A 576,716-nucleotide genomic window follows, 5' to 3' on the forward strand; every position below is an offset into this window, starting at 1 on the left:
AAGTATGATCAGACAAAGGTGCATCCAATTTATTGTCATGCAAAGTATGCACCAACCATTTAGGCATACCTCTAGCCTACTCATTCTCATCCCTTTCCTCATCAAGTACATCATGTACATCTGCATTAGTAATAGGATGATCAGTAATATTTGTTACCATATACATGTGGTAGTGATGTGTGTGAACACACTAGGACCGCCGGGGCATTTTTTCCCTCTTTAGGAGGTTTTTTTCCCCGTGCATTGTATATACGCCCATCACTCTAGTACACTCTTTGTTGTGTGCCTTGAGCTTCCTTCGTCTTCTCCAAGGTGTGTGTTTTCCTGCAACCCTAATTCCAACAATTGGTATCAGAGTAGGTTGCTCCTCTCGAGCTTCGTCGCCAGCAGCTACACAACATGCGTGCTCATTTTCTCCAATTTTAGTGAGCTTTGGCGAGCGTTCGTAGGTCGACAAAAATTTCGGATGTGCTCGTATAGCTCAGTTTGTTTAGATTTTTGATTCGGGCTCATTTCGGCCTCCGTTTCCACTACAGAAGGTCTGCACATGCAATTTCGTCATTTTGTGCAAAATTTCTGTCAGTGCTAAATACTGCATAACAGGTCCCATACAGTCTACCGTGGGTTGTGCTATATATCACGTGTTGGTCTCACTCAGTTTCTCCTCATTTCGAGCAGTTTTCACATTAGGTGCAGGCATTTTCCATGGCTGACAACAACACAGATGTGTTCAAGATGTTTGCTGTTGCTAAGGACAGATTGGATGGGGAAAATTACCCTATGTGGGCTTACATGATGCATCATGTTCTTGTGTCAAAGGGTGTCTAAAATATTGTGCAGAGACTGATGTACGTCTTGGTTCTGAGGATGTAGGCGATGTTGAGAATGTTGTAGGTCTTGCTGCAAGGATTGCTGCTATTAGAGTTGTTTTGCCTACGGTAGAACAAGCTCGTTGGGATGTAAAGGATTCGTAGGCTCATGCATTGATTGTGTTGTCTGTGAAGTGCACCATTACATTCGTTCAACAAAATCTGCAAAATAGACTTGGAATATTTTGGCTACTCTTTATGCAAGCCGTAATGAGGCAAAAATTGCATTGCTGTGTAAAGAGCTGGAGTCGAAGATTATGCATGAGGAAGATGATATGGACACTTTCCTTGCTGGTGTCAAGGATATCAATGAGCAACTTATTTCTGTAGATGAAGTCATTTCAGATAATTCCCTTGTGCAGACTGTTCTTGATGCCTTACCAGATTCTTAGCAGACTTTTGCTAGTACTTGGAGACTTATGACCCAAGGAGATCTTGAAGTTGTCAAGTTTGATGCATTGTGCACATTGCTGTTGCAAGAGTCACTTTCCAGAAAAAATAGGACTAGACAGCGTGCAATTGAACATGCTTTTATTGCTTCTGAAAGAAAGGGTGGTAACAAAAATGCAGCCACTTCTTATGGTTCTTCTGCGAGTGGAAAATCACATGTTCCTAATGCTTTTGCTGGCAGCAATTCATCTGGAAATTCTTGTGATAAGGGCAAAAAGAAGATGCGTTGCCATTATTGTAAAGCTAATGATCACTTGATCAAGCAGTGTCCTAAGTTGAAGGCCAAAGAGGCTAAGAAGAAAGAGGGTGGTTCCACTGCAAATGCTTTTTCCACTACAAATGTAGCCATTGTTGAGTCTTCTGTGAAAGGAGATTGTGATGCTGATGTTGATGCAAAATGGGATTTTAGTGCATAGTGCACTTACAATGTTGTTGTCCATGATGCATGCATGTCAATAGCTGCAGATTCACATGTGTGGTATTTTGACAGTGGTGCTACAAAGCACATTACCTCACATAGTGAATTGTTCACCTCTCTCGAGTCTATCCATCATGGGAATTCAGTCACTTGTGCCAACAATGCCTCTTATCCAGTTCAGGGAGTTGGAAAGATTGTGCTTACTGTTGTAAATGGTAGTTCTTTCACAATTGTTGATGCCCTTTATGTACCTAGGATTAAGAAGAATCTTTTGTGTGTATCTGCACTTGCTAAACTTGGACTTGTAGTCAAATTTGTGGATGGTAGATGCACAATTCATGATCTCAGTTTTGGTGATGAAATTGTTGCATTTGGTGTTTTTTTCCGTGGACTGTATAAGCTCACTTTGTATGACAAATGTGGAAAAATTTTTGCAAATGCAGTTGCAGATTCAAGAGCTATTTCAGATGAAAAACTTTGACATGCACGTTTCGGTCATCTGAATTTTGCCAGTTTGCTGCGTTTGTAGAAATCTAATATGATTGCTTCTTTTCGGCCTCTTGAAGCACCCATCAAACATGTTTGTGAAGCCTGTATTTTGGGTAAGATGTAGCGTTTGAAGTTTCCAAAGGATAGTTCAGTTAGGGCCACATACAGGTTGCAGCTTGTGCATAGTGATGTTTGTGGGCCCATGCAAACTCCGTCCTTGGGCAATTACCTTTACTTCGTGACTTTCATTGATGATTACTCCAGGCATGCATGGGTATTTCCACTTAAAGCGAAGTCCGAAGTTTTAATGTGCTTCAATTTTTTTTTGGCTATGGTTGAAAATGTTTCGAAATTCCGATCAAGGGGAGGAGTATATGTCTCATGAATTTAATGCATCTCTGGCTAGTCGTGGGATAAAACACCAATGTGTACAATGCCTTATACACCTCAACAAAATGGTGTTGCTGAGAGGAAAAACAGGCCACTTACAAAAACGGCATGGTGTATGGTCAAACATGAAGCTTTGCCGCATTCTTTTTGGCTTGAGGCCATCATGTGTGCCACTTATGTACTTAACAAGTGTCCTACGAAATCTTTGCAATCTATTACTCCATATGAAGCATGGCATGATAGAAAGCCTTCTATTGAGCACATGCGTGTTTTTGGCTGTTTGGAATATGCTTTGGTGCCACAAACACAGCGCAAAAATTGGATGGTAAGGCTGTCAAATGTATTTTTGTTGGTTATAGTGCTGAAAGCAAAGGTTACAGGTTGTATCATCCGCAAAAAAAGCGTATTCTGGTTTCACGGGATATAGTGTTTGTGGAAGATTCTGTTCAGTCCTTGCTGTCATGTACTAGAGATAGTAATGTAAGCTCACAGGACATTTATGACACTTTGTTGCCTCTTTTCAGTGATGGAAGTTCGAATGTAAATTCCAATGAGGCAAATGTACAGCCTATGGGGGTTGAAAAAATGTTACAGATCAGCCTAGTACTGATGCAGATGTACATGATCTACTTAATGAGGAAAGGGCTGAAAATGAGCAGGCTAGAGGTATGCCAAAATGGCTGGTGCATACATTGTGTGACAGTAAATTGGATGCACCTTATGTCTAGTCGCACTCGTTCAGGCTCTCGCCATGCATGTTATGCATCAATTTGTTATGTTTTGGCTGTGTCTGGCTTACATGATGTTGAGGAACCTCTCTTTTGATGAAGCACAGAGTTCAAAAAATTGCATGGCTACCATGCAATCAGAATATGATGCACTTATAGAAAATGACACATGGAATTTATGTGATTTGCCTCCTGGCAAAAAGGCCATTGGTACAAAGTGGGTTTACAAGTTGGAACGCAAGTCGAATGGTGAGATCGATCGCCATAAGTCTCAACTTGTTGCAAAGGGTTGTGCACAACAAAAAGGCATAGATTATGAAGAGACTTTTTCTCCCACTTGTCGTATGACTACTGTGAGTTTGCTATGTGCATTGGCAACTCATTTTTGTTGGGATGTACATCAATCAGACATTGTTACTGATTTCTTGAATGATGACATATTTGAGGAAGTTTATGTAACGCAACCTCACAGTTTTATCAAGAAAGGATAAGAGGACAAAGTGTGAAAATGTAAGAAGGCTTTGTATGGGTTGAAGCAATCTCCTCGTGCTTGGTATGAGAAAGCTGACACTCATTTGGTCAAACAAGGCTTTCATAATAACAGCCCAACAGAAAGCACATTGTATGTAAAGCATGAGGGTGATGTGGTTCTTTATGTAGATGACTTGTGATTGTGTTTCTTTATGTAGATGATTTGTTGATCACTAGACCAAATGAGAGACATATTGCTGAATTTCAGGCTTATTTGAATGCTACTTTCAAGATGAAAGATTTGGGGATGTTGCATCATTACTTGGGTATACAATTTAAGCAGAGTGATGGTGGTATTGCCTTGTGTTAGAAACGTTACATAGAGACATTGCTATGTAAGTTTGGACTTGAGGATTGCAAACCTATTGCCACTCCCGTGGACACAGGTTTGAAATTGAGTCTTCATGACGCTGGTGATCCTGCAGATGTCACTCTTTACCAAACTACTGTTGGATGCCTCATTTATGTATGCAGCATGAGACCGAATATTCACTTTACAGTCTCACTAGTCAATATATTTATGCATAGCCCAGGGTCTAAGTATTAGTAGGATGTCAAGAGGATTTTCTGCTACCTTAGTGGCACTTTACATCTTGGCTTGTTTTATCCCAAGGGGAGATCATTGCCGCCAGACTTACATGCTTTTTTGGACCAAATTGGGCTCGTTGTTTTGACACGCAAGTGTGCACAAGTGGTTTTTGTTTCATGCTTGGTAGTTCATGTATATCATGGTCGACAAGCAAGAAGCAACCTACTGTGGCCACTTCTAGTTGTGAGGCTGAGTACATGGCTGTCTTCACATCTATGGTTGAGTGTGTATGGCTCAGACGCCTATGGATGATTTGGGTGTTGGACATGACATTGCCAACACTATCTACACTAACAGTCAGAGCGCATTGGCAGTTGCGAGGAACCCAGTTTTTCATGCTCGCACAAAGCACATTGAGGTGCATTACCACTATGTCAGGGAGAGGCTCTCAGGAGGAGAGATCAGCTTGGCTTATGTGCCAACACAAAACAACCTTGCATATCTTTTCACAAAGCCATTGTCTTGTGAGAAGCTCAAAGCTTTCCGCAAAGCTTTGGGCTTACTCCCCTTTGTGGACTGATCATGTCCTTAGGGCATGGCACTTCCCTTTACTTATGTACCAGCTCTTGCCAGCTCTCGTTCACCACATCACTCCAAGGGGGATTTGTTACCATATACATGTATAGTGATGTGTGTGAATACATTAGGACCGTCGGGGAATTTTTTTCCTCTTTAGGAGGTTTTTTCCCCCGTGCATTGTATATATGCCCATCACTCTAGGGCTATCTATCTTTTCATTGCACACTAAGTAATACACTCTTTGTTGTGTGCCTTGAGCTTACTTCGTCTTTTCCAAGCTGTGTGTGTTTTCCTGCAATCCTAATTCCAACAACATTTTTTGAAAACCCCATAGGCTGTACATTTGCCTCATTGGAAATTACATTTGAACTTCCACCACTGAAAAGAGGCAACAAAGTGTCATAAATTTCCTATGAGCTTACATTACTATCTCTAGTACATGATAGCAAGGGTTGAACAGAATCTTTCACAAACACAACATCCCGTGAAACCAAGATATGTTTTGTTTGCAGATGATACAATGTGTAACCTTTGCGTTCAGCACTATAACCAACAAAATAACATTTGACAGCCTTATCATCCAATTTTTTGCGCTGTGTTTGTGGCATCAAAGCATATGCCAAACAACAAAAAATATGCATGTGCTCAATAGAAGGCTTTCTGTTATGCCATGCTTCATATGGTACACATAATAGCCTCAAGCGAAAACGAATGTGGTAAAGCTTGGATTTTGACCATACATCTTGCCATTTCCATAACAAACCTTATTTCCTCTCAGCAACACCATTTTGTTGAGGTGTATACGGAATTGTACATTGGTGTTTTATCCCATGACTAGCCATAAATGCATTGAATTCATGAGACATATACTCCCCCGTTCGATCGGAACGGACGGTGCCCATAGTACATTTTGAGAAATTTTCATCCATAGCCAAAAATTGCAAAGCACAAAACACTTCGGACTTCGCCTTAAGTAGATACACCCATGCATGCTTGGAGTAACCATCAATGAAAGTCATGAAGTAAAGGTAATTGCCCAAGGACGGAGGTTGCATGGGCCCACAAAAATCACTATGCACAAGCTGCAAAACATGTATGTGGCCCTAACTGAACTATCCTTTGGAAACTTTGAATGCTACATCTTACCCAAAATACAGCCTTCACAAACATGTTTGACATGTGCTTCAAGAGGCAACAAAGAAGCAACCATATCAAATTTCTACAAACGCAACAAACTGGGAAGATTCAGAGCCCCAAAACGTGCATGCTAAAGTTTTGCATCTGAAATAGCCTTAGAATCCACAACTGCATTGCAAAATTTTGCCCACATTTGTCCTACAAAGTGAGCTTATACAACCCACATCATAAAATGCGAGATGCAACAATTTCATCACTAAACTGAGATCATGTACTGTATATCTGTCATCCACAAACTTCTTGATCCTAGGCATATAGAATGCATCAACAAGTCTCAAAGAACTACCATTTGCAGCAGTAAGCACAATATTTCCAACTCCCTAAACTGGATAAGTGGCATTGTTGGCAAAAGTGACTGAATTCCCATGAGGGACATACTCAAGAGAGGTAAACAAATCAAGATGCGAGGTAATGTTCTTTGTAGAGCCATTGTCAAAATACCACGCATGTGAATTTGTAGCAACAAACTGACATGCATGCATCATGGACAGAAGGATCATAAGTGCACTCTGCACTAAAATCCCATTCTGCATCAACATCAGCATCTCTGTCATCTTTCACAGAAGACTCAGGAACCAACATTTCTAGTGGAGCCAGCGTCTTTCTTCTTAGCCTCTTTGGCCTTCAACTTAGGACACTACTTGATCAAGTGATCATTAGCTTTACAATAATGGCAACACATCTTCTTTTTGCTCTTTTCACCAGAATTCCCAGATGATTTGTTGTCAATAAAAGAAGCATTAGGAACATGTGATTTACCACTCATAGAAGAACCATGAGAAGTGGCTACATTGTTACCAACTTTTCTTTGAGCAACAATAAAGTCCTTTTCAACTGCACGTTGTGTAGCCCTATTTTTTTGGAAAGTGACTCTTGCAACAACAATTTGCACAGTGCATCAAACTTGACAACTTCTAGATTTTCTTGGGTCATAAGTCTCCAAGTACTAGCAAAAGTATGCTAAGAATTTGGCAAAGCATCAAGAACAATATGCACAAGGGAACTGTCAGATATGATTTCGCCTACAAAAATAAGTTGCTGATTGATATCCTTGACATCAGCAAGGAAAGTGTCCATATCATCTTTCTCATGCATATCTTCGACTCCAGATCTTTACACGGCAATGCAATTTTAGCCTCATTGTGACTTGCATAAATACCAGCCAGAATATACCAAGCTTGTTTTGCAAATATTGCTGAACGAATGTGAAGAGTAATAGTGCACTTCATAGACATCCCAACGAGCTTGCTCAGTCGTAGACAAAAATAGCTTTCGCAGTAGCAATTCTGCCACCAAAACCTACAACATCCTCAACATAGCCTACATCCTCAGAACCAAGACGTACATCAATGCCTTGCACAATATTCCAGACACCCTTTGACACAAGGACATTTTGTATCATATAAACGCACATAGGGTAATTCTCCCCATCCAATCTATCCTTAGCAACAAACATCTTGAACACATCTGTGTTGTTGTCAGCCATGGCAAATGTTGCACCTTATGTGAAAACTGTCCGAAAAGAGGAGAAATGAAGCGGGAACAACACTTGCTATAGCACAAACCATAGAAGACTAAAAGGGACCTGTTATGTAGAAGACAACACTAACAAAAATTTTGCACAAAATGAAGAAATAGCATGCACTATACTTCTTGAAGTGGAAACGAAGGTCGAAATGAGCCGGATTTAGAAATTTGAACTCATCAATCTCTATGAGATTACCTGAAGTATTTGTCGACCTGCTGAAACTCGCATAAACTCACGAAAATTGGAGAAAGTGAGTAGGCGTGTTATGGAGCTACTGGCGACTAAGTCCGGGAGGATGCAACCTACTCTGTACCAATGGTTGGAATTAGGGTTGCAGGAAAACACAAAAAACTTGGAGAAGATGAAGGAAGCTCAAGGCACACAACAAAGAGTGTAGTACTTAGTGTGCAATGGAAAGATAAGATAGCCCTAGAGTGATGGGTGTATATACAATGCACATGGGAAAAAACCTCCCATTGAGGGAAAACATGCCATGTCGGTCCTAAGTGTGTTCACACACATCACTACCACATGTATATGATGGTAACAGAGGGTTGCCCATGGTGTGGCTGCTCCTCTCCCCTAGAGAACATGTATCTCCTCCTCTAATATGCCTGCAACAAGATGTAGGTGCTCTGCATCTGCAAGACCATGGTGCCTCCTCACATCCGCCCTGAGAGAAAAACTCAAGGAAGGCATCCTTGCTACCCATTAAGTGCCATGCAATGCTGCCCTACTATTGGGGATGAAAAAATCGAGGGCTGAATGGGGAAACATGTTGGGACTGATTTGTACAAAAACTCTAGGTTGATGTGCTACCGCCCAACCTCAGGCTGCCCCCAAGGGCGCCCTGCACCCCAAGGGCTTGTGCACCACACACCTCCCATGGTACCCCTGCCCACATCTATATGCCGCTTATAGTCAAGGCTGGCTAGCTGTCCACCAACTCCCACAACCTCATAAATAGGGAGAAAGGGTGACAGGTATTCGGGTGCTAGAGGCCGTGTAGGGCTCTGGAAAATACCAACAAGGCTGGGAAAAATACTCCCAGCCTTCAAGAGCCTAATGTCCATGGAATCAATCCAAAAACCCAAGGCTAAACATGGCTAAACACATCTCGACATGAGAAAACAACCTCACATTGGCCAAGCACAATCACCAAAGAACCCTCATTCCATAACACCTATCCTTGGGAGAAACTGGGACTGACTGAATAAATCCAAAGAGATGCCATAACTCTAACAAGGTGACATTCCTTCTTTGATCTTGGAGGAGCTTGGGAATAATGTGACAAGTCAATGATGTGGCACTACAAACCCATGGAATAGATCCTAGCTGAGGTGCCTAGAAGAAGAAGACACAAAAGACTTTACCAACTTATTAAGGATGGTCAAGAGGCCTGAAAGATCAAGAGGGGTTAGGATTAAAAATCCTAGCTCAAAAAACTTACACAACCTTGGCCAAGGAGCCTAAACCATAAATAAAGCAGATGCATTTAGACTTCAGTGCTTTCTGTGTACAGCTTTTGATTTTGGCCAAGGGCCTTTAAATATGTAACTAGGGGTCTCTCCCTAGATTATTGAATGATTCTACCACCTGGAGAAGGAGAGGAGAGCCCTAGAGATTGTATCTTTGTGAATCAATAAAAAAGAAATATCGAAAGGGGCACCACTGATGTCTAGGGGTGGAACTTTGCCTTTCTTCTACAATTACTCAAGTTGTTTTGAAGTACTAAAAGTGTTGCTAAGTGTGTAGATTGCAGTTATCTGTGTGTTTCTATCCGATCCGTTGCCAAAAGTGATTACAAATAACCACAAGCTGCATATTGGTACATACTAGGCAATGAGGATTAATAGTGCTAATCCTAGAATTTAGACTAAAACTTCATACTTAAGATTAAACTAAGACTCAAGAGACTAGAACACTTGTTGAATATGATGAATTTTTGATACAAGGGATCCTTATATAGGAGGCAAAAGGGTAAAAACGAGGAGACACACGTGTTGATGAAGAAACACATCTGATCACAAATAGACATGTCCTTTAACCGATAGATACATCCTTTAAGTGAAAGGTTACATCCATTTGGTGAAGGATCATGATCGATCTGTGAAGGAACATAGCCGACCGTCCAAGGGGTATGGCTATTTGATGAAGAGGTATATCCTTTGGTGAAGAGTTGCACCTAGTGGAAGACGGTGGTCATAATAACAAGGAAACTCCTTTTCAGGGCCTATCGGATCAAAAACTCTGTTTCCAAAGTCCCCCATTTCTCATTTCCTCTTTGCCATTTTTTCAAGGAGGTCCAAATGTTTTATACATAATATACATATATTAAGCTATTTCTAAACCGTTCTAGTGAAATGAGCACTTTGATAGCTTCGTTGGTCTTTTTTGGCCCGCCCAAAGGGCAAAAGCTATAGAGATGCCTTCTCTTTTTGCTGACTAAAATCGAAAAAAGCCTTGAGTTGTATTTTCAAGCATTTCTTGATAGGCTAAAAATCCTGATTGGTTGAAATAAGATAGTGGGCACTCATTTAAATGAAGAGTGTATAAATCGAATGATTGACATGTCTTGAGTTTTAAAATATGAAGTGAAAGCTCATTTACCAAGGAAAGGATTTTGGGCTTCCTTTGAAAGCATGATGAAACTTTGAAAGCCTTAGAGGTTAAATGATAAAGACTTAGCATAATGGGTGGCTCCACAAATCCCAAGAGTCACCTTTTCATTTTGACAAGTTCTTTCACACATTGAAACTTGAGGTGATAGACTAAAGTTGTCATTTATAAGATGGTTATGTTTGTGAATTCAAACTTTAAGGAAGGATCTATCTTAGAGCTTTTTATTTTGACAAGTTCTTTCACACATTGAAACTTGAGGTGATAGACTAAGCTTGTCATTTATAAGATGGTTATTTTTGTGAGTTCAAACTTTAAGGAAGATCTATCCTTAGAGCTTTTATATGTAGAGATTTTTTATTTTTATTTTTAGAGATTTTAAATTTAAGTCTAAACCTTAAAGATGTATAACTTTTGAAGTTAGGTCTCCAACGAGGACCTAGAGTTTTTTAATAAAAGAAAGTAAAAATTTGAATTAAAGAAAGTGAAAAGGTTACATGGACCCACAGGTAGGGGGAGGGGCACCCCAGGGCGCTAGAGTTTTAGGGCTTAGAACTTTAGAGCTTTTAAAGTGGGATTTATAGCTTAGGGATCTAAAGTTATAAATTTGTAAAGGGGGCCTCTAGAGCTTAAGGATGTAGAATTTTTAAAGTGGGGTTTAGAGCATAGGGATTTAAAGCTTAGGGGTGCTTTTCTAATTAAATTCTCTATGCTTACGTCTTTTTAATAAAAACGTTTAGAGATGTAGAGCTTTTAAAGTGGGATCTAAACTTAGATCAAGACCTAAAATTAATACCTTTCTTTTTGGTCGAGGGCCTATCAAAACAAGTGGTTTAAAAAAACCTCATGTCATTTGACATGCTAGAGTCTCCAAATTGGCTGTCATTTTTTGTGTTTACACCCTTGTATTAACGTTATATATGGAAAATTATATAAGTTGATCGTATTACACAAAGCATATGAAAGGGAGCTTGGAAAATTGCATGTCAAAAAGAAATTTCTACTATGCCTGATAGGCCTGGTGTTGGACGGATACGCCGCGACGGACGTCAGCATAGCGAGAACTCACCTAACATATCATGTCAGCTAAGGACAAAGCTCGACCCGCAGGCACGTGGAAGCAAGCATAAGGTGTCAACCTACACTCGACTGACTCCTAACTAATTCCTACAGAGGTCTCTACCAATTGTCTAAGTCACAACCTTCAAGAGTGCATAAGAGGAAACTTCCTACAACGCTTTCTAGAGCCGAACACCCATCAAACAATCTCGAAACACCATAGAACTTGAAGGAGACCCTACTAATACCAATAGGTCACTCTCCCTAAGGTCTATGAACCAAAATCCCAACCCAAAACACCCGGTGCAAAATCACGTAGGATGTCTGGCCGAAATCTGCAGGTCTTCGTTTCTGAAATCTAAAGTTCCTAATGTGTAGCTCTACTCAATGTAAACGCGTGGATATGCTGCAATGCAAAATCGGACAACGTATGCTCACCCAATCACCAGATGAAGCTCGTAGAAGGAGCTCGCAAAACCGGACCGTACGCGCGCAATGTAGGTATCGGCGCGTAGCTCTCGCCGGGGGCAACACGCTGCACTTCTCCGCACTCGATTCCGACCACCGGTGCACACGTAGCGTCAAGATGAAGCTCACACTCTCTCTCGTACACAGTACGCTCACTCACAGACTTCAAAACTTGTTTTAAAAATGACAAAAGGTTTTTTCATTAAGGTCAAAAAGTGGTATATATACCTTACAATTCTCAAACCTTAAAGTTCCAAAAACAACGAACTACTCTATCTATCTATCAAAACTGGGATACAATCTGGAAACTTCTGTAAGTCCCAATATTTACAAGGTGAAAAACCAGGTTTCCTCAATAAATGAATAACTACAAAAAATGATAATCCTCCGAGTAGTTAGTCTCCGTGCGGTGTGTCCAGCTTCTAACACTCCCCCCCTCCTTGCTTATGTCGTCCCCGACATGGCCGCTGATCCGCTTCTTCATCGTATAGTTTCACACATCTTGATTAGTGATTCGTATCTTGCATGCAGGTTCATCATTGTTGGGCCGAAAATGTTAGTGTTTATTGTGAAGAAGCATGTGTAGAACGCTTCTTCAAAGGCCTGGAGGTGATAGGATGGTAGAAACATTATCCTTTGATACAGCGCATGTATCACCTCCTTGGAAGGCTGACCAGACAGATCATAAGCGCATCTGTAAGTATCTTGGAAGAAGAAGATACTGTCGGTCACCTGGCCTGGCTTGAATGTCTCAAATACTGCTAAGAGGGTTTTGCAAATTTTCTTCATCATGATGCACGTAAGGTCAGGTGAGCCAGTGAACAATTTGATGGCGCCCGTTAGGGTTTTCACCATGTATTGGACACTTATTCTCTCACCTGCCTTCAAGCCCCGCAGCTTAGGGTAATTCAGCCAAGTGGGTTGGCTCCTTTGCAAGATCTCCTGGGATTTCCACGTCCTGATCCTTGGCAGAGGACAAAAGCTGAGGTTGTCTCTGATGTTTTTCGGTGCCTCTACCAAGTGGATTAGGTATTGTGGGTACTTTGTGAGCCAGACCTTCCTCCATTTAGACTGAGAGTCAACTATTAGCTTGATCCCTTCTGGTTGGGAGGTATCTGCGCTGTAGAGTGGTACAGTCGACTCTTCTCTTATCCGCTTATTGATGGTGGCTGCTTCATATTTCAACAATGGATATGGGAGAGAGGGTTGAAGCCATTCGCGCGTGAGGTTGCTGGCGTCGATCTTCTGGATGGTCATAGACTTGAAAACCCTCTGCTCCCACTCCAAGGCTTCCTTTGTTGTCTCTCTGATCTCCACCTCTATTGCTTTACGCAACTTTTCTTCCTCTTCCTATGTCAGATCCTGTGGCTCTTGAGAGGATCCTTCTAGGATTTTCTCTTGCATAGGCGTGTCCACTGGATCTGCCACATTTTCTAAATCGATGCCCTCATTGGCTGCTGGCCCTGTGCCCTCTTGCTCTCCTGCTTGCTGTCCTCTCAGCTCCTCTATCTACTTTAGGAGTTTTTGTTTTCTGATTCAGCTTCTTCTTTCACGAGGAGGTCATTTAATTCAGCGTTTATCCTCTCCGCCTCCTCGAGCTTTCTTTTTATACTTTCTACTTCCTCTTGCATGGCTTTTTGGTCTTCTTCCATTCTTGTTTGCATGACAATAGATCCTTCTGCCATCATCAATCTTTGCTTTTTCTCTAGAGTCAGCTCCTTCTGAAGTTCTTGCATCTGTTCTTCATAAAGTTGAATCTCCGTAGTGATGTGAGTCGAGCTAGTAGCTTTGACTCTGGCAGGGGATGCTCGCAGCCTCTAGATGGTCTGATCTTTCACTTTGAGCTGGTCCTTGAGCTCAAGGACCTCATCCTGGCTGGATTCTTGATCTATCTCCACCTTTTCTTTGGCGTTTCTCATGGCTTCAACTTCTTTAGATTCCTCAGCCAGCTGTAGGGTCAGGTTATCCCTTTCCCTCTCGGCATCTATCAGTGATTTGCTGAGCTGCTTACATTCCTCTTCAACTCCTTGCATTCTTTGTGCTGCTACCTGATTTTCTTTCTCCATTGCCTGGCATCTTTGCAATGCCCTTGCTAGGCTGGCTTGTAGCTCAGCTTCTCTCTCTTTCTGCCTTTGGCTTTGTCCTTTCAAAGTGTCTACTTCCATCTTAATCTTCACTTTAGTGGCTTTGAGAGCTGCCATCTCATTTTTTGAAGCCATGGACTGCGCTCTTAACCCGGTTAGCTTCGTCATCACCACATCCCAGTCGTTGGAGGGTGGGTGCAGGTCCACTGTATCTGTAGCCATTTCTTTTAGTTCTATCAACCGGATGCCTTGCATTTGTTCTTTAGGCCCTGTGCTTGCCAAGTCAAATGCGACTGTGGCAGCCTCTTCTTTTGTGTACCCTACAACTAGCAGGTCCAAAAATGTGTGATACGAATCATCCGACTCTTGTTGCTCACTTCGAGGCTTAGCCTCTTCCTTTGGCTTCGGCTCCTGGCTCTGCTCTTGCTTAGCCTCTTCCCGTTCTTCTGGTTTGTCTTCAACCTCTTTATCTTCTTGTGGAGGGCTGCTAGGGGGTGGTGAGGGTGGTGGTGAGGGTGGTAGAGATGTAGGCTTTTTCTTTAGATCTTTGTCTGCCTTTGTTTTTCTTTCTCTCTCTTGGCTCTCTTGCTCATCTAGAAGTTTTTGCCGTATTTGCTCCACTTCCTCCTCTATGAAAGGTACATGCGATATGTTCTCTGATGCGGCATCAAGAATCTCAAAATTCTTGATATAATCCTCGAATCTATCCCTTTGCACTCTTCGGGATGATCCCGACATAGCTTCTAGAGAAGGCTTCCAGAGTTCACTTAAATCACCTTTAAGGGCTCTCTCTGCTTTGAAGCTCTCCATCAACCTCTCTAATCTTGCCGCTTTTTGTGACTTTATTTCTTTCACCGGCACTTGGACAAACTCTTTCTTCCCCTTCTTCTGCTTGGGCTGCTCTTCTATGACCGGCTCTAGCCATCTTTTCAGTCTTGTGGCAACCCTTGGTGCTCTTTGTGGCTCGTCCTCTTTGTCTTCTTTTAGTCTCAGCCAATCGTTCTGAGACGGGGGGTCAGGCCATCTTCCTTTTGCGTGCAGTGCCCCATAAATCACCTTAGTGATTAGTTCTCCTGGCACAATATATGTTGGCTTCTTGTTACCCATCTTTACTAGGTTGTCATGTATATACACTGCATAATTGATTATCTTTGGGGTGCCCTTCGTCATTGCCCAAGTGAATGTCATGGCAATTGCACCTGGCGGCATTCTGTACTTTTGTGGCCTCTTCGTACACATGTGGAAGTATTGGTTGCACAACTGGCTCATGATTGCCACTCTTGGGTTGGCAATATCTTCAAAGGTGTAGTTTCCTTTCTTCTCATTGTACACCTTGACCTCATCCCTTTTTTTAGTTACACTATCCCCCTTGTTGGAGAGGTCTAGCGCATCTGCTACAACCTGCTTAGTGATGATTATTTCTGTTTTTGGCCTGCCTTGTAGATCTGTTACTTTGGCCACTCCATCTTCTTTGATGGTTGTCACAAACTCCCAGACTCTCTTTATGTCCACCCCTACCGGTACTGCTTCAAAGTAGTTGTGGAGATCAATCTTCTCCAAGTACCCGGCCATCTTGCTTCTTACGAACTCATTGAGTTCTCGCGGCAGCATTGGTTGCTCGATCACATTGCCTTCAGTGTCTTTGAATACTCCTTGGTAGATCTTTAGGTCGTTGGACTCTAACAGATCTTCTTGGATCCATGTGCTGGTGGGCTTTAGTGTTCCTTCTGGTATGACGAAGGGTTCCACTTCTTCTAGGTAATCCTTGATGGTCATTCTTTTCTTCTTTGCCGGTGACTTCGTGGCTGCCATAGGTCCTGTTGCACTCAGTAGTCCGAAGTTAGCGTTTTTTCCATATTAGCTGAGAAACCGAGTTTTAACTATCCAAATGACTTGAAAATTGAAAATAAAGCTTAAAAGGAACTTGTGAAGTTGTGCATGTTCTCACAATGCAATTCTGGCCAAAATTTTCCCTTTAGACATCCTACACGTAGGATGTCTTTTTCATCAGAATTGGTTGAAACTTGTCATGCTGGTAGTGCATGGCTCATGGAACATGGCTATATGCCTGGATATGGATTTGGATATCAAAAAGTGGATTTTTGGGCTGATTCAGGCTTTAGGTCACAAATTGGGTAGAGAGTCCATCATAGGAAGCAATTGATGTCCAAATGGGTTGAAAATTGGTATATGGGCTCATTACACCATGGTATTGGCTCCCATGATGTCACTCTTTGCACAGAAGGTCCAAATTATGCTGGAGACATCCTACGCGTAGGATGTCTTTTTCATCAAAATGACACGAGATTTGTTCTGTGGGTAGTCCTTGGCTTAAGTCCTTGGCTTATGGAACATGGCTATGCTCTTGGATTTGGATTTGGACAAGGATTGATGCTTGTAAGAGCCTGTGTGGTGTTTTTGGGCTGCAAAAGTGTATCTTGAGGGTGTTGGGGGTCAAAAATGATTAGAATGGCTTCAAAATTGATACATTAGCTCTTGATGATGAGGTGATTGGATCTGGAATGAACAACCATCCTCTGCAGGCCAAAAAAGTCAAATAGTCATCCTACGCGTAGGATGTCTACTTCACCAATTTTTGCTTCTGACCACACAGATTGGTCGGTGATGTGTTGGTGAATGTGTTGTGTAAGTTTCATGTGATTTGGACAAGATTGTTGGGGTATAAAGCCCAATGTGGTCGCCCAGGTAAGTGGGTGGGCGGCCAGGTATGTACACATATTCTTTTGTAAAAACCTAATAAGAACTCACTATGCTCTACACATTACAGTAGAGCGAGTTCACCATATCGTCGTGCTCTTCTTCTCGCACTCTCTCTCGCGTCGCACTTCCGCTCGTACTCCTTCAACTCGTAGCAGAGCTCAGATCGAGGCTCGGGGCAGCACTGCAAGAGGCTAGAGTCACCACCTCATATTGGAGTGAAATTCGACAGGCGAAGACACGGCCCCAAATCTCGTGGGCTCACCCGAAGGGCCCGGTGTTGTCAGAATTTCATTCTGAGGTCATCTCGGCCACCGTTCAGCTTCGACAAAGGTCTGCGCAGGCCATTTTCAACTACGTGGTCTCGACGGGTGCAGATCCGACTCTTCAAATTTGGGGTTTTTTGGCCTACGACTGCAGGTGCTGAGGATATCGACACTCCCAGAGTGTTGATTTGTGGCTGTCTACACATCGAAGGACGGCTCACAGTTCTTGGAGGCGTGTCACATACGGCACGCGCGCATCTACACACAGATTGTAGGCGACATCCACTAGTTCATCAGGTAGCTTGTGTTTGCCGCTTGATATTCCAGATTTCATCCTGACATTGCAGGTACTTCCACATGGGATGTATTGTCAGAGATGATGTATGTTTGTTGAGGGTTTGCTGGCTGTGAGTCACGCAGCAAACAACCGCCGCAGCGGTTACAACATATAGTGGGAAATTTGTGGATGTATGACTTTGTGGGAAGTCTATGTACTGTCAGATTTACTGCAGCCTTTGTTGAGGGTCGAGTGAGGTTTTATTGAGCTGGGGGATTCTCGAATGTTGAGATCCTTTCGGTGATACAGGTCTTGGAGCGATCCCTCAAGCACCCTTAGATAGGCAGCTAGGATGTATTGACTGTGAGTTAGACAGTTGGGATTGCATCTTTGCTTTACTGCCGTTGAGGGCAGTCTATGCTTACAGGACAGTGAGAGACAGTACAGGTGCAGGACAGGTTTACCCACAGCTTACAGTGTTAGAGAGACAGTGATTTTTGGAGCTGTTTTTTGGTCTGTTTTTAGTACACCAGAGCCATTTTACAAAGGAGACTCTGCCAAAATTTCTGCAAAATCTGAAGCTTTCTTGGTTCATTTGACAGGTTGATATTGGTTCAGAGGTCAGTTTACAGGGGAAACTCTGCCGAATTTTTCCCAGGAAAGTAAACTACTGTGAAGCGTAGCTATGGCTGGATCACAGGACACTGCTCTTTACAATATCAAGAAGCTGGATGGAACCAATTTCCCATTGTGGAAGAAGCAGATTTGGCACGTGTTGGTACAAAAGAAGCAGATAAAACCTATAAAGCTCAAGGGGATAAAACTAGAAGATATGGACGAAGATGAATGGAGCGAAATGGATGAATTGGCACTTTCTACCATTATGCTGACTTTGGCAGAAAGCGTTTACTTCAATGTAGCAGATGAGATGTCGGCTTATCAAGCATGGTTAAAGCTGAGTGATCTTTATGAGAAGCAGAGTGCAGCTTCACAGGTATACTAGCTTAAGAAGCTTGTTGACTTGAAGATGAAAGAAGGGACACCTATGTCCAATCATCTGAATGAATTCAACACAATCTATAGTCAGTTGTCAGCTCAAGGTGTCAAGTTTGATGAACCTGTTAGAGCTATGTTCCTGTTGATCACATTGCTGAAAAGTTGGGACACTTTTCGCACAACTTTGAGTAATTCTAAACCTCCAGATGGTTTGAACATAGCAGGTGTAGAAGGAAGTTTGCTTACTGAAGAAACCAATAGAAAGACAATGGACAAAGGCAAAGGAACAGCCTTAGTTGTCAGGGGAAGGACCAAAGAAAAGTACAAAGGTGGAAAGAGGAATCAGTCTCGTAGCAAGTCCCGCAGTGCTAAATGCAAGAGTGACATAGAATGCTACCATTGTGGCAAGAAGGGTCACATGAAAAGAGACTACAGAGAATGGAAAGCAGAAAAAGGCAAAGAGAAAGCTGAAGACCATGGTGAGAAGAACAAGTCCTCAGTGAAGGTTCAAGAAATAAATGTGACAAACACTGTTGCAGAGGATGACAGTCTAGTGTCAGGAGACATCTACTTCTTGAAGAATACAATGGACTCAGCTCTTCTTATAGCATCTGATGGAAATGCACTGAGTGACTGGATTATAGACTCAGGGGCATCACTTCATGTGTCTCCAAACAAGGAGTGGTTTACTTCTTATGTGACCACTAAAGATCATGTTCGGCTAGGCAATGGGCAGACATGTGAGATCTTAGGTGTTGGAGATGTTCAATTGAAGTTTCAGAATGGCTCTTCTTTCACGCTGAAGAATGTGAGACATGTTCCCGCAATTACAAAGAGCTTGATCAACACAGGTTTACTTGATGATGCTGGCTACGTCACCATTTTTGGACAGAACATGTGGAAGATATCCAAGGGTTCTATGACAGTAGCACATGGAGTAAAGTCTGGACGACTTTACATGATTTATGTATCAAATGTCTCTAAATATGTAATCAATGTAACCGAGCAGCCGAACGTTTCTTTGTGGCATAGCCAGTTAGGACATATGTCCAAGAAGGGAATGAAAATCTTGTCTCGTTCTGGTTATTTGCGTGGCTTTTCATTTAATGATTTTGAATTCTGTGAACATTGTCTGTATGGTAAGCAAACACAACAGCCACATAAGCATAGAAGCAGTAGAAGAGATACACAGTTGGCACTTGTTCATAGTGATTTGTGTGGACCTATGCCTAACCTATCTCTAGGGGGAGCTTCTTACTTTATGACATTTATAGATGATTACTCGAGGAAAGTATGGGTTTACTTACTCAAGCACAAGGATGAAGCGTTTAGTGTTTTCAAAACGTTTGTGACACTTGTGGAGAATCAGAGTGGCAAGAAGCTTAAATGCTTATGCACTGACAATGGTGGAGAGTATGTTTCAAAGGCCTTTCAGGACTTTTGTGAGTCAAAAGGTATAAAACGTGAACTTACTGCTCCTTACAATCCTCCTCAAAATGGTGTTGCTGAGAGGATGAATAGGACCATACAAGAGAAGGTCAGAAGTATGTTGTCTAATGCACAACTGCCAAATGGGTTTTGCGCTGAAGCTGTATCAACAGTTGTTCATCTTGTAAATAGATCTCCTAGCAAGGTTTTGCAGAAGGATTCAGTGCCAGAGATGGTATGGTCAGGCAAGGTGCCCTCATACAAGCATCTCAGAGTCTTTGGCTGTGAGGCATATACTCACGTTGCAAAGGAATTTAGGAACAAACTTGAGCCAAAGAGTAGAAAGTGCATCTTTCTAGGCTATGGTAATTCTGGTGAGATGGGGTACAGACTTTGGGTTCCCGAATCCAGAAAGGTTGTCCGCAGCAATGATGTTCACTTGAATGAATCCAAATATCATTCTAAACCAGAGAGGGTTGAGGAGATTAGAAGAGTTGTCTTCCAAGAAGATAGACCTGCACGTGCAAGACAAAATGTCAGGGCTCAAGAGGAGCAAGATAGAGTGGAACCACAGGTTGTGGCTGAGCTTGAGCCACCTATTGTGCGTAGATCTGGACGTGTCACGCGACCTCCTGATAGGTTTGTTCCATCTATGAACTATGTCATGTTGACTGATTGCAATGAGCCTTCATGTTACAAGGAAGCAGTGCAAATGAAGGACTCCGGGAATTGGCAATTGGCCATGCAGTCAGAGATGACAGCTCTGCATAAAAACCAGACATGGAAGCTAGTTAAATTACCATGGGGCAAAAAGGCTCTACCCTGTAAATGGGTTTACAGGTATAAGATCACCGCTCATGATAGTCAGCCAAAGCACAAAGCAAGGCGTGTTGCCAAGGGCTTTAAGCAAGAACAAGGCATTGACTTTGATGAAGTCTTCTCTCCGGTGGTCAAGATGACTACATTGAGATGCTTTCTTGCATTGGTTGCCATATTAGATTTGGTGTTGCACTAAATGGATGTCAAGACAGCGTTCTTGCATGGTGATTTAGATGTGGAAATTTACATGCAGCAGCCAGAAGGGTTTGTTGAGAAAGGAAAGGAAGATTGGGTATGCCAGTTGTTAAAGAGTCTTTATGGCTTAAAACAATCACCGAGGGCATGGTACCATAAATTCCACAAGTTTATGCTTTCTCAAGGCTACAAATGTAGTGAGTTCGATCACTGTCTATATACAAAGAAGGCTAAGGATGGCAGTTGGCTGATCCTTATTTTGTATGTGGATGACATGTTGATTGCTGGCAAGCACTTGGAAGAAATTTCAGCTTTGAAGTCAAAGATGGCAAAATCGTTTGACATGAAAGACATGGGTGAGGCAAGTCATATACTTGGTATGCGCATTGAGAGAGACAGATCAAAGAAGTTGATTTGGTTATCTCAAACAGAGTATATTGACAAGGTTTTGCAACGTTTCAATATGGAGAAGGGAAAGGCACTGAGTGTTCCATTGCCACCATATGTGAAACTTAGCAAACAAGATTGTCCTGTGTCTGAGGAAGAACAGGCTGAAATGGATAAGATTCCATATGCGTCTGCAGTGGGTAGTTTGATGTATGCAATGATTGCTACTCTCCCAGACATTGCATTTGCAGTGGGAGTAGTAAGTCGATACATGTCAAACCCAGGCAAGAAACATTGGGAGGCAGTGAAAGGAATATTGAGATACCTGAAAGCTACAAAGAGTATGCGTATATGCTATGGGAGTCAGGAGCTAAGTGTAAAGGGTTTTACAGACTCAGATTATGCAGGTGACTTAGACAACCGAAGTTCTACGTCAGGGTATGTCTTTACATTGGCTGGTGGAGCAGTATCATGGCGTTCTAGATTACAAGATTGTGTTACTCAGTCTACTACAGAGGCTGAGTATGTTGCAGCATCAGAGGCATGCAAAGAATCAATTTGGCTTAATCGACTAGTAACAGATTTGGGAATCAAAGAAGAGATGCCTGTGTTATATTGTGATAGTCAAAGTGCTATACAATTGGCTCGCAATCCAGTTTATCACTCAAAGACAAAGCATGTGGATGTGAAGTATCATTTCATCAGGGAAATGCTCGAGGATAAACAACTTCAGCTTGTCAAAGTTCACACCACAGAAAATCTTGCTGATCTACTTACAAAAGGACTTCCCTCAGAGAGCTTTGCGCATTTTCGCAAGCAGTTAGGTGTAGGGTAGTACATCACTTCTCTACATCTCTTGTATATTAGCTTGTATAGTAGCTTCTCTCACACTTAAAGTACCACATTGGACTTTAAGTGGGAGGTTGTTGGGGTATAAAGCCCAATGTGGTCGCCCAGGTATGTGGGCGGGCCGCCAGGTATGTACACATATTCTTTTGTAAAAACTTAATAAGAACTCACTATGCTCTACACATTACAATAGAGCGAGTTCACCATATTGTCGTGCTCTTCCTCTCGCACTCTCTCTCGCGTCGCACTTTTGCTCATACTCCTTCAAAGATTTGGTAGGTCTATGGCCGATTATTGCCTCTATGCCCTAACTTTGCGTTTTTTCATGGATATGAGGTCAATTTTGGTCCAATTGTGATGAGACTTGGTGGATAGCATGTAAAGGTCATTCAGAAAATGTGTATGATGAAAAATGTTGGAGTTTATGCCCAGAAATGCCCTTGAGACATCCTACGCATAGGATGTCTTCTGATCATTTTCTTATGGTTTGTGCTCCTAGTGCCTGCCCTTGGTCCCCCTCAGTCCCTTTTAAACCTAATTTCAACAAAAAAGTCAAATGGATAGAGAATAACTCCCTGTGTGGACTTCAGAGCTTCTGAGCCATTTTCTGCCTTTTGGAGTGTTTTTTGGCGATAAAATTTCTTGATGTTGGTCTCCATAGCTTCGCGATCCCCTGGGGATCCTTGCGGTATGGTTTTTGTCGACTTTGGATTCACCGGAGCTTCATTTGGCAATTTGTCGCTCTAGAAGCACCCGTGGTTGCGTTTACATACCTTCGATGATTTGTGGTGGTCTACCACCATAGGACTTGGTTGTTGATGGTCTAGGAAAGCCGTTCGTGAAGTTTGGTGGCAAACAGGCATGCGGTTTGGCCGCGAGAGCAATTTGACACTTTGTGTGTCTGATGTTGTTTCTGAAGTTTAGTGCCGCTTCGGGTCACTTTTTGGTTATGTGGGTCACATAGACTTGTCGAGCATGTCGAGATGCTCCTACCCATGGATTTTGGTAGCATTTGGTCACCTTTTCGCCGATTTCCCATTTGGTGGCCTTTTGCGGGATTCTAGGAATTAGGGTTTTTTTCGATGGTTTTCTACTGCCTTTGGACATCTAGGACTGGTCTCCTATGCTAGGGTAAGCTACCGATGAAGTCTTGTTGCTTTTGGGTTAGCCATTAAGTCGCCGTCTCTACTTGTAGGTCTCTACCGCCCGCTTTGTGTGTGATCCCTACGTTAGCTTTCGCGACAAAACGACAAACATGCGCGAAAAGCTCAAGGTGGTGAGCCTACCTCTCATGTCTGGAGCTCGTCGGGTAGTCGTGCGCGTAGTGGAAGCTGCTGGAAGGTCCGTCTGCTCAATGTGGCAGAAGCTCTCTCCACAAAGTCAATAGTGAAAATGAGCTAAAAATGAGGTGAAAATTTCTTATAATGGAGGTCCCTGAACTACTTTTCATGAAATTTGACATGTGCTCCTATCTTCTTGCGAGATGCGGTTTAGGTCAAAAATTTCTTGATTTGGACTCCATTTGCTCTGTTTACCAGAAATTTGGCATTTCGGTCAAAACACGGCCAAAACACGCTTTCCACTCCAGTCTCATAATTGCACCCCCACTGTACCGTAGGTTTTCCTATAGTCACTGATCATCGCCATATTTTTTGTTTTTCATTACGATCGTTTTTCACATGCTTTTTGTATTTTTGAAAAATTTTTGCCGAAAATTAGCAAAATTAAAAGGAAAATAGAAAATCAAACCCAGAAAATCCCCAAAAATTATAATAAATCACAAACATCACCGCAAAATATTATATACACTCACATGTAATTTTTATGGCCGGATTTCTCTGTTTTACCAATATTTTGTCCGAAAAATGGCTATTTCTACTTATATACACACACCTAGGGGCTTGATTTGGCGTTTGGCCCCATATACCTATAGATACATGCTGTATAAGGGCATACATACTTGGGTTAATCCAGGAAATTTCACAATCAAAAAACAATCCTTAAAATAGTCGAAAATCATGCCCTTTTTTGCTCTTTCTACTATTGGTTCCGCATTTGAGAATGCCTCCCCCCCCTCTTAGCTGGAGTCCTCCCGGACGACGATGTGTCACCTCAGAGTATGTGTCGTGCATAGGTTGAGAAATTTGTTCTAATGCTTGGCCGATTAATGTGGCCCTATTTTATGCATACTCGGTCAATGCATGGAAAAATTAATGTTCTGCAAGAAAAGGGAATAAGCAAGATGCTTATTGGCATTCGCCGTCGAGGTTTCCTGTTTTCTTTGCAAGTAACAGTTGTAACTCTACTGCTCTCTGTTTAATTGTCTTTTTTGCCACAGGCACTTGCTTTGCCACTACTGTTGATATAGCTGTAGTTGTTTCTATGGAGAGGATTGGCTTGGCCGGAATGGCCGTGGACTGTATTTCCTTTGCTTTCCATTGGTATTTTGTTTTTGCCGATTTTTGTAGATATTTTGCTAATTCCTTTGTTGCCACTGATTTGTTGCTGATTGGCATCCACATAAGTCGGCTGCCCTTTTTCAAATGCAGCTGTCTGCCTTTCGTTGTTGCTTGTACTGAAGGGAGTTTCTTTTGCTTTTGTTTTGGTATACAAATGCGAGTAACATTTGGGTTATTGTTGAGCATCTTCTTTGGGATCCATATTTGTTTTATGCCCTTGTTGTTTGTTTGAACTATCTGCTTCGGTTGAATTCTTTCATTGCTTTGTTGTTTGTCTGCCATGTCATTTCTATCCTTCTGCATCCATACTTGTTTCCCTTGTTTTGGAAACCTAGATCTTTGCATTGCGGCCGGTGACTTCGTATGTCTGTAATTAGCATGGTTGGCATTTACCTGTCTGTTGGTCTCGGGTATCATGTTGTTCTTTGGTGGCATTCTTGCTTTTGGTTCTTTTTCCAGTGATTGCTTGGCTTGCAGCTGATGATTCCGGTATTGCTGAGTAAAGGCTATCACCTATTGTTCATGTGCATGCTGAATTTTGACTGCATTCGCATTCCAATCTATCTGCACATTGTACTCTTTTTGCCAAGGTTGTCCCAACATCATTGGGTGTTGTGTGCTTTCATCCTCCACCACATAGAATTTGTGTGGGTAAATATATTGATGTATTTGTACATGCAATATAGTCCATCCCAATGTTTTCAACGGGTTTGATGTACTACTTTCCAGCACTTGAGGAGTAGGATTAAGTTGACCTATGGATTTGAGCTGTTGGTATAATCCGTAAGTGATCAAATTTGATTGAGCTCCAAAATCAAGCAATGCCGTCGATTCAACTTGATTGCTGCCCACTTTGACTGCAATATTGGCTCCACTGTGTCTTCATCCAAATTCGTCAGTCGAATGGCATTGATTCGCAATGGTGCTCCCCTTTGTTGTTATTGTCGCAGAAGTCTTCTTTTTGCTATGCGTTCTTGTGCTTCTGCTTGAGCTTCCTCTTGTACTCTCTGTTTTTCCTTCATTCGTTGTTTTCCTTGATGAATTTGTTGGAGCATCTCCTGTGTTAGTGGTATATGATATTTCTTCAGTCGACATCCACTAATCCAGTTCGGCATTTCTTCACCTGTTAATGTAGCAAGCTTGACAGCTCCACTTTGTGATAGATCACTAATCACAAATGGTCCCATCCCTCGCTTTTTAATTTTCTTGGCATGTTGCTTCAAAGTATAAACAAGTACATAATCACCTATTTTGAACTCTTTAGTGCGCACATGTTTGTCAAAAAATTCTTTTTGTCTTCTCTTTTTACATAGATTGAAGCTACAGCTCTCAAGCGGAGTTCATCTAGCTTTTCAAGATCATCTATTCTTGAAGAGAGCTCATGCCCTGTCCATTCTAATCGTTTTGCTACTCGTAGAGTCGGAATTAAAACTCTATGGGTAGTATAGCATTTAGGCCAAACACCATGTTGTACGGTGTTGTTCCTATTGATGTTTTGTAAGCTACCCTGTATGCCCATAGTGTTGAGTGTAGCTGCTGATCCCAATCTGTTCTTGACTCTGACACTATTTTAGTGAGAACCGTGCATAGTGTTTTATTTGTGGCCTCAGCTTGTCCATTGGCCTGTGGATGGTATGGAGCAGATTTCCTATGTATGACCATGAATTCCTCTAGCAAATATTTAATGACTTCATTAAGAAAATGTGTCCCACGATCACTGACAATTTCTATTGGTAACCCGTATCGTATAAAAACATTCTCATACAAAAATTGTGCAGTGGTGCGTGCATCTGCTTTTTGTGTTGCCTTGGCTTCGACCCATTTTGTGAGATAGTCCGTAGCCACAATGATATATTGGGTATGGGTGCGATATGCAAGGGGTGAGATATGTCCCACAAAATCAATGCCCCATCTTGCAAATGCTCTTGCTCCCGTAGTGGCATCTCATCTCTTTTTATTGGCACCTTGGTGCGCTGACACGCTTCACAACGCTTTACAAACTCTTCAACATCCATGTGCAATGTAGGCCACCATATACCTGCGGTTAAAACTATTTTTGCCGTCTTATCGCCCGAAAAATGGCCTCCACTTATTCCGCTATGTGCATGTTCTAGAATCAGCAGGTATTCGCTTTCACTTGCACAGATTCTAAGTTGATTGTCCTTTCCTCGCTTTTAGAGTTGGTTCCCAATCAAATGAAAGTCACGAGCTTCCAACTCTATAGCTTTTTTCCGTGCTCTTGTGATGTTCTCAGGGAACGTCCTGGTGATTAAGAAATCAATGATATATTGACTCCATGCAGGTGCAATGTTTACTTGAAACAATGTCGCGTGATCCACTGGTCGTTTGGCACTACATATAGTACAATTGGTAACATAAGAATGTGTGTCTGCATACATAGTTGGCCAATAAACCCCTAATTGTTTCAGTCTCTGGTATGTTTTCATTGTTGAACAATGAAATGCACAATCCTAGACATGTGTCTCTTCAAGGTAGCACTCGAATTCTTTCGGATTTATACATAATTGTAGGATTTGGTCTGAGCCTAGATGATACAGCAGTCCTGCTATTAACTGAAAGTTTTTTGTTTGTTGAATTGTTTGTTGTTTGGATCTGTATTCCGTATTACTAAACCCACTTCCAAAGGAAAGAATGCTAACAATTTCCTGAGACCATTTGGGTACCATTTCAACATTGAAAAGATAAGCATCTGGTATGTCATCATCTACTCCTTCAAGAGCTTCCCCGTTGTGTATCCTTGAAAGATGATCTGCTCGTAGATGGGTTTTAACCTTTTTGACCACCACTGTGAAGACAAACTCTAGCAATATAATAAACCAACGTAAAATTCTCCCTGTATTGCATGGTTTATTTACCATATACAAAAGAGCTTGATGATCTGTAAAGAACACAAATTTGTTTGCGAGCAAACAATGCCGAAATTTCTTTACAACATAAATCATTCCTAACCCTTCCCGTTCGGTGGTTGTGTAGTTCTTTTCCGCACTGTTTAACTGTCGGCTTGCATAACAAACTGGAAAATCCATTGTTCCGTCTCTAGGTTGAGCCAGAATACTTCCGATTGCATATGCAGAAGCATCAATGTGAACATGAAATATCTTTTCTCAATCTGGTGCCTTCAATACAGGTGCTGATATAAGGTTTTCCTTCAGCTTTTGGAATGAAGTTTCACACTCCTCGGTCCAATCGAAATTGACTAGCAAACGATACTTGTTTAGCATTAGTAGGCTTGGGTAGGTCCACTATGACTTTGACTTTGTCTAGGTCAGTGGTTATGCCATTTCTTGAGACAATGTGTCCTAAGAGGCGGCCTTGCTTAACCATGAATATACACTTTTCTGGGTTAAGACAGATTCGATATGTCCTGCATTTTTCAAAGACCTTTTACAAATGATCAATATGTTCCTCTCGTAGAAGAGAGTGTACACAAAGATCATCCATGTAAATTTCTAAGAATATTCTTAGGTATTCTTTGAACGCATGCATCATTAACCTTTGGAAGGTAGCTGGGGCATTAGTTAAGCCAAACGGCATAACTCGATACGCATAAATTTCCCATTTTGTGGCAAACGCTGTTTTGTGTTGATCCTCCCTTGCTATTGCCAGTTGGTTGTATCCTGAAAACCCATCCAGAAAGGAATAAGCCCATTTTCCGGCCACCCACTCAAGTACATGTTCTGTGATTGGCAAGGGAAAATTATCCCTTATGGTGGTTGCATTTACCTTTTTGAGGTTTACACACACTCGCAGTTTTCCATTCTTTTTGGGAACTACCACAATGGGTGACACCCAATCTGTATGTTCGATTTTATAGATGAATTCAGCTTCCATCAGTTTATCAATCTCTTCTTTTTCGTTTAGCAAATGTGTCATTATATGTATAAGGACGTTGTTTGCTAGGTTTTGCATCTGATTTCAAAGGAATTGTATGTTGCCATATCGATGGATCAACTCCTTTGAGGTCTTTATAGGACCATGCAAACACATCTTTATACTTCTTGAGAATTTGTGTTAGCCGTTCTTCTTCTTCAGGCTCTAAATCGTTTGCTATATAGACCGGCTCAGGCTTTTCACCTCGTTCTGCAAGGTCTATCCTTTTTGCATTTTGTGGCCCATCGTAAGATTCTTGGTTGGTTCTTTCTCTGACTGGTGGTGTCATGATGATTTTTCTGTCGTGGATGGTAAATTTCCGATAGTGTGATGGTACATTCATGTTTCCCTTTTCTGACTCCCCTTTACCATCACTATCTTCTTATGTAGTCCACATCTCACATAAAGATCGTTTCACTTCTTGGTATTTTTGTTTACGCTCCAATTTGGTCCATTCTTGGTCTTTTGTTGTTTCTTTTTTTGATTTTTGAGATTCTTGTGATGTTGTTTCTGTTTTAGCTTTTCGTTCTTGTTTTAATTTCTCTCGCGTTCTTTCCCTTCGATCTTTTGAGAATCTTCCTGATATTTGATCTTTTACACAATCCTCTGCTTTTACAAGCATCAAATAGTGAGCTTTACCTTTTATCCTGGTCATCAGGTTCTCTCTCACTTTATTTCCTGCTCGTTTCCTCCTATAGTGTTCCTGGCGTCTAGGGTGTTGATTAGCAAAATCATAAAACTTGATATTCTCGGTTTCCCTTTCACGCTCATTTGAGGTGTCTGAACACTCATTATCTGCATCATCATTTACTTCCAAATGTTCAGAGGAGTTATAAAACTCTTCTTGTTCTGGTGGTTCTATCGTCTCATCTTCTCCTGGTATAATGCTTACCATGTAATAGGGTAGCACATCATAGCCATCTTTATAACAAAATTTTGTTGTTGGACTATCTGTAATGGTATACACATCCAATGTTGCTAGTATGTGTTCCCATTCTAGAGGTTCCAAGGCATCTTCAGGGAAAGGTTCCGGAATATACTCCTTGTCCTCAATTGCTCTTTCTAAGACGCATTCCTCTCTTCTTAAGCTTCCACAATGTGAAGCTTCGCATAGCCATAGCTCTTTTTGTTTCCCTAACCATGCTGGGAGTTCTAATCCTACTACTGTAGCTGAATCAAACTCTTCCAGAGGTTTTTGGTTCACATCTTTGTAACTATGGTCTTTTAGGTGTATTTTAGTTGTTGTCTCGCCATGTCTGAGGTATATGTGGTCATAACCCCAATCTTGGACCATCTTCAATTGTCGCATGAATGCTCATCCCAAGATGATCTCATAATTGTTCTTTGTGTCGAAATCAACTATTGCAAATGTATGCTCATACTCGATTCTGCACAAAGTGACAATCACTTTTTCTAAGAGTCCTAGAGGCTTCTCCATGAACCCATCTGCCAATTGCAATTTCATTCTGGTAGCTCTCAAAGCTGGTTTTCTCCATTTTTTCCAGATTTCCTTGGTGGCGATAGCAACTCCTGCTCCACTGCCAAGAATAGCTTTGGAAACTACTCCTTGGAATTCTACTGGTAGCGTGGTGTTTCCATCTTCTCCCTCGCAATACTCTCCAACCTTGTTTAATGGTACTGGCCTAGTGTTTAGTTGAGGTCTGTCCAACTCTCTGATCCCTTCCTGTAGCCTCAAGGTGGGATCTTTAACTCCAAATTTTTCTAGGCATTTACCTACTGTGGTCCACATGTTTGGTCGTAACCTTAGGAGTTCTGCTAATGTGATTGTGCATGCCACCGGAGTGGACAATAACTCAATCAATCCTTGCGAATCCATTACTTTGTTAGAAGAAAGTCTTTGAGATGGGATTGCTCTCACTTCCGACTTGGCTTCATACTAGGTAAGAGGGTAAAGTTCTCAGTGAGTCTGGTTGGCTGTGCCCCGAACTAATTGATCCTTGGTTTCCCCCTCGTGAATCTATCTCAAAGTTCATATGTGACCTTGCCTCAAATTCTTCAATAGGAAAGGTTACATTCTTTTCTTTTCTCGTGCTATTCATGTGGTTACTCATACTATTAGCCTCGTTGGCCTCCCGGATTTTCTTCCACAGATCGTCTAAACCGTTACAGTCGTTACCCATTTCTGTCAATGTTTTAGGCTGGAACCCGTCACTTGCCTCATCTGTGGTATTTGGCACTATGATAGGCTCTCCTCTCGACTCATAGCCATTAGTGAGTCTTTCCTTTGTTTCTACATTTTTCTCTAAAGTTGGTTGGATAGGGGTTGGAGTTGGTGCCCCATGCCAATTTGCAGGTTTACCCAGCGGGTCTTCCATCAATGATTGAGCTGTTTCGATCATCTTTTTACACATTTCCAACCTTTGTTTTTCTATTTCCGCATATGGATAAGTTATCCACCTTTGCTCCTGGGTTTGGTTCTTTTTGAGTCTAGCTTCATAAGCCTGAAGCGCATCCAACTGCTCATTTACCTTGTTTGCCAGTACAGATCCTCCTGATCCTGCACTTTTGGGCTCTGCCATTTCCTTGGGTGCTATGGTTGCCGTGGTGTGTGAGCTTAAGCTAGCTAGATCCTCTAACTTTTCTAATCTATCCTTTGTATGTTTCAACTCCTCGGATAGAGCTATTTGCTCTCGTTCCTTCCTGGCTTTCATATGTGCTTCTCTGATCTTTCGTTTCTGAACTTTGGGCATCGGTTTTTGGCTCTTCATCTATGGGTTGGTTCGTCATTCTATGAGCTTGAGCTCGTGTTACTGCCTGAATTGGTATGATTGTTTCATTTTCCGACCCTCCACTGGAAGGTACTGTTTCTAGCATGTTCAAGGTGGTTTTTGCTCCTTTGCTCGGGTTTTTAGGGCAATCGGGAATCAAATGAGTAACTCCACACTCAGTGCAATACGCGTTGACTCTAATGATTTCATCATGAGGACAGTCTCTTAGCCAATGGTCTCCACCACACTTGTAGCAGGGTCCCTTGGGTTGTTAAGGTGCTCCTTGAGCTCCTCTTTGTTGGTATGCATGTCTCTGTCCGCCCATGCCTCCGTTGGCTATAAACAACAATGTTCGTTCATCTAAGCTATATCTCCCTTCTCCTGCTGCCTGTGCAGCTGTTGATGGTCCTGTACTTCCTATCATGCTCCATGGTTCTGGTGTCGAGGGTTCTTCCGGTGGATAATAGACAAAGTTTGCTGCATATCCATTGGGATCTTCATAATATGCATGCATAGGCACCAAAGCCTTATCCTCTGATTCAGTTACGGTTGGTGTGTATCTTATACCGACTGGTCGTAATCCTGGTAGGGGTGGTTGTTGCCCCAACACCGGTTGTGGTCTTTCTACACCTACAGGTCCTGGTAGGTTGCCTGCTTGATACCTAGGCATTGGTGGAGCTTGAGGAGAAGCTACCTGAGCTTGGGGAGCGTAAGGTCTCTCTCTCACATATCCCTTGTTATAATAACATTCCTCGGTCCCATGGTTTGTCCATTTTTGTTCAATAGCACACCACTTGGGCTGTTTAACCTAGGGTTTGGTGTACAAGTTAATATTTTTTAGCACTTCATCTACAGCTACTTCTCCTTTCGGTGCTGTCTTAGAAGACTTGCTTCCACTTTGTTATGAAGATGAATCGTCGTCAAGGTCCTTGAACTCCCCCTCTTTGTAGACCGCACAATTGTCCACAAGGTAAAGAGCCTCCTTGTTCAACTCATTCAACGTCGTGCTCCTCTTCATATGTAAGTCTTTCTGAAGATCTGCATTCCTTAGTCCTTGGATGAATATCAGCATGAGTCTAGACTGAGTTGGCAGTTCTTCCACATGACAGAACTTAACATATCTTTTTAGTCTTAGGGCTGCCTTTCGTACAGATTCCCCATCTTTCTGTTTGAATTTATGGATTTGTGAGACGGTATTATGAGCTATCCCCCTTTGTGAGAATTCCTCAATAAACTCGTCAAACACTTCCTCCATAGACTCAAAGTCTCTACGTTCTACAGAGTCAAACCAAGTGGTAGCATCATCTTCTAGGGTCAGTCCAAACCCTGCAAACTGGGTAGGAAAGTTTAACACCTCTTCAACTCTAATTACACGCACAAAGGCTGCTACATGATCTCTTGGGTCTCTGCTTCCTGTGTATTTCTTGTTTACCCATTTTTGCACTTGAGAAGGTCTTATTCTCTGATGGTCTATAAACCTCATCATTGGATCTCCACGTCCTAATCGATATACCTCCTCAGGTCTTCTGTAATAGGCTGGTTCCTCTCCCAGTGGTGCTCCTAAGCCATAATTTCTAACAGTTCTCGCCAGAAATGGTTCATCTCTTCAAACTCGTTCTATGGCCCTCCAGGCTCTGTTGACCCTTGAGTCGTTGGCTTACTCTCTCCTTGATACCTTGAATAGGGTGATGGTTCTTGCAAATCCCTTAGCCCTCGTGCGGCTTGATAACCATCTCGTCTTCGGTCTTGTTCCAATGTTGCACTCTGTCGAAGCCATGCCTATAATGATGGCTGGTTTGCTGGTTGGTTTTGGTTGTTGAATGCCTGCGGTCGGGTGGAATGTGAGGTAGCGTCATAATCTTCTGAAAAAGGATTCGTCAACTTGCTTGGGGTGTAGGTGGCTCTTGGCACTTCCTCAGGGGAATATGCTGATGCTCCTGGACCTGTTGCCCTTTCTACCTCCTCTGGGAGAATGCGTTGGTATTCTCGCCTGTATCTATCAACAAAATATACCCTTCCCCATAGCAGTTTCATAAGAAAATAAGTAAAGAACCTTGTCTTTGCTTAATTCGTTTACGTATGGTTCTTTGCTACAAAAGTAAGCGATTATACCCTCACTGTCATGTTTGTAGATTCCCACGTTCTCATTATAAGTTGGAACCTTGGTTGTTTTCTTATCATACATAAAAATAGCTCCAGGCCGATCAATGTTTGGTGGCAGTTCTTGAGCCTCTGAAACCATTTTCCCTTTTGCCACGTTATCTCCATATCTGTTGTAATCTTCAGGGTTACTAACTATCAGATAGTGGTTCCCCTTTTTGTCTCGGAATCTATCTCCATCATCATAGACTCGGATTATCTCCAATCTCTGTGCTGGCCTCTCTTCAATACAAATGCACTTGCGTCCTCGATAGTCAGAATAGACTAGGGCTCCCCTCGAGTTTGTTCCCTCTAAGAAGATCACAGTGAGCTTGGAATTGTTAAAAGGATTTTGGGAGGTGCTTCCTCCTGGCATTGGTCCGTCATAGGTGAAACCTCCTGGCTGTTGACTACCCATCAGGAAGAAAGATTTGTTTGACGAAGTGTCAGTATCACTACCTTCCTCAATAATCGGTGCTAGCGGATCTAGCCTTGCCTGAGTTACACTCTCTTCGGTGGACACTAAACTACCTTGGTCACCTGCCACCTTCTGGTCTCTAACAATGTATCTTCCTGATCTTAAATTCATCAAACTTATCAATGCAATTTATCACAATCCAACCACTCACCTGGCAAAGGATTAGCTTCCGCACAACTTCTTGCTTTGTTGTTGAATATACCTTTACACAAGCGTTTAATTTCGGCAATCAAATCAAAGCATTTATCTGCTAGAGGTTATCTTAGTAATGATTGGTATAACTGGAGAGTTAATCTCAACCACTACTGTATTTTATACAATGTTGATGTTTTGGACTAGGTCTGCTATTCTGGAACTGTGCTTCCCTCAGATGTTGGTCAATTTACACAAAAAAGTCTGAATTCAGTCTTTGCTCCGTCAATTGGACAAACATGGTCCAAATGGAATCTCACTGTTTAAGCCCAGTCAAATTTTCTCTTCAGTAGGCCCCAATAGACATCCTACGTGTAGGATGTCTCCTGCTTTGTTTTGCTTGGATTTTTGCACTATGGTTTCCCCTTGATGTGCTGAGCCCACAACTGTTTTTACTTTTTGATGTGGTCACCTACAAGATGGTCAATGGGTCAGAAATCTGTTCCGATAGCCTATTGCTGATCTTGATCAGTCTAATCAACTCCAATTTGGACCAAAATTGACATGGAGACTTACCTTAGGCTATACAACACCTTGCTATGCTCACAGTCAATATTTGGCTTCAATTTCTTGCTTTAGACATCCTACGTGTAGGATGTCTTTTTCATCATAATGGCTTCAAACTCAAAGCATAGGCTCCCCTTGAGTTGTTGATCACTTTGGTATACTCAAAATTTGGTTTGGAGTCCAAAATCACACAGAAGACATCCTACGCGTAGGATGTCTTTTTGGCCTGTTTGACCCCAAACTTGACCCACAACTTCCCCTTGATGTTAGTAACCCAGTGGTATGCTTAGATTTTGGTTTGGATTTTAAAAGCCCCCTATTTTAGGTGTTCTTGCCTTTTTCAGTCAAAAGTGCTAAAGTCCGCTTTGAACCCAATTTTCTCACCCAAATGAGGCGAAACCCCTCTCAGTCACTCAATATATCATGAAAGACATGCTCATGTAGCCATCTTATGGTTTTTGTTTCAAAATAATGTTTTGGCACAATTTGGGTAGGATGTCTAGCAATTTCAATCTATCTGGCCTTATCCCGTCAAGATATGGTCAAATTTCCACTTTCCAGTTGAAATTAGGGTAAACCCCAACTTTTGGACACACTGGTCAACTAAAAATCCCAAAATTCCCACCAGATTAGCCTATAGACATCCTACGCGTAGGATGTCTCCTGGCTTGAAATTAAATTTTTTTCCTAACAGAAATGCTCGTGATGCTCTGTAGCTCTATCAGAAACGCTCACAGTAACTTTTGGACTTCTCTTAGGCTTTCAACCACACTTTTGCGTCTTTTACAAACTTGTGATGACTTTACCAAGCAAGTATACATACATGAAATGCTCTAGATCCTGAATCATGATGTCCTACTTACTCTACCTTTACTCATCATGTGAAATGGTGATAATGGTGTTTTGGTTGCTTTCTGGCCTCTCCGGACTCTCAAGCTTTCCTCTCACCGCTTCTACCCCTCCAATTCCTACTTAAGAACTCGACTACTACCTTAACTATCTTGGTCTACCTAAATCTACCTAAATCTACCTAAGTCGAAGGATCTAGGCCAGACACACGCTTCCTAGACTCCCTCTAAGACCTAGAGAGTCCTCCACCCTCTGATCCTATCTAAATGTAAAACAAGAATTTTGGTAAGCCAAAAATTCCAATCCTCAAGGATTAGTCTCGGTCACCTACCTAAGGTTTTCGTCCCCGGCAGCGGCGCCAATGTTGGACGGATACGCCGCGATGAACGTCAGAATAGCGAGAACTCACCTAACATATAATGTCAGCTAAGGACAAAGCTCGACCCGCAAGTGCGTGGAAGCAAGCATAAGGTGTCAACCTACACTCGACCGAATCCTAACTAATTCCTACAGAGGTCTCTACCAATTGTCTAAGTCACAGCCTTCAAGAGTGCATAAGAGGAAACTTCCTACAATGCTTTCTAGAGCCAAACACCCATCAAACAATCTCGAAACACCATAGAACTTGAAGGAGACCCTACTAATACCAATAGGTCTCTCTCCCTAAGGTCTATGAACCAAAACCCCAACCCAAAACACCCGGTGCAAAATCACGTAGGATGTCTGGCCGAAATCTGCAGGTCTTCGTTTCCGAAATCTAAAGTGCCTAATGTGTAGCTCTACTCAATGTGAATGCGTGGATATGCTGCAATGCAAAATCGGACAACGTATGCTCACCCAATCACTAGATGAAGCTCGTAGAAGGAGCTCGCAAAACCGGACCGTACGCGCGCAATGTAGGTATCGGTGCGTAGCTCTAGCCAGGGGCAACACACTGCACTTTTCCGCACTCGATTCCAACCACCGGTGCACACGTAGCATCAAGATAAAGCTCATACTCTCTCTCGTACACAATACGCTCACTCACAAACTTCAAAACTTGTTTTAAAAATGACAAAAGGTTTTTTCATTAAGGTCAAAAAGTGGTATATATACCTTACAATTCTCAAACCCTAAAGTTCCAAAATCAACCAACTACTCCATCTATCTATCAAAACTGGGATACAATATGGAAACTTCTGTAAGTCCCAATATTTACAAGGTGAAAAATCAGGTTTCCTCAATAAATGAATATTTACAAAAAATGATAATCCTCCGAGTAGTTAGTCTCCGTGGGGTGTGTCCAGCTTCTAACACCTGGTGATTTTATCACTTGTTTCGTTTCCTGTTCCAAGTGACTAGACAAGAAGGCGGTTGTAGATAGAAATGCTACACTACATGATTGTCGTGTAATAACCTCTTCCTTATTGAGAAAATTGACAATTTGAGGTCGATCTTTGTGGGTGGCTAGGTTTCAGGGTTTTCTTTGCTAGTATCACAATGTTTTGTTGCCCATGATGGACATGGATTTATTTAGTCTCTGATCATGATGTATGCTACATCTCCTCAGACAGTTCCCACTCATCGCCACTAGGTTCATCACCCTTCTCACATGGGCCACTCTCTTCTCTGTTCGCTTGATTTATTCGGATACAAGAGACATGTGACATTCCTTCTCTAGCCCTAGTGGGGTATAGTATTTCAATGCCTCTCCTCTCTATACATTTATTGTTCTTTCATTAGTGTTTTTTCACTCTTCAACTTTCAGCTTTTAGTTCCATAGCACATTTCATGTTGCTCCAATTCTCGTTTTGGTTTTCACACTAGACTCACTAGGATGGTGTTTTGAGTGATCTTGTGGTAGATAACCTGTAGCACAACTACAATCCTTGAGATTCATATCAATGGTGGACGGGGCAGTGGGACTAGTCCTACTCTTGGGCTTCTCTAAATTGAGGGCTAGTGGACCACTAGACAAAGGGATTCCACTACTAAGGCGAGCACTTTGGCAAGAGTGTCACATGGTGGTGATGTGGCAGTACTCAAAGGACATAGGGGGGTTGGGGTTTTGAAACCTAATCCTAACAAATGTACACAATATGGCTGAGAGGCCGAAAACCTAAAAGTTAAAAAAACTCAACTTGCATAACATGTTGACATGGCAAGGCTTTACAAAAATCTTGTAAAACGTTCAAGGGTACCAACGCGGCAGGATTGTTTGAAACTGCCATTGAATTGCGGAGCAGCCTTCTTGGAGTGTATTTTTGGACCAAGTGCTTATAGGAGCCATAGCTTTTCATGTGAGATGCTTTTAGGCATAGGGCCTTTGAATATGTACCTGGGGGGCCACTCTTTGGCATTCTAGTGTTGAGGAACCAGAGGAGAGCCCCAGACTTGTACCTTGTTGAAGCAATATAAAGAAAATACTGAAAGAGTTCTAGGGTTTTAGAGCCAATGATCTTGGGGAGTGGAACTCCCCCACTCTCTATGTCTCTTGCTGGATTTTCTCTCTCCCTTGAGTCCTCCAGACAACTGGCGCTCAAGGGTGATACAACATGTTGGTATGGGCATATGAAATCATGGTTTCATTTACATGGGTTCAACATGGACAAATTTCCCCCGTTCCCTAGTACTCCTTGGATGCACCCTCCATATCTATCACACGACCAGAGATCACTAGACTCACACGTCAAGATCTGATTAAGCTAGAGGCTAAGAGCACATGGATACAACTACTACAAGAGTGGGCACAAAAATGGCTTTCTAAAGAGAGGATCTTCTCCAACTCACGGAGGAAGGATTTGTGACGAGGCCTGGATACATGGATATACACTTATCTCATGGGATATGGTGTGCTATTTGCGAGATATGCACATCCTCACATCAGCTTCAGATTGAGACTGGTAGATTTCGAGGAGTACCAGCAGGGGCAAGGATATGTCATTTTATGTCATATTGAGCCAGAGACAAAGCTGCACTACATGTCACTGCCTTGTGTCCTATGAGATCTGTGGCCGCTTTCATTGCTTGTTCAGAGAGGGTTTTAGACCACTTTCTAGAGTCATAAGATACCTAGACCAGAGATGCCTACGCCTATTTTTTGCTCGAGTTGCGTAGACACAGGGAGAGCTTGCTGAGGACACACCAGAGGTACGTTGATCGATCAGGCGATTGAGCTAGAGAGATCCAAATGACCATGATCATGGGGGCTTCACAATATTGAAGGAGGCTGTAGCAGATGATCGAGATCACCCTAGCTCGACATGTGAGGCACTCAGTCAGAGCACTGACTATGGAGGATATTGACGAGATTTGCCACCCACCAATGAGGGATTTCCTCTGACCCCCCCCTTGATCCACCTTCCATTTTTATATCACCCATTGTACCATTGTATTAGCTCTCACTCCCCACTCTCCCCCCCCCCCCCCCCCCCCCCCCCCCCCTTTCTCCCCCACCTTTTATAGTTGTACTCAGACATTGTACTAGATTCACCACTTGTAACTTTTTTGGTCTCATAGGTTACTTTGGCCTTTTGTAGACGTTAATATATCATTTCATCTCTCTCTCTCTCTCTCTCTCTCTCTCTCTCTCTCTCTCTCTCTCTCTCTCTCTCTCTCTCTCTCTCTCTCTCTCTCTCTCTCTCTCTCTCACAATTCAAGTTGTTTTGAAGTTCTAAAAGTCTATTCCAATCTGGTCTAGTTTGTGCTTTTTAGCTGGCACGTGGTGCCCTCCTATTAGAATGGTATCAGAGCTTTAGGTGTCTTCATTTTTGAAAGCACTTTGGTCCCTTCCAAATAGACAAGGACAAGATGGTGCTTTTAGATACTATAGAGTATCTCCAATTCCTCCTCGATGAACTCTATGACATACTTTCAAGGAAAGTCTCCTTATTTTGTAAAGCTTTCAACAATTTTTGAACTAGGGGAGAGAGAGAGAGAGAGAGAGAGAGAGAGAGAGAGAGAGAGAGAGAGAGAGAGAGAGAGAGACATGCCTTGGTGGCTTGGAGCATGGCCTACATGCATGGGGATGTGGCTACATTTGTCATTGGTGGGCGTCACCATAGTTTCTTGTTGTCGACCGCACGTGGGATGTTCGCACTTGATTGGCCACCCCTTGAGCTTGGCAAAGGGGACCATTCCCATGTACCTAGGGGTTGTTGGTCACCCAATGAGGGATGGCTTTTGAAGTAAGATGTCACATAGCCGGATACAAGCAGAACATTCCCCCTTTTTTATACACCTTATTGGAATCAATTGAATCTTGCCATATCTTGTGTCAGCTCCATCTCTTCTGCACAATTAATCATGTTTGCTATATATGTTTTCTCTTGTGATTTGCCAAGATGTGGGTGTGTGAACTATCTTGGGTTGTGTATGCAAAGAGAGAGAGAGAGAGAGAGAGAGAGAGAGAGAGAGAGAGAGAGAGAGAGAGAGAGAGAGAGAGAGAGAGAGAGAGAGAGAGAGAGAGAGAGAGAGAGAGTGAGTGAGTTTGGCATCATAGCTATGGTGGTGTAGCTCTGAAGGTGTGTATGTAGACTGGGATGTTTTGCCATGGGTGTATGCGAGTGAGATTTGTAGACCAAAGATGCAGGTCCATACCTACATTGATGGTGGGGCTTAGGTATGTGTTATAATGGAGTTTTTCATGAGAGATGCATGTATGAAGGTGGTTGCAATTGTGCACATGAGGATGGCTAATCAGGCTAAGGCTTGATTCTTGGGCATAGCTTAAGATGTGAGTGCATCATTGACTTTTTTTTAATGTAAGCAGGTTACAATGCATACCCTATCATGTTAGGGAGCCCGTGTCTACTTGCCATGGAAGAAAAACAAGATTGGAAAAGTGGCGTGCTTATATTTTTTGTTAAAGAGAATGGCCGGTTGGTAGTGTTAGATTTGAATACTAAAGAAATCCTTTTAAATCCATGGTAGCTAAAGAAAATGAGGATTCTATGACAAGCTACAAATACAAGACTAAGACTGCATATGATGAAGGCTACACATGTATAGAGGAATAAGAGAGAGATGGCATTTTTTTGAAGATTGATGTAAATTTGTTTGGGGTTTCTATAAACACATTCAACATAGGGGAAGATAGCAATCTTAAGTTAGCAATTTAGATGTTGTAGAAGTGGATGGTATGTTGGGAGAATATTTGATTGAGTATAAGGAAAGATATGTGCATTTATGTGCATCTTACCCAAAGCTATTTGCAATGGAGCACTCAGATTTGTGAAGAGCAAAGGGAGTGGAGCACAAAATTATACTCAAGGAAAAGTGCAAGATGAGGGCACAAAAGCTACGGAGGTTGGAAGAGATTCAACAAGAAGCTTTATGGCAAGGGGTAAATAAGTTAATGAAAGTAGGTTTCATTTATCCAATGCATGAATCGCAGTGGGTCTGTGTGCTCACTTCCAATAATCTATTTCCAAAAGTGGTTTTGCATGTGAAGCCAAAGAAGCATATCATGAAATGAGCATTGGAATTACAAGAGTTTGAATTTGAGTTTAAAATTGATCATACTAGTAGGTCTAGTTGGATAGTAAACAGGAGTAAAGATTTACCAATGTATCTCAGGGTAGTACAAGAGCAAGCAGGTGAAGAATCTAGGATAGAGCAAGCTTTTGTGATGTTTTCCAATAGTGCCCACAGAAGGGCAGTGTAGAAGGTTGGGGGAGGAGTTGGCATTTGGGATCCTCAGGGTAAAAAGATGTTTTCCAAGTCTTCACATCTCAAGAATGTTCATACCAATAATGAAGTAGGATCCTCGCACTTCATTTGTGGTTGAAGTAGTGCATAGAGTTTGGGATTTTCAGGCTCGTAGAGAAAGGTCATGCTCATTTGGTTATAAAGAAACTTATGGGGGGTAGTGGCACGTAAAGAGGGATTCTCTTAAGCTTTAAATTTACTCAATAAGAAGCTTTTGAAGTGTTGCAAAGCCATACAATTCAAGAATGCTAGGAGGGAGCAAAATCAAATGGCATATTAGCTTGCAAGTAACCATTTGCAAATGCATGTAGCAAGTTTAAACATGGTGCCAACCATGTATGCAGGAAGGGAGACTTTAAAGGATATTGATGATTTTTTAGTATAGGTTAGTGTTCAAAAACCATGTCAAAGCTAGAGAAGAAGAGGGTTGTTCAGAAAGCACACATGTTCACTCTTGTGGATGAGGATCTTATGGTTTATGGTCGAGATAGGGTGCTAAGAAGAGTGCTATACAAAGAGAAGATCCGTATGGTCTTGGAGCAATGTCATGGAGAAAGAGGGCATTGAGGCAAAGATCAAGTGCTTTTTTGTGTTCTTAGAGTAGGTTTTTGAGGGCCTTCTATTGTATTGATGTTCATTCTTGGTGAATAAATTTGAGTGTCAAATCATGGGAGAACAAAGGCTGGTAGCAAAATCACATGGAGCTATCATTGCTCATGATGCATTTGAGAAGTGGGGTGGGTTTGGATGCTATTGTTCCTTTTTCAAGTCATCTAACGGTAAAAAATAGGTTATTATTACCATTGATTATCTTACTGGATGGGTAGAAGCAAAGGCGGTCAAGGAAGTGAATGTTTGTAATGTAATGGAGTTTCTGTTTGATTGTATTTTCTATCATTTTGGTGTGTCATGTATTCTTATCTCTGATAGAGGTCAAGGATTCCATAGTAAACTAATGCATTCTTTGGTTGAGAAGTTGGAGATTCAACACAGTTTTTCCTCACCGTATAATCCCCAATGTAATGGTTTGGTTGAGAGTGCAAATGGAATAATCATCCATATGCTCCGCAAGTATATTTTCAAATAGATGGAAGAGTGAGAAATTAATTTTCTTAAATGTTTGTGGGCTTACAAGACTTCTTAAAAAGTGGCTAATAATTTCACCCCGTTTGTCTTGGTTTATGGTAAGAGCATATCTCTTGCCTTGAGACTTTGCAAATGAACAGGGAAGCTGCCTCAGACTTTTATATGAAGCAAAGGGAGAAAATAGTTGCCAAGTTCAACTAATGTTTACCAAAGAAAGGTATGTAGGAAGGAGATTTGGTAATGAAGTATGAGAGTTATTTAGATTTTACCTTCCAAAGGAAGTTCAAGAAGAAATGGATTGGTCCCTAAAAGGTACAAAGAGATTTTCCAAATGGTACTTATCACTTGGTGAGGATCAACAATAGGGTACTACAACAAAGGGTAAATGGAGTTTGTCTGAAGCCCTACTTTGACAGGTCATTAGTTCCTTATGTGAACTAGTTGCAAATGAAGGGGGGTGGACAACCCACCTAGAGATAGTGGGTTTTCCAACTACGTATAATACTTTGCACACATATGGTAGTATATAGGTCTTTTTCCAATAATAGAATTGCCTAGAATTATAGATTTTAGGTTCAATAAGCATGTTTTGGGTTGATTTTGACTATTCAACAAGGGGGCTGGCCAATGATGGTGCAACCAAAGACTGTCGGTACTACAACCAAAAAAAGTGCAAAAGGTGGTTAAGGTTACAACTTAGAGTATGCTATTGGGCTTGTGAAGCTTTTGTATGGCTGTGCAGGTAGGGAGATCAAGATCTATATGCAAAATGTGGTTTTTTGGCCATTCTTGGTGTTTTTTGGGCTTGCTAGTTAAAATGTTTCAAAGATGAAACTTCACACATTTATTGCTAGATTTTGAGGTCCTCTATGGGCTCTGCAAGCTCATCTTTACAGCTCATTGATCAAAGCATTTTATCGGAAGATATCGTTGATTGAAGTTGAAAGGACACATGAATGGTAGGGGAAGATATCATTGATTGAAGTTGAAAGGGCGCATTAAGATTTTGAAGGCCTAGTGTGGGTGCTTGGAGACCTTGGAAACCGGGGTGATGGCTCAAAGTTTGAGCTTGATATATGCAAGTTGTTCGCTACTTTTTACGGCTCAACCACTGGATTAGCAAAGGGGGAAAATTGCAAGTCCTAAAAGATTGAGCTTAAGGGAAAAAACTTTGTGGAGTTCAAGAGAAGTTTTGTTTTGTTGGATGAGGGAACCCTCTATGGATGACACATGGTAGCCTAAAGTCCTATGTGCATTTTTAAAGGGTGGACTCTCAAGGATTATATATTATACGTGGTTTTGTTATAAGGTATCTTGAGAGAGAGAGAGAGAGAGAGAGAGAGAGAGAGAGAGAGAGAGAGAGAGAGATTTTATTATCGTCCTCAGAGGTCAAATATGACCTATGGGACCAAAGCTACATGTGATGTAGTATGTGTGTGGTTGATGAGTGACTCTCGATGCTCCAAAATTGTGGTGATGAGAGTCACAATGGAGAGCCCACACTGTGACTGGAAGAGGAAAGTCTGCGATTTTGCGAAGGTATGGGTGTGTGAACCATGTCTGTGTGGAAATTTATGCTTTTAATTTTGTATCTTGGAATTTTTTTTCTTTGGTTTCCAATAGAGACAACATGGAGCTTGTCCAAATAGATGTTAAAATAGCATTCTTACATAGAGATCTCCTTGAGGATATTTATATGCATTAGGCAAGGAGTTTCGTTGGTAAAGGCATAGGGAACTTAGTGTGTGAAAACAAGATAATACAACAAGGGAATGCTATCATGTTTGATCATTTTTGTAAGTCCCATGGGTATAGAAGAAAAATTATTGATCATTGTCTCTATGCAAAAAAATAAATCTATTGCTGGTACTCTTTGATTTTGTTCTATCTTGTAGATGATATGTCGAGGGCCATTAAGAAAAACTTTGAGGAAAATGTATGGAATGAAAAATTGCAAAAGAACTTCAATACAATGGATTTATGAGAAGAAATGGGCATTCCAAGCATGGTCAGTATGCAAGATATGAGTAAGAAACTTATTCACTTTATGACTAGCACATAAGGAAAGTAGTTGGTCTTTGTCCCCTCACATTTATAACTGTGCTTTGATAAGAGCATAATTTTGAGCCTCCATCTCAATAGATCTTTGGAAGTATGTGTTGTTGTTTACAGAAGATGCTAATTATGCAAGGTAAATGGGCAATAGAAGGTGTCATTTGGGATATGTCTTAACATTCATTGGTGGTGTAGTTTCATGGCAATCCTACTGCAGCGTTGCACATGTCAATCTATCACAAAAATAGAGTATGTTGATATTTCAAAGGACACAAAGGAAGCTGGTTGGATTACTTGACCAGTGTGGCAGAATTGGGCATTAGTGAAGAGCTTTAGTTGTAAATTGTAATAGTCAAGTATTATCCAATTGGTTGGAATCCAATGTTTTGTGCAAAGACAACCCATTGACATGAAGTATCAGTTCATTTATGACATTCTTGAGGACAAGGGCATTAGGCTTGTCAAGATCCACACCAATGAAAACCTTGTAAAACTTCTCGTGAAAGGTCCACCGCATAAGAGGTTTTCACATTGTGAAGTAATTATAGGCATTGGTTATAGATTCAAACTCTACACATATATTTCTTAAAGACTCGGGTTCCTTTGAGTGGAAGGTTATTGGGTTAAAGGGACCATGTGTGCACTAGGATCACATGAATCACTTAATACTAATCATCATTGAACATGCTATTTTACTAGGCACTCACAAGTAGTATCAGAGTGCTTGGTCTGGTGCAAGGTGCTCAATGTAGAGAGCTATGAACATGTATATGGCAGTGATATGTGTGAACACACTTAGGACTGCCCAGTAAATTTTTTCCCTCACTTAGAGGTTTTTTCCATGTGCTTTGTATATACGTGCATCACTCTAGGGATATTTTATATTGTATGCATACAATTAGTAATACATTCGCTATTGTGTGGCTTGAGCTTCCTCCCTATCTCCAAATAGTGTGTGCATTCTTGCAACCCTAACTCCACAATTGGTACAAAGCATGTTGCATTCTCTTGGGCATAGTTACCAACATCGCTAGCACCCCTTGCTCCCTTTCTCAACTTTTGGTGATCTTTAAAGTGTATTAGCAGGTTGATAAATACTTTGGAAATGCATGTAGAGATTGGTGTGCTCAAAATTTTGATTCGAGCTCATTTTGGCCTTTATTTGCACCATTGAAAATATTGTGTAGGCAACTTCATCCTTTTGTGCAGAATTTTTTCCACTGTAAATTTTTGTATAACAAGTCTTTGATAGTCTATTGTGGTTTGTGCTATATATCATGTGCAATTTCCTTATATTTCTACTCATTTTGGGCATTTACATCAAGTTTAGTCTTTTACTATGGTTAAGAGCAATGATGTTTTCAAGATGTGGTTTACTAATGACAAACTATGGATGGAGACAAAAGTCCATCGTGGGCTTTGATGATGCAGCATGTACTTGTTTGCAAGGGTGTATGGAGCATTATGGAAGGCTTGATGCATGCCCAACTTTTGTGGAATCAGGTTCAATGAAGGATATTGCAAGTTCTAGTAGTTTTTCTCATATTTCTAGTGTCAGTTTACCTACATCTCAACAGGCTCCTTGGGATAGTAGAGATGCATATGCGGATGCATTGATTGTGTTGTCTATCAAGCATACTACTATTCATCACATTCATTCACTCAAAACAACAAAACAAATGTGGGACATTCTAGATGTATTGTATACAAATTGCAATGAGGCAATGTCGTCACCTTTTGAAACCAATTGTTCCAAGTTGTTATGGGTGAAGACTTTTACCTATAGTTTTTGACCATCCTAGGCATTTCATCTAGTTGCAAGGGTGGTAAGGTACTCTCCCATGATTTTATTTGCAATGTTGTTGTGGGTGGTGAACTTACAACGGGAGGTGCAAATTCTTTCTTGTTTGTATGGATATGTACAATGGTAGGTGGAGGTTGTGTTGAAGCTTCTAGTTCCGTATATGAACTACATGAAGAGCAAGAAGCTTCATTTGTTTTTTCTATGTTTGAGCTGAGCAAAACAAGCCTTTCTCGCTTAGGTACCCAAACTAGCTCCGGATCAAGTGTATAGTGTTCTGTAATCTTTCCCTTGCCACAATCTTCAATCGGCTTTATCGTTATAGGATTTGACTCACATAGATCAAGTGACAGGTAAGAACACAATTTACATTTTGGCACCCAGATTTCATCATTTCCTTCATAGTAGCCTTGGGCTTCCAATAGTCGTTTAGGAATCCAACACAATGTTTTCTTACATGTTTTGGAGCGAGTGGGGCGTTTCTTACAAGGCTTATGTTTTTTTCATCAGAAATGGTGGCTACAAAAGCTTTAGGGACCCATTTGTATGTTTTCTTTGTTATATCATGATGAGTCTTGTGCATCTCAAGCTTTGTTTTAGCTACAAAAGTTGAAGCTCTAGAGGGTTGGACTATAGTAACAAATGGTTCAACTTCTTGGACATGCAATGCTTTGGGTTTTATTTCCTCACGAGGTGATATCTCAGGGACTATCGCTTGAGTGGTAGGGCTAAGAGTTGGTTTTTGTGTTGTGACACTCTTAGTCCCCCAATCAATAGTGCATTTGGTCGCTATCATCCACGTGCTCCCTAGGTTTATATTACCTTCCATAGTTTCAGCAAGCATGACCAAAAAGTCTTGAGCTACAGCCCCGTTGTCATTACTGACAGAAGTGTGCCAGATTCCAAAAACCGTTTTTTTTTTTTTGACACCCTTGACTTGGATAGTACTCTCAGATAGAGACGGCTTTCCTAACTAACACCACACCCCTATGATAGCAGATTATATTTAGCACCCATGTCCAATAAGGCATTATATAGCACTTTCTCGTAGGCACTTTAACTCAATAGGGTATCATAGACGTGTGTCAGAATCCAACCAATCATCCTCTATTTCAACGTGAAATGCATGTGTAACTCCAAGGTTGACCTCTCATTGGCATCTTATACGTTGTTGTCGCTCCTTAGCCTCAACTTGGGCTTGTATCCTTTTCAACTCTCCTTGTGCCTTGGCTGCCTTTTTTTTATGGATGGCATGTAGCTCCTCTTGGCTTAAAGGATCATAATATCTTTTAAATTTGCTCCCATTGAGGAATCCAATGGTTTCAACTCCATCAAGAGTTTCCACACTAATGGTACCTTGTGGGGTGATTTCGCATACTCTATATGGTCCTTTTCCCGCATATTTCAACTTTTTCTTCTCATTTCGCACTCCATACATAAGTACTTTATCCCAACCTTGATAGTTTTGTTCTTTAGATGACAGTCAAACCATTTCTTTCTCCTATCTTTATCCACAAGTGCATTTTGCACAGCCAATTGTCTTTCTTCATCTAACCTCTCAAGGGTATATAAACTCTCAACTAAAGGGTCACCGTCCCAACCTTCTTATGAAGCTACCCGTAGACTAGGAATTACAAACTCCCATGGCATAACTTCTTTTGGCCATATACCATTTTGAATGGTGTACAATTAATAGCCACTTTGTAAGAAGTACGATAAGCCCATAGAGCTGATGTCAACTTCAAATCCCAATTTGTGCGATGAGCTTCCATTGTTTTGGTCAAGATAGAAATTAAGGTCTTGTTAGTTCTCTCAGCTTAATCATTTTCTTGTGGATAATAAGGCCTAGACTTATGGTGGACTATCATGAAGTTTGTCGTGAGTTCCTTTATCACTCCATTTATAAAATGAGTTCCATTGTCACTCACAATCTCAAAGGGACAACCAAATCGCGTAATAATGTTCTCAAAGAGAAACTTGGCAATTGACCTTGCATCAGCCTTGCGTGTCGCCCTGGCTTCTGCCCACTTTGTCACATAGTCACTGGCAACAATAATATATCGAGATTGAGTGTTACGAGCTGTCCGACTAATTGGGCCTACAAAGTGTAAGCCCCATTTTTCAAATGGTTGAGTCACTTTAATAGGATGTAAGGGCATCTTATCCTTTCGTTGTGTGATCTTGTAACATTGGCATTCATCACACCCTTTTGCAAAAAGGGATGCATCTTTGAATAAGGTAGGCCACCAATAGCCTGATTGCAAAACCTTTCTAGCAGTTAGTTCCCTAGAGCAATGTCCTTCGGCTATACCCATGTGGGCTAGGAATAGGGAAGTATCGGGAAATCCATCATCAATTCCAGTAGGGGCTTCACCATTGGGTATGCAAGACAAATGATCCACCATGACATGTATTTTATCGGGTCTCACCACAATGATAAAATCAAACTCAAGAACAATTAACAACCATTGCGTAATTCTTCTCGTGGAGCAAGGTTTATTTACTAGATACAACAATGCCATAGAAAACAAACTTGTTGGCAAGAAAATAGTAGTGAAATTTCTTTACTGCTTAAATCATAGCTAAACCTTCCCGCTCTGTAGTGGTGTAGTTCCTCCCAGCATCATTTAATTGACAACTTGCAAAGCTAATGGGCTAGTCCAAATTATGTTTTCTTGGTTGAGCCAGAATACACCTAATAGCAAAGTTATCTACCAGCTTTCCATGAGCATCACATGTCCCCATATAATTAAGCCATTCCGCGGTAGATTTCTTTTCATTTATTCTAGCACACACAGTTGCTCGATTTCATCGCCTCTTATATCTATTACTCTTCTTGTCTAATGTTTTATTACGACCTTCCTCCAATGAAGAGTTACTAGATGTCGCTACTCATGTCTTCTTCTCTCCCGGATAGATTGTCATCTCGGGTACCATTCGGTCTTGAATGGTTTGTCCCCACAATTGCACCAAGATTTAACTTAGATTCTTCGTCCTCAGAGTCAATTTCAATTGATGATTCTGACTCCAAATCATGTGGGCCATAGTCTTTTGAGATGCTACTGGTTCCAATGTAAGTCAAGCCTCCATCTTGCAGGTCATCAGAAGCTATATGCATTGCTCCTATCATATTTAAAGGTAGAAGTGGTGGCATTTCATCCCCCTCAGGTGTTACCCAGGTCGTCCCTCTATTTCCCCAAGCGTCTATGGTTGTTGCTAGGTGGACCGAATCCACATTGTCAGACTCAGTCATCCCAGGTAGAACATCCATATAAGGAGAATCTCCTCCCACATCAGTGTCCATTTTCCAAGTGTAATAATACTGCAATGGGCCCGAATGAATTGTCGTGTCAGATCTATGATCAATTATGAATTTGTTTCCTAGAGGATGTGCCCGAGTAGTGTCAAGATCAACTCAAATGACAGATTCTTGGAACTGCAAGTAGACATGGTTTTTAGACCAGTCATGCACCATTTTTGCTTCCCTCATGAAAGGACGTCCTAAGATCATCTCAGATGACATAGTGTATTTGGAAAAATCTATAACAATGAAGGTATGCCTTATTTTGTGTCCAAAGACCTTGATCTTGAGATCTTCTAGCATCCCAATAGGCTTAACAATAGTCCCATTGGCCATCTTTACCACTATGTTTGTAGTCCCAAGGTGAGGTCTTCCCATAGTTTCCCAACAACTTTTAGTCACAATGCTAACCCGAGCACCACCATCAAGGATTCCCTTAACATTTAATCCCTTGGTAGTGATTGGTATTGGTCGCATTGGATTCATCGCCTTCAAAGTATTGTCCCAACTTGCTGACACGTATTTCAACAGCATAGCTCTCATCTAGGTTGGGTTGAGGATCTAAGTGTTCCTCCTCTATTGGTACTTCCCTAGCTCTATCCATCTGTGAAAATTGTGGTAGCCCGACTTTCAGTTCTCCATTGAGGAAGGCTCAAAGAGCTAAGAATAGCTCGGGTCTCTATATAGTTTAGACATGATGGTGGCTCTAACTTCTAAAGCCATGAAATACATCAATTTGACAATATTTAACGGCACTTTTTGGGTTTTAGTCCCTTGACATGGGGAAAATGGGATCTCCATTTCTTCGATAGGGTCAGGTTATCTCTCTGTAAACATTCTTTCCAACAAGAAGGGAGTATGCCCACTTTCCCATGACTTAAAGTCACTTTCTTCTTGGATGACACTAGGTATGGCTAGTGGTTTATGGACTTTGTGAGGTTAGTGTTGCATTTGGAACATTGTGTCTAAAATCTAGATCTATCTAGGTGTTGGCTCTAGATCCCTTTGGGTGTCTTCTACGAAACTCATTAATTGCTTGACTCGCTCGATCTCCTCTGTAGGGTTTGGGTAAGTTTATATCTTCTTCTTGGGTCCTGGCCATTGTGGCTCATGAAGATCTTCCTTGTTGGTTTCTTTCCTAGTGGTTGTTTTAGTCTCCATGGTCTCATTCGAATCAGAATAATCCGCTTTAGTGTCATTCATATATACGGGGTCGTCACCAATCCTTATGTTGGTCTTTGAACAGGGGTCTGACTTTGCTGCTTTTTGTGTTCTCTTCCTTCGTGTTTTCTTTTTCTTCTGAGATTGGGCAATTGATGCTGTGTCTCTTTCTTCAACAATATAATTTTGATTTGGGAGCATCGATTGTGTGAGTACATTTACTAGTACCGGAGGCGTACTTTGTGATGGCTCCTCGATAACCTCAATTAAGTTCAATGGCGTGATCTTTGGCACATTTGGATTATTAGGACATTGTGCAATCAAATGATCTACGCCACATCAATTACACATGAGTATCGGCATTGTAGATGTGTTCGCTTGATTTGTTTGCTTTAGTGTGGCATTCTTTTGTAGTTTAATGGGACATTCGGCTACACGATGTGAACCTCCACACTCGTAGCATTGAAGAGGTGGTCTCTTGGTAGTGAAATTGATATTTTGGTCTCTTCCCACAAGAGCAGCTACTTGATAGACAGCTTTGACTTGTCTCCAATAGTCCTCCATGTAATATTGTGGACTTTCTTCAAGTGCATCAATCCCATAGGCAATATTAGGGTCTATATCTTCCTCACAGCCTTCCAAATAAGCAATAGATGACTCACAACCCACTTGATTCACAGAAGTGATTCTTTGATGTGGTGGTTGCGGTCCTAGCAATGGAGGTGGTAAGGGTGTGTTGTTTCAACAACATTTTGGGCCCTAGGGACCACGTGTTGTGACGGTTGTTCAAGAGGTGGGGCCCACATCAATGCAGACACTCGAGGTGTGTCCATCCATGCTAAGGTTGGTCTATTGGCCATCGCGCATTTAAATACTATGCAATCCTTGTCTTGATGACCATATCTTCCACATGCATTGCAGTTCCCATTAAATTTTACTCTAAATGTAGGGCATTCACTGGTACTTGCGGACCATAGCAAATTGAGCACCATTGTTGCTCCCTTCTTGGATACATATGATTGTTTTGCGGAGCATGATTGTCTCTAAGACTTTCTTGAATGGCCTTGGTGAGATCTAATAAAGTCATTGCATATATTTTTGGCCCTTTAGCAATAGGCTTTATGGTCATTGGCTCATGCCCCGATGCTTGCGAGCTAGTAGATTTAGGTTAAACGGTCACTCTTTCTCCTTGAATCATTAAATTATCCTACAATTGGATCGCATTGGTGGTGACTGCTTTCCAAGTGGTAATACTTCGAATGACTGGGCCATTGTAGATATCCTCATGTTATAGTTCCCTAATGAATCTATTGAGAAATTGGTTATTATTGAAGCACTCATTTGGATAACAACGAGAATTCAAATGCTTCAAGCGACTAATAAAGTCTCTCGCGGACTCTCCTTCCTCTTGTTGGGCTTTCTGGAGCTGAGATGTTACACCCCAAAGTACTCCTTCTCATATGTACTCTTTCAAGAATAGTCTCCTAAGAGTAGGGTAAATCATTTTCTCTTCCATTCTTAGGGTTCAATACCAGCCTTTCCACTTAAGGTCAGGCTTAAAGCATTACTCTTATGTAGGTCATTGTGTTCTCCTAGGTAATCACATATTTGTTCAAACACTTCGATATGATTTCTCACATCCCCGTCTCCGCTAAATTTTGTGTGAGCTTGGCTATTTGTATTGTCTTACTTCTAGGCTCTCTATTAGGCGTGTTACACATATTTTCAGCAATGGATCGACCATTTGCTTGAGCAAATGTTTCCAAGTTACCTAAGTGAGCAGGTAAAGTGGGGACAGGCGCTCTTGGGATTGCATGTGGAATGGGGGTTGGTATTGGGTTTGGCATATATGCAACCCTTGGGTTCCAATTTTGGTACGGTGTTGTGCCATGTAGTGTCCCAAAGTTCATATGTGTGGCCCTAGGCATAGCAAACGTCCGTTGTGACATGCTAATGCTAGCTGGTGTGGTCCCATTGAAATAAGAGCTTGGATGTTGTGGTTGTGGAGCATAAGTTCTTGAAACAATGGGAGGGGTAGGAGCTATATGAGTACGAGGACCTATAGGTGCATATGGTTGATACACACTTGTAGGCACCGTTGCAGGCATGTAGCAGTGCTTTACTAACAAATGAGGTCCATGGCGTGTTTTTGTTCATGTCTATCACTAGGGTAGGCATGGTAGTTGTGGTGTCATCAAGAGAAAGATGAGCTAAACTTGGAAAGATAAAGCTATCACTTGTGGTCTTAGATTGTACTGAGACCCGGAAAAACAACATATGGAGGATCCATCGGGCTTACCGAGGGAGTCTCCATTTGCCATAAAGTTGGTTGCCTAGCCTTCCCTGTATCCAAGAATCTCATGAAACCCGTTGAAGGCATGTGGATCCCCTTGTTCTACTGCCTCTCCATCTCAATAACCCTATGGATGACATCACAAACACTTTGTTTTTGCTCCTCTACACTAGTAGCTCCCGTTGTGGATTGCAGGATATCTAACCAACCCACGTGATAGATGTGACCTGTGTATAGGTCGGTTAAAGTCTCCATTTCTAGTTCATACGCCCAGTTTTCATTTAGAAACTCTCCATCTAGGATTGAGGTGATAGGGGTGTCCTTTGGACTAGATGCAATGTGGATCTCTATGGGTTGATCCTTAGTGGTTGCTAATTTAGGAGCACTTGATTGCTCGCCTAGCATGGATGTTGACATAGGGGCTTTTGCTTTTAACTCTCTCCTTTGCTCTGCCTGTGTAGGCTCTTGATTTTCTTTTTCCTAGCCGCAATGATATATCGCTCAACCTCTTGCACTTCGTCAAGGCTTCTCCCGTTAGGTAATAACCTCGGAGGGGAATAGCTTTCAAGAGTCAGGGAGTGCAGTGAATGGAGTATTCACGTGCACACTCTCCAAGAGCATGGGGTCTACATTGGTATGAATGGCAAATTAAACTCCCCACCCCCTTCATTCACATCGTTAGCTCCATGTTCACAGCAAGTGGCTCTACTCAAAGTCTCTTTCAAGGGGCTAAGCAGGCTCGCAACTTGGACCGTGGGCCCATGGCATCCATGCTTTGGCTTGAACTATCGGGATTAGGCAACAGGTAACCTTCCATAACGTCATAGCCAGAGGAAGAGTCACTAGACGCGATATGTGGGTCCTGCGTGGTACTACCTTGGGTTCTCGCTGCGTAAACGGAGACACTCTATGTGATCCTCCTCTAGCACACGACCAAAGCGTAGGTGCATGTGTGACCTTAACACTCTAGAAGCGTTAGTGAGTGCCCGTGAAGGTGTTCACCTAGTTTTTTAGGTGTTTACAACACAATTTTTTTGTTATTTTTGGTCCTTTTTTCTAACCAAGCCACGGAATATGGCATGTGATTGCTCAAAATGAGCGTCTTGGTTAGAGGAACATGCCGTGCTTTATAGCCCTAATTCAGTTACGTAAAACCCTGAGAATCCTAAAAAGTCAAAAAGAAGGCTAGAGTTAGTAAGTCCAAAGGGTGAGTGTTAAGGGGATGGTAGAGGACTTGAGGAACTTGTCCCATATGCCCTCCCTTCACTTGAGGTCCTAGTCTTTATATATATAGTAGTGTCTATACTATATCATAAAACTGAGGACTGAGGCCTAGGCTTGGGCTTGGGGGAATGATCTCGATCTCAATCACACATTGTCTAACACAGAAGTGCACATTGTATATACTAAGTATTGCACACTGTCTACACTTCCTAACGCAACAGAATTGCTCACACAGAGTACTCAATCTAGTCATTGTCTACTTCACATTACAAATTAACACTAATTAACAGATTTGCTAACACCTGCACATTATAGATCTAACAAAACATGTACATTGTAGCGCTTAAGAGAGCTAACAAATTCTCTTAAACCTGCACCTTACAGTAACTAATAGATCTATGCAAACTCAGACAAAACCAGAAATGACAGAAGTGAATAGCTGCAAGAGGTAGCACTGAGTGCTCCTCAAGCTTAGTGCAAGGCAATCCCCGACAGCCATACAAAAAATGTGCACTTTTTCACATGTGTCAGAGGCTGGGAACTTGCCGAAACATCGTGTGCGAGCCATGAATGGCTGCAAGAACACAACTAGAAGATCTTAGCAAGCTCAAAGGGACACGGGTGTGTCACTCCCCGCTCAATGCTTCCGTCGTGAAGGATCCTGTGCTGCGAAGATGAAGGAGCCGCCGTCGTTGCCACGCTCAACCATCTCACAACCGTCGATGCTACCGCAATGCTCTCTCTCTCTCTCTCTCTCTCTCTCTCTCTCTCTCTCTCTCTCTCTCTCTCTCTCTCTCTCTCTCTCTCTCTCTCTCTCTCTCTCTCTCTGTCTCAAGCATACATACACATACACACACGAATACACGAGGGAGAAGAAGATAGAGAAGGAGCAAGAGCACTTCTTAGCTTGCACCTCAAAGAATGAAGATTTTTAGGTCAAATGGACCTTTTATAAGACTTTGACCCATTCAAACATAGGCGCCCACAGTGGGTGGTCGGTCGTTGCAAAACTACTGTAAAAATAAGATAAGTGGTGCGCCTCTCATCGGCAATCACATACACACCTATTGGACCGGCAAGACCGGTCCATGACTCAATCAAATAGATAATAAGGCGTCCGTCGAAGGTGATAGGGTGTCCGTGAGTGTTAACAACAATGAGCTCACAATTCTGGTCTACTTCTTGCAAATTGGTGTCCTGTAGACCACTACATTTGTGTGGTTCTCATGCCATCCAACAACACCTGAAATGTCATGAACCATGGCATGATCATCAACTTGACACGCAACCACCAATACGCCTTTGTCATTGGACATTGCCTTTGCAAGCCGAGCCAGTGGTCCGAATTGGCATATGTTCCACTCAAGGACCTCAATTTGAATAGTCCATGCACAAGAGTATTGGTAGGCAAAAATAAAATCGATGCATGCACCATATAGCCAACTCACTTCTTGTCGCAAAACAGACAAAGGCCTTTCTCAGCTATATGTGGCTTGACAATGCTCAATAAGGTGTTCTATGTGTCTTCTCTATCTTATTTGGACTGAAATGTAAAATCTAAATACGATTCGGCTATATGTGGCTTGACAATGCTCAATAAGGTGTTCTACGTGTCTCCTCTATCTTATCTGGACTGAAATGTACAATCTAAATACGATCATCATTACTATCTAGAAAATCTCAACCATCACACTTTTTTTAGCCTTTTGGTACTTCACAAAAATAAAATATCAAGACCAACCGTGCATTTCAACCTCCATTTCGTCTCATTTAGACGTTTTCAACCTTTATTTAGGATAGACTTACCAGATGATGAGTACGTCACTATTGGCAAGTCTAACACATCTATTATTTTTGTTTCAAGACTTGTTGTGAAGTCAATCATGTCCTTGGTAGTCAATCCAAACTTTTTCCCTGAACTTTTTTTTTTCCCAAAAGCAATGATACATCTTGCGATCTGTTGTCTTATTTCCTACAAACATTCACAAAACAAGTTAGGCTCCATAACATACTTTTTTTCTTGGTGCGAGCATGTAACTATGAGCCTCCAGCTCCCCCAATTTTCTCTACCTGCATAGCCAGAGTTATTGAGTGGTTATTCCAGGAAAAAAAGAAATCAAGTTTTTATATGGTGGTCATCAGTCACACGCCTAAGATATGGTAGTTTTCTTCTCTCTTTGTGACACTTGCACACTGAACTTTGTAGTTGTCGGCATCATAGGGATTTGTTGAACCATAATAAACTCAGAGGTGTGCTGCTTGCCGAGCACGATATACCCTATTCTTCAACGCATCATTGTGTTTTGTTTGGAGGGAAGAACCCCTCGCTATACTCTAAGCACCACGGCATACTCATGAACATAGTGTTTTTTAAGTTATGTGTGCCAAGTGCATGGGGTGAAAATGCAATCTACGTTCTTCTCATCAAGCAACATATGTAGACCTCTAACACTTTAAATGTTGAAGCTATGCTTATCTAGCCATTTGAAATAATTACAAGTTTTCTAATTAGCCAAAAGAACTTGTTAGTACAACACCATTACATTGAATTCTCCCTACTTGCATCGAACCTTCCCTGCATGTGCCAATGCCTTGCTCACCTTGATCGATGCTCCTTTCTTCATTAATCAGAGCTAAGTAAAGGACTTTTGGAATTGGAGCTGATCTCTTCAGATAGCTGATTCCAGTGTTAAGATTTAAAGCTACTGGTAAGTCGTCAGTTCACTTAGTGAAACTGGAATAGGTAACTGAGACTAGACTAAAATAGTTATCTGAACTAAAATAGTATACTAAAATGAGAGACATACTGGACAACTGGGAAAGTGTTTGCAATTTCAAATTCATAGTTAAGGGACAACCAGTACAAGGTGTAACAGCCGTAATGATTACAAGGTGAAGTTAAAGGCGAAGAAATTGTAGCTCGGGAATACTTGGAAACTAAAGCCAAAAGATAAATGCTAAGCCAAGAGAACAAAGAAGCAAGAAGCCCGATCACAATGTAATGGGTCCTATTTATAGCCTTCCAGGAGTTACTGTAGTAACTGCCACGGTAATTACTGACGTGTGGGTGATCCACTGTTCAGCTTTCTAGGAGACAGTTCCTGCCTGCTTGGACTGTCTTCGCCTTCTACATCCTTCCCTCCTTTCTTAAATTTTGGTATAACTCTAATTTTTTTGAAAAAATCCACCGCCTGATTTTGAATTGGTGTTGAGGAACCCATCCGGGTTTTTGGTTGTGGCCCAAACCCTAAGCCCTAATTCCATCTGTCTGTTTGCTGAGTTGGCCAATGTTCCTCATGAGTTGGCCTATGTTCCTCATGATAGTACTGAAATAGCTTTCCCAACAAATAGTATCGAAATTTAGTAGCACTAAAAAACATTCCTAGGGCTTCTCTTTTAGCAGTTGATTATCCTTGTTCAACCTGACTGAATCTCCGACTGGCAAAATACACTGGATAATAAGTCCTACTTTCTGGCTGAGCTAATATTGCTCCCATCGCCAGTCCTAAAGCGTCTACATGTACATGAAAAATGACATCCCAATTCTGTTGTCAAAGTACTGGCTTATTGATAATAGCATTCTTCAAACTCTGAAAGCTCTCCTCACATTCAGCAATCCAAATGAACTTGTTGTTCCTCTTTGTGAGCTCATACAAAGGTAATGCCTGGGAAGCAAACTTGTGCACAAATCTTCTATAGAAATTGACATATCCCAAGAAAGAACTTAGCTCTGATGCATTGCGGGGCACCTTGGCCTGTTGGACACACTAAATCTTGTCATTGGCCATTTCTATACCTTCCAGACCAAAAAAATAGATTTGAATGAATTTAAACAGATCCGCTTTTCCTAACAACACTAGGAAACCATTTTCAAAAAAACCAAATGCTTATCCTTTGCTGAATATATAGTGAAGTCATCCATAAATTGGCAAGGAATCAATGGAGAAATTCACTAAATATCTCCATCATACATCGTTGGAAAGTTGCTGGAGCATTGCAAAGACCAAACCGCATAACCAGATACATAAATGCTCCCCACTCAGTAATAAAAGTAGTTTTAATATGGTCCTCAGGAGCAATCTGTAACTAGTTATAACCACTGTAACCATCCATAAAGCTATATATCTCATAACCTGCAATTTAGTCAAGTAGCATGTCCGTAAAGGGTAATGGAAAAGGATCCTTAATGGTTTGAGCATTCAGCTTCCAATAATCACACAAAATCTAAGCTTTCCATTCTTCTTTGGTATCACCACAATGGAAAATAATTAGTCACTACCGGCTATTTCAGTAATAAACCCAGCCTTCAGAAGGTTATCGATCTCTTCCTTGACCTTCTTAGCATAATTTGGATTCATTCCGTACCGTTGCAGCCGCACTGGTCTGGCATCCGATTTCAATGGTATTCGATGTTGACATACCTCTGGATCTACTCCCTTTAGATCAGTATGTTCCCATGCGAACACATCTTTGTACTGCTGGAACATGTGTCGGGCCTTCTCTTTCATTACTGGATTCAGATGCTTGTTGACTGTGATCAATCTAAGATTTTCCTCAGAACCCAAATTCCATTCCTCTATTTCTTGATCATCTAGAAGCAACCAATTAGGCCCACCACCCTTTCTTTTGGTTGACTCCTCAGCATAATCCCAAGACGGACCTCTGAGCTCTGAACTACTATTCTGATTTTCATTAACTTCTCTAGTGTGCGCTTGTTCAGAGGCCGTTGATGTACTGAAATCAACTGGTTCTTCTGGTCTTCCAGTTAGCTGAACTGGTCGTTCCTCAGAATTCAGCTCAGTGAACTGACTTGATAATTGCTTCCTTTGATTTTTCAGCATGATCTATGTCAATTAATACAGCATTTAGGTCTATTTTTGCCAATGGAAAAATATTCATTGCTGTTAGCATCCTCTCAATTTTCTTTATCCCATACTTCTGACAAAGCTCATTTGGTCGCAGTGCTTTTCTCCAGCTCCTCGTGTTGTTCGTCTGAATCTGAATTCTTCTACTGACGCCTTGTATTGTCAGAGTCTGATTGGCATAGTCGTGAATAGCCTGTGCACCTTGCACATCTAGTACTAGGAAGTTGGTCTTGAACTTTTCTTTGCCCACCCTTATCTGCATACTCTCTATCATCCCAGTTGCGATGATTCGCCATTCGAACTTTGAAGGGTGCTGGTTTCAGGTTTGTGATACCAATTCTTTGTTGAAGGTGTGCCCCCAGGATATTTACTCCTACTCCTCCATCCAGTATAACACCAGATAGTGGTTCCCACTGCTTGCTCACTTTGTAGTCTACCGGGATCACCGACACTTCATCATCTCTAACAACAGTTAATTCAACTGCTCTGGCTTCTGCTTCAGCCTTCCTTCGCTGTCTGATGAATTTCGCTGCTTCAGGCAAAGTTTTTCTAATGTCATCTAGTTCAACTGTGAGTTTCTAAATTCTGTCACAAACCTTGACATGAATTTCTTCTCTCTCTTTATCAGAGTTACTATCAAAACTTGAAGACTCGGGACTATCTGCATAGGGCCATTCCTCTGTTCTGGTACCTACGGTGCTTCTTTCAATGTTTCCTGTTGTTACAGTTGTATCTGATTCAATGTTCCCTAGTTCCTCCATCAGTACCTGAACTGCACCCAACATAGTCTCAAGAATTCTAGACCTTGACAGATCTCGTTGTGCTTTTCAAAAGACTGGGCTGGTATCTTCTGAATGACCCGGGCAACAGAACTTTCTGGCTACTCTGGTAGCTTCTTGACTAAATCTTCTATGATCTTAGCCGCCAGTTCTCTGTGCTCTTGCCATTCATCGAGTACCTTTTCTTTACCCTTTGCCTTCCACACATCTCTCTGCTGAGCCCATTTGCTACCTTCAGAACTGAATGGTTTTATCGGTTCTTCTAGGATTTCCTCAATGACCACTCCTTTGCTCCGCGTAACTGCTCGTACTGGAACTGGCTCTGGGGATTTCGCCGAAGTAGCCGCCGAAGTAGTAGGTGTTTCTGGACACTAAGCCACAAAATACCTATACTTGCCACAAGTATGACAGTTTAAGCTTCAGTTCTGGAAATTACGACGACCTCGGTCCCGGCCAGTACCCTCCCTGGAACCTGTCGCACCCAGTACCAATACCACTGGTACTTGATTTCTCCTCTTGGGGTACATTGGTTGTCTCCACTCTGGCTTGTTCAGCATTGGTAAATGCCACTACAGACAAATCTTTTCCCTTCTTGAAGTGATGAATGCGAATGCCACGATTGTTCCATAAATGACCATATGTTTTGCAATAGGTACATTGTGGACACTCATTGGAAACATGATCTTTAGATTTACACTTTGAACACCAGGTTTCCATTCTTCTAACTGGTTATCTAGTTTGGCTGATTTTAGTAATCTGTCGAGCCATCTCATCAATCTTTCTAGATCAGGACCCCTTCTTGGCCTTGTCTTTGATCTTTCCATCTGAACTGCTCTCATAGCTGCTAGAGGTCTCACTAGAATCAGAATTTCCAGTGGACGAACTGCTACTGCTCGACTTCCTCTTCTTGTGACTTCTCTCCTTCTTAGCTTGTTGTTCAAGCTTCAGGGCTCGCTCCACCAAATCATTGAATTTCTTTGTTGGTGCGGGCACCTCCTGTTTCCTAAGCTTTTTACTGTGGAACCCATTTAAAAACCATGCTCGCAACCTCTTTTCTGATGGTGGCTCCTGCAGCTGCCTGGTTAGCTCCTTGATTTTCTCAACATAACTTCTAACTGATAATTTCCCTTGCTTTATCTTATCCAATTCGCAGAGGATATCCTCATCACCTCTGTTGTCTGAATATTCCAGTCTAAAAGCCTTGAGAAATTTGTTGTATGATCTGAGTTGGCAAGCTGGGTAATGGTAGTACCATTTCCTTGTTGCATCCTTTAGTGTCTGAGGAAAGTATTCACCCCAGTCATCTTCATCAATATTCTTGAACTCTGCATATTGTTCAAAAGATTGGATATGAACACCTGGATCATCTTTCTTCCCACCTTTGAACACTGGGAAAGAAGTTTTCAATGAAGAGGTATAATCATGCCCGTCAACATCATCTCTGCCTCTTTTGACCTTAGGAACCTGACTCCGTCTTGAAGACTTATTGTAGTGGTCTGTATCATCATCCCATTCAATTTCTTCTTCAGTCTCAGTTTTTGTCTCTTCTCTGGATTTTCTACTGGAGCTATGACGACTAGCCTTGCTGCCTTTGGCCTCATCCTCCCTATGTGTGGTCCGAGAACTCCTGGCCTTACGTTCTTCCTTCTCAGCCCTTCTCCTCCTGGACTGACTGGAGTGCTGAGAGTCCTTGGCCTCATCAGCATGACTGTGGTTCTCTTGAGCCTCAGTCTAAGTCTCACCAGGTCCTTCTTAGGATCAGAATCTCTTTCTGATTCCTCAGAAACAGGGTCGACGCGGTGTGACGATTTACGACCATGACTGGTTTTGGGTGCCATCACTACAGTGAAAAATTCTAACTGGGAGATAAGAGTGTCCTGGTCAAAGAGCAAACAACTCTAACCACCGTGATCGCCAAAATGGAATTGGAGTTGATCTCTTCAGATAGCTGATTCCAGTGTTAGAATTTAAAGCTACTGGTAAGTTGTCAGTTCAGTTACTGAAACTGGAATAGATAACTGAGACTGGACTAAAATAGTTATCTGTACTGAAATAGTATACTGAAATGAGAGACATACTGACAACTGGGAAAGTGCTTGCAGTTTCAGATTCATGGTTCCAGGATAACCAATACAAGGTGTAACAACAGTAATGATTACAAGGTGAAGTTAAAGGCAAAGAGGTTGTAGCTCGGGCATACTTCGAAACTAAAGCCAAAAGATAAATGCTAAGCCAAGAGAACTAAGAATCAAGAAGCCCGATGACAATATAATGGGTCCTATTTATAGCCTTCTAGGAATCACTGTAGTAACTGCCACGGTAATTACTGACGTGTGACTGATCCACTGTTCGGCTTTTTAGGAGACAGTTGCCGCCTGTTGGGACTGTCTTCGCCTTCTACAACTTTCCCCTATGTTGCTGCTTGGCATCTTCAAAGAATGAGTCAAGGTTCACACCAGCAATCGATTTCAAATGAAAGCTCTTGATAGAGTTATAAATGTTTTCCTCGGGGGGTGCACTATTCAAAACCCCCTATATAGTGTGCATTCGAGGAATAATTATAAAACCCCTTTTTAAACATACTTGAATCAATAAAATCATCCCTTATTTTAGGAAATTTTTCCAAAATGGAATATATACACCCCCTTTTTAAATGTATCTCTAATAAATATTGTAAAATGTCTGCTTAAAAAAATTCCTTCTGTTTAACTCACATGATACATTAACATGATTACAAAGTGCACCCCCTGAGATTTTTTCTGTCTCTCTTTCAATTAATGAACATAAAACCTTGATCCGTAACCACTCTCAAAAGACACCTGATACCCCTGTTTCACAAAACATCTTAGTGTGTAGGAGTTTTTGAACTCTTATCAAATCTTTGTAGGTCACAGGAGTTAGTTGAATCACCAATTTGAGGGATGTCCAAACTCTTCACATCAGTATGATCACTTGAAGCCATATCCCAAAGAAAGTAAGTCTTCTCTGAGGGAGGTGTGCATTTGTTCTTCTTAAACCCACTTTGGTCAACTGTTCCATTCGATTCGATTGTTTGCAAAGTCCTTCAAGTCCAAAATTAAAACTAGACTCCATGATAGCATATTCATACCATAAACCTAGCAATCATAACCAACCTCCACCAATCATCTCGTAGAGCTGGTCAAAAAAGACCAAAGCATGTTTTGTCATTCTTCTAAAGGAGCCATCCATTTCAAAGTATGCTTTTTTGTACTGATCCTGGAACTCTGAGGAGACAAGAGTATACTTATCCTACAAACACACATCAATGTTTCTTTTAATCCCCACCAAATGTTTCACATGATTCTCAAGGTCATGTAGAGACAAAGAATGATATCATTTACCGGATGTAGCAATTGTGACATTAGAGCCACAAGAACATTGTACCATGCCTTTTTTCCAACTCTTTTGTCTATGTTGACTTGCATCCAGCTATAGATAATGCAGAACATCTTAGCCATGATAGCTTCTTTGGAAGCTAGTCCCATTGCGTGCACAATCCACAACATGTCAATGTAAGATGTGGCAACGAAACTTGTGTCATTCAATCTGCAAAAATATGGCAAACAACGGTAAACAATATATTACTTTCTTAACTGCAAGCAATGCCTCAACAAATGGAGGGGGACATACTTGTTTATACGCATCACTATGATTAGCATATATGCCTTGTTCGAGGAGTCCACATTCACTAGCTCGACCTGAACTCTAGGGTGTAGATTGATGTCTCTCCCTTTAGTGACACCTGAAACCAAATAAGCAGTCCAACCATTAGGGAAATGTATCCACGTCTCTTTCTAGTGTGAATATCTTACAAAATTAAAAAAATGTACTATCTTTCAAGACCCCCATCCATGTGGTCCATCCCACGTGTATAAAATTTTATCAAACAAGTTAGTCCATCAAGTATCTTTAATCTTTGCTTTAAACTCATCATTCAATTCTTGTCACAATGGATCCCATTTCTATAAGATTTTTTCATCGACGTTGATAGATAGGTGCCCATTGCATCCAATGAACAGATGAAAAAATAACCTTTGAGCAAGAATGTGTCGGCCAAGGGTTTCAATCGTTTGGGGTCCCCAAGCTCACTTGCCTCACTTGTTGGCTCGTAATAACCTTTGAGCAAGAATGTGTCGGCCAAGGGTTTCAATCGTTTGGGGTCCCCAAGCTCACTTGCCTCACTTTCTTTCCTGCCTTTGAGCAAGAATGTGTCAACCAAGGGTTTCAATCATTTGAAGTCCCATCTCACTGTCTTGCTTTCTACAGCTTTGTTAATCGACATAGAGGAATCCACAAAAATGGAGTCTCGCGCTCTATCTACATGTTTTAATTAATATCAAAAATCATAATTTTTTTAGAAATATTGCTTTGAAATTCTTTTTAATCTTACCTTGAAATTTTTTAGTTGTTTGGATAACATATCCTGGCGTAGTGTAACATCCTCATTTATTGGAAAGTCACCACAAGCATTAGCTCCAGCCAACATGTATGCTTCCATTTCTCTATCAGTGATCTCCTCTTTAAAATCTTCCACATCTATAACAACTTTAGAGGAGGTATCCTCATGCACTTTTGCCTTCCCTTTTTTGAATCCTTTTTCTGTGCAAATTTAGGTGCAATGAGAGAGAGCACACTACGGTTACACATGTTTTGGGAAACTAAAATACTAGATGTTGGACACATCTGATTGTTCTCTTCTTGACTCTTGGAAACTCACTACAAAACGTTCAATCAAATTTTCTTATTTGGAACATTTTTGTGTCAAATAAAAAAAAGTTGTAACTAAGAGAGAGATTGAAAATTCTTACCTAATCTCCTTTAGGCCATGCATGAAGCTTTTCTCCACCTTTTTCAAGGTGTTTATTTTCACGTTCATCTCCGGGACATGAAGAAGAGGAGTATCCTTGCCATCGTATACTTCAATTACAGCAAATGAATAACAAGATGGCAATCTGCTACCATGAAAATGGGCTAGTTTTTGCAGTTTCCAAAGTTTGCAGCATGTTTCACATCTTCTCTAAGAGATTAAGGCATATGTTTATGTGTGAGAAATTTTGACTCCCCAGTTCTCTTTTAAGAGCCATTTATCCGCGCAAAGATCTCACTTGAATTCAATAACTGGTTTAAATTTGCATCTCTATTAGCACTCGTTCATACATAGCTCCTTCTAGATCTACTAGTGAGCACTCTATTATATGTATGTTGAGTTGCATACACTGCCATTGTGCATTGGTTGTGGAGCCATATTGGCATTCTTCATAGTCCTAATCATTTATGACACTTTATGAGGAGATGGTCATTGACAAGCTTGACCATAGTCCTCGGTCTTTACTAAGCCTTTGGAGGATTGTTATGAGGTTTTATTGAGCTAGGGGATTCTTAATATTGAGATCCTTTTTGGTTATACATATTGTCGAAGTACCCTTTTTTTGAGGCCTCACCATAAGATATGTACAGAAATGACTAAGTGCTTTTGACACCGTGTTGCAGTCATTTGGGTCATTTATTATCAATGTTTGATGCGCTTATAGATAGTTCACACCCTTTATGCAATTTTTAATTCTTTTGCCACCATTTTTACTCATTCTAGTTTGAGATTTTGCTCACTTTACTAAGGTGACTCTGTCAAATTTTTCCAGATCCTTGCCATAAAATTTACACTTGGCAGCTATTGCTTATACTTCTAAGAAGAACACATATAACATCTAGAAGGTAGAAGGTAGAAGGCATAAACTTTAGTATCTGGAAGAAATGATTTGATCCAAAAAGTTCAATTGGGGCCATTATTTGATTGCTAAGAGGGTGATGATTACATAGAGACTTAGTGAAAACCACTTAATGCCAAAGTTAGATTCACTATTCATTTCAATAAAGTTTACTTGATGAAAAATGTGTTTGAGCTTTGTATGAAAAAAGGTAGCATCATTTTTGGACACTTAAATGAATTCAATGTTAGTTTTAGTCAAATGATGTCACCAACACTCAATTCCGATGAAGAGGTCCACTCTATCTTTTGGTTAGTCTCTCTACCTTTCTCATAGAATACTTTATGCACAATCATAAGTAGCTTTGTGCTTAAAGGCAAGTTGGTCTACAATGATGCAGTCAATACTTTGCTCATCAAAGGAATTTGTAGGAATCTCTTGAGCCTACCAAGAGTGGTGATGCTTATATTGCACAGTTTTGTAAAGAGAGTGATCATACAAAGTTTAAGAATCGCAAGAACTCTTGTAATAAGTCATGGAATTCCATGATAGATAATGTTGAGTGCTACTATTGTCATAAGAAAGAGCATGTGACAAACGATTGTCATACTAAACACAGAGGTAAGAAGTCTTAAAAGACTAACAAGATTCACAGTGTTGCAAAGAGCAAGGCTAAGCTTGAAAAATTCAACGTTGTAGGATCTCTTAAGACTCATGGTGTTTCTAAAATGACTCATCACATCCTAGTTTTCACTTCAAATTTCATTGTAGATGTCCTTGCACATATGCTAGTTATGCACAGAATTGGATGACAAATTCTAGTGTGAGTTTATATATTACGCCACATAGAGAGTGGTTTTCCCGTTCAGTAAAGGGTTCTTAGGGTGTAGTCAAATTGGGTGATTCTGATGCGCTTGAGCTTGTTGGAATTGAAAATATAAAGCTAGTACTTCCAAATGTTATCCAATTTATGGTAAATAATGTCAAATATGTTCTTGAATTAGCTAGGAGTTTAATCTATGTTAGATAGCTAGATGACTTAGGATACACAACTATGTTTGGAAACAATTCATGGATTGCCAAAAAAGAAAAATCTTGTAGTTCTCAAAAGTCAAAAAACAAAGTAATTTGTCCTCTATGCATGCACCTTTTGTAAAAGACAATTTATTTTTATAGCCGAGCTACTATCTACTAAGTTGTGGTATAACTGGCTAGGCTATCATAAGAGAATGAAAACTCTAGCACATTTTGATAATTTACTAGTATGACTTTTCTTTATGTGAATATTGTACTTATGGAAAGCAAACTAGGACTAATCATTTATCATTGAATAGAAGGTGTATTGAGGCACTAGAGCTTGTAGATAGGGATGTATGTGATTGTATGTCTATCAAGTCTCTAAATGCAGCTAATTACTTTGCAACGTTTATAGATAATTGTACTCAAAAGGTATCGGTTTACCCTTCGAAACATAGGCATGAGGTATTCTCTACATTTCAGACGTTCCTTGCACTTGTTGAGAATCTGACATGCATAAAAGCTTTAGGACTTGCGGATTGATAATGGTGGGGAATCAAGTTTGGAAGACATGATAAACTTATGTACATAGAGAGGGATTCGGTGACACATTATTGTGCCATACACACTTGTGTAAAATCAAGTAGCTGAACGTATGAATCGAATAATTTAGAAGCATGTTACAGTTGTGCTTTCCATGGAAAAACTCGACACAAGGCTTTTGAGATAAACTATCTTGACACCGGTTCACATTATAAACAAAATTCACCTATTACGTTATTAAATAACATGATTCTAAAGAAGCTATGGCCAAAAAAAAAACCACACTATGATCAATTACGTGTTTCTTATTATAAGGCATACGCTCATGTGCAAAAGGAGCTCAAAAAAAAACTAAACCCAAAGTCACACAAATGCATCTTTGTCGAAAAGTACTAGCTTTATATTTTCAATTCCAACTAGCCTATCAGGTAATGGTATCAAAAGTCTAATATATTTATGCAATCTAATAGAAACAAAGAGGATGGTTGGTTGTACATCAAGAAGCTCACATAAAGATCACTTATTCTTCTTGTATTGTGTGTTGATGACATGTTAATCATTGAAAAGAATTGCACAATTGCCATTTAAAAAAAATATTGAATCGAACTTTTTTTGAGAGAAGCTAGTCATTTCTTGCTACGAGTATCAAACGTGACAAGTCAAAAGACGCTCTATAGTTGTCTCAAGAATCATACATATATAAGGTCTTGCATATTCATTATGCAAGAAGGAAAGGCATTGAATACCCCAAAGCCGGCATATATGAAACTTAACAAGAATCATGCTCCTAAACCAAGTATTGTGAAGCCCAAAATGGCTAAACTTCCATATCCTTTAGCTGTCGTGAGCAGTCATATATGTGTTGGTAGTCACAAGGAAAGACATTACATTTATAGTGGAAGTGGTAAGTTGTTATATATCTAATCCTAGCAAGAAACACTCGGATGCAATGAAGTATATCCTCGGATACCTGAAAGGTATAGCAAGCAAGTGCTTACGCTTTGAAAACAATGAAACATCAATAGTCAAATACGAAGGTGCAAATTATGCAAGGAATGTAAACATGAGGTCTACATCTGGTTATGTTTCCATATTTGCTAGAGACTATAACTTGGAGATTGAGCCTTCAGAATTACACATCCTCTTCCACTGCATAAGCTAAGTATATTGCAACGTCAAAGACCAAGGAGGAGGCTTTATGGCTCACACATTTAGTGGGAGATGTGAATAAGGTCAACAGATTCCAATGTTGCATTGTGATAGTCAAAGTGCCATTACTTTGGGAAAGAATCGTACTCAATTTTATTGTTTGCATTCAAGACAAAGGTTATTTTTGGCCATGGTGAATATAATCACCATTGTGAGTTTGATCATAAGACCTACAAGTCTAAATAGAACCATTACATTAATTAGAACATTGGCTTGCACATAAGTAGCTTGCGTAAACATTGTATTTTTTTTAAATTAGATTGTGATGCATTTTTGCTATATTGTGTACAATATGTATGAAATAATTTTCATTTGTTCAATAAAAGTAAATATGCGTATGACATCTATTTAAAGACACATAAATATACAATAACCCATAAAAATATAAGCCATAAAACGTATACAATGGGTTTACTTTCAAACTGTTGAACACACAATGTGGTATACTCGATTACAGCAACTACTCGTGGCCCAATAGAGAAGGGGTATCGATAAGAACAAAAACGTGCTCCGCTAACCATGTGTCCTTTGTGTCTACATTGTGAATAAGATACCAAGTATCTTTCAATATATTGGTTGTCAGAGCGAATTGTGGCCATTTAATGCATGAGCAAGTTAGTGTGCATCTTGTGTGCTCATTTTTACAAAGGATGCACACCAGTAATCACATGCCCAACGACAAAATGGCACCTAAATAAAAATCTGGCATCAAAGTTTTGGGGAATGGCACAATGCATGATATCTCTATAGATATCTTATACAAAAGAAGGAAGCCCGAGTTGGGTGCCAATCACGACATAGACGATGAGCTGAGCTATTATTGCTAAAATTTGATTAGGTTTGTATGCTTGCCTCAAGTATGAAAGGAAAATACCATGTACATAAGGAGTGTCACCTAAATCTAGGAGGGAAAAGTGTTCCAACTTTATAGTTGTCATTTCATGGACAACGAGCAATGACCAAGATGTAGGAAAAGGCCACATGTAGCAATGACCTTATTAAGTACATAATTGGAAAACGATATGTATACGGTAGGCTTCACTTGGTACCTATACGATTGCTCTAGTAGAAATGCCAAAGAGAACTCATTTGACTAAACAAAACAAGTGCAATGTGGCATTAAGCCCTATGTCCCTCCAAAATTAGAGTTGCCTCCAACCAACATAATATTGAGGTCTACAAAGATGAACAAGGGCATTACCATGTTTGCCATCCATGCAAACAGGTTGATTATTGTAAGTGTAGTTACAAGAGGAACAAAGGGCCCTTTCATGCAAGCTTTAAGATGAAGCTCAAGGGAACTCAAGGAGAAATAGGGTTCTCTAGATGGCTAGTTAAAAACTTGACATAAAAATGAAAAAGTGTACTACAGCTAAAACAAAGTTCACATACAAAAAAAGCAAAATAATACAAGCTCTCAATTTTAATCAAGTTTTGAACAGCTTGCATCGAAGAATGATAGCTGTACCTCAGAGTGGCATGAACAAAAGCTGTACCTCAGTTGGGCTTGAAGCTGAGACCGCCAGATTAAGTAGGCGTTGCTTGAGAAGCATGAAGCGGTGGCACCAATAGACATCCTCTGCAGCTCGACCCGCTCAAGAATAGGTAGGGCGCACCGTGAAGCGGGGGGAGAAGCGTGGAGCAGAACGTCTGCCATTAAGCACCAAAAGCGGGAGCACAGAGCCATGCCACCTGTAGTCGTGACGCATGGAAGTACCCCAATCTAATCATGCAAGGTCCCGGCAAGTACATTGGCCTAAAAGTCTTTGTTTTAAATAATCTGAGAGAACCCTTGAAGCAAGGGAAAAACCCACTCACAAGGAACTCAACCATATAAGACAATGTGAGTGTGTGTGTGTGTGTGTGTGTGTGTGAGAGAGAGAGAAATGAAATGAAATGAAATGATATATTAACGTCTACAAAAGGCCAAAATGACCTATGAGACCAACTGATTACAATGATGAGTCTAGTACCAAGTCTGGGTACAAACAAGAAAACTACAAACAAAGAACTGATAGGAGTGCTACCGACTCCTATGGGTGGCTGGTAGGCTGAGCAATGGTATCATGCCATAAAGGTACAAAGTGGGGATAAGTGTCACCATGATACAATATAGCAGTAGCATGAAGCCTATCCTGATCGACACTCTGGGTGTCGTGCTAGAATCCTGTGGATCCTCTGCCGCAATCTCCGCCGGTGCTGCGTGGCTCCCCTCCTCAGTCGCGGTCGTCTCGATCTCCCTAACTCTATAGCTCGATAAATGAGAGTACCGCTGGTGTGTGTATGGGTGGGAACCAAGCTCTGTGGTGGTGGTGTCCCCTCTGCCTCTGTGGTACTCAGACTGAAGAAATCTGAGATGCGTCTCTAGGACTGTCTCTGTCTTTGCCCATTCAATAGAGCGTCTATGTCTCTGAATCTCAAGTAGGAATAATCCGAGACATCTTTGATCCTGATATCTCATGACTCTATCTAACGAGTCAAAACCATCTCTGAATAGAGAGAGAGAGAGAGAGAGAGAGAGAGAGAGAGAGAGAGAGAGAGATGAAATGATATATTAACGTCTTCAAAAGGCCAAAATGACCTATGAGACCATCAGATACAAAGTGATGAATCTAATACAATGTCTGAAGTACAAGTACAAAAAGTAGTACTGAATGTAAAAATGAAAACTGAAATTGAAGTGTGAAATGTGAAATGTGAAATGTGAAAATGTAGAATAGGCCCTCAATGACAATCTGGGTGTCGTGCTAGAATGCCTCTGATCCTCTGCTGAAGTCTCCGTTGATGGAGTGTGCTCCTGTGTCTCGGTCGATGGAGAGAGAGAGAGAGAGAGAGAGAGATGCCTATGACTTCTGAAAAAGAACATATGCAAGGCACTGCTGATTATGCACTCCTTTGTTGAAGATTCTCGTTTCTCAAGGCATTGAGCATTGTCAATGCTCCAAGTAAATTCACAGTTCCAACCTGAAATAGAGTAAATAAGGACTACATATCAAAGGCTTGTATTAGGTTTTATAAAGAATCATCAGGTTTGCTAATTGCCAAAAACAAAAAAGGGCGTAATCAAAACGTTGAATTGGACTACCTACCCTGATCATCATAAACGACCACCACCAACTTAGATCTGAATGAACATAACGAGCTCATTCTTTAATTTACACATGACACAACATGCATTGCTTTCTTGAGGAAAGGGGGGAAAACAAAAAATTGGATGTTAACTTGACCAGAGCAATGGTGGAGCAAAAAAGGGCGTAATCAAAACGTTGAATTGGACTACCTACCCTGATCATCATAAACGACCACCACCAACTTAGATCTGAATGAACATAACGAGCTCATTCTTCAATTTACACATGACACAACATGCATTGCTTTCTTGAGGAAAGGGGGGAAAACAAAAAATTGGATGTTAACTTGACCAGAGCAATGGTGGAGCATAAGAGACTCATACCATGATGGAGACACGCCATTTTGGAGGGGAATGCGTGCGGCACATAGGGGGGTGTGCAGCCCATGAGACGAGGATGCCACTGCCATTGCCTTCTTGAAAAAGAGCCTCTTGCTTAGATACTAGAGACATGGTAGAAGGCAAAACCTTTACTGCCTACACAAGGCCTTAGTAGAGCATGGAACTCTTGGGAGCAATTGCCAATTTAATGATGAAAAACCTTTTTCTTCTTTTACGTTGTAAGGGGGAGATTGAATTGTCACATGTGCATTGCACTTGAGCCACGTGGACAAGCTATTGCTACAGGTCAGCATCAGTCTTAGTATAGCTAGGATCTAGCCTGGCACTTTGTGAGCCTCTAGAAGGACATGCATGCCCGGACAGGTCAATAGTTGCATACCCTGACTTGCACAAAGCACTCGTAAAGTCGCGTAGCATGTGAACAGTCTCTTAGCCCATTTATTAATAAATAAACCTCATTTAAGTGAAGGCGTGGGGAGAAGCCTACTGCTCAACCTACCCATCTGACCCTTTATAAGTAGGGTTGGGACTCTCCCTTAGGAGATCAAAAGCCAGTACCCGAAGGGGCATCCAGCTCCCACAACACCTTAGCACCTAGTGTTTCATCACCAGCACCCCAACATCATCAAGTTTTTGCATCAGTTAAGCCCAGCGTTTAGCATCAGATCAGCCCAGTGTTTTTGCATCAGTTCAGCATAGCGTTTTTGCATCAGTTAAGCCCAACGTTTTGCATCACATCAGCCCTCACACTTTGCAGTGCATCTGAATGAAGCATCAGCACTCAGTTTTCAGCATTCAGCCTCGTATAGGCATTGTGCAAGTACTCTAGATCAAGTACTTGCTCTGGCAACAAAGCAAAGGGGTGGTTAGGACCCGACATGCAGTGTCGTCTCTCTTTTCAGAGCCTCTGCGGCCTTGGGAGGGTTGGAGAGGATGTGTTCACAAGTGCAGTTTCAGGAACCACGAACAAAACTTTGGCTCTTTGATATTGTGGTGGCTTCGGCTATGCTTTATGGGGTCCAGATTTGGGGACCATCTGTGGATCAGGATAATTGGAAGTCAATGGAGAGACCTTTGGTATCTATGATTTCCCGAATGATTAGAGCCAAGGCCTGCGTACCAGACGCGATTACCCGAGCGGAACTAGCTGCCCCTCCGATAGAAATTGAAGCTCTTACCAAATCAGTGTCCTTTATACATGGTTTGTGGGATACAAATAATTGCCGATATACTAGACTGGCCCTCGAATCCTCTCGACAATTAGCAATGAAAGGGGATATACATCATGCTAGTATGCACAATTGTCCTCGTGGTTTCATAGACACGGGTTCAGTATGGAAAGATTACCCCCCTTCCAATACTCTCTTGAGGCTTCATCACTGGCAATTACACGAATGGAGATTAACAAAATCATTCGTCAGGATCTTATACAATTGGATACTAAGAGGACATGGGTAGACCCTACACAAGAATTGGGCACGAAGATGGCCGACTACAAAGAAAACTTCCTACAACTATCTGAAGATGGATTTGTGATTCGCCCGAGCTACATGGATACCCACCTGTCTCATGGTTTGAGATGTGCTATTGGTAAGATTCGTACATCCTCACGCCAGTTGGAAATTGAATTTGGCAGATTTAGGGGAATCCCACCTGAGAGCAGAATTTGCAAGTTATGCGGAATGGAGCAAGAGACAGAATTACACTACATATGCCACTGCACCGTATACTATGAGATACGTGGGCGCTTCCATTTCCTATTTAAAGAAGGCTTTGGACCTCTTGATAGATTCATGCAATACCAAGATCAAAGATGCTTAGACTTGTACCTATTGGAACTACATCGGCACAGGGATAATCTAATGAGAAGACAAAGAGCACCACAACCTCAGAGGCAGATCACAGATTTCTTCGGATCGAGAGAAGCAGGAGTGGCAGGAGAAGCAAGAGGCCAGCAGCAAGCACAAAGGAGTACCCACATTCATACCAAAGGCACCCTCATTGACAGGGCGATTGAGCTTAGGAAATCGAGACGACCACGACCGAGATGCAGAAGCACACTTCACCGGAGGAGACTACAACAAAGGATTAGAAGCATTCTAGCCAGACACCCAGAATACTCCTAAGAAGTTTATTTAATACTTTGTATTTAGTTTTTCACATTTATTTTCACACTTTTCACACTTAGTACTTTAGTACTAAGGTACCCAGACATTGTAACAGATTCACCACTTTTGTATCAGTTTGGTCTCATAGGTCATTCTGGCCTTTTGAAGACGTTAATATAACATTTCATTTCTCTCTCTCTCTCTCTCTCTCTCTCTCTCTCTCTCTCTCTCTCTCTCTCTCTCTCTCTCTCTCTCTCTCTCTCTCGTCCGTACTCTATCGCTGCCCCTCCTTGCCATACCTCCTCGCGCTCCCCCGCTCGCCTAGCTACCGCGCCCACTGCTAGTGTGGATGCACACGTACGTTTAGTGACTCCTTTGCGGACAGCGATCAAGCATGAGGAAGCTGAACGATAAAGCCGACCCCCTAGAGGATGCCATTCAAAAGTGCAAAGAGGAAATGACGGAGACCATTACCAAGGCACAATAAACATGCTCGAAGGACGCGTGTTGATCCAAGAGAGCAAGATAAGTACGCTAGAAGACAAGTGACGACTCAAGATGAAGAGATTGCGTCACTCAAGAAAGATCTCGCCGAAGCACGATCAAGAAACACACTGGAAGAGGGCGAACTGCAACCCTCAGTAATCGAAGAAATCAACACGATCAAGGAGCAAGTACGGGCCATCAAAGAGGGAGAAGAGCAACACAAAGAAATGACAACTTCTTGGGTGGATGTTCTTACCAAAACTCAACAGAAGGCGGATGAAGCCGAGAAATGGATCAAGGTGGCCAAGAAAGGAAAAGGCAAGGAGATAACGCCCACGTCCACACCTACTATCATTAATCAGACACTAGAGGAGGAGCAAAGAAGACGGGTGCGCCCTTTACATGTGAGAATTTGCGGTCTTAAATACAAAGGCAATGTGGACGAAGAAGTAAAAGAACTCACAGCCTTGATGGGGGTTCATGAGCCGACGCACACAAGGGCATGGAGAGTGGGCAACATAAAGAAAAATGGAAGCAGTGGAGAAACCTCAAAAGAAAGAGCACTCATCCTCTGCTTTCCCTCCATGGAAGCGAAGAAGTCCTTATTGAAGAAAACACCAACTCTTAAAGAGACTAGCATCTTTCTCGGGGATGATCTCACCCTCTCGCAGATCGCTCATATACAAGAAGTAATGCCGGAGATTAGAGCGGCAAAGGAGAAAAGGCAAGATTGCCTTTTACCGAGATGGAAAAGTGGTAATACTAGAGCGACGCTCCACATGACGGTGCGGGACTTATGGGACCACACCCAAATAGGCTGCCTGGAACTGTAATGGATCTATGCGTCTTGATGTGGGTGCTTTTGAGGATAGCTTTACGGGAAGAGACATCATCTTTTACTCTTAGACACACCATGCCCCTGGGCAATCCATGCCTCACATCAGTGGATACAGGTAGGAGACAGCTTACAGACAAGAGACACGCTCAGAGCACAGAGGGCGAGGCTCGGGGGGAGTGGCAGTGTTATTTAGAGAGGATCTGCAGCCACTGATACATATAGCCCGCAAGGATGAGCAGGCTAGGTCATGTGGGTGAGATTGAAAGCAAAGACATGCAGATACCTCTACCTTGCTATTTGCTACTTTCCCCCGAGTACATCACTTTATGCATCACCCAGAGGACAATCCCCTTTCTCTATTTTGGATGATGACATATGGGAGTTCTCTAGAGATGGTGACATTATCATCCTATAGGACTTCAATGCTAGGACTGCCCATCACCAAGTAGTGTATTATGATACTTCAGAGGAGATGCTAAGAGATCCAGATGTTGTAGAGACGGGCCTATCCAGACTATCACACGATGTGGAATATACTGAGTATGGGCGACACCTGTTGGGTTAAAAGGCCTAAATAACCCCTTTTTGTACATTTTTATACTTTGTCCAGGTTCATATTGAACCTGGACACATTTTTTAAAGGTCACTTATAATAAAAGTGGGAAAACCCAAAACTCACTTATTGAGTTTTTTCCAAACACGTGAGCTCTCTATCTCTTCCTCTTCTTCTGCTAGCGCTTCCTCTCCTGCTGGCCATCACCTCCCCTCTCTGCACACACACTGCACTTCCTCGCGTGCTCTTTCACTTGCACACACCGCCGCGCGCTCATCAATTGGTATCAGAGCTCGATTAGGATTTGCCCCCAAACCTGCAAACGCTGAATTTCAGCCAAGAAGGTCAACTATATCGCGAGATTTTGCAATTTCGTCGCCAAAGGGCTCGTCCCCGGACACCAAAGAGCTCCCGGCAACCCAAATTGACCTAAAACAGGCTGAAATTAGGTCAAAAACAAGAAATTACAGGTTATGACAGCGAAAATACAGGTTTTGCAAATGATGTATTAAGGTGTGGGAATACTTTTGCTAAGTCCCCGCTACCTGAAAACCCTGAAATTGCCGAAAAACAAGCCCTAAAACAAGTGTTTTAAGCAAATTTCAGATTTATGCAGGTTTTTGCAAGTGTTTTTATGGTGCGATTACATTCGGGAAAGTGCAAATTGATGCAATCTACGCACATTTGACAAATTTTGTCAATGTATGACCATTTGTGGCTCAATTTTATGCAATTTTGATGCTACAAATTGGGGCTTTTGCACTTACATGCTTCTGAAGGCTGTGTATTAGCCTTATGTATGTCTTCTGAGGCTAAAAACAACTAAATTCGTTGTTTTCGAGCACAAATTCGCTCGCTGAAATTTCTTGCGCATAAATTTCAGAAATTGAATTTTGTGCCCAAATCGTCCTATTTTGCATCAAATTGCTCCTGTGACCATTTGGAGCTGTAGTGCACATCTCTGTGAGGCTATACTCCGATTTTTGCGTTTTTTGCCCAAAAATTCAGCGTATTATCCCTCTTATTTCGTGCAACTATGGCCTCATCTTCTTCGGATGTGAAGAACCTCTTCGAGATTAGGAGGTTCGATGGAACAGGTTTTGATCTTTGGAAACACAAGATTCAAGGAATCCTATTTCTTAAGGATTGCGAAGGGACACTTGAACAGGTGAAGCCACAGAATATGACAGATGAAGCATGGGTTAGCATGAAACGGAAGGCCGTTACATACATTAAAATGGCCATAACAGATGAGACCGTCATTGATGTGAAAGGTCTCACGACTGCTTTTGATATGTGGGAGAAGTTAAAGGGAATGTATGAAAATACAACGCCTGTCAACCAGGTGCACTTGATGCGAAAACTTGTTGGCATGCAACTAGATGAGACCAAGAGCGCGGCAGAGCACTTGTCATTGTTCGCGGGTACTTTGTCGCAATTACATGATTTTGGCTTGCCCCCTTTTGATAATAAGCTAAAAGCTATCTTCTTGCTTATGACCTTACCTGAGTCATGGGAAACTTTTGTGGTTTCGTTGTCCAATAACCCCAATTTGACCTTTGATGGTGTTAGGGGTTCTATCTTGAATGAAGAAATCAGGAGGAAAGCAAGTGGACAGGGAGGCAGCTCTGCCAACATGGTTAGAGGCAGGACAGAAAAGATGAATGCTTATGCACAAAGGAGTAAGAGTAAGAGTAAAGAAAGGAGAAATGCAAGCAAAGGCAAGGGTGATGTGACTTGCTATCAATGTGGCAAGAAAGGTCACAAGAAACCCGATTGTAGGTACTATAAAGCTGAGTTAGAAAGGAAAAGGAATGGCGGAGACAAAAAGAAAGAGAAGAAGGAAGTCAAGGCAGACGCACAGGATAGCTCAAAGGACAAAGAGAAGGCCAATGTGGATTCTAGTGTCGTGATTGAGGAGCTGTCAGATGTAGAGGACATCCTGTGTGCCACTTTGTCATATGATGATGCTTATGACTTTGATGCCTCTCTAAATGTTCATTCATAGGACATGCAGATCACCAAGAGTGATCTTATTGATGCTTTGTTGACTGTCAATGATGCATTGTCCCAAACTTGGATTGTTGATTCTGGTGCTTCATTTCATGAAACTCCTATCAAGGAGTGTTTCTCTACTTTTGATACGGGCAAGCGTGGCCATGTATACCTTGGAAACAATCATGCATGTTCCATTGAGGGTATTGGTATTGTGCATCTCTCTATAGATGGCACAAATGAGCTTGTCTTGCATGATGTTAGATATGTGCCAAGAATCAAGAAGAGTCTGTTTTCTGTTGGTCAGGTGGATATGCATGGTTACAGCATCTTGTTTGAGAGAGGATCATGGAAAATGACCGAAGGCTCAAGGCTGATTGTAAAGGGCATAAAGAAAGCGACACTTTACTGCATGCATGGAAAGGCCGTGTTGGGCAAGTTTATTGCATTGGCTGAAATTAACTCTCACATGGAGTTGTGGCACAAGAGGCTTGGCCATATGAGCCAAAAGGGCCTTTCTAAGCTTTGTACTTTGAACAAGCTTGATGCTAAAGGCACAAAGCTTGACTTTTGTAATGAATGTCATTATGGCAAGCAAGTAAAGCGTTCTATTACTCTGGTGTCTCTCGTAAATCTTGTGTGCTTGATCTTGTACATTCCAATGTATGTAGCATGCCTACTAAGTCTATGGGTGGTGCATGTTATTTTGTCTCCTTTGTTGATGATCATTCTAGGAAAATTTGGGTTTATATGCTTAAGTCTAAGGATGAAGCCTTTGCTGCGTTTAAGAGAATTCATGCATTTGTGACCACCCAAACAGGTAGAAAGCTAAAATGCTTACGTACAGACAATGGGGGGGAGTACACAAGTGCTGAATTTCACAAGTTTTGTGAAAATTTGGGCATTAAGAGGGAGATTACTGTACCATACACCCCCTCTTCTAATGGTGTGGCTGAAAGATTCAATAGGACACTTTGTGAGAGGGTGAGATGCATGCTGTCCACAGCTAATCTCTCTCATGGATTTTGGGGAGAAGCTTTGAAAACTGCAGTGCATATATGCAATCGATCCCCTCACATGTCTTTGAAAGGTGACATCCCTGAAGAGGCTTGGTCTGGCAAGCCTGCTTCATATGATCACTGACGCATTTTTGGTTGCGAAGCTTTTGTGCATGTTAGACATGAGTTGAGTAAACTAGCTGCGAAGTCCATTAAAGGCCTCTTCATGGGATATGGTGAAGAAGGCGAAATGGGTTACAGGATTTGGTTACCTCAGCTCAAAAGGGTTGTACGCAGCCGGGATGTTGTTTTTAATGACGCAAGGCTGCTTCAAAACAATTGTGCCTCAAAGCACGACCATAAAAGGGTGAAATTTCAGCATGACCAGCCACCTGTTAGGCCTATTTTTGACCCTCTGGATGCACCACAAATGGCTGAAAATGTAGATGATCCAGTGGTGTTTGAGCCAGATGATGTTGGACACCAAATTGAGGCTCCTGAAGGGCATTTGCAGCCAAGAAACAATGCTGAAAATGGTGCTGAAAATGATGTACAGCAGCCCATTGTTGATGATTTTGTAGTGCCACCTAATGTAAATCCATTGCCGGATAATGTGGATCATTGGGTGCTACTCGTCAAAGACGGCCTGTGAGTCGATATGACCCCTCTTTGCATTACATTATGTTGACAGATGAGGGAGAGCCTCCTACATATAAAGAGGCAAAGACATGTGAGCACAGCGACAAGTGGGAGCTTGCTATGCAGGAAGAGATTAAAGCTTTGCATGCTAATCATACTTGGGATTTGGTTGAATTGCCCAAAGGAAGGAAGGCTATTCCTAACAAATGGATGTATAAAATCAAAACTGTTGACGCAAAACCCAAGTATAAGGCAAGGCTTGTGGCAAAGGGATATGTTCAAAATAAGGGCATAGACTTTCGGGAAGTGTTCTCTCCTGTTGTGAAGATGACCACTTTGCGTGTATTGTTTGCCATTGTGGCTACTCTTGATTTGGAAATGGACCAAATGGATGTACATACCGCTTTCTTGCATGGTGATGTGGAAGAAGAGCTTTACATGAAGTAACCCGAGGGTTTTGTCATCCCTGGCAAGGAACATTTGGTATGTATGCTCAATAGAAGCTTGTATGGGCTGAAACAATCATGTAGACAGTGGTACAAGAAGTTTGATCGCTTTATGCTTAAACATGGTTACAAAAGAAGCCATGCAGACCATTGTTTGTATACCAAACGTGATGAGGATGGCAGCCCGATCATTCTTGTGCTCTATGTAGACGATATATTGATAGCTGCAAAGAAAAGAAGCACTGTAGATGCTCATAAAGGGCAACTGAAATCTGCGTTTTCAATGAAAGACCTTGGGGCAGCTGAACATATACTTGGAGTGCGTGTTACACGGCAAAGAGACAAGCGCCTATTGTATTTGTCGCAAGAAAAGTACATTGAAAAGGTGCTGGACAGATTTAACATGGCTGAAGCAAAGCCTCTTGGTGTGCCATTACAGCCATATGTTAAAATCTCCAAGGATGATTGTCCCAAGTCAAAGGAAGAAGCCAATGACATGCAAAGTGTGCCTTATGCTTCAGCTTGTGGTTCACTTATGTATGCTATGGTTGCTACTAGGCCTGACATAGCCCATGCAGTGGGAGTTGTGAGCCGGTTTATGGCTAATCCAGGTAGGTTGCAGATGCAGTGAAGTCCATTATGAGGTACTTGAAAGGGACTAAAAACAAATGCCTCTGCTATGGTAAAGGACCAATGGAGTTGAAGGGATTTTGTGACTCTGACATGGCTCGTGATGTGGATACACGGAAATCCACAAGTGGCTATGTATTTACTCTTGCGGGAGGTGTTGTTTCATGGTGTTCTAGATTGCAAAAGATTGTTGCATTGTCTACGAGAGAGGCTGAATATATTTCAGCCACTGAGGCTTCCAAAGAAGCTATTTGGTTAGTACGCCTATGCAGTGAGTTTGGCTTGCCTGCCAAGGCACCTATGCTTGGTTGTGATAGCCAGAGTGCTATATGTCTGGCAAAGAATGCCATGTTTCATGCACGGACAAAGCATATTGATGTGCGGTATCACTTCATACAAGAAGTGCTTGAGGATGGCCTTATTACATTGGTTAAGGTGCATACATCACAACATCCAGCCGATGCTCTCACTAAGTGCTTACCCAAAGCACAACATCATCTATGCATAGAGATGGTGGGAGTCACGTGGCTTAAAGGCGCTATTTATGCCTTTAAGTGGGAGGTTGTTGGGTTAAAAGCCTAAATAACCCCTTTTTGTACATTTTTATACTTTGTCCGGGTTCATATTGAACCTATGAACCTGGACACATTTTTTAAAGGTCACTTATAATAAAAGTGGAAAAACCCAAAACTCACTTATTGAGTTTTCCCCAAAAACGTGAGCTCTCTCTCTCTCTCCCTCTTCTTCCACTAGCGCTTCCTCTCCTGCTGGCCTTCGCCTCCCCTCTCTGCACACACACTGCACTTCCTCGCGTGCTCTTTCGCTTGCACACACACCGTTGCGCGCTCATCAACACCTGATAGACATGGGCACCGCACATGGATTGGCCATCTTGAACGGCCTACAGAGATTTCCTGCTGTGGGAGGTTTTACATGCTTCCCACACAAACATGGAGCCAGCACAGTGGACTATGTCATGGCACACCCGAATCTCATCTCTAGTATCCAGGATCTCACAGTTGGGCCGAGACCGGTCGGGGTGGCAGTGGATCATGCTCTGGTGTCAATGACCATCTCCTTCCAGTTCAATGTAGCACACAGGCCACGGGTAGCAACCCCTACTCGCTACACCTTCACACGGGAGATGGATTCTGTATACATGGACGGGATCTACAGACGCCTATGCACTGAGGACCCGGGGCGACCTCTAGAGGAGCTAACTACTATAATGACACGGACATTACATAATGCAACAGCAGAAGCATACCCACACACCCAGCCTGAGCAAAGCCGCCGATCAGGGAGCATGCCTCAGAACAACTGGTACGATGAGGAGTGCTGCCAGACTAGAGCCAGACTTCAGAGGGAGGTGCTTTTGGGGGACGTCACTCACAGACAGTCACAGATTGACTTCCGACGCCTGGTGCGGCGAAAGAAGAGGGCTTTTTTGGCTCGACTCGAGCAAGATCTATATCATCTATTCTTGAGTCAGGACTCGCGTGAGGCGTGGCGGCTCTTTCATGAGCAGTCCCCCCCCCCCCCCCCCCCCCCCCCCCCCCCCCCTGCTATTTCCTCCACAAAGACCTCGAGTCAGTACGCATCATCTTTGTACACAGTACCTGGACAGCCGCCCCTCCCCAACCCCCCCGATCCATGCCCACACACATGTGCTTTTTTCACCGCTGAGATGGTGAAGAAAGCTATTGACAGGATGAACACTGGGAGAGCATATGATCATGATGGCTTAGTCGCTGAGCATTTCATGCATGCCAAAGACCTACTAGCAGAGCTTCTAGCAGTTATGTTTAACCGTGCCATGTGTGAGGGCCTACCGGACACTTGGAGCCTATCTACGATCGTACCTATCTTCAAGTCAGGAGACCCCATGGAGCCTGGGAATTATCGCACCATCATGATTGGACACACACTGGCACGGTTGTATGCATCCATTCTTGAGCAACAGCTGAGTAGATGGGCAGAGAGGGAAGGAATACGTGCAACTGGGCAGGCAGGGTTCAGGAGAGGCTTCTCTACTCTTGACCATATCTTGACAATCAGGGCCATCATCGAGGAAGGCAAATCTCATGGGAGACGGATCTACTGTAGCTTTGTGGACTTCCGCAAAGCTTTTGACACAGTACCCAGAGCTAGATTGATGCGCAGATTACAGGAAATGGGAGTACCCACAGAGCTCATTTGGGGGATCATGACATTGTACAGATCAGTAGTAGGGCATGTACGCACCCCTGAGGGACTTTCTACACGGGTTCACTCCACTATTGGGGTGAAGCAGGGCTGCCCGCTCTCCCCTACTCTTTTCGGTATGTATGTGGATGAGGTTTCTGACTACATTGAGAGCGATGGGGATAGAGGTGCACAGTTGGCAGGGACATGGATTCCACTTTTGTTATATGCTGATGATATAGTGTTGATCTCTGAATCCCCAGAGGGAATGCAACGTCAATTGGAGGCTTTGCATAGGTTTGCCCACGTAAGTGGTTTGTCTGTCAACCTTGGTAAAACACAGGTTATGGTGTTTAATACCACCCCACAGTGGATCAGGAGGTCAGCACCTACATTCACATACGGCCAGGAGACTGTGGAGTACACAGATGCTTACACTTACCTTGGAGTGGTTTTTAACGGACCAGACTGACTAGAGCAGCAGAGACCAGACTGACTAGAGCCCACGCAACATTGGGTAGATTGGAGAAGATGTGTTCGCATGTTCAGTTTCAGGAGCCCCAGACGAAGCTCTGGCTCTTTGACACTTTGGTGGCTTCAGCATTGCTCTATGGAGCTGAGATACGGGGACCTTCATTAGATCACCGCGGGAGGCTTGGTCGCACAGATGGATGGGGGAACATGGAGAAACCTCTCGTCTCTATGATCTCGTGGCTCATTAGAGCCAAGGCATCAATACCACGGGCCATTATCCGAGCAGAGCTAGCGGCCCCCCCACTAGTGGTGGAGGCGCTCACCAGATCAATCTCCTTCATAAACCGCACATGGGAACTTCCTAGAGACAGATATGCCCGCATAGCACTTGAGTCCTCTCGATAGTTAGCCATACAAGGAGATACAACATGCTGGTATGGGGAGATGACATCATGGTTTCACGCGCATGGATTCAGCATAGACAGGCTGCCACCATTCCAATACTCATTGGATGCACCATCTCTCACTCTTACACAGTCAGAGATCACCAAGCTCATCCGCCAAGACCTGACCCAGCTAGACACCAGGAGGACATGGATACAACCAGCACAGGAATTGGGCTCGAAGATGGCTTTCTACAGAGACCACCTTCTCCAACTTACGGAAGATGGTTTTGTGACGAGACCCAGATATATGGATACCCACTTGTCTCATGGGATACGATGTGCTATTGGCCAGTTACGCACATCTTCTCACCAGCTGCGGATTGAGACTGGGAGATATAGCGAAGTACCAGCAGAGCCCAGGACATGCCCCTTGTGTGACATGGAGCCTGAGACAGAGCTGCATTATACATGCCACTGCCCTGTCTACTACGAGATACGAGGCCGCTTCCATTGCTTGTTCAGAGAAGGTTTTGGACCACTCTCAAGAGTCATGGGATACGAAGATCAGAGATGCCTGGGTTTGTTCTTGCTCGAGCTGCGCAAACACAGAGATAGCCTGATGAATGGCAAGGCTAGCCAGTCTCAAAGATGGATCACAGACTTCTTCAGAGCAGACACGGGACAGCCGCAAGAGCCACTCCCACAGCAGAGCTCCCCCTCGTCTCACACCAGAGGCACACTGATCAACCGAGCGATTGAACTGGGGAAATCCAGGCGCCCACGACTACGGAGGACTACACAGCATCGACAAAGGCTACGTCAGAAGATTCGGAGCACGCTGGCCAGGCATGCACGACGCCCAGTCAGACTACTAACCAACGACCGATGCTAGATCTCTTGTGATTCAGCTATCCCAGCAAGCCGCCCATTTTTGCTTAGTTCACATCGACCAATCTAGGATCCCATCGTATATATTTTTGTTTTGTACTGTTGTTATTTTGTTACTCTGACTTTGTATCAGATCCACCACCTTGTAACTTTCTGGTCTCATAGGTCACTATGACCTTTTGAAGACGTTAATATAACATTTCATTTCATTTCTCTCTCTCTCTCTCTCTCTCTCTCTCTCTCTCTCTCTCTCTCTCTCTCTCTCTCTCTCTCTCTCTCTCTCTCTCTCTCTCTCTCTCTCTCTCTCTCTCTCTCTCTCTCTCTCTCTCTCTCATATTGTGTTCAATTCTCCAAGTGAAGTAAAGTGTTTGTGAGAAGTACTAGATCCAAGTTAAAATTTAAACCCTTCCGCTACACTTGGCATGAATAGTGGGTCACACACAGACTTTCTCATCCTCTTATGTAGGCCATTGTGTCTTTTCACCTTGATTTTTAAATAATCACTCTACCAAACCCCAATGGTGGAGCAGTCCACAAGACTCACCCACCGATAGGCGAGCGAGGTAGACAAGAGGGGAAGAGATACACGGACAGAGGTAAGCCTCTGACCATTTTCTAATGAAACACATAGGAAGGTGCATCAGAAGACGAGTTGTCTTGAGTTACAAGCTCCCATGGAAGTCTGCTTTTAGTAGCTATATGACCCGGAAGGAGATTAGGTTATACGATACAATAATGAGCCGCTATGAGGTGGCTGGATTCATGTGGACCAGAGTACACAAGAGTGAGTTACTGCATATAATGCCAAATCCTTATCTTATGCTCTCGAAGTCTCATTTCAACCTTTTTCCAATTTGCCGAGGGGGCAAATTACTCTGAAAATTAAGCAGGATGAGGATGTTGCAGTTGAGGACGTAGTCACATCCTTATCTGAGGGGATAATGGAGTACATGGAGATGGTTCTGAGGGTAAGTTTGAGTGCAAGTGCTAGGGCTTCAGTCTAGAACCATTGACAAGCGGAAGCTGCTGACCTGCTAGAGTTTCAAGTTGAACAGCACCGTGGGACAAAATCTCTTTGACTACAAAGGGCCCTTGCTAGGCAAGCACAAATATCTTGGCTTTGATCATGAACTTGGCTTAGTACAAAAACACCAGAGAGCCCTGATGAAACGTCTGTTTGCAGAGGTGTCGGTCATGCCAAGCTTTCCGGTGAAGCTGCTTTTTGCAGAGCTTGAGCTGACAACACCCTGGTCACCTTCACCAGGCCTAGGCAAAAAAAAAAAAAGCAAGCACTGCAAGTCCATGGCAAATCTAACTGTGCCCACCTGTGGAGAATCAAAATCGAACTCAAAAGGAGCAATAAGAATCTTGTTTGTGCTTTTTGCTTGTCCATTTGCCCGAGGGTAGCAGGAGCACGATTTTCAATAAAACATTTGTACATAGTTAGCAGAGTAGACACATACCTTTGCATGGGCAATAGCATCTAGAAATATGTAGGGCCACCACAGACCACTCTGTAAATACTTCTAGGCAGTGATGTTGCCAGGGTAGTGACCGCCTGTAGGACAACTGTGGGCATCCTCTAGAATGCGCTCAATCTCATGGGAGGCTGAGGGATACACACCTGCATAGGACTGTGGACACCATTCGGACTGGACTTGTATAGTTGCCCGCACTCGGGTAAATGTCTTAGTCTTCAAGAGCAATCTTCTCTTTGCGAAGGAGAGGCATTGTCGGGGTACATGTCAGTAGAAAGCACGTGTAAGACGTCCCCATAACCTTCTAGGGTTATGTCAACCCTAAGAAGGAAAAATCATTTCTGCAGCAGACTCACCTGAGTCTACTCTATACAAATGATCAGCCAACACATGGTTCTTACCGGGACGTAGGATAACCTCAAAATCAAATTGCTAGAATAGAGCCAACTAGTGCAAAAGCAGATCAGCTACTTGAGGTTTGCTGAGAAGGTAGAGAAGGGCATGATGATCAGTAACTACAGTGAAGTGTGCACCCAAAAGATAATGGTGAAACTTCTGAAGTGCATAGACTATAGCTAGACCATCTCTTTTTTTGGTGCAAACAATCACTCTCAGCTGTGGTCAGGAGATGTGACTGGTGTAGTTAACCAGGCGATCCAGCTTGTACTCTGCGCTAGGATGAGTGAGGACAGCCTCCACAACAGTTAAGCTTCTGTTTGTATGAACATGGAAGGCAACCGACAAGTCTGGAGCAATGAAAATAAGAACTTCAAGGAGGCACTTCTTGAGCTAGGCGAAGGCTTGAGCTTCAGGCAGAGATCACTAGAAGGGTACACAAGCATTAGCATGCCTAGTCGAAGGCAAGGCAATATGAGCATCTATCCAAATAAAGGCCAATGATAACCTATAGAACTCTATAGTCCTTTGGAGCTGATGGGAGAAGGAAATCTCATAATAGCAATCATTTTGTCTAGATCAGGAGCATGGCCTTCAGCAAAGACAAGGTGGCAGCCCATAAGCGTACTTTGACATTATTGGGATTTACCTTGAGCCGTACTTCCCAACACCTTCCAAAAATGTAAGCTAGCTGCAAGAGATGCTTTGTAAAGCTATTTACAAGGGTACAACAAAAAACCCCTCACGATCTTCATGAAGCACAAAGCTCTAGGACGACTTGAGAGATGAAGGTTAGAGACATCATACTTCTCAATGACACACATGAGAGCCCTGAACGGGGCCTACCGAGTTTGTATGGGAATCATTACACCAAAATACGTGTTGGACACTTCCCGTGTATAGGGGAGTCCCTACAAATTACTTCCCAAGGATCAGGAAGGGTGGCTATCTTGTACAAACAAGGATACAGATCACAGTATGGGACTCAAAGGCCCGCTTTATGTGGATCAGACTAGAGCTATGTCAAGGGATCTTCTTATACGTCGATCTCTCCTACTTCGCCTCCTCAAGGTCGAAGTTTGCGCAAGTGGGAGGTGTTACAATGGAATGAGACCCAATAGAGCACGAGGGAGGGAGAGGGTGACACCCTCTCACCATATACACGTCTTGCAGAGGGGATCATGGAGTATTCTAGCTTGAAAGAAGTTTTCCTCACGGGAGACCTCGACAAGCGGACATAGAGCACGAAGTGTGAGACATACGACTTTTAGTCCGCAATGCTACACCCCCTTGATGAGACCAAAGTAGAGAGGTCTAAGAGACACGGCGACACCCACACTTTATGGATGACACCTACTCAAATTAGGATCACAACATCGTCTCTTTATAAAATAACATGATGGCTTAGTGGCCAGATTCAAGATGCCTCACATATAATCCCGCTACCAAGTCTTAGAAGAAGGTAGCACAGTGGACTACATTTTCGGACCAGGCAGGTAGCGCATTTGATCACATCACTCACTATTTTCCTCACACTTAATGGTGATGGCCATACTTAACATCTCACTCTCTCATAACACCACCCCCACACCACATGCACCATCTACATGCACCCCACACACCACCGTAAACTTCTCACACGATTGACTGAAATCTACACTCAACACGTCTATGAGAGCATTTACAAGCTAGACCCCTCAGCAGCACTTGAGACACTCCTTACCCAGTTCTCTTCCATTTTTGCACACATCAGCCCTCAATAGCTTCCCACACCATACTGACTCTGGCAGCACACTACACTCTGGGACTATGCCCAAAACCAGATGGTAAGAAGGACAAGTGCAAAGAGCCATACAAATGACTTCGTATGTAGCATGCACTAGCTGAGATCACTAATTGAGAGACTCCCAAACATACGAAGACCCTCACCCGCCATAAAACGCGGCAGTTTAAGGAGGCTCAAGGGCTAGAGTTGTACCACCTACTCATGAGCTACAATTCAGCCATGGGAGGCCGCCGACTATGGGAGCCCCGGCTACCCACCCCCGTTCAGGACTGACTATGCACAAAGACTCTAATAGGTGCCCGGAAAGCACCAATTCTAGAGCCTCCTGACCCACGCCCATTGTGACGGAGAAGAGGGCTATTCAGAGTTCGCAACAAGGCCGTTCCTCATATCACATAGGCATGCACGATATGAGCAACTCATTTTTGGGCAAGCACCCTTGCCCAATTCATTGACTTGCTCTTCAAAAAAACACTAGAAAGGTATTACCAACATAGTGGACTAGGCACATCAATGTGCCTATCCACAAGTTTGGGGAACACTCTTGACCCGAACAACTAGCGGACCATCATGATTGGCCACACATTGGCCAAACTCTATGGAACAGTGTTGGAGGCACAGTTGAGCTCATATGTAGAGAGCGAAGACATGAGAGCCACTGGACATGCTAGTTTAGAAGAGCCTTTTCTATCATCAACTACTACTTTACTTTGCGCTACCAAATTGAATCTTGATTAGGCAAAGGTGCGGAAGAGGCGACTACATTGCTCCTTTGTCAATTTTCCAAAAGCCTTCGACACAATCCCACATGACAGACTCTTCCAATGCATGCACACTTGGAGTGTCATCAGAAATAATTTGGGAGATCTACTCTCTCTAAGAGTGTCATGAAAATTAATTTCTAACCTTCTAAAAGTATTTTCCAACTTAATTTGGTCATTTAGGTCCGGGGAAATAAAAGAGAACAAGTGAAGTTGATTAAATCACTTATAGACCAGCTCGGTCAAAGGCTTGGGACCAAAGGAGAGAAGTCTACAAAAGAGAACGGATAATTGTTGTTTAGTCATCTCAGTCAAAGGTGCAGATCAAGGAAGTATGAATCTATCCCGAAAAACCTTGATCAAAGGTATAGAACAAAGGAGATTACCTAAAGCAATTATAAGAGTCTAAAAATAGAAACTAGCTATGTTAATTTCAAGTAATTAAAATCGCTCATTAGACTCCAAATATGAAGTCTGGGATGCTCTAGGGTAAATTTCTACCTTGCCACAGATAGTCTAAACTTAGCAAGTTTCGGAACTAGCTTCGTGGTGCCTCCAAAGCACTATGCTAAGGTTTTGCATAGAAGGTGAAGATCTCAAGCCAAAGGGTGAGTTTAACTTTTACCAGAGTCCATCCTAATTTAATTAGCAAGTAAGCTCTAGCCTGGGTCAGCTTTGTAAGCCTCCAAAGGATATTGCAAAGGTTTTGCATCCGAGCCGATAGAATTAAAGGTAAGTCTACAATTTTTAAAAGAGGAAAGCTAAAGTCTAAGATTAGATCAGCCCTTCCTTAATTAGAAAGTTGACTCTAGTCCTTCTCTTCTAAGTTTAGCTAAGCCACATGTCCCAAGTAGCTTACACTTGCTTTATATGAAGTTAGCAAGTGTGTGTTGAGTGTACACTTACCAAGAAAAGTCAAAAGAGAAGAGCAAGGAAGGGGGGGAGGGGGGAAGGGGAGTTGTTCAAGTATAGCAAGGGGGGACATGTGCACTTAGTTGCATTTTGAAGGTTTACTCTTCATTGGACCATGTGATAGGCGTTCCATTTGGAAAATTTAGCAAGTGTGCAAGAGGGAAAAAGCAAGAGAGGCTCGTGGGGTTTTTGCACTCCTCTCTCTCATTTTTTCTTCATTCACACTCTCAAGTGCTCCTAGTAAAAAAATCGAGTCCTCTCTCTCATTCCCTCTCCATGGGAGCTCAAGAGGAAGTTTCTATGCTGAAGAGCTTGGCTATGGATGCAAATCCAAGCAAGTGAAAGTACTCCCTCTTCTTTATTATTCATGATAAGCTTAAAGCTTGCTCATGGAGTAAGCATACTAGAAATTATTGCTTCTTTGCTTAAAAATTATTTCTCGTCACCCTCATCTACCTCTTTCCTTGCAGTTCTTTCTCCCCACTAGAGTGTTTAGGGCTTGGGAAGCACGGTTACACTATGGGATCATGAAGTTGATCATCTTCTTGGTTCGAGGAAAGCTCTGCAAGAGAACAAGCTTGTATTGTAACTAAAGCTCTCTTTGATAGAATTATAATACAAAGTTCTTTTGGAGGGGGGACCGGCTCCAAGAAAATCATGTCCTCATTTTAAGCTCTTTTGTCCTTTTTGAAAACGCAGAGGACACACACATGTACACCGTTCTGTCTCATAGACCAAGTTGGCCTCTAGAAGAGGTTAACAAAGCTTTCTTTCTTCTCTCTCTCTCTCAACGAAAAAAGAAAGAGGTTGCATTCTATTCATAGTTTTTTCGGATGCATATGGTATTTTTATGAGACGTATCTGATGTCCATCTATGGAAGAGTAAGGAATGTTTTATCATACTTTGCCCTAGGTTTGGGGCACCCAATGCACCATATGGGTTCTTCTACTTAGTAATCTCTAATGATGTTTCATCCACTTCTTTATACCAACTTCTTACTACCTAGTCAATTGCGGCGACACGTGTAGCGCACGAGAGAAAGAGAGAGAGAGAGAGAGAGAGAGAGAGAGAGAGAGAGAGAGAGAGAGAGACGCTGGCTCTGTGCCGCCGCAATTGAGAAAAAACACAGAGAAAAGAAAGCATCCGAAAAGATGCTTCAAATTTGACCTTTTTTCAAAATCGTGTGCACATACTCTAGCCTCTATCAATAATTTGTGTCTTATGTTTCATGTTTTTTATGACAAATAAGGCGTCGTATGATATGTCACAGTATGGAATAGGTGTGAACAATATTTTTTCCATATTTCCATGCCCGTTTGTGTTGCGTATGGAAAAAATATGATTCTATCACTTGAAGCCCCTCAAAATGCCTAAATGGTGCCAATCCTGAAAACAAGTACAAGGTTGGAATAAACAGCAAGCCCGTAGGTTGAAACCTGTGAGTGCTGATACAAGCTGAGCCATCAGGGCAAGACTGAAAAACTGAAAGAACTGATACCAAGCCACACGGGTGAGACAGAGAAACTGAAAGAGTGATACAGCTAAGCCACACAGGGCCAACTGAAAACCTAAGTCTGAAACCTCTCTCCTTTGTAGTAAGAAAATTTATTCAAGCTTATAGTGTAGAAGGTCAGAAAAGAGTTACTTACAGCAAAAAGTGATAAGCCACCGGCACCATTTACAACAAGCCACCCAAAGCTAAGAAAAATGAACTGTACAATTGCAGACACAAAAACCAGAGACAAGACCTTGTAAATAGTGCAAAAAGTAACAAGCTTTTGAATGTAGTATTCTACAAAGTTACAAAAACTAAAATAGGGGTATCATCTACCAATCTGCCGATAATGGTTGATACGTAAAAAGAGTTGGCGCCATTGCATCCCTTGGCATCCCCCCATGCGGTTCCAATGTAGTAAATACCAAAAACCTTGAAGTTCCAAGCAAAGATAATAATTTCAGTGATGTAGTGAATGTTAGAACACAACTTGGAAGCAATGTTGCAGCAGACTGCAATCGTAGACAAGTATCGCAAGAACATTGAAACGAGCCCTACGTTCACAGGTTCCACTGTCCAATAACATGTAGAAGATTAATTCTTTCGCTTGCGGTTAGCTATTATAACAACTTGTGCCTCACCACAGCAATCTTTTACTATGTAGACCATCTCAGTACTAGCTAGATAGTCAACAGACCGGGCAAGCCATATCATGCTTAGATATCACAGTCATCGGATGTCTACACAACCTAGGTTACAGAACTTCCATGATGTCACATCAGAGAATAAAAAATTTTATTTGACAATATTTCCGTGTGGTTAACATATAAATTTTCAACAGTAACAGAGAAAATATGCCTTATGGTCGTTTACACATCTTTCTTCCAAAGCTTCAAGTCGAATTTGAAAGTTCAAAACCTTATTCGATCAAAAAAGTTAAGGGAAAAAAAGAATCTGTTGCAAATTTCTACAGTTCGTTCTCTTTCCCAGCCCCCAAACACCGTACTGCCTCAACAACCCTTTCAACTCTTAATTCTTCAGCATAAGAGGCCAAAAATAGCACATATGCTTTGGCTCCATCGTTCCCATAAAACCTTGAGTGCTGAATAATTCAAAGATCAATGCGTCCGTAATGCTTCATACAAGGAGATTTCTCAAAACTAGGGGCTCCAAAATACTTAAAATAGGCCCCATTGTATATAGCTCAAGTGCACTCACTGTAGAGGACAGAAAATACAATCTTGCCTTGAATAACTTGAAAAGGAAACTAAAACCAAAAAATCATACCACTGCAAGAATTGCTCCAACCCTTATCCAGTCCCTTACCCTGCTCTTTACATCAAATAAAAGACCTAAGATTGACAAGCAAGAACTTGATCAAAATGTAAAGAAGCAAAAAGCCAATAATCATCGTTGCATTAGCCATGTGACTCTTACCAAATAATGACTCTGGGAATAGGAGGAGTGCTATTCCAATAACAAATATGTATGCTCCTGTAAATGCGGCTACTTTTGAAGCCTTCCTCACGGATCTTATGTCAATTGCAAACCATGACTTGAGCCCATCAATTGACGTTGTAGAAGGAAATTGATCATGGTTACTCTTCGAAGGTAAGAACCTAAAGTTCTGATTACAGGCATCAAAAGCCCTGAACAAGAAAGAAAAAGAGTTTACTAAGTAAATTAAGATTAACTGCATCACTAGTAAAAGTTTCAAACATATGTACAAGAAAGTTGATTTTATGCAATGAACAGTACTCTAATGCTAATGCGTTTTACCTGACATTATCATCTGAGAAGACAGCTACTTTACACAAATAACCACCATCAAATGATGACGGTCTAGCATCATGGTCAGCAATGCTAAGTGCTTTTGATGTCAGTTTCCATGCAAAAATTACTGCATGTATATCCCCATGCCTACCAGCATGAGCTTTTCCTTCAAGCTGTCCAAGCACAATGATGTCACCGCTTGCCTGGATCGCAGCTCCTTCATGAACATCTCCTTTAACCTTCAGAAACAATGGTACTCCTTGGTGGTGGCAAATTGGTAGGGGTTTAGTGTAATTAATCTACATTATATTAGTAGCTCGCACACTAATTACAGGGTGATTAGAAAGAAAAAGATAGAAATGCTTGAGGTGACGATTAACAAACCTTGAAAGAGTTAACAGATGACATGATTAAAGATAGAAATAGTGGACAATTAGAGGAGTAAGAAGATGATTATGACAATAGTCAAGGTGAACAATTTAATGAGCGTAAATGCAAATATGTAAGGAGTGTGGAGAATGCTAGATTTCTAGAAATGTCCCATGTCACATGCACATTGGTTCGATCTGCCACGTGACGTACTACCACAACCTAGAGCCAATCCTTAGAAAAAGCCTACAGATTTTGTAATCGTACCTCTACCTTGTGAAAATGAGTGTACGAGGTGTAGTCGAGTCCCATAACATTATTGGCAGCATCCAAACGGTTTAGAAAATCTCAATATCGTCTACAAGAACTGGCTACAGCACTCTCATCTCTAGCCCTGGGATCGAAAAGATACGAAGGGGATGTAGAGGCTCAACACTACATGGAGTGTGTTGTGGGATTGTGTGACGGACTCAAGACTCTAGACCCAGATAGACTGATAATGCCACAAGTTCAAAACTCATATCATCCTGTAAAATAACTATAGGGGATAAGATGAATAGACTGTGGTGGCAGATAAGCCAAGTATGTGATGGCCTGGCTATCACTCTTTTGTCTCTCTGTAACTGGAAGGCACCACGTGTCAACTGAAACAAACTTTTAGCACTTCAAAACAGCTTGAGCTGAAAGAGAGATGGAATCCATACGAGTGACACGGAGTGGCAGAGTTTCACTCCCAGAGAGCAGTAGCCCCAAAACCCAGGTACCCCTTTCCGTATTTCTTTATATTGCTTCAACAAGGTACTAGTCCGAGGGCTTTGCTCTGCTTCCTCAACACTGGAATGCCAGAGAGTGGCCCCCCACGTACATGTTTAAAAGCCCTAGGCCTAAAAGCATCTGACATGAAAAGCTATGGCTCCTAAAAGCACCTAGTCCAAAAACACACGCCCAGAAGGCTGCTCCGCAATTTCCGGGTATGTCCGTACAATCCTGCCACGTTAGTGCCTTTCCGTGTTTTACAAGATTTCCGTGCAACCTTGCCACATCATGTTACGCAAGAGTTTTCTTCTGCTTTTAGGTTTTAGGCCCCTGGGCCATATCCTGTAAGTTTATCAAGATAAGGTTTAGAAACCCTAACCCCCCTCTATACTTTGACTACTACGATGTCACCAACTTGTGACACGAGGGTCATCTCACCCTGCATCGGAGCTCTTGATATTCCGGTGTAGCAAAGTTAGCCATCACACCTACACAACGTTGATCTTTAAAGGGGTGTCTCGATGTACTAAGATCACATACCCAAGCAATCTCACCCACTTTGGAAGTATTTATGCACCAGATTCATGTGCTTCAAAATCACAATGCAACACGTATGATTTCAGGTGCAATCACATAACATAGACATAAAATCCCCCATGAATACTCCCCCCGAGAACCTAAGTCCGGCCCAAGAGATATTCAGAAGCCAGATATACAACCAAACGCTCCCCAAACTGCAGTCTGCATCGCTCGGAGGTTTCCACTTACAATTGAACACTCCCCAAGCTGCAACTTGCGTCATCCAAAGGTTTTCTAAATAGCATTAAAACCAGCATCAAAACCAGAATCAAGCAAACTTAATCTACGCCAAGACAAGTTCAAAACAGATTAATTCTAGGTCAAACAATTCTACAAACATTATTCTCAAACAGAATTCAAAAGTATTACAAAGCAAAGTTAGTATCATTATGGATTGGTCTCGGTCAGTCAAACTCGAAGGACGACTAGCTTTCCATTCTGCACCAAGGTGATTGTTCAATTCCAGATCTGAATGGTAGTATCATTCTTGCCATGCCAAGGCACGCCCAAAAGAGTGTCGCAATGCCCTAACTTGATGATGTGGAAGTCTACCTTGCCATGGTACCCTCGGATGGTGACCGAAAGAGGACCATAAGAGGCACAACTTTACTGGTTTGCCCTATGGCTGACTCGGCCTTCATTTTACCAGCAAACTGACCATATTCAAAGTCCATCCGCTTGAGGAACTTTGGATGGACGATATTATCGGTAGCTCCTAGGTCGAAGAAGATAGTGCCTTGAAGCCACTAATCTTTCCATATGCTCTCCACAATTCTTTGAAGTATCAAGTACAGAGACGCCGTAAATATCTCGAACAAGTCCTACTACAGTTTTGGTTTTCTTGGCAGGAGGTTACTCTGGTGTTTTATCTCCTTTATTGAGAGACATAGGAGGTGTGTCCCGTCTAAAAACATTTGAAGCATCGGTCTTTTTGTTGTCGAGTTTCTCGTTGGCGAAGTATCAAAAGAGGTCTTGCTGATTACGTCGAATTGTCACATGAATCACGAGAATTAGTACATTGTTGTCGAGGATTCTAGGTGTTTGTCGATGTTGCTAAATTGGCTTTATCTTACAGAAAAAATTTCTAAATGAATTATTGGATTTAAAGGTGAAAGGGTTTTCTCGCTTGGAACACCAAGGAAAATAATTCTAAATGAATTATTGGAATTTTAAGTGAGAGGGTTTTTCTCACTGGAGACGTCCGAGTACAGAGTATTCCTAGTGCGTCGTTCAAAGTAATGACGGGAACACTGAGAACGGGAATATTTGTAAGGCCACCAGGAACGGATACTTCTGATGCGTCACATGGGATGGGTGACAGGGAGCATCGAGAAGAAGTATCCGACCATCCGGGAACGAACACCTCTGATGCATCATAGGATGGGTGACATAGAGCATCGCGAAGGAGATTGTACCGTAAGTTCGGTAGGAAAGGACTAGGTGATGGGTATTCCTGATGCGTCACAAGGTGGGTGACGGGTGCATCGGAAAGGGAATATCCATAGTGTGCACAAGGAAAAAGCAAGCACTTGAATGAAGATGGGTTCATAGGAAACTTTGAGGAAAAACAGATGCTTTTTGAGAAAGCGGGATTGCTTTTCAGGAAAGCAGAAGCTTTCCCGCAAGGAAGTCTATGTCTGCATTGCAACTGTGCATGTGATTGCATCCAGGGACGCCTGGGAAGTGCTGTGAAAGCATTGTTTTTAACTTATAAGGTTTTATTGAGTTTTTGGGCAAGTTCACACTATTTTTAAAATACGCCGGCCGCCCACTTAATAAGTGGGCAGCCATCTGATAAATAAGGCAACAGATCAGCCAGCGTTTTCTCTCTCTCTTTTTCTGGCAGAACGGAAAAAAAAAATGAAAAAAAAAATTAAAAGATGAAAAAAAAAAAAACGGCCGCGATCTCTACGCGAGTAGCTATTCGTGCCCGTGGCTAAGAGCTATAAAAGCATCACATGCCCTCACTCAGAGAGGAGGACCAATCTTTGCAAGGAGGAGATGCTGCTGCAAATTTCTGCCGTAAAGAAGACGTTGCCGGTGATGCCCATGGCTGCCCCAAGTGTACCAGATGTCGCCAAGACCCAGTGCGCGAGTTCCCTCGCGAAGAAGTGCCTACGAAGCGTGTTTCCATCGCGACAAGTTGCTGTTTTTCTCTGTTTTCAGCCCATAAACGTCGTAGACGCGTAGACGGGACTGACTTACGAGAAGGAACCCGAGAACACACCTCTTTTGTGTGTAGGATTGGAAGAGAGGATTTTCTATGGAGAGATCTCTTCCGAAGAATTGCTTTTCGAGAATCGAGTTGCGTTTCGAGCGTCGAGACTTTGAAGGTAACGATTTTCATGTTCTGATCTTTGAGTATTTGATTGCAGGTGTACTTCCTCTTCGTGAGGGAGTAGGAGCAGAGGAAGGCATGAGCCTCTGCAGGAGAAAAGCGCTCTGAGTAACTAGAGCCAGATCAGCCCAAGGGTTTCGTACCCGAGTTTGGGAAGTAGATCCACGGATCGGAAAGAGGTAGTCTCTCAAGTTGTGATCCGGAAGTTGGGATTCCCAAGTAAGGACTTCGTGTCCGGGAAATCAGAGTTGTTCTGCGGGAAGAGGACTCTGGAAAGAGAGTTGGAAAAGAGTTGCAGGGATGCCATGCCCGGAGTCTGGAAGGTGAGATCCAGAGGCGAGAACCTTGATTCTCGAGGAATTGGAATAAGGAACGGAAGTTCCTTGGAATAGGGTTTTGCCCTAGGAATCGGAAGCTGAGGCTTCCGAGAACCATCAAGTCTTATTCTAGAACAAACGTGGTAATACGTTCGGTTCAAGTGCTTGTATAGACTTCTCCTCAGTAATAAAGATACTATTACGGGTGGGGGACCAGCCCATCTTTTGGTCCCCAGTACTGTGTCGATCTTCTCACTCTCTATCTCTCTCTCTATTTATTTCTCTCTATATCCTCTGGCTTCAGATAAATCCTATTTATCCGAATGTATTTTATATTGTTATGCGCTCCCGTTTGTGACAGTGGTATCAGAGCATGGTCTCCTCTCTTTCTCTGTAAAGGAGGACGACTCTGGGAAGATACGGGAAGAAGCCATGACAAGCCAAGAGAGAAGTAAGCAGGCGGAAACCTAAGTCCTGCAGGAAAAAGCTCGCAGAGTTGAAATTTTTATTTCTCTCTGCAAGAAGTCGACACAAGACTTGGAATTCTCTGAGAAGGCAACAAGAGCATGATGCTCAAGAACCTAGAGAATCCAAGGAGCAGAATGCTCGAGATCCTTCAGAATTCAAAAAATATCCATGAACGTCAATCCAAAACTATAGCCATGAAATCCCGTCATTCCGAGAAGGATATGAAGAAGGTCTCTAGACCTAGGAACACTTCCAATCAAGTTTGATACTTTTGACGGAAGGGAAGATGCCCCGAAAGCTACCGCTTTGATTCGACAAGTTTGAAGTTGCCTTTGCAAACGGCAATTTCTGAAAAAGCGTCGAAGATGAGGCATGTGATTAAACACCCCAAGGGGATTGCAAGTACTTGGTGGTATACCAAAGCTCTGCAAGGAACTTACAACAAGACTTGGATTCAATTCAAGGCTGAATTTTCCGACAAATTTTTTTTCCTCTACACTTTGAGGAAGGCATTCAAGAAGATTCGGATAGGTTTGCCCAATAGGAACACGAGTGAGTCAAAGCAAGAAGTGGTTCACTCTTGCCAAGGTAGCTCCACTCTCGATCCTCTTTGAGGAAGGAAAGATGAACAAATTTAACGAAGGACTTTTGCCCGAATTTTGTAAACGCATCTGCAAGATACTTTGCAGCAGATGGTGGAGTCAACAATACAAGCTGAAAGTGTACACCTCAGTGTACATAGAATCTAATCCCCACAGTGGGACGGGAACCATTGAACACAGAAACAATGAATTTTTGTTACCTCTCCTCGAAGGATACATTGCTATCTGGAGAAAGCTTGGAGTAAGGGAATTCAATCTAACTCGTGAGATTTTGAACAAAAGACCCTCGAACTTTAAGTGAGAGGGCAGGTCTTTGATCAAAGTTAAATCTTTGAGGAACTCATAAACTGCGTATTGCTTTTATGCACAAGATATGCATATGTCTAACCAAGACAATCACTCTCAAGTGTTTATGAGAGTAGAATTGAGTTGAAACATTGCTTTATGTGATGAATTGGTTTGCTCAGACATCCGGAAGGTCAACTATTGATCTCGTATCCGGTAGTTCACCAACAAATTACGTGCTATTGCGGGTAGGACGGCAGAAAGGAAGGAATCATTCCGAGATTTCAACCAAAGAGAAGCTTTCAGTAAGCCTGAGGACCTTATGAACCAACACCCCCTACCCGGTAAGGGAAGATATGGTAGTGCTTTTTGCACAAGTGAATGAACACTCTCTTTACGAGGGAAGGAACAAGCGACGACTACGGCCTGTGCTTGAGGAATCCAAGGATTAAAATCCTACATTATTTGATGAGCGGGTTTTGCTCTAAGATCGAGCCAAGTGATCGTCAAGTTGAGCGTCTTCGCTCTAAGGATCTTACGAAGGGAAGGTAATTTCCTAGGTTCACCGAAACTTTAACACAGCTTAAGAATTATGTCCACTTTTGAGTACATGGATAACACACGAAGATGCAGACCTATGCCAAGGAACTGGACAAGAGTTTGTTATACTCTCTTGAGCGTCTTTTTGCGCGCAAGAATATTCCGACACGAGAATCTCTATTTGGGATGTGTTTGGTAGAAGGAATTTGAGTTTCTCTACGGAGAAGAGGTTTTCCGATGGTCGTTGATCATTGAGTACGCTATGTGCCTTTACCATTACAATAGCAACTTTTGGTTGCGGTATATGTTTCTCCATGAGAAGGTCAAGTAGCATTTACACGTTGCTGGAATAAATTCGAACTATTATGTTCGTAAGAATATAGTTCGCCAACCGTTTCAAAATGGTAAGAATTACATATGGGAGAACATCCTTGAGATTCAAAGAGGGTTCGCTCTATTGTGAACCGGGTTTGAACGTACGTTCAGAACATGTTGTGGCTAGAATCCTATCTGCCTGAGGTTGTGCAAATCGTCATTGATGCTCGCAAGGTGAATCATTTTTTTATGATTTTGTAAGAAAGAGACGCTAATCGGCGTCGGGAAATCACTGCTGGTGGTAATAACTCGCAGGAGGAAACGATTGGAAGGAAGTGCTGTCGTGCACAAGGAATCTTCGGACTGGAACCGTTCGCCTACGTTGAGCGACAGCCCGAAACAAGAACCTTCTTTAATGTTATCGCAAACTCTGTTTGTGAAAGAAAGACATCGAGCTTAATGCTCTATGACTTGGGCATTCCCTATGTGGGAGGACACAAGAGGTTTAATACCCTCTAGGCTAACAGACGTGGTAATACGTTCGGTTCAAGTGCTTGCATAGACTTCTCCTCAGTAATAAAGATACTATTACGGGGGGGGGGGGACCAGCCCATCTTCTGGTCCCAGTACTGTGTCGATCTTCTCACTGTCTATCTCTCTCTCTATTTATTTCTCTCTATATCCTCTGGCTTCAGATAAATCCTATTTATCCGAATGTATTTTATATTGTTATGCGCTCCCGTTTGACAATCGATCACCAAAACGCTGGTTTTGGGGCTCATTTCTGCTGATCTTTGTCACTGAAAATCTGCAGGTCTTAGCGTTGAAAACTGACGTTCTTTAGGGCTGAGACTGTTGCTTCTATGGGGCTTAATGGGCTGAGGAAAAACGCTGAAATGGACCTGCTGAAATATCGCCAATGGTGAAATCTGTGGTGCTTGCTGAAATGAAAAACGCTAGGCTGAGGAATTCCTTGGCGATGAAGCCTACAAAAAACGCTATCTGACTAGTGGCGATGGTGCCTACTGAAAAACGCTAGTGTTGATGTGGAGGAAAAATGCTAGCATGGCAATCTTCTTGCTTGGAGGGGAAACCACCAAGGGGTTCTTGCTTGAGAAGTTGCCTGTTGAGCGGTGGAGCTCCTGCTGCCTCTTCTGCCAATTAGTGCTAGTCTAGGTTTGCTTATATACAAACTTACTCAATTTGCCCTACCTACTTTCCAACAAAAGTCACTGAAAAATAATAAGTGAAAAATGTCAAAAATAGGGAAAATAGGCTAAATGCACTGGAAAATTCCCCTAAAGAATTCTGATGGGAATGCTTATGATCATGCTGTGTGCAACCAGAGGATATGCATCTACACTAAGTGTCTGGGCATGCACAGTCTGCGAACAGACTCACAAAAGTGTCAGTACACTTCTAAATCTAGACTGACTTCTAAATCTAGACTGACTGGACTGACTGAACCCTTGTCATACTATAGCTTGTCCACGGACACATAGGGTTGGATGTGTCATGTGACACCTCTTTCAGGATGTGATATACTTTTAGGCATTCGACGGTTTCGTGAGCATAATCCTCTCATTGATTGGGCGGCTAATACGTTCACTTTCAATGCTATAAGGAACTCTCCCATTGTCATTCGTGGGGAGCAAGTTGTTCATTCTTCATCTCTCATTTCTAATGTGCGGGCGAAGATTGGAAGGATTCAGGAGAAGGAGACTCTTTCAATCTCCTCTTCTCCAGAGCAAGACACATATGATTTGGATGATGATGACAAGCATGATGATAAGCATGATGATGAGCATGATGATTTGCATGATCAAGATGTGTTTCTGTAGCTTGCTACAGTGTCACTTTCACAGGACACAGTTAGTACAGTTGGTCTAGGCTGGTTCACACTAGACGGACCCTCTAGACTCTCTGGCCTAGGGAGTGACACGTGGCAGGGTACCGACGGTGGTCTAGTGGACCTCGTGGCCACAGGTCACCACATGGCTGACATTTATGAGCCGTTGGTGGCTCTTCATGGTGGTACATATGGTAGTAGCGGTTGGTGATCGTTATTATCTTCTTCACCTTTGGTCCAGCATCGTCGTCGAGAGCAGTGAGTCTATACACAGAGCACGTCTTCACCATCCCTGCACATCTGAGCCTCGACACCCCCATTGTACCTGTGAGTCCTGCGCTAGAGCTGAGTGTGCTGCCACGCCAGAGTTGTATCAGTCTTTGAGATAGTCGAGTCATATATTCTGGTCTTATGTTCTGGTCTGCTGTTGTGTCTTTGTGAGCTCTGTTGATGTCTATTGTTTCCTTTCTGTTCAGTCTGTTTGAGTGAGATTGTCACGCACATTGCACTGAGGACCACCCACTGTAGAGAGCACGACACATTATCCACGCTACAGGTGCTCTAATTTTGGCGACCACGATGGGATCTCAAAGGAAGTCTCACTCTTGTGGAGATAAAATCGTGAAGCTAATCGATTGTTACCGGGCTCCGCACACTTGCTTACACTGTGTAGATAGTCTGCAAGTCTGGTCCAAGTCCTAGTCCTAATCCCTGATCCTTGGTCTTTGGTCCTTGTCTAGTCCTCGCCCTGGTCCAGCCCTCCTCGTCCTGCCAGCTAGGTGGTCTAGTCACTGGTCCTGGACTAGGTGGTCTAGTCACTATCCTCACTTGTTCTGTGTTAGACCTGTGTTGTTCACTGCATGACACATACAAGGCGGTCAGTTGAGCGTCAATGCGCACTACTGAGCCCTCTGAAGCACTATAACAGAAGACGCCCTGTGGTATCTAGTAGAAGTCCACTAACCTCATCAACCATACCTCCACATACAACATCTCCCATTCCTTCATCCCCCATTCCTTCATTCCCCATTCCTTCATCCGGTTCCACATCTTCAAGATCACCTTCTCCAGTAAAGCTCTCTCCTATTCTGCTACAGCAGGCTATTGAGCAACAGGCTCAACAAGGGTCCATGGAGGCGTTGGCTAGTGTGTTGGCTAAGGTAAACCACCTTCAAAGGACTCTCCTCGGAAGATGCGGACGACCATGCACAGAGGTTCGTATCTCTCTGTAGAGGACGTGGTCTTAACAGGGAAGATGCTTATCTGGTACTTTTTCCATCCACCTTGGACGGCTTAGCAGACAAATGGTACAGCCAATTTGCAGAGAATCATTTTGCAACTTGGACAGACTTAAGACAACAGTTCTGTGCAGCTTTTAGGTCGGGCGACTACCAAGAGAAAGTATTGGATGAGTTGGCCAACATGGTGCTCCAGCCAGAGGAGACTTTTGCAGAGCTTATGACCAAAACCAAGTCTCTGGTTGCCAAGCTTCCCCAGCAACCCGGTGAATTCATGGTTAAGAAGTGGGTGGAGAAGGCGCTTCCAAAAACCTCTCAGCAAAAACTCCGAGAGAGCCTCCGACCTAACGCCACTCTGGAGGAATTCATCGCAGCTGCTACTAGAATAGAGGGGGCTAGGAAGCTGTTCAACAACTCTCCTCACATAGATACTCCCTCTGTGTTCTCGAAAGGTAGTCCTGCTGATCCTTTGACTTCCTTGCGCAGGGAACTCGAAGCCCTCAAACTACAACGCGCCCTCCAAGAAGAGAAATCAATCTCTCTTAGACAAGAGAAACCATCGCACCTTGAGGCTTTGGATCAAATCAAAAGAGAACTAGAAGAGCTTCGGTCTCAGCAGGAGACTAAAGCTATGGTATGGTGCAGCTCTTGTCGCTCTCCTGGACATCCTCCACAGGACTGTCCCCTTCGGGCTTGTTGCCACTTCTGCGAAAAATTTGGGCACGAAGATAAGGACTGTTACTACATCAAAGGATTGCGGCAAATACAACAAAATCTAGGTCCTTCTCTCCAACAAGGGCTAGCACCTACATCCAACATGGTCTCACCCTATGGCCATCAAAACCCGTTGCCTCCTCTGCTGACAATACCCCCTATGCAGCAAGGTATGCACAACAACTTTGCACCTCACAGCTTTTATCATGCCAATACTCCCTCAGTTCCCCAAAGCTTCTACACCTCAACCTCCAGCACCATGCAGCAACAAGAGCAGCGACCACCTCGTCCCCCGTTTCGTCCGTCTAATCGGCCAATCTTATGCTACAAATGCGGTGAATATGGGCATTACCAAAGTAAGTGCCCTTTACCTGAAGGGTCTCCTCCTTGCAGACATTGTCCGAAGTCTAAGAACCACTACAGTAAAGATTGTCCCAAACAAAGGGCATCCTCATCTTCAGGCCCAAATCAAAATCAACAAGAGTTTACATTCCCGAAAATCAATCTAATCACAGTGAACACCACCCCTCAGCCAGCATCTGCTACACATACAATTCAGCCACAACAAACGGCAGAGCCTACTGGGGTGCTCACTCGAGCACAAAGAGCAACCCTGGGTTTAAGTTTCCCAACGGGACCATCCTGTCCAACCCTTCCGCAACCTGTTCAAAATGTCGCACCTGTAAGTGGTGCAAAGAATAGGCCAATCTCTATGCTTTCGGACATTGATGGAGCTTTCCTGGCAGCAGTAGCTGACTTGCAACAGGTCAAAGTTTCCGAGAAGGCCCAGGTTGTAGGAGCTAGGCCCATAGCAGAAGCAATCTTGAAGAACACCTTTCAGCAAGTGTCTCTTTATGAGATGCTCCGGCTAGATGCAACCCTTAGAAGTGACACCCTCTTAATAATTCAGTCTTTGTACCCTGGTACAAGGCCTAGTGGCGAGCACCTACCTGTGCAGCCCTTGGAGTCCTACGTGATTTCATATCCAGCTGCTCCCCTCACCGACTATAAAAGTCCACGTCTTACTGTATCTATTCTTGGGCATCAATTCTCAGGTGTCATAGTGGATGGGGAGTATGGAATCAATCTAATGCCCAAATTTACCATGTCAGCCTTAGATCTGCAGCCTACTCGCCCTCGCCCCCTCACCTACCCACTCGCCCTAGTCCCTCCCCCTCGCCCCTAGTCCCTCCACCTCACCCCCTACCCCTCGCCCTCGCCCTCGCCCGCACTACCCCTAGCCCTAGTCCTACTCCCTCGCCTCCTACCCCCTTTCCCCCTCGCCTCGCCCTAGTCCCTCCCCCTCCCCCTCCCCCCTCGCCCCTACCGGGTACCCACCCTCTCCCTTCCCCTCACCCCTACCCACCCCCTCACTCCCTCTCGCCCCTACCCTCCCCCTCCCCGCTCGCCCCTACCCACCCTCTCCCTTCCCCTCCCCCCTACCCACCCTCTCCCTTCCCCTCGCCCCTACCCTCCCCCTACTCGCCCCTACCCACCCCTCTCTGCCCTCGCCCCTATCTAGCCCCCCAACCACCCCTTTCCCCCTCGCCCCTACCTAGTCTCTCCTCCCCCTCCCTCACCCCTACCTAGCTACCTAGTGAGCATATCACTTTGCTGTGGTGGAGCCTCATCTTGTTCCAGTTGGGATTCTTGGACTATGCAATCATATTGGGTTCTTGCCTATTCAAAGGCTTAAGGCGTTGCAAGCAATACAGTGTTTTACTCCACTTTTGAGGCATGTAAGGTCATGGTTGGGCCTAGCAGCTGCTTCAAGAAATGTACGGATGCAGCACCTAGTGCTTTTCTTTCACAGTTTTTTCAGTATTCCTCTCACCGAGACGGTGAGCGGTCTTGTGGCGGGCAACCTGTAGCCTGCTACAGTGTCACTTTCACAGGACACAGTTAGTACAATTGGTCTAGGCTGGTTCACACTCGACGGACCCTCTGGACCCTTTGGCCTAGGGAGTGACACGTGGCAGGGTACCGACGGTGGTACGGTGGTCTAGTGGACCTCGTGGCCAGGTCACCACATGGCTGACATTTATGAGCCGTTGGTGGCTCTTCATGGTGGTACATATGAGTAGTAGCGGTTGGTGATCGTTATCATCTTCTTCACCTTTGGTCCAGCATCGTCGTCGAGAGCAGAATCCCTGCACATCTGAGCCTCGACACCCCTATTGTACCTGTGAGTCCTGGGCTGGAGCTGAGTGTGCTGCCACGCCAGAGTTGTATCAGTCTTTGATATAGTCGAGTCATAAGTTCTGGTCTTATGTTATGGTCTGCTGTTGTGTCTTTGTGAGCTCTGTTGATGTCTATTGTTTCCTTTCTGTTCAGTCTGTTTGAGTGAGATTGTCACGCACATTGCACTGAGGACCACCCACTGTAGAGAGCACGACACATTATCCGCGCTACAATTTCTCACAAGCATGATGATTTGCAGGAAGATGATGTGATTGTTCACCAGGATGATGGTTTAGTACATGCTTTTGCTAGCGAAGCTAACCTCGTTGCAGATTCTATCGATCATGACCAGCCGATCTTGGCTCTCGAGTCAAGGTCCATAGAACCCCCACGAGAAGTATAATGCGTTTCAGTGATTAGTCAGCACGCATTGTTCGAGTGTTTCATTCGTGATTGTTTCCTATATTTTAGTCAACGTCTTTATGTGATCCCTTTTCATAGGCATGCCATATTGTACGTTGAGCACGATTCGCTCATGAATGAGCACAGATGTATGGGGATTTCTCATGAAAAGCTGAAAAGTATACATTCAAGGAAGTCACATTCTATGTCTCTTCCTTGGTACGACACGGTCGAAGAAAGAGCACAAGAAGGATTGAGCATCAAGCATCGGTATGTCCATTGTGATTTGCCACAGTTAGATTGATTTAGATCAAAAAGTCAAGATTCGATCTCATTGTTTGCGTGTGTTTGATGAACGGTTTGGCACTCCGTCTCTATGTTCATCTACATTGCATGCACAGGCTCTACAGAAGCGTAGTATTTTTCCAGTCACTTTACATGGAATGGGTATGTTCATGTTTTTGTGTTGGAAGTGTTTCATGAATTTTCATCCTCGGAGATTCTTGAAGATGGTAGACGCACGACTCTCGACGAAGTTGAAGCATTGAAGGAGCCACAGAAGACTTTGTGCCGCTTTCGGCGCGGCCAAAAGAAGCAAGCGTTGCAGACCTTTATAAAGTTCAAGTATCGCATGACCCACGCATCATAGTGGGCCGGCAAAGAGTCTTTTCCATGATTTCGAATGCTATTGGCGATCTCCCTCGACGCCATACAGTCTAGTACCAGTACCTCACTTTGAAAAGGACGGGATGTCACGTGACACATCCAACCCTATGTGTCCGTGGACAAGCTACAGCACGACAAGGGTTCAGTTCAATCCATTCAGTCTAGCTTAGGAAGTGTTCTGACACTTTTGTGAGTCTGTTCGCAAACCGTGCATGTCTAGGCACTTAGAGTAGATGCATATCCTCAGCATTACCATCAGAATCCATCACGAGTAATTTCCAGTGCACAGAACCCATTTTCCCTATTTTAGCCATTTTTCACTTATTATTTTTAAGTGACTTTTGTTGGGAACTAAGTAGGGCAAATTAGCCAAGGAAATATAAAAGGAAACCCTAGCGCTAGTATAAAAGGAAATATAAAAGGAAACCCTAGCGCTAGTATTTCTGGCAGAAGAGGAAGGAGAGCAAGAGGCACCCAGTGCATTAGGCCCTCTCGATGTTGGGTTAAAGGCCTAAATAACCCCTTTTTGTACATTTTTATACTTTGTCCAAGTTCATATTGAACCTGGACACATTTTTAAAAGGTCACTTATAATAAAAGTGGAAAAACCCAAAACTCACTTATTGAGTTTTCCCCAAAAAAGTGAGCCCTCTGTCTTCTGCTACCGCTTCCTCTCCTGCTGGCCTTCGCCTCCCCTCTCTGCACACACACTGCACTTCCTCGCGTGCTCTTTTTCTTGCACACATCGCCGCGCGCTCATCAACTGGTATCATAGCCTCGATTAGGGTTTGCCCCAAACCTGCAAACGCTGAATTTCAGCCAAGAAGGTCAACTTTCACACGAGATTTTGCAATTTCGTCGCCAAAGGACTCGTCCCCGGACACTAGAGAGCTCCCGACAACCCAAATTGACCCAAAGCAAGCTGAAATTAGGTCAAAAACAGGAAATTACAGGTTATGACAGCGAAAATGCAGGTTTTGCAAATGATGTATTAAGGTGTGGGAATACTTTTGCTAAGTTCCCGCTACCCGAAAACCCTGAAATTGCCGAAAAACAAGCCCTAAAACAAGTGTTTTAAGCAAATTTCAGATTTGCGCAGGTTTTTGCAAGTGTTTTTATGGTGCGATTACATTCGGGAAAGTGCAAATTGATGCAATCTACGCACATTTGACAAATTTTGTCGATGTATGACTATTTGTGGCTCAATTTCATGCAATTTTGATGCTACAAATTGGGGCTTTTGCACTTACATGCTTCTAAAGGCTGTGTATTAGTCTTATGTATGTCTTCTGAGGCTAAAAACAACTAAATTTGTTGTTTTCGAGTACAAATTCTCTCGCTGAAATTTCCTACGCATAAATTTCAGAAATTGAATTTTCTGCCAAATCGACCTATTTTGCCCCAAATTGCTCCTGTGACCATTTGGAGCTGTAGTGCACATCTCTGTGAGGCTATACTCCGATTTTTGCGCATTTTGCCCAAAAATTCAACGTATTATCCCTCTTATTTTGTGCAACTACGGCCTCATCTTCTTCGGATGTGAAGAACCTCTTCGAGATTAGGAGGTTCGATGGTACAGGTTTTGATCTTTCGAAAAACGGGATTCAAGGAATCCTATTTCTTAAGGATTGCAAAGGGGCACTTGAACAGGTGAAGCCACAGAATATGACGGATGAAGCATGGGTTAGCATGAACAGGAAGGCCGTTATATATATTAAAATGGCCATGATCGATGAGACCGTCATTGATGTGAAAGGTCTCACGACTGCTTTTGATGTGTAGGAGAAGTTGAAGGGAATGTATGAAAATACGCCTGTCAACCAGGTGCACTTGATGCGAAAACTTGTTGGCATGCAACTAGATGAGTCCAAGAGCGCGGCAGAGCACTTGTCATTATTCGCAAGTACTTCGTCGCAGTCACAGGATTTTGGATTGCACACTTTCGATGATAAGCTGAAAGCTATCTTCTTGCTTACGACCTTGCCTGAGTCATGGGAAACTTTGGTGGTTTCGTTGTCCAATAACCCCAATTTGACCTTTGATGGTGTTAGGGGTTCTATCTTGAATGAAGAAATCATGAGGAAAGCAAGTGGAGAGGGAGGCAGCTCTGCCAACATGGATAGAGGCAGGACAGAAAAGAAGAATGCTTATGCACAAAGGAGTAAGAGTAAGAGTAAAGAAAGGAGAAATGCAAGCAAAGGCAAGGGTGATGTGACTTGCTATCGATCTGGCAGAAAGGTCACAAGAAACCCGATTGCAGGTACTATAAAGCTGAGTTAGAAAGGAAAAAGAATGGCGGAGACAAAAAGAGAGAGAAGAAGGAAGTCAAGGCAGATGCACAGGATGGCTCAAAGGACAAAGAGAAGGCCAATGTGGATTCTAGTGTCGTGATTGAGGAGCTGTCAGATGTAGAGGACATCTTGTGTGCCACTTTGTCGGTTGATGATGCTTATGACTTTGATGCCTCTCTAAATGCTCATTCACAGGCCATGCAGATCACCAAGAGTGATCTTATTGATGCTTTGTTGACTGTCAATGATGCATTGTCCCAGACTTAGATTGTTGATTCTGGTGCTTCATTTCATGTGACTCCTATCAAGGAGTGTTTCTCTACTTTTGATGCGGGGAAGCGTGACCATGTATACCTTGGAAACAATCATGCACGTTCCATTGAGGGTATTGGCACTGTGCATCTCTCCATAGATGACACAAATGAGCTTGCCTTGCATGATGTTCGATAAGTGCCGAGAATCAAGAAGAGTCTGCTTTCTCTTGGTCAAATGGATATGCATGGTTACAGCATCTTGTTTGAGAGAGGGTCATGGAAAATGAGTAAAGGCTCAAGGCTGATTGTAAAGGGCACAAACAAAGGGACACTTTACTGCATGCATGGAAAGGCCGTGTTGGGCAAGTTTATTGCATTGGCTGAAATTAACTCACATGGAGTTGTGGCACAGGAGGCTTGGCCATATGAGCCAAAAGGGCCTTTCTAAGCTTTGTACTTTGAACAAGCTTGATGCTAAAGGCACAAAGCTTGACTTTTGTAATGAATGTCATTATGGCAAGCAAGTAAAGCGTTCTTATTACTCTGGTGTCTCTCGTAAATCTTCTGTGCTTGACCTTGTACATTCCGATGTATATACCATGCCTACTAAATCTATGGGTGGTGGATGTTATTTTCTCTCCTTTGTTGATGATCATTCTAGGAAAATTTGGGTTTATTTTCTTAAGTCTAAGGATGAAGCCTTTGCTGCGTTTAAGAGATTTCATGCATTTGTGATCACCCAAATAGGTAGAAAGCTAAAATGCTTGCGTACAGACAATGGGGGGGAGTACACAAGTGCTGAATTTAACAAGTTTTGTGAAAATTTGGGCATTAAGAGCGAGCTTACTATCCCATACAGCCCCTCGTCTAATGGTGTGGCTGAAAGATTCAATAGGACACTTTGTGAGAGGGTGACATGCATGCTGTCTACAACTAATGTCTCTCATGGATTTTAGGGAGAAGCTTTGAAAACAGCAGTGCACATATGCAATCGATCCCCTCACATGTCTTGCAAGCTTGCTTCATATGATCACTTACGCATTTTTGGTTGCGAAGCTTTTGTGCATGTTAGACATGAGTTGAGGAGTAAACTAGATACGAAGTCCATTAAAGGCCTCTTCATGGAATATGGTGAAGAAGGCGAAATGGGATACAGCATTTGGTTACCTCAGCTCAAAAGGATTGTACGCAGCCGGGATGTTGTTTTTAATGACGCAAGGCTGCTTCAAAACAATTGTGCCTCAAAGCATGACCATAAAAGGGTGAAATTTCAGCATGACCAACCACCTGTTAGGCCTATTTTTGACCCTCAGGATGCACCACAAATGGCTGAAAATGTAGATGATCCAGTGGTGTTTGAGCCAGATGATGTTGGACAACAAATTGAGGCTCCTGAAGGGCATTTGCAGCCAAGAAACAATGCTGAAAATGGTGCTGAAAATGATGTACAGCAGCCCATTGTTGATGATTTTGTAGTACCACCTGATGTAAATCCAATGCCGGATAATGTGGATCATTGGGTGCTACTCGTCAAAGACGGCCTGTGAGTGGATATGACCCCTCTTTGCATTACATTATGTTGACAGATGAGGGAGAGCCTCCTACGTATAAAGAGGCAAAGACATGTGAGCACAGCGACAAGTGGGAGCTTGCTATGCAGGAAGAGATTAAAGCTTTGCATGCTAATCATACTTGGGATTTGGTTGAATTGCCCAAAGGAAGGAAGGCTATTCCTAACAAATGGGTGTATAAAATCAAAACTGTTGATGCAAAACCCAAGTATAAGGCAAGGCTTGTGGCAAAGGGATATGTTCAAAATAAGGGCATAGACTTTCAGGAAGTGTTCTCTCCTGTTGTGAAGATGACCACTTTGCGTGTATTGTTTGCCATTGTGGCTGCTCTTGATTTGGAAATGGACCAAATGGATGTACATACCGCTTTCTTGCATGGTGATGTGGAAGAAGAGCTTTACATGAAGTAACCCGAGGGTTTTGTCATCCCTGGCAAGGAACATTTGGTATGTATGCTCAATAGAAGCTTGTATGGGCTGAAACAATCATGTAGACAGTGGTACAAGAAGTTTGATCGCTTCATGCTTAAACATGGTTACAAAAGAAGCCATGCAGAACATTGTTTGTATACCAAACGTGATGAGGATGGCAGCCCGATCATTCTTGTGCTCTATGTAGACGATATATTGATAGCTGCAAAGAAAAGAAGCACTGTAGATGCTCTTAAAGGGCAGCTGAAATCTGCGTTTTCAATGAAAGACCTTGGGGCAGCTGAACATATACTTGGAGTGCGTGTTACACGGCAAAGAGACAAGCGCCTATTGTATTTGTCGCAAGAAAAGTACATTGAAAAGGTGCTGGACAGATTTAACATGGCTGAAGCAAAGCCTCTTGGTGTGCCATTAGAGCCATATGTTAAAATCTCCAAGGATGATTGTCGCAAGTCAAAGGAAGAAGCAATGACATGCAAAGTGTGCCTTATGCTTCAACTTGTGGTTCACTTATGTATGCTATGGTTGCTACTAGGCCTGACATAGCCCATGCAGTGGGACTTGTGAGCCGGTTATGGCTAATCCAGGCAAGTTGCATTGGGATGCAATGAAGTCCATTATGAGGTACTTGAAAAGGACTAAAAACAAATGCCTCTACTATGGTAAAGGACCAATGGAGTTGAAGGGATTTTGTGACTCTGACATGGCTCGTGATGTGGATACACGGAAATCCACAAGTGGCTATGTATTTACTCTTGCGGGAGGTGTTGTTTCATGGTGTTCTAGATTGCAAAAGATTGTTGCATTGTCTACTACAGAGCCTGAATATATTTCAGCCACTAAGGCTTCCGAAGAAGCTATTTGGTTAGCACGACTATGCAGTGAGTTTGGTTTGCCTTCCAAGGCACCTATGCTTGGTTGTGATAGCCAGAGTGCTATATGTCTGGAAAAGAATGCCATGTTTCATGCACGCACAAAGCATATTGATGTGCGATATCACTTCATACGAGAAGTGCTTGAGGATAACCTTATTACATTGGTTAAGGTCCATACATCACAAAATCCAGCCAATGCTCTCACTAAGTGCTTACCCAAAGCACAACATCATCTATACATAGAGATGGTGGGAGTCACGTAGCTTAAAGGCGCCATTTATGCCTTTAAGTGGGAGGTTGTTGGGTTAAAGGCTTAAATAACCCCTTTTTGTACATTTTTATACTTTGTCCAGGTTCAACCTGGACACATTTTTTAACGGTCACTTATAATAAAAGTGGGAAAACCCAAAACTCACTTATTGAGTTTTCCCAAAAAACGTGAGCCCTCTCTCTTTTGCTAGCGCTTCCTCTCCTGCTGGCCTTCGCCTCCCCTCTCTGCACACACACTGCACTTCCTCGCGTGCTCTTTCACTTGCACACATCGCCGCGCGCTCATCACTCGAGCAACTTCTCAAGCAAGAACCACCCCCTCAAGCCTGGCGTTTTCAGCTCTAGACCATCAGCGTTTTCAGCTTTAAGCCTCAGCACGCCAGCGTTTTTAAGGACTGCACATCAGCGTTTTAGGGACAACAATTCAGCAGTACGAGGACCAGCAAATCTGTGTTTTCAAGACCAGCAAATCTGCATTTTCCTATGCAGCAAAGCAGCATTTCCTACAACAGTAAGTCAGCGTTTTACAACCAGCCAAGAGCGTTTTTGGACAGTATTAGACTAGCGTTTTTCCAGTCAGATTTGCAGCAAATTCAGCAACCTACATCAACGATTTTCTCAGCCCTAAAGTAGCGTTTTCAGCAAGGCACTAAGCACACAGATCAGCCCCAACTTGGTGCGACAAGAACCAACTCACGGCATTCAGTTTTCAGCCTTAGCTTCGTCATTGTCGTTGGCACCGTCGACTTCGGCATAGCAGCACTTAGACTCATTGCATCAACCCCTTGTATCAGAATTGTGCAATTAATAGCATAGACCGCTCTCGCCATCGAGAGTGGGACCCTTGGAAGAGGGTTTGACAACTTTCTGGTGTCGTATTCTTCTCTCTCTATCTCTCAATCTCATGTACCTTCATTCACAGTGTTCCTCCACTCTATTTGTGTACATTGCACTCTCTCACTAAAGGAACGAAAGGCTCTCCCTTCAGTAAGTAAAAGGCACCTTGAGCACAGTTCGAAGCACTCGTCTTGAGCGAAGTTCAACATTCACTTCCGCTGCACCTTACAATCAGTCTCCTTTGTGCACAACCTATGGGATACTACTAGAGATAGATATGCCAGGTTGGCCCTAGAGTCCTCCAGACAGCTAGCTCTACAGGGGGATACATCATGCTGGTATGCACAGCTGACATCATGGTTTCAAACACATGGCTTCACCATGGACAGGCTGCCTCCTTTTCAGTACTCTCTACAAGCACCCTTGATGTCTCTGACGTGGGTGGAGATTAGTAGACTCATTCGTCAGGATCTGATCCAGCTGGACACGAGGAGGACATGGATAGAGCTGATATAGGAGTTGGGCACGAAGATGGCTTTCTATGGAGAGCATCTTCTTCACCTCACAGGGGATGGGTTTGTGATTCGACCTAGCTACATCTTTCTCATGGTTTGCGTTGTGCCATTGGCCAGATACGCACATCCTCACATCAGCTCGAGAATGAGACTAGCCATAGTTACAGGGGATGGGGGGGACGGGCCCTAGGGCCGGGGACAGAAGGGGACGCCTTGGGACGGCCGGATCTCTGGCCTGACGGGCGGGTCGCAGGGGGACGGACGGGGACAGCCGGATCGGATGGGGTCGTCCGGGAACAGTAGCAGTCAGGCAGGCTAAAAGTAGTCGTTTATGACCGTTTTAAACGGTTCTTTGCAGCCCAAATGCCACATTTTGCGGGGCCTTGGCCCTTGGGAGGCTATAAAAGGCTCCCTTGGGCCTCTTAATACTTATAGTCTCATTCCAATTGGCAATTTCCCTCAAGCTCAAGCTTTCCTCTCTACTCAATGCTCATTGCTCAAGCCTCATTGAGTCATTGCTCAAGGCTCAAGCATGACCATTGACTACTCTACACTCTAGTATCTACCCTTGAAAGTTGAGTCTCCACTCTCAAGTCTCTCCCTCTTCTACCCACTTTGAAGTTTGAAGCTCTCCTCTCCCTCTTCTACCCACTTTGAAGCTCTCCTCTACTCTCTCTCCACACAAGCTCTCCTCTAACTCCTCTAACTTCTAAGCTCTACTCTCTCGAGTCTCTCCACCATCATGTCATCTCAAGCCAACTCCGCTTCTCAAGCCGGTTCTTCTCGAAGGAGGCCCGCCGTGCAAACGTGGTCGTGGTGGGATGAAGTCGACTTTAGCACGCGTGGCAAAGGTGGCAGTGCAAGACCATGGACATGCAAGCTATGCCCATACAAGAGAACGGGTGGTTCAAACAAAGTGCGAACCCATCTTCTTCATGAACCCGGTCACGAGGTGAAGATTTGCCCTCATGTAGCTCCCGAGAAGAGGTTGGATCTTCTTGAGAAGCTCACGGTGTATGAGGTTGTGGAAGCGGCCAAGAGAGGCCGTTTTGTTGCCGTTGATCCCTCCGCCACGGCGACACCGCGAGAGCAAAGGGAAGCCAACCTTGACGACATCTCTCGAAGCTTCAAGAGCCATGCATCTACACCGTCCTCTTCCGTTCCGCATCGCCAAAGCACTCTCAACGAAAATTGGAATCCTACATTGAAGGAAGAGGTGGATAGGTCAGTTGCCCGATTCTTCTTCCACAACCACCTTGCCTTCCATGCTTCACGGTGAGTTTCCCTTGGCATATGCATATTGCAATCTTCCATTTTGTATTCATAATGGGTTATAACTTCTCTACTCTCGACTCTCCATACAAACACAACATGCTCTATTTTGTGCGGATAGGTCTCCATACTTTCGAACCATGGTTACGAAAATAGGGGAATATGGCTCCTCTTATGTGCCACCTTCATCGGAGAGGCTTCGCACCACCCTCCTTGACAAAGAGAAGCTTGCCGTGGAGCAAGCGGCCCAAGCAACAAAGGATTTGTGGGAGACCAATGGCGTCTCTCTCCTTGTAGATGGATGGAGCGACACCCGCAAGCGGTCCATCCACGGGGTGGTGGTCTACTCTAGTGGAGAGATGTACTTTGTGGAGTCACATGATGCATCCGATAGTGGCAAGGCCGCCGAGATGCTTGCTGCGGAGTGGACAAGCATCATTGAGGGCATGTATCCCAGCATCCATGTCAAATTTTGCATGGCGCATTGCCTCAATAACCTCCTCAAAGACATAGGAAACTTGTCATGGATTTCACCCACCATTGGTGACGCCTCTCGAATTGTCTCCTTTGTGCTCAACCATCAAAAAGTGCGCCATGAATTCTCAAAGAGGAGCCACTTGTCCTTGCTCAAAAATTCAGAGACAAGATTTGCATTCAATTGGCTTATGCTAGGCCGCTTGTCTACATGTGGCGGAGCCTTAAGGGGCCTCTTTCTCAGTGATGAGTTCCAGGCCATGCCGGAGTCTACATCAGCAGTAGGATTGAAATGCCAAGAATGGGCCGACGACGCCGCTTGGTGGGAGGAGGTGAAGACTCTTGACGCCATGGTCAAGCCTATTCTACACCTACTTCGAGTGGTGGATGGCTTGCAGCCATGCATTGGCAAAGTCTACGAAGCCATGGATCGGATGATAGAGGCACTTGAGAAGCTTGTGCTTGACCCTGTTCAGTATGCGGAGATTCATGGCTTGTGTGAGTCGAGGTGGAATGGATACTACTCTCCACTTCATGCGGCAGCTTATGTGCTTGACCCTGAGTTTCAGGGGAGGCGTCAAGAGACCGACAAGGAGGTGAGCAAAGGATGGCGGATTGCATTGGAGCGCCTTGAGCCTAGCAGTGACATTAGGCGCAAGATTAGAGACGAGCTACTCAACTACAAGCAATAGAAGGGCTCCTATGGATGTGTAGATGCACAGCTTTATCGCAACAAGATTGGCTCGGTTTTGTGATGGGAGGACTATGGAGGAGATGGCCCACATTTGCAGCGCTTGGCTGTTCGTGTCCTTAGCCAAGCATGTACCACTAGTTGCTTGGAGCAACTATGGAGTGTGTACAACCACATTGCCTCTAAGAAGAGGAATCGCCTTGGGGTTCAGAGGGCCAATGATTTGGTGTTTGTGAGCCCTAACTTGCGCATGCTTGCCAAGAGCGTCACACACAAGGCAGATCCTTTCACTGAGTGGGAGATGGCACAAGAGAATCCATCTATGGCCGATACTCTTTTGGAGGAGCTAGAGGAGGACTTCGAGCCTCAATGCGAGCCTCCCGAGCCCTCATACGTCGCTGACGACCTCGACTACAACGACGATATGGAGATTCAACAGGCGAGCACTTCTTGAGTTTGATGATCATTGATCACTCGACTCTCGAGTCTAGACTCTTGAGTCTACGACTCTACCTACTATATAGCCCTTTGTACTTTTTGTTATCCTTGAGGCCTCAAGCTTGTCCTAAGTCCTTTAGGCTTTTTGACTCTTGAGCCCTTGTGGCATGCACTTCTCATTTTGTATCCATCGATTATCGACGAGCGCAAGGCCGCCAAGGGGTGCGTCCGCGGAAAAGAGCAGAACTCGAGTGAAGAGAAGATCCTTCTCGAACACAGATTGCAAGCGAAAGAAGAACCTCAAGAACCTCAAGACCTCAAGAACCCAAGAACCCTAGACCCGCAAGAACCCAAGTTCCTCGTGAACTTAAGAACCCAAGACCACAAGAACCCACGACTTCAGAATGGTCATCAATCGAAGCGGAATGGATACTTCGCTTGGAGGTGATGAGCATGAGAGAGGCGAAGAAGAATTTTCCCCACCAGGAGGTTTTTCCGACCCTCCCCCTTCCCCATCTACGTCAAGGATTGCACTAACTCCTATGGAGGAGTTTGACCAGTTGTTTCTAGAAAGAAAGTTAGAACGCGAAGACAGAGAAGCAGAAAGAAAGGCCTATGAAGAAGAAATGGAAGCCATAGATCGTGACTACGAAGAAGAAATGGCAGCTATAGAGCGTTAGTACGACTTTGGAAAAAAAGAAAGTCAAGCAAGATTTGATCGCGAGAACAAAGCAAGAATGCAAGAGATGTTGCGACTCTTTTCTCAAGTGCAGGCACAGATGCAAGAGATTCGGAAAAAGGAGACTCTCAATCTCTTCTTCTCCACAGCATGATACACAATATTTGCATGATTGTGAAAAGCATGATGAATTGAATGATAATGATGAGCATGATGTTTTAAATGACAATGATTTGCATGATGATTTGAATGATAATGATGAGCATGATGATTTGGTTGACAATGACAAGCATGATGATTTGCATGATCAAGATCTGATTTCTCACAAGCATGATGAGTTGCATGACGATGATGTGATTGTTCACAAGGATAATGTGTTAGTGGATTCTTTTTTTAGTGAAGCTAACCTCGTTGTAGATTCGATCAATCACGAAGAACCGATCTTGGCTTTCGAGCCGAGGTCCAAAGAACCCCTTCAGGAAGAACCGATCTTGGCTCTCGAGCCTAGGTCCAAAGAACCCTTAGAGGAAGTATTATGTGTTCGCATGATTGATACGCACCCATTGTTCGAGTGTTTCATTCGTGATCGTTTCCTGTATTTTAGCCAGCGTCTTTATGTGATCCCTTTCCCTAGGCATGACATATTGTACGTTGAGCACGTTTCACTCATGAATGAGTACGGATGTATGCGGATTATTCATGAAAAGCTGAAAAGTATGCATTCAAGGAAGTCACATTCCATGTCTCTTCCTTGGCACGACACAGTCGTAGAAAGAGCACAAGAAGGACTGAGCATCAAGCATAGGCATTTCCATTGTGTTGGCCCACAGTTGATTGATTTAGATCAGAAAGAAAAGATTCGATCATTTTGTTTGCATGTGTTTGATGAACGGTTTGGCACTCCGTCTCTATGTTCATCTGCATTGCATGCACAGTTTTTTCAAAGGAATAGATTTTTTCCCGTCACTTTACATGGAATGGGTATGTTCATGTTTTTGTGTTGGAAGTGGTTTCAGGAATTTTCAGCCTCGGAGATTCTTGAAGGTGGACATACGTCCATAGACGAAGTTGAAGCAAGGAAGGAGACTCAGAAGACTTTGTGTCGCTTTCGGCGCGGCCCAAAGAAGCAAGCGTTGCAGACCTTTATGAAGTTCAAGTACCGCACGACCCACACATCAGAGTGGGCCGGCGAAGAGTCCCTTCCAGGATTGCGGATGCTATTGGCGATCTCCCTCGACGCCATACAGTTTGGTACCAGTACCTCACTTTGAAAAGGAGGGGATCTCACGTGACACATCCAACCCTATGTATCCGTGGACAAGCTAGAGCATAATCAGGGTTCAGTCAGTCCAGTCAGTCTAGATTTAGAAGTGATCTGGCACTTTTGTGAGTCTATTCGTAGACCGTGCATGCCCAGTCACTTAGTGTAGATGCATATCCTCTGGTTGCATACAGCATAATCATAAGCATTCCCATCAGAATCCTTCAAGGGAATTTTCCAGTGCATTTAGCCTATTTTCCCTATTTTTGACATTTTTCACTTATTATTTTTAATTGACTTTTGTTGGAAAGTAGGTAGGGAAAATTGAGTAAGTTTGTATATAAGCAAACCTATACTAGCACTAAATGGCAGAAGAGGCAACAGGAGCCAAGCTCAACAGGCAGCTTCTCAACAAGATCCCTTGGCGGTATCCCCCACCAAGCAAGAAGAATCAGCCCTAGCGTTTTCTCATCAACAGATCACCGCGACGGAAGACCCCATTGCATAGCGTTCTTGCATCAGCATCATTGCCAGTAGCACCCCCATCAGATAGCGTTTTTGCAAAACCTCAGCCTAGCGATTTTTAAGACCTCAGTCTTTGCAGATTTCAAACATCGCCATTTTCAGGAGTGAAGTACCGTCAAGATCAGCCCCTAAAGAGTAGCAGATTCAGCCCGATAAGAACCTCAGTTTTCAGCCCTTAAGAACCTCAATTTTTCAGCCCTAAACCTGCAGATTTTCAGCGTCAAAGACCCACAGAAACAGCCCCCAAAATCAGCGTTTTTGGACTAGTCGCAGATTTCAGCCCATAGCGTTTTTGGACAGCAGATACTCACTTGCAGATTTCAGCCCTTAGACTAGTGTCGTCATCGCCGACATAGTCTACACTTGCATCAGTCTTATGCATACCATTCCGTTGCACCTTACACTCTCAATGCCTTGGCACGACAAGAACAATGTGACCATCTAGATTCGGAACCGTACCATCACTTTGCAGCAAACCGACAAGCCAGTCTTCCTTAAAGTTCGACTGACAAAAACCAACCCCAAATGATTTTAAGATTGATTTGTATTCAGATACTTCTTGAACCTTGTTTGACAATACTATCTGTAAAATTGTTTGAAATAGAAACGATCTCTTTGGAGCTTGTATAAGTGCCGATTTTTGAGACTCCTTGATTCTAGTTTTGATGCTGGTTTCAATGATGTATGAATATCTTTGGTTGAAGCTTTCCTGAGAGGATTGTTCATGTTAGTTGTAGAACCTTAAGTTAGAAACCTTTGAACAACACATACCGGTGGTCTGGGAAGCGTTTATTTGTACTTGGAGCATCCAAGCAACACACGTTGCGGTCTCGGGAGCATTTGGTTGTATCAGTCCTCTATATTTGTTGGGTCCTTGACCAAGGTTCTAAAATTCCAAACCTTCTTGATCTTTTAGGCCTCTCGGCCATCTTTAATAAGTTGGTAAAGTCTTTTGTGTCTTCTTCATCTTCTAGGGTTTAGGCCCCTCGGTCAAGGTCTATTCCATTGGTCGGAACTTGATGGTGCCACGTTACTAACTTGTCACATATGACACAGTATCATCAAGTTCCAACCAATGGAATAGATCCCGGCCAAGGGGCCTAAACCCTAGAAGATAAAGAAGATTTACCAACTTATTAAAGATGGCCGAGAGGCCTAAAAGATCAAGAGGGGTTAGGATTAAAAATCCTAACCCAACTAACTTATAGAACCTTGGCCGAGGGGCCCAAACAAAACAAGAGATTCCATGCGAGACACGGAGTGGCAGAGTTCCATCCCTAGATTGCATTGGTCCCAAAGGCTGACGTCCCTTTCAATGTTTCTTTATTATTAATACACAAATGTACAATCAACGGGCTCTTCTCTAATTCTCGGCGTGGTAGAATGCCCAGAGAGAGACCCCTAGTTACATTATCAAAGGCCCTTGGCCCAAACTCAAAAGCTTTACATAAAAAGCACTCAAGTCTAAAAGAATTTTCTTTAGTTATGGTTTAGGCCCCTTGGCCAGCTCTTGTAAGTTGTTGGGAGTTAGGATTATTAATTCTAACCCATTGATAATTAGGACCACTCGACAAGACTCAATAAGTTGGGATTTCTTTTGTTCCTTCTTCTTTATTAGGCTTCAAGCTCCTTGGTTGGGATCTATTCCATTGGTCCAAAATATGTGGTGCCACGTCACTAACTTGTCACATACCCCTCTCTTTAAGAAAGTAATCGTTCTCGATTACACTTGCAAAACAACTAAAGGGCAAAAACGTTCTTCAATACACTAACTTTATGTACCATGTACTAGACTCCACAAGACGGTAGAGTCACAAAACATACAGTCCACAAATCACACACTTAGTTCACACTGACCCCTGTGTTTTGATCATTCAATCTAGCCATCTCATCCCGTCCAAAACTCTTCATGCACCTAGATCCCTCTGCAACCACCTCATCCTTCCGTAACTTTTGATGCTCACAACAATATCCAATCATCTCATCCAGATAGAAATCTTGATGCACTAGAATCTCATTCCATCATTCATCATTCATCATCATCATATATTCATTCAAGTTCAATAAAACAAAATAAAATTCATGATTCTTATCGTCAATCGAAAAATTATTCATTCATTCCTAAGCTATCGTCACTACACACAGGATCTAGACACAGCTTTTGCCAAGGTAAGGGAGGCTTTGGAGAAGCCTCGAGCACGACATAAGAAGGTAGCGGACAAGCATCGATGTGACTTGCAATTATTTTGCGACAACTAAGAAGATAGGAAATAGCAAAGTTTTGACGGCAGCCATGTATATCCGAACCAGCCAAAGATCGTGGGAGTTCCTCCAATGGCGCAAGCCACGATGCGGATTCCAACCATCCAGTCACAGAGAAGTTGACTTTCAGTAAGTATGATGGTAAGATGGATGCTACGGTTATTCATTCTTGGTTGCATCAATTTAATGCTTATTTTGTGACAACTAAGAAGACAGGAAATAGCAAAGTTTTGACGGCAGCCATGTACCTTGCCATTGATGCCATTAATTGGTACCACGCATGGCAAGAGGCACAGTTAGCCGCGCACCTAGAGGAAGCCGACGAATTCACGCTCCTTTCTTTCAATTGGGCTGATTTCCAAGACAAGCTCAAGGCGCGGTTTATGCCACCTCAGTACCTCGCACGATTGAAGGAAGATTGACGCGCTCTCAAGCAAAATGGTATGCCGGTTATGTCCTTTTCTAATCGTGTTTTGCAGCTAGGTATCCAATTACGCAAGTCGGATGATGAACACAAAGAGGCATTCCTTTATGGATTGGACGAGTATATCAAGTACGATGTCGAGGTGCTCGATCCAATCGATCTCAACAAGGCGGTAGCGATTGCTCTCGCACAAGAGATGAAGCACAACAAGGAAAGCCTAAGGAGAATAAGACTTCCACAAGTACCTCGTAGACTTCTTAGAACTCTCAGAACGGTAAGAATGGTAAGACTGGTAACTCTTCTAAACAATCTTCCAACAATCTCTCAGAAAAGAATTCTTCCAATGAATCTAAGGGTAAGGCTAACACAATTGCTAAACCTAAGCTTACTCCATATGAAAAGGTAGCACAAGGAATTTTAGGAGGATACATCACGTCGGAAGAACAAAGCACTTATTCTAAGGAAGGTCGTTGTTTTCATTGTCACATTAAGGGTGACATAAAAAGAACATGTCTTAAGCTTGAATCGAATGTATCTAAAGAATCCACAGAACCCACTTTCTTTGTCAATGCAATCAATGATAACACGAGTGTGCCCCAAGTTTCTCTTGACCCTCCCATTGATGATTCTCTCATTAAATGTTATGGTCAGGTGTCGGGGCAACGTTTTGTCATATTGTTTGACTCAGGTAGTATGCATGATGTGATCAGTCCCTGTCTTGTTGAGAGAGCCCGCCTAGAAGTTAGTCAAGATCTCCTCTCGAGGTCTCTGGCTTTGTTCTCGATATTGACGCTCTCATTACGCAGGAGTGTCTTGGTGTGTTGTTTGCAATTCAACAAGCTGCCTTCACTAGAAGATTTGTTGTCTCTCCTCTCTCAGTATGTGATATGATTTTGGGCATTCGGTGGTTTCGTGATTGTAACCCTCTCATTGATTGGGAGGCTAACACTTTCACTCTCAATGCCAAAAGTGATTCTCCCATTGTCATTCATGGAGAGGACATTGTTCAATCTCCATCTCTCATTGCTAATATGCAGGACAAGATTGAACGGATTTATGAGGACACTCTCTCAGTCTCTTCTTCTCCCACCCGTCATACTTACTGAAAGTCAACTTCTTTGTGATTGGATGGTTGGAATCCGCATCGTGGCTTGCGCCACTGGAGGAACTCCCACGATCTTTCGCTGGTTCGGATTTCGAGGCAAGTACTTGTCGAATCAACTCTTGAGTGCGTAGTTCTCTTTGAGCCTCACGCTCGATCTCCAAGGCCACTCTTTGAACTTCACGCTCGGTCTTTCTTTCTGTTTTCTTTCGTTTCGTTCATCGCGCTCGCGTTCTAAAGCAAGGTGATTTGCTTCTTGTTGTGCGGCAATTCTTTCGTTTCTTTCGTCGCGCTCGCGGTCCTTAGCTTCCTATTGTTCTGCTTCTCTTGCTAGTTGTGCCAAAGCAACTCGATTCGTTTCTTGTTGTGCCATCATGTCCAACATCGACTTGACCATCTCCTCCATAGAAGTTGGTACAACTCGTGGCGTAGATGGCGAAGGGGGAGGGTCGGAAAAATCTCTTGGTGGGGAGAACTCTTTGTCGCCTCTCTCATGCTCACCACCTGTATATAAAGTATCCATTCCACTTCAGGTGATGACCATGCACTAGGGTTTTGGGTTCTTGGGTTCTTGAGGGTCTTGAGGTTCTTGAGGTTCTTGAGGGTCTTGAGGTTCTTGAGGTTTTCTTTCGCTTGCAAACCGCGTTTGAGAAGGATCTTCTCTTCACCCGAGTTCTACTCCTTTCCGTGGGCACACCCCTTGGCGGCCTTGCGCTCACACCAAGGTTGCTTTTTCCCACATCACGTCGATTGGTCGGCCGCTAAGTGCACGGTCCACTCTCAATGAGTGAAAAGAGACAAGGGGAGGCTGGACAAGCCCTTCTTTCCTTGGATTCCTGTCACTCTTCAAAAACACAATTAGGAATCGACACGCCCCAGCGAACTTGGGTTCGTGCGATCGCAACAAGCAAAAAATTTCTTATGATTCTTGTGGCTCTTTCCTTGAGTGATATAAAACAGTGCCAAAGCTCTGATATCAATGTTAGGTGCAGCGGAATGAATGTTTGCGCTTTGCTCAAGATGAGTGCTCCGAACTGTGCTCAAGGTTCCTTTTGTTCTTATGGAAGGTAGAGCCTTCCGTTCTTAATGAGAGAATGCTATGATCACAAACAAAGTGAATGGACACTTTTCGTGCAAGTGTATGAGACTGAGAGATAGAGAGAGAAGAGAGATACAACACTAGAGACGTAAAACCCTCCTCCGAAGGCCCCACTCTCGTCGGCGAGAGTGGTCTACTTATGATTGCACAAACTGAATGCATGTGACTGATGCAAGTCTAGGCTATATCGGCGATGAAGACGGTGACGACGAGACCGACACTAGGGCTGAAATCTGCAATCTTTTATCTGTTGTCCAAAAACGCTATGGGCTGAAATCTGCTACAATCCAAAAAACGCTGATTTGGGGGGCTGTTTCTGTGGGTCTTTGTCGCTGAAAATCTGCAGGTTTAGGGCTGAAAACTGAGGTTTCTTTAGGCTGAAAACTGATGGTCTTTCCGAGCTGAATCTGCTACTTCTTTAGGGCTAAATCTGCTACCTTTCTAGGGCTGAACTTGATGGTCTTCTGATGCTGAAAATCGTTGCATTGCTGCATATGCTGGGATCCAAAAACGCTAGGGAAAGCTTGTCCAAAAACGCTAGGGCTGTTGAACTTCCAAAACGCTAGGTGTTGTGATCCGCTTGCGGGAGGATCTGATGCCAAAAACGCTAATTGAGGGAAAGTCTATGGCGATGGTTCTTGTTGGAAACGCCAGTGATGGGGGATCTTTGCTTGGAGGGAACCACCAAGGCTTGGTCTTGCTGAGAAGTTGTCTGTTGAGCTTGGCTCCTGTTGCCTCTTCTGCCAAATAGTGCTAGCTGTAGTTTGCTTATATACAAACTTAGCAAAATTGCCCTACCTACTTTCCAACGAAAGTCACTTAAAAATAATAAGTGAAAAATGTCAAAAATAGGTAAAATAGGCTAAATGCACTGGAAAATTCCCCTAATGGAATCTGATAGATTCTGATGGGAATACTGATGATCATGTTGTGTGCAACCAGAGGATATGCATCTACACTAAGTGATTGGGCATGCACGGTCTACGAATAGAATCACAACAGTGCCAGATACCTTCTAATCTAGACTGACTGGACTGATTGAACCCTGATCGATGTAGCTTGTCCACGGACACATAGGGCTGGATGTGTCAAGTGACAATATGGGCCATGAGATATTGTGACAAGTCAATAACGTGGCACCATCAAGTTCCGACCAATAAAATAGATCCCGATCGAGGGATTTTAAAGCTAGTAAAGAAGAAGGAACAGAAGAAATCGCAACTTATGATGAAGTCCTGCCGAGTGGCCCAAATTAATAATGAATCCTAATCCCCAACAACTTACAAGAGCCAGCCGAGGGGCCTGAACCATAAATAACTAGGGGTCTCTCTTTGGGCATTCTACTGCGTGGAGAAGTAAAAAAGGGCCCCTTTACTTGTACCTTTGTGAATTAATAATAAAGAAATACCGAAAGGGATACTAGTCTTTGGGGCCAATGCCATCTAGGGGTGGAACTCCGCAACTTCGTGTCTCGTGTGGATTCTCTCTTTTTGTCTTTTACAGTTGTTTTGAAGTACTTAAAGTGTTGCCAAGTGTGTAGACTGCAGTTATTTCTGTGTTTCTGTCCGGTCCGTCGCCGGAAGTGATTACAGTGGTATCAGACCACAACTTGCTTCCTTGCCCTCTACAAATCAAAGCACGATTCTAATAACATAAGACGAAGAACATAGAGATTCTTTTTTCAAGAGAGAAACCGGTACCTACAAATGGAACCTATGGAGTTGGATGAGAAAGAAACCACAAGAGAACGATTAAGAGAGGATACAGGAGTTCGTTTTTTGCTTTAAAAAGCTATGAAAACATAGTTTTTGATGTTTTTTAGTGTTGGAGAGGTGTCTAAAAATCTTTTCAATGGGTTAGAATTTGGATATGCGATAGAATTTATTGCATATCCTCTTGAGGAGCTCTACGCAAATGGATTTTGATTCTGACAACTCTGGAAAATTAGAACTTTCAGCAGCAAATTAGAGTTAGCAGCAAATTAGGGTTTTTGCATAGAATTTCAGCATGTGTAAAATTAGTATTTTTGGAAGCTCTTGTTATTTGTGTACAGAAAAAGATATTAAGAGCGAGGAGCATGTATCTGAAAGCATTTGCAAAAATCTTGTCCTTGATGCTCACAATTGATGGAACCTTTTTGACACCCTAGACAATCTCAAAAGGCGCCTTTCCTGTAGATGAATGAACCGTGTTGTTGTAAGCCAACTCTATCAGACGAACGTGGTTCTTTTACTTAGTCTTATGATTAGAGATATATGACTTCAACAAGTCCAAAACCACCGAGTTTGCTATCTCCAATTGTCCATCGGCCTGTGGATGAAACGAGGACGAAAATTTAAGCCAAGTGGCTATATTCTCCTACATTGCTCTCCAAAACAAGCTCATAAATCAAGGATTCCTATCTGACACTATAGATTTAATCGTGCCATGTAACGAAAAAATTTGTGGGAAACAAGTGATCGGCTTGCTTTGTCTTCTTTATTGAAAGGAAGTGAGCCTACTTGCTAAACATGTCGTTGACAATTGTCTAACTGCCATCATGCCCACTTTAAGTCTTAGGAAGATCGAAGACAAAATCCAATGCTATACTTTCCCAAGGTCGATGTGGAATAGGTGAAGGCTATAGTAGTCCTAGTGCTTTATGTATGTCAAACTTGACCTTTTGCCACACCAAACAAGTGCATACAAACTCATCCACATTCTTTCTAAGCTTAGGGAAGTAGAAATACTTTTCGACCCCTTTCAAGGTACTCTCAATACCTCTATGCCGAGCAAAAGGTGGATCATGGCACTTTGTCAACGCCTTGTTTCTCAATTCCTGTGTGACACAACATGGTCTTTCGCAGCAAATAACCTTCCTTTACAACATAACTTGGAATTGTCTCCCCACTCTTAACCAATTAAAGATGTCTGCAAAATTTGAATCTATAGCGTACTGATCAATCATATCTTCAAAATTTTGATGACATATCAATGAGATGGCCGATAACTGTAGCTTTCAAAACAACGCATCAGCCACCATATTTCTCTTCTGTCGCATGAACAATTTGAAAATGGTACTGCCACAAAGTGTTCACCCATTTCATTTGCTTATCCGAAAGTTGCTTCTGGGACAATACATATTTCAAACTTTGATGATCAGTAAACATTATAGAGTCTGCTCGAAGGAAAAAAGTGTCTCCATCGAGTCAAAGCATGTATCAATGCTAACAGCTCTTTCTCATAAATCTGTGCAACCCTCTCTAGTCTAGAGAACATTTGGCTCTCATACGCAATGACATGGCCCTCCTACATTAAGACTGCTACAACAAGCATCACAATAAACTTCAAAGTCATTCTGCTCTCATACACAATGACATGGTCTCCTACATTAAGACTGCTCCCAGACTGCTACTACAAGCATCACAATAAACTTCAAACTATTTCTGCAAATCTGGTAAAATAAAAAAAAGGGTTGAATGCAATTTTTCAAGGTCCCAAGCAAATAGAATCCCTTTCAGAGTCCGGTCCGGAAAAGCAATGAAGAAGCAATCTCAGCAAATTTCCTTATGAACCGCCTGCAGTAAGAGCATAGACCCAAAAAGCTGCGAACTTTGTGAACATTCTTTTGATATGGCCAGTCACGTATGGTGTCTGTCTATCCTAGCCGGGTCCATGACATATACGTACTTCATATGTAACATGTTTCAATTATTTACTGATAGCTACCGTGTTTGTAATTTAGATGAATTCAGTCACTGATACCCATCCATGTGTGGGTGTTACCAAAAAAAAGTATGTGTGTGTGTGATACCAATCTTGCTGAGGCACTTGATGAATTCAATCACCGATACCCATCCATGTGTGTGTTATACCAAAAAAAAGTGTGTGTGTGATACCAATCTTGCTGAGGCACTTGATGAATTCAATCACCGATACCCATCCATGTGTGTGTTATACCAAAAAAAAGTATGTGTGTGTGTGATACCAATCTTGCTGAGGCACTTGATGAATTCAATCACTGATACCCATCCATGTGTGTGTGTTACAAAAAAAAGGTGTGTGTGTGTGTGTGTGTGTGTGTGTGTGTGTGTGTGTGTTATACCAACCTTGCTGAGGCACCCTGGTAGGGATGAGAAAAATATATTTTTTGATTACTTTTAATGGTAACTGCGATGCAAAAATCTATCAATGTTCATCGCTGAAAACATGAGGATAGTGCTAATATTTCAAACAAAACATAAGGAGGGGTGTGCCCAGAGCATACCAGGATCGTGCCCAGAGATTCTATAACCTCTCCTGGTAAAACATCGCGATCGATGGTGAGGCAAGATGATGTCGACGATGAGGAGGAGTTGGGTGTGGATGAAGAAAGCGACGAGGACGCATGGCAATGAGGGCTTCCACCGTAAGTTTTCTGCAAGGGTCCGGGGGCTTGAGCTTGGGCACTGGCATAATGAGAAGCAACATCCCTTCTAAGGCCGTGAAATCGTGTCGCTGGTACTGAAGCTCGTCTAGTATAGATGCTAGCATGACAATGGCAGGCTGAACTCACAGTTGCAGCCTCCATCTGAGAGAGAGAGAGAGAGAGAGAGCACATGGAGAGGAAGGTCGCCTGATCGGCGAGCTGATAATCTACCTGCTGGTCGGAGGCACCATACTTGGCGGGGGAACCAGATCATGACCAGAAGAGCAATGGCCCGGCCTCGTTTATAAGTGACACGGGGTGTCACTCACGGGATCGACGGCGTAGGCGCATTTGCGGCAGGGCGGGGTGCTTTGGGCCGTAGGATCAACGCAGAGGGGGGGGGCAAGAATATTATCCGCCAGACTCGCATTGCTTGCAGCGTGTCGCGATAGGTGGATTGGTTAGGCTGCGTGAGTCCAATGGGAGAGGTGGTGGGTTCAAGGCGCGGCACGTGCAGGGGGGGGGATACCCGAGGGAAACCTTTTTGCATGGCGCAGATGGGATCAATGGTGGATCCATTCTCCGTCGTCGATCCCTTGAGTCTCACCCGTGTCACATATCGACGAGGATGGCCCGGCCAGTTTTGCGCCGGCTGGCTAGAAGAGGTAGGCTGTGAACTTTCTCTGCAAGTGACCAACCAGAAAGTGCACGCCACGTCAGCTAGTGAGCCAGCCTGTCGGAACGCACCAGAAAGTGCACGCCACGTCAGCTAGTGAGCCAGCCTGTCGGAACGCACTCCACCTTGTGCTCATTACATCATGGAACAGGAATTGTGCGAATCAAATAGGGGGTTGGATTTCCCCCGCTTCATTGCATGCAGCCCCCCCTCCCATACCGATTACGCAAGGGGGGGGGGGGGGGGGGGGGGGGGGACCTGCATAATGGGCTATTAGCACAGCAGTAGAGCGTGCCCTTGATAATTGCGTCGTTGCGTCTGGACTGTGAACTTTTTTCACACAGGAATAGTCTGATGTGATCATCGTCGCTTGACCCAAAGATTTGTATCATCCACGGAGTATTGAACGAAGTATAAGAGGTGGGATATAGCTAAGGCTAGAAAATAAGGTTAAACTTGAAATTCTCTCGGTTTCTAGGTCAAAATTTGAAGCTTGCCAGTAATGACACTAAAACTTATGTAAATTTCTCGTTTTTCTTCAAGGTGAGCTCAAAATCTAACCGAGATTTTACTATTTCAATCAGTTAAAATACACAAGACCTCGGTTTTTTTCTAACATTGGATGTAGGGCACTAAAGTGAAGCACATTTCCCGCGAAGCATGGACGCCATCCAATTTGTCTTTGTTTACTTTTTTTGTCCATGTTTATTTTTTTGGTAAGTATTTACTTTTGCCATGTCCGTGTTCACGGCTTCGCCTTGCCCACAAGCAACCCCCCGTGGGTGCGTGGTTAGGGCGTCGGCCTACCAACGAGGAGGTCTTGGGTTCGAGTCTCCGACGAGGGGGAGTCGCGGGTCAACGCACTAACTTTTTTCTCCTCCGTCCGTTCTCCTCAGGATCCTCGCAGCCCGTCCGGGATCATTGATCTCACCGCCCTGGGGTCTTAATGACCCCGTGTTAGATAGTGTTGAGGGTTGCCTCCTGCAACACCATTTTCAGAGTGGTCGGGACTCTCTCTCTCTCTCTCTCTCTCTCTCTCTCTCTCTCTCTCTCTCTCTCTCTCTCTCCCCCCCCCCCCCCCCCCCCCCCCCCCATGTGATCGTCAGGATGTCGGGCTGCAAAACACACACTCGTGAGAGGCGATCGGAAGGAGGAGCTGTTGATGTGTGTGTGTGTGTGTGTGTGTGTGTGTGTGTGTGTGTAGCTGTTTTACCATAAATAATATGACATAATTGAACTTTTAATATTCAAATGACAGCTGGCTTTACAAGAAATGAAATGAAAAGTACAAAAGTAACTCAGTCTTAGAATTAATTTTGTACAATGTTTGTAAGAATGAAGCCTCATTCCAGTATACAAAGTCACAGAAGAACTTCCCAAGTAGTAAGTGAATGTGTAATCCAGTATAGGACAGCTAACCAAAGCCAAAGAAAACCTTCCAAGACAAGATAGAGTCCTTACTTGCATCCATCCAAACAAGATAGCAGATATGCTAGCTTTGGATGTGTTTTACAGGTATCAATGGACTATACCAGTTGTTATCCATGTCGATCTTAAAAGCTTTTTTTCAACTTTGTACAAGCTTAGTCCATAGTAAATGTTTTAATTTCTTAAGAAGGAACGCAAAATTTTCCATTTACAAAAGAATTTTACATCATTTTACCCCTTCTAATCCAAGTGTCAGAATCCCCCCATATTTAGTCACAATTCATCTTTTAGTGAAAGCACTAGTTAGTGCAGTAGGTTTTAAATAAAAAATCTCCTTTAGTAGTCACAATCCAGCCATAGGCTAGTTTAATGTTTGTTTTAAGGTTGGGCAAAGTTTTTGGGCCCATCGTGTTACCAGAACTTACCATATTTTGTAAGTTAACCTACCTTAATCATCCTTTCGGCCAACCCAGGTGGTCAGGAAGCCCTTGCAGAATCCAAAAAATTCTAAATGCTACACAATATGCAATCTTATATGAGAATATACACAGAAGATCATTGTAGAAATTTCCTCGTGATGGTTTCAGCCATTTAACTAATAACCAAGAGAAGTGGTGTTACCATCAAACACCCATAAGTAGCAGGTTTAGGCCCTATTTACACCAAAATTTACAAGATCATAGTGCTTATGAGGCAGTCGAAAGGCATTGTAACAACCAAACTTTAGGGAACCATCACAGAAGTAGTCATGGTGACAACCAATACCATGGTGATGTAAATGGTAAACCATCTTTTTTTTCCAAACAATCCTTCCTAAGCATTAGTCGGCAGTTAACAGCAAATAACCAAGTAAACAGGCCAAGTAACCGCTAGTGAGCCAACAGCAGACAGAACGTAAAGTATTGCCATTAATATAAAGCCATGTTCCGAAACAGTGACAACATGCTTCCTGGTCAAAAAATATGCATTATTGGTGTGCGTAGGGTGAAGCAACACCCCACTTTTCCAATCTCTCCATCAATAAAATATCACGAGTTTTACCTCGGCATAGATTAATAGTCATGCAACAAGGCACCAGACAGCCTGCCATCCTGCAACCGAGATTAGTAGGCAAGAAGAAATATATATATATCCCTGTTTGTATCGGTTACTAGGGCAGAAAAACAACAACCCTAGCCAACCCAGTGATCAAACCACCGACCCATTAGGTGGATTTTTTAACACAAACCAGTTTTTAGCATTGACAGTAGGTTGTGAACCATCAGTAATCACGTGATGCAGAGCACCCCCATGTTTGGGATTAAAACATTGCAGGAAGAAACAACCCATAGCTTCCTACTAAATTTGTTTAAAAAATCATCCTCTGAGAGTAACAAGCCTTCGCAGCATAAACATATAGCCATACAACAGGTGAAACAAACCAAAAAAAGCAGTTGTCAACCTGTGTTACTTGAGTTGAGAGCTCCATGGTTCGATCCAGTGGAGATTCAGATACGCAGTCAACTAACTTTATGCAAACAAACATAGTACAACAAAGCTAAGTGAGGGGCAGAGATGCGCCATCACCTTTTAAATAGAGGAGGGAGGGAGGTTGCCATAACTGCATATCGTGCAGTTACCCAAGCGCTGAGAGATCTCCAGCAGAGATGATGAGGCCGCCTACAAGGTGCAATGAAGAGGCAACCAAGAGCATTCACGGTCAGGTTTCACCCGAGGTTTATTCACTCATGTACTGAGAAGGGCTACATCCCATGGTAGTGCCCATAGGTGGTGGGTTTTACTATAGTCCCAAGAGCCAAGTAAGCTCGGGAATACCCCCAAGTTAGGTGATACAGTATGAGTGTGTGTGCCCCATTTAACCAAAAAATATCACCGTCTTACCAAGCCTTTAGTAGTTATGAAGGGCCAAGTCCCATAGTGGAGACTCAAAACACTTTGAAGCTTTTTCTGAAAAAGAAAGGAAAAAAAAGTTAGGAATTTATTAAGTAATCACAGTGTGTGTGTGTGTGTGTGTGTGTGTGAGAGAGAGAGAGAGAGAGAGAGAGAGAGATTCAATCTGACATTACAAAAAAAAAGTGTGTACTGATGTACACACAAACCCACTTTGCACGTGCATCCCCCATTTGCTCATGGCCCGCGATCTTGGCCCTAGTCCTGCCCCGCCGTGCTTGTCAGGCACCTCCTTCCCTTCCCTCACCTCCCGCATGCTCATCGCAGGACTGGAAAAACTCTCCCTTGCGGGGGGAGAGAGAGAGAGAGAGAGAGAGAGAGAGAGAGAGAGAGAGAGAGAGAGAGAGAGAGAGAGAGAGAGAGAGAGAGCTTGGGCTCTCGCATAGCTATTCCATCATCGACATAGAGAGTGTTGCCTGCTCATGTGCCAGAGACAAAGAGACGGGGATCAATCTTTCGCAATAGGCAATGGCTCGACACCTCATGTGCCTACATGCCTCTTCACATGCTGCAATGTCCATGCATGAGTTCGTGTGTACCTGAGTGAGAAAACATGAGTATAGATTGTTTACGGCGGCGACCAACGAGGGGCAAAGAGAGAGAGAGAGAGAGAGAGAGAGAGAGGGAGGGAGGGTATCTTCTCACATACCACACAATTTGCCTTTTTTTCAAAATCAACCACACATACCCCCTCATATTTTGTCAAAAAAGTCCTTAATGTTTTTTTTTTTTTCAAAACTCCAAAAATACCCCTTGTTATGCTCGCAAACATGTCCAACCACTTTTCTTTTTGCAACTCTTCATGGGAAGATTAATTCTCCCTCAACCTAAGATGATATAACTACCACTTTGGATGGTATTGTGGGTTCTCAAGCTTAAATGGCTTCTTATAAGTAGACAAATGTCTCTATTTGGAAGCTCACTGTCAAACTTTATATATGTAAAACACTTAAACATAGATCTCAATTGCCAAAAAGACTAAAGTATGCAAAATTTGAAGCAATCCATCCAAAATTGATATAAGGGTATTTTGGGAATTTTTGAAGTTTGAGGAGTATATGATGCTGGAATTTTCCTGAGATGTAATTAGTTATTGGCATTTAAAAACAAGGTGAAAATTCACGGTGGCGTTCAACAGGACAAGGGAATGGGGAGTGGCAATGTTAAGGGTGGTCACAAAGTAGCATAATGTATGTTGTGGAGTGATTAGACCGATACATGAATTTGGTCCCTCATTTGTTGTTGGAGATTGTTGAGCTAGCCCAAACGTGGTCTAAAGAAGATACATGGATAGTTGCAACATTTGTTATTGCTGATGCTATATTTGTTTAGCAAAAAGGAAAGGTGGTTGTAGAAAGTATAAGGAATTTTAGTGTCAATGTCAAAGTCACCCAAGATAATGATTGAAATTTCCATAGTGTGTTGTTCAAGCAACGATGTTAATGCATCCATTAAATTTGTTAGTGGCGTTGAAGGCAAATTGTAAAGAGAGACTATTTTTATGATTTTGTTGTTTGTGAACTCGATGGTTGCATGCAATATCTCGATTCCTAGACGAGAGATATTCCTATAATCAAAGTCGATGAGTGTTTTTTTGTGGAGAAATGAGACACACATTATTTCATTAAATTGGTGTTTGAAGAACGCCTGGTATTGCATGTGGTGTTTTTGGTTAGCCTTGTCTCTTGAAAATAGAGTACATGTGATGCCTTTAGCATGGAATTTGTTGTAATCTTTCTTATATGTTTATTGAAAAACACAACGTTTAGAGATTGAATGATGATCTATGTGTTTGAGTAATCTTCTAATGGATAGATCATCATTCAATCTCTAAAAATTGTGTTTTTCATTTAGCCTCTACTTGTAGGCGATGCAAATCTTCTAATATAGTTAAGGCCATGTGTTCTTATGTGTTCAGGATTGAAGGCCAGTGTTTGCAATGTAAGACCCTGCGAGGAACGATGAATTGTTCGAGCACTAGTCGGTTGTAATGGGAACTATGATCTCGAAATGATATTTAAGTAGTTTTTCCCAACTTGGAATTCATGAACTACACGTTCTACTGGACTCCATTCTTTGTTAATGGTTGGTGAATATAGTGTTTGATTTTAATAGCTTTTGTCTTTCCAATGATAGACTTAGAGAAATGAACCCAGAGTATTGTTTTTTTCATTGTTTTTGTGAAATTTTTGTACTCCCCTTTTGTTCCATAACTAATCCATCAAGAATGTCCAAGTTTCATAAGTATAGCTCAACAACAATGCCTAATTTTAGGCTTAGTGTGGAATGCAATCCTCTAGTTAATTTGGGATCTATGGGAATGTCAATTGTTTTGCTACATGAGTCGTTTCTTTTATCAATAGCGTTGAAAGTGTGGGGTGTTCCCTCCATCTGATTGAAAGCACTAAGATTATGAGGTCCTTTTCTTTGTTAGAGTAAAATAGATGAGAAACTTGATTACTGTTTTGGAATAGGCCTATAGTAATTGTGGTTAAGGTATTCCAAATCCTCAAGCTATGTTGGGTAACTCAAAGTCTATTAAGGATGTCTATAAATATTGGATCATTTTGTCGCATTGGCAGAGTAAGTTCGTAGCATTGTGGATGAGTGTGCCAATATGAAGGAGAATCTGTTTCTAAAAGTGTATGTTTTTTTGCAAAGATCCAACTATCCTTGACGAGGCTTGACTGTCACAAATCACCACATGGAATGACACCCAATCCACCAAATGGTTTATCGTGGACGCATTTCATTGCATGAAGATGTGAATCGAGCATGGATAACACGCTTGAACCAGTCAAAGACACCTCATCAAAAACTACAATTTCTAAGTCTTTATATAGAAGACAAAGTCCATCCAACTTTTCAACACTCAAACTTGTTTGTGTAGAAGTAACTAGAGGTAAGTGAAGCGCAGAGTGGATTGTGGTGCCACCAATACTTAAAGCTACCTTTCTTGTGTATGCCACTAGCAATGCTGTTGGAGATTCTCGATTGGGTGGACTTTTATGGTTGTAGAATCTTTGCAATTCTTCTACTAACATTAGCAATGTGAATGTTTTTCTGTTCTTGCACCTCTTGTAAGGAAGAGGTGTATAGATTTGTTGGGTTGAATATGTTTTTTCAACATAATGTCATCAAATATGTTGTTGGTGGTGGTTTCATTTTTCAATGCGTGCATAGAAGTCGCCATTTTTCATAGTGAGGTTCTTAAGATGTTGCAAGTGCAAAGTGTTTTTAGAGCGCAGATTTATGTTGAAGTCATTAAGAATATCTGTGTGATGTGAGTCATATGAATCATTGTCTGTTGTACTAGTTGTGCTTGTTGGAATTAGGCTTGCAGAGAAACACACACAGCTTGAAGAAGACGAAGAAAGCTCAAGGCACACAATAGAGAGTGTATTACTTAGTGTGCAATTGAAAGATAGATAGCCCTAGAGTGATGGGCGTATATACAATGCACGGGGGAAAAAACCTCCTAAAGAGGGAACAAATGCCCCGGCGGTCCTAGTGAGTTCACACACATCACTACCACATGTATATGGTAACAAATCCCCCCTAGAGTGATGCGGTGAATGAGAGCTGGCACATGAGTAAAGGGAAGTGCCATGCCCTAAGGACATGATCAGTCCACAAAGGGGAGTAAGCCCAAAGCTTTGCAAAAAGCTTCAAGCTTCTCACGAGACAATGCCTTTGTGAAAATATCTGCAAGGTTGTCCTGTGTTGGCACATAAGCCAAGCTGATCTCTCCTGCTGAGAGCCTCTCCCTGACATAGTAGTAATGCACCTCAATGTGCTTTGTGCGAGCATGAAAAACTAGGTTCCTCGTAACTGCCAATGCGCTCTTAATGTCAGTGTAGATAGTGTTGGCAGTGTCCTGTCCAACACCCAAATAAGCCACCATAAGGCGTCTGAGCCATACACACTCAACCGTAGCTGTGAAGATTGCCCTGTACTCAGCCTCACAACTCGAAGTGGCTACAGTAGGTTGCTTCTTGCTCAACCATGATATACATGAACTGCCAAGCATGAAACAAAAACCACTTGTGGACACTCGCGTGTCAAAACAACCAACCCAATCCGAGTCCGAAAAAGCATGTAAGTCTGGCAGCAATGATCCCCCCTTGGGATAAAACAAGCCAAGATGTAAAGTGCCACTAAGGTAGCGGAAAATCCTCTTGATAGCTTGCCAATGCTTAGACCCTAGGCTATGCATAAATCTACTGACCTGTGAGACTGCAAACTAAATATCTGGCCTCGTGTTGCATACATAAATGAGGCAGCCCAACAGCAGTTTGGTAAAGAGTGACATCAGCAGGATCGCCAGCATCATGTAGATTCAACTTCAAACCTGTTTCCATGGGAATGGCAATAGGTTTGCAATCCTCAAGTCCAAACTTACATAGCAATGTCTCTATGTAACTTTTTTGGCACAAGGCAATACCACCATCACACTGCTTAAACTGTATACCCAAGTAATGATGCAATGGTCCCAAATCTTTCATCTTGAAAGTAGCATTCAAATCAGCCTTAAATTCAGCAAATGTCTCTCATTTGGTCCAGTGATCAGCAAATCATCGACATAAAGAACCATTATGAGAAATACATTAGCCTCACGCTTTACATACAATGTGCTTTCTGTTGGATTGTTACGAAAGCCTCGTTTAACCAAATGAGTGTCAGCTTTCTCATACCAAGCACGAGGAGATTGCTTCAACCCATACAAAGCCTTCTTACATCTGCACACTTTGTCCTCTTGTCCTTTTATGACAAAATCGCGAGGCTGCGTTACATAAACTTCCTCAAATATGTCACCATTCAAGAAAGCAGTAACAATGTCTGATTGATGTACATCCCAACCAAAATGAGCTGCCAATGCACATAGAAAACGCACAGTAGTCATACGACAAGTGGGAGCAAAAGTCTCTTCATAATCTATGCCTTTTTACTTGACTTTTGACCATACATCGTGCCATTTCTGTCAGTGACCTGTTTTTCCTCTCAGCAACACCATTTTGCTGAGGTGTACAAGGCACTGTACATTGGTGTTTTATCCCACGACTAGCCATAAATGCATTAAATTCATGAGACATATACTCCCCCCCTCGATCGGAACGGAGGGTGCCCATAGTACATTTCGAGACATTTTCAACCATAGCCAGAAATTGTTTGAAGCACATAAAAACTTCGGACTTCGCTTTAAGCGGAAATACCCATGCATGCGTGGAGTAATCATCAATGAAAGTCACGAAGTACAGGTAATTGCCCAAGGACGGAGTTTGCATGGGCCCACAAACATCACTATGCACAAGCTGCAACCTTCATGTGGCCTGAACTGAACCATCCTTTGGAAACTTAGAACGCTGCATCTTACCCAAAATACAGCCTTCACAAACATGTTTGACAGGTGCTTCAAGAGGTGGCAAAGAAGCAACCATATCAGATTTGTGCAAACGCAGCAAACTGGCAAAATTCAGATGACCAAAACGTGCATGCCAAAGTTTTGCATATGAAATAGCCCTTGAATCTGCAACAACATTTGCAAAAAAATTTCCACACTTGTCATACAAAGTGAGCTTATACAGCCCACGGCACAAAAGGCCTGATGCAACAATTTCATCACCAAAACTGAGATCATGAACTGTACATCTGTCATCCACAAATTTGACTACAAGTCCAAGTCTAGCAAGTGCGGATACAGACAAGAGATTCTTCTTGATCCCAGGTACATAAAGTGCATCAACGAGTGTGAAAGAACTGCCAATAGCAGCAGTAAGCACAATCTTTCCAACTCCCTGAACTGAATAAGAGGCATTGTTGGCACAAGTGACAGAATTCCCATGAGGGTTAGACTCGAGAGAGGTAAACAATTCACGATGTGAGGTAATGTGCTTTGTAGCACTAGTGTCAAAATACCACACATGTGAATCTGCAGCAACTGACAAGCATGCATCATGGAAAGCAGGATTGTAAGTGCACTTTGTGCTAAAAGCCCATTCTGCATTAACATCAGCATCACAGTCTCCTTTCACAGAAGACTCAACAATGGCTGCATTTGTAGTGGTACCAGCATTTGCAGTGGAGCCACCCTCTTTCTTCTTAGCCTCTTTGGCCTTCAACTTAGGACACGACTTGATCGAGTGATCATTAGCTTTACAATAATGACAATGCATCTTCTTTTTGCCCTTATCACCAGAATTTCCAGACGAAGTGCTGCCAGTAGAAGCATTAGGAACAGAATTTTTGCCACTCGCAGCAGAACCATAAGAAGTGGCTGCATTGCTGTTACCACCCTTTCTTTGAGAAGCAATAAAAGCCTGTTCAACTGCACGCTGCCTAGTACTGTTTTTTCTGAAAAGTGACTCTTGCAACAACAATGTGCATACTGCATCAAACTTGACAACTTCTGGATTTCCTTGGGTCATAAGTCTCCAAGTACTAGCAAAAGTCTGGTAGGAATCTGGTAAGGCATCAAGAACAGTCTGCACAAGAGAACCGTCTGAAATGACTTCACCTGCAGAAATAAGTTGCTCATTGATATCCTTGACACTAGCAAGGAAAGTGTCCATATCATCTTCCTCATGCATAATCTTCGACTCCAGCTCTTTACGCAGCAAAGCAATTTTAGCCTCATTGTGGCTTGCATAAAGACCTGCTAGAATATCCCAAGCCTGTTTTGCAAATTTTGCTGAACGGATGTGAGGAACAATGGTGCGCTTCACAGACAACACAATCAATGCATGAGCCTGGGCATCCTTTACATCCCAATGAGCTTATTCTGCCATAGGCAAAACAACTCTAACAGCAACAATCCTTGCAGCAAGACCTGCAACATCCTCAACATCGCCTACATCCTCAGAACCAGGACGTACATCAATGCCCTGCACAATGTTCCAGATGCCCTTTGACACAAGAAAATGTTGCATCATATAAGCCCACATAGGGTAATTGTCCCCATCCAACGTGTCCTCAACAACAAACATCTTGAACACATAATATGTGTTGTTGTTGTCAGCCATGGTAAATGTTGCACCTGATGTGAAAATTGCCCGAAAATAGGAGAAACGGAGCGGGAACAACACGTGCTATATAGCACAAACCGTAGAAGACTATAAGGCACGTGTTATGCAGAAAACGGCACTGACAGAAATTCTGCACAAAATGACAAAATAGCCTGTGCAGTACCGCCTGTAGTGGAAACGGAGGCCAAAATGAGCCCAAATCGAAAATCTCAGCAGACTGAGCTCTACGAGAATTCCCAAAGTATTTGTCGACCTGCGAACGCTCGCCAAAGCTCACTGAAATCGGAGAAAGTGAGCAGGCGTGTACTGGAGCAACTGGCGAATAAGCCCGGGAGGACGCAACCTGCTCTGATACCAATTGTTGGAATTAGGGTTGCAGAGAAACACACACATCTTGGAGAAGACGAAGAAAGCTCAAGGCACACAATAGAGAGTGTATTACTTAGTGTGCAATGGAAATATAGATAGCCCTAGAGTGATGGGCGTATATACAATGCACCGGGGAAAAAACCTCCTAAAGAGGGAAAAAATGCCCCGGCGGTCCTAGTGTGTTCACACACATCACTATCACATGTAGATGGTAACTGTGCTTGGGGAGGGAATGCAATGCTTTGTGAATTTTTCTATTGGGCTTGGGTTTTTGTTGAACTTGATTTCATTTTAATATATGACTTGCAGATGCTGATCATATACATCCCTCCATGTAGAGGATTCTTTCAAATACTGGTTCTCATCATTGATCCAAGGGAAATATAGTAAGTATTGTTCTCTATAGTGGTCTTCTGGATTTTTAAGAATGGCATATTTCACGAATCATACGATCTTACCTATACGCAATTTTTTTGTATGTTGTTTCCTCTTGATTAATTGTTGATGCATATTCAGCCAAACATAGATGATGGAGATTTTGTGGTCTTTCAGTATATTTATCAATAATATTTTGGAAGAATATGTTTGTGTCGGATGAGTCAAGTTTTTGCATAGATGATATTCTTTTGGGGACTAATGCACATCGATCATAAGGGTTAGTCTTTATGTATACAAAGTCAGGAGTTGCACTATGCACTATGTAAGATGCTTGTTGTGCACTAATTTGTCGTGGGTTAAGAATAATGTTGCCTACCTCGCGCAGTCGCTCAATTGTTGTTGCATTATTGGCCACACAAATATCAATTTGAGATTTTATTGTGCCAATCAGTGTGTTTTCCATTTTTTTCATGTATGATGTGCAATAACTTGCTGCACCATGTGCGTTCAAGACGAATTGAATATCAATGTTTGCATCCCATAGTGTTGTAATCATGGCATAAAAATTGTTTGTATGAATATCCTTTATATTTTGTTTCAAGAAGATTGTTACAGTGGATAGTGTGTTGCTTATTGCCAAAGCATGTTCTTTGAAAGTCAAATGCAAGTTTATACCATTCTTCAAAAGAAATGGTAGTTTCAACGCCAATGGTATCAAGGCTGTTTTTAATGTATTTAAAAGTTTTCTCTCTCTCTCTCTCTCTCTCTCTCTCTCTCTCTCTCTCTCTCTCTCTCTCTCTCCCCCCCCCCCCCCCCCCTTGTGAGAGAACCACGTATAGTATATATACATTGAGAGTCCACCCTTAAAAAATGGATATAGGACTTTACGCTGCCAATTGGCATCCACAAGGGACTCCCTTCTCCAACCGAAGAAACTTCTCTTTAAACTCCACAATTTTTCCTTAAGCTCCTCTTTGAGGACCTACAAATTTTTCCCTAGTAAAAAGTGGCCAACCACCTGTATATCAAGGTCCAAGTTCAAGCCATCACCCCTCTTTTTGAGGTCTCCAAGCACCCGTACTACCACGCGCTCAAAAAGTGAAAAAAAAAACTTTCCCTACTATTCCCATCCTTTGCCAACTTCAATGGGTGATGTCTACTTGTATATCAAGCTCCAAGTTCAAAGCCATCACCCCACTTTTTGAGGTCTCCAAGCACATGTACTACCAAGCGCTCAAAAATTGAAAAAAATCAAACTTTCCCTACTATTCCCATCCTTTGCCAACTTCAATGGGTGATATTTACCTGTATATCAAGCTCCAAGCTCAAAACATCACCCCGCTTTTTGAGGTCTCCAAGCATGCATACTACCAAGCGCTCAAAATTTGGAAAAAGTCAAACTTTCCCTACTATTCCTGTGCTTTCCCAACTTCAATGGGTGATATCTACGTGTAGAATGCTCCGACCAACAAGGTGTACAAACAAAATTGTAGCTCCCATCGAGGACTTCAAAATTTGATAATTAATCTTTAAATTTATGGCTTTCTTGTCCTTACTTGACAAAACCATGAGGCTTCATTACATGTACTTCCTCAATTACATGTACTTCCTCAAATACATCACTATTTAAGAAAGCCGTAACAATTTTTGATTGATGTAGGTTCCATCCAAAATAAGTTGCCAATCTACATAGAAAACAAATAGTAGTCATACAATAAGTGGGAGAAAAAGTATCTTCATAGTCAATGCCTTTTTGTTGTGCATAACCTTTTGCAACAAGTCTCGCCTTGTAGCGACCAATCTCACCAACTAACTTACACTTAAATTTGTAAATCTACTCTGTATTAATTGTTACCATATACATGTGGTAGTGATGTGTGTGAACACACTTAGGACTGCATGGGCATTTTTTCCTCACTAGGAGGTTTTTCCCCCCCGTGCATTGTATATACGCCCATTATTGTAGGGCTATCGATCTTTCGATTGCACACTAAGTAATACACTCTCTATTGTGTGCCTTGATCTTCCTTCATCTTCTCCAAGCTGTGAGTGTTTTCCTGCAACCCTAATTCTAACCATAGGAATTAGAGCAGGTTGCGTCCTCCCGAGCTTACTCACCAGCAACACCAGCACACGCCTGCTCACTTTCTCCAATTTTCTGTGAGCTTTGGCGGGCGTTTGCAGGTCTACAAAATTTTTGGATAAGCTCGAAGAGGTTTGTCTGCTCAAATTTGAGATTCGGGCTCCTTTTGGCCCCTTTTTCCATTACAGGCAGTACTATGCAGGCTATTTCGTCATTTTATGCAAAAATTGTGTCAGTATCGTTTTCTGCATAACAGGTCCTTACAATCTTCTACAGTTTGTGCTATAGAGCACGTGTTGTTCCCGCTTTCCTTCTCCTCTTTTCAGACAATTTTCATATTAGGTGCAACATTTACCATGGTTGACAACAACACAGATGTGTTCAAGATGTTTGCTGCTGAGGACAAATTGGACGGGGACAATTACCCTATGTGGGCTTATATGATGCAACATGTTCTTGTGTCAAAGGTAGTTTGGAACATTGTGGAGGGCATTGATGTATGTCCTAGTTCTGAGGATACAGGCGATGTTGCAGGTCTTGCTGCAAGGATTGCTGATGTTAGAGTTGTTTTGCCTACGGATAAGCAAGCTCGTTGGGATGTAAAGGATGCACATGCTCATGCATTGATTGTGTTGTTTGTGAAGTGCACCATTACTCCTCACATTCGTTCAACAAAATCTGCAAAATAGGCTTGGGATATTCAGGCCGATCTTTATGCAAGTCGCAATGAGGCTAAAACTGCATTGCTACATGAAGAGCTGGAGTCGAAGATTATGCACGAGGAAGATGACATTGAAACTTTCCTTGCTGGTGTCAAGGATATCAAAGAGCAACTTATTTTTGCAGGAGAAGTCATTTTAGACAATTTTCTTGTGCAGACTGTTCTTGATGCCTTGCCAAATTCTTACCATACTTTTGCTGGTACTTGGAGACTTATGACCCAAGGAGATCTTGAAGTTTTCAAGTTTGATGATGCATTATGCACATTGCTGTTGCAAGAGTCACTTTCCAAAAAAAACAGGACTAGACAACGTATAATTGAATAGGCCTTTATTGTTGCTCAAAGAAAAGGTGGTAACAACAATGCAGCCACTTCTTATGGTTCTTCTGCGAGTAGAAAATCACTTGCTCCTAATGCTTTTGCTGGCAGCAATTCGTCTAGAAATTCTGGTGATAAGGGCAAAAAGAAGATGCGTTGTCATTATTGTAAAGCTAATGATCACTTGATGAAGCAGTGTCCTAAGTTGAAGGCCAAAGAGGCCAAGAAGAAAGAGGGTGGTTCCACTACAAATGTTGGTTCCACTACAAATGCAGCTATTGTTGAGTCTTGTGTGAAAGGAGACTGTGATATTGATGTTGATGCAGAATGGGCTTTTGGTGCAGAGTGTATCTATAATCCTGCTTTTCACGATGCATGCATGTTAGTTGCTTCAGATTCATATGTGTGGTATTTTGACAGTGGTGCTACAAAGCACATTACCTCACAACGTGATTTGTTCACCTCTCTTGAGTTTGTCCCTCATGGGAATTCAGTCACTTGTGCCAACAATGCCTCTTATCCGGTTCAGGGAGTTGAAAATATTGTGCTTACTGTTGCAAATGACAGTTCTTTCACACTTGTTGATGCACTTTATGTACCTTGGATCAAGAAGAATCCTTTGTCTATATATCTGCACTTGCTAGACTTGGACTTGTAGTCAAGTTTGTGGATGAGACATGTACAATACATGATCTTAGTTTTGGTGATGAAATTGTTGCATTTGGCATTTTATGTTGTGGGCTGTATAAGCTCACTTTGTATGACAAGTGTGGGCAGAATTTTGCAAATGCAATTCTGGATTCTAAGGCTATTTCAGATGCAAAACTTTGGCATGCACGTTTTGGACATATGAATTTTGGTAGTTTGTTGTGTTTGCAAAAATTTGATATGGTTGCTTCTTTGCCGTCTCTTGAAGCACCTGCCAACCATGTTTGTGAAGACTGTATTTTGGGTAAGATGCAGTGTTCAAAGTTTCCAAAGGATGGTTCAGTTAGGGCCACATGCAGGTTGCAGCTTGTGCATAGTGATGTTTGTGGGCCCATGCAAACTCCGTCCTTGGGGAATTACCTTTACTTTGTGATTTTCATTGATGATTACTCCAGTTATGCATGGATATTTCCGCTTAAAAGCGAAGTTCGAAGTATTTATTGCTTCAAACAATTTTTGGCTATGGCTGAAAATGTCTCGAAATGTACTATGGGCACCCTCCGTTCCGATCGAGGGGGGGGGGGTAAATCTCTCATGAATTTAATGCATTTATGGCTAGTTGTGGAATAAAACACGAATGTACAACTTCTTATATGCCTCATCAAAATGATGCTGCTGAGAAGAAAAACAGGTCACTTACAGAAATGGCACGATGTACGGTCAAAAGTCAAGCTTTGCTGCGTTAGTTTTGGCTTGAGGCCATCATGTATGCCACTTATGTACTTAACATGTGTCCTACAAAAGCTTTGCAGTCTATTACTCCATATGAAGCATGGCATGATAGGATGCCTTCTATTGAGCACATGCATGTTTTTGGTTGTTTGGGATATGCTTTGGTGCCACAAACACAACGCAAAAAATTGGATTGATAAGGCTGTCAAATGTATTTTTGTAGGTTATAGTGGTGAAAGCAAAGGTTACAGGTTGTATCATCCACAAAAAAAGTGTATCTTGGTCTCATGAGATGTTCTGTTTGTGGAAGACTCTGTTCAGCCCTTGCTGTCACGTAGTAGAGACAATAATGTCAGCTCATAGGAAATTTCTGACACTTTGTTGCCTCTTTTTGGTGGTGGAAGTTCAAATGTAAATTCCAATGAGGCAAATGTACAGCCTATGGGGTGTTTCTAAATATGTTACAGATCAGCCTATTACTGATGCAGAAGTACATGATGTACTTGATGAGGAAAGGGCTAAGAATGAGCAAGCTAGAGGTATGCCTAAATGACTGGTGCATACTTTGCGTGACAGTAAATTGGATGCTCCTTTGTCTAGTCGTACTCTTTGAGGTTCTCACCATATATCTTATGCATCAGATTGTTATGCTTTGGCTCTATCTTTTGAGGAACCTCTATCTTTTGATGAAGCACCAAATTCAGAAAATCTGATGGCTGCCATGCAATCTGAATATGATGCACAAATAGAAAATGACACATGGACTTTATGTGATTTGCCTCCTGGCAAAAGGCCATTGGTACAAAGTGGGTTTACAATTTGAAACGCAAGCCGCTGGGTGGTGAGATTGATCGCTATAAGGCTTGACTTGTTGCAAAGGGTTATGAATAGCAAAAAGGCAAAGATTATGAAGAGACTTTTACTCCCACTTATCATATGACTACTTACGCTTTCTATGTGCATTGGCAACTCATTTTGTTTTGTATGTATAGCAATTTGACATTGTTACTGCTTTTTTGAATGGTGACATATTTGAGGAAGTTTATGTAACGTAGCCTCGCGGTTTTGTCAAGAAAGGACAAGAGGATAAAATGTGCAAATGTAAGAAAGCTTTGTATGGGTTGAAGCAATCTCCTCATGCTTGGTATGAAAAGGCTGACACTCATTTCTGTTGGATTGTTACGAGGCTTTCGTAACAATCCAACAGAAAGCACATTGTATGTAAAGCATGAGGGTGATGTACTTCTCATTGTGGTTCTTTATGTGGATGATTTGCTCATCATTTAAGCCTCGTAACAATCCAACAGAAAGCACATTGTATGTAAAGCATGAGGGTGATGTACTTCTCATTGTGGTTCTTTATGTGGATGATTTGTTCATCATTTGACCAAATGAGAGACATATTGCTGAATTTAAGGGTGATTTGAATGCTACTTTCTAGATGAAAGATTTGGGGTTGTTGTATCATTACTTGGGATACAATTTAAGTAGTGTGATGGTGGTATTGCCTTGTGTTAGAAAAGCTACATAGAGACATTGCTATGTAAGTTTGGACTTGAGGATTGCAAACCCATTGCAACTCCCATGGAAATAGGTTTGAATATGCAACACGAGGCCGGATATTCAGTTTGCAGTCTCACAGGTCAGAAGATTTATGCATAGCCGAGGGTCTATTCATTGGCAGACTGTCAAAAGGATTTTTTGCTACTTGAGTGTCACTTTACATCTTGGCTTGTTTTATCCCAGGAGGGGATCATTGCCGCCAAACTTACATGCTTTTTTGGAGTTAGATTGGGATGGTTGTTTTGACATGCGAGTGTCCACAAGTGGTTTTTGTTTCATGCTTGGCAGTTTTTGTATATCATGTTTAAGCAACCTACTATGGCCACTTCTAGTTGTGAGGTTGAGTATAGGGCAGTCTTCATAGCTACGGTTGAGTGTGTATGGCTCAGACGCCTTATGGGCTGATTTGGGTGTTGGATAGGACACTACCAACACTATCTACATTGACGTTCAAAGCGCATTGGCAGTTGCACAAGGAACCCAGTTTTTCATGCTCGTACAAAGCATGTTGAGGTGCATTACCACTATGTCAAAGAGACACTCTCAGCAGGAGAGATTAGCTTGGCTTATGTGCCAACACAGGACAACCTTGCAGATATTTTCACAAAGGCATTGTCTTGTGAGAAGTTTGAAGCTTTCCACAAAGCTTTGGGCTTTCTCTCCTTTGTGGACTGATCATGTCCTCAGGGCATGGCACTTCCCTTTACTCTATGTGCCAACTTGTGCTAGCGCTCACCACACTTGGTGAGCTCAAGGGAGGTAGAGGGGATGTGAGAGAGAGGGAGAGTGGAAGTTAGACATCATGATAAAAGATAGAGGGCAGGATAGGGAATAATAGATGACTATAAATAAGGGTGACTCATTGATGATTGAGAGTAGATTGAAAGCGGTTACATCTGACCAAATAGGTGTAAGGGAACCTTCTCCTTGAAACCTAGAGAGAAAGATGAAAGCGGTTACATCCGAGCAGATAGGTGTAACATAAACTACTCCTTGAAACGAAGAGAGAAAGAGAGATGAAAGGTATAGAAATATTGGCTCTCAAACCAAATGGTTTATAATTTGTAGACACAAGTGACACATATTTGTCAGTTTATTCCGTAAAAATGTTTGTCTAGGATACTTAAAGATAGATCTACAACATAAAAATTGGATAAAGCATGTGAAAACTGGATTTTAGGATTTTTGTAGATAGGAGGATGAAAGAGTGTGGGAGGGTTAGGGAATTACAGATGCACAAAGGGATTTTAACCTGATTGTCTTTACCACCGGTGCTTCCCTCTCTTTCTTCCTCTCACTTAATTTCTATCTCCCTCTAGGTCAATAAGAGAGAAATCTAGAAACTAATATATACATAACAAGATAGAGATTGAGATAGAAAGGGGAAGTGCCTTAAAATTGGTTCATCGATGTATTGGAGCATCTAATGGGGCATTAAGAGCAGGTGTATTTATACATAGACAATAGATGAGAGGCATAGTTAGATCTTGTCATCCATGCATGTATTGATCGGTTGTGGATAAGGTAGCAAGACATGTATATAGTGTTGTATTGTTTATAAGTAGAATGATGGTAGTTTGGTTTTGGTCTATTTTGCCGAGTTCACTATCTTTGCATTAACGTATGAAGAAAGGGGAAGTGCCTAAAAATACAGCATTTTATAGATATGTTGGAGCAGCTTATGGGGCATTAAGAGTAGGTGTATTTATACATAGACAATAGACGAGAGGCATAGTTAATTCTTGTCATCCATGCAGGTATTAAGGGAATGTGAATACGGTAGCAAGACATGTATACAAAGTTGTAATGTTTATAAGTAGAATGATGGTATTTTGGTTTTGATTTGTTCTCCAGAGTTCACTTTCTTTGCATTAACGTCTGAAGCTTCTAGAAGATGGCTAAGAAAACTGATGCTGGTGCATACTTTGAATTTATTTATAATGGAGAAGCTGTTCGCATTGGGGAAAATAGACAAGACTTCAAATTTGGCCAAGCTTCATGGAAGCAGATTGCCGGTTGGATGCTTCTCTGTTGCTGTGGTCGAAATATATGAAGGGAAGGATGCTCCACCTGCGTCATGTTCCTTTTGGAAATGAGGAGATGACTATTTTGAATAAGGCGGAGAACAATTTTGCTGCACGGCCTAGAACTGATTTGGTAATTTGTGGTTTCATTTTACAAATGTCTAGACAGTGATTTCCTCTGAGTGAATAGTGTATTGTGTACATCTGCAATGGGTTAACTAGTTGAATGATTTTTTCTCTGCTTTTTGTTACATAGCGGGTCACCAAGATTGCAAGGACTAAACCAACCCAAATGTCACCAACCACTACTGTTGGACACTACACTAGTAGCAAAGTAGTTAGTGATGTCCCATCTCCACTAGTTTCGTCCGTGGAAAAATGTAAAAAGTCTGCTAAGGACAAGACAAAAGTGCAGGAAGGGACATCTTTTGGGTTTGTGCAAGATGCTATCAGCTTGGATGAGGATATCAATGACCAAGAGATGGAGGCTTACATGATAGCAGTGGCGATGTCGGGGGGGGGGGGGGGGGGGGGGGGGGGGGGGGGGGGGGAGATTCCCATTAATGAGGATATCACTGTTTGACAGGAAATGTTGTCAAAACATCTTAAAAATTTAAAGGTAATTGTAGTTCTTTGTATTGAACTTGAGCGGTGACTTATGCTAAATGAGTTTTTGGACATAAATTGGTTATTGCAGATAGAGCATGAGACTTTGTTGCCATGGGTTTCTCTATGCCATTTGCTTAAACTAGAAAAAGTAAGACAAGTAAGTTGGGATTCCAAGCGTCTCCAGCCACTAGCAAATACTTTTTTGTTGAAGGGTTATTATGAGCTCAAGGGATGCTTCATATGCTCTATCGATGCACCTCGCTATCCTAGCATTGAAGTTGATGATGCTATCATGCAAACATGGGATCTTTTGTGGCGAATGATGAATGAAGAGTTTGAAGACGAAATCAAAGATACATGTTGGGGTGACCTTTGTGGAAAAATGTTATATATGTGGGATGGGAACCATAGATTGGCCACTTGGATGGAAGTTCTTATAAAAAGTGAGTTTTGTTATCGACGCTCCTAGTTTGAATGCACATTTTGGGGTGAATTGCTACATGATATTTCCAGTGATTGCAAGTGTGGCCTACGAGGAAGATATCGATCTGCATCCAAGGGTTTGTGTCAAACTTGTGGTGGTAGACGCTTCAAATGAGGCTGACATGCTTAGCACAGTGATGCGTATAAACAAGTAAGAACCTTTAAGAAATTTTGATTCATGTCATGTCTTCAGAAACAATTATTGTTATCAATCTATCATTCTCAATTCAATGTAGATTGAATGAGACGGGATATGTTGCAACATCCTACACTGATATGTTATGGATGGTGCAAGCAATGGGGCTTGCTTCAAAGGAGGCAATCATGGAGTTGCCATGCGTGGTCTATAGCTGGATGCAAGCAGACATTAACAAGAGGGTAGGGAGAAAAGCATGGTATAATGTGCATGTTGCTCTAATGTCTTAACTATTGCATCCTATGAGTATCACTGTGCTCTTTTGTAGTAGATTTCATCAGATGTATTGCATCTCCCAATAAGTGATTAATTAGAATGCAATACATGCAGGAAAAGTACACTCTTGCATTGAAAAAGATCATCGCCGAGAAAGATAGAATGCTTCCTTTGGAGTTTCAAATCAATTATAAAAAATCTTTCTTTGAAAAAGATGCACCTCTAAAAAAAATAACAAAACATGTCTTGTTAATCCAACTTTAGGAGATGATTGGTGGAGGTATATTGTTTTGCCTTTTCATGTGCTGAAAAATATGCAATTGATAATTGTTGGCTTCAATGCAGGACATTGTGTACAATTGAGTGGACCAACCGACCAAAGTGGCTAACGGAGGAAAGACTGTACGGGTTGGCATGTACGGATCTTCTACCTGTGAAGAAAACATTCATTTTTCGTGCAATGGCTTCTAATGACCAGACAGACATTAAGAGTTTGGACATACCACATACAACTGAGCACTTTTGGCAATTCCCTTACCAATCAACCTCTCTAGCTTGGCATGGAATCCAGATGTCATGACATATGTTTTCACAAACCAGGAGAGTCAGCTATATTTAGAGAGTGGTTGTGGGTTGAGGCTTTGTGGGCATCAATTGCAAGAGAAGCAGGGAACGTGTACTGTAGCATCCCTAGTATACATTTAACATCCATGCCTGGTTTGGACCTTGATTCGTTCATCGATGATGCCAAGCTTGCTCATAGAGGAAAGATATTCGCTTATGAGCTGGCTATAATGAAAAAGGGGACTCAATGAGAGGTGGAAAAAGCATTGGCGGACTCAGGAAAAAGATGCCTTTGCAGGTTAGATTGCTACATATTACTGTTTGTGATAAAAATAAAACATATTTTTGAGAGCCTTGATTTTGTAACTGTATTATTAGATGGTTGCGAAAGCGTAAGTTCAACATAAGAGGTGTTGCAAGCTTGCAAAAAATGCTTGAGATCAGTAAACCAGAGCAAGTGTTCAACTCGTTGCAACTGGTTCGCAATAGGTGTGCAAGACAAAGAGGAGAACCATGCGCACGCTGTTGGTGTCAGCTATGAGAAAAGAGCAGTCTTGGCCTTCAGAGGCCATTGAAATTCCATCAGATGATGCTTGGTACGATTTGCTGCAAGAGGATGATTGGACACAAGATGAGGATGGGACACCAATGCGAGGTATGGTCCTTCTCTCGTTGGCTCCAAGTATAGTTTTCTTCTGTCATGTAAGTAAATCCTTTGACATAAATTTGTGGTATAGGGGGCATGGAGCGTGGGCATTGGTTCCTTTGGCAATTGCTTGCACAATACACTAATGAGAACGATGTTGTTGTTCAATACGGGGGTGATTGCGATGCATTGACATTAATGGGTAGCCAGATGGGATGTATGATGACAGTATTTGAGAGCAATGAGGATGTCTCCAGCAGACTGAACAATGTTTTAAAGATGCAAGCCCATCGACTACGAGAGATTCAGGAGCGAGACAAGAGACTAGCAGATGAGGTCAAGCATGGATGTTTTTTAATGGCGGTAGCACCCAAAGTTGGGCTACAAGGTTGGAGCCCATTCTGAGCTATACCATGTAATGACAAGGTTAACAAAGCTTCAAGATCTTTCTTCTCACCAGTTGGTAATTCATCCATTTGTAGTAAGGCAAGTCATGCAAGGCATGTGACTTGTAAGGCTAAGGTGCTCGGCTTGAAGATGCATGCAAGGCCTGTGGGGCTGGTAAGGCAATGGGCATGGCTCCTAGGCAAGCTTTTTTGAGCTAGATGCAAAAATGGCCGTGATCAATACCCATCATGAGGAGGGTTTTGATCTTATTAGGTCAATCAAATACGTGGTGAAGTAAGGCTTCTATAGACACACGACATCTTGCATAAGCAAACCACACCAAGGGGTGTGATACAAATTTTGGTGCCAAGGGTAGTGATTGAGGCAAGTCAGTAAGCAACTTACATTTACAATTTACAATTTTGCACTTATTAAATCTTGTAGAATTTTCTCCAAATCCAGCTTGGCAAGCAAAAGTTGCTTTGTTCAAGAAGAGTTTTGCAGTCAGAGGAGATGAACGATTCAACATGGTAAATTCTCTATGAAAGTTTGACAAGGTTGATTTTCTTTTCCCTTGACATCTATTTGTCAACAGGAGCATTCGTTAGCTATGAGCGCACGCTCCATCCTATCTTTTTATTTATTTATTTATGTGAAATAAGGCTTCCATTTAAACCATATTGCATAGAAGTTTCCAAAGTTTGGAATATGCTATTAGCACACAAAATTGGGGAAACTTTGCAACATGTCTAAATGCTTTTTCACTAAGGTTGGTATGAACCAAGTCAAGAGGGCATGGTTCAAATCTCAGCTCTCTATTTCTCAATATACATGGCTATGAGCTAGATTCAAGTCCATACGAAAAATTAGATTGCACTTCATTCTGAAAGTGAGAAATTACTTTTGAATTTTGTGAGAGCTGTCTAGGGGGCGACAAGTTAGACAATTTCAAGTTCTTCTTGCTTTCCTGTGTTTTAGCCTTTCATGTGGAAAATATTTCCCTATTGTGCAAAGCAAAGTGCTTTGACAGGATTAACAAGAAGCAAGGCTTCTACTCAGTGCTAAAGTACTACCCATTGAATTAGGAGATCAAGGGTAATGTCACACATTTTTGGTGAATTGGCAATATACAGATATGAGCCCACCTTTTACATTTGGCAATGTGAAATTGTGATGTATCCATGCCAGTACAAATTATGCAAGGCATGTATGACATTGGCTCACACTGTTGAGGCCATTATTGAAGCAACAGGCTTATCACTCTATCTTTTTGATATGCATGTATGGCGTGCCAGTACAATAGGATTAATTCCACTAAATAACTTTTATGCTTCCATTATAACATCAGCTACTCTACTTAGGAAGAGTTGAGGCTGGTATATTTGCTTGTGTTTGTTGCATATTACTGCAGCATTGAGCAATGTACTACAAATGAGATTTTCCATTTGTAACAGGTAGGCATGATCTGACTTTCAAGTAACTAATTAATGGGATGATGTGAATATGCCAAGGGAGCCTCATGGTAGGTAATATCTTGTTTGAAATAAATAAATAGAAAAAACCAGAGAAAACCTAGTACGACTAACTTCTTTGTGTGTTGGGAATCTTTCTCCTCTTTTCATGGGAGATACGATTGTTTTAATATCTTGATTGAATACAATTCCACCTTGAGAGGATTTGCAGCTTCGATTGATCCAGTTGTGAATAAGATTCCAATTTGAGAGGATCTCATGTTTAGTCTATAACATTGATTGCGGCTATAGGAGTGGTATTTCCAGGGGTATGAACCAACTCATGCAAAATCACTCCATGAGTGTTGCTAGTCATTGATTGACCTCTTCACACTTGTACTTTAACATAAATTAGCTTTCACCTTGCCAAGGGGTAGTAGACAAGTTGAACCTACCAAGTTGCTTACACTCACTATTGGTGGTAAAAATCTTACCAAGGGGTTTGAATTTACAGTATCTATCCTGTTGGGGTAAAGGCGTTGCGGGCCGGATGTCCATTGTCCGGCCACCCACTGTGTATACACACTTCCTTATTCTTTCTATACATAAGAATAAGGAGCACCTCACTCATACAGTGAGTTACTTCCAGAGGCTGCTCCACCCACACCGTCTCTTGCTTCTCCCCTTCCCCACACGCATCGCATCGTGCACGTACACATGCATCCGCACACACGTGCACTCACAAGTGGTGTCAGAGCTTTGGTTCGCTGGTGGCGACGGTCTCTCCGTGGCAATGAAGCTCGGTCGGGGCTCGGTGCTTCACGACACTGGATCGGGTTGATTTGGCAGTGGATCCGGCATGGATCGGAGGAGATCGAGCGAGGTCGGTTAGATCCCGGCTTCTCAGCACGCGCAACCCCTCTCGGGCATGTGGGGGATCTTGAAGATTCTCAAGGAATCAAGCAAGGAGCAAGAAACTGTGGATTTGCAGACATTCGGACAGAGGTCGAAGCAAGGAAAGCTTGGTTTAGGTAGAGCTTGGAGCTCTGCAAGGTTCGAGTAGGAGAGCATAAGAAGCAAGCCATTCAAAGGCTTGTAAGCTTGGAAAATTATGAGAAAAAGGCATGCTTGGAAGAAAGACAGAGCTTGAGAGAATTGAAGCCATCAAAGCCTTGAAGCATTAGGGGGAGCAACCATATGTGTCAAGCAAAGAAAAGCCAGTGAGGATCGAGCAAGGCAGACATAACCGAACCCAAATCGAGGTCTTGAGTTTTTTGGTGGTGTGTGATTACACACACACATGCTGGAAAATTGGGTAGTTGACTTGAGCCAGATCGAGCCTGCAGATCCGAGCAGAGGAGCTTCTTTGGTTACACACACAAACAAAGCTCAATTGCAGAGCCTTGAAGGCTTGAGCCAAGTATAGGCTGGGAATTTCTGGCAGCGTTGCAGTCAATTGAGCTCATATTCGAAGGCAAGCAAGCAGTGGGCAGATATTGAGCAGCAATGGGAGAAGGGCAGTTGACAGTGAGCTGCACCAAGCAGGGGAGTCACACACACACACACACACACATACACACACACACACACTTGCCATTTGCATTCGACAGCTTTGGAAGGGCTTTGATAGAGGCAGGTGCAGTCGACAATCTGACAGTCAATGATAGGATTTGAAGGGCTACCCCGAATGTCTAATGACAGGCATGTGCAGCTTATGCCCTTCTACATTGAAGGGCAAATTTTACAATTGTCCTTCTAATGAACAAAAGGAAAATTTTGCACCCTTCTTCATCAAAATTCCAAGAAAACCAATATTTCACTTATCGTATACTCTCATACATTAATATTTCACTTATGTCACACTCTTCCATGCAATTTAACCATCCTTTTAGTATAACTTTGACAAAATTCAATATTTAAATAATGTATTCTCAAACTACGATCCACGGACCACAACTTGGTAAATTTTTAAAGATTGCATAGAAATAGAGCAAATGAAACCAATCACATAATGAATATGAATTCATTTTCATCATTAAAGTACAAAATTGGAGAATAAAAACTGCCTTGAAATAAGATTAAAAGTCCTTCAATACCAATACAATGCAAAAGAGCCCTCGATACAAAATCATATCACTTGGCTTGAATAATTAAGCAAATAAAACTTCTAGTAACAATCAATTTGTTTCCAAGCTTGCTATCCTTCGCTTCCTCATAGATTTCCACATATCAAAGCATTCTTCCCACAATACATCTTGAGGACATGAAGCCTTTGGAGTATTGAATCCAACAAACATTGCTAAGCCCAATGATGCAAGAGACAATTTGTTACGAGACTTGTTTTTTTATCTTATTCATTTTTTAGAAGCCTCTTTCATAGGCAACTGATGAAAGTGGAAGTAAAAGCATAGCTCTCCATAATTTCACTGTCCATGGGAAAGAAACCTCCCATTCTTCATGGTTGCAACAATCTTGCCAAGCTGAATGCATACTCTTACCTTTGCAGCAGTCACGAATTCACGTGATAAAACATTTGCGTTCTCCTTTGCATTCTTCTTCATTAATGAAAGAGTTGACTCCTTTTCCAAAATGTTTGCACAATACATCTAGCCACCTTATCATAAAGAATTCTAGTTTCTGCAAGTTTTGATCATAGTCCTTCGGGCTAAAGTACTTTGCCGCTTCAAAGAGATCAAAATCAACCTTAAAACGATTTGACAATGAATCCACTAGGCTTTTGATGTACATAATTGACATGTAAGCCAGATTATTCACCACCCCGTGCAAAGTTTCATGTGGATCAAGAACATCCTCGTCACACATAGGGCCAAGATGTAGTTGATGAGAATTTGAATTTCCTGAGGAATCAATGTAATCAATGATGCCATGTTGATTTATCGCCTTTGTCAAAAAAGTTGAGTATACATGGCCTCACACCCAAATACATTCCCTAGAAAAGCCATTTGAAAAGACTCTATAGAAGCCTTCAAATGGTTACCGATAACAGAAATATCAATGTGCTCCTCTTGAAGTTTACAACTCAAGACAATGAGCTCTCCAAGGACATCTACAAAGAAGTGTAAAAGGAACTGTATTTTGTAGTTTGTGAGGTATGCATACAAGTCCGCTTCTTCTGCCTTCAAGACAGTCAATAAAGCTGGCATTAAGCGCACTACCCTTATCATAACTTGCCCTTTTGAGAGCCATCGAACATCGTGCATTTTTAACAACTTCAGTTTTCCATTGCGACCAAGATGAAGTCCTTTACAACTTCTGCCAATGATAGATGTCGCTTTGCGGATCTGGAAGCCCATTCATACAACTTTCTGGCCACTTTGTCCACAAATTTGAATTCCTTACATATAGTTTGAATGCATCACCTGTAGCTAAAGACTCCCTATGTGCAACACAATGAAAACTCAAAAGATGCAGCACAACCTTCTTCAATCTCGAAACCACCCCATTATAGCACCTATCATAACACTGGCACCATCAGTTGCAATGCCTATCATTTTATGCAATGGCAGCTTCATTTTGACCAGAAATGCTACCAAGGTAAAATACAAGCTTTTAGCTTCATCATTTTTGACATGTAACAAATCCACAAAATGACGTGCATATAGACCCATTGCCATTCTCCCGCATGTAAGTAACATAAAGAATCATGTATTGTTGAGTGCTTACATCTGTACTCTCATCAATCTGCAAAGAATAAAAGGGAATAGCAATAATTTCCTCTTTTTGTCTCTCCCAATAGACCTGTCTGATGGCATTTGCAAACTCCTTACCTTTACTTGTGCTCGTATAAGTTGAATATTCAATTGCAATTGACATATTTGGTGTCCGCATGAAATGCTGGAAATTGCAAAGCTTTGAAAACTCATCAAAAGGCAAGTTTCTACGAACCACAAACCACAATGTTTGCATGACTGAGATGATTCTTTCTCTCTCCTCATCTGTTAGCACTTCAATGTGTTTCTCTATGGGAATTGTGGTTTTTTTTAGTGTGAGCATTCCATATTGCCTTGGCATCTGAATGCGGACCTGACGTCGCATGCTCATTTAATGCAGACCTTTGCAAGGTTGAAGATTATTCTCCAATAAATTGAGTCTTTTTATGTGCAAAGATGCACCACCTACATTTGAATCTCTCTTTTCCATCATTATCAATTGTTGGAAAAGCCCAAGGATGAGGTATCCTCTAGCTTTCTATCCATCATCGAGCATACTTCTTTTTGCTTGATCTACCTTCAGTCTCAGTGTTACCTAAAGCTGTAGTAGCCACCTCACCAACCTCTTTGTCAAGAGAAAGTTGAGGATCATGCAAGCCAAGGACTTCTTGAATGGTCCTCTACTTTTTATTTTTCTTAGGTCCTCCAAGAGGAGCCATCTACCAATAAATTCCAAAAACATAGCATAAACTATCTTTGTGACTATAGCAGATATATTTAAAATATACAAAATAAAAACACTTGAGATACATTGATTGAAAACAAAAGGAATACAACTTTGATGGCTGGCATGTAGTCCAAGAGAAAGTTACATCTTCGACAACCAATATCCTATTACAAGGAAATTTCACTTTAACTCAATAAAAGGCTGGCATCATTTCTACCAATGGCCGCAGACATTTGGTCCCATCCAATTGCATGTGGCTTAAGTCTACATACAATCCTTCAAATGACTTTCTACTCTTGTCCTGTAGAAGATACCCAACTTTTATAATCTCCTGAATATGGTATGCTTCACTTGCTGAACGAGATGCTAGCCAGTCAGTTCTGTATTCCATAGAAAACTCCCTACAGAAGTTGACCATTTGATCAATAAGCCAGACTAATGCATATACATCAACCTCTCTGGTATACACATAGTCATTATGTGTGTCCTTCAATAGCTCTGGAGCAATCTAAGGTTTAGGCTTATGGGCTTTGCTTTGACAGCAATTGAGTGACTGACGTCTCTCTGATTTAGGCCTCATGGCTAATCCCGAATCAATCATGCCAACTCGAGGATCTGAATCCTTTGTAAAATCGAGCATAACATTGAAAGGATGCAGATCACAATGAACAACACCTACTTGATGGGTATAGGTCATTGTGTGTATTAAAGCAGCTATAATATTTGGAAGACTGTTCGCAAAAGCCACGACTCGAGTTAGTTCTCCTTGATTCAGCTTAGCTGCCTTACCTTTACTTGAATCTGCACCGTCTTTCTCTTCTTTTTTCACAATTTTGCTGAAGGTACCTTTCTCAAAAGATAGACCGTGCATCATTTTTCCAATGCTTCCTCCATTGAAGTATGGAAAAATGGCTATCAAAGGCTCATAGCACATATGTGCAATGCTACGCACAATCCCCCTGTGTCGAAGATCAAAGCTGACCTTGTCCTTGAAGGACTTCAATTCCTATCCTGGCATTCCTCGATATTGCTTTGCCGCATAAGTATTTTCACTTGGAAGATATGAAATACCATTAATTCTTACTTGGAAGCATGTACCAAAGGAGCCGACACCCAAGTTCTGTAAATAGTTGATGGCATCATGTGGTATTCCAAGAGTCATAGTACACTCTGAGTTCCTCACAGATCTCTGCAGAGGGTTCCCATTCGGATGCCCATGGCAATATATCTTTGACTCCATCTCTTGGGCATGATTGACTTGCTCCCTTCGTAGCTTTTTAGATAGCACATATTGTGTATCTATATCTTTGGCACGCTTACTCTTCTCTCTTTTAGTACGCCAAGCCAAATCCCAAGCCTTGAGCTTTATCAACTGAACGCCTTCGGGAAGAGCTTCATATAAATCACAAGCGCACTTTTCCATATTACCAATGATGCTATAAGCAAACTAGTGAGCTTTGTGTTTACTTATAACAAAGGTTTCCTTGGAGACCGTGCTTACAATTGCTTTTTCAAGCATTTTTGCTATGAGCGTCTCGTTCTGCACAATACTCTGCACTTGCTTCTCTGATAAGTCACTTATTGTCTTGCAGAGAGTTGACCTTAGAGATTGACGAAATGCCTTCTTCTTACCTTCTGCCATAGTGACTATATAGATGTCCTATAAAGAAAGAGAGAAGAGAAGTCAACCTACATATGTGTAGATGTTTTCGAGTGTACCTTAAAAATCACATTAATGCTTCTACTTTGATCTAATGTGACACAATGGTATACCATAAATCACTTTGAATGGTAGAAGAACTAAAGGCTAAATTCGATAGCTTAAGATTGCACACCCGATCAAGCCATATGACCATGTGACAAATTGAGACTATATTTGTAATTATATGCGAAATAAAGACCTTATGAATGTGTAACACACATTCCCAAGGTGTTTGCTACCCTTGTTATTGTAAAAGGAGACATAATCTATGTTTCCATAAGAAACTAAAGCTCTAGATAACACACCCGGTGAAGCCATATGACCATGTGAAAAATTGAGACTATAGAATTTGTAAATGCATAGAAGAGAAATTAACAATAGAAAAAAGAACTAAAAGCTAAATTCGATAGCTCAAGATGGCACACCCGATCAAGCCATATGACCATGTGACAAATTGAGACTATATTTGTAATTATATGCGAAATAAAGACCTTATGAATGTGTAACACACATTCCCAAGGTGTTTGCTACCATTGTTATTGTAAGAAGAGACATAACCTATGTTTTCATAAGAAACTAAAGCTCAAGATAACACACCCGGTCAAGCCATATGACCATGTGAAAAATTGAGACTATAGAATCTGTAAATGCATAGAAAAGAAATTAACAATAGTAAAAAGAGGCACAAATTACCATTTGGTGAGAATGGATAGCTCAAGATAACACACCTGGTCAAACCATATGACCATGTGGCAAATTGAGACTATTCTAATTGTTTCTACATAAATCTATTTCAGTTTTGTATTGTCCCAATACCTACATATACGTTTACGATTGATAATTGTTTCTAAAAGCTTAAGCAAACCTTTACAAGAAGAAACTCTTTAGACTCTAGAGTATCTTTTGTTTCGGTCTGCACACAGAATAACCACTTCTGCTACTTCAAAAAAACTTGAAAAGAAAGAAATATTTAAGTCTTTGAAAGAAACCTACGACGTCACACACCCGACTTGAGACTTGATGTACATTTCTATATTGAGTTAATACCACACTATTACTGAATATTGTGAGTATGAACAAAAAAATTGAAGCTTACAAAACAGTTTAAAACTAACGCATAAAAAATACTTTAAGCAAGGGAAACACATTTTAATTTTTGAGTCAAAACTTGCCTTGAAAAAGACGTCAAAATATAACTCTTAACAAGAAAGATTTAGAGTAATCGCCAACAAATTATGATCTAAAAAGCCAAATAGTTTCAAGTTTATAGTTTGCTCCTATTTTCTTCGGTTAGGAATTAAAAATGATTTTGCCAATCCCTGAAGGCTGTAGCAATGTGCACCTCTCCTCAAGCTAACTATAGTCTAGTGTCTAGTAGTCCTTTCCTCGGTTCTGCCCTTGTGAAAATTGTGGAAAAATAGGTTTATTTTTAGGTTTAGGAAACATTCATAGTTCCTTTCCTTGCCAAGAGGAAATTTGGAAAATTAGAAATATTTTTCGGGTTTTTACACTATTTTCCTCTATTGTGGAGCGGAATTTCTCCCTTTCCCCTTGTCCTCAATCTGAATTTTTGAAATTGAAATCGACACGATGCTAAGTGTCTACCCCAATTTCCAAGTTCTAACTTTCAAGACAAGTCGAAAAAATAATGCTTAAGCCTCACGAGGCAAATTATCTTAGAAGTAGGCTCTCTGTAAGCACTGCGCAGGTCGAGACTAGCGAAGCATGGTCTGTGGAGATATACACTCGCAAGTCGCAAGGCAGTTGGGGGTGCTAGGAGTGTGAGCTCACGCACGTCGAAAACTGCCCCCGCAGGTGTGGAGGGCTCACGAGTCGCAGGCTGCATCTCTCAGGAAGGTCAGAGATGCAGGCGACAATAGGTTGACGGCCTACAGGGAGTATGGGATAGAAGCGACTGGCTACAGCAGCTCGGGTACTTGAGCTGCGAGCCTCAGATGATGGCAGGGTGCTTCACAATTCACGAAGCGTGAGCATTGTGTAATTGGGAGTCATCAGATACCAAAAGGCCGACTTTACCTTTTAGGGATTTGTGTATTGTACACCCGTTCACACGTTCGTCGTTCACCTGGCCAAACTTCAAACTAAATTCACAATATCATCAAACTGCAAAGTTCAAACCATGGTCCATCACTAAACTTAGTCTAAAAAACTTGTAAAATTTGAAATCGGTTTTTGAAGGGCAATCTGATGACCGGCCCTTCTAATGACGGATCAAAGCAATTTTTTTCCTTCCCAATTGAAGGGCAATTTCAATTTGATCCCTTCAAATGCAGGGTTCTTCACGAGTCAACCCTTCTAATGACGGATCACAGCCATTTGAAGGGCAAAAGGGCGTTAAAAACTACGCTGCCGACAATGTGCTGGGAATCAATTTTTTTTAAATTTTGTACACACACCCTTTGTGTGTGCAATCCTCGTTCCCGCCAAAGCCCCTCAACCCCCCCTACCTCGACACCTCGCCCTTGAGCTCTCACACAAGCCCAGGAAAGAGCGAGAGAGGGAGAACTCCTCTCAACCCGGAAATGAGAGAGCACGAGTGAAAGAGACCAAGCGTGTGAGTTGAGAGAGAGAGAGAGAGAGAGAGAGAGAGAGAGAGAGAGAGAGAGAGAGCTCTGAGAGCAGACATAGTGTGTTTGACCACAAGCGGAAACAAGCGGGCCCGAACATCACCTGACATCGGCCCATTTCATCAACGTTCTCCTCGGCATCAAATACTCCCAACCGGTGGCGGGAGGCGACCTCAACATTGGTTTCGACTCCGATTTTGATGATGGTCTCGGCATTCCTCCTCTACGGCTTCGAGCACTGCCTATTGGCATCTGTTAACGAGATTGATTTAGCGGCTCGGATTTATCGTTCTTCCTGGCGTTTTGCATTGCCTCAACATCGGCCTTGAGCATCGACGATTACCCATTCCAACATCGGTTTCGACACCGACCAGGCGGCTATTCGACTAGTGTACTTTCAGTTGGTGGTGAAAGACGACATCAATGACTTTCGACTTCGATACAACAGACGACCATAAAGCGATAGTGGCATCGGCTCTCCTCTATTGCCCATTCCGGAGCGGATTTGGCTCTGATGTAGTCTCCATGGCATCAATCTCGACATTCTTGGCTTCGACGACATACCGACATTTTTGACGCTCATGGCCCATTTTGGAGATGGTTTTTTCTTGACGCACACAACTCTTGGCATGTTTTTCTGATCGACGTGTGGCTTGTGTGGAGCATTAGAGAGCAGTTTTTGCACAATTTGATGCAATTTCATGCTATGTATGCATTATGCAGATACAATTTGAGCTAGCTATAGCTCGCAAGTAGCAGGTTTACAAGTTTGCAACATCTTTAGATAGGTACACGTCCATAGAGCTACTTCGTCAAGAGTGAGCCAATTTGCCTTGCTTTTGGCATTGCATGTAGACCATTTGGGGATCTGTTTACTGAGACACTGTGTGTTAGTTTTTTATGCAATTTGGTGAGCTTTTTTTGAGTTTTTTGCTCAGTTTTCAAGGGAAACTCTGTCGGATTTTTCCTAGGATTTCTCGCCATGATTTATGCGTATTTGTAGTTTGCTCTTTGATGGTTTAATGGACGAGCTAGACTCCCACTTTGACAGTGATCGGATGTTTACTCTTTCTTTGATAGGTTTTATCAGCTTGGACACAACTTGGTGTTCTTGTACCCACTCTCGCAAGAGTGAGGTTAGCGTATGCTTGTGTGGCTACAGATAGACAATCACATGTTTCACAGGTTTTTGCAGACTTTTGCAGGCAGTTTCTCTTGTGGGATGCATTTTGAGCTAGTTTGCTCTCTACTTGCATATATGGTTATGCGCTTTACGCTTGGTTAAGAAGTTTGTCCCTGATTATATGCTTGCAATTTGAAAATTGTGGAGTTCTTTTATGCATATGTGAGCATTGCTTTTGATGCGTTCAATCATGTTTTCTATGATTGTGTAGTGGTCGAGTTACCTCTCACTTTTGTTACAATTTTGGCATTCACTTCTGGGAGCAGACGTGTGTGACAATGAGAGACGACGGTCTCACAGTTGCCGATACTTGCGTTCGTTGTTTCAAGCGTATGAGACATCAACAGAGATCTATGCCTAGTGCAGATGAGGTTTTGACACATGCTAGAGTGGCGGCTTCACATGCCAGTGATGGTGATGTCACGTTTCCCTCTAGTGTTCCTCTTGACTACATGTCTTTGATTGGTGACACTTCACCACATTGGTTGCTAGATGAGGATGTAGTTTTCCACATCACACCACATCGTGACTGGTATAGCACCTTCTCTAGTGGGACTTTTAGTTGTGTGCACTTGGTCGATGGTTCCACGTTTGACATAGAGGGTGCATGAGATGTTTGTTTGTCATTGCCTAGTGGTGCATCATACATGCTACAGCATGTGCGCTATGTTCCTCAGTTGTGACCGAGCTTGATCTTAGTGAGACTGTTAGCAGATTTTGGTTGTCAGATACTGCTTAGAGAGCAGTTTTTTCAAATGTATTGCGGTTCACTAGTGATTTTGCCATAGGAGCCCGTAGTGGCATGGTATATCCTATGCATGTGTTTGAGGTTTGAGACAAGGTAGTCTTGATTTTGTTACTAGCATGCTTTGAGCAAGACATGAGATGTGTCTCTTTGCAAGTGAGCTCCATCATGATCACAAGATAGAGTATTTAGTTGTGTAGGACGTGCCAATAGACTTTGTAGAGACAGAGGTAGAGCAGTAGTGCTCTAGTGAGACACATCAGGTGTTGTCAGACTTTGTGCAGACAGAGGTAGAGCAGGTGTGCTCCCTAGAGACACAATTAGAGCTGACAAATATGGAGTTCTTTGCTATGTTCATGTTAGAGGCTGATGAGGTGGAACCAGGGCACACCGTTTTGCCTATGGGTAACAAGGACGTAGGTTTCCCAGTTTCAACGCTGACACATCCATATGCGATGGGTAGTCCTTATGATGCAGTAATTGCAGCTAGCGCAAGGGAGGTGAGTACAGCCAGGTTTGCACAAATTTCATCAGCATTCGGGTGTCTTATGTTTGACTTGTTAGTGTCAAGGCCCAATCTAGCAGATGCAGTGGGAGAATTTGCAACAGGGGTTGTCAGTCGTGTGATGGCTGACACTAGCATGATGCATAGTGGAGTTTTGCAGCCCATACTGAGTATCTGCGAGATTTACATGCAGGTTCTAGCATGGGTACGCACACTTGCCTACCACTAGAGCGAACGACTATGTGTAGACCGACAGAGTGAGCCAGTGGGCATAGGTTGAGAGAGTCTCTCACCTAGTTTCTTGTACATACTAGTAGTTTAGCTAGTAGATCTCACTTATCGATGCAACACCTTTAAGTGGGAGTTTGTTGGGGTAACTTAGGTGCTGCGTCTTTTTCCGGGCCCACGTCCAGTGTCCGGCCACCCAGTGTGTATACACACTTTCTTATTCTTTCTATACATAAGAATAAGGAGCACCTCACTCATACACTGAATCACTTCCAAAGGCTGCTCCATCCACACGGTCTCTTGCTTCTCCCCTTCCCTGCACGCACCACGCATGCATGCATTCGAGCACACGTGCACTCACACATCCTAGGGGCTTGGATTGCCAAGGCCACACCCAAGGTTACCAATTTGATATTGCTTGACCTTCCTTAATCTTTCATTTAACGTTTAGCAGATTAAAGACAAACTGGGCCCTTTGAGGTTGGATTTTTGGTGATGTACCTTTCAAGTTTGGAAAGTGCACTTGACTCCGAGTAAGTGTAAGCTATTTTCCACCTCCAGGTAAGCATATGATTTGGTTTTCATTTTTGAATATAATTTGGTTGAGTTTTCCAAGTTGGATGCATATGCTCAAATGCTTTCATCCATTTTCCTCTTCAGCCTTGTCATGTACGAGCAAAGAATTTTGGGACATTGGTGTACCATATACATTTATGCACCTTGCAGTTATAGACCTACATGGTAGGGTTTCATTTGGCATATGTTGTTAGTCACAAGGGTGTGACATGGTCAAGGAACTCATGGAGTTCGGTTTAGCTAGTGTAGAGCAAGGTTCATGAGGTTCCCTCTCACTCATGTTGCTGAGTGTTTACAATAACCTCCACACACAAGTACATCTTAGGCTTGATGAATGTCGTACTTCTTGATATCATTATAAATATGTGGAGAATATGAGTCCCTTGGATTGGCACAGGTGCCTATTTACTTAATTATGTGTCACAACAAAGTCCCTAAGTAATAATTAAATTCGTTTCACAGACCATTTTGAGCACGTAGTATCATGAACAATTTCAGTAGCCAAAATTTTTGAAGTACTTAGAAAGACTTGTTAAGGTTACAAGTACTATTGAACAACGATAACGGATGGTTGTTTACGCATTTAGAAAATCTATGTATTGTTAATGAAAATGTTTCGTTGTTTGCACCTAGATGTGATTAATTTCACATTCTTTTTTGATTCAAACATTTTAGCAAGGCTTTTAAGAGATTGCAGTGGGATATATATAGTTTCTTTCATAGATCTATTTACTCTTGTGTTCCATGTGTTCTATAAGCGTAACGTCTGCCATAAACATTGGAATTATAGTCATGACAATGCAAATTTGAATATATTTTTGCTAAATGCATTCACACTAGGTGTTATGGGCCCTAGTGTTTAGCAAAGTTAGATTTAGGGTGGCATGTAAATTCTTTCAATTGATAGCTTATGAAGTATTTCACACTATATGTGCAGTATCTATAGGAGATTAATTGTGGGTCTACCTATCACCATCAGAGGTCATGGCTCGATTTGGGTGCTTTTAGATAAGTTGACTAAACTCTGTAAAGTTTGTCTAGTTCACTATTCAAACTCTAAAGTTAAGCAAGTTAGCTATTTATATCTATATGAATTATATGGATTACTCTGCCATATTGGGAGTACTTGTCACCCACGCTTACCAGTCATTTTTGTTTTTTTTTTTTTTTTGGGGGGGAGGGGGGGGGGTAAATGGTTGGGGATAAACATCTCAATATTAGTACTACCTTGATCATTGAGAGACGGATGTGAAATTTACAACTTTTTCTTGTTCTAGAGGATATGCTAAGAACACACGTTAACAAGAAGCGGTCCAATTGAACATGTTATCTCTCTAGTTTGAAGTTGCTTACTAGGATGCAAAGCATGTTGCGACTAGGTTTAGTCTCTTCATGTTTAGCTAAGGTTGTCAACCTCGATCATCACTGGACAAGAACAAATAGAGTTAATCTTTGTTGATGAGTTATGTCTGCATGTTCCTTTCATGGAAAGTTGAGAATAGGTATTATTGCATGTTCCAATGTCTCCACAAAGCCTAAAACTTAGACACCTCTAGTTGTGGTTACTCATTTAAAATACTCAAGTGAGTTATAATTAGAGTCCACACACTTTTTGGAATATAGGCCAGTTACATAAAAAATTTGCGAAGGGACAACAATGTGGAAAATCTCATTGAACCTCCTACTAAATCATGTATTGGTCAAATTGACAGCTGGGATGCCACTATGGAAAAATTAATGTTCTTACAAAGATATCACCACTTTTGTTTTTGAGGACATTTAATGAAAATTAAGTGGTATTTATTACTAAAGTGGCACTATACATCTTGACTTGTGTCATGTCAAAGGGGGTCCAAACTCGGATTTAATTGTTGCTATAACACATAAATGCCCATGAATTTTTTTGTTTCATGATCAAAAGATAATGCATATCTTTTTTGAGAAAGAAGCATCGTATAGTGTACGGTAGCCACTTCTAGTTGTGAGATTGAGTACATGATGATAGCTTTCACAACTATATTGTGTTTGACTCAGATGCCTTTTGATTGACTTGGGTATTAGACAACAATGTGTCGCCACAATCTTCATTGACACTTAAGTGTTCTTTGGTAGCTACTAAAAGAAACCCAGCGTTCCATGCTCGCACAAAGCACATTGTGTCATAAAAACTAATATCTAATACTCCCAAATGATTTTCTCATGTTAAACTAATCATTTAATATGGGGAAGTACCAGGGGAGTAAAAGCTAGAATATTGGTAAGGCTATCAGACCGGTCTGTCAGGGATCCAAAGGAGGGAAAATAGGGATCCAAAGGGGGACAGTCTCCAAAAGAGAAATGTACTTCAATGGGGCCTAAAAGACCTAAGGTTAAACCCCATTAAGACTTCCATAGGCTAAAGTTCCTAATAAATTATTGTATTGTCCGCAGGCCAATATAGGGGAAAATTGGATGGTCATGGAAAGACTAAAAAGTCTTCCCACATCCCTATCAAGGAGGGGGCGAGCCATGAGAGTAGAAGATGAGAGAGAATCACACACACACACACACTCTCCAAGGATTCCCCTTTACACAAAGGGAATATTCGACACATTTCAAGCTTCTAGGCCAGCTGCCCCCAACCTCACCTCAAATCCTATTAGATGGCCATAGAGGTAGACCAATGAAAATTAGGCTAGAGTAGATTTAGTCTAATCAATTTAAAAATGCTTGATAAAAGAACCAATAGAAATTAAGCTCCCTAGAAAACTATTGGACAGTCTACCAAGGGGTCCAATGAGCATCCAACAGCCCAATGGCTTGCCTGATTCCTAATGGCCAGAAGACAAAAAGGTCCAATGAGAGATTTAGATGAATTATTTAAATACCTAAAGCTCTCACAAAAGGGGAAAGGGGGACACTTGTCAAAAGGCTATCAACTATGCTTCTAATTTGTGATTGGCTAAGCTTTACAAGAGCCAATGGGAGGCCAACATGAGCATTTAGCAAGAGGGGTCGACCAAGATGAGAGAAGGGGATGCATTTCACTCTAACACAATGCTACACACACACACACACACACACACACACACACAAAACTCATGTGTGCAAGAAGAACTCCATCTCCTTCTCCAAGCATTGAGAAGTAGAGGCCTACACCAACAACTCTTGGCTATGGAATGCAAATCCAGCCAAGAGCCAAGCTTCAATGGCATGCTCATCTCCTCTACCATGCTAATTACAAAGCTAAGCTATGCTATTAGAGTGATTACGTGAGGAGAATACTTATTTTTGGTAAGATACATCTTCTTCCTCTCAATCTATCCTCATTCCGTGCTAGCTCTCACCATTTTTGAAGGTGTGTGAGGTCTTGGGAGTGAGGCTAGGGACAATAGGTGTGTTTTTCAAGCATCAATTGGTGCACGAAGCTACCATCTTCATTGCACCATCAAGGAACAAAAGAATTGTATTGTACAAAAGTCTCCTTTGATGGGAGAAGCTATAATACAAAGCCTTTATGGAAGGGGGACCGGCTCCATGTAAATCCGGTCCTCAAATGTAGTCAATTGTTCTATTTCTCTCTCTTTTCAAGTATTGTCAATGCCAAATTAGCTAGGTGTAAATGGTATTGTTGCTTTCTGACATTAAGTACTCTCTCTATGCTCATAAGGAACTTGTTCTTAATGAAATGCTCACTATGTTATCAATTTTCGCTACACACAAGTTACTAGTGCATTAAATGCTGTTGGGGTATAGGCGCCTGTGCCTTGCCCGGCCGCCCAGAGTCTGGGCGCCCACTGACTTGTATACCTTATACATAGCATAAGTGTATAGGGGGCTGCTCACTCTTTAGAGTCTCCCCACCCACATCACGTGTGTCTCTCCTTCTCTCTCTCTCACTCTCTGTCTGTGGTGCTCCCCGATCCCCTTCAATTGGTATCAGAGCTATGGTAACCGCGGAGAGCACGACGGCTTTGAGAGCTTCGAGGCGATAGCTCGCTCGCTCTCGACGATAGAGAGATTAAGAAAGCTTGGAAGCTTTGTGAGAATGCAATGGGAGCTTGTGAGCTCAGTTGAGAGTGATGTATGCTCTTGTGGAAGCTCAGAAAGAAGTGTGGAAGATTGTGTGTAAGTGAAGGTGCTGCCCTAAAACTGTGTGCGCAGCAGCACAATTTTCAGATTCGTTTTTCTCCTTGTAGAATGCAGATCTAAGAATTCTGTCCGCCAAGCCCATATGTTTGGACGTGGTCTACAACTTTGCAGAAGAATCTTTTTGCAAATTCCTCACCGTTTTTCTGATATTCAGCTTAGACTGACTGTATACAGAAATTCCAGATTTTCTGTTGTCGCATTGTGTGCGAGTTTGATGCACTTTTGGAAGCACGGGAGATGCTTGAAGTTGAGTGCATAAATTCTGAGCTGAAGATGCAATTGCAGCTTGTGTTAAGCTTGTGGTTTGAGGGTTTTTTGGTAGACTTGGGCAACGAAGTACGGAGGCGTTTACACACCACCGAAGTGGTCTCTTGAGAGACGCAGGTTTTTGGAGCACACAGGTGGAGCTTCTTTCACTGGTTTTCACAGGATACTTTGGCAGTGATTTTGTGCTTGGATTCATGCTCTTTGCGGATGGTTTGCATATGGTTATGGCACATGGTTGATGCCCATTATATATGCATTTTGGTGAGCACTTTCAAGTGCCGATAAGCTCTCTTGAGAGCATTGTTTTCGCATTGATCGAGTTTCCGGATTGCAAATCTTTTGGCGTTTGCTTATGCGCAGTCACTCCGTTGATGTACGTTGAGTGCGGATTGCGATTGTATGTGAAAATGTGGAGCCATTTTGGCATTTCTACTCATTGGCATTGAGTAGTGTTATGGTTTATGGTAGAGATTGTACTTGAGTTTTTTGCTCAGTTTTCAGGGGAAATTCTGTTGGATTTTTCCCAGATTCTCACCATAGTTTGTGATCGAGTGTTTACTCTCACTTTGACATGTTTTGTCAGTTTGGACACAGTTTTGTGTTTTTGTATCCACTCTCGCAAGAGTGAGGAGTTGTGTATCTTTCTTTGCTTGAGACAGTGGTTTGCTCTCAGGTGGGAGAGTCTTGTGATCTCGAGCATTGTTTGCCATAGTTTTGCAGAGCTTATGCATGTATGTTGAGTGTAGTTTGATGCGCATTGATTGCTCATTGTATTGAGCTTGCAGGACAATGGTTATTTTGTGTTGATAGCCATTGTACGTTGAAACTCGGGCGAAATTTTCCCAGGAGTTTTAGGCGTATCATTTATGCGATCTAGGTAGAGATTGCGGGTTGCACTCAGCATTTGCGTGCGGTGTTCTTTGCAGGTGGGAGATTTGTGCGTGTGTATGCATCGATACCGCACAGTGTGGGCTTGGTGATTAGCTCACAGGTTGCAGTGTGATACTACAGCATGTGAGGCTTGTATTGACATCGCGGGAGCTCTATTTTCGAGTGTGTCTCACAGGTTTTACATTGTGTTTCTAGCCATATTTATAGAAAGTTTCCAGGTGTTGTTGGTGAGGTGGTTTTGCTATCTAGCTTGCTACTTGTGCTCATGGCAGAGACATGTGATCAATCAGATTGTGACCTCTCACAGATGCGCGTGTTTGATGGGTCAAACTTTGCGGCATGGAGAGATTGTATGCTTGATGCACAGACACAGCGAGGGTTGCATCGACCATTGAGTGGTGATGCAGGTAGACCTTCAAACATGTCTGACGATCAGTGGCAGGAGCTAGAGTAGATGGCACTATCTACGCTCTCTTTGCACCTTCTGGAATCTGTATATGCCCTTGTTATACATGAAACTACTTCGAGAGCACTTTGGCGCAGATTACATGATATGTATGATAGATCTGAGTCATCACGGACTCGTGTGAGACATGTACATTCACGAGCACGCCGACAGGTGACATGTTGGTATTGTGGTCATTCTGGACACGTTAGATGGCGCTGTTTTCGTCGTATGCGACATCGTAGGAGACATGGCAGTCTCAGAGATGTATGTAGTGTTGCCATGGACTCAGTTGCTTTGACAGTTGATGCAGATGTAGTGTCGGAGTATACTAGTGACGGGGATGTCACTTTTACCTCGAGCTATGCACGAGATGCTATACATGTGGATAGTGCACTCCCTTCGCATGTGGTTTCTAGACGCAGATGCTATGTTTCATGTCACGCCGCATCGTGAATTGTTTTGTAGCTATTCTAGCGGGATGCTTGGCAGTGTACGTTTGACCGATGGATCGGTGCATGCGATAGCAGGTGCAGGAGATGTGAGAAGACTGTCATTACCGAGTGGTGCATCTTACTTGTTACGACATGTGCGCTATGTACCAGATTTGACAGTGAGTATGATCTCGATTGGTCAGCTTAGAGATTGTGGATGTCAGATTTCGCTATGAGAGCAAGATTTTGTGATGCATTTGGGTTCGCTAGTGATTCCGAGAGGTGCTAGGAGTGGTACAGGTTACCCATTGCATGTGGATCACGGGAGAGACGGTGTTGTCTCTGTGATCACGCAACCAGGTAGAGAGCGAGAGAGCAGGCGAGTCTCTTTTGCTTGTGGGTTGCAGGATGCTTTGCATGGAGTGCAGAGTAGTGAGCTCGTTGTGCACACGGTTGGGGCACGACTTGAGCAGTCACACAGAGAGGTGACAGAGTCAAACATGCATGCTTTGCTAGTGACTGAGCAAAGCAGAGAGTCAGTTGTGCGAGATACTTCTATACAGGATAGACAAGTAGAGCGGTCTTGCTCTAGTGAGTCACGACAGGAGGATGTTGTGCAAGAGTCTATGCATACGGAGTTAGAGCATGAGAGCTCTAGCGAGTCACAACAGATTGAGTGGTCATGTTTGCAGTGGATGATTGCAGAGGAGGCTGAGACGTCAGCGATTATGCAATCATTCCTTTCTATGCTCGACAGTGAGCATGGGGATATAGTTGTGCAGGATATGTCTTCCAGCAGACACTTAGAGCAGCTGGTTTGCTCTGAGGTTGCTTGACAGGTTGATGCGTCTTTTGCGGACAGTCAAGAGATGCATGTGGTTGACACGCCTTGTCAGTCAGAGATGCCTATTGCCAGGGATATATATGTTGATGCATGCTCCGTAGAGCTAGCAGGGCCCGCTAGCATTGCATCGGCATTCGGTGGTCTCATGTATGAGATGTTGATCTTGAGACCGGATATCGCAGCTGCAGTGGGAGCATTTGCAGTTGGGGTTGTCAGTTGTTTGTTGATTGATGATGGCATAGTGCACGAGGGAGATAATGCAGGTATTGCGTACATACTTGCAGTACGTGTGCGGTACGTCTGGTGGTGTATGGACTTACACGGGAGCAGGACAGTCGGATGCACACGATCACAGCCAGCCAGTGGGCAACGGTTGAAAGCGGTTTTCTCTCGCCTTTTGTAGTCTTTAGACTAGGTTCTCTTGCTTAAAGGCACAGTCGCCTTTAAGTGGGAGGTTGTTGGGGTATAGGCGCCTGTGCCTTGCCCGGTCGCCCAGAGTCTGGGCGCCCACTGACTTGTATACCTTATACATAGCATAAGTGTATAGGGGGCTGCTCACTCTTTAGAGTCTCCCCACCCACATCACGTGTTTCTCTCCTTCTCTCGCTCTCACTCTCCGTCTGTGGTGCTCCCCGATCCCCTTCAAATGCTACATTGGTATCAGAGCTATTGGTTTCTTGCTCAAGAAGAGAGGTCCTACAAATAGTTGGTGTTATGAATTGCAAAAAGAGTAAGTAGAATAGGGATTTTTATCCTTGAAGCACACCTGCTTTATGCAGTTAACGGGGATACCGTCGAGAGCTATTGTCATATTAATGGAGTCCTACGGAGCTTGCCTATGGCTTAACTATTATTGAGCTATTAGAAGCTTGAGAGGAACCTGTGATCTCTTGGCTCTATTCAACCCTCTCTTCTATTCCTTGCAATTAATAGTATTCGAGCCGCGGGTATAGATGCTTGAGTGCTTATCTTTGAAGGTAAAGAGGAGTAGCAACTAGGGCTTGAAGTGCCAGAGTACAAGTAAAATTTACACCTAAAATTTGCTAGTATGGCTGACAAGGGGAAAAAGATTGAAATGAATGTTGATAGCTTCGATTTTGCTAATGAAAGAGCAACTAATGATGCCCCTATGCTTGTAAATTATCTTGTTTCTAGGCTTCAACAAGCCCTGGGAAATCCATCCCTCCAAGGTGAAGTGCTACATCAATTGCGAACCCATGGTATTCTCCAAACTCTCCACCAAGAAGAGAGAGTACCTAGGAGGCCTCCTAGCGAGACTTTCAAAAGAGGACTCTCTCCGATAAGGGAAGAAGAGATGGATTCGTACGAAGGGCAAAATTTACTACTCGATGACACATCTCCCTCTCAAAGGAGAACTCAAGTTTCAATGGTAGAGCCCCCACCGAAAAAATGAGAAAGAAGTGAGTCTCCTGCCAACTTGGCAGAGATGGCTCCACGAAGACGATGGGATAAACGCTCTCCAACACCCCCTAAACGGAGAAGACCATCGCATACTTCTCTACACCATAATTAAAGGAGAGAAGAGAGAAAAGAAGAGAAGAAAAAGGCGAGAAAGAGGTCACCCTCTTCTCCATCTTCTTCATCCTCTTCCTCTTCTGAAGAAAGTGATGGTGCGGACAAGGAGGAACAAGGGAAGAAAAAGGCGAGAAAGAGGCCACCCTCTTCTGCATCCTCCTCATACTCTTCCTCTTCTGAAGAAGGTGATGCTACAGCTCTTGAACCACCTAAAAGAAGAGGTCATAGGAAATCCTATGCCGCCTGGACGAGGTCGTACAAGCTCAAAAAGTTCAAAGAGGGAGGAAAGAACATCTCTTTCCTTACCTATGATGGCACTATTGGTGCTACGAAGAAAGTCTTGGCTTTTATCCAACAATTTGATGCGGCCTTTGGAGATGAGGGCTTCATGGAGTTTAAGGTCATTTTCAAAAGTCCCCCAGGCAATGGTGGTCTAGCCTACGAGCAAACAATGAAGCTCCACGAACACGTAAAGCTTTAAGAGCTTCCATCATGAAGCAATTTTTGGCTACCGATGCCAAAGACAAAGTACTCACCGAATGGCGAAGCTTGAAGCTCTCTCCCTACGAATCTATCCACAAGTATGTAGACCTTTGGGATTTACACCTCAAAGACACTGTCTTCAAAAAGATAGACTTTGGAGAGCAAAAACAACAATTTTGTGCTGGTTTAACTGAGGATATGACGGAGTATGTTAACTCCCAAAGGCCACGCACCATATCTGCGGCCATACACCATACCATGGTGGCTTCATGAATCAATTTCCAACAAGGGGCTAAGAGAAATCTTAAGCCCACGAAAAACAAGGACCGTAACGAGCCTAAGGGGAAGGACGATGTCCAAAAGTCTCCCAAAGGCAACGCCAACAACAATAAAGCTTAGGAGAAGGGAGTTTATAAAGGCAAAAATAATCTCTCTCCTGAAGAGCTAGAGTGTTATCAAAAAGATAACCGTTGTTTCAAGTGCGGGGAGCAAGGGCATGCCTATTGTGCTTGCCCCCACAAGAATACACGAAATGAGCCTCCTAGAGCTACCTTGGTCAAAATCCAAGAAGAGGATGCTCATTACAAAGGATCTCCTCTATGCCATGCTTGGGAAAAGGGTAAGAGAACATGATGCTTTCATTCTCTTTGACCCTGGTTCTACTCACAATTTATAATCTACAGAGTTGGCCACCAAGCTAGGCATCCAAGCTAGGCATCCAAGCCAATGGTGCTTTCAAGGGGCAAGAAGCTTCAGTCACTCCCTTAATTGGGAAATTGAGGCTCCATGCCCAAAGCTATGTGGACAAGGAGGATTTCTTTATCTCTCCTCTCAAGCACGAGGATATAATCCTAGGGGCACCATGGGTTGATCGCATGACTGCAAATGTTAAATTCCCTAAGAGGTAAATCTACTTTAGGTCCAGGGAAAAAGATATGTACATAGATGCTAAGAAGTTGGGTAGTACCATACCTCTTGTACATAAGCAAGATTTCAATAAGTCAATAAAGAGCTCGATTTCTGTGTACATGATTTTTGTTAAAGATTATCAGAATGAATCTAATGCTTTAGCAAAAGAAAATATACATAATTAAAAGGAATTAGAGCTATCCACTTTCTTCAAGGGGTTCCAAGATGTTTTTATTGAAGATATCCCTTGTGAACTACCTCCCAAACGAAGCAATGACGACCATGCAATTGAACTTCTTCCAGGAAGTTCACCGCCTAATAAACCTCCTTATAGAGTTTCCCAAGCTCAACAAGAGGAGATTATGCGGCAAGTGCATGAGTTAGTTGATAAAGGCATGGTTAGGCCTAGATCATCTCCGTTTTGTTCACCAGTGTTATTAGTGCAAAAGAAAGATGGCACATATCGTACGTGTGTTGACTATAGAGCATTAAGTAGGATCACTATCAAGAATACGTTTCCCATTCCAGGGTAGAAGACCTATTTGATAAGCTATAGGGGTCGACCTACTTCAGTAGAATTGACCTAAAAAGTGGCTACCATCAAATAAGGATAGTTGATCAAGACATTGTAAAGATCGCATTTTGCACCATGTTTGGTCTTTATGAGTACATTATCATGCCTTTTGGCTTGACCAATGCACCAAGCACATTTAACCGTCTGATGGAGAAGCTATTCAGGCCTCACCGAACCTTTACTGGATTGTTCTTTGATGATATAATCATCTACTCTCATTCATTAGACGAACACAAGCAACAGCTCCAGGTAATATTTCAAGTTTTACGAGAGAATTAATAAACTTTATATTAATCGAAAGAAAAGTGATTTTTTCTTACAAGACATTCAATATTTAGGTCCCATTATCTCTCAAGATGGCATTCAAATGGATCCATCAAAGCTAGAGGTAATAAAAGAATGGCCTAAACCAAGGAATCTACATGAACTAAGAAGCTTTATAGGTATGTGTGCATACTATAGATGCTTCATAGAAAAGTTCTCACAAATCGCGCGACCATTACATGACCTAACAAAGAAAAATGTTACGTATACATGGTCCACCAAGGAGAACAATGCTTTCAAAAAGCTTAAAGAGAAGCTTATCTCTCAACCTGTGCTTACACTGCCAGATCTCTCAAAGCCATTTGAGGTGCAATTCGACGCTTGTGGTGATTAACCTGGAGCTGTTTTGCTCCAAGAAGGGTGCGCCATAGCCTATGAAAGTCAAAGGCTCGACCTTGTTGAGCAAGCTCTAGGCATATATGAGAAGGAACTCTTAGCAGTTCTACATGCTCTAGACTCATGGAAGCACTATTTATTGGGGACTCCTTTCATTCTACGGACAGACCACCAAAGCCTTAAGTAATTCATGACGCAGACCAAGCTCTCCAACAAACAAATGAGGTGGGAAAATTTCCTTTTGCAATTTCATTTTCATATCGCTCACATTGCTGGCAAGCATAATCAAGTAGCCGATGCACTCTCTCTCAAGACGACTGAGAGTGAATGCGATTTCCATAGGAACTCACAATGATCTATCTTCTATGATAGATGAGTACGCTATTGATCCCGATTTTAGAGATGTGATTTCAGCCCTTGCACTAGGGAAGAAAGAAGAACCATTTACCCTACAAGATGGTTATCTTCTCTATGGCAATAGACTATGCGTTACCAACTCACTACGTGTAGAAAGTAATGTATGAATCTCATGCTCTTCCTTATGCGGGCCATAGAGGGATTCAGTCTACCCTAAAAGGGATAGAAACATATTTCTATTGGCCTGCCATGAAAGCAAACATACAAGAGTATGTTTCAAAATGTGTGGTATGCCAAAAGACGAAGTTTGATAGAGGGAAGCAACTTGGATTGCTTCAACCCTTGCCAATCCCTAATTCACCATGGGAGAGCATATCCATGGATTTTATCTTTGGATCGCCCAAGTCTATCCACGGGAATACATGAATATGGAGGATAGTAGACAGGTTTAGCAAACAAGCACATTTCATACCTTTCAAAAAGACTATAAAAGCCCATCAAATGGCAACCCTCTTTATATCACAAATCTTCAAGTACCACGCCTTGCCAATGTCCATACTGTGGGATAGAGATCCTAGAATGACCAGTAATTTTTGGAAGGGTCTCTTTGAGAATTTAGGTACTAGGCTAAACTTCTCTTTGGCCTATGATCCCCAAATGGATGGCCAAAGTGAAATAGCTAACCTAACCATTCTTGATCTACTAAAAGCTTATGTCACAGAAGTAGATCAAAAGTCCCAATGGGAGAAGTACTTAACCTTAGTGGAGTATGCTTACAATAACACCATACATACTTCCATGGGAAAAGCACCTTTTGAGGTGATAGAGGGAAGATCAAAAAGTCCCTTGCTACTCAAGTTACATGGGAAGATCTTCACTGTAGATGAATATAGTCAAGACCTACAAGAATCTTTCCAAAAGATTAAGGATGCTATATCCATCTCTCAGCAAAGGCAAAAAGCTGCTGCTGATAAGCACAAAAGATCCCTAGCTTTTAAACAAAATGATTGGGTCTTGCTTAAGTTTCCCAAGGCTCAATTAAGGCACACAATGGGCAAGAATCCTACAGGACATCAAAAGTACTATGCTAAGTTATCAAAAAGGTACTATGGTCCCTTTCAGATTCTTAGACCAATCAATGAGATGGCCTATCAACTCAAGTTGCCCAACCATTGGCTCATACACAATGCTTTCCACGTGAGCCTACTAAAGCCGTACAAAGGAGAGCCACCTCAAGAAGCAATTATTGAAGACCCACCAGAGATCAAGGACCAAGGTGCTGCAGCCCGAGTCCATTCTCCAGCATGAAGACAAGGTATTACAAGGTGGTAAGACTATTCGACGATATCTTATCAAGTTTAAAAATTATCCTTTTGAAGATGCTAGATGGATGCAAGGCATAAAATTAAAGGATAACCTAAACCTTGTCAATGCTTACAATGATTCCCTAGAGTAGGCAAATGTAAATATATTTTAATGAACAAATCTTTTGTCTTATAAGACTCTCTTTTTCTTTATTGTGCGCACATGTTAATGAGTATGCATGCTTAGGATCATGTGTGTGGAGACGACGTCTCCCGAACACCAAGTAGAGCTTGTCACTCTACTATGGAAGATTGACATGGACTAATGTGTAGACATGCTTGTGGCAGCTAACGCTCTCAAGCACCAAATGGACTAGTCATACATTCTAGAATGGTCGTGTAGGGTAAAATAGGGATCCTCTACCCGCTACCAAATAGACTAATGACTAAGCTTTATCTTCTCTACCTCATAGTCGAGGACGATATGATTTCAAGAGAGAGGTAATGTCGTAAAAATTAATATCTAATACTCCCAAATGGTTTTCTCGTGTTAAACTGATCATTTAATATAGGGAAGTACCAGAGAGTAAAATCTAGAATATTGGTAAGCCTACCATACTGGTCTCTGTCAGGGATCCAAAGGAGGAAAATAGGGATCCAAAGGGGGACAGTCTGCAAAAGAGCAATGTACTTTAATGGGGCCTAAAAGACCTAAGGTTCAACCTCATTAAAACTTCCATAGGCTAAAGTTCCGAATAAATTATTGTATTGTCCAAAGGCCAATATAGGGGAAAATTGGATGGTCATGGGAAGACTAAAAAGTCTTCCCACATCCCTATTAAGGAGGGGGCAAGCCATGAGAGTAGGGGATGAGAGAGAATCACACACACACACACACACACAAACACACACACACACACACACACACACACACACACACACACACACACACACACACACACACACACACACACACACTCCAAGGCTTCCCCTTTACACAAAGGGAATACTGCACACATGTCAAGCTCCTAGGCCAGTTGCCCCCAACCTCCCCTCAAATCCTATTGGATGGCCATAGAGGTGGACCAATGAAAATTAGGCTAGAGTAAATTTAGTCTAATCAATTTAAAATTGCTTGATAAACGAACCAATAGAAATTAAGCTCCCTAGAAGACTATTGGACAGTCTACCAAGGGGTCCAATGAGCATCCAACAGCCCAATGGCTTGCCTGATTCCTAATGGCCAGAAGACAAAAAGGTCCAATGAGAGTTTAGATGAATTATTTAAATACCTAAAGCTCTCACAAAAGGGGAAAGGGGGACACTTGTCAAAAGGCTATCAACTATGCTTCTAATTTGTGATTGGCTAAGCTTTACAGGAGCCAACGAGAGGCCAACATGAGCATTTAGCAAGAGGGGTCAACCAAGATGAGAGAAGGGGCTGCATTTTACTCTAACACAATGCTACACACACACACGCGCGCGCGCGCGCGCACACACACACACACACACACACACACACACACACACACACACAGAACTCATGTGTGCAAGAAGAAATCCATCTCCTTCTCCAAGCATTGAGAAGTAGAGGCCTACACCAACAACTCTTGGCTATGGAATGCAAATCCAACAAAGAGCCAAGCTTCAACGGCACGCTCATCTCCTCTACCATGCTTATTACTAAGCTAAGCTATGCTATTAGAGTGATTATGTGAAGAGAATACTTATTTCTCGTAAGATACATCTTCGTCCTCTCAATCTATCCTCATTCGCTGCTAGCTCTCACCATTTTTGAAGGCGTGTGAGGTCTTGGGATTGAGGCTAGGGACACTAGGTGTGTTTTTCAAGCATCAATTGGTGCATGAAGCTTCCATCTTCATCGCACCATCAAGTTTTATAAGGGAGCACAAGAATTGTATTGTACAAAAGTCTTCTTTGATGGGAGAAGCTATAATACAAAGCCTTTATGGAGGGGGACCGGCTCCATGTAAATCCGGTCCTCAAATGTTGTCAATTGTTCTATTTCTCTTTCTTTTCAAGTATTGTCAATGCCAAATTAGCTAGGTTGTAAATGGTTATGTTGCTTTCTGAAATTAAGTACTCTCTCTATGCTCATAAGGAACTTGTTCTTTATAAAATGCTCACTATCTTATCAATTTTTGCTACACACAAGTTACTAGTGCATTATATGTTACACATTGAGATAGATTATCATTATGTAAAGGAAAGAGTCTTTGCAAAATAGGTTAGCTTGGCTTATGTGCATACACGAAACAACCTTGCTGATCTTTTCACAAAGGCTTTATCTCATGGGAAGTTCAAAGCTTTTGGGCTTACTCCCCTTGGGTGGAATGATATGGCACTTCCATATACATGAGTGTTAGCTCATGTTCAATGCATCACTCTTGGGGGTGGGGATCTGCTACCAAGTGATGTGTGTGAATAAGATTAGGACCACTAGGAATTTTTTTTTCCTTGTTAGGGGTTTCCGCCCCTCGGCTTGTATAGACACCATCACTCTTGGACAAGCATTCTCTTTGTATTAGCACACTTAGTAATACTATTGCTTTCGATTTATGCTCTTGAGTTTATCCTTCACTTTCTCTAGCTTTGTGTACATTTTTGTAGTTGTATTTCCAACACATGCCATGTCATAATAATCTATATCTAATTCTCCTAAATGATTTTCTCATATTAAATTGATCATTTAATGTGGGGAAGTGCCAGGGGAGAAAAAGCTAGAATATTGGTTAAGCTAGCAGACCGGCCACAGTAGGGATCCAAAGGAGGGAAAATAGGGATCTAAAGGGGGGGGCCATCTGCAAAAGAGCCATGTGCAACAATGGGCTAAAAAGACCCTAAGGTTCAGCCCATTAAGACTTCCAAAATGCTAAGGTTCCAAAATTCAAAGGTTGTGCCCAAAGGGTTAAAGCTTAGGGGGAAGTGGATGCTTTGTGTGCTCTCTAAAGTCAATGCACATCCCTACATGGGAGGGCACTACAAGAGGCTATTCATATTAGCGACGCTCACACAGCGACGCTCAATTTTTTTTTCCCGGCGTCGCTATGAGCGTCGCTATGAACGTCGCAAATTTACTTGTAAATTTGCGACGCTCATAGCGACGCTTATAGCGACGCTGAGTGGGCTAAAAAAATAACAAAGAGCGCCCAAAAACTCAGATCTCAGATCTGAGTTTTTCGGCGCCCTCAAGCAAGGAGCAGGTAACACTCTCCCTCTCTCTCTCTCTCTCTCTCTCTCTCTTTCTTCTCCACACACACACACACACACACACACACACACACACACACACACACACGAGGAGAGGAAGGAGTGCATGGTATGCTCCTTCCCTCTCCTCACTCTCATGTTCCCTTCCCCTCTTTCTCTCTCCCTCTCTCTCTCTCTCTCTCACACACACACACACACATAGTGTTTTTGAGAGAGAGAGAGAGAGAGAGAGAGAGAGAGAGAGAGAGAGAGAGTACAAACATAAACAAAAACGCACACACACATACATAAACAAAGAATGCACACACACATTGAGAGAGGAAGAGAGAGAGAGAGCATGCATAAACAAAAAACGCACACATTGAGAGAGGAAGAGAGAGAGAGAGAACATGCATAAACAAAAAACGCACACATTGAGAGAGGAAAAGAGAGAGAAAACATGCATAAACAAAAAAACGCACACACATTGAGAGAGAAAGAGAGAGAAATTAATTTAACGTTGTAGGAAACTAATTAAAATTAAAAGACCTAAAGATCTAGGCGACGAGGAGTTGAACTCAAGACCTATTATTCAAGAGGGAAATGGCATAACCAATCTATCATACTTGGCATGGGTGATAGAAAGGTTATACCATTTATCTCTTTTTATTGGCACACACGTCCACACACGCGCACACACACAAGAAGAAGAGAGTTATAACGTCGTAGGAAACTATCCTAAAAGACGTTAAAGATTAGGTTAGATGTAGACTTATGTTAAATTAGATTTAGGTTTATTTAAGTTAAATTAGATTAGATTTAGGTTTATTTTTAATTAGATTTACGTTTATTTATGCTAGATTTAGATTTACGTTATATTAGATTAGATTTAGATCTCGATCCATAGACTGCGATGCCTGCATGAAGCGGGTGAAGAAAGCCCTCAATGGAATATAGGGTATTGCTGCCTTCACTCATGGTGGGCTCCGTCGATCCAAAAGTACTGGTGAAATGTCTTCACAAGATAGGGAAGAAGGTGGATCTTCAGGGCGGCAAGAGTCACTACATCCCTGACACAATGACCATCTAGACAACCTCTAGTCATTCAATAGCAACTTCAAAGTTAGTAATAAGAGCAAGAACGGTCTAAAGGGCCAATTGCTGTCGTCAGATGTGGATGGAGATGAGGCAGCGTCACCGCCGGAAGTTAACTCTCACATCTTTAGTGATGAGAATGCCAACTCTTGCGGAGTTATGTGAAAAATTATGTGTTAAATCAGTTTTAAGGTTCTTATAATCCCTGTTAGTTTAGTTCTTTGTTTTTAATATAACATAATTTACGTTAGATTTAGATTTATGTTATATTAGATTAGACTTAGGTTTACCCACACACCCACACACACACACACACACACACACACACACAAGAAGAAGAGAGTTTTAACGTCGTAGGAAACTATCCCAAAAGACGTTAAAGATTAGGTTAGACGTAGACTTACGTTAAATTAGATTTAGGTTTATTTTTAGTTAGATTTACGTTTATTTAGATTTATGCTTATTTACGTTAGATCGAGTCCACGCAAGAATTACTTACGGTTTAGGGTTTAGAGTTAGACGAACAGTGAAAAGATCTACTGTGAAAAGATGTTAAGATGCTGTGAAGTGCTACAGCTAGAGAAGAGGCAAAGGGGTTTTGTCCACTACGTACATGCAGTATCATGTAGACGTGGGTCTGTAGATTTCTTGTACCCACAAATATAGGTATTGACCAATAAAGACGAGATTATAACCCGGTGGTTCTGATCTCCGTGCACCTCTAGACCGAGGTGTGCGGGGATTGGACATGACTAGAGAATGTGAGGTAAAGAGAGAGAGAGAGAGAGAGAGAGAGAGAGAGAGAGAGAGAGAGAGAGAGAGAGAGAGAGAGAGAGATAAGACGAAGAATGCCAATAGAATATTAAATTTGTTGTCCAGGTTATAAGATTTTTATCCTCATTATGAGTAGTGACGAGGATGTGGGACCGTCCAACCAAAACACCTATCTCTCAACGAGGGTCTTATGTCCTTGTAATCAATGCAAGCATGTTGTGCGACAGACAAGACGTGTTTCTTTGCAGCACGTTCGCGAATTTGGCGAGTTCGATCCATCTATTATAGATCGACTTGTTGCCAATTATAACTCGTCGGACTCTGACGCTGGCCAACAAGCAGCAATCTTGCAACCCAATAGACGTGTTCGCAGGCGCTTTGGTCAAGCATCATATGTGAGGCCACAAGATGTAGCCTCTGACAGCTCGGGGGATGATCATGCAGAGCACATTTCCAACGAGGCAATGTTTGAGCCCGAGATTGATGAAATGATCGAGACGATCATGAATTCAGAAAGGCTTATCTATGATGATATGAAAAGTGAAGCCGATACGCCATTGTATAATGGAGCACGTATGTCTAGATTGAAAGCACTCCTGGTTCTTCTCAACATGCAGGCAAAGTTTGGATGGAGTGACACTAGCGTCACAGTGCTTTTCAGGTGATCTATTCCAATTAGTTTACTTTAATAAAACTCTAAATGTATAATGATCTGATAGATTTTTACACGACTGTATCGTATTTTTATGTTGTGTAGATTGCTTAAAGAGCACATACTACCAGCTGACAATGTGATGCCAGATTCCCGAGATGAAGCAAGAAAGATTTTGCGAAACTTGGGGATGGATTACAATTCTATCCACGCTTGTCCTAATGACTGCATTCTTTTCAGAGGGGAATACATAGACATGGAGAAGTGTCCGAAATGTGATTCCGAAAGATATCGAGTAGATCTCCACGGGACAAAAATTCCACAAAAGGTTTTGCGACATTTTCCTCTGCTTCCTCGCATCAAGCATTTCTTCGAATGTAAGTCCATGGCCGCCCTAGCATCAAGGCATGAGGAGAATAAATCTTCGGATGGTGTGCTACGAATTCCTGCAGATTGCGCAGCCTGGAAACATGAGGAGAAGGTGATCTCGCGCATGCGTGGTCTTTGCTCTCAGCTGTTTAGACACTACATACTAAACAAATAGAGTGAAGTACCAAGTGATTTAAAAAACAGAGTCATCAGCATACTTCATGATGAGTTTCCCGTTCCAACACGGGATCAGCGCTTCAATGAAGACCTGATGAAGATTCGAATGCGCGAATACTGCAAACACAAGCGTTCCGAAGTGCAAAAAGCAATCAAGCATGGGTGGAACAGGCCAGATTGGCTGGCCAAAGAAGATTGGAAGAATGCGAAGAAAGCAGCGCGCGAGAATCCTGACAAGTGGAAGCAACAAAAGGATGCAACCAGAGCGCGAGTAGAGGCAGGGAGCTCGCACCACTTGGAGAGCGGCGGATGGGCATCATTTGAGGCCGATTTTGTAAGTGTTTTTGCATTGCTCTTTATGTTCGATAGTTTAGGGTTTATGAGTTTTTTAATTCTAACATAATGAATTCTTTGTATGTTTTGACAGTGGTCGATGACAGGACGTGATCCCACACCGTACGAGCGCGAGTACGCAGGCAGGAAGGGCTTAAACGCCCTGATGGACATTCTCAGTTCTTGCGGCGGCATGGTTAGTATTAGGGTTTACTCTTTTCTATTTTTTGTATTGTTTTATAAATGTCGTTATATGTTTATACTTACTGAAAGCTGTCTTATTGTCTTTTTTTGCAGAATCCGACAGATACGCAGCTTGGACGCGATGAGACGTCTGACTAGACGACGTCAGTTTAGCCGTAGCTAGATAGCATTAGTTTAGGGTTTCTCATAGCTTATGTATCATGAGATGGATTTTATACGTCTTTTTGAACCATGTATATTATTACATTTGTCACCGCAGTTCATTTTGCCAATCAATTCTTTATGCCTATGATGTTGTACAATTGTCAATATTACATTTGCCAATCAATTCATTTTGCCTATGATGTGTACAATTGTCAATTTTACACTTGTCAATTTTGCAAACAATGCGTCTTGTGAGTGACTATTTTGGGTCTATTATCTACCCTTGCACTTTTTTTAAAAAGTGAATCAAGTACAATATGGTTGATGGATGCCCTGCCACCAAAAAATTTTCTCTCGAACGTCGCTATAACCGTCGCTATTTATGGCTCTGGAGCGTCGCTATGAGCATCGCTATAGACTTCTGTGTAAACGTCGCTATAACCGTCGCTATGAGCGTCGCTTATAGCGACGCATATAGCGACGCTCTCGTAGCGACGCTATTAGCGACGGTTTTAGCGACGCCGGGGGTTATAAAAACCCAATGTATTTCCGTCGCTAACAGCATCACAAGAGCACACAACCTCTTGTAGTGGGGGGTGAGCCCTTCTTCTAGGGGATGAGAGAGAAAGCCACACACACACACACACAAGCCCCTTTACACAAAGGGAATTAGGGACACATGTCAACTCCCTAGCCCAGATGCCCACAAGGTGTGCCCAATTCCTATTGGATGACCCTTGAAGTGGACCAATGAGAATTAAGCTAGAGTAAATCTAGTTTAATTAATTTAAAAACATTTAATAAAAGAAACCAATAAGAATTAAGTCTCCTAGAAGACTATTGGGCAGTCTCCCAAAGGGTCCAATGAGCATTTAGGAGCCCCATGGCTTGCCTGATTCCTATTGGCCAGGAGGCAAAGGGGTCCAATGAGAGTTTAGTTTAATTATTTAATTACCTAAAGCTCTCACAAAAGGGGAAAGGGGGACACATGTCAAAAGGCTATCACTTATGCTGCTTAATTGTGATTGGCTTGACTTGGGGAGGGCCAATGAGGCTGCTGGAAGAGCAAATAGCAAGGGGGCTCACCCAAGAGAGAGAGGGGGCTGATTTTTGCAAGGCATTTAACACACACACACACTCACACAATCTCAGGTGTGAAGAAAAGAAGACTATCTCTTCCCAAGCTTTAATGGAGAGCTCATCACCTACTCCAAGCTTGTGAGATAGAAGCATACATCAACACTCTCTTGGCATGTGGATGCAAATCCAACCAAGAGCCAAGCTTCAATGCATGCTCATCTCCTCTACCAAGCTAATTACTAAGCTAAACTATGCTAATATGAGTGATTATGTGAAGAGATGTACATCTTTCTCGTAAGATACTCCTTCTTCCTCTCAATCTACTCTCATACCCTGCTAGCTCTCACCATCTTCGAAGGTGTGTGAGGTCTTGGGTTTGAGAACGGGGATAATTCAAGTTGTGTTTGCTGAGTGTTTTGCTTAGTGCATGAAGCTTTCATCTTCATTGCACTAGTTAGTCTCGAAGGAACACAAAGAATTGTATTGTACAATGTCTCTCTTGATGGGAGAAACCATAATACAAAGCCTTTTGGAGGGGGGACCGGCTCCATGCAAATCCGGTCCTCAACTGTTGTCATTAGCTTAATTTCTCTCTCTTTTGAAAGTATTGTTGATGCTATCTAACTAGGTGTTATGCTTTTTGTTGCTCTCTCCACCCAAGCACTCTTGTAATTCTCATTAGGAATCTATTCTAACAAAATGCCCACTATGTTCATGCTCATTTCCGCTACACGCAAGTTATTAGGCCATTAAATGTTACATGCCATATACACCAATTTGAGGATTTTTCATTTGTATTTGTTGCCCTTCTTGCCCAAATTTTGGTACATGCAATGCTTTATTATGCATACTCCCATCTTCTTGGATCACCACTCTACATATCTCAATATTAGACACATGATTCTTTTGCATATTACCTTTATCAAAGTAAGCAGTACTATTTTGGAGAATGTATTTGAATTCTGGATCCCATAGACAATATTGTATCCCGTTGGACTTGCCATAACCAAGAAAAATTCACATCCATGACCTAGGGCTAAGCTTAGTTTGCATTCTTTTAAAAACATGGAAAAGGATTCCAAAATAAGACTTTAAGATGTGCACAAGAAGGCAGCTTTCTAGGCTTCTCTGCTTAAATTGTCTAATCTATATTCCTTACAACATACTTGCTTGTTTATTAACTCAATTATCCTCCATCATTTCGTGATGGATTATATGGAGTAATCAATGCTCTTTCAATAATTTTCATATATGTAGCAAAAATGTTAAATAAAGTTAGAGACATCTTCTTAAGTGTGAAAAATAAACCATTGGTAAACTTTAATTGCACACCAACGAAAAATAGATTCCAATTAGATAAAGAAAGTTCAATAATGGACTTGGAAAACCCATCTCCTCATACCAATCATCTTGAGACATGGCTTTTGGCTTTACACTTTGTAGTTATGTTGTCTAAATATGCCTCTTTTGCATTGGAGAATCCAAGATTTGTTTCTTTTGGTAACAAAAGATTTTGTTATGTAACTATCCCATAAACTTTTGTATCTTAGTAGATTATTCTCAAAAAACTAACAATAGTTTATGGGCTGCACTTAAGAGAATTATCTCAAATTAAGTGCAAAACCATCAATGCTATCAAACCTTATGAGTGAATGCCTACTCAACATAGTACTTACACGTCCCAACTATACATATCCTTTGGTGAGTAAGCAAAAGGAGGATTTGTTGCGAGCTAATCCACCACATGTTCCCCACACTCAACTTCATTAAACCTCACCACAATGTTGACAAAAAGGTTAATAATAGATCCAAGATTATTGCACCACATGAGCAGGGGCAAATAAGAGGGACTCTAAGCCGACATAACTTGCCATAGACAACTCAACTCACCCAAATAATTATAGAGAAATATTAGAATAACTATGTCAAGATGTCTCTCCAAATCTGACATAACCATAACCTAATGCGCAAAATTGCATAAATGGCATGTTACCATCTCATGGTAGTGATGTCTGTGAACACACTTACGGTTACCGGGGTACTTTATTCCCTCATTAGGAGCCCCCCCGCCCCGCCCCACAACCCCCACTAAAAAAAAAAGCTTGTATATACATCCATCACTTTAAGGCAAGCTTTATCTTTGTATTAGCACACTCAATAATATTACTTTTTGAGTTGTGTACTCTGGAGCTTCTCCTTCATCCTCTCAATCTTTGCATGCATTCTTTAGTCATGTTTCCAACAATGAGTATTAGAGCATGCTTTGGCATCCAAGGTAGTGTTGCTAACATTGTCATGGCGCACTTTCTTAGATTTGAGGTGATTTTCGATCAGCGTTTGTAGGGCAACATAACCTTTGGGGAAGCTCATAGAGCTTGCTATCATAATAATTTTGATTTTACCTCATTTTGGCCTCAATTTTGTTGATATTATTGTGCCATTCGAACTACCACCCTTCCTATCACATCGACTAAAACAACAGAGGCGTCAAATGACGCTTCTAGATAATCATCAACCATAAAATTTTTGTGGGTGCGTGCGTGCGTCTGTGTGTGCGTGTGTATGGCCTTCCCTTGGTTGGCAACTGCACACTCCCAGACATGCATGCATGAGAGAGAGAGAGAGAGAGAGAGAGAGAGAGAGAGAGAGGAAGAAGAAGAAGAATTACGATCACAGATTCTCCTTTTTGTTCAAAATCTACTAGGTACAAGATTCAATGGAAATTTGAATGACGTTGGTATCCAACACACACCACACTTTAGTAGTTTTTCTCATGGAAATTATGTGGGACAACTGCATGTATTTGAATGACGTTGCAAGTATCGAACACGCACCAACCTTTAGTAGTTTTTCTCATGGAAATTATATGGCACAACTGCATGCACGTGATGACGGGCCCGAGCGCCGTCGAGCTTTGTTGCCTGTACTGAAGCTAGTCCTCTCTCTCTCTCTCTCTCTCTCTCTCTCTCTGTGTGTTTGTGGGACAACTGCATGTATTTGAATGACGTTGCAAGTATCGAACACGCACCAACCTTTAGTAGTTTTTCTCATGGAAATTATATGGCACAACTGCATGCACGTGATGACGGGCCCGAGCGCCGTCGAGCTTTGTTGCCTGTACTGAAGCTAGTCCTCTCTCTCTCTCTCTCTCTCTCTCTCTCTCTCTCTCTCTCTCTCTCTCTGTGTTTGTGTGTGTGTGTGTGTGTGCGCCCCCTTCAGCCATGACGAGGCAAGGAAAACACCCGTGTCAACCATGCCAACGTCCCTCAGCATGAAGGACTGATCAAGGCAATGTCTCCCTTAAACTTACAGGTCTCTCTCTCTCTCTCTCTCTCTCTCTCTCTGTGTGTGTGTGTGTGTGTGTGTGTGTGTGTGTGGAGAGCGCGTTTGTGCATGCACATACTGTTGTCTTACATCTTTGATTCTTCATAGAAGCATCATGAGAGAGAGAGAGACAGGCGTGCGAAAATCCTCTTATGACTGAAAGCATGGTAATCTAGAAGAGCACCCATTTACTCTTGAAGGAAGCGCTACACATGGTTATCATATTTTGCCTTCTTTAGTGTCATTCCTAGCTCATTGAAGTGGAGGTGGTTTCCGATATTCATCATTGTTTTGCCTCTTCCTTCATGGCCAAGCTCTTTATCATTTGGGAGCATTCCTTGATTCCAGTATATCCATTGAGATTGATCTTGGCGGTGAAAGGAATGGTGCCCCTTCTCAACATCTTCACTTCATTCTCCTAAGACTATACAGGTGCATGCTAGTGTGAGCAAACAGGTGAGCTTAATGATCAATGCTTTAAGAATTTGCAAACAATTCTCAAACGGATTGTCAAACAAAGTTCAAAAAATGTCTAAATCAAACTTAAATTCATTCTCGGTGTCTTGGTTAGTCGAGCTCAAAAAGACGACCAGCTTTCCATCCTAAGATCTGCACCAAATTTAGGGCTAGGTTCCTTCCATAAGGTTGTAGCCGGCTGCAGTAAGGTCCATAAGCTCTTGAATGGTCGAAACTGGATTGGATAGATAAGAATGGATGCGTATAATCATACACATCCAAGTCTTAGGCAGGTCCTCACACATAGCACGATTGAACTTCATAGCTAGAAGCTCTAGAAGTGTATCTTTGTCATGAATAAAATGCTCAGCCACTAATCCCTCATGATCCTAAGCTCTCCCATGCTTCATCCTGTCAATTGCCTCCCTTACCATCTCCGCTGTAAAGAAGAAATATGCATGTGGGCATGGCTTTGGTGGATCCTGTAGAGGTAGCTGCCCTGACACTGTATATAGGGATGGTGCATATCGGCCCCACCCCTCTGGAGAAGTAATAGCTAGAGCGGGGAGGATTCATGAAAAATCCACCAAGCCTCAGCCGAATCTTGACTCAAAAATAGCTGGTATAACTCCTGCTCAAGGCTAGCCAGAAAGGCCCTCTTCTTCTGATGTACTAAACGCAGGAAGGAAATGTGTGACTGTCTATGAGTGATGACTCTTAGAGAAACCTCTCTTTGTAGTCGAGCTCTCAAATCTCTGCACTCCTCATCATACCAATTGTTGTGGGGCATAGTCCCAGAATGGCATCTATGCTCGGGCTGTGTATGTGGATAAGCCTCCCTAGCCGCATGCCTCCCTAGCCGCATCTTGTAGAGTCTCTGTCAGAATATGGGTGAGCTCGCCCTGGATCCTCTGTGCATAGGCGTCTATAAGGTTTGGACATTGAAGTCCCCCAGGAGAATGATGTCCCATCCCTAGAGAACTCCTGTATGTCATCGTCAAGCATAGAGAAAGGAGACTCTCCTCTAGGTGATGCATAGATTATTAGGTTGATGTACTTGGAGCAAAGTAGTATATGGCAATATAGAGAAATCTGCTTGCGTTAGCCTTCAATCTCACCCACATGCACTTGGCACGATCATCTCTCCGAACAATATGTACAAGCGACTACAAATCTTCCTTGAAAAGAATTGCTACTCCCCCTAATTCTCTACTCCCATGCTCAGATCTCGCATCTACTCGATGATCTATGTCTCCCATGTGTATCTAGTCACATGTGGCGTTGTCTGACCCGGGGCCTGGTGAGTCTCTGAATAGAACACAATATCTCTAGGACCAAACTTAAATTGGAAGTGTGGAACTGCAATGGGTATCTCAAGCTTGATGTGAGTGCCTTTGAGGACATAGATCTCCAACCGTCATGTGGAGCGTCGCTCCATAATGACTACCTTCCCTTTTCTACAGAAGGCTATCTTTCCTTTTTCCCTTGCCGCCCTAATCTCTGGCATAACTTCTTGCATGTGGACAAGCTGTGATAGAGTGAGGTCGTCGCCAAGGAATATGCCGATCTTCTTTAAGGTGGGCCTTTTCTTCAAAAACTCTTTCTTCACCTCAATAGTGGGAAAGCCCAAAATGAAAGCTCCAACACCTCCACTTCTTTTACCAACTCTCCATGGCTTTGTGTGCGTTGGTTTATCTATTCCCATCAACTCCATGAGCTCCCTTACTTCTTCCTCGACTTATCTCGATCTTTTAGACCAGTAACTCTCATATGTACAATAACTCTCATATGTACAACATGCGAGCGTCTCCGTTGCTCCTCCTCTAGTGTCATGTTGATGATGGTTGGTGTGGGGGTTGATGCCTCCTTCCCTTTTCCTTTCTTTGGTTACCTTTATCTACTTCTTTGCTTCATCCATCTTCTTCTGTGTCTTGGTGATCACCTCCACCCATGTAGACGTCTTTTCTTCATGTTGCTTCTCATCCTCTTTGATCGCATGCACTTACTCGTGATGACTTTGGCCTCTTTGATCACTCAGGGCCGAAATTCTCCTTCTTCAAGTTCTCCTCGTCTTAAATTCAGCCAGCTGTTTTTTAAGGGCCGATACCTCCCCTTTGAGTGTGTTGATTTTAGCCCGCATGTCATCCTTCTCGGCTTTCCATTGTTCCTCTTTGCTAGTTTTCTTCTGGAGGAAATGTGCCTTTTCCTCCCTCCAACCTTCCATCTCCGCTTTCCACTCCATCTCTTTATCCATCTCTGTCAGCAGAGAGAGAGAGAGAGAGAGAGAGAGAGAGAGAGAGAGAGAGAGAGAGAGAGAGAGAGAGAGAGAGAGAGAGAGAGAGAGAGAGAAATGAAATGATATATTAACGTCTACAAGAGGCCAAAATGACCTATGAGACCAACTGATTACAATGATGAGTCTAGTACCAAGTCTGGGTACAAACAAGAAAACTACAAACAAAGAACTGATAGGAGTGCTACCGACTCCTATGGGTGGCTGGTAGGCTGAGCAATGGTATCACCATAAAGGTACAAAGTGGGGATAAGTGTCACCATGATACAATATAACAGTAGCATGAAGCCTATCCCGATCGACATTCTGGGTGTCGTGCTAGAATCCTGTGGATCCTCTGCCGCAATCTCCGCCGGTGCTGCGTGGCTCCCCTCCTCAGTCGCGGTCGTCTCGATCTCCCTAACTCTGTAGCTCGATCAATGAGAGTACCGCTGATGTGTGTATGGGTGGGAACCGAGCTCTCTGGTGGTGGTGTCCCCTCTGACTCTGTGGTACTCAGACTGAAGAAATCTGAGATGCGTCTCTGGGACTGTCTCTGTCTTTGCCCATTCAGTAGAGCGTCTCTATGTCTCTGAATCTCAAGTAGGAATAATCCGAGACATCTTTGATCCTGATATCTCATGACTCTGTCTAACGAGTCAAAACCATCTCTGAATAGACAATGAAAGCGTCCCCGTATCTCATAGTAGATTGTGCAGCGACATATGTAGTGAAACTCTGTCTCTGGCTTTGCATGGCATAACTGACATATCCTACTGTCTGCTGGTATGCCTCTGAATCTACCTGTCTCAATCCCAAGCTGGTGTGAAGATGTGCGAATCTGGCCAATAGCACATCGTAACCTATGAGATAGATGTGTGTCCATGTAACTGGGCCGTGTGACAAATCCGTCTGTCGTGAGTTGAAGAAGATGTTCTCTATAGAAAACCCTCTTCGTACCCAACTCCCGTGATGGTTCTATCCATGTCCTCTTGCTATCAAGCTGGATAAGATCCTGCCGAATGAGTCTAGTAGTCTCCATCCGTGTAAGAGCCAAGGATGGTGCATCAAGAGAATACTGGAAAGGGGGCAGCCTGTCCATGCTGAAACCATGCCTCTGAAACCATGAGCTCATCTGTGCATACCAACATGATGTATCTCCCTGTAATGCCAGCTGTCTGGATGACTCGAGAGCAAGCCTGGCATACCTGTCCCTGGTGGTGTCCCATAAGCTGTGTACAAATGATACTGATCTGGTGAGTGCCTCAACCTCCATAGGTGGGGCAGCCAGCTCCGCTCGTATGATGTCATGTGGGACTGAGGCCTTGGCTCTAATTAGCCTAGAAATCATAGATATCAGGGGTCTCTCCATATTAGTCCATCCAGCACTGTCAATAGACGGTCCCCAAACCTGAACCGCGTAGTGCATAACTGAAGCGACCAAAGTATCGAAAAGCCAGAGCTTTGTTCGAGGTTCTTGGAACTGAACTTGCGAACAAATCCTCTCTAAACCACCTAGGGCTGCATAGGCACGAGTCAATCTAGTGTCTGCTGCCATTTTCAGTGTGAACCTCGGTCCACTAAAGACCACCCCAAGATATGTGTATGCATCAGTGTACTCCATACTGTCCTGACCATATGTGAAAGTAGGTGCTGATCTCCTAACCCACTGTGGCGTGGTATTAAATACCATGACCTTGGTCTTACCAAGGTTGACAGACAATCCACTATCCTCTGCAAAACTATGCAATGCGTCCAAATGTCTCTGCATACCCTCTGGCGATTCTGATATCAACACGATATCGTCAGCATACAATAAAAGAGGGATCCATGTCCCTGCAAGCTGAGCACCTCTATCTCCTCCTCTGTCAATATAATCAGAGAGAGAGAGAGAGAGAGAGAGAGAGAGAGAGAGAGAGAGAGAGAGAGAGAGAATCTATGTAAGAGACACGGAGTGGCGGAGTTCCACTCCCAGACAATAATGGCCCCAAACTGTGGAGCCCCTTTTGGTATTTCTTATATTTCTTCCACAAGGTACAACTCTGGGCCTCTACTCTGCTTCTCCACGCAATAGAATCCAGAGAGAGAGCCCACACCCTTTTGAATCACCCAAAAGTAGTTACATGAAAATCACAACTTCTAAAAGCTGGAGATCCAAAAGCATGCACCCAACTGGGTTCTCCGTACACGTTGCCTTGTCATCAACTGCCTCCACAATTGGCTGGTCCGTACAACATGCCACGTCATCATCTTTACTCAATTGAGTGCTTGTGTTGATTTATTTTAGGGTTTAGGTCCCTCGGCCAATGTCCTTTGAGTTGGTCGGATTAGGATTTTTAATCGCCGTAATCCACTTTGTTTTTTAGGCCCCTCGGTTTGTTCTTCTTTTGTTAGGTTTTAGGCCCCTCGGCCGGAATCTGCAAAGTTAGTTCAAAAACTCAAGGGTCATTCCAAGAGTCACCCAATGTTTCTGATGCAACACAGCTGATTACAGATGCAAGTACAAGACATAAAGGAGAGGAGGAAATCTGGGCGCGGCATAGAGGATTGTGGCTCAGACAAAGAGATTGGCATGGACCACCTTTCTAGGGAGAGAGAGTCAGTGACTGGCCAAATAAACGCAGTGATCAAATGTGTCTATGACCTCGACGTAGAAACCCTAACCCTAAAACCCGTCACATTGCCCATGAAGACAAAATCAAAGTTGGCTGCATAAAAGCAAAAATTGTACTCGCAAGAAGAGTTTGACGAAGCTCTTGAGTAGAAGATAAATCAATTGATGAAAAGCAAAAATCTCTCTTGGAAGAAAAGCAAATCAGAGATTATCTGGGCTGGAAATCAACTTTCGAGGGGGCTAGTGAATCTAAAAAGCATGTTCGCTTCGAGGATTATCCTAGTTTCTCTTCGTCCTCAAAGAGTTTCGACAATTCCTCTTCTTGTAGCTCGACAATTCCTCTTCATGTAGTTCCACTGAGGACAAGAAAAGGCGGAAGAAGTGGAGAAAGACCAAGAAAAGCAAGAAAAGTAGATCGAAGAAAAAGTCTAGAAAGCATAGAAAGCGATTTGACAGTTGAGAGGAGGAGACCTGGTTCTCTCCCGATAGTTTAGACAGTGACACCCACCTGTTTGAGCTTTGGTACCATTTATAGTAAGAAGTAGAATCACGTGTTGAGAGCCACTTAGTGCGACAACTTTGAGAAGAAGGAGTAGAAGACTAAAGAGTTCAAGGAGGGGGGTCAAACATTAAAGTTTGACACTCTTTCGGGCTTTAGTGATTCCCATCGAGCTCTTGCTTACATACAACAGTTTGACGTGGATTTCTCTGGGGGTAACTTTTTTGAAGCCTCCAAAGTACAATCGGCAATATCTTTTTTGAAGGGCAATGCTCAAACATGGTGGTCGACCTCGTTTTCGAACAATAAAGCTCCAAAAACATGGGTAAAGTTCAAGAAATTGTTCACTTCGGCATGGTTGATCGAGGAGTACGAACAGGATGTCATTACGGCTTGGAACCATTTAAGGATGACAAAAGATGATACTTGGCAATGTATTGTTGACGATTTTGGAGAATCTTTTTGCCAGTTGCTTCTTTTCGGAAGATTCCTTTGGTGGAGCAGATGAAATGGTTTTGTTGCAGTTAACCAAAGGATATCCGGTAGTATTGTTTGAAGCAAAAGTCCAAGAGCATTTAGAAGCTCATGGAACACGCAAAGGACCGATTTTCCATGCATTTAGGCTCCTTGACTTACCCGATGGACTAGCTAGTGTCCAAGTCAAGGGGGAAAGAGGCATTCAAGGAGAAGAAGAAAGGCTAGATGCAAAAGAAGATATCCACAGGACACAAATTGATAGAAGAGCTGCGTATTGAGTACTTCGAAGAAGGCAAGGGTTATGGCTGCGGTGAACAAGGACACGTCTTTGCGAAGTGTCCAAAGAAAAACCAAAAGAAACAGCTCATGGTTCATGAGAGAGTTTCGAAGATTCAAAATGATGTACTGGTGGATAGGGAGCTAGGATTAGCAACCATCAGCTCCCCGGGCACAAGAATAAGAACAAAAGGGTAAGCTAGGTCTACCGATAATTTGGTCTAGGGAAGGAACTTTCCGGCTCTTGATGCAAAGTGGATGGAGAAGGAGTTCGTAGATTCTCCTCAATTTTAGAGCTGTATTCTAAGGATTTTGGATTTTAGCAGTGTCTATTCCTTAAGTGCATGTCGAATTGGCAGGTTGAATTTGGTGCGGTGGGTGCTGCACAAGAGGGGAGCCACTTCACTCTATGTCACAGATTGTCTAGATTGAATAAAATCACTAACTTCTCCATGAGATTTTAGGGGTATTGATAGGTTGACAGTACTCTGGAATGAATTTATATGAAAGGATGAACATTGAACATTGAAGGATTGACCTTGTTAACACGTGCTCTTTCATGTGTGTTTTGTTACAGTATGTGTTGCAAAGATGAAATGTTTGCAGCATTTTCTCTGATGATTGATTTGATGAATTTAGTGCATCTAGACATCTGCTAGAGTTCCGTATGTGATGGCCAAATGAGGCAAGAATGTGAATCTAGTACATGAAGACTTCTATCTTGATGAGATGATTGGATACTTATCTTAGTGCATCAAGGATGAGATGGCTAGACACTTATCTAGGTGCATCAAGAGTTGTAGATTAGATGAGATGACTAGATTGACTATTTACACGTGAGTGTTCAATGTGAACTACGTGATTTGTGGAATGCATGTTGTGTGTGGTACTTACTGTCTTGTGGGCACCAATAAGTGGTACAACTTTATTGGCATATGCTATATCCTCTAGCTAGTTCGGCGTCAATGGCTCAAGCAAACTAATCAAACTCAAAGTCCAGTTGTTTGAGGAACTTAGGGTGGTTGAAATTCTCGGTGGCATTTTGATCGAAGAAGATAAGTGCTTTATGATCACGAATCTTTCTATACGCCGTCATAGACTTGGACAATCCAAGTGAGAAATCAATAGCAACACACAAATAGAAAGTGCAAACAACTGAATTGTATATATATATAACTGAGTTGTTTGCAGTTTCTATTCGTGCGTTGCTATTGATTCCTCACTTGGAGTGTCCAACTGTGTGTGTAGCTTCTGGGCAAAGGGGTGCTCGATGGCGAGATATCTCTTCTTATCCATGGACATCCAGTGCACTCCTTTGTGGTGATTTTAACAACACTCTTGACGTGTATGATAGCAACACAGGTAATTCGCATATGTTGCTTGTGGAAAGACAAGCATGGGATCATCTCCTTGCTTCTGCGCAGATGATTGATTTATGGCGTTCCCTCCATGTGGATCTCCCGGGTTTTACTTTTCAGCATACTACTAATCACTCATATCGTGCACGTCTGGATAGATGGTATATTCTCCATAGACAACAATATGATGATTTTGTGTGTGATGTAAAGATGGATTGCACTTTGCAGTTGTCGGATCATCACCCTGTGCTGTTGAATTTGTTCTTTGGGCAATCACTTTGTGATAGGCCTCTCTATCGGAAGCATCTGCTACATATTAATAATGAGTATCTTAAGAATGACGCTTTTCGAGATTTAAGCTTGTTCCTCCCTTGATTGCGCACATGCATCTTGATCTCGATGTCGTGTGGTTTTGTTTTGTGATGCGAGTGCAATCCGCTATTGAGGATTATAGCAAACAATACCTACATTGGATTCGCGGCAATGTTAAGGATGCCAAGCAGGTTTGTCAACATTTGCAAGTATTGGTTGACTCCAGACCTTTAACTGAATATGAATTATCGGAGTTGTGTGAAGCTCGAGTATGCATACAGCTTGATGATAAATGAAAGCTTGAAAAATGGCAGACCGCGCTCGCCAACGGGCTTTTGTTGATAAAGGATGTTCTTCGAAGCAATTTTTCAAGCATTTGCATCTCACGAGGGTTTCTCAGGATATTCGGCGTGTAAAGCTTTCTTCGGGTGCTTGGACATCCTCTAAACATGAACTTGCTGATGCCACGGTCTCGCATTATAGACAGTTTTTTGCTGCTGCTCCTCGAGAATTGCCAGTGGCATGTCAAGCAAGACACTTGTTGCTATCTCATGTACGACCAATCATCTCTTCCCATGATGCATTATCTCTTGAGGAACCTTTCATTGATTCAGAATTGCATAATGCATTGCTTTCATTGGGGCACTTGCGATCCCCTGGCTGGGATGAGCTTACTGTGGAGTTCTTTCTCTCTTTTTGGGAGTCTCTAAAAGAGCTATTACTTTTCATGATGAATGCTGCATGGGAGAAACAAGATTTGCTAGTTCTTGGAGAGAAGGCTTGCTTAAATTGTTGCCCAAGCAGGCACTTTGTGAGCGTTTTGCGCACTGGAGACCGATTACGTTGATGCCTGTAGTGTATAAGATATTGGCTAAGTTGCTCATTAGTCAGATTAAGGATCATCTTTTTGAAGGAATACATCAAGCCCAATATGGTTACATACCACGTCGTCAAATCAATGACAACTTGGCTAGTGTTCTGATTGTCATGGAATATGCAAAGTATACGCAGCAGGATGTACTTGTAACGCAAGTTGATACAGAAAAGGCTTTCGTCACTGTGCAATGGGACTACATTGCAGCCACGATGCGCTGTCTTGGGTTTCATCCTAAATTAGCCAATATTGTTTATTTCTTGTATGCTCGCAGTTCATCCTTGGGGCTTCTTAACGGTGAGTTGATAGATTCCTGGCCTCTTGGTTGCTCGGTTAGACAGGGTTGTCCCCTTAGAGCATTGTTTTATGCCATTGCCACATACCCTTTGTTGATGTATCTAGATCACTTGACTTCTGCTGATTGTCTTCATGGCCTGCAGTTACCGTCGGGGCGCAATTTTGTTGGGCATGCTTATGTTGACGACTCGTTGTTTACGCCCTGTAACTGCCACGCTGATGCTAGGATGATTATGGAAGCTTTGGACCTGTATGGGCTTGCGGCTGATTGGCCAGGAGAGATTGTTCCTCCAAATATGATTGTGAGGCATTTGGGGTATCCAATCAGCTAGAATGTCACTCATGCTCAAAAAGTGGATTGGGTTAAGCAATGTTTGAATGCCAAATTGCATTATTGGAAGCTGTCTACATGGCCATTGCATGTTCGTTTGAGTATTATCCAAAGTATCATGATGGCATATGTACAGTTCTATTTACTATTGTTGTATTGGCCTCGACATTCTTTCGCTTCACTCATGTCATTGATTTTGTCTCATTTGTGGCGTACGCATGCTCACAAAAAAGGCCTGCATTTAATGTCCATGGAGAAACTTTGCACTCCCAAGTGCTATGGTGGACTCAATATTTTGGAGTTGCGCCGGCATGTTCTTGCCCGGAAGGCTATGTTGTTACTGACTCTCGTGCAACAAACTCAGCCGTGGGCTCTTATGTTTGCCTCCTTGTGTCGGCATGTTGTTACTTCCTCCTTTGGCAATTGGCAGCCAGCCTTTTGGGAGGTTGTGTTTGGCAAGGTGGAAGGGCGTATTCTCGGGTTCCCTATCACCTCCAGCCTCATTGCTGATTGGAAGGAAGTTACAGTGTGGCAAGGTCAACTACAACAAGACTGGAATTTGATTCGATTAGAGATTCTTCATTGAAGTCGGATGTTCTCTCTTACTTTGGTCGAGTGCTCCCCTCACCAGGCCTACTTTCTCTCATGTGGTGGCCTTTGAGTGGTTGATGACGCGGGGTACACTTTCCAATTTCCCTTTGCTGCTCGTCGGTTTGGATTGAATATGCATTACCGTTAGTTTTGGAAAGAGCTTCAGCACATGCTGGCTGACTTTTTGCCTATTCCACTTCTGCTGGTTGGGGATCGCATGTCCGATTGGTGTTTGCGGGACAAGCCCTTTGACTCTATGTCGGCCAGTAAGATTTATGCTCTTCTTTTGCCTCAACCCTAGATTGCTGATCATTGTAATGCCTTGTGGTCAATGCACAAGCATGGCATTTGGTGGAAGAAAGCGCTTTCTGCCCTTTGGAAGAGTCATTTGCCTTTGAAGGAGCGATTGTTTCTTTGGCGATGCTTGTTTGGAGTTCTTCCAGTGGGTTCTTTTCTTAGTGCGCATCATATCTGCTCCTCTCGTTGTGTTCGTTGCTCGGCTCCAGAGGAGACTGTTAGTCACCTCCTTTGGGATTGCTGCATTACTAGAAAATTTCTTCGTGGTATAGCAGCTGGCATGCGGCTCCGATTCCCCTTGATGGTTTTCCATAAATGGTTTTGGGCTTTCGGCATTCTCCCGCCATCCGCTCAACCGTTTGTAGTTTTCTTTGTGGGTCAGATTTTTGGCCTATTGGACCCTCTGGTGTCAAGCAACAGCTGCATGTTCTCTCGTGCTGATGCAAACCCGCTTCAATTTTCCAAGCTTTCCCTTAGGCAATCCTTACATTTTGCCTGGGAAGTGGGTGATATCACTTCAGACATGCATCAACTTGCCTATGAATGCTTTTAGCCCTTTTTTGCGGATGAACACCTAATTGTTCGCGCCTTTGTATTAGCTCTTTTCTGTGGGTTTACCTCACCTTGAGGTTTCCCACTTGTAAATTAATCCCAAAGATTTATCAAAAAGTGTGTGTGTGTGTGTATAATGTGCGTCTCAGGATTGTCCAGTGCATCCTTGTGGCTTATGTGCAGTTTTACTTACCTTTGCTATCCTGGTCTCGGTTGCGCTTGCAATCCCTCATGTCTAGTATTTTAGAGCATTTTTGGCGGACCCCATCTAGCACGAAGGGCCTTCACTTTTTATCTACGGACAAGCTGTGTTCTCCCAAGCGGCTTGGAGGATTAAATATTTTGGATTTGCGATGTCATGTTTGGCTCGGAAAGCTATGCTGTTGCCAGTTCTGGTGGAGCAGCAGCAACCCTGGGCTCTCATGGTCTCACATTTGTGTATGCACATTGTCACACCATCTTTTGGTCATTGGAAACCGACTTATTGGGATGTTGTTTTTGGGAAGCTTGATGGACATATTCTTGGTTGTCCCTTTACTTCTTCCCTCATTGTTGATTGGAAGGTTGTCACTTCGCAGTTGGCATGGCATGGTGGACAATCTTCTGGGGGTAACTCCCTTCATCTGGAGAGTCTACATTGGAGCAGGGCCTTCGCTTTGACTTTGGTTCAATGCTCTCCTCGCCAAGCGTACCTTCTTTCCCAAAAGGGAATCTGTCAGGTTCATCAGGTGGTTGATGACTCGGGTTCTGTTCTCTCGTTCGCTGATGTGGTGTCCTGCTTTCAGTTGGGTCCTCACTATTCTCCTCTCTGGCGGGAAATTCAAAGGATGCTTGCTGATCACTCACCCATTCCTCCTTTGGATGTGGACTCCCACTTCTCTGATTGGAATCTAGCTACTACCCGATTGGACTGCATTTCAGCTGGTAGTGTCTATGCCATCCTGCAATCAGATGTATGGATTGTGCATCATGGTAATCAGTTGTGGTCACTTTCCGAGTCATCCTTGTGGTGGAAACCACATTGTCTCGCATTTGGCAGAGTCATTTACCTTTGAAGGAACATGTTTTCTTGTGGCGCTGCTTGGTGGAAGCTCTACCTGTTGGCAGTGTATTACATGCACTGCATATTGCGCCTTCCCGCTGCTGATGCCTTGAAGCTGAGGAGACCGTGCCACACTTACAGTGGGGTTGTCGCCACTCCAGGGCCTTCATTTGGCAAGTGTCAGCTTCTCTTCGGCTGCGTCTTCCTTCCGGTGCTTTTCACAGACGCTTTTGGCTTTTTGGGGTGCTCCAGTCACCGCAATCTCAGTTTGCTGTGTTCTTTATCTGGGTCAGATTTTGGATTCTTTGGGCCGTCTGACACCATAGGAACTCCTTGATGTTCCAAGGCACTTACCCCCTTTTTCTATTTCAAATTATCTCTTGGTCAAGCGCTGCATTTCGCCCATGATGCTGGAGACATCACCCTTGATGCCTACAGGATTTATTTTGACTGTTTCTAGCCTTCGGAGCCTTATAGTGCTCCGCTTTTTGTATCCCTTTCTTTCTGTGGGTTTTTCTGGCTTTGAGATTTCCCACCTGTAAATTCTATCAATCAAGATTTACAAAAAAGAAAGTGTGTGTGTTTGTGTGTGTGTGAAGATTCAAAGTTTGTGTTTGTGTGTGTGTGTGTGTGTGTGTTTGAAGATTCAAAGTTTTTTTGGTCATGACAGAAGAGGCTGTATATAAACGTAGGAAACAGGTTGACCTTTCCTCCATGGATGCTGCAAATATCATTAAAGAGTGTTTGTCGGAGGATTTTGCGGATGCTCGGGATGCGTGGGAGGCCAACAACCCACTACTGAAGTGATTAATCCGGTTCAGCAGTTGATGGATCCGGTTGCACAGTATGCATTGAATTTGTTTTTCCCTGGCAAAATGCCATCGGCACAAGATGTAGGTCAATGGGTTGACTTTCTGTTGAAAAGACAAGCAGTCCAAGGGGTGTATTTTGGTGCTCGCGGGTTTTATGAGGTGCTGTTGGAAGACATGGATGCTCGTTTGCGCTTGTTGGAAATATCGCCTTTGTTTTTCAACATGCAAATGACACATGTTTTGCCATGGGCGCTTACTAAAGATTATCAAAGCTTGATATGACACAGGTGCCTGGTCTGGGTGGAAATAGTCTGATTTCCGAGGACTTGGAAACATTTCTTGCCTATTTTGGCTGTGCAATTAGGAAAAGTGATTTGCCCCCCAAACTTGGATACTAATTCCAATAGATTTTGCGTACTATGGGATACAGATGTGCCTAATTACGATCGACTTTGGTGATCCAATGGTAGGCAAAAGGCCATTTAAACTTAAATGGGGGAAGTTTGCAGGTGCTTGTTTTGGTTGTGGAAAATTTAGCCATATGCAGTTTGAATGCCAGGAATCTTTGTTTAAACTGCCACCATCTACTGTTCCTATGATTCGAACTCGTGTTGTTCCTCTGTCTGCTTCGTCTGTGAAGCCGAAGACGGGGGAGTCTAATGGCAACATGCAGGCCAAGCAAGGCAAAGACTTTATTAAGAATCTGGCTAATACAGAGACTGTTGGGAAGACTGATAATAAAGGTAAAGCTAAGCTGGTAGAGTCTAATGATGGTTTGTAAATTCCCAAGAAGCCGGCAAAACCTCGTGTTTCGCCTATTTCAAGGAATTATGTACTTGCTATGGATGGAAGAGGTGGTGGAACCTCTGCATCTACATCCCATGATCATAAGTCGCTGGTTGAAGCGTGGGATAAAGTGGTTCATTCATATAAAGACGCTTTGCTTGGGTCGACATCTGCGTCGTTGTCGATGTATCAAAATCCCCAGCAAGGGATGCATCTGGATTCTGCTGTATTGAATGGTAGTATGGAGGCGGATGTGCCTATGGGCAACACTACTTGATGATTGTGCCTCGTGGATTGTTTGTAAATATTGTACAGATGCATTCTCCTATTAGATGTTTGACGTATAATGTGCGCGGATTGTGCAACCATGACAAGTGGAAGCTGATCTGGCATTATGTACATACAAATAAAGCAGATATAGTGGTATTGCAGGAGCATAATCAACATGATTTTGTTGGTCAATCATTGTATTATGCAGGATTCTGGATTTCTTATGTTGGTACTGGTTCTTTTTCGGGAGTTTTAATGATGGTGCGTCATGAATTGTAGCCGGTTTTGGCTCATAATGATCCGGCGGGACGCTGGATGGTTGTTCAATGTCGTGTGCAAGGCAATATTTTGGAATTTGCTGGTATTTATGCTTATACTGCTTTGGCACATAGATCTCGTCTTTGGCAAGATTTGGTCAAATATCCCTGGCGTTCACATGCTTTTTGGTATGGGGATTTTAATAATGCGCCGGCAAACACGGATAATACAACTGGCCATTCGCATATGTTAAACTTGGAACGTTCTTTGTGGGATGCTTTGATTAGTGGCACAGGAGTGTTGGATTTGTGGGCTAGCTCTCATTATTTGGAGCGAGGCTACACTTTTGCTCATAATGCTCGTTCGGAATATAGAGCTAGATTGGATCGGTGGTATGTACTTGGCTCTCAGCAATATGTTATGTTTGCATGTGATATGAGGCTTGATCGCTCCTTTACTCTATCGGATCATTTTCCTCTTTGGCTCTTGAGCAATATGATATGTTTGCATGTGATATGAGGCTTGATCGCTCCTTTACTCTATCTGATCATTTTCCTCTTTGGCTCTTGATCCATACTGAGACATTGGATACAAATTTCTCGCTTCCTACTAAGCGATTGCTGCATATTAATAATGCTTATCTCTCGTACGAGGCATTTCAAACCTTGATTGAAGCAGTGATTCCGCCGCTTGTCTCTCATATGTTTATAGATGTGGATATGGCATGGTACCGCCTTGTCATGCGGATTCAAGCAGTCATAAAGGATTATGGTTCATGGTACATGCACCGGATGAGAGATAAAGTGCAGGAAGATAAGATGACTACTCAAACTTTGGAAAGTATTGCAGATATGAGACTGCTTACTCGGTCAGAACAAGATGAATTATGTGCAGCTAAAGCCTCTTTAATGCACAATAATAGAAGGAAACTTGAAAATGGAAAGTAAGATCAAGGCAATATGCTTTTATGGATAAAGGTTGTTCATCGAAGCAGTTCTTTAAGCATTTGCATCATTCGAGGTTATCTGTGTCTATTAAAAGGGTTAAGATTGATACTGAGTAATGGACGGCCAATAAAGGTCAATTGGCGGATTGCATGGTTGATCATTTTCAACAGGTTTTTGCTGGGACTGGGGTTCCTTCAAGTGAAGTTTTGCAAGCCAGACAGCTACTGTTGTCGTATGTACATCCTATATTGAAGAGGAATGATGCAACTATCCTTGAGGATAGTTTTACTGAGGCTGAGCTGCATGACAGCTTGTTGCATCTTGGGCATTGGAAATCCCCTGGATGGGACGGTCTTACAGTTGAATTTTTCCTTCGCTTTTGGGAGTTCCTTAAGCAGCCTCTACTCTTTATGATTAATCAGGCATGGGCTAAACAGTCATTGCCGCAATCGTGGAAAGAAGGATTGGTGAAACTGCTACCTAAGCAGACATTATGTGAATACTTCTCGCACTGGCGTCCAATCACGTTTATGCCGGTCGTTTATAAATTGTTGTCGAAAATGATAGCTTCTCGTATTAAAGATCGTTTGTTCTCAGGCATACATCCTGCTCAATATGGATTCATTCCTCGCAGGCAAATTATGGATAATATTGCTAATGCTTTTGTTGGGATTGAGTATGCAAAATATACTGGACAGGATGTACTTATCATGCAGGTTGATATAGAGAAAGCATTTGACACGATTCAATGGGATTTCATTGCTCAGACTATGACGGCTTTGGGCTTTGGTTCCAAGATGTGTCGAGTGGTCTATTTCCTATGTGAGAATAGTCAATCTGCTGGAATCATTGATGGTGAGTTGACTCGATTATGGGATCTTGGTAGATCGGTTAGGTAAGGTTGCCCTTTGAGTGCTATGTTGTATGCTATTGTTACGCACCCTCTTTTGTTGTACTTGGACTCCTTGACCGTGTCTGGGCGTTTACATGGGTTGGAATTGCTATCTAGCGATCATTTTGTGGTTCAAGCATATGCGGATGACTCCATGTTTGGCCTAGAAATACACCGGAGGATGTTCAATGTATAATGAAAGCATTGCATCTTTATGGATAGGCTGCAGGATTGCAAGTAAACTTTTGAAAATCGAAGTTGTTACCGTTGCATCAAATGGATTGGCACTTAGTATTATGGCCATGGGAGATAGTAAAGCCTGACCAAATTGTGAGATATCTTGGATACCCGCTGGCTTGGTCGGTTAATAATGCAAAATTATTGGATTGGGTTGAGAACAAATTGAGGTCTAAATTACACTATTGGAAATTATCCACTTGGTCGCTACATGTAAGACTCAGAATAGTACAGTCCATATTGGTGGCATATGTGCAATTTTTCTTGCCTATGTTGCATTGGCCACCTCGTTGTATTCGAGCTTTGATGTCTCGGATACTGGAGCACTTTTGGTCTACTTCTTCTCAGAAAAAGGGTCTGCGTTTGCTTGCGATGGATAAATTATGTACTCTGAAACGTTGTGGTGGTTTGAATATTCTGCATCTGGGTTCTCATGTTATAGCAAGAAAGGCCACATTGTTGTTGGTGTTGGTTGAGCAAAAGCAGCCTTGGACGCAAATGTTTGCGTTTTTGTGCTCTCATGCGGTTTCTACACCGGCTTTTGGCCATTGGCAGCCATCGTATTGGGATGTGGTTTTTGGTAAGTTTCAGGCGACGATACTTGGATGTCCTTTTGCTTCCAGTCTTGTAGCGGATTGGAAAGTAGTCACACAGGACTTGTTGTGGCATGGTAGAGATGATGTATGTGGCAACTCGCTTCGGTTAGAAAGTTTACATTGGAGTCAGGTTTTAAAATCTTGTTCAATGCTCTCCAAGACAAGCTTATTTTCTCTCGCAAAAAGGTATTTGCAGCATAATTGATGTGATGGATGCTGATGGACGGATGCTTTCGTTCAGACAGGCTGCTCATATCTTTGGGCTTGGGATGCATCATAGGCGCATGTGGGACAACATAAAAAATCTGGTTGATTCCATATCTCCTGTTCCACCGCTGGTTGTAGAAAACCAAATTTGTGATTGGCACTATGATGGTTCTTCGGCCTCTTTGATTTCTGCAAAGAAAGTGTATGGTCATTTGCAATCGTTTTCTTGGATGTACGAACACTGTAATAAGGTATGGAATATGAACAAGAGTGATATTTGGTGGTGGAGTAAGGTCATGAAAGTGTGGCATGCGAAATTGCCTCTGAAGGAGAGACTGTTTATGTGGAGATGCATACTTGGGATTCTCCCGATTGGCAAATTTCTATGTTCTAGGAGATTGGCCTCTTCACGATGTGTTAGATGTGGTGCAACAGTTGAGACCATTCCGCATTTATTGTGGTCTTGTTCTCATACACTGCAGTTTGTGGATTGCATCTCTACTGCTCATCACACGCGGGGGTGTCAACATCAGAAGAATTGTCAATTCTATTGCACTGATAGACATGGTGGAATGCTGCTTATGAATGTGCAAGTACAGTTGTTTACTCCATATTCTTCCCCACTCATTCTTTGGTATGAAATACAGAAACCAGGTGGCGATGTGAAAGAAATGATAACTCGACCACATTTACACATAGATGGACAGAATCAGTCCAGATCCTGCATCATTGAGCAACACAACTTAACAGATCAAGCTTACCAGGTCAGATAAAATTTAGCAAATTTTGAACCAGCCAGACTTTAATTTTGGAAATTAAGCTTCATGCCTGTGTTTCAGCTCGTCTCTTCTGTGCCAGAAGAAGAACCTTTGTTTCAACCCTTTCCTCAAGAAGTTATCTTTTCTGGTTATGACCCTTTCAGAAAGTACACTGCAGTGCTTCAGCTTCGAAATAATGATAAGGTATCTTCATTTTGCTTCAACTGCCTCCTTTTAGAGTTTAGTTCTCTCTATCTTTTGTCCCTGTTTATTGAGTACATGGTAACCATTGCAAGAGTACACACCCCCCCCCTCTCCCTTTCCCTAGTTTCTTCCCAACTATGCCCAACTATGTCAATTACTGTTGGCATGACTCGCAGGCAATGCGAAGAGTGCAAGTTCTCACTGTGGATCCTGAGACAATCACAGTACACCAGCCTTATGATCAAGGGAATGAGATGTTTGTTGGCATGGGCACCAATAAAGTGGCCTGTGGCATGAAGGTAGGAAATTTTATCAGATGGTCAGCTATGAAAGTTGTTTCTTCATGCAACGGGAGTAAAAAATGCTTATTACCAATTTTACCTTGCATAGGTTACCTACATTGTAACATTCTGTCCAGAGTCAGATGAAGATTACCAGTCTGAGCTTGTTGTGGTGACAGATCGTGAAAAGTTCATTGTGCCAGTCAAGTGCTTTGGGAGAAAACGTAACTGACCGCCTTTTCATTCATGGAATGTTTACTTGTGCAATGTCCTCATCTATGCTCATCTTGTTTCTTGAGAGCCTACATACTTACATCCAATTAGGGCCTTCCATTTTCTGTGTCAATATAAAGGATCACACTGATAGCCAAGATAGGACTTCTATAGATTATTTCTATTTCAGGTTTGGGTTCATTTTGTTTTGACATGCATTAGCCTTTCCTTCTTCATAATGACTTTTTACAAGGGTGTGTAACAAGAAGAAGAAACATGGCCCATGAGGAAAATATAAACAGAACAGCCCATGGCTTCACAAGCCACGAGGAACACACAGAAACAGAAACATTAAGGGAAACTTGTACGAAAAAGCGGGCTGTGCGGACAATGATGCATAAGGCTGTGCTTGCGCCATGATGTATAGACCGGTGCAAAAAACCTGCTGAAGTTTCAATCGATGTGGACAACACATATAGCATTTAATGCTTGCCTACTGTGATGTTTCATTGCTGCAATAGAATTAGGCACACCGCACACAAATCTTCTGAAAATAGGAGAAGAGGCATTTTGCTGAAATGATTGTAGTAGCCATCTTGGGATTAGTGTGTGGTCAACAATTGCATGGAAGGTCTTGACATGATCTCTTTCAGGGTTGCGCTGTACCACCTGTATGAACTAGGGACCATTGTACTTGTAACCTATAAGATGAATTTTAAAATGTCAAAAATACCCAAGAAGTTTTCTTTCATCTGGCCTTTTAATGTCTTCATATTTGTCATTGTTTTACACATTGCAGTATTTTTAGTTATTTATGTATTCATATACTTAAAATTTTGATGAAATACTATCATAATTTTTCATGGTTTCTTCCTCCCTCCGAAACAGATCCTTCCATTAGTCTAAGAATACTGCCCAAAGGGCTACATCAAAATGTGGGGAGACTCTCCCAATGAAAAGACAAGATATGTACATTGAAGGTTAAATCACGAGATGGGAGGAGGGAACAACCATACTGGTGGCCAGTAATGCCATCTAGGCACGCCATGGACCATGGTGAAGAAGGGCCTTGGGTGCCAAAGTTGTAGGAAGGCCTTGCGGCGCTCCCGCATGTGGTCAGAGCTGCCATAAAGTCTCTCAAACTGACCTCCGAGTGTATGGATTAGCTCCAACTAGATATCACGAATAGTCTCTGCCGAACGGACAGGTCAAGCCTCGAAAATGCAAAAGCAGCGGGCCTGCCAGATGAACCAAGTGTCAGGCAGCAGATGAGCTCCCAACACCACTCTCTATCATAGAAACACTCCTGGGGGATGAGCTCTGTGGCAGGCTGGAATGTAGGCCAGCCCTCCTGAATCATTATCATCTTGCTGATGGAAGCCATCTCAAAACGAAGCGCTGGACCCGTGAATGTAGACCAAGCTGCAGCACCCCAAGTGTACTGGCTGGCTGTAGAAAGTGCTGGCATCAACCCAAAGCCAAACGTGCTGTGCCATGGGGCAGTCCCATAGACAATGACGCTGAGACTCCACTAGGTGGTCATAGGCTGCACATGCTGTCGAGAAACCGGTCTGTACCAACCAATTCCCACTTGCAGTAGCTCTATGCGCAACTAGCCACTGAAACACGGTGACTATTCTTGGCTGTTTTCTGTCCCACAAGCGCTCCCAAAACCCTGACAAGAACTCTGCTGTGAGAACCTCCTCTTGTCAGTGAAGTGCTGCAACAGGGCGAGCCTCTCTCCGTGCTGCAAGTATGTGAGGCCCCAAACGATTTGTGTACTGGAAGAAAGGGGTCCCTGGGGATCCCACCAAAAAAACTCTCTTGGGTCCCACTGCACTCGTACCAAAGGACGGAGCTCCCAAGCCCAAAGCCACCAGTTGACTTAAGATTTGCCGGGTTAGGATCTATAGAAACTTTCTTCAGTAGACATTGGCTCTATGTACTTATGCACTAGACTCAACCATTCTAGCACTCCTACAAGGACATTAGCCACTGATCAATCATATTTCTGTCAAGGGTCTCAGATACAAATCGTGATCATTGTAACCATTTAACAATCACATCCAAACCACACTGATCTTTTTATGGATGTCCTTGATTTACTAAATCGGGTTACTATCAGATTCATATCTTTTCATTTCACATTTCAATCAAGCAAACCATGCCCATGACCATCCCCTCTCAAGACAATACATCCACATAGCATGCAATTCATAAATGACACACCGAGTTCACATTGGACATCGAGGAATATCACAAGATTCTCTCCTCAGAGACGTGCGAGGGCAGACGCCTTCCAAAAGGTAAAAATGTGGTCGAGGATGTTGCGCTCCTTGACAAAACCTGCCTGAGTCTCTTGTACAATGCTCTCGAGTAGTGGTTGGATTCTCAAACTCAGAGCCTTTGCTAAGATTTTGTAGGCTGAGTTGAAAATAGTGATGGGACTCCACTGCCGAATCTTGTCCAAGGAGCTCTGTATCTTGTCCAAAGATACAGAGCCCTCACTCATGTTGTCAAGAATCTCTCCAGTGTACAGAATGTGCTGGTAAGCGCTACAAAGATCACAACCAAGCAACTCCCAGTACTCCAGGAAGAAGCTGGGATTCAAATCATCCTCCCTTGGGCAGCTTCCCCGGGGAAGTGCCCTAAGAGCCCCATGAAGCTCCTCCAACTGGACAGGCATCTCTAGCCTTTGACGCGTCTCCTCAATGACTAGGCAAGACATTTGTGCCCAAACCTTCTCTCTGCATGCATCTCGACGCTTTGATTGTGGCTCAACTGGAAGCAACTCACGGTAAAAGTCATTATTAATTGCATGCATATCCTTGGGCTCTATAGCAATTGACCCATCGGGCGTCCTCAACTAACAAACACTAGTGTGCGCATGGCTAGGACCCACAATCTCAAAGAACTCACTAGTGACTCCGTCTCCTACATGGGTCCACTGAGATGCTTGACGATGAAAGGCAAACTCATGGCGCCACTGCTCAATGGTGATCAGCTCCTGCCGAGCCTGCTGCATCTACTCCTCCAATCAGGGATTACTAGGGTGGCACTCTTGCATCTGCTACAGGGAAGCAATGCCTTGTCGGAGGCGCTTCTCCTCCTCCTTGGTTGCAGCCAAGCAAGGTACAGACTCCTGGCGGAAGAAACGACTAAGATCCGCAAGATGAGTGGCCACTCTAATAGCAGGGGTACCCTGCATGCCCAAACCCTCTGTCCAAAGCGCCGCCACCTCCTCTCTGAGCTCTGTATCTAGTAGAATCCTCTCTGAGATGCGCATCATGGCACTCCCGCTCCGTTGTCTATCTGCTAGAGTAAGAATCACTGCGCATGATCGGAAAAAGTAGTCCTTGCCAAAATGTATACACAGATGTGGTCATTGGCGTAGAAGCGATCTATCTGAGATAGATTCACACACCCTACTCTGCGGTCAGATTGGGAGAAAGAGAGGCTATCTGAGGGCCGTACAAAGCCTGCATGCTGCTAAACATAGACACTCCCAAGCTGCCAGCTCAGTCCCGTGCACAATAGCATGACTGCCTCCAATCCTATCCCAGGGGTCCTCCAACATGTTGAAGTCCCCCCAACACACCACTACTCTGCATGAGGAAAGGACTCCACAATGTGTGACCAAAACTCAGCCCGTGCACTCGTATGGTTGGGCGCATAAATGTTTACAAAGCCCATGAGGTTATGATGAACCTGCATAGTAACCCATTGGGCCCTACCTGGCACAATGATACCTCCGCCTACAATGGCCTGCTGCCATGAGTTCGCAATAGTCATAGATACACCTCCTTGGATGCCTACAGGCACAAAAGAAGTTGACCAAAAGGTCTCATAGCAGCCACGCAGAATTTGACCACAACGCCGAATACGGCTCTCACAAAGATGATGCTCTTGAAGCATAAGTATATCTATCATACTACCCATAAGGCATCGCTAAAGCTCCTGACACAAGCGACCCCTCTGGCGTTGAAACTAGGGTCCACCTAAACCCTGTACATTCCACGAGACAATCGTCATTGGATTAGTGAGAAAAGACCGATGCTGTTGCAGTAGCCATCCTTGCAATCTTTGAGGCCAGCTTGAATGGGGAGTAATCCGCATCCGAGCGACCCCAAGATAGGCGTGTCTGAAGTGCCTATACAACCAAGGCCCAAGAAGAGTGTGCAGTCCTTAGAGCTACATCCTCTGTCCAGGAATCCTCATGTACAAATACATAGCAAGGAGCACTGTGAGTGTTTGCAAAGGAGTATACCGCAGTGTGTCTACATCTATCTGAATCGGGTGGTGTCACACTGAGCTTGGCTAGTGGCCAAAGTGTTTGAAAATCAAGTCTGTCACTTCGAGGTCCCCTATGTGGTGCGAAACTCTAGAGCCTGGACTTGGAGCCAATCTAGGACAGTATGCAGAGTCCACTCTGTGTGATCTTTGCCACACAGCGGGAAGGAGAAGCCAACTGCTTTGTCTAAAGCCTAGGTCCTCTTGCACTCAAAAAGATAACGTGTACTCTAAAACAGGCTGCCTCTAGATTGGGAGATGGATTGGTGAGGAATTGGGTAAACCAATAGTCGAAGAAGTCACACTGTTGATGAATGTCAAAACTAGTCAGCCCGCCAGGGATCGACGCAAAAGGAGAGGCGTGCACCAAGAGTAGTGTCCTCAGGCAGGGTGTCCCTCCTGAGTCAAGAGAATGCCGAGCTACGGAAGAGAGTCTAGTCCCCTGTGCTCGAGGGGGAGTGCGAGAAGGGTCAGGAGAAGAAGCTGAGGCCTCAGTGGGGGGAGTGGGGAGGGGGCAAAGGAGGTGGGGGCGGAGCAGAGGAGTTGATAGGCGGGGGGGGGGGGGGGGGGGGGGGAGGCGGAGGGTGAGAGACAGGCAACGGCGAGGTTGAGGCAGATTGGGTCTTCTGGGGGTTATCCTACTATAAAGGGTCAAAGCGGTTCCTAGTAGGAACCCATTGCTGCTGGACTACCGTAAGTCGGCCACCAAGCTCTGAAGAGATACCCGCCTGTGTGCCTTGGGTTCTTGTCTGCTGTGATTGATCAGCCTTGGGAGGCTGAGTGTGCGGTGCGGATCGAGATCTCCTGCGGGGATAGACCTTTGCTAGATGGCCCATCTGTCTGCAAATGAAGCACGGGTTTGGGTGTCCCAAATACTCCACATTTTGGTGGAGCCAACGGCCACTCAACGCAGGTAGAACAACTATTTTTGGGAGAATATTGGTGTCTCGAACCAAGACGTGTATTGTAGGTATACCTGCAGCCTTGGCAGTGACTGAAGCTGCAGTGTGCGGAGTCTCCAAGACTCCCCCAATGTCAAAATGAATCCTGGGAAGAAGCGGGAGGTACTCTCCTTAGGCCAGGAAAGCACACCGAAATGGGAAGGTCTGCTTCCTCGGTAAGAACATCTGAAGCTGGGTCCAATCCATGGCGCCACTATGGAAAGTGAGCCCTGACTGCTTGGAATGGCCAGCGAGCTCATTGGGCCTGAAGGCGCTCCACCTCTGCTGCCAGGCTCGCTTGCTTCAATGGCGACAGAGAGAGTCGGATGGTGGGCTAACTGGGTCGGGCAAGGGTACTTCATATGAGTCCCTTTGTGGCGAAGCACTAGCCTCTATTTGTGGCCGCTACTGTGAAGGGGGGCGAACTACTGCTGAAGCACTGGGCGAGAAGCGAGCCCGAGAAGGGCCCAGTGAGGGGAGGAGAAATGAGGCCAAGCGAGGGATGGGAGAAAAAAAGGGGGGGGAGGGGGGGAGGTTGTTGGAATTAGGGTTGTAGGAAAACACGCACAGCTTGGAGAAGACGAAGGAAGCTCAAGGCACACAAGAGAGAGTGTGTTACTTAGTGTGCGATGGAAAGATAGATAGCCCTAGAATGATGGGCATTTATACAATGCACGGGGGAAAAAACCTCCTATTGAGGGAAGAAAAAGCCCCGGCGGTCCTAAGTGCACACATCACTACCACATGTATATGGCAACAAATCCCCTCTAGAGTGATGCGGTGAACGAGAGTTGGTACATGAGTAAAGGGAAGTGCCATGCCCTGAGAACATGATCAGTCCACAAAGGGGAGTAAGCCCAAAGCTTTGCGGAAAGCTTCGAACTTCTCAGGACACAATGCCTTTGTGGAAAGATCTGCAAGGTTGTCTTGTGTTGGCACATAAGCCAAGCCGATCTCATCTGCTGAGAGCCTCTCCCTGGCATAGTGGTAATGCACCTCAATGTGCTTTGTGCGAGCATGAAAAATTGGGTTTCTTGCAATTGCCAATTTGCTCTGACTGTTAGTGTAGATAGTGTTGGCAGTGTCGTGTCCAACACCCAAATCAGCTATAAGGCGTCTGAGCCATACACACTCAACCATAGCTATGAAGACTGCCATGCTTCATATGGAGTAATAGACTGCAAAGCTTTCGTAGGACACCTGTTTAGTACATAAGTGGCACACATGATGGCCTCAAGCCAAAACGAATGCGTCAAAGCTTTACTTTTGACCATACATCGTGCCATTTCCGTAAGTGACCCGTTTTTCCTCTAACACCATTTTGCTGAGGCATATAAGGCAATGTACATTGGTGTTTTATCCCACAACTAGCTAGAAATGCATTAAATTCATGAGACATATACTCTCCCCCTTGATCGGAACGGAGGGTGTCCATAGTACATTTCGAGACATTTTCAGCCATAGCCAGAAATTGTTTGAAGCACATAAAAACTTTGGACTTCGCTTTAAGCAGATACACCCATGCATGCTTGGAGTAATCATCTATGAAAGTCACGAAGTAAAGGTAATTGCCCAAGGACTCAGTTTGCATGGGCCCACAAACATCACTATGCTGCAACCTGCATGTGGCCCTAACCGAACCATCCTTTGGAAACTTAGAACGAAATACAGCCTTCACAAACATGTTAGACAGGTGCTTCAAGAGGCGGCAAAGAAGCAACCATATTAGATTTTTGCAAACGCAGCAAACTAGCAAAATTCAGATAACCAAAACATGCATGCCAAAGTTTGGCATCTGAAATAGCCTTTGAATCCACAACTGCATTTCCAAAATTCTGCCCACTTGTTATACAAAGTGAGCTTATACAGCCCAAGGCATAAAATGCCAGACGCAACAATTTCATCACCAAAACTAAGATCATGTACTATATATCTGTCATCCACAAATTTGACTACAAGACCAAGTCTAGCAAGTGCAGATACAGACAAAAGATTCTTCTTGATCCCAGCTATATAAAGTGCATCAACAAGTGTGAAAGAACTGCCATTTGCAGCAGTAAGCACAATCTTTCCAACTCCCTGAACTGGATAAGAGGCATTGTTGGCAGGCAGAAATGAGCTCGAATTAGAAATCTGAGCAGAGTGAGCTCTTTGAGCACACCCGAAATTTTTGTCGACCTGCGAACGCTCGCCAAAGCTCACTGAAATCGGAGAAAGTGAGCAAGCGTGTGCTGGAGTTGCTGGCAACTAAGCCCGGGAGGACGCAACCTGGTCTGATACCAATTGTTGGAATTAGGGTTTCAGAAAAACACACAGAGCTTGGAGAATACGAAGGAAGCTCAAGGCACACAACAGAGAGTGTTTTACTTAGTGTGCAATGGAAAGATAGATAGCCCTAGAATGATGGGCGTATATACAATGCACGGGGGAAAAAACCTCCTGGTGAGGGAAAAAATGCCCCGGGGGTCCTAAGTGTGTTCACACACATCACTACCGCATGTATATGGTAACAGAGGTGGGGGAAGGTTAGCGATGGCGAGGGAGGGAGGATGCAGCAGCAGCGAGCGAGCTCTCCTCCCTTTTTGATTAATTGAACACCCTTTTTCATGGTTTCTTGTAACAGAACTGAATACGAACTGTAACAGATTTGAATAAGAATTGACCCTTGGCATTTGAAACCAACACTGAAGAGGAATGGGAACCTTTCATAAGAGCGTTTACAATTGTTCTATGCGACCAGGTACTCTATCTGTTTGGTAGCTGGCATTGAGGCCTCAAAATTTTGTGGCACTTTGGCCCCCAAAAGCAACTTAAAAGCTTGTCATTGTCATTAAAAAGTATGCTATTTGACTCTCAGCCCCAGAGGATTCTTAGTGTAAAAATTCAGCCACCCAATTTTCGTACCATGTCATCAGTATCCTTACACTGCCCGTGTTTTGCGGTGCAAATTCTGGTACAATCTGCATTGACTTGGGGGTCAGATGTGGGTTTGTTGCTCTGGCTCTACATTTGCTGCTACCGTGTCAGCAGCAAGTTGTTACGGAAAGAAATTAGTAGGGAAGAGATTACACTTACCAATGAGCATGACAAAGGCCTCACTAAAGCTTGTTGCAATGTGCTATTACAGCCACCAAATAATGACCACCTGAAACTCTTTTTTGGTGTTTCACCCATACGTTCTGGCTGTTCCTTGCAACTCTGGATGATGGTGGAGATGCCATAGGTGTGGTCATTGCTGTGGGCGTTCTACTTTGCATGGCAATGGCTTCTATCTAGTGTGACTGCTATAGGGTTTGGTTTGCAACTGCATGGATGGCATTTGGTCACACAACAAGGAACTTTTTAGACTAGAGTTGCATTACACCCCTTTAGACTTCTTTCACCACAGTGAGAACAGGGCTCTAGAACATTTATGAACGTGATTGGTAATTAGAGTGCAGAGCTTCTTTGCTATTTTTGCCATGGACAAAATCGACCTTGGCCTACCAAATGGGACAAAAAATAAGCTGAATTCAAGAAATTAACACATTCATACTACTATATAATATGCTCTTTGACACTAGTAATTTCTTGTGTGTCTGTTGTAGCTGTCCTAAGCGTACCAGATGAAGTAGTGTTTCCACCAACACCTGTGAAATGCCTCAGTAAAAAGGTATTAATCCTTATCTAATTATTACTTTTCTTTTCAGATGGCGCCTTTAGGTTCTGTCAAACATATGCCATCACATGTTACTATCATTTTCAATACCTGATCATAGTAGAGAATCATGAAAAAGAAAGCTTTTACAGACAATGGTCATATGTATTCTAGAGCTCTTCATTGCGCATGAAAAGGTTGCCATCGATTACTTTGCCTCATCAGGGTCAAAGTTCGCGACAGTAGGAGACATACACTCCCCATACAGATGCCTAGCTGAGTGGACTACATACTGGGATCCAAAGAACTGACCATAGTTTGGTTCCTTGGAGAATACATCTATGCTTCATAACCTTTGTCTTATCTTTGTAATTCTCACACCATTAAACAGAAAGCCTGTTGCATTTATCTTTCATGCTAAAAAGAAAAAAAAGCATGTTGCATGATCTTACTCCCTGCTAGCTGATGCTTTTGGGCTGCTTGGCACTTTGTATCTTAAGGGCTTATAAATAGTTGTGATCCTTAGAGGAAAAAGAACAGAATGGATGATACCTACGTATTCTTATGTTGTAAAAATCGCTTGCATTGATTTTGGCAGAATTTCATTATACAAAATGTGGGAACCAAGAATTGTACTTTCAACATAACAGCTTCAGGAGCATTCTCAGTCAGGCCAACGGATGGGTATATAGATAAGGGATGCTTTACTGTGTGTGAATTAACTTTTGAACCAGTTGAAGCAAGAAGCCATGAAGAAGACCTCAAGATCTTTTACACACAATGCAACCAGTGCATTATCTCAAAAGTCCTTGGTGCAGGTTGTGAGGTAGGAGATTTTTATCTGCTGTATCCATGCTTTTTGAGAGCGGACAATTTAATTGCACCTGATGTAAAGCTGCGAGGTAAGAGAGCATGCATCTTGCTCTTTTTATGCCAAAAGAAGCAAATAAAATGGTCTTCACTGTACTGTTTTCATGGCAGCTCAATATAGGATTATCAATGGGCCTGGCATCAATGCCAGTAACCTTTATTGGCAAAAGTATCTCGGCGAATGTTCAACTAATAAATGAATCATCATCTGTTGTGCAATTTGTGTGGCCAGAGTAAGCTTCTTGTAGACAGTTACAGCCCACTTCTTTAGCAATCTTTCTTGAGCCATTGCATTGATGTGGTTATGTTCTTTGCACGGGAGTACTGTAACTTTTATAAAAAATTTTCCCTGCACAAAAGGTGCATTTACAATTAAACAAAAGGATACTTTTCTTGCTTATACTCGTAGTTATCTGTGTAATCTGATATGTCTATTTCATTTTGAAATCATGAAGAGTCTTAATCTATACTTGGTACAGGTTTCATGACAAGTGCAAGAAGAAGGAAATAAAAGACGCAACTTTCAATTTTGTTGCCTCAAAAGATTACTACCAGAGGGAATTGCAGATTGCAGGCGGAGACAGTTTTGAAGAAGCCTCCTCAAAAGTTATGCTTGAGGTGGTGGTTTTGATAGCTCTATTCATTTATCTTCTTATCCCTCTCTTTCTTGTATAATTCAGCATGATGTAAATCAGTTTAGATTATGCTTGTTGATGTATGATTATGTAATCTTCAAACTTAAAACTTGATAGCTCTATCACGCAGCTCAATGTAGGTCATAGGCTGTCTGTTGCCTTATGAGAAAGGCTGCAATTTGTGAAGTTGTGGACATTGCCTTGATGTGCAAGGTTAACTTGTTTTGAGTACAATTCTTGTTTGTTCAGGCATTCTCACTCACACCATCAAAAGGAGAACTATGGCCAGGAACAATACTAGATATAACAGTTACGTTTTCTCCACCAAAAGCCTTAAGGTAATTCAGCTCTGGAACTATATTATTTTCAATAGACACCAACTTTTAGGAAGTATGCATTAGGTGTCATTTTTGGATGCTTTTCTGTTCACGAAACATTGTGTTTAAGAGCACAAAACACCCCTTGACAGATTTTATGATGTACTATATTAGTACAAACATATCTAACTTGCTTCTTCCAGCAAAGAAATTGCTAGATTTTAGGTTATGTCAGGAGAATTTTTTTCCAGAAATAACCTAAGAGTTGATTGGTCGAAGTATCAACTAGGAAACTCGGTTTTCCTTGTTTACTGATGGAGCTTCACCAAGCTGAGGGGGAGTTTGTAGCAGGCTACAAGTATCCTCGAGTGTTTTATCCATTGGGTCTCTGCTTTCAGTCTTTCAGAGTCCGTTTTGATTGGTACATTCAAATGAGAGTAGACCTAGTGGACACCGATCGCTGATTACCGCTCATTGGAGTCATGATCAGGGGAGGATCATCACGTGATATATCTACTCAGTTCTTTTGACTTGAGGAGTAATCTCATGTGCTCATGTCAGTCTAGTCTGGTCATAATCCAGAGCATATGCACTGCATGATTGCAAAGTGCCCTTGAGCCTCGACACCGCATCATATTTATGTGGTTAGCCTTTGGTCTGGAGCTGGGTAGTGTGCTGCCAGTCCGCTGTTGTAGAGTAAAGAAGCTCCACTCTTTCTTGAAACCTCTGCAATATGGTGCCACATGCAAACTTCAAAGTGATCTCTGAGCCTTGACACCCCATTGTATTTATGTCATTCCGACTCATTAGCCCTTGGTCTGGAGCTGAGTAGTGTGCTGCCAGTCCAGTTAGCTCTTGTATCTGATACACAGTGATACACTCTCATCTTAGATTATATGGTACTGTGCCATGTTTTTTTAATTTGTTGTCATTGTAGTCTATTGTATTTTAATTCCCCAACATGGGCTTGCTACTTGTTTCCATCCCACATAAAACTCCCTTTGTCCTCTTGGATGTATGGCTTCTTGCTAATTGTGATGCATACCTGGACAGTTGGCTGCCGTTGACAGAGGAACACACATTGCAAGAATGTGCAAGGCCTAGCCACCCAAAATGGGTGCAGCAATGTAAGAAGGCTATAAATAATCATAGAAATCCTCAAGGTGCTGAAAGTGAAATGTCTCCCAAATGGACAATCACAAATAGACTGAAGGATCGGAGTATGAAAGTATTAGGTCAAAATGGAAAGACTCGACGTAAAAGCTGTTAAAGATTCAAGATAGTTGCGAGTACAAATCGCCCAAACTGCCAAGAACCACACCCAAGCCAGAATATTGTCATACTTTGCTACTGCTGGGCTCAATGTGCAAAAATTGAGAAAACTTGGCCAAAGTGGTGGCGAGGGGAATGATAGTGGCCTTGTAAGATCACGAAGAAGCCTTCGAGCATGAGAGAAACACCATAGCATGTGAGGAATGGTCTCAATGTGTTGGCAGACCTGAAATTCTTAAGTTACAGGGTTGATCATTTCCAAAACTTGAAAATGCCCATAGTAATACATATATCACACACTTAAGCGTTAGAAAGATGCATTCCCTTCCCTTTACCAAACAAACTATTCTTGGATGGGCTCACACATTCAAATCGATTTTTAAACCAGCCCTTCAGGCCATCTTTCTGCTGTAGCTCACTCATTTGCATCAACAAAGGCATTTATTGTTGTACACACTTCCTTTCAAAAAGGTGGTAACCTTACGCACTTTTGATGGCTCAATGACATTTCTACTTACATAGTCTGTATTAAACTGTTGTATGAAAGTCAAAGCCTTCAACCTATCTTGCATTCTATTGACAATCTCAAATTTCGCTCGATTATTGCATTCTCATAATCCTTAGGCTTCGGTAAAGGTGTTAAATTTGGTCGCGCGAACTTCAGCCCCTGCATGTGCTGCCTCTGCGCTCTCTCAGCCCTGTACGAATTCCAGCACCTGAGCGCCCTAAAACCTGCATGACCTGCCCGTACAGCGAGTTCTGAGCACGCTTTGTGCAGCAGTTAGCACTCAGCTCGGAAGCCTCCTCCTGCGCAGGCTAACCTCTGTCAACTCGCGTACTGTTCTAGGGTGTGTACGTGTGGGTGTGTGAAGCTCTGTAATCTTGAAGAGTTTGTAGGTGTGGATGAGTGTGTGTGCGTGCGTGTGGGTGTGGGTGTCTATGTGTGCATAATGGCTATATGTTCCATCGCATTCATACAGATCCACTACCTTTCTTCAAGATTTCCCTTCGGCAGTCTTTGTGGTTTGCCTTGGAAGTTGGTGATATCACGTCAGAGATGCATCAGCTTTCTTATGAATGCTTTTAGATATTTTACACAGCCGAACACTCCTGTGTTCCTTTCCTTGTACATCTTTTTGGTGGGTTTTCCTCTCTTTGAGGTTTCCCACAGTTAGTTAAATCAAATTGATTTACAAAAAAGTCTATGTGTGCGAGCGTGGGGGATTTGGGCATGTGGTAAATCCTTTGGCCACTCGTTTGTCGCTCAACTATGTTCTGCACAACATCTACCCTGTGCAGGCCCTTCACAGCGCGCGGGTGGTTGAAGTTTGATTTGGCATGCATGCAGTCCTCCTATTGTTTTGTGTGAGAGAGAGAGGTGTGAGTGTTTCTGTACAGCTAGTCTCATGTGTGTCTGTCTGTGTCAAGAGAAGTCAACTATAAAAAACCCCAAAAAAAAGTGTGTGTGTGTGTGTGTGACCTTCACATGGATTCGACTGATCAATGTATATACAAGCGTCGGATAGCCATGGAATCTTCGAATACGGATGCTTTAAGCCTTATCAAAGAATGTTCGCATGAGAACTTTGAGGATGCACGTTGGTGCAGCCAAAGTTGGTCTAAGCTAGGAAATGGTCTGTGCCAGGCAGAGGCGGCAGGCAAGTGCAGTGCAGAAGGTTAGGGCAAGTGCCAAGGACCTGGGTAGCCGAAGGGTACCAGAAGAGTATGTCTAAAGCGGCTTTTTAGGCCAAAAGCGCCACGAGATGGTCCAGATAAGATGGCAGATGAAGGTGTCCGAAGTGCTCTATAAGTGTCCTGAAATGTAGTGTTCAGTGTGCTCTAGAAGCCGGTCCAGACAGCTCGTCAAACAGGGTCCCGATGTGCAAGATACTCAAGTTTAAAGGTAGAGTGTGTAGTAGATTTCCGATGGGCAGGGCAGTTGGGGACAGGTGGCCCGGGCTGATGTCAGTATATACATGTGTAGTGCGCGAGTTGCGGAGCATGCATGTCTTCTCGGATTGCGAATCGGAGCTCTGGTTAGCAAGTATGGTCAGTAGAAATTTTCTCAGGGGCCGGGTCTGAGCCCATTTGACCGCATTGGGAAATGCGCCATCTTGTGTTTTCATGAGCTCGCCAAGTGTTTGGTGCGTAATATGCAGTGTATGATGCTAGCAGGAAGTGACGGCACGTGTATCAGAGTCCGGAGCGGTGAGATACTGAAGTCGGAAGATGAGGTGCCCTTACCCGGATTGGGTTGCAGGTAATTTGGTCAATTTTTATGACCTCGGTTCGAGGTCTTCCTAGCCTAGGGGTGAGATGAGAACTATGCGGCTTGGAGCTGGAGATTTGAGGTCTCAATGGTCCTTGACTGCTTGGGAGTCAGATCACCAGGTGATGTTTGGTAGGCACTGCAAGTTGGGGGAAACGAGTTTCTGTTTAAAGGAATTTTTTACTTTTTCAAAGGCCTTAAAAGGCTGGAGCTTTAAGCTGCTACCACGTGGCAGAAGGAAAAATCCCACATGGGGAGCCACATGTTGCGGTCGAGGGGTATTTGATCCAAGGCATGCCTACCCATTGGGCATATGAGGCGTGGGCGGAAGCTCCCTTGAGCTTGGCGATGGTTGCCGCCCAGTGGGCGCTGTGGGAAGCGTCACGCGGCGCCGCAAGTTGGAGACGGCGCGGGTTTGGGGTGGCGCGGTGGCGCGCGTCCGCTTGAGAAAGGAGGCCGGTGGCCAATGATGATAACATGGTTGACCCGGTTAAGGGTGGCATCCTGCGGCCCTTGGGCCCCCTCTTTTGAAAGAAGACCCCCCCCCCCCCATTAGCGATGTTGCTAATGGTAGGGTAAGGGGCACTTCCTGCAGAAGTGAAGAGAGGCTCGAAGGCAACTGAGAAATTTGGTGGCAAGGGGATGTCCTGCAGACAAGGAGCATAGAGGAAAGAAGAAAGAGGTGGCGAGGAGCCCATTTCAAGGGCCGTCCGGGCAAAGCAAAGGCCAAGCCAAAGCAAGGGCAAATGGGCAGGTAAGAGCCGGGGCCAAAAGGGAGCAAAGGAGGAGAGAGAAAAGAAGAGAGAGGTGACAGAGGAGTCGAATAGAGAGAGGGAAAGAGTCAAAGTTAAGCCAATAGAGCAGTACAAGGCTGAGCCCACAAAGGGGTAAAAAATGAAAGATAAAAAGAAAAAATGAGAAAAAGCCAAGGCGCAATAGCGACATCGCTAATGCCCCCCCCCCCCCCCCCCCCCCCCCCTCCCAAAGAGCAAAAGAGAGAAGAAGAGAGCAGATAGAAGAAGGCAGTGCCCCCTTCCAAAAAATACCAAATTAGGGTACCAGATGGACCAATGAGAAGGTAATTTCCCAAATTAAAGACCCCCCCCCTATAAAAGTCAAAATTGGATCAAATTAGGGGTTTTTTTCTAGCTTTTTGGGTGCCGTTCGAAGCCTGCAAAGAGGAGCTCTGTGACAGAGGAGTGTGCCTGTCAAAGCCCTTTGTATTTTCTTGTAAAAATGGCCATGGTGATGACAGTGTGAGCCTATGTACATGCTTTTTGAAATGCAATCAAGCCACTGTTGCCCCTTCTTGTTGTAGTTTCCCCTTCCCCCCTTGTCTTTCTCCTGCTCTGGTGTTTCCCCTCGTTGCTGGCTGTGTGGAAGTGTGTTCCCCCTGGACCGACGGTGTCTTATGTGAGAGTGAGATTGGGCGGCTGTGAGCGTGTGTAAGGGTGGAGACAGGCTGTGGCAGTAGGTGTGCGTCGTGTGGTGGATTTGTGGAGTGTGTGAGCAGTGGAAATTGGGCAGGCGGTGGTCTGCTAGTGTGAAGTGTGTTTTTGAAGGTGTTTTCCGAGAGGATAGGGGTGCTGTGGATACTCTGAGCTATAGAGAGGTCCTTGTGTTTGTGCCGGGCGTGTTTCCCCATTCTCCCTCTCCATCTTCTAGTGCCCCTACTGAGGAGTGTGCTGATGCTCCTAGTTGAAGTCGAAGCAGTGATTTTTGTGATGCCAAAGGTGCGTCCTTTGAAGAGCAGGTGCTGCTAGTGATGGCTTGGGTAGGATTTTCCGTTCTCACTGGGGTTGAAGATGCGGAAACCTGGCTTCAAGACTACGGGTTGTTCGTGTTGGAAAGCGGTTTATCGAGAGAAGATGGTGCGGTACAAGTGTTCCCGCTCCTGGTTCGTGGTAAAGCGAGGGTATGGTTCAATAGCCTTGGTGAAGAAGAAAAAGCAGACTGCGAAGCCTTGGAGGCGGCTTTTCGAAGCAGATTTGTTGCGGATGCGCAGCTAGATGGGGTAAAGCGGAAGCTAGACAGTTTGAAGCAAAGGTTGGAGGGTGATTTTCAAGGGTTCGAGTGGGAATTCGAAGCCCTATGGGTAAAGTTAATCAAGGTAACTGCTGTAGAAAATGCCAGTGTTTTGAAATTGTGTAAATTCGTGGATTGCCTGTATGAAGAAGTGCGAGACAAAGTGGAGGTAGATCACCCGATGTCATATGAGGAGGCGGTAGCTCTAGCGAGAGGGAGAACCAAAAAGATTTTGAAGAAGCGCAAGGCTAGGAGTTTGCCAAATGCAGTGATGCCAAAGCAGTGTAATGCGGTGGTAGTGGAGCTGCAGGTGGTGCAAAGAGAAGTGCAAGTGCGAGAAGAACCAAGAGTTCTTTGGCTACAAAGAGATAGGGTGGTTCCTATGCCGAAGGTGCCGGCGGCTAGAGCAGTTCCAATTGTAGAGGAAGTCCAAATGATTCCAGAGTTGGCAAAGTATTGGTGCCAAGTTCGAGTGTAGCTGCTGAAGCTTCATTGAAGTGCGGTAAAGAGCAAGGAGTGCGGTTTGCAGACGAGGTTGAAGCGGTGAAGCTAGAGGAGGTTCCCGAGCTTGAAACCGAAGAGGAGGTTGAATCGAGTGATAGTAGTTCTATGGATACAGACACGAGTTGGGAGACTGAGTCGTCCCAATCCAGGTATGATGAGTTTGACCTCTTACATGTGAGTAGAGAGGCAGTAAATGTGTGCGAGGAACAGCAGGGAGTGCAAGCCGAAATGCTTAATGAAGACCAAGTGGAGCGATCTAGCCTTACATGTGGAGAAGAGCAGGTAAAGCTGGTGTGGAGTGCCATGCTAATGGCCATGTTGATGAAGGTAGATATGGAATATGCCATGGTGGTGCAACAGGTGCAAAATTTTGCCAAAAAGGTTAGAGCAATTGTGCCTATGGAAGAGGACGAGGAGGATGCGATGGAGAACGAGTTTCTCTCTTCCTTGGCAGAGATTGAGGATACAGTAGTAGAAAAACAGGTAATTATAGCGGACAAGCAGGTAGTGCTTATCGACCTTGAAGGGCCAATTGACGAGGAGGAGCTCAACGATGCTGGAATTGAGTTCATGGCAGTTGAGAAGGGCAGAGCGGAGTCAAAGTTAGAGGTACTTCCTATGCAATCAGTGCCCTCTATGGTAGGTGGTGCGGACTCCAAGGCAGTGTCTAAGCTTTCTAAGGAGGTCTGTGAGTGGTGGTTGAAAGGAATGTTGATAAAAGCAGCTGTACAGTGTGCTGTTGAGCAAGGTACAGGATCTACTAGACGAGGATCTAGCCTTACATGGTTGGGAGATTGAGTTAGGTATGTTAGGTCTATTTGGTACGAGTGATGGTACAAGCAGGTCTTTGGATGGTGAGCACGAGGGTGCTCTATTCGGTGTTCTCGAAGATGTTTGGTTGCGAGTGGGCAGTTTGCCAATAAGTGCTTGGAGTGGTAGAAGCATGATGATGGCAGTTTGGCTGTGCAGTTGGATATGTGCCTTGATGTTGCACTATGCAAGGTTGTTGCACGTGGATGAAAGGGACCAATGCAAGGTGTTCGACCCAGGCGGTTGATGACAGGTAAAGCAGGGGGTTGAGCAACCCGTATAAACAAAGACGGCGGGTAGCAGATGATAGTTTTGTACATGTGCTAGGGGTTTTATGGTGTACAGACAGTTTGTTTTTGGTGTGCAGTGTTTTAGTGCAGTAAGCCTATGTGTGGTTAAACATAAATGTTCAACGAGAGGGTGGACAATGATGGTGCAGCCAAAGTTGGTTTAAGCTAGGCAATGGTCTGTGCCAAGTAGAGGCGGCAGGCAAGTGCAATGCAGAAGGCTAGGGCAAGCGCCACGGACCTCGGCAGACGAAGGGTAACGGAAGAGTATGTCTAAAGCGGCTTTTTAGGCCAAAAGCGCCACGAGACGGTCCAGATAAGATGGCAGATGAAGGTGTCCGAAGTGCTCTATCAGTGTTCTGAAATGTAGTGTTCAGTGTGCTCTAGAAGCCGATCCAGACGGCTCATCAAACGGGGCCCCGATGTGCAAGATACTGAAGTTTAAAGGTAGAGTGTGTAGTAGATTTCCGATGGGCAGGGCAGTTGGGGACAGGTGGCCCGGGCTGATGTCAGTATATACATGTGTAGTGCGGGAGTTGCGGAGCATGCATGTCTTCTCGGATTGCGAATCTGAGCTCTGGTTAGCAAGATATGGTCAATAGAAATTTTCTCAGGGGCCGGGTCTGAGCCCATTTGACCGCATTGGGAAATGCGCCATCTGGTGTTTTCATGAGCTCGCCAAGTGTTTGGTGCGTAATATGCAGTGTATGATGCTAGCAGGAAGTGACGGCACGTGTATCAGAGTCGGGAGCGGTGAGATACTGAAGTCGGAAGATGAGGTGCCCTTACCCAGATTGGGTTGCAGGTAATTTGGTCAATTTTTATGACCTCGGTTCGAGGTCTTCCTAGCCTAGGGGTGAGATGAGAACTATGCGGCTTGGAGCTGGAGATCTAAGGTCTCAATTGGCCTTGACTGCTTGGGAGTCAGATCACCAGGTGATGTTTGGCAGGCACTGCAATTTGGGGGAAACCACTTTTTGTTGAAAGGAATTTTTAACTTTTTCAAAGGCCTTAAAAGGCTGGAGCTTTACGCTGCTGCCACGTGGCAGAAGGAAAAATCCCACATGGGGAGCCACATGTCGCAGTCGAGGGGTATTTGACCCAAGGCATGCCTACCCATTAGGCATATGAGGCATGGGGGGAAGCTCCCTTGAGCTTGGCGATGGTTGCCGCCTAGTGGGCGTTGTGGGAAGCGTTGCGCGGCGTTGCAAGGCGGAGACAGCGCGGGTTTTGGCCGGTTGGGGTGGCGTGGTGACGCGCGCCCTCTTGAGAAAGGAGGCCGGTGGCCAGTGATGATAACGTGGCAGACCCGGGTAAGGGTGGCATCCGGCGGCCCTTGGGACCTCTCTTTTGAAAGAAGAACCCCCCCCCCATTAGCGATGTTGCTAATGGTAGGGTAAGGGGCGCTTCCCGCAGAAGTGAAGAGAGGCTCGAAGGCAAGTGAGAAATTTGGTGGCAAGGGGAATGTCCTGCGGACAAGGAGCATAGAGGAAAGAAGAAAGAGTTGGCGAGGAGCCCATTTCAAGGGCCGTCTGGGCAGAGCAAAGGCCAAGCCAAAGCAAGGGCAAATGGGCAGGTAAGAGCCGGGGCCAAAAGGGAGCAAAGGAGGAGAGAGAAAAAAAAAGAGAGGTGACAGAGGAGTCGGATAAAGAGAGGGAAAGAGTCAAAGTCAAGCCAATAGAGCAGTACAAGGCTGAGCCCACAAAGGGGTAAAAAATGAAAGATAAAAAGAAAAAATGAGAAAAAGCTAAGGGGCAATAGCGACATCGCTAATGCCCTCCCCCCCCCAAGAGCAAAAGAGAGAAGAAGAGAGCAGATAGAACAAGGCGGTGCCCGCTTCCAAAAAATACCAAATTAGGGTATCAGATGGTCCAATGAGAGGGTAATTTCCCAAATTGAAGACCCCCCCCTATAAAAGTCAAAATTGGATCAAATTAGGGGGTTTTTTCTGGCTTTTTGGGTGCCGTTTGAAGCCTGCAAAGAGGAGCTCTCTAACAAAGGAGTGTGCCTGTCAAAGCCCTTTGTATTTTCTTGTAAAAATGGCCATGGTGATGGCAGTGTGAGCCTATGTACATGCTTTTTGAAATGCAATCAAGCCACTGTTGCCCCTTATTGCTGTAGTTTCCCCTTCCCCCCTTGTCTTTCTCCTGCTTTGGTGTTTCCCCTCGGTGCCGGCTATGTGGAAGTGTGTCCCCCCCGGACCGACGGTGTCTTATGTGAGAGTGAGATTGAGCGGCTGTGAGCGTGTGTAAGGGTGGAGACAGGCTGTGGTGGCAGTAGATGTGCATCGTGTGGTGGATTTGTGGAGTGTGTGAGCAGTGGAAATTGGGATGCGGTGGTCTGCTAGTGTGAAGTGTGTTTTTGAAGGTGTTTTCCGAGAGGATAGGGGTGCTGTGGAGCCGGGCATGTTCCCCCATTCCCCCTCTCCAACGTCAATCCTGGGAAGGATCCGCTTCGGTCATGGAAGTGCGCATCCCTATACTGGAGCTTATGGATCCTGTTGCTCAATATGCTCTTAACGCAGTGATTCTTTTTTTCCCGGGTAGAATGCCTGTGGCTCAGGATGTAGGGAAATGGGTTGATTTCCTACTCAAACGGCAAGCAGTCCGAGGGTTTTACTTTGGTACGCGAGGGTTCTATGAAGTCTTGCTGGCCGACATGGATGCTCGGGATGCTCTGCTTGAAATGTCTCCTCTTTTTTTCAATACCCAGATGACTCATGTATTGCCTTGGGCTCTCACCAAGGACTATCAGAGTCTCATTCGTCACAAGTGTCTCGTCTGGGTTGAGGTGGTCGACTTTCCTCGCACTTGGCGTCACTTTCTTCCTTTGTTGGCTGCTCAACTGGGCAAAGTCATTTGCCCTCCTAAACTGGACGCAAACACTAAACCGTTTTTGTATTTTGTGGGACAGAGATATCCCCACACCAGCAGGTATTTGGATTGATTCTGGGGATGCAGTGATTGAAAAGCGTCCGTTTAAGCTTAAATGGGGAAAGTTTGCAAATTCTTACTTCCACTGTGGCAAATTTGGTCATATACAGTTCGAATGTTCGGAACCAAATCCGCAACCACCTCCTTCGGTTGTCCCTATTACTCAACCTCGCTCACCTCTGAAATCTTCTAAGGTTCAAACCAAAGGTGCTTCAACCTCCTCCCCGACAACTAGGGCGAATAAAGGCAAAGGGAAACAATTACAATTGTCTGCACTTTCTGCTTCTCCAAATATTAAAGACAAGCGAAAAGAACAGGTTTCGATCTCTCAAACTTGGTTGGTGCCCAAGAAACCCGCTAAAGCTGCTATAGCCCGTATTCCGGCCTCTTCTTGTAATTATGTGCCCCCTTTGAAGAATGTTGTTCAGAAAAAATTCCCTTGTAATGACAACACTTCTTTGGATGAAGCTTGGGACAAGGTGGTTCATTTTTACAAGGAAGTTGTTATAGGAGAAGCCTCTTCATCGCAAGGTGCCTTTATTTTTAATCATTTGGATCAGGGTCTTGACCCACCTCCTCAGGTACCTATAGCTGGGGAGGATGTGTCGATGGGCATTGGTACTTGAGTTTTCTCCCCTTTTTCCTGTTTCCTGGCCCACTGTATATACCATATAGAATGCATAGTTCTTTGAATTGCATCTCCTATAATGTGCGTGGGTTATGCAATCACGACAAGTGGCGGCTTACCTGACACTATGTATATACATGTAAAGGGGACATTGTGGTTCTTCAAGAGCATAACCAACATCAATTTGCAGGACAAATTTCTTACTTTGTGGGCTACTGGATAGCTTATGCAAGATGAACTGGCTATTCTGGAGTGCTTATACTTGCCAGACATGAACTCTTCCTGACCTTGGTTTTCAATGACCCGACTGGGAGATGGATGGTCATCCAATGTATTGTTAATGGGGAAGTTTTCGAATTTGGAGGATTATATGCATACACAGCTTCTGCAGATAGGGCACGGTTGTGGAGTGCTATCTCCTCTTACTGTTGGCGTTCCAATGCCTTTCTCTGCATGGATTTAAATAATGCACCAAACCTTGCGGATAATACTACAGGCCATTCTCACATGCTTCATATGGAACGGCAATCATGGGACCAATTTATGTCGACTTGTAATGGGCTTGATTTGTGGTCCTTTTTGCATGCGACTTATCTAGGATTCACTTTTCAGCATAATGCTCAATCTATGTATCGCGCTTGACTGGATCGCTTGTATCTTTTTCACATGCAACAGTATGATGACTTTGTATGTGAGATGAGGATTGATTATGCTATGTGTCTCTCGGATCATTTTCCCGTATGCTTGAAACTTAGTTTTGGCTCTTTTGATGTCAATGACCGCCTACCCAAGAAGAGTCTTTTGCATATCAATAATGCTCATCTCGAGCATGAACCTTTGCGCTATGATTGTGGATGTTATTCAGCCTTTGATCTCCCAAATGTATGTTGATATGGACATAGCTTGGTTCCGCTTTGTTATGAGTGTTCAATGTGTTATCTAGGATTATGGAAGGGAATATTTTTCATGATTAAGGGAACAAGTTAATCATGCAAAGGATGCTTGTAGCAGATTAATGCACTTGGCTAATCATTCTTCTCTTACTACCACTCAAATGACTGAGTTGCTTTCTGCTGGCATTATGTTACGGCACAATGATGAGAGAAAATTGGCCAAATGGCAGACTCGAGCTCGTCAAGAGGCTTTTGCAGATAAAGAATGTGCTTCTAAACAATTCTTCCAACATTTGCATCACTCTAGGTAGTCTCAAGCTATATGGAGGGTTAAATTACCATTAGGGGAGTGGACCTCCACTTCCGAGAGCTGGCACTAGCCCTACACTCTCATTATGGCAAGATTTTTGAGGCCCCCTTCTTCTCCGACAAGAGAAGCTCGCCAAGCGCATCACATGTTTCTATCGCATGTTGCTCCCATTCTTTCGATGCGGCAGGCTCAAGACTTGGAAGCTGTTTTCATTGAGTCAGAATTATATGCCATCTTGCTTGATTTGGGTCGATAGAGAGCTCCTAGTTGGGATGGTCTCGGTGTGGATTTTTTCTTGTCTTTCTGGGACTATTTTAAGCTGCCTCTGTTGTTCATGATACCAAGAATTTCCCTCCTCTTGGAAAGAAGGGTTGCTCAAGCTGATACCTAAGCATGCATTGTGTGAAGAATTCTCTCATTGGCGACCTATTACACTCATGCGTGTGGTATATAAATTAATGGCAAAAATGCTTGTTAACCGACTCAAGTGTTTTTTGCATGAAGGCTTGCATCAATCTCAATACGGCTTCATTCCATGACGTCAAATTACTGATAACCTCGCAAATGTCATCATTGGAATGGAATATGCAAAATATAATCGACAGGATGTTTCGGTCATGTAGGTTGACATTGAAAAGGCATTTGAGACTGTTCTTTGGGATTATATTGCGGATACGATGTAACACTTGGGCTTTGGGCCTAGGCTATCCCGTGTCGTGCTTTTCTTGTATGCACACAACACTTCTGCAGGCTTGCTGGATGGATCTCTCACAGAATCTTGGCCTTTGGGAAGGTCGGTAAGGCAGGGCTGCCCTCTGAGTGCTTTGCTTTATGCGATTGCTACTCATCCCTTGTTTATGTATTTGGATTCCTTGACTTCCATTGGTAGGCTACATGGCCTGACTTTACCTTCTGGACGACAGTTTGCTGGTCAGGCTTATGCGGATGACTCTTTGTTCATGCCTCGCAATAACTATGACAATGTACAACAAATTATGCATGCTTTTCACTTGTTTGGATTGGCAGGAGGTCTCAAAGTTAACTTTTGCAAATGCAAGCTACTGCCTCTGAAAGAGTGTGACTGGCATAAGATATTGTGGCCTAGGGAGATTGTTCCTCCACATGTTCTGGCTCACCATTTGGGTTATCCGTTGGGTTGGAATGTATCGGCTATGCAGAAACTAGATTGGGTGCTCCAACGTCTGCATTCCAAGTTGAATTATTGGAAACTGTCCACATGGCCATTCATGTGCGTCTCAGGATTGTCCAATGCATCCTTGCGGCTTATGTGCAGTTTTACTTGCCTTTGTTATCCTGGCCTCGGTTGCGTTTGCAGTCCCTCATGTCCAATATTTCAGAGCATTTTTGGCAGACCTCCTCTAGCAAGAAGGGTCTTCGGCTTCTATCTATGGTTAAGCTGTGTTCTCCCAAGCGGCTTGGAGGGTTAAGTATTTTGGACTTGCGACGTCATCTTCTGCCTCATAAAGCTATGCTGTTGCCAGTTTTGGTGGAGCAGCAGCAACCCTGGGCTCTCATGGTCACACATTTGTGTACGCACATTGTCACCCCATCTTTTGGTCATTGGAAACCGACTTATTGGGATGTTGTTTTTGGGAAGCTTGAAGAACACATTCCTGGATGTCCCTTTACTTCTTCTCTAATTGTTGATTGGAAGGTTGTCACTTCGCATTTCGCTTGGAATGGTCAACAATCCTCTGTGGGTAACCTTCTTCGCTTAGAGAGTCTGCATTGGAGCAGGGCTTTCGCTTCGACTTTGGTTCAACAGTCTCCTTGCCAAGCGTATTTTATTTCCCAAAAAGGAATCTATCGGGTGCATTAGGTGGCTGATGACTTGGGTTATGTTCTTTCGTTCACTGATGCAGTGTCCTGCTTTCGGTTGAGTCTTCACTATTCTCCTATCTGGAGGGAGATTCAAAGGATGCTTGCTGCTCATTCACCCATTCCTCCTTTGGTTGTGGACTCTTGCTTCTCTGACTGGAATCTGGCTACTACTAGATTGGACTGCATCTCAGCTAGTAGTGTCTATGCCATCCTTCAGTCTGATGTATGGATTGTGCATAAGGGTAATCAGCTGTGGTCGCTTTCCGAGTAATCCTTGTGGTGGCAACACACATTGTCTCTCATTTGGCAGAGTCTCTTTGAAGGTGTCACAAACTGGTGACGTGGCTGCTAGTACACACCCACCCTACTGCTGAAAACAGGTTGCTGAAAATGCAGACGTGGTAGGCAGCGTACGAACTGGCCCGCGAATTCTGGCTGATTGATGACGTGGCACGCATGTACGGACTGACCCGAAAAATCCGGCACAAAACGCAGGGCTGCACAGAAGGCAAGCTTTTTGCGTGGGCTGCTTTTCTATGCAAGGGGCTGGATTCTACGCAAGTTCTTGCTTTATTTTACGCGCGAGAGAGAGAGAGAGAGAGAGAGAGAGAGAGAGAGAGAGAGAGAGAGAGAGAGAGAGAGAGAGAGAGAGAGAGAGAGAGAGAGAGAGCCTTGATGCTTTATTTTTACAAGGCTTTTGAGTTTCCAGCTTTTGGGGCTCTGCTTTTGGGCATCCCTAGAGAGAGAGAGAGAGAGAGAGAGAGAGAGAGAGAGAGAGAGAGAGAGAGAGAGAGAGAGCCTTGATGCTTTATTTTTACAAGGCTTTTGAGTTTCCAGCTTTTGGGGCTCTGCTTTTGGGCATCCCTTGTAATCTCTTTATAAGTGTGGGCATGCCTCCCACTTCTTAGAGCATCTGGACGTAGAGTCTGAGAGTGAGAGCCTCCCACTCCCTTGTACTTTGAGTTGCAGATTAATACAAAAAGAAATACCGAAAGGGGCGCCAGTCTTTGGGGCCAACATCTCTAGGCACGGGACTCCACCGGGCTAGTGTCAAATCAATTGTGAAATGTGAACTGTTTTGAAGGGAATTCTTGTGATGTCGCGGTAGAATCTCGACTTGGAGTTTCCAAGTCTGTTAGAGTGGTATCAGAGCGCAAAAAGATTCTTCTTCTATGGAGGATCCGATCCTTTTTACAGCGCACACAGCTTTTTGGGAAAGAATCTTCGTGTCTCAACCCTGGACTTATTAGCCACTCCCACCCTTAATACATCGGGCATCGGGCGCGCTCCCGTCTTCATCGCTCTGTCTTACAGGGCGTAATGCCTTTAAAAATCCCAGATTACACTTGGGTTTTGGTGAAGAATCTGACAGAGATGACACCTCTTAGTGGGAAGGCAAACAAAAGTTGAAGATCCAGCGCGGGAACTGAAGAAAAGAATGAAGATTTGGCCAATTTTTTTTCGGACAAGTTTGCCAGAAAAGGAGTACAAACGTCAACTGCAGATTGTCATATGTGTGAACAGATTGATTAAGTACTCCAGGAACCCGAGATTGGTAATACACTTGAAGAATTACCCGAATGATACGATTTACTCGAGATGGCGTGTGGCCATTGCTTCTTCTCTCAGGTAGGGAGTAAAACCAAAAAGACAGACGAGTGCAGAAAAGCAGAACCTGTACTCGCAGAAAGACATGGACAAGCAAAGATTCAGAAAGGGCAAGAAAAAGGCAAAGAAGCCTAGATTTCATCCAGTTTTTGACAGTTCTACCGAGGACTCATCCTCAGATACTTCGGACTCTGACGATCACATGTTTTATGCAACGAAGAAACATTTTTTTTTCAAGCCAACCAATATGACTTCCTCAAAGATAAAAGCAAAAAGGTCAAAGAATTTAAAGAAGGTGGACAATCGATTTGAATCCTTTTCTAGGTTCCGTGATGCTCGAACATGGTGGTTCACTCTTCTACTGAGAAAGGAAGCTCCGGTTAAATGGTTGAAAGGCTTTTTATTTCTTCTTGGCTGACTCGGGGAGACGAACGAGATATACAAACTGCTTGGAATCATCTTTGGATGACCAAGGGAGATTCTTTGGACGCTTATTGCGAGAGGTTTTCGGGGTCATGGGAGCATCGGAAAGGGAAAATTCCACAGTCAGAGTTATTCTGAATGGAGTTAGAATTGTGCACAAGAAATGAGCAAGCACTTGAATGAGGATGGGTTGAGAGGAAACTTTGAGGAAATATGGTTGCTTTCTGAGAAAGCGAGTTGCAAAGAGGTCTATGCCAGCATTGCATCTGTGCATGAGGCTGCATCCAAGAACACATGGGTTGTAAGTGTGCAAGCATGGTTTTCAGCTTTTAAGTTTTTACTGAGTTTTCAGTAGCTGCTGCTCTTCTCAAAGAAAATCTCAGCCTAGTAAAGACTACCCTCAGGTAAGTGTATGCATCTGTATACTCCACAATCTCCTGACCATATGTAAAAGTAGGTGCTGACCTCCTGATCCACTTTGGTGTGGTTTTAAACACCATAACCAAGCCAAGGTTTAAACTTTACACAAAATCCACTATCCTCTGCAAAACTGTGTAGCGCATCCAAATGTTGCTGCATACCCTCTGGTGAGTTAGGTATCAACACAGTATATAACAACAATCGGATCCACATCCCTGCCAGCTGGGCACCTCTGTCACCCTCAGTGTCAATGTAATCAGACACCTCATCAACATACATACCAAATAGAGTAGGAAACAATGGGCAGCCTTGTTTCACCCCAATAGTAGAGTGAACTAAATCAAATTCCCTTTCCGGACTGCTTACATGTCCCATCACTGATCTGTACAAAGCCATAATCCCCCAAATCAACTCTGTTCAAGAGGAGTAGCAGTGCTATGTAGAGAGGAGCTACAGCCACTACTACATATTGTACGGAGAGATGAGCATGCTAGATACATGTGGGTGAGACTTAAAGCTGACACAGGTCGATTTCTATACATTGCCATATGTTACTTTCCTCCCAGTACGTATGTATATGCTGCATTGAGAGGGTAGTCGCCTTTCTCTATACTAGACGATGACATATGGGAGTTTTCTAGGGATGGTGATATCATTCTCCTAGGGGACTTCAATGCCCGACCAAGCAACTCTCAGACAGTCTTCTACGACACTTCAGATGAGATGCTTAGAGAGCTGGATGTGGATGAGTTGGGGCTTGACAAACGCTCACATGATAGAGAGCAGACGGAGTATGGGAGATACCTCATGGAGATGATGACTACACATAGGTTAGCCATACTTAATGGCTTATAGCGATTTCCCGGAGCACCCGGTTTCACATGCTTTCCACACAGACATGGGGCGAGTATAGTGGACTATGCTAGGACACAACCAAGCTTTGTCCCTTGCATTCAGGATTTCATAGTGGGAGCCAGGCCAGTGGGTGTAGCAGTGGATCATGCTCTCTTGACATTGTCCGTTTCATTTCAGTATAGTAGAGCCCAAACATCGGGAGGCACGTCACACACCCGTTATACATTTATACCAGAGACTGATTCCATTTATACAGAGATCTGGGACCGTCTATGGGAAGGCACAACTGGCATAGTTGGTACAGGTCTCTCAATAGAGGAGTGCACCACTCTACTGACTGAGACACTCCATGGTGCTGCATCAGTGGCATACCCACACACTCAGCTAGGCAAGAGACGACATTTTGGGAGCATGCCCCATAATAGTTGGTATGATAGGAGTGTAGAGAGATGAAAGCCCAACTTCCGAGGATCTTCTTTTAGGAGTCATCACTTACAGAGAGTCTTGGATTGCTTCTCGACGCCTTATGTGACGGAAGAAGCGAACTTACCTGGCTCAGATGCAGCGAGACTTATATCAGATGTTCTTGAGTAGTGACTTAGGAGAGGCATGGTGACTCTTTCATGACCACTCCCCTCCCCCAGTGATTACTTCACTTGATGTGTGGGGCCAATATGTGACATCGTTATATACGGTTCCTCGACAAGAACGCCTTCCAGACCCTACAGAACCATGCCCAACTACGAGCACCTTCTTTAACACTCAGATGGTACAGAGGGCCATTGAAAGGATGAGGACCGGGACGGCATATGATCATGGCCGTCTAGTAGCGGAGCACTTTATACATGCTAGGGATATGTTGATGGAGGTTCTTGCAGTGTTGTTCAGTTGTGCCATGTGTGAGGGGTTACTTGAGACTTGGAGGTTGTCTACTATTGTGCCTATCTTCAAGGCAGGTGATCCTACAGAGCCTGGGAACTACAACACTATTATGGTTGGACACACACTGGCACGGTTGTATGCATACATTCTTGAACAACATTTGAGTAATTGGGCACAGGGTGAGGGTGTATGAGCAAAGGGTCACGCCTGTTTTAGGAGGGGTTTCTCCACTCTTGATCATATTCTGACACTCCGAGCCATCATTGAGGAGGGCAGGTCACGTGGGAGACGGATTTATTGTAGCTTTTTGGATTTCCGCAAAGCATTTGACATGGTACCGAGAGCTTGATCGAGAGAGAAATGAAATGAAATGTTATATTAACGTCTTCAAAAGGCCGAAGTGACCTATGAGACTAGGAAGTTACAATGCGGTATATCTGATATCAAGTCAGATTAACAAAATAAATTAAACTAGGGATAACAAGATATAAATACTGTGGAATCCTAAACTAAGCGGATAGGTGTGAAAGGCGAAAGGCGTGAATCGTGTGAACTGAGCTATACAATGTGTAGACAATTTGGGAGGGAAGTAGAAATCTATCTGCATAGAGATCCATCTTCATATCACTCTGGACGACGAAAAAGTATGGCTCGAATCCTTTGCTATAGCCTCCTTCGAAACTGTGTAGCTCCTCTTCTCCATCGGGGTCGTCTAGATCTCCCTAGCTCCAATGCACGGTCTATTAGAATGCCAGTAGTGCGGGTAGACCTCTCTACTGTTGGTTGCTCCTCTGTCTGTTCTTCTGGGTGTACAGTATCTAGTGTAAAGAAATCTGTGATCTGTCTCTGGGGTTGTCTCTCTTCAGCTCTCCTCAGTAAAGTTTCTCTATGCTTGTGTAGCTCAAGTAGATATAGCCCAAGACATCTCTGATCCTCATAACTCATGACCCTAGATAGTGGCCCGAAACCTTCTCTGAATAGACAATGAAAACGGCCTCGTATCTCATAGTACACTGTGCAATGACATATGTAGTGTACCTCTGTCTCTGGCTCTAGATGGCATAAGCGGCATATCCTGCTATCTGCTGGTGTCCCTCTGAATGTGCCAGTCTCAATTTCGAGCTGATGTGAGGATGTGCGTATCTGGCCAATGGCACATCGGACACCATGAGAAAGATGCCTATCCATATAGCTAGGTCGAATCACAAACCCATCCTCCGTGAGGTGGAAAAAATGCTCTCTATAGAAAGCCGTCTTTGTGCCCAACTCCTGTATCGGCTCTATCCATGTCCTCCTCGTGTCCAGCTGAATCAGATCCTGACGAATGAGTCTATTAATCTCTACCCGCGTCAAAGACCTCAAGGGTGCCTGTAGAGAGTATTGAAAAGGAGGAAACTTGTCCATGGTGAAACCATGTGTCTGAAACCATGATGCCATCTGTGCATACCAACATGATGTATCCCCCTTAAGAGCTAATTGTCTGGAGGACTCTAGAGCCACCCTGGCATATCTGTCTCTGGTAGTATCCCACAGACTGTGAACAAAGGAGACTGATCTAGTAAGTGCCTCAATCACCATAGGGGGAGCAGCTAATTCCGCTCGAATGATATCATGCGGTACGGAAGCCTCGGCTCTAATCAGCCGAGAGATCATAGATACCAGGGGCTTCTCCATACTCCTCCCAACCCTCCTGGCCTACAGAAGGTCCCCAAACCTGCACCCCATATAACATAGTAGAGGCAACCAGAGTATCAAAGAGCCATAACTTTGTCCTGGGTTCCTGGAACTGAACTTGTGAACACATCCTCTCCATTCCTCCCAGAGCTGCACCAGCTCTGGTTAGTCTAGTCTCTGCCGCTGTTTTCAAGGAAAATCTCGGCCCAGTAAAGACTTACCCCAGGTAAGTGTATGCATCTGTATACTCCACAGTCTCTTGACCATACTTGAAAGTAGGTACTGATCTCCTGACCCATTGCGGTGTGGTGTTAAACACCATAACCTTGGTTTTACCTAGGTTTACACACAATCCACTATCCTCTGCAAAACTGCGTAGTGCATCCAACTGTCGTTGCATACCTTCTGGTGAATCAGATATCAGCACAATATCATCAGCATAAAGCAACAATGGGATCCACGTCCCTGCCAGCTGTGCACCTTTGTCACCCTCTCTGTCGATGTAATCAGACACCTCATCAACATACATACCAAATAGCGTAGGAGACAATGGGCAGCCCCGTTTCACTCCAATAGTAGAGTGAATTAAATCAGATACCCCTTCCGGAGTGTGTACATGTCCCATCACTGATCTGTACAAAGCCATTATCCCCCAAATCACCTCTATGGGCACCCCCATCTCTTGTAATGTGCGCATCAATCGAGCTCTTGGTACCATGTCAAATGCTTTACGAAAATCCACAAAGCTACAATAGATCCGTCTCCCATGTGCTCTGCCCTCCTCAATGATGGCCCTGAGTGTCAGAATATGATCAAGAGTGGAGAAACCCCTCCTGAAGCCAGCTTGACCCTTCGCTCGTACACCCTCGCCCTCTGCCCAATTACTCAAGTGTTGCTCCAGGATAGATGCATACAACTATGCCAATGTGTGTCCAACCATAATAGTGCGGTAGTTCCCAGGCTCTGTAGGGTCACCAGCCTTGAAGATAGGCACAATATTAGACAGCCTCCAAGTCTCAGGTAGTCCCTCACACATGGCACGATTGAACAACACTGCGAGAACCTCCATCAGCATATCCCTGGCATGTATAAAGTGCTCCGCTACTAGACCGTCATGATCATATGCCTTCCCGGTCTTCATCTTGTCGATGGCCCTTTGTACCATCTCAGGTGTAAAGAAAGTGCTTGTAGCTGGGCAGGGCTTGGTAGGGTCTGGAAGGGGTTCCTGTCCAGGAACTGTATATAATGATGTCGCATATTGGCCCCACACCTCAGGTGAAGTAATCACTGGGGGAGGGGAGTGTTCATGGAAGAGTCGCCATGCCTCTCTTGAGTCCCTACTCAAGAACATCTGCTACAAGTCTCGCTCCATCTGAGCTAGGTAAGCTCGCTTCTTCCGTCGCATAAGGCGTCGGAAAGCAATCTGAGACTGTCTGTAAGTGATGACTCCTAAAAGAAGATCCTTCTGAAGCTGGGCTCTCATCTCTCTGCACTCCTCATCATACCAACTATTCTGGGGCATGCTCCTAGAATGTCGTCTCTTGCCCGGCTGAGTGTGTGGGTACGCCACTGATGCAGCCCCATGCAGTGTCTCAGTCAATAGAGTGGTGCACTCCTCCACTGAGAGGCATGTACCATTTGTGCCAGCTGTGCCTTCCAATAGAAGGTCCCAGATCTCCTCTGAATAAACGAAATCAGTCTTTGGTGTGAATGTATAGCGGGTGTGTGACCTGCCTCCTGATGTCTGGGTTGTACTATAGTGAAATTTAATGGATAGTGTCAAGAGAGCATGATCTACTGCTATGCCCATTGGCCTGGCTCCCACTGTGAAATCCTGAATGCAGGGGACAAAGCTCGGTTGTGTCATAACATAATCCACTGTACTGGCCCCATGTCTATGTGGAAAGCATGTGAAACTGGCTGCTCCAGGAAATCGCTGTAAGCCATTAAGTATGGCTAATCCATGTGTAGTCGTCATTTCTATGAGGTATCTCCCATACTCCGTTTGCTCTCTGTCATCTGAGCATCTGTCAAGTCCCAACTCACCCACATCCAGCTCTCTAAGCATCTCATCTGAAGTGTCGTAGAAGATTGTCTGCGAGTTGCCCGTTCGGGCATTGAAGTCCCCTAGGAGAATGATATCACCCTCCCTAGAGAACTCCCAAATGTCATCATCTAGGATAGAGAAAGGCGACTTCCCTCTGGATGCGGCATACATTGATGTACTGGGAGGAAAGTAACATATGGCAATATATAGGAACCGGCCTGTGTCAGCTCTCAGTCTCACCCACATATATCTAGCATGATCATCTCTTCGTACAATATGCAGTAATGGTTGTAGTTCCTCTCTGAATAGCACTGCTACTCCTCCTGAGCCTCTACTCCCATGCTCAGATCTCGCATTTGTCCTGTGAGCTATTTCCCATCTGTATCCCACCACATGTGGCATTACCTGTCCAGGGGCCTGATGAGTCTCTGAGAAGAACACAATATCCTTGTCTTTGAAACTCTCCTCAAATGCACCCACGTCCAATCTCATAGACCCATTACAATTCCAGGTAGCCATCTTCAGTGTGGTCCCATATGTCTCGCACCGTCATGCAGTACGCCGCTCTAAAATCACCACCCTTCCATCTCTGTAGAAGGCTATCTTTCCCTTCTCCCTTGCCGCTGTAATCTCTGGCATTACCTCTCTCATATCTGCGAGCTGTGAGAGAGTCAGATCATCACCGAGGAAAATACCTGTCTTTTTGAGAGTAGGCCTCTTCCTCAAGAATTCCTTCTTCTCTTCTAACGAGGGGAAGCGTAGTATGAGAGCTCTCCCCTTTGAAGACTCTCCCGTGCCATCACTTTTCTTACCTACCCTCCATGCCTTTGTGTGCAAAGGCTTCTCCATCCCCATCATGGATGTAAGGCTTGTGACCTCTTTCTCTACATTGTTTATGTCCTTGAGACCGGTCACTCTCACATGCAATGTTCGCATCCGCCTTCTTTGTTCCTCTTCGAGAGTCATGTTGATAAGCGTCGGTGTACAAGGAGTTTCTTGACCTTTCCCTTTCTTGGCGACCTCAATCCATTTTTCAGCCTCGCCTGCCTTTTTCTGTGTCCTTGTTATCATCTCCGCCCATGAAGATGTCTTTGCCACACTCAGTTTCTCTTCCTCGGTGATCATCCTTACCTGTTCCTTAATTTCCTTGATTTCATCTATTACCGAGGGTTGAAATTAGCCTTCCTCTAGTCCATTGCTTACTCTATCAGCAAGCTCCTGTTTAAGGGTTGAGACATCTTTTTTGAGTGCCTGTATCTCGGCGTTTGGGTTCTCCTGTTTGAGGGCTGAGACTTCTTCTTTGAGTGTCTTTATTTCTGTGTTAAGGCTCTCTTTCTCCTTCTTCCACTGTGCGCCTTCATTGAAGACCATCTGAAGGAGGTTGGCCTTCTCCTTCCACCATCCTTCCATCTCTGTTTTCCACTCCTTCATTTCCCTGTCCATCTGCGCCATCCGCTTTTTCGTGAGCATGAAGGTTGCCTTCGCTCTTGGCTTGCAAACAGGTGAGACATTGGCGGCTTCCGTGTCGTGTGTAGGGTCTTCTTCAAGTGTGACAGTTTGTGCAACATCCATCAAACATTCATGGCCTTGACGTTGATCCATTACGGTGTGGCTCAAAGAATCATTTTCCATTATAAAATTCAAGCTGGACGTGCAGGGCTGATCTGCTGGGGCTGCGCGCTCTATACGTCGTCAGTCATTGCAATCCGCCATGTGTTCAAAGATGGGCGCGCTGAGAGAGATTAAAGTCCTGTCGATGCTCCTGCTGTGGTGCCGTGCGAACAGAGGGAGGCTGGGCTGCTGCTACAGTCCCGCGAGAGAGAGAGAGAGAGAGAGAGAGAGAGAGAGAGAGAGAGAGAGAGAGAGAGAGAGGGGGGGGGGGGGGGGGGGTGATAGAGTTAGCGACTTAAAAGGCCAGGATGACCTATGAGACCAAACTTTGGCATGGCAACACACTCAAAAGGCCACAGCTAAATATCCCCAACACACTCGCGATACAGACTTTGGCATGGCAACAAGTCTGTATCGTGATAGGTTGGGGATAACTCTTGCGTCTGGCCGAGGTGGTCCACCATGAGGTTGAGGTATGGTTATATTATTTTGTTGTGTGTTTAGATTAGGTTTTACGGTTAGTGTGTTTGGTTGTGACTTATGGTTGTGAGGAACTTGAAAGAGAAAAAAACGCAAAAGGTAAGCAAGAGACTGTTTACTTGCCAGAAAGCAAAAACAACCATTCAACCATCCAAAGTAGGACTTTAGGTAATGTAGGACATGTGATGTTGATCTAGAGCAATTTTGACATGAAAATGTGCGTGAAAACACAAAAGGCGGAATTGTGCTGATTATAGTAAAAGTGCTCTAAAATGGTCGTTTGAAAGCCGATTTGAGTGCTTATTTTTGCATTGGAGACCTTAAGGTAGGGGGAAAACACAGATTTGCTCCAATCTAAAAAATAATAAAAAAAAAAACTCTAAAAAAAATAAAATAATTCTGAAACCAAATCTGCAATTTTTTTTTATAAAAAAAAGGAGGGTTTGACCTCAAGACCTTGTTTTGCATATGCTCTAGAGCTTGTATGTGAAATTTCAAAGCATTTGCATCAGTGCTTGTGCATCTAAGTGGGAACTTGCTTTTTCTGAGTGTAAGGAGTATTTGGGTGAAATGCTTGAATCCAAAGGAAAAGAAGTCCAAATTGAATGAAACTTTGGGGATAAGCTTCTAAGGACATTGGGAACCAAACTGTCCAAAAACAGAGAAAAAAATACTTTCCAGTGGATCTCTGCCTAGTCTATCGCGATAGACTGATGAATTGGAGATAGACTCACAAACAGGCAAAACCCCTCACACCACAGGTAAAACACATCAAGACAAGGCTGCTCCCAAAAGTTGAGTGTACTTGGACACCTGCTTGACCACCAAACCTCAAGTCTGGTGTTTAGAGTCTAAGTTTAGAGACACAGTGGTAAAAAGACCTTGACCAATAGTCCAAACATTGCACAACTTTGTGTATTCACTATACAGAGGATAAGGAAACTAGTTGTGAAGAGAACTTTGTAAAAAGACCAAAACTGGGAAACTTTATGAGCCTATCGCGATAGGTTGGGGATATTTAGCTGTGGACCTTATTTTGCAAATCCTTCCTAGGGATACCTTAAGCAGAGCCTACATAGCATACACACCAAATTTCAAGGTGTTTGGATCACTAGAAGTGAATCTAAAGCCCAGATAGAGATTCATGTTCTGACAAAAACACTAAAAATGGCCCAAAACACAAACCAAGTGTCCAAATTGCATGAAATTTGAAGCCTGGAACTCTCCCCCTCCGATTGGTTGTTGTATCTTGAATTGAATGAGGTTGTATCGACTTGTTGGTGCAGAAGGTCGTTGTCATTGTAGCTCGAGTTTGCTTTTCCTATGGTTGTTATCTGGAAGTCGTACCTGTAAGTTGACTTGAAGCTTTGTCAAGATGTTTTTTGGCCTCTCCCTTTTGACTTGTCAGTAGATTTGCAATTAGTAGTGTGGGGATATCGTGGTTCTTCTTGTTTTTGTTGTTATACAAAATAAAAGAGTAAAAGTAAAATGTAGCGTATATACAAAATGAAGGTTTTGGATACCTGGATAAGACTAAAGGGAAAAACCGAGTGGAAAAAAATGCCTTTAGTCATAATTAAATGCGAGGCTATATGTACTTAGGTTATGATGTTATAGAGTTATGCTGAGTTAAAGTACATATGGCCATATGGCTACTAGTATGGGCTTGATATACATGGATAAGTGTTAGTAGCTTGAAGTCAGAGTCATTGTTGTTGAGCAAAGGCTCATAAAACCTGTTTCCGCCTGGTCATCGTCATTTGTTTGTGTAAGTGCATGGGTGGAATAAAAAAGAGTGCCTAATGCATATGTCCAATGATGGGACATCTATATGCGCGCACAGAGTTATGCATGTTAAACAAGATGCAGTGCGAGAGAAGAGTATTGATGGGTTCTTCATGGAGTTAGTGTAGTAAGCAAAACATATAGCATGAGTGCTTCAAAAGCTTTCACTACTCACAAGAAGGGTTTTTGCTGTCGAGGTTTCTTCACTCTTCCTCACTGTGTCAATTAAGTACGTGAGTGTTTTTTTTTTTTTGGACTACTCCGCCTTCTCCACCTTATATATTATATGGACTTTGACTCTTATGCTCACCTCTTCCAGCATGAGCGACATGACTTTATGTATGCTCAACTCTCCAGCTTGAGCTTATACCTGTTAGCTAGACTCATAGACCACAGAAAAATATTAACTTGAAGCTTGGGTCTGACACTTCGCTCATTTAGTGGCTTAGCTGCCCGACTCTAGACTCTTATGCCATGTAAGTTTAATGGCGACTTGAACTTACTTGATCGCGGCCTGAAATCCAATTCCATATGCTTTTGATGTTTAGGCCTTTCTCGTTAGTTTCTGTTTGACATGCCATGTTGTCCAATACATTGGCATATATCTGCTCTTCATTCCTTGGTAGCAAATTGTGGATGCTTGATGAGACAGGTATTGATGTTGAAGCAATGGTTGATGAAGTCTTCTTCTTCCAGATAGTGTTCTTCAAAACTGTGACCTCCGCATTTACCGTTGCTTTCTTTTTGTTATTAAGAGGCTGTAAAGGAGTTGTGTATCTTTCTTGTTGTTGAGCCTCACTCGCGGATTTTGGAACCCACATTGTTCTTGGGCCTGGTGTGATCTCCTTTGCCACTTGCCTTGTTTCTTCTTTGACTTGATGGTACCTTGTCTTTAATTTCCAAATATGGCTGTTACTTTTGTAAAAGCCGTGCTCTTGTAGTAATTGACGAGGGATCCATCTATAGGTTGTAGTACTCTTGGGTGTAGCGGGTGGCTGCTCTTGATTTCTTGATGTTTCTTGCTTTTCCTGGGTGATTCCTTGATAAGCTACTACCTTAGGTAACCAGATTTGAAAGTTACCCTCATAGAATCCTTGTGCTTCGAGTAACTCGACTGGAATGAATCTTTGGACTTGCTTGGAGGTGATCTTCACTTGACTTTGTTGGGTAGTCTGGTAGAATTTTGATTTCATTACCCAGACTTGTCGTATGGTTTGTCCAGTGGAAGACCTTCTCTTTTGCTTTTTGTACCTGTCCTTTCTCTTGGTTGAGTTATGTGATTGACGTTGACGGCTTTGTTGATTCCTGACTGAGTGGTTGTCATGGGATGGATATCGCCAGGCTGTTATCTTGGGCTTGTTGACCCAAACATCTGAATTTCCTTTCTTGTAGCCTTGTGCAATAATTGACTCGCTTGATGTGATCCATCCTGTTACCTTTGCTTGTTGAGGTTTTTCCTGTGATTATATCTAAATTGGATCATTAACTTTAATATGTGCCTTGGATACTAGCACTTGGTTGACCTGTTTTGACTTCCTTTGGAGACTTTCGGGCGATGGAAACTTCGGTTGATAGACTTTTTGCTTGGGTTTCCATTGTTTTGTTGATGGTTTGGCTTTTGATGTAGAGGCTTTGTCTTGCACTTGCATTGGCTGGGCTAGAGACTGTGGGCTTACTTTAGCTTTGCCTTTTTTAATAGCCAAGAATCTTTGAACTGTTGTAGGCTTAACCTTTGTTGCCACTTGATAGCTTGTCGTGATGACCATTGTTGAAGATTCAGGCTCGTCTTCACAGACTTGTGCCCATGGCTTGGACAAAATCAAGTGTGTTCCCATTTGTCGAGAATCTACCACCAAGAATTTTGCTTTGACATTCTGTGAGTGTAGTTGGAGAGTAGATTCTGCAATCCCCATACTTATAACATCTACTTCAGGTGAGAGATTTACCTTTATCTGAATATCATAAAGCTGTGGCTTACCTAGAAGTAGCCACATGCCATATGACATAACATTAGTCGTGGAATTTGTATCAATTTCTGCCATAAAATTCATCTTGACTCCGTCTTGTGCACTTAGCAAAAAGTTGATCTTCTTTGGTACTAGATTGCTTGTGTTCTCTTGAGTGACTTGAGCAATCTTTAGCCTGGACTCCTTGTCGTCTTCTTCTTCATTGTTCATACTTCTGAGTTTATCTGTGTGTTCTAGCTCTTGCTTGACCACCATTTCCTCTGATATGTCTTTTGGAGAGACAAAATCAGCATTTGGTTTCTGTAGAGTCATAGGCTCTTCTTCCTCGACTTCAGCTGTTGAAATGTCACCAATAGTGTCTGAACTTCCTGTCACTTGTTGCACCTCTTCTTTGATTGATTCCAAGTCTTCATATTGCTCGTTTATAGGCGCTGGACCTGAAGCATCTTCTTTGGATCTTAGCCCTTCTTCCTGTAACTTTTCTTTGTTGACTTGCAGCTCCTCCTTTGTACTATGCATTCGAGTTGGACAGTTTGTAATCAAGTGTGTTATCGCACACTGATCACAAAGAGCACGTATTTCTATATGACCAGTTTGTAATCAAGTGTGTTATCGCACACTGATCACAAAGAGCACGTATTTCTATATGACCAGTATTTGGGCTAGGTATCTGGTTTTGTGCTATCCCCATAGCTGATAACCCTGTTTCGAACTCATACTCAGATTCGTCATCTGTCTCACCCATAACCCTTAGCATGTAGTAGGGGACTATGTCATTCCCATTCTCATCGCAAAATTTTGTTGGCGTGGTCTCATTAACACAGACATCCAAAGTAGCCAATATCTGAGTCCACTCTAGCGGTTCTAATGCCTCTTCCGGAAAAGGTTCTCTTATGTAAGCATCATCTTCTAAGACCCTCTCTAAGGAATTCTCATTTCTACCAAAGTCACTACACTCCGATGCTCCGCACATCCAGATTTATTTCTTTTTGCCCATCCACGGATGGTCTGTTGATCCACTTTGTGTTGTAGAATCAAAATCTTCCACGGGCGTTCTAGTTACATCTTGGTAACTATGATTTCTCATATTTACACGTGTTGTGGTTTCAACATGTCTCAAGTATAGATAATCATAACTCCAATCTTGTACCATCTTGAGTTGTCTCATGAATGGTCTTCCAAGGATGATTTCATAGTTATTTTTCTTGCCGAAGTCAACTATGGCAAAAGTATGCGCATACTCTATACCACAAGAAGACACCACTATCGCTTCTAGCAATCCCATGGGTCTTTCCACATGCCCATCCGCTAACTTTAATTTTATTCTAGTTGTTCTAAAGGCGGACCTACCCCATTTCTCCCATATTCGTTTTGTTGCTATGGCAATTCCCGCTCCGTTGTCAAGTATAGCTTTTGTTTCAATCCCATTGTACTCGACAGGCAAAGTGGCATTACCATCTTCTCCTTCACAGTACTCTCCTACTTTGTTCAGAGGTACCGGTCTTACATTTGATCTAGGCTTTTCGATCTCATCTAGCTCTTTTTCTAGGAACCTTAACGGGCTTTTGATCCCAATTTTTTCCAAGCATTTTCCTATATCCGTCCACATACTTGGCCTGATTCTCAAAAGTTCTGCCAGCGTAATTGTGCACTTCACTGGCGTGAATAGCAAGTCAGTCAAAATTTTTGTGTCCAATTCTTTTGTCTCCCCTAGTCTCTGTGATGGAACTCTCACAATCTCAGACTTTGCCTCAAAATCTCCCATGTACTGTGGCAAAGTTCTTAACGATGCAGGTCTACTGTCTTCGGAGGCTACCGATCCTACATCACTATAATATTACCTCGCATCAACACTCATTTGTGGTCTATCTAATGTGATTTCAGGAAATGGTGCTGGTCCAGCATCCTCTTCTCTTTTTTGGGCATCTCGGACAACCTTCCATAACTCCGCTAGCCACTGCTCCTCAACTATAGGAACATAGGGTGGGAAATCCCTCATTGATTCATCTCTTGTATTTTGGATTACCCTCGAGTCTTGCAACCTTGGCAGTGGTTCTTCTCTATGATCCACCTCTTCTCTAGGCAATTCGTCTACTTTAATGCTCTCGTCTTTGTACACTTGGGTGACTATCCTATCCTTCACTTCCGGTGGAGGTGGTTCTAGCAATGCTTGAGCAGTTTTAATGAGCTGCTTACACATTTCTAGCCTCTGTTTCTCTAGTTCGGGATAAGGATGGGTCATTCATCTTTGTTCTAAGGTTTGTCTATTTGCCAATCTAGCCTCATAAGCCTGTAAAATCGCGTCTAAAGGCTCATTCACTTTGTCCACTAGGACAAATCCTCCTGAACTAGCACTCTTGGGTGCTTCAGCTTCCCTTTGCTGTGTCTGTTGCTCTTGAGTTGTTTCCAACTCAGCTGTAACAACCTTTTCTTCTCCTTTCTCCCTTTCTAGTCTCGCTTTCATTCTAGTCTTTCTTGCTCGTCTAGAGTTTCTACGGCTTTTGGAACTCTTACTAGTCTCTCCATCTGTAGGCTTCTGCTCTTGCACTTTTGCTTGTGCTCTTGTGACAACGTTTACTGGAGCAACTTGCTTGCTTTCATCTTCTTGTTGTTTAAGCACCTATTCTTTTGCAATTGTTTCTTGCTCTGTTGTTGTTGTCGTCTCTCCTTTTGTTGCGGCTCGTTCTTTCTCTGATTTGCTGGTAGAAGGAAAGGTAGCTGGTAGAAGGAAAGGTAACATGTGGTTACATTTTACCTTTCTTTCTTGGATTCTTAGGACAATCCAAAATCATATGTGTTACTGCACACTCATTACAATATACATTTATCATGATATCATGGTGTGGACAATCCTTAATCAAGTGATCACTACTACCACATCTGTCACATGGACGTATTGGTTGTTGTGGCAATACTTGATATTAACCTTGAAGTGGCCTCTGATCTACCACATTTCTTTCTATTTGAAGCTCATGACTCACATATGCATTTCTAGCAGCTATGGGTCTTTCACTTAAGAACACTTGTTCCACTATAGGATGATATCTAGGCGGTTGAGACATAACATGCTCAAACCTTGGTGGAGTCTTAGGTCTATAGTCAGGACAATGTTGCGTCTGATGGTCCCCTCCACATGTCAGGCACCTTCGTTGCTGAGGAATTCTATAGGCTGGTACTCTGTTAGAGTGGTTGATGCGTTGCATCACATTCTCTATGATTTGCTCCTCAACATTTACTTGTTTTTGTCCTAGATTCCCTCTTTGATCCTCAAGATCAACGGTTTTCTTATTCTCACTCGCATCATTCATCTTCTTCTGACCATCTTCATAGAATTTGCAATTGTCAACTAGGTCAACTGCCGCTTTGGTCACCTCTTCCAAGGTTTGGTATCTTTTCACGTATAGGTCCTTTTGGAGATTCTCATTCCTAAGCCCTCTGATGAAGCATAGGATCTGACGTTTTGGCGTGGGTAACTCTTGGATAGGACATCTAGCAACATATTGCTTGAAACGCAGTATTGCATGTCGCAATGTTTCTGTTTCGCCTTGTTTAAATTCCTGAATCTTAGGAAGGGTGTTATGTTTTATGCCCCTCTTGGTGAATTCTTGAACAAATTCATCCAACATTTTCTCAATGGTTGTGAACTCTCTCCGATTCAATAGTTCAAACCATGCTTGTGCATTGTCCTCCAATGTAAGTCCAAAACCCTCATACTGCGTGTGGAAGTCCTCTACTCGTTCTGGTCGTAGGACTTGCTTGAAAGCCGAGACATGGGCGTATGGGTCTCCTATGCCATTGTACTTTCTATTTATCCATTTTCTTAGCTGAGATGGTCTTATACTTTGGGGTGCAAAGTATGGAACCATACTCCTCTCTTGTATTGTTTCATCTCTCGTTATCGCTCTAGGAGAAAATCCAGGTGGTGGTCCCCTCTTTGGAATTCTCTTAGAGGTTCCTGTGTTTGGTGGATGTATCTGAGGTCCTTCATTGAACAAATATCCACTCATCTCTAATTTGGTTCGCGGATTTGTGCTTTCTATAGCTCTATATTCTCGTCCATACTTGTCAAAAAATAAAGATATCCATTGTCGGTCGACCTCGTATGTATAGACATATAAGAGCTTGTACTCTGTCAGCTCATCTGGGTAAGGCTCTAAGCAACTGTAAAGGTTGAATTGATTTCCATTAATATACCTATATAGTCCTTCACTTTCATGGTTATACGTCTAAACTCTCTCCACGAAACTGGTCTTTATGTATTGTAAAAAGATCTATTCTGGGCGGGTGCTCATCTATCCCTACAATCCATGTGCTTGTATAAGTTGAGTCTGAGTCTGATGTAGACATGACTTCTAGGCTTAACAGCTCTAGCTTGCTGTAGTAATACCTCTCTCAGTGTGTTCAAGTGTTTTGGTCAGGGAAAATCCAAAACTATGTCCAAAACCGTGAGCGTTTTCTCACAATTCTCTCAAATTGTCGGTTTTAGACACCCCTGACTTCCGGATGCATTTTGAGGCCTTAAACAACGTTTTTTTCAAAACTGACCAAAATGCATGCCGTTGGCAACCATTTTGGTCACTTTACTCTAAGATCTGTAGTGCTGCTCTCAAGCTACGTTTTGATAAAAAAAGTTTTGGAATCGGAGTCCGTATGTGAAAGTTATGACCAAAACAGTGAGATGTAATTTGGAAAGTTGCTCTATCTGATGTTTTTCCAAGTGGTCAGTTTGAGCCCAAAATTGGTGTGTGCACTCCTTAGGCAATGGTAAACCCAGTGGTATACTTGGTTTCAAAAAATTTTCTCAAAATTTTTTCCTCAGTTGTCTATCGCGATAGACTCACCAAGTACCCCTTGCAGATGTCCAAATGCACTCAAACTTTGTGTACAGGGTATAATGGGCCTTCTGAACCCAAATATGAAGTCAGATTTGAATTTTGATTTTTCTACAGTGAATTTCTGAGTCTATCACGATAGAATCACCAGAGTGTTACTGGGATATAGTTTTTCAACTGTTTTCATAGATTTGAGTTCCCCCTTCTCTTGAGATACTACTCACCAAGTTTCAACCAATTTGGAATACTTTTCCTTTGTAACTTGCATCAAACAACAGTCTCTTTTCTGATCTTATGAAGTAATCCTCTTAGATGTACTTACAATACTCCAAATTTACTCAAAATTTAACCATAGGCTCACAACATGTAGAACAAGGCCCTAAGGTCAGTTTTCAAAATTTTCAATTTTTGTGAAAAAACCGTTGTCTATCGCGATAGACTCAACAGATTCTTCAGTTTTGAAAATTTTCCAGATTTCTCTTCACCACTGTGTTCCCTATGCTCTGTACACCTTGCTCACCAATTTCCACTTGTTTTGGACTTTTTCTTAGGTCTCTAACTCCAACTCTAGAATTCTGAGTCTATCTGATCACTAGAAAATAGACTTAGGATGACATCCCAATGTCCAAAATGCACCAAATTTTGTGTGTAACCTCCTGAGAGGCTAAACAAGCTATGCTCCAGAGGGTTTTGAAATTTTCAATTTCTTTGGCCCTACTTTGAGTCTATCGCGATAGACTCAGCAAGTACCCCTTTTATAGGTCAAACTTGAACTTTGACTATACCACTATGTTCCAACACCTCTCCTTAGTCCTCCTGCCAATTTTCAAGTGGTTTGGACTTTTACTTTGTCAGTTAGACCAGATCTGGTGTTTTCTACAAGCTGAATCCTCTCAAATGGTCTTAGACCACTTTTTGATGTTCAAATGACTTCAAAATTTTTATGTGTCCTTGATAGCACCTTTCCAAGCTATGCCACACAGGTTTTTACAATCACTGGTTTCTTAGTCTATTGCGATAGACTCACCAAGTATGCTAAAATGACATTTTTTTCAAATTTTCTCTTCACAGATGTGTTCCCTACCCTCTGTAGATCATGTATACCAAGTTTCACAAGGTTTGGAAATTTGGTCAAGTCCCTTTACCCAATTTGTCTCTGAAGTCCGACTCTAAACACTAGACTTGAGGTTTAGTGGTCTTCTTGATGTCCAATTTCAAATTTGAAATGATGGTTAAGGTCTAGGTGAGGAGTGGATTCAAGCTATCTAGTCACAATTTCCAAAAACTGTCCCACTCAAAATGTCATGAGTCTATCGCGATAGACACAGCAGATTGTGCAAGAAAAGTCAACTCAAAATTGTGACTTCACTTTTAGATTCCCCTTACTCTCTTGTGTCTATTCCTCAAATTTCATGCAATTTGGACACTTGGTTTGTGTTTTGGGCCATTTTTAGTGTTTTTGTCAGAACCTGAATCTCTATCTGGGCTTTAGATTCACTTCTAGTGATCCAAACACCTTGAAATTTGGTGTGTATGCTATGTAGGCTCTGCTTAAGCTATCCCTAGGAGGGATTTGCAAAATAAGGTCCACAGCTAAATATCCCCAACCTATTGCGATAGGCTCATAAAGTTTCCCAGTTTTGGTCTTTTTACAAAGTTCTCTTCACAACTAGTTTCCTTATCCTCTGTATAGTGAATACACAAAGTTGTGCAATGTTTGGACTATTGGTCAAGGTCTTTTTACCACTGTGTCTCTGAACTTAGACTCTAAACACCAGACTTGAGGTTTGGTGGTCAAGCAGGTGTCCAAGTACACTCAACTTTTGGGAGCAGCCTTGTATTGATGTGTTTTACCTGTGGTATGAGGGGTTTTGCCTGATTGTGAGTCTATCTCCAATTCATCAGTCTATCGCGATAGACTGAGCAGAGAGCCACTGGGAAGTGATTTTTTTCTCTGTTTTTGGACAGTTTGGTTCCCAATGCCCTTAGAAGCCTATCGCGATAGGTTGGGGATATTTAGCTGTGGACTTTGGCATGGCAACACACTCAGCTCCACCCCAGATCTCATACGCACAGTGGGGGTGTCGAGGCTAAATTGTGCAGGGATGGTGCAGACGTGCTATGTACAACTCTGATGATAGACTCTAGATGACTGACCACACAAAAGTAGATAATGCATAAAACCCAACAACTACGGATATATACAATCATAAAGAGCCACCAACGGCTCACCAATATTTAATCCAGCTAAGCATATTTCTGAACTGTGGTGGTGGTGCGCTGGCCATGGTGTCGAGACTGGACCACCACTCGTATCCCTGCCACGTGTCACCGACCCGGCAAGAGAGTCCGTCTAGTGGCTAACTGTGACTAACTGCCCGTCCGTGCCAGTGACACTGTAGCCCTGCTCTACAGGTTACCCGCCACAAAACCACTCACCGTCCCGGTGAGAGAAACAACTGAAACTGCGTAGACAACCATACTCCTGCAAGAGTCTATACGGCGACAGTACAACCATACTGCTGATGTATGAGATAGTGAAAAATTTGCGATGTATGTTGTTGTGGGAAAATGCTGACGGAAGTGCAGTGTTGTGATGTGATGTATCAAAGACAGACATGTTTATGTATGCTTATGTAAGAATTCATCTCACTGGAGAGTACGCTTGTGATCATCAGGCTTGTGCTCATCGGTAGACACCACACCAAATATTTGAGAATATAGAGACTTTTTATGGCTTGCAGGTGCGTAAAGGGAACTTGGGCCAGAGATCTTTGTCTGATAAATCTGAAACTTCGATTGAGGAAGCTGCAGAACACTCCAGCCATGGCCTCACCAATATATCTTCAAGCGATCCCAGTGATGACAGTTACAAAGCATCTACAGAGTCCTCAGAGTCGGAGCCAGATTCTGAACCTTCTAGTGATTAGAATGTACGTCCTAAAGATAAAAAGAAGACTAACACTCAAGTGCTCAGCCATCAGATTAGTAGGCATGAGACATCCAAAAGTCACACCAAATTCACCTTGAATTTTCATATACAGCCGCCTCATCCATCACTTGGAGAAGTTCTATCCAGAGTTCAACTGCACACGCTAGGTCTTACAGTGTTGGCAGATGCAGATCTACCGGATAATTTGCATGTGGATATGGTCCATAAAGCTCTCAAGCTTTTCCCTAAGGTACGCGGTCAGACACTCACACCTATACACATTAGTCATGCCTTGGGGATGACAAGCTTTCCCTCCGTAAAACCAACCACTAGGACTTACTCCCATCTTTCCAAAGATGCAACCATCTAGGCTTGTCAGGATCTACTGAGTACTGATCACCCACATTATGCAAGGAATGAATGTCTTTTGGCTATATTCAAGTATTACTTCCTGCTCAGAGATACCAAAGTAAGTAAGGAAAGATGCGATGTACCTACATTGTTCTCTAACTGCGACGGCCTTTATTGTCTCATCCACACTATTCCGTGTGGTTTCCATCAAAATCTTTACACATCTTTACAGTCCTAGGCAAAGAGGTTTCGAGCACAGGTGCAGTCGGTACAGTCTAGCTTTCAGTGCTTTGCAGCTCCTATGTTGGCTTGGGTCATTAACATACATGTAAGCCCTGTGGATGTGGATGCCGAGATGTAGAGTAGGCACTCCAAAGCAAAAGGAAAATCTATTGCCCATACATCAAGTTTACTTGAGAAGAAGAAGAAGAAGAAGAAGAGGGCTCGCGTGGTGAAGGATACAATAGAATCTCTAACATCGCTACCAGTATCTGAAAGCCACCAGTTTGGGTGAAACATCCCGTACGGCGTCTCTCGTATACTCCCGCTACTTGTTCTGGGGTATGCTCGGGTGTTTCAGATCACACTATGCAGGTTTCAGCTGTGGGTTCTACAGTGCGTGTCCCTCTCCCTACTTCTATCATTTTCACTCCTACCACAGTGACTAGCTCCAACATCTTGCTTGCAGATGCTTCTTCTCCTATAACTATTTGTGTTCCAGAATCTCCACCACTAGTATTTGCTCCACCAGAGAGGCATGCTGCCAGTCCACCACCCGCATTGCCTCTTGCAAGCCCTCTCCCACCTGACAATGTTGCGTGATCTTTCACAGTTTCGGACTCTACATCACTTTTTTGCCTATCTGAGGATATATTACAGGAGTCCATATAGTTCATTGCTACCATTGAGGTTGGGGCAGAGCGGTTGGCAGGTACACTCCAGTATCACTCAGCTACATACGCAGCTATGGAGGGATCTCTGCGAGTCGCTGAGAGCGCCATCGCCGATCGGGATGCTACTATTTGCGCATACAGCAAGCCTTGAAGTTAAAGTCCCAAATGATTGATGACCTTCAAGCTCAAGTACAAGGATTTAGAGAAATTCTTCTACATGAAAATAGGGCTACCCATCCTGCGATGATGGGTGTGGGGTATGGATGGACTCGATCAGGTACACCAATGAAGAATGCAACAATTTATGGGACTCTACACACAGCCTCCAGTTCAGTACTACAATCAACAGTATCCTCAGAGGTTTTAGTCGTCGCCATTGCCTCAGATGCAGAACGTTTCTTGCTGCGTCGTGTTCCAGCTAATTGTCGTAGCTAGGAACGTTCTGCATCTGAGGCAATGGCGACGACTGCAACCCCTAAGGATACTGTTGATTGTAGTATTGAACTGGAGGCTGTTGTAGAGTCCCATAAATTGCTGAGAAGGACCTGGTGCTGCATTCTTCATTGGTGTACCTGATCCAGTCGATCCATACTTTACACCAATCATCGTAGGCTGGGTAGCCCTATTTTCGTGTAGAAGCATTTCTCTAAATCCTTGTACTTGAGCTTGAAGGTCATTAATCATTCGGGACTTTAACTTCAAGGCTTGCTGTAGTGCGAAAATAGTAGCATCCCGATCGGCGATGGCGCTCTCAGCGACTTGCAGAGATCCCTCCGTAGCTGCGTAAGTAGCTGAGTGACGCTGGTGTGTAGCTGCCATCCGCTCGGCCCCAAGCTCAATGATAGCAGTGGCCTGCCTGGACTTGTGCAATATATCCTTAGATAGGCAAAAAAGTGATGTAGAGTCCGAAACTGTGGAAGATCCCGCAACATTACAAGGTGGGAGAGGGTAGGCAAGTGGCATTGCTGGTGGTGGATTGGGAGCATGCCTCTCTGGTGGAGCAAATACTGGTGGTGGAGTTTCTGCAACACGAATAGGTATAGGAGAAGAAGCATCTGCAAGCGGGATGGTGGAGCTAGTCACTGTGGTAGGAGTGAAAATGACAGAAGTAGGGAGAGGGACACACACTGTAGAACCCACAGCTGACACCTTCATTGTGTGATCCGAAACACCCGAGCATACCCTAGAACAAGTAGCAGGAGTATAGGAGGGACGCCGTACGGGATGTTTCACCTGAAGCTGGCGGCTTTCAGATACTGGTAGCGATGTTAGAGATTCTATTGTGTCCTTTACCACTCGAGCCCTCTTCTTCTTCTTCTTCTCAGGTAAACTTGATGTATAAACAATAGATTTCCCTTTTGCTTTGGAGTGCGTACACTGTATCTCGGCATCCACATCGACAGGGCTTACATGTATGTAAATGACCCTAGCCAACATAGGAGCTGCAAAGCGCTGAAAGCTAGACTGTACTGACTACACCTATGCTCGAAAACTCTTCGCTCGGGACTGTAAAGATGTATAAAGAATCTAATGGAAACCACACAGAATAGTGTGGATAAGAGAATAGAGGCCGTCATAGTGAGAGAATAGTGTAGGTACATCGTATCTTTCCTTACTTACTTTGGCATCTTTGGGTAGGAAGTAATACTTGAATATAGCCAAAAGATTTTTATTCCTTGCATAATCTGGGTGATCAGTACTTAGTAGATCCTGACAGGCCTAGATGGTCGCATCTTTGGAAAGTTGGGAGTAAGTCCTAGTGGCTGGTTTTACGGAAGGAAAGCTTGTCATCCCCTAGGCACGACCAATGCGTGTAGCTGTGAGTGTGTGACCACGTACCTTAGGGAAAAGCTTGAGAACTTCATGGACCATATCCACAGGGACATTATCCGGTAGATCTGCATCTGCCAACGCTGTAAGACCTAGTGTGTGCAGTTGATCTCTAGATAGAACTTCTCCAAGTGATGGATGAGGTGTTGTATGTGAAAATTCAAGGTGAATTTGGCGTGACTTTTTGATGTCTCAAGCCTTCTGATCTGATGGTTGAGCTCTTGAGTGTTAGTCTTCTTTTTATCTTTAGGACGTACATTCTAATCACTAGAAGGATCTGAATCTGGCTTCGGCTCTGAGGACTTTGTAGATGCTTTGTAACTGTCATCATTGGGATCGCTTGAAGATATATCGGTGAGGCCGTAGCTGGAGTGTTCTGCATCTTCCTCAATCGAAGTTTCAGATTTATCAGACAAAGATCTCTGGCCCAAGTTCCTTTTACTCACCTATTTGCTTTTTCCAGCCATAGAGAGTCTCTGTATTCTCAAATATTTGGTGTGGTGTTTACCGATGAGCACAAGCGTGATGATCACAAGTGTACTCTCCAATGAGATGAATTCTTACAAAGGCATACAAGAAGCATACATCAACATGTCTGTCTCTGATACATCACATCACAGCACTGCACTTCCGTAAGCATTTTCCCATAACAGCATACGTCTCAAATTTCCCACAATCTTATACATCAGCGATATGGCTGTACTGTCGCCGTATAGACTCTTGTAGGAGTATGGCTGTCTACTGTCGTTGTATAGACTCTTGCAAGAGTATGGCTTACAGAGGTTAATGGGTACGTACGGCCAAAAAGGTAGAAAGGGGCAAGGGTTGGGGGCTGGGTCGAAAAGGAAGAGGGTGAGAGAAGGGTAGGTAGGTCGAGGATGGTCAGTTAGGGGCGATGCCAATTGTCACGTGCACATCTAACCCTATGTGTACGTGGAGAAGCTATTTCATGATATGGGTTCAGTTGAGTTAGATTAGGAAGTGACCTGGCACTTTTGTGAGTCTGTTCGCAGACCGTGCGTGTCCAGACACTTAGATTTAGATGCATATTTTTAGGTTGCACACAACATGATCATTAGATTTTCTTCAGAACCCATCAGGAGCATTTTTACAGTGCATAGACCTATTTTTCCTATTTCTGACATTTTTCACTTATTATTTTCAAGTGACTTTTATTGGGAACTAGGTAGGGTAATTTTAGCAAGCAAGTATATAAGTAAAACTAGCGCTAGCACTTTCTGGCAGAAGAGGCAGCAGGAACTGCGTGTTCAATAGGCACCTTCTCAGCAGGACCCCCACAAGACACCTAGCGTTTTTGGAGCAGATACCTATCGTTTTCTTCTGCAGCAACCTAGAGTTTTCAGCATTGCAGATCAGCCAACTTTTTGCATTTGCAGATCCTCTGGCGACAACAGATAATAAATCAGCCCTATTGTTAGCAGTTTGCATCAGCAGATCCATTGTGTTTTTGCATTAGAACAAAAATCAGCCGTAGCGCTTTTCCATCAGCAAGCAAACTCAATGTTTTGCAGATTCATTGCGACAGAACCTCAGTTAGCACTAGCGTTTTTAGTTTTCAACAGTCAGATTCCACAGAACAAGTCCCGAACCTCGCAGATCTCACCTTCCCCAGTAGATCCTCAACCCACGGTGAGATCCAGCGCAGTTTGCAGATTCAGCCCGGAAAATGCAGATTTCAGCATCTGCGTTTTCAGTGCATCGTCGTTGCATCGACGTCATCGACATAGAGTCAAAATTCAACAGATAAAGATTTGTAGATTTTAGCCATTAGCAATTTCAGATTTCAGCCGTCCTCATCGTCGTCGACATCATCGGCCAGTCCAAGCATTGTAGAGATTTTTGCAATCAATAGTAGACCACTCTTGCCATAGAGAGTGGGGCCCTCGGAGGAGGGTTTGACAACATTCTGGTGTCTATACTTCTCTCTCTATCTCTCAGTCTCAACACCTTCATTCGCAGTGTTTATCCACTTTGTTTGTGATCACTTGCACTCTCTCACTAAAGGAACGGAAGGCTCTCCCTTCTGTAAGTAAAAGGAACCTTGAGCACAGTTCGGAGCACTCATCTTGAGCAAAGTTCAACATTCACTTCCGCTGCACCTTACATTGGTATCAGAGCTTTGGCAGTGTTTAGTATCACTCAAGGAAAAAACCACAAGATTTTTTTTTTGCTTGTTGCGGTTTCACGTAACCCAGGTCCTCTTGGGCGTGTCGATTCCTGATCGTGTTTTTGAAGAGTGACAGGAAACCCAAGAAAGAAGGGCTTTTCCAGCCTCCCCTTGTGCCTCTTTTCACTCATTGAGAGCGGACCGTGCACTAAGCGGCCGGCTAATCGACGTGAGGTGGGAAAAATCAATCTTGGTGTGAGTGCAAGGTTGCCAAGGGGTGCGTCCGCGGGAAAGAGAAGAGCTTGGGTAAGAGAAGATCCTTCTCTAACACAGATTGCAAGCTAAAGAAGAACCTCAAGAACCCCAAGAACCTCAAGAACCCAAGAACCCAAGACCCACAAGAACCCAAGTTCCTCGTGAACTTAAGAACCCAAGACTTCAGTGGATGGTAATCACCCGAAGTGGAATGGATACTTCGTAGGGAGGTGGTGAGCATGGGAGTGGCGAAGAAGAGTTTTCCTCACAAGGAGGTTTTTCGACCCTCCCCCTTCCCCATCTACGCCAAGGATTGCACTAACTCCTACGGAGGCTTTTGACAAGATGATGATGGACCGGAAGTTAGAACGCGAAGAAAGAATAGCAGAAAGAAAGGTAGCAATTGATTGTAAGTACTAAAAAGAATGGCAGCCATAGATCATGAATACGAAGAAAGAATGGCAGCCAGAGTGCGTCAGCATGAGCAAGCGCGCTTGGCAGCCGAACAAAGAAACCGACACATGCAAGAGTTGTTGCGACTCTTTTCTAATGTGCAGGCACAGATTGAACAGAATCTGGAGAAGGAGACTCTCTCAGTCTTGTCTTCTCTACAGCACGACACACAGGAATTACATGATTTGCATGATGATGATAAGCATGATGATTTGCAGGATCAAGATGTGATTATTCACGAGCATGATGATTTGCAGGATAAAGATGTGATTGTTCACAAGGATGATGGTTTAGTTGATGCTTTTTCTACCGATGATCGATCACAAAGAACCGATCTTGGATCTTGAGTCGAGGTCCAAAGAACTCCCCCAGGAAGTATTATGTGTACGAATGATTAGTCAGCACGCATTGTTCGAGTGTGATGCTTTCCTTTATTTTAGTCACCGTCCTGTTGTGATCCCTTTTCATAGCCATGCCATATTGTACGATGAACACAATTCACTGATGGATGAGCACGAATGTATGCGGATTACTCATGAAAATATGAAATGTTTGCATTCAAGGAATTCACATTCCATCTCTTCCTTGGCATGACACAGTATCCAAAAGAGCACAATGAGCATCAAGCATCAGCATTTCCATTGTGATTTGCCACAATTGATTGATTTAGATCAAAAAGTCAAGATTCAACCCCATTGTTTGCGTGTGTTTGATGAACAGTTTGACACTCCGTCACTTGATGAACAGTTCCATCTCCATTGCATGCACAGTTTTTTCGAAGGAATAGTATTTTTCCAGTCACTTTACATGGAATGGGTATGTTCATGTTTTTGTGTTGGAAGTTGTTCAGGAATTTTCAACCTCAAAGATTCTTGAAGAAGGTAGACGCATGACTCTAGACGAAGTTGAAGCATGGAAGGAGCCACATAAGACTTTGTGTCGCTTTCGGTGCGGCCCAAAAAAGCTTGCGTTGCAGACTTTTATGAAGTTCAAGTATCGCACAACCCACGCATCAGAGTGGGCCTGCGAAGAGTCCTTCATAGGATTCCAGACGTTGTTGGCGATCTCCCTCGACGCCATACAGTTCGGTACCAGTACCACACTTTGAAAAGGAGGGGATGTCACGTGCACATCTAACCCTATGTGTACGTGGACAAGCTACTTCATGACATGGGTTCAGTTCAGCTAGATTAGGAAGTGATCTTGCATTTTGTGAGTCTGTTCGTAGACCGTGCATGTCCAGACACTTAGATTAGATGCATATCCTCTGGTTGCACACAGCATGATCATCAAATTTCCATCAGAACCCATCAGGAGCATTTTTATAGTGCATAGACCTATTTTCCCTATCTTTGACATTTTCACTTAATATTTTTAAGTGACTTTTGTTGAGAACTAGGTAGGGAAATTTTAGCAAGCAAGTATATAAGTAAAGCTAGCGCTAGCACTTTCTGTCAGAAGAGGTAGCAGGAACCGCGTATTCTACAGGCACCTCGTCAACAGGACCCCCACTAGACACCTAGCGTTTTTGGAGCAGATACTTAGCATTTTTTGCTGGAGCAACCTAGCATTTTCAGCATTGCAGATCAGCCAGATTTTTGCATTTGCAGATCCTCTGGCGATAGAAAATAACAAATCAGCCCTAGTGTTAGCAGTTTGTATCAGCAGATCCATAGCGTTTTTGCATCAGAACCAAAATCAGCCCTAGCGTTTTTGCATCAGCAAGCAAACTCAGTGTTTTGTAGATTCATTGCGACAGAACCTCAATTAGCACCAGTGTTTTCAGTTTTCAGCAGTCAGATTCCGTAGAACAAGTCACGAACCTCGCAGATCTCACCTTCCTGTAGCAGATCCTCACCGCGCGGTCAGATCCAGCACAGTTTGCAGATTCAGCCTGGAAAACGCAGATTTCAGCATCTCCGTTTTCAGTGCGTCGTCGTTGCATCGTCGTCATTGTCGACGTCATCTACATAGAGTCAGAATTCAGCAGATAAAGATTTGTAGATTTTAGCCATTAGCAATTTCAGATTTTAGCCGTCCTCATCGTCGTCGACATTCGTCAGCAAGTCCAAGCATTGTATAGATTTGTGCAATCAAAAGTAGACCGCTCTCGCCATAGAGAGTGGGGCTTCGGAGGAGGGTTTGACAACATTCTGGTGTCGTATTCTTCTCTCTCTATCTCTCAGTCTCAGCACCTTCATTCGCAGTGTTTATCTACTTTGTTTGTGATCACTTGCACTCTCTCACTAAAGGAACGAAAGGTTCTCCCTTTCGTAAGTAAAAAGAACCTTGAGCACAGTTCGGAGCACTCATCTTGAGCAAAGTTCAACATTCACTTCCGCTGCACCTTACCCCAATAGGATAGGGTCGAGTGTTAGAGAGGGATGATGGAGGGGTGGTGAGGGGCGAGGGTAGGTCGAGGGGACTAGGGCTGAGGGTAGGGGTGAGAGGTGCAGGGTAGGGGCGAGGGGGGTGATGAGGGGCAAGAGCACAAGGTGGGGCGAGACTGTAAGGGACGAGGGTGGGTGGTGAGGGGCAAGGGGGACAGGGTAGGGGCGAGGGTAGGTTAGGGAGGGCGAGGGGGACAGGGGAGGGGCTAGAGATGATGGGTAGGGGCGAGGGGGATGAGGGTAGGGACGAGAGAAGGGGAGATAGGGGCGAGTGGCTTGGGTAGGGGTGAGGGGTGGGAGAGAGGGGCGAGTGGCTCTGGGTAGGGGCGAGATGGGGAGAGAGGCGAGGCCAGTAAGTTTAAACAGCAACGCACAAGGCTAGAGAGGGAAACATGTAGAAACTTTGAAATTTGAATCTGATGCTGCTGTGTGTGAGACTAATGGATTTTTGTGAGGCTAAGTGATTGCATATTCATCGGTTAGCTCCACATTGAAGAAACTGCACTCTTGGAGGTAGGAAGGGCGAGGGTTAGTGGTTAGGTCAAGGTGTAGAATAAACTGGCAAGGGTGATTTCTGAGAGAGAAAAACTCGGTTGATTATGGCTAGAGCAGAGAGAACTTTAGGAGAGAGCAATGGTAATAGAGTGACCCAAAAGCCACACTTAGAAAACATTGGAATAAGATGAAGAAGGAACTTAGTAGCACTGGAAAGAAGAATGCAAAGAGAATGATTGCGTACAAATGTTTCCTAATGACTTAACATGTGTTACATTAGAGAGGCCAATTTTGAGTGTCAAACAAGACTGACTATACAAAGCAATACAACAAGGTAGTCTGGAAAGAATGAGCTGGTTACAAGAAGTTCAAGACGAAACAAGCACCCCAGTTACAAAGCAGTAGAGAAGGTATACCGGGGTAGACCTATGGAGACACTTACAGGCATAGTAGAGACTGATAGTACAGACTGAGAGTGTGCATGGACATCGTCATAACACCGCCTCTGGTGGGAAGTTAAGTAAAAAAAGAGAGAAGGGTGGTGCAGAACCTATACTATACTATAGGCAGAACAACTATAGATATCGAAACAGTTGCAGACGGCTTACTTAGAGGGATAATAGCATTTGATTCTGGAGCCATTTACGAGCGGCAAGGGGATGCCTTCCAAAGTTACTAGCTTGATTTCTCCCTATGGCAAAAATTCCTGTACCATGAATGGGCCTTGCCAAGCTGGGACCCACTTCTTTGCTTTTTTTTGATGTCTAGCTTTATACAGTAGCACAGTAAGCCTTGCATAAATTTTGGCTTTTAGAGATGGCGATCGTGTAACAGACTTGGACACTCCATGTCAAGATTCTACCGCGACACGAGAGAGAATCACTTAAAATACTTCACAACTTTAAAATCACAGTTCAATTTGGTCGGCATGGCCCGCCGTAGTTCCGTGCCAAGAGAGATTGGCCCCAAAGACTGGCGCTCCTTTTGGTATTTCTTTTATATTAATCTTTGAGCAAAGTACAACTCCCGCATGAACCTCTGCTCTTAGACTCTGCGTCCAGATGCTCTGAAGAGTGAGGCCCTGAGGGCTCTGTTATTCTTACAAGGGATGCCAAAAGCAGAGCCCCAAAATCAAAAGCAGTTAAACTCAAAAACTTTCAAACTTTAAAAGCTTTTAAAATAAAGCAATTGTTCCAAAATCAATTGATCCCAGAAAGCTTTCAAAAGCATCAGCGTGATTTGCAAAAATTCGTACAACATGTCAGCGTGATTTCCGGCCCTATCACATCAGCACCGTATGGAGTGCCACGTCAGCATGTCAGCGTGATTTTCGGGATTTTGCAATGTCAGCAGTGTAGCGCAATTTCCAAAATTTACTGCCAGTCGGGGAGGGTGTGTGTTGCTTTGCTGCCCCACTGTGTTTGTGTCCAGGGTCATGCCGTGCCACGTCACTAGTTTGTGACATACCCCCCTCTTGAAAGCATTGTAATCGCCCTCAATTACGCTTGCAAAACAGACAGACAGGCCATAAACTGTCTTAGTAGACACCGATTGTTAGTATCGACGCACTAGAAACAACACATCTAGCACATGTACCAATCAACAGTCACATGACAGGACATCACAAGACATCACTTGACATCACAAGACATCACATTCACCGGACCTCATTGATGTCAGGTTGAGTAATCCCATATTGCGATCATGTCTATAGAGATTTTTTTTTTCTCGACTCAAGCACTGTCGTGTGCAAGTAGTCATTCATCTCAAGCATTGTCGTGTGCGAGAAATCTTTTCCCTCAAGCACTGTCGTGTGCAAGAAATCTTTTCCGGGGATCCCATCCATCACTAAGTTCATACTGAACAGAGTGGTCCAGTCTTTCATGATTCATGATTCATTATCAGGTTCTTTCAGGAGCTGTTATTGCTCAATCTCATTCTTAGTCCTGCTCTTTTTTTTTCGAGATTCTTTCAGAAAACATCAATTTTATTCAAAATTCAAAATCATCTTCCAAAACAAAAGTTTTGTTTCATAAATCCATAAAGCAAAATAATGTTAATTCAAAAAGCTGTTCTGGAACGAGTATCGCCTCATCCTACTGTTCTGTGAATGTGCCAATCATTCTGATTCTTGTGTCCTTTTGCGACACTTTGTAGCGATATGTCCTTGTTCTCCACAATTAAAACACTTCCCTGCTTTGAAATATTCATCTCTTTGGTCTCTGTCAATAAAGGTGGTCTATCTTTTCGTCGATTGTTTTTGCTATGACTTATTGAAGGTTCATCTGATGGGTAAGTCAATTTATCCGAATGTATATCAAATCCCCGCTTCGCATGTCCCATCAACTATTCTGTATACTCGGACTTCTGTTCGAGACAGTAGTCTTGAATTTCTTTGGAAAGCCCACAACTAAATCGTTCAATCTGCTCCCTGAAACAAATCTTCCTAAAGGATGAAACGGGTAGAAAAATTTCCAAGATCTTTCACAGTAAGAATCCAATGATTATGTCTTGACCATCCGAACATGGTTCCAGTCAGTAATCACGTCTCGTTCGTATTCTTGTGTGAGTTGTGAAGAAATAAAGAGTTTCTTAAATGTCAACCACTTTGTCGGCGCTTGTTTCCTTAACAACAGAGTGGACCACCATGTCCGTGCATTGCCTTTCAGAAAGGATGTCACCCGTTTGATCTTGGAGTGCTCTGTATAGCGGCCTCCAGAGAATGCTATGTCAAATTGTTGGATAAAGGCTAAAGTCTTGGGAGCATCTCGAAACCCTAACAAGTGCTCGAACTTTACTACCTGTCCTCCCTCCTTGAATTCTTTGGGCTTTTTGCCCTTGTTGTCGAGGAAATCATATTGATTGGCTCTATAGAAGTGCTTTCTTTTGGCATAAAACCTTTGATCGTTAGAGTCCGAACTTTTTCCCTTTTTTGTCTTCTTCGCTCGAATCAGAAGAGCTAGAAGAGTTGTCAGAAGAAGAAGAAGAGGAAGAACTGGATAGTCCTTCAAATTGTACACGCTTCTTCTGTTTTTTGTCGTGCTTTTTGACTTTATTGTTCGCATCCAAAAGCTGACTGATCCGTGTATCAACCACCTCTTCCAATTCTTGCTCTGTGAACATTCTCGGAGTAGGAGGTTTCTTGAGTGCTAGTTTAATGGGTGGCTCTGTGGCTTTTTGCCACTAGGTGTGCACTTCGTCAGAGGATTGCTGAGTAAAAAGTTTTGCAAATTCTGGATCCTTCGCAATGTTAACCATCATCTTTGTCGCGTCGTCAACCTATTATCGACGTTCCCTCTCTTCAATTTCTGCCTGAGTAGGTCGAGATGGGCCGTACTCTTCCTCTGATTGCTCATGAGAATCTTCTCCGCGATCTCCTTCCGCACTCCCAGATGCAGAAGAAGTTGATTGATCTCCATTAGAATCCATAAGTGTCGCGAGAAAAGGATCGGATTTCCCGGTAGAAGAGAAATCGACTGTGCTCTGATATCAGTGTAACAGACTTGGACACTCCAAGTCGAGATTCTACCGCGACACGAGAGAGAATCACTTAAAATACTTCACAACTTTAAAATCACAGTTCAATTTGGTCGACACGGCCCGGCGTAGTTCCGTGCCAAGAGAGATCGGCCCCAAAGACTTGCGCCCCTTTCGGTATTTCTTTTATATTAATCTTTGAGCAAAGTACAACTCCCGCAGGAACCTCTGCTCTCAGACTTTGCGTCCAGATGCTCTGAAGAGTGAGGCCCTGAGGGCACTTTTATTCTCACAAGGGATGCCAAAAGCAGAGCCCCAAAATCAAAAGCAACTAAACTCAAAAGCTTTCAAACTTTAAAAGCTTTTAAAATAAAGCAATTGTCCATAAGCAATTGATCCCAAAAAGCTTTCAAAAGCATTAGCGTGATTTGCGGAAATCCGTACAGCATGTCAGCGTGATTTTCGAGATTCTGCCACGTCAGGAGTGCAACGCAATTTCCGGGATTTACTGCCAGCCGGGGAGGGGGTGTGTGTTGCTCTGTTGCCCCACTGTGTTTGTGTCCAGGGTCATGCCATGCCACGTCACTAGTTTGTGACAGATCATGCCAAGCCTTGCGACAAAGCTGCTCTGCTTCAAGAGCCTGAGAATCCAAACTACGGCTTTCTTCTAATAGGGTGAGACAAGAGATAGAGGCAGACCCCACACCCCCATTGGCACGCAGAATGCCTACTCGTAGAGATCCTGATTTGAATTCGAAGGGTGCTATTGCTTCTAAACCGAAGGATAACTGAAATGGGGTGTATTTGGTCGTGGCTTTGAAAGAAGTGCAGTAAGCCCAAAGGGTGCCGTGGATAGCTTGAGCCCAAGATGCCAGATGTAGATGACATGCTTTCTGCAGAAGGGGTATTAGAACCTTATTGGTGCTCTCAGCTTGTCCATTTGCTCTAGGGTAATAGGAACAAGACTTACGATGAAAAATCCTGTAGTGGGCTAGCAAGGTTGAAATCATTTCATTAACAAAGTGACTGCCCCTATCACTGGTGATCTCCAAGGGACATCCAAATCTGCATAAAATATTTTCATACAGAAACTTGGCTACAGTATTGCCAGTGCAATTAGTTGTCGCCAGTACTTCTGCCCACTTGGTTGCATAATGTGTAGCCACCAAGAGATACTTCCGGTTGCCTGGTTGGGCCGGAGGAGAAATTGGACCCACAAAATCCATGCCCCATCGCTCAGAGGGCAGCCATGCCATTGGGACCTGCAGAGGACGGTTGGACTGCTTGCTTGGTTTAGGTCCACAGCGCTGACACACATCACATACTTTCACATAGGCAATTGCATCCCGAAAAACATAGGACCACCATAGACCACACTGTAGAATCTTCTGGGCGGTGATGTGACCAAGGTAATGGCCACGAGTGGGACCACTGTGGGCATCCTCCAGAATATTCTCAACTTCATGAGCGGAGACACACTGTCTCAGAACACCATCTGGTCCTGACTTGTAGAGCTGGCCTCCAATTAGAGTGAATGGCCTAGACTTTAAAAGCTATCTTCTCTTCTGCAGTGGAGACACATTCTCAAGGTATAGACCAGTAGATAGAAAATGCAAGACATCGCCGTACCATTCTGGAGTGGTATCCACCTTAAAGAGGTTGCTATCTGGAAAGTTATCTGCAACCCCTGTTGCTTCTTCACCTGTGTGAATGCAAGAGAGGTGGTCAACAAGGACATAATGTTTGCTAGGTCTGAGTACCACTTTGAAATCAAACTCTTGAAATAAGAGTAGCCATTACCATACTCGACCTCCAACTTGTGGCTTATTAAGCAGATAGCGCAGGGCATGGTGATCAATAATGATTGTGGTTTGGACCCCTAATACATAAAGGCGAAATTTTTGGAGAGCATATACAATAGACAAACCTTCCCTTTCTGTGGTGCTGTAGTTGCGCTCTGCTTTGGTGAGCAAGCGACTTGCATAGTGAACAGGGCGATCCAGGTTGTACTCCTTACTAGGCTGAATCAGCACATCACCCACAGCCAGTTGATTGGCATTAGTGTGCACATGAAAAGGAATAGACCAATCGGGAGCCACTAGAATAGGTGCTTCAGTGAGGAGTTTTTTGAGGGATGCAAATGCTTCAGCCTCAGGTTTTGACCATTGGAAGGGTGCTGTAGCAATAGTGAATCGGGTCAATGGTTGAGCGACTTGTGCATACATGCGTATAAACCTGCGATGATGGCCTGTATGGCCTACAAAGCTCTGAACACCTTTAGGGTTGATTGGAGGCGGTAACTTCAAGATTGCTACAATCTTCTCTGGGTCAAGCACTAAACCTTTAGCAGACACCACATGGCCTTGAAGTGTGCCCTTAGTGACCAGAAAATGACATTTGTTCGGATTGAGCTTCAGGCGTGCCTCTCTGCACCTGAGGAAGACAGTAGAGAGCTGAGCGAGGTGCTTCTCTAGATTTTCCGCTGGGGTTGAACATTGAGCACCTGAGAAGGTTGAAAAATCGTCCATGAAGATGCGAAGATGATCCGTATACAAGGGACAGAATATGAGATATACTGTGCGATTGAAGGAAGATGGAGCATTTTCAACCCAAACGACATTCTAGTGTAGATAAAAATACCCTAGGAGTCACATAAGCCGTTTTGATATGATCACTTGGATGGATGCCTAGCTGATTGTATCCACTGAACCCATCCATGAAACTGTACAATACATGCCCTGCTACATCTTCGAGCACACGCTCAGTGAAAGGTGTGGGAAAACCGTTTGGGATAGTAACCTTGTTCAGAGCGCGGTAATCTACGCACACCCAGATTTTATTGGATTGCTTCTTAGGCGCTATCACCATGGGTGATAACCACTCAGAGTGCTCCACAGGTACAATGATCCCTGCCTCTTAAGTTTTTTCTAGCTGTGACTTGATAGCTCTGCATACTTTGGGTTGAGCTCGTAAGCTTGGCCTCTGAGACAGGCTTAGCCCCTTCAACCAGAGGGATAGTATGGACACCCAATTTTGGTGGGATCCCTTTCAAATCCTTGTAGGACCAAGCAAAAACATCTCTAAAAGAGTGAATGAAAGAGACTACCTGATCGATTAGCGCGGGATGCTCCCATACCAAGCGGCTAAGAGGCTATTTCGAGGGTTGTCAGGGTCACCCAGGTTGACTTCTTTTATCGGGTCAGGAGGTGTAGCTGGAGAGGGCGCCTCAGAAGATGAAGAGTGAGATGTCTCTTGGAGCTTCGAGCCGTCGTGGGCTGGTGTTTGATCGATTGGAAACTCCGCATACTCCTCTTGTAACCATCTTGGTGGAAGCTCCTCGAAGGGGAAGTCTTCAGACACAGCAGAGTGCTTTGGAGTGGACGGGGCGTCAGGCCCAGGGGGTGTTGAGGGAAAAGGTGAAACATTAGCGAACTCATGCAGAGGAGATTTCATTCCCCTTCTATGATGTGTCATAGGTTCCCCAAGGCCGACGACTTCCATTAGGGAAACACTTGAAGCATGATCATCAGGCGGGAATGACACACTTGCATCTGGGATTGACACACTTTCTTATGGATAACTTGGGTCAACTGTTTCAGCCTGAGGTTCCGGGAAAGAGGGTGTATCCATAGGCAAGGCTTGAATAGAGACCACATAGCACGGCATCGATGTGGTAGCTTCCAACCACTGCAGTAGGTCTTCGTCAGACCCGTCAGGTGGGGTAGGTTGCTCGAGATCGGGGTTGGACTGTACTAACAAAGAGCTGTGATGAACAACTGGATCCATGCCTCCTTCGAGTCGAATTGGTTACATGGGGGAACCAGGAGTATTTATCCACATGGCATCGTTTACCCCAATCATGAAGTTTCTTAGTGTGCCTCAACCATGGTCTACCAATAAGCAAAGGAAATCCTTCCTCCACTTGCGGAAGATTGACCACCACAAAATCCAAGCTAAAGGTGAAGTCTTGTACCTTTAGAGGCACCTTGCCTACTATGCCCATTGGATAGACTGTCCTCTAGTCGGCCAATGTAATAGTGGATGGAGCAGGGCGGGTAGGCTGCAGACCTAAAGCCAACGTAGTGAACTCTGGCATCAGATTGATCCCAAATCCACCATCCACTATGACGCCTGAGAATTGATGACGAAGAATAGATACAGTGAGACGAGGACTTTTGTAATTGGTGAGGGGAGCAGCTAGATAAGAAATCATGTAAGACTCTGAGGACTGTACGGGGAGGTGCCCGCAACTAGGCCCTGTACGCGGGTATTTGACTTGTAATCAAGGGATTGTGGGTTCGGGTCTCACCGGGCGTGCCAAAAATGAGAGCACCTGTAGCGGAGATAATGTGTCGTGCCCTCTATAGTGGGTGCTCCTCAGTGCAATGTGCGTGATATCTCACTCCACAGAATGAAAACATAGAAGACAAAGAACAACAGAGTAAGAACAACAGAGCTACAACAATACGACTAGCTGAACAACACGAACATCGACAAACTCAAAGAAACCCATACAGATTCTGGCATGGTAGCACACTCAGCTCCAACCCAGATCTCATTGGTACAATGGGGGTGTCGAGGCTCAATTGTGCATGGATGGTGCAGACGTGCTATGTACAACTCTGATGATAGACTCTAGATGACTAACCATACAAAAGTAGATAATGCATAAAACCCAACAGCTACGGATATATACAATCATAAAGAGCCACCAATGGCTCACCAATATCTAATCCAGCTAAGCATATCTCTGAACTGTGCTGGTGGTGCGCTGGCCATGGTGTCGACTGGACCACCACCCATATCCTTGCCACGTGTCATTGACCCGGCAAGAGAGTCCGTCTAGTGGCCAACTGTGACTAACTGCCTGTCCGTGCCAGTGACGCTGTATCCCTGCTACAACTGGCCCCAAAGATTGGCACTCCTTTTGGTATTTCTTTATTTTTGCTTCATAAAGGTACAACTCCCCGAGAGTCTAGCTCTTTCTCAAGGCTCTATGTCTAGATGGCTCTCGGCAGAGTGGCCTTGAGGGCACCTATAAATAGTACAAAGGATACCCAAAACCAGAGCCCCAAAACACTTGCTAACTTGGCACCAAAAGCATTTGCTCCCAAAAGTTTGCACTCAAAATTGCCAAAATCAGCCACCGCAAATTGTGAAATCCGTATAGCCTGCCATGTCAGCATGTCAGCACAATTTACATAAATCTGTCCTAGCCCCTGTGCCGTGTCTTTTTAGGGTTTAGGCCACCAACCAGTGCTCCATAAGTCGATAGGGTTAGGTTTTTATTAAAAACGCTAACACGTCCTGTTTAGGTCTTTCTAGGCTCAGTTCTTCTTGTCCTCTCGGTTAATTCCTTCCAGTTGGGCAAGCCATGTCATCACCTTGTGACAAGATCAACGATGTATCCTTTAGACTAAAGTTGCCAGATACTCGGATGATTCACAATGTATTCCATATGAGTCTATTGTGACCTTTCAAAGGTGAAGTTCAAAAGGAAAGGGAGCCAAAGGTAGACTAAGGAGATTCTTATGCCTGAGCAGGTCCTAGCACACAAGGAAAGGAAAGTGAAGGGAAATCAGGTCCGGAAATACTTGGTCAAGCTCAAGAACTATCCTTCCCTTGATGCGAAGTGGATGGAGGAGGAGGAATTGGCAGGTATTCCTCAAATACTAAAGCTTCACCTTGAGGCTCTTCATCTTTGTCACAGATTGCCTCGAATGAGATCGGGTCAACAAATTTGTCTTTGACGTTTTGGGGGTACTGAGAAGCTGACAATATTCTACCAAGTGACTTCATATAATATGTGATTTCCAAGATATATAGTTGGAATCCAAAACAAATTGATTCATGTATCCTTGCAAATGTGTATTTGTTTGAGGATATGAGTAAGCTGAAATGTATGCAGCATTGTGTCTCGATTCACCAGTGAGGTAATATGAATCTTAAGTAAGAAGAACTAGTGCATCAAGAGACCTGTTAGAGATCGATGCAATTTGGATGTGATGGCTAAATAAGTCATAATGATCGCTGCTCATGTCTAAGATCTCGACGGGGATAGTGATGTGGATGTGATTTTAATTGTTTAGTGATCTCTGTTTTTTGTGCTAATGCATGGTTTCAGTGGCATGTCTGCATAGAGTGAGTGTCTACTGATTTGCTTTACTGTTTACTGTCTACTTTGTGGGCGTAATCGAGGATGAGTACTCTTCTTCTAAGCGAGAAGAGGCGGGGGGGCGGGATGTCACAAATTGATGACGTGGCAACCAATTGGTCAGACAGAAGAGAGATTTTACTGAACTGCTGACTGTATGGATGATGACATGGTAGGCTCGAAAAATCCGCCACGATTTGCACCGCAAATTGGGAGCTGCCGAGGTGACAAAAAGCAAAAGCTTTTGGGCGGCTGTTCTTGAAAGTGGTTGACTTAGCATAGCTTTTAGGTGCCATGTTTTAGGAATTTTTTGGGGGCCAGCTTTTGTATCTGTTGCTACTGAGCCTAGTGCCCATATAAGTGCCTTGGGGGTTCTCTTTGGCAGATAAGTGCATGGTTGCATAGTTTGCAGAGATCAATTTCCCAACAGTTGTACTCTGACTTATCAATACGAAAGGAGTACGAAAAGGGACAGATCCCTGGCTTAGGGATCATCACATCTGGGTAGAGAACTATGCGCTATTGTGTCGCAACTCGACTTGTTTTGAAGTTCAAGTATCAATAGTTTTCAAGTTCCGACATGTGTCTGCTCTTGATTCACAGCCTCGCTAGTGGCTTGCCGGTTACGACCCTAGTCCTTCAGCCAATTGAGCCAATTGCCCTTTCTTTGACATTATCAGGGGTACTAAATTGACAGTTCTTTGCTTTGTGACTTCTATTCTTTGCTTTGTGACTTCTATATATGTACATAGATTGATAGTTGCAACATGTACTCTTCAAATTTTGTGTTTTTTTGTATGATTTGCGTCAGTATTTTTCGATTGTAGAATCTGTGCGGCATTTTATTTTGGCTCACTAGTATGAGTGATAATGTTAAATAAAAATCTTAGGCATACATCACAAAAGAGATAAAATATAGAAACAAGAAACACCGTCTCTCTCTTATACCTTAGGAAACTGAACACCTTGTGGACCCAGTAGGCGTTTGAGAGGTGTTGTTTGTCCATGTGCCATTTCCATTTCCATTTAAACCGTATTCCGTGCGGTCTCATTCTGGTTGTCATGGGTCCATTCTGAGATTAGAAAGTGGCCAGCGTGGGTCTTTGAAGGGTTTTGTTGGTAATCTTTATGCTTGTTTTGAGGCGTCCTGTGGCAATCCTGCCCATTGAAGCCTTTGTTTTTGGAATCTTCTATCTCCCCTCCATCTCTCCTCCGCTCCCCTCCCCTTGTTTGGGGCCTCTGTTCACGATCCATACCATTGTCTGTGTTACCTTTCCTTGTTCCATGTATCTATGGAACAGAAGGATATTATAAGCAAGTGACTCTGTGAGATCCAAAAAACCAGCATGAAAAGGACAACCGTATGGAGGCTCTAAGAAAACAGAATCTGGCGTATGGCTACCCATATTTGGAGAAGTGAAAAAATGAGTGTTTACGGGAGTGGGGCATGCATGCTATGAGAGGCCTTGGTGTTCTAGTGTGCAGCTATTCTTTCAGATTCCTTAAGATCATTTCCTAGTTGTGGCTAGTGTTGAGCTTAGCCTGTAACAAAGAAAAGATTTGGCTTATCCAGCAGCTAATTTTGTGCGTTAGTTTGTTCTGTCTTTAAGATGTTTGTTCCTTGGGACAGTTTGATTGAGTTTATTCCTAACCTGCATTTGTGCTAGGTACATCCACACAGCTTACTGTGTTGTTTCTGGAAAATCAGATCCCCTGAAGCTGGAAATGCAAGGTAGTGGAATCGGACCACAAGTACAATTATATCCTGATGTGCAAGACCTTGGAAATATACATTTGTATTCTACATACCGGTTTACAGTTGAGCTGCACAATACTGGTGAATTAGAGGTACTACTTGGAGCTTTTGAAGGATGATTCAGTTGTCCAAATTGTGCATCATTAAGGATCACAATTAGAGATTTTGATGCTTCTAAGAAGAAAGAGAAAAAATCTTTGCTTGTATGTTCCAGGCAGTGTATAGATTGATGAGTCCATTGAGCTCTGAGATTATAAACTTCACTTTCAATCCAAGCTCTGGAGCACTACCTCCTATGGAGGTTGAAACCATCTTTGTTGAAGCTGTTTGCAATGCCATGGGTAAATTTGATGAGAAGTTTCTGTGGGAAGTCGATGGAGTGCTCCAGAACTTGTCATTAAAATTTCATGGTAATGTTGGACCTCCAGAGTTTCATTTGAATGCAAAAGTGGTGGATTTTGGTGATGTGTCGTATGGGGTTGGATGTGTGAAGCAGATTGAATTGCACAATGCTAGCCCTTCTCCTCTATTATTCATCTTCCAAATACACAAAGAAGAAGATGATACATCGCTCTATTCAGCAAACCCAGAGTCATGTTTAATTCAGCCAGAGGTATGCAGGTTTGTATATCTTATATTTATGACAAGCACACATTAACAGGTTTTCAACTAGCTTTTGATTATCTTTATTCTCTGAAAAAGCCCATGGGAACTTGTTCATGAATGTAATTTGATGCTTGATTGTAAGTGATCTTTCACTCATCATTTGATTGAAAAGATTAACTATATATGGGGCCTTTATTTATGGGCCATGCAATAACAATTTTCGATTTGTTTGTGGCCCTGGATGTCTATACTACTTGCGGTGGGAATCTCCAGTCACTGCAAAAGAGTGGCCCTATTTTCAATTGGAAAAAAAGGGGCTCTTGTCCTCTGCATCCAATCTGAGCAGTAAAGTGTGAAGCAATGGACCATGATGTCAACACTGTTAGCAATAAGAGCTGGGATGATTCCTTGGTTCTTGAAGTTGTGAGTGCACCAAGTTCTTCCAATTAAGCATAGCGTCCTGGGACTTTCTTCACCATGGTCCGGGGTGTGCTCAGATGGCACTACCGTCCACCTGTGTGGCTTTTCCCTCCTCCCATCTCCTGATTCAGCCCTCATTGTACATATGCTGTTTTTTCATTGGGAGAGTCTCCCCTTATGATTGTTGTAGCCCTCTCTAATAGAGGTGGTTGTAGCCCTACGGGCAGTTTCATTAACTAATAGAAGGATCTTTTTCTCGGGAAAAAAAAAGAGTTGGCTGATGAGGATACTAGATCAAAATGGTAATCGCCTACATTCACTAACTCAACTCAATGCTGACTAGTCCAAGAAGGGTAGTGACTGGAGGAGTACTCCAAGAACGTGCACAATGGTTGGTAATTAGGCAAAGACTAGTGTGTGAGGTAGTTAAAAGGGGAAGTGCTAATAGCTAGCATCAATGAGATTAGGATATGATAATCTCTTTTTGTGCTAAGGCCAATTAAAACGAGAGGTGCTCATAGTGAAAGGAGAATTTGGATTGCATTAACTTCATAAACATATGGAACCCTGAACGAGAACGGTATCAAGAACACGGAATAGAAACTGCAACGGCCAAAGTAGCAAAACGGGAATGGGGGACCTAGAGGCTACAATGGGGAAAGTAGAGGGGAGGGGAAAATATTGTAAAGGAAATTGAAAAAATGGAGCTAGCAAGGCCTAAGTTGTTAGAAATCCCCCAAGAATGCATAAAAAGGGGATATGTATTACCTACAAATTCTCAAATAAACTCTTTGTTGGCCACTTTCTATGCCAAATGAAACCCAAGCACGGCAAGGGTCCGGAACATTAACTTATAGAAATTGTGTACATGGGCTTGTTATGTACGCATAGAAAGAGGTGACATCATGGTACTGGGATTCTGATTACTGCATGACACATACAAGGCAGTCAAAAGAGCGACAAAGTCCACTACTGAGTCCTCTGAAGTACTACCATCGGAAACGCCAACCCTTTGTGCCCAGTAGAAGTCCACCAGCCCCGTTACCCCTACCTTCCTACGCAGCTACCTCCACTCCTTCAACCAGTTCTTCACCTCCTAGGCCACCTTCCCAAGTACAGTTCTCAACCATTGTGTTATAGCAACCTCTTGAGCAACAGGCTCAAGAGCATATATCCATGGAAGAGCTGACAAATGTTCTGGCTAAGGTAAACATCAAGTTCCCTACGTTCAAAGGTCTCTCCATAGAGGATGCCGACGACCATGCTTGGAGATTTGTATCCCTCTGCAGAGCCGTGGCCTCAACAGAGAAGACGCCTACCTAGTACTCTTCCCATCCACCTTGGATGGTTTAGCATATAAATGTTACAGTCAGTTTGCAGAGAACCACTTTACGACTTGGGCCACATTACGTCAACAATTTTGTGAAGCTTTTAGACCAGGGGACTTCCAAGAGAAGGTTCTGGATGGGTTGGCCAATCTGATGCTCAAGCCCAATGAGACTTTTGCAGAACTAATGACCTGAACAAAGTCTCTGGTTTCCAAGCTTCCCCAGAAACCAGGTGAATTTATGGCCAAGAAGTGGGTAGAGAAGGCTCTTCCTAAGACTTCTCAACAAAAGCTCAGAGAAAGTCTCCGACCTAAAGCCACTCTGGAGGAGTTTGTTGTTGCTACTACTAGGATAGAGGGGGCAAGGAAGCTGTTCAACGACTCTCCTCAAGTAGAGACTGCCTTTGTACTCTTGGAAAGTCAATCTAACCCCTTGACCTCTTTACGCAGGGAACTCGAAGCTCTAAAGTTACAACGAGCTCTTGAGGAGGAAATATCCTTCTCTCTTAGACAGGAGAAACCTCCACATCACGAAGCTTTGGACCAGATCAAGCACGAGCTAGAAGAGCTCAGGTCTCAGCAGGAGACTTAAGGCTATGGTCTGGTGTAGCTCATGCCGCTCTCCAGAGCACCCTCCACATGAATGCCCCCTTCAAGCTTATTGCCACTTCTGTGAAAAGTCTGGACATGAGGATAAGGATTGCTACTACCTAAGGGGATTGCGGCAAATACAACAAAGTCTCAGTCCTACTCTCCAACAGGTGTTAGTGTAACAGACTTGGACACTCCAAGTCAAGAATCAATCGACGGAATAGTCAGATTGCCTACTACAAGGCGGTTCAGATTGTGTGCAGGTTTTTTGTCAGTACCCAGCTGGTTGGTCCTTCTTGATAGAGGATAGCTCACTTTGATCATAGAGAAGACATCTATGCTAAAAGGTGAAAAAATGTTTGCATAATCTCTTGACTTTCAGCACTCCTATATTCCTTTGAAGTCGAATATGACGAGCCATATTTCCAAAATACAAAACAGTCATGTACAAAACTGGCCCTACTTTTTGTTTGGTTTTCTTTTGGTTGGGGGGGTGCGGCGGGTGGATTCAAGAGGTTTCTCTTCGGGCCACCATTGGGGAGTTCTATGGAGCTCTTTGACATCAAAGGTTTCATGGGCGCTTGTTTTTTTCCTCCATTTTTCTGATCATAAACCTGTGCCCATTCCTAAACAAAGAGATGAAAATAAATAAACCGAGAAAGAATTTAGATGGGCAAGAAACAAGTGAAAAAGGTGAAAGATGAAAAAACATAAATAACAAAGCAGCATCGCATGCAAGAGAAAACAGAAGTGTGTAAAGTAGTGTAGCCCTGAAATTATGCTTGCCTCATCAAGGCAAGTTTCTTGATTTCAGAAAATGTCTTGTTATAACCGCTGCAATATTTTTAGCACACAGTTTGATCCTATGGATGTTCAAATTCACATTAACTGTTCTGGAAATATGAGCAGGAAATAAAGGCTGTTGATCTATGCATTATTGCCATGGAAGAAAAGAAAATTTCAGCAGCATTGCTTTTGAACCTTGAGGGTGTTGGTGATGCTATAGATGTTATCCCTTTGCATGCTGAATGTTTCTCTCCTCAGGTATGGGATGTCAGATGAGTGTCTGTATCATGTAGCTCTTACTTTTAGATGTATTTTTAACACTATGTCAAACTGTGTTTTAAAGGTCTCCTTATCTTTAGAGACTTTGGATTATGGAAGTTGTCTTCTGCGGTACAGCTACACACAGGAGATTGAAATAATAAACAACTCTAATGTGCCTGCCTGGTATGAAATTGTTTCTTTGAGCAATGAAGATAAATTGTCGGCTGTTATGGAAGCCGATGCAGCTTCTGGTACAGTATCTTGTCATTGCCAAAAACCAGTGAAATTATCACTTCAGACTCAAAAGTTGGGGCAGATCTCCCTCCTAGTTACCGTCAATGTTTCTGGAAAAGAATCAAAACCACTAACATTTGCAATATCAGCCATCTCTTGTGGTCCTTCTATCCAAATTGAACAGCCTGCTTCAGACACCTCGGGAACATTGACCTGGCCTGGAGAGAATACTTCCATCCTAGACTTTGGCAAGGTGCAGGTTCTTCAATATCATGCTTGTATACTTATGCTGAAAAACCTGTCCTGCATTCCTGCCGAATTGAAAATTTCTCTTAGCAAGAAGAAAACTGTGTTCTGCATTGAAATGGACACCCTTGTATTGGAGCCTTTTGGAAGCCAAAAACTGACTGTAAGCTTTAAGTTCTCTATTAGCTGCTTCTAACAAACCTTAAGTATCTTGGCAAGGCATTTTTAATGTGGATCTTCCTCTCACATGTGCAGGTCACAGCGAACCTTGATGATTCTGTGAAATTCACAGATAGCCTTAAAATAATCACAGAAGGCAGCCAGCACTTGATTCCTTTGAAAGCAGTTGGTATTGGATCGACACTAGTTTGCACAGAGCTTGCTACTGGGGCTTTTGATTTTGGAAAACAGGTGACATTACGACCTTTTTCTTATACCCTTAATATAGAAAACCAAGGAAGGAAACAGCAGTCATTGGCTTGGGTAAGCATGAGTGCAGCTGGGGTGTTAGAAAAAGGTAAAGAGAAAGAGAAAAGAACTTCAAATGTGGTAGCAATGGAGAGGAAAAAAGTATTTTCTATTGCACCAGAAAAGGCAATCATTAAACCTCATGCAACTTGTCAGTTTACATTGACTGGTTACGCACTAGATGCTGAAAATGTTATCGAAAGATTGAGATGCAATGTGACTACTACCAAAGCTGTTTGGTCGCACGACCTCTTTCTGAAAGCTGACATCTCACCTTTAAAATTGCTGCTTTCCTCCAAAGAACTGTTTTTTGTTCAAAACAATAGCTTACCTGATGATTTGCAAGATCTGAGTCAGACCTTAACATGTAAAAATGTGTCCGAGCTACCTATTCATTTTGAGCTGAGCACAAAAGAACCTTTCTTTATGAACCATTCAGAGTGCAGGCTTCAGCCATCTGAATCAGTGGATATTATAGTGAACTTTGAAAGGCAACATTCAGAAGAAAGGCTAAGCAAATCTCTACAAGGAAATCTTGAGATTGTTTATACAGGCACTAATGAGAGAGAAGCTTTGAAGTTGCAGGCAGAAGTTTATTATCCAAACCTGCAGTTTGATGTTGCACAGCTCAATTTTGGGTAGATTCAGATCCTTAACAAGATTTTTTTAAGGCATGTTTGCTGATAGAGGTCACAGAACTGAAAAAATAACAGTTAATTAAAGAGTATCTCAAATATGTATTCACAAAAGAAAATATCAGACTACAAAGATGCAGTCTGCCTTTTCTATTACACAATAAGAGCTCGCTTCTATGAAAATGTAACTTGAGAAATTACTCATAAATTAAGGCACTAACTCGACTTTGGTTGAGTGATGGAGCTAGTAGTGAAGATGATAATAGTAAATCTGTGAACAAAAGAAAGAAAGAATTTAAGAAATATGCATATGAACCACAAACTGATTTCATGGAAGTCTGCAGGCCTTTGAATAGAGAACTACATACTCTCGTTCATGGTGCAAGTAAATGTGGTGGCTGGTAGTGCCATTGCTGTCTATCCTAGTGTCCATGCAGCCTATCCTTATATGCTATAATTTGACAAGCATGCTTTAGAGAGATCTGGTTATGTGGAATCTAATTTGTGTGCAGTAGCAAGATGGCTTTTCTCAAAGCTGGTGTCAATAAAGTGTGGCGGCCCATTACTATTTATCACCCTCACCAATAGTTCTAGCAGATTTGGTATGCCGACCTGTGTAGCACTGTGTACATTTGGGCAATAACTTTGCTTGTGATAGTGCTGGTATGGGTGACACTTACTTGAAGCTTGCTGATGTAGCGAGTGTCTCAACTGATGCTGAGGGGTCTAGTTAGTAAATACCATCATAGATGTGCTTAGTGTAGATATCAGAGAAACCGTGTGAAATATATGTGGTGGTGTATGGGGTGCATGTAGGTGTTATGTGTGGTGGAGGTGTGCTATTGCGGGAGAGTGAGATGTAAGTATGGTCAACACCAGTAAGTGTGGGTGGAATAGTCAATGACGTGATCAGCTCCCTCCATGGATCTTAGAATGCCGTCCCTTGAGATATCTCCCTCTGAGACCAATGGTGGGATACATGTGAGACCTCCCGAATCTGGCCACTGGGTATCTTGTCAATGGGCTGTGGGTGTTGCTGTGTCTGCTCTTAGGTCCTCTTGACTCCGGTCTCATCAAGGGGGTGTAGCATCGGGAACTCCTCAAAAGTCGTAAGTCTCACACTACCTACTTTGTGTCCGTCCATGAAGTCTTCCATGAGGAAGACCTCTCCGAGGCTAGAAATACTCCATGATCCCCTCTGCAAGACACGTATATGGTGACAGGGTGTCACCATATACGGGTGTCACCCTCCTCCTCCCCCTCGTGCTCCGCTCATTCTTGTTCTTCCTCCTCTCCCTCTCCCTCTGTTGCAAACTTCTACCCCGAGGGGACGAAGGAGCATAGAGCAAAGAAGATGAAGCTCCCCTCATGTAGCCCTAGTCCGATCCACATATAACGGACCTCGGGAGCGCGTGCCTTGATTTGTATCCTCCCTTGCAGCTCTTGTGGGTACAAGACTGCCACCCCTCTTGATCCCTAGGAAGTGTTATGGCGCATACACTTTCGATGTAGGGACTCCCATACAAACCTCTATACTCTTGGTAGGCCTCGTTCTGGGTTCTCATGTGTCTCAATGAGAAGTATGATTGCCTCCTCAAGTCACCTTGGGTGTGTCCATAGGGATCCTTTGTTTTTCCATACAGCCATGTGTGTCAATGATGACTCAACCATCGCAGTATATGGCTCTCTGGCCCCCCTTATGGGCTTGTAGGACTCGTGGTGTGTATGACTATGTATTCTCTATCTCCATCTGTGTTAAGGTCATCGTCAAGGAACATGGGATCGCTTGCTAAAGTGTGCAATATCACCCTGTTTCACATGAAAATGGTCCTCACTATCTCACTGTGGAATTGTAGGATGAGAACCCTCTTCTTGATTGTCTTTGCTGGCTCTCCGAGGTTTGCTCAAGGGAAGGGGCTCCTTTTCCTTATAACCAAGCTTCTCGCATAGGTACTTTCATCTACTTATGGGAGAGGACTCCGTCTTCTTGTGGATGCCAGTGATACGGATGTTGAAGCGATGGGCATACCTCTTCTTCTCTTCCTAGGTTGTCTTTGCAATTTGCAATTTCTCTTTTTGTGATTCTTCCTCTACCTCTTTGCAAAGGTTTTTGTTCACCACCTCCACCCATCCATCCTTCTTGGCTTCAATCATCTTTCTAATGCTTGTAGTGATCACTTCGGGGATTTCTCCTTCTCTTGAGGACTGTTCTTGTACAGAGGTCAATCTCCTCTCTCATCATTCCCTTCTCTCGTGTCCAATCCTCCTCATCTTTCTTCTACTCTTGTCACAAAATAACGACGTGGTTCTGCCTGGGACCATTGGACAAAAGTTTAAAAGTTATGAGTTGTTCCAACTTATAGGGTCCCGTCTGATGGGGCCCTAGGGACTGTAGAAGAAATCGAGTGGGATGTGCCGACGTGGAAGCATAAACTCACTTGGCACTTGGAGTTCTTTCATCCTTCTCCACAAATGGTTACGTGGAATCATATCAAAGGCTTTCTTAAAGTCCACGAAACAACAATACAATCGCTTGCCTTTCAACCGACTTTTTTTTTTTTCCGAGAAAAAGATCCTTCTATTAGTTACTGAAACTACCCATAGGGCTACAACCACCTCTTCAAGAGAGGGCTACAACAACCATGGTGGGAGACTCTCCCAATGAAAAAACCAGCATATGTACAATGGGGCTAAATCAAGAAATGGGGGGAGGGAAAAGCCACACAGGTGGTCGGAAGTGCCATCGGAGTACACCGTGGACCATGGTGTAGAAAGGCCCAGGATGCCAGAGTCGAAGGAAAGCCTCTCTGCGCTCCCGCATGCGGTCGGAGCTGGCCTGTAGTCCCTCGAGCTGTCCTCTGAGAGTGTGGATCAGCTCTAGCCAAAAATCACGAACAGTCTCTGCTGGTGGCACAGGGCGAGCCTCAAAGATGCGGAAGCGACGGGCCCGCCAGATGAACCAGAGTGTCAGGCCACTGATGAGCTCCCAACACTCCTCTCTCTCACTGCACCACTCCTGTGGAGTAAGCTCTTTAGCAGGCTAGAGTGTAGGTCGCCCCTCCTGCATCACTATCATCCTGTTGGTGAAAGATAGCTCAAACTGAAGTGCTGGGCCCGTGAGGGTGGACCAAGCCGCTGCTCCCCAAGTGTACTGTCGAGCCGTGGAGAGAGCAGGCATCAGCCAAAGTACTCGAAGCCACACCTGCTAGGCCGAAGGACAGTCCCAAAGACAGTGACGCTGAATCTCCACAAGATGGTCACAAGCTGCACATGCGATCGAGAGACCACTATGCACTAGCCAGCTCCCAATTGCTGTAGCTCTGTGTGCGACCAGCCACTGAAACAAGGTGACTTGCCTCGGCTGTCTGGAGTCCCACAACCTCTCCCAGAAGGCTACCAAGAACTCAGCTGTGAGACCCTCCTCTTGTTAATGAGGTGCTGCAGCGGGGCGGGTCTCTTTGTGTACTGCTAGTATATGACGTCCCAGTCGAACATTGTACTGAAAGAAAGGGACTCCTGGGTGGTCTGCAGAAGAGAAGGGGTCCCTCCAGAGCCACTCACCAGGATCCCACTGTACTCATGCCAGTGGACAACACTCCCAAACCCACAGCCTCCAGTGTCCAGTCTCAAGAGCTGCTGGGTCAGGATCTATGACACAAGTCTCCCACAGATGCCCACTACTCGAATCCTCTGAAAACAGCACTCTGCCACCTGCGCGGCCTCTACTGCAACTCGCTGTAGGCATCCCCCACCCTAAAGCTCGAAGAAAAGGGATGGAACAGTCTCTGAGTAGGCCCTAACGGAGATGAGAACCTCCAGTCGTGTGAAGGCTCCCATCCACCTGGGTGCTAATGGCTCGAGAGGTGTGAGCCACTCAGCTGGAACTGCCTCTGAGATGTCTTGGCACATGCTCTGCACCCCTCTCATGCCCTGTAGCTGGAAACCCTGTACCTCCTCTGACAAGCCTGTGAACTCTAACCAGTCACCTAAAGAGCGCGCTGGACCCGCTGCCATGGGACCCCAGGAAACATGAGGCCGACTACCAACCAAGTGGCCTCTCTGAGTGCTAACCATGGGGTTCCAGACAGGGGCTGCCGTAGGAACTTCCCGTGCAAGTAGGCTATCTCTGCTCCAGGCCTCGCCGCAAGAGCTCCCAAGATCGAAGCAGACTCACAGTGAAACGGTCCTCCAGTGTCCTGCTCAAACCAACTCTGCGCATCTTTGTGAAGATCCATCTAGTCGAAGGTTGCCAGGGGCCTCCTGCTTGAGGCACCCTAGCACGGAGCCGCTGTAGCAAGAACTCCTTCCAGGGCTCCTCACCTGGAAGAAATCCTCTGACGATGAACTTCCCAAGAAGGGCTCGGCTCTGCTGTGTTGGGTCAATGATCCCAATCCCTCCCTGTGAACAAGGAAGAGTGATGACCTGCCAAGCCACTTTGGCTCGGGCTATCTGAGTGTCACTTCCTGACCAGAGGAAGTTCCTGATCAGCCTCTCTACCTGGCAGATACAAGAACTCGAGAAGATCCAGCAAGAAGTGATGTACCACATAGTCGCCAACAACACCTGGTTGGCCACTACTACTCTGCCAGCCAAAGAAAGTCGTGCTGAGCTCCAATGTAACAACTTTCTCCTGATAGACAAGAGAAGGGGAGCAATCTGCTGCTCTGGAGACAAGTCCAAACCAACCTGACAGCCGAAGTACCGAACTGCAGTCCCTGGGGGAATCCACCTAAAACCCTCTCCTGGCATCCAATCGGGTATAGGAGCACTACCAACCGAGAAAGCCACTGTCTTTCTCCAGTTGATCAGTGCGCCCGATGCACAACAGAAGGTCTCCAGTGCCTGATCACACCTGTGAAAGTTGGCCTCCTGGCCATCTAAGTACAAGGCTGAGTCGTCGGCAAACTCAGCGTCCAGAAGCTCATCTCCCGGAATAGGGAGTGCTAAGCCCCGTAGACCAACCTGCTGCGACACCAAAAACTTGCTCATCGCCTCCGCATAGAACAGAAAGAGGAAGGGAGCAAGAGGACAGCCCTGTCTGACCGAACGTGTGAGCATGAAGCGATCATCTCTACCTCCCGCCAAAAGTACTTGACTGTGAGCCTATCTGTACAAAGCTGACACCCCTCTGATCCAAGCATCTGAGAAGCCCATCCTTTGTAGAGTGCCCTTTAGAAAGTCCCAGTCAACTCTGTCATATGCCTTCTCAAAATCGAGAAGAAGAATCACTAGGTCCGCACCACGGAGCCGTGCCAGGGCAGAAGCCTCCCAAAAAGTAAAGATGTTGTGAAGGATACTGCGTTCCTTGACAAACGCGCTGAGTCCCATGTATAAGGCTCTCTAGAAGTGGTTGAATCCTCAAACTTAGAGCCTTGGCAAGAATTTTGTAGGCTGAGTTGAGGATGGTGATGGGGCGCCACTGTCGAATCTCATCCAAGGAGCCACCCTCCTTGGGAATGAGGTAGATTAGGCCCTCACTCATGCTGTCAGGCATCACTCTTGTGTGCAAAATGTACTGAAAATCACTATAGAGATCTGGGCCAAGCAGGTCACAGTACTCCAAGAAAAAACTGGGAGTCAACCCATTGTCACCGGGACAGCTACCACGGGGGAGATCCCTAAGAGCCGTGTGCAACTCCTCGAGCTGAAGTGGTAGCTCAAGCCTCTGACGCATCTCCTCGTCACAAGACAAGGCATCTGTGCCCAAACCTGCTCCCTACATGCATCTTGGCGCTCTGACTGGGGCTCTGCAGAATGTAACTCACGGTAAAAGTTAGTAGCAATTGTACGCATATCCTCGGGCTCAGAAGCAACTGACCCGTTAGGACTCCTCAACTGAATGACCTTGACATGCGAATGCCGAGGTCCCACTGCCTCAAAAAAAGTACCCGTCACTCTATCACCCACCTGGGTCCACTGAGTTGCCTGTCGGTGAAAAGCAAACTCATGTCGCCTCTCCTCTGTGCTAACAAGCTCCTGACGAGCCTGCTGTAGTTGCTCCTCCAACCAAGGACTCTCTGGATGCTACTCCTGCATCCTCTGTAGCAAAGCAATGCCCCGAATGAGACACTGCTCCTCTCTCACTACAGCCCGGCGAGCCAGAGACTCCTCGAGAAAAAAACGGCTAATCTAAGCTAGGCCTGAGGCCACTCTGTCAGCAGGAGAATCCTGCTTGTCCAAGCTCTCTGTCCATAGAGCCTCTACCCGCTCTCTGAGTGCTGAGTCCAACAAGACCCTCTCTGGGATGCGAAGCATCATGCTCCCACTCCTCTGCCTGTCTGTGAAACCGGCCTGTTCAATCCAAAAAGGGCGGTAGACTTTACTTCAAACCTTGATTTAGCTTTCACCCATTATTAGTCGTCTATTTTACGTGTACTTTCAAGACACAACAAAGAGGAGAGGGATACAGGCTGGTAGATTGCACTTGTATGAGTAGACCGACACCAGATTGGCCCCTAACTTAGGCGCCCCTTTCGGTATTTCTTTATTGTTCAAAAGAGGGAATAAACGCTGTGGATCCCTATAAGGTGCCCCGCACAACCTTGGCTGAATTTTGACTGTTCCGGCCTGATTTCGGCAGCATAACAGTACTAGAACCCTTCACGGTCAGTATTCCCACGCATTAAATGACTTTCCCAACGCATACGGGCACTTTGCAAAACCTGGCGAGAATCTGCAGCACGCTGAATTCTCTGTTCTCAGCCCTGAAAATGCGCCAGATCACCTGTACAGCGGTCCCCTTGCGTCCCCGAACCTCTTGGGGGTATTAGGGTCCGTTTAGGGCCAAAACCCTAAACCTGCAAAATTACACAGCAGGCTGTAATTTACTGTTTTGGGCTCCGTTTCGCGTGCCGGTCGCATCCGTAGCAAGTCCTCGAGCTCCGGCACCTGTAGGGCTACTTGCCCTTTGAATTGGACGAGATTTTTGGCGTGAAACCTCTCCGAATTCACCTGTTCCTGCGGGGGGATTAGCTGCTAGCTAATCCAGTACCTGTGCAAGAGGCTCTTAATCGCGCATGAACCCACACAACTGTACATTGGTCAAATGAAGAGCCCACTAGTGGGGCATAAGATACTGCCAAAGGGGAGAGAGAGGGCAGTGCGTAGCGTGCAGGGCATCACTCCTGGCACTGCACTGTACATAGGAGGGAAAGCAAGCACTCCATAGCTCTTAACCTGTGACAGAGACTTGCAAAATGAGCCTCCCAGCTATAAATCACGTTTTTGCCTTCTCTATAAGTAGTAAACTGGCCTCAGAGTGCGAAGTGTCACTCATTTGTGCATTTTTCCGCTTTAGACCCTCGGGTCTAAAAATATCTCACCTGCAGCCTCTGTTGACTTGGCCACAGAGTAACAAAATGATCCCCATGTCAAACTACACGTAATGACGCGAAGACATTTTCAGGTCCCAAAATAGCAGTTCCCTAAATTTTAGGAGATGCTGCCATTGTATCTTTCTAGGTCATCCGACCCTCTTTGTACACTGCGGCCACATCCAGAATTGAAATGTAGCCTCTGTAGCAAAGGATTCCACTTTGGCTAGTCAATGACCCCACTTTGGCTAACCATAGTCTTTGTCCAACCTTAGTGCTCTCTTGCCCTCAGGCCTAGACTCCCTCTGGACAATTCCACACTAGCTATGCAATGCAGGGCAGTTAGATTTCCCGAGGGGTGTTTCCAAAAAGTGAAAGTAAATAGATAATAAGAAAGAAATCAACGAAAAGGATAGATAGTAGTCACACGCTGGTGACATACCCCCCTCTTGAAATCTCAAACGTCCTCGTTTGCATCTATGTCGTGCATGCTTACAGTCAACACTGATGCATTCAACACCTATCGACACATGTACGACACATACATGCTCATTGTCAACCGTGGTGTGTTCAACACCTTGTCGACTCATGTATTGCCTGCGTGTGAACCCTGTCCGAATGACATAGTGGTAGCTTCGCACTCTGCCATTGCTTTGAGTCACTAACTTTCCAATGACAAAATGGTAGTTGCACATTTTGCCACTGTGTTATAGTACACGTTGGATCCCGTAACACTTTCAAGCATACCCAAACCGACAGTTTAAGAATGCAGTTACAGATGTACTCTTTAATAGAAGCAATTACTGTATCCTTGACAAACTGACAAGAAATACTCACTTCTATAGCACTAACCAAACTTTTGGACATTCCATAAGAGCAATTGCCAAACTGACAATCTGTACATCTCTAACATTCATGTAACAGGTATTCCATTTGAGCTCACTTTAAATACCATGTACATCATTTGTTTCAAAAGCCATTGTCACACTGACAATCCATGTAGCTCTGAAACTCAAGGGGTCAAGGTAGGTTGCAAATCGAAGGCTTCAAGGTAAAGTGATAACACAGTTGGTGACTCTGCAAGTTCACCTTCTTCCATCCACTTAGCATCCATTGGTGGATAGTTTCTGAACTTTACCAAGTAACGCCTAGCAACCTTGCCTTTCACTTTCCTTTCTTTGTGTGCCAAAATCTGTTCGGGGACCAAGATCTCGTCAAGTTCCTCGACTTCCGGTTGATCTTCAGCTGGCATATCTTCTGGCACATCACCCACATAGGGTCTGAGAAGACTCACATGAAACGCATTTTGAATCTTCCAACTGTCAGGCAATTTCAGCCTATATGCAACATCGCTGATTATGTCGCATACTTGAAAAGGCCCATAGTAACGCATGCTGAGCTTTGGAAACAGTCTTTCCTTGCCCTTCATCTTCTTTAACCTTGCCTTTTCAAAGCGTAAAAGCACCCAATCACCAAGTGAATATACCACTTCACGACGGTGACGATCAGCTGCTTTCTTTTGCTTTGCCTGAGTCCTTTCTAAGGCCACTTTGACCTTCTGGTACATTTCATCCATATCCTGAACATACTTATCTGCTTCAAATATCTTGTCCTTTGTATGCAGTATGGGAGGAACTTTTTTGCTACCTTCAACTATCTCAAAGGGTGCCTTGCCAGTTGATGAATGCACTGTATTATTGTATGCATACTCCACCAATGGAAAATATTGCTCCCACTTTCCTTTATGCTCTGACACATAGCACTTCAGCAGATCTAGGACAGTAGAATTTGCCTCTTCTGACTGCCCATCTGTTTGAGGATGAAATGACGAAGAGAATTTGAGCGTGGTGCCCATATTCTCAAACAAGCCTCTCCAGAACAAACTTGTCATGCGTGGATCACGGTCGCTAACAATCGACTGTGGCATGCCATGATACTTGAAAATATTGCTCATAAACAAGCGTGCCATCTGATCTGGTTTTATCTTCTTCCTGACAGGAATAAAATGAGCCTGTTTGCTGAATCTGCAAATAATGGTCCAAATACCATCGTTTCCTGTCTGCGTTCTCGGAAGATCAAAGATAAAATCCATAGCAATACTTTCCTATGGTTTATCTGGAATAGGTAGTGGTTGCAATAACCCTGGTGCCTTTTGCCCGTCAAACTTGACCTTTTGGCATATTAGGCATTCTCGCACAAAGGCATCCACATCTCTTCTCAATGTAGGCCAATAGAAGAATGTCTCAACCGCTTTAACTGTAGCATCGATACCACGATGCCCTGCATACGGTGGGACATGACTCTCTTCCATAACTTTGCGTCGCAATGTCTTTGTGACACAATCTGCCATGCATTATCATGAACCCGTCTTTAAGAAGATAGTGTTCATGACGTTGTCCATCCATTAGTTGCTCGAAGACCCTTGCAAAATCTTCATCATTTGCATACTGTTCTCTCATATCATCAAGTTCATGATGATAAGGAATTGACACAGCTGAAATTTGTGGCTTCCTTGACAAGGCATCAGCCACAACGTTCTTCTTGCCTTCCACATGCACAATCTGAAAATGAAACATGGACAAGATATTTGCCCATCGCATATGCTTCTCAGATAACTTTGTATGTGTCAAGAAGTATCGCAAGGTCTGATGGTCCGTTTGAACAACGAAATCTGCACCCAGCAGGTAGTGTTTCCAACTTAAGAGCGCATGAATCACAGCCAGTAACTCTTTCTCATAGACCTGCATGGTCATCTCTGGCCCTTGCAAAATTCTGCTCTCATAGGCTACTACCCTGCCATCTTGCATTAGCACTGCACCAATGCTACTACCACAGGCATCACACTGGACCACAAATGACTTCCTAAGATCAGGCAACACAATGACTGGATCTGAAGTCATCTTTTCCTTTAAGAGATTAAAAGCTAAAATCTCTTTCTGTGTCCATCTAAAGGTGATTGCCTTCTTTTGAAGAGCATGTAAAGGTGAAGCAATCTCAGCGAAATAAACCTTCTGTAATAGGAGCATAGTCCCAAAAAGCTTCGGACATCATGCACCGTCTTCAAATTTGGCCATGACTTGATCGCTTCAACTTTTGCAGGATCCATTCTGACACCATCCTTTGAGACAATGTGTCCCAGAAAGTGAATCTCTTCCAGAAAAAACTCACTTTTCTTTGCATTGATGAGCAACCTATGACTGCGTAGCTCTTTGAACACAATGGCCAAGGGATGCCTATGCTCCTCTTCATTCTTTGAGTAGACTATCATATCATCAAAGAATGTACCAACAAACTGCTGGTGTGGATGGAAAATTTTGTCCATCATCCTATTGAACGTAGCAGGAGCATTTGTGAGACCAAAGGGCATCACTAAAAATTCGTAAAGGCCAAACGTTGTTCTAAAAGTAGTCTTGTGCACATCCTCTGATCTAATGCGGATCTGATGGTACCCACTCTTTAGATCTATCCTGCCAAACATAGCTGCTCCTTCTAATTTGTCCATAATATCATCAATTCTAGGTATAGGGAACCTATTCTTGATGGTATTCTTGTTCAGTGCACGGTAGTCGATGCACATACGCCATGAGCCATCCTTTTTCTGCACCAACAACACTGGAGAACAGAATGGAGATGAACTGGGCTGAATCAGCCCCTTTTCTAATAGCTCCTGTACTTGGCCCATTATCTCTTTCTGCTGAGCCGCACTAACTCTGTATGGAGGTTTATTTGGTGGGCTACTGCCTGGCACCAAATCTATCGCATGGTCCTCGGGTCTCTCTGGCGGTAATTGAGACGGTAATGAATCGGAAAAACAGTCACTATACCGTTGTAAAAACATTGACCTTTCTTTATCTAGCACATATAAATTTGATTCATCACAATCTGACACTTCACGTGCAAAAACCAAGTACGCAGAAAGATGCTTTTTCATTACAGAAGTAATAGCAGAAGCTGATACAGTGGGAATAGACTCCCCTTTAAGCTTTACATCCAGAATGTGAGTCTTTCCCCTGCTCTGTACAGTGATCTTTTTGTTGTAGGCATCCATGATTCCCTGTACACGAAACAACCAAGGAATACCTAGCAACACATCACATCCGTCCAGTGGCATGATGTAAAATTCTTCAGCATCTACATAGGACTGGATATGTAGGCGCAACTTTCCGATGATGGGTGTCACAGTCTCTGTATGGCCAGGACATGCCAAACCTGCCTCTGCTGTATACCCTATCTCTTCAGGTCGGATTCCCAACTTTGAAGCCAATTCTAGGGAAATGAAGTTGGCTTTAGCACCTGGATCAAAGAAGATAAACACTGTTTGATCCTTGACCTTTCCCCAAGCTCTGCAAAGCTCACTTGCATCTGAATTTGGCTTGTTGCCCACCATATCTGGCACTAGACCAGCCATGGGCTTCTTTCCTTTCCTGTCCTCCTTGTCATCAGAATCAGCTGGCCTTTTCTTTGTAGGACAATTGTAAGCAATGTGGCCAGGCTGCTCACAAATAAAGCATTTGTTCTCTATCCTCAGGACCTTCTTTTGCTCTTCAGACTTGCGAGGAAAACGTCTTTTCCATTTCTTCGCTGGTCCCTTTTTTGATTCAGCCGAAGCTTTGCCTTTCCCTGCGTTGGCTGGCTCCTGAGTCACTTTAGGAACGTCCTTGGAAACATACTTCTTCGCTGAATTTTTCTTGGCTGATCCTTCCTTGACGCCAGTATTGAATTCACAATCTTCTCCCTTAAGCAAACCATTGCCAGTGTTTGCTACCTCGATGAGCTGCGTCAAAGTAGTGACTTTGGTCTTCGTGCAGTACTTTCTCAATCCTTTGGGTAGGCCACAACAGTATTTTTCAATCTATTCTGTCAATGGCACAAACCTATAGGAAGTTACTGGAAGTAGAGCTTTCCAAAACTTCCGATTGTAGTCATCCAGATTCTTGCAAGTAGCAGCATTAAGCTGGTGCCATTCTGTCATGACATTTGCTTCAAAGTCATCAGATAACCATGCTGCTGTAAAAATCTGCTTGAAGTAAATCCATGTGGACGGAGCTTGTCCTTGAAGCAATAAAGTTGTTGACCATTGTCCCGCATTCCCTGTCAAGAAAGTGGCTGCCTTGCGGACCTTTGAAGCCTCTGTAAAGTTTCCCCCTGCATAGGCCTTGTCAAACTGCTGGAGGAATGAAAGAGCCTTCTTCCTGTCATCAAACCCTGTAAAGGTCGTGAATGACACACCTTTGCCACCTTCTTTGTACGGAGTTGGCCTTCCCAGCGGCGTTAAATTGTCATATGGAAGTGACTGAAACATGGGAACACTATTAGGATTCATCTGTGTTCCTTGGCCGCTATTAAGTTGACCTGGAAACGCCATATTTGGCTGCTGATTTGTAATTCCAGCCATACCAAAATTTTCCTGTGGCATCCCAAATTGGCCCTGAGTGCTCTGAAACCCTGGTAGCATGCCCGTGACACCATACATGGGGTTAGGCATCATCGTTTGAGCACCCCCAAACACTGTTTTTGGCGTGTAAAACTGATTTCCAGGTGTATGACCAGCCATGCTCTGGAATACCGATCCACCTCCAAAATAGCCAGGGTGTACTGAAGGTGGTGGGAAGACCTGTTGCATAGCCTGTAGGTTGCTTCCCTACCCATTAGAACCAGCTATAGGCTGCTGAAAGGTGGCGGGCTGAACTGGTACAGCTTGGAAGACTGGCATCTCAGCCACATATTCTTGCACCTTAGGCACAGGTTATGGAGACTGCATGTTCTCCGTCAAGTGTACAGGTGTTTCCATTGATTGTGCAGTATGAATCACCTGTGCTTGAGCCTTAACAGGCTTCTGAATACGATCCAGTGAGCCAACTTGCTGAGACGGAACAGGAGGTTGCAGAAAGGCTAAAAACCTCGGGTTCTGCATTACTTGTGTGAACATAGCCACAAGAGTAGCTAACTGGGTCCTGAATATATCATCATCCGTCTGTGGTGGTCATGAAGACTCACCCACTTCATGTGTCTGTTGACCCTGTGAAGAAGAAACCTCTTCAGTCACATCATTTGGTCTGTCAGCCATAAATGCAATTCCCTGTGTCTGGTCTATGATCCCCTGTGTCTTCAAGCCCAATCTGACCAAGGCTCACTTCTATGGGAAAAAGTGATTTAATCCCGGGGATGGAACCATGAAACCGGCCTGTTCAATCCAAAAAGGGCGGTATACTTTACTTCAAACCTTGATTTAGCTTTCACCCATTATTAGTCGTCTATTTTACCTGTACTTTCAAGACACAACAAAGGGGAGAGGGATACAGGCTGCTAGATTGCACCTGTATGAGTAGACCGACACCAGATTGGCCCCTAACTTAGGCGCCCCTTTCGGTATTTCTTTATTGTTCAAAAGAGGGAATAAACGCTGTGGATCCCTATAAGCTGCCCCGCACAACCTTGGCTGAATTTTGACTGTTCCGGCCTGATTTCGGCAGCATAACTGTACTAGAACCCTTCACGGTCAGTATTCCTACGCATTAAATGACTTTCCCGACGCATACGGACACTCTGCAAAACCTTGCGAGAATCTGCAGCACGCTGAATTCTCTGTTTTCAGCCTTGAAAATGCGCCAGATCACCTGTACAGCGGTCCCCTTGCGTCCCCGAACCTTCTGGGGGTATTAGGGTCCGTTTAGGGCCAAAACCCTAAACGTGAAAAAATACACAGCAGGCTGTAATTTACTGTTTTGGGCTCCGTTTCGCATGCCGGTCGCATCCGTAGCAAGTCCTCGAGCTCCCGCACCTGTAGGGCTACTTGCCCTTTGAATCGGACGAGATTTCTGGCATGAAACCTCTCCGAATTCACCTGTACCTGCGGGGGGATTAGCCGCTAGCTAATCCGGTACCTGTGTAAGAGGCTCTTGCCTCGGCAATTGCACATGAACCCACACAATTGTACATTGGTCAAATGAAGAGCCCACTAGGAGGGCATAACATACTGCCAAAGGGGAGAGAGAGGGCAGTGCGTAGCGTGCAGGGCATCACTCCTGGCACCGCACTGTACATAGGAGGGAAAGCAAGCACTCCATAGCTCTTAACCTGTGAGAGAGACTTGCAAAATGAGCCTCCCAGCTATAAATCACGTTTTTGCCTTCTCTATAAGTAGAGAAGTAGTAAACTGGCCTCAGAGTGCCAAGTGTCACTCATTTGTGCATTTTCCCGCTTTAGACCCTGGGGTCTAAAAATATCTCACCTGCAGCCTCTGTTGACTTGGCCACAGAGTAACAAAATGATCCCCATGTCAAACTGCACGTAATGACGCGAAGACATTTTCAGGTCCCAAAATAGCAGTTCCCTAAATTTTAGGAGATGCTGCCATTGTATCTTTCTAGGTCATCCGACCCTCTTTGTACACTGCGGCCACATCCAGAATTGAAATGTAGCCTCTGTAGCAAAGGATTCTACTTTGGCTAGTCAATGACCCCACTTTGGCTAACCATAGTCTTTGTCCAACCTTAGTGCTCTCTTGCTCTCAGGCCTGGACTCCCTCTGGACAGTTCCACACTAGCTATGCAATGCAGGGCAGTTAGATTTCCCGAGGGGTGTTTCCAAAAAGTGAAAGTAAATAGATAATAAGAAAGAAATCAACAAAAAGGATAGATAGTAGTCACACGCTGGTGACAGTCTGCCACTGTGAGGATCATTGGTGCATGGTCCGAGAAGGAAGTCCCTGCTAGAATGCCCACTATCCCTCGCAAGTCACTGAAATGGTTACTAGTGTAGAAGCGATCTATCCGCGATAGATTCACTCCTCCCACTTTGCGGTCCGAATGAGAGAAGGCAAGGCTGTCTAGGGGCCTCACAAAACCAGAGTGCTTCCAAACATCCGAGACCCTCAGAATCATACAAAACCTCTCCCAAGCTGCCAGCTCAATTCCATGCACAGTAGCGTGGCTACCACCAATCCTGTCAGAAGGGTCCTCCAACATGTTGAAGTCCCCTCCTATGCACCAGTGTTCTGCCTGCGGCAGAGACTCAACTATCTGTGACCAAAACTCTCCTCGAGCACTCGCCACATTGGGCACATAGATGTTCAGGAAGCCCACTAAGCAACCCTGAAACTGCATAGTAATCCACTGAGCCCTACCTGGCACAATAATCCCTCTGCCCACATTGGCCTGCTGCAAAGAGTCTGCAATAGTCATACATACCCCACCCTGGATGCCTCTAGGTCCAAAAGCAGCTGACCAAAAAGTGTCATATCGTCCACGCAAGAGCTGACCACAACGTCTAATGTGGCTCTCACACAAATGGTACTCTTGAAGCATAAGGAGATCAATCTCTCCTCCAACAAGGCAGCGCTGAAGCTCCTGGCGTAGTCGGCCCCGCTGACGCTGAAACTGGGGCCCATCTAGTCCTTGCACGTTCCATGAGACGATCCTCATGGGGAGTGAGAGAGAACAGATGCTGCCGCAGCAGCTAGATGGGCTATCTTCGAGACTAGCTTGGATGGGGTGTAATCCGCATCCGAACGTCCTCTAGATAGGCGTGACTGCAACGAGTGCCTGGCCCAAGCCCAAGCAGAGCGAGCCGTACGTAAAGCAACCTCCTCTGTCCAGGAGTCCTCATGAATGTATACATGAGAACAAGAAGAGTGACAAGATGATCAATGGTGTTATGGAATCGACAAAAGTCCGTTTGTCCTTTTGCACGCTTGTCATTCTCTTCAGCCCAATCACTCAATTTCATCTCCATTATGCACCCAAACAACTTTTCCATAAGAGACCCAATCATTATAGTCCGGTAGTTGTTTACATTATTTACATCACCTTCTTTATGCAAAAGCTTAACTCAATTAGTACTCCAATCATAAGAGCAGTGAACAGAAACACGGATGCTACCACGTCATCAGTCAGCAAAAATCGCTGAGCGTCCGTACAACTGCCACATCAGCGCATCCCACGCGATTTCTCTTTCTTTTTAAAATTCTAGTGTCCCAAGGGCTGTGTTGGCAGACGGGACCCTATAAGTTCCCTATAAGTTGGAACAACTTTTAAACCTTTGTCCAATGGTCTCGGCTGGACATGCCATGTCATTATTTGTGACAACTCATCTTCTGCTTGCTTCCATTCTTCCTCCCATGCTATGTTCAAAGCCTCAGATCTCTCCTTCAATTTTCTCAACTCCGCTTGAAGCGAATTACTTTTATTGACAAGCTTGTGGTTTGTTGTAATAGCTTCACGCATGAGTTCATCCTTGGTGGCGTCAATGAGCTCTTTGAATTTGGCTTTGATTTTGGCCTCAAGATGGGCAAAGTTAGTGGGAGCTATTTGGGTTGGTAGGGGAGGGCGAATTAATTGATTGACAAGCTTGTGGTTTGTTGTAATAGCTTCATGCATGAGTTCATCCTTGGTGGCGTCAATGAGCTTTTTGAATTTTGGCTTTGATTTTGGCTTTAAGATAGGTGTGTGTATATGAAAACGTGTGAAAGAGAGATTGCTTGTGGAAATTGGTATGTGTGCATGAGAGAGAGAGAGAGAGAGAGAGAGAGAGAGAGAGAGAGAGAGAGAGAGAGAGAGAGAGAGAAAATGAAATGTTATATTAACGTCTTCAAAAGGCTAGAGTGACCTATGAGAACTAAAATTTACAATGTGGTGGATCTGATACAAAGTCCGAGTAACAAAAGTAACAAAATGAAATGAAAATGACAATGACAATATGACAAAATGACTAAATGACTACTATGGAATCCTAAACTCCAAGGTGTGAACTAATCAACTAGCTGGGATAGCTAAAATCACAAGAGATCCAGCATTGGTCGCTGGCGGATCTCATCAATCTCCTCCATGGTCAGTAGTCTGACCGGGCGTCATGCATGTCGGGCCAAAGTGATCGGAATCCTCTGATGCAGCCTCCGTCGGTGCTGTGTAGTCCTCCGTAGTCGCGGGCGTCTGGATCTCCCCAGCTCGGTCGCCCGGTCGATTAGTGTGCCTCTGGCGTGAGCCGGCGAGCTCTACTGTGGTAGTAACTCCTCCGGGTGTCTAGTGTCTGCTCTAAAGAAGTCTGTGATCTGTCTCTGATGCTGGCTAGCCTCTCCTCTCATCAGGCTCTCTCTATGTCTGCGCAGCTCGAGCAAAAACAAACCCAAGCATCTCTGATCCTCGTACCGCATGACTCTGGAGAGTGGTCCAAAGCCCTCTCTGAACAAGCAGTGGAAGCGGCCTCGTATCTCGTAGTAGACGGGGCAATGGCATGTGTAGTGCAACTGTGTCTCAGGCTCTATGTCACATAGGGGGCATGTCCTGGCCTCTGCTGGCACTCCGCTATATCTCCCAGTCTCGATCTGCAGCTGGTGTGAAGATGTGCGTATCTGGCCAATAGCACATCGTACCCCATGAGACAAGTGGGTGTCCATGTACCTGGGCCTCGTGACAAAACCGTCCTTCGTAAGCTGGAGAAGATGCTCTCTGTAGAAAGCCATCTTCGTGCCCAACTCCTGTGCTGGCTGTATCCATGTCCTCCTCGTGTCTAGCTGAGTCAGGTCTTGGCGGATGAGCCCGGTGATCTCGGACTGTGTAAGAGTCAGAGAGGGTGCATCCAGTGAGTACTCGAAAGGAGGCAATCTGTCTATGCTGAACGCATGTGCCTGAAACCATGATGTCATCTCCCCATACCAGCATGTTGTATCTCCCTGCATGGCTAACTGTCGAGAGGACTCAAGTGCAAGGCGGGCATATCTGTCTCTGGGAAGTTCCCACACGCGGTGTATGAAGGAGACAGATATGGTGAGCGCCTCAACCACTAGTGGGGGGGCAGCTAGCTTTGCTCGGACAATGGCACGTGGTATTGAAGCCTTGGCTCTAATGAGCCGCGAGATCATAGACCAGAGGCTTCTCCATGTCCCCCCATCCATCAGTGCGGCCTGTCCTCTCGTGATGATCCAATGAAGGTCCTCAAATCTCAGCTTCATAAAGAAATGCAGAAGCCACCAAAGTGTCAAAGAGCCAGAGCTTCGTCCGAGGCTCCTGAAACTGAACCTGTGAACACATCCTTTCCAATCTACCCAGTGCTGCCTAGGCTCTGGTCAATCTAGTCTCTGCTGCCCTCCTTAGTGAAAATGCTGGCCCACTAAAAACCACTCCAAGGTAAGTATAAGCATCTGTATACTCCACTGTCTCCTGGCCGTATGTGAATGCGGGCATTGACCTCCTGATCCACTGTGGGGTGGTATTAAATACCATGACCTTGGTTTTACCAAGGTTGATGGACAAACCACTTTCCTGGGCAAACCTATGCAAAGCATCCAAGTGACGTTGTATCCCCTCCGGAGAGTCGGAGATCAACACAATATCATCAGCATATAACAATAGTGGAATCCATGTCCCTGCCAGTTATGCACCTCTATCACCATCTCTCTCGATGTAGTCAGAAACCTCATCCACATACATACCAAATAGAGTAGGAGAGAGCGGGCAACCTTGCTTCACCCCAATAGTGGAGTGACCCGGTGTGGATAGACCCTCTGAGGTGCGTACATGCCCCACTACTGACCTGTATAATGCCATGACCCCCCAAATGAGCTCTGTGGGTACTCCCATCTGCTGTAATCTGCGCATCAATCTAGCTTTGGGTACTGTGTCAAATGCTTTGCAGAAATCCACAAAGCTACAATAGATCCGTCTCCCATGTGATCTGCCCTCCTCAATGATGGCTCTGAGTGTCAAGATATGGTCAAGAGTAGAAAAACCCCTTTTGAACCCTGCCTGCCCGGCTGCGCGTATCCCCTCCCTCTCTGCCCATCTACTCAACTGCTGCTCAAGAATAGATGTGTACAACCGTGCCAATGTGTGTCCAATCATGATAGTGCGATAATTCCCAGGCTCCGTAGGGTCTCCCGACTTGAAGATAGGTACAATAGTAGATAGGCTCCAAGTATCAGGCAAGCCCTCACACATGGCACGGTTAAACATAACTGCTAGAAGCTGTGCTGTTTGATCTCTGGCATGCGTGAAATGCTTAGCCACTAAGCCATCATGATCATAAGCTCTCCCAGTCCTCATCGTGTCAATGGCCTTCCTCACCATCTTAGCGGCGGTGAAAAAAGCACATGTGTGTGGGCATAGATCGGGGGGGTCGGGATGGGAGGGCTGCTCAGGAACTGTGTATAGAGATGATGTGTATTGGCCTCAGGCCTCTGTGGAAGTAATGGCAGGGGGGGGGGGAGTGCTCATGAAAGAGCCGCCATGCCTCACACGAGTCCTGACTCAAGAATAGCTGGTATAGATCCTGCTCTAGGCGAGCCAAAAATTCCCTCTTCTTCCGCCGCACTAGGTGTCGGAAGTCAATATGTGCTGTCTGTGAGTGATGTTCCCCAAAAGTACCTCTCTCTGAAGTCTGGCTCTAGTGTCCCGGCATTCCTCATCATACCAGCTGTTCTAGGGCATGCTCCCCGAATGGCGTCTCTGCCTCTGCTGCTGCACCATGTAGTGTCTGTGTCAGTATAGTAGTAAGATCCTCCAGAGGTCGCCCTGGCTCCTCTGTGCACAGGCGTCTATAGATCCCATCTATGTATATAGAGTCCGTCTCCCGCGTGAAAGGTGTAGCGAGTAGGGGCTACTGCCCGTGGCCTGTGTGCTATACTAAACTGAAAAGAGATGGTAAACGACACAAGAGCATGATCTACTGCCACACCCAAAGGTCTGGGTCCAGCCGTGAGATCCTGGATATGAGAGATGAGGCTTGGTTGTGCCATGATATAATCCACTGTGCTGGCTCCATGTCTGTGTGGAAAGCATGTAAAACCCCCCGCAGCGGGAAATCTCTGTAGGCCATTCAAGATGGCCAATCCGTGTGAAGTCCCCATGTCTATCAAGTGTCGTCCATACTCAGTGTGTTCCCCATCCTGTGATAGTCTGGATAGGCCCGTCTCTGCGACATCTAGCTCTCTCAGCATCTCCTCTGAAGTATCATAAAATACTGTCTGATGATCGGCAGTCCTAGCATTGAAGTCCCCTAGAATGATGATGTCACAATCTCTAGAGAACTCCCAAATGTCATCATCCAAAATAGAGAAGGGGGACCGTCCTCTGGGTGGTGCTAAACTGACGTATTCGGGGGAAAGTAGCAAATAGCAATGTAAAGATATCTGCCTGTATCTGCTCTCAATCTCACCCACATGTACCTAGCTTGCTCATCCCTGCGAGCTATATGTATCAATGGTTGCAACTCCTCCCTGAATAACACTGCCACTCCTCCTGAGCCCTGCTCTCTATGCTCTGATCGTGTCTCTTGTCTATAGGCTCTCTCCCATCTATATCCACTAATGTGAGGCATAGACTGCCCAGGGGCCTGATGTGTCTCAGAGTAGAAGACGATGTCTCTTCCCATAAAACTATCTTCAAAAGCACCCACATCAAGGCGCATAGATCCATTACAATTCCAAGTGGCAACTTTGAGTGTGGTCCCATAGGTCTCGCATCGTCATGTGGAGCGCCGCTCTACAATCACCACCCGACCATCTCTGTAGAAGGCCGTCTTTCCCTTCTCTCTTGCCGTTTGAATCTCTGGCATTACCTCTCTCATATGTGCAAGTTGTGTGAGAGTGAGGTCATCTCCAAGGAATATACCCGTTTTCTTAAGTGTAGGACGCTTCTTCAAGAAGTCCTTCTTTGCCTCCATGGATGGGAAACGCATGATTAAAGCTCTCTCCTTGGAAGTCTCCCCATTTCATTGCATCTTCTTCCCTACCCTCCATGCCTTTGTATGAGTAGCCTCACTCCCCATCATGCGGAGAAGTTCTTTGACTTCCTTCTCTACATCATCTCGGTTAAAAGGCCAAAATGACCTATGAGGCCGTAGCTCCAGTGCTCAGTCGATGAGAGTGCCGGTAGTGGTCGAATGAGTGTGGGCCGAGCTCTACAATGATGACTGCTCCTCTAGCTGTCCCATATCTAGTGAAAAGAAATCTGTAATTTGTCTCTGGGACTCTCTCTCTCTATCTCTCTCCAATAAAGTGTCTCTATATCTGTGTAACTCAAGTAGATATAGCCCAAGACATCTTTGATCCTCATAACTGATGACCCTAGAGAAAGGACCGAAACCCTCTCTGAATAAGCGGTGGAAACGATCCCATATCGAGAGAGAGAGAGAGAGAGAGAGAGAGAGAGAGAGAGAGAGAGAGAGAGAGAGAGAGAGAGAGAGAGAGAGAGAGAGAGAGAGAGAGAGAGAGAATCTGCGATAGGTTTGTGTGTGTGTGTGTGTGTGTGTGTGTGTGTGTGAGAGGGAGAGAGAGAGGGCTCTGTATGTGAAGCCTCTGCACGAAGTTGCCCCTACGTGCCCTGTCTCTCTATGAGCTCTGCACTTGTGACCTCCAGTGCGAACTGCGTCTCTGGGTGGACTGTGCCTTGCGTGGTTGCGGGACGTGCATCAGCCAGCTCGTTGGTTTATCAGCACCTACTCTGTACGATTTCCATCTGCAGTTGCTGGTCTGCTTCAGTGTGTGTGTGTGTGACAGTGTGTGTGTGTGTTTAGGAAAGCAGTTCAGGTTTGGCGCTCATTGTGGCGCAGACAATGTCTGATTATCACTTTAGCTTAGGAGCAGTTCATTTTCAGTAAATAGACTTGCGTACAAAGGACTTTTTTGGGTGCAGGATTGTTGGCAGTGTACATATGCAGTACATAACATTAAGCTCTCAGTGTATGTCCGATTCAGCTGTGCCCTTTATCAACTTATACAAACGCAGAAAACAGATGACACCTGAGTATTCAGAAATGGGTGAAATTCGAGCTTGTTTGTCAGAAGATTTTGAAGGTGCTCAGAACTCTTGGGAGGGGCAGTAACCCGCTACTGAAGTGCTCATTCCTGTTCAAGCTTTGATGGACCCAGTGGCGCAATATGCTTTAAATGCAGTTATTCTGTTCTTCCCGGGCAAGATGCCTACTGCACAAGTTCTCAGCCTCAGCCTCACCCACATGTATCTAGCATGATCATATTTCTGTACAATATGTAGTAGTGGTTGTAACTCCTCCCTAAATAACACTGCCACTCCTCCTTAACCTCTACTCCCATGCTCAGATCTTGCGATATCTTGTGGGCTGTCTCCTATTTGTATCCCACCGCATGTGGCATAAGCTGTCCAGGGGCCTGATGAGTCTCTAAGAAGAAAACAATGTCCCTGTCTCTGAAACTGTTCTCAAAGGCACCAACGTCCAACCTCATAGATCCATCACAATTCCAAGTAGCCATCTTCAGTCATAGTCCCATAGGTCTCACATCGTCATGTAGAGCGCCGCCCTACAATCACCACCCGACCATCTCTGTAAAAGGCCATCTTTCCCTTCTCCCTTGCCACTGTAATCCCCGGCATTACCTATCTCATATGTGCAACTTGTGAGAGAGTGAGATCATGACCAAGGAAAATACCTGTCTTCTTGAGTGTAGACCTCTTTCTCAAGAATTCCTTCTTCTCTTCCAAAGAGGGGAAACGTAGTATGAGAGCTCTTCCTTTTGAAGATTCTCTCAGGCCATCACTCTTCTTGCCCACTCTCCATGCCTTTGTGTGTGAAGGCTTGTCCATCCCCATCATGGATGTGAGGCTTGTGACCTCTTTTTCCACATTGTTTATGTCCTTGAGGCCGGTTACTCTCACGTGTAGAGCCCGCATCCTCCTCCTTTGTTCCTCTTCGAGGTCATGTTGATAAGAGTGGGTGTACAAGGAGCTTCCTTACCTTTCCCTTTCTTGGCAACCTCAATCCATTTTTTGGCCTCCTCTACTTTCTTTTGTGCCGCGGAGATGACCGCGGCCCATGACCCTCTCTGAACAAGCAATGGAAGCCGCCTCGTATCTCGTAGTAGATGGGGCAGTGGCATGTGTAGTGCAACTCTGTCTCAGGCTCGATGTCACACAGGGGCCATGTCCTGGCCTCTGCTGTATCTCCCACTCTCGATCCGCAGCTGGTGTGAAGATGTGTGTATCTGGCCAATAGCACATCGTATCCCATGAGACAGGTGAGTGTCCATGTATCTGGGCCTCGTCACAAAACCATCCTCCGTGAGCTGGAGGAGATGCTCTCTGTAGAAAGCCATCTTCGTGCCTAGCTCCTGTACTGGCTGTATTCATGTCCTCTTGGTGTCTAGCTGAGTCAAGTCCTGGCGAATGAGCCTGGTGATCTCGGATTGTGTAAGAGTCAGAGAGGGCGCATCCAGTGAGTACTGGAAAGGAGGCAATCTGTCTACGCTGAACCCATGCGCCTGAAACCATGACGTTGTGAAGGATTGGGGGGCTGGCCTCTACAACACCTCAAACCAACACCAAGAAAAGAGGATGAAGAGTATAGCTCTCTCAAGATAATATGGGCTGATCTTCTCTCACAAATTTTGATAGCCTCACTCGCACTCAGCCCCGACTAGCTTGAACTAGCTTCCCTCTACACCGCTACAACTCCCACTATACTTGGATGCACCAAAGGAAGCAAAGGAACCAAGAAAACCAAAGTAAAAAAGTAAAGAAAAACAATGGAAATCTCTGCACTTTTCCTCATAAAACCAAGAGCTTCACTTCTTTTCAAACGCCCTTCCATGAGCTAGTAGAGACTCCATAGGCGCTCTTATATATACACATAGCTTTGACCAAAACCCATCCAAATCAAGCTCACTTTGAAAGCCCACAAAGTTCAGCAAAAAAAATCAGAAAAAGTGATGGAAAACTTGGGGAAAACCTTGCCCTTTTGCGTATGTACAAGCAAGGAATTGCAGCGCATAGTCTACCCTCGACTAGCTGCACCAAAGGGAGCAACAAACAACATGGCTGCCATACCTCAAACCAAGATGAAGAGAGGTCAATATGCAGAGCTAAGCACCCACTTTCATCAGCCCATTCAGGAGAGACACACTCTCAACTCACCACACCAGGCTCTCGCAAGGCAAGAGGGGCACCTCTACACCAAAACCCCCACCCTTCACCACAGGCTGCAGCAACACATAGTTTCTTCTTCACAGCTGAATATCCCTCCTCACTCACGACCCCAAGCTGATAAAAACTCGGTTTTTCTTCATATTTTAAAATCACTTACTCATACTTTGAAGTCTCGACACTTCTATGTACAAAAAAAGCAAAACTATGTACCCCGCACAACTGGCCCCCATGCGTAGAGACAGCTAGCACACACCGCCTTTGTACACTTTGTACAAGCATGATTTATTTACATATAAGGCCCCCAAAAGCATTAAAAAACATATCTCAAAGACTTTGGTGTGGTCCGTACCATTTCGCCAAAACACGTCACAACGTCATCTCCCCATACCAGCATGCTGTATCTCCCTGCACGGCTAACTGTGGAGAGGACTCAAGTGCAAGGCGTGCATATCTGTCTCTGGGAAGTTTCCACATGCGGTGTACGAAGGAGACAGATCTGGTGAGCGCCTCAACCACCAGTGGGGAGGGAGCTAGCTCTGCTCGTATAATAGCACGTGGTACTGAAGTCTTGGCCCTAATGAGCCGCGAGATCATAGAGACCGGAGGCTTCTCCGTGTCCCCCCATCCATCACTGCGGCCTGTCCTCTTGTGATGGTCCAATGAAGGTCCCCAAATCTCAGCTCCATAGAGCAATACAGAAGCCACAAAAGTGTCAAAGAGCCAGAGCTCGTCCGAAGCTCCCGAAACTAAACCTGTGAACACATCCTTTCCAATTTACCCAATGCTGCATGGGCTCTGGTCAATCTAGCTCTGCTGCCCTCCTCAATGAAAATGCTGGCCCACTAAAAACCACTCCAAGGTAAGTGTAAGCATCTGTATACTCCACCTTCTCCTGTCCGTATGTGAAGGCGGGCGCTGACCTCCTGAACCACTATGGGGTGGTATTAAATACCATGACCTTGGTTTTACCAAGGTTGACGGACAAACCACTTTCTTGGGCAAACCTATGCAAAGCATCCAAGTGACGTTGCATCCCCTTCGGAGAGTCAGAGATCAAAACAATATCATCATCATATAACAATAGTGGAATCCATGTCCCCGTGAGCTGTGCACCTTTGTCACCATCTCTCTCAATGTAGTCAGAAACCTCATCTACATACATACAAAATAGAGTAGGAGAGAGCGGGCAGCCTTGCTTCACCCCAATAGTGGAGTAAACCGGTGTGGATAGACCCTCTGGGGTGCGTACATGCCCCACTACTGACCTGTATAATGCCATGACCCCCCAAATGAGCTCTGTGGGTACTCCCATCTGCTGTAATCTGCGCATCAATCTCGCTCTGGGCACTGTCAAATGCTTTACGGAAATCAACAAAGCTGCAATAGATCCGTCTCGCACGCGATCTGCCCTCCTCAATGATGGCTCTTAGTGTCAAGATATGGTCAAGAGTAGAAAAACCCCTCCTGAAACCTACCTGCCCGACTGCGCGCATCCCCTCCCTCTCTGTCCATCTACTCAGCTGCTGCTCAAGAATAGATGCGTACAACGGTGCCAATGTGTGTCCAATCATGATAGTGCGATAGTTCTAAGGCTCCATAGGGTGTCCCGACTTGAGGATAGGTACAATAGTAGATAGGCTCCAGGTATCAGGCAAGCCCTCACACATGGCACGGTTAAACATAACTGCTAGAAGCTCTTCTAGTAAATCTCTGGCATGCATGAAATGCTCAGCCACTAAGTCATCATGATCATATGCTCTCCCAGTCTTCATCCTGTCAATGGCCTTCCTCACCATCTCAGCGGTGAAAAAAACACACGTGTGCGGGCATGGATCGGGGGGGTCGGGAAGAGGGGCTGCTCAGGAACTGTGTACAAAGATGATGCATACTGGCCCCAGGCCTCTGTGGAAGTAATGGCAGGGGGGGGGGGGGAAGTGCTCATGAAAGAGCCGCCATGCCTCACGCGAGTCCTGACTCAAGAATAGTTGGTATAGATCCTGCTCTAGGCGAGCCAAAAATGCCCTCTTCTTCCGCCGCACTAGGCGTCGGAAGTCAATATGTGCTGTCTGTGAGTGATGTCCCCCAAAAGAACCTCCCTCTGAAGTCTAGCTCTACTGTCCCGGAATTCCTCATCATACCAACTGGCATTCGTGATCATTCCTCATCATCCCCCGAGAAAAATGCCCGTCCTTTATTTTAAAAGATTTTAGGCTCCTTGGCTAGGTTCTTTAAGTTAGCAGGGTTAGGTTTTTAACCCTAACCCCCCTTTGGCTCTCTCGGCTAGAATCTGCAAGTTAGGGCCATCTATTTGTGATAGCTTTTGTGTTGTCATGCACGTGCCATACGGCAACTACCCCTTGCTAGGGTCTTCTAGTACATGCCATGATTGAACTGGCCTTTACTAGGGTTGCCTTGTACTTGCCGTGCTTGAACTACAACCTCCCATTCAAGGACTCCAATTCCTTTGCATGAATAGCCACCTGCCATGCATGGACTACTACTTGCCATGCATGGACTCGAGTTAACTTGCATGAATAGTCGACTACTTACCATGCATGAACTCCGGTTGACTTACATGGACTACCACATGCCATGCATGGACTCCAGTTAACTCGCATGTGCCATGCCTGAGCTATCGGAGTATCCACCTTCCCTACATGCTCTACCAATCGCTAGGCGCTAGTAGTCTTGCTCCTTTCTTTGCATCCTTTGTTTGGCTATGGGTTGCCTTGCTCCTAGATGCCTTCCATGGCACCAATGTGACCATCTGCTCAAGTTTCTCTCTCCTAGTCGCCCTGCACCGATCAAGCTCATGGAACTTCACAAGCAATAGAATCTCCTGCAACTTTTCGAGTGGTTCTTGGAAAATTTCAACAAGCATGTCAAATGCATTCATCAACAATTGTAAATCATCAGCGCTATCCATGGCTATAGGCCAAACTGGTGACAATTGCAGATCAGCCTTGCAATGGCCAAAATCGGTGACAAGGTAACCTATGGTGGGCCATCCCGACCGGTCCCTTTGTAAAAAGTAGTGATCTGCCTTTGTATGGATCCTCTATGTGTAGGTCCTCTACCTTGAGGGTAAACTATCTGAGTCTATGGATCTCCAACAAGAAGAGACCAAGACACCTCTCGTCGTAGTAATCCATGATCTTGTACCCTCCCTATGTGCAATTTGTCAATGGATCGCCTCACCATCTTTGCTGTGAAGAAAGTAGGATTGGGAGGAGAGGGCTTCAGCAGGTCACTACTGTGTATAGAGAGGATGCATATTGTGTCCATGTCTCTGTAGAAGCAATGACCAGAGAGGGTGAGTGTTGTCGAAAGAGTCGCCAGGCCTCCCTAGAGTTCTGGCTCAAGAGCATCTGATAAATATCTCTCTCAAGTTGAGCTAAGAAAGCTAACTTGTTTCGTCGTATAAGGTATCAGAAGATGATACATGATTGCGAATGTGTGATGTCTCCCAAAGCCACCTCTCTTTGCAGCTGGGCTCTCGTCTCTCGGCACTCATCATCATACCAACTATTATGAGGCATGCTCCCAGATGGTGGTCTCCCAGTAAGCTGAGAGTGGGGGAAACCTGTGGCTGCCGCTGTGTATCATCTTTGTCAATATCTGGGCGAGCTCTGTTAAGGGTCTATGGGTGTTCTCCCCTGCTAGAAGACTAAAAAACTCTACTACATACACTCCATCTGTCTCTCTGCAAAATCCATTAATAATGTAAGTAAACTCTACTACAAAAGATATATGAGCATGATCTACAGCCACTTTAACAAGTTTGGGTGAGACTGATAAGTCCTAAATGCATGGTAAAGTGATGTGGGAGCCAAAAATAATCCATAGTGCTAGCCACATGTCTATGAGGGAAGCAAGTGAAGCTTCCTGAAGAGGAGTACCTATCAAGGCCATACAAAACGGCCAATCCACGTGCTATGGCCATCTCGATGAGGAATCTCCATACTCTATAAACTCTTCAGCATCCTCTGAGGTCTTGGAGAACCCCATCTCTCTGGAGTTATAGTGTTCTCGAGTTGTCTATATGTTAGTGTCGAGAAATCATCCTTGTATCTTTAAAGTCTATGCTGCAACAAGTGTTGACTTTGAACCATGAAGCTCCTGCTAACCTAAAAACTACTCAATTAATCTCTGTGTTCAACTAGTAAAATTCCTTAAGCAATGCTCTAGTGTGACCATCTACAAAATTCCTTAATTGCAGGTGTGTGATTGAGAACACATTAAAGCGCCTGCACTTGAATATTCAAAACGTTAGTAGGCTTTCTGCTAACTATCACTGGTTTCTCATTGATGATTCCTATGATATTGGTAATACTACAAGCATTCCACCAATTCCTGACAGAAGAGTGTCTGCAAGTCAGCTTTTTGATATACTACCAATCCGGGGCTATCTTGAACCAGGAGAAGAAGAAAAAGTAGAGATTTCGTTCAATGCATATCCTGGCTATGAATGCCATACAAGAGCCATTTGTGAGGTATTTGATATGTTCTCATAGAAGATGCAAAGTCTGTCTGCAAAATTATCTGGGTTCAACTTAAATTTAATATTGCTACTTTGTTGCAGGTGGAGGGAGGACCTCAATACTCTATAGTTCTGGAAGCGGAAACAGGTCTTTTAAGTTATAGCCTGAGTGAAACTTCTCTAGATTTTGGTTTCCAGCAGTTTAACCAGACCGCAGAGAAGTATTTAAGTCTGCTAAATTCTGGAAAAATACCCATCAATTTTACGGTTGGCTTTCCTTGTCGTAGACAGACGCCATTCTTGAATGTATCCCCATTGCATGGCACTCTTGATCCTGGACACAACCAAAATTTCACCGTCTCTATCTGTCCTCTGCTACCAGAACGATACCAGACACTCCTAACCGTCCAGGTATGAATATCCTTTGAGAAACCTTTCTCCCTTATTTTTGTCTAGTAAAGAATGTGTTCACTAATTAGTATTTGAGGGCCTGCTGAAGGACAGCACTTCAGAACTGCAACTTGGCAAACTACAACTTACCTAGAGGAATGAAGGACGAACAAAAGAGGGAAAGGAACATTACAAAACAGTGCTAAAGAGTCAGAAAGAGAGACCTACACTTGAGGAGGTGAGGAGCGCCATGAAATTAGATAGAGTGCAGCCATACAGACCCTATCCTATGGAATCTTAAATTGAGAGAATGCACAGAACAGAGTTTATATCCATGGTGGCATACTACTGTGAAGAGCCCTCCTTTGGGTCGTGTCTCTTCTGTCTCTGCATGGTGATCAGATGTTGTTGCAGCATGTGTTCTTTATTGGTCTTCCTGACCATCCTTGCCAATGGAAAAACAGCCATGAACTGAATGTACACACGTTGGGGGGTAATGTATGAATACAGGCAGAGGGCAGAAGAGAAGAAGACTCAATCTGTAGGGGAGGCTTTTGTTTGCGATGAACCAGTCAAACAGTGTTTTGAGTCATAGAAAGATAGAAGAAGAAAGGCTAGTAAGAGATGGAAAAGGGCTCAGAGGACAGACACCTCAAAGATGTTCTTCAATCCTAATCATCTTCAAGTTTGCCTTCTTCCTTTTCAGCTCACCCATCCGTACAGACATACAGATAGGTTTGCAAGGCTGGAGTCCAGATTTAGCTGTAAGTACTAGTTGTGGGGGAATGGAGCTAGCCTATAAAAGCACTTCCTCTCCTTGCAGACACTTTGAAAAGGAAAATACTCCTTTATAGCTTAAAAGACCTCATAGCCTAAAATTAAACCCCATCTTTGTAATCAAAATGACTACTTTCTGCTACACGTCTTCCTTGTAACTCATCTCTTAGTCTGTTACCTTGGGGACTGCACTCCGGGGGGTCGTTATTTATAGAATAATTTTCTGTTCAAAAAAGGCTCTAAATGTACTACTTGCGAATTACACATGACAAATACAAATTCCCGTACAAAGTGAGTGCCATACAAGAACTAATAATGATGGATGGGAGCAATTGAGCACCATATTAGTGAATTTGAGAATCTCCCAAGTCCCATATTTGAATCTTGAAAAGATGGAACCAAATATTTCTTTTAAGTTTCTCAAAGCACTCATGTAGCCTATCTTTGAAAAGTTCTTTCAAATTACAGTTGATTGAGCCATTAAGTGCAAAATTTGGAGATGCTGTTCAAGTATAATTTATTCAGCTATTGAGTGCAAAATTTGGAGATGGTGTTCAGGTTATGACGATTCCAAAATTTGGACTAGAAGTCCCAAACCTCCCCCATTCCTGATATTGTGTTATCGCCAGATAGGGCGTTGCAATAGACAGTAACTCCTCAATTGTAAAGAGAGAGAGCATATTAATTCCCGGATTATGGAGAAATAGGGTGTAGAGGAAGGTGCAGAAGAGGATGGTACAGAGATGAATGTGAATGTGCCAATGACGGGTATTGTGGTTGTAGCAAGCTATTGTGTCACAAGACATGGACAACAGCTACATTTGGCCTTGGGTTCACACTCGGTGGACTCTGGCCTGGGTAGTGATACTAGTAGTCCAGGACACGTGGCAGACGGGGAGGGGTGGTCAAGAGGACACAGTGGCCAACTCACCGCCACCAAAGTTCGGAGATAGGCATAGCTGTGTTGTCATAGATGTTTGGGTTAGCCATTGGTTATGTTTTGTATATATGCTCAACTGGTTGGTATTGGGAGATCTATTATTCATTGGACTCGAGCGTCTTATGTCCTTAGTCTAGCACTTGCACACCTGCACCCTCCATGCACAATTGGAGCCTCAACCCCCCCATTGTAATTGTGATCCGTTGGCTTTGAGCTGAGTGTATTGCCAACCACAGTCATCAGTTCTTTGAGTATAGTGGAGCTTCCAATTGGGTTTGGAGTTTGTTGTTGTGTCAATCTGAGTAGTAGTCTTGCTATCTCTATTCATTTCATATTGCTCTATAGTGTTTGATTTGTGTGTGTAGTGAGATTTCTTGCATACTGCATTAAGGAGCACCCACAATAGAGAGCACGTCATAGATTTCTTGCTACAATGCTCTCATTTTCGGCCCGTTCGGTGGGACCTCAAGTGAAGTTTCACTCCATTGCTAAGAGAAGGTTTTAGATGCGTTGGGGAACTTGGTGCTTGAACTTAATGAGACTTTTGCAGTAAATCAATGACAAGAATGAAAGATTTGGTTGCCAAGATTCTCAGCAAACCAGAGACTTCATGGTCAAGAAGTGGGTGCAGAACGCTCTTCCCAAGGATTCTCAACAGAAGCTAAGGGAGTCTCTTTGGTCTGATTCCACACCAGATGAGTTTGTGGCTGCAAGTACCAGGATAGAAGGGGCAAGGAGGCTGTTCAAGGACCCTCCTTGAGTAGAGTCCGCTCTAGTTCTCTTGGAAAGTGCATTTCACCCTTTAATTTCTTTACGTAGGAAACTGGAAGCACTAAAATTATAGCAAGCTCTTCACGAGGAGAGGCCCTTCTCTCTTCAGCCCCTACTCCCCACATCAAGAATTTTTGGACCACATCAAGAGAGAGATAGAAGAGCTGAGGTCTCAACAAGAGCCTAAGTCCGTGGTGTGGTGTAGCTTATGCCGCTCACTAGGGAATCCTCCACAAGAATGCCCACTTAGGGCTTATTGCCACTTCTGTGAGAAATACACAATGGTTGCTACTACCCGAAGGGATTGTCTCATATACAACAAAGCCTCACCCCCTACTCTTCAACAAGGGTTGGCTCCTACTTCCAACATGGTCTCCCCCTATGGCCAACCAAGTCACATGTTCCCTTCCTGAATTTCCCACGACTATGCAAGGTACTTTTCCATTTCAGATTTTTTATCATGCTAATACTCCTTTAGCCCCTTAGAGCTTCTACACGTTAGCTACTACGTTCGTGCAAGAGTAGACCTTGTGACCACCTTGCCCCTTGTCTCGTGTATTCAAACGATTGTGTTGCAGATGTGGGGAAATATGGGCACCACGAAAGCAAATGTCCTCTTCTCAATAGGTCTCCTATAACCGGCTCGTACAACGTAGAGGGCGGTACTATTTCAATTACCTGTTAACTTTACACAGAGCACTGAGAAGGGAAGAGAACACATTTGCGTCCAGCGACTAGAATGTCACTGCGCACACGAGACCGACACCCTGTAGGCCCCAAAGACTGGCGCCCCTTTCGGTATTTCTTTATTCAAATTAAGGTAGACGATCCGACAACTTAGCACAAGCTTTCACAAAGCTGTCCAAACCTGGCGAGGGCTGAAAACGCAGGTTTTCGACCGGATTTCGACAACAGAACGGCGCAAAAACCCCTGTAGGTCAAAAACACCTGTCTAGGACGGATTCCCTCGATATCTGGAAGCTTTCTGGTGAGCTGTCACAGAAATTCAGCGGGCTGTAATTCTCTGTTTTTCACTGCCGGGAGCCCAAAAGCCTGTACACGCATCCCAAGGCTCTCACGAGGCTCCCCCGATGTTCCCTTGCAGTTTAGGTGCGAAACCCTAAACCTGCAGAAAAACACAGCAGGCTGTAATTCCCTGTTTCGGATCGTTTTTAGCGGAGCGAACACGCCTACGCGTGTCCCAAGGGCTTCCGCACGCAATGGGACAGTTCCCCTGTGGATTGGACGAGTTTTCACGCGAGAAAACTTTCCAAACTCGCAATTTTTCGTGATGGAACTGTGCGTACCTGTGGGGGATTAGCAATTAGCTAATCCGGTTCCTGTCCAGAAGGCTCTTGCCTTGGCAAACGCGCATAAACCCCTAGAACTGTACATAGGTCAAATGAGAAGCCCACTAGTGGGACATAACATACTGTACGTAGGGGAGAAAGAGAGCAGTATGTAGCGTGCGGGACATCACTCCCGTCACCATACTGTGCATAGAGGGCAAGGTAAGCATTCCATAGCTTCTGTACCTGCTACAATCCACCTGAGGCTGAAAATGGCGTCCCCTTTGTTGATATGCAGCTCGTTTTTGCCTCCCAGAGTGGCAGAATCGCTCACAGGCTGACACGTCGCCCAGTTTCCGAGTTTGGGCTTTCCCTGCTAAAAATATCTCAACTGGTGCGTCAGTTGACTTGGCAGCAGAGCAATAAAATGTTCCCCTTGTCATTTCAGAGCTAATGACGCGAACACATTTTCCGGTCAAAAATAGCAGTTCCCTAAATTTTAGGAGATGCTTCCATGGCGTCCCTATCGGTCTCCTGACCATCATTGAAGACTACCATTTGACCAACATCTACAATGTGGGTTAATTTACTGGCCCCTTTCAACTTATAAAGTTGCAGTGACTTGACGAGTGGCCCAGATTCCAGTTTGGCGCACACGAGCTTCCATACTCATCAAAATTCAGTGCTAACTGGCCCGGGCAGTCCCTGTCTGACCGACCTAGATCCCCGATGTGAGAAACCCATTTGGTTGCAGCCGTTTCACACTGGCCATGCATTGTCCACTTGCACCTTTTCAAGGGTTCCGGGACAAACAAGTAAAAATAAAGTAAATATATCTAATACTTATTTACGGAAGGCAACAGGAAAAATACACCTCCTGGTGACATCTCCACCTTGCCGACATTGCCCAGATGCTAAGGATCATTACAACAAAGACTCTCCAAAGCAAAGTGCCTCCACATCTTCAGGCCCAAGTCAGAGCGAACCTGAATTTACATTTCCAAAGCTTAATTTAATAGGATTTAGCACAATCCGTCACCCACCACCTTCTACCCATGTGGTGTCCCCTCAAGACAAGTTGGATCAAGTAGAGGAGCCCACTAGTGTCCTCACTAGGGCTCAAAGGGCAGCCGTTCAATCTTCCAGTCCATATACCTTCCAGCATCTGTCAAGCCATCAACTAGCACTAAGAGAAAACCAACTTCTCTGCTCTCTAATCATTTTCGACGATGGATCAGACGGAAAGACAGAGATAACTGCGATAGTTAGACTTGACGACACTTTAGTACTTCAAATCGCTTGAATAACTGAGAAAGAAAGAGAGAGTATATGACATGGCATAGCGGAGTTCCGAGTCAAGACGTGCCCCAAAGACTGGCATCCGTTTCGGTATTTCTTTATTATTTTACTTCACAAAGTACAACTTTCGAGGGTCCAACTCTCTCTGAGACTGTGCGTGTAGATGCTCTCTAAGAGTGGCCCTAGGGAACTGCTAAACTTACAAGGGATGCCCAAACGCAGAGCCCCAAAAGCATCAATCCTAAAAGAACATGTTTCTAAAAGTATCTGCACCTAAAAGCTCACATGGAAATCTACCCAAGGCTACGAGCGTAAAAAGTGGAAATCCATACAATAGGGCCCCGTCACCAGCCAGCACAAATTGTGGCATATCCGTACAGCTTCCACGTCAGCATGTTTGCGCAATTGCCCGAGTTTAGTACAGTTGCCACGTGTCATCCTTTGTGCAAGTGTGTGTGGGTGCTTTATTTGGTTCCCTCAGAAAGTTCTTGCAAGTTAGGTTGGGGGTTAGGATTTTTAATCCTAACCTCGTATTAAATTTAGGCCACTTGGTAGGACTTCACAAGTTAGTAATTCTTATGTTCCTTGTTCTTCTCTAGGCTTTAGGCCTCTTGGCCGGTTACTTCAAAACTGAGCCAAGTTAGTCTATGAGCGGAAGGTCACACAGATGTTCCTAGCATCATGCAGATGTCTTTAGATGCACACTCCACATAGAGAGAACTGATCATGGCACAGAGGATTGCTTTGACCAAGAGATTGGCATGAATCACCTTTTTAGAGGTGTAGCGGAGATAATGTGTTGTGCTCTCTATAGTGGGTGCTCCTCAGTGCAATGTGCGTGAAATCTCACTTCAATAGACTGAAACATAGAAGAGAATGAACAACAAAGAAACAAACACCACGACTCAACAGTAGAACCTGAACAACATAAGACTCGACTAACTCAAAGGAACCATTAGACTCTCGCATGGCAACACACTTAGCTCCAGCCCAGAACTCCCGGGCACAATGGCCCACCAATGGGGTGCTGAGGCTCAAATATGCAGGGACGGTGCAGACGTGCTGTGCATGAACTCAAGACGCTCGACCATACAAAGTAGATGATGATAGAGTGTGCGACGATTGGACCAACCACTCATGTGTATCCCCTAAGAAGCCACCAACGGCTAGCAGATATCCCAATCCAGCTAACCTATCTCCAAACTGAGGTGGTGGTGATATGGCCACGATTTCCACTCGACCACCATCTGTATCACTTGCCATGTGTCACTGTCCAAGCGAGAGTCCGTCCAATGTGCCAACTGCAACTAACTTCTTGTCCTGTGCCAGTGACACTATAGCCCTGCTACAAGGGGGAAGTGATTATGGTGGTGTGGGCCAAAGGTACGCATTGATCCGATGCGTCTATGAACTTGATGCAGAAAGTTGGAATAGGCCCTATTGTCCATCATAGTCCTTTGTAAGTTTAGTTGAGTGTCCAACTTAACAAACCTCCCTAGCTACCCCAGATTCTATGCACCACCAATATCTGTGGCTAAAAAGGTTTGTTTCCCCTTGTTTCTAACAGATGGCTTGACATCTTGCGGGAGGAGACGTGTCACTGCCCAGGCGAGAGTCCGTCCAGTGTGAACAAGTCTCTAATAGCCCTGTCCTGTGCCAGTGAAAATGTAGCCCTGAGACTTACTTAAAACACTTAACAAAATTCAATCACAGTTCAATTGAGTTGACACAGCCTGCCGTAGTTCCGTGCCCAGAGATATTGGCCCCACAAACTGGGGCCCTTTCAGTATTTCTTTTTGTATTAAGAATTGAGCAAGTACAATTGTCCTGGCTCTCCTCTGCTCACCGGCTCGTCGGCTTTGAATGAGCCAGAGGGAGAGCCTAGGGTCTTATTTAAAGGGCTTTGGACTTGGAAAAGCAATTTACATGAAAAGCTTTAGTTCCAAAAGCATATGGTGCCAAAAGCTACCTCCCAAAGAAGTCAGCGCAATTGTCAAAATTCTGTACAGGTGCCACGTGAGCAGCGCATATCGCGGACGATGGTATAGCCAGCCACGTCAGCTAGCTTCTACGCAATTTTTTATTGGGCTTGTATCCCTTTGGCCCCTTGACAATTGGCCATAAGTTGGAACAACTTATTATTAGTTGGTCATGCCACGTTAGCAATTTGTGACATACCCCCCTCTTGAAAAAATGATAATCACCCTCGATTATGCCTGCAAAACAGACAAGGGTCATAAACCAGTTCAGTAGACACTGATTCTATGTACCGACGCATTAGACCAATACAAATCTAGCAGTTGCACACATTACATTCAAATCAAATCATCATAGTAAAAGTCATTCCAAATCTCAGACCATGATTGCCAACAATATATTTAGTAATCGCATCTAGATCCATCCCGGACCTCACTAATGTTGGATTAACTAATCCTTATCGCAATCATGTCTATAGAGATTCTCAAGACCGAAATGCTGCACTCATTTTGCACTCAAACAAATCACATGAGAGAGAGTACACATCATTCAGGTTCATTTCGGGAATTCCCATTTTCATCATTCATAAAGTCATACAGTAGAATACTGTTAGCATAGCAGTATCCTTGAAATCCAAAGGAAAATCAGAGACTCTATTCCATCCAGGTAATCTGTGACAAAAGAGTGGAGTGACTCCCCTCTTGTGCCATCCCATCTGCATCACATTCAACCCTGCCGAACCGCCGGATATTTCGAAGTAGATGCAGCTAAACAGGAAGGTAAAGTTCCAAAATCTGAGGAGTATCTGCTAGGTCCTCCTCCATCCCTCCGCATCTAATGCCGGATAGTTCTTAAATTTTACTAAGAACTGCCGAATCACTTTATCTTTTACTTTTCTTTCCTTATTTGCCAAAATCTGTTATGGAGCGAGTATCTCCTCGCTCTCTTCCACTTCGGGTTGCTCATCAGGCTCCCCATCAACTGACACGTCATCCTTAAAGGGTGTCAATAGACTCACATGAAATGCATTCTGAATCTTCCAAGTATCTAGCAACTTGAGTCTGAAGGATACATCATTTATCTTTTCTTTAATGTGGAAAGGGCCATAATATCTCATGCTAAGCTTTGGGAAAACCCGGTTTCCTTAGGTGTACCTTCCCAAAATGTAAGAGCACCCAATCATCTTCCTTCACGTCAATGTCGATCCGCTGCCTTCTTGTGCCGTGCTTGAGACTTCTCTAGAGCCTCGGGAACCTTGGTAAAAGCAGTGTCTAAGTCCCTCATGTACTGATCGGCTTCAAAAATCTTGTCTTTAGCGCTTAGAAAGGGAGGGACCTTCTTAGCACCTTCAATTACCTCAAATGGCGCCTTCCCCGTCGAAGAGTGAACCGTGTTATTGTAGGCAAATTCCACCAAAGGGAAATATTTTTCCCATTGAGTCTTTTGAGCAGAGATGTAAAACTTCAATAAATCCAAAATCACGGAATTGGCTATCTCAGATTGCCCATCTGTCTGCGGGTGGAAAGATGACGAGAACTGCAACCGCATGCCAATGTTCTCCCCAATAGCCTTCCAAAACAAACTCGTGAATCGGAGATCTATGTCGGAGATTATGGTCTCATGCATGCCATGTACCCGAAATTTCTGAGCAATGAACATTCTCGCTAAATGATCTGGCTTGACTGTTTTCTTTACTAGAATGAAGTGGGCTTGTTTGCTAAATCTGTCAATGACAGTCCAAATGCCATCATGCCCACTCTGAGTCTTCGAAAGATCAAAGATGAAATCCATAGCAATGCTTTCCCAAGGGCGGATAGTAGTAACCCCTGTGCCTTATGCCTGTCAAACTTGACCTTTTGGCATACTAAACAACTACGAACAAAGTTTTCCACATCCTTTTTGAGTCTCAACCAATAGAAGTAATGCTCCGTACCCTTCTAGGTGGTATCGATGCCGTGGTGACCCGTAAAAGGTGGACAATAGCACTCTTTCAAGACCTTTTTCCTCAAAGGCTGTGTAACACACAACATCGTTTTCTTCATCAAGTAGCCATCCCGTATGGAATACTCTAGAAATGTTTCCCCATTCTATATCCGAGTAAAAATGTCCATAAAGTCAGGATTTGTGGCGTATTGGTCACCCATATCCTCGAAGCTTTTGTGATCAGTCACAAAAATAGCCAAGACTTAGGGCTTCCAAGACAATACATTTGCCACTAAATTTTTATGTCCCTGAAAATGGACAATTTGGAAGTGAAACTGTGACAAGATGTTAGCCCATAGCATCTGCTTTTCCGAAAGCTGCTTCTGCGACAAGTAGTAGTGTAAACTTTGATGATTTGTAAAAACTGTGAAATCGGCTCCGAGTAAATAGTGTTGCTACTGTGTAAGCGCACGGATCACTCGCAATAGCTCTTTCTCATAGATTTGTGTACGAATTGTGGCTATGAAAACATTTTTCTTTCATAAGAAATCACATGGCCTTCTTGCATCAAGACTGCTCCGAGACTACAACCACAAGCATCATAATAAACTTCGAATGGCTTTGCAAATCTAGCAAAGCCAACACTCGTTCAGTAGCCAATTTCTCTTTGAGTGTCTGAAAAGCAGTCACCTCTGTCAGTCCCCGTGAGAAAGGGAGTCCTTTCTAAGTCAATAAATGCAAAGGTGAGGCAATCTCTGCAAACTTCCGAATGAACCGCCGATAATAAGAGCACAAGCCCAAAAAGATTCGAACCTCATGAACATTCGTTAAGATAGGCCAATCGCGGATAGTCTCAATTTTTGGCCAGGTCCATCTGTACTCCTCTTGTTGAGATGATGTGTCCCCAGATATGTCTCGCTCTTTTTGGCATTGATAACCAATATATGCTTGTGCAATGCCTGAAAGACCTGTAGCAGATGGTGTCGGTGCTCTGCTTCATTCTTGGAGAAAACTATAATGTCGTCAAACAAAGTGCCGACAAAAGACTGATACTCTCGGAAAACCCTATCCATCATTCGAATAAATGTTGCTAGAGCATTTGTAAGTTCAAAAGGCATCACCAAAAATTCATACAAACCAAAACTTTTTCGAAAGGCAGTCTTGTAGACATCTCTTGGAGCAATTCTGATATGATGTTATCGGCTTTTCAAATCAATTCTGCTGAAACAAGAGGAGCCCTGAAGTCTGTCAAGAATATCATCGATCCTTGGAATTGGGAATCTGTTCTTGATTGTGATTTTATTGAGAGCTCTATAATCAATGCACATTCTCCGAGATCTGTCTTTCTTAGTATAACAAACCGGAGAACAGTAAGGTGATGTACTAGGTTGGATGAGACCCTTTTCTAAAAGTTCTTTCCCTTGGTTCACGATTTCTTCATTCTGGGCTCGGCTAACTGTGTAAGGTGGCCGGCTCGGTGGTGTTCTTCCAGGAATGAAGTCAATGGTGTGGTCCTCGAGACAAGGTGGAGGTAACTCGCCTGGTAGGCCTTCTAAGAAACAGTCAGCATGTGTGTTCTTTATCCAATTCAAACATATTGTTTCTTTGTTTATCATTCAATTCTTTCGAGTAGATTTAGTAAACAAAAAGACTGGATTTCATTAATTTCGAAATGGTCAAAGCCGATACAATAGGGACGGACTCGCCCTTCAATTTTATATCAAGTACAATTTTCTTGCCTTTGTCATTTGTCAAAGTCGCTTTCTTCGCCTGATAGTCAACCACGGCGTTGTTCTTGTGGTAACAAGAGATTCCTAGGAGGACATCACACCTTCCAAAGGCATGATATAAAAGTCCTCGTGCCCTAAATACCCTTGACAATGCAAATGAAGTTTGCCAATGACAGGTGTAATGGCAACATCCCGTCCGGGCGCCGCTATAACTGCCTTCGCCTGTGGCCCCATCTTGTCGGGCGTAATTCCAAGTCGAGCCGCCAATTCAGGTGAAATGAAGTTGTCCTTGGCTCCTCCATCAACGAAGATGAGGGCTTCCTGATCTTTTACTTTGCCCCTGCGCGGCAAAGTTCCACGCTTTTGTCCATCTGACTCGGGTCGGCAGTCCCCATACAATCTCGTACCAGTCTTTCTTTCATCTTGCCTTTTCTGCCACGTTCTTCTGGTGCGTTGTAGCTATCTAGCCTTTCTTGAAATTGTCCTCGCTCTGCCTTTTTATGGCACTTCGTAGAGATATGTCCTTGTTCTCCAAAGTCAAAGCACTTCTCCTCTTTGAGATATTCAATTCTCTATTCCTCAGTCAATCGGGCTCGTGCGTCCTTTTTCTGGAACTCCTTCTTTCTATTGTCATTTGTCGAGTTCTGTCCGGTCCTCAGTGTTGAAACTTCATCAGTGGGGTAGGTCAGGTTACCCGAATGTATCGAGAATCCCCGCTTAGCATGTCCCATCAGTTGTTGTATGGACTCGGACTTCTGCTCAAGGCAGTAATCTCGGATCTCTTTGGGAAGTCCACATCAATACCGCTCGATTTGCTCCTTGAAATGACCTTCTTAAAAGAAGAGGTTGGTAGAAAAGAATCCCAAAATCTTTCACCATTAGCATCCAAAGTGTCACCCTTGGTCATCTGAAGATGGTTCCAAGCGGTTCTCACATCGTACTCCTGAGTCAGCTCTCTTTCCAACATTTTGATTCTTGCTTCGCTTCTTGCCCTTTTTGTCCTCCTTACTTGAGTTGGAAGAGGAAGAGCTACCTGAACTGTCAGAAGAAGAAGAAGAACTGGGTAGTCCTTCAAAACGTACATGCTTCTTCTATTTCCGTGCATTTGCAAAAGAAGATTGACGGCCCAAGTAACAAGGGTAGTCAGTCCCCTTGTTGCGCTTCTTCAATTGTTTCTTCGATGGCTTCTTCGCATCTAGAAGTAGATTGATTCGTTTTTCGACGACATCATTAAGTTCTTCTTTAGTTTACATCCTTGGGGTAGGAGGTTGCTTGAGGGCCGGTTTTATGGGGGACTCAATGGCTTTCTGCCAATGAGTATGCACTTCATCCATCGGGTGCCGGGTCAAAACTTTGGCAAACTGTGGATCCTTTGCAAATTGGAGCATTTGCTGTGCATACTCATCAACCTGTTGCTGACGTTGCATCTCCATAAGTTGGTACTCCTTAGGCCAAGGTGGCCCATCTTCGTGCTCTGCTAATCCACTCGAATTCTCCATACTGCCTCCCGTTCCCGAGGTGATAGGTAGAGTCGTTTGATTTTGCCTGAATCTATATGTCCGGCGAGAAAAGGGATTGGATTTCCCGGTAGAAGCGAAATCGATTGAGCTCTGATACCACTGTAACAAACTTGGACACCGCAAGTCTGGAATCTGTTGCGACATGAGAGAGAGATTTACTTAAAAGTTAAAACACTTCACAAAATTCAAACACAGTTCAAATGAGTCGACACGGCCTGGCGTAGTTCTGTGCCTAGAGAGATTGGCCCCATAGGCTGGCGCCCCTTTCGATATTTCGTTTGTATTAACAATTGAGCAAGTACAACTGCCCTGGATCTTCTCTGCTCACCGGCTGATCAGCTCTGAATGAGCCATAGGGAGAGCATACGGTTTTATTTAAAGGCCATTGGCCTTGGAAAAGCATTTTACATGAAAATCTTAGCATCTGGTGCCAAAAGCTTTCGCACAAAGCAGTTAGCGCAATTCACGGAATTCCATACACCTGCCACGTCAACCGTCCGTACAGCCAGCCACATCAGCTAGCCTCTACTCAAATTTTTGTTGGCCTTGTGTCCCTTTGGCCCCTCGGCAATTGGCCATAAGTTGGACCAACTTATTATTAGTTGGTCATGCCACGTGAGCAGTTTGTGACCTATTTGTTGCAACTTGTCTTAAGGAGCTACTACATGGGTGGAGGTTAGGAGTTGAGTGTTATCTAATTGATTTAGAGAAAGTTGAAGTTAGATTGGCTTTGACGTTGACTAGATGTACAAGCAGTGTGCTTTGGGCAATCCTTGTTGTAATGGTCCTTTGCATAAAGGCAATGTCGGCATGGTGGAGACCCTTCAGCTTTAATAGTGCCCATACTCATCACATTTGTAGAGAATGTGGAAGGGGTGGTTGTTGTGTTTGCTTAGGGATGAGTCAACACTCTAAGGTACCAAAGGTGTTCTAGCATGGTAAATTCTCAAAAGTGGAAACGTACCTTGCATAGCTTGCATAGGAGGTCTTCAACAAAGGCTGTAGGTGACTTGGGTGACCATAGCGAGAAACCATATTTGATGTAGGAGCCAATCCTTGCTAAAGAGTAGGAGCAAGGCTTTGCTATAGATGTTAGAGCCCCTTGAGGTAGTAGAAGTCCTTGTCCTCGTGTCCACCTTTCTCACAGAAGTGGCAAGAAGCTCTAAGGGGCATTCTTGGGAAGGATGTTCTGGAGAACCACATGAGCTGCATTGGACTAAAGCCTTCGACTCTTGTTGTAATTTGAGGTCTTCAAGCTCCTTTTTGAGCTCGTAAGGGTAGTCACTGGTCAGTCCCCTTGTTGTGCTTCTTCAATCGTTTCTTCGATGGCTTCTTCGTGTCTAGTAGTTGATTGATTCGTTTTTCGATGATTCGTTTTTCGACGAAATCATTAAGTTCTTCTTCAGTTTATATCCTTGGGGTAGGAGGTTGCTTGAGGGCCAGTTTTATGGGTGACTCAATGGCTTTCTGCCAATGAGTATGCACTTCATCCATCGGGTGCCGGGTCAAAAATTTGGCAAACTGTGGATCCTTTGCAAATTGGAGCATCTGCTGTGCATACTCATCAACCTGTTGTTGACGTTGCATCTCCATAAGTTGGTACTCCGTAGGCCAAGGTGGCCCATCCTCGTGCTCTGCTAATCCACTCGAATTATCCATACTGCCTCCCGTTCCCGAGGTGACAGGTAGAGTCGTCTGATTCTTGCCTGAATCCATATGTGCCGCGAGAAAAGGGATCGGATTTCCCGGTAGAAGCGAAATTGATTGAGCTCTGATACCACTGCAACAAACTTTGACACCCCAAGTCTGGAATCTGCACGACATGAGAGAGAGATTTATTTAAAACACTTCACAAAATTCAAACACAGTTCAAATGAGTCGACACGGCCTGGCGTAGTTCTGCGCCTAGAGAGATTGGCCCCATAGGCTGGTGCCCCTTTCGGTATTTCGTTTGTATTAACAATTGAGCAAGTACAACTGCCCTGGATCTTCTCTGCTCACCGGCTGATCAGCTTTGAATGAGCCATAGGGAGAGCATACGGTTTTATTTAAAGGCCATTGGCCTTGGAAAAGCATTTTACATGAAAAGCTTAGCATCTGGTGCCAAAAGCTTTCGCACAAAGCAGTCAGCCCAATTCACGGAATTCCATACACCTGCCACGTCAGTCGTCCATACAGCCAGCCTCTACGCAAATTTTTATTGGCCTTGTGTCCCTTTTGCCCCTCAGCAATTGGCCATAAATTGGAACAACTTATTATTAGTTGGTCATGCCACGTGAGCAGTTTGTGACATTCTATTTGTTGCAACTTGTCTTAAGGAGCTACTACATGGGTGGAGGGTGGAGTTGAGAGTTATCTGATTGATTTAGAGAAAGTTGAAGTTAGATTGGCTCTGACCTTGACTAGATGTACAAGCACTGTGCTTTGGGCAATCCTTATTGTAATGGTTCTTTGCATAAAGGCAATGTCGGCATGGTGGAGACCCTTCAAGAAGAAGACCTTGCTTTGATAGTGCCCATACTCATCACATTTGTAGAGAATGTGGAAGGGGTGGTTGTTGTGTTTCCTTAGAAATGAGTCAACACTCTAATGTACTAGAGCTGTTCTAGCATGGTAAATTTTTGAAAGTGGAAATGTACCTTGCATAGATTGCATAGGAGGTCTTCAACAAAGGCTGTAGGTGACTTGGGTGACCATAGGGAGAAACCATATTTGATGTAGGAGCCAATCCTTGCTAAAGAGTAGGAGCAAGGCTTTGCTATAGATGTTAGAGCCCCTTGAGGTAGTAGAAGTCCTTGTCCTCGTGTCCACCTTTCTCACAGAAGTGGCAAGAAGCTCTAAGGGGCATTCTTGGGAAGGATGTTATGGAGAATCACACGAGCTGCACTAGACTAAAGCCTTCGACTCTTCTTGTGCTTGAGGTCTTCAAGCTCCTTTTTGAGCTCCTCCAAAGCTTTTTGTTGTGGAGACTTATTTTTCTGAATATAGATAGATTTTTCCTTTTAAAGAGCCCGTTGCACCTTTAGTGCCTCTAGTTCCTTGCGTAAAGGAACCAAAGGGTCGGATGCACTTTCCAAATTAGTTGAAACGGAACTGATGCCAAGAGGATCTCTGAGCAGCCTCCTTGCTCCACCAATTCTAGTGGCTGCAGCAACAAACTCGTCCTATATAGCGCCAAGTTTGAGGGTCTCCAAAGAAAGCCCCTGTCACTCTGTCACCCACCTGGGTCCACTGCGCTGCCCGTCGATGAAAAGCAAACTCATGTCGTCTCTCCTCTATACTGGCAAGCTCCTAGCGAGCCCGCTGCAAGTGCTGCTTCAACTAGGGATTGTTTGGATGTTGCTCCTGCATCCTCTGCAAGGAAGCAACGCCTCGGCGGAGACGCAGCTCCTCCTCTCGTGCTGGAGCCAGGCGCGGGCAGTAGACTCCTGGAGAAACAGCCAACTAAGCTGAGCAAGTCCAGAGGCCACTTTGTCAGCAAGAGAGTCCTGCATGTCTAAACCCTTTGTCTAAAGAGCCTCCACTCGCTCTCTAAGCGCAGGGTCCAGCAAGACCCTCTCTGGGATGCGTAGCATCGTGCTCCCCCTCCTTTGTCTATCTGTTACTGTGAGGATCACTAGTGCATGGTTCGAAAAGAAAGTCCCAGTCATAATGCAAACTCTCTCACCCAAGTGTCACAGAAGTGGTCACTAGTGTAGAAGCGATCTATCCGAGATAGATTCACTTCTTCCACTCTGCGGTCCGAACGAGAGAAGGCGAGGCTGTCTGGGGACCTCACAAAGCTGGAATGCTGCTACACAGCTAAAACCCGCAGTCATACAAAACATCTCCCAAGCTGCCAACTCAACTCCATGCACAGTAGTATGGCTACCTCTAATCCTTGTTGGGATATAGGCGCCTATGTCTTGCCCGGCCGCCCAGAGTCTGGGCGCCCACTGACTTGTATACCTTATACATAGCATAAGTGTATAGGGGACTGCTCACTCTTTGAGTCTCCCCACCCACATCGTGTGTGTCTCCTTCTCTCTCTCTCTCTCACTCTCCGTCTGTGGTGCTCCCCGATCCCCTTCAATTGGTATCAGAGCTATGGTGACCGCGGAGAGCACGACGGCTTTGAGAGCTTCGAGGCGATAGCTCGCTCGCTCTCGACGGTGAAGTTCAATCGCGGAGTTTCACGGAGAGAGATTTTAGCTTGAGGAGCATTGTCTTTGGAGCTTAGGAGCTTGGTGTCGTCAAGCTTGGTCGAGGAGGCGGTTGCGGCTTCCTTGGTGAGAGGAGCTTTTGAGCTCAGTGGAGCTCGTTAGAGAAGTGCTCGGCGGAGGAGAGCTTGACATTCAAGTGCTTGGATGCTGTTGTGGTAGAGCTCTTGCGTTGGAGCTTGCATTGAGAGGACATTGCATCACGCAGAGTGGAGCAGGAGCAGGTTCAAGACTGTGTGCAGCTCGTTTTTGCCATTTTCGGGCTCTAAAACGCAGTTTTTTGCATAGCTCCGTCATACAGAGTTAGATCTACATGATCCAGGAGTCTAGGTGAGGGTTTTGGCACGCTCCGGACGCGATGGTGATGTCTATTTGTTGAAATTCTGCTTTGAATTACAGCAGGTACAGCAGCAGGTTTATTTGTGCACTTTCGGGTCCCAAAAAAACTGTTTTTGGTATATCTCACACACACGGAGTATCTTCTGCAGCAACCAGCAAATTCATAGGTGTACACAAGTTTTTGGATATACATTTGTCCAGAGAGCCACTCATGCGAGAGTGAGCTATGTTGCCATGGTCTTGGCGGTTTATGTATGCCATATATAGATTTGTGTATTTGTTTATGGCTGAGATTATTTGAGTAGTACTCCGGCAAGAGCGGGTATGCTCATATGTATGACTTTGTGAGGTGATTCTGGTCGAGTTTATTCCCGGATTGGCCATTGTGGCATATATTATTGTCTCTTTGAGGTTTACTGTTGAGATTTTGCTCCAGTTACAAAGGAGACTCTGTCAAAATTTTGTCAGATATTTATGCGCGATTGAGTCATATTGACTTGTGATTTTGTGCAAGGTTTTGCACGGTTATTGGTGCAACTTTGCATCAGATTTTACAGCCATATTTGCAAACTTTTATTGATGCGATTCGAGCCAGTTTAGGGCTGATTTGGTTGACATTTGCTACTCATTGTTGGTTGCTCTTTTGAGAGCATTATGGCTGATTTTTCATTTGACTTCCAGCGTTATGGTCTGACACAGTTCGATGATGTAGATTTTTTTGCTTGGAAGGAGCATATGCTTGTTGCATTGGCGGATTTGGGGCAGGATAAACCCTTGTGTGGTTTATCGGCGAAGCCCAAGTCTATGCGTGATGATGATTGGCAGGATCTTGATGAGTTAGCAATGTCTACGATTCGTTTGCATCTGGTTGAGTCTGTTGACTGGCAAGTCTCGAGGGAGACTATAACTCATGCTTTATGGCAGAGTTTACATGCTATGTACGCGACATCCATGTCTACAGGGGAGTCTAGTCCCACTTCTATGTCCATGGGAGAGATTGGTCCCACACGCAATTCTCGACGGCATAGAGACTTGACATGTTGGCATTGTGGACATAGAGGGCACATTAGACGTCGATGTTTTAGGCGTTTGAGACAACGGAGGCGACAGATGCGTGATGCAGATTTGGGCATGACAGATGCTAGTGAGATCAGTATGGTGGTTACTCAGTATGATTGTGACGGCGATGTCACATTTACATCTAGCTTGTCTTCAGACGATCTTATGTCTACGGATTGCATATCGGATTGCACATTGTCTTCACATTGGTTACTAGATTCAGATGCTACTTTCCATATCACGTCGCATCGTGAGTGGTTTAGCACGTTTTCTAGTGGGAGACTTGGTTGTGTGCACATGGCTGATGGTGCTGTGTATGACATTGAGGGTGCAGGAGACATGTTTCTCCTTGCCCATTGGTATGAGATTTACCCTACGTCATGTGCGTTATGTGCCAGATCTGAGACGGAATTTGATCTCAGTCAGACAGTTACGGGATAGTGGATGTCAGATTTCGTTACGAGAGCGAGATTTTGTGATGCATTTGGGTTCGCTAGTGATTGCGAGAGGTGCCAAGAGTGATACAGGTTACCCATTGCATCTGGATCACGCGAGAGACGGTGTTGTCTCTGTGATCATGCAGCCAAGTAGAGAGCGAGAGAGCAGGCGAGTCTCTTTTGCTCATGGGTTGCAGGGTACTTTGCATGGAGTGCAGAGTAGTGAGCTCGTTGTGCACACAGTTGGGGCACGACTTGAGCAGTCACACAGAGAGGTGACAGAGTCAGACATGCATGCTTTGCTAGTGGCTGAGCAAAGCAGAGAGTCAGTTGTGCGAGATACTTCTATGCAGGATAGACAGGTAGAGCGGTCTTGCTCTAGTGAGTCACGACAGGAGATCGTTGTGCAAGAGTCTATGCATACGGAGTTAGAGCATGAGAGCTCTAGTGAGTCACAACAGATTGAGTGGTCATGTTTGCAGTGGATGATTGCAGAGGAGACTGAGATGTCAGCGATTATGCAGTCATTCCTTTCTATGCTCGACAGTGAGCATGGGGATATAGTTGTGCAGGATATGTCTTCCAGCAGACATCTAGAGCAGCTGGTTTGCTCTGAGGTTGCACGACAGGTTGATGCGTCTTTTGTGGACAGTCAGGAGATGCATGTGGCTGACACGGCTTGTCAGTCAGAGATGCCTATTGCCAGGGATATATATGTTGATGCATGCTCCGTAGAGCTATCAGGGCCCGCTAGCATTGCATCGGCATTCGGTGGTCTCATGTATGAGATGCTGATCTTGAGACCGGATATCGCAGCTGCAGTGGGAGCATTTGCAGTTGGGGTTGTCAGTCGTTTGTTGACTGATGATGGCATAGTGCACGAGGGAGATATACAGGTATTGCGTACATACTTGCAGTACGTGTGCGGTACGTCTGGTGGTGTATGGACTTACACGGGAGCAGGACAGCCGGATGCACACGATCACAGCCAACCAGTGGGCATCGGTTGAGAGCGGTTTTCTCTCACCTTTTGTAGTCTTTAGACTAGGTTCCCTTGCTTAAAGGCACAGTCGACTTTAAGTGGGAGGTTGTTGGAGTATAGGCGCCTATGCCTTGCCCGGCCGCCCAGAGTCTGGGTGCCCACTGACTTGTATACCTTATACATAGCATAAGTGTATAGGGGGCTGCTCACTCTTTGAGTCTCCCCACCCACATCGTGTGTGTCTCCTTCTCTCTCTCTCTCACTCTCCGTCTGTGGTGCTCCCCGATCCCCGTCAATCCTGTCAGAGGGGTCCTCCAACATGTTGAAGTCACCCCCAATGCACCATTGCTCTGCTTGCGGCAGAGACTGAACAATCTGAGACCAAAACTCTGCATGTGCATTCACCACATTGGACGCATAGATGTTCAAGAAGCCCACGAGGCAACCCTGAACCTGCATAGTGATCCACTGAGCCCTGCCTGGCACAATGATCCCTCTGCCCACAATAGACTCTTGCAAAGAATCCGCACTAGTCATACATACCTCTCCGTGGATGCCTTCATGTCCAAATGTAGCTGAGCAAAACGTCTTATAGCGACCACGCAAAATCTGACCACACCGTCTAATGCGACTCACAAAGATGATGCTCCTGTAGCATAAGAATGTCAATCTCACCACCCACAAGGCATCTTTAGAGCTCCTGACGCAGCCGACCCCTCTGACGCTGAAACTGGGGCCCACCTAATCCCTGCACATTCCATGAGACGATCCTCATGGGGAGCAAGAGAGAATTGATGTTGCAGCAGCAACTAACCGTGCTATCTTCGAGGCAGGCTTGGATGGGGAGTAATCCGCATCCGAGCGTCCCCGAGATAGGCGTGACTGCAGAGAGTGTCTAGCCCAAGCTCAAGTAGAACGAGCTGTGCGCAAAGCAACCTCCTCTGTCCAGGAGTCCTCATGTATGTGTACATAACATGGCGGGCTCTGCATGTTAGCAAAGAAGTGAACCACAATGTGTCTACATTCTCTTGAGTCTGGAGGTGTCACAGAAACTTTGGCCAAATGCCACAGAGTCTGAACCAAGTTTGTAACCCCTAGGTCTCCCATGTGATGAGAGAACTCTAGGGCTTGTGTCCCTAGCCACTCCAACACTTATCAAGAGTCCACTCAGATTGGTCCCTGGTGCATAGGGGAAAAGAGAAGCCAACCGCCGAGTCCAAGGCCTCTATCCCTCTAGCTGCAAGGAACAATACATGAACTCTGAAGCAAGCTGCCTCAAGGTTTGGTGAGGGGTCGCTAAGAAACCGTGTAAAGTTATAGGCAAAGAAATCCTAACGACGTCGAATATCGAAACTCCTCAGACCACGAGAAAGTGCTGCAAAGGGGGAAGTCTGCACTAGAAGAGGGGGTTGCAAGAAAGGTTGTCCCTCTCTCGCCAAGCGACTTGTGGCAAAAGCGCTCCCAAGAGATCTCCTAGCAGCTGAGGAAGTCTTGCCCCCTAGGACGGCTGCGGAGATGGAGACGAAGGAGAAGTGGGAGCTGGAAGGCTCGAGGGAGAAGGGGGGCGTGGGGGAGTGGCAGAGGGAGGAGGGCGAGATAGAGAGGCAGAGGGAGGAGGTGGAGGTGGAGGGGCGGAAGAGGGAAACTCGGGGGAAGGAGGGGATGTCGAGGGTCAGGCTGAGGTGGAGGCTGGAGCAAGGACCTTGTCCTGCTGTGAAGAGGGTCGAATTGGTTCCGTGTGGGAACCCACTGCTGATGGGCAGGAGCCTTGGGACCACTCTGAGTGCCAGGCTGGTGCGGTGGCCCCTGCCGACGTCGACCACGAACCTGCTGTCAACCCTCCTCCGCTGGAGCCCCAGGCTCGGAGGGTGGCTCTACCTGCATACTCTGTGACTCTGACTGCTGCTGCTGGCCAGCCCTTGAAGGCTGGGACTGGGCCTGTGGTGTAGGTTGGGGTCTCCTCCATGGATAGGCCTTCGCAAGATGGCCCATCTATCGACAAACGAAACACTGATTCGGGAGGCCCGAATACTGTATGCTCTGTTGGAACCAACCACCGCTCACCCGAGGTAGTAGGATGACCTTCGGGAGAGTGTGGGTGTCCCGAACCAAAACACGTACTGTGGGAATGCCGGGTGCCTTGGCAACTACGGAGGCTACCGTGCGAGGTGTCTCCAGGATAGTCCCAATCACTGAGCCTATTCTGGAAAGGAGCGGAAGGTACTCCCTCCTCAGGCCGAGGAAGCAGACTGAGATGGGCAGTTTTGCCTCCTCGACAAGAACGTCGGTAGCTGTGTCGAAACCGTGGTGCCACTGTCGAAAGTGTGCTCGAACTGTACGGATGGCCAGGGAGTTCATGGCAATGACCTTGGACGCCATCTGAGGAGTCTCAAACTCTATCTGATAGTAGCCTCGTCCGAGAAGCTAAACATCAAGGATCTTGCCCACCTCTGCGAGAAGGCGGGCCTAAAGGAGATCGCGTACCTCCCCTCTGCTAGGGCTGGTGCCGAGAATCTTGCAGATAACAAAGGTGTCTTAAAGGCATGCCACCTCTGCCTCTAAGCTCGCTTGCTCTGTCGGCGAAAGAGCAAGTCGGATGGTGGGTTTTGCGGGTTCGGGCGAGGGGACTGTAGTGGAGTCCCTCTGAGGTGGAGCAGAATCCTCCATATATGTCTGTTGCTAAGAAGGTGGTTGTGGGCGTCACTGAATGCGAGATGAATCGAATGAGCAGGGCGGTTGACGACGTGAAGAGGGAGAAGGGGACGGTTGAGCAAAGTGATGAGAGTGTACGGATGCCCAAGGGCAGTTGCTTATACACCATCACACCGCATAGGAGGGTGATACAAGACATCAGAGCCACCCACAAGAGACACCTCCAAGGGAGATGGCAGCGGAGCTGTTGACCTTGACGAGGTCATGCAAGTACTTGAAAAGGGCCCTGCTATGGACACCATTCTATAAAGTTAACAACCCCGCCCCCCTCCCCACCCCCCCACCCTTTCCCATTTTTTCTCTATATTATTGTAGGATGGAGCTGATTAGGATTGCATTTTGATGCCGATATACTCTCTCAGGCATACAAATATGCATTGAGCACCATAGTAAGTAGAGCTCCATCTAGATCTTATGTGCTTACCCTACACTATTTTATGCCTTGTATACCACACACATATGCATCCATAGTCTGTGTCCTAGATATATCGCAACAATAGTTTTTTTTTAATTGTATCTTATGACATTTGGATGACAATGACACCTTGTACCAGGTTTTGTCTCATAGCCAGTTCTCTTTGGTCTCTGCGAGACGCTAATCAAATTTTTCCTTTTTTGTTTTCTACAAGGTCCGCGTATATAGTCACAATCACGTGTAAAGTCTATGATGGAGTGAGGTGGCATGTAATGACAGTGTGGATTTGTATAGTGGAACCACAATTTTTTTTTAACAATGCCCGTGGATCATCCGCCCGTAGTAAGATGTCATCTTATGGCATTTCCCAAGGATGGCTTAGAGGTAGAGGTGACCCTGGGTCAGCCACGTAGTTCCCCTCTGATTTCCCACTGTCCCTGCACTTTGACATGTGCCTGTAGCAAAATCTAATCAATCTAGGACATACAGCAATAAGTACTTCTTGTGATGCAGTGAGCTGTAGCTAAGTCAACCCTGCTTATATATTTGAGCCTATATCTGAGCTCCTGCTTGTATTTTCTTCTTATCAAGAGCCATTGGTATTGTCACTTTGTCAGTATAATGAGAGTTCATTTCATACTTGCACTAGAGGTGAGCCACTGCACCAGAGAGTACAGGACAAAGAGTTGTGCTACAACTACATATAGTGCAACAGGAAGACAAATACTTCCATGCCTCCAAGATATTTATATATTGACTGGCATGGCCTCGCTGAGGCTTTGAAACTCAAGGATTGGATATTATATTCCATTTATCTTCGTTCTTGAAATTTAATATAGGTTTCTTGAGAGGATTGTATTTGGATGGATACATCACAACTATAGAGGTAATTGTTATCTGGTCAATAAGAATCTCTGCTCTCTGCAGGTTTCACACTTTTTGCCATATAATATACACGTCTTTGGAGAAGGGGTTTTCCCACATGTTTTTGTTGATCTTCCTCGCATAAGAAATCACAAGTTTCTTACGAAAGCAAAAGAAGCTTTGGCAAATCTTTCAAGAGACAGAATCACGATATCACAGCCAGATAGTCATGTTACAGTGAAGGGAGATAATCTTGGTGATCCACAAGTTTCATCAGATGTAGTATCTATGGCTTACAAGATACCAACCATAGAGGAGATTGATGCAGAAATTGATCGCTTGTTACTTGTGCAGAGCCTTACTGTGGTTAACGATCAGCAAAATTTTGCCAGTGAGCAGTATCAATCGACAGAATTGCCTACAGGGAATGAAACCACTTCAGAGAGACTGATAAAGGATTTGGAGAAATATACCATCAATCGATATCTTTGTGACTTTGGAAATGTCATTCTTGGGGAGTCACATCAGAAAAGTTTCAGCATTAGCAATGCAGGTGTTCTTCCAGTCTCTATCAAGGGTGAAAAAACTTACTTAAAAGGAACAGGTTTTTTTTTTGAGCCTGAACAACAGTTGAAGCTGTCAGTTACATCAAGTAGCAAAATGGTGGAATTCAATCTAATGCTTAAAACAGATTCCCCAAAGTTTAGTTCAGGAATTATTGAAGCAACTATTCCTCTGTGCATAAAAGAGGTGAAAACCCATCAAATCTTGAACTAGAATTGTGCAAATTTAGGGACCTTTGTCTCTTTTTAAGGTCAGACTTTGGATGTTGATTGCAGGCACCTCGCACAATGTTGCTTTTGAGAGCCAATGTAACCAAGCCCTTATTGGAGTTATCAACAGAATGGTTGGACTTTGACTCCATCCTTTTTGGCCAATGCAAGGTAAGTACCTCAGAGATTCTGAAATGGATTTCTCCAACTGTTACCTCACTTAGACAAATAATACTCACACTAAAACTTAGTTTTCATCTGGGGACGGAAGCATCAAAACTTGAAATACACGTAAAGTAACATGTTTTGCATGACAACCTCCATGTTCTGGATCCCTGCCTTACTTGCTCTATCTGACCGCAGACATGAGTCAGGTTTAGTCTCTATGCTAGATTGGTAGCCACCTAGTCTAAAGCAAATGCTTTTTTTTTTCCAAAAGAGAAAATCTTTCTATTAAAATCACCTCAAGGGCACAAACCCCAAGTTAGAATTACATCAGAATAATACAGAGAGAATAGCATAAATGGTATACAAAAGATAAAATCCTAGGGCAATCCAAGATACAAGATTGCCTCAAATCAAGGCTAGATATGGGGGTTAAGTCTTGAAGACCTCCTAGGCCTCTTCAAAGACTCAGCAGACTTCTTAGAACTTTCTACCAGAGAAGGAAAATGCCGCTCATAAGCTGAATTTATGCCTTCAGAACTGCAGCGGATATCCAAATCACTTCCCTGAGAATCAATTGGCGGATCATGAAGACCTGGTGAAGAAGTAGTATCCGAGGAGAGAGGAGAAACATTTTCTCTTCTTCTATACACAAGCTTTGTAGCCTCTGTCCTCCTAGCTCGTCGTCTTCTTTTTTTCCCTTCCTTCCTCCTAGCTTTCTCTGCTTCACTTCTTCTCCTTACCAAATGATCTTCCAATCCCCCATTCGCATGAAGTGCCTCTTGCAAGCTCAAATGAGATTTAACGGAAAATGAAGTTTTTTTGTGATTTGTATGAGATGGTACACACTCTTTACAAGCTAAAAGACCTGGAATCTTCTCAAATTTTCTTTGAAGATGATTCTAGAAGATGCTTCATCAAAGTGGAACTCCCTAAAATTCAATATGCGCTCTTTTTCCTACGGTGGGTGACATTATGAGTATGGTGCCTTGATAATGATCCTCCTTGGGGTACTCTATGCCTTCTTGGTTTCACCTTGTTAACTTTTTGGTATGAATTTGAGATAGAAAATTATCTTAGCCCATAGTTGTGCTGTATTCTGCACATAGTCTCCAAATTCTACCTCCACCTTTGCCTAACGCTTAGGTGTCCAAGAAAATCTCAAGTGACAGAGGATGTGTTTGCATTAAAATTCAATTGAAATGCTTTGCTAGTTAGATTTCGGAATTTGTAAAGGTTGTAAGAACCAAGGCACCTTAACTCGTTCTGCTCTATTAGCTTGACACTTCAAACATTCTGAAACATACTTGTGGACTTCTCACTTGAGATAAGGACACCAAAAAGTTCTATGTACTAACTGTAAAGTCTTATCTATGTCCGGATGGCCCGGACAAGGACTATCGTGACAATCATGCAAAATTTTTTCTCTTAGTTCCTGTGCACATGGAACATCTAGCTTCCTTTTTTAACAAAAAAAATCGAAAATGGAATTGGTTTAGAACCAGTTGATGAAGCATTAGATGGAAGTGCATCATCAAGGCTTATAAATGTTGGATCGATTCTAGACCTTATTGATTGCAAAGAAGGATCTTCTACCTATGCTTCCTTGATTTCTTGAAGCAGAGTACTCATATCATGCGTAATGCGTGATAATGCTTCTCAGTGATAACATTATCCTTGCCCTTTTTATACAGAATTTCCATGTGAAATTCTACCATTAAGTCGGCCCTCTGTGTAAACTTTCCCAAGTAAATGATCCTTCTATTAGTTTATGAAAACTGCCCAGCGGGCTACAAACTGTCTTGACAAGAGGGGGGTACATTAGAATGTGGGGAGACTTTGTGAGATATGTACAATGACGGCTAGATCACGAGATGGGATGAGGAAACAACCACACAGGTGGGCGGTAATGCCCACTAGGGTCCCCATGGACCGTGGTGTAGAACGCCTCGGTCGCTCCTGCATACGGTCGGAGAGGTCCTGAAGCCTCTCGAACTATCCTCTAAGTGTATGGATCAGCTCCAGCCAAATGCCTCGTATAGTCTCCACTGGTGGGATGCAGCAGGCCTCGAAGATGTGGAATCAACGAGCTCTCCAAATGAACCACAGAGTCAGGCTGCAAATAAGTTCCCAACAAAGCTCTCTATCATTGCTCCACTCCTGAAGCGTAAGCCTTGTGGTAGGCTAGAGTGTAGGCCGGCCCTCCTGCATCACAATCATCCAGCTAGCTGAAGACAACTCAAAACGAAGTGCTGGGCCCGTGAGGGTGAACCAGGCAGCAGCACCCCAAGAGTACTCCCTAGCTAACGACAAGGCTGGCATCAATCCGAACCCAAACCTGCTAGGCCATGGAACAGTCCCATAGAAAGTGCCTTTGTGACTCAAGTGGGTGGTCACAAATGGCACAGCCCGCCGGATGGCCACTGTAGACCAACCAACTACCAACTATGGTAGCTCAATGGGAACTAACCACTGGAACATGGTGACTCTCCTCCGCTGTCTGCTGTCCCACAAGCGCTTCCAAAAGTTTGTAAGAAACTCAACTGTGAGGCCCTCGTTCTTCCAGTGACGTGCTGCAGAGCAGCCAGTATATGACGCCCCAGTCGTGGTGTGTATTGGAAGAAAGAGATCCCTAGGTGATCAGCTTAAGTAAAAGGATCCCGCCAAAACAACTCCCCATGGTCCTTCTACACTTGCGACAGAGGAAGACTCTCCCAAGCCCAATGCCTCCAATGTCTAGTCTCAAGATCTGATGGGTCAGAATCAATGTAGCAGGCTACAGTGTCACTTTCACAGGACACACAGTTAGTACAGTTGGTATGGTCTGGCTCACACTGGATGGACTCTCTAGGCAGGGCAGTGACACGTGGCAGGGATACGGACGGTGGTCTAGTGGACATCGTGTCCAGGTCACCACCAGTTTGGGATAGACTAAGATGGCTGACATTTATGAGCCGTTGGTGGCTCTTTATGATTGTACATGTGAGTAGTAGTTGTTGGGTCGGGATTATCATCTTCTTTATATATGGTCCAGCGTTTTCATCTAGAGTAGCGAGTCTATACACATCACGTCTGCAATATCCCTGCACATCTAAGCCTCGAAACCCCATTGTACCTGTGAGTTCTGGGCTGGAGCTGAGTGTGTTGCCACGCCTGAGTCTGTATCGATTCTTTGAGATAGTCGAGTCCTTATGTTCTGGTCTGCTGTTGTGACTCTGTGTTGATCAGCTGTTATCTATTGTTTGCTTTGTTTTCATTCTGTTTTGAGTGAGATGTCACGCACATTGCACTGAGGAGCACCCACTGTAGAGAGCACGACACACTATCCGCGCTATACGTGCTCTCATCTTTGGCACGCCCGGTGCGACCTCAACTGAAGTCTCACTCTCTGTTGAGGTGCAAATCTAGGAGCTAGTTGGGTTTACCTAGCCTTGCCCAGTGTAGCTTGTTGGTCTGGTCCAGTTTCACCCAGCTTACTCTAGCTGACTTAGTCTCTCGCCCTGGTCCAACCAAGCTCTCGTCCTAGTCTAGTCCTTCTTCGTCCCTGGTCTAGCGAGGTGGTCTAGTAGAGTCTAGACCTGTATTCAGCCAATTAAAAGTCTTCTTGGCCAAGGCTTGGTTGGGTTTGTGGTCACTGCATGACACAGACAAGGTGGTCATTAGAGCGTCAAAGCGCACTACTGAGTCCTCTAAAGCACTACAACAGAAGAGGTCAAACCTTGGTACCTAGTAGAAGTCCACCAACCTCCTCACCCATACCTCCATATACGGCATCATCCATTCCTCCATCCGGTTCTACATCTTCCAGGTCACCTTCCCTAGTAAAGCTCTCTCCTATTTTGTTATAGCAAGCTATTGAGCAACGAGCTCCGGAGCAAGCGACCATGGAGGCGTTGACTATAGCAAGGCTACAGTGTCACTTTCACAGGACACACAGTTAGTACAGCTGGTTTGGTCTGATTCACACTGGACGGACTCTTTGGGCTGGACAGTGACACGTGGCAAGGATATGGACGGTGGCCCCAGGTCACCACCACTCAGTTTCGGGATAGACTTAGACGGCTGACATTTATGAGCCGTTGGTGGCTCTTTATGGTGGTACATATGAGTAGTAGCTGTTGGGTCATCGGTATCCTCTTCTTCACATTTGGTCCGGCGATGTCGTTTTAGAGTATAGAGTCTGTACACACAGCACGTCTTCACCATCCCTGCACATTTGAGCCTCGACACCCCATTGTACCTGTGAGTCCTGGGCTGGAGCTGAGTGTTCTGCCACGCTAGAGTCTGTATCAATTCTTTGAGATAGTCGAGTCATATGTTGTGGTCTGCTGCTGTTGTGTCTGTGTGAGCTCAGTTGTTGTCTATTGTTCCTTTGTTTCAGTTTGTTTTGAGTGAGATTGTCACGCACATTGCACTGAGGAGCACCCACTGTAGAGAGCACGACACACTATCCGCGCTACAGGTGCTCTCATTTTGGCGACCACGATGGGATCTCTACTGAAGTCTCACTCTCTGTGAGGTACAAATCTTGAAGCTAGTTGGGTTTATCTACCTTCGCCTACTTTGCCTTGCACTGTATAGCCTGTTGGTCTGGTCCTCTCTCGCCCTGGTCCATTTGGTGTGGTTCTCTCTCGCCCTGGTCCATCTGGTCTGGTCCTCTCTCGCCCTGGTCCAATTGGCCTGGTCTCTCTAGCCATGTCCAATCAGTCCTCGTCCCTGGTCCAGTCCCTCCTCGTCCCTGGTCAAGCCTGGGTCTAGTAGAGTCTAGACCTGTCTTCAACCAGTTACAGGTTTTCTTGCCCAAAGCTTGGTTGGATTGTTGGTCACTGCATGACACATATAAGGCGGTCAGTCAAGCGTCAAAGCGCACTACTGAGTCCTCTGAAGTACTACAACAGAAGACAATGCTTGGTACCTAGTAGAAGTCCAACCTCATCACCCATACCTCCACATACAACATCACCCATTCATCCATCTGGTTCCACATCTTCCAGATCACCTTCTCCAGTAAAGCTCTCTCCTATTCTGCTACAACATGCTATTGAGAAACGGGCTCCTGAGCAAGGGGCCATGGAGGCTTTGGCAAGTGTTTTGGCCAAGGTGAACATCAAGTTCCCTATCTTCAAAGGACTCTCTTCAGAAGATGCTAACGACCATGCAAGGAGGTTTGTATCTTTCTGTAGGGGTCGTGGTCTTAATAGAGAGGATGCTTATTTGCTACTCTTTCCATCTACCTTGGATTAGCAGACAAATGGTACAGCCAGTTTGCAGAAAACCATTTTGCAACTTGGGCAGCCTTAAGACAACAGTTCTGTGCAACATTCAAGCCAGGTGACTATTAGGAGAAGGTTTTGGATGAGTTGGCCAACATGGTGCTCCAGCTAGAGGAGATTTTTGCAGAACTTATGACAAAAACCAAGTCTTTGGTTGCCAAGCTTCCCCAGCAACCCGGTGAATTTATGGTTAAGAAGTGGGTAGAGAACTCAGCAAAAACTCCGAGAGAGTCTCCGACCCTACGCCACTCTGGAGGAATTCATCGTAGCTGCTACTAGGATAGAGGGGGCTAGGAAGCTGTTCACCAACTCCCCCCACATAGAGACTCCCTCTGTGTTTTCGGAAAGTCCTGCATGACTTCTTTGCGCAGAGAACTTGAAGCCCTAAAACTACAACGCGCTCTCCAAGAAGAGAAGTCAATCTCTCTTAGACAAAAGAAACCACCCCATCTTGAGGCTTTGGAGCAAATCAAGAGAGAGCTAGAAGAGCTTCGGTCTTAGCAGGAGACTAAGGCTATGGTATGGTGCAGCTCATGTCGCTCTCCAGGACATCCGCCACAGGACTGCCCCCTTTGGGCTTATTGCGACTTCTGCGAAAAGTCGGGGCATGAAGACAAGGATTGCTACTATATCAAGGGATTGCGGCAAATACAACAAAGTCTAGGTCCTTCTCTCCAACAAGGGATAGCACCTGCATCCAACATGATTTCACCCTATGGCCATCAAAACCCGATTCCACCTCCTCTGACAACACCTCCTATGCAAGCTATACAAGGTATGCACAACAACTTTGCATCCCCCAGCTTTTATCATGCTAGTACCCCTTCAGTCCCCCAAAGCTTCTACACTTCAGCATCCAACCCCATGCAGCAAGGGCCGAGACCACCTCGCCCCTCCAATAGGCCAATTTTCTGCCACAGGTGCGGGGAGTATGGACACTATCAGAGAAAATGTCCATTGCTAGAAGGGTCCCCTCCTTGCCGACACTGCCCGGAAGCTAAGGATCACTATAGTAAGGACTGCCCAAAACAACGCGCATCCACATCTGCAAGCACAATCCAAAATTAACAGGAGTTTACATTCCCAAAGGTTAACCTCATTACAGTAAGCACCATTCCACAGGCACCGCCTTCCACTCTTGTAGTTGCCTCTCGCGACGGGTTGAAGCAGGTGGAAGAGCCGGCTGGTGTGCTAAAACGGGCACAGAGAGCTGCTCTTGGTCTCAGCCTCCCTGGCGGTCCAATTTTTTCATCTCCAGTCACAAAAATGAGTCAAACTCCCTTAGTAGCTGACAAACTAGCAGGTAGTGCCAAGAGCCAACATACCTTTCTTCTATTAGATATTGATGGTGCTTTCATGGAAGCAGTAGAGGACTTGCAGAAGCTTAAGATACCAGAGCAAGATCTAATCAACAGAGAGAAGCCTACAGCAGAGTCTATCTTGAAAAACACCTTTCAGCAAGTGTCACTGCACGATATGCTTCGACTTGATGCAAATTTTAGACGTGACACCCTTTCCATCATCCAGTCTCTGTATCCTGGTGCAGGGCCTAGTGGCGGGAACCTACCTGTGTAGCCCTTGGAGTCCACATGATTTCTTATCTAGCTGCTCTCCTCACCGACTACAAAAGTCCTCGTCTCTATGTGTCTATTATTGGGCATCAATTCTCAAGCGTCATCGTGGATGGTGGATTTGGGATCAATCTGATGCCAGAATTCACTATGTTGGCTTTAGGTTTGCAGCCTACCTGCCCTGCTCCATTCACTGTTACATTGGCAGACCAGAGGACAGTCTACCCTGTGGGCATAGTAGAGAAGGTGCCTCTGATGGTACAAGACTTTACATTTAATTTGTAGTTTGTTGTGGTCAGTTTTCCTCAAGTGGAGGGAGGATTTCCTTTGCTTATTGGTAGACCATGGTTGTGGCATACTAAGGCACTTCATGATTGGGGAAACGACGCCATGTGGATACATACTCCTGGCTCCCCCATGCAACCAATTCGGCTCAAAGGAGGTATGGATCCAGTGGTTCATCACAGCTCATTGTCAGTACAATCCAACCCCGACCCTCAGCAGCCCATCCCACCTGACGGGTCTGACGAAGACCTGTTGCAGTGGTTGGAAGCTACCACCACGATGCCATGCTATGTGGTCTCTATTCAAAACCCACCTGTGCCGGTAACACTCTCTCTCCCAGCTCCTCAGGCGGACACCAATGTCCCAAGCCCTACAAGAGAAAGCGTGCCAGTCGAAGAAGTAAGCGTGTTAGTCCCGGATTTTCCATGATTCAAATGTTCCTCTGATGGAAGCCGTCGGCCTTGGTGAACCTATAACACATCACCGAAGAGGGAAGAAATCTCCTCTGCATGAACTTGCCAATGATTCCCCCCTTCCTCTAACATCTCCCAGGTCGGACGTCCCGCCCCGTCAAAAGCACTCTGCTATGTCTGTGTTTGAAGATTTACCCTTCGAGGAGCTTCCACCAGGATGGTAACAAGAAGAGTATGCAGAGTTTCCAATCGATCAAACACCAGCCTATGATGCTTGAAGGTCCAAGAGGCAGCTTAGTTCTCAACTTCTGAAGTACCCTCCACAGTTACACCTCCTGACCCGATGAAAAAAGTCAACCTGGGCGACCCTGACAACCCTCAACACGTTTTCTTAGCAGCTTGGTTATGGGAGCATGCCGCATTACTTGATCAGGTAGTTTCTTTTATACACTCTTTTAAGGATGTTTTTGCTTGTTCCTACAAGGATTTGAAAGGGATCCCACCACAATTGAGTCTCCACACTATCCCTCTAGTTGAAGGGGCTAAGCCTATCAGAGGCCGAGCTTACAAGCTCAACCCAAAGTATGCAGAGGCTGTCAAGTTAGAGCTCGAAAAAATGCAAGAGGCAAGGATCATTGTACCGGTGGAGCACTCTGAGTGGTTATCACCAATGGTGATAGTGCCTAAGAAGCAGTCCAATAAAATCCGTGTGTGTGTAGATTACCGCGCTCTGAACAAGGTAACTACCCCAGATGGTTTCCCCACACCTTTCACTGAGCGTATGCTCGAAGATGTAGCGGGGCATGTATTGTATAGTTTCATGGATGGGTTCAGTGGATACATCCATCCAGGTGATCAGCTTAAAACGGCCTTTGTGACTCCCTGGGGTATTTGTATCTACACTAGGATGTCGTTTGGGTTGAAAAACGCTCCACCTTCCTTCAATCGAGCAGTATATCTTATATTTTGTCCTTTACATACAGATCATCTTCGCATCTTCATGGACGATTTTTCGACCTTCTCAGTTGCCCAAAATTCAACCCCAGTGGAAAATCTAGAGGAGCATCTCGCTCAGCCCTCTACTGTCTTCCTCAAGTGCAGAGAGGCACGCCTAAAGCTCAATCCTAACAAATGTCATTTTTTGGTCACTGCGGGCACACTTCTAGGCCATGTGGTGTCTGCCAAAGGTTTAGTACTTGACCCAGAGAAGATCGTGGCAATCTTGAAGTTACCACCTCCCATCAACCCGAAATGTGTGCAGAGCTTTGTAGGCCACACAGGCTATCATCGAAGGTTCATACGAATGTATGCACAGGTAGCTCAACCATTGACCCGACTCACGAGTGCTATAGTACCCTTTAAATGGTTAAAACCTGAGGCTGAAGCATTTGAATACCTCAAAAAGCGTCTCACTGAAGCACCTATTTTAGTGGCTCCAGATTGGTCTCTCCCTTTTCATGTGCATACTGATGCCAGTCAACTGGCTGTGGGGGCTGTGCTCACTCAGCCTAGTAAGGAGTACAACCTGGATCGCCCTGTTCACTATGTAAGTCGTCTGCTCACCAAGGCAAAGCGCAACTACAGCACCACAGAAAGGGAAGGTTTGGCTATGGTGTATTCTTTACAAAAGTTTCGTCATTACTTGTTAGGGGTTCACTTCACTATCATCACGAATCATCATGCGCTACGCTATCTTCTGAATAAACCCCAAGTTGCAGGAAGAGTCTCGAGGTGGCTACTGATATTCCAGGAATTCGACTTCGAAGTAGTTCTTAGTCCAGGCAAGCGGCACGTCATGGCCGACCATCTCTCTCGCATACATATAGGTGAGCCCGATATTGGGGTTGTTGATGACTTCCCAAATAGTCATCTCTTTAAGGTCTAGACTGGCCTATATTCTGAGAATGCTTTTCCCTTGCAAAAAAGAAGACTAGTGCTAAAGTCTAGACCCTTCTCTTTGATTGGGGAACAGCTCTACAAATCTGGGCCAGAGGGTGTGCTGCATAGGTGTGTCTCTCCTCATGAAGTAGGCCACATTCTAGAAGATGCACACAGTGGTCCTACAGGTGGCTATTACCTTGGTCACATCACGGCGCAAAAAATCTTACAAACAGGCTTATGGTGGCCTTACATATTCAGAGATGCTATTGCTCATGTCAAAAGTTGTGATGTATGTCAGCGATGTGCGCCCAAGCCTAGCAACCGATCCAATCGGCCTCTGTAAGTATCTATGGCGTGGTTGCCCTTTAAGCGATGGGGCTTGGACTTTGTTGGTCCAATCACTCCACCTGCTCAACCCGGCAATTGTAAGTATCTCCTGGTAGCAACGGATTATGCAACAAAGTGGGCTGAGGCGGTGGCTACCATGGACTGTACAGCCGTCACTGTCGCAATATTTTTGTATGAAAATATTTTTTGCAGGTTTGGGTGCCCTCTCGAAATCATCAGTGATCGAGATAGTCATTTCGTCAACGACCTAATCTCAACACTCCTCACAAACTACAAGATTTTTCATCGCAAATCTTGCTCTTACTATGCTAGAGAAAATGGGCAAGCTAAGAGCACTAACAAAGTGCTAATCGCGCTTCTCAAGAAATCTTGTCACCTGCATCCAACTTCTTGGGCTCAGGCTATCCTCGGCACAGTTTGGGCTTATCGCACCTCCTTCAAGGCAACCACTAACTACTCCCCATTCCAGCTAGCTTTCAGTCTTGAAGAAATTGCACCATATGAGTTCAACTCAGGTTCAGCAAGAGTGAGAAGTGTTCGCGTCAGAGCGGGGATTGCTTCCGCAAACCTCTCTCGTCTCTCACAGTTAGAAGAAATCAGGATGTTAGCTTCAAATGCTCTCCAAACCGAGCAACTTCGTTGCAAAGCGTGGCATGATCGCCATCTCAGGAAGCCGAAAATAACACAGGGAACACTGGTGCTACTCTATCAAGCTAAATATCTGAAAAAAGCTAAAAATGTGGTCCCAGCTTGGCAAGGGCCATTCAGGGTACAGGAAATTTTGCCACAAAGAGCAATCCAGTTAGTAAATTTGGACGGTGTTCCATTGCCTCGGGTAAATGGCTCCTGAATCAAGTACTATTACTCCTCTGAGTAAAAAGTTTGCAACTATTTCGCCATCTGTAGGGTTCTAATATCCCATTCCTCTCCTCCCCACTACCTTTCCACCAGAACGGGTGTTCTGTTACTGTTTCAGTCTCTGCAATACTCTCAGTCTCTGCTATGCCTGTAGAAGTTTCCACCTTTCCTCCTAAGGTATCCTTTCTCCACTCAGTCTCGGTAATTGGGTATTGTCTCGAACTTCTTACAATCCAATCACTCTTTCTCTAATTATTTCTATCATCAGTGTTATTTGACCTTAGTACTAAGGTCTTTCAAGTTAAACTCCTAGTCTGTTTTGTGATAGTTTCTTTAAGTTTGCACGATTCTCTCTATAGCATGGAGTTGTCTGTCTCTATTGTATGCCCTTTCCATCTCTACTCGCTAAAGCCCAAATCGGGTGCCTTGGCCTTGGTGTTTTCCAAGCACATCCTCGACAGTCTTTGAGACAACTTCACCTCTACTTACTTCAAGGAGCTATAGTTAAGTCTCATCCCAACCGACTAACAGGCTCTTATCCTCCAAGAGAACAACCACACCTGCAAGTGTATCACCCAGTCTACCTCTACTCTCATATATACAACAAAATATCAACTGTCATGCCCATCAACAAGCTGCTTTAAGCTCTCACAATGATGGCCAAGATCTCACAATTATGGCCATTGCATTCGTGGTTACAGCTAGTATTTTGAGCAAGAAGATGCTACCTTGCATTGATGTCTAGTGAAGTTCAACACCTCCATAGCACGGGTAGCGTCTGGTATATTGCTGTAATTCACATAAGCATAACCAAGGGATCTCTTTGTTAACACGTCCCGGCGAACCCTAGTAGACAACACTTTCCCGACACTTGTAAACACGTCATATAGTTGTTCTTCATTGATATTGGGATCAAGGTCTCCCACATATAAAGAGTTTGTCATGTAAGGACTTGGGGCAGGCATTGCAATTGCAGGAACTTGTTGATTTTCCCCAATTCGCACTTCCACCCAATCAATCCCCCTCTTCCCTCTCCAAATTCGCCTTACTCTCCCCACTTTCAATTCGGCTCTTCCCTCCCCAATTCACCCTTCCCCCTCTTCCCCAATTCGTCCCTCTTCCCTCCCTCCCAATTCGTCCCTCTTTCCCTCTAATATTTCGTCCCCCTCTCCCTCTCCCAATTCGTCCCCCTCCTCCCCTCCCAATTCGTCCCCCTCCCTCCCTCCCAATTCGTCCCTATTCCCCTCTCCCAATTTGTCCCCCCCCTCCCCTCCCAATTCTTCCCCCTCCCTACCTCCCAATTCGTCCCTATTCCCCTCTCCTCCCAATTCGTCCCCCTCCCTCCCCTCCCAATTCGTCCCTCTTTCCCTCTCCCAAGTCGTCCCCCTCGCTCCGCTCCCAATTCGTCCCTTCACCTCTTCCTATTCGTCCTGGTCCCCCTCTTCCCTAATTCGTCCCACCCTCTACCCAAATTCGCCTCCCTCTACCTCTCTCCCAATTCGCCCTCTCCTAGTCGGCATCTCTCCCAATCAACTCGCCCGTTTTCCCTTACCCATCCGTTCCCCCTCACCAATTCGATCACCTCTCCCCTTGATAGACTCGGTCGTCCGAGTGTCAAACACAAACTCGACCCATATTTTTTTAGAGGCTTTATTCCTGAACCTTCCTCCGAAGTAACCCTAATCTCTCACAATTCGACCGCCCAATTCGACCGATTGCCTCTTCGACTTCCGTCAGCAGTGGAAATCTTCGACTTCTGTCAGCAGTTCAGAAGTTAGTAGTTCGGCTCCCTCTACTTCAAAAAAGTAGTATACAAAGTTTTCATATGTATGCAATTGTGGATCAGTTTTTGAGTCTGTTCAGCGTGTGATGTTCTTTTGGCTCTACATTGGAACAACTTCAGTCTCTCGACAGGGGTGACAGGGGTGACAGGGGGTGCACATCAGTTAGTATCAGATTTGCAATTATCATGGCAGGTAGCAGCAAACCCTCTACAAAAGCAGTCAAGAAGCCACCACCTCAGCAACAGAGTTCTGCGGAAGAGGAGGAGGACTCGGACACTAGATGTTGAGGACTTCACTTCGAGTGATGCCAGCGATGAAAGTTACAAAGCATCCCCAACTTCGGAGTCGGATTCAGAAGCTGTCTCTGTGTCGGATGCATCTAAAGAAACAAACTTGAAAACAGCAAAGTAAAAAGAAACGCAATCAGGAAATCATCCATTAGGAGATCAGTAGGCCGGCTACATCTAAAAGTCGCACACCATTCTCCTTGGCTGTTTATCTACAGCCGCCTCGACTGTCTCTCAGCCAAATCCTCTCCAAGGACCAGCTATAGACTATGGGTCTCACAACACTGGCCAAAGATCTCCCAACCACTGTTCCTATAGAGATGATTCATGATCTTCTAAAGAACTTTCCCAAGGTTAGGGGTAATAAACTCACCGCTACAAGGTTAGGCCATGCTATGGGTATGAAAACCTTTCCAGCTGTGAAGCCTGCTACTCGAACCTTCTCTCAACTTTCTAAGGAGGCCACAATTCAGTCATGTGAGGAAATGCTCAGTAGAAATCAAATCACCTGAATTATGAAAGAAACAAACAGATCTTGGCAATCTTTAGATACTACTTTCAGGTTAGAGATGTCAAAGAAGATAAAGGAAAATGTGAACTGTCCACTACATTATCCCATTGGGACGGCCTTTACTGTTTGCTCCATGCCCAACCCTGTGGATTTAACCAGATCCTTTTTTCATCTTTACAGTCTCGGGCCAAAAGGTTTCGGACCCAAGTGAGATCTGTGCAGCTCAGCTTCAAATGTTTCACAGCCCCTCTCTTGGCATGGGTCGTAAGTATACATGGTACACCAGACGAAGTAGATGATGATATACGAAGTGTGCAAGAGAAAAGGAAATCCTTAAACATTTATGCTGATCCTAAAATCCACAAGAAAAAGAAGATCAAAGCAAAGGTGGCGAAAGATACAGCAGAGTCTCTACTCTCTTTGCCAATATCTGAGAGCCAACAGACTAAAGTAACACATCTTCTGCGGCGCTCTCTGTCTTCCACCCCTCTCTGTACGCAGCCAGTGTCGACTCCCGAATTTCATGACAAATCGGCTCCTCGGAGGTTCCTCTACCTTCTTCCCCAATATTCACCCATACAGAGCTTACTCCACCTGCAACTACCATCCCAGCTCCTATATCAGCTCCTACTCCACTGGTAGGACCTACTCCCAATGAGCCACCTATGCCACTTGGGAGTCCGCCAGTATCATCTTCAGGGGTCGCCAACTCTACTTCTCTGTTCCACCTTTCGGAGAAAGTATTACAAGACTCCAAGAATGCTATCGTCACCATAGAGCTTGGAGCGGAACAATTAGCCGCCACACACAAGCGCCACTCTGCCATATACGGAGCTATAGAGGGATCTCTGAAGGTGGCCGAAAGTGCCATCTCGGATCGGGATGCTACGATTTCGTGCTACAACAAGCTTTGAAAATAAAGTCAGACATCATTGAAGACCTTAAAGCACAAGTACAAATGTTTCGGGAAATGCTTCTACATGGAGATAGGTCTACTCAGGCTGGCGTGGGGTTTGGAGGGCCACCATTGCATTTTGCAGGTCCTTCTCAGCACTTTATGGGACTCTACACACAGCCTCAGCCTCCAGTTCAGTACTACAGTCCACAATATCCTAGGGGTTTCAGTCATCGCCATCGTCCCACATGCATAGCGTTCCTTGCTGCGACGATGTTGCTGGTGCACACCGCCACGGCCGTGTCACTCGCCGTCCTCAGTACACTTCCGGACAGGTGTTACCCTCTGCCTTGCAGGAGCTGGCGGCTCCTTTCACAGGCGGCCAGGTTATGGACAACAGAGCCCAGCAGCCTCTACAAGCTCAGCAGCCCCTACAACAAAGTTTCACCATTGATTTGATGGCTCCACCTCCGGAGACTGATCCTTCGAGTGCAGTTATAGCAACTACTCTTTCTCTGGGATAATGATTGACAGTCTTTTCACTATGACAGTACAGTAGTCATTTCTTATTGCAGTTCAATCTTTTAGCAGTTTCAGTGGTTCTCTCACCGAGACGGTGAGTGGTTTCGTGGCGGGCAACCTGTAGCAAGGGCTACAACGCCACTTTCACATGACACACAGTTAGTACAATTGGTCTGGTCTGGTTCACACTGGATGGACTCTTTGGGTTGGACAGTGACACGTGGCAGGGATACAGACGGTGGCCAGGTCACCACCACTCACTTTCGGGATAGACTTAGATGGATGACATTTATGAGCCATTGGTGGCTCTTAACGATGGTACATATGATTAGTAGATGTTGGGTCATCGGTATCCTCTTCTTCACATTTGGTCCAACGTCGTCATTTTAGAGTATAGAGTCTGTACACACAGCACGTCTTCACCATCCCTGCACATTTGAGCGTCGACACCCCATTGTACCTGTGAGTCCTGGGCTGTGTGCTGCCACGGCAGAGTCTGTATCAGTTCTTTGAGATAGTCGAGTCATATGTTGTGATCTGTTGCTGTTGTGTCTCTGTGAGCTCAGCTGTTGTCTATTGTTCCAGTTTGTTTTGAGTGAGATTGTCATGCACATTGCACTGAAGAGCACCCACTGTAGAGATCACGACACACTATCCGCCCTACATTGACTGGTGTTTTGGCCAAGGTAAACCTCAAGTTTCCTACCTGCAAGGGACTCTCCTCAGAAGATGCAAACGACCATGCAAGGAGGTTTGTATCTCTCTGTAGAGGTCGTGGTCTTAATAGAGAAGATGCTTATTTGGTACTCTTTCCATCTACCTTGGATGGCTTAGCAGAAAAGTGGTACAGTCAGTTTGCAGAGAACCATTTTGCAACTTGGGCAGCTTTAAGACAACAGTTCTGTGCAGTATCCAGGCCAGGTGACTACCAGGAAAAGGTTTTGGATGAGTTGGCCAACATGGTGCTCCAGCCAGAGGCGACTTTTGCAAAACTCATGACTAAAACCAAGTCTCTGGTTGCCAAGATTCCTGAGCAACCAGGGGAATTTATGGTTAAGAAGTGGGTGGAGAAGGCGCTTCCCAAAACTTCCCAGCAAAAACTCCGAGAGAGTCTCCGACCTAACGCCACGTTGGAAAAGTTTGTTGCGGCTGCTACTAGGATAGAGGGCGCTAGGAAGCTGTTCACCAAATCCCTCTCATGTAGAGACCCCCTCAGTGTTTTCCGAAAGTCCTTCTGATCAGTTAACTTCTTTACGCAGGGAACTGGAAATCCTAAAGTTACAGCGAGCTCTTCAAGAGGAGAAATCAATCTCTGTCAGATAGGAGAAGCCCCCACATCATGACACTTTGGATCAAATCAAGAGAGAGCTAGAAGAGCTTAGGTCTCAGCAGGAGACTAAGGCTATGGTATGGTGTAGCTCAAGTCGCTCTCCAGGACACCCTCCACAGGACTATCCCCTTCGTGCTTATTGCCATTTCTGCGAAAAGTCTGGGCATGAAGACAAGGATTGCTACTATATCAAGGGATACGGCGAATACAACAAAGTCTAGGTCCTTCTCTCCAACAAGGGCTAGCACCAACATCCAATATGGTTTCCCCATATGGCCCTCCAAATTACATGCCACCTTTGGTCAATACCCCTACTATCCAAGGTATGTTAGGTACTTTTCCGTCTCAAAGTTTTTATCATACTCATGCTCCCTCAACCCCTTAGAGTTTCTACACCTCAGCTTCTAACTCCATGCAACAAGAAGAGAGACCACCTCATCCCCCGTTTCGTCCATCAAATCGGCCCATCTTATGCTACAGATGTGGAGAATATGTCCATTAGCAAAGCAAGTGTCCTTTACTGGAAGAGTCTCCTCCTTGCTGTCATTGTTCGGAGTCTAAAGACAGCTACAATAAGGATTGTCCCAAGCAAAGAGCATCCTGGTCTTCAGGCCCAACTCAGAACCAACAAGAATTCACATTCCCGAAGATCAATCTGATCACAGCGAGCACCACCCCTCAGCCATCACTTGCTACTCATACAGCTCGGCCACAACAAGTGGCGGAGCCTGTTGGCGTACTCACTCGGGCACAAAGAGCAGCCTCAGCTTGCCAACAGGTCCATCTCGTCCATCACTTCCACAACGTGACCAAACTGACGAGCCCTTCATTGGTGCTAAGAGTAGGCTAGTCTCTATGCTTTTGGACATTGATGGAGCCTTCTTAGAAGCAGTGGCTGACTTGGAACAGGTCAGAGTCCCAGAGGAAGCCGAAATTGAAGGAGCTAAGCCCATAGCGGAAGCAATCTTGAAGAACACCTTTCAACAAGTGTCTCTTTATGACATGCTCCGGCTAGATGCAACCCTCAGAAGTGACACCCTCTCAGTCATTTAGTCTTTGTACCAGGATGTAGGGCCTAGTGGCGGGCACCTCCCTGCACATCCCTCAAAGTCTTACATGATCTCTTATCGAGCTGCTCCCCTCACCGACTACAAAAGTCCTTGTCTCACTGTATCTATTCTTGGGCATCATTTCTCAGGTGTCATAGTGGATGGTGGATCCGGGATCAATCTGATGCCAAAGTTTACTATGTTGGCTTTAGGTCTGCAGCCTACCCGCCCTGCTCCATTCACTGTTACATTGGCTGACCAGAGGAAAATCTATCCAGTGGGCATAGTAGATAAGGTGCCTCTGAAGGTACAAGACTTCACATTTATCTTGGATTTCGTGGTGGTCAGTCTTCCCCAGGTGGAGGGAGGATTTCCTTTACTTATTGGTAGACCATGGTTGCGGCATACTAAGGCACTTCATGATTGGGGAAACGACGCTATGTGGATACATACTCCTGGCTCCCCTATGCAACCAATTCGACTTGAAGGAGGTATGGATCGAGTGGTTCATCACAGCTTGTTGTCAGTACAGTCCAACCCCGACCCCGGGCAGCCTATCCCACCTGACGGGTCTGACGAAGACCTGCTGCAATGGTTGGAAGCTACCACATCGATGTCGTGCTATTTGGTCTCTATTCAAGCCTCATATGTGCCTGTAACACTCTCTCTCCCGGCTCCTTAGGCTGACACAAGTGACCCAAGCGCTACAGCAGAAAGTGTGCCAGTCAAAGAAGCAAGTTTGTTAGTCCTTGATGACCATGATTCAAGTGTTTCCTATGATGGAAGCTGTCGTCCTTGGTGAGCCTATAACACATCACCCAAGGGGGAAGAAATCTCCTCTGCATGAGTTCGCCAACGTTCTACCTCTTCTTCCATTATCTTCCGGGTCTGACGCCCCGCCCACTAAAAAGCACTCTGCTATGTCTGTGTCTGAAGACTTACCCTTCGAGGAGCTTCCACCAGGATGGTTACAAGAGGAGTATGCGGAGTTCCAATCTATCAAACACCAGCCCATGATGTCTCGAAGCTCGAAGAGGCAGCTCACTTTTCATCTTCCGAGGCACCCTCTCCAGTTACACCTCCTGACCCGGTCAAAGAAGTCAACCTTCGCGATCCTGACAACCCTCAGCACGTCCTCTTAGCAGCTTGGTTATGGGAGCATCCGCTCGATCAGGTAGTCTCTTTTATACACTCTTTTAAGGATGTTTTTGCTTGGTCCTACAAGGATTTAGAAGGGATCCCACAAGAATTGGGTGTCCATACTATTCTCTGGTTGAAGGGGCTAAGCCTGTCATAGGCCGAGCTTACAAGCTCAACCCAAAGTATGCAGAGGCTGTCAAGTCAGAGCACGAAAAAATGCAAGAAACAGGGATCATTGTACCTGTTGAGCACTCTGAGTGGTTATCACCCATGGTGATAGTGCCTAAGAAGTAGTCCAATAAAATCCGTGTGTGCATAGATTACCGTGCTCTGAACAACGTAACTATCCCAGATGGTTTTCCCACACCTTTCACTGATGTTTCCCATTCATTACACATGTGGAATTCAAGAACTATTGTACATCCGAGTGGATGACCTCTGGGAAGAAAGTGGGGATGATAAGGGGCTGCGTTTGAGGGGCCATAGCCAGCCTTTGAATACTATTCTAGCCCTCCTGCCTGGTTATCCCGAGAGGAGGAGGCTTGGCCTATGCTTCAACTTCCTCAACATCAGAGCTAAAAGGAGCTAAATTGATTTGACCCAGTCGGAGCTCAAAGGAGTTCTAAGGCACAGAATGTCATAATTTTGTCTTGACTAGAGCTCGCCAGAATCTCAATATCTCCCCTGCCCTCGCCCCCTCTACCCACTCAACCTCGCCCCTACCCACCCAATCTCCCACTCGCCCCTATCTAGGCCCCCTAGCCCCCTCGCCCCTATCCACCCAATTTTCCTCCCTCGTCGCTACTCACAGCATCTCCCCTCTCGTCACTATCTAATTCCCCCTCGCCCCTATCTAATCCCCCCTCGCCTCTACTCACCCAATCTCCCCCTCTCGCCCCTATCTAATGCCCCCTCGCCCAAATTTAATCCCCCCTCGCCCCTACTTACCCAATCTCCCCCTCTCGCCCCTACCCACCCCTCCCTCACCCTATCTCCCTCCCTCTACTCTCGCCCCTACCCTAATCCCCCTCGCCCCTCACCAGTCCCCTCTCCCCTCACCCCTACCCTCATCCCCCTCGTTCCCTCTACTCTCACCCCTACCTTGATCCCCCTCACCCCTCGCCAGTCCCCTCTTCCCTCGCCCCTACCCTCATCCCCCTCGTCCCCTATTTTTCCTTGCCCCTACCCTCATCCACCTCGCCCCTATCTCCCTTAACCTCGCCCCTATCTCTCCCTTCCTCATACAATGCCTCGCCCTACCCAGACCTACCTCGCCCCACACTATCAACCCTCGCACCTATCCTCCTTATACCGATTCTCCACGGACAGCCTCTTTCAACGATCTCAATTCTCCAAGAAGAGATCTCTTTCAGCGATCTCAATTCTCCACGGACAGGCCTCTTTCAGTGATCTCACAATTTTCATGCTCTGCTCAAGAACTGTCTGAATGTACGCTTTTGTGAATTGCTTTTGTGGGTTTGTAAGCTTCTGAGGATACATGCACAAAGTGCGTTCAAAACAAGAACAATTCAAGATGGCTGGTACAAGCAAGCAAGCTAGGAAGATATACTTGTCGCGACAGAGACCCACTGAAACATCTCGAAGTTCTACTGAGGAAGAAGACGTGGAAACCTCCAGCCATGGCCTCACCGATCTGTCCTCCATTGATCATAGTGATGAGAGTTACAAAGCATCTGACTTCGACTCTGCCTCTGACTCTGACTCAGAGTCTTCTAGCCAACAGGAAGATGATATGAAAGACAAAAAGAAGAAGGCCAACACTCAAGTGCTCAACCATCAAATCCCTCGGCCTCCTTTCTCCAAAACTCAAACCAAATTCACTTTGAATTTCCATCTGCAGCAGCCTCATCCGTCTCTTCAAGAAGTTTAATCAAAAGATCAGCTACATACGCTAGGTCTGTCAGCATTAGCAGAGGCCGATCTACCTACTGATATTCCCATGGATATGGTGCACGAGGTTCTCAAGCTTTTCCGCAAAGTAAGAGGGCACCCAATGACGGCTACACGCATTGGTCATGCTTTGGGAATGACAAACTTTCCTGTAGTAAAACCGGCTACAAGAACCTACTCACAACTTTCAAAAGATGCGACCATTCAAGTATGCAAAGAGCTACTTAGTACTAGTCATGCTGACTACGCAAGAAATAAAAAGCTCTGGGCCATTTTCAAGTACTACTTTCTGGTCAGAACTGCTAAAGTAAGCAAGGACAGTTGTGACGTACCTTCTATGTTCTCTCACTGCGATGGCCTATACCGCCTCATCAACACCATCCCATGTGGCTTTTATAAAATCCTATTTACCTCCTTACAGTCACGGGCAAAAAGATTCAAAGCTCAGGTGCAATCTGTGCAATCTAGCTTTTAGTGCTTTGCAGCTTCCATGTTGGCGTGGGTCATTAGCATACATGTTAGCCCCATGGATGTAGATATGGATATGCGGCGTAAAAGCTCTAAAGAAAAAGGAAAAACTATTGAACAGACAAGAGATCTACTTGGGAAACCGAAGAAAAGAGGGTGAGAGTGGTGAAGGACACAATAGAATCTCTAATATCTCTACCAGTATCTGAAAGCCAGCAGCTCGAGTCAAGCAACCTGTTCGACGTTCCTCGCATACTCCCGCTACTTTTTCGATGGTAAGTTCAGGCGCTGCAGCTCACACTATGCATGTCACAGCTATGGCTTCTACAGTGTGTGTCCCTCCCTCTACTGTTGCTATTTTTACTCCTACCACAGTGACTAGCTCCCAAGCCCAGTTGGAGTTGCTTCTTCTCCTATGCCTAGTTCTGCTGCAGCCACTCCAACCGTCTCTACTCCACCAGAGAGGCATGCTCCTAATCCACCACGAGCAGTGCCACTTGCCACCTCAGTGCCACTTGCTAGCCCTCTTTCACCTGACACTGTTATGGGATCTTCCACAATGTCGGACTCTACATCACTTTTTCGCCTATTTGAGGATATATTGCAGGAGTCCAGGCAAGCCATTGCTACCATTAAGCTTGGAGCAGAGCGGTTGGCAGCTACACACCAGTGTCACGCAGCTACTTACGTAGCTATGGAGGGATCTCTACGAATCACTAAGAGCGCCATCGCCGATCGGGATGCTATTATTTTTGCACTACAATAGGCCTTGAAATTAAAGTCAATGACCTTTAAGCTCAAGTACAAGGATTTAGAGAACTACTTTTACATGAAAATACGGCAACCCAGCCCAGGATGATGGGTGTGGGGTATGGACTGGAGTAGGTACACTAGTGCAAAATGCAGGAACAGGTACTTCTTGGCAATTTATGGGACTCTATCCACAACCTCCAGTTCAGTACTACAATCAACAGTATCCTCAGGGGTTTTAGTCGTCACCATTGTCTCAGACGCAAAACGTTCCTTGCTGCGACGGTATTGCTGGTGCACACCGCCATGGTTGTGTTACTCGACGTCCTCAGTACACTACAGGACAAGTGCTACCCTCTGCCCAGCAGCAGCAGGTGGTTGGCCCCTTCCAAGGTGACCCAGTTTATGGACAGGAGAGCCCACATACAGCAGGGTTCCACCATTGATTTGATGGATCCACCTTTAGAGACTGATGCTTTGGGTGGTGTGGCAACTAATCTTTCCCTTGGGTGACTGCAAGGCAGTTTTTTCACCATGACAGTGCAATGCAGTAGTGGTTTATTTTGCAGTCTTACAATATTTTAGTAGATTTAGTTGTTTCTCTCACCGAGACGGTGAGCGGTCTTGTGGTGGGCAACCTGTAGCAGGCTACAATGTCACTTTCACATGACACAGAGTTAGTACAGTTGGTCTGGTCTTGTTCACATTGGATGGACTCTCTAGGCAGGGCAGTGACACGTGGCAGGGATACGGATAGTGGTCTAGTGGACATCGTGGCCAGGTCACCACCAGTTTGGGATAGACTTAGATGGCTGACATTTATGAGCCATTGGTGGCTCTTTATGATTGTACATGTGAGTAGTAGCTATTGGGTTGGGATTATCATCTTCTTTATATATGGTCCAGCGTCGTCGTCTAGAGTAGCGAGTCTATACACACAACACGTCTGCACTATCCCTGCACATCTGAGCCTCGACACCCCATTGCACCTGTGAGTTCTGGACTAGAGCTGAGTGTGCTGCCACACCAGAGTTTGTATCGGTTCTTTGAGATAGTCGAGTCCTTATGATCTGGTCTTCTGTTGTGTCTTTGTGTTGATCAGCTGTTATCTATTGTTTCCTTTGTTTTCATTCTGTTTTGAGTGAGATGTCACGCACTTTGCACTGAGGAGCACCCACTATAAAGAGCATGCCACACTATCCGTGCTACAATCCAACACACAAGTCCTTCCTTTGATGTCCACAACTCGAATCTGTTGAGAACAGCACTTTGCTACATGTGGTACCTTAGTAGTAACTCTGTGGAGGCGACCCTCTCGCTGAGCCTCAAGAGCATGCAAAGGCTTGAATCTAAGCAAGCCCTAATTGTGATGAGGACCTCAAGACGAGTGAAGGCCCCCATCCAGCTGGCAGCCGCCGGCCCGATAGGTATGTGCCACTCTATTGGTAGAGCCTTGACGATGTCTTGAGACATGCTCTGTACCCCTCTCATGTCGGGCAAGTGGGTGCTCTGAACCTCCTTAGGAAGTGGTGTAAGCTGCAACCAGTCTTTCAGGGTGCGGGTTGGACCCTCTGGCATGGGACCCCATGATACATGGGGTGTACTTCCAACCATGCGACCTCGCTGTGTGTAGCTGGGCTACAATGTCACTTTGCACGGATAGACAGTTACAACTCGTGGTCGTGGGTTCACACTGAGTGGACTTGACACGTGGTGGTCTAGTGACACCGTGGCCAGTTCTTCCCTGCCATTGTTTGAAGATAGGCACAGTTGGACTATCAGGGATATTTGAGTATCCGTTGGCTGCCCCTTTTGTATATATGCTCATATTTTCTTAGTCTTGGTATGCTGTTCTAGGTGGTTTTATGAGTCTTGAGTCTCGAGTCCAGCTTTGTATGCGCAGTCTAGCACCACACATTTGCGTCTGCACTCTCCATGCACAATTGAGCCTCGACACCCCCATTGTACCCGTGAGTTCTGGGTTTGGAGCTGAGTGTGTTGACAGTCATGTACTGGTTGACATGAGTTAGTCGAGCCCCATGTTTCTCAAAGTCTACAATCAAGTCATTTGAGTTCGCTTTGTTGTTCATTGTTTACAGTGTTTTCATTCTGTTGGAGTGAGGTTTCACGCACATTGCACTGAGGAGCACCCACAGTAGAGAGCATGACACACTATTCCTGCTACAAGTGCTCTCATTTTTCTCATGCCTGGTGGGACCTCATCTAAAATCTCACTCTGTTGGGTACATGGTACATGGTATGGTCGAAAGTTTAACTGGTTAATTGGTTAGCTGGTAGTCTCTTATTGGTCTATACACCCTCACCCTCGTCCAACTTGGTCAAGCTGGTCCTCCTAGTCTCTCGCCTTTGTATTGGTCTAACTGGTTAACTGGTTAGTCTCTTACTGGTGTGTACACCCTCGCCCTCGTCCAACTTGGTCGAGCTGGTCCTCCTAGTCTCTCGCCTTTGTCTTGGTCTAGTCGGCTTGTCTAAGAGGTTCGGCTGGGCTGGTTTAACTGCTCTACTCACCTGGTCTAGCCAGCAAGCCTAACTGGTCTACTCACCTGGTCTAGTCAGCAAGCCTACTTGGTCTAGTCGGCAAGTCTAACTGGTTCAGCTAGTCTACTCCCCCTGGTCAAGTACACTCGGCCGTCATCTCCTGGTCCGGTCAGTCTAGACCAGTGGATTTAGAGTTCATGGGTCTTCCTGCTTAAGAGGTTGAATGGGTTTGTTAAGGTAGTCTAAAGATTGACAAAGCTCACTATTGAGCCCTTTGAAGTACTATCACAGAAAGCACCAACCTTTCGTTCCAAGTAGAAGCCCTCCAGCTCTGCTTCCCCTACCCTCTCAAGCATCTACCTCTGCTCCCTCCCAGGTCACCTTCCCCAATACACTTTCCCCAACTGTGTTACAGCCAGGCTCTGGAGCAACAGGCTCCTGAGCAAGCAACCATGGAGGAGTTGACCAGTGTTCTTGCTAAGGTGAACATCAAGTTTCCGACTTTCAAAGGACTCTTCACCGAGGATGTAGACGACCCCACTAGAAGGTCTGTATCCATCTGTAGAGGTGGGGTCCTAATAGAGAAGATGCCTACTTAGTGGTCTTTCCTCCACCTTGGATGGCTTAGCAGACAAATGGTATAGTCAATTTGCAAAGAACCACTTTACGACTTGGGCAGCACTACGGCAGCAAATCTGTGAAGCTTTCAGAATAGGTGACTTCCAAGAGCAGGTTCTAGTGCTCCAGCCAGAGGAGACTTATGCGACTCATGACAAGAACAAAGTCTCTCGTTGCCAAGCTCCCTCAACACCCAGGAGAATTCATGGTCAAGAAGTGGTTGGGGAACGCTCTTCCCAAGACTTCTCATCAAAAACTCCGAGAGCATCTCCGACCTGAAGCCACTCTGGAGGAGTTTGTCGCTCCGGCTACTAGGATAGAAGGGGCAAGAAATCTATTCAACGACTCTCCTCATGTAGGGACTGCCTCAGTACTCTTGGAAAGTCCATCTGACCCCCTGACTTCTCTGCGTAGGGAACTCGAAGCACTGAAGTTACACCGAGCTCTCTAAGACGAGACCAAGAGGAGAGATCCTTTTATCTTTGACAAGAGAAGCCTCCGCACAAGAGGCTCTGGACCAAACCAAGCAAGAGTTAGAAGATCTCAGGGCTCAGCAGGAGTCTAAGTAAGGTTATGGTCTGGTGCAGGTCATGCCGCTCTCCCGGGCATCCTCTACAGGAATGCCCGCTTCGAGCTTACTATCACTTCTGTGAGAAGCCCAGACATGATTCTACTATCCGAAGGGATTGCGACAATAACAATAGAGCCTCGCATCTACGCTTCAACAAGGCTTGGCACTTTCATCCACTACGGTTTCCCCTTATGGCCATCCAAATCACATGCCACCTTTGCTGACAACACCTCCTATGCAAGGTATGCAAAGCACCTTTCCATCTCAAAGATTTTATTATGTCAATGCTCCCTCAGCCCCTCAGAGCTTTTACACCTCAGCCTTCACCTCCATGCAGCAGGAGTAGAGACCACCTCGTCCCTTGACTTGCAATCGGCCCATTTTGTGCTACAGATGCGGGGAATCTGGGCATTACCAAAGCAAATGTCCCCTTCTTGAAGGGTGTCCTCCTTGCAGTCCTTGCCCCGAGGCTAGGGATCACTACAGTAAGGATTGTCCCAAGCAACGGGCATCCACGTCTTGAAGCCCGAGTTCGAACCAACAAGAGTTCACATTTCCTAAGATCAACCTAATAGCGGTAAGTGTCATCCCTCAACCGTCACTTGCTACACATGTGGTGATAGGATGTAGCAAGTGCAGGAGCCCACTGGTGTCCTCACTCAGGCACAAAGAGAAACCCTTGGCCTCAACCTTCCCAAAGGTCCAACTCTTCCATCTCCACTTCCACAATCTTGTCCACCTGCAACAATTGACAAGCCAACCACAAGTGCCAACGGCCAACAAACCCCTATGCTGTCTGATATTGATGGGGCCTTCTTGGAAGCATTGGCTGGCTGCCACAGATCAAAGTCCGAGAGAAAGCCCTGATCAAAGGAGAAAAGCCTACAACAGAGACCATTATAAAGAACACCTTTCACAAGTGTCCCTTTACGACATGCTAAGGCTGGATGCAAATCTTCGAAGCGACACCTTACATTCATTCAATCTATGTACCCTAGTGCAGGGTCTAGTGGAGGGCACCTCTCAGTGCAACCCTTTGAGTCCTACATGATCTCCTATCCCACTGCTTCCCTCATTGATTACATGAGTCCTTGTCTAAGTGTGTCTATTCGGGGGAAACAATTTTCAGGTGTCATAGTTGATGGTGGATCGAGCAGCAACCTGATGCTTGAATTCACTATTCTGGCATTAGGTCTCTAGCCTACTAGGCCCGCCCCATTCACAATGACTTTGACCGACCGGAGAACTGTTTACCCCTTAAGCATAGTCGACATTTAGCCTAAATTCTGTTGTGGTTCGTCTTCCCAAGGTTGAGGGCGGCTTTCCTTTGCTCATTGGTCGACCATGTTGTGGCACATTAAAGCACTTTATGACAGGAGAAACAATGCTATGTGGATACATACTCCCGGCTCCCAATGAAACCCATTCGACTTGAAGGTGGCATGGATCCAGTAGTGCATCATAGTTCGTTGTCAGTGGAGTCCAACCCCGACTTGGGACAACCTACCCCACCTGACGGGCTAGATGAGGACCTGTTGGAGTGGTTGAAAGCTACCAAGTCTATGCCATGCTATGTGATCTCTATTCAATCCTTGCCTGAGGATACATCCTCTTCCCATATTCCTCCAATAACCGAGCCCATTAAGCCACATCATCCAGAAGCAAGTGTGGCGGTCAAAGTGGCCGATAACTCAGTTGCCCCCTTGGTGGAAAGGCATCAGCCTTGGAGAGCCTATAGAGAACCATAGAAGGGGGAAGAAATCTACTTTACAGGAGTTCACCCACACATCAACCCTCCCCTCAGCCTCTTCAATATCGGACTCTCTGACCACGCAAAAGCTCTCTTCTTTATCTGATGAATTACTCTTTGACGAGCTTCCACAAGGATGGCTGAAAGAAGAATATGATAATTTTTGCATCGATCAGACACGAGCCCATGATGTCTCGAAGCTCCAAGAGGCGGCACAGTCTTCATCTTCAGATGCATCCTCGCTAGCCACACTTCTTGACCTAGTCAAAGAAGTCAAAGTGGACGACCCTGACAACCCTCAGCCCATCCTTTTAGCTGCTTGGTTATGGGATCACCCCGTGCTGCTCAATCAGGTAGTCTCTTTTATGTACTCTTTCAAGGATATTTTTGCCTGGTCTTACAAAGAATTGGAAGGAATACCACCAGAACTAGGTATCCACACACTATCCCTCTGGTCGATATAGATCCTGCTCTAGTCAAGCCAAAAATGCCCTCTTCTTCCACCGCACTAGGCGTCGCAAGGCAATCTGTGACTGTCTATGAGTGATGTCCCCCAAAAGCACCTTTCTCTAAAGCTTGGCTCTCGTCTCATGGCACTCCTCATCATACCAGCCGTTTTGGGGCATGCTCCCAGAACGTCGTCTTTGCTCAGGGTGGGTGTGTGGGTATGCCTCTGCTGCTGCATCATGCAATGTTTGTGTCAATTAAGTAGTAAGCTCCTCCAGAGGTTGCCTTGGCTCTTCACTGCACAGGCGTCTGTTGATCCCATCTGTAAAGGTGTAGCGAGTAGGGCTGCTATCCATGTTATGTGTGCTACAAAAAACCTGGAAAGAGATGGTCATCGACACAAGGGCATGATCTACTGCCACACCAACAAGTCTAAGGTCCAATTGTGAGGTCCTGGATACTAGAGATAAAGCAGGCTATGCCATGACATAATCCACTGTGCTCACTCCATGTCTTTGCGGAAAGCATGTAAAACCTCCTGCAGCAGGAAACTCTGTAGGCCATTCAAAATGGCCAATCTATGTGCAGTTCCCATGTCTATCAAGTGCCGTCCATACTCAGTATGCTCTTCATCTTGTGATATTCTAGATAGGCCCATCTCTGCAACATCCAGCTACCTCAGCATCTTCTCTGAAGTATCATAAAATATTGTCTGGTGATGGGTAGTCCTAGCATTGAAGTCCCCCAGGATGATAATGTCACCATCCCTAGAGAACCCTCATATGTCATCATCCAAAATAGAAAAGGGGGGATGTCCTCTAGGTGGTGCATATACTGACGTACTCGGAGGAAAGTAGCAAATAGCAATGTAGAGGTATCTGCCTATCTTTGCCCTCAGTCTCACCCATATGTACCTAGCCTGCTCATCCCTGCTTGCTATATGTATCAATCGTTGCAACTCCTCCTTGAATAAGATTGCCACTCCCCCTAAGTCTCATTCTCTGTGCTCTGATCGAGTTTCCTGTCTGCAAGTTGTCTCCCATTTGTATCTGCTGACATGTGGCATAGACTGCCCAGGGGCCTGCTGTGTCTCAGAATACGAGATGATGTCCCTCCCAGTGAAACTATCCTCAAAAGCACCCACATCAAGGTGTAGAGATCCATTACAATTCCAAGTAGCAAATTTGAGTGTGGTCCCATAGGTCTTGCACCGTCATGCGGAGTGCCTCTCCATAATAACCACTCATTCGTCTCTATAAGGCCAATTTCCCTTTCTCTCATGATGTCTTTATTCAGGCATTACTTCTTGCATATGAGCAAGCTGTGAGAGTGCGAGGTCATCCCCAAGGAATATCTCTGTCTTCTTTAGTGTAGGACGCTTTTTGAAGAAATCCTTCTTTGCTTCCATGGAGGGGAAGCGAAAGATCAATGCTCTTTTCTTGGAAGTCTCTCCATTTCGTTCTTTCTTCTTCCCCACTCTCCATGCCTTTGTGTGAGTGGCCTCACTACCCATGATAATTAGAAGTTCTTTGACTTCCCCCTCCACATCATGAGAGAAATGAAATGAAATAATATATTAACGTCTACAAAAGGCCAAAATGACCCATGAGACCAAACTGATTACAATGGTGAGTCTAGTACCAAGTCTGGGTACAAACAAAGAAAACCACAAACTACAAACTGAGATAGGAGTGCTACCGACTCCTATGGGTTGCTGGTAAGCTGAGCATTGGTATAATGCCACAAAGGTACAAAATGGGGATAAGTGTCACCATGATACAATATAGCAGTAGCATGAAGTCTATCCTAATCGACACTCTGGGTGTCGTGCTAGAATCTTGTGGATCCTCTGCCGCAATCTCCGTCGGTGCTGCGTGGCTCCCCTCCTCAATCGTGGTCGTCAATCGTGGTCGTCTCGATCTACCCAACTCTATAGCTTGGTCAATGAGAGTACCACTGGTGTGTTTATGGGTGGGAACCGAGCTATGTGGTGGTGGTGGCCCCTCTACCTCTGTGGTATTCGGACGGAAGAAATCTGATATGCGTCTTTGGGACTGTCTCTGTCTATGCCCTCTCAATAGAAAGTCTCTATGTCTCTGTATCTCAAGTAGAAATAATCCGAGCGGTGAGACATCTCTGATCCTGATATCTCATGACTCTATCTAACGAGTCAAAACCATCTCTAAATAAACAGTGAAAGCGTCCCCGTATCTCATAGTAGACTGTGCAGTGACATATGTAGTGAAACTCTATCTCTGCTCTGCATGGAATAACTGACATATCCACTTTCAGATGCACTAGCCCGAAAGAGCACCTCTTTTGGTATTTCTTTCTTTATTGATGATTCACGAAGTACAACTCTCGAGGGCCCTCTTGAACACATACTCTCACAGAAGAGTGGAGCCTTGCAAGTTGGCACACTTGTAAGCAGTACAAAAGGAGTCTAGAAGCAGCTCCCCTAAAAAGAATCAGATTCAAAAGCTCCTTGCCCTAAAAAGTGGACGTTGACAACTCCTTGCACAAGAGGCACCCTTATTCAAATCTAGGGATGTGTGGTATCTTCGCTAGTTATTCCCAAGTTGGACCTTTCAAAACTTTAACCCCCATAGGACCTTGTTGCCACGTTACCAACTTGTGACAGACTGTAGGTCCATGAACGCAATTGGAGATGGGAAGGTTGCTGCACATGAGCCGGAAATTTCCACAACTGTTTGTAGCGCGGATAACGTGTTGTGCTCTCTACAGTGGGTGGTCCTCAGTGCAATGTGCGTGACAATCTCACTCAAACAGACTGAACAGAAAGGAAACAATAGACATCAACAGAGCTCACAAAGACACAATAGCAGACCAGAACATATGACTCGACTATCTCAAAGACTGATACAGACTCTGGCATAGCAGCACACTCAGCTCCAGCCCAGGACTCACAGGTACAATGGGGGTGTCGAGGCTCAGATGTGCAGGGATGGTGAAGATGTGCTCTGTGAAGAGACTCACTCTAGACGACTACGTACAAGATAATGAAACTAGCCCAAAACGACTACTCATATGTACAACCATAAAGAGCCACCAACGGCTCATAAATGTTCAGTCAGCTAAGTCTATCTCCAAACTGAGTGGTGGTGGTGACCTGGCCACGATGTCCACTAGACCACCGTCGGTACCCTGCCACGTGTCACCCCCCAGCCCAAAGGGTCCGTCCAGTGTGAACCAGACCAACTGTAACTAACTGTCCAACTGTCTGCCTGTCCTGTGAAGTGACACTATAGCCCTGCTACAGGTTGCCCGCCAGAAGACCGTTCACCGTCTTGGGGAGAGGAAGACTGAAACTGTGAAAGAAAACTACTAGTATGTACAATGGTGAGCTCCTGAATCTGTCATCCAAGAGAGAGAGTGGTGGCCACTGTTGCATCCGAAGTATCAGCCTATGGAGGTGGAGCCATAAAATCGATTGTGGGGCCCTGCTGTATGTGAGCTCTCCTGTCAGTAAGTGTGCTTCCTGGGAAATGACTAGCCACCTGCTGCTGGGCAGATGGTAGCACCTGTCCTGTAGTGTACTGAGGACGTCGAGTAACACAGCCATGGCGATGTGCTCCAGCAACTCCGTCACAAAAAGTCATATTTTGCATATGAGGCAATGGTGACGACTGAAACCCCTGAGGAGGATACTGTTGTTGTTGATTGTAGTACTGAACGGGAACTGGAGTCTGTGAGTAAAGTCCCATAAATTGCTGAGAAGGACCCGTTGCTACATGGTGCACTGGTGTACTTGCTACAGTCCACCAATACCCCATTCTAGGCTGTGTTGCCCTATTTTCATGTAAGAGCAATTCTCTAAATCCTTGTACTTGATTTCGAAGGTCACTAATCACTTGAGACTTTAACTTCAGGGCCTGTTGGAGTGCGAAATTAGTGGCATCCCTATCGGCGATGGTGCTCTCAGCAACTCGCAGAGATCCCTCCATAGCTGCATAAGTAGCTGCGTGACGTTGGTGTGTGGCTTCTAAAAGCTCTGCTCCAAGCTCAATGGTAGCAATGGCTTGCCTAGACTCCTGCAATATATCCTCAGATAGCCGAAAAAATGATGTAGAGTCCGATCCTGTGGAAGGTTCTGTAAGAGTGTCAGGGTAAAGAGAGCTGGAAAGTGGTACAGCTGGTGGGACTGGTGTGACAAGTGGCACTGCTCGTGGTGGACTGGGCGCATGCCTCTCTGTCGGAGTAGAGATGGTGGGAGTGGTTGCAACAGGACTAGGCATAGGAGAAGAAGCAACTGCCACTGGGACGTCGGAGCTAGTCACTGTGGTAGGGGTAAAATATAGCAGCAATAGAGAGAGGAACACACACTGTAGAAGCCACAGCTGTGACATGCATAGTGTGATCTGCACCACCTGAACTTACCATCGAATGAGTAGCGACCGTATGTGAGGAACGTCGAACAGGTTGCTTCACTCGAAGCTGTTTGCTTTCCGAAACTGGCAGGGATACTAAAGATTCTACAGGGAGGTCCATTGTCTGTTCAATATCTTTCCCTTTTCCCTTAGAGCTTTTACGCCGCATCTCCACATTCACATCCATAGGACTAACAGGTATATTAATGACCCAGGCCAACATGGGAGCTGCAAAGCATTGAAAGCTAGATTGCACAGATTGCACCTGAGCTCTGAATCTTTTTGCCCGCGACTGTAAAGAGGTAAATAGAATTTGATGAAAGCCACATGGGATGGTGTGGATGAGGCAGTATAGGCCTTCGCAGTGCGAGAATATAGTAGGCACGTCAAATCTGCCCTTGCCCTTGCTGACTTTAGGATCTCTGACCAAAAAGTAGTACTTGAAAATGGCCCAGAGATTTTTATTCCTTGTCTAGTCAGCATGACTCGTACTAAGTAGCTCTTTGCATGCCTCGATTGTCGCATCTTTCGAAAGTTGTGAATAGGTTCTTGTAGCCGGTTTTACTGTAGGAAAGGTTGTCATCCCCAAAGCATTACCAATGTGTGTAGCAGTCAGTGGGTGTCCTCTGACTTTGGGAAAAAACTTGAGAACTGCATGCACCATATCCATGGGAATATCAGAAGGCAGATTGGTGTCTGCTAATGCTGATAGACCTAGCGTATGTAGCTGGTCTTTTGATAAGACTTCTCGAAGAGACAGATGAAGCTACTGCAGATGGAAGTTCAAAGTGAACTTGGTTTGGGTTTTGGAAGAAGGAGGCCGAGGAATTTGATGACTCAGTACCTGCATGATGGCTTTCCTCTTCTTTTGGTTTTTCACAGTATCTTCGTGTTCATCATCTTCCTCTTCCTCTTTGCTAGAAGACTCTGAGTCAGAGTTAGAAGCAGAGCCTGAGTCGGACGCTTTGTAATTCTCATCACTGTGATCAGTGGAGGACACATCGGTGAGGCCATGGCTGGATGTATCCACATCCTCTTCCTCTGCAGAACTATGAGATGTTTCATGTGATGTTTCAGTTGGTCTCTGTCGAGACAAAGCTTTCTTCCTCCTAGCATTGTTTGCTTGTACTAGCCATCGTGCAAATGTAACGCTCTCTGGCCAGTGTGCAGGTTGAAATCTGGAACTCCCAATTCAGAAATGTAGCTACAGTGTCACTTTACAGGACAAGCAGACAGTTGGATAGTTAGTTACAGTTGGTCTGGTTCACATTGGACGGACCCTCTGGGCTGGGGGGTGACACATGGCAGGGTACCGACGGTGGTCTAGTGGACATCGTGGCCAGGTCACCACCACCACTCAGTTTGGAGATAAACTTAGCTGACTGGACATTTATGAGCCGTTGGTGGCTCTTTATGGTTGTACATATGAGTAGTCGTTTTGGGCCAGTTGCATTATCTTGTACGTAGTTGTCTAGAGTGAGTCTATTCACAGAGCACATCTTCACCATCCCTGCACATCTGAGCCTCGACACCCCCATTGTACCTGTGAGTCCTGGGCTGGAGCTGAGTGTGCTGCCACGCCAGAGTCTGTATCAGTCTTTGAGATAGTCGAGTCATATGTTCTGGTTTGTTGTTGTGTCTTTGTGAGCTCTGTTGATGTCTATTGTTTCCTTTCTGTTCAGTCTGTTTGAGTGAGATTGTCACGCACATTGCACTGAGGACCACTCACTGTAGAGAGCACGACACATTATCCGCGCTACAGGTGCTCTCATTTTGGCGATCACGGTGGGACCTCAACTGAAATCTCACTTTGTGAAGTGCAAATCTTGAAGCTATTTGGGTCTATCTAGCTTCGCCTACCTTGCCTAGCTTCGCCGACCTTGCCTTGCACTGTTCTCCTCTAGCGTGGTCCAATTGTTCTCCTCTCGCCTGGTCCAACTGGTCTAGTCCTCTCTCGCCTTGGTCCAACCTGTCCTCGTCCCTGGTCTAGACCTCCTCGACCCTGGTCTAGTCCTCCTCGTCCCTGGTCCATCCTGGTCTAGTTACTTGCGTGGTCTAGTAGAGTCTAGACCAGTCTTCAGCCAGTTCAAGGTTTTCTTGCCCAAAGGTTAGTTGGATTGGTGGTCATTGCATGACACATACAAGGCGGTCAGTCGAGCGTCAAAGCGCACTACTGAGCCCTCTGAAGTACTACAACAGAAGACGACCTTTGGTACCTAGTAGAAGTCCATCAACCTCATCACCTATACCTCCACATACATCACCCATTCCTTCATCCGCTTCCACATCTTCCAGATCACCTTCTCCAGTAAAGCTCTCTCGTATTCTGCTGCAGCAGGCTACTGAGCAACAGGCTCAGGCTCAGCGAGGAGCCATGGAGCCGTTGGCTAGCGTTTTGGCTAAGGTAAACATCAAGTTCCCTACATTCAAACGACTCTCTTCAGAAGATGCTGACGACCATGCAAGGAGGTTTGTATCTCTCTATAGGGGTCGTGGTCTTAACAGGGAAGATGCTTATTTGGTACTCTTTCCATCCACCTTGGATGGCTTAACAGACAAATGGTACAGCCAGTTTGCAGAGAACCATTTTGCAACCTGGGCAGCCTTAAGGCAACAGTTCTGTGCAGCTTTCAGGCCAGGTGACTACCAGGAGAAGGTGTTGGATGAGTTAGCCAACATGGTGCTCCAGCCAGAGGAGACTTTTGCAAAGCTTATGACTAAGACCAAGTCTCTGGTTGCCAAGCTTCCTCAGCAACCCGGTGAATTCATGGTGAAGAAGTGGGTGGAGAAGGCGCTTTCCAAAACTTCTCAACAAAAACTCCGAGAGAGTCTCCGACCCGACGCCACTTTGGAGGAGTTCATCGTAGCTGCTACTAGGATAGAGGGGGCTAGGAAGCTGTTCAACAACTCCCCTCACATAGAGACCCCCTCTGCGTTTTCGGAAAGTCCTGTTGATCCATTGACTTCTTTTACGTAGAGGACTTGAAGCCCTATAACTACAACGCGCTCTTCAAGAGGAGAAAAATATCTCTCTTCGCCAGGAGAAACCCCCACATCTTGAGGCTTTGGATCAAATCAAGAGAGAGCTAGAAGAGCTTCGGTCTCAACAAGAGACTAAGGCTATGGTATGGTGCAGCTCCTGTCGCTCTCCAGGACATCCTCCACAGGACTGTCCCCTTTGGGCTTATTGCCACTTCTGCGAGAAGTCTGGGCATGAAGACAAGGATTGCTATTATATCAAGGGATTACGGCAGATACAACAAAGTCTAAGTCCTTCTCTCTAACAAGGGCTTACACCTGCATCAAACTTGGTGTCACCAGGTAGGCATCAGAACCCGATGTCACCTCTGCTGACAACACCTCCTATGCAAGGTATGCACAACAACTTTACATCCCCCAGCTTTTATCATGCTAGTACTCCTTCAGTTCTGTAGCGCGGATAATGCGTCGTGCTCTCTACAGTGTGGGTGCCCCTCAGTGCAATGTGCGTGACAATCTCACTCAAACAAATGAAAACTCTCTCAAACAGAATGAAACACAGAAACAACGGATAACAACACAGAAACAATGGATAACAACAGAGACACAACAGTGGACCAGAACATGTGGACTCGACTAGCTCAAAGAACCATGTACAGACTCTGGCGTGGCAGCACACTCCGCTCCAGCCCAGGACTCACAGGTACAAATGGGGTGTCGAGGCTCAGATGTGCAGGGATGGTGAAGCAGTGCTCTGTGTAAGACCTCCTCTAGACGACTACGTGCAAGATAAGATAGAACTGCCCCCAAAACACGACTACTCATATGTACAACCATAAGAGCCACCAACGGCCCATAAATGTCCAGCCAGCTAAGTCTATCTCCAAACTGAGTGGTGGTGGTGACCTGGCCGCGATGTCCACTAGACCACCGTAGGTACCCTACCACGTGTCACTCCCAGCCCAAAGGGTCCGTCCAGTGTGAACCAGACCAACTGTAGCTAACTGTCCAACTGCCTGTCCTGTGAAGTGACTGTAGCCCTGCTACAGGTTGCCCGCCACAAGACCGCTCACCGTCTCGGTGAGAGGAAGACTAAAACTTTGAAAGAAAACTACTAGTATGTACAATGGTGAGTTCCTGGATCTGTCATCCAAGAGATAGAGTGGTGGCTACTGCTGCATCCGAAGGATCAGCTTCTGGAGGTGGGGCCATCAAATCGATTGTGGGGCCTTGCTGTATGCAAGCTCTCCTGTCAGTAAGTGTGTCTCCTGAGAAATGACCAGTCACCTGCTGCTGAGCCGATGGTAGCACCTGTCCTGTAGTGTACTGAGGACGTCGAGTAACACAGCCATGCCGATGTGCTCCAGCAACTCCATCACAACAAGTCATATTTTGCATCTGATGCAATGGTGAAGACTGAAACCCCTGAGGAGGAGGATACTGTTGTTGTTGGTTGTAGTACTGAACGGGAACTGGAGTCTGTGAGTAAAGTCCCATAAACTGTTGAGAAGGACCCGTTGCTGCATGCTGCACTGGTGTACCTGCTCCAGTCCACCCATATCCCATACCCATCATCGTAGGCTGCGTTGCCCTATTTTCCTGTAACAGCAATTCTCTAAATCCTTGGAGTTGATTCTAAAGGTCACTAATCACTTGAGACTTTAATTTCAGGGCCTGCTCGAGTGTGAAAATAGTGGCATCCCTATCCGCGATGGCGCTCTCAGCAACCTTCAGAGCTCCCTCCATAGATGCGTAAGTAGCTGCGTGACGCTGGTGTGTGGCTGCTAAACGCTCTGCTCCCAGCTCAATGGTGGCAATGGCTTGCCTAGACTCCTGCAATATATCCTCCGATAGCCGAAAAAATGATGTAGAGTCCGATCCTGTAGAAGGTCCTGTAATAGTGTCAGGGTGAAGAGAGCTGGAGAGTGGTACAGCTGGTGGGACTGGTGTGACAAGTGGCACTGCTCGCGGTGGACTAGGAACATGCCTCTCTGTCGAAGTAGAGATGGTAGGAGTGGTTGCCGCAGGACTAGGCATAGGAGAAGAAGCAATTGCCACTGGGACATGGGAGCTAGTCACTGTGGTAGGTGTAAAAATAGCATCAGTAGAGAGAGGAACACACACTGTAGAAGTCACAACTGTGACATGCATAGTGTGATCCGGACCACCTGAACTTACCATCGAATCAGTAGTGACCGTATGCGAGGAACGTCGAACTGGTTGCTTCACTCGAAGCTGTTGGCTTTCGGAGACTGGCAGGGATACTAAAGATGCTACTGTGTCCTTCACCACCTTTGCCCTCTTTTTCTTTGGCTTTTCAGATAGATCCTTTGTTTGTTCAATATCTTTCCCTTTTTTCTTAGAGCTTTTACGCTGCATCGCCGCATCCACATCCATAGGACTAACAGGCATATTAATCACCCAGGCCAACATCGGAGCTACGAAGCATTGAAAGCTAGATTGCACAGATTGCACCTGAGCTCTGAATCTTTTAGCCCGAGACTGTAAAGAGGTAAATAAAATTTGATGAAAGCCACATGGGATGGTGTGGATGAGGCAGTATAGGCCTTCGCAGTGTGAGAATATAGTAGGCACGTCACATCTGGCCTTGCCCTTGCCCTTGCCCTTACCCTTGCCGACTTTAGGATCTCTGACCAAAAAGTAATACTTGAAAATGGACCAGAGCTGTTTATTCCTTGCATAGCCAGCATGATTTGTACTGAGTAGTTCTTTGCATGCCTCGATTGTCGCATCTTTCGAAAGTTGGGAATAGGTGCGCGTAGCCGGTTTCACTGCAGGAAAAGTTGTCATCCCCAAGGCGTTACCTATTCGTGTAGCACTCAGTGGGTGTCCTCTGACTTGGGGAAAAAACTTGAGGAGTGCATGCGCCATATCCATGGGAATATCCGAAGGCAGATCGATGTCTGCTAATGCTGACAATCCTAGCTTGTGTAGCTAGTCTTTTGATAGGACTTCTTGAAGCGACGGATGAGGCTGCTGCAGATGGAAGTTCAATGTGAACTTGGTTTGGGTCTTGGAAGAAGGAGGCCGAGGAATTGGATGACCCAGTACCTGCATGATGGCTTTTCTCTTCTTTTGGTTCTTTACAGCTTCTTCTTCATCATCCTCGTTGCTCGAAGACTCGGAGTCGGAAGCAGAGCTTGATTCGGACTCCTTGTAATTTTCATCACTGTGATCAATGGAGGACACATCAGTGAGGCCATGGCTGGATGTATCCACATCCTCTGCCTCTGCAGAACTTTGGGATGTCTCAGTTGGCCTCTCTGGAGAGAGAGCTTTTTTTTTCCTTACTTGCTTGCTTGTTCCAGCCATTGTAAAGAGAATTCCTGGTTGTGTCAATCTGCAGTGTGCAGTGCTAACTCTGAAAAAGCTTGAATATGCAAGAAACGAATAGCTTGTCCTTTCAAAGCGATGGAGGCAGCGGATGTGGAGTTAAAAAAGCTATGGCTGTTTTAAAGCACGCGATGGATTGAAAACGATGGGTTCTGATTGCTAATCGATGGATGCAGGCGAAATTGGGCGAGGGGTTTAGGTAGGTTAAGGGCGAGGGATGCGTATAGGATAGGGGCGAGGGAGTAAGGGAGGTAGGGTCGAGGGATATTTAGAGGATAAGGGCGAGGGGGGAGAGAGTGGGTATGGGCGAGGGGGTTGAGGGTGGGTAGGGGCGAGGGGGAATAAGTGGATAGGGGCGAGGGGAAGATAGTGGATAGGGGCGAGGGGGGGAGAGAGTGGGTATGGGCGAGGGTGATGAGGGTGAGGGAAATAAGTGGATAGGGGCGAGGGGGGAGAGAGTGGGTATGGGCGAGGGGGAAAATAGTGGATAGGGGCGAGGGGGTTGAGGGTAGGTAAGGGCGAGGGGGAAAATAGTGGATAGGGGCGAGGGGGGAGAGAGTGGGTATGGGCGAGGGGGTTGAGGGTGGGTAGGGGCGAGGGGAAATAAGTGGATAGGGGCGAGGGGGGAGATAGTGGGTAGGGGCTAGGGGGTTGAGGGCAGGTAAGGGCGAGGGAAGTAAGGGAGGGTAGGGGCGAGGGGTTGGTATAGAGTAGGGATGAGTGTGTTTGTGGAGAGGTTAGGGACGAGGGGTTTGGGGTTGGGATAGGTAGGGCGCAACAATCACACTCGGCACAAAGTGATAAAAGTGATAGCAAAAGCAAAGAGAAGGTACAAAGTGCTAATTTTTGAGCAGCTACAAATCTCGAGCAAATAAAAGGGAGGGTAATTTTGACTCATTAGGAGATTAAGGTTCTACAGCAAAGCTGAAATTTTAATGGCACCAAAGGTTTTTTCTGCTATTGGAATCAAAGTTCTTTGACATAAACTCTGCCATATTCTTCCCCTAGACAGTATGGCATTGGGAGTCTCATCAAGTCAAGTCCTTGATTACACCTTGTTCATTATCCCAATTGCCATCTAAGCAGAGTCCCCAAGCAGATTCCACTTGTCAAACTGAACAAAACCACTCCGACGAGAAGCTTGACTGAAAGCTTAACTGGAAGGACCTTAATACTTAACCGCAAATAACAAGACATAGCAGAAATTGAGACAGTAACAGAGCATCCATTCTGGTGGAAAGCTAGTCGTGAGGAGAGCATAACTGAGACAGTAACAAAACACCCGTTCTGATGGAAAGATAGTGGGGAGGAGAGAGATGGGACATAGAACCTACAGATGGCGGGATAGTTGCGGACCCTTTACTCAGAGGAGTAATAGCACTTGATTCTGGAGCCATTTACCAGTGGCAAAGGAACGCCTTCCAAAGTGACTAACTGGACAGCCCCCTGTGGCAAAACCTCCTGTACTCTAAAGGGCCCTTGCCAAGCTGGAACCAGCTTCTTTGCTTTTTTCAAATATTTTGCCTGATAGAGTAGCACCAATGTGCCTTGTGTTATTTTTGGCTTTCTGAGGTGGCGATCATGCCACGCTTTGTGACGAATTTGTTCTGCTTGCAGAGCACGAGAAGCTAAAAGGCGGCTTTCATCCAATAAGGTGAGACGGGAGATAGAGGCAGATTCCATGCCCCAACTTGCACGCAGACTGCCCACCCTAGGGAAACCGGAGTTGAACTCAAATGGAGCTATGGTTTCCAAACCGAAAGCGAGTTGAAAAGGCGTTTGATTCGTTGTTGCTTTGAAAGATGTGCGGTATGCCCAAAGAGTGCCGTGCACAGCCTGAGCCCACGATGCTGGATGGAGATGACATGCTTTCCTCAGTAGAGCGATCAGAACCTTGTTGGTGCTCTCGGCCTGTCCATTGGCTCTAGGGTAATAAGAGCACGACTTGCGATGAAAAATCTTGTAATTGGCCAGCAAATTTGAGATCATGTCATTGACAAAATGACTTCCTCTATCACTGGTGATCTCTAAGGGACATTCAAATCTGCATAAAATATTTTCATATAAAAATTTGGCCACTGTATTGCCGGTGCAATCTACTGTCGCTAGTACCTCTGCCCACTTTGTTGCATGGTCTGTAGCCACTAGCAGATATTTGCGATTACCTGGTTGAGCCGGGGGATATATTGGTCCCACAAAGTCCAAACCCCATCTCTCAAAAGGTAGCCACGCCATCGAGACCTGCAAAGGACGGTTGGATTGCTTACTCGGCTTCGGCCCACATCTTTGGCACACATCACAAACCTTAGAATATGCTATTGCATCCTTAAAAATGTAGGGCCACCACAGACCACTCTGTAGAATCTTCTGAGCAGTGATGTGACCAGGGTAATGGCCACCAGTGGGACCATTGTGGGCATCCTCCAGAATATGCTCCACCTCATGAGGCGAGACACAACGCTTCAGAACACCATCTGGTCCCGCTTTGTAGAGCTGGCCCCCGATCAGAGTGAAAGGCCTGGACTTCAACAGCAATCTCCTCTTTTGCAGTGGGGATGCCCTCTCTGGGTACAGCCCAGTAGATAGAAAATGTAGGACCTCGCCGTACCATTCCGGTGTTGTATCTATTTTAAAAAGACTGCTGTCTGGAAAGTCATCCGCAATCCCGGTAGCTTCTTCGCCTGTGTAAATGCGAGAGAGGTGGTCAGCCATTACATGATGCTTACCAGGACGGAGTACCACTTCAAAATCAAACTCCTGGAATAGGAGGAGCCATCGCCATACTCGACCTGCAACCTGTGGCTTATTAAGCAGATAGCGCAAGGCATGGTGATCAGTGATAACTGTGAAGTGGACCCCTAGCAAATAGTGACGAAATTTGTGTAGAGCATACACTATAGCCAATCCTTCCCTCTCTGTGGTGCTATAGTTTCGCTCTGCTTTGGTGAGCAGGCGACTTGCATAATGTACATGGCGATCCAAGTTGAACAAAAGATGAGATATACTATGCGATTGAAAGAAGGCGGTGCATTTTTAAGCCCAAAAGACATTCTAGTGTAGATGAAAATACCCCAGGGAGTCACAAAAGCTGTTTTGATTTGGTCGTCAGGATGTATTCCTAACTGATTGTAGCCGCTGAACCCGTCCATAAAACTATACAGTACATGGCCAGCGACATCTTCGAGGACTCTCTCAGTAAAAGGTGTTGGAAATCCATCCGGGATTGTGACTTTATTCAGAGCCCGATAGTCGACACAAACTCGAATTTTGTTGGACTGCTTCTTTGGGGCAATAACCATAGGAGACAACCATTCTGAGTGCTCTACTGGTACAATAATACCTGCTTCTTGCATTTTTTCCAAATCGATTTTGACTGCTTCTGCATACTTGGGATTCAGTTTGTAAGCACGTCCTCTGACCGGCTTAGCCCCCTCAACCAGAGGAATTGTGTGGACTCCTAGCTCTGCTGTGATTCCTTCTAAATCGTGGTAAGACCAGGCAAACACATCTTTGAAAGAGCGCACGAAGGAGATTACCAGGTCGAGTAGAGCGGGGTGATCCCATAACCAAGTGGCTAATAAGATGGGCTAATGGCTGTCAGGGCCTCCTAGGTTGACCTCTCTGACTGGGTCAGGCGGTGTAGTGGTCGAGGCTGCGTCAGGTGGAGAAGATTGTGCCGCCTCTGTTAGCCTTTGGACATTATGAGCTGGCGTCTGATCAATGTTGAAATCAGCATACTCTTCCTGCAACCAACCTAATGGAAGCTCTGCAAATGGTAAATCCTCAGATACCTCAAAGTGCTCCAACATGGGTGGAGAGTCAGATGGAGTAGAGGCTAAGGAGGGAGCTGGGGTGTTGGCCAACTCTTGCAAGGGAGAATTTTTTCCCCTTCTATGGTGGGTTATAGGCTCACCCAGGCCGACGGTTTCCATCAAGGGACCCTCTGAAGGATGGGCACCAGAGACTGGTCCACTTGGTTCTGGTTCACTTGGCTGACTGGGATCCTTGGTCTCAGGTGTAGCTTCAGATGTAGGATCAGGGGATAGGGTGAATCTGTTGGCAAAGGTTGAAGAGAGACTACATAGCATTGCATCGAAGAGGTGGCTTCTAACCACTGCAATAAGTCTTCATCTGACCCATCGGGAGGGACCGGCTGCTCCAAGTCAAGGTTGGACTCTACTGACAAAGAGCTATGCTGAACGACCGGATCCATACCTCCTTGGGACGAATTTGTTGCATGGAGAGCCAGGAGTATGTATCCACATGGCGTCGGTTCCCCAGTCGTGAAGTGCTTTCGTATGTCGCAGCCATGGCCTACCAATCAGCAAGGGATAACCTCCCTCTACCAGGGGAAGATTAACTACCACAAAATCCAAGTTAAAAGTGAAATCTTGTACCTTCAGAGGCACCTTGTCGACTATGCCCATTGGGTAGACTGTTCTCTGATCAGCCAATGTAACAGTGAAAGGAGCAGGTCGGGTAGGCTTTAGACCTAAGGCCATCATAGTGAATTCGGGCATCAAATTGATTCCAGATCCTCCATCAACGATGACGCCGGATAGCTGGTGCCCAAGAATAGATACAGTGAGGCGAGGACTTTTATAATCGGTGAGGGGAGCAGATGGATAGGAAATCAAATAGGACTCCGAGGGCTGTACAGGGAGGTGCCCGCCACTAGGCCCAGCCCCCGGGTACAGAGACTGAATGACTAACAGGGTGTCACTTCTAAGTGTTGCATCAAGCCTTAGCATGTCGTATAGTGACACCTGCTGAAAAGTATTTTTCAAGATGGCTTCTGCTGTGGGCTTGGCGCCTTCGAACTGGGCTCCTTTTGTGACCTTAATCTGTTCCAAGTCAGCCACTGCTTCTAAGAAGGCTCCATCAATGTCAGATAACAAGGAAGTTGGTTTGCTCTGAGCAATTGGGAAGGACTTGTCCTTTGGGTCAGGTAGACCAGAGTGAGGAAGTGGAGACTGGCGAGGTGGACCTGTGGGTAGACTGAGACCAAGAGCTGCTCTTTGTGCCCGAGTAAGGACACCAGCAGGCTCCTCCACTTGCAGAGTCTTAACCACATGAGTAGCAGGTGAAGGTTGAGGCACGGTGTTCACAGTAATCAAATTTATCTTCGGAAAGGTGAATTCGGGCTGGTTCTGAGTCGAGCCTGAAGACGTGGATGCCCTTTGCTTGGGACAATCTTTACTGTAGTGATCCTTTGAATCAGGGCAATGACGACAAGGAGGGGACCCCTCGGGTAAAGGACACTTGCTCTGATAATGCCCATATTCTCCGCATCTGTAGCAGAGTATGGGCCGATTGGAAGGACGAAACGGGGGACGAGGTGGTTGCTGCATGGAATTTGAGGCTGAGGTGTAGAAACTTTGGGGAATTGAGGGAGTACTGGCATGATAAAAACTGTGGGGTGCAAAGTTGTTGTGCATACCTTGCTGCATAGGGGGTGTTGTCAGCAGAGGAGGCAACTGGTTTTGATGGCCGTAGGGTGAGACCATGTTGGATGCAGGTGCTAGCCCTCGTTGGAGAGAAGGACCAAGATTTTGTTGTATTTGACGCAATCCCTTGAGGTAGTAACAATCCTTATCCTCATGTCCAGCTTTTTCACAGAAGTGGCAGTAAAACCGAAGGGGGCATTCCTGTGGTGGGTACCTTGGAGAGCGGCATGAGCTACACCAAACCATAGCCTTAGTCTCTTGCTGACACTTGAGCTCTTCTAACTCGCGCTTAATCTGTTCCAATGCCTCATTATGTGTAGGCTTCTCTTGTCTAAGAGAGAAGGACCTCTCCTCTTGAAGAGCTCGTTGTAGCTTTAGGGATTCCAGTTCCCTACGTAAAGAAGTTAAAGGATCGGTAGGACTACCTTCCGAGAACACAGAGGGAGTATCTATTTGAGGAGAGTTGTTGAAGAGCTTCCTAGCTCCCTCTATTCTAGTAGCAGCTGCGATGAACTCGTCGAGAGTGGCGTCGGGTCGGAGACTCTCTCGGAGTTTTTGCTGAGAAGTTTTGGGAAGCGCCTTCTCCACCCACTTTTTAACCATGAATTCACTGGGTTGTTGGGGAAGCTTGGCCACCAGAGACTTAGTTTTCGTCATAAGCTCCGCAAAAGTCTCCTCAGGTTTGAGCACCATGTTGGCCAACTCATCCAACACCTTCTCCTGGTAGTCACCTGGCCTGAAAGCTGCACAGAATTGCTGTCTTAAGGCTGCCCAAGTTGCAAAATGGTTCTCTGCAAATTGGCTCTACCATTTATCTGCTAGGCCATCCAGGGTGGATGGAAATAGTACCAAGTAAGCATCTTCTCTGTTCAGCCCACGTCCCCTACAGAGAGATACAAATCTTCTTGCATGGTCGTCAGCATCTTCTGAAGACAGCCCTTTGAATGTAGGGAACTTGATGTTCACCTTGGCCAAAACACTAGCTAGTGGCTCCATGATTCCTTGCGGAGTCTGTTGCACAATAGCTTGTTGTAGAAGAATAGGAGAGAGCTTTTCTGGAGAAGGTGATCGCGAAGATGGGGAACCTGATGAAGGAATGGGTGATGTGATATGTGGAGGTATAGGTGATGAGGTTGAAGGATTTCTACAAGGTGTCAAAGGTCGTCTTCTGTGATAGTACTTCAGAGGGCTCAGTAGTGGGCTTTGACGCTCAACTGACCTCCTTGTATGTGTCATACAGTGACCTCCAAACCAACCACGCTTTGGGAAGGAAAACCTTGAACTAGCTGAAGACTGGTCTAGACTCTACTAGACCAGACGAGTGTCTAGACCAGCTGGACCAGGGACGAGGAGGACTAGACCAGGGTCTAGACCAGACAAGTGACTAGACCAGCTAGACCAGGGTCGAGGGGGTCTAGACCAGAGACGAGGGCAAGTTGGACCAGGGCGAGAGGGGACCAGACCAGCAAAGCGAGAAACTTAGACTGCACAGGCGAAGCGAAGAAACCAGCTACTCAACAGAGTGAGACTTCAGTTGAGGTCCCACCGTGATCGCCAAAATGAGAGCACCTGTAGCGCGGATAATGCGTCGTGCTCTCTACAGTGTGGGTGCCCCTCAGTGCAATGTGCGTGACAATCTCACTCAAACAAATGAAAACTCTCTCAAACAGAATGAAACACAGAAACAACGGATAACAACACAGAAACAATGGATAACAACAGAGACACAACAGTGGACCAGAACATGTTGACTCGACTAGCTCAAAGAACCATGTACAGACTCTGGTGTGGCAGCACACTCCGCTCTAGCCCAGGACTCACAGGTACAAATGGGGTGTCGAGGCTCAGATTGCAGGGACGGTGAAGAAGTGCTTTGTGTAAGACCTCCTCTAGACGACTACGTGCAAGATAAGATAGAACTGCCCCCAAAACACGACTACTCATATGTACAACCATAAGAGCCACCAACGGCCCATAAATGTCCAGCCAGCTAAGTCTATCTCCAAACTGAGTGGTGGTGGTGACCTGGCCACGATGTCCACTAGACCACCGTAGGTACCCTACCACGTGTCACTCCCAGCCCAAAGGGTCCGTCCAGTGTGAACCAGACCAACTGTAGCTAACTGTCCAACTGCCTGTCCTGTGAAGTGACTGTAGCCCTGCTACAAGTTCCACAAAGCTTCTATACGTCAGCATCCGGTCCCATGCAGCAAGGGCTGAGACCACCTCGCCCCTCAAATAGGCCAATTTTGTGCTACAGGTGCGGGGAGCATGGACACTATTAGAGCAAATGTCCCTTACCAGAAGGGTCCCCGCCTTGCCGACATTTCCCTGAAGCTAAGGATCACTATAGTAAGGATTGCCCAAAACAACGAGCGTCCACATCTGCAAGCACAAGCCAGAACCGGCAGGAGTTTACATTTCCAAAGCTTAACCTTATCACAATAAGCTCCATTCCACAGGCACTGCCTTCCACTCTGGTAGTTGCCTCTCAAGAAGGGTTGCAGCAAGTGGAAGAGCCGGCTGGGGTGCTCACACGGGCATAGAGAGCTGCTCTTGGCCTCAGCCTCCTTGGCGGTCCAATCTTTCCATCTCCTGTCACACAAATGAGTCACACTCCGGTAGTAGCTGACAAACCAGCAGGTAGTGTCAAAAGCCAACCTACCTCGCTTCTATCAGATATTGATGGTGCTTTCATCGAAGTAGTAGAGGACTAGCAGAAGCTTAAGATACCAGAGCAAGCTCTAATCAAAGGAAACAAGCCCACGACAAAGTCTATCTTGAAAAACACTTTTCAGCAAGTGTCACTGTACGACATGCTTCGACTTGATGCAAATTTTAGAAGTGACACCCTTTCCATCATCCAGTCTGTGTACCCTGGTGTAGGGCCTAGTGACGGGGACCTACCTGTGCAGCCCTTGGAGTCCCACATTATTTCATATCCAGCTGCTCCCCTCACTGACTACAAAAGTCCTCGTCTCACTGTGTCTATTCTTGTGCATCAATTCTCAGGCGTCATAGTGGATGGTAGATCTGGGATCAATCTGATGCCAGAATTTACTATGTTGGCCTTAGGTCTGCAGCCTACCCGCCCTGCTCCATTCACTGTTACATTAGTTGACCAGAGGACCGTCTACCCTGTGGGCATAGTAGAGAAGGTGCCTCTGATGATACAAGACTTCACATTTAGCTTGGATTTTGTGGTGGTCAGTCTTCCTCAGGTGGAGGGAAGATTTCCTTTGCTGATTGGTAGACCATGGTTGAGGCATACCAAGGCACTTCATGATTGGGGCAACGACGCCATGTGGATATATACTCTTGGCTCCCCCATGCAACCAATTTGGCTCGAAGGAGGTATGGATCCGGTGGTTCATCACAGCTCATTGTCAGTACAGTCCAACCCCGACCCTGAGCAACCCATCCCACCTGACGGGTCTGACAAAGACCTGCTGCAGTGATTGGAAGCTACCGCCTCTATGCCATGTTATGTGGTCTCTATTCAAAGCTCACATGTGCCGGTAACACTCTCTCTTCCAACTTCTCAGGCGGACACAGATGTCACAAGTCCTACTCTAGACAGTAGTCCTACAGCAGACAATGGACCAGTCCAAGAAGTACGTGGGTCAGCCCCAAATTCTCATGATTCAGATGATCCTCCTATGGAAGCCCTCGGCCTCGGGGAACCTATTACACATCGTCGAAGGGGGAAAAAATCTCCTCTGCATGAACTCGCCAATGATTTCCCTCTTCCTCTAACTCTAAGATCTCCCAGGTCGGATGCCCCGCCCACTCAAAAGCACTCTGTTATGTCTGTGTTTGAAGATTTACCCTTCGATGAGCTTCCACCAGGATGGTTACAAGAAGAGTATGTGGAGTTTCCAATCGATTAAACGCCAGCACATGATGTCTCGAAGCTCCAAGAGGCAGCTCATTTTTCAACTTCTGAAGTACCCTCCACAGTTACACCTCCTGACCCTTTCAAAAAAGTCAACCTGGGGGACCCTGACAACCCTCAGCATGTCCTCTTAGCAGCTTGGTTATGGGAGTATCCCGCATTACTTGACCAGGTAGTTTCTTTTATTCACTCGTTTAAGGATGTTTTTGCTTGGTCCTACAAGGATTTGGAAGGGATCCCACCAGAATTGGGTCTCCACCCAATCCCTCTGGTTGAAGGGGCTAAGAGGCCAAGCTTATAAGCTCAACCCGAAGTATGCAGAGACTGTCAAGTCAGAGCTCGAAAAAATGCAAGAGGCAGGAATCATTGTACCTGTGGAGCACTCTGAGTGGTTATCACCCATGGTGATAGCGCCTAAGAAGCAGTCCAATAAAATTCGGGTGTGTGTAGATTACCGTGTGCGGAATAAGGTAACTATTCCAGATGGTTTTCCCAAACCTTTCACTGAGCGCGTGCTCGAAGATATAGCAGGGCATGTTTTGTACAGTTTCATGGATGGGTTTAGTGGATACAATCAGTTGGGCATCCATCCAGGTGATCAGCTGAAAACGGCTTTTGTGACTCCCTGGGGTATTTTTATCTACACTAGAATGTCTTTTGGGTTGAAAAACGCTCCACCTTCTTTCAATCGAGCGGTGTATCTCATCTTTTGTCTTCTGCTTACGGATCATCTTCGCATCTTCATGGACGATTTTTCGACCTTCTCAGGTGCTCAATCTTCAACCCGAGTGGAAAATCTAGAGGAACACCTCGCTCAGCTCTCTGTTGTCTTCCTCAAGTGCAAAGAGGCACGGCTAAAACTCAATCCTAACAAATGTCACTTTTTGGTCACTAAAGGCACACTTCTAGGCCATGTGGTGTCTGTCAAAGGTTTAGCACCAGACCCAGAGAAGATCGTGGCAATCTTGAAGTTACCACCTCCTATCAATCCGAAAGGTGTTCAAAGCTTTGTAGGCAACACAGGAAATCATCGTAGGTTCATATGAATGTATGCACAGGTGGCTCAACCATTGACCCGACTCACTAGTGCTACAGTACCCTTTAAATGGTCAAAACCTGAGGCTGAAGCATTTGAATACCTCAAAAAGCGTCTCATTGAAGCACCTATTTTAGTGGCTCCAGATTGGTCTCTTCCTTTTCATGTGCATACGGATGCCAGTAAACTGGCTGTGGGGGCGGTGCTGACTTAGCCTAGTAAAGAGTACAACCTGGATCGCCCTGTTCACTATGCAAGTCGCCTGCTCACCAAAGCAGAGCGCAACTACAGCACCACAAAAAGGGAAGGTTTGGCTATGATGTATTCTTTACAAAAGTTTCGTCATTACTTGTTAGGGGTTCACTTCACTATCATCACAGATCATCATGCGCTCCTCTATCTTCTAAATAAACCCCGAGTTGCAGGAAGAGTGTGAAGATGGCTACTCATATTCCAGGAGTTCGACTTCGAAGTAGTTCTTAGTCCAGGCAAGCGGCACGTCATGGCCGACCATCTCTCTCGCATACACATAGGTGAGCTCAATATTGGGGTTGATGATGATTTTCCTGATAGTCATCTTTTTAAGGCGGACACAACCCCAGAATGGTATGGAGATGTGTTACATCTGCTCTCTACTGGCCTATATCCTCAGAATGCTTCTCCCTTGCGAAAAAGAAGACTCTTGCTGAAGTCTAGACTATTCTCTTTGATTGGCGGACAGCTCTACAAATCTGGCCAGATGGTGTGCTGCGCAGGTGCATCTCCCCTCATGAAGTAGACCACATTCTTAAGGATGCACACAGTGGTCCTACAGGTGGACACTACCCTGGTCACGTCACGACGCAAAAAATCTTACAAACAGGCTTATGGTGGCCCTATATATTTAGAGATGCTATTGCTCATGTCAAGATTTGTGACGTCTGCCAACGATGTGCGCCCAAGCCTAGCAAGCAATCAAATCGCCGTCTGCAGGTATCTATGGCATGGTTGCCCTTTGAGAGATGGGGCTTGGACTTTGTTGGTCCAGTTACTCCATCTGCTCAACCAGAAAATCGTAAGTATCTCTTGGTGGCAAGAGATTATGCAACAAAATGGGCCGAAGTGGTGGCTACCATCGACTGTACAGCCGCCACTGTCGCAAAATTTTTGTATGAAAATATTTTTTGCAGGTTTGGGTGTCCTCTGGAAGTCACCGGTGATCGAGGTAGTCATTTTGTCAACGACTTGATCTCCACTCTCCTCACGAATTACAAGATTTTTCATCGCAAATCTTGCTCTTACTATCCTAGAGAAAATGGGCAGGCTGAAAGCACTAACAAAGTGCTAATCGCGCTCCTCAAGAAAGCTTGTCATCTGCATCCAACATCTTGGGCTCAGGTTGTCCTCGGCACAGTTTGGGCTTATCGCACCTCCTTCAAGGCAACCACTAACTACACTCCATTCCAGCTAGCTTTTGGCTTAGAAGCAATTGCACCATATGAGTTCAACTCAGGTTCAGCAAGAGTGGGAAGTGTTCGTGTCACAGCTGGGATTGCTTAAGCAAACTTCTCTTATCTCTCAATGTTAGAAGAAAGCAGGAGGTTAGCTTCACATGCTCTCCAAGCCGAGCAGATTCGTCGCAAAGCGTGGCATGATCGCCATCTCTGAAGGCCGAAAATAATGCAGGGCTCCCTGGTGCTACCCTAATCACCCCTCGCCCCTACCCTCTAACCTCTCCCTCGCCCCTACCTTCTACCCACCCCCTCGCCCCTACCCTCCCTTACTCCCCCTCGCCCCTACCCCATCTTTGTCCCTCGCCCCTACCCTACCCCAATCCCCTCGCCCCTACCCACCCTCTCACACCCCCTCACCCTATCCTCCCTTACTCCCCTCGTCCCTACCCATCCTCCCACACCCCTCCCCCCTACCCCCTACCCCATCTTTGTCCCTCGCCCCTACCCTACCCCAACCCCCTCGCCCCTACCCTCCTGTAGTGCGGATAACGTGTCGTGCTCTCTATAGTGGGTGGTCCTCAGTGCAATGTGCGTGACAATCTCACTCAAACAGACCGAATCTCCCTCAAACAGATGAACAGAAAGGAAACAATAGACGTTAACAGAGCTCTCAAAGACACAACAGCAGACCAGAACATATGACTCGACTATCTCAAAGACTGATACAGACTCTGGCGTGGCAGCACACTCAGCTCCAGCCCAGGACTCTCATGTACAATGGGGGTGTTGAGGCTCAGATGTGTCGAGATGGTGCAAACGTGCTCTGTGTAAAGACCCACTCTAGACGACTACTACGTACAAAGATAATGCCACTGGCCCAAAACGACTACTCATATGTACAATCATCAAGAGCCACCAACGGCTCATAAAGAACATCATCCCCATTGGGTGGCGGTGGTGACCTGGCCACGATGTCCACTAGACCACCCTGCCACGTGTCTCTGCCCAAGTGTGAATCATCTTGAAGGGTGAGAACTGCTTTTGCATCTGTCTTTTGCTGCATAATCTGTACTACCCAATACATAATAAGCGCTGCATAGCAATCGAACCTTTCCGCTTTGCCTCTACGCTGAGTCCGAAAATGCTTTGCCCTGTCCTGTAGCGCTTTAAACAGTAAATTGCGAAATGGGTATGGCATGTAGTGGTAGAGACAAAAAAGAGCATCGCATATTGCTGGAGAACCTGGAGAAGATGGAACCCCTGTTGTTCTTTCAGGTGCTCGCAATAAAAAATAATACTGTAACACTGAATACAGTTGCTGACTCCTGTGATAGTCTAGATGTGAGTCCAGCAAAAGTTCCTGACAAGCATTTGTAGTTTCTTCTGGTGAGAGATTCAAGAAGGTTTTTGTTGCAGGCAGAGGTGCCAGCACAGTCAATATTCCCATATCCTGTCCTATATCCTCTGCTGTAAGTGCAGTATCATTCAGCTTTGGAAAAGTTAGCAAGAGGGAACATAGCTTGGCAGTAGAGATATTGGCAAACAAATCGGTCTGAGCCAAATTTTTGAAGACCCAAGTGTATCAGTTGCTGCTGAGAGAACACATCCTTGAGTGCTGGATTCGGAGCGTGTAAATGATATATCATTATTAGAGGTACCTTGGAGAGGGCCCCAGACGGGCGAGGCACCTGGAGAGTGGTGACCCTGTCAGCAGTGACTGACTGGGGCGACTCTTCCTCTGAAGATTCCTCTGAAAGCTGCTCTGAACTAGGAGTGTAATCTGATTTACTGTCAGAGCTATCCCTAGAGGCCGAGGACTCTTCCTCATATTGGAGATGCTTTTCTTTATTGCGAGTTCTAACCATCTTTATCAAGTGTGCATGAGAATCTATACTGATTGATGAGTCCCACTGTAGCAGGAGCAAGGGTGAGACCCACTTCGGTACAGGATGACGGACTGAACAGAGTACCAAGGGTATAATAAAGGCTCTCTACTTTTCGCGTTGGCTTTTTGCATGTAAAATGTTCTCTCCTCTTCTTTGTTGCTTTTCGCAGGTAAAATATGCCCTTTCTGAGAAGTGAGAAACCGCCCGAATTGCGTTTCGCAAATACGCGGCGCTTGATTGCTTTTTTTTTTTTTTTTAAAGGTGAAGGGCGAGGGCGAGGGCGAGGGGCGAGGGGAGGAAGGGCTAGGTCTAGGGACCACGGGCTAGAGGCTAGGGGCGAGGGGATGGACAAGGTGAGAGGGAGGGTGAGGGGGGCTAGGGCGAGAGGCGAGGGGCTAGGGACGAGGGAATAGGGGTTGAGGGCGAGGGGCTAGGGGGCGAGGGTGAGGGTCTAGGGGCGAGGGATAAGGGGGCGAGGGCGAGGGGCTAGGGGCGGGCTAGGGCGAGAGAAGAGGGGCTAGGGGGCGAGGGCGAGAGGGTGAGGGTCTAGGGTCGAGGGGCTAGGGCGAGGAATAGGGGGTGAGGGCGAGAGGGTGAGGGTGGTTGAGGGATGAGGGGGCGAGGGTGAGGGGTGAGCAAATAGGGGGTGAGTGCGAGGGGCTAGGGGCAAGGGATAAGTTAGGTCAAGGGCGAAGCAGGCCAAGGCTAGGGCGAGGGAGGGAGTAAGGTCAAGGCTAGGGCCTAGGGCGAGGGGATAGGGAAAGCACTAGGGCTGGGATTAGGGCTGGGGGTTGAGAGGATAGACAAAGTCGAGGGTAGAAAAAATAAAGAGGGAGTTTTAACACGTAGGAACTATCCCAAAGATCTTCAAAATTTAGCGACGACCAATACATAGACTTGATTAATAGAAAGCATGGATAATTTCGAAGTACTGAGAAAGAATGAGCAGTGGTAGATAAAACGCGAAGTACTTTCATAAATACCCCACTCAATGATACAAAGGCATTTATGTATATCAAAGAAGTGTGATTCACTTGAGAGGCAAAAGGTGAGAAAAGGTACCGAGTGGAGATTGAGGATTGAGGGGATTTGGTTATGTCCAAGACCGACAGGGATTGAAGACAGAGAGAGTGAAGGATAGAGTTGATCCAAGTCCAGAATCAAACCTATGAGCTTAACAGAGTCTAACAGAGTCTGCAGAAGGAGAGCTATCTAAGGAGAGGGTCTAAGAGATAAGATAAAATGGAACAGCAAGATACGGAAGATAGTGATTCCGAGGCTATTTAAAGGTTCAGGAGTCGGCGAAGCTCAACACTTGATTGTCGCGCGGTTAGACCCTTGAGCGGCTTCTTAAGCATGATAGCATTTGATCCGATATCCATTGACTAAAGGCAGAGAAACTCCTTCGAGAGTGGCTAATTGTACAGCGCCGTGGGGTAGAATCTCCATCACCTTATATGGTCCTTGCCATGCTGGGACCAAATTCTTTGCTTTTCTCAGAAACTTGGCCTGATAAAGTAGCACCAGTGCTCCTTGCGTTATTTGCGGCTTCGTGAGATGGCGATCATGCCAGGCTTTACGACGAAGCTGCTCTGCTTCTAGAGCCAGTGAAGCCAAACCTCGGCTTTTCTCCAAAAGGAAAAGACGAGAGACAGATGCCAACCCCAAATTTCCATTGGCACGAAGACTCCCGACTCGCGGGGATCCTGAGTTGAATTCGAAAGGTGCTATCGCTTCCAAACCGAAAGCCAATTGAAATGGGATGTGATTAGTTGTGGCTTTGAAAGAAGTTCGATATGCCCGAAGTGTACCGTGGATAGCTTGAGCCCAAGTCGAGGGATGAAGATGACATGCTTTCCGCAGGAGTGCTATCAGAACCTTATTAGTGCTCTCTATCTGCCCGTTTGCTCTAGGGTAATAGGAACAAGATTTTCTGTGAAAAATCTTGTAGTTGGCCAGCAAGGTAGAAATTGTTTCATTCACAAAGTGACTACCCCTGTCACTAGTGATTTCCAAGGGACATCCAAACCTGCACAAATTATTTTCATAGAGAAACTTAGCTATCGTAGTGCCAGTGCAGTCTGTTGTTGCAAGTACCTCTGCCCACTTTGTTGCGTAGTTGGTAGCCACCAAGAGATACTTCCGATTGCCGGGTTGGGCAGAGGGAGTAATTGGGCCTACAAAATCTATGCCCCATCTCTCAAAGGGTTGCCATGCCATAGAGACCTGCAGAGGACGGTTTGACTGTTTGCTTGGTTTAGGGCCACAGCGCTGACATACATCACATACCTTTAGATAGGCAATTGCATCGCGGAAAATATAGGACTACCATAAGCCACACTGGAGAATCTTTTGTGCAGTAATATGGCCAAGGTAATGGCCACCAGTGGGACCACTATGGGCATCCTCTAAAATATACTCGACTTCATGAGGGGAGACACACCGCACCGCCTCAGAACACCATCCTGCCCTGATTTGTATAGCTGGCCCCCAATGAGAGTGAAAGGCCTAGACTTCAGCAACAGGCGTCGCTTCTGCAGGGGAGAAGCATTCTTTGGGTAGAGGCCACTAGAAAGCAGATGCAAAACATTGTTGTACCATTCCGGTGTGGTATCCACCTTAAAGAGACTGCTATCAGGAAAGTCGTCAGCAACCCCAGGGGTTGCTTCTTCACTAGTGTGAACGCGAGAAAGGTGGTCGGCGAGGACATGATGTTTGCCAGGCCTGAGTACCACTTCGAAATCGAACTCTTGAAATAAGAGTAGCTATCGCCATACTCTACCTGCAACCTGCGGCTTGTTGAGCAGATATCGCAGGACATGGTGATCAGTAATAACTGTGAAGTGGACCCCTAATAAGTAGTGCTGAAATTTTTGCAGAGCATACACAATAGCTAAACCTTCCCTTTCTGTGTTGCTATAGGTGCACTTTGCCTTGGTGAGTAGGCGACTTGCATAGTGAACAGGGTGATCCAAGTTATACTCCTTACTAGGTTGAGTCAGCACCACACCCACACCCACACCCAGTTGACTAGCATCTGTATGTACATGAAAGGTGAGAGACCAATCGGGAGCCACTAAGATAGGCGTTTCAGTGAGGCGTTTTTTAAGGTATGCAAAAGCTTCAGCCTCTGCCTTTGACCATTGAAAGAGAACAGCAGCACTGGTTAGGCGGGTCAGGGGTTGAGCCACCTGTGCATACATGCGTATAAACCTGCGATGATACCCTGTGTGGCCTACAAAGCTCTGTACCCCTTTTGGGTTGATTGGAGGTGGTAACTTTAAGATTGCCACAATCTTCTCTGGGTTAGGCGCTAAATCTTTAGCAGACACCACATGGTCTAGAAGTGTGCCTTCAGTAACCAAAAAATGACATTTGTTAGGATTTAGATTTAGGCGTGCCTCTCTGCACCTGAGGAAGACAGTAGAGAGCTGAGCGAGGTGTTCCTCTAGGTTTTCCACTGGGGTTGAACATTGAGCACCTGAGAAGGTCGAAAAATCGTCCATGAAGATGCGAAGATGATCCGTAAGCAGAGGACAAAAGATGAGATATACCGCCCTATTGAAAGAAGGTGGGGCATTTTTCAACCCAAAAGACATTCGAGTGTATATAGAAATACCCCAGGGAGTCACAAAGGCCGTTTTCAACTGATCACCTAGATGGATGCCCAATTGATTGTATCCACTAAACCCATCCATGAAACTGTACAATACATGCCCTGCTACATCTTCGAGCACACGCTTAGTGAAAGGTGTTAGGAAACCATATGGGATAGTTGCCTTATTCAGAGCACGGTAATCGACGAACACACGGATTTTGTTGGATTGCTTCTTAGGCGCTATCACCATGGGTGATAACCACTCAGAGTGCTCCACAGGTACTATGATCCCTGTCTCTTGCATTTTTTCTAACTCTGCCTTGACCGCCTCAGCATACTTCGGGTTGAGCTTGTAAGCTCTGCCTCGTACAGGCTTAGCCCCTTCAACCAGAGGTATAGTGTGGACACCCAATTCTGGTGGAATCCCCTCTAAATCCTTGTAGGACCAAGCAAAAACATCTTTAAAAGAGTGTATGAAAGAGACTACCTGATTTAGTAATGCGGGATGCTCCCATAACCAAGCTGCTAACAGTACCTGTTGAGGGTGGTCGGGATCTCCCAGGTTGACTTCTCTGACCGGGTCTGGGGTTGTAGCTGGAGAGGGTGCTTCTGAAGATGAGAGGTGAGCTGCCTCTCGGAGCTTCAAGACATCATGTGCATGTGTTTGATCGATTGGAAACTCTGCATACTCTTCTTGTAACCATCCCTGTGGGAGCTCCTCGAAGGGTAAATCTTCAGATGCAGACGTCATGACAGAGTGCTTTTGAAGGGGGTCCGACTTGGGAGATGCTCCAGGAAGGGGGAAATATTTGGCTAGTGCATGCAGAGGAGATTTCTTCCCCCTTTGGTGATGTGTTATAGGTTCCCCAAGACCGAGGGCTTCCATCGGCGGGTCATTCGATGCATGAGAATTTGGGGCTGACACACTTACTTGTTCGACTACTGTACAGTCTGCTGTAGGACTTTGGACATCAATGTCCTCCTGAGGATTTTGAAGAGAGAGTGTTATTGGCGGCACAGGTAAGTTATGAGTAGAGACCATGTAGCATGGCATCGAAGTGGTAGCTTCCAACCACTGTAGCAGGTTCTCGTCAGACCCGTCAGGTGGGATGGGCTGCTCAGGGTCGGGGCTGGACTGTACTGTCAATGAGCTGTGCTGAGCCACTGGATCCATCCCTCCTTCAAGCCGGATTGGTTGCATTTGGGAGCCGGGAGTGTGTATCCACATGGTGTGGTTTCCCCAATCATGAAGTGCCTTAGTATGCCACAACCATGGTCTACCAATCAGCAAGGGAAATCCTCCCTCCACCTGAGGAAGAATGACCACCACAAAATCCAAGCTAAATGTGAAGTCTTGTACCTTCAAAGGCACCTTCTCTACTATGCCCACAGGATAGACTGTCCTCTGGTCTACCAATGTAACAGTGAACAGAGCAGGGCGAGTAGGCTGCAGACCTAAGGCTGACATGGTAAATTCAGGCATTAGATTGATTCCAGATCCACCATCCACTATGACGCCTGAGAATGACTGCCCAAGAATAGATATAGTAAGACGTGGACTTTTATAGTCGGTGAGGGGAGCAACTGGATATGGAATCATGTAGGACTCCAAGGGCTGCACAGGTAGGTGCCCGCCACTAGGCCCTGTACCAGGGTACAAAGATTGAATTATTGAGAGGGTGTCACTTCTAAGAGTTGCATCTAGCCGAAGCATCTCATAAAGAGATACTTGTTGAAAGGTGTTCTTCAGGATTGCTTCCGTAGTGGGCCTAGCTTCTACAACCTGGGCCTTCTCGGGAACTTTGACCTGCTGCAAGTCAGCTACTGCTGCCAGGAAGGCTCCATCAATGTCCGAAAGCATAGAGATTGGCCTATTCTTTGCACCATTTACGGGTGCGACATTTTGAACAGGTTGCGGAAGTGTTGGACCGGATGGTCCAGTTGGCAAACTTAAACCCAGGGCTGCTCTTTGTGCTCGAGTGAGCACCCCAGTAGGCTCTGCTGCTTGTTGTGGCTGAACTGTATGTGTAGCAGGTGCTGGCTGAGGGGTGGTGTTCACTGTGATTAGATTGATTTTCGGTAATGTAAACTTTTGTTGATTTTGATTTGGGCCTGAAGATCAGGATGCTCTTTGTTTGGGACAATCTTTACTGTAGTGGTCCTTAGACTCCGGACAATGTCTGCAAGGAGGAGACCCTTCAGGTAAAGGACACTTACTTTGGTAATGCCCATATTCACCGCATCTGTAGCATAGGATTGGCCAATTAGATGGACAAAACGGGGGACGAGGTGGTCGCTGCTCTTGTTGTTGCATGGTGCTGGAGGCTGAGGTGTAGAAACTTTGGGGAACTGAGGGAGTACTGGCATGATAAAAACTGTGGGGTGCAAAGTTGTTGTGCATACCTTGTTGCATAGGGGGTGTTGTCAGCAGAGGAGGCAATGGGTTTTGATGGCCGTAGGGTGAGACCATGTTGGATGCAGGTGCTAGCCCTTGTTGGAGAGAAGGACCTAGATTTTGTTGTATTTGCCGCAATCCTTTGATATAGTAACAATCCTTATCTTCGTGCCCAGATTTTTCGCAGAAGTGGCAATAAGCACGAAGGGGACAGTCCTGTGGAGGATGTCCAGGAGAGCGACAAGAGCTGCACCATACCATAGCTTTGGTCTCTTGTTGAGACCGAAGCTCTTCTAGTTCTCTTTTGATTTGATCGAAGGCCTCCAGGTGCAATGGTTTCTCTTGTCTCAGAGAGATTGATTTCTCTTCTTAGAGGGCGCGTTGTAGGTTGAGGGCTTCGAGTTCCCTGCGCAAGGAAGTCAAAGGATCAGCAGGACTTCCTTCGGAGAACACAGAGGGAGTATCTATGTGAGGAGAGTTGTTGAACAGCTTCCTAGCCCCCTCTATTCTAGTAGCAGCTGCGATGAATTCCTCCAGAGTGGCATCAGGTCGGAGGCTCTCCCGGAGTTTTTGCTAAGAGGTTTTTGGAAGCGCCTTCTCCACCCACTTCTTAACCATAAATTCACCGGGTTGCTGGGGAAGCTTGGCAACCAGAGACTTAGTTTTGGTCATAAGCTCCGCAAAAGTCTCCTCTGGCTGGAGCACCATGTTGGCCAACTCATCCAACACTTTCTCTTGGTAGTCGCCCGGCCTGAACGCTGCACAGAACTGTTGTCTTAAGTCTACCCAAGTTGCAAAATGATTCTCTGCAAACTGGCTGTAGCATTTGTCTGCTAAGCCGTCCAAGGTGGAAGGAAAAAGTACCAGATAAGCATCTTCCCTGTTAAGACCACGTCCTCTACAGAGAGATACGAACCTCCGTGCATGGTTGTCCGCATCTTCCGAGGAGAGTCCTTTGAAGGTGGGGAACTTGATGTTTACCTTGGCCAACACGTTAGCCAACACCTCCATGGCCCCTTGTTGTAGCAGAATAGGAGAGAGCTTTACTGCAGAAGGTGATCTGGATCTGGATGGCGTATGTGGAGGTAAGGTTGATGAGGTTAATGGACTTCTACTAGATACCACCGGGCTTCTTCTGTTATAGTGCTTCAGAGGGCTCAGTAGTGCGCTTTGACGCTCAACTGACCGCCTTGTATGTGTCATGCAGTGAATAGTGAAGAGCACAGGTCTAACACAGAACAAGTGAGGATAGTGGCTAGACCACCTGGTCCAGGACCAGTGACTAGACCACCTAGCTGGCAGGACGAGGAGGGCAGGACCAGGGCGAGGACTAGACCAGGACCAAAGACCAAGGACCAGGGGCGAGGACTAGGATGAGGACCAGGACTTGGACCAGGGCGGGAGAGGACTTGCAGACTATCTACTTAATGTAAGCAAGTGTGCAGAGCCAGGTAACAACCGATTAGCTTCACGATTCTATCTCCACAAGAGTGAGACTTCCTTTGAGGTCCCACCATGATTGCCAAAGTTAGAGCACCTGTAGCGCAGATAACGTGTCGTGCTCTCTACAGTGGGTGGTCCTCAATGCAATGTGCGTGACAATCTCACTCAAACAGAGTGAATCTCCCTCAAACAGATGAACAGAAAGGAAACAATAGATGTCAACATAGCTCTCAAAGACACAACGGCAGACCATAACATATGACTCGACTATCTCAAAGACTGATACAGACTCTGGCGTGGCAGCACACTCAGCTCCAGCCTAGGACTCTCAGGTACAATGGGGGTGTCGAGGCTCAGATGTGCCGGGATGGTGCAGATGTGCTCTGTGTAAAGACCCACTCTAGACGACTACTACGTACAAAGATACGCCACTGGCCCAAAACGACTACTCATATGTACAATCATCAAGAGCCACCAACGGCTCATAAAGAACATCATCTAAGTCTATCCCCACTGGGATGTAAGTGTGTGGTATCGTCAAAGACACAATTTCTAAAGTCATGAGAGACGACCTCTTGAGGTGCTCGCTGCTGCTGCACGCTCCCCCCCCCCCCCCCCCCCTTTTGCGCCATCACTGCCCCTCTCCCCCCCCCCCCCCCCCTCTCTCTCGCCCTCGCGCTACCTCCAGCCCCCGCGTTGCCCCCTCGCCCTTGCGCTGCCTCCCTTTCCCTCTCGCTGCCCCCCTCGCCCTCGCGCTGCCTCCCTCGCCCATCCCAGCCCGCCACCCTTGCCCTCTGCTGCCCGCCGCCCTCCCCCCTAGCTGCCCCCAAGCCCGTCCGCTGCCCCCCATTCCCTGGCCGTTTCTCCCTTCCCCCCCCCCCCCCCCCCCCCCCCCCCCGGCCCCCCCGCAGCCTTTTGAACTCTCGCTTTCCGCTTTATCCGTCCCCCCATCCCCCCCCCCCTGTCCTCATCGCTCCCAAAGGTCTTCTGCACCTGGCTCTGCAACACTTCTTCTTCGGACAAGTGCTCGGTGTGCTCGGTTGCATATTTTCTTCACCGCCCGCTTCTTCGACTCAGCAGTAGACACAGATGGAGGCTCCAACTCCGCCACAGAGGGACTCGCCTGAAGCCCCCTCGCCCAACCCCGCTGAGTCCACCATTTGACTTGCTCTCTCGCCAACAGAGCAAGCGAGCCTTGCCCCAGAGGTAGAATGCTTGCAGGCGACTTCTGTCATCTGCATGGTTCTTGGCACCCGTCCTAGCAGAGGAGAGCTCCGAGACCTTCTCCAGGCCCGCCTTCTCGCAGAGGTGGGCAAGATCTTGGATGTCCAGATTCTCGGACGAGGGTGGGGGAGGGGATGAGGAGGAGGAGGGGAAATCTAGTAGTACCCGCCCCACCTTCAGATTTCCCCTCCTCCTCCTCATCCCCTCCCCCACCCTCTGCTCCCGTCCACTCCCCACCTCGCCCCCCTGTCTCTGTCGCCCCACCCCGCTTCTCTTCTCCTCCGCCCCCTTAGCTCCTCCCCCTCCTCCTACTTCAGTACCACAGTCGACTCAGTCTCTACCACAGTCGACTCAGGAGATTGGTCCCTCGCCGGCGGCTAGGAAATCTCTTGGCAGCGCCTTTGCCACGAGTCGCCTAGCGAGAGAGGGTCAGCCCTTCTTGCGGCCCCCTCTGCAGATTCAGACATCTTCCCTTGCAACTATCCCTCATGGTCTGACGAGCATTGACGTCCGACGCCGCTGGGATTTCTTCGATTATGGGTTTACTCGCTTTCTCGGCGATTCCGCAGGAGACGACGAGGCAGCCTGCTTCAGGGTCCACGCTTTGTTCCTCGCCGCTAGGCGGACAGAGGCCTTGGACTCAGCAGTTGGTTTCTCCTTCCCCCTCTGTGGTAGGACCGAGACAGAGTGGTCCCTCGACTCAGTGGTGGGATGGTTGCATACACAGGTTCTCGAGTTCTCTCAAGAACTTGGAGTTACAGATTTGCTGTAGACTTTGTGGCCACTGGCCAAGTTTACGGTGACACCCCCAGACTCAGCAGGATGTAGGCACATTGTGGTGTACTTTTGCACTGATACGCAGTGTTTGCCTTGCTATGTATACATTCATGAGGACTCCTGGACAGAGAAGGTTGCTTTACGCACGGCTTGCTTTGCTTGGGCTTGGGCTAGGCACTCACTACAGTCTCGCCTATCTAGAGGACGCTCGGATGTGGATTACTCCCCATCCAAGCCAGCCTCAAAGATAGCCCGTCTTGTTGCTGCAGCAGCATTTGTTCTCTCGCTCCCCATGAGGATCGTCTCGTGGAACGTGCAGGGACTAGGTGGGCCCAGTTTCAGCGATAGCGGGGCCAATTGCGTCAGGAGCTTCAGCGTTGCCTTGTGGGAGGAGAGATTGATCTCCTTATGCTTCAGGAGCACCATTTGTGTGAGAGCCGCATTCGGCGATGTGGTCAGATTTTGCGTGGACGTTATGATACCTTTTGGTCAGCTGCTTTTGGACCTGGAGGCATCCAGGGTGGGGTATGTATGACTATTGTGGACTCATTGCAGCAGGCCATTGTGGGCAGAGGGATTATTGTGCCAGGCAGGGCTCAGTGGATTACTATGGAGGTTCAGGGTGGCCTTGCGGGCTTCCTGAACATCTATGCGCCCAATGTGACGAGTGCTCGTGCAGAGTTTTGGTCACAGACTGTTGAGTCTTTGCCACAGGTTGACCATTGGTGTGTAGGAGGGGACTTCAACATGTTGGAGGACCCTTCTGACAGGATCGGAGGCAACCATGCTACTGTGCATGGAGTCGAGTTAGCAGCTTGGGAGAGGTTGTGTATGACTTTGAGGGTCTCGGATACATGGCAGCATTCTGGCTTTGTGAGGCCTCTAGATAGTCTTGCCTTCTCTAGATCGGACCGCAGAGTGGGAGGAGTGAATCTATCGCGGATAGATCGCTTCTACACTAGTGACCACTTCAGTGACTTGGGGGGATCGGTGGGCATCCTAGCAGGGACATCCTTCTCGGACCATGCACCGGTGATCCTCACAGTGGCAGACAGGCAGAGGAGTGGGAGCACGATGCTTCGCATCCCAGAGCGGGTCTTGTTGGACTCAACACTCAGAGAGAGGGTAGAGGCTCTCTGGACAGAGGGCATGGACAGCTAGGCTCTACATGCAGACAGTACCTGCAGACAGAGTGGCCTTAGGCTTAGCTCAGTTTAGCCACTTTTTTCTCCAAGAGTCTCTAGCTCGACGGGCTGCAGCGAGAGAGGAGGAGCAGCGTCTCAGACGAGGCATTGCTTCACTACAGAGGATGCAGGAGCAGCATCCAGACAGTCCATGGTTGGAGGAGCAGATACAGTAGGCTCGATAGGAGCTTGCTTGCACAGAGGAGAGGCGCCATGAGTTTTCCTTTCACCGACAGGCATCTCAGTGGACTCAGGTGGGTGACAGAGTGACAGGTACTTTTTTTGAGAAAGTGGGACCTCCGCACTCGCATGCCAAGGTCAATCAGTTGAGGAGACCCGATGGGTCAGTTGTTTGTGAGCCCGAGGATATGCATGGAGTTGCTACTAACTTTTACCGTGAGTTACTGTCGGCTGAGCTCCAGTCAGAGAGACAAGATGCATGCAGGGAGCAGGTTTGGGCACAGATGCCTTGTCTTGTGACTGAGGAGATGCGCGAGAGGCTAGAGATACCTCTTCAGCTTGAGGAGCTGCACACGGCTCTTAGGGCCCTCCCTCGTGGTAGCTGTCGAGGTGAGGATGGGCTGACTCCCAGCTTCTTCTTGGAGTACTGGGACCTGCTTGGCCCAGATCTTTGTAGTGCCTTTCAGTACATTCTGCACACAGGAGTGATGCCGGATAGCATAAGTGAGGGCCTGATTTACCTCATTCCAAAGGAGGGTGGCTCCTTGGATGAGATTCGACAGTGGCGCCCCATCACCATCCTCAACTCAGCCTACAAAACTCTTGCCAAGGCTGTGAGTTTGAGGATTCAGCAACTTTTGGAGAGCCTTATACATGGGACTCAGACAGGTTTTGTCAAGGAACGCAGTATCCTTGACAACATCTTCACTTTCTGGGAGGCTTCTGCCCTGGTATGACTCCGTGGGGAGGACCTTGTGATTCTTCTTCTCGATTTTGAGAAGGCATATGATAGAGTTGACTGGGACTTTTTAGAGGGCACGCTACGCAGGATGGGCTTCTCAGATGCTTGGATCAGAGGGGTGTCAGCTTTGTACAGACAGACTCACAGTCAGGTGCTTTTGGCAGGAGGTAGAGGTGAGCGCTTCATACTCACACGATCGGTCAGACAGGGTTGTCCTCTTGCCCCCTTTCTCTTTTTGTTCTATGCGGAGGCGATGAGCAGATTTTTAGTGTCATTGCAGGTTGGTCTGAGGGGCTTAGCACTCCCTATAAGGGGAGATGAGCTTCTGGATGCTGAGTTTGCCGACGACTCAGCCTTGTACTTAGAGGGCCAGGAGGCCAACTTACACAGATGTGAGCAGGCTTTGGAGACCTTTTGCTGTGCATCGGGCGCACTGATCAACTGGAGAAAGATAGTGGCTTTTTCGATTGGCAGTGCTCCTGTGCCAGATTGGATGCCAGGAGAGGGTTTCAGGTGGATTCCTCCAGGGACTGCAGTTCGGTACTTGGGTTGTCACGTTGGTTTGGACTTGTCCCCCGAGCAGCAGATTGCTCCTCTTCTCCTGTCCATCAGGAGAAAGCTGTTACATTGGAGCTCAGCACGACTTTCACTGGCTGGCAGAGTAGTAGTTGCCAACCAGGTGTTGTTGGCGACTATGTGGTACATCACTTCTTGCTGGATCTTCTCGAGTTCTTGTATCAGCCAGGTAGAGAGGCTGATCAGGAACTGCCTTTGGTCAGGTCGCGACACTCAGATTGCCCGAGCCAAGGTGGCTTGGTCGGTCATCACACTTCCCTGTTCTCAGGGAGGGCTTGGGATCATTGATCTAGCACAGCAGAGCAGAGCCCTTCTTGGGAAGTTCGTCGTCAGAGGACTTCTTCCAGGCAAGGAGCCCTGGAAGGAGCTCTTGCTGCAGAGGCTTCGTGCCAGGGTGCCTCAGCCAGGAGGACCTTGGCAACCTTCGACCAGATGGATCTTTACAGAGTTGCACCGAGTTGGTTTGAGCGGGAGACTGGAGGACCGATTCGCTGTGAGTTTGCTTCGATCTTGGGAGCTCTTACGGCGTGGCCTAGAGCAGAGACAGCCGACGTGCACGGAGGAGCGCCTACGGCAACCCCTCGTCTGGAACCCCATGGTTAGCACTCAGAGAGGCCACTTGGTTGGGAGTCGGCCTCATGTTTCTTGGGGTCCCATGGCAGCAGGTCCAGCGCGCTCTCTAGGTGACTGGCTAGAGTTCACAGGTTTGTGAGAGGAGGTGCAGGCTGTGCAGCTACAGGGCATGAGAGGGGTGCAGAGCATGTGTCAGGACATCTCAGAGTCAGTTCCAGCTAAGTGGCTCACGCCTCTCGAGCCAGTCGCACCCCGGTGGATGGGAGCCTTTACATGACTGGAGGTTCTCATTTCAGTCAGGGCTTTCTCAGAGATTGTCCCAGCCCTGTTCTTCGAGCTTCAGGGTGGGGGACGATTACAGCTAGTTGCAGTAGAGGCCCCGCAGGTAGCAGAGTGCTGTTTCCAAAGGATCCGAGTTGTGGGCATCTGTGGGAGGACTTGCGTCATAGACCCTGACCCAGCAGCTCTTGAGACAGGACACTGGAGGCTATGGGCTTGGGAGTGCTGTCCACTGGCATGAGTACAGTGGGATCCTGGTGAGTGGCTATGGAGGGACCCCTTCTCTTCTACAGACCGCCCAAGAGTCCTGATGCAGGGGGGGCGAACTACACTCCAGCCTGCTACAGATCTTACTCCACAGGAGTGGTGCAGTGAGAGAGGAGTGTTGGGAGCTCATCAGCGGCCTAGCTCTCTGGTTCATCTGGCGGGCCCGCTGTTTCCGCATCTTTGAGGCTCGCCTTGTGCCATCAGCAGAGACTGTTCGTGACTTTTGGCTAGAGCTGATCCATACTCTCAGAGGACAGCTTGAGGGACTACAGGGCAGCTCCGACCGCATACGGGATCGTCGCGAGGCTTTCCTTCGACTCTGGCCCCCTGGGCCTTTCTACACCATTGTCCAGGGGGTGCTCAGATGGCACTACTCTCCACCTGTGTGGCTTTTCCCTCCTCGCATCTCTTGATTTAACCTCATTGTATATATGCTGTTTTTTCATTGGGAGTCTCCCCATCATGCTTGTTGTAGCCCTCTCCTGCAGAGGTGGATGTAGCCCTATGGGCAGTTTTCATTAACTAATAGAAGGATCTTTTTTTCGGAAAAAAAAAAATCTATCCCCACTGGGTGGCGGTGGTGACCTGGCCACAATGTCCACTAGACCACCCTGCCACGTGTCTCTGCCCAAGTGTGAACCGACCAGACCAAAGACCAACTGACCAAAGCCCAACTGTAAACTATTGTCATATGAAAGTGAAAGTGACACTGTAGCAAGCTACACCTCCCCTTACTCCCTCGCCCCTACCCTGCTCTTTGGCCCTCGTCTCTACCCTACCCAACCCCCTCGCCTCTACCCTCCTTTTTACCCCTCGCCCTACCCTCCTCACCTGTGTGTATGCGAGAGAGATGGTCGGCCATGACATGCCGCTTGCCTGGACTAAGAACTACTTTGAAGTGGAACTCCTGGAATATGAGTAGCCATCTCCACACTCTTCCTGCAATTTGGGGTTTATTTAGAAGATAGTAGCGCATGATGATCTCTGATGATAGTGAAGTGAACCCCTAACAAGTAATGACGAAACTTTTGTAAAGAATACACCATAGCCAAACCTTCCCTTTCTGTGGTGCTGTAGTTGTGCTCTGCTTTGGTGAGCAGGCGACTTGCATAGTGAACAGGGCGATCCAGGTTGTACTCTTTACTAGGCTGAGTCAGCACAGTCCCCACAGCCAGTTGACTGGCATCCGTATGCACATGAAAAGGAAGAGACCAATCTGGAGCCACTAAAATAGGTGCTTCAGTGAGGCGCTTTTTGAGGTATTCAAATGCTTCAGCCTCAGGTTTTGACCATTTAAAGGGTACTGTAGCACTAGTGAGTCGGGTCAATGGTTGAGCCACCTGTGCATACATTCGTATGAACCTACGATGATATCCTGTGTGGCCTACAAAGCTTTGAACACCTTTCGGATTGCTAGGAGGTGGTAACTTCAAGATTGCCACGATCTTCTCTCGGTCTGGTGCTAAACCTTTGGCAGACACCACATGGCCTAGAAGTGTGCCTTCAGTGACCAAAAAGTGACATTTGTTAGGATTGAGTTTTAGCCGTGCCTCTCTGCACCTGAGGAAGACAGCAGAGAGCTGAGCGAGGTGTTCCTCTAGATTTTCCACTAGGGTTAAACATTGAGCACCTGAGAAGGTCGAAAAATCGTCCATGAAGATGCGAAGATGATCCGTAAGCAGAGGACAAAAGATGAGATACACCGCTCGATTGAAAGAAGGTGGAGCGTTTTTCAACCCAAAAGACATTCTAGTGTAGATAAAAATACCCCAGGGAGTCACAAAACCCGTTTTCAGTTGATCACCTGCATGGATGCCCAACTGATTGTATCCACTAATTGTATCCACTAAACCCATCCATGAAACTGTACAAAACATGCCCTGCTACATCTTCGAGCACACGCTCACTGAAAGGTGTGGGAAAACCGTTACCTTATTCAACGCGCGGTAATCTACACACACTCGAATTTTATTGGACTGCTTCTTAAGCGCTATCACCATGGGTGATAACCACTCAGAGTGCTCCACAGGTACAATGATCTCTGCCTCTTTCATTTTTTCGAGCTCTGACTTAACAGCCTCTGCATACTTCGGGTTGAGCTTATAAGCTCGGCCTTTGACAGGCTTAGCCCCTTCAACCAGAGGGATTGTGTGGAGACCCAATTTTGGGTGGATCCCTTCCAAATCCTTGTAGGACCAAGCAAAAACATCCTTAAACGAGTGAATAAAAGAAACTACCTAGTCAAGTAATGCGGGATGCTCCCATAACCAAGCTGCTAAGAGGACATGCTGAGGGTTGTCAGGGTCGCCCAAGTTGACTTTTTTGACAGGGTCAGGAGGTGTAACTGTGGAGGGTACTTCAGAAGTTTAAAAATGAGCTGCCTCTTGGAGCTTCGAGACATCATGTGCTAGCGTTTGATCGATTGGAAACTTCACATACTCTTCTTGTAACCATCCTGGTGGAAGCTCATCGAAGGGTACATCTTCAGACACATACATAACAGAGTTCTTTTGAGTGGGCGGGGCATCCGACTTGGGAGATGTTAGAGTTAGAGGAAGGGGGGAATCATTGGCGAGTTCATGCAGAGGAGATTTTTTCCCCCTTCGACGATGTGTGATAGGTTCCCCGAGGCTGAGGGCTTCCATAGGAGGATCATCTGAATCATGAGAATTTGGGGCTAACGCACATACTTCTCGGACTAGTCCACTGTCTGTTGTAGGACTACTGTCTAGTGTAGGACTTGTGACATCTGTGTCCGCCTGAGGAGTTGGAAGAGAGAGTGTTACTGGCACATGTGAGTTTTGAATAGAGACCACATAACATGGCATAGAGGCAATAGCTTCCAACCACTGCAGCAGGTCTTCGTCAGACCCGTCAGGTGGGATGGGTTGCTCACGGTCGGGGTTGGACTATACTGACAATGAGCTGTGATGAACCATTGGATCCATACCTCCTTCGAGCCGAATTGGTTGCATGGGGGAGCCAGGAGTATGTATCCACATGGTGTCGTTGCCCCAATCATGAAGTGCCTTAGTATGCCTCAACCATGGTCTACCAATCAGCAAAGGAAATCCTCCCTCCATCTGAGGAAGACTGACCACTACAAAATCCAAGCTAAATGTGAATTCTTGTATCATCAGAGGCACCTTCTCTACTATGCCCACATGGTAGATGGTCCTCTGGTCTGCCAATCTAACAGTGAATGGAGCAGGGTGGGTAGGCTGCAGACCTAAGGCCAACATAGTAAATTCTGGCATCAGATTGATCCCAGATCCACCATCCACTATGACGCCTGAGAATTGATGCACAAGAATAGACACAGTGAGACCAGGACTTTTGTAGTCGGTGAGGGGAGCAGCTGGATATGAAATCATGTAGGACTCCAAGGGCTGCACAGGTAGGTGCCCGCCACTAGGCCCTGCACCAGGGTACAAAGACTGGATGATAGAAAGGGTGTCACTTCTAAAATTTGCATCAAGTCGAAGCATGTCGTACAGTGACACTTGCTGAAAAGTGTTTTTCAAGATAGACTTTGTTGTGGGCTTGTTTCCTTTGATTAGAGCTTGCTCTGGTATCTTAAGCTTCTGCTAGTCCTCTACTGCTTCGATGAAAGCACCATCAATATCTGATAGAAGTGAGGTAGGTTGGCTTTTGACACTACCTGCTGGTTTGTCAGCTACTACCGGAGTGTGACTCATTTGTGTGACAGGAGATTGAAAGATTGGACCGCCAGGGAGGCTGAGGCCAAGAGCAGCTCTCTGTGCCCGTGTGAGCACCCCAGCCGGCTCTTCCACTTGCTGCAACCCTTCTTGAGAGGCAACTACATAGAGTGGAAAGCGGTGCTTGTGGAATGGAGCTTACTGTGATGAGGTTAAGCTTTGGAAATGTAAACTCCTGCTGGTTTTGGCTTGTGCTTGCAGATGTGGACGCTCGTTGTTTTGGGCAATCCTTACTATAGTGATCCTTAGCTTCAGGGCAATGTCGGCAAGGCGGGGACCCTTCTGGTAAGAGACATTTGCTCTGATAGTGTCCATACTCCCCGCACCTGTGGCACAAAATTGGCCTATTTGAGGGGCGAGGTGGTCTCTGCCCTTGCTGCATGGGACCGGATGCTGACATGTAGAAGCTTTGTGGAACTGAAAGAGTACTAGCATGATAAAAGCTGGGGGATGTAAAGTTGTTGTGCATACCTTGCATAGGAGGTATTGTCAGCAGAGGTGGCATCGGGTTCTGATGGCTATATGGTGACACCAAGTTTGATGCAGGTGTAAGCCCTTGTTGGAGAGAAGGACTTAGACTTTGTTGTATCTGCCGTAATCCCTTGATATAATAGCAATCCGTGTCTTCATGCCCAGACTTCTCGCAGAAGTGGCAATAAGCCTGAAGGGGACAGTCTTGTGGAGGATGTCCTGGAGAGCGACATGAGCTGCACCATACCATAGTCTTAGTCTCTTGTTGAGACCGAAGCTCTTCTAGCTCTCTCTTGATTTGAACCAAAGCCTCAAGATGTGGGGGTTTCTCCTGGCGAAGAGAGATATTTTTTTCCTCTTGAAGAGCGCGTTGTATTTATAGGGCTTCAAGTTCTCTACGTAAAAGAAGTCAATGGATCAGCAGGACTTTCCGAAAACGCAGAGGGGGTCTCTATGTGAGGGGAGTTGTTGAACAGCTTCCTAGCCCCCTCTATCCTAGTAGCAGCTACGATGAACTCCTCCAAAGTGGCGTCGGGTCGGAGACTCTCTCGGAGTTTTTGTTGAGAAGTTTTGGGAAGCGCCTTCTCCACCCACTTCTTCACCATGAATTCATCGGGTTGCTGAGGAAGCTTGGTAACCAGAGACTTGGTCTTAGTCATAAGCTCTGCAAAAGTCTCCTCTGGCTGGAGCACCATGTTGGCTAACTCATCCAACACCTTCTCCTGGTAGTCACCGGGCCTGAAAGCTACACATAACTGTTGCCTTAAGGCTGCCCAGGTTGCAAAATGGTTCTCTGCAAACTGGTTGTACCATTTGTCTGCTAAGCCATCCAAGGTGGATGGAAAGACTACCAAATAAGCATCTTCCTTGTTAAGACCACGACCCCTACAGAGAGATACAAACCTCCTTGCATAGTCGTCAGCATCTTCTGAAGAGAGTCGTTTGAATGTAGGGAACTTGATGTTTACCTTAGCCAAAAACGCTAGCCAACGGCTCCATGGCTCCTTGCTGAGCCTGAGCCTGTTGCTCAGTAGCCTGTTGCAGCAGACTAGGAGAGAGCTTTACTGGAGAAGGGGATCTGGAAGATGTGGAAGCGGATGAAGGAATGGGTGATGTATGTGGAGGTATAGGTGATGAGGTTGATGGACTTCTACTAGGTACCAAGGGCTCAGTAGTGCGCTTTGACACTCGACTGACCGCCTTGTATGTGTCATGCAGTGACCACCAATCCAACTAACCTTTGTGCAAGAAAACCTTGAACTGGCTGAAGACTGGTCTAGACTCTACTAGACCAGGCAAGTAACTAGACCAGGCTCGACCAGGGACGAGGAGGACTAGACCAGGGTCGAGGAGGTCTAGACCACGGACGAGGACAGGTTGGACCAGGGCGAGAGAGGACTAGACCAGTTGGACCAGGCGAGAGAACAATTGGACCAAGCTAGAGGAGAACAGTGCAAGGCAAGGTCAGCGAAGCTAGGCAAGGTAGGCGAAGCTAGATAGACCCAACTAGCTTCAAGATTTGCACTTCACAGAGTGAGATTTCAGTTGAGGTCCCATCATGATCGCCAAAATAAGAGCACCTATAGCGCAGATAATGTGTCGTGCTCTCTACAGTGGGTGGTCCTCAGTGCAATGTGCGTGACAATCTCACTCAAACAGACTGAACAGAAAGGAAACAATAGACATCAACAAAGCTCCCAAAGACACAACAGCAGACCAGAACATATGACTCGACTATCTCAAATACTGATACAGACTCTGGCGTGGCAACACACTCAGCTCCAGCCCAGGACTCACAGGTACAATGGGGGTGTCGAGGCTCAGATGTGCAGGGATAGTGAAGATGTGCTCTGTGAATAGACTCACTCTAGACGACTAGGTACAAGATAATGCAACTGGCCCAAAACAACTACTCATATGTACAACCATAAAGAGCCACCAACGGCTCATAAATGTCCAGTCAGCTAAGTCTATCTCCAAACTGAGTGGTGGTGGTGACCTGGCCACGATGTCCACTAGACCACCGTCGGTACCCTGCCACGTGTCACCCCCCAGCCCAGAGGGTCCGTCCAGTGTGAACCAGACCAACTGTAACGAACTGTCCAACTGTCTGCCTGTCCTGTGAAGTGACACTGTAGCCTTGCTACACTGTTTTTTTCTTGTCATTAAGAGCAGTCCACATAGAAGGATATGGACCAATAGTCTATGCCAGCTAAACCTTTGGGCAGTTCCTCCCCCTCTCACCGACCTTCTCCTCGTACCTCACCACCACCAATTGACGCCTCCTTTTCATCATCCCCTCTAGCACCTGCATCGACCTCATTCCTTACCCCACCTTGAGATTTCCCTACATCTTCTCAGTCCCAAGGCCCGCACGCCTGTCGGTCCTTTCAATCCAATGGCACAACGTAGGGAATAAGAAGTACATTCTTGTCGCAGGGGACAACGCCATTAAATGGAAGTTGTGGGAACCATCGACTGCACTGCGGCTATAGAGGCTAGATTTCTTTGTGAAAATACATTTTTCAGGTTTGGATATCCCTTGGAGATCACTAGTGACCAAGGCAGCCTCTTTGTGAACGAATTGATGTCTACCATACTCTCTAACTACAAATGTTTTTCATGAGGGCCAATGGTGAGGCAAAGAGCACAAACAAGGTTCTTATTGCTCTACTTAGCAAGGCCTTTCATCTACACCTGGCATCTTGGGATTAAGCTATCCTAACAACTACTCGGGCTTATCGCACGGCATTCAAAGCCAGCACACTCCATCTAAATTGACTTTCAGAATAGAAGCTATTGCTCCCTTTGAATTCAATGCAGGTTCTCCAAGGGTGGGCACAATTCATGTGGATGTTGGTTTGCAATCCTCACATCTATCTCCCCTTAGTCTGCTCGAAGGGACAAAAGTGCTGTCTGCGCAAGCTTTGAAGGCTGCGCAACTTTGTTGAAATGCCTGGCATGACCGACATTTACACAGTTTCAACTTGGGTAAGGAGTGCTTGGTGCTGCTATATCAATCCAGATATGTGAAGAAGGCTAGAAGTTTAGTACCAGCTTGGCAAGGGGCATTCACTGTGAAAGAAATTCTCCCTCAAGGGGCTCTTCAACTGGAAACTCTTGTCGATCAACTGTTACACCTTGTCAATGGTTAAAACTGTCAGGCTTTATCATTGACCCTCTACCTAAGGCACTCTACTCTTCAAACACTTTATGCATATATATATACATATATATATACTGCTTCTTGGCACCTCACACTGATTTTTCTGCATGGTGCACATACTAGAATCTTTGCGGTTCATATAAGAGGCCCTATCTATTCTACCCTCTCTCTCTTCTCTTTCTTCCTGTAGCTGTGCAATGACTTGACAAGCTAAATCATGTCATTGCAGTATCCTACTCCCCTTGAAAATATTTGCCCATGTAGATATTTTGTGCCACAAAACAAACCTATTGTTTCTGTTTCTTTTCTCTTCCACATGTGGAATATACACTCGACATCTTGGTGCATATATTCTAAACATAAATATAATAGAAGGTTCTTTTTCCACAAGAAGGAAAAAACAGTTATGGGAACAGGTACTTGAAAGCTAAAAAAAATATACATCTTTATGCAAACACAAGAAATGGTAATTTATCTATCTTTGAATTTTCCTTCTAAGCAGCTCAACATTGTCACGGTATCCTGTATCAGTGTTACTATTGAATAATTGTCTATGGTCTTTTGTTCCATTGATCTCTCTTGTTTCCATTGATCATATGTTTTGCAATGTTGTTTGCAGAGCATTTATGTGCAACTCCATAACAATGGAAAGGTTCCTTGTGCATGGGAGATTTTAAAGCCTGAGCCAAACATCAGTGATTTTGCAAGCATACGTGATTTTGCAGCTTTTCGTTGTATTCCTAGCCTTGGAACGGTCTTGCCCAATGAGTGCTTCAATTTGGAGGTATCATTTAGAGAAAAACTAGTCACTAATAAGCTATCAAAGAATCTAAATTGTCAAAAACATAAACAAATTGTTGGTCAATCATATGACCTCAATCTTCATTCATGAAAAAATTATGTTCTCAGTGTATTGATAATTCGTTGATCCTGATGCTTAGAATTGAAGTATATATCAGGCAACTGACATGAAACTCTCTACTTCATAATGTCAATTTAAAATGAGGTAAATCATTACTTTGTAACGCCCAACGGATGTCATTCAAAGGGAGTGTGCCATGTGAAAGTCGCTCAAAAAGTCCCATCTCTTGAAACAATGTGTGCTCACACGTCTGTGGGGCATGCATGTATTTTAGCTCAAATATAATCGGCCCAACAAACAACCTAGTCGGGCTCTCACCTAGTTACACAAGTCTTGACCTGCATGTTCACATGCTAAGTAGGCTCAAACCAAACCTACTAGAAATATCGATAGAGCTTGACATAAATCTCTGTGTTGAAATATTTTGCAATCAATAGTCCTAAGCATAACAAAGTGATGTGAAGAGGCTCTTGCCAAGAAGTATCGAGCAGAAACATTTTCATCAGGGTTGCCTGCATCCTTCTTAATAATAAGTGACGACCTTATTTATCTTCAGACGTTAAACTTGTTCAATTCGTTGTTTTCTGTTCAACGTTTGTTAGAATCATGCATCTTATGCAAATGCCTCACCTGCATCAAGCCATTGTATGACATTGATAAGGACATGCTTTATCAAGCTGAGTAACAGGCACTCATACATAATTATATTCAGGGCATGTACAAGGAAGCTCTTTAGAACTAGTTAACTAACTATTTTCGATAAAAAAAAACTTTTCTTTTAAATAGGAGATATGTGCAATAGTGCAACAACCCCAAAAGGTGACGATCATGCTCTAAAGAAAACTCTTACTTTTTGTTTTTACAACAAAAAGATCCTTCCATTAGTTAATAAAACTGTTAAAAGGGCTGCAACCGGTCTCTGCTAGAGAGGGCTACATCAGAAACATGGGGAGACTCTCTCCCTAAAAAGACAAGATATATACAATGAGGGCTAAATCAAGGATGGGAGGAGGAAACAACCACATTGGTGGCCGGTAATGACATCTAGGTAGGCCCTGAACCATGGTGAAGAAAGGGCCTGGGCGCCAAAGTCGCAAGAAAGTCTCACGGTGCTCCCACATGCAGTCAAAGCTGCCCTGAAGTCTCTTAAACTGGCCCCTAAGTGTATGGATCAGCTCCAGCCAAATGTCACGAATAGTCTCTACCGATGGGACAAGGCGAGCCTCGAAGATGCAAAAGCAGCGGGCCCGCTAGATGAAACAGTGTGTTAGGCCGTAGATGAGCTCCCGACACCACTCTCTATCACTGCACCACTCCTAGATGATGAGCTATGTGGCAGGTTGGAGTGTAGGCCGATCCCGTGAATCACTACCATCCTGCTGATGGAAGCCATCTCAAATCGAAGCGCTGGGCCCGTGAGTGTGGAACCCCAAGTGTACAGGCGGGCTATGGAGAGTGTTGGCATCAGCCGAAGAATTTGAAGCCAAACTTGTTATGCCATGGGGAAGTCCCACAGATAGTGACATTGAGCCTCCAATGATACACATGCTGAACATGCTGCCGAGAAGCCGTTGTGTACCAACCAACTCCCAACTGCAGCAGCTCTATGCACAACTAGCCACTAAAACATGCTAACTCTCCTCGACTGTGTGTTATCCCGCAAACGCTCCCAGATACCTGACAAGAACTCAGATGTAACTCACCAGTAACTTTGTCTCCCACCTGGGTCCACTAAAATGTGTGATGATGGAAGGCAAACTCAAGCTGTCGCTCCTCAATGGTGATCAGCTCCTGTTGAGCCTGCTGCATTTTCTCCTCCAACCAAGGACTATCAGGGTGGCACTCTTGCATCCACTGTAGGGAAGCAATGCCCTGTCAGAGACGCTTCTCCTCCTTCTTGGTTGCATCCAAGCGAGCTGCAAACTCGTGGAGGAAGAAACGCCTAAGCTCAGCAAGTCTAGTGGCCACTCTACTAGCAAGGGTGCCTTGAGTGGCCACTCTCTATCCAAAGCACCACCACCCGCTCTCTGAGCGCTCTATCGAGTAAAATCCTCTCGGGATGCGCAACATGGCACTCCAGTCCTCTATCTATATGCCACAGAAAACATCATTGGTGCATGATCTGAAAAGGTAGTCCCTGCCAAAATACATACAGATCCTCCCATGTCACAGATACAATCACTCGCGTAGAAGCGATCTATCCAAAATAGATTCACGCTCCCTACTCTGCAGCATCTCTGAATCTTCTGACGCAAGCAACCCCTCACACGTTGAAACTGCGGTCCACGTAAACCTTCACATTCCGTGAGACAATCCTCATGGGATCAGTGAGAAAAGACCGATGCTACAACAACAACCAACCTCGCTATCTTCGAGGCCGGCTTCAATGGGGAGTAATCCGCATCCAAATGACCCCGAGATAGGCGTGTCTGTAGTGAATATCCCGCCCGGGTTCAAGCTGAGTGTGCAGTCCGTAGGGCTACATCCTCTGTCCAAGAATCAAGGGGTACTCTGAGTGAACCACAATGTGCCTACATCCAGATGCATCCGGTAGTGTCACGCTGAACTTGGCTAGCGACCAAAGTGTCTGTATCAAATCTATCACCCCCAGGTCCCCTGTGACCTGAAGCCAGTCAAGGACTGTGTGCAAAGTCCACTATGTGTGATCCCCGCCACACAACAAGAAGGAAAAGCCTACCAGTTTATCCAAATCCTCGGTGCCTCTAGCGGCTAGAGAAAGAACGCGTACTTGGAAATAAGTTGCCTCAAGGTCAGAAGATGGGTCGCCAATGTCAAAACTGGTCAACCCATGGGGGACTGACACAAAAGAAGAGATGCGTGTACCAGAAGTGGCATCCTCAAGTAGGATTGTCTCGTGAACCATTTTGCTTGTAGAGAAAGCACTACCAAGAGAGCGTCGAGCTGCGGATGAGTGTCTAGTCCCTTGTGTTGGAGGAGGAGTGCGGAATGGGTCGGGTGACGAAGTTGAGGGCCGAGCGAGGGAGAGGGAGGTGGGGGGGCAAGGAGGGAGAGGGACAAAGGAGTCGGTAGGTGGGGGGGAGGGAGGGCTTTACAGTCGTGAAGTTGAGGTGGAAGGAGGCTCCTAAGGGGAATCTTGTTTCAAAGGGTCAAAATGGTTCCTTGTCAAAAACCAATGCTCCTGAGCTCATCCACTAGGGGGGGTGGTATGGCAATCCCTTTCCTCTCGACGACGGTCGTGCACGTGCTGCCAGCCTCAGCTAGCTAGTGATTAGCCTCTGACGAGGTGCGAACCTGTGTCCTGGGTACCTGTCTGTTGTGAAAGTTCAGCCTTGGGGGGCTAAGCATGAGACGCGGGTCGAGATCTCTTGTGAGGACAAGCCTTCGCTAAGTGGCTCATCTGTCTGCAAATGAAGCACTAGTTTGGGAGTCACGAATAACCCATCCTCTGGCAGATCCACTCGCCACTCACCCTAGGTACGAGGACTACCTTGGGGAGGGTGTGGGTGTCTCGAGCCAAAACGCGTACTGTGGGAATACTTGCAGCCTTGGCAGCAACTGAGGCTACCGTGCACAGGGTCTTCAAGACTGTCCTGATCTCAGAACCAATCTTGGAAAGAAGCGGAAGGTACTCTCTTGTCAGGCTCGGGAAGCAAAGTGAAATGGGCAAATCTTCTTCCTTGGCAAGAGCATTTGAACCTGGGTCGAAACCATAGAGCCACTGTCAAAAATGAGCCTTTACCGCTAGGATGGCCACAGGCTCATCGAAATGACCTTGGCAGCCATCTCGGGAATTTCAAACTCGATCTGGTAGTACCCTCGCTCGAGAAGTTGTCTCGATGAGCTTTCCCACCTTTGCTAGGAGACGGGTCTGTAGAAGGTCGCGCACCTTGCCTCTGCTAGGTCGACCACCAATGATCTTGCAGATTACAAAGGTGGCATGCAGGCGCTTGACCTCGGCTGCAAGGCTCACTTGCTCTGCTGGGGACAAAGCAAGTCGGATGGTGGGCTCGGCGGGGTTGGACAAGGGGACTTCATCTGGGTCCCTCTGAGGCAGAGCACAAGTTCCATCTGTTTTTGCTACTGCAAATGAGGGCAAAAAAAGAGTGTTCCTGCTGGAGCGAATCTCATAGATGAATCCGAGGAGCCACTGATGACACCCAACGAGAAGCTGCAACAAGAGGGCAAAAAGGGGGAAGAAGGGGAAAGGGCGGGGGGGGGGGGGAGGGTGAATGCAGCAGCAGCGAGCGATCTCTATTCGGCAATTGAAAGACTTCGAAACGAAACGTTGGAAAACTCTTACTTTTGCTCGATTGTATCCAAATTTACCAGTAGCATTCTTTAAATTGAGAGAAGGTTAGGTTTGTCACATATTTGTCAGTGATTTTGTGTTGTATATAAATTGCAGGTTCGATTTATGCCAGTGCATAGATTGCATTCGTACTTTGTTAAGCTTCCTATGAAGATCCTCCATAGTTCAAGTTTGAGATACATATCTTGCAAGGGACACAGCTATAATCTACCATTCAGCATCGAGCCAACAGAAGTGCAATTAGCCCCCATCATCCCCAAAGGAATGCCCCCAGCCCAGTGTACCATGGATTTAGTCAACAGCTCTGATCAGCTCATTGAAGTGTACTCCTTAGATTATGATGCTCAGTATATAGAAGAAGAAAACATCCTCCGTGAGAATAAAACTTTCAATGAGGAGGGTTTCTTCCTTCTGCCTCCTCGTCAAGCTGGGCAACCGTTTTGGAAGGAACTAATGCCTACTGAAACTCAGACAACTAATCCCCCACAGCGACAAGCTCCAAGAGATTCATGGAAGGCTGCAAAGGAGAAAATTCTTCCCTCCAAAAAAGGGGCCAGCGCAAAGAAACCCAAAGACGAACCTGTTGAAAACTTCATTACAGAGCTTCCAGTACTAGAGTTGGATACACCAATTTTCATACTGCATGGACCTCCTCTAAGTGGTAAAACAACGCAAGGAAATTTGTTGAGTCTAAAGTTCAACCTTCCTGTCATTGATGTGCGTCAGGTTGTGCCTGGGATTTTCGTCAACGCACAAGGTGATGGTGAAGAGAATGATAGGTTACAAGATGTAGGCACCTTAATGCAGGACTTTACCCTTCACGAGAGAGAATTAATTGATAAAATCAGGCAACGGCTAAAGCAGGCTGACTGTAATCATGGAGTAATATTTGATGGCCTCCATACACAGTTCCTAAACTCAGCAGCCATTGCAAGATGTATCTTGCTCTCTGTGGGGCTCCAATCTTCGGTTGCGCCACTCCAAACAGATATCACCTCAAGTACACAAACAGGGGAACAGCAGGGTATCAGAGTTTGGGTTGGAAACCCATTGGTTTATGTCCTTATCATCAACTTTGAGCAAGATTCTTTGGCCTATCGATATGCACAGATTCCAGATATTGACCACGCAAAAGAGAAGCATAACTCTGTGCTAGATAAAGCACCAGATCTGTCAACTTACCCATTTTTGACAAGATTTCCTTCACAAGAAGTATTGGACCTTTTTTTCCGATCAGAACCTGTCCTCTACAATCTTCTGCATGGTCAGAAAGGTGACAGCTTGGAAAATGATGTTCAGAACAAGGTAAGAATCTGTTGGATCAATGGCATGCAAGAAATCAATGAAGTTTTTGAAGATGAGCTTAGAGTTCTCCCTTCACCTGGAGTAAGCACTCAGATTCCCATGCCTTGTACTTATCAAGTAATCAAAAGACCACCAGTAAGACCCAGCTGCCCGGAGTTTCTGAGTCACAATTTTTCCATTTTGACACCTGTTTCAAAGCAGGAAGTGGATATTGCTTCTTCCAAGAAAGGGAAAGATGGAGGGAAGAATACAGGAAGATTAGCAAATCCAGCAGAAAAAGCTAGAATTAAAGGGCAAATGCACACTGATCAACTATCAGATGCAGGAAGCATCCTTGATGACAAGGTGAGTGTAAGCACAAAAACTGTTGGTACCAAAAAAAGCAGTGGCAGAAAGGACAGTCCGGTCATCCTGTCTGCTGATGCCTCTCAAGATTCCTCGGCTCTGAGTATAATTCCTGAAGGTTTAACAAAGCAAAGTCGATGGATAATTCCACCACATTCCAAGATGAGTCTATTACTGCGATTTTGGGCCATTGAAGAGCAAGATTTTGACCATACTTTCTTATTCCAAATGGTCAATGCACCTGGCAAAGCATCTTTCCGTTGCAGAGCTAAGTGTGCACGCCCCCATATAAGCTGTGAATTGAAGAAAATTTCACTGCCAAGCATATTACATCCTTCATTTTCTCAGAATCAAATCCTAAGTTTTAGGAAGGATCAGATGCTTGATTTTGGTGCCATTCCAGCTGGAGTGAACCCAGAAGGATTTCCTGGTATTCAGGATTCTGAACACTCGATAAGGTTAACAATACATAACACTGGACTCTTTGATCTTCATGTTGACTTTGATATACTTTCAAACTTACCATCAGCAACGAGTCAAAAGTCCAGTAAACAGCCGACATTTTTCCTTCATCCACCCTCTATGGATCTTAAAATCGAAGAAAAGCAGGACTTAAGGATTTATTGTTACCCAAAGCAGGTGCAATGCAGATTGTAGACTATGCCTTTTGATTGACTGGTTCATTGTGCTGTCTAAGGACAGAGATTGGAAAGACAAGAAAATTTATAGACTTTGGATTTGTGCTGCATTTGCAGGACCAGCTTGGAATTCTGGAAGGGAAGCTTGTATGCAAAGTTACAGATAATCCTGAGCACGTACAGTTTAAACTGAGATGCTTATCTGATGTTCCCCGAGCCAACTTGGATCCATCATCTTTGAATTTCGAGCGTCTTCAAGTGGGGCTGCTAGAAAAAAAGGACATTACAATCAGGTGTGCTGTGGCAGTTGAAATCAATACTCTCTAGCATGTTCAGATGTTCCTTTTGTACACACTGAACTCTACAATCATGACTTTATACCATTAATCATAATCTGAATATGACTGGACCATTTAGAGATAATAGAAAAGTATGTAAGTTGTGCCACCACACTAAAGACCTTTGCTTTCTCTCATGAAGGAGGGATTTCAGTTTTACGGATTATGGGCCCATTTGGTGAGATATGACTGAGGGCAGAACGAGGAAAAAGGTCTTCAAGAGGCAAAAATGACCTATGAGACCAAAATTTCCAAGAGAGCCTGTCATAAACTATCTACATCCACAAGTGCAAAAAGTGAATTGAGTAGAAAGTCAAAAATGCTCGACCTGGAGATAATGAGTGATGAATATACTGTGTTCCACAATAAAGGAACCATACAAAGAAGGGATCGGGAATGAATCATGAAAGATATGAACAGGAAGATGGCCCAAACAGATCTTTTTACAAATTTTTCTTTTACTGCTGAGAGGAATCCTCAAGGAATGCCTTGCAAAAGTGAACAAAGTGAACGACCAGCCTTTCTGCTCCTAGCGAGTCCACAAATCCTGCAAGTCTGATAATTTCATCACTAGCGATTTTCCATGGTTGATTGCTTGCTGCTGCTGCTGCTGCTCCCACTTCCCATCTCCCCCTTTGCACCATTTCCCCTCTTGCCCAGCTGCCTCCTCCTACGTGCAAACCCCCCCCCCCCCCCCCCCCCCCCCCCCCCCCCCGGGCCCCGCTCCTTGCATCCTTTTTTTGCCTTGCTGTCTTGGGCCACCTCAAGTGGGCTTGTAGGAAGCAAAGCACTGCTCTCTTCATAATAGCAGACACAGATGGAGGCCTCTCCTTTTCACCTCAGAGGGACTCAAGCCCCCCTCTCTTGACACTGCCGAGCCTACCATCCGACTTGCTCTCTCGCCAACAGAGCAAGCCAGAATTGCAACAGAGGTGGAGCGCCCCCTAGCCACCTTTGTTATCTGTAAGATTATCAACACCCTACCTAGCAGAGACGAGGTGCACAATCTCCTCTGGGCCCCCCGTCTCTCAGAGGTGGGAAAGATCATCGTTGTGCAGTTCCTTAGGCATGGCTACTACCAAATCGAGTTTGAGACTCCCAAGATGGCAACCAAGGTCATTTCGATGAGCCCTCTGGCCATCTGAGCAATCAGAGTCCATTTTCAACAGTGGTACCATGGTTTCGACCCAGCTTCTGATGTTCTTGTCGAGGAAATTTTCCCATTTCGGTTGCAGCAAGAAAAGGGTGTTGTGCTCTCTACAATGGATCTCCTCAGTGAAATATGCGTGAACCTCACTCCAGCAGAAAGAAAACTCAACACATCAATGGAACGAGCAACCCAAAGACACAACAATAGACTCAATAGACTCAGAACACCATGGAACTCGACTAACTCATGGAACCAGTACAGACTTTGGCTGCAGCACACTCAGCTCCAAGCCCAGAACTCACAGGTCAATGGGGGTGTCAAGGCTCCAATGTGCAGGGAGAGTGCAGATGTGCCATGATGGATACAAGACACAAGACTCAAGATGCTAGACGATAGAAAGTAGATGATGCCTACGACGACTAGAATCAATCACTCATCTGTACCGTCATAAAGAGCCACCAACGGCTAGCAAAGTATCCCCGTCCAGCTACGTCTATCTCCAATCTGTGGTGGTGGTGATTTGGCCACAGTGTCCACTAGACTAGTACCACTGCCACGTGTCACTACCCAAGCAAGAGTCCGTCCAATGTGAACCCTAGACCAACTATAACTAACTGTATGTCCCATGCAAGTGACACTATAGCCCTGCTACAGGTTGCCCGCCACAAGACCCAGTGAGAGAAAACACTGAAAACTGTGAAAGGAAACTACAAGTGCTAAGTAAGCTGAAAAAGGACTGCAGATCTACCATAAATGTGGAGCCAAACTCTCCAAAGCATACTAAGCAAGATGCACCCGTTAGCTGTAATTCCTCTTTGTCAGGTTAAGTCAGTAAGGAAGGGGTAGGAAGAGGGTAGGTAGGAGCTAGGACCACATTGCAGCAAGGAGGCCACACTCTGGTGCATGCACAAATCCTGGCTCTAGCACGGAGCGCACGAGAGGATCAGCAAGAAAAGTGGATGCAAGCAAGAAAAGAGGATGCATGTCAACAGCATATCTTCTTCAGATTTGGACTGGGTTTATAAAGTGAAAAGCCTCTAGATTATTTAAGTCTCTTGCAATAGTCAAAATCCCACAATTGGAAGGAGATATTCTATCCAGCATCCAATGCGCAATTTTAAGAGATCCTTGTTTTTTCTTTATGTTGGCTCCATGGATCATGGACTGATTTACTTTTGAATTGGCCAGCAAATTTCTTACATGTATTCTCTATGAAATCGTGGCTTATGTTCTCTTTATGAACTGCAGGAACACATGTTCACTACCTATTCATTGGAGATTTATTGGGTTGGAGAACTCAGCAACCGAATTTGCTTTCTCTGAGACACATGGCGTACTAGGTGCAATGTGTACTAATTCAGTTCATATTTCTTTTTCATCCATCCTAGAGAAGATTCTGAAAGAGCATTTCAGGCTTCAGGTATTTTCTTTTGCAAGCCCCTCTACGTATGGAAATTGATCAAGTGAGCTGCTTCATTCTTACTGATTTGGTTTGTGTTATTGATTTAGGTTTTTTATGCAAAAACTCTGGACAAACCAGCCCAGGAATTCCTTTTAGCTGTAACAGCTGAAGCATACAAAATTGACATTGTGGTTAAGAACGAGAACTGTCACGAAGATCCAAATACCCTAGACTTTGGCATTCTAAGAGTTGCAGAAGAGTTGTTGAAAACCTTGACTCTTCAGAATAAGGGGAAGTATCCAGTTTTATTCAACTTCTGCATGAAGAGATCCTTTTCTGAAATCTTCACTATCACCCCACTACAAGGGAAATTGGAGCCAAAGGAGGAGCAAAAGGTAAGTTGGTAGGAAGGACACACACACTTTGTTTTAGTGATGTGGGATTATATTACTAGCGAGGAATCCTTAAAGTGAAGAAAACCCTCGAGTAATATCACATAGATATGCGTAAGCACGATTTACCCCTTTCCAATTCCTTGCCCTCCTGCAACATCTTGTGGGCATTCTGTGCAGAGAACTTCTAGGGGGATGACCTTCGCGCGCCCCCCCCCCCCCCCCCCCCCCCCCCCCAAGTAGAGACCTGAGAAGTTCCTTGATTCACCCCTATCGTGCTTTGGAGATTCGGGGGTGGTTGATTCTCTGATGAAGGGATTTTTGCAGCTGGTCTACCAGTACATGCTGTAGAATTGCTTCTATAGATTAACCCGCATCAGCATGAAGAGAAACTATATAGTTCCTCATATAATTGGCCTTGGTGAAGTAATCACAGTACGATTGGGGGTAGAAAACAAGCAACATAGAGCTCATAAATCTGAGCTGATACATCATCTGATTCAAAACCTATCCGAAGTGGTTGTCAAAGGGAAACTTTGAAAGGGAACAAGTTAAGCTAACCGTCTCTTGGGGAGGAATGAGCGTGGTGAGGAGAGATCTGCCTCATGTTTCAGTGAATATACCTTCATAAATTCAGAATAGTCTGAACTCACGAATTATAAGAGGGGATAAAACACTTGCAAAACTAAAAAAGCAAGAGAGTTGCCTCATGTTTCAGTGAATATACCTTCATAAGTTCAGAATAGTTTGAACTCACGAATTATAAGAGGGAATAAAACACTTGTAAAACTACAAAAGCAAGAGACACAAGGGAAAAATGAAAAAAAAAACTTTATTTGCTATTAAACAAAACTAGAAAAAAAAAAAAAAAGGCATACACAATAAGTTGAAGTAGCTCACTTGGCTAAAACTTGAAACGGGTACTCAACTATAAACTTAAAAGGATAAGACATCTCAAAGACTTAATCCTAGAAATCAAATTCCACACAACAACTTCTAAAGGAACAAATTCTTAAGACCTAATGTAAGCTAAATACTAGAATGAATACTACTACAAACCTACAAAGAAGAGGCTAAAAATAATCAAAGAAGTACAAAGATCCAAACTTGACAATATGTAACCTCAACTTCCGCTACTTGTCCAAACAGGAAGATTAAGATTATCTGCATTATCATGCATATCTTGGACAACATCCCTACTCACGTCGCTAGTGCCCAAGAGTAGGTGCAGGTTTGGATAGAAGTCATTCATGCTTTGACGTACTCTATAAAACCAACGAGCTGAGTTTCTATCACCCTCTGAAGGCGATGGGCATACTCAGCCATAGCGTTTGTTAAGCCTGAGCGAAAATACTAGAAGCGCTAGAGATCAAAACATCCAAATAGTGTGTTACTAAGTCAAACAATAAGTCGGCTTTTAAGCTCCTACTTTTATTGAATTTACTACTGATTATTTTGAAAATTCCAAAGGAGTCTCACATTGAAAATAAACTTACCACGATGTAAAAATGAACGAATATTTTTCATGATTCTTTTGAATGAGTATCCTTTCTCAACGAGTAAAGAAATAAGATGGCACAACTAAACAATAAAAGCAGATTTACTAGAACAAAGACGAGAAAATCTAATTAGTTGAGAGCAAATGACACCGTACTTAGCTAAAAGAGAAATGTTCGAAGAAATGTGAGACATACAGATGATAATTAGATTGGCATATTCAGGTTCAAGGCATTTATCATAGATATCTACTTCCAATCCTAAGGAAGTCTGAAAAATCTTAAGGTTTAAAAAGGCACAACAATCACTATTCGTGGTACAGTTAACTTCACAAAACTCCTTGGGATAAATTCCTCCACCTAGAGAATTCAAATTCAAGTACCTAAAATCTTGAAAAGAAGGAACGTGAGGAACAAAAAGATCATCTACAAATCGTCTTACATTACATAACTTGTGCAAAAATATTAGGTAAATGTCAATAAGGACAAGACCCTCCATAAAATCACTCATACATAAAAAGATAAAGATTTGCAAGAAAAACAGCACAATTGGTGCCCATAGAGATACCAATTGTTTGCTTGAAAAGAAAGTCATTGACAGTTATATATAAATTATCCAAAAGAAAATCTAACCAAGTTATGATGTCAATGTCATCTACAATCCTAGTGAATCTTTTTCTTCCTTTGTCTACGTCTACATTATTACTTTTTAATGATAAAAAGTCAAAGTTCAAGCCTGACTTTTCTACAAGCAATGCCTTATACCTATCCTTCTCAAGCTTGTATGTGAAAACTTTTGAAATAAGAGACTTGATTCTGAATTGAAGGTTCTCCAAATTTAGCTTCGTTGTAAAGTCAAAAGTTTAGAGACATAAAGGAGAAGATTTCTCCTTAATGCTTCTTGAAGAGTTCAAAAACTTTATGATCGGAATCATACCTACTGAATCATTTAAAATCCAACTTGAATCGATAGGTACATCTGCTTTCTTTAGCAGATTTTTTCACAGCTCATTCACACTAGGTAAAATGACTTTGAAACAATAAGTAAACCATTTGGAAACTTCGGTCAAAGAGGTGTTACAAGAAGCAGCTATAAATCTAGGTTTTATAGGAATTTTGTGGAACTTTCAAATGGTATACAAAACAGGTTTAAAAGTCTATGTTTCAAAATAACCTCTTGCATTGAAATATCAGAACCATTGTAAATTTGAGAGTTTACTTTACCTAACAAGCATTCTAAATAGAATATTTTTGCACATAACAACAAAGTTATTAGAGCACTTATCTACACAAGAGATCACAAAATCACGATGAAATTTCCTATGAACATAATGATCCAAAGAAGATAAGCTATTCCTTACTGAAGAAAAGTTCCTAGAGCAAGATGCTTATTTCAAAGAAGCTTTCTGACTTCCAATGCGTGAAAACACCTTGAACTCCTAAAGACTCCTCGAGCTTTACTACGAAACTAGAAATTCCTCTCTATGGCTTTGAGAAGGCAAGAGTCATCTGAGGAAGGGAGCTTATATTTAGTACCTCTAGAGAAAGGGTCTTTCAAGGAATTAACAGGAAGAATAGAGCAATCGCCAGTAACTACATGATCCAAAGCTCCATTTACGTAAGAAGAAAAGGCAGCTTTACTACAAGGGCAATCAATACCTGAGATTGCTAGCCTTTCTTGCTTTTTAAGATTACGTCCGATGTCATTATAGTTGAAAGTTTTTTGTCCTAAAGTTTTCACATATTTAAAAGCCACGACCTTTTTCACACAAAGAGGGAGAGCATCCAAAGCTTCTTAAAATCTCAAAATAGAGCTTAATCCAATCTTGTCTAAGTTAGGAGAGGTAAAGATAGTTATCAACAAATCTTTCTTTGGACTAAGGCACTTGGAGTTCAAAAATTTACCTAACAGTACTCGAAGTTGTACTATGAGACTTTTGGTAACACCAAATCTTCATGAGAGTAGTTCTCAAAGGTATACAAGAGTTTAAATAGGATCCTTATATTATACCTCTCAAATAATTTATGAGAAAAAGAACCCAGCTCCAGGGCTCTAGATAGGTAAATCAATCTCCGTTTGTAATCCCTATATGCAAAAACTCTATGGTTAGAAGGGCCATCATTCTCAATTCTAGAGATTGAACTCCATAGAAATAGTGTTGTGCAAGAGAACTGGATTGATTCGAGGGATAGAAGGTGGATCTGAACAAGAACCTTTAGGAATCCAAGCTCTTTTAGAGTGTCTTGTAGGAAGAACTAACTCGGGTTTGGGATGCATTTGTCAAAGCATAGGTTTCTTGTGGTAAATTGTCTTATTTTTATGTAAAAATACTTTCCTTCCAAGTTGAAACTTTTAGGGAAAAAGGCATGCAAAGTTCTCATCCAAAACAACTCTCGAGGCCTAGCTGATCTATAAAACTCTTTAGAGTTTCTAAAATTACATTCTCTGTGCTCAATAGGAAAACAACAGAAAGACTCAAAGCCATGTTTTGCTATTGCATTATACAAGGGTTTAACACTTTCATGTAAGGTGCTTTTACTTTGTGGACTTTTCTTGCTTCTCTTACGTGTTCCTAAAAATAGACAAAAGCTGTTCGAAAGGTTTGGCCAACATACATTATAGAACTATCATGAATACTAGAAATTACATAAATAACTTGAGGGGTATGGACCGGACTTAAAGAACAATCTACCATAAGATGTTTTTTTCCTTAAACGCCTCAAACGATTGAGAGCTTTTATGAAATAGCTTTTGTAATGAGTACTAGCTAAGACATCCTTAAAAGAAACGAATAGGACCATTACCAAAAACATGCAAATTCTTCAAATTAAACTTAGCTAAAAACTTAAACCTTTTTTGATACAAATTATGACTACTTCTAGCTACTGAAAAGAAAGAAGGATCGAAAAGAGGTACCCGAGAGTCATCAACATTGCTGGTTGAAACTAAGAAAGAAGTAAAAGTATTTTTCATTTTGGTAGTAAGGTCAATGTTTCAAATCAACACCCGCCTCAAGGATAAAGATCCTAAGGATAGATTGGTGCTAACCACAGGACTCATTTATATAGCAAGGTTGCTGTCAAGCAGTGAGGTCCTTAAATAAGGTTGCTTGCTACACTCAAAAGATCATCAACAATAGCATGCAATTGAGTGCTTGTGATCCCTTGCTAAAATCACTACTTAAAACCTCTTCTCTCACAAGAGATATTTCACGAAATCACACAAGAAACCCTTGATCCAAAGGATCCAAATTAAGATGTTATTTTTAATTTTTAAGAGTTTTAAGAGAAACAATTATAAATTGAAAACATGCATTCTACAAAGTTATGTCTTATAACTTTATCACAACCAACTAAAAAACAAACAAACAAACAAATAAATAAACACAAAATCAAAAACAAAATACAATAAGTAAATAAATAAAGACAAACATCACTCACATAACCAAAAAAAAAGGCAAAAAAAAAACTCTACCAAATCGATCATAATAAATCCAATATTATGAAAAGACCCATTATTTGTAAAAAATTATATTTGAAACTAGAAAGAGAAGTAATACACACATAAAATCACATCGACACATGAATATAAGATCGGTGGCTATCGGGATATACACACCCTCTCAATAGATCTCCATGAAGCTCAACAGTTGGTCACCATTGGACGAAAATAAAAAACATTTGCATGTCTGCTAGATAGCTGAAAAATAAGTTGAGAATAGTCTTGAACTCACAAATTATAAGAGGGGATAAAACTACAAAAGCAAGAGACACAAGGGAAAAATGAAAAAAACACTTTATTTGCTATAAAACAAAACTAGAAAAAACAAGTTTTTTTATTTTAAAAATTAGAAAAGGCATACACAAAATAAGTTGAACTAGCTTACTTGGCTAAAACTTGAAACGAGTAGTCAATTTTGAACTAAAAAGCATAAGACATCTCAAAGACTTAATCCTAGAAATCAGACTCCACACAACAACTTCTAAAGGAACAAATTCTTAAGACCTAATGTAAGCTAAATACTAGAAATGCATACTACTACAAACCTACAAAGAAGAGGCTAAAAATAAAAGTACAAAGATCCAAACTTGATAATATGTTACCTCAACTTCGTTGCTTGTCCAAACAGGAAGAATAAGCCTATCACATTTATCATGCATAGCTTGGACAACAGTTATGACATCCTACTCAAGTCGTCAGTGTCCAAGAGTAGGTGCATGCTTGTATAGAGTTCATTCATGCTTTAAACGTACTCTATAAAACCAACGAGCTGAGTTTCTATCACTCTCCGGAGGTGATGGGCATACTCAACCATAATAAAGGCTAGCAATTGTCAAGTTAGAGAAAAAATACTAGAAGCGCTAGAGATCAAAACATCCAAATAGTAATATATATATATATATATATATATATATATATATATATATATATATATATATCAAGTCGTCGGGAATTTCCTTGGCAGCAATACAACAACCCCACATGAGGGGGAGCCGACGGGGGTCGCCGATGCACCAATGGGGGGCAAGGGGGCAAGTTTGCTGATGACATTGCATTGTATTCCAATGGCCGAGAGGCCAATCTGACGAGAGGTGAGCAGTTTCTTGAGACTTTATGTATGGCTATTGGTGCACTGATCTATTGGCGCACATTTTGGATTGATTAGACACCCACCCTGATTAGTCCCCTAGTGAGGGCTTCAAATGGGTGTGATAGTTGGGTTCGTAGATCATGCTTTATTTGACACCAAAGCAACAGATTGCCCGTCTCCTCCTAAGCATTCGGAGCAAGCTTGTAAATTGGAGCTTGGCTTGCCTGTCCTTGGCGAGGCACATTGTGTGGCCAACCAGGTGCTTTTGGCGACAATTTGGTACATTTCCTTCCGTTGGATCTTTTTTGAGTTCTTGTATAAAGCAAATACAACGGCTCATCTTATGGTCTGGTAGAGGTGGACAGCCCGGATTCGCAAAAGTATCATTACATTACCTACCGCATAGGGTGGTGGTCTTGGGCTCATTGATCTAGTCTCGCCGGCCTTACTAGGGAAGCTCATTATTCGTGGACTCTTCTCAGGTGTTGGGCTTTGGAAGGAGCTTCTTGCTAGGATTCAGGCCCGAGCTCCCCTAGTAGGTGGTCGTGGCACCCAGAGACTCGCTGGATTTCATATGGGTAGAGTTGGATTGAGTCGATGATGGGGGGACAGATTTGTCATGAGTCTACTTAGGTGCAATCATGCCTGAGTCAAATACCCAGCTTGTATGGAGCTTCTTTGACAGCCTCTGCTCTGGAATCCCTCGCTTTTCACAGAGCATGGACATATGTTGGGTACTAGACCACTTGTAGCTTGGGGACCCGTAGCAGCTGGTCCCGCTAAGGGTTTTGGAGAGAATGCAATTTTGTCGCATGCCTGAGGAGGTACATGTAAACAGATTGAGCCTCATGCTGGGGGGATTGACTTTGCACCAAGATATACAGTCGGCACCTTTGGCTAACTGACACGTACCTTTTGAGCTGCAGATCCTAGTGTGAATGGAAGCATTTATGCAGCTCAAAATTCTGATTGTAGTCAGAGCTTGCACAAATGAGAGAGTGCCTTTTTTTTTAGGTGCAGGAAGAGGGTCCACTTTCTTGCATCCAATGCAAGGTGACTGTAGCTTGTGGTCTCGGAGTGTGCACTTCAGAGGATTAGAGTGCTTGCTACATCAAGACGACAATGGTTTCTTGACCCATATCCAAAGGAGGCAGTGAGATAGGGGCTGCCGATTATTGGCTTTTGGAGCTCGACCTCTAGCTTAGATCCAATGGCTCTAGTGAGTGGTTGTGGCAAGATCCCTTTGCCTCTCCCAACCACCCCGGGATTCCCTTTTTCCAGTGTCTGGCTTGGCTTGGTTACCATATACTAATGTCCTAGAAGCAGGGTATTCTAGCAGCATTACAACATTGGCACCAGCATGGAACACGGATGAGTTCATGGCAGACGTTGGACTTGGCTTTGGATGGTTGTCAACGTGTAACGTTTCAAGGACGAAACGTTTCACACTGGAAATGTGGTGTTTCACCATGAAGCGTTTTGGTCTAATGTTAGATTATAGTGAAACGTGGGACTGAAGCGTGCATATATGGATTTTGAAATGCTGTAAAGCATAAAACTATGGGACTTTGTTTTTAGTAAAATTGCACGCATTTCGTCCCCAAAGGGTTGGTCTAATGGTAAGGCTTTGGCCTCTCAACCTGTGGGTTGTGGGTTCAAATCCTCCATTGGGTCACACTCTAGAGGGACACCTTGTGCTCACCTAGTGTTCATGTTGCTAGGGCTCTTGCCTTTGGACACTCGAGTGTATCCTCCTTCTAGGGTGGGTAACCCGAGGAGGAGGTTCCTAGTTGGTTGCTACAAGTTCCCTACGTCATTCCGAGCACGTGGTGCATCAATTAGGTGGCCATGGTGATGCCTACGCTTGGCTCTTGCCCGATGGTACGACGGTCCTTGCTCGATCATGTAACATGGTTAATATTTGGAAGGGATAAGCTCCTCCTCTCGTGGGCCCTTTATTGTGTCAAAAGAAAAAAAATTGCACGCATTTCACTTGATTGATGGAAGGTTTCAAGGCTTGAAACGTTTCATAGCTACCATGCTTTGGACTAGCAACCAAGCTGGTCAGATTACTATCTCTCGATGTGTTGTGTCACACACAGAGGGGTTAGTTTAGAACACGAAGAATTTAAAATAATATTAACAGACATAAAATTTAATAATTTAATGTAAGGACCAACCAAGCCAATTGAGTATGTTCATGATCAGGTATAAGTGGCGAAGGGTTAATTTCCCAAGGCCAGGCTTGGGGGTTATTCCCATGGGAGAGCAAGAAAGGTATGTACTAGGCCAATTTACTGGCAAGTTATGAACTAGCTCTCAAAAGGGGGATAAATTGGATGGGTGGTGATTTTAACTTATGCCATTAAGTTCTTTTAAGAAATTTGACAAGTGTAGGGTTCTCCGGAATTTTACATACAATTTTAGACATTAGGGAAGGGGGTTGTCAGAGAATCTGAGAGAGCTAGCAAGAGAGGAATAAACAAGTATCGTGCGTGTAGCAGGCGAGAAGCATCCCACATTTGGTATCAGAGCATCAATTCTCATCTTTTATTCTCTACAAGCTATGACGTTTTCTCCTCTAGTGCAAAGTTCTTACGCTACTAATGAGTTAAAGAAACCTCAACATGAATTAAAACCAAAGTAGTAAGTTAAATCGGGAGTTATTAAAGGAGCAACAGTGTCGGAAAAGAAACAAGGTGAAGACTTCACGATGGCCTCAAGAAAGCAACATTTTTTGCTGTAACAAATTGATTGATTATTAGAACACATTTGACATGTTAATGGAGAGAGAAATGAAATGTTATATTAATGTCTTCAAAAGGCCAAAGTGACCTATGAGACCAGAAAGTTACAATGTGGTGGATTTGATACAAAGTCAGAGTAACAAGATGACAAAATAAAATACTATGGAATTCTAGTTTTAAAAGAGAGAGAAATGAAATGAAATGAAATGTTATTTTAACGTCTTCAAAAAGGCCAGAATGACCTATGAGACCAAACTGATACAAAAGTGGTGAATCTGTTACAAAGTCTGGGTACCTTAGTACTAAAGTACTAAGTGTGAGTGTGAAAGTGTGAAAATAAATGTGAAAAAAATAAATACAAAGTACTAAATAAACTTCTTAGGAGCATTCTGGGTGTTTGGCTAGAATGCTTATAATCCTTTGTCGTAGTCTCCTCCGGTGAAGTGTGCTTCTGCATCTCGGTCGTGGTCGTCTCGATTTCCTAAGCTCAATCGCCCTGTCAATGAGGGTGCCTTTGGTATGGATGTGGGTACTCCTTTGTGCTGGCTGCTGGTCTCTTGCTTCTCCTTGCCCTCCTGCTTCTCTCGATCCGAAGAAATCTCTGAGGCTATAGTGCTCTTTGTCTTCTCATTAGATTATCCCTGTGCCGATGTATTTCCAATAGGTACAAGCCTAAGCATCTTTGATGTTGGTATTGCATGACTCTATCCAGAGGTCCAAAGCCTTCTTTAAATAGGCAATGGAAACGCCCATGTATCTCATAGTATACGGTGCAATGGCATATGTAGTGTAATTTTGTCTCCGGCTCCATTCCGCATAACTTGCAAATTCTGCTCTCAGGTGGGATTCCCCTAAATCTGCCAAATTCAATTTCCAGCTGGTGTGAGGATGTACGAATCTGACCAATAGCACATCTCAAACCATGAGATAGGTGGGTATCCATGTAGCTCGGGTGAGTCACAAATCCATCTTCAGATAGCTGTAGGAAGTTTCCTTTGTAGTCGGCCATCTTCGTGCCCAATTCTTGTGTAGGGTCTACCCATGTCCTCTTAGTATCCAACTGTATAAGATCCTGACGGATGATGTTATTAATCTCCGTTCGTGTAATTGCCAGTGATGGAGTCTCAAGAGAGTATTGGTAGGGGGGTAATCTTTCCATACTGAACCCGTGTCTCTGAAACCACGAAGACAGTTGCGCATACCAGCATGATGTATCCCCTTTCATTGCTAACTGTCGAGAGGATTCAAGGGCCAATCTAGTATAGCAGCAATTATTTGTATCCCACAAACCATGTATAAAGGACACTGATCTGGTAAGAGCTTCAATTTCCATCGGAGGGGCAGCTAGTTCCGCTCGGATAATCGCGTGTGGTACGGAGGCCTTGGCTCTAATCATTCGGGAAATCATAGATACCAAAGGTCTCTCCATTGGCTTCCAATTATCCTGATCCACAGATGGTCCCCAAATCTGGACCCCATAAAGCATAGCCGAAGCCACCACAGTATCAAAGAGCCAAAGTTATGTCCTGAAATTGCACTTGTGAACACATCCTCTCCAACCCTCCCAAGGCCGCAGAGGCTCTGGACAATCTAGCCTCTGTTGCTTTCTTAAGAGTAAATTTCGGTCCTGCAAATACCACACCAAAGGTATGTGTATGCATCTGTGTACTCTACTGTATCCTGGCCATATGCAAATGTAGGTGCCGATCTCCTAACCCACTGCGGTGTGGTGTCAAACACCATAACTTTGGTTTTACCCAAATTCACCGACAGTCCGCTGTCCTCCGCGAATTTATGTAATGCATCTAACTTCCTCTGTATTCTATCTGGTGATTCTGCTATCAATACAATATCATCTGCATACAACAACAAAGGGATCCATGACCCTGCAAGTTGAGCACCTCTGTCACCCTCTCTATCAATGTAATCTGATACCTCATCTATATACATACCAAATAAAGTAGGGGACAATGGGCATCCCTGCTTTACTCCAACGGTGGAATGAACAATGTCGGAATCCCCTTTTGGAGTATGTACATAGCCAGTTACTGACCCATGTAAGGCCATGATCCCCAAGATAATCTCTTTGCATCCTGCGCATCAATCTGGCCCTTGGTACTGTATCAAAAGCTTTCCGAAAATCCACAAAGCAACAATACATCCTTCTCCCGCTTGCTCTTCCTTGCTCTTCCTTCCTCAATAATGGCTCTGAGCGTAAGAATATGATCTAGAGTGGAATAATCCCTCTTGAATCCAGCTTGTCCTGTTGCCCTTATGCCCTCATTCTCTGCCCATCTACTCAGTTTTTGTTCCAGAATGGATGCGTACAGTCGGTTCAATGTGTGACCCACCATAATGGTACGGTAGTTCCCGGGTATCATAGGATCCCCTGACTTGAAAATAGGTACGATAGTAGATAATTTCCAAGATTCAGGTAATCCTTCACACATGACCCGATTAAACAGACGAGCAAGGACTTCTGAAAGTAGATCCCTTGCATGGATCAAATGTTCTGCTACTAGACCCTCATGATCATATGCTCTTCTTGTCTTCATCTTATCAATGGCTTTTTCCACCATTTCCGTAGTAAAGAAAGTACTAGTAGCAGGGCATGGCTCTAGCGGATCTGGTAGTAGAGAGAGAGAGAGAGAGAGAGAGAGAGAGAGAGAGAGAGAGAGAGAGAGAGAGAGAGGGAGATTGCACACGCACGCACGCACACACACACACTCACTTTCATAATGAAATGTTCAAATGAGTATAGCAAAGCTTCATTACAAAGAAAACTTAAAGGGTCATGATTGTCAGCACATTTATAAGATTGTTTTTCATTCATATATATATATATATATATATATATATATATATATATATATATATATATATATATATATATATATATATAGGTCAGGAATCAAAGATTATGGTGATGTATTCTTCCAAAGTAATTGGGACAATCTGATTACTTTTATGAGGAAACTATCTACAATGGTCTTCAAGCAGAAATCATTCCAGATAGCCTTCCATCTCCTCCAGTGCATATGAAAGTCTTTTCAACCCTAAAGATAAACCAAAAATAGATGATTCTCAAATTGAGATTCCTCTGGTTCCATTACAAATGGAAAAGGACGAGCCAATGGAAGAAGCATCTACAAGTGCCGCCCAAGCTCAAAAAACTCCGCAATTTGTGCAAGGTATAAAAAAGATAGGAGATATTAACTTCTACAACATTGATAATCTAGAGCATGATGATATCTTCTTAGTTCTAGAATACATGCGTAATTGGATCTACCAACAAATGCTATTTGGGCGCATGAGACAACAAACTGCAGTAGAAGCTGCAGCAATGGTTTTACAGGCATCCTCAAACGGTGGTGGGAAATACTTCCACCCGAAGTAAAAAATTCTCTTATGCGACCTGAAGGAAATGACTCTCCTCTCTTGCTTTCAATTGAAAATATCTATAAAGAGTTCATTGGGCATCGTCAAGATCAGGCATCATTGACATTACAGGCTTTTCATGAAGCTCACAAATCTGTAATTTCTCCTCCATTTGGGATTTCTGTATTTATTGCAAAAATCAAGTAGGAATTTCTGCGGGAATTTCTCAAGGATTCGTTGCCTATGGCTATATCCCAAATGTCCATGGCGACCTTTGGACCACGCACGACCACGTGACCTTGCCTTTCGGCACAATACAGAAAAATGGCAATAGATTCTTGGAGCAGACAATGTTTAAATTGAACAGTTTTCGCTAATCACTTCTTATAGCAGGAGATGAAGAGCCGAAGGATAATTTTTCTCTGTTTTTTGCAAGGAGCCGCTAGCAAATCTGCAAACTATTATTTCTTTGTTTTTGTTTTCTTCGCAGAGAACTGCACCCCAAGCTTCTAGCGAAGCATCTGTGTAGAGGTTGTCCCTCGCCTAGTAGCTTTAAGGGGGGGAGTTGATTGCATATCATTCTAATTAATTCAATGGTTTTACTATGGGAAGCATCCCACTTCTTTGAACTGTTTTTTTGTAAAAGCGTCCTGATTTTCTTTGTGAGGGTAGCTGTGTAAGGGATGTTCCAATTGATCCAATTTGGGCATCCAAGGAATTGTTGGAGCTTTGTGACAATTTTCAATCGATTTGGTGTTTTGGCCGATTTTTGCTAATACATGCTCCTGTAGCTTGATACATCCATTGCAAATAGTGATGCCTAAGAAGTCTACTTCTTTTTTAGCAAAGCTGCGTTTGGTATAGGATAAAACTAGACCTATTTTGATTAGCAGCTTGTGAAATTCGATCACATGTTGTACATGTTGTTCCATGCTTTTGGAGTATATCAACATATCATCTAGATATACCAAGCAAAAACTTTTAATAGAGCCAAATATTATTTCAACCCTTAGTTGGCACTCTGAAGGAGCATTTGCTAATCCCATAGGCATGGAAATCCATTGATACATACCTTGAGGTACAAGAAAAGTTGTTTTATACCTATCTTTAGGATGTACTTTGTACCTACCTTTAGGATGTACTTTGAATTGCCAGAATCCGCTTTTAAGATCGAATTTCGAGAAGATTTTTGCGCCATTTATTCTTCCGATTAAATCTTCTTGATGAGGGATAGGAAATTTCTTTAGAACTAAAAATTTGTTTAGAGGTTTGTAATCAATTACCAACCTCTTCTTTCTCCTCTTTTGTTCACTATGGTTGTTGACGTAGAAGGCTTTGCAGGCCCAGTTTGAATTGGAGGGTTCAATTATGCCTTTTTGTAGTAGCTCTCCTATTTCTTTTCGACAAAGCTCAGTGTCTGTTATTGACATTCCGGGATGAGATGCTTTGGTTGGATTGGCTTCAAGGATAGTTGAAAGAGTGATCATGTACTTTACTTCATCATAGAAGGCTAAAGGGTTATCGGAGGTTCTCTGCAGGATTTTGTCCTTAAGTTCTTCTATTTGGTTTTTGTATTTTTCTTTCTCCTTCTAGAACCATTCTCTGAATTTGCTATCACAATAGTTGATGGATACCAAACAACTATTAATAGCATAACTAGCTTTTTGTTTTATGGGAGTGGTATAAAAGAAGAAGTTAAAGCTGGTTTCTGTGAAGGTGTTAGGGGCTAGTTTTGAGACAAGGTCGAAACCGATCACTAAGTCATATGTCTCCGTAGGATTTTGTCCTTAATTTCTTCTATTTGGTTTTTGTATTTTTCTTTCTCCTTTTAGAACCATTCTCTGAATTTGCTATCACAATAGTTGATGGATACCAAACAACTATTAATAGCGTAACCAGCTTTTTGTTTTATGGGAGTGGTATATCTTTTTCCCAAATAGAAGAAGTTAAAGCTGGTTTCTATGAAGGTGTTAGGGGCTAGTTTTGAGACAAGGTTGAAACTGATCACTAAATCATATGTCACAAGGCGGGCACCACGTGCCAATAGAAAAGAACAGACTGAACAGACTTTTAGCACTTCAATAATAACTGAACTGAAAGAGAGAGACGACACGCGACACGGAGTGGCGGAATTCCACCCTAGAGAGTATTGGCCCCAAACCTTGGCGCCCCTGTCTGTATTTCTTTATATTGCATCAACACAGTACAGGCCGGTACTCTAGACTCTGCACCTTAACCTCATATTTAAAGGCCCTTGGCATGAAAAGCAGTTACAGTAAAAAGCCTTTAAAACTCAAAAGCTTATGGTCCAAAAGCAAAGCCAAAAAGCTGCCAGCATAAATCACGAAAATCCGTACAGCTTGCCACGTCATCAGCCAACACAAAATGCGGAAATTCGTACAGCTTTCCACGTCATCATGACAGCGCAATTTTTGAAAAATCTGCCACGTCATCAATTTGTGTGTGTGTGTGTGTGTGGGTCCTGCTTTATTTGAATCCTTTGTCACTTGGGGCCCCATCGGACGGTGTCCCCATAAGTTGGTAGGACTTCTTCTTTTGTTACTTGTCCTTCTTAGGGTTTAGGCCCCTCGGCCGGCATCTGTAAGTTGGATCCATTCTTTAGGCTTTGACACGTCAGCAGTTTGTTACATCATACCACATATTTGAGCTATGTAAGGATAGTCTAATAGGTAGCTTGGCAATACCTAACTCTATCCATGTATACACAAATTCCTTGATAATGGCTTTGGAGCCATTGCCATATATAACCTGTCTGGGTTCTGGGTATAGTTTAATCATTGTTGATGGGAATAAGGATTTTTTGGCAAAGCTTTCTCCTGCACCTGTATCTATTAAAGCGTCCAGAGCGATTGCTTGAAACCCTTTTGGTTTGATTAGCAGTCTAACAATAGAAATTGCTACATTAGTTTCATTGATAATTGTTGTTTCATCAGCCATATTTATTTCTGTAGATTCTTCTGTATGCGGCTGAGTCTTTTGCTGCTTGAATAAGGTTATCATATCCTTAAGGTTTTGTATGTCTTCTTTGGATAGTAGATTACCTTTTAGTGTTGGTTCTTCAGCTGTTTCTGGTGATTGTTAGTTTGGTAGCAAAATATCCCGAACCGGAGCTGGAGAGGTTGTAACTGGAGTTGGTGAGGTTAGTGGGTTTGGTGGATATTTCTCACCCCGCCTAGAGAGAAGATCTTTCTCTCATTCTTGCAGATTGGTTTCCCATCGAAGTAGAGCTTGTTGCTTTTCAAGAAATTCTTCCCTTTGTCATAATTCTGTTTCTTTTTGGAGAAACTAGTTGTATGATAGACCAGGGAATTTATGTGATGTCGAGGGAAATTCCTGGGGATACTCGATGGTTTCATCATCAGAACTGGAAGGAGAGGAGAGTTCTTTTCCTGGTGGTAGCTGATGGGTTGGTCTGGCTTTGATTTTGCCCGAGACCAGATTGCTTCTTCTGAATTTGTTTTATTTTCATTTTCTCTGTTGAAGCTGGAATAAGCATTCTTTATGAAGCTGGGGGCTTAGGTTTATCAGCTTGCTTCAGAGCAGCTTTAAGTTGCTTCTGAAGTGTAGTTACCTCATTGTAACTTTTCTTTGAGAAGGTCTTTTTACCTGATTTTCCAGAGTCGAGAGAGAAATCCGAATTGTTGGACTCTGAGTCTTCAGACCTATATTGTTGTTTCCTTCAGAAGACTTTTTCCATTGTTGAGGATTAAAAGGAATAGGCATGAAGTCTTCTAGGCTCATTACATTAAGAGCTATAGGACAATCTTCAAAACTTGAGTCTGAATTGTAGTTGTTGTTTGCCGATGAAGAAGATTTGCTTTGCAAACTGAGCAATGCTGAATTCGAACTCAGAGATATCCGAAGAGGATAGCTTTGAGTAGCTATACCCATCTTCTAGGATTATATTCTTGAATGCCAATGATTTTTTCTTCTTGGGACATTCAGAGACCCAATGACCTGTTTTGCCACAGATAAAACATTTATTATCATTCTTTGAAGAAGTAGACTTACGCTTTCGAAAAAATCGATGCTTGGCTCTTTGTTTGAACTTCTTCTCGGTATTAAGCGGGTTATGCTCTCCTCAGGCTCTCAGACTTCTACCAAACAGGAGCTTGCTGATGCTATGGTTTCTCACTACAATTCTATGTTTGCTGCTCCTCCCTCCGCCTCTACTGAGGCTCACCGAGCGTGGCAATTATTGTTATCTCGAGTGCAGCCAATCCTTTCACCAGAGGCTGCTAATTGTCTTGAGGCAGCATTTACGCTAGATGAGTTACACTTGGCCTTTTGGTAGATGGCGTTCACCTGGCTAGGATGGTCTCACAGTTGAATTATTCATCTCATTCTGGGATTCTCTCAAGGAGCCTCTCCTTCTCGTGACGAATGCCGCTTGGGACACTCAGCATCTGCCAGAATCTTGGAAAGAGGGTCTTCTTGTAGTGCTACCTAAACGCAAACTCTAGGAGCATTTTCCATCGGCAGCCTATTACCCTTATGCCCGTCATTTATAAGATCTTGGCCAAAATGATAGTACTTCGCATCAAAGATTATCTTTTTACTGGTCTTCATGAGGCGCAGTACGGATTTATCCCTCGTCGCCAAATAATGGACAATTTGGCAAATATCCTGGTGAATTTGGAATTTGCTAAGTATACACAACAGGATGTGCTGGTGATGCAAGTTGACATAGATAAGGCTTTTGACACTGTCCTCTGGGATTATATTGCAGATGTCATGCAGTGTCTCGGATTTGGCCCAAAGTTAGCGCATAATGTGTATTTTATATAAGCTCACAGTACGACCTCAGGGATTCTTGCAGGCGAAGTGACAGATTCTTGGTCTCTTGGATGCTCAGTTCGTCAAGGTTGCCCGCTTAGTACCTTGTTATTTGCCATTGCTACCCACCCTCTGCTTTTACACTTGGATCACTTGATCTCCCAAGGCCGCCTTCATGGATTACATTTGCCTTCAGGCCAGAATTTCATTGGGTAGGCCTATGCGGATGACTCCTTGTTCACGCTCAAGAATATTCCAGAGGACATGCGCGAAATTATGCAGGCGCTGGACTTATTTGGTCTTACTGCTGGTCTTAAAGTTAACTTCTACAAGTCTAATCTCTTGCCTCTTCACGCACAAGCTTGGCATCAGCTTTTGTGGCTTGAAAAGATCGTGCCTCCGCATGAAATTACCTGACATTTGGGATATTCTATTGGCTGGTAGGTTACCGGCACTCAACAGATTGAATGGGTTATGCATCGTCTCAATATCGAACTCCAATATTGGAAATTGTCTACTTGGCCACTACATGTCAGGCTCCGCATTGTACAGAGCATCATGATGGCATATGTTCAGTTCTATTTGCCCTTGTTGCCTTGGCCGCAACACTGACTTACCTCTCTTCAGTCGGCTATATTGTCGCATTTATGGCATACAAAGGCTAACAAATGTGGTTTGCGCTTGATGTCCATGGGCAAGATTTGTAGTCCAAAGCATTTTGGTGGCCTTAACATCTTGGATCTGCGCAGACATGCTCTTGCTCGGAAAGCCGCTTTTGCCCACGCTTGTTGAGCAGCGACAACCATGGACAGTGATGGTTGCTTTCTGATGTGAGCATGTGGTTACCTCCTCATTTGGCCATTGGCATTTATCTCTTTGGGAGTTTGTGTTTGGGAAACTTGATGGACATATTCCTGGCTGTCCTCTCATCTCTACTTTGATATCGGATTGGAAAAAGGTCACCTTGCATTTGACATGGGCTGGTCGCACCGAGCATGAAGGTAACTCTTTGAGGTTGGAAAGCAATTTAAATCAGCAAGATTTACACACAAAAAAATGTGTGTGTGTGTGTGTCTCAGAGAGAGGTGTGTGTGTGTGTGTGCTGGTGTGAGCAACAGTGGTGTGTGTGTGTGAGGGCGGATGACTCTTTGTTTATGCCTCGTAATCACTATGATGATGTACAACAAATTATGCATACTCTTCACTTGTTTGGATTGGCAGCGGGTCTCAAAGTTAACTTTTGTAAATCCAAGCTATTGCCTCTAAAGGAGTGTGACTGGCATAAGATATATGGCCTGGGGAGATTGTTCCTCCACATGTTCTGGTTCACCATTTGGGTTATCCGTTGGGTTGGAATGTATCGGCTATGCGAAAACTCGATTGGGTGCTCCAACGTCTACATTCCAAGTTAAATTATTGGAAACTGTCCACGTGGCCACTTCATGTACGTCTCAGGATTGTCCAATGCATCCTTGTGGCTTATGTGCAGTTTTACTTGCCTTTGTTATCCTGGCCTAAGTTGCGCTTGCAGTCCCTCATGTCCAATATTTTAGAGCAATTTTGGCGGACCTCGTCTACCAAGAAGGGTCTTCGGCTTCTCTCTATGGACAAGCTGTGTTCTCCCAAGCGGCTTGGAGGGTTAAATATTTTGGACTTGCGACGTCATCTTTTGGCCCGGAAAGCTATGCTGTTCCCAGTTTTGGTGGAGCAGCAGCAACCCTGGGCTCTCATGGTCACACATTTGTGTATGCACATTGTCACCCCAGCTTTTGGTCATTGGCAACCGACTTATTGGGATGTTGTTTTTGGGAAGCTTGAAGGACACATTCCTGGATGTCCCTTTACTTCTTCTCTCATTGTTGATTGGAAAGTTGTCACTTCGCATTTGGCTGTCCCTCAGACTTGCTGCACGTGCAACTGCAACGCGCTCTGTCCTACAAACCCTAGCGCAACAAACATGCTCAGCAGTGGACTGTGGCTTTCTTGGTTCCTGCTCTTTTGCTGCTTCGTCCCTGGGTGGGGTGTGTAAGCTCAGTGGCGGGTTGAGTGTGTGGGGATCTGTCAAGTGCATCAGGTGCTTGATGACACGGGTTATGTTCTTTCGTTTGCTGATGCAGTGTCCCGATTTCAATTCGGTCCTCACTATTCTCCTCTCTGGCGGGAAATTCAAAGGATGCTTGCTGATCACTCACCCATTCCTCCTTTGGATGTGGACTCTCGCTTCTCTGATTGGAATCTGGCTGCTACTAGATTGGACTGCATCTCAGCTGACAGTGTATATGCCATCCTTCAGTCTGATGTATGGATTGTGCATCATGGTAATCAGCTATGGTTGCTTTCCGAGTCATCTTTGTGGTGGCAACACACATTGTCTCGCATTTGGCAGAGTTGTCTACCTTTGAAGGAATGTGTTTTCTCGTGGCGCTGCTTGGTGAGAGCTCTACCTGTTGGCAGTGTGTTACATGCTCGGCATATTGCGCCTTCCCACTACCCCAGATGCCTAAGGAGACCGTGCCACACTTACTGTGGCGTTGTCGCCACTCTAGAGCCTTCATTCGGCAAGTGTCGACTACTCTTCGGCTGCGTTTTCCTTCAGGCTCTTTTCACATACGCTTTTGGCTTTTTGGGGTGCTCCAATCACCGCAATCTCAGTTTGCGGTGTTCTTCACCTAGGTCAGATTTTGGACTTTGGGGCCATCTGGCACCATAGGAACTCCTTAATGTTCCAAGGCACTTACGTTGACCCCTTTCCCTATTTCAAATTATCTCTTGGTCAAGAGCTACATTTTGCTTATGACGCTGGAGACATCACTCTCTATACCTACAGGATTTTCTTTGACTGTTTCTAGCCTTCGGAGCCTCATAGTGCTCCGCTTTTTGTATCCCTTTCTTTTCGTGGGTTTTCCTCGCTTTGAGGTTTCCCACTTGTAAATTAATCAAAGCGCCAAAAAAAGTGTGCGTGTGTGTTAGCATAGGTCATCAAATCTTCGCATCAACAATTCATCAGAAGCAAGGATTTACCAGCTTTTCATTTGTATAGAGCTTGAAAGCTAAGTGTACATATGGTGTAAGGTCTTTGTTTGCTTGAGTGGGCTTCTCTCCAACTCTCCTAAATTTCGGCGCTCCCGATAAGTTGTGTGACAGATTCTGTATCGCCTGCCCTTTGCTCTTACAAGCACAAGAAAATGGTCGCAGAGTCCTCGAAAATGGGCGAAATCCGAGCTTGCTTGCTCGAGGATTTTGAGGATGCCAAGAATGCTTGGAAGGTCAGGAATCCCCCATGGAGGTGCTTATTCTAGTTCAAGCCTCCATGGACCTAGTGGCCCAGTATGCTCTCAATGCGGTCATTTTACTATGCAGGATGTGAGCCAGTGGGGTCGATTTCTTGCTTAAACGTCAAGCAGTCCGAGGAGTTTATTTTGGTGCCAGAGGCTTCTATGAGGTTTTGTTCACAGACACTGACGTCGGCAACATGTTACTGGAATCATCTCCCTTGTATTTTGGAACACAGATGACACATGTTCTGCCATGGGCCCTCACTAAAAACCATCAAAGCCTCATCCGCCACAAGTGTTCAGTTTGGGTGGAGATAGTTGACTTCCTGCATACATGGCGACACTTTCTCCTATGCTTGCTTCTCGTTTGGGTAAAGTGATTTCCTCCCAAACTTGATGCAAACACGAATCAGTTTTGTGTGCTTTGGGATACAGATGTTCCTACCCCTGCAGGCATTACTATCAACTGAGGTGACCCTCTCATTCGAAACGCCCTTTCAAGCTCATACAGGGGAAATTTGCAAGCTCGTGTTTTTGCTGTGGGAAATTTGGTCACATGCAATCTGAATGTCCTGAGCCAAATTTGTAGCCTCCTTCTTCAGCAATTCCAGGGCTTTTGGTTCCCCCCCAAAAAGAGGTCTCTAATCCTATATCATCTCCTATTGGGACCTCTATCTTGACTACTACTCCGCCTCTGGGATAAAGGTAAAGTTAAATTTGTCAGCTCCCCACGCACTCCGAACAAGGGAAAGGCTATAGTTACTCAAGAGACCAAGACTAAGGAAAAGCTTGTGGATTCGCATGATCTCCTTGGGAGACACAGTTAAAGTACGATTACCGCTTTCCTCTTGCAGTTATGTACCCCCTGCTGTGAAATCTGTGGTGCAAAACCACCTTCCTTGTAATGATAATCGCACACTTGCGGAAGCATGGAACAAGGGGGCTCACTCTTATAGAGATGCAGTGCTTCATGGGGCTTCTCCATCCCTTGTTGGTGCTGCTTCCCGTGATACAGGCATGCAGGATACTGTAGTCGAAACACGGTTGGTTGATGTTGATGTGCCTATGGACATGTCAACTTAGTCACCTTCTTTCTCTTGCCTTGTACATATTCTTAGAATGCATACTTGTGTTAAATGCATCTCATACAATGTGCACGGGTTATGCAACCCTGCGAAGTGGCGATTAACCTGGTACTATGTACATAAATGTAAGGCAAATATTGTTGTTTTACATGAACACAATCAACATGAGTTTGTTGGGCAATGCTTGTACTTTGCGGGTTACTGGATTGCGTATGCTGGTTGACGAGCTTTTCAGGTGTTTTGATGATGGTTAGGCATGAGCTACAACCAATTCTTGCATACAATGATCCGGCGGGTCGCTAGATGGTGGTTCAATGTATGATTAATGGCCAGGCGTATGAATTTGGGGGGGTCTATGCGCATACAGCCTCAGGTCAACGGGCTGCTTTATGGCGTGATATGTCTTCATATCCATGGCTCTCCAATTCTTTGCTTTATGGTGATTTTAATAATGCCCCCTCATCTTCCGATAGCACTACAAGTCATTTGCACATGTTGGGGGTGAAATTGCAGGCTTGGACAGATTTTACTGCACACACACATGTTGGATTTGTGGAGTCTATTGCATCCGAATGTTTCTGCATACACTTTTAGGCTAATGCTCAATCCGCGAATATGCAAGATTAGTGGTATGTCCAGCATATGCAATAATATGATGAATCTGTATGCGAGATGAGCATTGTTCACACATTGCTGTAGTTCGATCATGCTCATGTTCTAATGACCTTGCGCATTGGGGATCTACACTGTGACTAGCCGCTCTCTCAAAAACGTTTACTACACATCAATAATGCCTACCTGTCTCATGAGGCATTTTGAGAGATGATTCATCAGGTTATTCCCCCTTTGATCGCTCAGATGTATCTTGACTGTGATATTGCTTGGTATTGTTTCGTTGTGCGAGTGCAATGTGTGATTCAAGATTATGGAAAGCACCATATGCATCAGCTAATGGGGAGATGTTGAGGATGCCAAATCAGTGCATCAAAAGCTCCAACTTTTGGCTGAGACACGCTCATTAACTGAAGGTGAGTTGACAGTGTTATGTCAAGCCCGAGCGCTTGTATCATAATGATAAACGCAATTTGATAAATGTTAGACTCGAGCTCGACATAGAGCCTTTGTGAATAAGGGTTGCGCCTTGAAACAGTTTTTTAAGCAATTGCATCATTTCAGGGCTTCTCAAACCATCAAGAGAGTTATGCGTAGCTCAGGCTCTTGGACAGCCTCTAATGTGACCTTGCTAATGCCATGGTTTCGTACTTTGGGAAAGTATTTGCTGCTCCACCTCCATTTTTTGTTGAAACTCATCATGCACGACAGGGTTTGTTATCTACGGTGCATCCGATTCTCTTGCCCGTTGATGCCCAAGCCATGGAAGTTGAATTTACTGAGCATGAATTGCATTCAACATTGCTTGCTCTCGGCCGATGGCGCTCCCCTGGTTGGGATGGCCTCATAGTTAAATTTTTTGTCTCCTTTTGGGAGCCCTTGAAAGAGCCTTTGCTCTATATGATGAATGCTTCGTGGAGTGAGAAGAATTTGTCAACATCCTGGAAAGAAGGATTGCTGAAATTAATACCCAAGCAAGCACTTTGTGAGCAGTTTCCTCATTGGCGTCCGATCACTCTCATGCCGGTTGTATACAAGATCTTGGGAAAGATGATTGTGCATTGCATCAAGGAGCCTCTTCTTGGATGTATTCATCCGGCTCAATATGGCTTTATCCCCCGTCGTCAAATCACAGACAATTTGGCTAATGTTTTGATTGGCATGGAATATGCTAAATACACCCCGCAAGATGTACTCGTGATGCAGGTCGACATTGAAAAGGACTTTGAAACATTGCTTACCTCTGCTTTATTTGATGCTTGGAAAGCCGTTACGGCTCATCTTTCATGGAATGGCAGGCAACCACAAGATGGGAATTCGTTGTGCCTGGAAAGTATTCACTGGAGCCGAGCTTTTGCTCTTACTCTTGTAGATCGGTGGCCACGCCATGCTTACTTCCTTTCTTGTTGTGGCGTGCTCATTGTGGATGATGTAGTCAACATAAATGGCAATTTGATTAGTTATCCTCAAGCTCTATACACTTTGGTTTGGGCATGGATTATTGTCAGGTCTGGGGTGAGCTTGACCGCATGTTGGCTGACTTCCTGCCCGTTCCACCATTGGAAGTTGGATGTCGCATGATGGATTGGACTTTATGGGACACACCTTTTGTTGACATTTCTGCCCCACAAGGTTTAGGCTTCTCTCCTGCCTCGGTCTTGGCTGGGTGACCACTATAATGCATTATGGTCTTTGCACAAATTAGATTGATGGTGGAGGAATGCTCTTACTACAATTTGGAAGAGTCGTTTGCCTCTCAAGGAAAGTTGGTTTTTATGGCACTGCTTGCTGTGAGTGCTCCTTGTTGGCACCTTCCTTAGTGTGTGTCACATCAGCTCTTCTCATTGTGCCAGATGTTCAGCCTCTAATGAGACAATCAAACACCTGCTTTGGGATTGTCGCTTTATCAGGGCCTTCCTGGACCACATATCCGCCTGTATGCATCTCCGTTTTCCATCAGCAGTTTTCTGCAAACCTTTTTGGCTCTTCGGCATTCTCTCAAATCCCCTTCACCGTTTTGCAGCCTTCTTCACCTGGGTCAGGTTTTGGTCGCTATGGTTCGTATAGTGCCAGCGCAATGTTCGCCTATTCCATTAGCAAGATGTGGATCCCTTTCCTCTGTTCTGGATTTCACTTGGGCAATCCTTACATTTTGCCCTTGATATTGGGGACATATCCTTGGATATCTTACAACTATACTATGTGTGGTTTTAACGCCTTCCCCCCTTTCAAAACACCTCTGTGTTCTTTGTATTTGATCTTTCTCATGGATTTTCCTCAAGTTGAGGTTTCCCATCTGTAAATTAATCCAAGATTTACAAAAAACAAGTGTGTGTGTGTGTGTGTGTGTGTTGGGTGAGTAGCTCCCTCTAGCTTTTGTTCTACAACACTGATATTAGAGCGCTACGCTCTTGAGGGCTCCGGCTGGCTGCAAACTGCAGTCTTGTAAATGTAACCCTTGAACGATGCGGAGAGCATTTGGTTGTATATGGATATTTTATGTTCGGTGATTTCATATGTGCAGTGTGAAGCATATGAATCTATTGTAGCAATAGCTCTAATTTAGATGAGATAGATTGGTATGTGGTCTTAGTGCATCTAGACAGAGAGATCAGCGCAATCTAGGTGTGATGGATAATATTGCTGCACCAAAATATCAAGAGTTCTAATGAGGATACAATGACTGGATAAAACTCTGATTGTGGAACCGTATGGTGTAATGCATGCTAGAGAATATGTTGTTTGGTAATGATGGTCATTTGGCATGTATGCATGAAGGCAATGTCTACTAAAATATCATATTGAATTTTACAAGTGTAATCACGGGCAAGTACTCTTCTAGGGAGGGGGGATGTCACAAGAGTAATGACATGGCAACAAAAGGCCTGTTAAAGAAATTATTAAGAATTGATGATGTGGCTGGCTGATCTGCAAAACGCAAGGCAAATCAGGAGTGCTAAAGTGGCAGGCTCAGCTGTAATATAACAGAAGTGCTTTTGGACGCTATCTTTTTGTATAGAAAACATCATTGTTGTCAGCCATGGCGGATGATTATGCTTGATGCAAAAGTTGCCTACATAGAAGAAAAACAACACAAAAACAACATGTGTTATATAGCACAATCCATAGCAGACTACAAATTGCTTGTTTTGTAGAAATCTTCACTGTCGAAAACTTGCACAAAAGGATGAAATTGCTTGCATAGTATTGCCGGTAGTGAAAACAGAGGTCAAAATTAGGCCGAATAAAAAATTTTGACAGCCTAAGATTAACCTTTTTTTCCCGAAAGTTATGTCGCCCGTTGCTTGTTTTGTTTAAATCTACAGTGTCGAAAACTTGCACAAAAGAATGAAATTGTTTGCACGGTATTGCCAGTAGTGGAAACGATGGTCAAAATTAGGCCGAATCAAAATTCTGACAGCCTACAATGAACCATTTTCTTGAAAGTTATGTTGCCCTACGAACATTCGCCGTAAATCACCTCGATCAAAGGCGTATGCCGGAAAGTTGTTGGCAATGCTGCCCTGGATGTTGAAACTTGCTATGATACCAACTGTTGGAAAGATGGCTACAAGAATGCATGCAAAGATGGAGAGAAGCTCAAGAGCTATGCAATAGTATTACTGAGTGGGTCAATACAAAGATAAGGCTTGCCCTAGGGTATAGACAAGCCGGGAAAAAAGAACTCCTAAAGAGGGAAAAAAGTGCCCCAGGGTGCTAAGTGTGTCAACACACATCACTACCATGACATGGTAACATTCAAGTGGCCCCCCGTTTTAGACATCCTCGTCTAACCAAACGACCAAGAGCCAATGCACCTGCAAGCTCTTCATCAAGTGTTGGGGTATAGGCGTCTGTGCCTTGCCCGGCCGCCCAGAGTCTGGGCGCCCACTGACTTCTATACCTTATACATAGCATAAGTGTATAGGGGGCTGCTCACTCTTTGAGTCTCCCCACCCACATCGTGTGTGTGTCTCCTTCTCTCTCTCACTCTCCGTCTGTGGTGCTCCCCGATCCCCTTCAATTGGTATCAGAGCTATGGTGACTGCGGAGAGCACGACGGCTTTGAGAGCTTCGAGGCAATAGCTCGCTCGCTCTCGACGGTAGAGAGATTAAGAAAGCTTAGAAGCTTTGTGAGAATGCAATGGGAGCTTGTGAGCTCAGTTGAGAGTGATGTATGCTCTTGTGGAAGCTCAGAAAGGAGTGTGGAAGATTGTGTGTAAGTGAAGGTGCTGCCCTAAAAATTGTGTGCACAGCAGCACTATTTTCAGATTCGTTTTTCTCCTTGTAGAATGCAGATCTGAGAATTCTTTTTGAAGTCCCCATCCGTTTCGACGTAGTCTACAACTTTGCAGAAGAAACTTTTTGCAAATTCCTCACCGTTTTGCTGATATTCAGCTCAGACTGACTGTATACAAAAATTCCAGATTTTCTGTTGTCGCATTGTGTGCGAGTTTGATGCACTTTTGGAAGCACGGGAGATGCTTGAAGTTGAGTGCATAAATTCTGAGCTGAAGATGCAATTGCAGCTTGTGTTAAGCTTGTGGTTTGAGGGTTTTTTGGTAGACTTAGGCAACGAAGTACGGAGGCGTTTACACACCACCGAAGTGGTCTCTTGAGAGACGCAGGTTTTTGGAGCACACAGGTGGAGCTTCTTTCACTGGTTTTCACATGATACTTTGGCAGTGATTTTGTGCTTGGATTCATGGTCTTTGCGAATGGTTTGCATATGGTTATGGCGCATGGTTGATGCCCATCATACATGCATTTTGGCGAGCACTTTGAAGTGCCGGTGAGCTCTCTTGAGAGCATTGTTCTCGCATTGAATAAGTTTCCGGATTGCAAATCTTTTGGCGCTTGCTTATGCGCGGTCACTCCGTTGATGTACGTTGAGTGCGGATTGCCATTGTATGTGAAAATGTGGAGCCATTTTAGCATTTCTACTCATTGGCATTGAGTAGTGTTATGGTTTATGGTAGAGATTGTACTTGAGTTTTTTGCTCAGTTTTCAAGGGAAATTCTGTCGGATTTTTTCCAGATTCTCACCATAGTTTGTGATCGAGTGTTTACTCTCACTTTGACAGGTTTTGTCAGTTTGGACACAGTTTTGTGTTTTTTGTATCCACTCTCGCAAGAGTGAGGAGTTGTGTATCTTTCTTTGCTTGAGACAGTGGTTTGCTCTCGGGTCGGAGAGTCTTGTGATCTCGAGCATTGTTTGCCATAGTTTTGCAGAGCTTATGCATGTATGTTGAGTGTAGTTTGATGCGTATTGATTGCTCATTGTATTGAGCTTGCAGGACAATGGTTATTTTGTGTTGATAGCCATTGTGCGTCGAAACTCTGGTGAAATTTTCCCATGAGTTTTATGCGTATCATTTATGTGATCTAGGTAGAGATTGCGGGTTGCACTCAGCATTTGCGTGCGGTGTTCTCTGCAGGTGGGAGATTTGTGCGTATGTATGCATCGATACCGCACAGTGTGGGCTTGGTGATTAGCTCACAGATTGCAGTGTGATACTAGAGCATGCGAGGCTTGTATTGACATTGCGGGAGCTCTATTTTGGAGTGTGTCTCACAGGTTTTACATTGTGTTTCTGGCCATATTTGTAGACAGTTTCCAGGTGTTGTTGGTGAGGTGGTTTTGCTATCTAGCTTGCTACTTGTGCTCATGGCAGAGACAGGTGATCGATCAGATTGTGACCTCTCACAGATGCGCGTGTTTGATGGGTCAGACTTTGCGGCATGGAGAGAGTGTATGCTTGATGCATTGACACAGCGAGGGTTGCATCGACCATTGAGTGGTGATGTAGGTAGACCTTCAAACATGTTTGACAATCAGTGGCAAGAGCTAGAGGAGATGGCACTATCTACGCTCTTTTTGCACCTTGTGGAATCTGTATATGCTCTTGTTATGTATGAGGCTACTTCGAGAGCACTTTGGCGCAGATTACATGATATGTATGATAGATCTGAGTCATCAAGGACTCGTGTGAGACATGTACATTCACGAGTATGCCGACAGGTGATATGTTGGTATTGTGGTCATTCTGGACACGTTAGACGGCGTTGTTTTCGTCGTATGCGACATCGTAGGAGACATGGCAGTCTCAGAGATGTATGTAGTGATGCCATGGACTCAGTTGCTTTGACAGTTGAGGCAGATGTAGTGTCGGAGTATACTAGTGACGAGGATGTCACTTTTACCTCGAGCTATGCACGAGATGCTATACATGTGGATAGTGCACTCCCTTCGCAGTGGTTGCTAGACGCAGATGCTATGTTTCATGTCACGCCGCATCGTGAATGGTTTTGTAGCTATCCTAGCGGGATGCTTGTCAGTGTACATTTGGCCGATGGATCGGTGCATGCGATAGCAGGTGCAGGAGATGTGAGACTGTCATTACCGAGTGGTGCATCTTACTTGTTACGACATGTGCGCTATGTACCAGATTTGACAGTGAGTTTGATCTCGATTGGTCAGCTTAGAGATTGTGGATGTCAGATTTCGCTACGAGAGCGAGATTTTGTGATGCATTTGGGTTCGCTAGTGATTGCGAGAGGTGCCAGGAGTGGTACAGGTTACCCATTGCATGTGGATCACGCGAGAGACGGTGTTGTCTCTGTGATCACGCAGCCAGGTAGAGAGCGAGAGAGCAGGCGAGTCTCTTTTGCTTGTGGGTTGCAGGATGCTTTGCATGGAGTGCAGGATAGTGAGCTCGTTGTGCACACAGTTGGGGCACAACTTGAGCAGTCACACAGAGAGGTGACAGAGTCAGACATGCATGCTTTGCTAGTGACTGAGCAAAGCAGAGAGTCAGTTATGCGAGATACTTCTATGCAGGATAGACAGGTAGAGCGGTCTTGCTCTAGTGAGTCACGACAGGAGGACGTTGTGCAAGAGTCTATGCATACGGAGTTAGAGCATGAGAGCTCTAGTGAGTCACAGCAGATTGAGTGGTCATGTTTGCAGTGGATGATTGCAGAGGAGACTGAGATGTCATCGATTATGCAATCATTCCTTTCTATGCTCGACAGTGAGCATGGGGATATAGTTGTGCAGGATATGTCTTCCAGCAGACACCTAGAGCAGCTAGTTTGCTCTGAGGTTGCACGACAGGGTGATGCGTCTTTTGCGGACAGTCAGGAGATGCATGTGGCTGACACGCCTTGTCAGTCAGAGATGCCTATTGCCAGGGATATATATGTTGATGCACGCTCCGTAGAGCTAGCAGGGCCCGCTAGCATTGCATCGGCATTCGGTGGTCTCATGTATGAGATGTTGATCTTGAGACCGGATATCGTAGCTGCAGTGGGAGTATTTGCAGTTGGGGTTGTCAGTCGTTTGTTGACTGATGATGGCATAGTGCACGAGGGAGATATGCAGGTATTGCGTACATACTTGCAGTACGTGTGCGGTACGTCTGGTGGTGTATGGACTTACACGGGAGCAAGACAGCCAGATGCACACGATCACAGCCAGCCAGTGGGCATCGGTTGAGAGCGGTTTTCTCTCACCTTTTGTAGTCTTTAGACTAGGTTCCCTTGCTTAAAGGCACAGTCGCCTTTAAGTGGGAGGTTGTTGGGGTATAGGCGTCTGTGCCTTGCCCGGCCGCCCAGAGTCTGGGCGCCCACTGACTTCTATACCTTATACATAGCATAAGTGTATAGGGGGCTGCTCACTCTTTGAGTCTCCCCACCCACATCGTGTGTGTGTCTCCTTCTCTCTCTCACTCTCCGTCTGTGGTGCTCCCCGATCCCCTTCATCAAGAATACCAACAGAGTTTCTATCTTTGTAAACATGTAAACAACGCTTTGCATTGTAGTATTAAAATTGAGACGAGCCATGGTCTGGGCAATAAAATCATGTTGGACTGTATCAAAAGCTTTATCAATATCCAAATGCATAATTAGGCTCGTGTCACACTAGGCCGGATGGACAAGCTGCATGCTGAGCTGGTCCAATCATGTTACACGCTTCGAGCTTGCCGTAGTCACACAACATGGCAGTCACGAAGAGGAATAGCCGACATGGATGTCCAACTCATGGCCAATGTTTCTGTAATTTCGTCCAAGGGGTCACCTTCGCCCTCTCGTGCCCAAGTGATGTTTTCTTCATGCTGATTGGAGCGTTGTCCTGCTTTTGTACCGCCTCATGTGACAGCTTCAAGGGACATGCAATCTGCAACTCTCTTGGGCGTTGTGGATAGCATGTGCCACACCAAACATGACCGGCGGTCTTGTGTGACAAGGGCCTTAGTACCTCTTGATTTGTATGTTTCACCTTCGAGTGACGGAAATCTCTCTCTCTCTCTCTCTCTCTCTCTCTCTCTCTCTCTCTCTCTCTCTCTAGACCGAGCATTGGAGCTAGGGAGATCTAGACGACCCCGAGGGAGGAGAGGAGCTACACAATTTCGAAGGAGGCTATGGCAAAAGATTCAAGCAATACTCTTTCGTCGTCCAGAGTGCAGATGAAGATGGATCTCTACTCCCCTCCCATATTGTCTTCACATTGTACTGCTTAGTTTAGGATCCCCTAGTATTTATATTTTGTTATCCTAGATTAATTTATTTTGTTAATCTGACTTTGTATCAGATACACCGCATTGTAACTTTCTGGTCTCATAGGTCACTTTGGCCTTTTGAAGACGTTAATATAACATTTCATTTCATTTCTCTCTCTCTCTCTCTCTCTCTCTCTCTCTCTCTCTCTCTCTCTCTCTCTCCATAGCATAGTATTTTTATTTTGTCATTTTGTTACTTTTGCTACTCTGACTTTGTATCAGATCCACCACATTGTAACTTTCTGGTCTCATAGGTCATTTTGGCCTTTTGAAGACGTTAATATAGCATTTCATTTCATTTTCATCTCTCTCTCTCTCTCTCTCTCTCTCTCTCTCTCTCTCTCTCTCTCTCACACACACACACACACACACACACACACACACACACACACACACACCTTTTTTTTAGTAATATCATTTTATTTACTAATGGGAAACCTCAAAATGAGAAAAACCCATGGAAAGCATTACAAGCAATAAATAAAAAAAAGTCAAAGTAGAGCTTATAGTGAAGAGAGGAGAGCTCGTCCAAATCCCGAGCAAATTCAAGAGACTGTCGAAGGGAGGTTTTGAAGAGAAATACATATTCTATTTGTGCCCTGGAACATGAGATAATTACGGGCTTTCCAAACCGTCCAAAGCATCCAAAATCTAACCCAATCTAAAAAGTATGCATACGGCCGAATCAACGGTGGAAGCACTCCAAAAATCCAAAAATATGGGCCAAACCATATCCTAGGAAAACTATTGCAAAGACATGTAGAGATGTAATCCACAAATCGTTGGGTGTGAGAACAACACCACAATAAGTGTGGAATGTTCCCAGTACGGGCTCCACAATGAACACATCTCGAGGAGGCCATTCCTCTCGTGTGAAGAAATTTACCAGTTAGGAGAACCCAGTAATGCATCTCCACATGAATAATTGTTCTTTCAAAGGAAGCTTAGTATGCCACACTTTCATAAATTTGTTGCGCCACCCTTTATCCATATGACATAGCTTATTACAGTGTTCCTCTAGCTAAGAAGATGACTGCAAATGGCAATTTATTTTTTTGCAAATCAGGAGAGGATCAAGGATCTTGCATAATGCCAATCACAAAGTCGATCCTCAGCGACAAGCAACAAAATAGGAGATCTAGAATCAACAATCTCCTTGATGATCTGCCATGTGTGTCTGTAATGCATCCCAAGACCAAAAGTAAGAGGAGCTTCTCAAAATGAGAGCACATTCCCATTAGCATCAACATCCATTATCGCATCAATGCCTTCCCGGGATAGAAAATAAGCCTACCTTAGAGACTACTAAACAAGAAACTCATCGAAAGCCAAACTCCAATTCAAACTCTCAAGTATGAGCGAATTGCCATTTGTATCATTCCTACCATGCCATGTCAACTTCTTCGTGACTTGTTTCCAATCCACTACCAAACTTGAAGCAAGGGGGCAGCATGGAATCTTAGCTTCAAATTTTCCGAAACAACATCCTAGTAAGAAGGCTTCCAATGACCAAAAGCAGGCGTAGAGGCCGCATGAGAGCACAAAAAGGCCAACATCAACATCCAGGGCTCTTTTTGTTCCACCAGTACCAATAACGTGTGGCCTTCCTCTCAATAACATGAGAACACAAATGTAAGATATTCAGACCACCACATTGTTTTGGAGTACATAGTTTATCCATAGCAAGCAGACGCATCCCTTTTTTATGAGAGCAAGTAGACCAAAAATGATCCCAAATCCGAGACATGAAAGCACGAAGACGACGAGGTGGCCAATGCAACAGTGGTAGGAAAAACTGAGTATAAGCTATCGAGATGGACTGCACTATTCTGAGTCGTACATGTAACAGCTAGATAGAAAATTTCCAATACTATAATTTGCATCTAACTTTATGCTCAACCCAATCCGAATATTTGGCATTGTTCACCAACCAAGCCAAAGGGTTTCCAAGATGCCGCACTATCTGATCAGTCTTCACTATCTCGCCCAGCCACAATATAGAATGCCAATCCATCATAAGGATGATATCTGGGCCAAAACATGGAGTCATCAGCACATGCTTGAGCCACAAAATGATTGCAAGAAGGTGATTCCAATCCATGCAATCGACCAGATGCAGTCAAGGAGTCAAAGTAGAGCAATAGAGGATGAGTGGAAATAGCATAGAGCATGGGACATAACTGCCTAACTGAACGACCAAAGATCCCACAACTATGTAAGCTCACCATTAATAATTCCGGAAGATTAACTATGTTCATAAAGAAAGTAGACCACATGATGCATTTTCAATCCAAAACCCAAGCCTACCATAATCTGTGCAATGAAGTCCCACTAACAGTATCAAATGATTTCTCTACATCAACTTGCATGATAAGCACATCTTGTCCAGTATACTTTGCATACTCAATGACTATGAAAGCATTAGCAAGCATGATTTGCTTGCGAGGAATGAATTCATACTGAGTGGCATGTATGCCAGAAAACATATGATCTTTAATTCGTGTAGCAATCATTTTCGACATTAATTTGTAAATGACCGACAGAAGCGTAATGGGCCGCCAATGAGAAAAGGATTCACGGAGTGCTTGCTTAGGCAACCATTTCACAAGGCCTTCTTTCCACGGTTGTGGCAAAGATTGTGTAGTCCATGCATGGTTCATCATGAAAAGTAGAGGCTGCTTTAATGATTCCCAGAAGCGAAGGAAAAACTCTACCATAAGACCATCCCACCCAGGAGATTTCCAACGACCAAGTTTCAACAAACTACTATAAAGTTCAGCTTCAGTAAAATCAGCCTCAAGTGTGTTGGCATCATCCAGAGTCACTATTGGATGTACATACGATAGCAACAGTTATCTAGCTTGCAAGACCTCTTGTGAAGGAGTCTCGGAAGCTGCAAACACCTCTTGAAAATGATTCACCATGGAATGTGCCAATTAAATCTTATTAGTAGTCCATTGTCCTTTACTCTTTTAATGGTCGTGGATTGCCGCAAATGATGCAAGTGCTTAAAGGATTGCTTTGATGAATAGCCTTTGTCTATAACAGCATATTGTCGCGATCTGACTTTCCATTTTTCCAGTTTCCTCTTGTTATTATGCATCAAAGAGCTTGAGCAGCACATAAAATCTCTTGCTCAGAGATAGTGAGCAGTCTAGAATCCGCAAGATTTTAAAACTCTTGACAAGTGGACTTATCTGCTTTCATCTTGCCTCTTTGTTGTTGCATGTACCATGTACCATTATCGTGTATGGCTGCCAGGATACGCATAAAAAGCTGATACTAAGCCACATCCACATCAATAAACATATGGGACATAAGAGGAGGAATCACTGCTTCAATCATATTTTGGAAGGCTTTGTGCGATATGCATTATTAATATGCAACAACCGCTTACAAGGAAGAGGAGCCTCATCAAGAGATGCATCAAAATAAACTAGCAATCAAAAGAGGGAAATGATCAGATAAAGTAAAGGAACAATCAACCCTCATAGTACATGCAAACTTATCATATTGTTGAGCACCTAGCAGGTACCAGCAATCCAACCATGCTCGATATCTTGAGTACGCATCATGAGTAAAAGTGTAACTCTTCTTTGTAGAGCGAGTAAGGGACCACAAATCTAAAACACCTACATCACTGACCATATTATCCCAAGAAGAACGCTCAAAACTGAACATATGCGAATGCCAGATGTATTGTTAGTGTTCGCAGGTGCATTATTAAAATCCCCACACCAAAATGCCTACGATCTCCAAGGATATTTAGTTAGATCTTGCCAAAGATGGCTTCTTTGGGCTGAAGCAGTATAAGAATATATTCTGGTAACTTCCAATATATTTCCTTGAACAAAACATTGAACAACTATCCATCACCCCTTAGGGTCATTGTGTGCCAAGATTGGCTACAATTCATGTGGCACCATCATCAAAACACCGGAATAATTACTAGTGTCAGCATAAGCAATCCAAAATCCCGCAAAGTACGAAGCGAATTCATGGTGATTATGCTCTTGTAGAACCACAATATCTGTTTTTTGTGTATGTACAGAGTGCCAGACCAGCTTCCACTTATCATGATTGCATAACCCACACATATTGTATGTAAAACATCTGAGAGGAGGATGCATCTATACAATATTTACATGAGAATCGCAAGGAGAAACCATCATGAAGTAGTGCCCATTGGCACATCTACATCGATGCCAACAGTCAACAACGAAGAATCCACATGCATTCCTTGCGAAGAAGGGGGGTGCATATGCGATGACCCAGACATGGGACTAATCAAAGTATCTTTATATGAACGAACCACTCTATCCCACGCTTCAACCAATGTTTTGTGATCCACACACACACACACACACAACCAAAAACAAAACAAAACAAAAAAAATCAACGATAAATAGTTATACAAGCTTAAATAAAAAACCAGAAGCCATTTATTATCCTGCATTTGCATATGGATATGTTTTTTTTATCATATTCATGAATAGACACTGAATGCCTCTTAACATGACAGGTGGAAGTTCATTTTAACAAAGAAAGGAGATTGACAAAAGAAATAAGCTTTCAAAGAGTGCAGGATTTTCAGCTGTGCATAACAGAAAGTCATGTTAAAAAGTCAGAGCAGAAGATAGTAATCCCTGTCAGTATAAAAGCAGCGTATTCCAAATTTGTACTGGCTCCTGAGCATGGCATTCACTTTGGGTCTCAGGTATGTGGGACAACATCCATTTCCCACGTGCTTACAATCCTAAATGTGGGCGATTCTTCATTTAACTTCAAGCTCTCAGCAGAAGCAGATCTTGAAGCAGGAGAACCTTTTGTCGTGAGCAGCAGCAAACAGGAAAATGCTCCCAAGAAAGAGTCTGAGAAGGCGGTTGAGGGTGGAAAGGGAGGGGACTCCAAAAAAGGTGCAGGTGGGAAATCAAAAAAGGCACCTGAGAGGAGACCATCGTCAGCTAAACCGGAGACATTAGAGCTGAAGTATTTTACTCTCAGTCCACAATCTGGAACAATTCATCCCAATGAAAAACGAGAGGTCATGGTCTGCTTCAAAGCTGAAGCTCTTGGGAGCCTCTCAGAAAATGTTAGGGTCAGGATATCGGATTGTGATCCTTTGTTGTATCCACAAGATCCTGTGTACACTGTTAGTGGAGACTCTTGCATGCCAGGCATTGATGTAGGCCTAGAAACCATCTTTGAGGAGCACCATGTGGTTAGCAGTAATAATAATGAGAAGATTCCACCAAAAGGGACCTTTTCAAGAAAAGAGAATGTCTTCTCATTCGGTCCGGTGGTTTTAGCAGCTCCCGCCTCAAAGAGCACAGGCCAAAAACCTGCTGGTCAGATTGTGGAAGCAAAATTAAGGATAGAAAATCCATATAAGGTCCCTTGTTCACTTGAATTCTTGATTTCTTCTTCCTCTCAGCAAGTTCAGGACTCGTCCTGTTTTTCTGTTTCACCAAAAACTGGTGAAATTCCTCCATTGGAATACATGTTCGTTACCTGTTCATTTCTTCCCGCAACGATGAAAATATATTCATCCACCTTGGATATCATGCTTATGATTAAAGGGCAAGCACAAACATCCCTTTTCAAATGTGAATTAACTGGTGAAGGAACCTTGCCAAGCCTGAGCATTGAATGTCCCACACTACTTTCTCCTTTCAAAACTCCCTGGCTCAAATTTCCACGTCTTCTAAAAGGAAAATCAAGGGTGCTTCCTATTGTCCTGCAAAATAAGGGTTTGGTCACTGTCACAGGCAAGATGAAGATCCAAGGTAAGGACGTAAGCTGGATCTCATTTGCCTCTGTTCAGGGTGATCTACAAACAGCACTCAGCTTTGAATCCTCTTTCAGCATCCCAAGTGGGGATTCACAGAAAATTATGGCAAACTTTTCACCAATAGAAGCAAAGGCTTACAAGGAGGAGTTAGTATTCTTTATAGATGATAATCCTTCTGTGAAACCAACCATCCAGATAACCGGGGAATGTTATGATGAGGATATCGTCTTCTTGGGACTGCCCATGGATTCAGATAATGAGCTGTACTTTGAAGACTGCCCACTTGAATCTGAAAGATCACTTGAGTTCAGCCTCCAGAACAAGGCAGAGGACAGGCATTTTCGATTTGAATGGCCAAATGTTGAGTGCCTTACATTTTCTCCAGGATCTGGCTACCTGTTGGGAGGTCAGGTACAAAGCATACATGCAACCTTCTCCCCTTCCAAAGCAATGCAATATGTTGATCACGAAATCAAGCTTCAAGTGTGCAATATACATTATAAAGGAGAGCCTGAGACCGACCAAGTTGCTTTGTCACAGCAGCAGGGAGCTCCTGTGTCGAAGCAAGTGGAAAAAAAGCCTAATGTGCAGCCAGGGGGGGGTGCAAAGGAACCCACTTATGAGGTAGTTAAGGGCCGCAACAAGGTTATAATTGCCAAGCTTCGTGCCATAGCTGACACTGTGCGGTATGAATGCTTTGTTCAAGAAATAAACTTCAAAACAACAATGATGTTTCAAAAGAGAGCATTTTCGTTTCTGTTGAAAAATGTGAGCTCTATTGCAATGTCTTTTACTTGGATGGTGCAAGGTGTAGATGGAAGCACTCCACAACAAGAGATGTATGTTGTAAGCCCAGTCACTGCATCACTACAAGCAAAAGAATCTGTGCAGATTACTGTAAGGTTTTGTCCCATGGAAGTAGAAGACTGCAATCACACCTTGATTTGTGATATCCCAAACCTTGACCCTTCCAGCCCCCCTTTGAAGATTGCGTTAAAAGGCAAGGTGGCCCGTCCTTGGTGCTATTTTGAACTTCTTGGAAGTGGCTATGCTTGCAGGCGGCAAGATTCTGAGCAGGGCGTCGTAGATCCTCAGACCAATGTAATTGAGTTCGATTCTTTAGGATCAAATATGCACGGCATAAAGTACTTTGTGGCTACAAATCCCACCAGTAAACCTTACAAGTTCATATGGGAACAAAAGGTTGCACAAAAACAGGACCATTTGGCAGAAGTGGTACCCAGTGCTGCGAAGTTGAACACCGCTGAGGAACCCTTCAAATGCTTGACGATTACTGGCGAAATCATGGGCGGAAGAAAGTATGAAATGGCATTTCAATACAATCTCCCCAGAGTTGAGCACCATGAAAGTCTCTGGAATTTCAAGATACCAGAGCAAAAAATCGAAGTTCCATTCCTTCTGGTTAGCAACATCAAGAAGCCAGCTTTAAAACTGGATAAGTCTGTGATTAACTTTGGTCAAGTTCTTGTCGGTTCTCGAGTAAATCACACAGTGTACCTTCGAAATGAAGAGGCCATGCCCTTCTTTTTCTGCTTTGCCAGACGGAGCTATACAGGGATGCAGCATGAAAGTCAGTCTGCCATTAGAATCAAGCCAAGATCAGCAATTGTAAAGCCAGCTTCAATACTGCCTATTGAAGTCAGCTTTGCTCCTCTTACCGAAGGGAGAGTGAATGTGAAAGCAAGGTGCAATCTGAAGAGATTCAATCCACTATTCATCAGCATAAAAGGAGAGGCATATCAGTATCATGAAGAGGTCTATATGGATGCAGAAGACAATGGGGCTCCGATAAAGCTTTCATGCAAGGAGATTAACTGCATCAAAGTGAGACAAGTTGAAACAGATCACAAGAAGTTTATGAAGAGGCTTACAATCACCAACCTTGGGAAAGTTGCATTCCAGTTTTTGTGGGAATGGAGTCAGGATGCACCTGTAGTGGTGGAGCCAGCGGGTGGCATTGTGGGCAAGGGTGAAACGGTGCCTTGTGAGCTCTCAATTTCTGTTACCAAGGTAGATGAAGGACTTGACACTGATCTCTCTTGCCAAGTTATGCATGGGAAAACATATCAACTTCACATTTCAGGTATTCCATGTATTTACCGATAATTCTTGATAACCTAGTAAAGCTTGAGCAAACTTACTGCCTCACATCATGTGCCTCCTTACTATAGAAAAGCACTTTGGGCCTTTGAAACACATTTTCTCAGTAGTATCAAAGAAGAAGACATTATGGTGCAATTGACTCGGGAAATGTTTGCATCTTATGTTTTATGTTTGTTCATACTTGACAATGCATAATCAAACTCTTGTTTCTTCTTCTGCAGCATCCCAACCAGAAGACGAGGATGGGAAGAGACAAAGGCAGAGTGATTCCTCAGCTGCAAGATAATAAGGATTATCAGAACTCCTTGATGAGCTTTGATAACGACGATTATCAATAGGTCTCCTCGATGAGCTCTCCTCTCTCTCTCTCTCTCTCTCTCTCTCTCTCTCTCTCTCTGTGTGTGTGTGTGTGTGTGTGTCTTTCTATCACCCAAGTGTGGTAGATTGGTTATGCCATTTCCCTCTTGAATAGCAGGTCTTGATAGTTTCCTACAACGTTATTTAATACTCTTCTTCTTCTTCTTCCCCTCTCTCTCTCTCTCTCTCTCAAATCTCTTCCACTTCTGAAATTTTGGTCTATCCCTTGAGGCTCGTTGAGTGATCTGTAAGCAGTGTATTAGCTCTCTATCTTCCCTTTTTCAGCACACTCTTATGCAATCTCAAATTCTTTTGCGAGAAAGTGACGTTGCCATGTTACGGGAGCTGTTATCAAGGTAATGTTGTGCAAAGGGAAAATTTTCACTCTTCAAAATGAGGCCTCTCACAGGAGACATTGCCAAGAGGGATAATGATGGGGTAAGGAAAGGTCTTTTACTGACCTTTCTTCGTAAAAAGTGCGAACCAACGGGGAGCCGGGAGCCATAGCAGGAGCAGTTCTTACGGAGGGAAAGGTGAGCAAATCTTGACCTTTCCCCCCGGCCGTCAAGGTCTAAGCACTAGACTCTGACAACGAGCACGCACGCGCGTAATTTCTAGTAGATGAGTGGTCGAGAAATTACGTGTCTCGTAATTTCTAGTAGATGAGTGGTCGAGATCCCCTGTCCCCCGACCCTGGACCTTGACGGAGAGCTTTGTTTGTTGCCTCTGTTGTTAATTCTAGGTTTGAGTTAAGATGATAGTCTTTAATTAACATTGAAAAAAAATTGCATCCACAAATGTTGTGCACCTTTCTTTAACCCGAGAACATGTGTTCTTATCAAAATACTTCCACACCTTTTAAATGCCCTCTTTAAACTGATCAATGAGTGACTTTCCCCTTGGCATTACAATAGGTCTAAGGCCTATGTCACACTAGGTCAGTGGTCATCGCATGAAAGGGAGAGCAGCCAATAAAATTCGTTGCCTTCAACTTTGCAAGTCACCCTAGGCGGTGGCCAAGGAGAAAAAGGTCCACGTTGGACTCTTGAGTCACGGCCAGGGAGGGAGAAAAACGTCCGAGGAGTCATTGCGCCCATGGCTTCGAGCAGCCAATTAGTGCTCAGCATACGATTGCAAAGCTTCCAACAGCAGCCGCCTTGTGTGACAGGCTATGTGGAAGCATGGATATTTTCTTATGTGGACACTCTGGCCATGGTATGCCAACTCAAACATGATCGACGGTCGCGTCAGACTTCACCCTAATTTTAAGTGGTTGTCTGATCCGAATGATGATTAACTTTTTGGCATGTTAAAACTTGCCTTAGGGAATGAGGACAAGGTCGGACAAATCTTTGAATCCAATGTTTCGCTTTGTATATGTGTCCCTTCTTTGAAGAGCCACCTGACTTTCTTTTCAACTCTTTGTTTTAGACAAACTTATTTTAGTTTGTAAATGGTCCCTTCATTGCTTTTCAACCTTTTGTTTTAAAATGCCAATGTGAACCTTCACCTTGTTTCATTCTCAAATGCCAATGTGAATCTTCACCTTGTTTCATTCTGATTTCATTACACGGCCTTTGTATATAAGGAGTACCTAGTCTTTTGGCTTTTCAATTTCAAAAGCTATTGATATTCTACACTATCACCCTTCACTTTTGCATCTTAGATGTTTTGAAAGAGTTTTTTATTCATCTAAGATTGTAGAGAACCCTGCATAGTTTCTTGTTTTGCAAAGAGTTATCATGAAAGTCATATTGCCAAAGTTTTTTGACTTTAATGATTTGCGAATCCACCTAGAAGCTACTTTACTTACCTATTTACTAGGTGGACCTTAATAGCTTTTTAGAAAAATTTGGTAAGGAAAAAAAAAAAAGGCAATTACAAGTGGCCTTAGTTAAGAGTTGAATAAGATTTTTGCATCTTGGATAGTATCTTCCATGAGGAATATACCAATGCTACTCCCACATGTAGTTGTCAAGCTCAATTGCGAAAGCAAACTAGAGCGCATTGCTTTCAGTATGTTGGGAGTACCAATGCTACTCCCACATGTACCTGTCAAACTCAATTGTGAAAGCAAACTAGAGAGCATTGCTTTTCAGCATGATGGGCATATTATGCTTGAAAGCTTCATTAATGCTCTTCAATGAAGAGGAATCATCAATGGCATCTTGATCAATGATTGAGCAAGTTTTTGGGCAATGTACTATTGATTGTGTGGCTTCTTGATTAGATTTCTGCATTTACTAGGCAAGTGCGAGAGCAAGAGCAAGACTTTAATCATTTACTCACAAATAAAGTGAGAAATATATATAGCTTTCTTTTTTTTTTTGTGAAAGTGATGATTTAATTCAAAAATAACATAACCAAACTTCTTCTCAACATCACTAGCACTAATCAAGCCTTCTCATCTACCGAATAGGGCCATTTTGGATGCAAATCAAATCCAAATTCTTGGGCTATTCTAAAGTTAACTTTTGGATGGAGTCTTATAAGATGGACTACATATGGTTTGGTTATAGTATTAAACCCATCTTTGCCCACAAAGCTTAAAAGATAGGGATTAAAGGGGTTGCATGTTGGAAGGGCCCCAGGACTAGCTCATCTTGGATGACACATGTAGAAATCTCTATTACATACAATGCCTACCCTTGAAAAGCCGAACTCATTTAGAACAAGATCATTAAATAACCTTAGATATGAAGGCTCCTACATCAATTTGGACTACATATGGTTAGGTATATCATCTTTGCCCACAAAGCTTAAAAGATAGGGATTAAAGGGGTTGCATGTTGGAAGGGCCTCAGGACTACTAGCTCATCTTGGATGACACATGTAGAAATCTCTATTACATACAATGCCTACCCTTGAAAAGCCGAACTCATTTAGAACAAGATCATTAAATAACCTTGGATATGAAGGCTCCTACCTCAATTTGGACTACATATGGTTAGGTATATCATCTTTGCCCACAAAGCTTAAAAGATAGGGATTGAAGGGGTTGCATGTTGGAAGGGCATCAGGACTAGCTCATCTTGGATGACACATGTAGAAATCTCTATTACATACAATGCCTACCTTGAAAAGCCAAACTCATTTAGAACAAGATCATTAAATAACCTTGGATATGAAGGCTCCTACCTCAATTTGGGTCCTTAGACTCTACCATTGGCCATATACCAATATTATGATCAAAGGCTTCCTAAACAGTGTAAAAATTCAAGTGGACTAATCCGAATGGAAATTATCAATGATTGAAAGGAAAGTGGAAATTTTAGTGGACTAATTATCAATGCCTATGTAGGTTTAAATAAATTTGGACCTTCCCTAAAGCCAAGAAAATGGCCTTCCTTTGGTTAATATTAAAGAAACTAGTATAGGCAGGTTCAATTGTTGAACCTATTGGTCTTCAGAATGGAATCTTCACAGGTGCCATCTTGACGAACAAACTCTGATTCATCTAATTTTCACTTGCATTTCAAACAAAGTTTAGCCGGATTCATGCATTCCACCTTCTTTATTCTTTACCTTTCTACGCATGCAAAGCTTGGCAAGTGCCATAGGGTAGATATCTGTTAACCCTCACGGCTCACGGACACCCCATCACCTACGATGGACGCGTATTATGTATTTGGTAGAGTCAGGTACCGGGCTTGTCGGTCCAATAGGGAAAGGTAGAGTGATCGCCGATGAGAGGCGCACTTTAACTTGGACATTCAAGGGATTAGTTGGCTAAGCATGGGCGCCCAAGTGTGAATGGGGTGAGCTCCTATAAAAGCCAACTAAACCTAATTTTTACTCATTCTCTCATTTGTGCAATTGAAGAGTGCTCTTGCTCCATCTCCATCTTCTTCTTCTTCACCTCCTTGTGTGTGTGTGTGAGAGAGAGAGAGAGGGAGAGTGTGTGTGCGATCGAGCATTACGAAGGCACGACGACGGCGAAGCGATTGAGCGCGGCACGACTGCAGCTTCTTCTTCATCGCGGCGAGGAATCCACCACGAAGGCGAGCGTAGAGCGGTGAGTGACACACCCTTTGTTTCCTTGAGCTTGCTTGTTTAGGCTTGTTGTGTGCTTGGAGCCGTTTGTGGCTCGCACACGGTGTATTGGCAAGTCCCTTGCTTCGACAGTGCGGCAAGGAGCACACATTTTTGGCGCCGCTACCGGGGATATGCCCTACACTAAGCTCGGTTAGCACTTTACGCTTCCTTGTGGTGCAATTTCTATCATAGGAAAGGCAGGGAAGGAGTGTGTGGAGATTTCTGTTTTTTGCGTTTTCTGCATTTGCTGTCAAGTTTCAATTTCTGCTATTGTCTGCGTTTTTTTAATTTCCGCAATTTCTGCATTTTCAAGTTTGGCGTTTTCAATTTCTGTAATTTTTTGCTTTTCTGCTAATTTCTGCATTTTCTGCAATTTCTGCGTTTTTTTTGCAATTTCTGCAATTTTCTGCAATTTTTGCATTTCTGCGTTTTTCAATTTTCTGCATTTCTGCATTTTCAATTTCCGCGTTTTCAGTTTCTACAATTTCTGCATATCTTCGTTTTCAATCTCTGTATTTTCTGCACCAAAAAGAAAAAGAGAAAAAAATTCCTGGAAAAAAAAAATTTAAAAAAAAATAAAATAAATCAGAAATTAAAAAACACGAGTGAGCGGGCGGCGAAATTTTTCGAAAATAAAAAACGTGACTCTTAAAACGGACGGGTTGGTTTGTATAAAAGGTAGATCGGGATCGGGATCATTTTCCGAAGCCCAAGCCCAAGCCCAAGCTCAGGCCTCAGTCCTATGATATATACTAGACTCACTCTTATATATATACCCTACTCCCTCAAGAGAGAATGAGAGCATGTGGGACAAGTCCTCCACTCTCCTCCTTTCTCTTCCCACTTGCACCCTTAGACTTTCTAGTTTGGGCCTAGTTCCCTACTGGAAATTGACAGTTTTAGGGATTCCGAGGGCATAGAGTGACCAAACGGAGGGCTGTAAAGCACGGCACGACCCTCTGACCGATACGCTCGTTTCGAGCTATCAAACGGCCCATTCCATGACACGCTCTAAAAAATCTAGCAAAAAAACAAACAAAAAACACGCTAAAAACTAGTCACAAGGCCTCCTAGAGCAGCTTTTTGACACCTGAGGGTATCAAAAGCACATGCACTTACGCTCTAGGCGGGTGCTAGAACACGAGCATATTGAGGGTGCCTCTGTTCATACGGACACCCATTACCCATCCACGATAGCCTCTAGACCCTCAGGGGGGACACAAGGTAGCACCACCCAAGACCCTAAAATAGCCGCTAGTGATTCCTCCTCCGACTCAGAAATCATGGAAGCATACCCTACCCAAAACACTGAGAGAGAAGGCCATGCACCTCCCGAAGCTCCACAGCCTAGTACTAGTATGTTTAGCCGTTTCATGGAAACATTAGGTAGAGCTACTCGCTCGGAACCTGATGCAAATGAAGCACACGAAGGGGGTGGGGAAGTGGAATCTCCTTTCACATCGCACGTGGACCCCACACCCCCAAAGAGTGTCCATGTGGATATCCTACCAACTTCTTACCAAGAAGGCCCTGTTGAGCTGCCTCCTTCAGAAGTTCCCTCTAGAGTACCGTTGGTGACAAGTAAAACCACGGGGAGCAATATTGCTTCTACCTCACAAGAAACCGTTAACACGTCGACTTTAGAAGGATGGTTCATTAATGATCATTGGACATACGACCTCCACACTGAGGTGTTGACGGATCTACACTCTGGCCACGCCTACCATGTAGGATGGATAGAGATTGTACAATCCACCTCTAGTGCCACGAGCATCGAAGATCAACAGAAAATGATCTGTAATGTTATCCATGGTGTTATTCAATCAGAAAGGCAAAACCGAGGGGTAAATATACTCTCAACTGGCCCCATGAGATTTCTGGATACGAGCAAGGCTCAACAGCCTACTCTATCACAAATGGAAACTCCTCTAATGAGCCCCATGGACCCATCTTACGTCATTTCACCTGGGGTCTCTATGCAATCTGAGCCTCCGAGCGAAAACTTTAGCTTCCTTAACTTGGCTCAACCCTCTATCAAGGAAAACACAGTGCTCACTCCAGGGATAAGCCTAACAGAGAATGTACCGATGACATCTACGGTTAGCGCAGTGCCACTACCTAGTGTTGTAGTACCTAATATGGGGCCTCGACCATATGTGCCTCTAGCCCCTTATGCACACATGGCCCCCACACCTCCAATTGTACCACTTGATTATGCTCCTCGAGTGCCGCTCCCTAGCTCTTATCCGAGTGGACCTATGCCCGGTTATGTTCCATATCCTGCATCATCCACACATATGCCAAGACCGGCACCCATCCCTCTCCCACATATGATTCCAAGAGTACCTCCACCGGCCCTACCTCCTCACATAGGTGACTTGGCAGCGTTTGCTCAAACCATAGGTCGATCTATCGCGGAAAATATGCGTCACGCATCTGATAGAGAGCCTAGAAGTAAGGCAGTACAAATTGCCAAACTCACGCAAAAATTCAATGGGGACGAAGATGCTAGAAAACACATTGAAGTGTTTGAACAAGTATGTGATTCCTTAGGGGAACGCAACGAACTACATAAGTGCAATGCCTTAAGCTTGACATTAAGTGGGAAGGCTGGAGATTGGTATAGGACCCTAAGGGTGGACGAGAAAACAATCTACCCTACCCTTCGAAGGTTGTTTCTAAAGGAGTACATACGAGAAGGTGTGCTTTGGGGTGTAGCATCTCAGCTACAGAAGGCCGAACGTAAGGAAGGAGAGTCAGTAAGGGACTTCATTAGTCGTCTAAAGCACTTAAACTCTCGTTGTCCTGTAAATGAGCGCTTCAACAATAACCAACTGCTTGATCGATTCATTCGAGGGTTGAGGAATGAAGGAATCTATAATGGACTAGTGATTAGAGGTATCACAACCTGGGAAGATGTCACTGCCAATGCAATCCAATTAGAGGACAACTTGATGATAGCAGGCATGAGGGTGTCTACTGACACGAGATCCACTAGCTCACAAGCCATTGAGTATGAACCCATGACTGCAAAGCCCATTGCCAATGAGCCAAAGGTATTTGAGACATTCTTGACAGACCTCACCAAGGCAATCCAAGAGTCTCTTAAGGATAATCGACCCCCTCAAAATAGTCACATGTATCCAAGAAGGGAGCAACAATGGTGTTCCATTTGCTTAGGTCCACATAGCACTAGTGAGTGCCCTACGTTTAGAGTAAAATTTAATGGAACTTGCAACGCATGTGGTAGGTATGGTCACCAAGCTAAGGATTGTTTAATGATCAAACGTATGATGGCAAATAGACCACCTGTAGCCTGGACGGATGCACCTCGAGCTCCTGTATTGATGCCTGCTCCACCTGTTGAGCAACTACCGCAACACATGGTCCCTAGATCTCAAAATGTTGTACAAGCTACACCGCTACCACCTCCTGTGCTAGGACCGCAGCCCCCGCATCCAAGAGTCGCCCCTATGAACCAAGTGGGTTGTGAGCCATCTAATGCTTATGCAGATGGTTGTGAGGAGGAAATAGACACTAGTATTGCCTACGGACTTGATACATTGGAAGAGTGTCCTATATACTACATGGAAGATTGTTGGGGACAAGTCAAGCCGGTTTATCAAGCTGCTGCTCTCGCATCCAGAGGTCAAAATATCAACACCCAGGCTAGGAGGCCACCTCTTCAATGCTACGAATGTGGTGGACCACATCGAGTAGCGGAGTGCCCTATTAGGCTACAAAAGAATGCTGCACAGATGCAAGTGAATCAAGGGAGCACGTCTGCAATGCCAATACTCACATGTAATCGTTGTGGCATAGATCACTTGATTGCCCAATGCCCCTATAACCCAAATGCGCCTAAAATCACACCCCTGAATTTGGTCAAAATTGCTAGTGTGACATCGCCAATACCACCTGTCGCACCCGCTTATGCGATTACACGGTCCATGCTTCAAGGGCCAGGACATATCCTCGAAGAGAGAGATACCGCGTTAGTTATCCAAGCAAAGAAAAAGAAGACACGAAGGAAGAAGTCGCAGAATACGAAAAATTCAAAGCCAAGTTCCAAAACAAACATAGGAACAGGAGATGACCCCGTGTATATGAATGACCTCGAGGATGATTCAGATTCAGTCGAGACAATGGAGGAAAGACCGACAAAGAAAACCGTAACATGGAACCAAATGAAAACCGAATAAGAGAAAACCATAAAGAGCCTCTGAAAACACCACAAGTGTTTCCAAATCCAATCCAAGACCCCCATGATAAACCGCAGGGGCAAAAAGGGAAGAATCGTAAAAAGAAGATTGGGACGTACCCAAACCCTGTAGACGAGATTAAGCAGGTGAAACATCTAAGAGATTTAGTGGAGGAGACTCAAAGGAAACTAGAACCAGAACCCATGCAGGTCAAAATTCATGACACAGTGTTTCCCACGCAAGTTCATCCACCCCACATGAACCATAGACCGTTAGCCATATCTAGTATCATCCAAGAAGGGAGTGAGGACGGGACATCAGAAAGTGAGCATACACCCTTCTTGTTGGGAAGCATGTTTAACGAAGGAATACCTGATCCCATTGAGGAATATGAGATTCCATCCTCACCAGTTCCTAGTCAAGGACCTACACCCTGCAAAACGCCAATGAATGTTGCCAAACTAGTGGACTTCATGTCTTCTGAGGTCCGAACCACGATCATAGCAAAGCTGCATGGAGATCCTGAGTTATTCCTTGCACTTCGAGCATTCCTTAACGGAGAGCTATGAACGGGATTACCGCAGTTTGCGCAACCAAATAGGCTTGACTCGATTATGATTGATGAGGAAAATCATGTGCAATCACTTGACTTAGATGGACACGAGTCTGTGATCGAGGTACCCATTAACGAATTAGGGCAGTATTTTGAAGGCGACGAGTCTAATGCAACCCTACCCATCACTACCAAGGGATTAACTATAAAGGGAATTCTTGATGGTGGTGCGGGAGTTAGCATCGTTACAAAAGATTGTTGGGAATCCATGGGAAAACCCCGCCTCAGTGTTACTAACATTGTGGTAAAGATGGCAAATGGTACCATAGCCAAACCTATGGGGATGCTCAAGGATCTTAAGATCAAAGTTCTAGGACACAAGGTACGACATACGTTCATTGTAATGGATTTCTCTAAACACCTTATGTCATATGAAATGATTTTAGGACGACCATTCATGAGGGAAGCACAAATGGTTCACGATTGGTCTAAAAATCATGTCTATTTGCAATTCCAAGACTCTGTCCTTAGAGTGGATTTGGTGACTGGTAAGGTACACCCCTTAGGGAGTAAAACCATTATTGATCATCGCTCTGACACCACAGTTCACTCGGTCCCGCTACAATATTGTTACACTTGTAAGAAGGATACAGACATTGGCCAAGATTCTCCTTACATGGATGTGTTACCGGGTATGACGGAATCAGACAATGTGGATTGGGTCCACCTAGCATCAACCATAGACACTTGGGGAAATAGGGGGACGACCTGGGTAACACCTGAGGGGGATGAAATGCCTATACCCTTAAATATGCTACAAGCAATGCATATCGCTTTCGACAAGACTCATCCTAATGTCACGAAAAAAACATACAAGTGGGTCCCTAAAGCTTCTTTAGTGACCATAGCTAGTGCTAAAAAACAGAAGCCTTGTAAGAAACGTACCACTCGCTCCAAGAAAAGTAAGAAAATGTTGCGTTGGATCCCTAAACGACTATTGGAAGCCCAAGGCTACTATCAAGGAAATGATCAAATCTGGGTACCAAAACGTAGATTGTGCTCTTACCTATCACCTGACCCAAGTGAGCCCAATCCCGTAGCTCCAAAACGAATCAATGATCGTGGAAAGGAAAAAATCACAGAATGCTACACACCCGCTCCCAAGCTAGTTTGGGTACCAAAGAAAGAACGATTTGTTCCACCTAGCTCAGGAAGGGGAGAGTCCCATGAAGATTCTAGCTCATCATGTAATATATCCATAGAGGTAAAAGCTTCTACACAGTCTCCATCTATAGTAGTGGACCTCCATGAAGCTACCAAAGAATCCACACCTCCCAGTGTTCAAGAATCACCTAATGAACCACTTCAAGTTCGATCCTGGGAGAGTACCTTACCACCCTTGCAGCTTGACAAGGCACCTAGGGTAATAGAAAACTACTGGCAAAAATCCTCACCTATTACCAACTGGAACAATTGGTTTCAAAGGGTGACAAGCTCATTTCAAACGGTATGATCTACCCAAGGAAGGGGGGAGTGTTTGTGGACATCCATCATTCACTTGTTTCCCTCTCAACCTTTTTCCCTGACCTCTCAATTCCAATCTTAGGGAATGTACATATAAAGCTTTATACTCACAAAAAACAAAAAAATAAAGAGCAAGAGCAATTAGCAAACGAGTATGCACATTAAAGTCAAAACATTGACTCAGACCTACACATGTCACATCTGGTACAGTGAAACAGAAACCTATGCCATAAAACACCTTCGATCCTCATCACTTGAGTAATGGAGGGTAGGTAAGATTAGTACGATAGGAGTGTTTCTGTTTTAGAGTTGAGTGATTAGCAAAGATCTCTTTTCCCACTAATGTGCCTCCTGGAGGTATTCCTTTTGTTTCCTAAGTGTGTACAGGAGCGTGTTGCTATTGATAGGATTTGGACCTTCATGGAACCTTTCTCTCGTTCACACTTCAAATCAAGCGCGACCATCAACACAAACAGGTGTTTCTTATCCATTAGCATTGCCCTTATCTTTTTGCATCTATGATTGTCTGCTTTGATTGTGATTGGTAGCATAATATTCAGCGCATTTGCTTAGTATCAAACATTTAATTCAATGTAATGTTTTGTCATAATCACTTGTTTAGGTGTAAAAATCAAGCAGTCCGACTAAGCTAGTTTGACCAAGCTAGGTATTAGAAATCTTCTCTTAATACCATGGGGAATGCCTTCCTAATAAACAATGGTTACTTAGGTTCTTAATCTGATTTAGGCAGCATTGTATGAAATGTACTAGGGATTTCTAGTGGGCTTAATCCTATTGACCTTTAGCTTAAGTATTATAAAGGGAGTTTACTAATGTGATGAGCCTGGGGAGGGTAACAGTGTTATATGACCCCCCGAAGTTACAAAATTAAAATGCTGAAAATGAACAAACAAAAAATCAAAGTGCCACAATGTAAAATTTTAAGCTGGAAGAGAAATCTCAGCTTGATTTGGTACTTCACTCACATGTATCGCCTATGGTACTAGAGCCCTAGAGGTTCCCAGTGTGGGCGCTTTTCCTTGAAAAGCAAAAAACCCAAGGCATACAAAATAAGCACACACATCATAATTGAATCAATGTGAAAAGACTTTGGGGGGTCAAAGAAAAAGTAATCAATCAGGCGATGATTTCATGAGAAATTCCTTTTATGGTAGCTTAACTACAAAGTCTTCTGGATATAGCCTCTAGTCAGCCCTTGAACATGAATACTTGGCTCTCGCGATTAAGCAACTTAATTGACCACAGAAAGTTAAGAAGCTTACCCATGGTATTAATATTCGATCTCTAGTGCTTTTCGACCGTCAAATTAGTGACCCCAGACTTGTTTAATTTTCTACCTTTACATCTGTTTATGCATTTGATTACATTGCAATTTAATGTTCATTGCTACCAAATTGTTTGAAATTCTTTGACCAATCAATTTGTCTACCTAAAACTGCATATGCTTTTTAAGAGAATGCCATTACTGTGCCAATGTTGTTTGATTTTGCACTGACTGAAGAAGGCTAAGGACATTCATCTCAAATGCTCTTCCACCTCGACGACCCAGCTTCAACTCAATAGCTTCCGAGGACGGAATCTACATCAGGAAGGGGGGCATGTTAACCCTCACGGCTCACGGACACCCCATCACCTACGATGGACGCGTATTATGTATTTGGTAGAGTCAGGTACCGGGCTTGTCGGTCCAATAGGGAAAGGTAGAGTGATCGCCGATGAGAGGCGCACTTTAACTTGGACATTCAAGGGATTAGTTGGCTAAGCATGGGCGCCCAAGTGTGAATGGGGTGAGCTCCTATAAAAGCCAACTAAACCTAATTTTTACTCATTCTCTCATTTGTGCAATTGAAGAGTGCTCTTGCTCCATCTCCATCTTCTTCTTCTTCACCTCCTTGTGTGTGTGTGTGAGAGAGAGAGAGAGAGGGAGAGTGTGTGTGCGATCGAGCATTACGAAGGCACGACGGCGGCGAAGCGGTTGAGCGCGGCACGACTGCAGCTTCTTCTTCATCGCGGCGAGGAATCCACCACGAAGGCGAGCGTAGAGCGGTGAGTGACACACACTTTGTTTCCTTGAGCTTGCTAGTTTAGGCTTGTTGTGTGCTTGGAGCCGTTTGTGGCTCGCACACGGTGTATTGGCAAGTCCCTTGCTTCGACAGTGCGGCAAGGAGCGCACAATATCCCCTCTGGCATGTAACTAAAATTCATCTATTGTGCATTATCAGGCTTCACAAATAATTAAATCTCTTTAGAGAAAATAGCATCCATTTGTTGAGTGCTTTCAAGTCATCCCTTACATATATATTATGTTCGGTGAAATTTGAAAAAAATATATAGGATTACATTTACAAAAGAGAGTCTTCAAAATTGCTAAAAAAAACCTCAAGTTTCTTAACAAAAAGAGGTCATTTTTCTACCTCATAGCATTTAAGTTTAGGGATTTTTTCAATCCCCTTGAACTTACAAGATATATAGATGATTTCTTTAAGTCAATCCACCCCCCCCCCCCCCCCCTTGTGGCCCCATACATGGACACTTGAATAACTGCATGGCTCTTAGGAGCACATGTGTTCCTAGCACTTGTAGAAAATCTTGTACCAAAATTGGCTATATTTGAAGGTTTCTACATTGACCAATTTTGTAGGTTTTTCACTTCTTATTTAAAGTTATTGACAGTGACAAGAGTTGTAAAAAAGGGCGAGCTATGAAGCAAGGAAAGGAGTAGTGATATCCAAGTCGAATTGCCAAATACCACGTCAAGGAAGAACATTTTCTTAGCTATGTCTCGGTGTTGGAGCAAGCAAACCCAAGGTGTCTCAATAGATGAGAATAGATATTTTAGAAGCTCATGCGCTATCAAACATTTTCCATGTTGCAAAATTCAAATGTCCAAGCAAGTCTTGTATGTGGTGTTTGTAACATGTTTACTCAACTCAAGGTCCCCCACTCAGTAAGTGAGCTTTTTGTCAAAAGAACCTCTTTCATTATAATCTTGAACAATACTGATAGCACAACATCATTTGTATCAATTTAAAATTGCTAGTGCCTTGGGTGTTCATTGAAGGAATATAGCGGCAATAAGTTCTTGGCTAGAGATGAAAGATAAAGATGAATTTTTTCTATTTAGTGCCTGTCATATAAAATTGTTTTGATATAGCATTATTACACGTGATATTAGAGATTTTGTCTATTTCTTTTGGAGATGAGAGACGAGTTTCACCTAATAAAAAGGACATATGTAAGCAAAGAAGTCAAAAAAGAATTGTTGTCAAACATCCTGTGTATCTTCTTAATGACTCTTAGGTAACCTCTTATTCTTGCAATAATTATTTGTCAAGTGTTTCATTTAGACTTATGTTCATGGAGAGTATTTTTGAATACTAGTATAGCCTCTACACAAAACCAACTTGGGTATTCTATTGCAAAGCAGTGGTTGCATACACTACCAAAAGTTTCTAACTTGGTACAAATTTGTTGTAAGTTTTTCAATCAAAGGCGGCAAAACAAATTTAGGCATCACAAAAAAAGTCATTTGTGTACATGCTCCATTTTTTTATTAATGTCAGTGCTTGCTTACTTTTTTTAGTGATGTTATTATGTCAACTATTGATTTTGTAGATAATTTTTCATTTAAAGTACAATGAGATTCAATCCATGCGTTGGTGGTCAACCCAAACGCACATATGAGAAACTCAACACAGTCTGTTGAGAAGACACTACATTTGTATATATCAAATGAAAGATTCATGAGATGTTGTTTGTTTAGCATTGTTTTATGCTTCATGACAAGTGGCTAAAACAACAAGGATATCATTTGCAAAATCACTAGGTGTGGTCAAATGGTACTGCTTCACGATTTAAGGCACATAGACCTTTCTATTTTGTGGCAAGGTACTTTGGCATGCTTTCATGTGATGCATAACTTCTCTACTTTGGGGTGTGTCGTCAAGAGAAACCTCACTCCTCACAAGGAGTTGAAACAAGATGGTTGGTCTATAAAGTGTGTAGTTGATGTGGTCAATTTTCTTCATGCAACATCAAAAGGCCATAGGTACAGTTGTCAAAGAGTCTTCTAGCTGTTTTCAAAGGATGATGTGTAATGTAATCTTCTATAAGACTATTGACCATTCCAACCTCCTAATCATTCCATGTCTTGATGGATATTCAACAAACAGCCCAGTTTTTGTACGCATTCGAACACATGATTTTTTAGCATGTGTGATTTGGAAGTGGAGGAGATGCAAAAATAGAGAATATATACAAGGGTGGAAATAAATCTTCATTGTACCATTGCTAGAGTTGGTGTCGTGCCACTTTGTGTGCACCTGTTGAAATTCAAGATACAAATTCCATTTTTAATTTTCTTGGACTATGTTTAGTATTAGGAATCAACCGATACTTTCTCATATCCATCCATTTCTAGTCATTTCTCACAACAATGTGCATATGCGGCACCAAGAATTCCATTGGCATAAGTGATTTTGTTCCATACATCACCTTTAATGGGGTAAAGCTGATACTAACCTTATATGTGATTCTGAAAGACCATAATGCCAAGTGTAGCTTCTACTCTCAATTTTTTTGGTTTTGTTCCACATTCTTTCTCATTATATTTTGCAGGATACTTTGGTCAAGACTCTACTTTCCCATTGTCCTAGGGATAATCGACTGACAAAGTCTCATGTATGGTAACATGAGTTGTGAACAACCAAAATACCACCCTATTTATGAATTATGTTCATTGGTCCTAACAAGCTCAATAGGGCACCCAAACATGGCAATGATATGCTTGTACAAGAATTTTTCTACACCAACTGCTTCCTTTGTTCTAAGTACCTTAGCTTCTAACCTTGTGTAGTATAATAATTCGGTAGATGGCCTCCTACTCCAATTTCTCCCTTCGCTCTATAAGTTTCATAGGGTGTTAGAGCATGCTAGGTCTTTGTATCCAGGTCATAGAGCATCTTCTTGCCTTTGGTGAGCAGTGCCCTTACCATATTATGACATATAGACATTGTATGAATCCATCTTGTTGGCTCTAGTTGGTTCGCTTTGATTTTGGATTCAAATAAAACCTCAACCATCTCTTTAAATTGGTTGGTAAGTTCCTTGTCGCTGCATATCCTTCTTACTCGCTACGTACCTCTTTGACATGCACCCCCTTAGACGAACTCTTTCTTCTATTGATGGTAACATCCCCGCAGGCATCAAGCCTCTTCTTTCCCTCAAAAATAGCCTTTTTTTGTATGGATCTAACGGGGATTTGGGTGCTTAGCACCCATATCCGATGCCAAAGATGTGTAGTGCAAACTGTTTTAGTGGCAAGGAATACCCACCACATTATCTTGTAATGACTTTCATTACAAAAAGTGGAACTTGCATTGTCCTCAGAGTATTCCTTAAAACATGTATGGGTCGTAAGTGAGGTGAGTACAATAGAGTCGTCCTTTAGTAGTTTCTACAAACCTTTTTTGGTTGAAACAACTGATGTAGTGAGACAATGTCGCATCCTTGCCTTGTACTCCAGTGGCAAAGCCTTGCCTTGAGCCTCCTTCTCTTCTAAGGAAGCCATCGTCATACACAAGCACCTGTCAAGAAGCAGATTGATCTCAATATTTCATCATTACCCCATCTCCAAAAACATTAGAATGCTTAAACAAATAATTACCATCTGCCATTTCTAGTATGGACCTTCCCCACAAGTGAGTAGAGCGACTGTTCATTATCTGCGTTATAGGTGCCACACTGTCCATGTTTTCCAAGCTAAGTTGTCTCGTGGTCGATTGAAACTTCTCCTCTGATAGAAATTTGGCTTCTCTCGACTTTGCTTCATTGAATGTATCTTTGAGCAGTTGTCCCCCTGAAGTGAACTGTGTGGACAGTTGTGTCAATAAGGAGATTTTGGTCCAATCTATCCTCCACAAATCCCATGTCTACCTCATAAAAATTCATGATTGTAGCTAGACATTAGTCCTCTTATATATTCATCTCATGCACAATATCAATGAGCAAAATGTAGTGAATGTTGCCCTCCATAGCAAAGCTGGGAACGCAATTTAGAGGCAAAGATCCTTTCTCATTTGGACTATCTTGCTTACTTTCTAATGTTGTATTCACAAGAGAAGCAAGAGTTAAGCTTGTATCAAATTTTTCCTTTAATACCTCTACCCGCTCTTCTTTTGGTCAAATTGTATCTCCACATCCTCTACATCTTCCTCTGGTGCCAATGGGAAACTACCAAAATTTGATGATTGGGAAGCCTCTGACTCACCATTTGTCAAACATGTAAGTAACAGACACACTCATGGTTGAATTCCACTAAGAAATTCTTTTTAGAGTTCATTTGGACATCTGTCTTCGACAAGTAGTGCATTGGAGGGACACCTTTTCAATCTCCTTTGTTGCATGCTTCTCAAGGGAAAGATCGGTGAGTAGAACATGTTGCATTCCATCAATTGTCAGAGAGTTTTCGTAAATGGCTTCATTCAATTGTTTTTTTAGGTACTCAATTGAGCAATCAATGATCCGATGGATAGAAAATTATGCATCAAACATTCTTGATTGATCTAGTGCACGGTGATGAATACCGATGCTGTATACGAACATGTATAGTTTTTCTTCACATGTTTGATCCCCTTCATTGTCGGACTCCAGGACTATGTTCTTTATGTCTAAAAGAAAGAGCAACCCAAACTATTCTTATAAATTGAACGGTAATGGGTGTGAAAACCACGCGAATAGGAAGCATGGAGCATCCCCCAAGGTCCATATTCACTTGGTTCTAAACCGTGTGTTGAGGTCATTAACAGGTTACGCAATGGGGGTCACAACCGAGAAAATAGGGGGCCTAGAAATCCCCCAAGGCCCCTGTTCACTTGGTTCTAACCCATGTTTTAATGTCATTACAAGTCACGTTGTACCCATGTCTTTGCAGCATAGAGGGTCAGAACCAAGTGAATAGGGAGCCTAGAGAATCCCCCAAGGTACATTTCCACCTTGTTGTGACCCATGGCCACCAAATATTTGTTACAAGTTTGCCTTTACTTAGGCTATGGTCACGCGAGGCTTAGTTATCAGTAATAGATAGCTAAGCCCACTATGCCCAAATATAGCATTACATGAAAAATCATACCCTTGCACGGTCACACAAGAAGGAGTTATTAATTGAACTTCCCAACCATGCCTTGAACCTCACAACGATGTCTAGAAAATTTCCCTATTTGTCTTATATGAAACCATGCAAGGCCATTTGTAACTATGTCAATTTTGGCATAGAAGCATCAGTAACATCTTACTGGTAACTATGCGTCGTGTGACCACAACATTACTCTACTACTCAAAGCCCGAGCCTTCTAACCCTAATGACTACTTTCCCTTGAAGTGTTGTTCCCCTAGTGTCCTAACCTCATAACGTAGAGGCTTCGGTGCGCACAGAGGTGAAACACATAGGCAAGAGAGAGAGAGAGAACCTGACAAGGCAATATCCAATGGCACCGAGGTGGATGACAACGCGGCAGGTAACAGACTCAAAGCTTTGGAGGTTGTTGAGAGCAAGACCGTGAGATGGCCAAGGAAAGGGCGATCAATTTTTACTATTTGAAGATGGAGATGGTGACTGCAATGATGGTTGGTTTTTGATATTTCTCTCTCCCTTTTGAGTCCAAGTGGCCACACCAAACAATAGCTTAAAAAAGGCACATGGGTTGTACTCACAAGGACAACCAATGTAAAATGAAATAAACGGACTGACATTCTCATGCAACACGGCCGATCAACCACCATCAAATTATAAATGTGGCTCATTAAGTGGTGCATGCTCCAAACTTTAGTCTCGTTTATGCCTCGAGTCTTTGAATACAACTACTCGTAGTTCATAACTTCTTGTGTTTTTGTTAATATGAGAGAAGATGGAATTTGGAAACATATACTTTTGGAGTGCTTGTGCTCCCAACCCTCTTTCTACGTCCTCTTTTGCCTCTCTTATGCTCCCATCCCTCTTTCTACATCCTATTTTGCCTCGCTTCATTGATAAATAGCTACACACAATGCAGATGTATGATTTTATACCCTTTGTGTGGTGCATTCATGAGGTCAATACCAAGCGCAGAAGGGCAGGAGAAATGTGTTTGGAGCTCTTCTTTTCTTGGTACTGACCATCGTGCTTGCAGTTTTCATGTTTGTTGCTTGGAGCTCCCCTTTGTGATAGGAACATTTGCTCGTAGAGTGTGGTGTGGTTTTTATGTTATTTGTAGAGATGGCTCATGAAAAGGATAGGCCTAGAAGAGCACCAAGTGTGTCCTTGCATGCTCAAGCAAGAAGGCATCGATACAAGGGACATAGATGCAGTATACAAGAGCTGCAAAGGATTGAACGACACATGCAATCGGCCATCCCACGGCTTCCATTTCAATGAGTAGTGAGGGTGATATGCAAGCATTGGAGAGTAGACGTGTGATGAGCCAGCATCGCTCTTCTCTGCTACAGGAGATTGCAAAAGGCTACCTCATTGAGTTCTCCAGCTACATCCTTGCTGAACATGCCCATCACATTACAACTATGCCTCGGGATTTTGATACCCTTTGGAGGCTACGATTTTGCTGCAATAGACTGATTTATCTAGTGCCTATCCAAGACAGCCAAATTATGGATATTCTTACCCTCCCCATCTTCTTCCTTGTACACGACACAGAGAGCCTTCACAGGTTTCTCACAATAGGGACACCCGATCACGGGTCACGAGGTACAGACACTCATCAGCTTGGATGGATGGGCAAGAAATTCTCGAGCCTAAGGGAGTCCCGATCCAAGTACAACTTCCCTCCAGGAGCTTGAGCCAGCCAAGGAGAAGCCTAAGCCCACCACGGTAGAGCCAAGATATCCAAGGAAGAGCTAGAGACATCCAAGGAAGAGGAAGATCTAGCCAACGCAGAGCAAGGACCTATGCCATAAGACAAGTCTCTTTTATAGGAAACCAACATTGATAACGAAGAAGAGTTACAACTGCTAGAAAATTCAGCACCTCTTCGTGCAAAGATTCACCTGTCGAGTAGATCAGAGGTAGACTATGTTTTCAATCTTGATCGAAAAAATTTCAAGTGTATGCATGATTTTTCCAACGTCCCTACAACGGATGCAGTCATCAACAACCTTACTATGTGGTATATTTTGAGGTCATTATAGGTCACACCATTTGGGTTAGAACCAAGAAAATAAGGACCTTGGGAAATTTTACAAGGTCCCAATTTTCTTGGACAATGGGGGTCAAAACCAAAGCACTCCATTTGTCTCTTTGGGCACTTCAATACCACCCAAACACCAAATGTCTTTCTCTAATTGCACATTGAAAGACGGGGTGGGAGATAGTTTACTTGAATCCCTTTGCTTGGTTTGCAACATGGCTTCATTCATTAGAGTGACACTTAACCTCTCTAACCTTTGACCTTTCACTATTTGACACTCATCCAGTTTCAACACAAAAGTGACCTTTATGCCAAGCATTGCAAAACAGGTAGAGGCAAGACCTTAAACCTCAAAGTCTATGATAAGAGGAACACAACCAAAAGTAAGAAGTATATTGTGTCACCTTCTTGAGATAACTCGTAGAATCTAAACATAGCTTGTTGAAGCTTTTTGAGAACCACAAAATATTGTTCCACATTGTGTAAGGGAAGCCCTTCTGTAAAGATCTTATGGAGTTTTGCCTACTTTTTTTCTTTGCCTTTGGTGTGCATGAAGCATAGAGTGAAGCTGACATTGTGTCCTCAATGTGTAGGTATGACCCAATGCGGGAGAACACATCTTTGTTTTGTGGCCTTCGTTGCAAGGTTGACCTTGTGTTGAACGGGAAATATGTTCTCCACATGCCATGCTCTCTCAGGGCATCCTTCAGGGTGAAAAATAGCCTTGTAGGTTTTGGTGCTGACTCAGGGGGGGTTCACCTCTTAGACATGTAAGTTACCATGTTGGTGCAGCCAAAGTTGGTCTGCACCATAAAGTGTGCTATGCAATGCAAAGGGTGCTAACAGGTGCATGGTAGAGGGCTAAAGCCAGTGTGGGAGACCTCAGCAGGATAGTGGCAACGGAAATGCGTGCTTAAAGTTTTATTTTAGGCCGGGGGGGTCTCCAAAGTGAGATAATGATTACGGAAAGTCAAGGTGTTAAAAATGCAAGAAATGTGTCTCGAAATGTGGTATTCAAGATGCTCTAGAAGCTCATCCAGACAGCTCGCCAAACAGAGTCCCGGTGTGAAAGTTATGATTGTCCGAAGATGGAATGCTTTGCAGATCCCCGACGGGCATGGCAAGTAAATACAGATGGAGAAAAATGGGATCAATGGATACATGTGTAAAGCTCAAGCTGTGCAGCATTCTGGTCTTTTCGGTTGCCATTCGGAGCTTAGACGAGCAAGTTATGGCCTGTTGAATATTTGCCGAGGGACGGGTATGTGCTCATCGATAGGCGAGCCAACAGGAGTTTTTGAGCTCGCTAGAGTTTTGGAAAGTTGCATGCGACATGAGGAGTCAGCCAAAATTTGCAGCTCGCTGATCGAAGTCATGAGCATCGAGATGGGCCGAATCTAAGTTGGCAAGCGGTTACGGCGAAAAGGGGTCAGATGTCTTTTTTTCGTTTCTTGAAATGGGTTTTCCGAAGCCATGGTGCAGAGTTTGGAGAAGTGCAAAGATTTTAGGGCCAGTAGGTAGTGTTCCTATGTGGTGTGATCGGAGAAATTATACGACAGGTACAACCGTGCACGAGCACCGACGGTGTGGGGAAACCATGTCTAAAAGCCCCCTTGGCTATAAGTGCAAAAGGAAAACAGTTCGCCGTGCAATTTTCTCAAAAGCAAAAGGAGGGGAGGTCACTAAAAACTCACAGAAAGGCTCAAAGAAGCAGTGGCGCCGCCGGACACTATGGCTTGAAATATAATTTTTTTTTCCTTGTTGAAGCTAGGAGGTAAAGTGGAAAAAGAGGAGGTGCAGCGGGTTAGCGCGTTTCCAAAAAAAGGAGGAAAGCTTTTCTTTGGGTGAAGAAGGAGAATTGAGGAAAGAAAAGGGAAAAAGCTTCGTGCACTCATGATCGACGGTCGAAGCCGGCACGGTTTGTCGGTGAAGCGGCTCAAAAGAGCGAGCACTTGGCAGAGGAAAGGGCCAACGAAGGCTACCAAGAGGAAGTGACCCTTGCAAGTGATGGTCGAAGCGACATGCGGGAAGTCATCGAAGCAGTTGTGCAGCGCTGCATAGCGGCTTGAGAAGGAGAAAAAATAAGAAGAATCACTAAGGTGCCTCTTCGCGTGGGCGAATGTGGAAAGGCGAGAGCAGTTGAAGAACTTGTGGCAAAATAAGTGTTCGGCGAGCAGCGAAGAAGCATTTAGGTAGCCTCCTGCAAAGAGGGTTTAGCATCGGGTAGAGTGCAGGCGAGACCCTACTAGTGAAACTTGTTTCTTTTGATGGTGTTTATGAGAGGACAAGGGTGTTGTGAATACCCTGAGCTATATAGGGGCCATTGCGTGTGTGTCGGGTGTGTTCCCCATTCCCCCTCTCCATCTTCTGGTGCCCCCACGGAGGAGCACATTGATTCCTCCAAGTTAAGTGAAGAGAAGCAGTTTTTGGTGTTGGTCGACATGGCGTCTCGAAGCTATGGGCCAATTTTTACAGGTGAAGAAAATCCTGATGAGTGGGTTGCAGACTTTGAGTTGTATATGTTGTCATTGCGCATGCCGAACGAGGACAGCAAGATGCAGGCATTTCCTTTGGTGATGCGCGGGAAGGCAAAGGTATGGTACGAAGCTTTAGAAGGTGAGTCGAGGCATGCTTGGCCGGCTCTGCGGGTGTACATGATTTCCGCAAAGAGGCGTCCCCAGTGGAGATGGATGCCAAACTGAAGGCACTCAAACAGGATGTAAGTAAAGAGTTCAATTTGTTTTTGGATCGATTTGAAGTGTGCTGGGCAGAGTTAGCGAGTGCCATGCAATTGGCCAATGGCGACTACTTCAAGCTTGATAAATTCATGGCATGCCTGCATCCTAAAGTGAGGGAGAAAGTGGATTTTGAGAGCCCAGAAAACTATAATGGTGCAGTGGCCATCGCAAAGGCAAAAAGGAGGAAAATAAAAAAGAAGATTGAGCGTGTCGGGTTATGAAGCGGTGGTCCAACCTCAGGGTCCAAGGGATGTTGTTCATGATGAGAACCATATAAATCGAGGTGTAGCCATTGTGGCACTTGGCAGAGGTAGAGGCCAAGCACAACTCAATGGCCCGAGGGAGCAGGTAGTTGAGAATCAAGTGCAGCCAGCTCCTCCGGATGGTGGTGAAGTCCCTAGGGTGAATATCATCGGAGTGGATAAGCAGGATGTTGAAGTTTTGGCCAACAAAAGAGAAAGGATGGAAAGAGAGACAGAAACCGAGCGGGAGACGAGGGCCCGTAAAGGTAAGGAGAAAGTGTACGAAGGTAAGGAGCAGCCGAAAACTAGCAAGAAGAGGAGGCATTGCAAAATCAAGCAAGCAGACTTTCAACTAGGGCACGGCTACCCGGAATATGACTTGGTAAGCAATGTTCAAAATCAAAAGGCTAACATAAACTTTGGTCAGTTGTTGGCTTTAAATCCCAAGCTACGAAGACAGCGGTCTACAAGTGTCAGCACGAGGCTACCAAAGGCTAAGGGGGATGTGCATGCAATACGAAACATGGCATTGAGAGTGGGTAGCCAGACGGATGTCCTTCCTCTAGTGGATGCGGTCATTGAAAAGAGGATGCAAGTTCACGCCTATATAGATGGTGGAGCACAGGTTTGCGTCATGACGGAAGCTGCTATGAAAGAAATAGGTGTCAAAGCAGTAGATAAATCAAATGTACGCATGAGGATGGCTAACCATACCAAAGCAAGTTGTTTGGGCTTGGCTCAAGATGTAAGAGTGAAAGTGATGGGCATTGAGTGCCTAATCGATTTCTTTGTGATGAAAGCGGGTGACAATGCTTATCCAATCATCTTGGGTAGGCCATGGCTGAAGGAGTACGAGCGGAAGTGCGACGCGAGAGAGAGTGCGAGAAGAAGAGCACGACGATATGGTGAACTCGCTCTACTGTAATGTGTAGAGCATAGTGAGTTCTTATTAGGTTTTTACAAAAGAATATGTGTACATACTTGGCGGCCCGCCCACTTACCTGGGCGACCACATTGGGCTTTATACCCCAACAACCTCCCACTTAAAGTCCAATGTGGTACTTTAAGTGTGAGAGAAGCTACTATACAAGCTAATATACAAGAGATGTAGAGAAGTGATGTACTACCCTACACCTAACTGCTTGCAAAAATGCGCAAAGCTCTCTGAGGGAAGTCCTTTTGTAAGTAGATCAACAGGATTTTCTGTGGTGTGAACTTTGACAAGCTGAAGTTGCTTATCCTCGAGCATTTCCCTGATGAAATGATACTTCACATCCACATGCTTTGTCTTTGAGTGATAAACTGGATTGCGAGCCAATTGTATAGCACTTTGACTATCACAATATAACAAAGGCATCTCTTCTTTGATTCCCAAGTCTGTAACTAGTCGATTAAGCCAAATTGATTCTTTGCATGCCTCTGATGCTGCAACATATTCAGCCTCTGTAGTAGACTGAGTAACACAATCTTGTAATCTAGAACGCCATGATACTGCTCCACCAGCCAATGTAAAGACATACCCTGACGTAGACCTTCGGTTGTCTAAGTCACCTGCATAATCTGAGTCTGTAAAACCCTTTACACTTAGCTCCTGACTCCCATAGCATATACGCATACTCTTTGTAGCTTTCAGGTATCTCAATATTCCTTTCACTTCCTCCCAATGTTTCTTGCCTGGGTTTGACATGTATCGACTTACTACTCCAACTGCAAATGCAATGTCTGGGTGAGTAGCAATCATTGCATACATCAAACTACCCACTGCAGACGCATATGGAATCTTATCCATTTCAGCTTGTTCTTCCTCAGACACAGGACAATCTTGTTTGCTAAGTTTCACATATGGTGGCAATGGAACACTCAGTGCCTTTCCCTTCTCCATATTGAAACGTTGCAAAACCTTGTCAATATACTCTGTTTGAGATAACCAAATAAACTTCTTTGATCTGTCTCTCTCAATGCACATACCAAGTATATGACTTACCTCACCCATGTCTTTCATGTCAAACGATTTTGCCATCTTTGACTTCAAAGCTGAAATTTCTTCCAAGTGCTTGCCAGCAATCAACATGTCATCCACATACAAAATAAGGATCAGCCAACTGCCATCCTTAGCCTTCTTTGTATATAGACAATGATCGAACTCACTACGTTTGTAGCCTTGAGAAAGCATAAACTTGTGGAATTTATGGTACCATGCCCTCGGTGATTGTTTTAAGCCATAAAGACTCTTTAACAACTGGCATACCCAATCTTCCTTGACTTTCTCAACAAACCCTTCTGGCTGCTGCATGTAAATTTCCACATCTAAATCACCATGCAAGAACGTTGTCTTGACATCCATTTGGTGCAACACCAAATCTAATATGGCAACCAATGCAAGAAAGCATCTCAATGTAGTCATCTTGACCACCGGAGAGAAGACTTTATCAAAGTCAATGCCTTGTTCTTGCTTAAAGCCCTTGGCAACAAGCCTTGCTTTGTACTTTGGCTGACTATCATGAGCGGTGATCTTATATCTGTAAACCCATTTACAAGGTAGAGCTTTTTTGCCCTGTGGTAATTTAACTAGCTTCCATGTCTTGTTTTTATGCAGAGCTGTCATCTCTGACTGCATGGCCAATTGCCAATTCCCGGAGTCCTTCATTTGCACTGCTTCCTTGTAACATGAAGGCTCATTGCAATCAATCAACATGACATAATTCATAAATGGAACAAACCTATCAGGAGGTCGCGTGACACGTCCAGATCTACGCACAATAGGTGGCTCAGGCTCAGCCACAACCTGTGGTTCCACTCTATCCTGTCCTTGCTCCTCTTGAGCTCTGACATTTTGTCTTGCACGTGCAGGTCCATCTTCTTGGAAGACAACTCTTCTAATCTCCTCAACCCTCTCTGGTTTAGAATGATATTTGGATTCATTAAAGTGAACATCATTGCTACGGACAACCTTTCTGGATTCGGGATCCCAAAGTCTGTACCCCATCTCACCAGAATTACCATAGCCTAGAAAGATGCACTTTCTACTCTTTGGCTCAAGTTTGTTCCTAAATTCCTTTGGAACGTGAGTATATGCCTCACAGCCAAAGACTCTGAGATGCTTGTATGAGGGCATTTTGCCTGACCATACCATCTCTAGCACTGAATCCTTCTGCAAAACCTTGCTAGGAGATCTATTTACAAGATGAACAGCTGTTGATACAGCTTCAGCCCAAAACCCATTTGGCAGCTATGCATTAGACAACATACTTCTAACCTTCTCTTGTATGGTCCTATTCATCCTCTCAGCAACACCATTTTGAGGAGGATTGTAAGGCGCAGTAAGTTCACGTTTTATACCTTTTGACTCACAAAAGTCCTGAAAGGCCTTTGAAACATACTCTCCACCATTGTCAGTGCGTAAGCATTTAAGCTTCTTGCCACTCTGATTCTCCACAAGTGTCACAAACGTTTTGAAAACACTAAACACTTCATCCTTGTGCTTGAGAAAGTAAACCCATACTTTCCTCGAGTAATCATCTATAAATGTCATAAAGTAAGAAGCTCCCCCTAGAGATAGGTTAGGCATAGGTCCACACAAATCACTATGAACAAGTGCCAACTGTGTATCTCTTCTACTACTTCTATGCTTATGTGGCTGCTGTGTTTGCTTACCATACAGACAATGTTCATAGAATTCAAAATCATTAAATGAAAAGCCAGGCAAATAACCAGAACGAGACAAGATTTCCATTCCCTTCTTGGACATATGGCCTAACCGGCTATGCCACAAAGAAACGTTCGGCTGCTCGGTTACATTGATTACATTTTTAGAGACATTTGATACATAAATCATGTAAAGTCCTCCAGACTTTACTCCATGTGCTACTGTCATAGAACCCTTGGATATCTTCCACATGTTCTGTCCAAAAATGGTGACGTAGCTAGCATCATCAAGTAAACCTGTGCTGATCAAGCTCTTTGTAATTGCGGGAACATGTCTCACATTCTTCAGCGTGAAAGAAGAGCCATTCTGAAACTTCAATTGAACATCTCCAACACCTAAAATCTCACATGTCTACCCATTGCCTAGCCGAACATGATCTTTAGTGGTCACATAAGAGGTAAACCACTCCTTGTTTGGAGACACATGAAGTGATGCCCCTGAGTCTATAATCCAGTCACTCAGTGCATTTCCATCAGATGCTGTAAGAAGAACTGAGTCCATTGTATTCTTCAAGAAGTAGATGTCTCCTAACACTAGACTGTCATCCTCTACAACAGTGTTTGTCACATTTATTTCTTGAATCTTCACTGAGGACTTGTTCTTCTCACCATGGTCTTCAGCTTTCTCTTTGCCTTTCTCTGCTTTCCATTCTCTGCAGTCTCTTTTCATGTGACCCTTTTTGCCACAATGGTAGCATTCTATGTCACTCTTGCCTTTAGCACTGCGGGACTTGCTACGAGACTGGTTCCTCTTTCCACCTTTGTACTTTTCTTTGGTCCTTCCCCTGACAACTAAGGTTGTTCCTTTGCCTTTGTCCATTGTCTTTCTATTGGTTTCTTCAGTAAGCAGAATTCCTTCTACACCTGCTATGTTCAAACCATCTGGAGGTGCAGAATTACTCAAAGCTGTGCGAAAAGTGTCCCAACTTTTCGGCAATGTGATCAACAGGAACATAGCTCTAACAGGTTCATCAAACTTGACACCTTGAGCTGACAACTGACTATAGATTGTGTTGAATTCATTCAGATGATTGGACATAGGTGTCCCTTCTTTCATCTTCAAGTCAACAAGCTTCTTAAGCCAGTATACCTGTGAAGCTGCACTCTGCTTCTCATAAAGATCACTCAGCTTTAACCATGCTTGATAAGCTGACATCTCGTCTGCTACATTGAAGTAAACGCTTTCTGCCAAAGTCAGCATAATGGTAGAAAGTGCCAATTCATCCATTTCGCTCCATTCATCTTTGTCCATATCTTTTGGTTTTATCCCCTTGAGCTTTATAGGTTTTATCTGCTTCTTTTGTACAACACGTGCCAAATCTGCTGCTTCCACAATGGGAAATTGGTTCCATCCAGCTTCTTGATATTGTAAAGAGCAGTGTCCTGTGATCTAGCCATAGCTACACTTCACAGTAGTTTACTTTCCTAGGAAAAATTCGGCAGAGTTTCCCCTGTAAACTAACCTCTGAACCAATATCAACCTGTCAAATGAACCAAGAAAGCTTCATATTCTGCAGAAATTTTGGGAGAGTCTCCTTTGTAAAATGGCTCTGGTGTACTAAAAACAGACCAAAAAACAGCTCAAAAAACCACTGTTCTCTCTAACACTGTAAGCTGTGGGTAAACCTGTCCTGCACCTGTACTGTCTCTCACTGTCCTGTCACTGTCCTGTAAGCATAGAATGCGACAATGCCTCAACGGCAGTAAAGCAAAGATGCAATCCCAACTGTCTAACTCATAGTCAATACATCCTAGCTGCCTATCTAAGGGTGCTCGAGGGATCGCTCCAAGACCTGTATCACCGAAAGGATCTCAACATTCGAGAATCCCCCAGCTCAATAAAACCTCACTCGACCCTCAACAAAGGCTGCAGTAAATCTGACAGTACATAGACTTCCCACAAAGTCATACATCCACAAATTTCCCACTGTATGCTGTAACCGCTGCGATGGTTGTTTGCTGCGTGACTCACAACCAGCAAACCCTCAACAGACATACATCATCTCTGACAATACATCCCATGTGGAAGTACTTGCAATGTTAGGATGAAATCTGGAATATCAAGCAGCAAACACAAGCTACCTGATGAACTAGTGGATGTCGCCTACAGTCTGTGTGTAGATGCGCCTGTGTCGTATGTGACATGCCTCCAAGAACTGTGAGTCGTCCTTCGATGTGTAGATAGCCACAAATCAACACTCTGGGAGTGTCGATATCCTCAGCACCTATAGTAGTAGGCCGAAAACCCCAAATTTACAGAGTCGGATCTGCACCCGCCGAGACCACGTAGTCGAAAATGCCCTGCGCAGACCTTTGTTGAAGCCGAACGGTGGCCGAGATGACCTCAGAATGAAATTCTGAGAACACCAAGTCCTTCGGTCTCTCCCACAAGATTTGGGGCCGTGTCTTCGCCTGTCGAATTTCACTCCAATCTGAGCTGGTGACTCTAGCCTCCTGCAGTGCTGCCCCGAGCCTCGATCTGAGCTCTGATACCAGTTGAAGGAGTACGAGCGGAAGTGCGACGCGAGAGAGAGAGTGCGATAAGAAGAGCACGACGATATGGTGAACTCGCTCTACTGTAATGTGTAGAGCATAGTGAGTTCTTATTAGGTTTTTACAAAAGAATATGTGTACATACCTGGCGGCCCGCCCACTTACCTAGGCGACCACATTGGGCTTTATACCCCAACAATGGCTACTTGCAATAGGGGCTAAGCAGGATTGGGGGAGCAGGGTGTTCACCTTGCCTGACAAGGAGAGAGGGAGACAAGTGGTGCTTGATTTGAAGACCAAAGAGAGCCGTTTTCACCCTGTGGCAGAAAAAGACAAAGGTGGTACGACAAGCTATGAATATGAGACAGAGACAGCCTATGATGAGGGCTACACAGATACTGAGGAAGAGGAAAGCGAGGATGATATGCTAAAGATAGATGCCAACTTGTTTGGGGTCACTATTGAAGGCTCCCATGTAAAAGGGGAGGTGCAACCACAGGTTGGTAGCATAGGTGTGGAGGAGGTAACTGCTATGCTAAGCAAAGATTTGACCAAGAAAGAGAGAGAAGGCTATGTTGAGCTGTGTGCCTCTTTTCAGAATTTATTTGTGACAAAGTACGAGGATCTATGAGGAGCAAAGGGTGTAGAGCACAAGATAGTTCTTAAAGAAGGGTGCAAACCAAAGGTGCAGAAGCTAAGGAGGTCAGGGGAGATTCAGAAGGAGGCTCTTTGGCAGGAGATTAACCAATTGTTAGATGCAGGTATCATATACCCCGTGAAGGAGTCGGAGTGGGTTTCTCCAGTGGTTATCACCCCTAAGAAGAATGGAAAATGGCGGGTGTGTATTGATTACAAGCCATTGAATGCAGTGACCAAGAGAAACCACTACCCGCTGCCGTTCCAAGATGAAATCTTAAATCAGGTAGTAGGTCATGAGAGGTACTCTATTATCGATGGATTTTCAGGGTACTTTCAGATAGGGATTGCTCTTGAAGACCAGTTGAAGACGAAATTTATCTCTCCATGGGGATGCTTTGCCTATCGCAAGATGCCGTTTGGTTTAGTGAATGCCTATGCCACCTTCCAAGACTGGATGAATAGGGTGTTTGGTCCCTACTTGGGCAGGTTCATTAGAGTTTTCATGGATGGCATTGCATGTTATAGCTCAAGGGTGGATCATTTGTCAAAGTTGCAGCTATGTTTTCAAAGGCTGGACGAAGAAGGAGGTCAGTTAAACCCTAAGAAGTGCAAGCTAGCCCAACCTCGAGCGCAGGTGCTAGTATTGATGGAGCCTCCCTCTAGTGCGCAAGGCTTGGCCTCCTTTGTACATAAGCTAAAGTACTTGTCGCGTTTTTTCTGGATGCTGTCACAGTATGTGTATCCTCTCCAAAAGAGGGCTCAATAGGTGCATGGTTTTGAATGGGATGAAGGTGCTCAAGAAGCTTTTGACAGGGTGAAAGAAATTTGTGTCAGCTACCAACTATGTGCCCTCCAAGCCAAGAGGATGATTTCTATGTGTCAATGATGGTAGGTACCGTGGCTATTGGGGCGGTGTTACTTCAGAAGGTAGGAAGGAGCTATAAACCTATCTACTTCGAAAGCAGGGCGATAAGTCCTGGAGAAGTGGCTTACACTAGAGCGGAGCAGTGGGTCATGGCATTGGTTTTTGCTTGTAGAAAGTTCAAAGTGCACCTCATAGTGCGTAAGTTTTATGTGTTGACGGCTAACAATCTATTGCCAGAAATAGTACTACACTTGAAGCCAGGGAAGCGGATCATGAAGTGGGTGATAGAGTTGCAAGAATTCGAGTTCAAGTTCAAGATTGACCATACAAGTCGGTCCCATTTGGCGGACATTTTGGTCAGCAAGGCCGTAGTTTTGCCAATTTATCCAAGAGTGGTGCGAGATGAAGCCAAAGAGGAGCCCGACTTGATGGGAGCTTTTACCATGTGGTTTGATGGTGCATATAGGAGGGTGATTTTGCACATCTATCGCACGTGTCAATGCAAGGAACTTGCCGATACACTGTGTGCGAGCCGCAAATGGCTCCAAGCACACAACAAGCCTAAACTAGTAAGCTCAAAGATGGCGATGGTGTGTCACTCACCACTCTACGCTTGCTGTCGTGGAGGATTCCTCACCGCGAAGAAGAGGAAGACGCCGCGCTCAACCACCTCGCCGCCGTCGTGCCACCGCAATGCTTGATCTCACTCTCTCTCTTTCTCTCTCTCTCTCTCTCTCACGCATACACACACACACACACAAGGAGATGAAGGAGAAGAAGATGGAGATGGAGCAGGAGCACTCTTCAATTGCACAAATGAGAGAATGAGTGAATTTTAGGTTTAGTTGAATTTTATATGAGCTCGCCCTATTCACACTTGGACGCCCATGCTTAGCCAACTAATCCCTTGAATGTTCCAGTTAGAGTGCGCCTCTCATTGGCGATCACTCTTACCCTTTTCCTATTGGACCAACAATCCCGGTACCTGACTCTACCAAATAAATAATACAACGTCCGTCCTAGGTGATAGGGTGTCCGTGAGCCATGAGGGTTAACATGCCCCCCTTCTTGATGTAGATTCCGTCCTCAGAAGCTATTGAGTTGAAGCTCGTTGGTTGAGGTGGAAGAGCATTTGAGATGAATGTCCTTAGCCTTCTTCGGTCACTGCAAAATCAAACAACATTGGCACAGTAATTGCATTCTCATATACAATTAAAAAGCATATGCAATTTTAGGCAGACAAATTGATTGGTAGCATAATTCTAAACCATTTGTCAACAATAAACATTAAATTGTAATATAATCAAATGCATAAACAGTTGTAAAGATAAACAATTAAACAAATCTGGGGTCGCTAATTTAACGATCGAAAGGAACTAAAGATCGACTATTAATACCATGGGTAAGCTTCTCAATTTTCTCTGGTCAATTAAGTTGTTTAATCGCAAGAGCCAAGTATTTCATGTTCGAGGCTGACTAGAGGCTATACCTAGAAGACCTTATAGTTAAGCTATGATAAAAGGAATTTCTCATGAAACATCGCCTAACTGATTACTTTTTCTTTGATCCCCCAAAGTATTTTCACAGTGATTCAATTTTGATGTGTGTGCTTATTTTGTATGCCTTGGGTTTTTTTGCTTTTCAAGGAAAAGCGCCCACAGTGGGAACCTCTAGGGCTCTAGTACCATAGGCGATACATGTGAGTGAAGTACCAAATCAAGCTGAGATTTAGCTTCTAGCTTAAGATTTTACATTGTGGCACTTTGATTTTTTTGTTTGTTCATTTTCAGCATTTTAATTTTGTAACTTTGGGGGGTCATGTAACACTGTTACCCTCCCCAGGCTCATCACACTAGTAAACTCCCTTTATAATACTCAAGCTAAAGGTCAATAGGGACTAAGCCCACTAGAAAACCCTAGTACATTTCACACAATGGTGCCTAAATCGGATTAAGAACCTAAGTAACCATTGATTATTAGAAAGGCATGCCCCATGGTATTAAGAGAAGATCTCTAACACCTAGCTTGGTCAAACTAGCTTAGTTGGACTGCTTGATTTTTAAACCTAGACAAGTGATTATAAAAAAAAAAATTACATTCAATTTAATGTTTGGTACTAAGAAAATGTGTTGAATATTATGCTACCAATCACAATTAAAGCAGACAAACATGGATGCAAAAAGATAAGGGGCAATGCTAATGGACAAGAAACACCTATTTGCGTTGATAATTGCACTTGATTTGAAGAGTGAGTCGAGATAAAGATTCCATGAAGGTCCAAATCCTAACAACAGTAACATGCTCCTGTACACACTAGGAAACACAAAGAATACCTCTAGGAGACACATCAGTGGAAAAAGGTACCAACACTTATTGAACACAATTAAAAAACATAAGGAACCCTAACTTAATTATTTGCACTCCCCTTAGAGAGTCAAGCGAATAGGATATTTTAGAGATTGGGGGGAAATCCTAAGGCTAAACCCCTATCCTTGTCGTCGAGATAAACAAAGTCATCATCCATGAGACCATATGTGCCATCTGTGTAGTCATGTAAATCTTCTTCTTCATCATAGGTACCCATGTTTACTAAGAAGGTCACTAGACACCTATAGTCATCTTGGTCAAAAGGGTAGGCTTGTGCAATGGGAGAAACTCTCTCTACTAAGTATGGATCAGTCATGGTCAAGAGACGTATCAGCCATTCTAACTCCTCGCAATTCCTCTCACATGCTAGCGTACCTACCACCCATTCACATGCAAGCACCGGAAAGACCATGTGAAACATTTGTGAAAAGTAACAAGGGAACCTCTCACCCAAGGCAGGAGTGGATGACTCTAGCGTACTAGCCATATCTGTACACGCAAATAGATGATGGTTAGAGTGCAAACATTACAAGGGTCATGTTCTTGTGCATAATGTGTTTTTATGATTTTGTGTTATGGCTCTTGCTCTTTTACTTTTTTACTTGTTTTTGTGAGTATAAGGCTTTATATATACATTCCCTAAGATTGGAGATTGAGATGTCAGGGAGGAAGGTTGAGAGGGAAGCAAGTGAATGATGGATGTAAGCAAACACTCCCCCCTTCCTTGGGTAGATCATACCTTTTGGAATGATGTCGTTACCTTTTGAAACCAATTGTTCCAAGTTGTTATGGGTGAAGGCTTTAACCAATAGTTTTCAACCGCCCTATGCGTTTCATCTAGTTACAAGGGTGGTAAGGTACTCTCCCATTATTTTATTTGCAACATTGTTATAGGTGGTGAACTTACAATGGGAGGTGCAAACTCTTTCTTGCTTGTATAGATATGTACAATGGTAGGTGGACCTTGTGTTGAAGCTTCTATTTATGTATAGGAACTACATGAAGAGCAAGAAGCTTCATTTGATTTCGCTGTTCCTGAGCTAGGTGAAACAAATCGTTCTTTCTTTGGTACCCAAACTAGCTCTGGAGTAGGTGTGTAGCATTCCGTGATTTTTTCCTTTCCGCGATCTTGAATTTGTTTTGGAGCCACAGGATTGAGCTCACATGGGCCCGGTGACAAGTAAGAGCACAATTTATGTTTTGGCACCCAGATTTGATCATTTCCTTTATAGTAGCCTTGGACTTCCAATAGTTTTTCAAGAATCCAGCGCAACGTTTCTTTACATTTCTTGGGGCGAATGGGACGTCTCTTAGTAGGCTCCTGTCTTTTAGCACTGGCTATGGTCGCTAAAGAAGCTTTAGGGACCCACTTGTATGTTTTCTTTGTTATATTGGGATGGGTCTTGTGTATCTCAAGCTTTATTTCAACTACAGTAGTTGAAGCTCTAGAGAGTTGGGCTATGGGGAGATATAGTTCAACCTCTTGGACATGCAATGTTTTGGGTTTTATTTTCTTAAAAGACAATATCTCAGGGACTATGGCTTGAGTGGTAGGGCTAAGAGTTGGTTTCTGTGTTGTGACACCCCCTATCCCCCAATCAATAGTGTATTGGTGGCTACCATCCACGTGCGTCCTAGGTTTATATTACCCTCCATAGTTCCAACAAGAATGACCAAAAAGTCTTGAGCTACAACCCCATTGTAATAATTGACAGAAGTGTGCCAAATTCCAAAAACCAAAGTTTTTTTCTTGTTGACACCCTTGACTTGGATAATACTCTCAGATAAAGGTGGCTTCCCTAACTGACACCACACCCCATATAATAGCATATTATATTTAGCACCTGTGTCCAATAAAGCATTATATAGCACTTTTCCATAGGTGCTGTTTAGTTCAATAAGGTATCGTAGAGGTGTGTTAGAGTCCAACCAATCCTCGTCGGTTTCAACGTGGAATTCATGCGTGACTCCAATGTTAGTCTCTCGTTTTCGTCTTATGCATTGTTGTCGCTCCTTAGCCTCAGCTTGAGCTTGTATCTTCTTCAATTCTGTTTGTGCCTTGGCTGTTTTTTTTGTATGTATGGCACGTAGCTCCTCTTGGCTTAAAGGATCATAGTATCTTTTAAATTTGCTCCCATTGAGGAATCCAATGGTTTCAACTCCATCAAGAGTCTCCACACGAATGGTTCCTTGCGGGGTCTTTGTTCTTTAGATGACGGTCAAACCATTGTGTTTCCTAGAGGATGTGTTTGACCAGTCACAAGATCCACTCGAATGATAGAATCTTGGAACTGCAAGTAGACATGGTTTTTAGACCAGTCATGCACCATTTTTGCTTCCCTCATGGAAGGACGTCCTAAGATCATCTCCGATGCCATAGTGTGTTTGGAGAAATCCATAACAATGAAGGTAAATCTTATTTTATGTCCAAAGACCTTGATCTTGAGATCTTCTAGCATCCCAATATGTTTAACAATAGACCCATTGGCCATCTTCACTACTATGGTTGTGGTCACAAGGTGAGGTCTTCCCATAGTTTCTCAACAATTTTTAATCACAATGCTAACCCCCGCGCCACCATCAAGGATTCCCTTCACAGTTAATCCCTTAGTAGTGATTGGTATGGTCGCATTGGATTCATCACCCTCAAAGTATTGTCCTAACTTATTAACAAGTATTTCTATAACAAGGTTCTCATATATGTTGGGTTATGGATCTAAGTGTTACTCCTCTATTGGCATCTCCCCAACTCCATCCATCTGTACAAATTGTGGTAGCCCAAACTTTAGTTCTCCATTGAGGAAGGCTCGAAGAGCTGAGACTAACTCAGAGTCTTTATATAGTTTGGACATGATGGTGGTTCTGACTTCTGAAGACATGAAATCCATCAATTTGGCAATGTTTAACGACACCTTTTGGGCTTTAGTCCCTTCACGTGGGAAAGATGGGATCTCCATTTCTTTGATAGGATCAGGTAGTCCCTCTGTAAACACTCTTTCCATCAAAAAGTGAGTACGCCCACTTTCCCATGACTTTAAGTCACTTTCTTCTTGGATGACACTAGATAAACTTGGCAGTTGACCTCACATCAGCCTTACGTGTCGCCCTAGCTTCCGCCCACTTTGTCACATAGTCAGTGGCAACGATAATATATCAAGATTGAGTGCTACAAGCTGCCGGACTAATTGGGTCTACAAAGTCCAAACCCCATTGTTGTTGATCCTCCACACTAGTAGCACCCGTTGTGGATTGTAGGACATCTAACCAACCCACGTGATAGGTGTGACCTGTGTATAGGTCGGTTAGAGTTTCTGTTTGTAGTTCGTACTTCCAGTTCTCATTTAAGAACGCTCCATCTAGGATTGAGGTGCCAGGGGTGTCCTTTGAGCTAGATGCAATGTTGTTTTCTTGGGGTTGGCCCTTAGCGGTTGCTAAGTGAGGAGCACTCGATTGCTCTCCTAGCAAGGATATTGACATAGGGGCTTTTGCTTTTAACTCTCTTCGTTGCTCCACCTTGCGTAAGCTCTTGATTTCCTTTTCCCTTTCTACAAGGATATATCGCTCAACCTCTTGCACTTCGGCAAGGCTTCTATCATCGGGTAATATGACCTCGGAGAAGAATAGCTCTGAAGAGTCAGGAGGTGCAGTGAATGTAGTATTCACGGGCATATTCTCTAAGGGCATAGGGTCTACGTTGGTCATGAATTGAGAATTTACTTCCCCACCCCCTTCATTTACATCATTAACTCCATGTTCGGAGCGAGTGTCTCTACTAAAGGTTTCCTTCAAGCGGCTAAGCACGCTTGGCCCAGACCGCGGGCCCTTGGCATGCATGTCTTGGCTTGAGCTATCGGGATTAAGTATTGGGAAACCCTCCATGACATCGTAGTCAGAGGAAGAGTCACTAGCCGCTATGTTCGGGTCTTGGTTTGTACTACTTGGGTCCCCACCGAGGGCCCGAAACTTAAGGTAGGTGGATAATAAGAACTCGCGTAAGTCAAAATTCTCTCTAGTTGCTCCGTCTCTAGCACACGACCAGAGCGCAGATGCATGTGCCTTTGACAACCTACAAGTGTCGGTGAATAACGTCGAAGGTTAACCGCTTACTTGTTTAGGCGTCCGTTTTTACTCTTTTTTTTATGTTTTTTAATGAGCGTTTTTTAAATTAAAGTGTGTGATAGCTCAAAACGAGCGTATCACGCAGAGGGTTGCGGTGTGCTTACTTGTTTAGGCGTCCGTTTTTACTCTTTTTTTTATGTTTTTTAATGAGCGTTTTTTTAATTAAAGTGTGTGATAGCTCAAAACGAGCGTATCACTCAGAGGGTTGCGGTGTGCTTTACAGCACAACGTTCGGTCACCTGAAGCTTCGTTGGTCCTCAAAAAAGTCGATTTTTAGCTACGTGTGAAGCTAAAATACGTAATTTTGAAGGGCGATTGAGGCCTAAGCCTGAGCGTGAACTTGGGCTTGGGTCTGGGCTTGGGTCTGGGAGATATTCTTGATCCCGGTCCTACTTACTGTACATTACATTACACAGAACTAAAAACCTTAATACTAAGACCTTAGCACAGAGAAAACACAGTAACCTTTCAAAACTTCATTAACAAAGAAATACACAGTAGCAACACAAAATCCTTCTTCTTAACACACACACCTTCCTTCCCTGCCTTTCCTAAAATTGAAATTGCACCACAAAAGAAGCACAGAGTGCCATTCAAGCTTAGTGTATGGCATTCCCTGGCAGCGGCGGCAAAAATGTGCGCGTCTGTCATACGTGTCAATGCAAGGAACTTGCCGATACACTGTGTGCGAGCCACAAATGGTTCCAAGCACACAACAAGCCTAAACTAGTAAGCTCAAAGATGGCGATGGTGTATCACTCACCGCTCTACGCTTGCTGTCGTGGAGGATTCCTCGCCGCAAACAAGAGGGAGACGCCGCTATGCCGTGCTCAACCGCCTCGCCGTCATCGTGCCACCGCAATACTCGATCGCTCTCTCTCTCTCTCTCTCTCTCTCTCTCTCACGCATACACACACACACACACACACACAAGGGGATGAAGGAGAAGAAGATGGAGATGGAGCAAGAGCACTCTTCAATTGCACATGAGAGATTGAGTGAATTTTAGGTTTAGTTGACTTTTATATGAGCTTGCCCCATTCACACTTGGGCGCCCATGCTTAGCCAACTAATCCCTTGAATGTTCCAGTTAGAGTGCGCCTCTCATTGGCGATCACTCTTACCCTTTTTCTATTGGATCGACAGCTCGGCACCTGACTCTACCAAATAAATAATACAGTGTCCGTCGTAGGTGATAGGGTGTCCGTGAGCCGTGAGGGTTAATGGTGATAAAGAAAGCTGGTGGAGGTGTGGTGATACACGATCCACACGGCAAGGTAATCTTCTCAAAAGCCTATGATTTGGAGGATGTTCATACCAACAATGAAGCAGAATATCTTGCTCTCCATCTAGGTTTGAAACAATGCGTCGAGTTCGGCATTTCCAGGTTGGTGGTGAAAGGTGATGCGTTATTGGTCATCAAGCAACTGCTAGGCCAATGGCAGGTAAAGTGCGATTCCTTAAAACATTGGTTCTTTGCCATCAAAAAGTTGTTGAAGTTCTTTAGAGAGTTCCAGTTCAAGCATGTGAAGAGAGAGCACGACCAAGAGGTAGACCAGCTAGCAAGCAGTAAGATGCAGGTGCATGTTGCAGGTATATATGTGGCCCCGGCCACATACACAGGTAGAGAGTCATTGAAGGAGGTGGAAGATTTTTTGAGCACAGGGCAGTGTCCTCAAGGTTTGTCTAAACTGCAAAGGAGGAGGATAGTTCAGAAAGCTGGCAAATTTACACTAATAGGTGAAGACCTAATGACTTACGGCAGAGACGGGGTGCTGAGAAAAGTGCTCTATAAAGAAGAGATTAACTTGGTACTGGAGCAATGCCATGAGGAGAGTGGACACTAGGGGAAAGGGCAAGTACTATTTCGAGTGTTGAGAGCGGGGTTTTGGTGGCCTTCAGTAGTGAAGGATGTGCACTATTGGTGCAAGACCTGCCATGAATGCCAGACTATAGGAGAGAGGAGTTTGGTAGCTGAGTCACTGGGAGCTATTATTGCTCAGAATGCTTTCGAAAGATGGGGTTTGGATGCCATCGGTCCACTCCCTAAATCTACAAGTGGTAAGAAATATGTTGTGGTAGCCATCGACTACCTCACTAGGTGGGTCGAGGCCAAAGCTGTGAAGGAGGTAAATGCACAGGTTGTGGCCCACTTTGTTTTTTATAACATTTGTTGCCGTTTTGGAGTGTCGTGGATACTCATTTCTGATAGAGGGCAAGGGTTTAGAAGCAAGCTTATGCAGGCATTGGTGGAAAAACTAAAGATTCAGCATCGGTTCTTCTCGCCTTATCATCCCCAATGCAATGGTCTTGTGGAGAGTGCCAATGGACAAATCATCAAAATGCTCACGAAGTATGTGTATAAGCAGGAGACAGAATGGGGGATCAATCTAGAAAAGTGTTTATGGGCCTATAGGACATCCTACAAAGTGGCAGCCAACTTTACTCCATTTGAATTGGTTTATGGTAAGGAGGCAGTGCTGCCAGTGCATGCACAGTTGGGTGCTTTGAAAGGTATGTCGTGCATCAATGCCACTCCACAAGCTGTCTTACAAGATAGGATTGTCAGCCTTGAGGCATTGCAGATGGATAGAGAGGCAGCAGCAGACTACTACGTGAAGTAGCGGAAAAGGAGAATGGCCAAAGTCAATGAGAGTCTACCAAAAAAAAAGATAGAAGAAGGGGACCTAGTAATGAAGTATGAGAGCTACCTCGACTTCACCTTCCAGAAGAAGTTCAAAAAGAAATGGATGGGTCCGTACAAAGTACCAAAGGCTTTTTTAAATGGGACCTATCACCTGGTGAGAGCCAATGGTAAGCTTCTCAGACACAGGGTAAATGGTGTACGGCTCAAGCTGTACTTTGATAGGGAAGTGGTGCCCGATGTAAGTCAGATTGTGACCAAGGGGGTTGGGCAACCCACCTGAAAGGGCTCAAGAGTAACAGACATACAGTTTTGTACATATTATACATATTGTACATATGGTGGTGTGTTTTCCAATGTGCTTGAGTGTTTGCAGCGTGTTGCAAGTTTCAAGTTCAGTAAAGCTACTTTTGGTTGAACATGAATGTTCAACAGGGGGGTGGGCAATGATGGTGCAACCAAAGTTGGTCCGTGCCATAAAGTGTGCTATGCAGTGCAAAGGGTGCTAATAACAGGTGCATGGTAGAGGGCGAAAGCTAGTGTGGGAGACCTCAGCAGGACAGTGGCAACAGAAATGCGTGCTTAAAGTTTTATTTTAGGCCGGAGGGGCCTCCAAAGTGAGATAATGATGACGGCAAGTCAAGGTGTTCAAAATGCGGAAAATGTGTCCCAAAATGTGGTATTCAAGATGCTCTAGGAGCTCGTCCAGACAACTCGCCAAACAGAGTCTCGGTGTGAAAGTTATGATTGTTCGAAGATGGAATGCTTTGCAAATCTTCGACGGGCATGGCAGGTACAGACAGGTGGCGAAAAATGGGATCAATGGATACATGTGTAAAGCTCAAGCTATGGAGCATGCCGGTCTTTTCGGTTTGCCATTCAAAGCTTAGACGAGCAAGTTATGGCCTGTTGAATATTTGCCGAGGGGCGGGTATTTGCCGAGGCGTGCCGATAGGAGTTTTTGAGCTCACTAGAGTTTGGGAAAGTTGCATGTGACATGGGGAGTCAACCAAAATTTGCGGCTCGCTGATCGAAGTCATGGGCATCGAGATGGGCCGAATCTAAGTTGTCAAGCGGTTACGGCGAAAAGGGATCATATGTCTTTTTTTCGTTTCTTAAAACGGGTTTTCCAAAGCCATGGTGCAGAGTTGTGGAGAAGTGCAAAGATTTTGGAGCCAGTAGGTAGTGCTCTTATGTGGTGTGATTGGAGAAATTATACGGCAGGTACAACCGTGCACAAGCACCGACGGTGTGGGGAAACCATGTCTAAAAAGCCCCCTTGGCTATAAGCGCAAAAGGAAAAAAGTTGGCCCTTAACTTTGGTGGAATTTTCTCAAAAGCAAAAGGAGGGGAGGTCACTAAAAACTCTTAAAAAGGCTCAAAGAAGCACTGGCGCCGGGTGCTATGGCTTGGAATATAATTTTGTTTTTCCCTTGTTGAAGCTAGGAGGTAAAGTGGAAAAAGAGGAGGTGGAGCGGGTTTCCAAAACAAGGAGGAAAGCTTTTCTTTGGGTGAAGAAGGAGAATTGAGGAAAGAAAAGGGAAAAAGATTTGTGGGCTCGTGATCGATGGTCGAAGCTGGCACGGTTTGTCGGTGAAGCGGCTCAAAAGAGCAAACACTTGGCAGAGGAAAGGGCCAACGAAGGCTACCAAGAGGAAGCAACCCGTGCAAGTGATGGTCGAAGCGACATGCGGGAAGTCATCGAAGCAGTTGTGGAGCGTCGCATAGCGGCTTTGAGAAGGAGAGAAAATCAGAAGAATCGCTAAGGTGCCTCTTCGCGTGGGTGAATCTGGAAAGGCGAGAGCAGTTGAAGAACTTGTGGCAAAAGAAGTGTTCGACGAGCAGCGAAGAAGCATTTTGGGAGCCTCCTGCAAAGTGGGTTGTGCCTATGTAGTGAAAGGTTTTTTTTTTTTGGAAATAGCCATGGCCATGGTGTGCTGAAGGTTGTAATCAGGATGAATTGCCATCACCCACTGTACTCTATCAATGAGTGCCATCAAACAGAAGTAAAGGAGAAGTGGAAATCATCTGCATTGACGTCCATCACAAAGAAATCATCCATATTAAGGAAGAAAAGAGGTTAGTAAAGCCTCTCTTCCCCAAGGAATCTAAAAATAAAAGTGTAGTTTCAGCTCCTAAGTGGCCCAAAGGGGCTGCTCGTGCCAAGGGAAAAGGAGGGCTAGGCCAATCCTAAATCACATGACCCCCAAGGAAGAAGAAACACCTTGCCACGTGAGTGCTTCGAGTTTGGCTCTAGAAAGCAGAATCGTGCCCAGGCTGCCAGAAAGAAAGTCATCCAAGGTAAAGGGACGGAAGATCACCTATGCGCGCATGTGAGTACTACCAGTTCACTTTGACAACCCCAAAGAGGAGGTGATAAGAAGGTTCTCATGCCTAGAGAGGAGTGGTTTGGTTGTTGTCCTCGCTGCTTTGGAAGGCGGGTAGATGGCCTTCCTTCTCTCCCTGTGCAACTCATCCTGAAGAAATTGTCTACTACCGGTGAAATCCAGTGGGCCGAAGATGAGCTACAATTAAATGGTATGGAATTCATTCAACGAGCCGATTACAGTAACTACTTGCAACTGCTGCTAGCCAAAAGGCTAGGAGTGGTCAAACACGTCACCATCACTCCATACATGTTGAGCAATGAAGGGAAGATGGAGCCTATGAAGGGCAATGACCTCTTGTGGATGTGTCGTCTTGTCAACACCGGCATGGTAAGGGTATAAGTGAGTACTCTTCACTCTGTGCATCATGGATAAAATATACCAACCGCTTTTCCATTTAGGTTTTTGCAAAACACATGCACGTACATATATATGTAGATAGAAAAATCTTCTATTAGCAGAAGATTGTGTTGTTGTTTGGTGTTGTGGTGCTAGGAGAGATCCTTGGCTCCCCAAATCCCATTATCCTCCCCGTGTTGGATTACCATCACTCTTTTAATGTTTCAATTTTCATTTTGTTTTGATCTATCCATCCAACCTTGTAAGAAGTCGTCATAAGCCGCTAAGCTACTTGTGTTTAAGAAAAAAAAGAAAAAAGTTCTATAAAAAAAACTTGTTTTGCAATGGCAAATGTTTCCTTCCCAACCTTCACGGGTAAGGTGGGGGAAGATGCTTCAAATTTCTTAGATAATCTTGAAATAGCATGTGTCATCTTTGGAAGGGATGATGATCCTTCATGTCTGCGTATTTTTCCACTGTTAATGAAAGTGGAAGCAAGATCATGGTACAACACCTTGGTGCAAGCCATTAAGGAGAGGTGGGACTTGTTAAGAGCAGCATTTCTAAGGTTCTTTGAAGAAGGCACCACATCAGAAAAATTATGGCAATTGTTGATGGAGTTGAAGCAAGGAGGTATGGCTGAATATGTAGCATACGAATCGACGTTTGTGGACCTATGGGGACGATGAGTTGCATCGCTGAGGGAGGGCGAAGGGGCACCCGATTTCCTAAAGAAAGACCAGTTTGTGATTGGTTTATGGCCAATTCTTAAAGAGAAGGTGAAGGGAAGGTTTCTTGCTACGTATGAGGTAGCAATGAAGAAGCCCACCTTAAAGATAAGAAATTGCATCCACCAGCCAGGACTACCGAGGAAGAGAAACCAGGTAGGGCCCGACCACACCTATCGCACCTGCAAACAACAGCCGTCCAGAGGAATCAGCCACACAGGAATGGGCTAAAGATCAACAAGACCTGCTCAATTGAATCACCAACCAGTTAGAGAATCTTTCAGTACATTTGGTGCAACAAGGGCATGCACCTGCCAAAAATCCAGAGCAAGGAAGAGGGCAGGACTACCATTGTTACAAGTGTGGAGAGGCGGCCATGGCATGTACTATTGTCCTCATCTAAGAAGGAAGAACTTCAATAGAGGGGTAAGATAGAATCAGATTTCTCCACCAAGGGCGAGGCCACCACCACCTAGGCAACCAGAGCCGATTCCACCGGTCCAAATCCTTTGACCGCCCGTACAACCACCACCACCACCACCACAACCTCTCATTCCACCCTTACCTCCACCACCTATTGGAAACCAAGCAATAAGTGTCATTAGTCTTGAAGCTAAAGGAAAGGTGAAGGTAGAAGTGTGTGTCAAAGAGAAAAAGGAAAAGGAAAAGTAGAAGAAGTAGATTCCATGGGAGTGAAGCGTGCTAGACAGGAAGAGGCCTCTCAAAGGGAGGAAAGGATGGAAGGAAAAGGAGAGTCTAGCAAGCATGCATCTAAGCCTCGGCGGAAGATCAACATTGTGGATTTTTTATTGGGCGAGTATGCAAAACCGTATGACCTAGTTCAAAATGTCTTGATGTAGGGTCCAAAAGGGGCTTCATCTTGCATCAAGGATGAGGAGACAATGGACGAAGATGGTAAGTACTAGAAAGTCAAGACCAAGGATAGTTGGGGCTATCTCTGGGAGGAATTTAGAAGACATCCTACCTATCCATGGATGCCCCCACAAAGGGGCAACACATCTCAAACATCTAGATAGATGATGGTGGTGCACAAATATCCGTCATGAGTGAGAAAATGATGCACTATCTAGGCCTGGAAGTAAGTAGGCCGACATCCTACCAAGCTAAAATGGCAAATAACATTAAAGTGAAGTGTGTAGGTATTGTGAATGTAGTCAAGGTGAAGGCATTCAACACGGAAGTGGAGGTAGACATTTTTGTCATGCCACACAAAGGGGAGACCTGCCCTATTATTCTCGAAAGACAATGGCTCATGGCTATGGAGGCTAAGCAGGACTGGAGTACCGGGATGATCTAGATAAAGGATGCTAAGGGAAAGCCCATATTTTACGACATGAAGACTGGGAAGCAACACAACATGATCTTGGAGGCATCGGAAGATGAATTTATCAGTGACTCTTCGACCACCTCGGGAGAAGAGACGACAACAATTGAAGAGAGCGACAGTAGCATCAAAAATCAAACCATATTAAAACTATGGTCTGTGCAATCCCTTTCTAAGATACATTCTTCTCGTTTTAAGCTCCCATTTTGTGAAGCTCCGCACATCCAAATAGGAGTGTCTTTGTTTAACCAAGAGGGAAGCTTAGTTTTAGCCAAAGAGACTGAATCAAACTCTTGTATGGGTGTTTTCAAGACGTCTCTATAAGTGTGATTTTTTAGATTTATCCTTGTTATAGATCCCACTTGCTTCAAGTACAGATAATTGTTTCCCCAATCTTGGATAAGTTGTACATGTCGCATGAAAGGTCTTCCCAATATGATTTCGTAATTGAGTTTTTTCCCAAAGTTTACTATGGCGAAAGTGTGTTGATATTCAACTCCATAGGAATTGACTATCACTTTTTCAAGCAGCCCTAATGGTCTTTCAATGTGTTTGTCAGCCAATTGCAATTTCATTCGAGTTTGTATAATGGCTGGTTGTCCCCAGGATTCCCATACTGCTTTTGTGGCTATGGCTATGCCTGCTCCACTATCCAGTATTGCCATGGTTTCAATGTCATTATATTTCACTGGAAGGGTGGTATTTCCTTCTTCCTCTTCATAGTATTCTCCGACTTTGTTCATTGGAATAGATCGAATCTCTTTGTTGTCCATTTTGTTTTTCAAAATTTTCAAATTTTTTGAGATTAGCTCCGTTGTCCCCACCTTCTCTAGGCTTTTCTGTAGATCATTTCACAAATATGGTCTGAGTTTTAATAGTCCTTCCAAAGTAAGAGTACATTGGATGGATGTAGACATGATTGTCTGTTCCGCTCTTTATACTTGAGTGGTCTTACACACTATGGATTCATCTTCGTTATCTCCCAAGTAAGAGGGTAATGTTTTCAAGGTCAATGGTTTAGACATTCGTGAAGCTTCAGATCCACAATCTCCATACAAGGATTGTACATCCATGTCCATATAAGGAGGTAGGTTGTCCAACCAAACTTCCTCTATAGGAGCTGACTTTAGAGTTAGTCTCCCATCATTGATCTCTCTAACTTTTTCCTATAAGTGTCCTGGCCAATCTTCCTCCACGGATGGAATTCCGTCTAAGGCATCTTCGTTGTCTGGCACTATAAGTTTTCTTTCTTTTGTTTCAAGGTGGGGTTCTACCACCACTTCAGATTTTTCTTTAGTGTCTCTTACCACAAGCTCTTCAGGTTTTGCTCTACTTTCAAGCTTGGGTTTTTGTTTTTCCAAAATTTCTTGTGTGATTCTTACCAAATTTTGATAAGTTTCAAGCTTAGCTGCTTCCATGTCTGGAGATAGTTTTCCCATTTGTTTTCCATGTTTTGGCATGCTTTAAGTCCCACTTGATAAGCTTTCAAGGCTGCATTAGTAGGCTCAAAAATTTTATCAACCAAAGTTGATCCTCTAGATTTCATGGTTGTTTCTTTGATGTCGCTTCCAGTTTCTTTCACCTTTTCCTAGAATAGCTTTTTTGCTTTCTCCTCGATTTTAGCCTATTGTTTTTGTTTTCTCATCTCACATCTTTTGCTTCTACTTCTTTTGATCCTTTGAGAGGAAATTTTTGTATTTTCCAAATCATCAAAGGAGTTATATTTCTTTTTCTTAGCCTGAGCTCTAGTGATTACCTTGATTGGAACAATCGGTTCACTCTCAGATGAGCTACTAGTTATCACTTGATTATATTTACTACTGTTTTCCCCTTGTTTAAAGGATTTTAGGACAATCTTTTGGGAAGTGTCCTCCCTTTTTGCAACATTGTATGCAATAAGCTTCAACTGGCTTGAGGTTTTTGTCAGGCTCTGGGCATTCATTTTTCCAATGATCATCTGCACCACAGTTATGACAGATTCCTGTTCTTGGCTTAATCATAGGTCTTACCATGGGAGGTTTGATACCTTGATTAGCTACATAATACATTGGTGCGAGCTCTGGTGGAGCATAAGTCACAGGTTCCTCCATTGGTGGTGGATGTGAATTATACCAATCTCCCTCTACCATTACTATAGATGGACTAGGCTCAGCATAGGGTGTAATAGGCACAAGTGCTTGTTCCTCTATGAGTCCCTCTGGATGCATGTACTTTAGAGGCACTGCATTATGTCCGGGATATGGAGGTTGTTGACCCAACACGGGTTGAGGTCTTTCCATACCCATCGGTGGTCTTTGAGCTTGGGCCATGTTAGGCTGGTATCTGTACATGGACTGTCCTTGTGGCCTCATGGACACGTATTGAACATTCCCATCATACTTTGGTCGGAAGTAGCACTCGTTAGTCTCATGGTTGGTCCATTTACCCTCGATTGCACACCATTCTTTTGGCCTAATTGGTTGTCCCTGTTGAGGTATCCCTTGTCCTGGTCCTCGCATAGGTGCTTTTTGCATGTTGTTCATCATGTCATTCATCCTTTTGAGCATGTCTTCTATGGCTGAAAGCGGTGCTACAACAGCTGTTCTCACTTGTACTGGTTTAGTGGATGCTGTTTTCTCACTTTGGCTATCCTGGGGGACATCTTCTTCATTGAAAATATGACAATTGTCTCCTAAGTCAATAGCATCTGACACACACTCTTCTAGGGCTGTATGCTTCTTGCTATAGAGTATAACATGAAGTTCTTTATTAGTAGTCCCTCTAGAAACAAAGATACGAGTCGTTCTTCTGCAGGTATTTTTAGCCCTGGGCATCTGACAATGTATTGTTTCATTCGAGTTGCACAATTCCTAACAGACTCACCATGTTTCTGTTTAAAGCTGTAAATTTAAGCTACCGTATTATGTTTGATCTCCGTTTTAGAACAAGCAGCTACAAATCCTTGAGCTAATGGGTTTAATTCCATGATCGACCTTGGTGGAATGTTTTGGAACCATATCAATGCTTTTCCTTCTAATGTCATTTCAAACCCCTCGAATTGAGTATGGAAATATACGTTCTGCTCTTAGCATTTGCTTAAAGCTTGCTAAGTGGTCGTATGGATCCCCTGATCCACTATATTGCTGACCCATTTTTGAAAATCACCTAGTATGATGTGTCTATTTGGTTCAACTCTTGGTCTTCTGGCAGTTGGGCTTGTTCCAAGTCCTTCAAACCAGTCTGTTAGAAATAGTGACTCATGTAGCCCTGGACTGGACTTAGTGTCACCCAGTTTTCTACGTGATGAGGTGGTTTCTGGTTTCTTAACGTTACTCTCAGATGATCTCTCACGGTGTTCATCTCTTGAAAGCATTTCTGGTCCTTGTCCAATCCCTTATGGAATACCCTTGGTATTTGGTTTGTTCTACCTCCTCAGGAGTCATCATAACAAAGTTGTTGTTATAAAAATCCCTAAACAGGTAGGTTGATAGGTCTGTTGATCCCTTATCTTTGATCTTGAAGATATAGATGATCTTCATGGCCGTTAGTTGTCCTGATTTGGCATGCAAAGTCCACAGAAGATCTTTTACGTTTCTATCCTCCCAACAATAGATTACGATCCTAGGATTATCCGTACTAAGCTATTTCAAAGGCTTCAATTCTACTTGATCGTATCCTTGGAATTCTAAGTTGGTGGTCCTTCTTTTGCTGACATATCTGAGATTATGGTATTTACTTTTAACCCCCATTTGTCTATCACGTCAGGGTTTTCGACTTATAAATACTGAGTTCCGCTTCTGTCCATGTAAATTATTCCTTGTTTGTTTGCCCTAATCTCTTCCTCGAACTCAATGGGAACTCAATCCCATGGTCATCAATGCAAATAGCATACTCTTCGTTAGGATCCAGGTAAACCTAAGCTCCATGGCGGCTAGTCTTATAAAAAGAGAGTATATGCTTATAGCACATTGTCGTTTCGGTTTCCGAGTGAGTCGAATAGGAAGACATTTCAGAGGTTGAATCTAAAACAGTGTCTGAGACTTCTTCAAGGATAGTGTGCAAGAAATTGCCTTGATTCACGCTGTCTTCGGTGGATACTCTACTGGAGGTTTCTCCAAATATGCCTTGATTTCCTAGTACATGACTAGATCTAAGGTTCATCAAGACTTGCAAAGCCCTAGATAGAGTATTTACCTTTGGATTGACTTGTTGTCAATTTCCACTTGATTCGATTGCAACTTTCTGTCAAGCTATCGATTCCTTGTCTGCAACTTGATTCCTGTATAAATTTGATAAAGTTAGCTATTCTTTCACAAAGACTGTATAATTTTTGCTAACTATTATGGATGGTCTGTGTGTATCACTTCAAATTAAGCTATGGGAGTCAGCAAATGACTTTCAGATTCGACTTTGACAAAAAAATCAAAGGATTAATCTGCAACTTGAAAAATGAGTGAACATGTACCAATTTGGATCTGATTGAACCCAAAATTGCCTAGTGGCTTTGTATTATGCTTGTCTAACACTGTACAAGTTCAAAAGTCAAAACTGATGTCCCTGTGTAGCAGTAGTAAATAATCACGATTATTTACTTTTGCCAGTTTTTTGCACTTTTTGGCTTGGTTTGCCAAGTATACAACCTGTTAAAGTCCCTGGACAAGTTTCAACAAGTTTGGACAAAATCTGTTCAAGTTTATTAACTGTTTTGTGTCCGTAGACTCTGATTTCAATAACCTGGCTTAAGTCTCACTTTTGTGATCCAAATTTCACCAAAATTGATTTGTGGGGTCTACTTGATATGCTTGACCTTGTGGTATACTCAAATTTGCAAATTTGTCAATTTTTGAAGCAGACGTAAATAATCGCAATTATTTACTCCAGCTATATTTTTGCAAATTTTTGTCCCAACTTTGACACAGATCTCTTAAGCACCTCAAGTTAAGGTCCCTAGCCAAGTTTCAACAAATTTGGACAAGTGTTGGTCAAATGGTCATCAATTTTCTGTCCGCAAACTAACTTTGCAAATTTGGTCACAATTTCCAATTCAATGATCCAAATCTTACCAAATTTGGTTTGTGGGCTTATTACAACATGGTAAAGCTAGTGATATACCAACTTGGTCAAAAAAGTTGAAAAATGGGGTAGATGTAAATAATTACGATTATTTACTTCTGAAAACTTTTTACATATTTTTGGTCAACTGAGCATGGACACATGTTTATCACATCAATATAATCCTATGAATCAAATTTCAACAAATTTGGACAAATTTTTTCCCAATTTACACTCAAGATTCGGAAAGTCAGTACAAACTTTAGTTTTTACCCAATTTTTTGCCAGTTTGGTGATCTAAATCTTTTGTGCCTTTACAAAAGTTTTTTGTACACATGCAATGATTCAATGGTATGAACCTTGGTCAAATCTGAGCTGAAAGTTAATAATCACGATTATTAACTTCAGGCTTGAAATGAGCCAATTTTTGTACTTTTTTCAAGGACAGTCCTTTTATGAGTTTTTTCAAACCTATGAATCAAGTCAAAAACTTAATTTGGCCTAAAATGTCAAGAAAAAGTAAATAATTTGAGTTTTTGGCTAACTCTTGAAATTTTTACCTTGAAGTGTCCTTGAGCGTACCCACTGGTTCATACAACTTTTAAGCTTACTCTCCAGTCGGATTGAGTGGTTTGGAGTCTTTTCGTGCTATTTCTAGTCGTAGACCTAAAATTCTATAACTTCCAATAACAACTCACAATGATTCTTTCAGAGAGAGCAATGTTTTGAAATCCACCTCGGATCCTACTTACCCTACTTCTAGATTCTCATGCAATGGGGTTGTGGAAAGTGTCTACAAACATTCCTTTTCTTGTCTTTTATGGTTTTTTGAGCATTGATCTTAAGACTTGTCTCGTCTATCAATCATTCTCCAAATCCTACTGTCCTAGAGGCACTCGACAAGTACGATTACTTCCAAGCTATCTTTACACTACAAAAGATCACAATCTTAGGCTATGCGGTTTCTAAAAGAAAGTTTTGAACTCTAGGCGATCCTAGAGGAAGTTAAAGGATAACTTCACAAGACTCTCATGTTTTTGCCTAGTTTAGGTCTCTTCAATCCCCGACAACGGTGCCAAATGTGGGACGTGTGTTTAACCTCACTATCCTATCTTATTGTAGTATTGGCGAGAACCACGATTACATTGTCAATCCATGGGATGAAGCTGACTAGACTAGTGCATAGAGGCTACAAGAGGTTGTCAATTTCTCAAAAAACAACTAACAACTCGCATCTAACTCAAGCTACACTCAAGTGACAAAAATCACTAAAAGCCAATCGCTCATTGGTAAACAAATTACATCCGTTGCAGCATCGAATGACATCCAAACGTAACGAAACTTCTAGGACATGTTTATAAGACCTAAGCACACATGCTTATGGTCTCAAACCCCACTTTAGGTCAAGTGGAAAAATCGCGATTATTAACAGCAGTGGATTTTTGACCTAGTCGTTTTTGACCCAGAATGCATCTAAATGCTTAGCAATGATGTCTCAATACCCTGCTTATGCTTAGTTTTTTATTTTGAAGTGTAAATTCCTAGTTATGATGAAATAAGGCCGCGGGTCGGCGATGCCAAAAGCTACGAATTACTGTGATCGTGCTTACGTCAATGCGTAGAGCTCTTACCTGCGATCACAATGCAACAAACATGAGTGCAATGTGACAACCAGGGAGGAAGTAAGAAGCACAAGAAGGAGAGAGGTGAGCACCGTTATCTCACGCTGTGTATTTCATTATCCAAAACTTAATAATAACTTACAAACATTGGCTTTTATACCTTAGCCAAGGTTTTTGGTGGTCAAAACTAATAATCTGAGAGTTCTACCAAAAATGGGTAATGACAGGTTGATACAATCTGGAAGCTTGTAGCCCCGGCTTATCAATTACAAGGTTTATCCAAAAATTAAGAGTTATAATATTTCCAATTTTTTAAAATAATAAGTGTTTTTACAATGAGAACTCCGAAAAATGGTATTCGTGGCAACTGTGTTAGCTTGCTGCTAACAAACAGCCTCAATTTCTTTGGCAAAAATTACATAGCCAAGAAGAGTGACCTTGCTTTCACCAATGTGACACTTATCTATGTTAAGATGGTCACCGAAGGTTTGCAGCCTAGCCAAACCATCATAGACCTTGCTCAAATGAAGGGAGCGAGAGTTGTAGATATAGAAATCATCTATGAAAACCCGTATTGACTTACCAAAGTATGGCTGGAAGACAAAATTTACATAGTGTTGGAATGTGGCCGGAGCATTGATGAGGCCAAAAGGCATCACTCTGTAAGCAAAACATCCCCATGGTGTTATGAAGGTTGTATTGTTCTAGTCTTCTTCTTCAATGCTAATCTGGAAGTAGCCTGAGTAGCCATCACATACTGTGTAGCGCTCATGACCTGCTACCTCGTTGAGAATCTCGTCTTGGAATAGGAGGGAAAAATGATCCCTCTTTGCTGCTGCATTGAGAGGTTTGTAGTCTACACAAACTCTCCACTTACCGTTCTTCTTTGGCATGACCACCACTGGAGAGAACCACTCTGAGTCTTCGACGGGGTAAATGAAACCTGCCTGTAGCAAATTCCTTACCTCTTTGAGCAATGTCTCTTGTTTAATTACCCCAAGTCTTCTGAGCTTTTGCACTACAGGCTTACTTCCTTCATTGAGTCTTATGTGGTGCTACACCCCTGTGATGCATGTGATCTTGTCATAACCATCAATGAAAAGTGTGGTGAAGTTACCTAGCATAGAGATGTACTCTTCTCTCTCTTCAGTAGCTAACTCACTGGAGAGCATCCAATGTAGCTTACTTGTATCCACCAAGGGTTGCGTACTTGATGGTCCCTCTTGGTTCTTTGGTGGTGCTTTAGACTGTGTCGATCTCTTTGGATCTCTGAGGATGCTACTTTGGGAGGACTATTAAAACTTAGACCATATTTGTGAAATGATCTACAGAAAAGCCTAGAGAAGGTGGCAACAATGGAGCTAATCTCAAAAATTTTGAAAATTTTGAAAAACGAAATGGACAACAAAGAGATTCGATCTATTCCAATGAAAAAAGTCGGAGAATACTATGAAGAGGAAGAAGGAAATACCACCCTTCCAGTGAAATATAATGACATTGAAACCATGGCAATACTGGATAGTGGAGCAGGCATAGCCATAGCCACAAAAGCAGTATGGGAATCCTGGGGACAACCAGCCATTATACAAGCTCGAATGAAATTGCAATTGGCTGAAAAACACATTGAAAGACCATTAGGGCTACTTGAAAAAGTGATAGTCAATTCCTATGGAGTTGAATATCAACACACTTTTGCCATAGTAGACTTTGGGAAAAAACTCAATTACGAAATCATATTGGGAAGACCTTTCATGCGACATGTACAGCTTATCCAAGATTGGGGAAACAATTATCTGTACTTGAAGCAAGTGGGATCTATAACAAGGGTAAATCTAAAATATCACACTTATAGAGACGTTTTGAAAACACCAATATAAGAGTTTGATTCAGTCTCTTTGGCTAAAACTAAGCTTCCCTCTTGGTTAAACAAAGACACTCCTATTTGGATGTGCGGAGCTTCACAAAATGGGAGCTTAAAACAAGAAGAATGTATCTTAGAAAGGGATTGCACAGACAAAGCATATGTACCGAATCCTTTCTGGAACATTTGTTTGAGCCATTTGAGTGGACTCAAATTTTGGCGACAATGGATGTATGTGTGAATACGTCTATGCCTACTCAATTTTGCAATGAGAACGGCTATGATCTAATTCGCATCCACATGATTTCAACCCTCAACATTGAAGATAAAAGTGAGGAACCCAAGGACTTGATGAAATCTCAACAAGTCTTTTCAGACCTCTACTACGATGCAACAGATGAGTTAGACGAACACTTAGCTACCTCAGAAGATTCGAGGTCAGAAAAAGAGCATGTGAGAGCTAGGCTAGTTTTGAAAGGAGGGAAGGAAAAGTTTTTTGACTTTCCTAACCAAAAATCAAGAAGAAAAAAATAGTATAGACGAAAAGAAACACCAAAAACATGAAAACAAGACCTATGCCGTCAGTCTCCAGTAGAACACAATTCTTGATGCAGATAGATACACATGATTGTGTCAAGGACAAAATCACTGGCAGATATCCTTCAAACAAAAATCCAAAAATGTCGAAAACATCAAGAAAAACAAGGAAGGATACTCAAGCAAAGCCAAACAAATAGGACAAGGAGCCAACCATGACACGAGTTGAGCAGAAAAAGAAATATCAAGAGTTGAAAAAATCTCTAAAGGAGATATATACGACCGAAATGGAAACCACAAAAGAGGATGGTAAGGATGTAATGAGTGTTCCATCCCATTACAAAAAGTGTACTCTCCAAAATCAAAAAATCATAGATAAACAACCTGTTAGGGAGTTACCAAAACAAGGCGAGTCCTATGAAGGGCCCGAGAATGCAAAAAAGATAGATTTGGTTGAACCAGGGGAAGAACCTTGGCCTACCTACATTGCAAATGACCTAACATAAGATGAAGAAGAGCTTTTGCTAAGCTTGCTAAAAGAAAAGCGAGAGATCTTCGCTTGATCTTACAAGGATCTCAAGGGTGTTGATCCAAAAATTTGTCAATATACCATACCCATGAGAGATGATGCAAAACCAAGCAGACAAAGCCATGCACATATAAAGAAACATTTGCCAGGAAATCAAAGAAGAGATTGAGAAACTAAAGGAAGTCGAATTCATTTATGAAATTGAACACATAGACTGGGTGTCTCCAATTGTAGTAGTACCCAAGAAGAATGAAAAATTACGAGTGTGTGTCAATCTCATGAAGTGAATGCAGCTACCATTAGAGACAACTTTCCTCTTCCAATCACTGAGCATGTTTTAGAACGAGTTGCAGGAAAAGAAGCTTACAGTTTCTTAGATGGCTTTTCGGGATACAATCAACTTTTGGTTGACCCAAAAGATCATCATAAAACTGCTTTTGCAACGGAATGGTGTATTTTTGCCTATCGGGTTATGCCCTTTGGGTTAACTAATGCTCCTTCCACATTTTAAAGATTGATGAGCCATGCTTTTAAAGAATATCTGGGGAAATTCTTGGAAGTGTATATGGATGATCTATGCGTATATTCATCAATCCGAGCTGATCATTTTAAACACCTCAAAAAGGTATTCAAAAAATGTAGACTTTATAGGATTTGCCTAAATCCTCAAAAGTGCACATTCATGGGTAGACAAGGAAAAATTATTGGACATATAGTGTCTAAAAATGGCATAGCTACTGATATTGAAAAAATTCATGTCATTGCTGATTTTCCTAGACCAACAACAGTCAAGGGGGTTCAAGCCTTCATGGGGCATTGTGGATATTACAGACGGTTCATTTACATGTACTCTATAATTGAAAAACCCATGAATAGCTTGATTACACACTTTGAATGGACCAAGGTATGTGAAGAATCTTTCATGAAGCTTAAGCAAACTCTCACCTCAACTCCAATATTGAAAGCACTAGATTGGAATAAGATATTCCACATACATATAGATGCTTCCAATTTTGCTATCGGTTGTATACTAGCTCAACCAGGAGACGAGAAAATTGACTTTCCTATTTCTTATGCTAGCCGACAATTGAACATGGCAGAAAAGAATTACACTACCACAGAAATTAAAGGATTAGGAATGATCTATACCGTAAAAAAGTATAGACATTACCTATTAGCCATCAAGTTTGTGTTCTTTGTAGACCACCAAGTTTTGTTGTATTTGGTCAACAAGCCATGCAACACAGGAAGAATACTGAGATGGTTCATCATTCTTCTGGAATTTGATTTCACTGTGGTTGTAAAAAAGGGCACTACACATCAAAGAGAAGATCATTTGTCAAGGATTATTTCAGGAGAATCACCTAAAGGGGGTAGACAATGATCTACCAGATGCCTATTTGTTCTCCATGGAAATGATACCTCGATGGTCGAAAAACATGGTATCATTGATGACCATAGCTCAAGTGGATTCACAAATACCACTTCCTATAATAATCGGATTAATCGAGCAATCAGCTATGTATCAATTACTAGCTGGTAGGCTATACAAAATAAATCGAGATGGAATATTGCTCTTATGCATTAATCCTGAAGAGAAAAACCTGTACCTAAGTCAAGCACATATTACCATAGTAGGACTTCACTTTGCGGAAGATCAAACTATGTGAAGAATCTTGAGACTTGGAGTATTTTGGCCAACTATGAGGAGTGATGTTCGATCTTTTGTAGAGGATTGTCCTCAATGTCAAAAACAAACACCCATACCTCATGTAACATTGTTTCAAATGTCGCATGTTCCTAAGTGGAGTAACTATCTGGTTACTTACTTATCAAGCCGAACTTTTCCTGAGGATATGAGTAAACGCCATCAAAGAGAAATTGAAATTGAAGCAAGAGACTATGCTCTTATTGGAAACCAATTGTATCGAAGAGGTAAGGATCAACATTTACAACTTTGTGCAAATGAAGACGAATATATTCTGATTATGAAACAAGCACATACTGGATTAGCTGGAGGTCACTTTTCTAGTGAGACCACCACAATAGAAATCTTAATGGCAGGCATATGGTGGCCAACACTCTTTGCGGATGTCAAAGAATATGTTTGAAGGTGTGATGCTTGTCAACGAGAAAAAATGCCAACACGTGTAGATAGCATGCCCTTAGAACCAATGATGGGGACTAGAGCTTTCGCAAAATGGGGTATAGATCTCGTTGGACCAATATAGCCACCTGCTTATAGAACCCAAGCTCAATATATCATTGTAGCTATGGACTATTTGACCAAGTGGGCCGAGGCTAAAGCAACTCAAAAGAATGATGCCAAAACCGTTGCCGCATTCTTATATGAGTATGTATTCACGAGATATGGATTGCCAATAGAAATTGTCAATGATCGGGGAGCTCATTTCCTCAATGAGGTAATCGAGTATTTTCTTAATGAGTTTATGGTCATCCATAACAAATCAGCTCCCTATCACCCACAAGAAAACGGACAAGCTGAGCATACAAACAAAATTCTTAGCTCGGTATTGACTAAAGTGGTTAGTTCAGGAAGAACAGACTAGGAAATGAATCTCCATGCTATGGGCTTATCAAGTTTCATTCAAAACAGCTTTAAATGCTACACCCTTTAACCTTGTTTATGATTTTGATGCCATACTGCCAATAGAATTTCTATTGCCGACATTAAGGGTAGCTAAAAATCTTGAGTGGATTGGACATGAATTTTCAGAAAGACTTGAAGATTTAGAAAAGCTAGATGAGCAAAGGCTAACTGTCGTAGCTCACATCTATACACAAAATCAGAAACAAAAATAGTTTTTTGATTCCCATCTAATAAAAAAATCTTCAAGAAAGGGGACTTAGTTTTAGTCTATTCCCTTAAGCAACACATTTCCAAGTTTAAGAAAAAGGGAAACGGACCGTTTATCATTGAAGATGTGTCTCCAAGTGGAGCAGTTAAGATATCCACCCTAGATGGTGAACCAATGGCTAATTGGATTAGTAGATGCCGCTTAAAGAGATACAATTTGCTGCTAATCAATGAATTGCTAGAAAGAATGCATGCAGCCAAGCAAAGGAGGATAAAACGACAGCAGGTTATTGATGAACCCCAAGAGGAAGCTCGACTTCGGGTACTCAAATGGAAAGCTTCTCTCAAGAATCAATAGATACCGATTTCCATCAACACTCTGAAAATAGATGACCGACAATGGGAATTGCCTAAAGATGCAATGTTAAATGGCTAGACGGAATGGATCTGCGCATCAAAGTACAACTCAACAATCATAGCACAAATGCTTTGGTCGACACATGAGCTAAAGTAAATGCAGTCAGTAATTCCACGTACAAGAAAGCATTAAGTCAAGCATTGACAGTAGGAATAGCAACAATAAAAGGATGCAACAAGAACCCAACACCAACATTGAGAGTAGTCAACTTGAACGTGATAGTACATGGATGTTCATGTCCTCATCAATTTGTATGCTTACGAGATGAACCATGAATGAGACAATGATTCTTGGAATTCCCTGGATGCGGACATACAAGGCAGTACCAAATTGGGATACAAATCAGCTCAAGTTATCACCTAAAGGTGGGCAACTCATTGTTCCAATTGCACCAAGCAAGGAGGAACGGAAAGGGAGTAATCAATAGAACAAACCATGAAGCAATTAATCTTCTCCATCCTCTCACCAAGCAAATGCTACAAGTAGCATGCAAGGAGTCAGGCAAATTTGGGTACGAAAAGCACAGCTTACGGACAAGCCGATTCAAATATGGGTGCCCAAAACATCACCGACTAAACCAAAGAAGTTTCCAAGGGTCAAAAGACAAAGACAAGTTTCTTCGAGCAAGGAACCTAACTTGCAATGGATTTGGCAAAAAAAGGAGCACTTATCTTCTTCGCAAACGGAAAAACCAATCAAGCAATGGAGAGTTAAGTCTCAGAGGACTCCACCACACCATTCCACACCAAGCACACCAACCTACCAATGGCGAGAAAAAGCTTGACAATAGTCAAAAGTGCTACCAACAGCTCAAGCAATCAACATGCTGACGCATCCTGATGGTACAATCAAATAGAGAGCAAACAAGCTACAAGATTTTCTCTTTAAGACTGCATCAGAAAGCCTTGACATCAGAAACCCTTGACTTAATTACTCAAGACCCAGCTCTTGCACAGTATATTGGCTTGAACTGCATTAATCTTCAAAGCATGGTAGAGCCAACCAAGGTTATGCATAAGACACGATTGTTCGACCCATGCACACAGTCGTCCCGGAGTACGCCATCTAGGAGGGATGAAAGGGCACTAAGTAATTAAGGGCAATGTTTGAAGAGGGAGAAAAAAGTTCGATGTTAACGTGTGATTTTTTGCAAAATTACCTAATAATGCCCTTATAATTCATCATCAAGGTTAAATTCAATGATAATATCTTCCCGATGAGTGTAAATAGTGCATATACTATCAAAATATCATTAAAAAATAGTCCTTTTTGGTTATTTTTCATCATTTTCTCTATGATGAGACTTAAAAATGGAGAAATCCAACAAAAAACAATAAAGCTGTGTTTTTCAATGGATTTTTCTAATTATTGGATTTTCACTTTGCTTTTTTAGCGCATTTTGTTATTTTCTTTTTATTGTTTAATAAACAAGTCAAAAATTAATAATAAATAGCAAAGGAGCTCAGATGGAAAAACAGAAGACACGGTGGTGATAAAAAAGACAAGGCGGACAAGCACAAAAATTTTCAATGGAACCGGAAGATGGAAGCGGGAAGCCTAAATTAGGCGACAAAACCTACTTTTGTAAAATTCTTGCAGAATGAGCTACAAGAATCTGATCGGGAAATTTTTTGAGTCTAACATAGATTTCACGGCCTAGTAGGACTAACGGGGGAATCTGGGGAAAAAAGGTTTGGGAAGTCCGGGTATAGATATCCCAGGTAGGCTAAAACCACTTCATTTCCACTTGTTACATTTGGAGAGAGAGCTTTTTGACCTCTTTCGCGCGTACTTTCCGGAGTCTATAGTTGCCCGTTTTTAGTGTCGTCTCACACGAGACATGAGGGTTAAGTTCTTTACTCATCAATGATCCATTTTGTATGGCCGGTAGCTAGTCTAAACTCCTAGAAAAAACCCTAGAATCCGAGCAGTGCATGAAGACCTATGACCAAAAACTGACCATAGCGACCTGTCAGCTCGACCAAATCGGATGAGATTTGAATTGTAGCATGTCCTAACATAATAGAACCTTTTTATATCATTAGTTGACCATTCGGCAGGGATCAAGGGGGTCCCCAGTAGAAAAGCTAGGTTTTTGGCAGATGTTAGAATTTGGTTCTGGCTCCATAGACAGCTTGCCTACGAGGTTTATATACAATGTATATGATTGGTTTTGTGAAATCAATCAAGCAAAGCCCTCAAAAAGCAGAAAAGTGCTCGAAGGCTACAAAGCGTCAAATTCGACGTATGAGGTCAAACTGACTCCAAATGAGCCAAAAGTGGATGAGTTGCTTCACGACTATGTTGCGGACAAGTCCAAAGCCTCACAAGTGACAAACCAATTCAACAGGCAGTGTAGTCACAGAAATCAGAGATTTCAGAGTCAACAAAGCACAAAGTGATGCTGGCAAGACCAAACTTTAGCAAATTCAATTTAAGACTTGTTTTAGGTGTATAAAATGTGTTTAGGTCAAAAATTTTAAGTTTTGCAAGAAAAATGTGACTGCTATAAATAATCACGATTATTTACTTTTGCACTATTTTTGCTTGGAAATGGTATCATCACCTCATCTATCATTTGTACACACCTATTACATGCCAAAATCAAGTATGAGCCAAAATGATCACATATAACTTGGAAAATTACCAAAAAATGCAAGGAAGTCTTTGCAAGCCAAATTCTGAGTTATGGATCACTTTTTTTTATCCAAATCACCTCTTATCACATACACAGGGTCAGTACAATGCCTAGAACCAAGTTGTACCAAAAAATGTTCATTTTGGTAGAAAAGTTAATAATCACGATTATTTACTTTCATGCCAAAATGGGAGAATTTTGCTATTTTGCCATCATACATCCAAAGTACATGATGTGTTAAGCCCACTAGCCAAGTTTGAACCAATTTGGAGCTCAAAATCACAAATTTTGTTTATATCTACTATAGCCAAAATTTGGTACCATTTTCACCCTATGCATCCAAAATGAGCCCATATTTCACTCAGAGTATCTATTTGGTATATATTTCAAGCCTGCAATGCCAAATTTGCAAAAAGTTGAAAAAATCACTCAGTTGTAAATAATCAGGATTATTTACTTTTGTTGTAATTTTTTGTTTTGACTTTACAATTTTGTTCCTTACATGTTTTTATGCATCTATGCTTCTTCAAAAATTGATTTGAAGCAATGGACCAAAATTGTCAGCATTTCAGACTGAAGGACACTTCAAAGAAAAATATGTCAAATCTGCTAACTCTGACACTCTATTCACTGAACAGGAGCCATGCAAGCAGCAAAGAGGGCCAAGAAGAAGCTCAACCAAAAAGAAAAGTTTCAAGAGCTACCAGCATACCAACTAGACCTTGATTCAGTCAAGAATGCAAAAGCGACCTATCTCTCCAAGGAACAGCTTGAGAAGCACAACATCACAGTATTGACTGGAAGATTCAAGAGTGAAGAGGGACATCAAGTAGAGCTGCAGCTTCTACCAAAAGAAGTGTATGATGTCGCTGCAAAGCCCGAGACCAAAGAAGCCAACCAAAGGCTAGGGGTCAGAGATATTTATGAACAAGAGCTGTGCGGAATGGACTTCCAGAAAGCTTACGAGCTTTTGTGCATGATCAAGAAGATGGAACCGCTCAGATTTATGACCCCTAAGGTAATAAAGTTGAAGTGGTAATTACCAAGGAGATAGTGGCAGAAGCACTCAGATTGCCCACAGAAGGAATGACAATGAAGGCAAGAGACAGGAAAACGGCTAGAACTTTCACTAAAGAAACCACCCCAGCCACCGTTGCAGACCTTATTCACAAACAGGTGGAGGAGCCCGCAAGGTTATACCATCAACAGTTCCATTTCCTTGCTAAGAGGCTGCCAAGGTATACCAGGCTCAATCAAATGGTTGCCACCACCTTTACGCAAGTCCTCAAGTCAACAACCAGGAAGCCGATTGACCATGCACAATATGTTTTTTCCACATTGAAAGGGACAAAGAAGGAAGGAAAGATCACATTCTTGGATGCACCAGAAGTTCTGACCAGGATTGCATACCATGCCATCGGCATGACCGACAACCTACCACCTGCCCCATATCAAAACACTTGGATAGTGTCAGCTCAACCATCTCCTCAAGCTACAAGATTTTCCAAGAGATCCTACAACCACATGCTCAAGGTGATGTGTCTCCCCGCATCTCTTCTCATGTCTCTAAACACCAAGATCACCCAATGCCAATCCCACCACCATCACCGGCAGTTAGAACCACAACAACTGAGCCAACAAAAGAAGAAAAACCTGAATAGGAAAAAGCAGTTGAATCAGCACAACAAGAACCGGAAGAGCAAGAAGCAGTGGAATCAGCACAACAAGCAACTGTATCTACTCAAGAGTAGCAAATAGAGAAAGAGCCAGAGACCGAAAAGGCAGCCAGTCCTGTACCATAAGAGGACACCGCAAAGTTTGAGCACACAAGAGAACAAGAGGCCCAGGAAACACCCCATTAGGAGAAATATGAACCTTGCATGGGCCTTGTAAGGAATCCTAATTTTTAGGGATTAAGACTAATGTTGTGTAGGGTTAAGGGGACAAGGGCATTCAAGAAGCTAGTTTTGAGTAGACTTTTCTAGCCTTTTTTTAGACACATGTAGGATGTGAACCTAAGAGGTCACTTTCTCTCTCTAGCTTTTGGAAAGTGAAGGGAGTAAAGGGGTGTGGCCACATCAGCAAAAACGTAGGTCACTAAGAGCCAAAATTTGACTTTTTTTCAAAAAAGTTATTTTTACTTATTTTTGACTTAAAATTCCCTCCCAACATATATACACATCAAAAAATCATTTTTTGACATTTTTTTAAACCTACAAACACTAAAAGTCCCTACCCCCTTCTCTTCTCCTCCTCCCCTCTCTCTCCCTCTCCCCCCTCTGCCTCCTTCTCTCCTCCCATGTTCCTCTCCTCTCCCTCCCTACCCCCTTCTCTCCTCCTCCTCCCCTCTCTCTCCCTCTCCCCCTTTGCCCCCTTCTCTCCTCCCATGTTCCTCCCTCTCCCTCCCCCCTCTTTCTTTTCATTCTTTGCTTCCTCATGCAACAACTGCCATGGTGCTCACGGACATCACAAATCGTATCCCTCCACCACCATGTACTCCGCACAACAAAAGTGTACATATTGCTTGTCCGCGGTGTTTGCACCGAAGGCCGCACGTGAGGGTGAGCAGAGGTCATCCCAAGATCGTCATACTGTCGGTGAGACGAATGTGTGTGGTTCTTCAATATCTTGGGAGGGGAGAAGTAGGCTTGTTAGGCTATTGCAATTGGTTGTGTATGGGTGCAGGTGTTTCTTTGCATTTGTGGATGCATGAATGTCAAGCTCTTCAACTCAAAACAGTGGCATTACAAGAAACAGTGGGTGCAGGTTAGAGAGGTCAAGTGTCACCACTTTTCCTCTAAAACAGCCTTCTTTGTTACATCTTACAAGTAGGTGCTTCAAATCCATCCTTATTAGAGGTGGGTAATCTCATCCTAATGCAAGAATGGCTCAAGGAACTAGCATAACATGAATCTTTTACGGTGGCACAAAGCTCTCCTCAAGCAATGTGGCTCCCACTACACCAAAAATCACTATGCTAACATGGAGAGATCCCTAGTAGGACAATACAACAAATTTTCATCAGCAGCACACCCTTTCCTAACATGAGGGCACCCCCACCAGAGATATTTTTATATGATAGGTCACCCCATGAGCATACCATGTCATGGAATGATGTAAGAACTATGACTGCACTACCCCTTGTAAGTTGTTCACGAATGTATGTTTATCAAAGTTAATGAGAAGAAGTTTGGACTTTTTTGTTTGTTGATGTGTAAGAGCACTCTTGGTCTACCATATTTTAGATTGTTTGATAAGTTAAATAAGTTAAATAAGATTTGTAGTCATTTAAAGTATCATTTTTTTTTTGTAAGATTGTACATGAGAAGACAAGAGATCTTGACGGAATAAACCTCGATGAGATTCCCACCATGCACTTGTGACACCATACCTCTCCTTGAACCCTTTGACTTCTATCGTTGTGGGGAGTCCAATGGGGGGCTATTTTCAAATTTTTAGCATAAATTTTTTTTGAAGGAAATTTTGGTTATTCTAAAGTTTATACACAGTTTAGGAGTTCATTCTGATTGTTTTTCTTCAGTTTCAAATTTTGACCGAGTACATTCCTTGGAAGCCACTTTTGAAGGTGTTAGGGCGAGATTTTGAGAAAGTTTTGTATGTAGGAAATACAGTCCTTAACACAATAAAAAACAATGGTTCTTTGAGTATTTTCAGATTCCATGGTTTTAATGCTCGTTGGAGCCCGTAGATTAAGAAAAAAGTAAAAAATGTATGTTTTACATCATTTTTAAATAAATTGTCAACTTGCACATTGATTTTTGGAGAATGCGAGCAAGATATGATTTTTTCTCATCACATGATGGTCGAAGAACGCGATGAGATGAACAAATTCATGTGAGACAAGCCCAGACAGATTCGGAGCCGATTGAAATCTAGAAGCTGTTGAAAACAACCGAAAAGTTCAACACTTATTAAAAAAAAAAAAAAACTTAACACTTGAATCATGGCCATGCATCAAAAATATGCTCACACGGTGAAGGAGGTGCTTCAAAGCTATGGAAATCAATATAAAATGCAAGCAATAGCGTTGGAGGCTATTCAAGAAGTTGTAGAGGCTCACATCATTTCAGATGACTTTGCAATGACAAAATGATTAAGAGTTGTGTCTACTGTCTCCATAGTGATTTGGCTTTTTGGTTTATCCATGTGTTTTAAGTTAAGTGGTTTTGGCCATGAAGAGTTAAATTTAAATCAAATATTAACATTTTTGCCATCCTAAGGGGCAAACAAAGCTAGAAAATGCAAAAAAAAGGGTGGCCACAAGGGCGCGCAGATGGCCCATCCAGTAGTTTTGGATGGCTCATCTCGCGCCCTTGTGGCCACCCTTTTTTTTTGCATTTTCTAGCTTTGTTTGCCCCTTAGGATAGCAAAAATGTTAATAGCTGATGAAACCAGATGTTTATGTAGCATGAGACTAGATTTTTACATTGTCCAATGTGATTTGTCCTTTTGGTGCAGGGAACTAGTAAGTTGAGTTGAAGGAAGGCATAATGTGCTTGAAAAGTTAAATTTTACATCCATCTGGCACCTTTTCGAAGGTCTTGGAGTGCAACAATAGCCTAATTATGCAAAAAAAAGGGTGGCCACAAGGGCGCGCAGATGGCCCATCCAGCAGTTTTGGATGGCTCATCTGCGCGCCCTTGTGGCCACCCTTTTTTTTTGCATTTTCTAGCTTTGTTTGCCCCTTAGGATAGCAAAAATGTTAATAGCTGATGAAACCAGATGTTTATGTAGCATGAGACTAGATTTTTATATTGTCCAATGTGATTTGGCCTTTTGGTGCAGGGAACTAGTAAGTTGAGTTGAAGGAAGGCATAATGTGCTTGAAAAGTTAAATTTTACATCCATCTGGCACCTTTTCGAAAGTCCTGGAGTGCAACAATAGCCTAATTATGCAAAAAAAAGGGTGGCCACAAGGGCGCGCAGATGGCCCATCCAGCAGTTTTGGATGGCTCATTCTGCGCGCCCTTGTGGCCACCCTTTTTTTTTGCATTTTCTAGCTTTGTTTGCCCCTTAGGATAGCAAAAATGTTAATAGCTGATGAAACCAAATGTTTATGTAGCATGAGACTAGATTTTTATATTGTCCAATGTGATTTGGCCTTTTGGTGCAGGGAACTAGTAAGTTGAGTTGAAGGAAGGCATAATGTGCTTGAAAAGTTAAATTTTACATCCATCTGGCACCTTTTCGAAGGTCTTGGAGTGCAACAATAGCCTAATTATGCAAAAAAAAGGGTGGCCACAAGGGCGCGCAGATGGCCCATCCAGCAGTTTTGGATGGCTCATCTGCGCGCCCTTGTGGCCACCCTTTTTTTTTGCATTTTCTAGCTTTGTTTGCCCCTTAGGATAGCAAAAATGTTAATAGCTGATGAAACCAGATGTTTATGTAGCATGAGACTAGATTTTTATATTGTCCAATGTGATTTGGCCTTTTGGTGCAGGGAACTAGTAAGTTGAGTTGAAGGAAGGCATAATGTGCTTGAAAAGTTAAATTTTACATCCATCTCACCTTTTCCAAGGTCCTGGAGTGCAACAATAGCCTAATTATGCAAAAAAAAGGGTGGCCACAAGGGCGCGCAGATGGCCCATCCAACAGTTTTGGATGGCTCACCTGCGCGCCCTTGTGGCCGCCCTTTTTTTTGCATCATATGGCCTTGTCTGCCCCTTATAATAGCAAGAATGTTAATATTTGATGAAACCAGATGTTTATGCAGCATGAGACTAGATTTTTATACTGTCCAATGTGATTTGCCCTTTTGGTGCAGGGAACTAGTAAGTTGAGTTGAAGGAAGGCATAATGTGCTTGAAAAGTTCAATTTTAGGTTCATCTCATCTTTTCCAGGGTTCTGGAGTGCAGCAATAGCCTAATTATGCAAAAAAAGGGTGGCCACAAGGGCCCACATATGGCCCATCTAGCAGTTTTGGATGGCTCACTACGCGCGCTTGTGGCCACCCCTTTTTTTGCATTATATGGCCTTGTCTGCACCCCAGAATACCAATTCTTTTTTAGATTAAGTGAAAGAAAATCTTTATGCAACATGACAGTACAAATTCCACTTCTTTTCACTCAGATGTAATTAGAGCTCCCCCCCCCCCCCCCCCCCCTTTCTTTGTGTTCAAAGGTCCGGAGCATTCACTATGTAAAATTTTCCTATATCACGTGCGTTCACTAGAATGGATTAAAAGTACCCCTTATAGGCCTTATCTACACATGTTTCTGCAACTTTACAAGAATATAAAATCCCTTCTGTTGAACACATGTGCTATGTTACATATACTTTAGTGAACTCCCCATGTCAACGGCCTCACAAATCCTGTGCACTAAACATTAAACACTAGAAATCGACCAAACAAGGAGCCAATTTTTACTTCCTTGTGTCCACCTAGTGTTCTTGTGAAACATTGCTAATGATATATATTCAACATCCCCAAATGAGGACATCTTGACAAAGTTTATGATCCACTTTAATAAGAATAACCATTAATGATTAAACTGAAATCAAAATATTGCTTGAATTTCATCAAGGTGGAGTGATTAAGACTTGCGACTTGAATCATCGTACATGCAAATCAAAATATCCATAAAAGTAAACAATATTTCTGAGATCTGTATGAAACTTCAGTAATCTAAATTAAATACTCTCACTCAATGCGACACCACTTAACAAAAAAACATATTTATATTGCATTTATAGAGGAATCCAGCCTCATGAAAAATAATTACAAATGGAGACAATGTTGTTGCTGTTAGGCTTATCTTACAAGTATTTGTCTTCCTCATCTAGAGATTCATATACACTTGAGTATTTGTGTGTCTATGACACTAGGGAAGATAGTAGTACTATATGGATGGCTTCTATGAGAGCTCCTAGAGAGTCCCTATTGGTTCAAGATTCTAAAAAACACCTACTATTCTTATCAAAATCTTTTAACATGGTAGTGAAAGGTTCCTCAAGGAACAAAAATAGAGTGATTTCCATCTCTGCACATGGTTGCTTGCTCATGTCCTCTTAAAACAAGTTGAATCTGTAAGTAAACAAAAGATTATGTGAGCACAAAGTTATAAAGTACAAAATGATATCATTCCAATTATCTAATGACAATTATACGAAGAATAAATTACAAGAAAAATCTTTGACAACTCTCCATAGATAACACAACTTACTTACATTGTGAGACTCAAATCACATGCTACACAACTATAGATGGCGCACCAAAGTCATCAACAAAATAGCACCACCCAGTGTTATGAGGTGTGAAGCCTAAACACTGAAATCCATAAAGAGGTTAATTCTCTCCAGCATGATAAACTTAAAGATGGAGATGATGTTAAGCTCTGAATGTAAGCTACAAGGGTAGTTTTCTTACCATTCTATCTTTATGTTGGAGATGAACCCTTGCAATGCCCACGCGATATTCACACCTCCTATTGTTGTGGTATGCAACTCATGTGAGCTCATACTTTTGCCACCTCCGGGAGTAGAGGTTTCCATGTAGTGTGAGTGAATGAAAGTAGAAGGAGTAGAATCTTGTTTCATGTTGTAATGGAGATGAGAGAAGGGAGAGGAGCTAGCTTGGTGTGAAACTATGTGGTGGGTAAGGGGAAGAGATGGAGGAGGAGCTTGCTTGGTGCTACAATGGAGGTGGGAGAAAGCTAGCAGAGAGATAATGATGGACTATAGGGGGTGCATGTGGTTGTTGCAGCAATGGAGATTTTGGAAAAAGGTTTGTAGAGAGAGAAAAACACTTTTTAGCCATAGAATAGGTTTGGAAAGACTTTGGAGGGTGAAAATGATGTTTTGATTTGTTTTTTTTTTTAATCAATTTTTTGGATTTTTTAGTGCACGTTTTTAACTTTTGAAGGTCAAAAATACTTTTTTGACCATGAAATAGGTTTGGGGACCTTTTAAGGAGGGAAAACTTGAAATTTGAAATTTTTTGAAAATTTGAAATTTTTTGAAAATTTGAAATTTTTAGTGTATTTTTAAATCCGGGCCAAAAAGTGGGGGAAAAGAGGTCAAAGTGGTCCCCCCCCCCCCTCTTTCCCCTAGCCACCTCCCTTACCTTCTCACTAGGTAAGAGACAATTAAGAGGTGTAAGGCTACCTAGTCCCCCTACTTTTTTGAGGGTATAGAGTGTGTCCACCACCCTCTTCCTATTGGATGACCTCTAATTAACCTTAATCCCAAAGGGCCCCTAGAGGGTTCATATTTTTCCTAATGCCTCTACCTCAACACAACAAGAGAAGGCCAAGGCATCACCCTTTACCTCAACGGAAAAAGATCAGCAACCACAAGGGCAACAACAACAACCAGCAACCAGCAACCACCATGATGCAGCCAGAGGTAAAAGAATCTGCAAAAACATAAAGACAACTAACACAAAGCGAAGATTGGCAATCAAATGATGAAGTCATCCTACAAGTAAATGAGTATGCTAAGAAAATGCAGGAGATGACAGAACGACTTCGCTCAGCAGCACTTGGTCGTAGCACACGGGCCAAAGAGTTAGAGATGGTGATTGACACACTCCAAGGAAAGTTGGACGACAGACTCAATGTCATCACCAATCTACAAAGGCAAGTGCAAGACGGAAGCTGAACAACATTAGCTCGCAAGAGATAAGCAACAGAAAGAAATGGAAGAAATGGGTGAGTTGCTCACAAAACTGTCAGATGCATGCAAAGCAAAGGATGATCAGCTGACGGAAGTTACAAATGAACTTTTAACTACAACCCTATCAGCTCAAAAGATCCAGGTACAGCTAGATGTAGCCAATGCTTCCCAATAGTACTCAAAACAAAGAATCAATGATCAGGCGATATTCTTGCGGCAAATACGAGAAAATCGAGTCGTGGCCTCGATCAAGTGAACATACAAGGTCTACAAGCCGATAGAAAAGAAAATAAAGACTTCAAGCTGGAGCTGAAATTAGAGCAGTCTCAGTGCAGAGACCTGGCCTTGATGCGGGTCCAAAGAGAAGACGAGCTGCTGAAGGAGATAGTTGAACTCAAAAGAGTCAACCAACTACTGAGAGAGGGACGCCCAACAACGCAAGAAGAGGCAGGCACTTTAGAGCAACCTCAAATAGAAATCCCCTCATTCTCATTCACTGACATGGAGACACAGCCAACAGTAGAGCTAACTGGCGTAGAGGACTTTCAAGTACGAATTACCAAAGCAGACACAGTGCCAAAGGTGCAGCTCTCAAAGGCTGAAGAAAATGCACTGAAGGAAAAAATTAAACAAGAGATACGTGAGCAGTGGAAGGCAACAATGGATTGGGAGCTGAGAGTACTTCATTTTGTCAATGTCACACAACTCACTCCCAATCAAATAAATGTGCAATGGCACCAACAATCCCTGCCCTATTCTCTGATTAAAGTGGAGTTGATGCAAGTAAAATAAAGTCTTTGCACCGACATGAAAGTCGAGGGCACAGATCAAGACCACCCGAACTGGAGGTTGAGTTGGCTGAACAAGAATCAAGGTACTTGATTCTGTTCACAAGAGCACCTGCGGCCCTCCAAAAGGATCATTCCTTCTGTCTTGTACCAAGACTAATGACCTGGATAGCACATGAGGCACTACTAAAGAAGCGGCCAACTTGGCTGAATCCCCCTAGATTGCCTGCACTAGAAAAGAGACAGTCTATTGAAGAATACATGGTGAAAATGCTAAAGGGCGCCATGTCATTCTTTAAAAGTCTACCAGATTTGTCATGTGCTATGCTATACAAAATTTGTCGAATGCTGCTCACCTGCATCGAAGTGTTCAATGAGACAGAGCAAGCAGGCGCCCCTTGGATGTCATTCCTCGAGGGTAACAAAGGGTTGTGCTATGATCTCAGTGGCCAACCTTCCCAAGAAGTCCTCTATGGCTTCTACGCCAGGTGTATGTTTCTACCTTTTCACAATATGCCGGTGTTGAAGGAAGCATTTTACACAGGTTTCTTTACTTAGCGAACGACAATATTTGGGCCAGTGATTAGCAACCTGACATCAAGGTTTGTAGGCTACTCAACAGTGGAGCTGAAGAACAAAGTAACCATGCAGTTTTTGCAAGTGCCTGATAAACAACAAAAAATCAGATACCAAAAGGCACTCAATGTGCTTAAAGATCACCTCGCCAGCCGTCAACCCAAAGACTACTTCAACCCATAAAGATGTGTCAAGGGACGACACAAGCGATGAGGGAGGGAATGTTAGCAGCAAGCTAACACAGATACCACGGATACCATTTTTCGGAGTTCTCATTGTAAAAACACTTCTTATTTTGATAAATCGGGAATATTGTAACTCCTAATTTTTGGATAAACCTTGTAATTGATGAGCCGGGGCTACAAGATTCTAGATTGTATCAACCTATCATTACCCATCTTTGGTAGAACTCCTAGATTATTAGTTTTGACCACCAAAAATCTTGGCTAAGGTATAAAAGCCAATTTTTGTAAGTTATTATTAAGTTTTGGATGATGAAATACACATCGTGAGCTAACGGTGCTCACCTCTCTCCTTCTCGCGCTTCCTATTTCCTCCGCAGTTGTCACATTGTAGTCGTGTTTATTGCATTGCAACCGTAGGTAAGAGCTCTACGCATTGACGTAAGCACATCACAATAATTCATAGCTTTTGGCGTTACCGACTTGCAACCTAATTTCATCATAACTAGGAATTTACACTTCAAAATCAAAAACTAAGCATAGGCGGGGTATTGGGGCATCATTGCTAAGCATTTAGATGCATTCTGGGTCGAAAACGACTAGTCAAAAATCCACTGTTGTTAATAATCGCGATTTTGACACTTGACTGAAAGTGGGGTTTGAGACCATAAGCATGTGTGCTTAGGTCTTATAAACATGTCCTAGAATTTTGTTATGTTTGGATGTCATTTGATGTTGCAATGGATATGATTTGTTTACCAATGAGCGATTGGCTTTTAGTGATTTCTGCCACTTGAGTGTAGCTTGAGTTAAATGTGAGTTGTTAGTTGTTTTTCGAGAGATTGACAACCTCTTGTAGCCTCTATGCACTAGTCGAGTCAGCTTCATCCCATGGATTGACAGTTTAATCGTGGTTCTCGCTAATACTGCAATAAGATAGGATAGTGAGGTTAGACACGCGTCCCACACTCACCCAAGCAAGATTCAGGCTTTAGTATCTTTGTCATCACCCACAACAACTAAGAAATTGGTCACTTTCCTTCAAAAGGTAAGGTATTTGAGCAGGTTCATTCACTTGCTCTCTCAAGTGGTTCTCCCTTTACAACAAGTCACCCATGGAGATGTCTTCCTATGGAGTGAAGAAAATGAGCAACAACTCAGCGAACTGAAATAGATCCTGGCTTCACTTCCCACCATTGCACCTTCTACATGAGACGAGCCATTTTATGTTAACCCCAGTGTAGAAAGTGATACACTTGGGTCTATACTACTGCAGAAGGACCCTCAAACCTCTTTCATGCGTCTTATCTACTTATCTAGTCGTGTCATGACCCCATTAGAAAAAGATTCGCCACGATAGAGCACATGGTGCTTGCATTGATGTTTGCCACTACAAAGTTCCGCTCTTATCTATTGCCTAGACCCTTTGTAAGTGTAACAATGGAAGAAGTCTTTTCGTATGTAATGCAACACATGGATGTCTCATTTAGAATCTCTAAGTGGCTCGTTAGATTACAAGAGTTTGATTACACTATGCAAGTTGAGAACTCCACCAGAGCTAGTCTAGCAGGTATTCTTACTCATCATCACTATGAGAAGAAGCTAAAGGTCAACCCAGAAGACAAAGGAGTGACACCAATGGTGGAAGTTCCTAAGCTAGAAGGAGCTCACTCTCTTTTGTTTGATGGAGCTTACAAAAGAACAATGGACCAGGCAGGCTGCAGCTGGCATCGTCATTTCAATGAACAAAATGAAAAGGTCTTCTCTATTGGGCAGCTACTACACTCCCACTCCAACAACGAAGCAGATCGCAGCCCTAATTCTTGGATTAGAACAATCTGTTTTGCAAGGGGTTCAATGCTTAAATGTGTTTGGCAATGCCATGCTTGATAAAGCAGATAAATGGCACTTGAGTTTGTAAAAATCAGGTTTTGCTTGGCAAATTCCGCCAAGTTAAGGATCTTTTAACAAAGTGAAGCAGTGAAGTTATTTCATGTCCCTAGGGGCAAAAATTCAAGAAGCAGATGCTCTAGCCAAGGAAAGAATACATGATGTTTCCATAGGAGCAATCAAACTGAAGCTGCCCCTCTTCCAGGGTAGCGATGCTATGCCTAATATCATCAGCTTCTTAGATACAGGAGAGTGTCCTGAAGTATATACCAAGGGCCAAAAACAGTGGCTTGTCTGAAAGGCAACAAGATACCGCCTTATAAATAGCACCTTGTACTGCAAGGGCAAAGACCAGATGCTCAGGCGAGTGGCAATCTCCAGTGAAATCACGGAGGTGATCTCAATCTGCCATGATGGTGTTTGTGGCAGCCATTTCTCTCTAGATATTACTAGTAGGAAGATTCTACATGCAGGATTCTCTTGGCCTAGTCTGAACAGGGATGTGCATCATTGGTGTAAAACATGCAGAGTTTGTCAAGTATCCAGTGATTGAACGCTAACCTATGAGCCATAGACTCTTATCATCTCATATGGCCCGTTTGAGAAGTGGGAAATAGATGTGATTGGTCCTTTACCAAGGGCCCAGACGGGTAAACTGTACATTCTAGTTGGTGTAGACTACATGACCCGATGGGCAAAAACAGTAGCCACCACACGCATTACAGCCCAAGAAGTGGCGAAGTCCATATTTCAACACATCTGTTGCCTCTTTGGCACACCTCTGGAGATAATAACTGATAGAGGGGCAAGTTTCAGAGGCGACTTGGTGGGAGAACTGATGAAAAAACTAGGCACTACACGCCAACACTCAATTCCATATCCACAGTACAATGGTCTAGTGAAAAAGGTAAACGGCATGATCTATAAGATCATCACAAATCCGGTGAATAACCACACAAGTGATTGGGATAAGCATCTCATGGCCGCTCTTTGGGCCTACCGCACCACATTTTGAACATCATTAGGTTTTACTCCTTACCGTCTGGTATATGGAAAGGAGGCCATTCTACCCATTGAGGTGCAGATAGCCAGCTTGCGAGTCATGGGTAACCAGTTACAATGCCCAATTGTCCATCTCCGCAACCACATCTTAGATCTAGAAAGGCTTTAGTTAGATAGGGAAGATGCGATCAACTACTATGCAACGCAAGCAGGACGATGCCGACTCACATTTAATCAAGGGCTTAAGGAAAAGTGTCTGAAGAAAGGCATGTTAGTATTGAGATACGACATCAGATTTGACGCTAGGAAAGATAAGAAGTTTCAGCCCAGATTGGAAGGGCCATTCATCATCAAAAGGCGATACGCCAATGGTAGCTACAAACTGATGGAAGCAGATGGTCCAATTCACAAGACCAGAGTCAATGGATGGAGGCTCAAAAGGTACTTCTTAAGGTTTGATCCGGAGTTCATGGTAGATATTCCAGAGGAGGGAGAACCCTCCAACTCCACTGCTAGAGAATCAGAAACAGAGCTAGAGGCATGAATGCCTCTAGCCAAAAGGGGAGGGCTAATGATGGCCGGATTTTGAAGACATTGGCCGTGGGAACTAGCCCCAATTGGGGGAGCTTTATAATAGTAAAGAAAACAAAAAAAATGCTTTGTTGCAAGTTGCCGCCACCACCATCCCCCCCCCCCCCCCCTTCCCCCCTTGTCCTTGCGCTCATAGAGAGGCAGCCACTCTCTCTCTCTCTCTCTCTCTCTCTCTCTCTCTCTCTCTCTCTCTCTCTCTCTCTCTCTCAGCTCCACACACCTCTCTCTCTCCCTATCTCCCCCCCCCCCCCCCCCCCCCCCCCCCCTCTCTCTCTCTCTCTCTCTCTCTTTCCATACACACATACACTATACAAACACATACACACACACACACGCACACACACACACACACCCTTACACCTCTCTCTCCATCTCTCTCTCTCTCTCTCTCTCTCTCTCTCTCTCTCTCTCTCTCTCTCATTCTGTTTCAACAAGAAGAGGAAAACAAATTCAGCTCTCTCTCTTTCCACACACACACACACATAAATTCAGCTCTCTCTCTTCCCATACACCACGCATAAGCGCACACACACAATCACATACGCACCGACAACACACACACACACACACAATCAAATACGCACCGACAACACACACACACACACACACACACACACACACACACACACACACACACACACACACACACACACACACACACACACACACACACACGGCACGCACAAGAGGGAAAAAGAAGTAAAGAAAATGGACATTGACGCATCAACAAACGACACCAAAAACACAGGATGGCGACAACAAATCAAAGAATGACGCCGAAGGCATGCCCAAGCCAGCACCGAAATTGATGAGCGCGCTACACCAATGCACCAGTGAAGCCTGCGATTCACCAGCATCTCATCCACGATGCACTTCCTCAGTAAACATAAGTAGGGTAATTCATTTTCCATTTTCCACACCAAAATTTGTAAAAACCATTTGTATATTCCACCTCTCTAGGTGATGGTCACAAAGGCCCACCTAGGAAAATATCATTTTCTTATTTCTCCCAAAACAAAGCACCAGTCAACTATCTGGGACCCGACTGCCTGCTTTGTCTCTCCAGATTAGGGCCCTAAACCTAATTAGTTTATACTAAACTAATGCAGCTTGCACCTATAAAAGAGCATTGAGAGGTCACTATCAGGGGTCGTCAGCACTTGAAAGAGAAGTCATGCACACACACTAACTCCAAGGGTCACTACGCACAGGAATACAATCTTCGCATACATGAAATTTCCCTAGAGAACGCACTATAGTCTCTCTCTCTCTCTCTCTCTCTCTCTCTCTCTCTCTCACACACACACACACACACACACACACACACACACTCATCGCAGTCTCCATTTCGTCAAAATGAAGTACCATCTTGAATCAAGTTTGCCCTCACATCCCAAAGGGTTTTCATCTCCTCTGTCCATATCTCCATCTCTCTCTCTCTCTCTCTCTCTCTCTCTCTCTCTCTCTCTCTCTCTCTCTCTCTCTCTCTCTCTCTCACACACACACACACACACACACACACACACACACACACACACTGCGGTCTCCATTTCGTCAAAATGAAGTACCATCTTGAATCAAGTTTTCCCTCACATTCCAAAGGGTTTTCATCTCCTCCATCCACGTCTCCATTTGTGTGTGTGCGTGTGTGTGTGTGTGTGTTGTGTTAGTGTTAGTGTTATTTGAATCACTATTGTCCATATCCTAGCCGCTCAAAGCTAGGTGGTCCCCCCTGTTCACTCCCCGTGACGAGTTCTACGTTAACAGGCCTGGCGTAGAGGCTGCTGGGTGTTTTGCGCTTGAGCTTGTCAATACCACAGAGGAAAAAAACCCTAAAAATTTTAGTGTGCAATCAGAGAAGATTATTTGATGGTTGGGTTCTTTTGAGGTTGATAGTGAGGATTTTAATGTGCTAATTTGAGTGTTCCACTACACTAGTATCCCTAGCCTATTGGGCAATGATAAAGCCCAATAGGTTAGGGAGGAGTTAGATGTTGAGGTTTTTAATAGGTACAAGGTCGAATGGCACATGAGGGGAGACCTAAAGACACTAAAGTGTATGTACAATAGGCCAAGCGGTTCCAATGCCAAAAGACCTCGTATCTATTCCATGGGTGCAATAAAGGAGTTGAATCTTGCTAATTGGAACAAATTCCCTGATAGACACTCTAAAAATCCAAACTTTCAAGTTGTTTTAAATATTCCCCTTTCAAATGTCCACTTTTTCACATTGCATGGATTGTGCAGAATCATTGAAAAGATTTTTCATATTTACATACGGTTTGCATGAAAACTATAATCTTTATCAGCCAGACAAACTGCCATTAAAAAATATTGAAATGGTATTGTCTGATATTGGACTTCATGAGGGAAATGTGGTGATTGAGTCAGACCCCAAGAGGTCATATGGTGGAAATAATGCTCATAGGAAATCTTATATTGTTGGGGTGAAGGCCAAGACCTTCTTAGGGTTCCATGGAAAAGTGGGTAGGGGTGCATCTAAAGTCTAGTACAACCAATGGAAGTCTCTACACAATGTTGTAAAGGACAAATGATTTGATGGTAGAGAAAGAAACAAAAAGGCAAAAGTGTGGGAAGTGTAACATTTAATGCACTAGTAACTTACGTGTAGCAGAAATTTATAACATAGTGAGCATTTCATTAAGAACAAGTTCCTAATGAGCATAGATACAGTACTTAATTTGAGAAAGGAACATAGCAATTTACACCTAGCTAATTTGGCATTGCAATACTTGAAAAGAGAGAGAAATAGATGACAACAATTGAGGACCAGATCTACATGGAGCCGGTCCCTCCTCCATAAAGGCTTTGTGTTATAGCTTCTCCCATCAAAAGAGACTTTTGTACAATACAATCTTTGTGTTCCTTGATAAAACTAGTTGATGTAATGAAGACGGAAGCTTCATACACCAAATTATGCTTGAAAAACATACCTAGTGTCCTAGCCTCAGTCCTAAGACCTCACACACCTTCAAAAATGGTGAGAGCAGCAAGGTGAGAAAGAAGTATTCTCCTACATAATCACTCTAATAGCATAGCTTAGCTTAGTAATTAGCATTGTAGTGGAGATGAGCATGCCACGTAAGCTTGGCTCTTGGTTGGATTTTCATTCCATAGCCAAGAGTTGTTTGTGTAGGATGCTACTTCTCAATTATTGGAGAAGGAGATGGAGTTCTTCTTGCACACATGAGTTGTGTGTATGTGTGTGTAGCAATGAGTTAGAGTAAAATGTAGCCTTCTCTCTCATCTTGGTCGGCCCCTCTTGCTATTTGCTCATGCTGGCATCCCATTGGCCCCTGTAAAGCTTAGCCAATCACAACTTAGAAGCATAATTGCTAGCCTTGTGATATGTGTCTCCCTTTTGCCTTTCGTGAGAGATTTAGGTAATTGAATAATTCAATTAAACTCTCATTAGACCTCTTAGTCTTCTGGCCAATCGGAATCAAGCAAGCCATTGGGTTGTTGAATGCTCATTGGATCCCTTGGTAGACTGTTGAATAGTCTTTTAGGGAGCTGAATTTCTATTGGTTTATCAAGAATTTTTAAATTGATTAGACTAAATTTACTCTAGCATAATTCTCATTGGTCCACCTCTATGGCCATCCAATAGGATTTGAGGGAATCTTGGGAGCAGCTGGCCTAGGAGCCTGGCATGTGCCCAGTATTCCCTTTGTGTAAAGGGGGAGCTTTGGAGTGAGTGAGTGTGTGTGTGTGTGTGTGTGTGTGTGTGTGTGTGTGTGTGTGTGTGTGTGTGTGTGTGTGTGTGTTTCTCTCATGGCTCACCCCCTCCTTGATAGGGATGTGGGAAAACTTTTTAGTCTTCCCATGACCATCCAATTTTCCCTTACATTGGCCTTTGGACAATTGAATAAAAAATTAGGAACCTTAGCCTATGGAAGTCTTCAAGGAGCTGAACCTTAGGTCTTTTAAGCCCCATTGAAGCACATTTCTCTTTTGCAGACCGTCCCCCTTTGGATCCCTATTTTCCCTCTTTGGATCCCTGCAGAGACCGGTCTGGCAGCCTTACCAATATTCTAGCTTTTTCTCCCCTGGTACTTCCCCATATTAAATTATCAGTTTAACATGAGAAAATCATTTGGGAGAGTTAGATATTAGTTGTTATGAAATTACCTCTCTCTTAATATCATAGATGTCCTCAATTATGAGGTAGAGTAGATAAAGCATAGTCATTAGTCCGTTTGTTAGCGGGTAGAGGATCCCTATTTTACCATACGACATCGTTCGAGAATGGATGACTTGCCATTTGGTGCTTGAGAGACTTAGCTACCACAAGCATGTCTGCACATTAGTCCGTATCAATCTTCCATAGTAGAGTGACAAGCTCTACTTGGTATTCAGGAGACGTCGTCTCCACAAACATGATCCTAAGCATGCATAGTCATTAACATGTGTGCACAATAAATAAAAAGAGATTCTTATAAGACAAAAACTTTGTTCATTTATACATATTTACATTTTCTTACTGTAGAGAGTCATTGTAAGCATTGACAAGGTTTAGATTATCCTTTGATTGTATGCCTTGCATCCATCTAGTATCTTCAAAAGGATAATTTTTTGAACACCATATTAGAGAGTTTGAGACTTTAGAGCCAATTTGGGAAACACCAATGTCTGAAAGATTTGGCCATATGGGCAAATCTCAAACTATTTTAAAGGCCAAATCCTTTCGCAAGGTAGTACTTGAAAAGATCTTTTGAGCCATGCTCTCAAAACTTTGGCTAAGATTTGGCCATGTGGTCAAATATTAAGATCATTTTCAAAGTGGGAATTGGGAAATTCTCAAATTCACTAATATAGTGTTCTTGATAATATATTGGCGGATAGTCTTACCGCCCTGTAAAATCTTGTCTTCGTGTCGGAGAATGGACTCGGGTTGCAGCACCTCTTATTGGTCCTTAATCTTCGGTGGGTCTTCAATGATTGCTTCTTGAGGTGGCTCTCCTTTGTAAGGCTTTAACACACGTGAAAAGCATTGTGCATGAGCCAATGGCTAGGCAACTTGAGTTGATAGGTCATCTCATTGATTGGCCTAAGAATCTGAAAGGGACCATAGTACCTTTTTGCTAACTTAGCATAGTACTTTTGGTGTCCTGTAGGATTCTTGTCTATTGTGTGCCTTAATTGAGCCTGTGTCTATTGTGTCAAATTCCTTTTGGTGTCCTGTAGGATTCTTGTCTATTGTGTGCCTTAACTGAATTCCTTGGGCTCCTTTTGAAAGATATAGGAATTCAGTTTGTTGTGAAACTGCTGCTGTAGTTGGAGTTTCCTTGTCAAATTCTTCAACCTCTTCATCCACTTGAACTGTAACTGCCTCCTTAGTACTTTCAATGTCCTGACAGATTTTCTCATCCACAACCATTTGCACTGGATCATCTAAGTTGTGAATTCCTCCTGCAGCTTCTGTGTCCTCCTCTGCAACATCTTTAGGTTGTTCTGTAGCTACACCTCTCCGTGCTGATTCAGTCGTATGCTCCTGAAATCCTTCTGCCACATCAGTTCCTGCAAACACTTCAGAATTTTTATTAACAAACACCTGCTCAGATTGTTGACCTCCTTGTTGCTGCAGCTGCATCTTCAGGTCCTCAAACTGCTCTTTTAGGTCAGTATACTGCTGCTTCAGTTCAGCATTCTGCTTCTCCATAAACAAGTTTTCCTCCTTCATCTCCTCCTTTGCAAACATCTGATATGGTTTACTCACCACATCATACACCATGACTTTCATTTTCTCCCAAACTCCTTTCATGTACTCCATCACTTCAGTCTTCATTTTCTCCACATCTGTTGAATTGAGATACCTTCTACAAAATAGAAAACTCTTCTCTTCTTCAAGTGATTTCAGATCTTTAGGCCCATTTTCATATTCAAATACATATCCAAATTCAGTAATAGGTTCAGGTTTAGGTTCAGGGTCAGGTTCAGGTTTCCCTTCAAGAAGAATGAAGAAAAATTCAAGGTAGGATGTAAACTTTGCAACCATTAGACACTATCTCTTGAACACATCCAATATCTCTGCATGCAGATGCAACACTTGAAGACCTGATTTAGACTCCACATGCCAAAACAATTGATTTCCTTGAAAATCTTGATTCAGGAAAAACCAAAATTGATCTGCTTCTTCATCAAACATGATTAAGACTTGAAACTTCAAACATCTTACAGACAAATCAGAATATCCAAAAAAATCAACAATATTTCTCAAATCTGTATGAAACTCCAGTAATCTAAATAAAATACTCTCACTCAGTGCGACACCATTTAACAAAAAGAAATATTTATATTGCATTTATAGAGGAATCCAGCCTCATAAAAATAATTACAAATGGAGACAATGTTGTTGCTGTTAGGCTTCTCTTATAAGTATTTGTCTTTCTCATCTAGAGATTCATATACACGAGTATTTGTGTGTCTACGACACTAGGGAAGATAGTAGTACTATAGGGATGGCTTTTCTAAGAGCTCCTAGAGAGTACCTATTGGTTCAAGATTCTACAAAAATCCTACTATTCTTATCAAAATCTTTTAACACGGTAGTGAAAGGTTCCTCACGGAACAAAAATAGGGTGATTTCCATCTCTACACATGGTTGCTTGCTCATGTCCTCTCAAAACAAGTTGACTCTGTAAGTAAACAACAGATTATGTGAGCACAAAGTTATAAAGTACAAAATGATATCATTCTAATAATCTAATGACAACTACACAAAGAATAAATTATAAGAAAAATCTTTGATGACTCTCCATAGATAACACAACTTACTTACATTGTGAGACTCAATCACATGCTACAAAACTATAGATGGCGCACCAAAGCCATCAACAAAATAGCACCACCCAATGTTATGAGGTGTGAAGCCTAAACATTGAAAGCCATAAAGAGGTTAATTCCCTCCAACATGATAAACTTAAAGATGGAGATGATCTTAAGCTCTGAATGTAAGCTACAAGGGTAGTTTTCTCACCATTCTATCTTTATGTTGGAGATAAATCCTTGCAATGCCCATGCACTATTCACACCTCCTGGTCATGTGAGTTGATGCTTTTTCCACCTTCGGGAGTAGAGGTTTCCATGTAGTGCGAGTGAATGAAAGTAGAAGGAGGAGAATCTTGTTTCATGCTGTAATGGAGGTGAGAGAAGGGAGAGGAGCTAGCTTGGTGTGGAACTATGTGGTGGGCAAGGGGAAGAGATGGGGAAGAAGCTTGCTTGGTGCTACAATGGAGATGGGAAAAAGCTAGTAGAGAGATAATGCTGGACTATAGGGGGTGCATGTGGTTGTTGCAGCCATGGAGAGCTTGGAAAAGGGTTTGTAGAGAGAGAAAATCACTTTTAGCTATAGAATAGGTTTGGAAAGACTTTGGAGGGTGGAAAATGATGTTTTGAAATTTTTTGAAAAAATTTAATTTTTTGGAATTTTTTAGTGCATGTTTTTGACTTTTGGAGGTCAAAAATACTTTTTTGACCATGAAATAGGTTAGGGGACCTTTTAAGGAGGGAAAACTTGAAATTTGAAATTTTTTGAAATTTTGAAATTTTTAATGTATTTTAAAATCCGGGCCAAAAAGTGGGGGAAAAAAGGTCAAAGTGGTCCCTCCCCCCCCCCCCCCCCCCCCCCCCCTAGCCACCTCCCTTACCTTCTCACTAGGTAAGAGGCCATTAAGAGGTGTAAGGCTACCTTGTCCCCCTACTTTTTTGAGGGTATAGAGTGTGTCCACCACCCTCTTCCTATTGGCTGGCCTCTAATTAACCTTAATCCCAAAGGGCCCCTAGAGGGTTCATATTTTTCCTAATGTTTAAAGCTTAAAAATAACAAAGTGAACTCTTCTTTACACATAGAAAAAACCACCAAGATGGCTCGTCACATTTCTCCTTGAAAATAGAAAGAAATCCACTATGTAGCTGCAAAACTGTCCAATCAGTGATATCTCCCTGAAATTGAAAACTTTTGACTTCTGCTCCTTGAAAAACTTCCCTTATGTCATAAAGCATGAAGATATAAAACCAATGAGATATAAGAATATCAACATCATCTCTTCCATCAACAACATCACATAGAAATGTAGAACCATCTTCAAGAAAATCCACTTCACCATCATCAGGAACTTCCAAAATACTTGCATAATCATCAATCAAAACCATCTCCTCAGCATCAACAAAACCATTGACATCAGAAATTTGGTATAAATCATCAAGAAAGTGAACTTCCTTGAAAACAGATGAACTTCCAATATCCTTGACTGAATTTGTAAAAGAACCAACATCATACAGATCATTGATAACAACATCATCATTCAAGAAACCTTCTGTAACATCAAGATTTGAAGAAAACTCCACATTCTTGATTTGAGTAAGTTGAAGCTTCAAATCCTCAATTTGATTATCCTTGTTCAGAACAACTTGCTTAAGAGCAACATGAACTTCATAAAAATAAGAAATATGCAAGTCGGCTTCAGTTTGAACCTGAGAAATCTCCATCATCAATGATGTCTTTTCTTCTTGAAGTTGACTGATTTTGAAAAGCGCTTCATTTGCTGCAACCATACTTGAATGCCTCTCATTCTCTAGCTCTAATGAGAGATTATTGATCATCTTCGCTTGAGAAAGAACAAGACTTTGAAATTCAGCAAGTTCAGATACATAACTTCTTTGCAAATCAGTAATCTGCGGATCAGGGACCTGAATTCTGAAACTTTGCAAATCAGGGACCTTTGGTATCAAAACTGGTAATTCAGGGATCTGAAATTGAAGATCCTTGTCTTCAAAACCTGAATAATTCATATCCACTCTCGAAAATTGGCTTTCAGTATTCAAAACTCCAAAAAACTCTTCTCCATCAACACAAACACCTTTCAAATTGTCAGCTGTCAAATACTCCTCATCAAGATTCATCAAGAACTGATTCATCACATCATCCTCATCAGTAGCACACATTATGTATTTATCTATCGTCAGCTCTTCCACTTCATCACACTGAAATCTGATGTCTCTCTGAATTTCAGCATCTTCAAGATTGATGTCAAATGTTGGTATATGGGTTTGTATGGGATATTGGTGTCTTCTCTTGCTCACTCCCAATTGTATTCCCTTCTTCTCAATCAATAATTCTTCTTTTGGATAAGTTTCCTTTTGTTCATGCAGATAGGTGAGTCTCTTCGATGTGAGGTTTGGGAATAGCTGGCAATCCTCTTGGCTCCTTTGGCTCATGAGTTGCTCCTGGCTTCCTCCTTCTTCCTTCATCATCTTTTGGACTATATCTCCCTTGCATTGAACAAAATCTTCTTCCTGAATCAACTTCTTCTCTTCAATAATCTGATTATCTACAACTTTCATCCCATATTCAAGAACATCAAAATCAGGTTGAAAAACTTCAGGTGTTGAGAATTCAAATACAGGCTTTGAAACTTCAGTTTTTGAAATTGCAGGTGCCTGAAAAACTGTTGGTAATTGAAAACCAACAACTTGAGGTTGTTTTAGGTTGGAAACAGTAACAGGTTGTTGCAAACACCATTCCGAATCATCATCACTAATGTAATCATCAAACTCATCTTCATACTTCTCTGAAAGACCTTCAACCGTTTCTTGCAACACCTGTATCCTGCGCATACTAGAGCACGGCATTCTTCTTTTTCCTTCACGACCTTCATGCCAGTCTTCTGCCTTGTCAAGAAGATTAGAAAAATCATCCAAATCCTCTTGTGCATCACATAGTTCCTCATGATCTGATGCATCTCGAAAAGATCTGACAATTCGATACAACTTCTTGCACAGTTTATGCATACAGTATTTGATACATACATCTTCCTTTTGACAGGGCTTACACACATAAGGACATTGCTTTGCACAGTGCCCATCTTTTTGACAAATAGTACACTTTTTCTTCTTCTTCTTTGCCATTAATCACCCATCAAAAGAATAGAGAGCATTTGTACCTCTTTAAACTCTGAAACTACTTAAACTGCATTGCAAACTGAAATACCTGAAACTGTAGTCTGTAAACTGAAAGACTGAAAGTGCATTCTGCTAACTAAAAAATTGAAACTGCATTCTGCAACAAACTGCACATAATTTGCACAGAAACTGCACAGAGACTTCAAAACTGTTTGGGCTAACAATACATTGACCAATGGTCCCAAAAGTGGGTCTGATGTGGGATGAGTTGTTTGTTGGCCTTCTTGGTTTGCAGGTAGGGTTTCCTGCAGCCTGTTTTCAGGTTCATGCAGTTCAGTCCCCTCCCCAACAATTTCTGCCCCTACAGCAAGTTCTCCTACTGGTTCTTGTTGATCATCACCATCTAACTCATCTCCTTGTCTTCCTCTTGTAGAGAACTCCCTTCTAAGTCTAAACCTTGTTCCATATGAATGTTGTGGTACATAGGACCCTTGCCCTGATTCACTCATGCATTGCTGCTTCTCCCTTGTCTAGAATACTGTACTAGCATTCTTTGATTATGCACATTGTAGTTTGAAGGTAAATTACAGGCTCCAAAGGGTAACAGTTTTGTAACTACCTTTTCGAGAATGAGAATTCTGACTTCGCTGGGCAGTTGTGGGTAGAATTCTTTCAAGAATTTTGATGCATACTCCTCAGACTCTTCCCCCGGTGTTTTCCAGTTCGCAAAATTCCACAAATGGTCACTATCAGGGAACAGGTCGCCGCTGTGATTCATTCCTTAGCACCCATATGGTTTTAGGCAAAATTCAAACCAATAGCAGGATCACCAAATGTTAGGCACACATTGACATAAAAAACAACCAATGCAGTTAACATACAGTACATATCAAACAGGAAGCAGGAAACTGCATACTTCAAACACCATACTGCAAAGAAGACAGGTATGTAACATCAGAGATAAAGAGAAGATAGTGTGCCATTCATCATCATCATTCAGTAATACAGAGCATAAACAGCAGTACGAGATCAGGAGAGAGAGAACTGCATCGACAGGACTGCCCATAACTGCCCCTCGTCCTGAGACACCACGAGACACATTCACAACTACCCAAAAATATAAGTACTAATGTCCACATATCCCTAAGGTTCAAAAGTTAAAGGTCTTTAGTTAGAGTTCAAAATATAATATCATGAATACCCCGAATGCCTTGACAGATCAGGCTCTAACATCTTGACTATATTCATATGTAGCGAAGATCTTCCCATGTACCTTGAGTAGCAAGGGAACTTTTGATGTTCCCTCTATCACCTCAAAAGATGCTTTTCCCGTGGAAGTATGTACATTGTTATTGAGTAGCAGGGGACTTTTTGATGTTCCCTCTATCACCTCAAAAGATGCTTTTCTCGTGGAAGTATGTACAATGTTATTGTAAGCATACTCCACTAAGGATAAGTACTTCTCTCATTGGGAGTTTTGATCTACTTCTGTGACATAAGCTTTTAGTAGATCAAGAACTATTAGGTTAGCTATTTCACTTTGGCCATCCGTTTGGGGATGATAGGCCAAAGAGAAAGTTTAGCCTTGTACCTAAATTCTCAAAGAGACCCTTCTAGAAATTACTGGTCATCCTAGGATCTCTATCCAACACTATAGACATTGGCAAGCCATGGTATTTGAATATTTGTGATATAAAGAGAGTTTCCATTTGATGGGCTTTAATAGTCCTTTTGATAGGTATGAAATGTACTTGTTTTCTAAATATGTCTACTATCGTCCATATTCTTGTATTCCCATGGATAGACTTGGGCAATCCAAAGGTAAAATCCATGGATATGCTCTCCCATGGTGGATTAGGGATTGGGAAAGGTTGAAGCAATCCAAGTTTCTTTCCTCTGTCAAACTTCACCTTTTGGCATACCACACATTTTGCAACATACTCTTGTATGTTTGTTTTCATGGTAGGCCAATAGAAATATGTCTCTATCCCTTTTAGGGTAGACTGAATCCCTATATACCCCGCATAAGGAGGAGCATGAGATTCATACATTACTTTCTCACGTAGTGAGTTAGTAACACATAGTCTACTGCCATAGAGAAGATAAGCATCTTGTAGGGTAAATGATTCTTCCTTCTTCCCTAGTGCAAGGACTGAAATCACATCTCTAAAATTGGGATCGATAGCGTACTCATCTATCATAGAAGATAGATCATTGTGAGTTGCTATGGATATCGCATTCACTCTCGGCCATCTTGAGAGGGTATCAATTACTTGATTATGCCTGCTAGCAATGTGAGCAATATGAAACTGAAATTGCAAAAGGAAATTTTCCCACCTCATTTGTTTGTCAGAGAGCTTGGTCTACATCAAGAAGTACTTAAGGCTTTGGTGATCCGTTCGCAAAATGCAAGGAGTCCCCAATAAATATTGCTTCCACGAATTTAGAGCATGTAGAAATGCTAAGAGTTCCTTCTCATATATGCCTAGAGCTTGCTCAACAGGGTCAAGCCTTCAACTGCCATAGGATATGGCGTCCCCTTCTTGGAGCAAAAAGCTCCAAGGCAATCACCACAAGCGTCACATTAGACCATGGTTTTGAGAGATCCGGTACAGTAATCACAGGTTGAGAGATAAGCTTCTCTTTAAGCTTTTTGAAAGCATTGTTCTCCGTGGTGGACCATATATATTTAACGTTTTTCTTTGTTAGGTCATGTAATGGTCCCACGATTTGTGAGAACTTTTCTATGAAGCATCTATAGTATACACACATACCTATAAAGCTTCTTAATTCATGAAAATACCTTGAATTATGCCATCCTTTTATTACCTCTAGCTTTGATAGATCCATATGGATGCCATCTTGAAAGATAATGTAACCTAAATAATGAATCTCTTGTAAGAAAAATTCACTTTTCTTTCGATCAATATAAAGTTTATTCTCTCGTAAAACTTGAAATATTACCTAGAGGTGTTGCTTGTGTTTGTCTAATGAATTAGATTAGATGATTATATCATCAAAGAACACTCTAGTAAAGGTTTGGTGAGGCCTAAATAGATTCTCCATCAAGCGATTAAATGTGGCTGGTGCATTGGTCAAGCTAAAAGGCATGACAATGTACTCGTAAAGACCAAACGTAGTGCAAAATGCGGTCTTTACAATGTCTTGATCAACTATCCTTATTTGATGGTAGCCACTTTTTAGGTCAATTCTACTAAAGTAGGTCGACTCTTGTAGCTTATCAAATAGGTATTCTACTCGTGGAACGGGAAACTTATTCTTGATAGTGATCCTATTTAGTGCTCTATAGTCGACACACCTACAATATGTGCCATCTTTCTTTTGCACTAATAACACTCTTTTGAACAAAAAGGAGATGAGCTAAGCCTAACCATGCCTTTCTCAACCAACTCATGCACTTGCCACATAATCTCCTCTTTTTGAGCTTGGGAAACTTTATAGGGAGGTTTATTAGGCGATGAACTTCCTAGAAGAAGTTCAATTGCATGGGTGTCATTACCTCGTTTGGGAGGTAGTTCACAAGGGATACCGTCAATAAAAAAATCTTGGAACCCCTCAAGGAAAATGGATAACTCTAATTCCTTTTGATTGTCTATATTTTCTTTTGCTAAAGCATTAGGTTCATTTTGAGAATCTTTAACAAAAATCATGTACACGGAAATAGAGCTCTTTATTGACTTATTGAAAGCTTGCTTATGTACAAGAGGTATGGTACTACCCAACGCCTTAGCATCTATGTATATATCTTTTTCCTTGAACCTAAAGTAGATTTGACTTTTAGGGAATTTAACATTAGCAGCCATGTGATCAAACCATGGTTCCCCTAGGATTACATCCTTGTGCTTGAGAGGAGAGATAAAGAAATCCTCCTTGTCCACATAGCTTTGGACATGGAGCCTCAATTTCCCAATTTAAGGGAGTGATTGAGGCTTCTTGCCCCTTGAAAGCACCATCGACAGGTAGGACATCTCCCACTGCATAGGCTTGGATGCCTAGCTTGGTGGCCAACACTGTGGATATGAAATTGTGAGTAGAACCATGGTCAAAGAGAATAAAAGCATTATTCTCTCTTACCTTTCCCCAAGCATGGCATAGAGGAGATCCTTTTCAATGAGCATCCTCTTCTTGAATTTTGACCAAGGTAGCTCTAGGAGGCTCATTACATATATTTTTGTGGGGGCAAGCACAATAGGCATGCCCTTGCTCCCCGAACTTGAAAAAACAGTTATCTTTTTGATAATGCTCTAGCTCTTCAGGAGAGAGTTTATTTTTGCCTTTATAAACTCCCTTTTCCTTAGCTTTGTTGGTTGTGGCGTTGCCTTTGGGAGACTTTTGGACGTTGTCCTTCCTCTTAGGCTCGTTACGATCCTTGATTTCCATGGGCTTAAGATTTCTCTTAGCCCCTTGTTGGAAGTTGATTTGTGATGCCACCATGGTATGGTGTATGACCGCAGATATGGTGCGTGGCTTTTGGGAGTTAACATACTCCACCATATCCTCAGTTAAATCAGCACAAAATTATTGTTTTTGCTCTCCAAAATCCATATTTTTGAAGACAGTGGCTTTGAGATGTAAATCCCAAACCTTGTCTACATATTTGTGAATAGATTCATAGGGAGAGAGCTTCAAGCTTCGCCATTCAGTGAGTACTTTGTCTTTGGCATCGGTACCCAAAAAATGCTTCGTAATGGAAGCTCTTAAATCTTTCCATGTTCGTGGAGCTTCACCGTTTGCTTGTAGGCTGGACCACCATTTCCTGGAGGACTTTTGAAAATGCATAGTTACATGGTGTAGCTTAGAGGACTCCGTGAAGCCCTCATCTCCAAACGCCACATCGAATTGTTGGATAAAGGCCAAGACTTTGTCCGTAGCACCAAAAGTTCCATCGCAGGTAAGGAAAGAGATGTTCTTTTCTCCCTCTTTGAACTTTTTGAGCTTGGATGACCTCTTCCAGGCGGCAAAGGATTTCCTATGGCCTCTTCTTTTAGGTGGTTCAAGAGCTGCACCATCACTTTCTTGAGAAGAGGAAGATCGAGGATGGAGAAAAGGGTGACCTCTTTCTCACCTTTTTATTCCCTTGTTCCTCCTTGTCTGCACCATCACTTTCTTCAGAAGAGGAAGAGGATCAAGAAGATGGAGAAGAGGGTGACCTCTTTCTCGCCTTTTTCTAATCTTGTTTTCTCTCATCCCTCTTTGAATTATGGTGTAGACAAGTATGCGATGGTCTTCTCTGTTTAGGGGTGTTGGAGAGTGTTTTGCCTGCCCTCTTTGTCTATCTCCACCAAGGTGGCTGGAGATTCACTTCTTTCTTGTTCTTTTGGTGGGAGCTCTACCATTGAAACTTGGGTTCTCCTTTGGAAAGGAGATGTGTCATCGAGTAGTAGATTTTTGAGCCCTTCGTACGGATCCTCTTCTTCTTTCCTTATCGGACAGAGCCCTCTTTTGGAAGTCACACTAGGAGGCTTCCTAGGTACTCTCTCTTCTTGGTGGGGAGTTTGGAGTCTACCATGGGTGCATAATTGCTATAGCACTTCACCTTGAAGGGACGGGTTTCCCAGGGCTTGTTGAAGCCTAAAAACAAGATAATTTACAAGCATAGGGGCATCATTAGCTGCTCTTTCATTAGCAAAATCAAAGCTAACAACATTCATTTCAATCTCTTTTCCTTTTTCAGCCATTCTAGCAAATTTTAGGTGTAAACTTTTACTTGTACTTTGGCACTTCAAGCCATAGTTGCTACTCCTCTTTACCTTCAAAGTTAAGCACTCAAGCATCTATACCCGTGGCTCAAATACTATTAATTGCAAGGAATAGAAGAGAGGGTTCAATAGAGCCAAGATAGCACTGGTTCCTGTCAAGCTTCTAATAGCTCAATAATGGTTAATCCATAGGCAAGCCCCGTAGGACTCCATTATTAAGACCATAGCTCTTGATGGTGTCCCGGTTAATTGCATAAAGCAGGCATGTTTCAAGGATGAAAAATCCCTATTCTACTTACTCTTTTGCAATTAATAACACCAACCATTTATAGAAAGCTTGAGGACCTCTTTCTTGAGCAAGAAAAGAGAAACCAATAGCTCTGATACCAATGTAACATTTAATGCACTAGTAACTTGTGTGTAGCAGAAATTGATAACATAGTGAGCATTTCATTAAGAACAAGTCCTAATGAGCATAGATAGAGTACTTAATTTAAGAAAGCAACATAGAAATTTACACCTAGCTAATTTGGCATTGACAATACTTGAAAAGAGAGAGAAATAGAACAATTGACAACATTTGAGGACTGGATTTACATGGACTTGGTCCCCCCTCCATAAAGGCTTTGTATTATAGCTTCTCCCATCAAAGGAGACATTTGTACAATACAATCTTTGTGTTTCTTGATAAAACTAGTTGGTGTAATGAAGATGGAATCTTCATACACCAAATTATGCTTGAAAAACACACTTAGTGTCCCTAGCCTCAGTCCCAAGACCTTGCACACCTTCAAAAATGGTGAGAGCTAGCAAGGAATGAGGATAGATTGAGAGGAAGAAGAGGTATCTTATGAGAAAGAAGTATTCTCTTCACATAATCACTCTAATAACATAGCTTAGCTTAGTAATTAGCATGGTAGAGGAGATGAGCATGCCATTGAAGCTTGGCTCTTGGTTGGATTTTCATTCCATAGCCAAGAGCTGTTGGTGTAGGCCCCTACTTCTGATTGCTTGGAGAAGAAGATGTAGTTCTTCTTGCACACATGAGTTGTGTGTGTGTGTGTGTAGCAATGATTTAGAGTAAAATGCAGCCTTCTCTCTCATCTTGGTCGACCCCTCTTGCTATTTGCTCATGTTGGCATCCCATTGGCCCCTGTAAAGCTTAGCCAATCAAAAATTAGAAGCATAATTGCTAGCCTTGTGACATGTGTCTCCATTTCCCATTTTGTGAGAGATTTAGGTAATTAAATAATTCAATTCTCTCATTGGACCTCTTAGTCTTTTGGCCAATATGAATCAGGCAAGCCATTGGGTTGTTGAATGCTCATTGGACCCCTTGGTAGACTGTCCAATAGTCTTCTAGGAAGCTTAATTTCTATTGGTTCTTTTATCAAGCATTTCTAAATTGATTAGACTAAATTTACTCTAGCCTAATTCTCATTGGTCCACCTCTATGGCCATCCAATAGGGTTTGAGGGAAGCTTGGGGGATGCTGGCCTTGGAGCCTGACATGTGTCCAGTATTCCCTTTGTGTAAAGAGGGAGCTTTGGAGTGTTTTTGTGTGTGTGTTTCTCTCTCATACCCTACTCTCATGGCTCGCCCCCTCCTTGATAGGGATGTGGGAAGACTTTTTATTCTTCCCATGACCATCCAATTTTCCCTTACATTGGGCTTTGGACAATTGAATAAAAAATTAGGAACCTTAGCCTATGGAAGTCTTAATAGAGCTGAACCTTAGGTCTTTTAAGCCCCATTGAAGCACATTGCTCTTTTGCAGACCGTCCCCCTTTGGATCCCTATTTTCCCTCCTTTGGATCCCTACAGAGACCCATCTAGCAGCCTTACCAATATTCTAGCTTTTGCTCCCTTGGTACTTCCCCATAGTAAATGATCAGTTTAACATGAGAAAATCATTTGGGAGAATTAGATATTAGTTTTTATGACAGGATGCCTTGGATGCAATCTTTTCTTATTGTGATCAAAGTCATTGGGGAAAGAATGACCTCTCCAACTTCAAGAAAGAGCTCAACAAATTCAAGGAAGCTATGACAAATTCTTGGAGCCCAAAGCACTTCACACATTACGTGGTGGTAATTATGAATGTTGATTCTGCTAATTTTCTTTTATAGTTGCATAAGTGGCTAAAGAATATCTCTTATTTCTACAACATATTATCTACAATCACACTCCTTGGTTTGTAACAAAATATGGAAGCTTGTCAATGTGGTCTACTCAAAGTATGGAGAAGTCCCACTACTAAGCAAGAACCAAGTTTTTCAAACACAGCAGAAATGGTGGAGGAGCTCAAAAATCTAATAGCTTGCTTGAAGTATTCTAGTGGTTTTACATACAAGTGTTGCATAGAACAAGATCACAAGAAGCCAAAAAATTATTAGGCAATTATGATATTGCTACAACTATATAGAGGAGTATACAAAAAAGAAAAGATGCATATAGTAGGTTATCTACAAGTTAAAAAAATTACAATGGCTTTCACTAGAGAGAGGTAAGGCTTTCCACTAAAAAAAGTTACAATGGCTTTCCACTAGAGAGAGGCAAGGCTACAAATGGTGAATAATACAAGGAAAAGCTGTGGTTGCTTGAGCCAACATCATGCTTTTGGTTGAAACCAAGGGATGGTGTGTTTCTTATGTAGAACAAGGCTAAAGTAAAAACGGGAAAAATGGAAATAAAGGAGAAAAAGTAAAGTGAAAATTTTCAAAGGTTTTATCCTTTTTTTGAAGGTCCCATAACAGATTGACGTAGGTGCAAGACGTGACTGGGACTTAGATTTTGTGGGACTCTGTGTGTGTGTGTGTGTGTGTGTGTGTGTTTACATCCCTGGCAGCTTAGGCCAATACCATATCTACAGATGATGGAAGCTGAGTGTGATCCCTTCACCGATCTCAAGTCAGGGATACATGCATTTACATAGGGGTACTATCATGGGAACCATGAGCATTTACGAACCTATTATCAACCAAGAATTTTTGTGAGGCTATTGGGGACACAAGGAGCACAACCCTGTTAAGACAACTAAACTTTATAAAACCATGTCAAGGATATATGCAAAGCCATGTCTAGATATTGGCATCGGCAGACCCAGGGACCAACAATAGTAGAACAATAGGAAACTCTAGATCCATTTTCAAAGTTGAGGAGTTCCAATGTACAATTGAGTACTCTTTTTGGCGTTCACAACACATTGACTCAATTGAAAGTATCCCTTTCTTCAAGTGAGCTTTTTGTGAAGAGAACTTCTTTTGACGATGATACTAAACAATGGTGATCAGAGAACAACATCTGTGTGAACATTCCAAAATTGTTGTTGTCTTAGGTGTTCATCGATAGAATGTAGCGGCATCAAGCAATTGACTAGAAATGAAAGATGAGGATTAAGTATTTCCCCTTACTACTTGTCACAGACAATTGCCTCTTCATACAACTATCATGAGTGAAACTAGAGATTTGATGATTGCTTTTTGGAAATCCAAGATGAGAGAAAAGGATATTTTGTAAGCACATAATTGAGGCAAAATGTGTCATCAAACATCCCATACATCTTCTAGATGACTCTCAGGTAATATGTTTTTCCTACAATGCAATCCTTGGTGGTCTTGGTTTTTGTTGGAATAGCACAAAATTTGTAGTCTTTGGACAACACTCAGGTTTGGTTGTACAATATTAAATTGGTAGATTTTTGCCAATAATCACTCTAGCCAAATAGTACTACTTTGGTACTTTTTGGGCAACAATCATTGTAGGTACCAATTTCAAGCCCCATAGTACCACGGTACCAACTCTCAAGCAATTCCCAGCTCCATAGTACCAATTTGGTGCCACTCTCAATTTTGCATGGTACCAAATAGGATGCACACTACAATTTTTTGGTTGCAATGCCTAAAAATATGGATGCACATTCCTAATTTGGTACTTTTGATCACCACTCACACTTGATAGTGTAATACCAAATTGGAGTTTGGAAACAAACTTGGTGCTTATAGTGTATCCCGCAAAGTACCAAACCGGATGCATAGTCCCAATTTTGGTGCTTTTCTATATCTTAAAAAGTTCTCAATTTGGTACTATGGATCTAGTTTGGAACTATGTAGTATACAAAAAAGTATCCAATTTGGTACTAGGGGTACTATGCAGGGTACTTTAGGTGTGTCTACATAGTACCTAAGGAGATCCACAGTAACAATTTGGTACTTTTGGGCACTCCTTGCACTTAGAAGTATAATACCAAATTGGATTTTGGAAATAGATTTGGTGCTTATAGTGCTACCTGCAAAGTACCAAACATAATACCAATTTTGAAGGTTTTTTAAATAATGAAAAGTACCCAATTCGGTACTATGGCTCCAATTTGGCACTATGCAGTATGCAAAAAAGTTTCCTATTTGGTATTATGAATTCAATTTGGTATTATGTAGTGTAAAGAAATGTACCCAATTTGGTACTATGCAGAGTGCTTTGAGTGTGCTTGAATAGTTCCTTAGGGATCCACATTCTCAATTTGGTACCTTTGGACACCACTCACACTTGGTAGTATAATAACAAATTCGGTTTTGGAAACAAATTTGGTGCTTTCAATGTATCATGCAAAGTACCAAACTGGATGCATAGTACCAACATTGGTGATTTTTTGTACCCAAAAAATTCAGTTTGGTACTAGGAATCTAGTTTGGTACTATGTAGTTTATCGAAAAGTACCCAATTGGGTACTATGTAGGGTGCTTTTAGTGTGCTTGCATAGTACCTCAGGGGATCCATAGTACCAAATTTGGTGCTTTATGTAGTTTGGTACTATGAAGGGTGCTTTTAGAGTGCCTAAATAGTACCTTAGGGGATCCATACTACCAAATTTGGTGCTTTTATGCAGCATAGTACCAAAAACTATATGCATAGTCGAGTAATCTAATTCTTTTTGGGACCAATAACTCTAGGTAGTATATACAAAATTGGGTTCTAAAAATCGAGTTGCTACTTGTAGGTTACTTGCATAGGTTAGATAGCACCAAATTTGGTGTCTTTCTACACCCAATTTGGTATTATAGTCTGATTTTTGGCAGTACAATGCCAAATTTGGTACTTTAGAATGAGTTGGTGGTTTGTAGTACCAAATTTGGTACTGTAAACTGCTTTGGTGCATTACTCTTTTTTTTGTAATATTTGGAGCTCTAACATGGATCATTTTTTTTTATAAGTGGAGCTCTACAAAAGATCCAAGAGCATGCATCCTGTAGTGAAGTTGTCACTTAGGTCCTTTGAGACACTCAAGCCATTCTTTGTCCGAAAATTAAAAGAGTGCTATACTTGCTGATGTATTTACCATATCCAAATGGTATAATTCAAGGATTTTTTCAATCAAATGCACCAAAACAATTTTGGGCATCACACAAAAGAACATACATGTACATGCTCCATTTGTGGTACACAGTGATGAAGGTCAGTGTTCTGCAAACCAGGAAGTTTTTCCACACATAAGTAACTTGTTGGATTCCATATTGTACCCTTGCCCTGGTGTGCCCTTTCCCTAAAAATCATGAATATCATGCAAAGAGATGTTTGCATGGAGAGTGTCCTAGTTGTAGTGTAAGAAAGTTGTCATTCTACCCAAAACAGATAGCAGTGACTGTTAAGGTATTTCAGAATGTGGGTATTGGAAAGATTAATGCCAAATGAAAAGAGAAGAAGAGAAAGGACTTGGTTGTGGAAAGGATTAAAAGAGCAACTTTCATTCATCTTTTTTCAAATCATGTGAAAAGATTTGTCAAGCATAACTTTGTGTTTAGGTGGCAGGCAAAACAATTTAAAAACTAGTTGCTTTAGTTTCCTAAAGACATTGTGGCTTTTGTTGTTGATTTTGCAAAGAATTACAGCTTTAAAGTGCAGAATGAGATCCAGTGCCTGCATTGGTGGTCAACACAGGTAACAATACTGGTGCACATCTCTTATCTCAAAATTCAGTAGGAGATGTTGAGAGGACTCTGCTTTTTTACATATTAAATGATAAGCTCCATGACGTTCTCTTTTTTCAGCATTGTTTTATGTTGTATGACAACTGGATGAAACAATAAGGACATCGTTTTTGTTATCATTGGGTATGGTCAGATGGTACTGCTTCACAGTTCAAGGCACAACGACCACACTATTTTGTAGCCAAGTATTATTAGTTGACAAGATTGCATATGATGCATAACTTCTTTTCTTTAGGACATGGAAAAGGAGAGCATGATGGTGCAGGTGTTGTTATAAAGAGAACGTTGGTGCACTAGGAGCTAAATCTCTATGGTTGGTCCATGAAGTGTGCTTCTCATATGGTCAATTATTTGAACGCGAGGTTTTAGCCAACAAGGGAAGGTGGGAGTGTGAGCACAAAGAGGATGTTCTAGTTGGTTTCACCAAATGATGTGCTACATTCTCCACTATGGGATTGTAAATCAATTGTAATCTCTTGCTCATTCCATTGTGTTGATGCCTATTCAACACAACATCCATGTGATATGCGTTTTTTGGCCGTTGTCATTATTTTGTGATCCATGTGTGAATGGGTAGTGGAGGAGATGCAATAATAATTAGCACATTGAAGAATGGAAATATGTCTCCATTGATCCATTAATAGAGTTGGTACAAGCAGATAGTGATGAGGACAAGGATGATAAAAAGAAATATGATGGTCTATTTTCCTCCCAAATGAGTCATGATTTAAGCATGCCTATGTATGAAGGAGACCCTGAGGTGTTGAGACAATCACTATCCATTGGGGATAACTTTGTTGTGAATAGAGCTAAGGAGAAAGAGGACTTCTACCTTCTAAAGTGCACAAAAACCAAGTACTAGGCACCAAGAGTACTGATGGACTTTTGGCCTAGGAAGAGCATAAAAGGTGGAATTATAGTTAAGGGTTTGTACTATGCCCAGGTTGAGGGAAAACTTTATACATATACCCTATTGAATCAGAAACCACCGGTGATGATCCACTCCCATCTTGGTAGATCCATATGATTCCACATGGAGGCTATAGATGGCCTGCATAACCACTTTAAATTATCCTCAAAGATATATGAAAATATCTACAACAATATGCCATACAAAGAAGGAAGTGAGCAAGAGGGGAGCCATACAGTGTTTACCTTAACTACAATTCTAACCACTGGCAACAATTGTAATTTTGAATCTTACTTGTGATTAGTATTGTCTAATGTTATTGGTATGTTATAAATCTAGTACTCTATAGTACCAAAGCTGGTGCTCTACGTTACAAAATTTTAGAATTATGCTTTATAGGTTTTTAGTTGACTGATGTGTTACTGTAGCCCTAAATTTTGGTACTATGCTCTTTTGTCTTCAGTTGACTGTTGTAGTACCAAATTTGATACTCTACCGAATTTGATACTCTATAGCGTTGTAGTACCTAATTTAATATTTTATACTACCCAACTTTGATACTATCTGCTACCTTTACTATCATTCAGTTACTACTATGTTATACAGTACCAATCTTTGGTGATAATGATAATTTTCATGAAAATGCTAGAGGAAATGTTCAAGCTTACAATATCTTTCACACATCAAGGGGGTCAAAGCGGTACAAATACCCCTCCAACAATACAAAGTAAATGGCAACGTACAAGAAAATCTCATCCTCGACATCAAACAAGGGTTTGTGATGGTTGTAAGCAATGAGGAACTTCTCAGCTAGCCACCCACAGATCCATGGAAAATTGACCTCCATAAGATACTTTGACTTTTCTAGGTCATAATATTTTGGCACATATGATCGAATCTAGCAGTACGAGTTGTAATCATTCTTCAAGGACTTGTATCTCGTGTCATCCAAAATTTGAATGGACTCCTCTACCTTTTGTGATGTTCCTTGCCTTGAACTATGCCATATCTAAAATCTCTTTGCTTTGGAGCTTCTCCATTTCTTCTCTAAAATCTTCAGGTGTTTCTTCAAAATGTATGTCATTCAAAGCTAACGTAATTTGCAAAGGCTTGGACTATCCTCCCTTGATTGGAATAAGACTTAAAAAGAGGAAAAATGCAATTTTTTCAATCACAAGCTTGCAACCATACCTTCCATGCCACTCACATGGGTTATGAACCTTCTTCCATTCATCTCGGAGTAATGCCAACTTCTTGGACCCTTTGCTCTTTGTTAAGGTTCCTGCTTTAAAAATATCATTAAAGTGTACAAAGCTGTCAACTTTGTGCTCCTTTGTAAGGTGAGTAAAAACCTTTTGAAAGTTAAAAATTTAATTGTTGAAGATTTCAAGAAAGCCCTCTAAGGAATCCAACTACAAAGAATTCATATGAGGAGGACACAAGTTCAATTGAGAGATGTGTCCTCCCTACGCAAAAATACACTATAAAGAGATCCATTCCTATACACACATTTTGTGCAAGGAGGACACATGTTCAAAATACTTACACTTCAACATGTGTGCTCCCTACACAAATTCTTTGTAGTCAGATGCACGTATGGGCCTTTTGCAATCGCGTAGGAAGGACACATGTTGGAGTGTAAACTTTTGAGAGATGTATCCTCCTTACACAATTTTAGCAAGTTTTGATGGGCTTTTGATTACACTGAATTTTCTTTGAGAAGACACAAGTTTAGTGAAAAAAATGAAAAATTTTAAGAAATAATTGAGAAAAAATGCACCTTTATGCCCTCTAAGCATTATTGTGGATTGAGAGTCACACTTGAAAATTCTGGCAAAATGGCGAAGATTGAGAAAAAATGAGATTTATAGGAATTTTGAGCTATATATAGCATGCCAATGATGAAACTTGATATTTGTGCACAACGATCAAATCCATGCAAAATTGTCAAATCAGTGCATTTTAATTTGTGCAAAATAAAATTTTGCCTAGATATTTGTGCACTACTATATATAAAGGAGAGCACACCCAAACAACAAGATCTACTCATTTTTCTTCATATTTCCTTTGAGCAACTATTTATTCCTCTTCACCTCATTTCTTCTACATTTTTGGATAGTTCAAAATTATGAACACTATATTCAATTCTACATGCTTCAAAAAGCTTAAATTATAGTGGATTTTTGCCATTGGTACTAACTCCTATTCAATATCATCTTCAAAGACTTGGTGCTACATAGCTTGGTAAGAATTTGGACATGTAAGATCAAGCTATATCTCCCTTGTGCAAAAATTGAGTAGTTGGGCTAGCCTTACTCATATTTCACACAAGGAAGACACTTCTTCATCTTTTTTCACAAAATTTTTGACTTTCTTATATTGAACTAATAATTTGATATGGGGGAGATGAATGGGAACAAGAGGTAGAATATAGACATGTGCATATCATGGAGCTTAGAAGACCTTAGGGTTACCTTCATTAAAGACCATTAAAGGTTAGTGTTATAAGTCCTTAGACCTAGGAACTTAAGCAAGCTGGAGATGACCTTGAGGTGGAAACCCTACCCAAGCTTGAAATGCTTGTCGTGCTTATTGATTAAGGTGTTTATGGGAACCTTGCCCAAGCTTGAGGTGCTTGTTATGCTTAAATGACTAAGGTGCTTGAAGTATTCAATTCAAACATGATCGCTCAAGATATATAAAAGCTTGTTATGCTTAAATGACTAAGGTGCTTGAAGTGTTCAATCCAGACATGATCTCTTAAGAAGCATAAAAGACACATGTCAAGATCCTCCCCATTTTGTCCTCATGATGTACTTGAATCCTATTGGATAGGTTTTAAAGGGGTCCAATGAGAATTTAGATGCATTTAAATAAATACTTAAGCTATTTCTCTCAAAGAGGAAAAGAGGACACTTGTCCAAATGATACAATTAAATAATACAAGAGAGAGAGAGAGAGGACGATCAAGCATGAGAGGGGGTCTGATTTGGGCATCCTTATTCTCATTCACACACATGCACACACACACACATTGATGGTGTGAGGCAAAGAACTTTATCTCCTTCTCCAAGCTTAAGAAGTTGAGAACCTACACCAACAACTCTTGGTATGGAATGCAAATCCAACCAAGAGCCAAGCTTCAATGGCATGCTCATCTTCTCTACCATCTATATTACTATGCTAAGCTAAGCTACAAGAGTAACAAGTCCAATTCCATTACAGAGCTATTGGTTTATCTCTTCTTGCTTAAGAAGAGAGGTGCTTAAGCTGTCTATAAAATGTTGAACTTGTTAATTGCAAGAGGGTAAGTGGGACAGGGAACTATTTTCTCAGTGGGGAGAACTTAGTTCGAGGTACACCGTTGAGAACTATAGACTTAATAATGGTGTCTTTTGGGACTTACCTTTGGCTTAACCATTATTGAGCTAATAGCTAACTCGACAGGAACCATAATTCATGGGGCACTGTTAGACCCTCTCCACTACTCTTTGTAATCAACAATCTCTAAACCACGAGTGTGGTTACTTGAGAGTCGATTTTTCAAGAGTTGAGAAGGGTAGCAACTACGGTTTTTGGGGTACCGAAGCACAAAGTACTACTTACAGAAGTTTAATTAGTATGACTGACAATAATATAAAGAGTAGAATGAATGTTGATAACTTTTATTTCTCACATGAAGGTGCTACTAAAGATGCCCCAATGCTTGTGAACTACCTTGTCACTAGGATGCAACAAGCTATGGGAAAACCCTGCCCTACAAGCCAAAGTTGCCCAACAACTTTGCAGTTATGGCCTCCTTCAAACTCCCCAAGATGAGAGAGAGCTTAGGAAGCCTCTTAATGAGACTTCCAAAATAAGACTCTCTCTGGTGCGGCAAGAAGAAGAGGAAACCAATGAAAGAGAAAGAAGTGATTTGGAGGATGTGGCTCCACGAAGACGGCGGTATCAAACGATTACCAACTCCTCCTAAGAGGAAACGATCACTGCAAAGTCCTTCTCCTTGTCATTCTGACAAGCAAGGGAGGAACCAAAGGAAGAAAAAGACAAGAAAGAGGTCACCCTCTTCTCCATCTTCATCACCTTCCTCCTCTCTGGATGAAAGCAGCGGCTATTCTCCTAATTAGCACTAGAATGGTAACAGGACACTTTTATGTCCTTGGACACTTTTGTGTCCTGTTAAGTGACCATTTTGCTTGAATTATTTGAAGAGTATGAAAATGAATTTCTAGGTGCTATATATCCACAAAGTTGCCTTATGAGCTGAAAAAAACTTGACATTTTTTTTGGAGTATCGATCTCACCATTAACTTTACTCTTGCACAACATTTTTGAACCTAAACTGTGTGAAAAAACGGGTCGTGTTTTTGGCATTTTTTCAAATTTTGGTAACTATACCACTCTAAACTTCATGTTTGTGAGGTTTAGATTGATAGAGGTTAGGCCTTCATAGTTCTCAACATGTTTTGATGCTTGTAGGGAGAGTTAAGTGTTAAAATTGAAAGTTGTGACCAACTTACAAGGATTGCATAATCCTGTTTTTTGGCCAAAATTAGTACTTTTATGATTTTTTTGGTGGCTTTCTTGATATCCAAATTCAATTTTTGATTGTGTAAGTGTAATGTATAAAAGCTAATCTTCCTTGAGTTTTGGGGGACCTAATGCACTGTATATCATAGTATATGATGATGGTTGAGTTTTTTGATTGCTGAAGAATATGATACATTTTACAGTAGCAAGTATAACTTTCTCAATATTGCTAGTTTCTTAAGCTAATTGTGTGTATTTTGCAGGTAATAACCATATCTAATCATAAACTACAAACTTGGCTAGATATTGAGTAGTTTCTATGGATTTCTAGAGGTCATAATGCTAAACCCAGTTTTTTCATGTTTGTTGTATTTAGCACTTTATCATTTCCCCCAAGGTTCCACTTAATGATAAATCCAATATCCTTTTGACATGATCCATGGCTCCTTTTGAATGAAAAGGCCCAAAGGGAACTAAGAAACATGTATATATTATCTGTATTGAGCGTGACTATAAAAACTTTGATGATAGGTCCGCAGAATGGCAAAAATGTAAATTTTTTGTACCTATTAATTTTGTCCAAAAAAAATTTAGTGAGGTAAAAGCAACCATATGTTTTGATCACCAACCCATTGAAGTTAACGGGGCATTTTATCTCATGTCCTATAAAAATCCCCACTCTTATTTATATGCAATCAACCGTAAGAAATTGCTGTTTTGGGCAAAATGCACTAGTCCATCAACTTTAGAGGCTTGTAGTGACCAAGGGATGAGAAAACTTACAAGTTTCTCATTTTTACCATATGTAGTAGTTCTTGAACTATAAATTCTTGAAAGGATTTTTCAAAATGAGTGGATCTACTATAGTTTTGGAATTTTTTTCCAAAACCCTGAAAGGACACTTTCATGTCCTGTTAGGTTACCAGTCTAGTGCTAAAGAATAGAAGAGAAGAGTACATCACAAGTCCCATGCTGCTTAGAAAAGGTCTTACAAACTAAACAAGTTTAAGCAAGGAGTAAAGAGCATCTCTTTTCTCACCTATGATGGCACCTTTGGTGCTTTAGACAAATTTTTGGCCTTCATCCAACAATTCAATGCGGTCTTTAGTGATGAGGGCTTCATAGAGTCCTACAATCTATGCCATCTAGCTATGCACTTCCAATAGTCTGCTTGTCAATGGTGGGCTAGTCTTCTTGAAATGGCAAGCCCCAAGAACAGAAAACTCTACGAGTTTCCATAATGAAGCAATTCCTTGCAAGTGATGCCAAGGACAAATTGCTCACCAAATGGCAAAGTTTGAAGCTACTCTTTAATGAGTATATCCACAAATATGTGGCTGAAAGCATGAAATGGTGGTACAAAAAAGAGGACCTTTTTTGTTTGTACCTAGTTGGTACTTCTACAAAAGCAAGAGGTTGTTTTGGAGGGAACCGTTTTTGGCCTCTAAAATTAAATGTTGTAGGAGGGAAGCTAGTAAAAATCAAAAATCCAGTGACCACTCCGTTTGAAGAGACGTCGTGGATGGGGCCAATGATGGTTTGGAGTCTTTGCATGTTTGAACTCGTGTGATGTAGCGTGTGTGTCCTGCGTAGTACCAGTGGATTTTCGTAGTGGTTCTCGACTACACAACGATGTCACAAAGGTCTCAGGCATCACCTTCAGGATTCCCCTGTGCAGCTCCCGTGCCACAATGAGGACGCCCGCGAGGAAGTCTGTTGCTGCCAAGGGTTCACCCGACAAAGGCAAGAAGCCCAAGACAATGGATGCAACTTCCCCCCTCAAAGGCACAAAGTCTCCCCAAAGCATCAACACACCGAACACAAGGCTAGCAAGGGGAGCATTTCTATGGAGAAATCAAGAAAGTCTGCAGCACCTTTTGCCGAGGACGAGAATTGGTCTTCAACTAAAGCAAGAGGTCGGTGTTTCTACGCTATCATGTCTTGTTACAAGATTTGATTTTGTTTCATGAGAGGTAGCTATGTCAAAGGTTGTAAGGTCATTGCATGCAAGTTTATGTACTGTTTTTTGCTCAAGAGCCTTGCATTATGCATTCATGAAAGCATATGTGCCTTGAATCGAACACAATTTCATGAAAAATTTCAACAATTGCACAAGTGTATTGTTTCATCTATGCATTGCATGTAAGTCAATGTTTTTCTTGCTCAGGAGCTTTGCATTTCTATCCTTTTTTTGCATTGCATGCATTCATGATTCAAGCATATGTGCCTTCAGCTGAACACAATCTCAGGAGATTTTTCAACAATTGTGAATGTATTGTTTCATTTATGCATCTATTCAGAAGGGTCTTCTTGTATCCCTATTATCATACCCTGTAGGACAAGAGGGTTTACTAAGAAAATGAGGAAGTTTAGGGTACAAAATATGGTATTGTACAATGATAACTCTGTATAGCCTCAAATTTGGTCGGTACCAAATTGTGCATTGGGAAGAACATCTGTGTGACCAAAGGGTTGTTTAAGGTGTAGGGTTTAGTTTGACATTGCTGAAATTTTTCCAATAGAAGGTCATTTAGGAAGTATGCTTAGGTATTTTGGATTGGTAGACGGAGGGCATGTCTAACATTTGATCTTTGTGTTTCCACATTGTAGGCAAAAACAAAATGGAAGAATACCCTATTTTGACAAAGTTATGTTATATATCCGAGGAGCTTCATGAAGAGTATGGTCTCAGCATGGAGGGGGTGCTTGCAAAGGATCTTAGGGATGAAGACCTCCCTCACGATGAGTGGATGACGGTGTTCAAGCAAATCTACCAAAAGAATGCAAAGATCTACTTGAATCATGTGCACCCAAGACTCCTTGAAGATTGCAAGTTCCTCTTCCACAAGGTATATCAAGCCCCTCCATCTTGTGGGGAAATCACTGCAAAGTTTGCGCGCTGCTATGCTTTTGAGAGATTCCATGCAGCAACAAAGGACCCTGTGCGCCATAAAGTCGCATGGGCGAGGTTTGGAGAGGCATTACTGAACATGTATGCCAGCCGCCCAGGAGGGTTGGAGCGGAAGGTCGAAACTGGCGAAGGGAAAATGGTGCCTCCCACGGCGGTTTAGGGTCATCTGTTAAGAAGCCCCGCCTTACGCAAAGTGGTAGTAACCTTTGTACAGAGTTAGACCCCTCACAACTTCACGTAGAGTTGCCTGATTATGCTACAAAATTGAAAAGTATTGTTGAGAGAGTGTCTCAGAAAAGTGCAGCTGCATCGGACAGGCTGAAAGAGCTGAAGGCATCTCTGCACAGCAGAACAAGGAAACATTGTTGAGAGCCAAGGGTTCCAATGCTATTGTGAAGCGGATAAAGGATGACATAGAGCACTATGAAGTGCATCTTGCAAAACTAAAGCAGGAAAACACTTTCAATGATGAAGACTCCTCAAAGAGGTTGAGGCTGATCTGGGAGCCAGTCGATGCATGCTTCACCGACTTGGAAATAGTGAGGACATGTTGAAGCTAGAGAAGGAGGTTCATCTACAGCAAGTAATTCCTATCATGTCTTAAGAAAGTGGTTTTGGTAGTGCATGCATCTTTTTAGTATCTATAAATGTTGCTTTGCTAGTTTGAAAGAGTTTGGTGGTTTTGCTTCTGTATGGCAGTTGCATATTCTAGGTAGATTGCTAGGTCCAAGTGGATTTTTTGAATTTTTCTATGTTATTTTGCTACTTTTTGTCCATACTTGTATCTTTTGTGTTTTTTTGGATATACTCTCTTGTTTTGGTATCTTCTATCATGTTGTTTTTAGTAGTTTGGTAGTCTGATAAATCTACTGTTTTGGTAGTTTCGGTAGTTATGGTTGTGTTGCTAGTACCATTAAACCCTTACCGGTAGCTTTTGGTAGTTTTTGGTAATGCTTTGGTAGTTTCTGGAGTGGATCTAACAATGTTCTTTTGGTAGTTTTGGTTGCTTTTGGGTAGTTTATTGGTGGACTTGGGTGTATTCGTAATGCTTTTGGTACTAACTGGTAGCATTTGGTACTATTGTGGCACTTCCTTTGATAGTTTGGTTCTGGTAATGATACTACTTTGAATGTATTGGTACTTTTAGGGTTTTAGGATAGCTTCTTACAATGCGTTTTTGGTGGCTGTTAGGATTTTTGGTACTAATTGGTAGCTCATGGTTATGATTTGGTACTAATTGGTAGCTCGTGGTTATGATTTTTGGTACTAGTTGGTAGCTCATGGTTATAATTTGGTACTAATTGGTAGCTCATGGTTATGATTCGATACTAATTGGTAGCTCATGGTTATGATTTGGTACTAAAAGGTGGCTCCTGGTTATGATTTGGTACTAATTTTGGTAGTTTACGGTTGTCTTCTTGCATTGATGACCTGCTAGTTTTTGGTACTAATTGGTAGTATGATGGCTTTGGTACAGTCTGCTAGGTTCAGGTACTGATTAGTAGTATGATGGCTTTGGTATTGTGTGCTAGTTCTTGGTACTAATTGGTAGTATGATGGCCTTGGTACCGTCTGCTACATTTCGGTACTAATTGGTAGCATGATGCCTTTGGTATTGTCTGCTAGCTTTTGGGTTCTAACTTGAGACTGTTTATATTGCTACTGATTAACAACAGGCTGAGTATGATGTGCTCGAGGCAACATGGAAGGAAGCACAAGGCCATGTCCTATTTGTGAAGCACATGATGCTGATGTTCAGTGCGGGAAGAGATTTATGTTATATCCTAGGCCCCAGGTTGTTGATTTGGGGGAGATGATCCTTGTGTTTGGAATGCATGTTGCATGTGGTTAGCTCTTGGAGTCTACAGAAGTTGTAGGAACCTTTATACTTGAGTGCCGACATCAGTATCACCCCCTTTGCTTTAGCGCTTTACTACTAAGCAGGGATCATTGTGCCAAACCTGGTTGTAACATGGTGATCCCCGTGGTGGCAAAGTCTTGGGTCGGTGGGCATCAAGGTGTGAAGAGTAAGTATGTGTGTGTTCTGCAAATCATATGCTGACATGCATTGAATGTGAGGTTGTTTGTAAGTATGTGCTGTCTTTCTCTGTTTTTGCAGAGGAAGAGAATGCTGCAGCGGCTGGGTCCAGTGGGAAAAATGGACAGGCAGTCAAGGATGGACAAGATGCCACGAAATCTGCTGCAAGTCATGCATGGGAGGAGGATGAGGATATTGCATAGATAAGGGATGTTCTTTGGGATTTAAAGCATGCTGGTGTGGAAGGGAAAGGGACTGAGAATGGATAGCATTGTGATACCATGCGGGACAACGAAGAAAACAGTGACTGTGAGGACAAAGATGCTAAAAGGAATAAAGACAATGTTGGAGGTAAAGTGCCTCACATAGTGGAACTGGATGGTGCACGGGAAGAGGCCACTATGGGGGAGGAGGACAAGGAGGGGGTTGAGGGGGAGGCCACGAGGGGGGTGGAAGCCAGGGATGACAAATGTGCAGAGGATGCCAAGAAAGGGGATGACGGGGAGGCCAGGAAGGGGGAAGAGACAGAAAAGGATGGGCCAAGAGGGAAGTGGCAGTGGAGGATGAAAAAGTGGATAGTACTGACGGGAGTGCAAATCCTGAAGCTGAAGATGTTGTGCAAAAGATGTTAGGTGATTCTACTGATTTGGTGACCCTATCAGAGCTTTTTAGTCTGCAAAGAAAGAAGCGCAACCGCGCCTGTGACCAGTTTTCTCGTGCATGCAAGCTGTAGCCCTTCTCATATGCTCATGTATTTTGCCAATGTGCTTTTCATTCTACCAATACAATCAACTTTTGGCTTTTGTCTTTCATCAGTTGTGTTCCAATGTAACTGTTCACTATGTTACAATACAGTTTTCCAATGTTACTGCTCACTATGGTACAATGCACTTTTCCAATGTTACACTGCTACAGTGCAATACAGTACCCAATTTGGTACTATATAGTACTAGATTCGGTACTGTATAGTACAATGCAGCTTTACAATGCAATATTGTACCACAATATGATATTGTATAGTACCCAATTTGAGCCTGTATAGTATCAACTTTGGTACAATACAATATCAAATTCTGTACAGTACATTATCAAATTTTGTACTTCTTGTGTCATAATGGTGCTCTATTTTTTAAATAATGTTTGCATTGTATATTTTCCACCACTCATTTGGACTGTTGGTATTGTAGTAAGACCTTGGTGGCAAGATGAGACACAACCAAACACAACACTTGCGGCTGGTCTGGCTGCTAAACCTGGCCGGATGATTGTGCATGACCTTAATGGGGTCTTATTGACAAGATACACAGAGCTACCAGAAGGCCTTTGGGTTTTGGCGGATGAGCACCAACCACGGATCGTCCATCCCAATAGCTCGTTGGTCTTTTGTGTAAGGCCAGATGCTGACGAGTTCATACGAACTCTTAAGAAGAAAGCCAAGATAATTGTGTGGTCTTGCTGTAGAAGGCAATAAATGATGAATATGTTGAACGCTTGCTTCCCCCAGCATGTGAGGCAGAAGTATTTTGCAGGTAACAATGCCTTGAGTACTTTAGATGTTAAGCTACTCAAACTTCTAACCGCCTTTATGGCATGACAGATATACTATCACAAGAAGACTGTGAGACCTGGCGGCAGAGTATGGAGGAGGTGCCGCACATGCCCGACGTTGTGGCCAACAAGCCTGTTTTTCTGAAGAACCTACAGACAATGTGGGAAAGACACCCCAAATTTGATGCTAGCAACACAATACTGGTGGATGACTGCAGATACAAGTCGCTGAAAAACGACTATGAGAATTGTCTTGCCATTAGATCATATGAGCCTCTGGTGGTTGAAAAAGATTACCCTTTTTACCTGATGGACCGTATTTCTCACTGGTTGCAAGGATGGATACACAATCGGTACCCAACAACATACACTCACAAAAACCCAATTTTTGACACACAAGATGATGTCCCTCCATACGTTGCTGATTACTTCATACAGATGGAGGGGTATCCCCCTGACCTAGGAGATTCCTAAAGTTTTGTACTTGGTGAACTTGTGTATCATGTCACATAAAATGTAATGGAGATTCCTGAACTTCGGTACTTGAACAAAATTTGTATCGTGTCGTGCACATATATAATGGAAACCCACTTTTTTTGTACACTGTCTTGGAGCTTGAACTGTACTATCTCTTTTTTGGTGTTGTCTAATGTTTCTAGTCTAAAAGCGTCTTTTTTAAGATCCAAGACGTTGGTGTTAATACAATGGTATCAGTAAGTACCAGTACTGTGTGTATCTCGGTGTTACACAGTACCTCATTTGGTACTCATTGTACCAACTTTTGATACTTCCAAAGTACCAAATTGTATGTTTGGTACTTGAACTGTACTGTCTTTTTTTTAGTGTTGTCTAGTAGTTTCTAGTCTAAAAGAAAAAATTTTAAGATCCCTGACATTGGTGTTAATACAATGGTATCAGTAGGTACCAGTAGTGTGTATCTGGGTGTTACATAGTACCTGCTTTTGTACTGGTACTCACAGTACCAACTATTTGCTCACTATTATTGGTACTATTAAGATTGTGTTATAGTACCCAGCTTGGTAGTCTACAATACCCAGTTTGGTAGTCTGTAGTACCAACATTGTATGCCAAGGTTTCTTCATCATTAATAAAGATATTCCTTTCAGTATATCATTTTCTCTCTCATACATTTCAGTTATATACTTGTCATTCTCACATATGGCACAAAGATCCCTTCATTCCCCTATTTTTCACATGGTATCAGAGTGAAAGGAAATTTTTAAGAGAGTAAAGGGTAATTGGAGACCGTGTTGTGCATATTTGTATTTGATAGCCTAGGGTTGCAGCTTGGATCCATGGTCTCGTGATTATGCAAAGTTGGCTACAATACCAAATTTTGGTACTTCTTGTCAATATTTTGGTACTGGTTAGTATTATTTTAGTTCAAGTTACGGGCAAGTCTTAAGAGACAATCAATAATTGTGAGATCCCCCACCCGCCAATACCAAGATCGGGATGGGATCCTTGATAGGTCTCTAGGTCTGATAAAAATCAGAGTCTCTAAACGAGAAAAATCCAAGGAATAGACCTTTACCATTGACAATGGCTTGGGTCTATAGCCTTAAGAAGACCTAGTCCTGTCTCGCAACGAAAATGGGACAACGTATTAAAAGTCCAAAAAAACTATTTTGGCCCTATAACTGCCACAATTGGGCTAAGGTATCCTCAACCAATGCTTTTTTCCCCCTAACAGATGTGAGGGCACAGCCGCTGGTGGAATCCTCTTCCAAGTGAAGAAGTTTTCTAAACGTTTTAGTGCGCAGGGATGGATAGTTACCTGACTAATCAGGTCCACCCATCCATAATTGACAACCTTAGTCAATCCCCACTTACCACCCCACACTCACACGTGATTCTTTTGTTATTTAATTACTATCACGTTCTTATCACAATTAGCTTTCTTTTATCCTTCCTAAAAGAATTTGATTAAAACAACCCTTGAAAACAGTATTGAAAACATTCTTTTAGCAAACAGACATCTTTAAACTTAAGACAGGGTACTGTCAATCAAAACATTATCCATAATAACCATGACCAGTACTCTTCTTGTCTCAAGACCACCTAAGGGTGAAAAAATGGCACCCATTCCTTATTCACAATCCGGAGTGGATAAACCCCCACCCAAGGTTTCGGGTGCCCATACACCAAACCAGTTGTCCATACAAGCGGACGGCTCCCCTAGGATTAAAAAAACGGTATCCTAACTTGTGTAGAAACATCAAGACATGACACGGAGTAGAAACTCAACGTTCATGAGGGTAACCGACTTATCCGTGGCTAGAAAGCCAATCATTATCATCAATTTATACTAAGGAGTTGAAGGTGTCTTGAGACAAGCTATCTTAAGAATGATCAACCATATCTTTCCTAATTCAACCAGTTTTAACCCAAACAATTCTTTCCTACATTATAAACAAATGCACGTTAGAAGTTATCTTCCGTTTTCAGTCAATGTATCCTTCCTAACCTTACGTATGCAATGCTAACTTAAAAATGAACTTTAAAAGATTTTAAGTGAACAAAACAGAAATCCACCTGGGATTGCTCGTCCATGTGCTGTTGGGCAAGAGCTCGTAGACTTTCCTCCGTCGGCCTATGGTCCAGCCTCATGCTCATTAGTGACTTTATTTCTTTTGTTGCTAACATCCTCTTCCTCGGTAAGAGGATTTCCCCTGGTTCTCTTTGGAGCCATGTCGGCCGCCGTTTATAAAAAGACTTAATCCATTAGAAGTTTAATTGAATAATCTTTTTTTTCCTTTTTTACCCAAAAATAAGGATTTTTGGAGTAAGTAGGTATCTTTAATAGTCAATTTGATGAGATATTCCTCCTATAACTTATTTATGCTATAAGTAATTTCCCATAATGACCATTTAATTGGGAAGCCCTTTAACTAGGTTTATCCTTAGTCTATATTCCATTTTAGCCTTAGTAAAATATAAATTTCTATCGGCTAATGGATTATTCACCCTAAATTGTAATTGAATATGTTCTATCTTTAGGAATTTTCATAAATTTGATTTATAACCTTTCCCTCCTATACTTATGGTCTAATTTAGGTAGAATTTTACTGATAGTAATTTGTTATACCAACCATTTATGCTGAGGTAACATTTTCTCACCCTTCAATAGTGATTTTGGACCTCAGGTATTTATTTGGTAATTACATAAACTCATTTACTAATTTCCTTTCTCTATTTTATACGCAAAATCGGTTACTTTTTTTGAAGATAAATACCAAAACTATTTATCTGAGGTTGGGGTATCTATCACAGATTTCTCAAGGTGTATTCTACCTTTGATATTTATATCAAAGATTTTTGGATTAATTTACTATATTCCCCCTTTTATTTTCCCCTAAAAATAATGTAATTTTATTGAGATAATTAGGTAACTAATTATCTAAGGTTAACATAATTATCCTAGGTTTCCTAACATGTAATTGTCTCTGATAAATAACTCAATGCATTTTGATTCAATTTGCTAATTTCTCCTTTTTAATTTGTCATAAAAATAGAGTAATTCTGCTAAAATAATTAGGTAAATTAATTATCTGAACTTAACATAATTATCATTGGTTCCATAACATGTAATTAACCTCTTATAAATAACTCAAAGAATTTTGAATCAGTTTACTTATTTCCCCCTTTTTATTTGTCATAAAAACATAGTAATTCTGCTAAAGTAATTATTTAATATAATTATCATGGGTTCCATAACATGTAATTAACCTTTGATAAATAACTCAAAGCATTTTGAATAGTTTACTAAGTTCTCTGTTTTAATTTGTCATAAAAACAAAATAATTTTGATAAAGTAATTAGGTAAATTATTTATCTGAAGTTAACATAATTGTCACGGGTTTCCTTACATGTAATTAACTTTTGATAAATAACTCAAAGCATTTTGAATGATTTTACTAATTTTTCCTAAAAACAGAGTAATTCTGCTAAAATAATTAGTTAAATTAATTTTCTGAGATTAACATAATTATCACAGGTTTCCTAGCATATAATAACCTTTGATAAATTACTCAAAGCATTTTGAATCAATCTACTAATTTTCCCCTTTTAATTTCTCCTAGAAACAGAGTAATTCTGCTAAAGTAATTAGGTAAATTAATTATCTAAAATTAACATAATTATACGGATTTTCTGACATGAAATTAACCTCTGACAAATAACTCAAATCATTTTAAATCAATTCACTAATTTCCCTCTTTTAATTTGTCCTAAAAACAGAGTAATTCTTCTAAAGTAATTAGTTAAATTATTTATTTGAGGTTAACATAATTATCACAAGCTACCTAACACGTAATTAACCTCTGATAAATAACTCAAAGCATTTTGAATCAATTTACTAATTTCCCCCTTTTAATTTCTCCTAAAAACAGAGTAATTTTGTTAAAATAATTAGGCAAATTAATTTTCTGAGGTTAACATAATTATCACAGGTTTTCTAACATGTATTTAACCTCTGATAAATAGCTCAAAGCATTTTGAATTAGTTTACTAATTTCTCCCTTTTAATTTCTCCAAAAAACAGAGTAATTCTGCTAAAATAATTAATTAAATTATTTATTTGAGGTTAACATAATTATCACGGGTTTTGTAACATGTAATTAACCTGTGATAAATAGTTCAAAGCATTTTAAATCAATTTGATTATTTTCCCCTTTATTTTTCTCTAAAAAATAGTGTAATTTTGCTAACTTAATTATGAAAATTACTCAAATAATTATAAGATAATTTTTTAGCTTAATAAAAGTATAATGCAGCTTTGATCATTATCTCAACATAATCTAAACTTAATTAATATAATTCCCACTAATTTATGGTTAATATGGACAATTTCAGCCCTAATATGATATAATAATTAATTAGCTTAATATCCCTAAGCTTAATTACAACAATCAGCAGAGAATATTTAATTAAGAGAGTACTTTTTAGTATACATGAGATTAATCTTTAATTTATTCAGGATTAAGCTAATTACCGTTTAATTTAACCAACTAGAGCTTAATCTCTAGTGATTTCTGTGTAGCGGTCTCTCTAGATGAGAGAGAGTGTGCCAAGGCTTCAAGTCTGTCTGAAATTGTGAAGCAAGGGTCATATTTATAGGTTTCTAAGCACTCACAAGCTGGAAAATGACAATAACTTGCATCACAAGCAGCCCTACAGGTCAAAAAACACCCCTTGCTGCTAAATCTAGTCTAGGAGAGTTCATCATTACCCCAAACAGCCTCCCCTCAGCTTCCAGAATCGATTTTTACTATTTTTACTGATTTTTGATGATGAAAATTAGAAATATCAGTAATTTCTACAACCTTAGGATAAGAAAGTCTTTGTTAATAATAATTACTGAAACCATTTAATTTTACTTAACTAATTAAATTCATAGTGTGACCTTTCAGAGCCCGTAACTTTTCCAGATTTTATCGAAATTATGTTCTGAAAATTTCTAGCCCGAGGTTTGTTGTGCTTAAGATTCCAAAAATACCAATATTTGCCACGGTCGGACAATTCTACGTTGCTTTTTCAATAATCATATCAGTTTGATTAAGCTTTATACAATCTTTAAGGTTTCAGAAACTAGAAACCTTACAATCACCCCAACTTAAGAATTGGAGATGCCCTCATCTCAACCAAAATTGGGAAAATCTTTGAGAAGAGAAATTCATCCTCCCTAGTGGCATCTTTGAAGGGATAACCTTTCCACTTTACCAAATGTTACTGATTACTCTAAAAGTTCTTTCTAGTTTGTGGTTGGAGCTACTTGCTAGCCAATTTTTCCTCAAGAAACTCTTAGTGTTGAGCCCATCTTAAAAACCTTTACAAACCATTTGTATCATCTCAAAAACCAGGTTAAATCAATTCCATAAAAGATCCATATATCCACCTTGTCAACATGAACGCGCTCGGTCTAACTGACCATTCAGACCAATCAGCATTCGACAAGCTTTGCCAATCTGAACGCGCTCGTCTTTGCCAATCTGAACGCGCTCTACGTGTTCTTGCCATTTTGAGCAATCTGCGTTCGGCACAAGCTTTCACCATTGCACCAGAGGTACCCCCTCTGGTGCTCTAACCTGGTTGACCAACAATATGTAAAGGGTTTTAAGAAGTATCATACCAAGAGTTCTTTTCGGCTTCCTATTAGTCTCGTACCTTAATACTTTCATATCTAGGTCATTTTCCAAGGAAGGCTATCGTGTGCACAAAGAATGTGAATTGGTTTTTTGATAGTTATCTCATTCTCAAAATTCAAATACTATCGAGAACCTCTGTCTCATTTGCTAGATCAATCCTTAATTTCTTGAGTGAATATTAACTTAACTTTAGATTCCTTAAGTAATTTTAGAAAAGAAAATCATGTATACCATTATAATATATAAGTAACTCAAAGTTTTTCATTATTAATTTTTAGTGGTTTACAAAGCTCTAAGATTGCTAACTATGGCCAAGCGAGTGGCTCCTTTATCTTTCTTATTCATAAGGTTGGTTCTCCTATGATTGCATAAGATCTGGCTCCTCTTGCTCTTCCTACTATGTACAAGGGTGACGACAACCCTATACTAGAATCTTGTGGACTTTGGGTGGATCAGATATAGGATCAAAATATACAACATCTTTTGGTCCATTAAAACTAGGGCTACACCTATGGGTCTAATTCTACCTGAGTAGATTACTTTAGACACTTGATCAAACACCCACTGATTTTGTGATACTTGGATATCACCTATTACAAGGGTTTCCTCTGGATTCTCCGTTCCAATGAAAAAGTATACTTCAATCACTTGAAGATCTTCGGCCCATTTGACTCTCTTTATATTTAGTCCTAAACCTTCTAACTCTTCCGCGTCGCGATGAAGAAAATTCCACCAGATCCTGACCAGCTGTTCCTCCAAGTGGAAGAAGAAAATCTCTTATCTAGCCATTTCATCACGCTTTTTCACATTGAATAGTGTCGGGATAGGCAAGCTCTCATAAACCTAGTGTTAAAATCCATGGATTTGCAGTAGGCCTGATGGAAATCTTCCTGCAAAGATGGGGATAATTCTCTCTCTTCCTTTCACTCCCTCTTTTCAATTAAATACGTCTTTAATTGAATTTGTCAAAGATCACTTATTTCAACCTAACGCCTTAAACTTTTCCCTAGGTCCAAGACGTTAATTAACACAGGCTCTGATACAACTTGTGAGATCCCCACTCGCCAATACCAAGATCGGGATGGGATCCTTGACAGGTCTCTAGGTCTGATAAAAATCAGAGTCTCTAAACGAGAAAAATCCAAGGAATAGACCTTTATCATTGACAATGGCTTGGGTCTATAGCCTTAGAAGAAGACCTAGTCCTGTCTCGCAGCGGATACGGGACAACGTATTAAAAGTCCAAAAAAACTATTTCGGCCCTATAACTGCCACAATTGGGCTAAGGTATCCTCAACCAACGCTTTTTTCCCCCTAATAGATGTGAGGGCACAGCCACTGGTGGACTCCTCTCCAAGTGAAGAAGTTTTCTAAATGTTTTAGTGCGTAGGGATAGATAGTTACCTGACTAATCAGGTCCACCCATCCATAATTGACAACCTTAGTCAATCCCCACTTACCACCCCACACTCACACGTGATTCTTTTGTTATTTAATTACTATCACGTTCTTATCACAATTAAACTAATGATTTTCTTTTATCCTTCCTAACAAAATTTTATTAAAACAACCCTTGAAAACAGTATTGAAAACATTCTTTTAGCAAACAAACATCTTTAAACTTAAGACAGGGTACTGTCAATCAAAACATTATCCATAATAACCATGACCAGTACTCTTCTTGTCTCAAGACCACCTAAGGGTGAAAAAACGGCACCCATTCCTTATTCACAATCCAGAGTGGATAAACCCCCACCCAAGGTTTCGGGTGCCCATACACCAAATCAGTTGTCCATACAAGCGGGCGGCTCCCCTAGGATAAAAAAACGGTATTCTAACTTATGTAGAAACATCAAGACATAACACGGAGTAGAAACTCAATGTTCATGGAGGTAACTGACTTATCCGTGGCTAGAAAGACAATCATTATCATCAATTTATACTAAGGAGTCGGAGGTGTCTTGAGACAAGCTATCTTAAGGATGATCAATCATATCTTTCCTAATTCAACCAGTTTTAATCCAAACAATTCTTTCCTACATTATAAATAAATGCACGTTGGAAGTTACCTTCCGTTTTCAGCCAATTTATCCTTCTTAACTTTACGTATGCAATGCTAACTTAAAAATGAACTTTAAAAGATTTTAAGTGAACAAAATAGAAATCCACCTGGGCCTACTCGTCCATGTGCTGTTGAGCAGGAGCCCGTAGACTTTCCTTTGTCGGCCTATGGCTAGGCCCAGCCTCATGGTCATTAGTGACTTTATTTCTTTTGTTGCTAACATCCTCTTCCTTGGTAAGAGGATTTCCCCTGGTTCTCTTTGGAGCCATGTCGACCGCCGTTTATAAAAAGACTTAATCCATTAGAAGTTTAATTGAATAATCTTTTTTTTCCTTTTTTACCCAAAAATAAGGATTTTGGAGTAAGTAGGTATCTTTAATAGTCAATTTGATTAGATATTCCTCCTATAACTTATTTATGCTATAAGTAATTTCCCATAATGACCATTTATTTTGGGAAGCCCTTTAACTAGGTTTATCCTTAGTCTATATTCCATTTTAGCCTTAGTAAAATATAAATTTCTATCGGCTAATGGATTACTCATCCTAAATTGTAATTGAATATGTTCTATCTTTAGGAATTTTCATAAATTTGGTTTATAACCTTTCCCTCCTATACTTATGGTCTAATTTAGGTAGAATTTTATTGATAGTAATTTGTTATACCAACCATTTATGTTGAGGTAATTTTTTCACCCTTAAATAGTGATTTTGGACCTCAGGTATTTATTTGGTAATTAGATAAATTCATTTCCTAATTTCCTTTCTCTATTTTATACGCAAAATCGGTTACTTTTATTAAAGATAAATACCTAAACTATTTATTTGAGGTTGGGGTATTTATCACATATTCCTCAAGGTGTATTCCACCTTTGATATTTATATCAAAGGTTTTTGGATTAATTTACTGTATTCTTTCTTTTATTTTCTCCTAAAAATAATGTAATTTTACTGAGATAATTAGGTAACTAATTATCTATGATTAAAATAATTATTATCCCGGGTTTACTAGCATGTAATATATCTCTGATAAATAACTCAATGCATTTCGAATCAATTTGCTAATTTCTCTTTTTTATTTTTTAATAAAAATAGAGTAATTCTGCTAAAGTAATTAGGTAAATTAATTATCTGAAATTAACATAATTATCACCGGTTTCATGACATGCAATTAACCTTTGATAAATAACTCAAAGAATTTTGAGTCAGTTTACTAATTTCTCCCTTTTAATTTGTCCTAAAAACAGAGTAATTCTGCTAAAGTAATTAGTTAAATTAATTATCTGAAGTTAATATAATTATCATGGATTTCATAACATGTAATTAACCTCTGATAAATAACTCAAAGCATTTTGAATCAGTTTACTAATTTTCCCGTTTTAATTTATCCTAAAAATAGAGTAATTCTGCTAAAGTAATTAGGTAGATTATTTATCTGAGGTTAACATAACTGTCACGGATTTTCTTACATGTAGTTAACATCTGATAAATAACTCAAAGTATTTTGAATGAATTTAGTAATTTTCTCTTTTTAATTTGTCCTAAGAACAAAGTAATTCTGCTAAAGTAATTAGTTAAATTAATTTTCTGAGGTTATCATAATTATCATAGGTTTCTTACCATGTAATTAATCTTTGATAAATAACTCAAGGCATTTTGAATCAATTTACTAATTTCTCCCTTTTAATCTTTACTAGAAACATAGTAATTTTGATAAAGTAAACAGGTAAATTAATTATCTAAAGTCAACATAATTATAGTGGATTTCCTAACATGTAATTAACCTCTGATAAATAACTCAAATCATTTTAAATTAATTCACTAATTTCCTCCTTTTAATTTGTCCTAAAAACAGAGCAATTCTTCTAAAGTAATTAGTTAAGTCATTTATCTAAGATTAAAATAATTATCATAGGCTCCCTAGCATGTAATTAACCTGTGATAAATAGCCAAAAGCATTTTGATTCAGTTTGCTAATTTTCCCATTTTAATTTATCCTAAAAAGAGAGTAATTCTGCTAAACTAAGTAAGTAAATTAATTATCTGAGGTTAACATAATTATCATGGGTTTCCTAATATGTAATTAACCTTTGATAAATAGCTCAAAGCATTTTAAATCAACTTGATTATTTTTCCCTTTATTTTTCTCTAAAAAACAGTGTAATTTTGCTAAATTAATTATGAAAATTACTCAAAAAATTATAAGATAATTTTCCTAGCTTAATGGCAGTCTAATGAAGCTCTAATAATTATCTCGATATAATATAAACTTAATTAATACAATTCCCATTAATTTATGCTTAATATGGACAATTTCAGCCCTAATATGATATAATAATTAATTAGCTTAATATCCCTAACCTTAATTACAACAATCAGCAGAGAATTTGAGAGAGGATTTTTTAGTATACATAGGATTAATCTTTAATTTATTAAGAAAATAGGTTAATTTAGCTTTGCTAATTAAGAAGGATTAAGCTAATTACCGTTTAATTTAACCAACTAGAGCTTAATCTCTAGTGATTTCTGCGTAGCGGTCTCTCTAGATGAGAGAGTGTGCCAAGGCTTCGAGTCTGTCTGAAATTGAGAAGCAAGGGTCATATTTATAGGTTTCTGGGCACTCACAGGCTGAAAAATGACAATAACTTGCATCCCAAGCAGCCCTACAGGTCAAAAAACTCCCCCTACTGCTAAATCTAGTCTGGGAGAGTTCATCATTACCCCAAACAGCCTCCCTTCAGCTTACAGAATCTATTTTTACTATTTTTATTGATTTTTAATGATGAAAATTGGAAATATCATTAATTTCTAGAACCTTAGGATAAGAAAGTCTTTGTTAATAATAATTACTGAAACCATCCAATTTTCCTTAACTAATTAAATTCATAGTGTGACCTTTTAGAGCCCGTAACTTTTCCAGATTTTATCGGAATTCTATTTTGAAAATTTCTAGCCCGAGGTTTGTTGTGCTTAAGATAACAAAAATACTAATATTTGCCACGGTCGGACAATTCTACATTGCTTTTTCAATAATCATATCAGTTTTATTAAGCTTTATACAATCTTTAAGGTTTCAGAAACTGGAAACCGTACAGTAATTGGAGACCCTGTTGTGCATACTTGTATTTTGGAAGTGAAGGATAGAAAGAACAACAGTAAACCATGAGGACAAAAAGATATATTTTGACCAAGAGGAAAAGCATGGACTTGCCCACTTAGGGGTTTTGTCATTGTGTAACTTCAAGTATCATGGATGCACAATCATCACTATCATCATCATCATATGGCATGCTATTATATATGTTCTCATATACTTCAACAGATAACTTGAACTAATTAGGGACTCCAACAATAGGCTCCATCGGGAAACGTATGGCCCTTACAAGATGTGAGTAGATCATGACTACAGGTGTCTGATCTAGTAAGCTATATGTATCAACTTTTCGTTCGACTTGGCCATAGTAGAAGCCTTCAACAACCTTCCCGCCTCTAACAATCTTGTTATGCCACATATCCTTTGTGATCTCACCGTCTTGTACAACTCCTTCGTGCATTTGATAAGGTAGAAGTCCTCTTTAGTCTCGACTGCTTTGACTGCAAAGTTATCCCCAATGGACAGCATTTCACATAACATTTCAAGGCTTCCTTCACACAATGGCAGGTTAGAAACTTGGCTCATCGACACAAAATCTGAATATCCTCTTCATCGTACCTTCCTGTATTTACGGACTCCGGGAGTGATTTGATGGAAACATATTTCCATTCTTCTATGTGTAGTCTATTTTTGCATCTTCTCCATAGCCCACTCATACATGGATCACAGAAGCATGAAAGGGTTCGAAAGCGCACAGTGCACGGGTTGTCCTTTGAATACCCATCAGCACAATGAAATGAGCGGGAGCCCACAATGCACTCACAGTCCCATCGAAGATCGCGTTGCACATCATCCATGCCAATAAGCCAGAAGACTCTCTGCGTAGTACACCTATGAGACTGATCTCCTGGCTGAAATGTTGCGTTCAAAAAGTTCACCATATCAGCCGCACACTTCATAGGCCAGCCATCTGGTTTCCTCATGTGTCAAGGTTCTCTTGATGACTGTCTTAGCTCCATCATGCTCTCCTTTTCCATGCTCGGATGCTAAGAAGTTATGCTTCATGTGCAAGCCTATCTTCTGATAATACCTGGCCACAAAATAGTAAGGTCTACAAGCTTTGAATTGTAAAGCCGCACCATCTGACCACACCCAATGGTGCTGCAAACAATGTCCTTGCTATTTCAGCCACCTGTCATGAAGCAAGAGACAATGTTATACAAACAATGTATCATGCTTCTTGTCATCGGATATGTAAAAGTGCAGCGTCTTTTGAACACCACCTGTGCTGCATTTCTTACATAAGTGATGTGCATAAGTATTGTGACTTGGGTAGACCACCAATGCATTGACTGAATCTCATTCTGAATTTTAAAAGAATAATTCTCTGCAAAGTCAATAATTGATACAACGACATTGCTAGGAAACTTGAGCAAACAATCCTTGAATTGTTGGGCTTGCCAACGAAAGACAAAGTTGTGCTTGATGAAGCCTGTGAGGTGGGCTGAAAATAGGCTAAGAAAAGAAGCACTTTTCATCCGTCACACAATCAAGTCCTTTCTCTTCTTCTCACTCCCACCAGCATCAAGTTGTCATGTTCCAACATCCATGAAGACCTTCACAAACACCTCCTTGCTATCCTCTGCTATCTCATCTGGACAAAATGTCAACTTCCGTACACCACATTGGGAGAAGTCCCCCATTAATCATTTCTTGGCATGGTATTCACTATCTCTTGGCCTTGGGCACATGATGGATTCCCACATACTAGTGATGTGCTGACATACTACCTGGTTTGCAAAACACTCTCCTATATCATCACTTCTATAGCACATGGAGAAATTGCAAAGGTGACCTTTCCCATGATGCCCAAACTTGTTTTGTTGCATCTAATTAAAAGCCTCTGTGAAATAGAGTATCTGCACATGGGATAGACAGCAGCAGGTATACCACTCTTTCAACTTCCGAACAAAGTACGGCTTTAATGTCTCAAAGCATCTAAGAGACACGACCACTGTAGGGTGAGTCCTCTTGAATCTTTGGTATAGCTCTACCTATGGAACCAATACAATAAGAGTTAGAAAATTCCAACTTCATGCAAATGGTAAAATGCCACTAATGTGCAGTAGTACCAAAATTGATTGTATACAGTACCAAAGAATGTATTGTAGAACCAAAATTGGTTTTAAACATTACCAAAGATAATAATGTACCAAAATTGGATGTACACACTACCAAAGCTTGTACTGTAGTACCAAAATAGGTTGTAAACAGTACCAAAGATAGTACTGTAGAATCAAAATTGGATGTAGAGAGTACCAAAGATTGTACTCTAGAACCCAAATTGGTTGTAAACAGTATCAAAGATAGTAATGTGCCAAAATTGGATGTACACACTACCAAAGATTGTACTGTAGAACCAAAATTGGATGTAAAAAGTACCAAGATTGTACTGTAGAACCAAAATTGAATGTAAACAGTACCAAAGCTAGTATTGTAGAACCAAAATTGGATGTTAACAATACCAATTTTAGTAATGTAGAACCAAAATTGGATGTAAACAGTACCAAATATTGTATTGTAGAACCAAAATTGGTTGTAAACAGTACCAAAGATAGTACTGTAGAACCCAAATTGGTTGTAAGCAGTACCAAAAGTTGTACTATCTATCTACTTTTGACTCATTTTAGAATTTTTTGCAGAACAGTACCCATATGGAAACTTTGCAAATGCTTTGGTGATAAACAAGAATGTTTTGGTACTATATAGGGAATAGTTTTGGTACTGCACAAAGAATTTGGTACTACACAAGTAGGCTTTGGTAAAATAGAGTGAGGCTTTTGGTACTAAAGATTGAGGCTTTGGTGCCTGTAGGGACGGAAAAGGCACTATACAGAGGCTTTGGTACTGTACATATAAGATTTGGAATCACTAGTATACAGTAGACTACCAAATTTGGTACTGCACAGGGGCTTTGGTTCTTTACAGGATAGCTTTGGAACTACATAGGAGTGCATTGGTATTGTATATAACCTTTGTAAGGTACTGTATACCACCACTACCATATAGCAAACTACCAAATTTGGTAATGCACAAGGGCTTTGGTTCTATAAAGGATAGCTCTGGAACCACCCAGGAATGCACTGGTTCTGTATACAACCTTTGTAAGGTACTGTATACCACCACTTCCATATAGCATACCACCAAATTTGGTACTGTCTTGACCAAATCAACCTTAAGAATCACCAAATGAATTACAATTGCTAAGATTTGCTGGTACCTGAGAGTCATCGAGTAGATGCACAGGATGTTTGACAACACTATTCCTTCCAATTCTCTTCTTACATATGTCCTTCTTGTTTGGTGAAACTCTGGTTTCTGATGTCCAAAAGGCATACATTAAATCTCTTGTTTCATTAGTGAAAATGGTTCCTTGTGGAAATTGTCTCTCACAAGCACTCAATGGCAACACTTCATCCTCATCTTTATTCTCCAGCCTTGAAGTTGCAGCAGCTATATTCCTTCTATGGACACCCAGGACACTAGAAATTTTGGATTGGTTTACTGAGGCTACACTTGTACTATTGTTCAAGATCATCGTCAGAGAGATTCTCTTACCAAAAAGCTCACTTGCTGAGTGCGGGACCTTAATTTGAGCCAAAGTGTTGCGCACACCCGATAGAACGGTGTCTTCGACGTTGTTGAAATTTGATTTTTGTAGCTCGTAAAATGTCTGGTGGTCCAATAGTTGCTGAAATATTTCCTTTTGCTCATTCCTTGACAGCCCAAGTGTTTGCTTGCACCAACATCGTGCCACCACTACAAAAATGTTCTTCCTTGACCTGGCTTTCGGTAATCCAAGTGCAAAAAAAGGATGTCGTTCTTTCCTTCTCTGTTCGCGTTTCTTTGCAGCCCAATAATCACGAAGAAAATCTTGATTAGTGACACGTGTCTCAATGGAACTGACAATAGGATGGTTTTGTATCTGTTCATCCATGCGTGATTCTTCCTCATCCAGCTCATCGAAAGAGAGTAGCTGTGAGTCACCCGAGCGGTAAACTCTTGTAGTATTGTCTATTGGCAAGGAGCATGCACACACACACACACACACACACACACACACACACACAGATGTAGCAATGGTCACTAAACATCAATTAAACCAGGGTTTTGTGTGCATCTTTCTAGTGCAGAGAGTGAGAGAGAAAGAGAGAAAGAGATATAGTGGTTGGTCAACCAAGGCTCATCTTGCTGGTGGAGAGAGAGAGAGAGAGAGAGAGAGAGAGAGAGAGAGAGAGAGAGAGAGAGAGAGAGAGAGAGAGAGAGAAAACGAGAGAGCAGCCCAAGCTGGCTGGCTATGGAGCATGGAAGGTGTACGGGAGCAACACAACCGTGTGGAGAGAGAGAGAGAGAGAGAGAGAGAGAGAGAGAGAGAGAGAGAGAGAGAGAGAGAGAGAGGTGATGTCGTGAAAGCCAATAACCATAATGTGGGTCCAATCCTCTCCCCCCACTTCCTCTCTTGGAGTGGCCCCTCCAAATAGTGAAACGTCTAAAAACAAAGAAATATATGGCCCCTCTCCATTTCCAATTAAAAGGTCCAATTTATACACAAATGAACCACCAAGCCTATGTTGTGTCAAGGACAGTCCTTTTTGTACCACCATTGCATGCTTTCAGCCATGTAGACAAGTTTTGGGATTTACATCTCCAAGCTACAGTCTTTCAAAGGATAGACCTGGTCAAACAAAAACAACAATTTT

At 43.5% G+C, this 576,716-nt stretch overlaps 2 protein-coding genes and 2 pseudogenes across 12 annotated transcripts; 1 reads left to right on the plus strand and 3 right to left on the minus strand.

The window, feature by feature from the left end:
* Nucleotides 1–70,403: 70,403 nt before the first annotated feature.
* LOC147463921 (uncharacterized) lies at nucleotides 70,404–128,141 on the minus strand. Of its 6 annotated transcripts, none has more exons than XM_086491957.1 (7): nucleotides 127,701–128,139; nucleotides 92,571–92,803; nucleotides 92,229–92,440; nucleotides 92,079–92,123; nucleotides 91,128–91,223; nucleotides 90,946–91,008; nucleotides 70,728–70,829 (listed from the first exon to the last, which is right to left on the minus strand). In XM_086491957.1, exons 1-6 carry the CDS (start codon nucleotides 128,031–128,033, stop codon nucleotides 90,995–90,997), a joined length of 933 nt encoding a protein of 310 aa, XP_086348083.1. In that variant the 5' UTR covers nucleotides 128,034–128,139; the 3' UTR covers nucleotides 70,728–70,829; nucleotides 90,946–90,994. The 6 variants fall into 6 exon arrangements, with proteins under 6 accessions (XP_086348075.1, XP_086348076.1, XP_086348083.1 ...); XM_086491951.1 differs by having other exon boundaries at nucleotides 92,079–92,143; nucleotides 127,701–128,136; XM_086491949.1 differs by lacking the exon at nucleotides 90,946–91,008 and having other exon boundaries at nucleotides 70,404–70,829; nucleotides 127,701–128,141.
* A 26,341-nt stretch (nucleotides 128,142–154,482) lies between these two features.
* On the minus strand, nucleotides 154,483–155,062 carry LOC147463922 (uncharacterized; annotated as a pseudogene).
* A 3-nt stretch (nucleotides 155,063–155,065) lies between these two features.
* LOC147463923 (uncharacterized) lies at nucleotides 155,066–156,232 on the minus strand (annotated as a pseudogene).
* Nucleotides 156,233–206,261: 50,029 nt separating this feature from the next.
* LOC147463924 (uncharacterized) lies at nucleotides 206,262–467,163 on the plus strand. Of its 6 annotated transcripts, XM_086491978.1 has the most exons (25): nucleotides 206,262–206,444; nucleotides 206,520–206,642; nucleotides 206,819–206,941; nucleotides 207,033–207,147; nucleotides 215,955–216,019; nucleotides 216,603–216,830; nucleotides 216,986–217,107; nucleotides 217,354–217,492; nucleotides 217,759–217,847; nucleotides 273,209–273,389; nucleotides 273,512–273,910; nucleotides 277,151–277,285; nucleotides 277,371–277,931; nucleotides 278,024–278,874; nucleotides 307,297–307,570; nucleotides 307,660–307,968; nucleotides 331,244–331,930; nucleotides 332,020–332,124; nucleotides 404,911–405,075; nucleotides 409,541–411,733; nucleotides 411,850–412,025; nucleotides 414,469–414,640; nucleotides 414,730–415,017; nucleotides 450,080–453,452; nucleotides 453,694–454,553. In XM_086491978.1, the coding sequence occupies exons 1-25, from the start codon at nucleotides 206,262–206,264 to the stop codon at nucleotides 453,756–453,758; spliced, it is 11,121 nt and encodes a 3,706-aa protein (XP_086348104.1). In that variant the 3' UTR covers nucleotides 453,759–454,553. The 6 variants fall into 6 exon arrangements, 4 of the variants coding, with proteins under 4 accessions (XP_086348104.1, XP_086348092.1, XP_086348093.1 ...); XR_015185506.1 differs by lacking the exons at nucleotides 206,262–206,444; nucleotides 206,520–206,642; nucleotides 206,819–206,941; nucleotides 207,033–207,147; nucleotides 215,955–216,019 and adding an exon at nucleotides 466,838–467,163 and having other exon boundaries at nucleotides 216,699–216,906; nucleotides 453,694–453,810; XR_015185507.1 differs by lacking the exons at nucleotides 206,262–206,444; nucleotides 206,520–206,642; nucleotides 206,819–206,941; nucleotides 207,033–207,147; nucleotides 215,955–216,019 and adding an exon at nucleotides 454,744–455,370 and having other exon boundaries at nucleotides 216,699–216,906; nucleotides 453,694–453,810.
* Nucleotides 467,164–576,716: the final 109,553 nt, after the last annotated feature.

Source organism: Adiantum capillus-veneris, chromosome 2 (assembly GCF_014529385.1).
Source record: "Adiantum capillus-veneris isolate H3 chromosome 2, ASM1452938v2, whole genome shotgun sequence".
NCBI lineage: Eukaryota > Viridiplantae > Streptophyta > Polypodiopsida > Polypodiales > Pteridaceae > Adiantum > Adiantum capillus-veneris.

What these genes read in the sequence shown, in the direction of transcription:
- LOC147463921 (XM_086491949.1), bottom strand. Translation starts at nt 128,033, where the DNA reads ATGTGCTCTCTCTCTCTCTCTCTCTCTCAGATGGAGGCTGCAACTGTG. An exon ending in TTGGAGCAATTCTTGCAGTG is followed by an intron (nt 91,224 to 92,078) that starts GTATGATTTTTT and finishes TGGAACTTCAAG; the next exon opens with GTTTTTGGTATTTACTACAT. An exon ending in CAACCATTATCGGCAGATTG is followed by an intron (nt 70,830 to 91,127) that starts GTAGATGATACC and finishes ACTCTATTTCAG; the next exon opens with GTTGGAACTGTGAATTTACT.
- LOC147463924 (XM_086491978.1), top strand. Translation starts at nt 206,262, where the DNA reads ATGAATGTGCAAGTACAGTTGTTTACTCCATATTCTTCCCCACTCATT. An exon ending in ATGAGTGCTTCAATTTGGAG is followed by an intron (nt 405,076 to 409,540) that starts GTATCATTTAGA and finishes TATAAATTGCAG; the next exon opens with GTTCGATTTATGCCAGTGCA. An exon ending in TTTATTGTTACCCAAAGCAG is followed by an intron (nt 411,734 to 411,849) that starts GTGCAATGCAGA and finishes CTGCATTTGCAG; the next exon opens with GACCAGCTTGGAATTCTGGA.